At 46.6% G+C, this 550,130-nt stretch overlaps 1 protein-coding gene and 1 long non-coding RNA gene across 5 annotated transcripts; one reads left to right on the forward strand and one right to left on the reverse strand.

Annotated features, from left to right (window-relative positions):
* Positions 1-54,636: 54,636 nt before the first annotated feature.
* On the reverse strand, positions 54,637-94,174 carry LOC144806319 (uncharacterized). Of its 2 annotated transcripts, none has more exons than XR_013605764.1 (4): positions 94,077-94,174; positions 77,382-77,451; positions 55,065-55,221; positions 54,637-54,886 (listed from the first exon to the last, which is right to left on the reverse strand). It is a non-coding gene; the product is annotated as an uncharacterized LOC144806319 (long non-coding RNA). The 2 variants fall into 2 exon arrangements; XR_013605763.1 differs by lacking the exon at positions 94,077-94,174 and adding an exon at positions 91,839-91,984.
* Positions 94,175-95,311: 1,137 nt separating this feature from the next.
* Positions 95,312-464,540, forward strand: LOC144806318 (uncharacterized). 3 transcript variants are annotated; one of them, XM_078672709.1, is made up of 6 exons: positions 394,886-394,994; positions 396,579-396,648; positions 409,144-409,194; positions 424,032-424,086; positions 425,650-425,768; positions 456,893-464,540. In XM_078672709.1, the coding sequence occupies exon 6, from the start codon at positions 458,119-458,121 to the stop codon at positions 459,988-459,990; it is 1,872 nt and encodes a 623-aa protein (XP_078528835.1). In that variant the 5' UTR covers positions 394,886-394,994; positions 396,579-396,648; positions 409,144-409,194; positions 424,032-424,086; positions 425,650-425,768; positions 456,893-458,118; the 3' UTR covers positions 459,991-464,540. The 3 variants fall into 3 exon arrangements, with proteins under 3 accessions (XP_078528834.1, XP_078528835.1, XP_078528833.1); XM_078672708.1 differs by lacking the exons at positions 394,886-394,994; positions 424,032-424,086 and adding an exon at positions 95,312-95,439; XM_078672707.1 differs by lacking the exon at positions 424,032-424,086.
* Positions 464,541-550,130: the final 85,590 nt, after the last annotated feature.

Genomic DNA, 550,130 nt, shown 5'->3' on the forward strand with positions numbered 1-550,130 from the left:
ACGTTTACATCACATGTCTATGTATACGCCCCTGTTACACCCATTTTCACCCTTATCTTTCGCGACTGCTATTGACCACACCCACTGCTCCGCCTATTGTATGCATTGTAATGTAACTGTTTTAGTATATATATGTTGTACATTGTTATTAAATGTTACGCCGATTCTGATCCTGCCCCCGGCAGTGCTGCCATCCTGTTCCCCTGCAGGTTGTCCTGTTCCCGTCCTTTATGCTGTATTAAACCTGCAAACTCCTACTACCTCGAATCTTGACTCTTATTTATTGAGCTATCTGTTATTGCTATGTCCAGTAAAACCTAGATCCGGTATTATTTATTTATATACCACATAATGGCGCCCGAACAGGAACTTGCCCTTTCCCCACGCGCCGGTGAAGCCACGCCGGCCCCCTGACCCTCTGCAGCCGTGACGGAACCATACCGTGCACGTGCAGATATTTCTGCTTCAAGTATCCCTCAGGCCCACGGAGGAGACGGAGGTTGCGGTCCAGCATCCAGACGAGGCGGTGGAGGAACGCGGCGAGTCCCGACCAGAGCCCAAGCCGAGAGTCCAAGGTCCGAGGTATCCGGAGGCCCACCCGTAACAGAAGTCCGAAGTTCGTCCGTCCGGCGTCGTTGCAGTCCAGTCCAGTCCGAGGCCTTCCGTTCTTGCTGCCCGGTGAGTACCGTTGCTGGGGTAGTATCTAGACAGGGTCAATCTAATTGTCTCTGGTCCGTGGGTTTTGGTGGTACACAGACCCAAAACGAAGTGTCCACTTCGGTGGATGCGGGTCCTGACGTGTCTCTTTATGAGACCGGTAAGTTTCGTACTGTTTCAGCAGTGCATCTAGTTTCTGTTCTAGTCAGTTCTGTTCTCGAGAAAATTCATGTATTCTGTTTTCAGTATTCCAGGTAGTATTCTGTTCGAACTGTTATTTTAAATGTTATTCATGTATTTTTAATGTCGTGGTATGAATGTGGAGTAATTATCGTGTTCATTGTGTATTGTATTGTGTCTAGATTACAGTTCAGTCATGCCCTTATTTTCTAAACTACGTCAGTTAAAAACTAGAAAAGGTCTGCTAGAAGCAGCAGTTCCTGTCCCGCCTAGGGACAGTCCAGGTCATTTTATGTATCAGAAGCATGGCATAAGTGCCATATTATATCTAGATTTATGGGTAGAGTATACCAAGGAGTTAGAAGAAAAGTATAGATGGCCCGTATCAGGTACGTGGGATGCCGAGTGCATCATGAGAGTAGAAGAAGCGTTATGGAAAAAGAAAGCCAGACAGTCACAGAAAGATGCCATCGAGTTATGGCGCAAAGAATCTCATAAAAGAACCGAAAAAGAAATCAGAAAGTCAGAACTAAGTAGAGAATCTTTGGAACGAGCCCAGGAAAGGGAACTAATCGAGATAGGTGAACGAGTTAAAACAGAACAATCAGACAGACAGAGGAATGCCCTCATCAAGGGTATGTATCCTCTTCTTGCCGAGGGCTTGCCAAAAGCGACCCCGGAGGCATCTAGTAATTTTCCGCCACCACTAGTACCGATCAAGCTACGTCACAAACCGACCGCAGCTGATATTTTTATTTCATCCTATTTGGACGACACAGTCCCAGAATATGCAAATCCTGTTCCGCCAGTCCCTGTAAATAATGTAAATCCAGCTCCTCCAGACACCGGGGCACCTCTTGCAGTACCTGCTACGGTACCCCCGGTCCAGCCTACATTACAATTTCCCACTCTGCCAGCACGAAGAATGTCAGTCGACGATTCCAGTTTAGGGGCCGCAGGAGGAGGTCCTCCTGGTACCCCGCCACCGCACCAACGTAGAACGTTGGCCGAGTTACATGAATGTGCGTTACAGCGTACGCCCAAATTTAAGTCCGTTGCAGAAATCCGACGAGCTCTTACTGAATGCCGCTATGATCCAGTTGCAGGTGATGATAGTACAGTAATATATTCCATCCGTGTAAGACGGGTGACCGGGTACTTGGACACCCTACCTGACATGAAAGAAGATCTAGACAGAATATATTGTTTCATCCGTACAGGGAATGATCCAGAAAGTATTGGCGAAGCCATGTCTCAAATGAGATCCAGCTCATGATATTAACGTTTCTGATTAATTGTCTAATAAGAGAACAAGATTACCCGACTAAAGATCCGGCCGAAATGAGAATCCTGACAAGGTGGAGTGATAATATAGCCGAGGGTAAGCACAAGACTATCAGTAGTATAGAGAGTATGTACAAGAAAATTCGTAAGGAAATACTAAAGTTACACGAACAACGTAAAGCAGCACAAGTAAGCGAGAAAGAAAATGACTCTACTGAAGAGGTAGAGGACGAGAATCCCGCTAGAATAGCGTATGTAGGAAAATCTAGATTTCCAGATCGCCATTTGCGCCTAGAACACAAGTCAGTTTTACATCATCCAGCACCAGAACAAGGTTCTCTAGAACAAGTATTTCAAGCTACCGATCACATTCTGAAATCACGAATCGGTTACAGTGAATTAAGTACCATGCATGAACAAGAACTAGCCCGATCAGCAGTCCGATGGATTACTGATTCTACCACTTTTCCAGACGAAATAGTGGCACAAATGTTTCTGAAACTGCCCCCAGCCGAGCAACGACTGGTGGGTATGTATATGATCCAACACCTCATTACTCTGTATGAGGGTCAACATTCTGATCCAGGTCCGTTACACGATGTCCTGAACGAGTTACTCCAGTATAGATGGAAAGGTCTAGGTACCGATTTAATTAGTGTCATTCTAGAACAGCACCACAAATATAGTATGTTTTTGAACCCGCATTTTGTTCATGTCTCACCCCCAGAAAGTAAACCCTTTTACATAGACAGACAGAATCCGTTAGGTGAAGTACACCCAGTCAGGACAACAGATGGTGAAATGCAACGAGTGTTTGTTTACACTCCGATTACAAAGATGGAACTCTTAGAGATGAAGAAATTAATTCCCTGTCATGATAAAGATCCAGCAGGGTTCCACCGAGAATTAAAAGACATGCTCCGTATGGGAGAATACACGTATCCAGATATTATTAAAATGTTAAAGGTCCTGTTGCCCGCAGGGGTATACGAGAAACTCAAGGAAAAAGATTGGGAGGTGGGAGAGAAAAAGATCGATTGGGCAGTTCTAGAAGCTGAAGATAAGATACGAGTACCAGGTACCGGTCTTGGAGAGAAATGTAAGGAATTACCAGAACTATTAATACAAGTTTTGCCAAGATTATTAGCCACTAAAAAGGAAGACTGGGATGCAATCTCAGCCTGTAAACAGAAACAAGATGAAGACACTAGTGATTTTTATTCTAGATTTGAGAAATGTTTTAGTATCAACAGTGGCCTCAAGACAAGTAGCGAGTCATACCCTCATCTTTTTGTTACTAAATTAGTCGAGAATTCAAGCCCACAAGTTAAGAACCGAGTTTTGAAAGTCGAAAGTACCTGGCAAGCTAATACCCCGTCCCAGATGTTACAGATGCTTCAATACCACCAGAATAGAATCAGAGAAGAGCAAGATCACGAAAGAAAACGTATGAAAGACACGAAAATGAAAGTACTAGTTGCACAATCTGTTCCTCAAGACAGTCAGAAGAGGGGTACGAATCAAGCCAGTCATCCTGCAGTTCCCGTTAAAGGGACATGCAATTACTGTAAACAGCCAGGTCATTTTATAAACGAGTGTGCAGTTCTGAAACATAACATAGCTACTGGTAAGACTAAAGAAAGACCACGTCCGCGTAGACAAGAACAAGTTTCACAGACTTCTCAGCCACAGAATGCACCACAGACAGTTACAGCACCGCAGCCTATTGCTGCAACACAGCATGTTACACAGCAGATGTACCAGTATGCACAGTCCGAGTATCCAGAATATCAGCCATATTCATGAAACAGCCTAGAGAGGGAGGTAGGCTTGCCTCTCATCGAGATACCTGTAGATCAAGAGGGTCCCTATGTTCATAGTCAAGTATTAGGGAAAGACAGAAAGTTTCTGATTGATACAGGGGCAAGTAGGACCACCATCAGTCACGCCGAGGTTCCAGGGGCTCCGCTCTCAGGCTCTAGAAATGTTTCCCTTGGATTTTCAGGAAAGCCTATTATAAATGAGATATCAAAGCCAGTTACTCTAGAAGTAGGTCCATTGTCCCGCACTACTGATCTGTTACTTACGAAGTCATGCCCAGAAAATCTGTTAGGTATTAAAACACTGAAAGAATTAGGTGCAGTTATTTGCTGCTCCCCAGAGGGAATACGACTGTTCTTACGTGACTTCAAGGGTCACTATGTATTACGAAATTTTGATCCGAGATTGTCTAATGTTCCGCAGCATCTATGGGCACAAGGTCCAACTGATGTTGGTTATATGCAAATCACACCCCATCGTGTGACTCTCAAGCCAGGTGTAGTGTTACCACGAATCAGACAGTACAGATTGCCACCTGAGGCTGTAGCAGCCTTATCCAAAATTATTGACGAGCTCATGGCTCAAGGAGTAGTTGTAGAAACTGACTCCAATGTATGTAATTCTCCGATCATTCCTGTCATGAAACGTACTGATCCAAATGTACCCCCAGTATATCGATTAGTGATTGATCTCCGAGAGCTTAATAAATGTATCATTCCCCAGTACCCAGTTGTCCCAGATATCTCTTCCCTATTGACAGCCATTGATTCTGAAGCCTCATTTTTTTCAGTCATAGACCTTAAGAACGCGTTTTTCAGTGTCCCCATTCATCCAGACAGCCAGTTTCTTTTCGGATTTTGTTTAAATGGAAGGAGCTATATGTTCACACGAGCTCCTCAAGGTTTCACAGAAAGTCCTAGTATTTACAGTCAAGCACTTAAGAGACAACTAGACAACATCCACATGCCAACTGACACTGCCCTACTCCAGTATGTCGATGATCTACTGATCACAGCCCGTTCTGAACGTGCTTGCGAGCAAGCATCCCTTACAGTCTTGTATTTCCTTGCCGAGATGGGGCACAAGGTGTCCCCTTCTAAGCTTCAATTCTGTGTCCAGCAAGTGATCTATTTAGGCCACTTACTGTCCAAGAGGGGTAGGCAGTTGACACCTGACCGTATCCAGTTAATAGCGAGTCTTCCTCAGCCCAAGACCCAGAAGGAGGTACGTGCTTTTATTGGCCTAACTTCTTACTGCAGGCAATGGATTCCTCAGTATGCATTTCTAGCCAAGCCACTGATACAGTTAACGACACAGGAGGCAGCCGTATCGACTGTTCTCCCTTGGACATCTGAACATACACTTAGTTTTAATGAGTTAAAGAAAGCCCTATGCCAAGCTCCAGTTCTAGCTACACCGAACTACAGTAAGCCTTTTACACTTTTCGTCACTGAACGTGAAGGTACAGCATTATCTGTTCTCACACAAGATCAAGCAGGACAATACAAGCCCTGTGCTTATTTTTCGAGCACATTAGATCCTGTAGCCCAGGCTCTGCCTGCGTGCCTCAAGTCAGTTGCAGCCACAGCACTAGCTATCAGACAAAGTGATTCCATAGTATTAGGACATTCCTTGACAGTACAAGTTCCACACTCCGTGGAAGTTCTTTTAAACCGAACACAGACTCAGCACTTGACAATTGCACGTTTAACAGGTTATGAATTGACACTGTTCCAGCCACACATAGAAATCAGACGCTGCAACGTTTTAAATCCTGCTACACTGTTACCATAAGTTAATCCGAATCCCGCCACACATGACTGTGTGGAAGTAGTTAATACTATGACTAAGCCAAGACAAGATCTGACAGATATTCCATTATCAGATCCCGACCTGACACTTTATGTGGATGGTTCATGTATGAGAACAAGTACAGGAGAACTAGTAGCCGCGTATGCTGTGACTACTGACACTGAAGTTATTGAAACACACCGTATTGACACTCTGTCCGCTCAAGCAGCAGAGCTAGTTGCTCTGACACAAGCCTGCATACACGCCAAGAACCTGAAAGTTAATGTTTACACAGATTCACGTTACGCATTTGGAGTCGTACACGACTTTGGAGTGCTCTGGCAGGAGAGAGGTTTTATGACTTCTCATGGAACCAAGATTCAGCATGGTCTCCTTATTCAGGCTCTGTTAGATGCCATACACTTACCGACATCTATTGCTATCATGAAATGCAAAGCACATACGAAAGTTACTGACACTATTTCCCAAGGTAATGATCTAGCAGATCGCACAGCCAAGCTTACAGCACAGACACCAGACATTCCAGTTAATAAGACACGAACACACACTCCAGATCCAACTACCTGTATGACAGTTAAGGACCCTACTCAAGATGTCATAGATATCCAGTTACATGCTACTCCCGATGAAATCAAGAAATGGTCCGAACAAGGAGGGGTCCAGACAGATCAGGGATGGGTAACGAAGGGTAAAGCCACATGGTTTCTCCCCGACTCTATGGTTCAAGTCATTATCAATACCGCACATAGTCCAGCACATTTAGGAGAAAAAGCTATGTTAGATAGTATCCAGAACATTTGGTTCAACAAGCATTTACGAGTTGCAGCCAAGCAGAAAGTCCGTACCTGTATGATATGTTGCCAGTTCAATCCAGGTAAAAGTGTCCCGGTGGAACAAGGTGGATTCCAGCCCCCTGACCACCCTTTTGAAGTCCTCCAAATGGATTACATTCAGATGGAGCGATGCCGAGGTTTCAAGTATGTCCTTGTAGTTGTATGCGCTTTGTCCAGGTGGACAGAGGCATATCCAGTCCCAGATTACACAGCCGCGACCACTGCCAAGCAGTTGGTTCGTGAATTCTTCCCCCGTTATGGACTCCCTAGAGTCGTATATTCTGACAACGGCCAGCCATTCTCATCTGAGCTCATGAAACATATTTCCCTTCTGTTAGGGTACCAGTGGAAGTTTCATTGTGTACGCCATCCTGAAGCAGCCGGTCTCGTAGAGAGACATAATCAGACCCTGAAAATTCGAATTGCAAAAGTATGTAAAGAGAAAGGTGTGGACTGGCTGGTAGCTCTGCCAGTTGCTTTGTTTTATATGCGCATGGTCGCACATTCCAGATCAGGTCTGTCCCCGTACGAGGTCGTATTCGGCCGCCCCCCTAATATGTGGGGTACACCTAGACCCCGAAGTATTACCGATGTTTCAAGTAATATGCTGACAGATTACCTAGCTTCCTTGATGTCTGCCCTACACTCTTGTCGTTCACAGGTTGCCGCCGCATTTCCAGACAATACCGAGGTGGCACCGCATGAAATCGTTCCCGGATGCATGGTTCTTGTCAGGAACTTTGATCGTTCAAGTCCGCTGGAGCCCCGCTGGAAGGAACCCCGACTGGTCCTCCTAACCACCCGTACAGCCGTGAAGTTGGAGGGCAGAAAAGGCTGGGTGCATCTGTCGCATTTAAAAAAGTTTTATGGACTGAAACCAGTTTCAAAGAACATTCCCGAGGATTCTAAAAACTACCAAAGTACTATTCTTAAGGACTGTCCCGCAAAAGACATTGCTACGAACCCTTCCCTGTTAGAGAAAACTCCGCAACAGGAGTATAAGCTTAAACTAAGGTCTAGTAAAATAAGTCAGCCAGTTTGATTGTCTAAGTCCTCCCCTAGGTGAAACGGTTAGACCGGTTTCTGACATGTATATAATAGACCCCCACAGAGAGAGAGTTAGTGAGAACTCTAGAAGTTGCACTATTATTTTATGTTTTCTGCTATATTTTAGCATTATGATTTCCTGCACCAGTTATGCCTTTTATTTGTGTTTTTCAGTTTCTCATGTAAATAAGTCTGCTAATGTTACAGTAGAGCACACGTTTAGTGATCTGCCTCCTCATGAACTCTCTTATCGTCTTGCTATGCGTAATAATTCTTTTATCCGCATGTTACATTATTCACACCAGACCAGCAATGCCACTAATTGTTGGGTGTGTGGTCGACTCCCCCCTTTCCAGACACCGAAGGGAGTTCTGCCACTCTTTCCTTATCCATTTTCACATAATGGTTCGTGTGGAGCATGGTCCACGTTAACGTCATCCCCAACAGATATGTCTTTTCTGAACAGTACATGTTTTCCAGACAAGCAAGGTCTTCCCCACAGAACAGGGTTAGATCTAGAAAATGAAGTTTATAACTTGGGTAATTATTCTTCGAATTTCATGGTCCTGAATGTTCAGTCTGATTCTACTCCAGACTTACCTGCTATGTCAGTATTACCAGTCAAAGGTGAATTATGTGTCCGAAATAATGGTTCCGTTTAGAAAAATTGGGGCCCCTGCAAATTAGGATAAACCCTAGCAAGGTAATCTATGTTTTAGTAATCATTTGCATGTGCACACCGGGTTACGTGTAATTATACTTCAGAGTAACTTTAGACGTTATTATGAGATAAAAACTTTTCCAACCAGTATCTTTGAGTGTTGAATCTTTTTATTTGTATTTTATTATTCTATCTTTTTAACTTTTTTATATATAAATTGTGAATCTGATGTATACACTTTTTTTGGGAGAACACTCTTATTTTCTTTTTTACTTTTTATATACCATTTCCATCATTTTTTGTACATATTCTTTTTACATATAACACAAACAGTTTGCTTAGTTAATAAAATATCTACACAATAAGCAACTTCAGTTCTCAAACACAGAATATATTCCTTTCGACGCGTTTCGGCCGTTCGCCTTCCTCAGGGATTCTGTGATTTCTTTTGCATAGGTATTGCAGTAGCGATCATATTCAGTTGCTGCCTCTGTTTACAATGTGGCCCTGCGATTTGCGGCATTTGTGCTACATCTTGTATTCCTAGTCCCAAGTCCCGTCCTAAGTCCCGTTCCAAGACAATTCGAGACGAGCAAATGATACTGTATGAAATAATAGATGGTATCATGAATATTGATGTTTCCTGATGGAAACGTAGTGACAAGGAGGGAATGTGGAAAAGTAAATTTTGCCATGTTCTGTGTCCCTACGTGTCCTCCATCTTATGTTATGTGTGCATGATTAATATGCATATGTATTCCCCATGTTTGATTAAAGACGCAATTACAGTTGTGTCCATCACTAGTATGCCAGTTTCCAGTTCTCGTGAAAGCTACGAGTATCAGGCCTATGTAAAGTTGCGTTGCCACGTTTCTCAGTGTGCACGTTATTTCATTGTAAAGTCCCCGTTTCTAGGCCTCAAAAGGGCCCGGACACCAGATTCAGCTTCTGTCTCCTGAGCCCTCGCTGAGGAGCGATACAGCCCCCACCTGTATCCCTGACCCTTCACTTACTTCCTGCCTCACAGTGCCCGGCTCAGCCTGGCTCTGCCTACGAGTCTGCCAAGAGTATGTTATGATTCTAGTTATCAGTCCAGCCCTCCTTCTCTGCATTCCTAAACTACTGAATCGCATCAATAGTTTCCGTCACAGTCTAGCTTTTACGTCTCCATGTAAGAGAAATACTGCATTTAATGGTCATTTAATATTCTTCATCACGCACTACATGTAGAATAATGCATGCTCCAGTCTTAGAGTCTGTTAGCCTTTTCCCTCCTGACTCTTAGTTTATATCAACATGTTCTCTAAACATTAGATACTAGATAGGGTTTAGGTACATGTCGCCCTGACTCTCCAGACTTCAGTCTCTACTCCTAGCACAGAGTTCATAGCCCCCAGCTTCTCCTAGTAACACGTCATTGTCAGTTTGCGCGCACCATTAGGTTAGAGGTCCCGGCTACTTAGGTAGCCCCCTCCACGTTTCCGCCCCAGTTATGACATATTCTGTTACGTTTACATCACATGTCTATGTATACGCCCCTGTTACACCCATTTTCACCCTTATCTTTCGCGACTGCTATTGACCACACCCACTGCTCCGCCTATTGTATGCATTGTAATGTAACTGTTTTAGTATATATATGTTGTACATTGTTATTAAATGTTACGCCGATTCTGATCCTGCCCCCGGCAGCGCTGCCATCCTGTTCCCGTGCAGGTTGTCCTGTTCCCGTCCTTTATGCTGTATTAAACCTGCAAACTCCTACTACCTCGAATCTTGACTCTTATTTATTGAGCTATCTGTTATTGCTATGTCCAGTAAAACCTAGATCCGGTATTATTTATTTATATACCACAAATTTCCAGTGGTACCAGTGAGCCATTTTATTGTTTCTTCTTTTTTTATATAGCCCTCTTGCTGCCTCAGTGCACTTATTTTAAGATACCGTATTACAGGTTGCTTAGCAATGCTGCGTAGTTTGACTCTGGGAGCCTCCAGTTCTCAGCCTGTTGTCCGACAAATCAGTGTAACAAGTGTGCCTCTAGCCATGAATAGCATTAATCCCTTTTAGATGTGGCCTAGAAACACTGTGATGTAGCAAGGGTGAAACTCGCCCAATGGAAATTCGAGAGTAGCCTGAAAAATAAAATGATCCCTATTTGAACAATATCCAAAATAATACCTCCACCAACTGATCCCAGCAAACCCGGCACTCATTCTGAGGATTGCCATTTTTCTTTTTTTATTTGCCACATTTCAGTTCTTCTTTCGGCCTTTTTCCCAGCTATCTTTTCATCCATCTATTCAGCCATCCATCCACCCTTTCTTCGATATCCTGTCAACCTTTTTCCATACATCCTTTCTCTTTTTTTTCTTGTCTCATTCCTTTCAACCATCTTCCCCACTCTCTATCCTCTGCTCCCTGGTTGTGATAGTTTTTAATTGCCTATGTTCCCTGGTTGTGATCGTTTTTAATTGCCTCTGTTCCCCGGTTGTGCCCATTTTTAATTGCCTCTGTTCCCTGGTTGTGATCGTTTTTAATTGCCTCTGTTCCCTGGTTGTAATTGTTTTTCTTGCCTCTGTTCCCTGGTTGTGATCTGTTTTTCTTACCTCTGTTCCCTGGTTGTGATTGTTTTTTCTTGCCTCTCTTCCCTGGTTGTGATTGTTTTTTCTTGCCTCTCTTTTCTGGTTGTGATAGTTTTTTCTTGCCTCTCTTCCCTGGTTGTGATCGCGTTTCTTGCCTCTGGTCCCTGGGGTGTTACTGGGCAGAGGTGGGCGTGTGGTGAGGGGCAGTGGGTGCCCAGGGCATGGATGCCAGCGCACCGGCTGACCTGTGTCTCTGTGGCTGTGTGTGTGGCTCTATGTGTGTGTGTGTGACTCTGTGTGTGTGGCTCTGTGTGTGTGGCTCTGTGCGTGTGGCTCTCTGTGTGTGGCTCTCTGTGTGTGGCTCTCTGTGTTTGGCTCTGTATGTGTGTGGCTCTCTGTGTGTGTGGCTCTCTGTGTGTGTGTGGCTCTCTGTGTGTGAGTGGCTCTCTGTGTGTGAGTGGCGCTCTGTGTATGTGTGGCTCTGTGTGTGTGTGTGGCTCTGTGTGTGTGTGGCTCTGTGTGTGTGTGGTTCTCTGTGTGCATGTGTGTGGCTCTGTGTGTGTGTCTCTGTGTGTGTGTGTGTGTGTGTGTGTGTGCCTGTGTGTGTGTGGCTCTGTGTGTGTGTGTGTGGCTCTGTGTGTGTGTGTGTGTGTGTGTAGCTCTGTGTGTGTGTGTGTGTGTGTGTTGGGCCGTGTGTGTGTGTATGTGTGTGTGTTGGGCTCTGTCTCCTTATACTCTCTACTACTCTCGAATGCTCACCTATTGCCATTGTAAATGACAATACCATTTATTTATGTTTTTAAAAAAACAAAAAAATGAAATAAATGGCATTTGCAATGCCAATAGCTCTAACTTTAACAAAGACGAGACCATTGCATTGTAAATGCTTGTCATTTTTTCCAGTGTGGTGTCTACAGCCGGTCCAAAAAGTTGTTGCTGATTGAACAGCTGGTTGAGGATAGTTGTTTGTACCTCCTGTTTGAAGCCAGAAATGCGCAACCAAGCATGTTGTCTGAGTAACACGCTAGTGTTAATGGCTCCAGAGGCGGTGTCTGCTGCATGAAGGGTACACTTGATCGATGCATTGGTTATTAATTTCCCCTCTTGGATTAGATAATTGGTCTTGGTCTTGTATTGATCTGGTAAATGTTGCAATAGGGTTTCTAGTTGGTCATAGTGAGCCCTATCATACCTAGCAAGTAATGCTTGTGTGTTGGCTATCCACCAGTGATTAGCTGCTTGAGCAGCAACTCGTTTGCCAGAAGCATCTAATAATTTAGACTCCTTGTCCGGAGGTGGTGCCTCAACAGAGGTCTGAGAATTACCCCGTTTTCTAGCGTAAGCTACCACCAGGGAATCTAAAGGGAATTGACCTTTGAGGTAGGCAGGATCATTGAGAGGAGGTTTATATTTTTTGGCAATTCTCGGATTGAGAATTCTAGCCCTAACAGGGTCTTTAAATATGTCAGAGGTATGTTTAAGTCTTTAGTGACTGCTCAAAAGTGTCTATTAGAAAGTCCTCCTCTGCAGGGTCTGAATGCATTGAAACACCACGGTATGTAGCTGCCCTATTTACCAACTGACTAAAGCCAATATTGTCATCTAGGGGAGATGGCTCTGTTGGGTATGCCTAGGGATCAGGGCGGTCTGGAGGGTCTACCGGGTCATCATCATGGTCCCCGTCGTCCTGTGGTACCTCTGTTGGGGATCAGGGTCTGTAAAAGGGTAATTGTTGCCTCCCCATCCCCTAGATCATCATCAACCTATGGTGGCAAATGGCGGCAGCTGGGCAGCCGTGCCGTGCCGCTGGCGTGCCTAATGCAAGCCCGTCTGCGCCTGGACCGCGCCCATGGCCTTCCTGACTGAGACCTGGAAGAATGACTCCTCGGCGCCCGACATCGCCATAGCAATCCCGGAAGGCTACAAGATCATCCGCAGGGATCGCGCCAATGGAACAGGAGGAATAGCCATCGTCCACAAGTCCACCCTCAAGGTCGCCAACAACACAGACGACACCCTCCACACCGCCGAACACCTGCCCTTCCGGATCCACACCGACCCCAACACCACCCTCAGAGGAACACTCATCTACAGACCCCCCAGACCCTGGGCTCAGTTCAGCGACTCCATCGCCGACCTCGCCAGCACCCACGCATTCGCCTCCACGGACTACTTCCTCCTCAGGGACCTGAAATTCCACCTCGAGAACAATAACAACGCCAACTCTGCCACCCTGATCGACATCCTCGCCAACTTCGGCCTCAAACAACTCATCACTGCACCCACCCACATGCTGGACCCTGTCTTCCCCACAGGCACCCACGTCGCCTTTAACCACTCCACCGAACTCCACAGGACCGACCACCGCTGCATTAATTTCACCTTCAAGAAACCAACCACGCCCCACCGCACCCAACAGATGCCTCGCTGCTGCTGGAGCAAAGTCACTGAAGACCGGCTGATCACCACCCTCGACCAGAACCCACCCACCGACCCCACCAACCCAGATGCAGCAGCCCGCAACCTCAGACAGTGGATCGCCGACTGCGCCAACACCCTCGCCCCGCTCAAGAAACCCTCCAACAGCCACGCCAGCAAGAGAGCCACCTGGTTCACCGACGAGCTCCAGACCTCCAAACGCGCATGCCGGAAACTGGAGAAAATATGGCTCCACGAATGCACATCAGACAACCTGGGTCTGTAAAAGGGTCATTGTTGCCTCCCCATCCCCTAGATCATCATCAACCTATGGTGGCAAATGGCGGCAGCTGGGTGGCCGCGCCGCGCCGCTGGCATGCCTAAGTCAAGCCCGTCTGCGCCTAGACCGCGCCCAGTGCCAGAACCCCGCAAATGCCACAACACCATACTCCACTACGTCACAAACAGCCTCCACGCACTCAATGCTGGCCAAAACCACACCTGCTTCCAGGCCACCCCAAAACGGACCCGCGGACCTTTCTCCTCCCGCACATGCAGCTTCACCTGCGACCGAACCACCAAACCTCCAAGGACTGGACCCAACCACCTCCGCTGCATACTCAACACCCGATCCACACACAAACATGCCGTTAAGCTCTGGGATCTGCTCGACCGCTCCGCCCCAGACATGGCCTTCCTGACTGAGACCTGGAGGAATGACTCCTCGGCGCCCGACATCGCCATAGCCATCCCTGAAGGCTACAAGATCACCCGCAGGGATCGCGCCAATGGAACAGGAGGAATAGCCATCGTCCACAAGTCCACCCTCAAGGTCGCCAACAACACAGACGACACCCTCCACACCGCCGAACACCTGCCCTTCCGGATCCACACCGACCCCAACACCACCCTCAGAGGAACACTCATCTACAGACCCCCCCGGACCCTGGGCTCAGTTCAGCGACTCCATCGCCAACCTCGCCAGCACCCACGCACTCGCCTCCACGGACTACATCCTCCTCAGGGACCTGAAATTCCACCTCGAGAACAACAACAACGCCAACTCTGCCACCCTGATCGACATCCTCGCCAACTTCGGCCTCAAACAACTCATCACTGAACCCACCCACGCCGCCGGCCACATACTGGACCCTGTCTTCCCCACAGGCACCCACGTCGCCTTTAACCACTCCACCGAACTCCACTGGACCGACCAACGCTGCATTCATTTCACCTTCAAGAAACCAACCACGCCCCACCGCACCCAACAGATGCCTCGCTGCTGCTGGAGGAAAGTCAGTGAAGACCGGCTGATCACCACCCTCGACCAGAACCCACCCACCGACCTCACCAACCCAGATGCAGCAGCCCGCAACCTCAGACAGTGGACCGACGACAGCGCCAACACCCTCGCCCTGCTCAAGAAACCCTCCAACAGCCATGCCAGCAAGAGAGCCACCTGGTTCACGACGAGCTCCAGACCTCCAAACGCGCATGCCGGAAACTGGAGAAAATATGGCTCCACGAATGCACACCAGACAACCTGGGTCTGTAAAAGGGTCATTGTTGCCTCCCCATCCCCTAGATCATCATCGCCCCAAAGTGGAAATGGCGGCAGCTGGGCGGCCGTGCCGCGCCTCTGGCGTGCCTAAGGCTAGCCCGTCTGCGCCTGGACCGCGCCCAGTGCCAGAACCCCGCAAACACCACAGCACCATACTCCACTACGTCGCAAACAGCCTCCACGCACTCAACGCCGGCCAAAACCACACTTGCTTCCAGGCCACCCCAAAACGGACCCGTGACCTTTCTCCTGCCGCACATGCAGCTTCACCTGCGACAGAACCACCAAACGTCCAAGGACTGGACCCAACCACCTCCGCTGCATACTCAACACCCGATCCACACGCAAACATGCCGTCGAGCTCTGGGATCTGCTCCACACCTCCGCCCCAGACATGGCCTTCCTGACTGAGACCTGGAGGAATGACTCCTCGGCGCCCTACATCGCCATAGCCATCCCGGAAGGCTACAAGATCACCCGCAGGGATCGCGCCAATGGAACAGGAGGAATAGCCATCGTCCCTCAAGGTCGCCAACAACACAGACGACACCCTCCACACCGCCGAACACCTGCCCTTCCGTGAGCCTAGTAAGAACATTGTTTAGTTTCCACACTGGAGATGGTGGCAGTCTGGTTGGAATTATTCTTTTAAGGCCTTCCATGAAGGCTTTGATAGCAGGTACCCTAAACAATGACAAATGTTGCCTGTTTTGTAAGTAGGCTGCAAGAGCAGCTAGATGTAATCTGATTGATGAGTATGCAAGATTTCATCTTTGTAGATGTAGTAAATAGCAAATAATGTTCTGAATTGAAGCATCTAATGGGTCAATTTTGTTGTTATTGTAGTAAATGAAAAATCTTTTCCATTTAGCTGCATAGCAAGCTCTAGTAGTGGGGCGTCTGGTTTCTTTAATAATATTCATACAGTCCGTGGGAGGTTCAGGTAACCGAACTCTAAGATTTCAGGAGCCAGATTGCTAGATTCAATTGTGCTGGATCTGGGTGCCTTATCTCTCCATTGTTCTGCGTCAGCAGTTTTGGGGACAGAGTAGTTTTTGGTGTGGAACTATTGAGAGTTCGAGGAGTGTTGTGAACCATGGTTGCCGTGCCCATGTGGGAGCAACCAGGATCATCTTGAGAGACTGCTGTTTGAGCTTGCGTACTACTAGTGGGATGAGTGGGAGTGGCGGAAAAGCGTATGCAAATCTCCCTGACCAGTTCATCCATATTGCATTGCCCTTGGACAATGGGTTTGGGAACCTGGCAGCGAAGGTGTGGCATTTTGCATTTGAGTGTGTGGCGAACAGATCTATGTCTGGTAGGCCCCACATTTGGAAGAAAGGTTGAAGGACTTGTGGATGAAGTTCCCATTTGAGTATTTGTTGAGTCTGACGACTTAACAGATCCGCTATCTGATTGTTTACTCCTGGAAGATGTTCTGCCAGGAGATATATGTTTTGTGTAATGGCCCACCTCCATATACTTTGTGCTAGGTGCGACAGCTGCAAAGAATGTGTTCCTCCTTGCTTTTGTATGTAGTACATTGCTGTCATATTGTCCATCGGGACTAAGGCAGCCTTGTTGAGAAGATGTACTTGGAACTAGAAATATTGCCAATGGTTCTAGGTGATTGATGTGGAGCGCTTTTTGTTGAGTGGTCCACTTGCCCTGAATTGTATGATTTAGGAGATGGGCTCCCCAGCCGGTGAGTGATGCATCTGTTGTTAGCACTATTTGTGAAACTGGCTCTAGGAACGGCCGTCCTTTGGAAAGGTTTACTGTGTTCCACCACTGCAGAGAGCGATGTGTTTGGCTGTCTACCAACATCAGATCTGTAAGTTGTCCCTGAGCCTGATTCCACTGACATGCCAAACATTCTTGTAAAGGGTACATCTGAAGTATTGCGTCAGTGACGTACGATGAAAATGCAAGAGGCCATCACGCCTATTAGCTGCATGAACACTTGTGCTTAGAGAGAGTGTTGAGACTGAAACTTGGTGATGAGGGTTTGCATGCTGGCTATCCTGGCTGGATTGGGGTATGCTAGAGCTTTGCAAGTGTATATTGTAGCTCCTAGATACTGATGTATGTAGGAGGGTTGAAAGTGTGACTTGCTGTAGTTTAGTGTGATCCCTAAGTAGTGTGATCCCCAAGGCTGTATGACTTGGCTTTTATGAGCCAGTTGTCCAGGTATGGAAATACGTGGATTTGCTGCCTTCTTAAGTGCGCTGCTACTACTGCAAGGCACTTTGTGAACACCCTGGGTGCTGTAGTCACCCCAAATGGAAGGACCTTGAACTGATAATGCTGGCCGTCCACTGTGAATCTTAGGTATTTCCTGTGAGCAGGGTGTATGGGAATATAGAAGTAGGAGTCCTTGAGATCAAGGGTGGCAAGGAAGTCGCCTCTTTGAAGTAGTGGAAGGACCTTGTGATCATGTGAAAATGATCTGATTGAACGTAGAAATTGAGAGGTCTGAGGTCCAGTATTGGTCTTAGAGTCCCGTCTTTTTTGGGGATTAGGAAATACAGGGAGTAAACCCCTGTTCCTTGATGCTGTATGGGAATTGGTTCTATTGCGTGCTTTTGAAGCAGTGAAAGAACTTCTTGTTTGAGGAGTGTTAGATGTTCCCCGGACATTGGAGGCTGTTTGGGTGGTAAGTTGAGGGGAGTAGCAGAAAGTTCCAGGCAGTAACCATACTGGATAATATGTCTTACCCACTTGTCCATAGTGATGGAATTCCAGACAGGTAGGAACTGTGATAGTCTCCCTCCGACCGGAGTGGAATGGGCTGGAGGAAAGTCACTGCTTACTAGCCGGGGAGGTGCGAGTGTTGCTGTTACCTCAACCTCTCCCTTTGTTGTTACTTTCCCTGTATCCACCTCTAAAATATCCCCTACTGGAAGATGTTTGTGGTATCCTTCTCTATGTTTACTTCTACACTTACCCTGACTAGAATGTTATTCATAGAATCTGATGAGGTAGTCATGTTATGGTTCTAATCTGAACTAGACTGTGTCAGTTGCTGCCTGCCCATCTCTGCTGTGGATGAGATCCTTTCTTCCTTTAATAAGAATAAAGAAACCTGTTTATCAACCTACTATTGAATTGTACTTCTTCACATTGGCGACGAGGACGGGATGCTGGTGAAGGTTCCCTTCTACAATCAACTTTATCTTCATAAAGGAAATTTTCACTTAAACAGAAAACATCACTGAAAAGGATCTCAACACCAAGCCTCTACTCAAGGTATTTTTGGCACATATTGACTCTAAAGCCTGGCAGCGTTACAAGACTTTGTTTAATTGCACCATTTTGGCTTAATTTAGACATTCGCCTGAGGCTTGATGCTATCTGTCTGCTCTTCATATAATTTTAAAGCAGCAAACTTCTTCAAGTGCTTTCTCTATTCTTGTGCCTGCCTCTTTGCATTTATTACAATTTGCTCGTTTATTTATAAACGGAAGCGGTAATTCACTGACTCTCTAGCTAAAGTGCTAGTACACTAACTCTTTATTAATGCGCTGGGCTGTTCGTAGGAGTGAAGTGCTGGACTGTTCATTGGAGTGAAGCGTGATGCCTGCCGTCTATAACGCTTTATACTCGATGCGTCTAATTTTTTAAATACTGGATTGAGACACTTGCTGCATACAGTGCCTTCCCACCGTCTCTCTGTTTCAACGCAAATACGGTTGGGGCCCTGTGGATGTTCTCTCTTGCTCTCAGCCTATGTACTGTTTGAAAATAAATACCGGCATCTGCGCGCCTTCACGCTCCATCGCTGCACCTGCGCGCCCTCACGCTCCATCGCTCCATTACCGGCTTCCCCTTCGTTCTCTGACACGCAGTGACGCTTCTACATACGCGCGTCTTAGACGTCTCAAGTCACCTTGCTTTTCATTTGCCACGCTTCAGACGTCGCTGCGTCTGACATCACAGTGAGCCTCGTTCCTTAGCAACGTTGATCTTCCGTGACAACAGGATTATCGAGTGTTTCTTCACCGGCGCTTTAGTGACTGCGCTTCTACTCCTGGGCAATCGGATTTCAGCAAATCTTTCACGGGCAGTGTATACTTCAACCAAAGAGGTAATAGCGAAAAGCAAAGAGACAATAGCGTTTTAAATAAAAAAAAAAAAAAAACGCTTACTGCTGCAGACTTAAAGACACCTACAAGTCTCTCTGAAACATTGGTTCTGACACAATCAACTTCCTCTGCGCTGACACACTCAGCTTATTCCATGTGTGTTACCTGCGCTGACACACTCAGCTTCTTCTATGTGTGTTATCTCAGCTGTCTTACTCAGCTTCTTCTGCGCTGACACACTCAGCTTCTTCTAAGTATATTGCCTTCACTGTCATTTAATGCATTTCTTCATGTTCAATTGTTTCTTTTACAGTCTCTGCTACTAATAATTTTCATTTGCAGGGTATGGTTACATTTAATATTTAAGTCTATTTGAATGGACGTCATCTTGTTTGCATAGTAGGTTTACATTTGATATTTGTGACTTATTAATACTTAAATTGACGTCACCTTATTTTGCATAATATACTTGTTCCTCTTTTACCTTTATATTTTATTTAATTGCCAAAGTTATGCAGAACGTCACAGCCGCACCCTTCTTCCTTTCAAAACCAGGGGATCCACCTATTCGCTGGTCTAAATGGAAAAAGGTATTTTTAAATTATGCTAGAGTATGTGGCACTTCTCTTTCTGCGGAGAGAAAATCTGCGCTACTAATGCACTGCTTAGGCTCTGAAGGGCAGGATGTATTTGAGCATTTGCCTGAGTTAACTACTGAAGAGGCTAATAATTTAAATGAATTCGACGTTAACCTTAAAAAGCTAGACAAGCACTATCTACCAAAAGTGAGTACCATTTTAGAAAGGTACCACTTTGGCAGACGCATGCAGAAAGAAGAAGAGTCAATTGAAACTTATGTCACGGCTTTGCGAAAGTTAGCTGCCACTTGCAAATTTGATGGTTCCTTAGAGGAAAGGCTGCGTGACCAATTCATGCTAGGTTGTTGCTTAGAAAAAGTTAAGGACGAACTGTGGCAGAAAGATGATCCTAACTTAGACGAAGTAATTGCTATAGCCAAAAGACTAGAACACTCGGACGCATGTGTAAAAGTTTTTAAAAAACAGAAGGAGATCTCGGAGGAAAAGGTTTTTGTGGTTAATAAAAACAAATATACAGAGAGATCAGACCCGAGATCAACTTCCAAAACCTCTAAGAAGGGGTACAATACACCTTCTTCTTCTCATGATTTTTCAAGAGTCTCTACCAATTCTAAGTTAAAGTGTTTCCGATGCAATGCCTTTGATCATTTAGCTAATGATAGGTCATGTCCTGCCTTGTTTTCTAAATGCAATAATTGTGGTAAAGTAGGACATTTCTCTAAAGCTTGCAGGTCTCAAGTAATTAAAAAAAAAAAAAAAGTTAAGGAGGTATTGGTTGAGGATGACTCTGACTCTGATTCTGATGAATTACTTTGTGAGGAAATTTCTATATTTGATGATGACTGGGATCCTGATTCAGACTGTGCGGAGGTATCCTTATCCGATGGAAAAAAATGTAAGGGTGCCATTGATGTAGTTTACATTAATAAGTGTGAAGTCAAAATGTTATTTGATTCAGGGGCAAAGATTACCTTAATTCCGGAAACTTTCTTTGATGAAAATCTGTTGGGTAAAGTGAAAGTTTTTAAACCCGACATAAGGCCATTGGCCTATGGTAGAAAGCCCATAAAAATCGTGGGTTACTTCATTGGTCATATCGACTACAAAGGACGACTCACTGCAGGTAAAATCTACATCTCATGTAGGGGTGACAGCATTTTAAGTTGGTTTCATCAGGCGGATTTACGTCTTGCCTTATTTCCGGGTGAGGACCCTTGCATTGTGTTAAGGGATATAGTGTCTCACGGTGGGGGGAATTCTTCTTCCTTAAAGGTTATGACTCCATCTACATCTGGTTGTAATAAGGTCTCAATTCAAAAATCTCCTGATGTATGTAAGGATGTTGGGTTGTCAGTTCAAAAATCCTCTGTGGTGTGTAAGGATGTTGGGTCTTTTCCTGATTGGCGTAAGCTGTTTGAGAGAGTTTTTAGTGACAAACTTGGTTGTCTCACTGGGTATGTTCATAACATTGTCTTAAAGACAGATGCTATTCCGGTGGCATGTAAAGTGCGTAATGTTCCTTTGGCCATGCAAGAACCAATGCGGTTAGAATTGGATAAACTGTTAAATGATGGGATCATTGTTAAGACTGAAGCGAGTGAATGGGTTTCGCCAGTCGTCTTAGCTCGTAAACCCTCAGGCGAGATTCGTTTTTGTGTGGACCTCAGGGCTCTCAATAGGGAGGTCGTGGCAGATAGATACCCTCTTCCTAATATTAACACCATGTTGACTCAGTTAGGGGACGCCTGTATGTTCTCCACTCTTGACTTGAGGGCTGCATACCATCAGGTGAGGATTGATGAAACTTCCATGGGTTTCACTACTTTCATCACGCCTTTAGGAACATTTAAATTTACTCGCCTGCCTTTCGGTTTAATATCTGCAGCTTCCGTTTTTCAGCGAGTGATGGAAGATGTATTGAGAGGTATTACGGGAGTCAAAATTTATCAGGATGACGTACTCGTCTTTGGCTCATCACAGGAAGAGCATGATTTAAGAGTTAGGTCTGTCTTGGAACGATTTGAAGGCAGGGGTTTGACTTTGAGAGAAAATAAATGTAGATTTAATTTAACTGAAATTGACTATCTGGGTCATTGCTTGACTCCCGATGGAGTTAAACCTAAGGATAAGTTGGTGAAGACCATACATAGCTTGCCTACGCCAAAGTCTAGGGAGGAGTTAGTCACCTTTTTAGGTATGGCGGAATATTATAATAAATTCATACCACACTTCGCCAATAAAACCTCTAACATGAGGGCGTTGTTAAAAAAGGGTGTGAGATTTTCGTGGTCTCAGGTTTGTCAAAAGGAATATGAACTTGTTAAACAAGATCTAAGTCTGGCTCCCTCATTACGTAGCTTTGATGTTGACAATAGTTCTATTTTGGTCACAGATGCCAGTTCCCGTGGGTTAGGTGCCGTGCTTAAACAAGTGAGAGATGGGAAAGAAGTTACCATCTTGTTCTTGTCAAGGTCTTTAGTTGGTCCAGAATTGTCATACTCAGTGATTGAAAAGGAGGCGCTTTGTATCTATTGGGCCATCAAGAAATTGAAGAAGTTCTTGTGGGGTAATGCTTTCGTAGTCCACACTGATCATAAGCCACTGAAGGAGGTTTTTTATAAGAAGGGTCTAGATGCCATTTCCTCACGTATTTGTAAATGGGTTATTGCTCTCCAGGAATTCGAATTTGAAGTGAAGTACTTACCGGGGGTTAACAATAAGGTTGCTGATTGTCTCTCTAGGTTGGTAGTGGAGCAAAGTAATCAGATTGATGAATCATCTGAGGATTCATGGGAGATTGATGAGTTTAAGGTGTGTGAGGTTGTAGAAGGAGTTGTTCAGGAGTGTGATTGGAGGGATGCAATATGTGCGGATCCCGAGTTACAAGAGGTCTGTAAGTTGGTGAGTGATGGTTGGCCATGTCTCAGGAATCTGAGCGATGGTGCCAAGAGATATTGGAACGTCAAAGATGAGTTATCTTTGAAGGATGGTTTGTTGTGGAGAGGCACTCGACTCATACCACCTTCTTTGATCAGGGAAAAAATTCTTCTCTTGGCTCACCAAGGTCATCAAGGTATTTCCAAAACTAAAGAAAGGATACGTTTGCACTTCTGGTGGCCGGGTATTGACCTTCTTGTGGAGCGTATGATTCGTGATTGCATGGAATGCAACTCCTCTGATAAGGTTTGTAAAACAAGAACACAACCAATGGTTATTAGGGATGTCCCTGTGCGTTGCTGGCAAGATGTCGCTTTGGACATCCTAGGTCCTATTTCTTCAGGGAGCAACTCTCAACGGTATGTCTTGGTCATGGTAGACATGTTCTCTCGTTGGCCAGAGATAAAAATCACTCAAAACATTGAGACTAAAGATGTAGTCAAGTTTTTACGTGAGGTGTTCAGTAGGGAGGGGTTTCCTGAAACCATCCTTACTGATAACGGGGTACAGTTGGTTTCAAAAGAGATGGAGGATTTTTTAGCTAGTAAAGGGGTTAAACACAAGCGTTGTTCACTTTACCATCCAGAAAGTAACGGTATGGTGGAAAGGTTTAACCGGGTCCTTAAAGAATCCATTCAGATTTCTAAAGACCAGGGTTCTGATTGGAAGGATAATCTGATGGAGAGAGTCATGATCTATAGAATTACGCCACATTCCTCCACAGGTGAGGTACCTTTTGTACTTTTTCGTGGTCGCACTCCAAACACATCTTTATTTCAAACTTGGATGAGGAATTTGGGGGTAGAAACTAGGACTTTCAACGAGGATCATGTACTGAAGCAGAAAGTGAAATCTGAGATGCGAAAAGAGAACTTTGATAGCAGACATGCTGTCTCTCCCACCAAGGTTTGTGTTGGTGATCAGGTGAGGGTTCGTCTTCCACTCAGATCCTCGGGTCCTAAGTTTTCTTCTCCTTTTGTTGTTTCAAAGTTGTTTCGTAATGCTGTTAAATTGAATGATGGGAGAATCTGGAATTTGAATCGCATTGCTCCCTCTTTAGGTTTGACACGGAAGCAAGCTACGAACGGCAACTTGGCCAAGAAATGTGTACATCCCAAATCTGATATAGTGTCAAATGTTCCCATCAGGAAAAGTATGCGTGTATGTCGTGTTCCTAATGCCCTAAATGATTATATTTTGAAATAGTTTTGATTGTTTTTTTTTGTATTCAGGGGAAGGTGTGTGGTATCCTTCTCTATGTTTACTTCTACACTTACCCTGACTAGAATGTTATTCATAGAATCTGATGAGGTAGTCATGTTATGGTTCTAATCTGAACTAGACTGTGTCAGTTGCTGCCTGCCCATCTCTGCTGTGGATGAGATCCTTTCTTCCTTTAATAAGAATAAAGAAACCTGTTTATCAACCTACTATTGAATTGTACTTCTTCACAATGTTTGTGTGGTGTTTTTGTATGAAGAGGAAGTAGTGTCTGTACCAATGTTCTTGGATTATCCTCTGTAGAAGGAGCGGCGAAAGGAACCACGTATGGATGGAGAGACTGTAATGCTCCCATGGATTTAGCAGTCTCCGTGTCCTTTTTCAATTTTTTGGTGTCTACAGCCGGTCCAAAAAGTTGTTGCTGATTGAACAGCTGGTTGAGGATAGTTGTTTTTACCTCCAGTTTGAAGCCAGAAATGTGCAACCAAACATGTTGTCTGAGTAACATGCTAGTGTTAAAGGCCCTAGAGGCCGTCTCTGCTGCATCAAGAGCACACTTGTTTTTGTTATTTGTTTATTGGTTTTACTTAATGCACAATTGTCAATGAACATCTTATACCACAATATAAGTATACAGTATAAATCAATGGCCAGTTGAATTACGAGAGAACAACAAACCAAACTTCCGGTACCTCCTCTAACTTCTCTGCATTATATCAATCTCCAGAGGGGGGGGCATAATAGCAATAAAGCAGATCCATTTGAAAATAATCAGTAGTGATCAAGGAACATAACATCAATACTCTTCATATATAATTAATGACTTGGAATAACAGGTCACAGATACATTGCATCGACATAGGCAGTGACATAATTACATCTCATTAAATACATGTCTTCAAATTCCCAGCCCCTAGCACACATAGGAGGTGGACTGCGGACTAACCCCATCGTACTGTAGTTAATCGGACTCACCAACTGAAGTAGGAGCAGCCGCACTAGCCAGAGAATGTGCTCTGCTGTTGGACCATTGTATAAACGGCTCCCATATGTCTTTGGGCCGAGATGTTGGTGGCATAAGTTCCCAGTACCCGGGTGTGGCCGTATGTGACATCCGATAACCATTTATCAAAAGTGGGTATCCTTTTCCTGCCCCACTTAAGTGCAATCTGCCTGCGCGCATATAGCAATAGGAGAGCATGTAACTTGCGCCTACGGGGTAATGTGTGCTGTACCAGCCCTAGTAGACCCAGGTGTGGTGATGCCTCATCTCTACGTTCAACTATCTGATTGATTGCCGAAAAAATGTCTGTCCAGTAATGTATATGTAAGAAGGAAGCAGGTTCATACCCGCATCTCCAACATCGCTCATCCTCGCGCAACTTCATTTTGTGGAGACTAATAGGAGTTCTATAATACCGATGTAAGAATTTAAAATGTATAAGTTGGAGTTTGTAATTGGGGGATAAGTCCGATAATTGTTTGCAACAGTAGTCCCATTGCTCTTCTGTCAAGGGAGGATCCAATTCGGCGTTCCAGAGCTGCAAGGATTTGGGTTGAATAATTGGGGTCTGGTCCTGCATGGTGGTGTATAGCCTAGAGACTAGTATCCGAGGGGAGGCCCTGGCCAAGATGTTATCTAATGCGTTTAGTGTCGGAGGGGCCTCCGAGAAACCCTTTCACATCGCGCGGCATGCAGCTTTCAATTTATGGTAGGTGAACCGCTCAGCAAATGTCAATGCCTGATCTTCTGTGTCTGCAGAGGGGGCCTAAAACTGCCCTCTGGATATAGGTCGGCAAAGGTTAGCAGCTGCGTACCTCCTATCCCTACCACCCCACCTCCTTGCTCCAGACCCAGTATAGTGGGGTTATCGTGCAAGGGCATGGAGGGCGTGTACAATAGTGGGACATTAGCTCGCCGCTGGAGTTCACTCCAGACCCTTCGCAACATGTTAGCAGTGTTGATGTCCTGCCGGGGTCCCTTTTTGTAGAGTGCAACTTTCAAAGGAGTGGGTGCAACAGCGTCCATCTCAACCGCGACATGCGGCTGATAAGGGGTAGAGTATACCCAGAAGTGAAGGAATTGTGCTTGTGCACACAGTCCATAAAGTGGCATGTCAGGAGCTCAGAGGCCACCTTGCTTGAGTGGTAGCGTCAGGAGATCCTAGGATACTCTCGCCTGACTCCCAGCCCACACCAAAGACAGCAGCTGTGTTCTAAGGCTTTTATAAAAATGCTGCATAAGAGGGAGCGGTACGTTAGCAAACAGATAAAGGAATTTCGGCAATATGACAATTTTTATCAATGCCACCCTCCCAGTAATGGACAGTGGCAGTTTAGACCATATAGCTACTTTCGTCTCCAACCAGTCCATGGCCCTCCCAAAGTTTAAATTCCATATGTTCTGCGGATCATGGCTTAGGGACCCTCCCAAGTATTTTACTTCGTCTGCTTCCCAGCGCAGCGGATATTCCGAAACCACCTCAGGAGTACCATCTGTAAGCGGGAATATTACAGATTTCTTCCAGTTGATGGCAATACCAGAGATACCGCCAAAGTTAATGAATTCACGGAGCACAGGATCCAAGTTTTCGGATACATGGAGAACAATAGGCTTCTGGAGCTGAAGCCAATCCCCCGGGCCGTGTGGTGCTGCCAAATTCTGGTCGCAAGTGGTTCCATTGCGATAGCAAACAAAAGGGGGGAAAGGGGACAGCCCTGCCTTGTTCTCCTGCATCAAGGGCACACTTGATTGATGCATTGGTTATTAATTTATTTGGATGAGATCATTGGCATTGGCCTTGGTCTTGTATTGATCTGGTAAATGTTGCAATAGGGTTTGTAGTTGGTCATTGTGAGCCCTATCATACCTAGCAAGTAATGCTTGTGTGTTGGCTATCCGCCAGTGATTAGCTGCTTGAGCAGCAACTCGTTTGCCGGAAGCATCTAATAATTTATACTTCTTGTCCGGAGGTTGTGCCTCACCAGAGGTCTGAGAATTAGCCCGTTTTCTAGCATTAGGTACCACCAGGGAATCTTACGGGAGTTGACTTTTGATGTAGGCGGGATCATTGAGAGGAGGTTTATATTTTTTGTCAATTCTCAGATTAAGAATTCTAGCCCTAACAGGGTCTTTAAATATGTCAGGGGCATGTTTAATGACCCCTTTTAACATTGGCAGGGTTTGTACAGTCTTTAGTGACTGCTCAAAAGTGTCTGAATGCATTGAAACACCATGGTATGTAGCTGCCCTATTTACCAGCTTACTAAAACCAATATTGTCATCTGGGGGAGATGGCTTCGTGGGGTATGCCTGGGGATCAGGGAGGTCTGCAGGGTCGACCGGGTCATCCTAATCGTCCCAGTCGTACTGTGGTACTTCTGTTGTTATCAGGGTCTGTAAAAGGGTCATTGTTGGCTCTCCCATCCCCTAAATCATCATCGACCTGTGGTAATGGTGAGTTTGGTGGAAGTATAGGACAGTGTGGAGGAGAGATAGGATTTGTAGGAAGAACAGGAGAAGAGGGTTGTATAGGTTAAGTAGCACCGTTTCTTTACTTAACAGGCACTACAGGAATGACTGGTGTATCCAGTTTCCTCTTCTTGTGTGGAACAGTAGACACATGTCTGGTTTCGGGTCTATGTGGAGTGTTTTTTTATTTGGATTGATAGGATCCGGTCGAAAAAGTTCTTCCTCTTCGGTAGACGCTTTCGGTGCCGATCTTTTCGGGTCCAAGCGAGGTTTGGATTTCTGCTCCAGAGCCTTGGAAGGTATTTTTGGATCCTTCTGCTTTGATGTGGAGGCGGAAATCTTTTTCGGTTCCAAATGTGTTGATTTCGGATCAGATGCCTTTTCTTTCGGCGTAGGGGTGGTCGACTACAGATGAAAAAACAGATGAAAAAAAATGAAAAAAACGGGCTGAATGGCAAGTTAGATATAAAATAGAGATTTTCATTGCTGTTGTATTCGTGGCTTTTACAGAACGCGAGAACCACACCGGATTTCCGCTCTGAGACTGGCGTCCTGATTGACTACAACAGTGGGGCATGGAGCAAATTCTATATGAAAAGTACATTGTCGCCCCTCGTGTTTAAATGTTCAATCATTCCGTTTGGGGCCAGATAGTGATTCATATTGTTTCTGTATTTGTGGCTTTTTACAGAACGCGAGAATTATTTTCGCACCGCTCGCGACTGACTTTACACCCATGTTAGGAGAAGAGGTTTCCATGCGAGCTTTTCAGTAATTATTGGCACGCTCAGCCCGAACATAAGTAAGATTTCAACTTGCCATTCAGCCTGTTTTTTCATTTTTTTCATCTGTTGTTTCACCTGTAGTCAAGCCCGGAGTTAAAACTCCCTTTTTCCTCCACAGCCACGGTTCCAAACCTCGAGCCCCAATACAACCCTGTCTCGCCGACAGCCCTAAACTACAGCTGGATTAAAACACTTTTCCCACACCCCTCCAATTCGATTGAGGTAATTTCTCGTTTAGGGGGGGTGGCTTGGACTGAGGCTTTTAGAACAGACCGACAAGCACGGACAGAGGGGCAGTTACTAAACCTTGTTTGTATAATCGTTGTCCACAGATGCACACGTCTTCTTTTTTGATCGACTGAAACCATATCTGAAATAAGGTAGGAGGCGTCTAGGCGTGGCCTGATGCTTTTTTCGTTTCTTTGAATTTGTACATAATCTTAAGGATCTCCCTTGTATCCTCCTCCAGGTTTCTTCTGGTCCTGATGAGAACCGGAGAAAGGGTCCGGTTAGAAACGCGTCAACCTTTTTTGTTGTGGCCTGCATTTTAATATAGTTGCATTCTCCCAGAAATTTTCATTGTCAAAATATAATTAAAATTTGTACAGGCAAAGGGATTTTGTTAAATTACTTTCAGGTCTGCCACACATCTTACGCTTAAATCCAAGTTAAGATTGCCCTTATTTATCCCGTAGGCCCTATATATATTTTTTATGTTATTCTCACTTTAAGCTTTGGCACTATTTACCTTGGAGTATGTCTGTGTGTGTTTGTAGGCAAGTGTGAATTGTATCAGGTTTTGAGTCAGGTAACGAATGTGAAGGAGGGTGTTTATATTGGATTTCATTGTTCTGTCATTTGTGTGTCTACGTCGGTTCTTTCTTTTCACAATTAATGTCTTGTCACACATATCTAATATATTATCTTGGATGTTGTTCTTTTTGAAAATCTGAAAATAAAAAATAAATTTGACGGATTTATTCCATCGCAGGACTATAAATTGATGATTCTAGTCTGTTGACCAATTGTTTCAAGTTTATTCCTGGGCATTGTAAGTGCAGAGCTGCCATTAAGAATACATGGTGCTGGGAGCTTGTCATTACGAACTCCACAGCACCATAATGGCTACACTGAAGACTGGGAAGTTTGGTATCAAACTTCTCAGCACATTAAACCACACTGATGCCAATGTGGTATTTAATGTAAAATGCACAACAGAGGGCATCTTAGAGATGCCCCCTGAAACTCGACCAACTCCTAGTGACCTGACTGAGTGGCTACTTAGGCTGCCACCACCAGACATGTCTGTGGACCCCTGCGTCGAGAGCTTGCTGCTCTCGGGGGCCTGAAACAATGCACACCCTGGGAAGAGGTGCCTAGCTTCCTCCCCCAGGATAGGCAGGGTTCACGAAGGGGAAGCTTCAAAGGCATGCCACCTTTATGAGACTCTCCAGACCATTTGCCGCTTTTAGCAATGGGTCCCCAGTGGTTCTACCCCCCACTTTGGGTGGGAGAACCAGCGGGAAAAACAAGTGCGGAAGAGAGGTGTGCCCACCTCTGCCAACTCCACCCCTAAGGTAGGGAGGCGAGGTGAAGCACAACCTCGAGTCCCCACCATCCTGAGGATGGGGGGACCCAGCCAACCTGGGACAGGCTCCTGCCCCCTCCCACTGGAAAGTGACATAATAAGGTGTGTACCCACCCCAGGGAAGGGACCCATTGGTCTCTGCCCTTTACCTACCTGTAAATCCCCTAAATTTAGTGTTTAGTGGCAGCCTGAACCTTCCTTCCTCAGATCCAGCAACAACAAGAAAAGAAGAGAAGGATGAGAAGCCGTGCAGAGCTAACAAGAGGACAAAGCCCACTGACTTGGCCCCAGCCCTACAGGCCTGTCTCCCCTTGAACCTGCTCCTGCGTAACCCTGGCCTTTCCAGCAGCCAGCACCCTCACAAACCCCAGAGGACCTGCCTGCCTTCACTTTCAAGACTGTTTCTCCTGTGAACACCGGACGTGTTTAAACTGCAGCTTCTGGTGCCAGCCAGAAACTGAGAATCCAGCCCACTCCACACCCACCGAACCCGACCCAAGCTCGAGTGGAAAACCACCACAAGGAGGTCCCCCCGGCAATCCTGACCCGAGATCCGGCGACCCATGACTTGCCTCAAGCCTCCAGAAGACATCTGTAGCCTCAATCCAGAGAATTCCCCCTACCGTGACCGGAGCGGGTAAGAAATTCCGATGTCCAAAGGCACCCCTACATCTGACGCCCCACGGCCTTGTGTGCCCAACCCAGCGGTGCCTAACCAACCTTCAAGATCCCAACTTACCAGTCGAAGTGGTGGTAGCTCCTGGAAGATCCTTGTCCACAAGCCTGCAGTGTTTCTTTGTCCCGGAGAATCTCCATTGAAATCAACAGGGCACCCGACCTCAAAACAGCCCCTGCGCCCGGCCGCCCTAGTGCCGCTGAGGGTGCACCTTTGGTCCCCAACTTGCCCTGAGCTATACCCTCGGAGCTTTGCTCCCACAATCCTGTGGCCTGCTTGCCAGCCGCCATCAAACAAAGCCCCCTATCCTCCATAGGATAACATTGGGCCTCAACACTCTGCACCCGGCCGTCCTAGTGCTGCAGAGGGTGCAACAACAGTGCATCACTGACCCTGGTAGACCCCCTGAGTCTAACCCCAGAACCTTAACTCCCACAGTCAATTACTTACCTGAGAACCGTTAACCTGTTTTCCCTCCATAGGATAACATGGACACTTTTTCTCCAAAATGTTTAAAAGTGTGGAGTTTTGAAATCTAAAAATATTTTTTTAAATTGTACAAATAACCAAAACGTGTTTACTTACCTGTTTCAAGGGAATGTCCCAGTGCTGAATCTAGGTATCCAAAGCGATACAAAATGGGATAATGGACGGAGCATTTGAGCAAATCAAACACTCACTCCCAGTCAACAGATCTGGGTTTAATTCATCACCATTCTTTAGTTCACTCCGCCACCCCAGTTCAGACATGGCCAAATGCAAATCAATCTGACCCTGTGCCTCATGGGAACAGTCCAGCCCGAACTGCCAAGCCATGTCTTCCCTGGACCGGAAACAATGATCCTGGCACCGGTTTCAGGTTCATAACCCTCATCAGCCAGGCTATCTTGAATCCAGTGGCAAAGTGAGCAAGGGATTCACGTCTGAGCATACCCTGCCAACTTAGGGTAAACAACGCGATACAAAAGGGGATGATGGCCGAAGCGTTTGAGCAAACCAAACACTCACCCCCAGTCAACTGATATGGCTGTAATCCATCACCATTCTTTAGCTCACTCCGCTACCCCAGTTCAGACATGGCCATATGCAAATCAGTCTGACCCTGTGCCTCATGGGAACAGTCCAGCCCGAACTGCCAAGCCATGTCTTCCCTGGACCGGAAACAAGTATCCTGAGACCGGTTTCGGGTTCATAACCCTCATCAGCAAGGCTATCTTGAATCAAGAGGCAAAGTGAGCAAGGGACTCACGTCTGAGCATACCCTGCCAATTTAGGGCAAACAAAGCGATACAAAAGGGGATGATGGACGGAATTTAGGTATCCAGCACTGAGTTAGAAAAGTAACACGAAAAGTAACTTACCTGCAATTTATTGTAGAAGCCCATTCATTTCAATGTTGTTAGAAGGGGCGATCTCAGGGGGGGGGACAGAGTGTGTACCTGACCACCCTGTGATCCAACTCTCCTAGGAACACTGCCGAGCACTGGCGGGGGAACCTTCAGAGAAAGGATCTCAAATCTAGGGTCGCATGCGCTGAGTTAGCACGACTCGACAAAGGGACACCACACCGTGAGTTCTGAAGAACGTATTCTTTATCTTAGCAATGTATCAGGATCTTTATGATCCGCAAGGTTCATATTTACAAACAGAGCACGGGTTCATAGAGTCTCAGCAAGGATAGGGGTAGCGGGACAGTCTTTAGGTTCAGGGTCACTGCAGGTGCGTATCCGGCGCACGGCTCTCAATCCTCGAGCCGGGGGATACGATATGATCTTGGGTCCAGCCGGACCAGAATAGGCTCTTGAGCCCGAACCAAGTCAGCAGGGCTCGTGCAAGGATGTCAGAGTTCTTACGATCTTCGGGGAGCCGCGATCCAATCAGCAGGGCTCAGGTGTTCTCAAGGTTGCAAGGGAGCCACGACCACGTCAGCAGGGCTCAGATGGTTCAGGCAGAAGTCCTTCTCTGCCAGGTGGGAGCCGCGACGATGTCAGCAGGGCTCAGGTGTTCTCAAGATTGCAAGGGAGCCGCGACCATGTCAGCAGGGCTCAGTTGGTTCAGGCAGAAGTCCTTCTCTGCCAGGTGGGAGCCACGACGATGTCAGCAGGGCTCACCAAAGTTCCGAGGTTCAGGTAGTTTCTTCTCGATGTTCCGTCGAGCTGCGACCATGTCAGCAGGGCTCTCTTATGTCCAGGATTCCATCTGCCTGATAGTCCCAGAGCACCCCTTGTTATAGGTCTGCTCCTCTTTGATGTCCGGAGTCTTCGCAGGCAGGGGTCTTGGCCCCTGGGGGTCGCTTGTCGGGGTTTCCTGCCATGCGGCCCTTCGATCCTTTCAAGTTGGGTCTGGAGGGATCCCAGACACGCAGCAGGCGTGGAGCCAGCCCTCAGGGAGGCCGGAGGGGTGATCGAAACCCATTTATCAAAGGGAGGTCGGAGGTGTGATCGAAATTGCTCCTCCCGCTCTTGCTCACGGGGAGCCTTTTACCCCCCAGCCGGGCATGGCGCGTCTAGGGCCGAGGTCGCGCTGGGGCCGGGGGCGGCCATCTTAGGAGCAGGGGAATGGTCACCAGAGGCCTTTTGGGCCGATGGGGTTTGGGTGCGTCCGGTACCAGGAAGATGGGGGTGAGGACAGGGAAGTCCAGTGTTGTGTGTGGGGTCACGGAGGGAGTGGGCCGGGTAGGCCATGGTACTCAGGGATTGGTGTGGTGTTCGGGTCAGGGTTGGGTCGCTACGGGTCAGGGAGGACCATGCCATGAGGCCGGGTCTAACACGCGTCCCCCCCAGCTGAAGGCCGGAGAGAACTACCCATCCTCTTGGGGGTTCTCTTCGCTGAGGCGGAAGAATCTGGAGAGGCCGGCAGCGTTGGCGTGGTCAGTACTGGGGCGATGCTCTACTGTGAAGTCCATCCCCTGGAGGGAGATTGACCATCGCAGCAGTTTGGGGTTCTCTCCTCTCATCTGCATGAGCCACCGTAAGGGTCGATGATCTATTTGGACTCGGAAGTGGGTTCCAAACAGGTAGGGCCGTAGCTTCTTTAGAGCCCAGACTACGGCGAACGCCTTGCGTTCAATGGTGCTCCATCGTTGTTCTCGGGGCAGTAACCTTCGACTAATGAAGGATACGGGCTGATCTATGCCTTTCTCGTTGAGCTGGGAGAGAACGGCTCCAATGCCATGCTCGGAAGCATCGGTTTGCACCACAAACTCTTTGGAGTAGTCGGGGTCTTGGAGCACGGGGGCAGTACACATGGCGGTTTTCAGGGCGTCAAACGCCTCCTGGCAGGCGGGGGTCCACTGCACCTTTTTAGGCTGTCTTTTGGAAGTGAGTTCTGTGAGGGGACCCACTAGACTGCCGTAACCTCTGATGAACCTCCGGTAGTAACCGGTGAGGCCCAGAAAGGCTCGGACTACTGTTTGTGTGGTGGGGGATTCCCAGGCCAAGATGGCGTCGATCTTAGGTTGGAGAGGGGCGACCTGCCCACTTCCGAACTGGTGCCCCAGGTAGACCACCGAGCCTTGCCCAATCTGGCACTTGCTGGCTTTCACTGTTAGGCTTGCCTGACGTAGGGCCATCAACACCTTCCGGAGGTGCTGGAGGTGCTCACTCCATTGGGAACTGAATACCGCGATATCGTCCAGATATGCGGCGCTGAACTCCTCCAGCCCGGCCAGGACTCGATTAACCAGTCTTTGAAAGGTGGCCGGGGCATTTTTCATCCCGAAGGGCATCACTCAGAAGCGATAGTGCCCATCTGGGGTGGAGAAGGCGGACCGCTCCTTGGCTCCCTCGGTGAGCGCAATTTGCCAGTAACCGCAGGTCAAATCGAAGGTACTGAGGTAGTGAGCAGACCCGAGGCGATCAATGAGCTCATCTGCGCGGGGAATAGGATGAGCGTCAGCTCGGGTGACTGCATTGATCCCCCGGTAGTCCACACAGAACCTGAGTTCGGGGGCGACCCCAGGGGCAGCTGCTTTTGGGACCAATACCACCGGGCTGGCCCAGGGACTGTCTGAAGGTTCGACCAACCCCAGGGTTAACATTTTCGAGACCTCGGCCTGGATGCAGGTCCAGACTCGGTCGGGAACGCGGTAGGCTCGGTGTCGCGCCGGCAGCTGTCTCCGGTGTCTACGTCGTGGACACACCAGTCGGTGACCTTTGGGACGAGGGAGAAAAGGTCTGAGAACTGCCCCAAGAGCTGGCGGCAGTCTTCACGTTGCTGGGAAGTGAGGGAGGGAGAGAGGCTCACTCCCTCTACGGAGCCATCTTTCTCCTTGGCACACAGGAGGTCAGGGAGAGGCTCCGTTTCCTCTTCCGCCCCGTTGTCTGTGGCTAGGAGCAAACTCAACTCCGTCCACACGAAGTGAGGCTTGAGGCGGTTCACGTGAAGGACCCGAAGGGGGTTCCGAGGGGATTGGACGTCCACCAAGTATGTGACTTGACTCTTCCGCTCTACTACTTTGAAGGGCCCTGTCCATCTGTCTTGGAAGGCGCAGGGCTTCACCGGGGCCATCACCCAGACCTGTTGGCCTGGTTGGAACTCGACCAGAGTGGCATTCTGGTCATACCAGCATTTCATTTCCTCCTGGCTCGCCTCGAGTTTGGCCTCGGCCAGCTCTCGGAACTTCCGAGTCTGGTTTCGGAGGGTAAAGATGTATCGAAACACATCCTGGGGTGGGTCTCGGGGTGCCGTCTCCCACCCCTCCTTGACCAGGCTAAGGGGGCCCCGGACAGGATGCCCATAGAGCAATTCAAACGGGCTGAACCCCAAGGACTTTTGGGGGACTTCCCGGTAGGCAAACAGGAGGTAGGGGAGGAGAACGTCCTACTTACGCCGGAGGGGCTCTTCTAGACCCATGATCGTCCCCTTCAGAGTCCGGTTAAACCGCACTACTAGGCCATTTCCCTGGGGATGGTACGGGGTGGTGAATTTGTAGGACACTCCACATTGTTGCCACAGGGACATCATGTATTTGGAGATGAAATTCGTGCCGCGGTCGCTCACGACCTCTCGGGGAAAACCTACGCGGGAAAAGATCCCCATCAACGCCCGACTCACCACGGGGGCCATTGTGGTGCGGAGGGGAATGGCCACGGGGTATCGGTTTACCGATTTTTCTGTGCAGGCCAGTGAATGCAGTGACCACAACCCCATTTGTGTCTCAACTGGCTGGACCCGAACACTCGGACTCACCAAGGTGGTCGGGGGGCTGGTGTCCCCCTTAAAGAGGTGGAAGCGGGAAGGAGCGTAAAGTGGGGGTGGATTGTCCCAGAGCTACTCCACGAGTCACTTTTAACTCGGTGTCGCAGCGAGTTTGCCACCTGTCTCGACGATGAGGGAAGTGCTCCGGACATCATGGGTGCATTTGGATTCATGTCTACTGTCATAAGGAACTTTCTACAGGCCTGTTAGCAACCAGGTCCACGATGGTTTGACTCTGCGAGCTCCCAGGCTTCCAGGAACCTGAGACAGGCCTTAGGTGTTAAGCCCCGAGACCGGGTGACGGTCAACGGACTACGAAGAGCATATAAGGCTGCTCTAGCAACTCGCGATTCTGTCCTGAAGGAGGAGGCCTGGATCAATTTAGTGGAGGCTAGTACACTGCATAATAGCTCAAAGTTCTGGGGCATTATTAACAGCCCATTTCTATCTGGAAATAATGCTAATTTACTAGATGCCCAAATCACAGAGGACGATTGGGTACATAATTTCGAGGGTATCTTCCAGTCGGATAGCCCTCCAATTGAGGGGCAGGAAAGGGTGGAAGGCAGGTCAGAACTTATTTTCACCACGCAAGAGGTGAGTGCCGGTATTCTGGGTCTATCTTAAAACAAGGCCCCCACCACGCCAGATGGGATCCCACCAGATCTCTACATTGCCCACTTAAAAACCTGGGTGCCTGTCCTCACAGCTGTCATCAATACTGCAGTCCAGATTGGCCACACAAATTCTTGGGCTTTATCGATTATAGTCCCAGCATTTAAAAGGAGATAATGGGACAGCGCCTATAGTTATAGGCCCATTTCTCTGCTGGACTCTGTGGTGAAGGTGGTGGGCTACATGGTACTTGACACACTTGTATCATGGGTTGAGGAAAACAACTTTTTATCCGATATCCAAAACGGCTTTCGCCCAGGTCGTTCCACTGTGGAACAGTGTTTAAACCTGTACATGGTTCTGAACAAATACACTGTGGCTTGTTCCAGCCCCATATACCTAGCCTTCATGGACCTGTCCTCAGCATTCAACTGGGTCAATAGGTCCAAGCTGTGTCAGTTGATGTCCTCCATTGGCATTGACAGTAACTTCATTTTATTCACTGTGATTAAACTGCGGTTGTCCGCTATTCAAAGGACCTGAACGTGTCCTGTCAGCTTGACATCAAGAGAGGGGTGTATCAGGGGTGCATTTTAGCACCCTTTCTTTTTAACCTATATATTAATTCTTTAGAGAAGGCCCTTTTGGCCACAAATGCGGATTGGCCCCAGGTAGGCAAGCATAGCCTGCCAGTCCTCCTATACGCTGACGACGCAGTCCTCTTGGCGAGGACAGCTAGGGGCCTACAACTTCTTCTGAATTCTTTTGCCCTTTTAATGGAGGACTTGGACCTGTTGTTTCATCATGCCAAGTCGTTCATTATGCAGGTGGGACCTCGTAAAGCTAAGCAGTTCACTTTTAAACTCTGACTTTCATCAATACCGAAGACCAATGTTTTCTCCTATTTGGGAGTTGTGTTTGACGATTCCCTGAGTTGGTGCCCTTTGCTTACTTAGAAGAAAGGGGATGTAGTGAAAGGTTTTGCAGCTGTTTTTAACTTTGCCAGCAGAGGGGGAGGGAAGCCAATAGGGGCTCTTTTGAAGACATATGAAGACAAATATATCTCAAAGGTTAGTTATGGGAGTGAGATTTTGGGCCACATTGGGGTAGGAGCAGTGCAAAGTACTGAAAACTCTTTCCTGCGAAGGGCCCTTTCTGTCCCCAAAGCTCTTCGTTTATGTCGTGCACAAAGAGTTGGGAATGCCTTTCCTCTCAAATGTACTGGCTTTCCGACCCCTGGCTTTGTGGCTTAATATTTGGACTAAGCAAGAAAATACACTAAGCAAAGATATCCAACGGGAATGCCTTTCACTTGGCAGTGTCTCACGCATCCGATGGCTCCAGTATATAAGAGTTGGCCTCTCCAGGGTAGGTAGGTACTATTCGCTAACCCTGAGCGCAGATGTAAGAGTGACTTTTCTCTGGTCATAGAGTATTTTTTAGGAATGAGCCACTGTGATAGAGGGAAATGAGCTCTGTAAGCCTAGTGTGTGTATGTACATCGTGTTAAAAACATTACCAACCAGCGAACCTTATCTTCTAGGGCTTAAAAGCATCCATAATCATTTTCAATAACCCGGTTTCGGCTCAACCTCTTCCATTACCTCATGGCACACCCTCTCGGCTTCCACAGAGGCCAGTGCCTCATGCCCTGTAGCTGCAACAGTGAGTCTCGTCAGGACATGATGCACTTTATAATGTTTTGTAATTTTTATGCTGTCCCTAGAAAGTTATTTATTATTCCCATTCTCAAAAAAACAGGTTTTAGGAAGGTGAGATCAGCTCTTATCTTTTTACAACTCCTCTCTAAAGACACTGTTTTGCATACACTTTACTTTTTACGGTTCGCTGTTAGACTCAGGTCAAGCTGTGATTAACTACTGTACTGTAATTCATGAATTTTTATCTTGTGTTTTGATTAACTTGTACATATTATATTTATCAATTTGTAACCGGGAAAATCTTTTATCATTTTATGTATGACTTTTATGGTTTTCTTTTATAAAACCGAATAAAGTTTGTTGATAATAATCACTAGGGGATTCATTTACAGGGTAGCATGGTATCCCTCACAATAACTCCAGGAGTCACAGTCCACACAATGTACATGCGTTGTTTCCCCTACTTCCAACTTTACATGTATCCCCAATCACCAGCCCAAACCTCTCCCTCCTGATGCCAATGTGGTACTCCGTCAACCCGCAGACCATATTTTTGGCCCCTTTCAAAGTGCCCATACAATAAAAATGCTGCCGTTGTAAATACATATCAACTACCATTTGTTCTGTTTGAAACATTTTATTGAATAAGAAAACCTAATAAACATAGGCTGATTATTAAAGCAAAACAGAACATCAGTTGCCATACACATAAGAGACGAAAGTTGTACATAAAAATCAACAAACTGTAACACAGCAAAGTTATGTAGAGCACAATTCTAAATTTCGGGCAGTCTTTAAAGTTCAACAATAGAAACATTCATAAAGAACAGGAAAGGAAAGAAAGAAGGTGGGATACAGTAGTTTCATTAATGTAATGCTTCCTACATATAGAAAAACAAATACTAATTATTTTTCTTAAGCAATAAAGTCCTCACATTAAAATGCTAAGAGAAATATATTGAAGAATGAACATTTCATGTGTAATTAGAATTCAATTTGAATATTTTAACCTTCTCAGCATTATTTGACTCATGATTACAACCTGAATGCTTTCTGGAAAGGAACCGCCGTATGGGGTTCAAAATCACATCTTTTCCAACGATAGGATTAAAATGATAAACTTAAATTAAAATTTGATTTATTGATTTAGGCCTTTTTGGAGATCAACAATTTTAAATATATACAAAATCCATACACTTTTGTAAAATTGTCACCTAAACTTGAATTCAATCCACTTTTTGATTAAACACTTCCCATTCCAGCAAGCATCACAAGAGCACTTGTTGTTATCTTCCCAATTAGTGATAATGTTTCAGATGGCAACAACAATAAATATGTTTAGAATTTTACCTCCGAAAGCAAAAACATGCCATTTCTGAATCATGGTACACAATCAAATGTAGGAACAGAAAAGCATCTGTAGGTATAGCATTCATTAAGGTTTGACCAGGCTTGAAACTAGAATTCCTGAACTTTTGGACATTTAAATGTCATATTTTAAAAGAGTTCTAACAGCCCTGGCATGAGCTCCGTGAAAAATTGAAGATGAGTGAATTGTACTTAGACAACATGTGCTGATTAGTAATCTATTGATGTAAAATACAGTGGTCAGGCAATGCTTGTGGATCTAATCTATTTAGATGTTAACTCCATAGTTTGTTCAATAAATTGACTGAGCATAATACTTGAAGGTCCATCTCTCAAATCAGTTCTATTACAGTTTTATTTGCAATAACACTAAAAGAGATCAATGATAAATAGGTTTTAAAAGCCATGGGTGGGATTGATCCTTGGTTTAAATCTAGAGTATTGTCTGCAATAGAAACCAGTACAAACAGATCAAATCTAAAAGCATTGAATATGTTTATTATGTTGGTTTAGAGTAAACACAGATGACACACATTGTTTCTGAAACTCAGAAAATTTATCAAAAGATTATGATTACAACCTATTTTAAGTCCAGAGACCGGTTTAGATGCTTTCCTGTTTAAGTGACAACATTTGCAAATATATTTAACAAAACATTAAAGCTGGATGTCAGAAATTCTGTCTTTAAGCATTGTGTAAGAGTTATGTGTGATGGTTTTTATTTGATCTGAAGCAACACTAACACTAAATAGGTACGTCCACCGGTTATCATTCAACCAACATTATTAGCAAACCTAATTTGGAGGGAATTGAGAAAAATTTACTCATGTACCAAGAGTTTTATTGTTCAAAAATCCACTGGTTCGGTAATGCACAGAGTTTGCAAATGCTAAACCCCTTTTTGAAATGTACTAAGCCCATTTAACAATTCAGAATTTGGAAGTGGAATGTTCATAGAGTCCCTTCTAAATACGTAATACATCCTTAAGGTATGTATGAAGCTTTGAAACCATACGTGGGCTGAAAAACAGTAACAGGAGGTAGTAACCCAAGGGGACATTTGTGAATCTGAAAGTAAAATGGGGTGCATTAAAAATACCTTTATTTAAAAGCCATCACAGACACAGTAGTGTGCTGACTCCACAAGCAACCACTTTTACCAAATGGATTATTAATACATGAACCTCAGTATTTCCTATATATTGCTGAAATGTAGTCTAATATTTTTGTCATGTGGTGTAAATATTTGTTTCTATTATTTTATTTTCCATTTCAATATTGTCATGAAATATACCTATTCTTTTTGTCAAACATATTGAAATATCTTTGTCATAATTTTTGGGGCATTCTAAAAAATGTTTTCACTCTCTAACTTAAAGCTTCCTAAGAAAAATACTGACGCGCAGTCCTGGTTTCTCCTAGATCATTTAGCTTTCTCACTAAACCAAGCACAATATTGATTTGAGAGAGGTGGTTATTGAAGTCATATGCACTGGGGTTAGCTTACAAAAGTCAAATATAGAACTTCCTTTATCTTTAGAAATAATACTTGCAAAAGTTTATGTCCAATAATTTCAGATAATTTACTGATAAAGATATCAGATAAAGATCCCCTAATTTCTTATACCTTGTGCTATCAAAAATCTGCTAGAATTAACAGACTTCTCTTCTAAATAAATCCAGGTATGAGAAGGTATTAAATGCATTTATCACTTTTCTGTTATTTTAACACATTTTCTCAGTGCAAAGAGTATTTTTCCTACATTGATCACAACATTTCAAGCAATGGCCTGTGCTTAAACGTACAATGAAGGGGTAAAAATGTATTTCTACCACAATCAAGAAACCCTTGGGTCTATGAGGATTATTGTTGCAAATGAAGACCTAGCTAAGATTAAATATCCCTTTAAAGGGAAGATTTCCCTCACCCACCATAGTTGGCATGCTTCCTCATTCGGAATCTTCTCCCACCATTATACCTAGTTACAGTACAGGGTACAGCCCCCTCACTGAGAGGGAGGAGTTCAGGCATGTTTTGTTATAGAGAATGGTATACGAAATACCACAAAAATGAGCTCAGGGTAGTGGGGGGCAGCAGAGTGAAAGTTAATAAGAGGTCAACATGTTTCAGCCTATTAACCCTCCAAAGAGGTGTTTGCTGCTTTCTTCAGGACCTAATCAAAAGTGCTGCTGTTCATTGTACTCAAATAATAACAATCATTGGCATAGCCAATAGGTCTCGCCTTTGGGACTTATAAGTGTTTAGCCATGCAGATCCAGTAACAATGTGAAATAATTTCTCTTAAAAAGAAGACTATAAAATAACTAAGCTAGACGTGACTTTATAACTGGTTAATCAAATGTTTCTGGAGGTTTAGTATATATAAAGAACTCCTTTTATCTATGGCGTGTCATATAAAATTGATACTCTAAATTTTGGTAAGAGTACACAATGTCAAAAAATTCAATACTGCTTTTATATCAATTTACTTTTGAAAGCTTGAAGTGAAAGAGAATTCTAAATGTCATTTGCTTATGAGTAGGCGCTAATGACTATTTCCAGATGAGAATGTAGTTAACATTTTTTTGTATAAGATGTGTTAAAAGTATGGGTAGGGAAAATGGCTATTTTGGCCAAAGGCTCTCCTTTCTATATGCTTGCCAGTTTTAATTTGTAAACAGAATCACAATTTTTTATCTGGTAAACTGTAATGTTAGATGAATCTATTTTACTCTTCTGATAAGCAAGGGATGACGATGAACCGTTTTTTCGTCCCTGGCTTTAAATGGATTCAGGTTGGAACAGACAAGGTGTTAGTTGACTGCCTCAGAAAATAGTTATTTCCCGCATGCTGCTTTCATGCGACTTAAATCCCTTCAGTCGAAGAGGCGGCTGCATGCCTGCAGATATGGCCAGATCATTACTTGGCTGGTTCAGTTCACCAGTGGGACTAGAATAGAAGCTGTTAAGGGCAGGGGCTTAGCTTCCTATTGGTGCAGCAGGTGCAGTGGCACCAGGCCCCAGGCGCGTTAAAGGCCCACTGAACCCTGATAACTGCTGTTTGTCACAGTTCAAACAAAGGCCTGAGGGGCCCACAGAACAATGATTATTGATGTTTTCCACAGTCCAAACAGAGGGCAGGGGTCACATTTCCTTTCTTGCCTTACGGCCCAGGGCACACTGGCTAGAACACTGGTTAAGGATGCATTGGGGAAGAGGTGGGGAGACAGGTGGATATTTAAACAGCTCGACAATGACTTCATGCCTGGGTATTAAAATATTCATTGCAATTAAAGACTGAAGCAGGAATAGATCTCATGATATAGGGAGGCCTACTTACAAATGCAGCTCGATAAGCGGCTGCCTTTTAACATCTCACTTATCATCTCTCCTAATTTACAGTTTTATTTTAGATGCAGACTTAAATCGTGACCTTTGAATATGTTTATCTATCTTTAGGTTCCAAATGGCCCATCTTTTCCATATGCGAGTATCAGACAGGTCAGGAACACCCAATGGCGTTGAACTTGATAAAGCCACATTAATCACTGGTCTTGAAATGCAAATGGCAGCATTAAGCACGCAGAGGGTGTTTAGGGCGTAAAGACTTTGACAAAAACATTGCTGCCACCGTAGAAATTCAATCTTCCTTGTCCTACCTTAGTATACAAGTAGTACCACATACTTTGTATACCTGAATTAAATAGGCACACAAAATAGTACCGTATTTAAAGGCCCAGTTCAGAATTACAGGGAAGGTGCACTGTCCCAGACTACACAACGGTCCAGTCTTCAGCGGGTGCTGTCATGTCACACAGGGGGAGTACACCAGATTATGCTAGGCACTAGTAACTTCATCTAGCCACTTCAGCCACCATCTTGGGCAGGGGAAGGCTGGCGGTATAGATCATCGTTCCTCCTGCCCTCCCAGGATATTTAAGGTGTGGCGATCTCCCCCCCCCCGAGGTATTTGTTTGTTTCTCCTCTGAGGCGGAAGCCGGGGGAACTCTGCGCTCTCTTGTGCTCTGCCAAACATGCTGACATCGTGGTTGTTATTGATGTAATAATAACAAACTTTTTTAAAACTTGTAATATATTTTAATTGCTAGCTTTTAACCACTAGCCCCCACCTTGGTGCGAGATTAACATCGCCCGCGGCTGATTTCCACTGCATTACACAGCGCCGCCGTTACTAGGCGCTAGTAACTTCATCTAGACACTTCAGCCGCCATCTTGGGCAGGGGAAGGCTGGCGGTATAGATCATCGTTCCTCCCACCCTCCCCCCACCCTCCCAACCATGGCTATAAACAACAGACCGCCCGTCCGCGCCGGCGGCGCGCCGGCGGCGCGCCAATGGCAAGCCCGTCTGCGCCCGTCCACGCCTGGACGGGGCCGAGGGCCACTACCCCTGGTCTTCACCCTCTGCCCCCACGAGGCTTTTACACAGTGAATCAGCTCCTACAATGGCGCCCCCCCTACCATCAGTCCTGCCTCACACTTGATCCACTGTTCCTTGCTGGAAATTCTGATCAACTTTGTTCATGTTGTAAAATCTCTATACCACTCACTTTGAAACCCTCTCCCTGTAACAAGGATAAATCTTTGAAATCCTATACGATTGCCCTCACTAATGTCCGCTCGCTCGGCAAACACCGACAGGACATATTTGATCTGATAGAGGATAAAAACCTAGATCTGCTATTCATGACTGAAACCTGGATGGACAACTCGTCCGACCCAGATTTAGTGATTGCAGTTCCCAAAGGCTTTTCTACCTACAGATTGGATAGACAGCGTAAAAAAGGTGGTGGAATTGCAATCATCGCACACGATGCATTCACGGTAAGAACCAACATGATCTCGCTACCCTCCTGTGAAGCCCTACAATTCTCTATCAAGCTGACCCCATCTTATAATTTTAAAGGGATTCTCCTTTATCGACCACCGGGGTCTAGGATTGAATTTATCTCCGACTTCAGGTCCATTCTGGAAGTGTCAGCCCTTGACAGCTCTCTCACTGTCCTAGGCGACTTTAACTTTCATTTTGACAAACCCGAAGACTCAGATACTGCCGCTTTCTTAGCTGACATGTCCACCTTTGGTCTCCCACTGCTGGTTAAGTCACCCACTCATGATGGGGGCCATATACTGGATGGCATCTTCACTAATTTAGCGGGCTTACAAGTTACCCAAATCCTTCCCCTCAACTGGTCAGATCACCATGCCATCTTGGCATCACTGGCTATTCACGACTCCGGTGCCTCTATGTCACGCCCTAATACTCGTCAGCCGTACCTGGCGTGGGGTGACATTGATAGCTCCAGCTTGGAAACACTCTTGACCAACTCCACTCCTCTCCTATCAGCCGACCCTAATACTGCCACTACACAATTCTACGAGTGGGTGGGCTCTGCGACCACCGACCTGGTCCAGGTCAAACAACAATCTCGCAACAGATCTGCCCCGTCGGCCACTTGGTATTCGGAGGCATTACGAATTCAGAAACAACAGTGTAGGAACAAAGAGAGGCACTGGCGAAAAGATTACTCCGAAGAGGCCAAAACCAAGTATAAAGAAATGGTGGCTAAATACAAAACTCTAATTAGTGAGGCTAAGAAAAAGTATTACTGTAAGAGAATTTAATCAGCAAAAAACTCTAATAAAGCACTGTATGATACCACCAAGAAGCTAGCAGGATACTCACCCAATCTGACTCCACCCCCCTCCCAATCGCTCTGTGACGCTTTAGCCAATTTCTCCTTTAGTAAAGTCAGTGACATCTACCTGGCCTTCGCCAACAATGCTAATACCTTTACTAAATCACCCGCCTCCCACACCGGCCCCATTTTTTCTCAGTTTGCAGATGTCTCCAGCTCTCAGATTAAGAACATCTTATCTTCCATCAAATCGGGCTCTGCATTAGACCCATGCCCTCTAAAAGTTTTACTCCCGGCTATTGAAGTGGTTCTCCCTGCCATCACAGCAATCTGTAACTCTACGTTTAGTACAGGCATTTATCCAGACGTCCTAAAAAAGACCCTCATCAAACCGCTGCTTAAGAAACCAAATCTCGACATGGAAGAACTAAAAAGTTACCGTCCAATCGCTAGCCTCTCAGCCTTGGCGAAAATAGCCGAAAAAGCACTGAACCTTCAACTATCAGCCTTTATTGAGGAACATCACCTACTTGATGAATCTCAGTTTGGCTTTCGCCAATACCATGGAACGGATACGGTCTTGATTAAAGCCGCGGACAATATTAGATCCATCCGTGACGCTGGAGGAACAGCAGTCTTAATACTGCTTGACTTATCGGCGGCTTTCGACACGGTCGATCACACCATTTTGATCGACCGTGTCGAAAACATGGGTGTCCAACAAAATGCCAAGAAACTCCTGGCATCCTTTCTGGCGGATAGGACCCAGGTGGTCACTATGGGATCTTTTCACTCATCCACCTTGTCACTGCCATGTGGAGTCCTTCAAGGCTCATCCCTTAGTCCGACACTATTTAACATTTATGTGTCGGACCTTGCCAACGTCATTCAAGCTCATGGGATGAGCCTTACCTCCTATGCAGACGACACTCAGCTGGTTCTCGCCATCAGGAACGATGGCCATAAAATAGCAAATGACTTCAATCGGGGCATGCTGGCCATAGGGAATTGGATGGCCTCCAATTGTCTGAAATTAAATTCCGACAAGTCGGAAGGAGTCATATTCGGACACCTGACCCCGGAATGGTCCTCCCTTTGGTGGCCGCTGTCACTGGGTCCCCCCCTGAACCGGTTAGTAAGGTGAGGAATTTGGGAGTTATGTTTGACGACCGCCTTACTTTCCTCCCTCACGCCAATCAGATTACCTCCTCCGCCTTTCATAAACTGCGACTTTCTGTTCTGCCATTCCTTCCTGAGACAGCGGGCAAAACCTTGGTTACCTCCCTGGTATTGTCTACACTAGATTATTGCAACGCACTGTTTCTAAACGCCCAAGAAAGAGTACTAAACAAAATGCTAATTATCCAAAATGCAGCCGCTAGGCTTCTGGGAAGAATCCCTAAACACCAATCTGCGTCAGAAACCATCAGAAATTTACACTGGCTTCCCATTAGAAACAGAATACAATTCGAAACTCTCTGCATAGTTTATAAGGCCCTGCTCAACCTGGGACCAGCGTTTCTCACTCAAAATCTTACTCCTTACTGTCCCCCCAGATCATTACGCTCCTCTAGTCTACCTGATCTTGTGGTACCTCGTACCAAATCTGTTTCATGGGGAGACAGAAGATTTCTTGTGTCAGCGCCCAAACTATGGAACACCCTGCCGCACTCGATTAAAACAAGCCCCTCACTCTGGTCTTTCCGTTAAGAACTCAAGACCTGGCTTTTTAATCAGTAAACTCAGTCTCCCCCTCTTTGGTTAAATACTGCAGATATCTTAGCGCCGAGATGTCCTCGGGCCTTCGTTCTCGCTCTATAAATGCTGTTAATAAATAAATAAATAAATAAATAAATAAAATGCTGGAAAAAGCATATGGTGCCCCAACGTAGGGGCAGTTGTAAACCACCAGTCTGCTTACAAAGTAGCTTCTGGCAGGTATTAAACAAGGTGGCACGTTTTCCCTGCAGGTGGTTGGGGTCTGTCACCATCCTGTCAGGTGGGGGTATACAATCAGTGCGCCTCCTAACTGCTTGTTTGCCCTTTTGCCCGTGTCAATAATACAGTGCAGTCGCAAGACATAAGGTTTTCCCACATTTGAATGTGGCCATGCCCAATACAAAGGAAAGCATGCCCGCTGAGAATCTCTCCTACGTGATCCACACTACATAAAGGGCTATGGAAGTGTCTGCAGCCTCTTCTGTAGAACAAAAACCAAAATGACCATGGGACACAGAAAGAGGGTGCACCCCGATGCTTCATTATGTACGAGGACCTTTGGCGTTCGTCTGTACTAAGCTAGTGACAGAGTTAGTGGAGTGTTTTTTGCCCTCTATGTCACTCTACTTCTAAGCACCTAATCAGACCCCCCAGGATATAGCAGCATGGATTCGCAAATTTAGCGGCACAAATATGGAAATTTAGCGGCACAAATATTGAAATTTAGCGGCATTTTTGCTGCACTTTATTTTACTCATAATCATTCATTTTCAGCCTTAAATCAATGGAAACTGTTTTAGCAGAGTATTCCACTTTGAATCGGCAACCTGGAATATGGAATAGAGGAAGCAGCCCACAGGTGAAGGCTGTTATCCCTTGGAAATGCAATTCTCCATTTGCTTTAGCATAGCCTGGGATTTCTTCAGGCAGCGCAGCCTTTGAGACGGCTGCTGGCCCAAACGCTGCTCAGATAAAAGCCTTCTTGAGACTGGCACTTTTTATTCTCAATCACTGCCTGCACATACAAAGCAATGGGCACGTCTGCAATGAGGGTGAAAATGTTCCTACTAGGGTGACATTACAATCTCTAAAAAACACTGGAGGAAAATGCAAGATGTGCGGAAGGGGGCCGCACATCAGTAGGGGCTGAGGGGGCCCCCTCAAGGATGGGTAAGCCTGGGGCCCCCTCCAAGCACAGCGTGGGCTGCGGGGGGCCTTTGTTATGCCCCTGATCTGCTCTCCCCTCTCACTTTATTAGGCTTTTCGTACCCCTTTCATTCACTCTGTGCTCCCTTTCCCTCATCCTGGGTGAGTTGAGGGGTTTTCAGTGTAAGGCGCCGTCATTCCACCTTTGTTCTGCGCCCTGCGGGTTATCCTGCTTTTCATTCAAAGAGGGGCAGGGCGAAATTCACAGGTAAGGGCTCCCTAATTATCCATGTAATCGCTGCTATCCTCATGCAGATGCAGCGATTAGGCCCAGAGAGACGGACCAGCCGGCAGATATTGATCAAAATCCCCTGGGCCTCCTGGGCCTCCAAACTCTGTAGCTTTTGAAAGCGCGAGGCCCCCTGGCTGCGAGCCGACGCGGGGGCCCTGGCACTGTTGTCATGTGGGCACGTGTCTGGCACACAATCTGTCGCTTGTGTGGCGTCAGTGTAGTTTTGGTTCAGGGGTCTCTCCCATGAGGTTACCAGCTTTCCATCACAGAGTGGTGTCTAGTGCACCTGCACCATTAGTCGTATGAGTGGCTGTGTCCCTGTGTCAGATGAAGCCCATCTTCAATGAGCCATGGGTGCACGCAAGTGTGAGTGCTCGACTCGTATTCATCTGCCGGGCGGCACGGAATCACTAACGAATCTTCTAGAACGGCAGGCATGCCTGTTGCCTGTCTGTTGCGTATGTGTGCAAGACAACCGGTGGCAGCAGGTGCTAGGCATATCTGGGCATGTGGGATGTGTGTCCTTACAGGGCACTTTGTGCATTGAGGTGGACGAGGGGCCTGAACAGGTAAGGAGTGTGTGTAAAACGCCCCTCCCCCCACACACACACACACACACGTCTCAGAATCTCCCACATATGCCAACGGCTCAGCCTGGCCCGGGGCGCTGGGCCTGCCGACTCCAAGGCCAGGCCGTCAGGGAGAGGGGCTCAGAGATGTCACATCCACTTATGGGTGGAGGGAGGCAGAGAAAAAGAAGTTAGCATAGCGCCGGCCCTGACGGGATAAACATCTCTTCTGCGGCTCGCGCACACCTCTCTGCTGCACGGGTCCCGATTTCGCAGGACTTTTAAAAAAAAGCTCGGCACTTTAACAAAAGTGCCGATTTCGCGGCAAACCGCGAAATCGCGATATCCTGGAGGGTCTGCCTAATACAGCTTGTAGAGTGGTTACGGTCATCTGTTCACCTACATTATGCTTAATATAAATAGTGCACAATTTCGGCGTTTGTGTCTGCCTACAACATGGACCTGATACAAATAGCAGTACCTACAAGTTGGATGGTACAATTCAACAAGAGTGTAGGATACTCCAGCACAGATGACTTTGCATCAACATTACGGGGCATCAGTCTTGATGGCAAGCCAACTTTGTATACATTATTATCAGAGACTATACTTGCCTCTTGGATACAACTTTACAACAGAATGTTATGAATTTTCGTACAGTTGAATTTATATAATAAAACAACCTACCCACAATAATTGATCTATCTATTTATCTTTTTGGGTTCTGGAGTAGCATGCTACTCGCTGAAAAGCACTTCAACACTTAATCAGGGTTAGCAAGCGCTATATAAATGTAAAACCTTCCCTCTTCTATCCCCCAACTCTCTTCTTCAACCCAACTAACAGACCAACATGTCCAGCTCTCAAAAACATTTTATATTTCCCTACACTAATTCACCACTAATCATTTTTGGATTCTGGAGTAGCATGCTACTCACCAAAAAAGCGCTTCAAATTGACCCTAACGCACTCCGCTGCTCGCAGAACTCTGCGTTGAGCGGTTGAGTTTTTTTGACACTTTGCGGAGTTCTTCATTGCAGAACACCGCCTAGGCCTAATCTTATCATGAAAATTTAGATTTCAGTCATATGTTAAGAAACAAGTGTGAGTAGAAACCTTTTGGGTGGAGAAAATTAAAGACATTATTATTGTGAATTTTTTGTTAATTAGTTGATGTTTGCAAGTACGAACACTTCTCTGTGTCAAATAAAGACCTTGAGAGTTTTGTAACTTTCAGATACTCAAATTGTGGATTTTGTTGCAATTAAAACATTTTCAAGGCCTGAAATTTCTTTGGAGGTTGCATGCGGGCAGCCTAAGTTATCCTGCAAGAATTTCTTGATTAATCCTATTGCAACTACAATATGTGCTCTCTCATGTAAAGTCAGGTTATTAGAAGCTTTTCTGCAACTCAAGATACACCTTACTTTTCACCTGGTGTGGATGCATTTCTCATGTTAAGTGAGATCTCCTTTCTGAGTATAATGTTTCTGGCTTTCCCCTCCTGTATAAGGCTTTAGTCCAGTGTGAATTCTCTCATGTGAAATGACATTGTATTCGAGACTAAACCTTATCTGACATTCAGGACACACATAAGGTCTTTTTTCCCCCCGTGTGAGTTCGCTCATGTCAAGTGAGAAGTAATTTGTAACCAAACCTTTGCAAGCATTTCGAGCACTCATAATGTTTTTCCCCAGAGTGGGATCTCTCATGAAGCATAACACTGTCTTTCAGATTCAAGTTTTTATGGCATAAGGATTATCTCCAGTGTGGACTTTCTCATGGTGAGATAGCGTTTTTCTCTGCAGCTTTTCTGGCATTCAAAGCACTCATAAGGTTTTCATCAGTATGGAGTCGCTTATGGTTAGTGAGGCTGTGCCTATCAAATAGGAATTTCGGGCATTCACAGCACTGGTAATGTTTTTTCCCTGTGTGTGTCTGCTCATGTAGAGTGATATTGCGTTTAAAGTTGATGCTTTTCTGCCATTCTGAGAACTGAATTATTTTGATGGTGTGTTTTCTTAAAGGTGCTTGTAACCATCTCTACCTCTGAATCTTTTCTAACTGTTGGACTTGGCCCTTCTGGCAGGTTCACCCCTGAAGTTTTTACTTGTTATATGGGACCAGGGGATGGTGATTCCCACTCTGAGTGCGTATGGTGAGATAGGCCTGCCCTCCCATAGGAATGCATGAGGAATGTATGTGTCCCTGGTAGTTCCTGATGCGTGGTGTGTGCAGGGTCGTGTCTGGTATGTGCGGACTCGTGTGATTGAATGCTGCGAGATGATGTATGCGGCATGTATGTGTCTAGTGAGGACGTGCCACTTCTAGAGGTGGGTGTGTGTGTGCAGTAAGTATGCTGGCGCGTGATTGGCTGAAGCTGGCTGGGGAGCCTGGCTCCAGCAGTCTGTGTGGGTCTGCCCCGGTGGGGAATGGAGAGATTAACGTGCTGATGTGAGGGAGGGGCTGCGCCTGGGTCCTGAATAGGGATGGGCTTTTCCCACACAATGCTGGCTCCACCCACTGGGGTGCGTCTGATGACCCTAGCCTGCCTGGTGAATGGAAAGGGTGGCTGGGGAAAACAAGGTACTCCCAAAACCAGCTGCGACTGGTTTCTCCCCCACACTTCACCTTTAGGCAAAGGAATTTCATGTATAAAAGGAGGCTGTGACCTCCTCTAAAATGTTCTTGTTTCTGACTTGAATCCTGCCAGGGGCGTGCTGCTGCTTGGGCCCAGGGGAAGGCTTGCCTCCCTGGGCCCTGCCCAGCCCCTGGACTGCTGAGGTCCTAGACCCCTGAAGGACTTTGTTGCTGTCTGCTTGCCCTAGCGCCTGGGAGCGCTGTCCCTTGAGCCCTAGCGCTTGAGAGCGCTATTCGTGCACACAGCGCTTGGGAGCGCGGTTTATCTCAGCCGGTGCCCACCCGGCATTTGCCCCGGTTTTGCGAGGGTTTCTGGACCCCCAGCGAGTGCCCACCTCGCTTTATTTCCTTATGGTCCTATTTACGGGGGAGCCTACTCCTCGTCGTTCCTCCCCCGAGTTCACCGCCGCTGGCCCGGACCCCTCGTGACGTCTGCCCCGGGCCGTGCTGGGATTGGCTGCCGGCCCGGGATTCCCTCGTGATGTTATTCCCCGGGCACGACGTGATTGGCAGCTGGCCCGAGGAGATTGCCAGGTCCCGCCCAAGGAGCAAGATGAAGCAGGGAGCGGCGGGAGCCTACTCCGCACTCCTGCATTGCCCCAGTGAAGCTGCCGATCCCCCCGGGGCTCCCAAGAGCGAGAGAGATCCCTGGAGAGCGAGAGGAGGCCGCAACACCTGAGAGTCCCGAGGAGCGGGAGCTCTCCTGAGAAGCCGCCGGAAGCACGATCCGGTGAGTGTAGAGAAGGAGAGGAGGGGCGTCGGGGCACATTCCAGTGCCCGCCCCTCCCCTCCAGCGAGTCCCTTGTTGTGCTAAGAGGCCCATGGGGCCTCAAGCGATGCCGAGTCCCCCGAGAGGGACTCCGCCTAGCCCCTACCTTGAGCCGGGAGCCCGAGAGGCTTCACCATGGGCATTTGTTCGTCGGAGCCTGCGAGGCTCAGTCCCAGCATCCCCGTTGTTGAGCCCTGAGAGGCTCCACCATTGGCAATAGTCTTTCGAGCCTGCGAGGCTCAACCCCAGCACCTTTGTTCTCGAGCCAGAGAGGCTCCACCTTTTGCATATTTGTTCCGAGCCTGCGAGGCTCCCACGTTGGCCCCATCATCTACAGCTGCCCAGCACTTCGTGGGCAGCTGCCACGTGTAGGTTTGTTCATGGCTACCTGCAGCCTGTCCTGACATTGCGACATTGGGCGTCCTAGCCCTAGAGTGGCCAGTTGGCCTGTTGAAAGTTGTGAGCTCATGTTAATTTGATTCCTGAGAGTTATTCTGTGTTGCACCTCTGAAGGTGCTTCTGATGCGTTATGTGCTTTATCATTTTTCCCTCCTGAATTTCCTATGCCTCATGTATGTTGCTTCTGGTTATAGTGAGTTCTAATGCTAGTTCTATGAAGCTCCTGGTTGTTATGTGTTCTAATGCCAGTTCCACCAAGTGCATATTCCTGGCAGTGGTCCCCTGGCCCTGTCCTGTACATAGTCCCCTGTAAATTCTGCCCGTGCCTCTGGCACATTGTAAAGTGTGTGTTCCTATCTAATGTGTTTTTCAATACAAAGGCTATTTTCATATATACCTTGTGTGGAGTTCCTTTTGTGGGGGGCCCTGGAGGTTGTTGCTGGTGGGTGCGTGCGCAAATGCTTTACACATCGCCTCCGAGCTAGGCCTGACTGCTCGTGCCAAGCTACCAAGGGGGTGAGCTGGGGTTGTCTTGGCGGGTGACTTCCTTACCCTAACTTAGGAATGGTGGTTTCTGCCTGGCTTTGGCGTAAGCCTTAACCAACCAGAAATCCCATTTCTAACACTGACATTTAGAGCACTGATACATTTTTTTCTCCAGTGTGGATTCTCACATGTTCATTGAGATTAGATTTTTGGCTGAAACATTTTTGGCATTCGGAGCACTGATAAGGTTTTTCCCCAGTGTGGATTCTTATATGCTTAGTGAGATTGCTTTTTTCACTGAAACATTTCTGGCATTCAGAGCACTGATTAGGTTTTTCCCCAGTGTGGGTTCTTATATGACGAGTGAGACTTTTTTTGTAAATGAAAGATTTTTGGCATTCAGAGCACTGATAAGGTTTTTCCCCAGTGTGGGTTCTTATATGCTGAGTGAGACTGTTTTTTTGAATGAAACATATCTGGCATTCAGAGCACTTATAAGGTTTTTCCCCAGTGTGGGTTCTTATATGATGAGTGAGACTGGCTTTTTGACTGAAACATATCTGGCATTCAGAGCACTGATAAGGTTTTTCCCCAGTGTGGGTTCTTCTATGCAGAGTGAGACTGGTTTTTTGACTGAAACATTTCTGGCATTCAGAGCACTGGTAAGGTTTATCCCCAGTGTGGGTTCTTCTATGCAGAGTGAGCGTGTTTATGTGAATGAAACATTTCTGGCATTCATAGCACTGATAAGGTTTTTCCCCAGTGTGGATTTTTATATGCTGAGTGAGACAGCTTTTTTCACTGAAACATTTCTGGCATTCAGAGCACTGATAAGGTTTTTCCCCAGTGTGGGTTTTTATGTGCTGCGTGAGATGGATGTTTTCACTGAAACATTTCTGGCATTCAGAGCACTGATAAGGTTTTTCCCCAGTGTGGGTTTTTATATGCCGAGTGAGACTGGCTTTTAGACTGAAACATTTCTGGCATTCAGAGCACTGGTAAGGATTTTCCCCAGTGTGGATTCTCATATGCACAGTGAGATAAGATTTACGCCTGAAATTCTTTTGGCATACTTTGCACTGAGAGTGGATTCCCCCAGTGTGCATTCTGTGAAATTCTATGAAATAAGATTTATGGCTGTATCTTTTTTGGCACAGGTAACTTTTTTCCCCAACTTTGGTTATTTTGCCTTGATTGAGGCGGGTTTGAACACTGAATTTGTTCTCACAGTCCGTGTTTTTATAAGGTGTATACCTAGAGTTAATATCTCTAAGTTTCGTTTTGCTTATATGCCACAGTAAGAGTGAACCTGATTTTAGAGTTGGGCTTGTTTAGATAATGTTCAGCATTTATCTCTAAAAGAAATTGTGTGTAATCTTCTTAACACTTGAATTGAGCAAAATATGTCTAAAAGCAGCCCTGTAACACCTGTCGAAATGTTTCTAGCAGATAATAGTCTTTAGGTTACAGGCCTCTCCGGCAGCAACTTATTTTGTGACTGAAGTTTTTCTCCAATCTATTTGTATAGGTTCTTAGCAATGCAGTAATAAGGTGTTAGTCTGATATTTAAGGATTAAACTGATAATTACCTTTTTGCACTGATGTAATGGCAGTAACTGAGGGCGTTAGAACGTGCACAGTACTATTGTGGATCATTAGTCGCAGAACATCAGCTCCTTTTACCCTTTCTATGTTTGGTGTAAGGTTAAGGTTTGTAGTTCTGAGGATGAGGATTTATTTACATTACCTATAGCGCAACTGTGCTCCTTTAATCCATTTTGATATTTAACAGTTTTACATATCACTCATGCACAGCAGATAATGTCGAGGCGATTAACATAGAATTACAGGACAGTACACAATAAAAAGGAAACAATCTGAGATGGTCATGAACACAATAAAGTGGTGAATTTTTAAGGTTTTCGCCAGAGTGAGCAGAGTGGGTCGTGGTGTTCTATCCAGAGGCAGATAGTGTCAAACATGCGTAACTGGTTAAAAATTGTTGTTGAACAAAGGTGATTTTCCAATCTTTAGCTTGTTAACGTGTCAGCTTCGGAGTCTTCTTGCAGCGTCGTTTCTTTGATGGTATCCAGAAGAAACCTTTAGTTGTAACTTTCTTTTATGCAGTGTGTGCTTCCTCTCTGGAATTACATAATGCTTTAGATGAACGTTATTCTGTCAGGCTGAGGCAATTTGTCTTTCTGATAATATTTCACATGAGGATGCTGAGGTGGTCTTTCTACATTATTTCTGATGCTGTGTGCACAGACATGGCTTTGCTCTGGGTTAATGAAATGCAAAATTAAAGACTTCACTTACAGGTATAGGACTTTCCTCGCCACACTTAGATTTTTGGAAATTGTTTAAACGTAGAATGCTGGATGTTCTTCAGTTTTTCAAAATAATCCTTCTTGTGGCACTGACATTCAGTTGCTTAGTGCTAAATCTTGCTTTCTTCGTCCGTAATTTCAATCACCTATAGTATTAACATTAAATAGTTAATGCATATACATTTCCAAAAATATAATTTACAAGCCAAATCAATGCAGAATTTTGAAAATGTTGAGCTGTTTTTCAGACAGAGCAGAGTGTAGAATGGTAGCATGAGAGTACTTGGATGTAGGAGTGAGGATTTGTAGAATTTTCAACATTTTATTAAGCTCACAAAGGATACATGTACCCTATGGAGTTGTAACATAGAATCCCAAAGGCAGAAATTAAAGTCATATGCCCTGGCACCAAACAGATATTTAAAAAAGGATATTATTAATGAATTTTTAATGTAGACTTCTGGGACGGGAATTTCCCCTCCATGGACAACAGGCATTTTTCCTCTGCCCTGAGTTACCACCTACTTGTATCTGGTATCCTGACTTTTGAGCTCTGGCCTCTGCCCCACGCAAATCTATTGTGTATTGCGAGGATTATGCCTAGACCTATCCCTCAAATATGGTCCAGAGTATGAATCAAGGGCAATGAAATTAAGGAGTACTTTCATGTGTTCATTTTATTCCACCTGATTACCAGTTGTTGGGTTTTTCTGCACCTGGATGTACCGGGTGCAGAAAAACAGGACACAATTTTTTTCCAGACAGGAAAATTAGACTGAAGAGACCCACAAGACTCTGTGTGCAGCAGAAGCAGCCAAGACTTATGCTGTTTTTTTTACAAACTGTGGGAAACACAATTCTTCCCTTTGTTAGACATTTCTTTACCCTTCCCTCCCCTGCTTCACCCATCGCCCCCCAACCAACCACATGCATTTATCTACCACCTGCTTAAAACTAGTGGTATATAAAAGCAGAAAAACACTATGAAATAATGAATGGCATGTGGTTTAACAGGCAGAAGAATCTGTTCCTTGTGGCAACTCCCCTGTCCATGGTGTCAAACTTGTAACTGCACGTTACTGGGATAAATCTACCACAAAACAATTACATGAGATTTTTCTGTCACTCCAGTACTGTGCAACTTCTAACAAGGGACTATGAGAGGTCTTGGACCGGTCCCGTGACCTGGAGGGTCACACCAAGTGTGTCCTTATTTAAGACAGAGGACTGTCATGGGTTTAACAGCTAGAGCGGTGGTGGCAATGCACCCTGCTGTAAGGATCAATAGCCTGATAAGATCTTTGCATCATGGTCAGTGGAGTGGCTTTCTACTGACACACCCATGTAATGCTCCATTTCTAAACCTGTGCTCAGACTTTGCGCTAACATCAAGTGCGTGTTTAGGGTGTCGGTGTGTGTAGCATAAATGCAATGTGAGAGTGCGACAGAGTAAACTGCATCTCCTGCTTGCCAGTTGTGTAAACAAGTGGGACCATCTATCCCTCTTTTATACCCCAGTTCAAAGTCCTCTGTTACCAAGCAATAATGTGCTCTACAAAGTACTCAGGTGCCTGCTGTGACACCAGAGATGGTGTCAGCCTGACAGTTTATCTAAGTTGAAGGGACATCACCTGCAGGCTGAATTACTTAATGGAGAAGCTGTGTACCTGTCCTGAAGAGCCTAGAAGTCTGCCTAGAAGCCTGCCTGTCTGGTAAGAAAGGGAAGGGAGTTTGACTATCCAGCAGGAGGACAAGGCTGTCCTGGAAGAAGCAAGGTCCGACACATCCTCGTTATTTGTAGGGCGGGCCGGAAAGCCATCCAGCAGGACTAGCTAGTCTGAGGGATGCCAAGACTCTCCCAACAGTTCAAGGCAGAAAATAAAACTCTACGACAACGTGATTGTTGAGGCCCAGTAGGACGATTGTGTGCTACCAACAGGCTGGTTCAAGGTTGCATTTGCCAAATTCCTAACACAACAGGGTCTGAATCTACTGACTTCCTGGAGAGCCTGTGTTGGGCTTTTAGCTGCTGAATTTCTGACTACTCTGTGTCAGAAGCCCATGAGGGACTACAACTACTCCCGGTCCGAACACCCTGTCTGAGCTTACACCTGTGGTCCAGCCGGCCACAGTGTGGGCTCAATTGCTGACAGCCGGGCCTCCAGAGGAGCTGCACTTACTGACAGGCCAGGTGTGACTGCTACCTTAGGACTTCTGATCATCAGGCAAAGGCAAAGAAAAGACAGAGTGGGTGCCCTACTGTATGCATCCCTACATCCAGGACAAAAGCGCTACACAATAGTCTGCTGGTGGGTCACCGCTCTCGAGAGTGTTCGGGCGTGCCATTCAAGTGCCGGGAAACAGGAAAGAGACCCAGACAAGACTGACTCATCCTGTGGAAGGATAAGACGCTTACGACAGAGCATATACGCATTGGGGTGACCGGAGTGACTGAGCTGCACCTATACTATATTCATGATACTCCTAAATGCCCCTAGAAGAGAAGAGGGTATCAGAACCAGATGCACCTGTCTGCAGCACATGGTAGTCTGGCATGCTGCACTATCTTTTCACCCAGACTGGCCATAAAGTTGATTTTAGCATCGCTGCACACATAGCAGGGGGAATCTCAGACCATTCGCTGGTGGAGGTGCAACTCGATGGTCCGGTTGTGGACTTCATCCTACCCCCAAGGGTTGATCCGTGATATTTAAAGGACAAGACGTTCAAAGCTCGTATGAGAGATAGAGCAGACTTCTATTTTAAGGAGAATGGGCGGCCTGTTGAATCAGCTTGCGTGCTATAGGGTGAATTCAAGGCAGTGATTCGAGGCCAGATACAAGCCTTGATTGGGAGAATGTCGAAGGAACGTAAATTGAACTGCGAGGCTCAGGACAAGGAATGTGCTTTCCTGGAGGTTAGCTTGGCAAGTGGGGAATCAGTTTCTCTCCCATTACACCATCAACTGAAGCAGCATACATTAAGAGCACTAATGGAAAATAGCGTGCACTAATGCGCTGGCTACCCAGCATTGTCTCTATGATGTCGGTGATAAAGCCAATGAGTTGCTTACATGGTTAGAGAGACAAGACAAAGGACGGAACTGGATCCTTGAGGACACAGACAACAAGGGGACGGAAATACTGGGAGAGACTTCCTGAAAGACCTGACCCTGCCAATGCTAACGAATGAGGACCGAGACGCACTAGACCAAGACCTGACAGTAAACGAAATAAATTAGACAATAGGAACCTTGCAAACAGTCAATCAATCAATCAAACAATTTGTATAGCGCGCTACTCACCCGGAAGGGTCTCAAGGCGCTGGGGGAGAGGGGTACGTCACTGCTCGAAAAGCCAGGTCTTGAGTTGCTTCCTGAAGGAGAGATGGTCGTGGGTCAGCCGTAGGTGGATGGGCAGGGAGTTCCATGTCTTGGCTGCCAGGTAGGAGAAGGATCTTCCTCCGGCGGTGGCTCTGCGAATGCGTGGTACTGTGGTGAAGGTGAGGCTGGTCGATCGCAGCTGGCGGGTGGGCGTGTAGAAAGTGAGGCGGTTGTTGAGGTACTTGGGTCCCAGGTCGTGGAGAGCCTTGTGTGCGTGGGTGAGGAGTCTGAACGTGATCCTCTTGCTGACGGGGAGCCAGTACAGGTCTCTCAGGTGGACGGAGATGTGGTTGTGGCGGGGGATGTCCAGGATGAGTCTTGCGGAGGCGTTCTGTATGCGCTAGAGTCTTTTCTGTAGTTTGGCAGTGGTTCCCGCGTAGAGGGTGTTCCCGTAGTCCAGACGGATGGTGACGAGTGCCTGGGTGACCGCCTTCCTGGTTTCGGTGGGGATGCATCGGAAGATCTTACGGAGCATGCGCAAGGTGTTGAAGCAGGATGACGAGACGGCGTTGACTTGTCTGGTCATCGAGAGGGAGGAGTCCAGGATGAAGCCCAGGTTTCGTGCGTGGTCCGTTGGCTTGGCGGTGGTGCCCATGGCAGTGGGCCACCAGGAGTCGTCCCAGGCGGAGGGGGATGAGCCCCTACATTTAGAACTCATTTTTGTCTAATTTAACTGCAGATACTGCCAAATCAATTACCCTGTTTACATTAAAGGGCAGCATGAACTCAGAGGTCAACAACAGACTCAATTGAATAAATGACCAGCACACTGCTTATCTTGCCAAGACACAGGTACTTTGTAAAACTCTTTTTATTGAACGAATGCTCAATCGATAGTGCTGACACCGAAAATACGGTGCACATTAGTGGGAGTGATTAGACTAAAAACACAAAGTCTGCAAATATAGAGTGAGTGACATAGCTTGGCTTGTCCTGACACTCCCTGGCCAAATCCCACTACATAAAACTAGATTGCCCTTTATTGAAGGCAGGTAGTCCTCCCAAGGTTCTGGAGGTCGCTGTGCTGCAAGACGACTTGCCTTTTGGTTCAGGATCATCCAAGGATGCAGACAGGCCAGTAGGACTGGGACCAAGAGCCTCACCAGCAGAGAAGGCTGCAGTGCCCGGCTCTTCTTAGGTCGCCAGGAACTGAAATTCAGGGTCTGGGGAAGCCACCTAAAATCTTGATTTAAGGGTGTTACAAGGCAGTGACAGGTAGAGGCTAATGGGCCCCTTTCCAGGGGTGTCTATACCCTTTATCATGCCCACCTCCTGTGGGAAGGGGACACAGTCCTAGCCCTAATTGGATAAGTCGCATCATCTTCAAGATAGTGGGCACTACAAAGTGTACTTCACCTCGCCTCCAGCACCTGAGGGGTGGAGTTGACAGAGGGGACGGGGGGGCGCACCTCCTGTTCTATCTAAGGTTTGCCACCTGTCCTTGCGCCTAAAAGGGGGTGAGGACAGGAAGATCGCTTGCTCCCTCTAACAGGAGAGGTTGGGGTCGCATTACCAAGGCGGCAAGGCCTTTGAAAATCCCTGCCACAGTGGGCTCTGCCTGACCAAGGGAGGAGTGAACACCTCCACCCAGGAAAGGCATTGTTCTCAGCCTCAGAGTGCGCCGGCACTCTCCCCATGAGGACAGGATACTGTCTGGTGGTGGCAGGCTGGCTCAGGCCAGTCGATGATCACACTAAGGATTGGTAGATCTGTGTGCAATTTTTTATAAATCGGACCCTGCAATCAATGCAGGTTTAATATGCTGAGATGTTTGGTATCAAATATCCCATATTTCAGAGAAACCTTCATGAGGCTGGGGAACTCGTAATGACAAGTGTGCAGCCAATGTACTTACTATAGAGCTTCCCTGGTCACTTGCAATATCCAGGAATCGACAAGGATATTGCTGGGGCATATCTGCTCATGCAGTCTGGACATCTTTAACGTTAATAGAACTTCAAACATGGGAGGTGGGAGACCCACCATATTAGGAAGGAGTCCCCTGTCCTCCAAACTCGAAATAAGGCACTTGCTCAGCATTGGAAGTGTCTATTTTAAGGCTAGCTCTGAGTAGCTGATAGTTACCAGTGGTCGGCAAAATGTTATACAAGCTGCAAAGTTACACAGATCTCGGTTGAAACCCTTAGTACAAACAGAGAGTGGAGGTAATAAAGAAACTGCAGGGGGCAGGATTGAAATGAAATGAAATGAAAAAGGCTTGTATATAGCGCCTGGCTACCCAGAGGCAGGACTAAAGGGAGGCCCTTAGGGGAAGAGCCAGGTCTTCAGCTGTTTCCGGAAAGCCAGGTGGTATGATTCTTTACGGAGAGAGAGTGGTAGGGAATTCCAAAGCTTAGCCGAATTGTATGAGAAGAGGCAACCACCTGATCTGGCCCTCATTATTCTAGGAACTTCTGCCAGGTGGAGTTCGTCAGAGCGAAGTCTTCTGGAGGCCTTGTGTGGTCTAACCAGGGCCTTGATGAGGGGTGGACCGTTTCCCTTCAGAGATTTATGGGCGACGCATAGAGCGTTAAAGCGGATTCTCTCCTGTACCGGGATTGGTATGTTACTGACCAAACTCACTGGAGAAAAGAGAGGATTAAAAAATAGGATCTAGGGGAGGAGCTTCGCGCGATTCCAAGATGGACGCGTGAGCTAAGGGCTCCCGAGACCCTTTCCGCCTCCCGCGACTATCCTGCGAATGATCCTGATTATGACGACGGGTACTTTTTATTGATGCCCTGCTGATGTCCACGTCCTTTTCAAAAATCGATTTGGCCGCCGGATACCGGACTTACTGCACTCTGGAGTTTGGGGCCTACATCGTACGCCAGCCGGGGGCTTGAGTCCCCGAGGTACCCAGGTGGCAATTGAACAACAACGGCTGATGAGCCACGCCCTCTGCCCCTGGTGTACTTCCGGTTTCGTTTTTGGTCGCTGTTGTGAACGCCCAGTCGGCGATCGGCGCTTCAGATCTGTTCTCGCTGCCAACCTTCAGGCAGCGCTGTGTCCCTATCCTCTCGCCGTTCCGAGATTGCCACAACGGAGATCGTTTTGACTAGATCCTACAGCTCCCGCTGGAGTTCATTACCCGTCATGGCGGGCAGGGCGGTCATCGAAAGGCGCACCGCTAGAGGCCCGTCCCGAGGGGGGGTCACCCAATCTCAGACCATCGATCGATTTACTCGACCTAGGGGCTCCCCGGGCGGGTCGAGTGGTGCCCTAGAGGAAGCTGGTGATGGTACTCCTGAAAACGAGGAGCCAACTCTGAAGGACATTATGGGCGCTATTGCGAGTGTCCAATCCACCATGGGCCAGCAATATGAAACCTTGGCGGCCAAGATAGATACGGTGGCGATCGATGTCACCCTCATCAGAGCGGACCTGGGGAAAACCAACGAGCGTGTCAAATCCCTTGATATCAAGACTGCTAGTTTGACCACGGATGTCTCGGATCTCCAGACCACAGTCCGCAATCTTCGGACTACTTGTGATCTGTTTGCCAATCGGCTGGAAGATTTCGAGGGCCGGGCCAGACGCAATAACGTCCGCATCGTTGGTGTCCCGTAGAACTCTGCTGATTTGCCTGTTGATATCCTGGTGGACGACCTCGTGCTGAAACATTTGGCACCAAAAGGCCTAAGTAAATTCTTTGCTGTGGAGCGAGCTCATCGTGTCCCGGGTGGTAAGCTCCGCGGCCTATAATTGCCAGGCTTTTCAATTTCCGCGACAGAGACGCTATCCTACAAGCTTTACGAACGAATGGACCCACTAAATTTGAGAACGTATCGATCAGTTTTTACCCGGACTTCACTCGGGCAGTGCAGAAACAACGAATGGGCTTCACGGGAGTGAAAAGGCGCCTCAGAGAACTAGGACTGAAATATGCTATGCTTTTCCCGGCCCGCCTGAGAATTGAGCATGACGATCGTGCGTTCTTCTTCGACCGCCCCGAGGTGGTTAGTGACTGGTTGGACACTTTATCGACGCGCCATGAGGGCCCGGAGAACTCGAGAGGTGCTGAAGGAGGTTTGGAGGACCAGGAGCAGTGAGTCTACATCGGCGAGCCTGATACTATGGCAGTGGCTCAGAGACTATGTTCTGTTATGGTGTTAATGCCCGGGGGTGGGGGGGGGTTTAGGGGATCTTCCTCCTCTGGGGACTTTTCTCTCTTTTTGTAGGTTAGTTTAATGGGGCGACAGGCACACTGCAAGTTGGGGTGGCTCTTAGGTCTACCGCAGGGGTGCAGGGAGGGGGGTTTGAGTTTGATGGGTTCTCTGGGGGTGGTGGGGGGGGGGTTCCTTTCTCTTTGTTTGTTTCGAGGCTGTGCTTTGTTTTACATTTGCTATCATGTGACTGTTTCGAGGTAGGGAGGGCGGTCCGTTTCCTTCTGGGATGGGGGTAGGGGACTTAGGGTGTTGAGCTGGAATGTTAATGGTCTTGGGGACAGGATAAAACGTGGGATTGTACTACAATACTTGAAGAGATGTTCCCCGGATGTGGTCTTGCTCCAGGAGACCCACTTGGTGGGCAATACATGTCATGCACTGAACAGACGAGGTTACCGTTTGGTGGCCCATTCCGGCTTCACCTCTGGATCTAGGGGGGCTGGTATCCTGGTTAGGAACTCCCTCCCCCTGGAGATAGATGGCACGGTGTTGGACGATAGAGGCCGCTACGCAGCTATTATGGGGAGATGGGAAGGGAAGTTGATTTCCATGCTGTATGTTTATGTTCCGCCTGGTCTGCAGTCTACTACCTTCACCGACTTGGGTGAGGTAATTCTGGGTTTGCCCGATGGCTTGCTGGTGGTGGGTGGAGACTTTAATTCTGTGGTGAATGGGGAGAGTGATCGTAGCCCCCCCAGGCTCTTCCCTATATCGCAGCTATGGCTGGGGAAATTTTTGGATGCCTTTGGGTTGGCAGACTGTTGGAGACAACTGCACCCTGGCCGGCTTCAGTATACTTTCCACTCGGGAGCCCATGGAAGTCTCTTGAGACTTGATTATATCCTCGTGACGGTGGTGCAGTTGGTCTCGGTGCGTGAAATCAAGCATTTGGCTAGAGGAATTTCGGATCACTCCCCGCTATGGTTCCATATTGATATACATCTGGGGGCCGGATTGCCCCGATCAATCCATTGCATTTTCATAACCCCAAAATCAGATCTGAGGTAGTCAAGTGTATGAACTTTTACTTTGCTGAAAATGAGGGATCGGTGTCCTCCCCGGTCTCCCTATGGGAGGCTTATAAAACTGTGATCCGTGGTCAGACCCTGTCTTTGGTTGCTGGTGAGAGGAGGCGCAACAATGAGGAGGTGGTGAACTTGGAGTCTGAGATTGCCGTGTTGGAGGAACGGTTAGAAGCTGGGGTTACACCCGAGAAATTGCATGTCTTGGCTCTTAAGCAATCTGATTACAGGGCCTTGGTGACTGGCTCGGCTGAGGCAATGAATCGTGTGCAGCAGGGGCGTCTGTATGATGTGGGTGATAAAGCGGGGAAGTTGATTGCTTGGCTGGATAGGCGAGACAGAATGAATCGTGTTGTGCCTGTAGTTGAGAAAGTTGATGGGACGCGAGTTGTGGACCCGGTTGAGATAGATGAGGTGTTTGCCCAGCACTTTCGGGTTGTCTACGCGCCGGTTTCGGCCATGCCGGAGGAAGACTCGCACTTGCTACTTCGTGATCTTGAGTTGCCTAGTCTCTCGGAGTCGGACGGGGTGTTTATGGAGACTGATTTTTCCATTGATGAGGTTGCGCTCGCTATACGCTCCCTTCGCTCGGGGAAGGCCTCTGGTCCTAACTGTATACCGGTTGAGTTATATAAGCTATGCCCGGATAAAATGGCGCCGTATCTGCTTCGTATGTTTGCTGCATCGCGAGATCTTGGATTCCTTCCCAGGGACCAGAGGCTGGCCTCTATTGTGGTTATCCATAAAGATGGCAAGCCCCGCTAGCGCTGTTCATCGTACCGCCCGATCTCACTTTTGAATGCTGAACCCAAAATATTGGCGAAACTTTTGGCAAACCGACTGGTCACGGTGATTAGCGAGTTGGTTCACCCTGATCAGTCTGGTTTTATCCCCCAACGCAATACTGCGCTCAATCTTCGTCGTCTTCACTGCGTCATCGCGAGGGCGGGGTCTCTCAGCGAGCCGGCCATCTTGGTTTCTCTTGATGCCTCGATGGCCTTTGATACGGTTAAGTGGCCATATTTGTGGGCTACTCTTGCCAAATTCGGTTTTGGTCCGAAGTTTATTGCATGGGTTAAACTCCTGTATGAGCAGCCGTTGGCACAGGTTGTGGTTAACGGTAGAGCCTCGGAACCCTTTGTTCTCGGGCGAGGCACGAGGCAGGGATGTCCTTTGTCACCGCTATTATTTGCACTTGCGCTCGAGCCCCTTGCCGCTTGGCTCCGTTGGGAGCCTTCACTAAAGGGTATTCGGTGGTCCCCTGACTTCGAAGATCGTATATCACTGTACGCTGATGACATTTTGTTGTACCTGACGTCCCCCCGTAAGTCATTAGGAGTCCTCTTTGATGTTTTGAGTTCCTTTGGACGTAACTCCGGGTTGGTTATCAATTGGTCCAAGTCTTGTATCTTCCCGCTGACCGGTGACCCTCTTTCTCTGCCCGAGTATGCCCGATCCCGGTTTCTAGTGATGGCTTTAAGTATTTAGGGATCTATATTTCACTTGACCCTGTGATACGCTACGAGCGTAACTTGTTGCCTCCTCTCGCCCGGCTTCGGTCGGACGTCGCTGCATGGTGTGGTCTGCCCTTGTCCCCCCTGGGATGGGCAGCCCTGTTCAAAATGATGTCTCTTCCCCGTTTTTTGTATGCCGTACAAAACACACTTGATCTAGTGCCGGCTAGCTACTTTCGTGAAATCGAGTGCCTCCAGAAAAAGCTAGTTTGGGCTGGCCGACCTCGTATTGCGTTGGCTAAGCTTACGTTGCCCTGGTACGAAGGGGGCATAGCGTTAACTGATATAAGAAGGAACTACTGGACATCTCAACTAAGCGCTGTGAACCATGCTATGTACGGTCCAGTCCCGAATGCTGCATTCGAGATGGACCGGTGGCTGTTACCCGGGGGAGATTACTACAGGGCACTCTACTCTCGTGGCACTAGAAAGCACTTGACGGGACCCACTGGAGTGGCTGTGCGGGTGTGGGGCAGCGCGACCGCGGCTACTGGATGGGTGGATAAGCCGACCAGGGCGACCCCTCTGTTTGCCGCAGAGAGGCTTGGTGAATTGTGGACGTCAAAGGGTTTCGATAGGTGGGACCGCATCGGAATCAGCAAGGTGGGTGACCTCTGGGATAAGAATAGAGTTAAGACCTTTGCTGAATTGAAACAGGAATACAGTTTGAATGACTCGGAATATTTTCGATACCTCCAGGTTCGTCATGCCATTGTGTCGGTTTTTCCGGCCGGTTCTGATATACCGGAGAGCTCCCCCCTGGAAGACAGGGTGCTGGACGGACATGTTCCAGACAGCACTATCTCCCTTATTTATAAAAAACGTATCAATACTCGATCAGACTTGCTTGTTCAGCTTCGTAGTGCCTGGACTAACGATGGGCTGGAACTGGATGGGAACTGGATGATGAGGATTGGCAGGCTGCGATATCCTCTCCCAAAGAGGTCGCGATTCTGGCGGGTCTGCCACTCGTTCAGCTGAAGATTCTGCACCGAGTCTATGTCACGGGTCCGCGACTGATGCATATGGGTTTTTCTGAGGATGGACTGTGTCGACGTGGCTGTGGTATGATTGCTACCTTCCTCCACATCGTATGAGAATGTCCGGAAGCTGTGTCTTTCTGGACTGGAGTGCATGCGGTAATGAGTGAGGTGACGAATGTTGAATTGCTACCTGAAGCCAGGCGCTATTTATTGAACATATGGGAACCGAACGATTGCACTGTTGCTCAGACTCAGTAGGTTACGCTGGGAAACATGGTTGCGAAAAGGGACATTGCACAGTTGTGGGGATCTCAGAGGGCACCATCAGTTTCCAAGTGGGAAGAAAATATGGACTGGTGCATGTTCAGAGAGAAGATTGTTTATGTCTCCAGTGGCAGGCCCAAAAAATGGGGTAGGATATGGGACCAATGGAACTCATACCGTGGGGAGATATGTGATCCCCCTTTCATTGATCCCCCCGACACTCCTTGTTCCCCTTGACTATACGTTTCGGCTCCCTCCTGTATCACATTATTGAGATGTTTCTGGCTCTGGGTCCCCCTCCCCCCCCCTTATCTCCTGGAGGTTCTCCTGCTTTTCCATATGGTCTTTGACTGCCTCTCCCCGTATCGTATGGAACAGACACAACAATTTAGGATACAGCCTCGTTTTTTCCCTTTTTTTAGATATTTTTGTTTGATTGTTTTAAAAAAATGAAACCTTTCCATATCTTATCGTTATAGATTTGAGCGATATCATGCACCATTGCTGCCGGACCCTTGGTTGTCGGCTGATGAGCTGTGTAATGCTATACTGCTTTTATGATATGTCACTGGCCGGCCCAACGGGTTGTAGGCCTGTAATTGTATCTTCTTTCTTGCTAATAAAGGTTTTAAAAAAAATTTAAAAAAAGGATCTACCATATGGGATGGACCAATCAACAAGTGATTTAGATCTGCATTTGACATAATCAGTAAACAGAACCAGATGAGCTGACAACCTGCACACGCCAGGGTGAAAACAGAATCATGTGTAGGCTACTGCACATGCAGCAAATGAATATGGCCTACGCCAGACCATTATAAAATTCTATATTCATTCTACTGACCTCCCGACAAATTTAACAAGAAAATGTTGTCACTAACATAAATGCACTAAACACACAGTCTCTAGCTGCTGCTAATATCAAGTGCACATACTTTCAAGATATCATCTGATCACTAAGCCCACTCATCATTCACTCCACACTCTCTACCACTAACCTTTCTTCGTACTTTCCTCTAAGATCACGACTTTGGGGAGCACCCCGCTACTTCACTTACTGCCCCTCATCTCTCTTATCTCTTTGCTGAACACTTTCACTTCAATTCTTTTTTTTTCACCTTGAGAACCCATTGCAATTCTCAAATCAGACAATCCATCTTGCACAACATCTGACCTCTTCATGGGTGTGAATGTTAAACACCTTTTTGGATACATTTCTCGGCTGAACCTCACTACTAAATCTCTCCAGCTTAACTAATATCTATTCACTGCTTCAAAACTGCTATTGTTTTATCCCTTCTCAAAATCTTACTTGTGACGGTTTGTCACATGGCTCAATTAGGCCCAGGGAGAAACGCTGCCATTTTAACATGGACACGTTCGACAAAGTTGCCTTTTCTTTCACATGATGACTTTTGACGCATTTGCATCTGTGAAAGTGAAGGATTAGTTTCCATGAAACTACTTTGCTTACGAATTCCACTTCGTAAGAACACTATCACTACACCTTGACCAACTCATAAGGTATGAACATACATTGTGCAGATGAGACGGTTTGTTATTCGTCCATGAGGCGAAGCAGCTATCAATAGATCATGAACAAGAGCGGCCTGACTAAGGTCTCGGCCTGGAAACAAGAATGCTTTTTGCTATCAATAAACAAGCATTTCTGGGTTGGGGCAGAGGAGCACTTGCTGTCATTGCAAGGTCACTCCCTGCTAAAACCTCAACTCAGCTGCTTGCCAATCACTCTGCGAGGAGGGATGTCTAACCTGTGAGCAAAACGGGTGTCAGGAAGGCCCTGCAGTAGACGATGGGTTAGAGGATAAAGAGTGCCATGCCATCCCTTTATATCCCCTCCTATATTCACAGTCCCCTGTTACCAGTTGGCCGTTTTGCTTGCTGCCAGCATGAAGTGGAAAGAGGGGAATCGGCAGGATGTTGTAATTTAGCAGCAATTAAATTGAGCGTTAGGAAAACACATCTTAGTTATGGCCGTTATCTTGACATTTAGCGGCATCCATTTTGGATTCACGGCAGCCATTTTGTCTGCCACACGTTGCCTCGGGTCGACCATGTGCGTTGTCCTACCTTTCTGCTCATGGCCTTTGAATCTGCCCGGCACCAGGCTAATAATAGCATCTCTGTGTTTTACCGCTGACCGTTAGGGTCCGCATCTGTTAATGGTTAGCCTTAGATTGAAATATGTTAGCCGAGACCCCAAGACTGTTAGCTCCTCCCACTGATCAATTGTGCTTCTCGATATTACCTTGTATGGACATAAAATGTGCTCTTATGCTTTGTACCGCCTTCTTCTGAGCCCCTGTGTGGGTATAAATAAACCATGCGTTCAGTAGCCCTTTGTGCTACTTCTCGCAGTGCCGAAGGGTACTGTCTGAATTTTAGCACCACCTCATGAGGTGTAATAAACTTTATGTTTTGCATTTCCAGTTTCCGTGCCAACTTTTTCCTTTTGGGTCTGAGGACTTTGTGCGCAGAAGGGCGAATCCCTTGCACTAGCGGGTCTGGCTGAGGCCTGCACGACAAATTGGCGCCCGGCACGTGGTGCTCATCGACGACTCGGATGCCCGAAGGATTGGTCGTGACGAAGGTTCGGAACTTCGCTTTGGACGCAATCGCTGCCAGAGAAGACCCGAGTCTTGGCACCCGAGGTGGTTCTTCCCTACTTTCCGATCCGACCATCCAGGTGGCGCCGGTCTTCGATTGAGATCTTTTCTGCTGGTCTGCCGTGCAGTGACCGTTTTGTCGAATTTAGAACTTGGCAGTTGGAATCTGGATAGCCTATGATTGGTAAGAGCCGTTTTGCGGCGCCTGTTGTAGGTTTTGGATGCCCTTGTATGGTAAGGTAGTCTTAGGAACACTTACCGTGGCATATTTGTATTTGGGAATAGACTTGTCTACTTTGGATTTTGTTTGACTTTTGATTTGAATATGGGAATATATGTGTTGCAACTCATATAGGCAGGCCATGCGAGGACTTTTCCTCCACTTTGATTTGTATAGCGCAACGTACTAAGAAAGTACCTTAAGCGCTCTTTCCATATAGTAGTGTATATCTTGCACTATTCTTGAGCATGCCTGTTTTTCGCGCCCTTCGAAAGTTGTGCTGCTTGTTTGATGGTACCAGTTTACGACTTGAGGAATCGCAGCCGGCTCCCCCAGAGGGGACACCTAATAGAGATATGTATGTGAAGTTTGGTCTTTCTGCCATAATGTACAGCACGTTGTGGCACAAATACACGAGAAAGGATCCTGAGTTACGTTGGCCACTGCATGGGTTATTTGATGCGCGAAAGGTTGAGTATGTGGAACGATGTCTGTTTGAGCGAAAGTCTAGACGAGATATGTTTGAGAGTTTGCGAATGTGGGAGAAAGAAGTACGACAGCAAGAGAAGCGTGAGCAAGCGTTGATTGAAAAGGAACAGCGAAAGACTGTGTATGAGAAAGCGCTGGAATTGAGAAAGAAAGAAGCGAAAGAATTACAGGAGCGGGAGGAAAAAGAACGTAGGTTACAGATATCTGGCCAATATCCTGTCCGTCAGCCTCTCTATCCTGTCCTTAATAAACCACAAGATGATTTTTTGTTATTAGACCGACCTCCACCCCCGTATGCCGTTCCGTCCGGAGACGACGAGGACTCTGGTTCGGATCAATGAAAATCGCGGGACACTCGATCCACGTTGACTACTGCACACGCGACCGGACTTCGGCAAGCTGCTTGTTTGGCATTACGTAACACTGAATCTGCTCCTGAACTTTTGAATATTATGACAGATTGGTCGGAAAAAGACCAGTTATATTTTCTTACAAAATATGCTGATGAAGTTGTAGAAAAGTTTCGAAAACACTCTACAGTCTTAGAACTTAATGATATCGCAAGTGATCGTAAACAGTTACGTGATGGTTCTTTTGTTTTTTCCCAGGTAAACACCACGGTTAGACGACTGATTAAATTACGAAACGAGGCGTGCCACCTACAGGAGGAGAAAAAGATTGCGGACAACGTTCCCCAGTCCAATCCGCCTGGAGAGTCGCAGTCCTCCCTCTTCGAGACAGATAAGATAAAACCTGCTGACATGAGACCTATGCGGGAAGCCGCACCCTTGTATGTTCCTCCTAAGGGAACGGGTGATAGTGATGACAAACGTTCGGTTGATTCTAAGGGATATTTAATTTATAATTGGGTGTACACTCCTTGGAATAGAGCAGATGTAATGGCGCTTAAAACAGCATTACCTGATCCGCGTAAAAATCCAGCTGCCTTTTATGAGGAAGTCGAAGGCGCTTTAAATTCTTGTACTATGACCTTATGTGATATAGATTTGTTTTTCGGTTTAATTTTGCCCCCTGACATGTGGAGGACTGTTCGTAAAATTGATGACCGTGCTATTTTCAGTGCTGAATGGAAAGATTTAGAACGTTTAGATGCGGACAGAGAGCCCGCCCAAAAACCACATCGGTTAATATTAGATCTTCCTGCAGCCATTTTGACTAAACTTAAAACGATTATCCCCCCTAAAAAGATCGATTGAACTGTTTTTGCATCGTGTAAACAAAAGATAGATGAATCAGTTTCTGATTTCTTTACTCGCTTCGAGGAAGCTTTTCATGATTTTAGTGGCCAGTCTTTAACAGATGATACTGGCAGGCATTTGTTTGTTGATAAATATGTTACGAATCTGTTACCAGGGATAGCCAGCCGTCTAAAAGCTAGCGAAAGTTCTTGGACTACGTCCTCTCCGGCCTCTGTTTTGACGATGGCTCAGTATTATGAGCGCCAGGCGGCGGAGGCGAAGGGGAATGAGGACAAGAAATCAAAAGAGTTAAAAACAAAAGTTATGTTGGCCCAGGTTTATGGTCTGCCTTCTAGAGGTTACGATAGGAGCCCTGATAGAAATTATGATAGAGGTGGACCAGCACCTCCCAATACTCCTTACGGTCGCACGGATTTATCTCTCAATCAATGTGCATATTGTAAGCAGCTAGGCTATTGGATGCGTAATTGCCCGTTGCTATGTCCTCAACAGTGTGGTAAATAAAATATTACCCTGTCATAATTTCTCTACATAAACAAAGCATCATGCATTAAATGAGAGGCAGAGTCCGTGATGTCCGATTCAAAAGGGCTTTATTCCAATAACTCGAGTTAAGGGAGAATCTGTTCCATCACCACTAAGGTTCAGGAAGGGTCTTCTAAACATTATTTACAGAGTACAATATATATACGTTTAATCTCGTACATAGGGAGGAGCGCTCGAGGCAGAGCAAGAAAGAAGAAGAGATAAGAGCATGTGGGCGTGCATGAGGGTGTATACGTGATGAGTCATAGGTGAGTCATAGGTGGGTGGATACATAGAGGAGGAGTTGCATAGCCAGCTGGAACTTTGCTCTACTTGTGTGCGCAACTTGATCATGACGTGCAATTGACGTGTAACTGGGGGGAGCTGACTTTCGATCTAGTACGGAGGCCTTCAGTGTCAAAGCGACCGGCACGTCTGGTATTATCTGATATCTTGAGTCAGGGGATGTATTATCTGAAGCAAAGGTCGCTCATCACTAAGAGCCAGAGAGGGCATATATTTCTTTGTTCATTGCATGGGGGCTGTGGGCTTTCTACGGATGCAAGCTCTGTAATTCACTTAAACGGAGACAGAAAGGCTAGGCCCTATCTCTGCGGACGGGTTCTGTTTACCTTCTTCACCAGACAGGAATGTGATTCTGTAGAGCAAGCAGATAACTGTTGTGCAAAATACTGTCTTGGCACCCCTTGCTGGGCCTCTTTCGGCTGAGCCAGAAGTATGCGAGGTCAGGGATACGTAACTGTAGCTCTCAGAGTGTCTGAGCAATGAAAACCCTAATTCAAAGACTGGTTCAGACTGAGCCACAAAACGGGTTCATCTCGATATTAAAAGTGTACAATGCAAACACAGGGCCTTAACCCCTTCGACGCTCATGACGAGCTGAGCTCGTCATGGAGTTTCCATTGACTTCAATGGAAATTACATGGAAAGCAACAAATAGGCTTAGCATCCAAGTGGTTAATGCTAACTTAACGTTTGGGAGACTTGATGACTGGCATCATAATGCAGGACGTGACTGCAGAGGCCTTGTTATCCAGGCCACTACGGGAAAATGCATGGGTGACATGCACATACATTAAACATAGGGTACACGCAGGGGACATATTGGTCATGCCAGGGAGCGGGGCCAAGGGAGAACTGGTTCAGGTTCCTCGGAGCCTCGGGGATATATGAATGATGGTGCCCGATCCGACACAAATACACGCCCACAGCAGAGCCAGAACACTTTCGATAGGCGGAATCAATATCAAGTGTCCGATTATGTTCAGCCTGATCTGTACAATTCTGCTCATGCATAGGATTGCCTAGGATGGGGTAAGGAATCAGTTGAAGTTCCAGTAGATCAGACGGGTCCCTATGTTACAGCACATGTTTTGGGCTCTACTGATCGGTTTCTGGTTGATACAGGAGCTATACGTAGCGCTTTGTCTAAACAATTGGTTCTGAGGGCTCCCCTGTCTGGCATAACTATTACTTCAATAGGTTTCGATGGAACACCTTCCCTTAGCCCATTGTCACAACCACTCTCATTCTCTGTTGATAAGTTCAGTGCTCCATGTCCGTTTTTGCTTTCCCCTAACACACCATATAACATTCTGGGTCTTGATATGTTGAAGCACTTTCGAGCCACGATACGATGTTTTCCTGAAGGGGTGCGAGTCATTTTAAATGATAATTACACTGAACTTGACAGAATTTATCTTGTTAGAGAAGATATTGCATTAGCCTCACTTCCTGAATCTTTGTGGGCTACCTCAGACACTGATGTGGGTCAGATGGTCATTCCTCCGGTTCAGATTAGTGTCAAGGAGGGAGCTGTGTTGCCTCGTTTGCCACAATATAGAATCTCACAGGAGGGGGAGGATGCACTCATACGAATTGTACATGATTTGATACGAGTTGGGGTTGTTGAGGAAGTTCCATACAATGTTTGCAATAGCCCGATTCTTCCGATTCTGAAAAGAGATACTGACACACGAGTTTACAGATTGATTATTGATTTGAGGGAAGTGAATAAAATCGTAGTACCACAGTATCCCGTGGTTTCTGACATCACAACACTCCTTACTTTGGTTCCTCCGACTGCCACTACATTTACTGTGATAGACTTGAAGAACGCTTTCTTTTCAATCCCTATTCATCCTGATAGCCGATATTTGTTCGGTTTCACTTTGAATAATCGATCGTATCGATTTTGTAGAGTTCCTCAAGGCTATACTGAGAGTCCAAGTATTTACAGTCAAGCATTGAAAAGGGAACTTGATTCTTTTTCATTGCCCGAAGGTGTGGCTCTCATGCAATATGTCGATGACATCTTGCTGGCAGCCGACACTCCGGAACAGTGTGAAAAATGTACTCTATCTTTGCTTTCTTTTCTTGCTTCACATCATCACAAAGTCTCTCGAAAGAAGCAGCAATATTGTAGGCCAAGGGTAACCTACTTAGGTCACCTTTTGTCTAAGGAGGGACGTGCATTGACATCAGATCGCATACAAGCAATTTTAGACACACCAGTTCCTACCACACAGAAAGGAGTACGTGCATCCATGGACAGAAGAATGTGAAAGTGCTTTTCGACAGTTACGACAAGCCCTTTGTTCAGCACCAGTGTTAGGCACACCAGATTACACAAAGCTGTTCACACTTTACGTGCACGAGAAAGATGGATGTGCATTGTCAGTGTTGGTTCAGTTACATGGCGATAAGCAACGTCTGTGTGCATATTTTTCAGCAGTTCTTGATCCCGTTGCTAGAGCATTACCTGGATGCTTTCGCTCAGTTGCAGCAACAGCGGTGTCGATTCGACAGAGTGAGGGAATAGTTTTGTCACACAAATTGTTAGTGCTAGTACCTCATGCTGTTGATGCCCTTTTGAATCAGACCAAGACGCAGCATTTGACTAGTGCTCGTCTTACAGGATATGAACTGACATTGCTAGCCCCCCACATTACATTGAAGAGATGTGCAACTTTGAATCCAGCTACTTTGTTGCCATATCCGGTGACTCAGCATCAGTCACAAGAAACGCACAATTGTATTTTTCTGACTGAAGAACAGACAAAGGGTCGCATTGATTTGTAGGATACGCCCCTTCCAGATCTAGATGGTGAATTGTGGGTTGATGGGTCTTGTTTGAAATTACCAGATGGTACGACTTCAGCCGCATATGCAATTACCACGCTTGAGACAATAGTGGAGACAGCCCGCATACCACAGAAATCGGCTCAAGCAGCTGAATTGATAGCTTTGACACGAGCATGTGAGCTTAGTGCTGGTTTGTGTGTGAACATTTATACAGATAGCCGCTATGCTTTTGGAATAGCGCATGATTTCGGCCTACTCTGGAAGGAAAGAGGCTTTCTTACATCTCACGGAATACAGATAATGCACGGAGACTTAGTGCATAATCTTTTGACTGCATTGACATATCCGAAGAAAATTGCTATAGTGAAGTGCAGTGCACACAAGAAAGTAACAGACAAGATTGGACAAGGAAATGCCTTTGTAGACCGTGTAGCACGTGAAACTGCGATGAAGAGAAATACCACTTCTATGTACGTAGTGAAGTCACAAGCTGAAAGATGGCACGATGCTAGGCAGGAAGTGCGAGAGATACAGAAGACAGCTTCTGACAAAGAACGTGAACAGTGGTCTAAAGAAGGAGAGTTAGATGATGAAGGTTGTTGGAGAAATAAGCAGATGGATCGATGGAAGCTGCTTATAGCTTTCGTACAACCTATGGTTCAGATGGCACATGGGCTAGCACATGTTGGAGCTTCCGCAATAACGAAAATGCTTATGCAGGTTTGGGAGCATCCAGAGATTGCTAGCACAGCTAAGAGTAGTTCAGTCTTGCTTGATTTGTTTGCAATACAAACCTGGAAAAGGGACACGAGTTCCATCTGGAGGTTTTGTTACACCAACTGCACCTTTTGAAGTCCTTCAAATGGATTACATTCAGCTTGAGCGGTGTAATAATTTAAAGTATGTCCTAGTGGTGGTTTGCGCCTTCAGTAAATGGATTGAGGACATTGACCAAACAGACACTAGTCTGCAGCAATATGTTGATTTCAATTTAGGCCTGTTTCCTTTTGTAGGTGCTGCATTAAATAGTAGGAAAATACGACGATTGACTAGAGTTGTAGAAGCTGTCACCAATGAAACTGCTGTAGCTCTTGGTAATATCACCGAAGAACTACAAATTGCCAGAATTGTAACTCTTCAGAACACGATGGTTCTGGACGTTATGTTAGCAGATAGAGGAGGAGCATGTAAAGTCATCAGAAGTAGTTGTTGTGTATTTATCCCTGACAATTCGCCTTCTGTATATGAAGCAATTCTTAAGCTACATAAAATAGCTGCCGATATTCATGAGAAAAATGGCACTTGGACTTTTGCTGGATGGTTTTGGCTTTGGTTTCCACCTGGGGTTGGAAGTTACTGACTGTTCTATTTATTGCAGTTGCATTGATTTTCACTTGTTGTATGTGTATCCACTGTGGCCCAATGCTATGTTCTATGTGGATAAATGCCTGTATACCATCAAAACTAAATGCCGTAAAAGCGCAACAATCGTTGGATAAAGAAGTGACAAATATAATGTGCATAGATATACAAGATGAATGCACAGATTACCCTAAAAGAGCATATGTCTTTAGCTAACGCTAAAAGGGTTGTCTGTTGTAATTTAGCAGCGATTAAATTGAGCGTTAGCAAAAGACATCTTAGTTCTGGCCGTTATCTTGACATTTAGCGGCATCCATTTTGGATTCACGGCAGCCATTTTGTCTGCCACACGTTGCCTCGTGTCGACCATGTGCGTTGTCCTACCTTTCTGCTCATGGCCTTTGAATCTGCCTGGCAACAGGCTAATAATAGCATCTCTGTATTTTGCGGCTGACCGTTAGGGTCCGCATCTGTTAATGGTTAGCCTTAGATTGAAATATGTTAGCCGAGACCCCAAGACTGTTAGCTCCTCCCACTGAACGATTGTGCTTCTCGATATTACCTTGTATGGACATAAAATGTGCTCTTATGCTTTGTACCGCCTTCTTCTGAGCCCCTGTGTGGGTATAAATAAACCATGCGTTCAGTAGCCCTTTGTGCAACTTCTCGCAGTGCCGAAGGGTACTGTCTGAATTTTAGCACCACCTCATGAGGTGTAATAAACATTATGTTTTGCATTTCCAGTTTCCGTGCCAACTTTTTCCTTTTGGGTCTGAGGACTTCGTGCGCAGAAGGGCGAACCCCTTGCACTAGCGGGTCTGGCTGAGGCCTGCACGACAAGGAGGCCCCTTTAAGCCAGAGATGAGGACAGACTTCAGACGATAATACATGATTTAAGAAGGCGGGGCGGAGAGCCGGTCAGGTAGGTCAGTAGTTGGTCCAGCTACACAACGCAAGGGAGCGCGAGGCAGAGAAACCAGCGGGGAAGACTGGAAAGACAGAGAAGACCTAACAACCTTCCAAGAGAGAGAACCGGAGCCCAGGGGAGGTCACAGCTTGTCTGCGAATGGAACACCCGAACTTGGCGGAGGAGGGAAAGCTGAAGCAGAAGGAGACCAGACCTCAATGAAGGACGCGTAGTCACTACGCCACGGCTTGGAGGGACGTGGCTCTTCCAGGTGCGTGGGCGTCTACGGGGCTTTTGGAAAGGGGCTGAGTCAAAGAGGGAGGGGAGGCTGAGGGGTGAAAGGGACCCAGGGAAAAGGAAATAAGTGAGACGGAAAAGAAAGACAAGAGCAAAAATCATTGGCTACTCTTTTTCTTTTTTGTTACTCCAATCTCTCCCCCTTCCTTCACATTTATGCATAGCTATTATTTATCCTTCACATCCTCCCTTGACTAAACCATAAAGCAAAAACACTTACCTGAACCTTTTCCTTCTGTCCGAGGGACGACGGTGGCCGAGGCTCACCTAAGGGACTGAAGTGGAAGATTCTGTGGGAAAGAAGAATACAAAAGAGACAATCAATTACTGTGATTTCCTGTAATACAAAAAAAATTGCATACTAAGAAATTATTCAATGCAATGAGCTCCTTCTTGACCGACTTTTCTACATACTTGGTGTAGAATGTGGGCATAATTCCATTAGTCCAAGATAATGGTAAGCCTAATACAACAACTAATTCGTGGTCAAGAAAAATTGGAATGGGCCATAGAGAGACAGATGACGACGGCCCAAGTGGGCAGGGAAATGTTCAAGGCTTCACTCACCCAGCAGGTTGAATGCATATTTAAGCTTGCTGACGGTCAAACACCCTAAACCACAAGTCAACAGAGCCACCAATGGGTACATGCAGGGCACCCCAATATATATCCCTCCAGAAATATCAACCGGGAGAGGACCCGGATGCCTTCCTTACGAATTTTGAAAGGGCTGCCCAAGCTGTGGATGGCCGGAGGGGAAGTGGCCTTTCTTTTTAGCACTGCTATTGACAGGGGAGGCCCAGGCTGTGTACCAGGTGGCTAACCCCACAGGAAACACTCCTTACAAGGACATTAAGACTGTCATATTGGACCACTTGGGAATGGATCCCGAAGCATATTGGTCAAGATTCAGAAAGGAACGAGGTAACCCTGGAGATAACCCAAAGACAATATTTTTAAAGTTAAAGGCGGCTGCGGATACATGGTTAAGACCCCAAGAGAACAGCAAGGAACAAATATTGGTGGTCATTTATCTGGAGCAGTTTCTTGAGGCCTTACCAACACCCACCCAGAGGTGGCTATGTCAACAGCCACATCTCTCTGTAGATCAAGCTGTGGAGATGGCAACATCCTTGGCTCGGGCCCAACCAAAGACACTAGCTTTTGAACCTGATAGGTCCTCAAGGTATTAATTATATCAATGAGAGGGAACGATGGGCTATGAAGGTCCAACATACAGGCCCACAAACTAGTGTAACAAGATTAGTATGAAATTCCTGAGGGGGAATAGTAGAGAAAGAAAGGGGAGCAGGTGAAAACTAGGTATGTATTGCGAGGATCAGTGAACCCCAATGTCAGTGCAAAACCAAACAGGGAGGAAGGGTTCCTCCTATTCTGAAAAAACCCTCACACACCCAACAAGCGGGTGTCTTGCTTCATCATTGGGCCTGCTCCTACTCGGGTCGGCGGTGCAATACCCGATCAGGCACCCTGAAAGGGGCCTACTTAACGGAGATCCCAGACTGGAAGGAGTGCCAGGGTAGGCTACACGCTGCCTGGACTGGTGTAACCGACACTACTCTATAAGGTCTCCAGGCCCATAGGAATGAATGGGGAGGCATTCCTTATTACTGATTCGGTAAATACCAAATCGGTAATAACGAATATTACCGAATCAGTAAAATTTACTGATTGTTTACCTACATTCTATTTACTGATTCCTAAATACCGAATCGGTAAAATTCGGTACTTAGGAATCGGTAAATAGAAATTACCTACATCTAGCCCTAAATGGGAAATTGGCTACTATTCTGATTTTGCACCTATATGGGACTCCCCGGGGACACCGTCCTGCCTTCAAGATGGTTTAGCTGGCCCCATTAAGAGAGCGGGAATCTCCATATGGTCTGATCTGGGGGATGTAAACGGAATCCATCCGTGGGAATTCTTAAGAGCCAAGATAGGTTCTAGTTTCTCAAAGTTTAATTACCTACTACTTAAATCTTGGTTTGAGGCAGACAATGGGGGCATAAGAGGCATCTGGGATATAGAGATCCTCTTTCAATCTGTCCAGCCATTCAAGAAAGAAATTTCCACCTGGTATAAAAAAGCTTTTGGATGCAAATGATCTAGGAATTCCACCACAGTCATCGTCTTAGAACCAATCCCCCCTCGAATCCATGATGGGTGACCACCTAGAATCATCTTTAAAACTATTGTATAAGTTTATTAAACCAGCTAGTCTTAAGAAAAATCACTTTTTTGTCTCTAACCACATTTATTATACACCCGCCAGAATTGCTAAATTCGCCCACTTCCTGAGCCAAAATGTCCCAGAGGCATGGCACCTAAAGCCAATGATATCCATATGTTCTACGAGTGCCCCGAGTTAGAGCTGTTTTGGAAGGAGGTAGGAGACTATCTGCGTAACATCTTCAAAGTTAACATTGAGGTTAATGGTTCATTGGTGTTTTTCGTTAATGACGGTCTTTCCACAGCAGACTTAACACAGACACACAGAGGGTTGTTGTTATGTCTGATTTTGCTTGCCAGCAGGGAAATATGTATAAAATGGAAAGATCCCCACCCTCCTAAAACAGAAGATTGGCTAAAATCCTCACTTGCAATGGCTTGCCTTGAACCTGCAGCAACCAGTGATAGATCAACGAATATTTGGCAACCTTTTATCACCATGGGCCGAGACTTGAGATTATTATGACATCTAAGGTAAAAATCAACTGGTCCTACGATTTATTACACCAAAACCCCCAAAAAAGGGGCTGGTTGGGTGACCTAAGCAAGTGCAGGAAGCCTAAGGGTGCCCAGTTCGAAATTGGCTTTGAAAGATCTGCAGCAGCTTATTGATGAGATGAGGACAAAACAAAAAAAAGTATCATAAACATGTCACATAAACGCAATTTCTCACACCCCGGGATCATAACATAACAGTGTATAAACCTGTGATTAAGATAGCTGCCGGCCTCCGGGTTGTAGGCTGAGAGCCGTGTATTGTATGGTGACCAAATAAAGGTTTTTGAAAACTAAAAAAAAAAAAAAATAAACATCTGTTAGTGCAGGTGTGTCCAGCACAGGCCCTGGAAGGCTGGATCCAGACATATTTTCAGGATATGTGCATGAGCTACATATACAAATAATTAATTAATATAGCAAATTGGCAACGTTCTGGCTCTACTTGGTCGCCAGGGGCTATTAAGAACTGTTGCGCGGCCTCATGGGAAGTCCAAATCTGCAAACAGTTCTTTTAAATGTCAGCACTTCTCTGGGTGAAGTGTTGCAAGAGATACTTTACATAATCCGCACCATGTGCAACGCCCTCTCCATGTTTTGTTTGCGGTCACCTGTTTGCCGCGCTGGCAGACCCACTGTCTGTATCAACAAACGAATACTGCACAGAGGTATAATAACAAGGATGACGTCACTAAAAAATACAGGCTGGCCCGTTGCTATGCTTTCACACTGCACGCAGATTTTAGCAGCAGTTGCCTGACCAACATAACGCTCGACCATCCTGTTACATGACCTCCCCCAGCACTGCATTTCCATCTCCTATTACACGTACCCACTCATTCCCTGCCCATTACTCGCTAACATGCTGCAGCTAATTCTTGGCATTAGGCGGACTTCACTTACCTACTTCCTTGTGCAGAGGGTCCCACGAGGCACGGCAGAGCACGGCGGCCAGCAAACACGCTGCTGCAATTTCCCACATTGTGTGCGCGGCGCCACTGGCACCTCATTACGGCACACCGGGGTGCCGCGGTGCACAGTTTGGGAACTGCTGGCCTAAGGTAATGCAAGACCAGGCTCGCTTGATTGTATCCCCCAGCTCATTTACATTCCAGGATAGTACCCTCAACGGGAGACCGGATGGTCGGGAGGCCTGTGCCTGGGGATCCCTGTCACTACTCTCCGAATTTGTGTGAATCATAAGCATCCTTGAAGTTTGGCACTCCTTGGGCTCTACGTAATGCAGTTTTCATTATGTCTCTTGGTCTAAATCCTATTATAGCACCTTTTGTCAAACGTCCTCCTGAAACTAAAACTAAAACAATTAACTGTGCCAAACCCAGTGTTGTGGCGTTTTCAATTCTGTGAGCATGATGGAAGATTTAGGACCTTTTGCTGACGGGGCCCCGATATACAGGTAAATGTTGTGGACTATTATAAAATAGTTATCTAAACCATACAGTAAGAGCATTTGGTGGGGAGAAATGGGGAGATAATTTCTGGATATTTTGTACTGTAGGAAGCGAGGTGTAGGAATTAGTTATGCGACCCCCAGCTTGCCGACAGAACGAGAGAACGTTGGTGGCTGCTCTGACCAGTATTAATAGCGTGATTACGCAGGTATGCCTGATTGGTATGTGTTTTACATGTGTTGTAACACACTCGAGGTAGAATCAGACACAGGATGAAGCTTTGTGATGAATGACTCCTGCCCCCCTTTTTCATTATCACTTTAGGATTCGAGTTGTTTTAGGAATCGGCCGATGTGGGTATCTCTGTACCCCTGAAGTATAAATTTGTCTGTGAACTCGAGAGTGAAGACTTCACTCCAGGTACTTCTTTGGCGGCCCTTTGGTTTAAGTACCTTTTCTCTGCCCCCGTGTGTCGTTGGGGTTAACACCGACCCGGTGGTACTTGCACCATACACCCAGGCTTGGGTGGATATTTGAGTGGGTGAGTGTAGAGTTTTGCTTCACGTGTGGCACCGTCTTGATCCCCTCCCCTTTTTTGGCTCTTTTTGATCTCATGTGGTCTCTTGACTTTCTGAGCACTGAATGGGCACTGATGGGATAGGGAGATTTTTTCGGGTAGAATAGAATGTATAGTTATGCTTTTTTCATTATAATTGTAGATATGTTTATACCCTTGTCCTGATGAAGCAGAAAGAAATGATTGGCTGAAACGCGACTGCGTCGACAAACATATGAGGAGTCGCATTAATTTGAATTTCGCCTTAGAGTAAGGGCGCCTATAGAGTAATGAGACAAGAGGTGTTATACCTCAGGCGCGCAGGGGACTTCCTCAGAGTGTATTGCTCAGAGTAAGGAGTGTACATTCATTTTGGTTATAATTAGGTATTGTATATGTTGTATATATTGTGTATATGTATTGTGTTATATACGTAATTGTGATGTATATGTGATTTTCAGTATTTGTTCATGTCCTGTATATATTATGTTTAATGTATGAGCAATTGATGTTTTGTACTCAGCCCGTCATATGACACGTGAATTTGTTAGAATCATGTATATGCAGATTTTCAAAATACTAAAAAACGTCAGGGTAATTGATGGTACCATGAACGAAAATAAATGATTGATTGGTACCTCCGTACTATTTTTCTTTGCTATTCATCTTTGATGTTATATGCCCAGGTATAGGGGGTGATTTGGGCATACCCCCCTTTTATTGTTGTTGTTTTTTTTAAAAAGACAGCTCGCAATTGGCCACAGGTGGGGGCATTGCTCCGCTCATGGCCTATTGGTGTCTGTTACGCGCAGCAGCGGCATCTGGTTTAAATTATAAACATGTGTTTAAAATTAGCGCGCGTTCGCTTTGCTGCCGGCCTCCCTCGCACCCGCTCCTCTGTGCTGCGGGCGCACATTGGTTTCGATTCCGTGCTTGTTAATGTACCTTCGATATCCACTTTTCACCCTTCGGTCCTAGCTGCCTCCTATAGTCCCATATTGAGACATTAAATAAGTAGATGTGATAGGACTTATTTCAGAAAATGAACTGGTGTACTGTCGCTATGTAATGTTGTACATGTTTAGGTCTCGCGACCTATCGATGTGCGCAAGCGCATCGAGCGGAGCGAGAATTCAAGTCGGCAAAATCCTCGTCAAACTAAGGGCTTTCCGCTGGCGTTTTCTTAAAGTTCACGTGAACCACGTGAGCAAACAAGCACGCGCATTCACGCAGCACAGCACATCAAAGGGCTTCTCCTCCCCTAATTATGCCGGCCGTACTTTCAGTTTCCCGGCCGCTCTGCATTTATCAGGTACGTGTTGTTGTTTTTTTCACTTTGTCTCCGTGCGTGCGTTCCCCCACCACTCGTGTTGTTCTCCCTTGCACTTTATCCACTGAGTCACTGTAAATATTGATCACTTGCGCCGTGTTGTTGACTCATTAGACAGCATTTACCTATGAATAAATTGCAGTAAAATTTTTAAATTCCTTCTCTTTCTGAGAAAATCTAATCGGGTGATATAATCCCTTCTTTGTTAGTATTAATGAATGTAATTTTTTTCATGTTTGATTGCGCCACCGTTTGATTCTGCTCTTCATATTATTAATTTTCAACTACAAAGAAATAACTACACCCGACAGAACCATCGTTTATAATGATATATGGAGTTTGGAGGATTGGCACGTGGAAGTAGCCAAGGCCAGGTGTCCAATAGAAGTAGACACCAGAATGAAGTGTGCGGTGAGTAGCCACTCAACACTGAGCTTACCTACCTGATCTGCATAAAACACGAGAAATGCAATTTCACCCAAATACTCCTGCATTGAAACCGGGAGTTGCCTAATCGCACAAAACTATGGGTATCATACTTTGCTAACTAACTCGCGCGATCACATACCCAAGTCAACGCAGTCAGCCTACTAAGGGTGACGGGAGACAAACCAAAGTTGGAACATCGGCGCTGTGCTACTGGTGTTGTGCAATGCCGCCTGTGCACTAAATTCAGCATGTGTGCAAATAAATCCTTTTCTTCTCAAGGTCCTAAATCCTTCCTCTTATGTCAAACTGAGCAATCAGAACAAGCGTGCACCAAGGTTCCTACCCCCACTCGGCTCCGCTGGAACAGTCACTGCTGTAGATTTATAATCGTGATTTGCCCCGTAAAACTATGTTCAAACAAGCAAATCCCTATTTTGAGGTAATGCGTTCTTTGTACCCCGCTGGTCAAATTCATTATTATCGGGAAAGTAACAAGCAGAATCATAATGGAAGAAAAGTGAACATAAATTAATTGACAATAAGAAGGTGAAGTGGCATGTATGTAAACAGGAAGCCACACGGGTCCTACTCGCTAGCACTAAATATTACTGTCTTGAACAACCGACCCCAAGGAGACGACAGAACAAAAACAAGCATTGGCATAGCCAATAGGTCTCGCTTGTGGGACCTTATAAGTATTTAGTTTTGCAGCACAATATCCTTGTTGCACCAAGGATATTGTGCTGCAAAACTAAATACTTATAAGGTCCCACAAGCGAGACCTATTGGCTATGCCAATGCTTGTTTTGTGAATGGACTCAATTGTTTGCAATTATTTTTCTCACATTTTGGTGTCTTTATGTTGATTTAAAAAAAGTCTTTATTGATTTGAATGTCTTGTAGTGTTTTAAACTTGGACATTTTTGAAAATCACAAATGTGTAAAAATATATGATGTAAATAGATGATGATGATGACAAATATAAGTACCTAAGAATTAACTTGTTCAGGTACTAAGTCTGCCAAAATAAAAAGCAGCCACGTAAAATCGAGACCAGGTTCCTTGTTTTTGATTAGATCCTATAGTCCCCGAAGCACCTCATCCCGGTAGAAAGCCTCGAAACAACTACGATGCCAACGCCACTGTAACAGCTCAAGCCACAATAAGTCACATCGGGGCAGGTATAGCTCGAAGGGGCTATCATGCACAGGGCACACAGGCTATCCCCTACAGGGGGTGACATCCCTTCAAAGTTAGGAGCGCGATTATTAACCGCAACCTCCATTACTCATCAGTCCTTCCTCAAAAGCCACCCTACGGCACAATTTTATATCAATGGCACAGCTTGCTCTGCTGCCACTTGAGCAAACCCAAACGAATGTGTTTCGGCTGTTAAGCTAATCTAAGAAACGGGTTCAATCAATCAATCAATCAATCATCACACTTGTATAGCGCGCTACTCACCCGGAAGGGTCTCAAGGCGCTTGGGGGAGGGGGGCCGCTACTGCTCGAACAGCCATGTCTTGAGTTTTCTCTTGAAGGCGAGGTGGTCCTGGGTCAGCCGAAGGTGGATGGGGAGGGAGTTCCATGTCTTGACCACCAGGTAGGAGAAGGATCTGCCTCCGGCGGTGGCTCTTCGGATGCGTAGTACGGTGGCGAGGGCGAGGTTAGCGGACCGTAGCTGGCGGGTGGGCGTGTGGAAGGTCAGGCGGTCGTTGAGGTACTTGGGGCCCAGGTTGTGGAGAGATTTGTGTGCGTGGGTGAGGAGCCTGAACGTGATCCTCTTGTTGATAGGGAGCCAGTGCAGGTTCCTCAGGTGACCGGAGATGTGGCTGCGTCGAGGGATGTCCAGGATGAATCGGGCGGAGGCGTTCTGGATGCGTTGGAGTCTTTTATGTAGCTTGGCTGTGGTTCCAGCGTAGAGGGTGTTTCCGTAGTCCAGCCGGCTGGTGACGAGGGCCTGGGTGACCGTCTTTCTGGTTTCGATCGGGATCCATCGGAAGATCTTGCGGAGCATGCGGAGGGTGTGAAAGCATGAAGAGGAGACGGCGTTGACTTGTCTGGTCATCGAGAGGGAGGACTCCAGGATGAAGCCCAGGTTGCGTGCGTGGTCTGTCGGCTTGGGGGCGGTGCCTAGGGCAGGGGGCCACCAGGAGTCGTCCCAGGCGGAGGGTGATGGTCCAAGGATGAGGACTTCCATCTTGTCTGAGTTCAGTTTCAAGCGGCTGTTCTTCATCCACTCGGCGACGTCTTTCATCCCTTCGTGGAGGCTGGTTCTGGCGGTGTCGGGTCTCTGGTGAGGGAGAGGATCAGCTGGGTGTCGTCGGCGTAGGAGATGATGTTGAGGTTGTGTTGGCGTGCGATGTCTGCGAGAGGTCTCATGTAGACGTTGAAGAGGGTGGGGCTGAGTGATGATCCTTGCGGGACGCCGCAGATGACTTCGGTGGCCTTGGAGCGAAACGGGGGGAGGCGGACTCTGTGTTCTTCCGGCGAGGAACGAGATGATCCACTTCAATGCCTTCTCTTGGATGCCGGTGTTGCTGAGGCGTTGCACTAGGGTGCGGTGGCAGACTGTGTCGAACGCGGCGGAGAGGTCCAGGAGGATGAGTGCCGCTGTTTCCCCGTTGTCGAGAAGGGCTCGGATGTCGTCGGTGGCTGCGATGAGGGCGGTCTCGGTGCTGTGGTTGGCTCTGAATCCGGATTGTGATGGATCGAGGGATCCATTCGTCTCGAGGAAGGTGGCAAGCTGTTTGTTGGCGATCTTCTTGATGACTTTGGCAGGAAAAGGGATTAGCGAGATGGGGCGGACGTTTTTGGTGGTGCAGATGAGCTGGTGGTGCTTGCGGGTCGCGTGTTTGAGGGCGGTCATGTTGTCAGTGGTCCGGTCGAGGAGCCAGGCTTTCTCGAGGGTGGGGCAGGTCTTCTTGGAGTCCTTGAGTTCGTCGGTGAACCAGGGGGCCTTCTTGCTTCTGGGTTTGCTGGGAGCGTTCTTCAGTGGTGCGAGGTCGTCGGCGCAGGCGGTCAATCACTGCGTGAAGTTGCGGGCTGCTTCGTTGGGGTCCGGTGTGCTGGCCGGTGGACTCTAGCTGAGGGAGGTGGTGAGCTGGTCGGCGGTGATCTTGCTCCAGCTTCTGTGAGGAACCTGTTGCGGGTGGTGGTGGGTAGTGGTTCTCCTGAAGCTGAAGTGGACGCAGCTGTGGTCGGTCCAGTGAAGTCCGGTGGAGTGGCTGAAGGCGATGTGCTTGCTGGATGAGAAGACGGGGTCAAGCGTGTGGCCGGCGTAGTGGGTGGGGGTGTTGACCAGTTGCTTGAGTCCGAGGTTGGCGAAGTTGTCCAGCAGGGTGACGGTGTTGCGGTCCTTGTTGTTCTCCAGGTGGAAGTTGAGATCCCCTAGGAGGATGTAGTCGGCGGAGGGGAGGGCGTGTGGGCTGATGAAGTCCGTGATGTCTTCGCTGAATTGTGTGCGTGGTCCCGGGGGTCTGTAGATGAGGGTGCCTCTGAGGGTCGATGTGAATCTGGAAGTGGAGGTGTTCGGCGGCGGTGTAGGTGTCGTCGGCGTCGGTCGTGATGCGGATGGTGTTCTTGTGGACGATGGCGATGCCTCCCCCAGTCTGGTTGACTCGGTCCCTCCTGATGATCTTGTAACCATCCGGGATGGCGATGACGGGGGCTGAGGAGGCGTTCATCCAAGTTTCCGTGAGGAAGGCGACGTCTGGTGATGTTGTGTCGAGCAGGTTCCAGAGTTCGACGGCGTGTCTGTGGACGGAGCGGGTGTTGAACAGGATGCACTTGAGGTCGCTGCTGGGGTTTGGCTTGGCGGGCGCGGTGCATGTTCGGAGGCAGGTGAACTTGCAGGTTGTGCAGGTGAAGGGTCCGTGGAAGCGTTTCGGGGCGGCATGGCAGCAGGCGGGGTTCTGGCCGGAATTGAGTGCGTTGAGGGCGGCGGCGTCGTAGGTCTGTCGAGCCGTTTTACGTGGGGGCCAGGAGTCCTGGCGCTGGGCGCGGTCCAGGCGCGGACGGGCGCAGACAGGCTTATCTGTGGCGTGCCTTCGGCGCACAATCAGCTCACTCGCTGCGCGTGACCGCTGCACGTCCGCGCGGTCGCCATTTATGGCGAAGTGGGAGGGAGGGAGGAGCAGCTGGGAGGCGGGAGCGCACAGAAGGAAAAGGGGGCGTGGCCGATAGCACGGCAGCGGGAGCGGGGCGGGCAGGCACAGGGGTCAGAGAAGCAGAACAACAGCACAGGCTATAACAACAAATCAATAACAGTACATGGGAAATAAAGAAATGTTAACAAGATGCGGGGGAACAAAAAATAAACAGATTACAATCAGCAGTACACGCAATTACGGCGGGGCGGGGTCGGCCAGGCAGGCACAGCGAGTCTGCGGGCAGCAGCGGGGGGAGGTTGCATTTTCCAAGGTGCCATGTCAGATAATGAAGACATCATCTTGGTATTTGCACCACAGACGTAGCTCCAGTGTAAATGAGGTTATTATTCCATTTGTTCTGTTGTTCGAATCGGTGTACATAGAGACAGGCTATGCTAGGCGTGATAGTGCTTCCCATGGAAGTTCCATGTAATTGTGAGTAGATGGTATCTTTAAATTGAAAGAAGTACCTTGTTAGGGCGATGCACGCTAGTTGTATAGTCCACTTGACTGGTGCTTCAAAGGCCACTCCTTCATTTAGGATGTCTTCAATGACTCATAGGCTTTCTTCTCAGTGACTGCTTGTGTATAAGGCTTCCACATCAAGGCACATCATAAGTTTGAAAGATACATCAAACTCTTGATCTGAGATGATATTCAACAGGTTTTTAGTGTCTTTAACGTAGCACCTCATTTCTGAGACAAGTGGCCATGAAAACCAATCCACAAATTTGGAAAGGGGCTTGAGAACAGAACCTATGCCAGAGACGATAGTGCGCCCATGTGGAGGCTCTGTTTATGTCTGTTTTAGAAATATAAAAATAGGGTATCTTAGCTTTCATTGTAATCAAAAATGCAGCTTCCTTTCCAGTGATCCATCTTTCATTCTTGGCCTCTTCCACCAAAACATAAATCTCTTTCTGAAGTGTTTCAGTTGGGTTAGTTTCCAACACTTTGTCATTTCTGGTGTCTCCTAATAGGGTAAGGTATGCCTCTCTGTAGTTATCTGCTGACTGAATCACAATGGCGCCTCCTTTATCCGCGTGTTTCATGACTAGGAGAGGCTTCTTCTCAAGATCTTCCCTGGGCTTTTCTTTCAATCTGTGTAATATTATTGTAATTGGTTTTCCTGATGTCTACATTCTCAATCTGCTTTATCACAGCATCTTCAGGCCCAAACTTTAGGGGGGAACACAACCTGGTTGGGAATTCAAAGATAATCCCAAGTTCAAATCTGTGTACCCTTGGCTAAAGTACAAGCTAAGGTTTATTCTTGAAAAAAAGCCTTTAGTCTTATCTTGCGGAAATTAAAATACTTGCCCGGGATCACATAATTTGAAACCAATTTAGGGGTCAAGAGCATTATAATTAGGTGGAGTAGATTATTTGAGTCACTAGACCTGCAAGGCTTTTTAACATTTTTAGGATTTGTCGAGCCCTGTGTGGGACCTGACTGTACCAAACAGGATGTGAGAGGCCCCAAAGTGGATAATCTCAGCTGCCTGCTCATAAATTATCTTAGCTACTTAAAGTAACTACAGTCTGCTAACTCGGAGTGCTGCCCAGCCTGCCGCAGCACTGGGCAAACCTCAGGAGAGTGAGAAGCTGAGGCACACAGATGTCATTTTTTCAAAAGGCTCCCTAAAATAATTTAAAATCAATTTTACTGTAGGCAATATGCCTGATCAATTTATTAAGAAAAGATATGCAAAAACATATGGTCAGATGTATTTATTATGAAAAGCATATATTAAAGAGGCTAAGGATATAATACAGGGGAATTGCTATTACACTGCATTAAAGCCTGCAGAGAGGTATTTATTACCACAATCTCACATATCAGAAGACGCGTATTTGTCCTAGTGATCAACTTTTGTAATAAAAATGGTTTCAATGAAATAGGCTGTAATTGCTGTGGCTTTACTCAAGACAGTTTTAACTACAGCTGTTATATTACAAGTGACTTACGATTAAAAGTTATATATTTGTCCAAAACAAAAACATGTCACTTAAAATGCTATACATAGATTACGTATGATCAAAATCTAATTTTGATCTTGTATTGTTAGCATTGTATCTATTCAGAAGCACCAAGCAGAGGACAGAATTGTTCCATTTAAAACAAGAGTTAGCGAAAGAGAAGGTGAACATCTCTGTCTTTTGGTGCTTGAGAAGAAGGCTGCAGGGTGTGCAAGTAGACGCTTGTGTGGGGGATAAAACTGTGCAGGCAGCCACGTCGGGCCTGTGCACTGAAGCACGATAAGAGAGTAGGCGTGATCTGTATCCACAAAAAGTGCACTTCCACAAACTGATTGGGAGGTCAGGAACAGCACCAGCCCTCACTGCACAAGCTTCTGCTGATTGTAAATACAAGAGCAAGGCTTTAAAAAAAATATTTGCAGCAAGCCCCAGGTCATGTCCCAGATCAGCCAAATTAAAAGATGCTCATGTGGACACACTTGTGTCAAAAACATCATTTATAGATGCGGTCAGCAGTATGTGGTTGCAGAGGCCCAAAAGAAAGGTAAGAATGTGCAACTTGAGATTCGCCGACTACGGCGGCATTCAGAATCATGCCTGAAGCCTCCAAACACAACCGTGGCGGTTATCAGCTGATTAACGCGCCAATCCCTAATGCGTGGTTTCATTCTTGGCTACTCGACGCCCAACCTTCCGGTCGCCATTTCCCGGGTCAGCATTCCTCGCTGCCGTGGCTCCCTACCTGCCTCCTCTGCCCCTCCAGAGCCCCCAATCAAAGACACTCGCCAAGATCTGTTGTCGCAGGCTCCACTACCCGCTGACGAACAGTAGTTCAACTACCTCGACTCCTCCGGACCCCCATAGAGTACTACCTCAAATACAGCAGCCCCGTAACAAAGATGATCCTGAATCCATAGGATTGAAACGTCATCGACTCACACAGCGCGATTGACGGCATATCTATGCAACCTTTGTGAATCAAACCATGCTGAACCTCACAGTCACTTGTATATATTACTTCACCTGCTCTCAGAACACACCGTTCACTGTTCTCACCTTGTCACTTGTGTTGCCACGTTTATGTATCACAAGCACAATTGTGCACAAAGTCCAAGTTGGGCTGCCATTGCCCTTCATCCTTATTCTGCTGTTACAACTGCACATCCCTTGTTCTAAATATATGATGCCATGTGCACTTTTAAAAAAAAATTACGCGAGTCTCCCGTTTTTTCCTTCCTCGTAATGTTTTCTACATACCAGTATATCTGACTCCCCTAGTGTTACCTTTTGAGATATTGTTGTCTTTTATCGTATGAAGCTTCCAAAAGCCGGAGCCTGAGGAATTGAACAGTTATGAGTAGCGGGCTACTAAAATTAAATTATTAAAAAAGTCTTTAGTCTACAGACCCAGTGAGTCCACGGCCACGGGTGACAAGGAGTCTCCAACAGCCTGGTCGCAGGGCATTGGTTTTATTTAGGCATTTTTCGATAGCGCATACTTTACCCAGAGGTGTCAGAGCGCTTTAAGATAGAGCGAAGTATATAGGATTAGATATTGTGGTAACACATTTACAGAGTATAAATTCGCTAAAAGTTACACCCTGCAAACTAAAGTTAAAGCGATTAGGGTTCCAAATAAACACATTCCACAATTGAAGCGTAAGAACAAACTAGTCTCCAGTGAGGAACACGAAACAGTCAGAGTTATTGGTCGCCGTGTCTTTGGAAGAGTTTTAAGGTCCTTTAGGAAGATGCGGAAAGAGGTAGCGTGCGGAGGTACGGAGAGAGCGAGCTCCAAACTCTGGTTGCATGACCAGATGTCTCTTTGTCATGACTTCTGAGTAATGTTGCATAGTTAACAGCAGCATCATTGCAAAGCATTAAGAGCCTGATTTAGAGTTTGGTGGTTGGGTTATTCCTGGCCGTCGTATTACAAGTGCCATTGAATATAATATACCGCAGCTATTTTACTATCATTCGTCTATCTATTTCTCTCATTTTAGTTATCTTTATTTTCCTTTTTGCTATTTCTTATTGCTTTTTCAGTTTCTCTCTATTCCTTTCTTCTTACCTTTCTTTGATTCCTTAACTTTGGCCGCACAGGCACAGGCGTTGGTGCACGCAGGAAATCGAACTAAGAGACACATTGGCACCCGCTCCCTGTATAATGCAACGCCCCCAGGCTGGGCGGGTGTATTGTTTTGACCCCGCCCCCACATTCACAGACCCCGCCCAAACTCACAGGCCCCGCCCCCACAGCCACAGCCCCTCCACCCCCTCAGGCCTCAGTCACATAGACCCGTCATTCACAGACCCCGCCCAAACTCACAGGCCCCGCCCCCACAGCCACAGGCCCCGCCCCCGCAGGCCTCACTCACATAGACCCCTCATTCACAGACCCGTCCAAACTCACAGGCCCCGCCCCCACAGCCACAGACCCTCCACCCCCCCAGGCCTCACTCACATAGACCCCTCATTCACAGACCCCGCCCAAACTCACAGGCCCCGCCCCCACAGCCACAGACCCTCCACCCCCCCAGGCGTCACTCACATAGACCCCTCATTCAGACCCAGCCCAAGCTCAGAGACCACCCACAGGTCCCGCCCCCACAGCCATAATCTCCCAGCCGGCCCCCAGCGCCTAGAGACCCTTACGGGTGATTGTGCGCTTTACAAATGTGGATTATTATTATTATTATAGCCCCGCCGCAAGGCCTCACTCACACAGACCCCTCATTCACAGACCCTACCTCCACCCACAGGTCCCGCCCCCACAGCCATAGCCCCGCCCCCAGGCCTGTCACACAGACCCCTCATTCACAGACCCGGCCTCCACCCACAGGTCCAGCCCCCACAGCCATAGCCCTGCCTCCAGGCCTCACTCACACAGACCCCTCATTCAAAGACCCCGCCTCCACCCACAGGTCCCGTCCCCAGAGCCATAGCCCCGCCCCCAGGCCTCACTCACACAGACCCCTCATTCACAGACCCAGCCCAAGCTCACAGACCCCGCCTCCACCCACAGGTCCCGCCCACACAGCCATATCCCCGCCCCCAGGCCTCACTCACACAGACCCCTCATTCACAGACCCCGCCCAAACTCACAGGCCCCGCCTCAACCCACAGGCCCCGCCCCCACAGCCACAGATCCTCCATCCACAGGCCTCACTCACAGACCCCTCATTCACAGACCCAGCCCAAACTCACAGACCCCGCCTTCATAGCCATAGCCCTGCCCCCCAGGCCTCACTCACACAGACCCCTCATTCACAGACCCAGCCCAAACTCACAGACCCCACCTCCACCCACAGGCCCCGCCCCCACAGCCATAGCCCCGCCCCCAGGCCTTACTCACACAGACCCCTCATTCACAGACCCTGCCCAAACTCACAGGCCCCGCCCCCACAGCCATAGCCCCGCCCCCAGGCCTCACTCACACAGACCTCTGATTCACAGACCCCCCAAACTCACAGGCACCGCCCCCCACAGCCATAGCCCCGCCCCCAGGCCTGTCACACAGACCCCTCATTCACAGACCCTGTCTCCACCCACAGACCCCGCCCCCACTGCCATAGCCCCGCACCCAGGCCTCACTCACACAGACCCCTCATTCACAGACCCCCCCAAGCTCAGAGACCCCGCCTCCACCCACAGGCCCCGCCCCCACAGCCATAACCCCGCCCCCAGGCCTCACTCACACAGACCCCTCAAGCTCACAGACCTCGGCTCCACCCACAGACCCCGCCCCGGCAGCCATAGCCCCGCCCCCAGGCCTCACTCACAAAGACCCCTCATTCACAGACCCTGTCTCCACCCACAGACCCCGCCCCCACTGCCATAGCCCCGCACCCAGGCCTCACTCACACAGACCCCTCATTCACAGACCCCCCCAGCTCAGAGACCCCGCCTCCACCCACAGGCCCCGCCCCCACAGCCATAACCCCGCCCCCAGGCCTCACTCACACAGACCCCTCAAGCTCACAGACCTCGGCTCCACCCACAGACCCCGCCCCCACAGTCATAGCCCCGCCCCCAGGCCTCACTCACACAGACCCCTCATTCACAGACCCAGCCCAAGCTCACAGACCCCGCCCCCACAGTCATAGCCCCGCCCCCAGGCCTCACTCACACAGACCCCTCAAGCTCACAGACCTCGGCTCCACCCACAGACCCCGCCCCCACAGCCATAGCCCCGCCCCCAGGCCTCACTCACAAAGACCCCTCATTCACAGGCCCCGCCTCCACCCACAGACCCCGCCCCCGCAGCCATAGCCCCGCCCCCGCTGCCTCGAGGCCTTGTCTTCCTCACCTCTCGTGCGTTGCTCTGTGAGGAGCGGCCCTGAGGGGAAGACAGACCCCAGACCGCGCGCGGGACATGAGCCGGTGATAGACCTGCAGCTGCGCATGCGCAGGACACGCATTGTCACGAGTGCGCATGCGCGGGATATCTCCCTACTTATGACCGCGCATGCGCTGAGGATAGGGAAGCACATTAAACTGTAAGAGTTAGTTACTGTGTATTGAGCAACACCGCAGGGAGAGCACGGCCAACAGAGAGGGGACAGCAGAGTCCAACCGAGAGGGGACACAACCAGGAACGTCCACACTGTCTTCCCTCAAACACCGTAAAGCCCCAGGACTGAACTACGAGCGCCGGTTAAAGAGGGCTCGATGGGTTAACAACTGCGCATGCGCCGAGGACAGACCTCTCTCTCGCAGCACAGTGCGGGGTAAAGGGGGGGCTGGTTGATTTAACAACTGCGCATGCGCGGAGGACAGACACTTCCTCCCGCAGCACAGTGCGGGTTAAAGAGGGACTGGTTGATTTAACAACTACGCATGCGCTGAGGACAGACACAGCATCCTGCACGGAGTTCGGGTCAAAGGGGGTCCTGGATGAACAACTGCGCATGTGCTGATGACACCCTCTCCCTCAGCGAGCACGAGGCGCAGTCAGTGGCGGTTTGTCTCCGAGGGCGTCGGCGCTCTGCCCTCTTACACTCAACAAGGGCTCAGCTCATATATAAAAACAAAACCTTTACAGCAGTCTAGTACTACTCCTCTCATTATGTATCATGCTGCTAGAAGCAGAGCTGCCAAGGTTTCAGACTGCCATGTGTGACATTTTCATAATTTTTATGAAATTATGAGTGACATTTCAACAACTGAGTGACACTTTCTCGCGAGCAAAAATCATGCAGTGAAGACTAGGGAAACCACTAAATATCAGAAATTACAGCCATTTGAGCAACAAGAAACACCAAGAAGTTCTTGAAACTGCTGCCGGCACCAGAAATGGAATGGCACTAACACTAGTAGGCCCCCTGACCAGCTTCTGCCTGAAAATCTGGAGCGGATAATGAGAGGATGAGAATGTCTCAAATGTGGGAGTCAGTCAGTGCCGTGCTTGCAGCTAAGGCTGAGCTCTGTGTGACATTAAGAGTAGATACACCCGTCACAGGACACCATGACAAGTTAGCACGGCCGCCGATGTAACTACTGCAGAATACACTACACACACAGACTGCCAGAGTCTCAGACTGGCAGAGAGCACTGTTTGAGCACTGCAGGCTGCCTCAGACAGACAAGCGTTAATATACATACTGTGTTGTCTTCTAAGTTCTTCAACTTCTCTACTCTCTCACAGTGGCGGCTGGTGAAATTTGAAAGTGGTGAGCGTAAAATGATTGTCATACTTTTTTGTAAACATCTATGCGGCCCTCAGCCAATCCCCATAAAATGCATTTTGGCCCATTTACGATGGTTCCCGAGTGCTCATTGTTTTGACTGTGCATTAACATTAATGAATCTCCCTTTCCTGCCCATGGTTATTCTTTAATTAATCAGGAGCGTTGACACTCGTGTACCTCCACCTTCTAATATTTAAATAAAAATGCCCTACATTTCAATACTTTCCCTGACGTAGTGCTGCTTTTTGTCCCAAAAACCTATCTAGTTCCCGGTGTTGACAATTATTGCAACCTCCTTTCCACAAACCGAACAGGTCACACTTACTGAATATGCAAAGCCTAGCACATGTAGAAGAATGTTATTATTTTTTTTTTGCAGTATAACATAACACGAACACGACCCAAAAGTATTGGAGCGCCTCACATGAGCACAAGTTTTATTACACAAGGTCAGATTTATTCACCTTTAATGCACGTGGACTTCAAGTAATTTTCCCGGAAAAGAAAGCATTTGAATCTCTTTTGCTCAATAAGGGCCTTTTAGCCAGGTCCAAAAGAGGAATGGCCTCAAACTCCACACACAGGAATCGAGTGTATATGCTATATGCCAATATAACTGTGTATTTTACATTAAAGATGAAGGGAAACATCTGTAAAACTGAATACTCACATATATAAATCAAAAGTATCTGAACCCTACATTTTGATAGACACTGCTCCTTTTTCTAATAATCAGCCAGATGACAGTTAATTAAAACGGTACCCAGATCGTTTTTCGAAGTTGACTTGCTGTGGTAATGAAGTGACACAGGAGGTTAAACTCACACATAAAAAGACAAATACGAACGCTTTCCTGACAGAGCCCCAGAGCCCCTTTTTCAGCCCCCCGTTTTAACCCCTCTGTTACAGCCCAATAAACGTTTTTATCAGTCTGGTGAGTGGGCAGAGACAAGGGCAGTGTGCGGCGAGTTGCGGACACCTGTGTGAGGGAGGTGTGGTCTCGTGAATGCCCAGACGTAATGGGATAACAAACAAGCATTGGCCGTGGCTTCGGAGTGCCCACACGCAGGTGCATATATTTTATTTGCCAGTGATGCACCAAATAGTCAATGGCTGTTATTGCGAGTGAAGTCAACTCTATGCATATTTTAAAGAAGTGTTAATATTATGCTATTCACAATGATTCTTGTCATGCCAGACTTAAATGTAGCAGTGCTCTCTGCAAACCGAGAGGAACCTACAAATCTGGTATCGCGCAGAGGAACATTGCCGTAGGCTGCATGGCCCCTGGGAAGAGGCCACCCTTGGACCCGCGTTACGCTCATGTGCAGAAAGGGATAGGCTCCTAGGGGTGAACATGCACACAGACATGGCCGGCCGCCTGACAGGGGGGTACGCGCTGGGAGGGGGTGGTTAATGTAATGAATACAAGAACTTACCAGGCTTCTCCTCCGGTCCGTGTCGCATCAGGTCTCCTCTGCAACGCGGTGGAAGTGACTTCTCCCATCTCCCCGCTCTTTTCTTTTGCCAATTAGGAGACTGGATGTGATGGGCGGCCGGGCGGCTGAACCTTCTTTACTCTGTCCTGGCATTTGAAAGGGCATGGGGCGACTTTGCGCAAAACGCATCACCGCCCGAGCAGGAGCCTATCGTCAAACTCCTGCACCACACTGGGCATGCGCAGCATACCTTAATGGTTTGTGAATGTGAGTGAGGGGCAACGCTCCTCTCTCACATGCGCAGACCATCTTCTGAATGCCTGCTCATTTCTGCCTGCAAGCGCTGTGCGTGACGTGCACTTTCACCAGTGTAGCGCACAGTCGGGCCCGGAAATGTAAACAGACTAATTGTAAGTCATCAATTCGTCTCTTTACATTCCTGTTCACCTGTTGCCCGATTCTTTTGTGGGGGGCTGCCCCAACGCCCCTATGGACCAGCCGCCACTGCTCTCTCAGCTTGCCACTGGTGACGTCGCGGTGGGCAGTGAGCCTGCCACAAGGCGCTCGCCGCTGAGCCGCACGGTAGGCGGGCGGGGCAGACCTCTGAGTGCAGCTGTGCAGTGTCCGGGCCTGTCACGCACACACCACAATCTCTTGCGTGCACGTCAGGCACGGAGATTTCCACGGACGGAAAGACACTTATCATTAGCAAAGAAAATTATAAGAAACCATTAAAATTATGTATGAATGAAAAGCGCTCCACTTATCTGCTGACCAAACAATGGCGGGAGATTGGCGCAAATTAAAAAAAATAATAAAACACCTGGGTGCTTACCGGAGGTTCCTGCTTTGCTCCTTGCCCTCTGCCCTTGGGACCGAGTGCTGCCGCTGCCTCTCGCCGCACCCACTCCGCGGGTGCCGCTTCGCGGCTTCAGCGAGGAAGCGCTGCCTGTGAGGCGCTAGCAAGCGGGAGGAGCTGGAAAACATCAACGGCGCCTGCAGCAGGGACTCGGAAGTCCAGGAGTCCCTGCGGTCCACAGGTGCACACGGACGCGCCCACTGACAGACACGCCCCCCGCCTGCAACACCACTACATCACGTTCTATACGACGCTCAGCGGGACGCGAGCGCGACGCCGAGCGAAGCCCGAGCAAAGGGCGGGCAGTCTGTGGCAGTCAGAGGCAGACAGAGGCTGGGCTGGGCCACGTCTCTATCACTCAACCCTGAGCTCAGGTGGGCCCGTGTGGCTCCCTAGGGTTTGCCCTCCACCATGTCAACCCGTTCAGGTAAATTACTCAGGAGTGAGTGCGAAAGGGGAGCTGCTGGTGGGAGCCCAGTTGAAGGACTGGACTTTTAAAAGAACCAGCGGTGCCAGGGAACAACACCTATAACCTTCATGGGATACCTGTTTCGGCGCACAAGTGACAGAGACACGGGACACTTCCTTCGGCGTCAAAGATCAGCGTTTATTTACTGCAGGGAAACAAGAGTCATTAGAAGTACATCGGCATGTAGGTTCTGCGAGTCTGCTTCAAATTGCATATGTAGGTCGCTCTCTTTTATACAAAATGTTGCCTTTGCACAACATGCGAACAAAAGATTACAATCCAGTTCCCACAGTAAACTTCAAAAGGGTCGCTTTCATGTTTTCAGAATCCCGGAACATAATTACAGTAGCAATGCCGGTTCCCAACTGTAAAAGCACATCTTCCCACCATTAGGCACACCCATTAGAGTTGTAAATGACCAAGAAGAAGAGACAAGAGCAGCTGCAAGGAAGTCAGACACGTGTAGAGAAAAGAGTGTGAGGGTAATATCGGAAGCATGATCGTAGGATCAAAGAGTTGAATCCTATCGCCTGTACGGCTGTCACAATAGACCGGCACGACCAGATTACCCTCAAGCTGAGCCATCTGCCTTCGCTGTGTCATTCCTACGGCCATAAAGACGCATGAAAGGAATATGCGTCTTTCGCAAGGCTTGGGAAACAGAAGGTCAGGAGGCGAATAGTTACCTGCTCGCTGACTACGTGAGGGCAAGAAACAAAATGGGTGCCGTATCTAAAATGGAACCCGAGGGTTCAGATGAAGAACACGTAATATTAGGCGAACCCTATCAGGTAGTGTAGCGAAAATGCGTACACTTATCGAACTCACCATTTACGGTTCGTAGATACCAAACTCGTCCATATTCGGTAATGCCCAAATCGTCGTAATAATTTTTACGGAACCTCAGACGCTCCTTTTGCCCTCATGTAGGCAAGCACTAGTCGGAATCATAATCGATTTCGATATTCATCAGATCATTTAGATGCTGCTGATACATTATTCTATCCATCAATGCCTCTTTGGTGACAACTGGCTGTCTTATACACGTGGTAGCACAAAGGCCACATAAGGCAGGACCACATTGCACACAAAGACAACATGTGAATAGAAACGTCACAACAACCCCTATGATCATCAGAATCTTCCAACCCCAAGTCGATATCAGGCCCCAAAACCATCCCAGAAGCGTCCAATTTCCTTCGTCCACGTGTATGGACTCCGAAATTTTGTGCAACTTAGAGATGGCTTGATAAACCGTTGGAGCGTTATCAGGAATGAATATGCAGCAGCTCGAATGGATGACCTTACACACACCACCTCTATCTGCTAGAACAACGTCTAGAACCATACGGTTCTGTAACGTCATCAGTCTATCCGCCTGAAGCTCGGCTGTCAAATTACAAAGGGCACTTGCAGTTATGTTGGCAGTTGATTCTACTACACGAGTTAACTGTCTCAGGTTCCTGCTATTGACCATAGGGCCCCAAAACGGTAGGAAACCCTTAAAGAAGTCTCCTGCTTCTTGACCGGCAGTATCTTCTTTGTTGACAACACCTCTCACAACTCTAGTTCTGTGATAATCTGAGGCCACAGTGAAAGTCGGAGGCAAAAGATTTGCAATGTAGCAGGTACCCGAGAAGTCATGAGGTAACCACGTATAGGCTCGATCATAACATACAAAATAGGTACCCTTGGCAGTTAGGAAGACAGGGGATGAGAGCGTTGGTAAGACATATGTCTCAGTACACGCACTCTCCCCAAACTGAGCTGTCGGATTTCGACCGAGACCTTTCAGGCAGAAGTTACCAAGGTGAGGTACAATCCATATCGGTGATGAGCTTTTAAACTGCCTATCACCCACTGATACACTATACTCAGCCTCACTTAGTTCCTTATATGCTCGCACCTCCTCCTCTGGGATAAGTGATGCGTCAAAAATATCTCTATCTAAATCAGCAATAGCTCTCGCCAGAGTCTTGTGGTACGGGCCAGGACCAAAGTTTGCTGAGCGTGGTTCTCGATGGGGGTAGGAATCTAGTGCGCTACGGAACATAGTTTGCAATGCTCGAGCTGACCCTTGGGAACTATAAGGCAGCACCAAGTACGGAATACCCTTATCCATGGTATGTGGCATTAACCCACACACCCAACAATTGATAGTGTTTACCACTAACTGATGCTGATGCAAGAATTGAATAAAGGAGTTGTTTCTAAATTCTGCACGTCTGGCTTGTTCGTGTTGAGGCAGAAGATGAAAGGAATGTGGAGAGACAGTTGAAACGAAATTTAGATCATGAGATGGAAGAGTAGGTATAGTAGAAGGCAGTAAGAATTGGGACCCAAAATATACTCCCCCTACCAGTAACATAGATATAGTCAGGAACAATATGAAAACCTGTAGCAAAAACCATTTTGTACGAAACATTTTATCTAATGCAGATCTTTGCGCCGACATTTTCTCTCTTTTCGACAGCTCAGACAATGACGATTCCATCCCCTAACGACCGTCTGCGACGTTCTTGACGCACTTCGTTCTGAGTAGCGATGATCAATTCCCAGGAGTTCCCAGAAATCGACAAAAGAAACCGACCTAGTGTCGATAGCTGCTAAACAGAAGGAAGTACCCGCACGGCCCTACGGCCAACCTGGATGATAGGTTCTAGCTAAATTGAACATTCAATTTATTATAATGTTCTTGGCTGTACGAAAAGGAAAAAAATATACAATATACAATGTCCACTATGTTCAGGGCAAGTGTGAAACCTAAAAACAAAAATCTTTTTATTAGTTTCTTGTACGTGGACGAAGAAAGTATCGGCTGCTCCCAGGGCGAGTCTGATCTTCAAATAGTGGATTGGACGGCAAATGAGTGTCCGATTGTTCAGATGACTGTTCAGCACTCGAATTTTCCAGGGTTGACGGAAAGGAAATTGTTTGAGGGGGATCAACAAGGGTGTCAGAGACAAGCTGAGCTTCGCTGAATGGGACAAAACGTTGTGGAACATCGGTTTCAGATGAAGTAAAACCTCTTCTCATCCAGGTGTCCGACGGCAAAGGAAGCGGGACCTTCTTGGTGTGGGTAGCATGTACCCAGTGCTTCCGTCCCTCCAGCCGAACTGCTGTCCTCGTTGCTAGTTGCACCTGGTATGGTCCCACGAATCTCGGCTCAAGGTTCCGTTTTCGGCCGAAATTACGGACAAGGATCCAGTCCCCGGGTTGGAGCCGATGACCAGGACCCTCTGTTTGTGACGGCAGAGCCTCAAAGACCTGTTGATGAATCAAACTCAATTTAGCAGTCAGATCATGAAGATAATCAATCAACATTGGATATTCGATTCTATCAAACTCCTTAGGCCTTGGGACTCCCCATATATTAGCAGGACGACCGAACACAATCTCGTATGGGCTAAGCCCTACTCGTGAGTGTACAGTTGCCCTGGTCGATAGGAGAGCTAGGGGCAAAGCGTCGGGCCATGATAAACCAGTTGTGGCCTGAATTTTAGCCAATTTTAGTTTTAGGGTGCCATTGTATCCTTCCACCAAGCCCGCTGATTGTGGATGATTGGCACTATGAAATTTTTGATTTATACCGAGGCCACGACACACACTCTTCATCACACTTCCCACGAACTCACTTCCGTTGTCTGACCATACAACCCGAGGCATTCCATATCGGGGAAAATACTCCTTGAGCAAAATTTTTGCCGTGGATAAGGCAGTATTATCCTTAAGGGGTAAGCCTCAATCCATCTGGAGAATGCACATACCACAACCAACACGTATTTCAAGTTGTTGCATCTCTCCATGTGGATGAAGTCCAACTGGATAACTTCGAAAGGGTACGTAGGAGGGGCAAAATGGCCAGGTGGAGTGGGAGTGCCCTTACCGGGATTGTGCATCAAACACACCATACAATTCTTAACCACTCTCTCTGCACACTTAGTAATCCCATCATTCTTCCATACATGAGACAACAACTTGCATATGCCTTTTGTGCTTATGTGTGCTGTACCATGGGCCATTGTAACAACAGCGAGCACATACGCATCTGGTAACATCCATCTCTGTTTTTCTGACAAATCAACCCAACATCCGTTCTCATCCAGCCTTCCCGTGCTCTCTTTCCATTTAGTCTTTTCCGTCTCAGTGGCTTCATTCTGTATTCCCTTCACACTCTCAATCGTGTCTTCGCACATACTAGTCTCCGTTGGCCATCTCACTGAACTCGTAACATACATTCGATTCGTCAAATCTTTAGCTGTCTCTTTAGCCGTCTCATCAGCAAACGCATTACCACGACCCACATCATCCGTCACTTTCTGATGCGCACTACATTTGATTACGGCCACCTGTTTAGGCAATGTGAGTGCATCTAGAAGGTCATTCACAAGCTGACCATGCTGAATCTTCGTGCCATGCGACGTAAGGAATCCTCTTTCTCTCCACAATCGCCCAAAACTATGGGCCACACCAAACGCATACTGGCTATCTGTAAACACATTCACCCGTTTATCTTTAGACAACACACACGCTCTTGTCAAGGCGATCAGCTCAGCAGCCTGAGCCGAATTCTGACCCAATCTTGCACTTTCTACAACCGTACTCAATGTTACTACAGCATACGCAGTCGTCACATCACCATTCGGCAACTTAAAACAGGAACCATCCACATACAAAGTACCATCGGGATCTACCAATGGAGTATCTTTTAGGTCAATACGACCCTTTGTTTCCTCTTCAGTTCTTAGATAACAGTCATGTAGTGCTTCACCACTTGACTCCGTGTCGATCGGCAGCAATGTTGCTGGATTCAACACATTACATCGTTTTATCCGTATATGACTGGCCAGTAACGTTAACTCATATCCAGACAATCTTGCGCTCGTCAAATGTTGAGTCTTCGTTCGGTTCAAAAGAGTGTCAACTGCATGCGGGACCATCACCGTAAGCATATTATCCATGACCAGACCTGCGGACTGTCGAATGGACGCCGCAGCTGCCGCTGTTGCTCTTAAACAACTCGGCAAGGCTCTAGCTACTGGGTCTAAAGTCGAAGAAAAATAGGCGCATGGGCGTTGTTTGCCACCAAAAGGTTGTGTCAGAACACTCAATGCACAACCATCCCTCTCGTGAACGTATAGTGTAAACGGCTTACTGTAGTCAGGAGTACCCAACACAGGAGCCGAACACAACGCATCACGCAATTCAGAAAAACCTTTCTGACACTCTTCAGTCCAAGGCAAAGGAGATGAAACATCCTTGCACGTAAGGGCTATCAATGGTTTCGCCAACAATGAAAAATTTGGAATCCATTGTCTGCAGTAGGACGTAATACCTAAAAAGGCACGAACATCTCTCTGGGTTTTTGGCGCAGTCATTCGGGAAATCGCTGCGATTCTCTCTGGGGTCAACCTTCTCCCTTCTTTTGACAATAAGTGACCTAAATAGGTAACTTCTTGACAACAATATTGTAGCTTAGAAGGTGATACCTTGTGATGTAAGTCATGTAGATAATGCAATAATGATACTGTAGTCGTTTTGCAAATAGCTTCTGTATCAGCTGCCACTAGCAGGTCGTCAACGTATTGAATCAAAGCCGCACCCGTCGGTAAAACAAAGGCATCAAGCTGACTTTTAAGTGCTTGACTGTAGATTGACGGACTCTCACAGTAGCCCTGTGGAGCGCGTTTTAGCCTAAAACTGCGACCACCTAATGCGAATCCGAATAGGTCTCTGCTTTCCTCAGCAATCGGGATACTAAAGAAAGCATTCTTTAGATCGATCACCGTGAACCAGGAGGCAGAGGCCGGAATCATTGTTAGTAAGGCCGTGATATCAGGGACCACGGGAAATTGTGGGATCACTATTTTATTTACTTCTCTCAAATCTATTACGAAACGATACACAGGAGGTTTGGATGGGTCAGTTCGTTTCAAAATAGGCAATACAGGGCTATTACACACGTTTCCACGAGTTTCTTCAACAACACCTTTCTTAATTAGATCATGAACGATTGCTAACAGCACTCGCTCCCCATCAAGAGAGATACGATATTGAGGTAAACGTGGTAATCGCACATTTGGTTTCAATTGAATCACATAAGGTGGAATGTCTAACAGACCCACATCATTGGGACATGTGGCCCATAGAGACGCAGGAAGGGAACTCAATTCCGGTGGGAATTTATCGATCGACAAGTACATAGGAGAGATCACTCTCCGACCTAATGTAAGCTCCACTCCTTCAGGAGAGCAATACAAAGTCGCATACAACCGTTTTAACAAATCCAAGCCCAAAAGATTCTCACCACAGCCGATAGATAGAATCAGCGGAGCCTCCAGCTCACGAGGGCCAATCGTAAGGGGCAAAGGACTAGAGACGGGGTTGCTAACAGGGGCGCCAGAGAATCCAACGGAAACGTTCGTTAAGCCAGACAAAGGTGCGCCAGGGAGTTTCGAATGCATGATGGAACTTTTCGTCGCACCAGTGTCTAACAGAAAAGGCTCAACTACGCCCGATGTAGCCACTGCAACGTAAGGTCCACTCTGATCAACCGGAACTGATACTACTCCCTCTCTTTGTCGGTGGCTGTCCTAGTAATGGTCATTTGCAACAGTCTCATGTTCCACGTAATAATCGTCCACATTATATTGTGCAGATCGAACTGACCCCGCATTTCGCTGGTCAAAACAATTATTCGTATCTAATGGATTTTGAAGTCGCTCAATTTGATTTTGGGGGGCACCGCGACCTCTACCTCGTGATGCCTGTTGAGGACCACCACCACGGTTTCCTCGTATTGACACACCATTTAGACGGTCACGTAAAGCAGGACAATCATATTTTATGTGTCCCTCTCTTCTACAATATGCGCACTGATTATACCCAAGTGAAGATCTATAGTCAGAGTTGTCAGAACGCGGCTGCATCCTATCGGGCTGTGCTCGCGGTCGATACTGCTGTTGTGAATCATTTTGGTTTGATCGTGGAGGATACGCTTGCTGCAACAAAACCTTCGTTTTGAGCTCCTTCGTTTTCTTATCTACACGATCACTTTCTTCCTTTTCCCTATTCTCATAGTATTGAGCCGTTGCTAATATCTGTGCAGTGGTTGAAACCGCCCATGCACTTTCTGAATTCTTCAATTTGTTGCCTAGTTCAGGCAACAAATTCGACACGAACTTGTCGACAAATAACCGCTGGCCTCCCTCAGCGCCCATGTCCTGACCGCTGTGGTCGACAAACGCTTCCTCAAACCTTGTGAAGAAATCCGAGACACTCTCGTCTTTCTTTTGCTTACAAGCTGATAACTTATCCCAGTTCACCTTCATCGCTGGCATGAGAGTTTTCATGAGCGTAATGATTTTCTGAGGTAAATCCAAGATCAACTGCTCAGGCTTAGCCCCACCGACTTGCAATGCATCAGCCGCTATCAGTGCAGCCCAATCACCACGTAACTCATTTGCGTGGTTTGCTTGACGAATTTTCGCCCAAACTGGTTGTGGTACAACATTACCAAACAACATGTCGATGTTGGCAAGGTTCATAACAGAAGCTTCCACCAATTGGGATAGCTCCTTATAATAACCAGCCGGATTCTTACGCGGATCAGGCAAGGATTGCTTCACTTGCAAAACTTCCGATCGTTTCCATGGGAGGTGTATCCACACTCTTCGAAAATGCGGTAAAACCGCAGGGTTAGCTTGCGGATCACCAGGCACCCAAAGTGGCGGAACCTCTCTCATAGGATACTGACCAGGAGCCGCTTTCCAATTCTCAGTGGCATCATCAAATGACACTCGAGAATGCACTGTGGATCTGAACGCTAACAAACGTTCCAAGGCACGTCGTACATCACCCCCTACAATCATACCGTTCGAAAAGTGACTCTGGAGTTCAGTTATATCGGGCGGTACGTTATCTAGATCATCGTTATACCATTCTTCCCTCAAAAAGTTACACATTTCTTCGAACACGAATCTCTGCGTAGGCTCATTAAACTGAGAAAACGTGTCGAAGACCACACGTGGAGTGTAGTTAGCAGGGTGTCTTATCCATCTATGTGCCATAGTCACTAATGTCTCTTTTTCCCTTCCACTAGGGATCTGGCTCCGTCTCTGGGGAGTTTTGGAAAGAGCAGACGGGAATAACTGACCAGAAAGCGGTGAATAAAGGGTAGCAACAGTGTTAGGGATACGATTACGAACAGAAGGAGAAGAAAAAAGAAGAGCAGGAGCAACAACATTAGAAGCGAAGGAAGGCATAGTAGAAACAGACAAGGTAGTCGGGGTAACAGAAATAACAGATTGAGGAGGTACAGGTACAGGGGCAGTAGGGACAGGGACAAGTGGTGGGACAAACGTAGGATTAACGACGGGCGGACCCGCAGCCACTGGAACAACGGGAGGAACAACGGGAGGAACTACAGGAGGAGCTACAGGAGCCGTAGCACCCTGTGCATAAGGAGGTGGCGATTTCATCAAATATGCTAACAAGGAATCCTCCTTCGAATCTTCTTCTTTTTTATCTAGACCAGTCGGTAAAACCGGATAACATTTATCTACACTCATATGATGTAGTCTAGTGGAAACTTCCATTTCTTTTTCTTCTTTTTCTCGCTTACATTGTTGTACAACTTGCATTATCGGAACAAACCCTTCTCTTCAATCCTTTTTAAGCTGTTTGATTTCTTTCTGCTTGGCCTCTTTACGCCACAGCCGAAAAGAATCAAACATAGCTGGCCTAGCTTTCTTTTGAAATAATTTAGCTTCAAGATTATCTAAAATCGTAAGTTCAAAACTTCCATGTGGTGGCCAACTAAGGACACCGTCTTTTTTCGTGTAACAGACCCAGTATTCATTATATATAATAGGGCCCACACCATGTCGACTGTAGAGCTCATATATCGGAGTTCCAACTGGAGGTATCGGACACGAGTCCTCCAACCGGGAATCCATTGCGCAACATTTGAAGATACCAAACAAACCACTATGGCTAGGCATCGTGCACACTAACCTAGTATCAAACTTCAAGGGTTACCGAAGTGCTAAATCTTCGTGTAAGACAAAACCCTCGGTTTTTGGCAATTGCAACTGTCAAATAAATACTAAGAACCACAACTAAGAATCACAAATGCAATGGAACCATGCAATACAACAAAGCCTTAAAAAGCTACAACAAAGCTTCAATGAGCTACAACAACAAAGCTTTAATAAGCTACAACAAAGCTTCAAGAAGCTAGAACAACCACTAAGGACTGGGAGCGACCCACAAATACTTAACTCAGAACATCAATGGCGTCACCAGGAAGGCCCGTCTATCGTCTCGCTTGTACGTAAGGTCTGCGCCGGGCGTCGAAGACAGGTCGACAGTCAGGGCATCGGTCTGTCGTAGCCGTCAGGAGGCGGGAATCTTCGCAGGGAAAATCTTCGGGCCACTTATTTCGACAACAGGATCGATGAAGCGGGGTGCACCTTCCCTCGGAGATTTCACACGAAGTTCCTCACGATCGTCAGGCTTTGGACCGGTACCGCTGATGTCGCCCCACGTTGGGCGCCAACTGAAGGACTGGACTTTTAAAAGAACCAGCGGTGCCAGGGAACAACACCTATAACCTTCGTGGGATACCTGTTTCGGCGCACAAGTGACAGAGACACGGGACACTTCCTTCGGCGTCAAAGATCAGCGTTTATTTACTGCAGGGAAACAAGAGTCATTAGAAGTACATCGGCATGTAGGTTCTGCGAGTCTGCTTCAAATTGCATATGTAGGTCGCTCTCTTTTATACAAAATGTTGCCTTTGCACAACATGCGAACAAAAGATTACAATCCAGTTCCCACAGTAAACTTCAAAAGGGTCGCTTTCATGTTTTCAGAATCCCGGAACATAATTACAGTAGCAATGCCGGTTCCCAACTGTAAAAGCACATCTTCCCACCATTAGGCACACCCATTAGAGTTGTAAATGACCAAGAAGAAGAGACAAGAGCAGCTGCAAGGAAGTCAGACACGTGTATAGAAAAGAGTGTGAGGGTAATATCGGAAGCATGATCGTAGGATCAAAGAGTTGAATCCTATCGCCTGTACGGCTGTCACAATAGACCGGCACGACCAGATTACCCTCAAGCTGAGCCATCTGCCTTCGCTGTGTCATTCCTACGGCCATAAAGACGCATGAAAGGAATATGCGTCTTTCGCAAGGCTTGGGAAACAGAAGGTCAGGAGGCGAATAGTTACCTGCTCGCTGACTACGTGAGGGCAAGAAACAAAATGGGTGCCGTATCTAAAATGGAACCCGAGGGTTCAGATGAAGAACACGTAATATTAGGCGAACCCTATCAGGTAGTGTAGCGAAAATGCGTACACTTATCGAACTCACCATTTACGGTTCGTAGATACCAAACTCGTCCATATTCGGTAATGCCCAAATCGACGTAATAATTTTTACGGAACCTCACAGTGATTGGATCGATGGACCGTTTTATAACCAGAGTGGCGGCAGTTATAGAAAAGGAAATCGCTATGTCCGAACGCCGTCTCTCCGAGGTCTATCTCCCTTCCAGACGCTCATCACTGGGGGCCGTAGCACAGGCCTTGACACCGGCTTGTGAGCAGGACCAATCTGCCCCCCATGTTGCTGTCCCGGGTTGCCCTAAAGACCCCCCCCCAGTTGCTAGAAATAGGGCAAAACATAGACAGGTTGGAACATTTGGCCGCGCTGCTTCCTAGTGGCATTGAGGAGGAGGCTGGCTCAATTACACCACCTCTACCTGCATCACCTACGCCCCCAAATAAAGGTACAACTCAGTCACCATTGCCAATACCTCCCGTCCCTACCATAGTAAACTCAGATGGGGCGCCGTCTGTACATGATTCAAGTAGGCAAAAGAAAAGTGCCAAAAGTAAAAAGGCAGCTAACCCCAATAAGGGCAGGCTGGTGAGACAGGCTGCGCTCTATAAACAAACAAAAAAGCCTTTTGGCCAGGGCGGGAAAAACGCAAAGGGGCTGGTCTCAGAGGATAAGGCTGAGGTGGATGGGGATGCTGTGGTCTCACAAATGGGTTTATATAACTGCACGCCCCCTAGTAATAGTACTGATAATGCCCCCACAGTTATCGTCCCCATGACTATTGATACCATTCTGGGGTATACAACCTTTACCACGCAACTTTTACCACGACCTACCATTACCACGCAACTTTTACAACGCAGGACCCTTTACCACGCATACCATTACAACGCTGGTATTTACAACGCAGGTACTTTTACAACGCATACCATTACAACGTAAGTATTGGTAAGTATATAATTTTATTTAAAATATTTTAGGTTTGGGTTTTGGGTAAATGGGTATTTTTAGGGTTCAGGGTCAGTTTTCAGTTTTTGGGTAAAGGGGTATTTTTAGGGTTCAGGGTCAGTTTTCAGTTTTTGGGTAAAGGGGTATTTTTAGGGTTCAGGGTCAGTTTTCAGTTTTTGGGTACAGGGGTATTTTTAGGGTTCAGGGTCAGTTTTCAGTTTTTGGGGTACAGGGGTATTTTTAGGGTTCAGGGTCAGTTTTCAGTTTTTGGGGTACAGGGGTATTTTTAGGGTTCAGGGTCAGTTTTCAGTATATATATTTAAAAATTAATAATTAAATATTAACATAAATAATTAAAATATTAAATATTAAAATAATAATTTATTAATAAAAAAAAATATTATTAATAATTATTTTACCATATTATTTACTTACCTATACTTACGTTGTAATGGTATGCGTTGTAATAGCACCTGCGTTGTAAATACCAGCGTTGTAATGGTATGCGTGGTAAAGGGTCCTGCGTTGTAAAAAATGCGTGGTAATGGTCTGCGTGGTAAAAGTCCGCGTTGTAACGTCATATATCCCCATTCTGGAGAGGGTAAACAGTCTCTTGATGCCCTTGCTGATTCAGGTTAAGGGCCTGGGGGCTAGAATAGACAAATTAGAGCAATCTACCCTCGATGGTTTCTACTCACTTAAAACTACATTCAAACAGCTAAAAAGAGTGAGCAACAACCAGGATATGGGTCTTGAGGGGAGTGTGCCCCCAGTAGCTTTTTTAGCTTCTTTGCCATCACAGGCAGACTCTAATTCTCCAAACAGGACAAATAAGGCTGAATCTAGCAGAGTGCAAGCTCCAGTACCTAAAATTCCTACCCTACCTGTAGTAGGGCCCCAACCTAAGGGAATGACAACGCCCACAGTGGTTGCGAAAATTACACCTAAGCCAACCTAAGCCAATTCCACAAGTGCAGCCCTTGGCAACCAAAGGTAAAGCTAAAGTTAGTCAAACACCTGGTAAACAAGATAAAACTAAGGGAACAGCGACAGGAATGGTCGCCAAAACTGCCCCTCTAACTACAACCCCAGCTGTTACCACAGTGGCCCCCCGTAATTTACCACGGCAGACCCCCTCCATAAACCTCCCACCAGATTGCCAACCTTTTGTCGCCGTATTGGTACATGTTCCCCCACTGAAGGAAGGCCAGTTGGAAAACCATCAGTCTCTTAAGAACAAGTGCATCCACTGGCTAAAGTCAACCAAGCCAATTTCGACTGGTGTGGATGGGCTTATTTTAAGTGTCCGCAGAGTAGGGTGGGTAGGGCAAGGGAAAAAAACACAGGAGGGGGACTGTGTAATAATAAACTTCCAAGATCCCAGAGTAGTGAGCTCCATCTGTGGCCCTATAAAAAGCATGGATTCACAAGGGGTTAAAGTAGTGGACTTAACTTTTTTTTACCCCAGGCAAATCGCTATGTCGCCTCGGGAGGGTCCTAGTACTTTTGGTTTTTGTCAAAACTGGGACCCACGCTGGGCTGGGGGTCTTGGGGCCAACGGGCTGAACCCGTGGGGTCCAGGGAATTGCTGACTGGAGGAGGGCGACACGAGGGAAATTGCAGTTACAGATATGGCAACTGTCAATAGAATAGGCCCTATGGTAGCATCATCACCTCGAACAGCTTCTCCCTCAACTGTAAGCGACAGTGGGTTGGTAGTCTCACTGCCCATTCCTCTTGATCGTAACTTGCATGTTCCTTCTGTGAGGTCTGCGGACAGTAGTGTTCTCGCGACCGGCGACACATCAGCTGTGACGGACCAAGTCTTTAAGGTCCTCAGCTGGAATGTCGCAGGGATCGCAAGAAAGTTGGCCCTTCCAGACTGGAATGCCTTGGTTGATGAGCATTCTGTATGCATCTTCCAAGAGACCTGGAGTTTGGAGTCGGTACATAGGGTGGGATTTTCTCCTGCGCTAACCTCGGAATCAGGGAGAGGACGCCCCTCGGGTGGCCTGCTTGTATGGGTAGCAGCTTCCCTAGACTGCAGAATAGAGGAGCCACAGACAGGCTGCCCGGATATTCAAAATATTATTTTAAGAGACCTCAGGGGACGAATCATATTGAATGTTTATAATGTGTACGCTAGAGGAACTAAGGGCGGGAGGACGTCCACTGTATTATCTCTCTTAGAGTCCCTTTTGAACACAACCCCACACAAGTCGTGTATCCTGGTCGCGGGAGACATGAACTGCACGTTCGAGCCCTTAGGCTCGGATGTTGCCCTAGACCAGGACGAGGAGGATGCTAGGATAGGGATCCCAGTTCTGGAGATTCCACCCATCAGGAGATGGACAGAGGTGGCGTTACAGCTATACTCCCTGAGCCTTGAATTAAATTTAAGAGCAGTGAATGGAAGGACAACTTCAGATATGGTGGGGGCTCATACATATAATAGACCAGGACACACCTCTAGAATAGACTATATCTTACTAGAGGTGTGTCTCTGGAGACAAGTGAGGGATATGGTTGTGGTCCCAACGATTGAAAGTGACCACAACCTACTTTCCTTAACCATGGCCCAGTGGTGGTGTTCTCCTAAAAAGGGTCCCTTTAACCCCACAGTAGCTCCCCCCGATGAGTCTGTAGTCTCTCTCTGTGGAATGCGCCTAAAATGGGCTAAATTGGTCCTCTCAGAGGAAAGAGTTGGAGAAATCTTAACCCTTTTAAATCAAGCAGTGTCAAATCTGGGGTCTCTCCCGGAAGGGGTGGGTATGGCTAGCGGGGTCTTTGTCTCTTTAGTAGAGGCTTTGACCAACGTGTTTACCATTCCTTCTAGTAAGTCAGGAAACAAAAGAGGTAAAAAGCAAGGTTGGTACACACAAATATGTAGGGTACACAAAACAATGCTCGTAGAGGCAGTGAAACATAAATCCCACAGTGATATACTGGAAGCAAGGAAGGTTTACAGTAGATCCCTTAAAATTGCTAGGATGGAGTGGGAAGAGAAATTTTGGGAGGACCTACTCCTTGCTAGCAAAAGTAAAGACTCAAGGGGCTTTTGGAACCTTGTAGGCTCCCGGAATAGGCCCGAGGAAACTATGAGACCCTGTAATATTCCCCCTCCAAGCTGGGTAAAACATTTTGGGGCTTTATACCTCCCGGCGGATGGGGAACTAAATGTCAGGGTGACCTTCCCATTGGTATCCGATCCCCATACCTATAATCTCTTTACACCTTTAGAGATCGAAAAGGTAATAGGGTGGGTAGCCCCCCGCAAGGCAGCAGGTCCAGATGGCCTACAGGGGGATCTTATGCGGGCAAATCCAGTGGCGTGGGGAAGTGTTATGTAAAGTGTTATGTAAACTTGTATGGGGCCGAACTGTGGGGGCATTGTTGTCTGGACTCCTTGGCATCAGCAGAGAGCAAGCTCCTGAAATCCTTAATCGCCATCCCTCCGAGCACTCCAACAGTGCCTGTGCTGCTGGACACAGGATGTAAGAACATTAAAGATCAAGCCCGCCTTCGCCCACTCCTCTTATGGACACGTATCTGGAGGGGCGAAGAGTTAAAATCGTATGCTGAAGGGTTGGCTGAGATAATGAGCCTGGGCGGTTGGGCAAAAATTAAGTGGCTGAGAGACACCAAAAAACTTTTGGAGGAACTTGGACTGGGGGACTGTTGGTTATCTAGATCGGCTCCACCAAAAGAGGTTCTGAAAAGACTATACTGGAATTGGGTTGCCGACCAGCTAGTTACAAACTCTGGACATTGTAAATATACAGCTGCCTTTTTAACAGTAAAAGATACAGTAGTTTACGAGCCTTATCTGGACCTAATTACCCTTCCAGTTGATCGAGCATTGTATTTTAAATTTAGAGTGGGCTCCCTTCCAGTTGGAGCTCTGGTGTCAAAGTGGAAATCAGGTGCTCACATGTCCCCTTTTTGTGCATGTTGTCCCACCAGGATAGAATCCATTACGCATATCCTGTTTGAATGTCCGGACTATGCTAAATCCAGGAGTTTTTGGCTTAAACCCCTTTGTCGCAATATGGGCACGCGTAGATATCTAGTAGCCCTGCGCATCCTAATGACGGACACTTCCCCCCCCCATTGTTTGCGGTGTAGCCAAATTTTTAAAGCAGTTTTGGTTGATCCGATGCAAGAGATTGTCAATAGTGGTTTAATTCATTTTTAGCTAATTTATTCTGACATTATATGTCCTTTTATCTTTTTAAAGGAACATTTAAATATTGCTTTTTAAATAATGCTTTTTCTAGTTTTGTATTGGCTGTATTTTGTGTACGCTTACAAGATATCTTGCATATCGAATAAAAGCTTCAATCAATCAATCAATCATAAAACATAAAAATCTGAAACAGGATAAAGGGGGTGGGTTGGGGGAGCTGTGCCGGAGGCCGAGGGGCGCTCTCTAGAGGGGAGTGGGCTTCCGATGCCTAATTATTCCTTCTCTCTGATACGCATGCCTCTGAAAGGTGGCCGCTAATGACCAGTGAGGCCTGCTTGACTTTGCAGCGCTTTCCATCGCATGGCCTCCTACCGCCGACCCCGGTTCTCCCTGCGTAGGACGTGGCTGCCTGGCTGTCCCGATCGCTCTTGGTGTTTGTGAGCGTGTGTGTGTTTGGGCTGCTGGGATTTGTGTAGCAGGGACTGGGGTGAGAGAGGCGCCGGGGAATCTTACTTGTTACCGTTTCCAAGCCTGGACTTCAGAGGCTTGGAAGGGTGAGTAACTGGACATGTTAGCACAGCTGAAGGAGGCGCTCTCCCCGTGGCCCGATCATGCTGCAGACACAGGTGAGGCCTCATGGCCGCCGCGCTGCCTGGCCCTGGCATTGGTTTGAGACTCTGCGCAGCGACTCTGAGTACCCTGCAGCTCCTTCTTCACGAGCCTCACTGACTTGCTTCCTGTTAACTAACAGGACGTGAGGTTTGGGTGCCAGGCACCGCACACAGCTAGTTAAAACGCAGACTTCACTTGAGAGGGCAGGCCCGGGTCCCGGAAAGTTAATTGGACAGCAGCAGGGTGTCTGAGACGTCATGATTGATGCCTCTCACCAATCAGGATGGATGGCGCGACAGCGCCGCGGCGGGAATCAAGAGCCAGCACTCTGCCTGCACAGTTTTAGTTTTGCAACAGTGTAGCATTTCCATTATTTCAACTTGGGCACGCGGCACGGGCGAGCTCCGATGTCAATTACTCCTGGAGTCTGCGGGAAGGGAGCGAGAGCAGTGCACTCAGCAGAGCAGCTCTGAGCCCCCCCCCCCCCACCAGCGCACACAGATCAGAGGCACCACCACCTGAGCCAGGCAGCGCACCGTGCACTAGCACCCTTGCGTTAAGCCAGTTTCAGCGCGTCACACAGCAGAGTGGGAAAAATGCGTGAAAATGCATTTCAGTGCGGTGATGCGGGAACACCACACTGAAATGCGTTAGCTTCACGCCTGGTGCGGGACACTTGGCAGGACTGTAGAAGGACAGGGGCACAGTCTTGGAGTGACCAGAATTGTAAAGCCAACAAGCATTTATAATGCAATAGGTCTCGCATTAGGAAAGTTTGAGCTATTGGTGTTGTAAATGACACACTTTTTATTTATGTGTTGGTTTTGAAAATAGCGAAATTAATAGCTTTGTCATTTACAATGCCAATAGTTTTAACTTTCGCAAATGTGACACCTATCGCATTTGTAATGCAATATGTGTTGTATTTACGTGACTTAGATGTATTGATATTACAAATAACAATGGCTTTTATTTTTTTTTAATAATTATTATTTAAATAAAAGTTATTGTAATTTATAATGGCAATAGCTTAAACTTTTTTGAATAACTTTTGTGAAGATTATGTTCAGTGTATTTTATTGTAACGAAAATCCAAGAACAGAAGTAAAATATTAACATCTTTTTGTGACATTTGTGATAAAGCTTGAAACATTGAGAGAACATATTTGAACCAGTTGTTGTTGAATTGTTGCACAGAGAGATGCTGTGGTGGCGCTGAGTGATGTGGCGACCAGTGATGCTGTGGCGTTCAGTGATGCTGTGGTAGCGCATAGTGATGTTGTGGTGCCCCTGAGTGATGCTGTGGTGCTGCTGAGTGATGCTGAGTGATGCTATGGTGATGCGATAGATAGATAGAGTGAGGGCAATAGACAGATAGAGGGAGGGCGATAGAGGGAGGGCAATAGAGGGAGGGCGATAGAGGGAGGGCAATAGAGGGAGGGCAATAGAGGGAGGGCGATATATATAGATAGACAGATAGGTAGAGTGAGGGTGATCGATAGAGTGATGGCGATAGAGTGAGTGCGATAGACATATAGAGTGAGGCCGCTAGACAGATAGATAGAGTGAGGGCGATAGAAAGATAGAGTGAGGGTAATAGATAGATAGATAGATAGATAGATAGATAGATAGATAGATAGATAGATAGATAGATAGATAGATAGATAGATACAGGACGATACAGTGAGAGCGATAGATATATAGAGTGAGGGCGATAGATAGAGTGAGTGCAATAGATAGATAGAGTGAGGGCGATAGATAGAGTGAGGGCGATTGATAGATAGTGTGAGGGCGATAGATAGATAGTGTGAGGGCGATAGATAGAGTGAGGTGGCCTCATGGTGGACGTGGTGGAGGACGTGGTGGTGGACATGGTGGTGGTGGACGTAGAGGTGGTGGATGTTAATTAGGTGAAGGTGGACATGGTGGTGGTGGACTTGGTGGTGGAGGTGGTGGTTGTGGACGTGGTGGTGGAGGTGGTGGTGGGTGTGGTGGTGGATGGGGTGGTATTGATGGTGGACGTTGTGGTAGAGGTGGTGGAGGATGCAGTGGTGGTGCATGTGGTGGTTGTGGTGGATGTGGGGGTGGTGGACGCGAAGGACATGAAGGTGGATATGGTGGTGGTGGACTTGGTGGTGTTGGACGTGGTGGTGGTAGATGTGGTGGTGGACGTGGTGGTGGTGGTGGACATGGTGGATGTGAAGGTGGACATGGTGGAGGACATGGTGGTGGTGGACGTGGTGGTGGTGGATATAGTGGTGGACTTGGTGGTGGATGTGGTGGTGGACGTGGTGGTCGTAGTGGTGGTTGTAGTGGTGGAGGTAGATGTGGTGATGGTGGACGTGGTAGTGGCCTCGTGGTGGCCATGGTGGTGGTGGTGGACATGGTGGTGGATTTGGTGGACATGGTGGTGGTGGACATGGTGGTGGTGGTGGTGGAGGTGGGTGTGGTGGTGGATGTGGTGGTGGTGGACATGGTGTTGGTGGACGTAGTGGTGGTGGACATAGTGGTGGTGGATGTGGTGAAGGACGTGGTGGTGGACGTGGTGGTGGTGGATGTGGTGGTGGACATGGTGCTGGTGGTGGTGGGCGTGGTGGTAGTGGTGGTGGGGATGTGGTGGTGGTGGACATGATGGTGGTGGACGTAGTGGTGGTGGACGTGGTGGTGGTGGTGATGGTGGTGGAGGTGGTGGTTGTGGAAATGGTGGTGGTGGACGTGGTGGTGGTGGATGTGTTGGTGGTGGAGGTGGGTGTGGTGGTGGACGTGGTGGTGGTGGACATGGTGTTGGTGGACATAGTGGTGGTGGACATAGTAGTTTTGGATGTGATGGATGTGGTGTAGGACGTGGTGGTGGACATGGTGGTGGTGGATGTGGTGGTGGTGTTGATGGTGGACATGGTGGTGGACATGGTGGTGGTGGACATGATGGTGGTGGACGTAGTGGTGATGGATGTGGTGGTGGTGGAGGTGGTGGTTGTGGACGTGGTGGTTGGTTCCAATTTTGATGCTGAGTAATTAATTGAGGTGCAGGAGCATGAGACGAGTTGCCCAAATGTTATAGTTTGTGAAGTTGCTGTTCTGAGCTTTGAAATGAGAATCTTTCGGCTGCTACTCTACGTCTACGTGTGTGGGGGAAGGGTGGGCAGTACAGGCCGAGGCGTTGCAGATATCATCCTTTGCTGTGCTTTTCGAAATTGGTCCAGTGACTGCATGGCCCCCAGTTCGTTATTTGACTGATGATTGGCCCTCTCTGTGTTCGCTTATCCCAGGGGACTGATAGAAGAATGATGGGCTCTGTGAGGGTAATACCTACACATCCCCGGCTATTCATTCCCACGCCTCCCTGTGTACAAGCCTGATAATAGCCAGCCAGCATTGCAAGAAAGAGATAAGTGAACTAGTGATGGGGCAGAAGAGACAGAGAGAGGGAAGAAATGGGAATGAAAGGGCGAGGAGAGTGGACGTTAGAGAGGGATGGAGAAAGGGGAACCAAGGTAGGAAGGAAGGAAACAAGGCAGGAAGGGTCGGAGGGAGGGAAGGGTGGATGGATGGATTAATGAATTAAGAGAGAGGGTGAGGACTGATAGAGAGAGAGACACCCACAGGGACTGACAGAAGCATGATGTGGAGTGAGAGAGCGGGGTGGAAAGAAGAAAGGCGAGGATTGAGAGAGATGGACGGACACAAAGTAAGGATGAGAGAGAGATGGACACCTTAATCAGGATGGGGTTTATCAGTGAAGGACAGACAAAAGCATGGTGAGGTTAAGTAAACACGGACAATAAACAGAAGGAGGGTGAGGTTAAACCAATGCGGACAATAAACAGAAGGAAGGTGAGGGTAACCCAACATGGACAATGAACAAAAGGAGGGTGAGAATAAGCCAACACGGACAATGAACAGAGGCAGGGTAAGGAGAAAACCAACACGGACAATGAACAGAGGGAGGGTGAGGGTAAGCAAACACAGACAATAAACAGAGTGAGGGTGAAGGTAAGCCAACACGGACAATGAACAGAGGAAAGGTGAGGGTAAGCAAACACGGACAATGAACAGAAGGCAGGTGAGGGTAAGCAAACATGGACAATGAACAGAGAATGGGTGACGGTAAGCAAACACGGATGACAGAGGAATGGAGGATGGTGGCAAGCCAGTCGGACAACTGAAGGAGAGGGTAAGAAGACAGGCAGGCGAGGACTGAGGAGGAAGAGAAGATCACAAGGCAATGTAAAGAAAAACATAGCGCCTAAACAAATGAGCAGTGGAAGAACACAAGTATTGCATCCATGCTTCAGGTGATGGACAAGCACATGAGATGAAGAAGGCCTATGGCAGCTGACAAATAGGAAGCAAGCAAATTAGATTGACACTGAAGCCAACCAATGGAAAGCACTGTGCGACCTCTAAATAAGCGCACTGGTAGAAAACGCAAGGTCTTGAAGAGACTGCGCATGCACAGTCTAGGCAAGACCTACAAATGGAGCTGATCTGACAGCTTTTTCCAGCTCTTCAGAAGCAGGTGGCCAACATGTGTCTGCCCTTCGCTTGCCCTACAGGGATCTGTACCCTTCTTCAGGACCTTGTTGCTCTACATGGGCATGTCATAGGGTTGCATGAAAGACAAACCCAGTGGTGCTGTTCTTCTGTGTGGAACGATGATACATGTCCTGGTTGGCAACGATACCTGGCTCTATCAGTCTGCGTGCCACGTGAAGGGAAGGCCTTTGGCACTGCCTGGATCTTTGCTTAATCATCTGTTGAAAGAGAGTCTGAGCCTGTTTAATCTGCTGGTTTGTTGCCTGAATGTCCAAGCGTGTAGACTCTACTAACTAATACAGAGGAGGGTGCAAACTACTCGCATATCAGCGTACACTCCTCAGTGCATTCTGTTAATTGCAGTACGAGATACTTTCAGTAGTTCACAGGCCAATAAGTATTCACCACAAGAGGGTGTAGTCTGGACACGTGTTTGTGCATGTGTCTACCAAACAAAGACTCGGGCAGTGGTAGAAGTTCACCTTTACCAGCAGAAGAACCATCATGACAGTGTGTCTTTTGTAAAGGACCTTTCACACCAGGCCCAGCCAGGGTACCTCCCTGCGGAGTCCGAACACACACCTGTTTAACTGCGGAATGGGTCCGAGCATTCTTTCACTGGATTAGTTTTAAATCTAGTGACACGGTTGATGCAATGTGTGATCTTGCTGCCATAGATACTGCCTTGGGTGGCTGTACCTTTCCCCAGACGAGGAACAAGAGAGACAGGGTGAGGCTGAACAGACAGAAGTGTGGTTAGAGAAATGGAAGCATAGCAGCAAGTTAGCAGAGCTGGATAGAAAGGAGAATTCTGCATGAGGGACAGAAGTGAGTAGGGTATGGAATGCAGGAGTTGGCGCGAGGCAGTCGGGAAGAGGGCCAGGAAGAGAGAAGACAAGGTTTGGAGATGCGCAGAGAGAACTGCAGGACGAGCACTGAAGAGGATAGAAATAACAAGCTCTCGGCATTGCGTGGTGGGGGCAAGGGAGAGCGGATTCCTTTGAAGTCTGATGCAGGGGGCGGGGGAGCAGATTCCTTTGAAGTCTGATGGTGAGGCTCACAAGCTGACCAAATGGTGTGCTATGTGCACGCATCCGGCTCACATGCACTGTAGGCAATCCGCCTTTGGGTGCACTTTTGAAAGCCCTTACTTTAATCTCGCCAAACAATCCCTAATGGGATGGCTTTCAGCGAGACCTAAAAACCGGGACATTTCACGAAAATAGAAGAAGACCTCACTGCCATGACAGCGACACCTCAGCAGCAGCTCCAAGCAGCAGGTAGAGGTAGCACAGAGTTGTGAGACTCTGAGACACACATGTAAGTCAAACAAAGAATAAACTCTTTATTCAATCTCTTAAATGCACATCATAAAAGTACAATTTAAATCAGTGATCAACAACGAGCCCTAGTTCATAACAAGTTAAAATCCTATAGCAAGTAGAATTATCTAAAAAGTACATAAAGTAATTTTTACAGGACATTTTATCCCATAAAGTGCATTATGTGCCTCATAGACCGAATCCAGTTAGTTTACATCAAATTACTAATTTCTACATATAATTGTTAGTTAAAACCAACCTCGCGCCTTTCTCCTTTTCATACAGGCCCACAAAAAGGTGGCTACCGAAAAACAGACAAAGGGATCAGGCAGAGATTTTAAAAAGTAAAGTGCCACCTGGCATTGTTTAAAATTATGGCGCCTTAAAATCAGAAGGATAAAGTCTTCTCTTCCTGTCTTATAAAACCCACAATACAAGACTAAGTGCAGGTCAGATTGGGAGGAATGGTTGTCCCAGGGACACAGCATCAAATCTGAGTGTTTGAATCTTCTCTCCGTATAACCTAACATTAAGGGGAGGAGAGACAGACAAAATCTCAAAAGTTCCTATCTAGATCTAGATAGGAATATCCTCTCTCTGGCCTAGGGGGAATCAAATGATATGCGAGGACTGTCTTTGTTCTGTAATTCCTTTCCCTCTGAAGATACTGAGCCCTCCGCATAAAATCTCAATTCATTTCTGTTTTGAAATCTTCCTGCATGCCGTTTAATCCATAAATAATTCTCTCAACCAAATTGCCATCAATTTTGATTCCTAATAACTCAGCCATCTGGTCTTATTGTAATGGTCCAATTTGAAACAATCTTTAATTATATTTGTGTTAAATTGACTGTGGTTCTACGTCATATAGAAAACCATAGTAAAATTGCCGCTAGTCTAATGGTATCTGACAAATAAGGTAACCCCAATTCTATATGTAAGATATCATTTGAATTAGTGGATGGTAGGGACACTAGGGACTAAAATAAATTATCTTCAAGTTTTTGGAGACAGTCGGTAGGTGCCATACCCCAGACTGCTGCCCCTTATGTGGCTACTGCCTTTGTCTTGGCCTGATAAATGTTTTTAATTGGGCCAAGAGGGCTAGCGCCTAACTTTTTGGAGAAGACCTTAATAGCTTTCAGACTCCTTTCTATTCCTAGTGCTCTTGCCGATACCAAGTTCTCCCAAGTTTGGTTTTTATCAAATGGAAGTGTTGGCAGCCATCTTGTGACTCGGTTGAACTGAATGGCAAGAAAAAAGGTGAAAAGGGGTTCCTCAGGGGGTTCCAGAGGGACCCCGAAGGTTGAAAAAGCATTAAAAAAAATGTTTTTGGGTGGGAGTCGCATATGGTCCGCAAATGACGCTAAAAAAAAAGAGCGGTGTTGCGTGCTTTGTTTATCAAAGCCCCCAGGTGGGGCAGGTCCTGGGAACAATGTTTATTTATGATGCGGAGGCAACTTCTGTCCCGGGGGCCGCCACCTCCACGGGGCAAATATAATGATATGCGGGGGACTTAAGCGTCCCACACACTGTCCCAGGGACCACTAAAAAGCGGCACACAGTTGCAACTTATATACATTGCCCGATTGTCCATCTAACCAATCCAAGTTTGCAGATGTATGTCTATACTTCTACATGTATTTTCACACGTGTTATGCTTTGGAAGATCGATACTTATAAAACACAGGTATACATGTATTTGTATTTTTCTTTTAAGTACGATGCCACTAGAAAAGGCAGAGACAGATGCATGCATGCTTTCAGTAATATGGTGAGACTTACAACTGTGACATATGAAGGGTTGCAGCTTTATATTTGGCTAGGCCAAACACTTTTAGTAGTCGGTGAGTAGTGAAGTTGCAAGACAAAATTGAGGTTAAAGACATGATGGTAGAGGGATTAGTGATTATGTAAATGTAAATGTACAGGAATTTATATAGCGCAAATCACCAAGCGGTTTCTAAGCGCTTGCTTAGGGAACCCGTCCTGGTATTCCCCTGTGAGATAACCCCGGCAGGGTATCCGCAAGGTGAAAGCCAGGCATCCCGCCGCGAGGGGCCGTTGTGGAGATTAAGCAAGCTATTGCCCAGAGTCGCAGAGTGTGAACCCATGAATCGAGTAGGCACCGGAGCGAGAATTGTCGAGTCCATGGACATTGATCATGGTTGATGACCATGATTATGGTACTTATGAGTCTCTGGAAAGGTATATTTGAAGTATGCCGTATATATTTAGGTGTCTTCGGGAAATGAGGAGTGCAGTCTGTCATGTTAAAAGGACTGCATGGTCTTGTGACTAAGGTACAGGGTTGATTCGGGGTCGTTGATTCGGGATCCAAAGTGGCCCGGGCAATGTAAAAGAAATGGTCTATGTTTTCAGATTGCGTCTTGTCGCAAAATACTGGGTGGGGCTTTAAAAGAGACATGTTTTATTAACTTTAGGAAGATAAAAAATAAATGCAAATGTTGCCTGCACACTTTGTGCACGGATTTGTTCACACTGCTGAACCACAGCCGAATATAAGGGCTTACTTTCTTCTATGTATGATGCAACTAGCAAAAGGCGGAGACACATGTATTTTTTATTTATTTTTATTTTTTTTTAGTCCTCATTTTGCAACTTTTAAGTAAGGAGATATCAGGGTCCCACTTTCCCTTTATTCTCTTGCCTTCCCACCTTCTTGGTGGATCCCGGAATTTTTATTTCTGGGAAATTTGGGGCCCCTTACTTCCAATTACTTATTTTGAAGGTTACTCTCCAGGGTTGATTGAGCTAGCCATTCTGGCTTCTCTATTTGGCCTTCAAACCAGTTGGATTGTTGCTTGCATTAATCATAGGACTTAGGAGAAAGAAAAAAACAAACAAAAAAAAACAAACAGCCATCCTATTTCCATTAAATCTTTAGCCGCCACAATGGTGATTCTCCCATAACTCCCAAAATTTATATTTTTTAGAAAATGGTTTCTTCTTTTTGTCTAAACTGTAAATTTTTAAAATTGACGTGAGCCACTCACCCTTAGTAGGTGGGCTTGGCGTGATCCACTTTAAACAGATCTCTCTCCTAGCCAAGAGAATCAAGATAAACACTAGATTTTCTTCATGTTTTGTTAACTTGACTACTGAAGGAGAGCCAAAAACCCCAAATAATATTAAATCAATACTCACAGTTAGCCGCATTCCCAGTACCTCTTCGATAGTCTTACCCACTTCCTTCCAGAAACCGTCGAGATGGGGGCACTGCCAGAACGTATGCAGGTCATTGGCCTTCATTAAACCACATTTTGGACAGGACTTCACCGTAGCTCCGCTGAATTTGGATAATTTTTCCGGCGTCCAATAAGCTCTGTGGGTGGTATATAAATGGTTTCTTTTTAATGCCGCAGATGTTACTATTGACCAGCATTTGCTCATTGATACTTGCCATAGGTAGTTCGTATCCAGCGTTGGCAGCTTTTTCCCCCAAATTCTCTCCGGTATCCGAAATTCCTCCTCCCCTGCAACTATGAGAGCCCAATACTAGAATGATATTTCCTTCTTGAAGGGTTTTTCCAACATTTTCATTTCCAGTAGGATATTGCCAGTCTTGTTTTCCTTCACGGACTTTGTCCAGCTCAAGAGTTGGTAATACTTAAATTTGGCGAGTGAGGAATTCGTGGTTTGATTCAGAATCTCCCACTCCAAGAGTTTATTCTGATATAGCAGTTGTCCCCATGTCTTTATTCCTGCTGTTTTTAGGGGAGTTGAGAGGGAGTCTTTAAGACACTCCGGTGTAGTAGGTGCATTCCATATTGGGACTTTGTCACTGTAGAGTGGGATATTCACTGTCGATCTAATACAGTACCAAGATTTGGTGGCTGCCCTCAGCGTCTTCAATTTAATTTTTTTGAAAAATTTCGGGTGGCCGAATTTAAAAAGGAAGTGGCTAGTATTCTTGGTTAATTTCTGTAAATATAGTGGGTAGTCTTCATATGGACCTAACATAACTCTTATATTCTTAAATTGAAATGCTCTACAATATTCCAGGATGTCCGGGGTAGCTAACCCTCCCTGGTTTTTCCTTCTCCTTATTTTAGTCCAAGCGATTCTGGGTTTTTTGGATGACCATATAAAACTTGATAACTCTCCCTGGATTTTCTTTATGTGCTCCCTGTTGAATTCTAATGGAATTGCACCAAAAAAAAAAGTAAACTTAGGCAAGATTGACATTTTTAGAATATTCGATTTCCCCAAGATCGTCAGGGGTAGGCCTTTCCATATATTCAATAATCTCTTGACTTCCCCCTGTATCTTCTGGAGATTAACTTGTGCTACCTTATCTAGATCTTTGACCAGGTCGATGCCCAAATATCAGATTTTTTCTTTATTATAAGGGCTTTGATAGTTCTCATTCCAAGTCATGGTTTCTGTCTTATACTTGTTTATTAAATAGCCCGATATTTTCCCAAACTTTGTTAATGTTTCCTCAGTAGCTATGAGAGCCTCCTTTAAATCAGAGGTGAAAATCATGAGGTCGTCGGCATAAAGAGACACTTTTTTAGGCCAGTCTTGGGATGAAAATGGAGCAATATCAGGGTGATTCCTGAGGCATTCTGCTGCGGGCTCAAAGTATAGGTTAAATAGTATTGGGGATAAGGGACACCCTTGGCGTGTCCCCCTCTTAATCAAAATTTGATCGGTCAGCTCCCCGTTTATTAATATTCTGGCCTTAGGTAAATTGTAAATATTTTCTACCATCTTTAAGATATTAATTCCTACATCGAACTTTTTTAACACCTCACTTAGATATATCCAATTAACTCTGTCGAACGCTTTTGCGGCGTCGACAGTAATTATGGACAGAGGTAGTTTCTCGCTCATAGCTATATCCACTGCTCCAATTAGCTCATGAGTTAATTCTTGTAGATTTCTTCCAGCCACAAACCCTTTTTGATTAGAGTTAATCAATGTGCCCACTACTCGTCCAAGTCTCTTTGCCATTATTTGGGTGAAGATTTTGTAGTCACAATTTAATATAGATATAGGGCGATACGATTCACACTTCTTTGGACTTTTGCCTGGTTTTAGGAGGACTGTAATAGTTGCATCATTCCAAGACTCCGGGAGGCTGCAATTTTCCAGAAAGATTTTATTAAAGAGGGAAGTAAGAGGTGTCACTAAGATGTCCATTAGTTTAATATATAGCTCATTTGGAAGGGCATCTGGACCTGCAGCCTTACCTCTTTTTAGCTTTCTTATGATTCCCATTACCTCTTCCGTAGTGATTTCGGTGTTTAACTCATCTTTCATTTCTTGTGATAAATTAGGAAGATTTTGTGTATCTAGGAATTTATTTATCTCTTCCTCTGTTGGTTTACAGTCCTCAGAATACAAGTTCCCGAAGAAATCTGTAAATTCTTGCCTTATTATTTCTTCTTCTGCTCCATTATGCGCTGGATTACTAGGGTCTATGTATGTGATTTTATTTTTGGACCTTTCTGTTCTCGTCTTCCATGCTAGTAGTTTTCCACAGCCTTCCCCGTATTCATAATGAGCCAACTTACTGCAATCCCATCTTTCTTTGATTCTATCTTCCAGGATCTCAGACAGTTTGTCTTTTTGCTTAGTTCTTTCTGATTCTAGTTCCGGCCCCCCAGCGTCTGTTAAAATATGTTGATCTAGTATGATAATCTTATCTTCTATCTTTTGATTTATACGAGGCAAGACTCAGAATCACTCCTCTAGTCACTGCTTTATATGAGTCCCAAACTATATGGGATGGGGCACTCTCGTTATTTATCTCGAAAAAGCTGTTAGTTTCTTGCCTAAGTTTAGTAATATTATCAGGATTTAGGAGAACCGTGCGGTCCAATGTCCATCTTGGGAGTTTCACTACTTCTTTTAATGATAGTGTCAGTTGGACCGCTGAGTGATCTGAAAGGTGTGCTGGTAGATGAACCACTTGTTGAGTCTTTTCGTAAACGCCTGAGACCGCGAGGTGTAGCGCGTGTCCCTACCTGCACGCTGTCTGCCGCCTGGGATCCCGACCTGCCACTGCATCGTTTGCCTGGGGAATCTAAATAACCGGAAAGCAGTTCCTGCCACTTCACCGCCTCTGCTGTCTCCTCCCCTGCCGCAGCCCTCCAACACCGGGACTGCCGCCGAGCGGGGGAGTAGAGACTACAGCCCCCAGAAGCCTCCGCGACTGGCCCGGAAGTCGCGTAGAGGCTGAGCGCCTGGAGGCGCCGTAAAAGGGGCTGGTCTTGCGGCAGAGCGGGTGTGTAAACGCCTGAGACCGCGAGGTGTAGCGCGTGTCCCTACCCGCACGCTGTCTGCCGCCTGGGATCCCGACCTGCCACTGCATCTTTGCCTGGGGAATCTAAATAACCGGAAAGCAGTTCCTGCCACTTCACCGCCTCTGCTGTCTCCTCCCCCCGCAACAGCCCTCCATCACCGGGACTGCCGCCGAGCGGGGGAGTAGAGACTACAGCCCCCAGAAGCCTCCGCGACTGGCCCGGAAGTCGCATAGAGGCTGAGCGCCTAGAGGCGCCGTAAAAGGGGCTGGTCTTGCGGCTGAGCGGGTGTGTAAACGCCTAAGACCGCGAGGTGTAGCGCGTGTCCCTACCTGCACGCTGTCTGCCGCCTGGGATCCCGACCTGCCACTGCATCGTTTGCCTGGGGAATCTAAATATCCGGAAAGCAGTTCCTGCCACTTCACCGCCTCTGCTGTCTCCTCCCCTCGCCGCAGCCCTCCAACACCGGGACTGCCGCCGAGCGGGGGAGTAGAGACTACAGCCCCCAGAAGCCTCCGCGACTGGCCCGGAAGTCGCGTAGAGGCTGAGCGCCTGGAGGCGCCGTAAAAGGGGCTGGTCTTCCCGCATCGCGGGACCGCGCGCGGGGCCGTGCCCGGGGCTAAGCCCGGGCAAAGGGCGGGCCCTCTGTGGCCCTCAGAGGCCTGAGGAGTCTGGGCTGGGCATTACCCCCTGGTCAAATTGCCATCATTCACAAGGTATTTACATTTTCGTCTAACACACTCCACATATATGGCACCTATGGAGCCCAAGTCTAATATCAAGAACCTGGTCAAAAAGACGCCCATTCATACACGCTCTGTCACAAGGAACACTGCTCCAGCAAAAACACCGTTACCAACTCTAACTGCAATCGATCGCATGTTACAACAGACTATTGTGGTGGTAGCGAACGCTATTGAAAATACCGAGAGACGTTTATCTCTACCACCTAGTGCCTGCTTAACTCAGCATATATCACAACCCGTTGATTGCAGCGTAAACAACACTAATAATATAAATGTGACAACACTATCAAATGACTCCATTTTAATGCAATCCTACACGGGTCTTCCCGGGGGTGAGCCCACCCACGTGGAAAATGATCCCATAGTTCCTGCATTATTTCAAGACAGGGAAAGTCGGTTGTCCATAACACCAAATTTACAAATTAATGTTACACCACCTGAGATTTCGGGGCATAGTAATTCGCCCAAGTCCAGCGCAGTTCTGATTCCCTGTGAGAATGAAGATCTTATCCCCATAACTGATTCATCCATCAATAGCTGCGTAGACAGCACGCCCGTTCATGGCTCTGCCCATAGCAGACCCAGACGCACACGAAATAGAAAACTATTGGCCCCAAGTAGGGTGTATGCGAAACAAAGGGGTAGGAAAAAGAAGGCAACTTCGTTACTATCAGAGCAGGCCAACAGAGGAGAGCCTCCACCCCAACAGTTAAGTTTAAACCCCGGGCCAAGAGGCAATATAAATCCTACCACATTTAATGTGGAATCTCTAACGTGTCAAATTGTAGATGCTCTGAAGCTTCTTATTTCCCCCCTAACCGACAAAATTGAACAGATATGTAAAAGGGTGGAAAATTTGGAGAAACTAGGCCTAGCCAAGTTAGATATCCTTGAACACCTGGGCTCGCAAGTTATTTCAACCTCCTTGCACGTATCTCACATAAATAAGGACAACTTGATTACAACTAACACAACCAACACACAGGTTCCCCCTGTAAGAAATGTCGCCCCCACGGCAACTACTGCCAAATCCAGTAACCTGCATACCCTTACCACAAGTAATATGACAAGTGGGCCCTCTGAGGTTAGAGGTAGAGAGGCAATGGTTCATACCCCAGCAAACGGGAATCCATTAGCACATAGCCAATATAATAACATTATCCCTGCAGTGATTAATCTCCCGCCAGAAAGTAGACCATACGTGGCTATCCTTGCCAATGTCCCGAAATTAAATCCCTCCCAATTTGAAAACAACGAAACACTGAAAAATAAAATTTTACACTGGCTTGTCCACAATTGTGGATTCCCCCTAAGAGGGGCAAGCCAGATTCTTTCAACCCAAAGGGTAGGGTGGGGGGGTCCTAGCAAAAAGGAAATAAGTGGGGACTGTGTAATTATAAACTACAAAACTACTGAATGGGCAAGAGATTCCATCTTGAATGCACCGATCCCATCCGATAATGATTACAACACTACCCTGTTCCCATTGGACTACTTTTACAGGAATCAGGTGGGATTTAAAGTTCCAGTGCAGAATTTCAAACATCCCAGAGTAACAAATATGCCACATCCACCTGAACAGCAGGCACCAGTGCAACCAGCTGGGCACCTTATGTTTTCCCACGGCCAAAACATCCAGTATGTACAACAGCAACCACCGAATTTATTTAGAATATCAAACCCCAATTACCTCAATTTTAATGCTCCTGGGTTAGGTACTAGTGTTTATGGCCAATATGCAGTCCCAACATCTAACAGATTCCAGATACTTAACTCATTAGATGAAAATGACTGACTGGGGGATAATGTTGTTGCTGGATCACCTGTAATTGAAGAACCTAGGTCGATGGACACCAATATAGCTGAGGAATCCCTAACAGACACCGCTGTAGTAAACTCTGATGGCTCAACCTTGGCAGACGTAATCATACGTAATGTAGAGAATGAACTGGAGAATTATACAACACCACCAATTATAACAGTTCCCAACCCATCACACGCAGTCACAGATGAGAATTTGAGGGTCATCACATGGAATATAGCTGGGTTAGCTTCTAAGGTCAACACCCCCATCTGGGCTGACTTTATCAAACAGGGTTACGACATTATTTGTCTGCAAGAAACCTGGGACAGGGAAGATGTACACGTTGAGGGATATACATCTTTTAATGTGCAGGCTGTGGCCTCCCAGTCTGGTAGAGCCAAGGGTGGGCTAGTGACTCTGATATCCACTGCACTGACCGAATTCCGTGTTAGTGACCATGTTGTACTAGGAGAGCACGCTTCTGTTCTGCGCATGATCCACAGCGGATGTAGAGATCTAATAGTAGTGAACTTCTACAATAATATTGCGGGGCACAAACGGGGATTGATCATTTCTGATATCGAGCAGGCCATTGATGTGACCTTATCAAGTACACCCAAACCAGCTGCAATCCTATGGGCTGGAGACTTTAACATCAAAACATGCAACTTTGCTCTCAAGGGGGCATGCGGCCACAGGGAGGAGTACATGGGAAGGGAAACTAATGTATATAATCATTTCCCGCACAATAGCTATGGTGGTGTATTAAACAAATTACTTGCCAAATACGACCTGGACCTCTTAGAATGCAACAAGAACGCAAACAACGACAGGTGTCCGACGTTTCATGGGAGAAACAGCCGGTCTTTTATCGATCACATAATGATATCCTGTTCCGTAGTTTACATCAACGTCTGGGTGATCGAACAAACTGTCAGTGATCATAATAGTGTAACTGTTGAATTATTGGGCTGGGGAGCCAAAAGGAACATTTATGGCCAACCAATCCAGGACATCGTGGCAGAACGACCTAATGGGATGAGGGTGAAATGGATAAAAGTGGACCCCAACCAATTTGTAGCTAACGTGATCACAATCTGTAGCAGTGAGGTCGAATATTGTCTGTCTTCTAACCCATTCCCACGAACTTTGTTATCCAACTTCCTAAATATAACAAAAGTGATCAAGAAATCATTGTCACACAAAGTTCGAAAATCAAGGAAAGTCAAGGCGGCGTGGTTTGATGACAATTGTGCACAATCACTTAAAAGGTTGAAAACCTTACTTGATGCTACCCCAAGAGACGCTAGCAAGATCAGGGAAGAGCGTCACAACTATAAAACTGCACTTTCCATCAGGAAGAAGGAATTACAGGACGATGCATGGGCCAAATTAGAATTGGCTGCTGACACCAAAGACCACAAACTTTTTTGGGACACTGTAAACAGTCCTTTTTTGAAGAATGATAACTTTCCTGAGCTAACTTCACACGTCAGTTGCCGGGCCTGGATAGCACATTTTACAGGGATTTTTAACTCTGAAATTACCCCTGGTTCTATTTCCGATTTTAATCTTAACGTTTTAATTGATACATCAACCTGTTTTAAATGGGAGAAGATATTGTTTTCTGTGACATTAAGCGAGGTGACTGAGGCAATTGAGATGAGTAAGGGGGGGAAAGCCCCGGGACCGGATGGGGTCCCTGTGGACTTCTACAAATTCGAGACTACCCTATGGGCACCCATCTTGACCCGCTACTTTAATGCTGCTATCGAAGATAAGTTGCCAACTTCATGGGGACAATCAATTATCGTGCCTCTTTTTAAAAAGGGTACTAGGGCAGAAGCACGTAATTACCGCCCAATTTCACTTCTGGACTCGTCGTTAAAGATTTTGAGTCGTGTACTCTTGGCAAGACTTGAGTCCTGGGTTGAAGACAATAATATTCTCTCACCTATTCAATACGGGTTCCGTAGGGGTCTAGGGACCATGGAGCAGTACGTGAACCTGGAACTTATCATCGGCAAGTACACGAAGGCCAAGGAAGGGAATTTGTTTATGTGCTTTGCCGATCTAAGTTCCGCATTTGACTTGGTGGAACACGCACTGCTCTGGCCCACACTACTTGCTATGGGCGCTCCGCCCGAAATCATTCACCTTTTAGCCAGAATGTACAGTAGCCTCTCAAGTAAGGTTAGATTTGGAACTGATGGTGAATGTACCCCCTTTTTTAAAATTGGTAGAGGGATCCGACAAGGGTGCGTGCTAGCCCCTCTTTTATTTTCCCTTTTTATCAATCAGGTTGACCAATTTTTACAAGAATCTTATGCTGATGCACCTATTATTAATGGAAAGCAAATACCCGTGCTCTTATACGTGGACGACGCGGTCCTGATTCCTAGGACCGCGAATGGGCTGCAAAAGTTAATTGAGAAATTTCATAATTTTATTCTTGGCAGAAAGCTTAAAATCAATAAGGGCAAAACAATGACTATGACCTGTGGAAAGAAAACGAAGAAAAACAAAACATTCTTTTTAGATGGGGACAAACTCGAGGCTGTTCAATACTTCTGTTACCTAGGTATCACTTTTTCAGGCGACGGGAGATGGGTAAACGAACAATCTAGTGTTGATCTGAAAATGACTAGAAATGTAAATTGTATTTTCAGATTTGCCTCAAAACTAGGGGGTCGTAGAATCCGAGAGATGATCTCCATTTATAATTCAAGGTGTATGTCCTCCGCTTTGTATGGAGCAGGGATATGGGGATATAATCCCCAGATTGGCCTGTCCATTCAGCAGGAGGAAAATAAGTATCTAAAACGCCTACTATGCTTCCCTGCTTCGGCCTCAAATGAGATTACCCATAGAGAGTTAGGCATAAATCATGTCACAGATTTAATTGCTTTGCGCCCCCTGTCCCTATGGCGGTCCATATGGGCCAAAGAAGAAACCAAGTTTACCCAGGAAGTAATCATTGACTGTATCAAACTTGATCGTCACTCAAAAATCCCCTGGCTAAAACATATCCAATCTTGGTATAAGACCCTTTTTGGCCTGGATATTTTTAAAGACTCATTAACAGAATCAGTTTTAACAAAGCGTGACCTCAAATCTATTTACCTGGACCACGTAAAAGGGATTAGAATGAAGGAGTATGCAACACAAAGTACATTCAAATTATACATGGAATACAATCTTAGTACAGGTCTCTCCTTCTATCTCACATTTGTTAGTATCAATTCCCATCGTTTTGTTCTAGCCCGTTTAAGGCTGGGAATAGTTCACCACCTTGTGGCTTTCCCCACAGCAAAAAAACCTGGAACATGTCTGTGCCCATGCGATGGGAAATCCAAACAGAGCACCTGCCACTTTTTACTTTTTTGTAATTTTTATACCGGTTTTAGAAAGTTTTATCTGAAGCAATTATTTTTAGATTATAACACGTGCAATCCAAGAGCCGCAATGCAACTGTTGTTTTATCTGGCCTCCCCGGATGTGTGTTATCATGTGGCCACTTATATTCTAAAATGTATGTGGCAAAGAAAATCTATAACAGTATGATCTTTTCCCCCCGAATATCCTCCAGACTGTTACATTTTAAATAGTACTTGCTTTTTGCACTAGCGTTTTTTGCACAAATCTTTATTGTAAACAAACTGCTGCTGTAACGTTTATTGTGTAAAAATAGCCTTTTGCACTTTATATTTATTTGGCATGGCTTGTCAATAAGCACTTTATGTATATAACAGGTTCTCTGCACTTTTGCACTTTACATCTGCATTTTTTTGCACTTACTCTTTGTATAATAATTGCTGCTAGAATATACAGAGTGACTACAATTAACTGTTACATCTTAAGTGGTACCTGCCTTTTGCACTGGCGTTTTTGCACTAGCGCTTTTGCACAGACCTTTAGTGTATATAAAATGCTGCTACAACGTTTATAGGGACAAAATGGCTTTTTGCACTTTATTTTTATTGATATGTTAACAGCATCTATGTATATAACAGGCTTTCTGAATTTTTTTCACATCTGCATCTCTTGCACTTACCTTTTGTATAATAACTGCTGCTAGGATATATAGAGTGACCAAATTTAATTTTGCTCCCAAACGTGATATCCCTGTACTATAATTGAACCAAATTAAGACTGGTATGGATATTGTTGTTACTTTTTTTAACTGTTTCATTATCCAATTCACATAAATATGAATTTGAAACTGTATTTATGTGTTGCTACATGGTTGTACTTGTACAAACCGAATAAAGCATTTGAAACGAAAACGAAACGAGTTTTTTCTAACAAACCTTGGTCTATTAGAAAAAAATCTATTCTAGATTGAATCCCTAATTTTTTATTCTTGAACGTAAAGTTCTCTATTTTATCTCCCTTTTCTTTCCAAATGTCAATAACATTTAGGTCCCTTTTATAGATTTTCAACCATTCTCTCATTTTTGGCAGGTTTGCTTGTTTCCCCCTTGGAAATCGGTCAGTTTTCGGGTCCGGGATGATATTAAAATCCCCTCCTATAATAAGTGAACCTGGTACAGAGATTAAATGATTAAACAAAATCTGTAGAGGAGAAGGGTCATCTAGGTTCGGGCCATAATATCCCACCACCGATAGAGAATGATTGAGCACTCTAATGTTAGCTATCGCCCATCTTCCCTTAGGGTCCATTTCTACGGATTCTAATCTAGCTTTCAAAGAATTTTTAAATAAAATAGCAATTCCCTTTGTGACACAGTCTTGATTAGTGCATACATATGAGTCCACCCACCTCAAGTTTTTCACTATCTCCTCCCACTCTTTCTTCAAAAGGTGTGTCTCCTGTAATATTATTATCTCACTATTGATTTTAAGTATTCTAAGATCTTTCTCCGTCTACTCTTTGTGCGTAGCCCATTTACATTCCAGGAGGTTATCTTTATTTCTTTTACCTTCCGAGTCATTTCTTTTTTCTATATCGCCATTCCCCGGATTTCTCCTTCTTTTTTTTCCAAAGTGTTTACGAGGACATTTTTTATTTTTTATTTTTACCCTATCTTGCTCCCCACCCACGTGTGTTTCCACCTCTTTTTGCCCCTCCCTCTCTTTCTTTTTTTTTTTAGAATGTGAATATTAGGGTGTAAGTAAAAGTGAAAAAGAAGAAACAACAAAAGTGGGGAGACACACCCACCCTCCCTGGGGAAGCCTCCCTTTCCTCCTTTGGGCTCTATTTCTGGCCCCTTTTGAGCTCCTTACCTAAATTCATATTTCTTAAAGTGCGCTACTACTCTTTAAGTTATGGAGGTAACTATAAACTCTGCATTTAGATTTGTGTTACAGATTGAATCTTGATCTGATCACGCATAAGCTCCATGAGTGCTTCTACTTCCTTCGGGTCTTTGAGATTATGCATTTTATTCCTCCACATTATTCTAAGAGAGGCAGGAAATTTCATCTGAACGGTTGCGCCTAGAGATTTTAGTTCTGGCATCAGCTGTCCTAGTTCCCACTGCCTGTCCTGGGTAACTTTTGCGATGTCAGATCGGATTTTAAACGACCAATTATCTTTACTGATATCTCCTCCTTTCAGTGCCTCACTCAGGAGCTTTTCTTTAAGGGTATATGTCTTAAAATTCACTAGAATTTTCCTCGGGTTCTTTCTCTCTTTGGTTTTGCCAAAGGGGTCTCGGTGTACCCGTTGGATATCATCTCCCAGTCCAAGTGGTTTACTCCATGGAAAATGATCTTCCAACAATGCAACCACAATTTTTTTTATATCTGAGCCTTCTTTGCCTTCCGGAACATTAAGAAGTCTGAGGTTGCATCTTCGAGATTGGTTCTCTAAAGCCTCCAACTTCTCCTCAATATTTCTGTCCTTAGCTTTCAGGGACCTAATTTCCTTCTCAGTTGTTTCCATCTTTTTGTTCATTCCCTCCACCACTCTTTCCGTTGTAGTAACTCTCTCCCAGAGCGTTAAGCTTTGCATTCAGCCTCTCGAACTTTTCATGCATTCTGTTTTGGTTACTTTCCGAGATCTCAAATCTTGCTCTCATCTCTTCCATCATTTTTTCTAAAAGAATCTCTGTGTTGTTACTAGGAGTAGCTTGTGCAGGTTCCGAATCAGTAACCTGGTTCCAAGAGGCAGATTTAAGCAGATTTGCACAAGAACTGTTAACAGGACTTTGTGTCGGGCTTTGAAGTGGGCTCGAGGTTGGGCTAGGGACAAAAATAGCTTTGGAATTAGTTCCTTTATTATACTCAGGACTAGAAGGCTCTGGGCTGGGTGAGGATACCTGACTTGAAGCGTGAGCCGGGACTGGTTCCTGGATGAGACAGATGTCCTGATCAGTCGTCACCCCTCCCGAGTTTACTAGGTCTGGTACTAAATCAGTATCAGGGCTATTTTCCATTTCCAAATGCACTCCCACTTCGCCTTCAGAAGCAACTGGTGTGTGTTTGCTTTTTTCGTTGCTATTTTGGACCTTAAAATAAGACCTCAGTGAAGGAGTAATTTTTACCTTAGGAGCTTTACCCTCTATGCCTGCCTCTTTGTTGTCTCTTATTTGTCCCTTTTTATTGTTAGATTTATTTACTTGAGGCTTCAGGGCTTTACGAGAGACTCTCCTGGTAATTTTAGGTATCACCGGTTGTTTAGTGACTGGTGGGAGACTTGCCTTAAGGAACTGTCTGTTTCTAAGGCAGTACGCAGACCTACCTGTACCGTCAGAATTACCTGGATCTGGGGCCAAACTTAAGTCTTTTTTAGTTATGTCTTTTTTACGGGTCTCCTTAGTTTTTTTCTCTACATCCCCCGGGGGAGTCAAACCAGACCTTACCCCCTTCTTCTGGGTTGGAGCCACCCCTACCTGTGCCACAATACAAACACTAGCTGCTGGGACAGGGGAGACCGCCTCATCAAAACTCAAGTTTACCCCCTCCACTTTTGCTAAGGAAACACTCACTTCACTTTTTTTACTCTGATTGGAACATGTATGTAACGAAAACTTGGCAGATAGCAGGTCTTTTTTGTTTTTATCTAGAGTTAGACAATTCAAGCCCTTTACTGTTTCAACATTTAAGCTCCTCTGTAATGCTCCAGGAAGTACTGTTATTTCTCTTAAAACTATTGGTTTCCCTGTTTCCAAGCAAATACCTTCTCTACCTAGAGCCAAACTCGGCACAGGGAAGCCTCCTGCAACTCTCCCAGCCTTTCCTCGCAGGAAGACAGCAACGCGGCTTGCAGCCTTCCGACAGCACCGACGAGCCTCTGAAGCCGCCTCCCACCAATTTACCGCTGAGTGAGGCGAGGACGAGGGGCCGGCTCCGCAGGATCCTTGCTCCGCCGGGTTCGTTCCTGCTCCCTCTCTCCTTCGAAAAAGAACCGCCTCCTCCACCCCCATGTCGAACATCACCCCAAGCGCCACGTCAATAACAGATCTGAGCCAGCCCACGCCAAACTTCAAAACAGCTCCCCGACCCCCGTCTCACCTCCCGGCAAGCTCCGGTAAACACAATTCAGAATCACCAGGAACCATCGGCAGCTGCCGCAGGAGCGGGTCGTGAAGGTGAGGCGGTGTGTTCGGCAGGCTGGTACTTGCAAAAGAACAGTTTAATTAGGCGTAATAAAGTAGACTTTGGCAGTTATGATTCCTTAATTTTGCATTTTGCATTGCATTGCATTGTGGAAATCTCACAGACTCCGGTCCGTTCCGGTCCGTTCGTGGCCACTTCCTCCCATGGTCTCTCTAGGAAAAGGTGCGGAGCTCACGACCGGCGTTAGTGTCCGGCCGCCATCTTCCCCCCTCATGTATGCATGGTTTCAATGGTATTGTGGGACTTACAACTGTAACATATGAAGGGTTGATGCTTTCTTTTTGGCTAGCTCAAACAGTCTGAGTAGTCGTTGAAAAGTGAAGCTACAAGAGAAAACTGAGGTTTGAGACATGCTGGCAGAGGAATTAGGGATTAAGCTACTTTGTATCAGTTTTCCAATCATCCAGGCACTACCAATGCACTCATGCAATGAAGGAGACTCTACTTATACACACATCCAATCAATCAGATATTACCTACGCAAACATGCAATCATCCAGGCAGTAGTCTTGCATTGAACCGTTCACTAAGACACTACGTATGCACTCTATTCTGTCAAGCAATACTGAAGCAGTCATCGAATGACACAGGCACTACAGTTGCACTAAACCATTCCCTCAGGCACTACCCATGCACTCATCCATTCCCTGAAGCACTATTTATGCACCCATTTTATGATGAAATCATTAGCCTTGCACTCATACTTTCACGCAGGTACTGCCCATGCACTCATACAATCACCCAGGCACTACCTTTGCACTCATGCAATCATGCAGGCACTATCCATGTACTCATGCAATCAGTAAGGCACTAGTTTTGCACCCAACTGCTCACTCAGGCACTACCTTTGCAGTTATCTACTCCCTCAGGCACTACTGTAGCACTCGTCCAATGACCCAGCCATTACTGTTACAGTCATCATTTTACTGAGGCACTACCCATGCACTGTTCTAAGCATTCAGGTGATACCCTTGCACTCATGAAGTTAGTCAGGCACAACTTATGTATTTATGCAATCACACAGGTACTACCCCTGCACTCATGCTATCATATAGCCGCCACTACCTATGGACTCATGCAAGCAGTCAGGTACTACTGTTGCACTCAGCCATTCACTCAGGCAGTACCTATGCAGTCATCCAGTCATCATGAACTACCCATGTAGTCATGCAATCAAAGAGGCACTATCTATAAACACATTGAATTAATGAGGCATTAACTATATAGCTATGCAATCACATAGCCACTAATCTTGCATTCAAGCATTCACTCAGGTACTACTCATGCAGTTAGCCATTCACACAGGCAGTACATATGCACTCATCCAATGATGCAGCCATTACCCTTGGATGCATTGTTCCATTTAGGCACCACCCATACACTTATCGTATCATGCAGGCACTACTGCTGCACTCAATCACACAGGCATTACTCATGCACTCATGCAATCAACTATGCACACATTGAACTAATAAGACATTACCTGCAGATTTATACAATGAATCAGGCACTCCTCTTGCACTCATCCATGCACTCATCTATTCTGTGAAGCACTAAACATGCACTCATCCAATGACGCAGGAACTACAGTTGCATTAATCGATTCACTTAGGCACTACCCATTCAGTGTTCTAAGCAGCCAGATATTACTCTTGCACTCATTCATTTACTGAGGCACTAGGCATGTATTTTCATATATGTTATGCATGTGAAGATCGTAGAGATATAAAACAGAGGTATACATGCATTTGTATGCTATTTTTATGTATGATGTCACTAACAAAAGGCACAGACATATGCATGCATGTTTTCAGTAATATGATGACACTTACAACAGTGACTTGCAAAGGGTTAATGTTTTATATTTGGCTAGGCCCAACACTGTTAGTAATTGCTGAATAGTAAAGGTGCTAGACAAAACTGAGGTTTAAGACATGCTGGCAGAGGGATTAGTGATTAGTCTACTTTGTTTAATTGTTAGTGACATCCTACATGAAAGAAGCATACAAATGCATGTATAGAGGTGTTTTATATAGCTACCATCTTTAGATGCATAACATTTGTGAAAATATAGAGATATAACTCAGTCGCAAGACCATACAATGTTTAGAAGATGAATCAGAAATTTCAAGTGGCCAAATAGAAAAAGTGAACAAGTCCAGGACTGAAGAGATTTATGAACATTACACAATACATCCTCTACATTCAAAAGAAGTGATAGGAAACAGCATTGAATTATTTCAAATAAAAAAAGCAAAGGGAACTTCAATGAGCGTATGGTAAAAAAGCGTAGAAGCTCATTGTTTTTCACAACTATTCCCCACTGGAGAAGGTGGACGATTTGATGAGCGACCTGTACGGATTCCAGTTTCAGAATACCGCTCGACAAGATTGTACTCTGAAGATCCAAGATTTCGACAGTGCGCTCAATATATATTTCATTTTGTTTGAAAGTGATTTGTCTGCCCTTTCATATGATTTTTTTTTTAAACGTATCTTAATTGGCATTTGTGATGTACAAAAACAAACATGGTACGTTAGGACACAATCAGATTATTTGCATTCTTTGTGTTGCATATCATTATACATTGCTAGTTCTACTACATATGAACATGCATCCTGCCATTGTTAAGGTCCAATATCAAACAAGTCCAGCAAAGAACTGGGGTGTGGAACTGGGAGGATTATTCATGGAAATATAGGTATTAGTGGTGAGTGGGGTAATGGGGCAAAATGCGTCTCGCTAGATAGTGTATCAGTTTGTCTCTGGAAGTGGGGCAGATTGCTCTTTCATATGCAGTTAACCACATATTAAAAACAGAAATTCATCTTTCACATGTTTCTGCAAAAGAATTCATGGACAAAGTTCAACAAAGATGAAAACTTAGGCACACAGGTAATTTATTTGATGGCATGTCAACGTCGTACCAATGAATATTGGTTTTATTGTCAAAGTGAACTTACATTTATGTTAAGAAACTTAGGTACACCAACATGGTTTGTAACACTTAGCTGTGCTGATTATGCGCGGGAAGATTTACTTGAATTTCTACGAGAAGCAAATGCAAATATAAAAAATATTGAAATGAAGACACCTGGAGAACTCTGTTCTTTGGATCCTGTAAATGTGTGCCGGTATTTTAACCATAGGTTTCAAAGTATAATTTCATTTATCTGTAATAAAAATAATTGTCCTCTTGGAGAAGTTACTGATTATTTTTGGAGAAAAGAGTAAGAAGCCAGAGGTGCTCCTCATATACACATGCTATTATGGATAAAGAATGCTCCAACATTTGGAACTGATACTGATGAAACTGTATTGTTTTCACCGAACAGTATGTTACCTGTGACATTCCAAGAGAAGGAGGAGAAAAGAGCTTGACACAACAAGTTTTAAATTTTCAAAGTCACCGCTGTGGAAAGCTCTGCAATGAAAATACAAGTCTAAAAGGAAATTTCATACAAAGTGTCGTTTTGGATTCCCATGTCCAATAATTTCTAAAGGAAGAGTAAATTCTTTTTTTGTCACCAGTAAGGCATACAATAACTCGGAAATCTCCCAAGAATACATACAACTTAAAAAGAACAGACCAGTCAAAGTATATTAATGACTACAATCCAGTTATTTTGAAAATGTGGAATGCAAACATGGATATTCAATATATTGCAGATAATTCAATTGCCGTTGTGGGCTATGTTACATCATATAAAACCAAATCAGAAAAGACAAAGATGAAAGAATGTGGGAAACAATTTCACAAGAGAAGAGTCTTAGCAAAAAATTGTACAGCTTTAGCTTGAAAATGCTTTCCCACCAAGAGATTGGATAATATGAATGTTCGAATCGCTTGTACTCTTCCAGCTTATATTCACAGTCAAGAGGAATCATTTGGGTACGTTTAGGTCTTGCCTGCACACAAAATAGAGTATTGAAAACATTAGAAGAAATCAAATACTTAGCACGGAAAGAACCAGAAAGTACATAAATTGTTCAAACCAATATGTTAGATACATACTATCCTAAAAGGAGTCCACATCTGCAAACACTATGTCTGTATGAAATACTTCAACATTACAGCTTTAAAAGAAATGTTACAGAAAATATAAAACAAGGAAAATATGCAGTAATTGGATGTGACGGATGTTTAGTAAAACATGCCAAAGGAAATCTTATTAACCACAGAAAACTCCAGATAAGAGAGAATTTTTCTATTTTGCACTTCTGCAACAGTTCAAGCTATGGCGTAATGAAACAGAATTACTTTTAGATTTCGACTGCTACGAAGATTCTTTTAATGCATGTAAAGATAGCATTCAATGCACAATTTTCCCTACATATCTACAAATGTTAAATGATGAGATTGAACAAGAAAATACAATTGGAGCTGAAATAGCTAAAGGCAGTTCTTAAGATAGTCAAAGTTCTGGTCCACTGAGTCAAGATCCACTGGGACAACCAATTATCGAAAATGAAGCAGCAATAGCCATGAATGAGGTAGAAACTGCAATGCAACAAGCACAACAGGATAATATTATGTTGGAAAAGTTAGAACAACTAAATATTGAACTAAAAGAAATATATGTACAAGTGACACAACAGATACAATATGGTTTGTTGCATGAAAAAAGAATGCCAATGTTCATCATTTAAGCCTATTGTTATATATATATATCAGTGGTCAAGCTGGTACAGGTAAATGTTTTTTATTTAAAGTTTTGGCCAGTTATCTACCGAAAACTACAGATTCACATGTATCTTGTGTTGTAACAGCTCCAACTGGATTAGCAGCTAAAGATATTAAAGGGATTACTTTACATAGATTACTTATGCTACTAGATGAACATGATAATAAATTAGAATATCAGAAGCTGTCTGGGGAAGCTTGTTATGAAGTGTCAAGAGTACTGAAAAAAATGAAACTTTTATTCATTGATGAGGTGAGCATGGTCTCAAACGTAATGCTTGCTTTGCCCACTTGAGAATGCAACACATTTTAAAAACAGAATACAATGTTCTGTTTGGAAACATTTAATTGTATTTGGAAATCTACTACAACTAACTCCTGTAAAAGGACAACCAGTTTTTAAAACACTTGTACATAAAGACACTAGAAAAACTTTGGGAAGTATTGGAAATGTGAACATTTGGTTACATTTTGAATATAAAGAACTTAAAAAGAATATGCGACTAGCAAGTGATGAAGATTATGGCAAAAGTCTTAAAGATATAAGAATTGGTGTCTTGACGAAACATGGTAAAGAAGCTTTAGAAAGTTGGCTACTAAGGAGAAGTGTGGCTCACTGGTTAGAGGAGGCAGACCCTGAAGCAGAGGTCAGACCCGGGACCAGGGTTCAATTCCCGAGGCGGCAGGGTCTTGAGCCCAAATATCCACGGACTCGATAATTCTCGTTTCGGTGCCTACTCGAGTCACGGGTTCACACTCTGCAGCTCTGGGCATTAGCTTGCTTAATCTCCACTACGGCCTCCCGCGGCGGGATGCCTGGCTTCACTTTGGGGATGCCCAGTACGGGTATCTCACAGGGAAAAGCCAGGATGGGTTCCCAAGGCAAGCGCCGAGATGCCTACGGGTAATCGAGCGCTATATAAGAACGCTTAATAATAATAATAATAATAAGGAACTTGTTTACAACTGAAAACACAGCGGCTGAACAGAGATGGAATAGAATTGTTGAAAAAAAAAATGTGATCAGAATAAAGAGGTAAGACAGATTGGGCGTTGTGTTGTATGTCTTTTGCTTGTAAAAGACATATGTTCGCAGAAAACACTTTCCTTTGTCTTTTGTATATGCAGTAACTATTCACAAATCTCAAGATTTAAGTATAGACAGTGCTTTGGTTTATATTGGAAGAACAGTGTTCAAAGAGGGAATGGCATATGTTGCATTATCTCGAGTAAGAACATTGCCTGGTTTGTATTTGATTGATTTCGATGAGAAAAGGTTGGTGCTGATGTAAATTTTGTAAGAGATTATAATCGTTTAAGAAGAATTTATACATCGGGTTTAGGTGAATATCCCATATATGAGAAACGTGTATTGTGTCCAAAACAGAAATATGTCAAAGATTGAAAGAGGTTGAAAAAAAATTCAAAATTGAAAAGAAAGTTGAAGATATAAAGAAACAGAACATGGAAACTGTTGATGACATTGTAGGATACCAGTTGGAAAATAGTTCTGGTATCAACTGTTATGCTAATGTGATTCTGAATGTTGTGTTTTATCTACAAGATATTCATCATGAAATCATGGGAAATTATGAAGAAAGATTCTGTTCTTTACTACATTATGTATTTCAACAGTTGGTAACTGACAGAAGTAGAATCCACACTTCTTCTGGTATTCGCAGTCTTTTGGATATATGTACTGGTTCTTTGACCTTTACTCTCAATATACAACAAGATGCACACGAATTTCTAATCATTATGCTTGGAGTATTAGAACATGAAGGAATACAGATTGAAAACGTATTTGAACTAAGTTACAAATGGGATCATAAATGTTAACAGAGTTAATTTACATCCAGCATTGAATTAGACACAGAACGATTCATACACTTATTGATACCAGACTGCAAATCAGTACCTTTCAACAAATTAGTAAAAGGAGCCAATCATGATATGAAATATTCGCATTGTAAATCAGAGATGTTGTCTACATTACATATAGAAAGATATGGAAAATATGTCATTTTAATGCTAAAACTTTCTAGAGCAAATAGAAGAAAACTGGAAAGCAAAATTAAAACTTTTGTTGCAAGTCAAGTATCAATTTCTGGAAAAACGTTTACAACAGTCGCTATTATTTTCCATGCTGGACCTACTACCACATCTGGACACTATACTGTGTATTTAAAGTGTAATAAAGGATGGACACATTGTAATGATGCTCACTTGGAATTTAAACCTAGATTGCTTTACGAATTACCAATTTCATATGTGATATTTTTAGAGCCAAAGTTTTGAATACATCATTCGGCCTATTGGGAAGATGTGAACACGAATTAACGAATTCATATTGCATATTTTGTACGCCAAGTTTTTAATACATCATTCGGCCTACTGGGAAGATGTGAACAGAAAGTAGACAGCGCTGCAAACAATTACTAATTATAATTAGTATTTGGATTATTATTTGTGCTAATTGGTATTGCATTTGGAAAATTGTGTTGAAAAGCAAATAGTTTATAAATTTGTTCTCCATATTGTACCAGGTGTAAATGAAAGTGTATATTTCAGAAATATCCTTGCGATAAATAATAGATGTAATGTACAAAAAGGATGTAATAAAGAAACTGCAGTTAGGAAAACAGATAGCTACACATGTTGAAAATAATGGTCTATGCTGTTTATTTTTTCTACAATCTAGTTGATTGTTTTTTTCCCTGCTGTTCCATGATGATACTACATTGAAATCACTGTGTATGGTGAAGTTAAGTGGAATCTCAGAACAGCAAAAAAGGGTAACTGAAAATGTTTGATTATATAATGGAAGATCTCTAAGGTTTGTCTGCAGACCACATAACTTTCAATATAGATGGTAAATCTAAATTATAGGTGCTCTTTCACTGTTCTCCCTGGAAACATTTCTCTCCAAGTGTGTGTGCCACCTATCTGTGTATCCCATTTGTACCACAGTATGGGTGCATTGTCATGTTCTATACAGGTCCTAGGGCTGACTAGAGCAGGATAACAAGGGACATTGTTTATCGGCTTTGTCCAAAATGTTAAATTTAAATTTCGAACAATGCTAAGAAGAAACACAGCAGACAGTTCTCATGTGAAAAGTACGAACAGGGTATTTTGCAAAAATAAAGCCTTCTGTTATAGTGCACAAAAGCTGGATAATGGCTGCAGGGCTCAGCTAAGTTAGTGAAGTCGATAATGTCCCCAATTGCCAGGTCGCATAATCTCCTTGGCCAGCTCTGTAGCACCCGGGCTAACAGAATACAAGGATAAGCAGAGCTAAACCGAATCTGTAAAGGTAAAATCGCAGAAAAAGTCATTATCTGAAAGTTTGGAAGGAACGAAAAAGGAAATGAGAAAAAGAAAAAAAAACAGTACTCGCTGCAAGAGGCACTGCGCATGAGCGCACATACTCCAACTCTCCCTTATTGCATCATTAAACGCATCCATCAAGCATGTATCTCCGGAGCAGTTGTTGTCATGAGCCAGCAATGGACTCACCAACAGTTCATAATCTAGGTCAGCGCGTAAAGTAGTGGAGAGACAGACATACAGGTCGCACTGAAAGGGGCAGCAAACACAGTAGAACTAAGGTTGCATACAGGTTAAATACATGTACTGGAATTACAGCCTATAGGTAATGCCAAAGGTCGCCAATAGCAAGCACCCGAAAAGTTGAAGCATTTGTCCACGTTACTGCCACAATTGGCCTGGATGTGGATCAACCACAGGACGGGCAGCCAATTCTACTAGGAGTAGGAGACCGCGCACTACGGAAACAAGCAAGAGCACCAGGAGAACTCTGCCAAAGGCGCTGGGAAAATTAGAATGAATAAAAGCCGGCATTACTCCAAAAATAGTCTGAAAAGAGATAACAAGGCCAAAGTCAACTAGTTAAAAGAAATGTGGTAGGCCTTCGGTTTCAGACGCATTAAATATTTGGTGTATTAATTCTGAAAATGTAGTGGGAGATTGGTATTAAGCAGTGACTAAATGTCACTTGGTGGTTTAGCCACCTGCTATTTGAAGGTCTCACAAGCTTATGTGAGTGCTACTACTTGTTAAAAAATACCCCTTTGAGTCAGCGTATGTTATTGAAATCTATTTTCAAAGTGGGAATGGAAGGCCTTAGCAAACTATCTACAATGCCATGTGGGGGAGGACATAAGACATTGGTGCAATATGTAACATGTTGTGAAATACTTGCTAAATACGGGACGCCTGCTCGTAAGCCATAGCAGTTGTGGTTATTTACGATAAGATAAGTGCTGTTGGAAAGCACAATGAGCAAGGGAATAACAGTAGGCACTAGACTTTCTTTAAAAAAAAACAGTACAAATGAGGGGCCAAAACGTTAAATTCTCCATGTACTTTAATTTGTTTACAAACTAAAGAATGTTCTACAGTACAATTACAGTTGGTTCCCTGTTAGGAAAATATATTTATCTTCATGCTGACAGCGAAGTGCAAAGCAACTAATACAATTCATGAATAAATGTACTTCCAAGGGATTTAAATGTACCAACGTGGTGATGTTTCATGCAATCAAGGACGCACATCCAATCAATGAGACATTACCAATGCAATCATGCAATAACCCAAGTACTACTCTTGCACTCAATTATTCACTCAGGCAGTACCAATGTACTTATCGATTCCCTCAGGTACTACCCATGCACTCATACATTGACCCACAAATTACTCTTAAAGTCATGCTTTTACTGATGTAATACCCATGCACTGTTCTAAGCAACTAGATATTAGTCTTGCACTCATACATTCACTTAGGCACTACCCATGCACTCATAGAATGAAGGAGGTACTACTCACACAGACATTCAATCAATCATTCATTACCTATGCAGTCACGCAATTAGCCATGCACTAGTGTTGCACTCAACCATGCACTCATGAATTCCCTGAAGCACAATCTATGCACTTATCCATTGATTGAGGTACCACGCAAACATTTATCCAATGATCCAGGCAATACACAGCAGTCATAGGAAGTTTCAGGTACCACTGTTGCACTCATTCTTTCACTCCAGCAGTATGCATGTATTTATACAATCCCCTTGACAGTTGACATATACTTTTAGAAACAGTAGAAAATCATACGTAAAAACATTAATTTCAGGGACGTAATAGTTGGGAATTTGCATTTAAAAAACCTAAGAAATTCCCAGAAAAATTCATAGGTTTGAGGGACGTTATAGTTAGGAATTAGCATTTAAACAAACCTGAGAAATTTACTGAAAACCCTTAGTTTTGAGGAACGTTATAGTTAAGAATAAGCATTTTAAAAAACCTTAGAAATTCACTAAAATAAAATAAAGGTTTCAGGGACATTATAGTTAGGCTTACATTTCACTCATCTAAAACCATTGAAATTCAATCGTTATAGTTAATTGAGCTAACTATAACTTGCGCCCCCGCAATGCACTGCTGATGATGTCTTTTCTTTTCTTTATAACAGTTTTTAGAAATGTGTGTGTCCTCCCTATTTTGAATTTTTCAACTCTAACAGTTGGGACTCGGGGGCTAAAGGACTGTTTGCATTTGGTGATGATGATGTGCTGCTCATTGACTTGATTGATGTTGTGTTGGTCTTTGTCTCACCTTTCCCCAACTCCCCCTTCCCATCTATTCATGAAACCCCTAACACTCTTCCCCCAGGTTGTGTTATCTATTGAGGTGCAACTTAATAATTGACACCATTAATGGATCACACACTTGGTGGGGCCAATGTGCTTAAAGCAACACTAACTAATCCAGGTTCTTCTTAACTAAACAGTAACCCACGCCAGCCCTACTACCCATCCAGACATAAAAGGAACATTAATCATCGTAGTGCAGAGTCTTTGAACAATGTCTGCCCAAGGAGAGATAGCACTAGAGTGTGCACTATGGCCTGATTCACAAAGGTAAAAGTTACACTTTGTGTTTAAGTTTACTCTTGCAGTTTAACTGCATTACCTCTAACTTTATGAGTAGCGACTGCATAACTAGCACTCTTTTTAAAATAATTGTAGTTACTACGTGCAAAGTTACTACGTTTTTATTTTTTTCAACCAATTTGTATAGATTTTCATCACAACCATTTACGCAAGTTGCAAACAAACTGATCTTTGTTCCATATCCAGGTCTAAGAATCCTAGCATGGTAACTGCGCATGTATGACAGAATAACGGATTTGACAGGAGTAATTGGTCCAAAGCATAAACTGGTGAACAAACAGAACTTTTAGGGCATGAGAGTTACAATTCTGGAAAGAATTACTGAAAAAGAAAAACAATATTTTTGTCTTCCTCTCAGGACTTACTTTCCCAGACATGCACCCTCCTTTCCCATGGGGATGACTGTGCATTCGCCAGGTGTCAGATCCTATTCCTACATTTCTATCATGTATGTAGGGCTCAGTTTTGGGAGGCAGAGACAGTGATGTAGCAGGGTGCATGAAGATTAGTAACAATTATTAGACAAAAAAAGGTCCCCTTCAGTCAAAGAGATCCTCACTAAACTCTTGTAACTCATAAAACGGTGTGTCCCGTTCTGTAGTTATGGGGACCCCGCGCAACCCTTGAGTCTCCTCCCTCTGGAGCGCCACAGAATCAGCTGTACCCCATTTAAGTGCAGCAACACACCAATGTTTCTGTCCCTGTAGTTTGTTAGCTTTCCATTGCATAACAATGTACTGGCGGACTAAGAGTAATGGCAGGTCTATGAATCAGTTGTATTCCCTGCCTTACCTCGTTTGAACAGGCCTAGGACTCCACTCTCCATGGTGCAAAGACCCTTGTGCCCGCGATATTCATTAGTGTGTCTGGGCCCGCTTTCCATAGTGTCGTGGCAACCGGGCACTTCCAGGACATGTGAGCAGTGCCATCCCCAGGCGCCTGGCAATGGGGAAACTTGGAGTCAGATCCACATATCCTATGTAGTTGTGCTGGGGTGAGAGATAGGGCCTTTGCAAGATATTAAGTTGTATATATTGAAACTTGGCATTAAAGGATAGTATGTGTGGATATACCAGTACTCTACTACTTGTCAAGCTACTGATGGAAAAGTTACGCTGCAAAAGTAAAGTAACATCATAAGTATAACTTACTTTACCTTGTGAATCATGCCTTCTGTCCCTTACAAAATCTATGCACCATGGAGTAACCTTACTTGTGTCCTGGCTCAAGGTTTTTGTAAGATTATTTTTAATTTGCCTAATTAAATACCAGTTCCCCCCATTGATTACAAGTTACAACTGCTGGTCATTGTTTTGGTATGATTTTTGTCATGGTGGTCTCAGTCTTGGATTGCCCATTTAAGTCTGTGCTTTCTTTTAGTCTAGTTGGCTGTGTGGGTTAATCCTTCTGAATAATTCTACAGTTGGAGTTCACCTCACAAGCATCATTCAGAATGGGTGTGAGTGGGACTCAGTAGTTTTGTGATGTCTTCCCGGTTAGCAGTAGCCCGCTACTACCAGCAGCATGAAGAAGGTGCTTTGGGAAACCATGCAATAAGGTTTGGGAAGATTGAGAGATGTAGTAGACAGCACTTAATCTATTCAGGTAAGTGAACTATTTAAGAACTTAGTACTGAATGGAAGGAGAGATAAGAATCAGATCTTTGTGTATGTTGTTGACACACCCATTAGTGGACAATAGTTACAGGAGTGTGAAAAGGGCAGTAACTAACTAGTTTACAGTAACACTCACAGATGGCTGGGTGTTGCATAACCTCATCGAGCAATACAGTCAAACATAAAATTAATCCGTTTTCCATTCTCACTCTGGTTGCGGTGTATACTAGACTGTAGGAAGAGGTGAGCATAAGTAACCTACTGAAGAATGCATATTACATTGCAATGGACTACAAATACGATACAATACGTACAGTACGATATAATATGTCACAATTTCAGAGGACGTACAGAGTTTTTGCACGCCATAATGGGTGTGTATTCTCCTTCTAGAATGTGTTATAAGAATAAGTCATACCAGTATTGTCTCTGTGTCGTGTCTGCGCTTTAGGTTGATCTTTTTGACTTCCTGTTTTGATTTATCCTTGTAAAATGGGAATTGCATTTGGATTCAAGGGACATAAAATAGTGGTCTCTAATAAGAGTTTTTCCCACCTAAAAGGGATCATTTTGTGGCTCTTTTATACTGATGTTGATTGTTCAACTTTTCACAATTCTTTTTTAGGAACTGTGTTACTCGACAGAACTCTCTGTTGCTTATGGATTGTATACACAGGTTCTGAGGGACACTGGGCCACCCCACTATATTTAATCGTGCTGTTAACTGAAGCAGGCGGACATTTCACCACATACGGTGCAGCTCCGAATTGAACCCGCTGCAGTTTTAGGTAGCAAATTGCAGTGGGCAGGAAGGAGATGGGCGGGATATCTGTCTCACTTAAAAAATACAGAATGTCACTAAGAAAGCAAGGGGACTTGACGCTAGTCCCTGCCACCATTGGGACTCTTTCTCCTCCCTCGACCAGTTGGACCTCCATTTATGTCCCTGGCTGTTGGCACTTGTGGCTGCACTTGTGATCTGGGCAAAAACATAATGCACTCATTTTAGACACCAAATTAGACACTTTAGTAATTATTTTGCACAATATAAAACAGCAATACCCCACTAAAGGTAGCCTAGCTATTAGTATCTACCTCTATTCAAAGTATCCCTGTGAGAACTCCCCCTTCCGGCCCATCATCTTACTTGTTCAACAGACCTGACATCCGCTTTCTCTACGGCGTCATTCTGAAGAAATTTCAATAAAAAGGAGGGACCCCCTGAGTCTAGATGTAGTTCCTAGGACAGGGCAACAAGTAATATTAATACAGATATTTTTCCTGGGCCACAGAGTACCTGTCAAAAATCTGGTTACAGTTACACAAAGATAAGTAGCTACCTCAAAATATATATAACAGACCATATAATTAAGGTATTGGAAAGAGGAAAATGGCAGCCAAAGGAAAAGTGGTGGGCAGGGGTAATAGAAAACCCAACATTAAGTAAGGACTTTTCTCAACAGGGGGAGAGGGACGGGACTAGCAGAGATGAAAAGGCAACCGACTGGCCAAGAAAAGGAGGCAGTAGGAAGTGACAACCAGCAAGGAGGGGGAAATGACACGGACACTGAAGAGAAAGTGGGAGAACAAGAAAGAGACACCAGCATGGAGGAGAGACAGGAGGAAGCAGCAGCAGCAAATGAGCCTGAGTCAGCGCCATGGAGGAGGAGAAGAATCGGTGGGACTGCACCTAGTCAGAAGAGGTACCCGAGGTGTGGTTTGACACCCAATGGTAGACACCGCCAGAGACGATGCTGCACCCCGGCACAGCTCAGGTGAGTACTAGGAGCAGGATGAAGAGCTTCATTGTGAGTAGGGGGAGCACCTGCCTGAATGGGGGGGGGACTGGAAGCCTACACATGTGTTGTAGAAAGCGTCAGTATACAAGTAGAGGGAGTATAATATGAAATTCTCCCTTAAGTTGGGCGCCAGAACTAAGAGACCAGAAACTCCCATTTTTTTCCTGTAATTCCTTCCCTACCTTTTCCTTTTGCACCTACCTGTGAATAACTTCTTAATAACCTTGAGGAGACTGCCGACCGCAAAATCCCTCAAGAAACCTGAGGAGAGGAAAAGGACACCATTTCGTCGATTGCCAAGATCAAGAGGCTGCAGCCCTTACTCCTTGCCTTTTGGAATTGTGTTTATCTATATTATTGACTTCTATAACCATAAGGATATCCAACCACCAAATAAAATGCAAAATTGATTAAAAAAAACAATCCCCAGAAGCATGCTGGAAAGGTTGGGGATCGACAGCGAAACATATAGAGTTTGGCTACAACAAATTAAAGAAGGGCTCCACGAACCTCCTCAGGCCCTATACTATAGGGCGAGAGGTATGACCACAGATGCTCCGCCTGGAGCTGTCCACAAAATAAAGAAATCATGAAAAATATATACTTAGAGCAGTTCTTCTTATCTTTCCATCCTCCCATACAGAAATGGGTAAGACAACATAGCAGCATTACCCTTTCGACAGCAGCGGTAATCGTTAGTCACAGTTTAAACAGCTCACAGAAGATCACTGCTGTCTAATAGCACTATCTGATGTAGAATATCCCTGTTACTGGGGGAGGGGGTACAACTGCGGGCTCTTGCTACTCTCGGCTGCCTTTGACACGATTGACCATGACACTCTGAAACAAAGACTCTCTGAAGCCGGCATAGAGGGGACTGCTCTAGACTGGATCGTTGTGAAGTATAGGGATAGTTGCGGAAGACATTGTGACGCGAAGGGTTAATTAGTTTGAACAGAGTGGATGAGCGATAATACATGTAGAAAAAACGTGAGCAGTACAGAAGGTTCACGCTGTTGCATCTAAGCTTGTTTTTCAGCATTCCGCAGACGTGACTGTCTGTAGCTGGTATGATAAGAAGGCACGGGAAGCAGGAAGTGTGGGAGAGAGGCAGCCAAAGGTTATGTTGGCCCTGAGAAAGAGCTCAGGAAAAAGCTAGGAGTGTTAAGGCAGCTAAAGGACAAATTCTGATAACAAAGCTAGAAATTGCGAGAAAGGAATAGAATATGACATAAGCCAAGCTTCAGGTTATTTAAAGACAGAGACGCGTGCGAAGGGACTGAAGCTCGCTGATGGGACTGTGCAAGATGCCATCGCCCATAGCTGCCTCCCTGGCTGTGCTGTTCCTTGGCTGTGGTGCTCGAGAGTGAGAGGGCCTCGAGAGGAAGGAAAAGGGCTTCCCAGCACTGTGGATGAGTTAAGCTCCACCTAGGGATGTTGGGCCTTTACTTCACTGCTTTATTCTATTGATAAAGTCATAAGGGTTATATTTGCAAGCAAATGTATTATGCTTTACTTAGATTCTTGTGCTTATAAGAATGTTATGAATATTCTAATGTAATCTAATATTCACTGTACATTTCATAGTCAGTTGATTAATGCTGTTTTACAAGTGAAGAACAAGCGAATGGTATTTCAACTGTTACATGGCTTTCAATTAGGTGTTTGACGCTAAGCAGCTAAGCATACTTAATGCTGGTCTAGTGGACATTATACTTTTGTATATGATTATATTTTGTTTTAGTCAATCTGACCATTTGGATCATTATTATGAGATTGTATCAAATTGCCTTGCTTTGATTCTAACTCATATATTTACTTTACTATTTCATTAAAGTTGATTTGTGCACACTATTGGTCTGTTGCTCCTCATTGAGTGTCCTTATTGACTTATATCCAAATATTTGGATTGACTGGCAGCTGTCAGTCTACTACACTTGGTACCAGGAGTGGGCTATAAGTCAATAATGCCTCTGTGGGGACGCAAAAAGAATAAAGCAGAGAGAGAAGGGCAGAAAGGGGTGGAAGCCAGGTCCATTCCCGGGTGGTTATCGACTAAGCCGTTTTCTGGTGTTGCAGGAATCCTGAATCGGTGGGCACCGCCGGTTCTATGAAAGGCATCAGATGAGAAAGTGACTCCTCTTTTAGTGGAAGATGCAGTTGAAAGTGTGAAAGTAAGAGGGGCGAAGCTGGAGCTGAAGGCAGCAGGACAAGTGGGATGGCTTTTCCTGCCTGCGCTTCGTACACTGTATAAGAAAACATTAACTCAAGATGCAGAGATAAGAAAACTGCAGGATGAGGTTGCAGCCTTGCATGAGAAGCAGTTAATTATGAGAGAGACTGTAGAGAGTGCAGTGATTCGCGGTGATCAGAAGGAGGCAAGGTGCACCACATTGGCAGTGCGAGTAGCAAAACAGAAAAGTAGGCAGAAGCCTAGAGTACCCCCGGTTGTGCAAGTGAGGACACCAGTGCGTAAAGAGACCTGGGATCCCAATACTTGGGATGGGACAGTTTCTGATGAAGATGACTGGGACTGGAAGTACATGTAGCAGAACTAGGGGAAATGATAAGTGAAAAAGAAGGGACTTTGGAAGCTAGCCCTCTTGTGCAAAACAAATCAAAGGAGGTAGGTGGAGGACAGGTACAAAATACCCGTCTGGTGAGAGACTATACACAAAGCGAGTTGTTAGAAATAATACGCATGTTTAGACAGATGCCCGGAGAGCCTTTCTTTAAATGACTAGTGCGACTTTGGGACACTGGAGCAGATGGCACATTTTTATTACCAGCGGAACTTTTGAAAATGGGGTCTGTAACCACCCATGCCCTGCTAGGACAGCATTTACGGGGTGCGCAGGGGCCACAAGCATTTCTCTAATGGTCTGGCTGATAGAGGGAATGAGACAATTATACCCAACAGCTATGGCGTACAATTACAGAGGCGGATGAGCAAATACGAGAAATGGGGGTGCAGAGTGCAGTATATTCCCAACAATTTGCAGGACCTGACGTTGAACCTGTAACTGCAGGAATCAGGGCAGGATTAATTAGGAATGCCCCTCCACATATGAAAGGTGCCTTGTTAGCCCTTCTGGGACCTGCCCAGGGGAGACCAGTGGGGGAAGTAGAGCTATTAATGGCACAGTTGGAAGGGATTGACAGGCAGAAGTCAACCAGAGCTGTAGGACTAGATAATAAATACAAGGCAGGAGAATCCACAATAAAAGTAACCAGACATTAAATGTGGATAGATGTATTAACCCCTTGAATGCTGGTGACGGAACCACTCCGTCACCAGCCACGGACGCGATGTACTGGTGACGGAGTGGTTCCATCACGGCCCGGCCGACGCATCTGCGTGACATTAATTCCACGCCTGCGCTGAGGGTTCCATTGAGCGGGCGGGGCCGTGATGGAGCAACTCCGTCACAAGCACAGCGCGCCCATGGCTGGTGACGGAGTGGTTACGTCACCAGCATGGTGGCGCCGCGCGGCCCCCCTCACCCCCAGTGCCGCGCCGGAATTACCGCTGCGGCCAAGGGGTTAAATGCTGGAGTGAAGAAAGAGGAGATAGATGGGAAGCCAACTACTTATTTGCTTAACAAATGGAAAGCACCTCAGCGTAGGCAAAAAGAAAAGAATGCACAGAGTGAAAAACAGCCCTCTGCTCCACCAATGGGAGAAGCAGAGGAAAAGAGGACAGAGCCAAGTAAAAATAGGAAAGTGCCTATCTCAACTTTATATCCTGACTTGCCCAGCGATGGCTGGGAAGTTCCAGAACCTTTATGAAGGTCAGGCCAAACCCCGGGAAATAGAGCAGTGCAAGAGGTAAGCCCCGGGTATTGGCAGCCATATGTACCTCTTACTATATATTGGCAGAAAGGAACACAACATGTTATGGCACTGCTTGATACCAGAGTGGAAGTGACCTTAATAAACGGGAACCCCAAAAGACTGCCAGGGAAAAGTGTAATCATTAACGGCTATGGGGGCGCTGAGACAGAAGCTAAACCTGTTAGGCTTAAAATGTCAATCAGTAAAGGACCACCTTTTACAGCAGAAATACTAATAGCAGAGGTATCCGAATACATAATTGGCATGGATTTGCTAGTAGGCAAAACAATCGAGACGCAATGGGGGACATTCACCTTTGGTGTAAGATGTATGCACATAAAGAAGTCTATGACAATTTTAGTTGGTCATGCAAAATGGAGTCCATTACATGTGCCCCCGCCGGCAGAGCCAGTATGTATTAAACAATATAGAATACCCGGAGGAACAATTCAAGGCCTACTAGATGCAGGCATGCTTAGACCAGCTGTGATTCCATTTAATTCCCCTATATGGCCTTTAAAGAAACCTGATAATACATATAGAATGACTGTTGATTATCGACAACTGAATAAAGTGGCCCCACCTTTAGCAACTACAGTCCCAGACATTATCACTTTGATTGAAAAGTTGAGCAAAGAAGTAGGGGAGTGGCATGCTATAATTGATCTAGCAAATGCCTTTTTCGCAATTGACATTGTTGAGGCGAGCCAAGACCAATTCTCCGTGAGTTGGCTCGATAGACAGTACACGTTCACAAAACTGCCTCAGGGATATGTACACAGCCCCACATTGTGTCATGGATTGATAGCCAGAGATCTGGCCAACTTCTCGGCAGGAGACAGCCGCCTTGCACATTATATTGATGACATCATGATAACTGGAGACACCAAAGGACATGTCTCAGGAACACTAGAGAGGTTAATTGAATACCTACAACAAAGAGGGTGGGCTATTAACCCTAAAAAGGTCCAAGGTCCTGCACAGGAGGTCGAATTCTTGGGTGCTATTTGGTCAGGACCAGTTAAAAAGAATACCACAACACGTGATTGATACAGTACAGCAGCTAAGGGTTCCTACAACAAAGGCAGAAGCACAACGGTTCATTGGCTTGATGGGGTTTTGCAGGCAGCATATCCCTCATCTAGGATTAATACTGAAGCCATTATATCAAGTGACTAGGAAGAAACATGTCTTTCAATGGGGGCCTGAACAACAAGAGGCCTTTGAAGGGGTGAATTATGCATTACAGAATTATTTTGCACTAGGTCCAATCACAGAAGGAGACCCATTTGAACTAGAGGTGATAATACAGGATGATGTAGTGATGTGGAGCCTATGGTAAAGACAGGGAAGAAAGAAAGTGCCACAAGGATTCTGGTCAAAGAAATTAACACCATCAATGAGCAAGTATACCCCATTAGAGAAAGAATTAGCAGGAGAATACTGGGCGCTGGTGGAAACAGAGCGCATAACTGGTGACCGGCCAGCTACCCTAAGAACGCGAGTCCCTCTGCTAGGCTGGATAAAGGAAGGAGGGGTTGGGGCCGAAGTAGGTCGAGCACAGGAGTCTACCATTGTAAAGTGGAAATGGTATCTGCAGCAGAGAGCAACACCTGGGCCAGCAGGAGGGTCAAAGTTACAAGAAGACATGCTGGGAGCAGTGGACTAACAGACAATAGCCCTCCCATCAGAAGTTATTGAAATGGAATCTTCGCCGTTCAAAACCGCCCCACCCTTTGAACAGCTTACTGAAGAAGAACAACAAAATGCATGGTTTACAGATGGAACCGCTCGATAGCATCAAGGCAAAAGACAATAGCAGGCAGTTGCATTCCAGCCTGCCACAGGAACGCTGTTGTTGCGAGGAGGAGATAATGGATACAGCCAGCTTGCTGAACTGCAGGGGGTAGCAGCAGTAATTGAACAAGCCCCCATTAGAGAGAAAGCATTTGTGTACACTGACAGTTGGGCCACTTATCAAGGACTAATAAGTTGGGCTCCAACTTGGCACAAAGACGGATGGAAGATTAAGGGCACTCCTATCTGGGGTGGTGAGCAGCTTTGGGAAGAGATGTGGAATAAAGGGCAGAAGTGTCAGATATATGTGGGCCACGTGGATGCTCATTGTTCATCAGACACCTCCCTTGCATCTCTATTCAACAATCCTGCAGATCAAATGGCCAAAACACGAACAGTGGTCATCAATGAAGAAGCAGAAGTGGCCTTGGCAAACTGAGTGACTGTAGCGATCACCCACCTGAGAACAATTAAACAGGCTATTCTCCTCAACAGGTATGAGCAAGCTCCCGGGCTTAGATTAAGAAAAGGCCAGAGGGACTACAGTTCCCAGCAGGCAGTGGGGCGAGGTCGAGGGAGGCAGAGGGCAGGCCATTTATAAGTACCGTTAAGAAATTAAAGGAGGGCCCCGCACAGACTAATTGGGGACTGGGGGGAATAGTAAATCTAAAAAGGACAAGGGCGTCCCCACACAAAGAAACACACAAGTTGAGTTTTTTACTCAAATACCAGCATGCCGTAATTTCGGCGGGAAAGGTAAAGTTACAAGATTTGAAATCCAATCTCTTAAAGCGTACTTCAACTAAGGGGGCAGAGTCTGCTTGTTAACATTCCTGTATGTCTACAATTCCCAAGTCTTTAGTGAACGACATATTTAAAGCTATACATTTAATTCAAACATAAGCATAAGACTCTACGAGAATGAATGACACCAAAAAAACAATTTAAAGTAATTAAAATTTTTTTTAAAATAATTTAAAAAAAGGATGTTTCCCACACAATGAGTTTCGTAAACCTCTGTTATACATTTATTGCATTTCAAAACAAGATTGATCATAATACAGTGTACAAACTTTAAAAAAACATGATTATACATTTCATAAAAACAATTTAAAACTAAGAATCACAAGTCGACGCGGCGTTTCGGTATTCTTTATGTCTACCTTCTTCAGGACTGATTCTAGATAGATTTAAAAAAAGATTTAAAAAAACATAGAGTTACTTTTCTTACATTGGTGCAGATATCTATTACAACGAAACTCTTCGTGGTCCCAGTACATAGTCACTCTCGTATACTTTTTTTTAAAACAAAAACATCACTTATTGATAAGGCATCCACCCATCACATAAAGTCTTGTTATTTCCTTTATTTCAAATTCTTTACCCCCATCTCTTTTCAATTAATCCCCACATTCCGGGAAGACATCACTCTTTATAGATGTATATCCCTACGCTTAGACAAAACTAATGATGTTTACCTTTCCCCTGGACTAAGGAAGTCCAATGCTCAGAAGGACCAAATTTGAACCTATGATTTACATTTATAGGGTTTTCATTCATACGCATACCTTGAATCAGGTGGGACAAGTCTCCCCACTGGACACAGTTTGCTTCAGTTTTGAACCTTGTTGCCTTCAAGTTATTGGGCTTATTTCTGGGTTCTATTTCTCAGTTGTACTGTCACTATTTGAGATAAATATATAAGCATGATAATTTCAATGCATCTCACCATTCTGGGTTTATTGACAAAGTCTTATTTTAATTTTAATTTTAAGGCATGCTTAAAGGTAGATTATGTGTCATACCTCAGAGTCAAAACCCACCCATGTTTTTCCCTTATGGATTTATAAATTTCAATACCTGGTTTTCAAGGAAAATTGGCTTGGTCTTGAACTACCAGGAGGAGCCACCGTATTCTCAGCAATGGGTTTCATCAATGACCCTGTGAAATTTTTAATTATTCAATGTTAGCACATCTGGGCCTCACTTTATTGGAAACCACCTCAATAATAGCGAATGGTAATCCTAGGGGGATAACTCACCATTAATAATTGAATGACTGGCGCACTTCCAAGGATATGTTGCTTCCAAGTCACTCCGTTATGGATATGAAGTCCGTCCTATAATGGACAATACAAAGTATGGAAGATTTCCGTCATGTATGTTATGCTATTGGTTTGGTTTCTATTCATGCTTCCACATTATTCTATTCATCTACCCTCTGTTGCCATGTGTCAAAAAAGGAAGAAAAGGAATTAAATTCTAATATGTCAGAATTTACCATGATTATACGATCAATATAATGGGATTTTAAGTAATGATCTGGCTATTTACACTTCAATTATAGGAGGACTATTAAGCCTAATCTTAGACTTTCATTTATCCTAATTGCAAGTTGCTTTTACCTTTAGTATCGGATTCGGCCTCCCTGCTCCTGTCTCCTGGTAGTCTCTCAATACGTCCTTCAGCCGGTGTGGTCCGAGCCGCAAAGAGCAATGAGGGTTTACTGCTTCCGCGGTACTTTATGTTACCCGCGATTTCATTAGGCGTGTCTATTCACTGTCCTGATTGGTTTATTTTCGCCCAATCACCGTGCGGTTGCTGTGGCAACCGAACGCTCTTTCCCTCATTCTAGACCCGCTCCATTACTGGCGCGTCTGTTGTGTTCCCTACCGTTTTAATTGGTTAACTTTGGGCCAATCACCGTACGGTTGCCGTAGTAACCAAACGCTTTTTCTCGCTTTCTCGAACCGCTCTAATGTCGGCCGAGTCTATTATATTTCATTCATCGTTGATTGGGTGTATGTTGCGTGGTAACTTCAAACTTTTACCTGCACTCAACTGGGCGATTTACATTGTTTAGTATTGTGCTGGGAACCACTTTTGTGTAAGACGCCAAGTTCAATACTGATTACTCCAGAGTGCCTGTATAGTAATATCTTACTCATCACTAACTAGTCGGTTTAACATTATTATGATTTCCAAACGGTACTTTTAAGATCATATCTTTAAATTCACTCCTTTTTACTCATCTTATTTTATATACTCAAAAATATGTTAATTAAACACCGATTTCATTTTGGTGTTTAACGAGGTTCTATTTACCCTTTGCCAACATACATAGATACACACAAGAGTATAACCACTTATTTTGTCATTGTCTAACTCCATAATAGCCGCCCTTAACTAAGTTCATTTGATGTTAGATTATTTCAATGTTCGCTCCGCCTATTTCTGTATACCTCCTATGTGACAGAGTTTATATAACAGAAACAATCTCTTATTATTAGTACTATGGTTGATGATCAATACCATGCCCCAAGTTTTGCTCAGATCTTGGGTGTGTTTGCTTTACTGTACTTATGCTACTCTATTATTCGACTCCCGTACACTATAAGAAGACTTCGTATTTTTTATTGGATTATTCTCTCCCAGTCCTCCCTTGAGTTTAGACCGCACCTTACACTATTAAGGGTCGACATGTAAAATTGCTCTCTTCTTTTCCTCTTGTTATTTTGGTTTCCACCTCTGATATTTTCAGATATCCTTTCTAAACCACACCATTTTAAATCTTCAATCTTGTGGTTAGCTTCCCTCCAGTGCTCAGTAAGGGGAGCTCCTATTTTGTTTGTTCTGAGCGCTGATCGATGTTCGTTGAGGCGCAGTCTGAGTTCTCTAGATGTTTCCCCTATGTAGGGCTTATTACAGGGGCATTGGATAAGGTAAATGGCGTTTTTAGTTCTACAATTAATGAAACTTTTTATATATATTGTTTTCCCATTTATAGTGATCTGGCTCCCTTTGAGGATATTGGTACAGTTTCCGCAACCCATACATGGATGGGTTCCCGTTGGTAGAGGATTGTTATCAATCGTGGTTTGGAAAGTTTTGGGATTCTCTTTGTATGTATGTACCAGAGAATTCCTAATTGTTCTGTTTCTCCGATACGAGAACATCGGCTTGGGAATAGGAACCTGAGCTTTATCTGCAATGAGATGCCAGTTTCTGTTTATTATATTCTTCACTTTATAGCTTACTTGTGAGAAATTAGTCACAAACATGATTGGCTGTATTGTTTCTTGGCTCTTGTTCTTAGGAATAAAAAGGTTTTCTCTGTTAAAATATTTAGCCCGTTTGAAAGCATGTCTAATCATTCTCTTCGGATACCCTCTTTCTAGGAATTTTTCTTTTAAATTCTGGGCATGTGTTTCATAATCTGCCATTGAGGTGCAGTTTCTTCTTAAACGAAGAAACTGACCGAAGGGGATATTGTTTTTCTGTGACGCTGGATGGTTACTCTCGTAGTGTAACATACTGTTTCTGTCCGTTTGTTTCGTGTAAAGTTCTACTACTAGTTGTCCTTCTTGATTTTTAATAATGATATCCAAAAATTCTACCTGGCTCCTGCTGATATGTGATGTGAACCTCAAATTCACATCCCCCAGGTTCAACCAGACTAGGAATTCGTTGAGGGCATTCATTTCTCCTGTCCATATAAAGAAAATATCATCAATATAGCGACCCCATTCCGAGATGTTTTCATAGAATGGGGCAGCTATATTGTAGACATGTTTCTCCTCGAATTTAGATACATACAAACATGCTAGGCTTGGGGCACAAGTGGCCCCCATGCTGGTCCCCTTGATTTGCCTAAAGAGGTTATCTTTGTACAAAAAAATATTATTTTTGAGAATAATGGTGATACAGTCAATTATGAAGGTCTGATGGTCCGTTAAATCCTGTTGGTTATCACTCAGGATTTCCTCCATGATTTGAATGGTGTTGTCTTGAGGGATGTTAGTATATAGAGCTTCAATATCCAGAGTCACCAAAACTTGTGACTCTGGATTGAAGCTCAAGTTTTCAATTCTCTTAATCATAGAGGTGGTGTCCTTCACATAAGATTTTTGTTGTTGTACGAGAGGTTGTAAAAATACCTCCACGTATTGGCTCAATGGCTCTGTTAATGATCCTATACACGATACTATAGGTCTCATGGGGGGGTCACAGATATCTTTGTGCACCTTCGGAAGGCCAAACAGTGCCGGAATTAGTGGATCCCTATTCAACATAAATGCGAATTCTTCTTCGCATATGATTTCATCATCCCTAGCTAATCTCAGCATTCTTTCGATTTCTCCTTTCAGAGTTTGCCATTCCTCTCTATTTGATTTTTTATAGTGATTATTGTTGTTTAATAATTTAAGCATTCTATTATCGTAATCACGACTGTTCATGAGTACGATACTGCCACCCTTGTCTGCTGGCTTTACTATTAGGGTACTATCCTGTTCAAAAGATTTTAGTGCCTCCTTCTCTTCCCTAGTCAGATTATATGTTGTCCAGTTTTTTTGTTTTAAAAGATTGTCTATGCTCTTATCGACAGATCTTTCAAACGCCTCTACATACTTGTGTACGGCATTAAGCAGGGGAACCCATGTAGATTTGTTTTTTAATCCAGATTTATTGTGTCTCACAGGTTTTTCTTTCCCTTCAAAGAAAATTTGGAGTCTTACTTTTCTGAAAAAAATTTTTAGGTCTCTTTCTAGGGCATATCTGTCTACAGGTGAACAAATAGCATATCCAAGTCCCTTCTCAAATAATTTTGTTTCTATTGGGGTTAGTTCATGATCTGACAGGTTAATGACCGCTGCTTTTTTATTTTTTACTAATCCCACTGTTTCTGGCTCCTTGTCCGAGGACGTTGAGGGTTCTGGGCTTGAGTATATTGTGCCTGATTGTAACTGTTTTTGCCCCTCCCTCTCCCTCTCTGTTGTCCAAACATTTGGTTGCGCCTGTCTAAAAAAGCTAGACCCTCTTTTGTAGTTGTTTGCTGTTGTCTATTTATCTCTCTTTCTTGTTGATGTTTTTCATTTCCTAATTCACCCTCTGAGTCTGTACTGCTGAATGAGGAATCAAAGAATCTCACGCGTTTTTTAGATTGGTTTCTAGGTTGGTTTTGCCACTGTCTACGGGGTTGGAAATTCTCCCTGGGACGGTCATAGAAATCTTTCTGGAGATATGGATAAACAATTTCTGGGTTATAGTTTTCTATATCTTTTTTTAATTTATTGCTCTTTTTTTTGATCAAATACTCACTATAACTGTCCACATCATTTTGAATCTCTTTTAATTTGGCTTTAGCATCGTCTAATACTGAACTTTCCCTCAGCTGAGTCTCCATCTCTTCTAATTCCTTCTTTTCAATAATTATAAATTCTTCCGCTGTCTCTATAATCAGCAAGATCCAATCTCTACTGCACCTGTTTGCCACAAGTGTCCATTTATCTATGAATTTTTTGTCTGTAATGAAGATCCCTGGTTCATTGGTTACTTGCAGACCTTTGGGAATAATTCCATTTTTACAATATTCCACCAAGAACTCTGCATGTAGTTCCGCTCTTACTACTCTCTTTTTTAGGTTCCACAATTTTTCCCATTGTTCCTCATCACTTTTATCCAATCTTATTGTGGTGGTATTACGTGATCTCTTATTTATTAACCTATCAAATTGATCATCCGAAAAGCTATATGTTTTTATACCATCCATGTTGAGGATTTTTTGGTTTACTTGTTAGGTTAAGTAAGGAGGTATTTTTTATAATTATACCTCTTTGCTAATTTGCAATTGATCGAAAAGACCCCCTCAGCTTACAAGCTGAGTGTATAGTTAAGAAATTAAAGGAGGGCCCCGCACAGACTAATTGGGGACTGGGGGGAATAGTAAATCTAAAAAGGACAAGGGCGTCCCCACACAAAGAAACACACAAGTTGAGTTTTTTACTCAAATACCAGCATGCCGTAATTTCGGCGGGAAAGGTAAAGTTACAAGATTTGAAATCCAATCTCTTAAAGCGTACTTCAACTAAGGGGGCAGAGTCTGCTTGTTAACATTCCTGTATGTCTACAATTCCAAGTCTTTAGTGAACGACATATTTAAAGCTATACATTTAATTCAAACATAAGCATAAGACTCTACGAGAATGAATGACACCAAAAAAACAATTTAAAGTAATTAAATTTTTTTTAAAAAATAATTAAAAAAAAGGATGTTTTCCACACAATGAGTTTCGTAAACCTCTGTTATACATTTATTGCATTTCAAAACAAGATTGATCATAATACAGTGTACAAAGTTTTAAAAAACATGATTATACATTTCATAAAAACAATTTATAACTAAGAATCACAAGTCGACGCGGCGTTTCGGTATTCTTTATGTCTACCTTCTTCAGGACTGATTCTAGATAGATTTAAAAAAAGATTTAAAAAAACATAGAGTTACTTTTCTTACATTGGTGCAGATATCTATTACAACGAAACTCTTCGTGGTCCCAGTACATAGTCACTCTCGTATACTTTTTTTTAAAAACAAAAACATCACTTATTGATAAGGCATCCACCCATCACATAAAGTCTTGTTATTTCCTTTATTTCAAATTCTTTACCCCCATCTCTTTTCAATTAATCCCCACATTCCGGGAAGACATCACTCTTTATAGATGTATATCCCTACGCTTAGACAAAACTAATGATGTTTACCTTTCCCCTGGACTAAGGAAGTCCAATGCTCAGAAGGACCAAATTTGAACCTATGATTTACATTTATAGGGTTTTCATTCATACGCATACCTTGAATAAGGTGGGACAAGTCTCCCCACTGGACACAGTTTGCTTCAGTTTTGAACCTTGTTGCCTTCAAGTTATTGGGCTTATTTCTGGGTTCTATTTCTCAGTTGTACTGTCACTATTTGAGATAAATATATAAGCATGATGTTTTCAATGCATCTCACCATTCTGGGTTTATTGACAAAGTCTTATTTTAATTTTAATTTTAAGGCATGCTTAAAGGTAGATTATGTGTCATACCTCAGAGTCAAAACCCACCCATGTTTTTCCCTTATGGATTTATAAATTTCAATACCTGGTTTTCAAGGAAAATTGGCTTGGTCTTGAACTACCAGGAGGAGCCACCGTATTCTCAGCAATGGGTTTCATCAATGACCCTGTGAAATTTTTAATTATTCAATGTTAGCACATCTGGGCCTCACTTTATTGGAAACCACCTCAATAATAGCGAATGGTAATCCTAGGGGGATAACTCACCATTAATAATTGAATGACTGGCGCAATTCCAAGGATATGTTGCTTCCAAGTCACTCTGTTATTGATATGAAGTCCGTCCTATAATGGCCAATACAAAGTATGGAAGATTTCCGTCATGTATGTTATGCTATTGGTTTGGTTTCTATTCATGCTTCCACATTATTCTATTCATCTACCCTCTGTTGCCATGTGTCAAAAAAGGAAGAAAAGGAATTAAATTCTAATATGTCAGAATTTACCATGATTATACGATCAATATAATGGGATTTTAAGTAATGATCTGGCTATTTACACTTCAATTATAGGAGGACTATTAAGCCTAATCTTAGACTTTCATTTATCCTAATTGCAAGTTGCTTTTACCTTTAGTATCGGATTCGGCCTCCCTGCTCCTGTCTCCTGGTAGTCTCTCAATACGGAGCTAACCACAAGATTGAAGATTTAAAATGGTGTGGTTTAGAAAGGATATCTGAAAATATCAGAGGTGGAAACCAAAATAACAAGAGGAAAAGAAGAGAGCAATTTTACATGTCGACCCTTAATAGTGTAAGGTGCGGTCTAAACTCAAGGGAGGACTGGGAGAGAATAATCCAATAAAAAATACGAAGTCTTCTTATAGTGTACGGGAGTCGAATAATAGAGTAGCATAAGTACAGTAAAGCAAACACACCCAAGATCTGAGCAAAACTTGGGGCATGGTATTGATCATCAACCATAGTACTAATAATAAGAGATTGTTTCTGTTATATAAACTCTGTCACATAGGAGGTATACAGAAATAGGCGGAGCGAACATTGAAATAATCTAACATCAAATGAACTTAGTTAAGGGCGGCTATTATGGAGTTAGACAATGACAAAATAAGTGATTATACTCTTGTGTGTATCTATGTATGTTGGCAAAGGGTAAATAGAACCTCGTTAAACACCAAAATGAAATCGGTGTTTAATTAACATATTTTTGAGTATATAAAATAAGATGAGTAAAAAGGAGTGAATTTAAAGATATGATCTTAAAAGTACCGTTTGGAAATCATAATAATGTTAAACCGACTAGTTAGTGATAAGTAAGATATTACTATACAGGCACTCTGGAGTAATCAGTATTGAACTTGGCGTCTTACACAAAAGTGGTTCCCAGCACAATACTAAACAATGTAATACGCCCAGTTGAGTGCAGGTAAAAGTTTGAAGTTACCACGCAACATACACCCAATCAACGATGAATGAAATATAATAGACTCGGCCGACATTAGAGCGGTTCGAGAAAGCGAGAAAAAGCGTTTGGTTACTACGGCAACCGTACGGTGATTGGCCCAAAGTTAACCAATTAAAACGGTAGGGAACACAACAGACGCGCCAGTAATGGAGCGGGTCTAGAATGAGGGAAAGAGCGTTCGGTTGCCACAGCAACCGCACGGTGATTGGGCGAAAATAAACCAATCAGGACAGTGAATAGACACGCCTAATGAAATCGCGGGTAACATAAAGTACCGCGGAAGCAGTAAACCCTCATTGCTCTTTGCGGCTCGGACCACACCGGCTGAAGGACGTATTGAGAGACTACCAGGAGACAGGAGCAGGGAGGCCGAATCCGATACTAAAGGTAAAAGCAACTTGCAATTAGGATAAATGAAAGTCTAAGATTAGGCTTAATAGTCCTCCTATAATTGAAGTGTAAATAGCCAGATCATTACTTAAAATCCCATTATATTGATCGTATAATCATAGTAAATTCTGACATATTAGAATTTAATTCCTTTTCTTCCTTTTTTGACACATGGCAACAGAGGGTAGATGAATAGAATAATGTGGAAGCATGAATAGAAACCAAACCAATAGCATAACATACATGACGGAAATCTTCCATACTTTGTATTGTCCATTATAGGACGGACTTCATATCCATAACGGAGTGACTTGGAAGCAACATATCCTTGGAATTGCGCCAGTCATTCAATTATTAATGGTGAGTTATCCCCCTAGGATTACCATTCGCTATTATTGAGGTGGTTTCCAATAAAGTGAGGCCCAGATGTGCTAACATTGAATAATAAAAAATTTCACAGGGTCATTGATGAAACCCATTGCTGAGAATACGGTGGCTCCTCCTGGTAGTTCAAGACCAAGCCAATTTTCCTTGAAAACCAGGTATTGAAATTTATAAATCCATAAGGGAAAAACATGGGTGGGTTTTGACTCTGAGGTATGACACATAATCTACCTTTAAGCATGCCTTAAAATTAAAATTAAAATAAGACTTTGTCAATAAACCCAGAATGGTGAGATGCATTGAAAACATCATGCTTATATATTTATCTCAAATAGTGACAGTACAACTGAGAAATAGAACCCAGAAATAAGCCCAATAACTTGAAGGCAACAAGGTTCAAAACTGAAGCAAACGGTGTCCAGTGGGGAGACTTGTCCCACCTGATTCAAGGTATGCGTATGAATGAAAACCCTATAAATGTAAATCATAGGTTCAAATTTGGTCCTTCTGAGCATTGGACTTCCTTAGTCCAGGGGAAAGGTAAACATCATTAGTTTTGTCTAAGCGTAGGGATATACATCTATAAAGAGTGATGTCTTCCCGGAATGTGGGGATTAATTGAAAAGAGATGGGGGTAAAGAATTTGAAATAAAGGAAATAACAAGACTTTATGTGATGGGTGGATGCCTTATCAATAAGTGATGTTTTTGTTTTAAAAAAAAGTATACGAGAGTGACTATGTACTGGGACCACGAAGAGTTTCGTTGTAATAGATATCTGCACCAATGTAAGAAAAGTAACTCTATGTTTTTTTAAATCTTTTTTTAAATCTATCTAGAATCAGTCCTGAAGAAGGTAGACATAAAGAATACCGAAACGCCGCGTCGACTTGTGATTCTTAGTTTTAAATTGTTTTTATGAAATGTATAATCATGTTTTTTAAAAGTTTGTACACTGTATTATGATCAATCTTGTTTTGAAATGCAATAAATGTATAACAGAGGTTTACGAAACTCATTGTGTGGGAAACATCCTTTCTTTAAATTATTTAAAAAAAAATTTTTAATTACTTTAAATTGTTTTTTTGGTGTCATTCATTCTCGTAGAGTCTTATGCTTATGTTTGAATTAAATGTATAGCTTTAAATATGTCGTTCACTAAAGACTTGGGAATTGTAGACATACAGGAATGTTAACAAGCAGACTCTGCCCCCTTAGTTGAAGTACGCTTTAAGAGATTGGATTTCAAATCTTGTAACTTTACCTTTCCCACCGAAATTACGGCATGCTGGTATTTGAGTAAAAAACTCAACTTGTGTGTTTCTTTGTGTGGGGACGCCCTTGTCCTTTTTACATTTATAAGTACCTCCTCCGCCTGAGGCAGGTGCTTCACAATTGTTTTGGATTGTGAGTCAAGATGGCGGAAGGTGATCCCCGCCGGATTCAAGTGAGAAGTCTTTTCAGGTTCATTCCAGAATCAGCTGAGGACCGTTTTTCATCCCATTTGCAGTGCCCGCTCTTCGTATTTCCCCGAAGAGAGTTATTGGCGGTACAGATAACTACGAGAAGAAGCCAGTGCGCTTCCTTCCCGTGTCATTCATTCCTTGTTTTCTGTGTACCAGAGCCGCTTTTCTCGCAAAGGAAACGCCGGAGCATTTTCCTTGCTACCGCGGCTCACGTTTCATTCATTTCTACCTTACCCTGCTCATACAGAGGACACACCGGAGCGTGTTTTTCGCAGCTCTGCAACATTTGGCTGTACTTGCTCGTTTGTGCTTTTGCCTGCCCCTGACTTTCCTAATTATTAAAGAGTACTGTAAGTGGCACTCCTACACGGTCAAGTATGTTGCTTCCGCAAGTTAATGTACACTCTAAGACGATAACGGAAGAAACAACCTCACCATTATCTGTGACAAGTATTTCAAATTGTTTGGCGGTTCTGGTGACTGGGGGAGAGGGCTGATCCTGGGTTGTTAGCAAGATCCGATAGCCCTAGGGTGGGACTAAATCATTATCCACAGCAGGTCCTCCACCTTCCACCAGCGGCCTCTCCACTGGTATTGGTTTTGGCAAACGTACCAATCTTGAGGGAGAACCAGCCTGAATCCACAATTCAATTAATGGATAAATGTCTGCATTGGCTTTCGTGCCACCTAACTGACTTGGGGGTGGGGCGGGGGCGGTCCGTTATCCAATCAAATTATTATGGCAAGGAGAGTGGGATGGTTGGGCACGTCCACTAAGTCTATTTCGGGTGACTGTGTGGTGATAAATGTTAGCAATGCGTATGTGGTTAGAACATTTTTAAGCCAGCTGCATAAAATCCCCCCAAAGGGCACTCAGAGTATCCCCTGCCAATGGAGCATTTCTATAATCATAGTGGACTTCATGGAAATGAACAGAGGGGCCAGGTAAGGAGAGGCCCCTTATGGAAGTATAGAGAGGGAACCAATGGCACTCCAGGGTTGAGCTTGGAGAATAGATATGCCGCCCTGACAGACCTGGAAGCATCTGACTGACTACCCCCAGGCGGCCCTGACCCTGACAAGGGAGTGGATATCCCAGGTCAAAAAGGAAGATCGTCCTGGAGTCATTCTGGCGTCATCTGATGACCTCAGCCGGGATATTCCTGCAATTATCTGGGGAAATCATCCCAAGCCATCCTGAAGTATGCCTACAGGGATACATATTTAAATGAGATGACTCTTTAGAGTCATCACAACAACTACTCCAGGAAGGTGTCCTGATTACTTCAATTGAAAATGCGTGATGATCTTGTTTTACTTCTGGAATACTAATTGACAACTTCAGGATGAGTGTGAAGTATTCCAGGATGATTTCAGGACAACATCAGGATTACTGTGGATAACTCCAGGATGGTGTCCCGATTACATCAATTAAAAATGTGTGATAAATCGTGTACTACTTAACAAATACTAAGTGACAATTTCAGGATGAGTGTGAATTACTCCAGGATGACTTCAAGAAAACGTCACGGTTATTGTGGATGACTCCATTGTGATTTTATGACAACTTCAAAATGAGTGTGTATTAATTTTAGATACCTTGTGGAGTACTGCAGGATGAATGGAATTTACAATTAATATACACAAGGAGAGTGGGGGAAGCACTCTATGATCCATTCTATAATCAATTCATAACAACGAAGAGTACCCAGTGGAATCATTTAGAAGTAACCCCCATTCGTAACCACCAAGAGTATCCACTGAGCGGGCACTCTTGGGTATTACAAATGATGATTACTTCTGAATGATTCTATGAAATGCTCTGCATGCTTGTGGATCATTCCTCAATGTTTAAATAGTGGGGTATGGTTGGGTGATTTCTTGACGACCGTGACGCGAGCACATTCTCCGAATGCCATTTTTCTCAACCAGTATTCCTCAGGTATAATTTAAAAACACAAATGTGAAATTAATATATTGGAGAAACACAGCGTCCCTGTAAAAAATAAAATGGTTTGGATTTAAAACATTTTCCTTCTTTACACAAGGTTGCGACGATATAAAATAAATTTGTGAAGAAAGTAAGTATGTCAGTTTGCATTGAGTAGCAACCTTGCAACTTTTGACATTTTCCCATTGTGTTTTGTCTTCATTTGAGGTAAAGTGCATTACCCTAAATTTTGATAGGTTGACCTGTAGCAATACACAGAACAAAGAATTCGTTGAAATACAATTGATCTGAAATTACTTGCATTTGTAAGCTTTTATTTACCCAAAGCACATCCTTGGCCTCAAAGAGGAATTGGACCCTGTACAAGATAACATTCAAAAGTAAGCAAAAAGAATTTTATAAATTCAACAAAACAAGCAACTCTGTTGTGTTCCCAGATTTCGAGTAGTTTGTCCTCTTTTGCAATTGCAGATAATTGTGGAAAGAGTCCCCCTTATTGTTTGGTTGTTGAGAGGTAGTCAGCTTGCAGGGAGATTCCATAGCATTCTAAAAAGATAACAAAAACATAGATAAGTACCCTTGCTTCAACAAAGTTACGTTAGGTTTTCTTTTAGCCCGGCTGCCTTCATAAATCACTGGATCCCCCTTCAGCATTAAGGGTGCCTTATGAGATGTTTTCAGCTTACCTTATGGAGCTTGTGTCAAAGGTGCACATGTGAAATCAGGCCACTTATTAGATTGAAGGCGAAGAAAGAAAATCTCCCTTTCTGGACTGTAAGAGTGTAGGAGCAAGTTTGATTCAGAAGAGCAATTCAAAGGTTTTAGAATGTTGTTAGAAAAAAACTTGTTTTTCTCAAAAGACGAGGGAATCTAAGGTTTCGATCTCTGACCGCAAACATTGACCCCATAGTTTGACAGCATAGTGTCTTTAAACACTGCCCATCTAACATATAGGATAATTACAGATGTATAAAAGTTTATGGCAGCCAGTGTGTTTTCCCAGTTACCAAAAATAATCACAATATGTCACCCGTGCAAACGTGAATTGGACTATCTTGGGTTCAACATATGCTGGCTTTTATATGGAGGGAGTTCCTTTGAGCTATGCTTGCAGCATGCCTGCCTGGGGGAAAATGTTAAGAGACTGCCCTGGTGACCAGTACATAATGGCCTACAAGCAATGTTAGGAGCAGGGATGCAGATAAAAGTCAGACGTAAAGCTGGAAGCACTGTGCTCTCAGTGATGTCACTAAGTTTTCTTGTTTAAGACCTGGATTGCTTTCTTATTTGGAAAGAAATGACTGAAGGAGTGAAAAAGCTATACAAAACAGCAATAAAGAAACAATTCTTCTATAACATTACTTGCTATGGGACCACTTAAGCCTAAAGGTTTTATCACTCAAAACAAATGTTTAATTTACATTACTGTTTTTACACAAACAATTTGCAGCTTTGACCTGAACGTGCGTTTCCAGAAAGGAAAGTAGGTTATTTGGAGTATCTTACCAAATCAAGCATCAATTTTCAGTCGATCCTTGTCCAAAGCTCTCCTCAGCATACAATCATTTCAAAATTAATAGGGGCCCGTAGAACCTCCACCAGTTGCTGCATATCATTCTGCAGATCAAAATACAAAACATTATTATACATGCCATCATAAATAGATGCTTTAAAAAAATAAACGTTTTAGTTTCTGGATGGATATTCGACATTTATAAGCCTTATGTATAACATTGATCTGAAACGGGTGCATTAGTACCAGCAATACACAGTAGCCAGGTCAAAAATGTACTCCAATACCAGATTTTCCTTTTTCCAGGAATGTTTGTCAAAGGACACAGTTCAGCCTGCAAATGTTAAATCGCCCACTGGTTTCTACACATAGTTCAACTGTCCTACAGTGCAGTAATTATTATTATTTTATTTTTTTAAAGGTACATCATTTGGTGAACAGAAACCTATTTCTGAGCTATGGAGGAGAGGATAAAAAAAGAAAAATGCCAGATAATTAAATACTTTGGGTCAAGTGGTCATGAAATTGTTGCTACTTACTGTGTTTTAAAAGATACGTTTCACTTACCTTTTTAGCAACAATTCTTAGCTTCAAAAGTTCTTTCTTTAACTTGTATTAATACCAGCGCCTCATGTAGACCAGTAGCAGGGTAATCCGACGAATAGCAGTAATTTCCAGAAATAATAGACATGAAGTTATAAATGATTTATTTATGTAAAAAAAGTATTTGGTAAATAGGCAACATACCTTTGGAAATTCAACTTCTTAAGCATTCATTGTGACAGAATGTATAGTTGAGTTTCAAAACTTTTCAAATGAAATGATTCCCCACTGTGTTGCATGCAGGAAATAAGTATAATACAGACACACACACAATGTTAAAGGAAATCATATGTTTCGCCCACCTACACCCACACCATGTAATGGCATAGTGACTGCTGAATATAATATATTTATTACACAGTCGCAACTGTTAGTTATAGTTAGGCCAGAGTTTCCATAGGAAAGGCATTCTTTCCCTTTTTAATACCTTTGGTACTGTTTCACTTTGGCTTTGTCATTGAAAGTTATGCATCGATCCTTCAAGTGGAGGACAAGAAAATCAAACATTGGCAAAGTTAGTGGGGTAAAGGCGAGTGGAGTGGTGTGGAGTTTCATTAAGTGGAGTAGAGTGGAAGGAAGAATATTAATCACCAGAGTCATCTGACATTTTTATTAATGCTTGAAAATTGATGGGACAAGGAAGGTGGCTTCTGGTGTCTTTAAAACAATAAACATGGCACCCCCACCCCAAGCCAGCACCAGGTGCGGTGGCACCGATCGCACTGCCCTAGAGCCAGCCCTGATCCTGGTTACCCTGCAGTTCTAACGCCGGCAGCTTTGGCCGTAACGCCACATCCATCTTTCCGGAATCACAATGAAAATACCGTCCCTGCAGCAGACAAAAAATAAACTTGTGTAATAAATGAAACCAACCTAAAGCAAGAAAACTTTCATTTTAGCATTCGTTTTCATTTTGACAGTGCATTTTACAACACATCAGCTTTTTAACATCAGGGCTCTTTAAAGAACCCGCTTCAAGGACACTGAGCTACAAGCATCAAATGTTCTGGACGAGCAATACTTTATACCAGTACATTTCAGAAAGCCGAGCTAGCCTTTGCTTTAAAACAAACCAATCAACAGCTTTTCTTTATTACGGACTGTAGTGTCCTGCCAGGACACAGTCTAGTTGTCTGTAAGTGTAACCCTACACTGAACACCCACCCACCACAGACGTCACTGGGTCAGGTGACTCTGTTAATAAAAGAACCCGAGCGCACGTGCTCAGGGCCAGAGTTCCACTCCCCAACTGGTGTCCTGTGTCGTCCTTTACTTCACCATGTGGGCCTAGGGCCCCATCACGACATTGGCGACGAGGCGGTAACGCTAGCCACGCGTGCCGTGGCTGAAGAACTCCGAGGGGAAAAGGAAAGGGGAGCTGCCAGCAGTGAAGGCACACCCCCCTACAGAAAGAGCCAGCCGCCGAGAGGCCCACAGGGCGTGCCACGAGCCCCGAGCCTGGGGGAAAAGGAGGAGGTGACCGGGAGCCCACCCCACACCTCTCCAGCCTGCGGAATGCCGCCCTGCCGTGGCGGTGCCCCCAAGAGAATGAGCGGACCGGCCAGAGCCCACCTGTACCGGCCGCAAGGTAGATGGTGACAACGCGGATCGACCGGAGCCCACCCGCGTCGACCGCGATGAAGTGAGAGGAGGCCCGTAGGCCGGAGGTGAGCCCGGGCGATATAAACTGCCTGGGGGGCCGCGCAAGCCTGAAACGACCCCCCCTTGGGACTGTGATCGTAAGCGGAGCCCACCCGCAAAGCACACAACGGTACCAATGGCAGTTGCCAGCTAGCGCCGCCAGCTACACACATAAAGCGGAGCCCACCCGTTGTGGACATTAACTATTGGCCCATAAATTAAACGAAGGCCAGCGGAGGCCGCCTGCAGCACCTCCTACCTTTCCCCCGCAGCGCAGCATGTGTGGAGCGCAGCTGCCACTGCGAGGGTGAGAGCGTGAAAGAGAAGCCAAGCAGAGCCCACCCGCCACATGTACTAACTGTGCCCCCAAACAGTGCGAGTGGTGCCAGACATTGCCCCAGCAACAAAGCAGGACCAACGGAGCCCACCCGCGGCCTGCAGCCACCCCTGCCGCGCAGCGTGTGACTAAGGTTGCTGCGGCGGTGGGGTAAATGAGCTCGGACACTGTGAGAGGCTGGAGGGGCCACGCGAGCCTGCAGTGACCTCACCAGATGACTGTTTGTGAAAGCGGAGCCCACCCGCGCCAAAGGGTGCCATAACTGCGGCAAGCGAAGAATGTGGCCCGCTGCCGCTAGAAGAGGCATTTGACCCCTCCCCCCTGCGCAGCCTGAGAAGCACGGGGGCTAGCTGTGAGGAGCAAGGTGGCGAGAGACTGCACGCGACTAGCGCCACCCCGGGACACGCCGCAGAGCACAGACCGCCGGAAGAAACGCGGGTCCCCGCATAGTCAGAAGAGACTGCATGCGACCTGCGGTGTAGCGGCAACAGCAACCCCTGCCCCCTCCCGACACAGCCCAGCTAGTGAAAAGGCCTCCCACGAGGCGCGGCAAGGGGCGGAGTGCACCGAGGAATGGCGTGCACCCAGCAACGGCCAAAAGGAGAAGACAGCCAAGAAAACTCGCGGCGGCAGGCTGAGCAATCAGGGCTGGTGGTGGAGTCCTGCCAGTGAGCCTCTCACAGAGCAGAGCAAGGAAATCACCACGAGACACGCAGCATACAAGAAGCTGCCAGTCACACGTTTTCCCCATCAACCCCACACTGCCATCCGGTGGTCGTTTCGAGCAACTGCACCCCTACAAGGAACAAACAAGCTTTGCACCGGCCACAATATGCAGTGAGAGGAGCTGGAGCACGGATGACACCCCTCCCCGTGCGTGACTCACCAGCGTTGCGAGGAGCCCTCCAGTAGTGCACCACAAGCATCACGTGTCCCTCTACCTGCAGCCCCAAACGAGCCTGAAGCTCCTGGACACTGGCACAGCAGGGTGGCCGCGGTACCCCCTACACCCACGCAGCATGCAGCTCAGCACCGGCAGCTCCACAAGCCGAAGGACTCCCGGCGAGGAAAGAAACAGCTGCACTGCCACCTAGTGGCAATCCAGCACCATTGCACTCACACACACATGAAAGAAACAAGCAGTGCTCAAACCAAGCACCACAGAAGCAAGTGGATAAGCCATATCCACGTCTGCCAGTGGTGCTGCCGCCACCAACAGAAATCAGAAGGGCTCAACACAAAGGAACAAGCCGTGGGCCAATCAATTACAGAACCTAACCCAAGACAAGCCCACAGCAACGCAAGCCGAGGACGGCAACCACCACGGTCACTGCGACATGACTGACTGCAGCGCAAGGCCACCACAGGAACACACCAGAACACAGAGCAGGAACGCGCAAGGAGTGCAAGAACTACACACCCGCACGACAGGACCGCGCAGCACTGCGCCGGAACGTGCCAGGAGCGCCAGAGTGAAGCTGCACAGCGACACGCCAACGCCACAGGACAGAGCACAAAAGTCCCCAAGAGAGACAGCGACGTCTCGCAGCAACCAGAGCGCCATCGTCAGCACGCATTGCGGCATGCACCAGAGTTGCACCAGGAGCGGTGACGCAACCCTCCTCCGCGCAGACAAAGCGCGCCAATGCCAAAACACCGGGACGGTGAATAGCGACCACAAAGTAAATAGCACAGCATGACAACTCATGCCCAAGATGAAAGCCGACCACCCAGTCTGGTCACCAAGGAAAGAAAAGCAAAGACAGAGAAGATCGCGACAAACGGTCCAGTCAGAGAAGAGAAGAACACCATGCCGAAGAGCTATGCCCAGACCAGAAAGAAACAGGTGGAGTGCACGCCACCTGGAGAAGACTGGTCGGGAAGGCCAACGACAGCAAGAGGACCAGACCATGTCGCAGGAAGGAACATGGAAAGCAAGGGCGCGACGCCATAAAGAAAAGGAAGGAGGAACAGTAGAGCCAAAGGAACCCGACGAGACAGGAGGGCCACGATGGAATTGACCAAAGAAGGGTATCCTGATTGAAGGCAACAGAAGTGATCAAGTAACAGGAAGATACGACGACAGGTCTAGTCAACAAGCCTGGGGAAGACAGTGTCCTACCACATGGACAAGACCAAGGCGACGACATGTAGAGGGCCCGCTACATGGAGAAGCCTGGTTAGCATGAGTAAGCAAGAAAGAAGACCAGACCGCGGCGAGGAAGAGAACGTAGAGGAAGAAAGGAGCATCGCAACAGTCAGTACACAGGAACATCGGTGCTGTCCACAGGAACATCGCAACATCCGTGTGGATCCCAGTAATCCCTACAACCTGCATTCGAGGAGACCAACCACTGAAGAACCGTATGGGTGCCCCGTGAACCTGAAGCCTGCCAAAGCAGAGCATACCCGAGCAGTAGACAATCCACCCTTGTGGACTACACAAGACTCGACTGTGGCCATGTCCGAAGTTCCGCAGCGACCCGCACAGCCCACGCGATCATGTGGCAGTCCAGGGGACAAGGGCTTCGGCCGCATGTCCTGTGAGAGAGGAATCAATATGGGAGAGGTGCAGCAGCGGCAGCTCCACGACAGGCAACAGGAAGTATGAAGGCCCCAGGTAAACACCTGGCACCGAGAAACGGTCTGGTGAAGACACTGAACCCATGTCCTAACGGCAAGACCATCCTGGCGGATGACATCAACACCCCCGAGGACATCATGAGAGACTTGGCGGTGAGTCCGTTGGCAGTTCCTCAGCGACGCCTTTGCGCGGCTCATGCGAAGCCCCGCACGGTCCACCCGGTCCCATCGAGTCCAGCAAGTGGGTCCTCCCAGCGTCTCTAGTGAAAGAAGAGTCCAAGCAGGAGAGGCCAGTCTTCGAGGCTCCAGTGAGAGAGGAGTCCGGCAAGAAAGGCAAGTCGGAAGTTACCTGGCCGGACGGAGGTGTAAAGGCATCAAGATCAGCAAATCCATAGAAAGATCTCTCGTGCCATAGTCGTCTCCAACAACCAACAAGCGTTGTCATCCATTGGACTAGGAACACCCGCGAGACCCCTCAAGGGTCAATCCCATTCTGCTCCAGGTACCCCAAGTGTTGAATAATGTACATAAGTGCAGCAAGACAAGGATGATCGGAAGTACACCGCTGAGGTGAAGCTCATCTGACTGACTTTGTAATCCAGGAACTGTTTTCAACGTTCCCCCAGCCGATCGTCTGAAGAAAACCTGTTGGGGCTGTAAAATGTTATTATTCTGTTTTCTTGCAGGTTGGACATTTTGTTTTCTTTTCCTTGAACTTTGGGAGGAATGTAGTGTCCTGCCAGGACACAGTCTAGTTGTCTGTAAGTGTAACCCTACACTGAACACCCACCCACCACAGACGTCACTGGGTCAGGTGACTCTGTTAATAAAAGAACCCGAGCGCACGTGCTCAGGGCCAGAGTTCCACTCCCCAACTGGTGTCCTGTGTCGTCCTTTACTTCACCATGTGGGCCTAGGGCCCCATCACCACACGGACATTTCACTTACTGATACGAACCTCCAAACTGCGAGAGAAAAATGCCCGATACCTGCTCCCATCAACCCGATGCTGAAGAATTCCATCCCTGCGGCCAGGAAAGTTTTGAAAGTGATAAAACAAACATGCAAAGCTGGGGGAATCGCCATAGTCTGCTTCTTCAAAGGCCACAATGACTTCCATCGGCTCTTGGAAAAGGCACAGTAAAGTGACGTCATTTCCGGCCACACCGGATCTACGTGCAGCTTAAAATCTGTTAAGATTCGATAGTTTACTACAGAGCGAACTCTGCGCGTGATTTAAGTTCCTTTCATAAACCCCTGAATTACAATTGTGCAGAAGTCTGTTAAAGCAGGAGGAAACCCCTGTTTAACCCCTTGCCCAGCACAGGCCCGGCCGCCGCGCCTGCGCTGCAGTGATTTCGCGCCTGCGCGTCGTGTTCTATTGAGCTGACGGGGCCGTGACAAAACCATTCTGTCACAAGCACAGTGCCACCGTGGCTCGTGATGGAGTGGTTCCGTCACGAGCATGGGGGCGCCGCGCGGCGCCTCCACCCCCTAGCGCCGCGGCGGAATTACCGACGCAGCCAAGGGGTTAAAAACGCTTGAGGAAAATGCACTGTGTTATCTTTAACCCCTGCCATGCTCATGACGAGCTGAGCTTGTCATGAGCCACGGCGCTCCGGTGCTCATGACGAGCTGAGCTCGTCATGAGCCGTGGAACGCTCAGGTGTGGGGAGAATTCCCCTGCTGTGCTGAACATTCCACGGGAGCCAATGCACCTGTGACGAGCTTAGCTCGTCATGAGTACAGGAGCGCCGTGCCTCATGACGAGCTGAGCTCGTCATGAGCATGTGAGCGCTGTGCGTGCCCCCTCCCCCCTCAGCACAGCGGGGGAATAACCCCAGCAGCGAAGGGGTTAACCACCCCCTTCCATTCTGTGATGAAGTCCAGAAGGAGGCAGGTGCCGCTGACCCCTGTTTGAAGATCTCCTCGGCGTTCACTCCTCTTTAATCAATACCCGCTGTGCTGCGTGAATAGGTCGAGGCAGTGCAGCGAGGAAACGCCTTAAAGCGATTGACTTCTATTCAGACTGCGCTGTAAAAAGAGAGGGTCTTGTGAACCGGCACAAGATTTAACGCAACCAAAGTTGGAGTGTTGGCGCCAGCTCAATATTCTGTGATTAATAGGAAATCACCTGAAAAGAAATCGGACCTTGTGTAAAGTTGTTCTATCCTAAGTCTGTAAATGGGTTGTGACCATTTTGTGCACAATTCAAATAGTCCCCTTTACGAATCTGTGCATTTATTGCCTTCTGGGCTTCACAGATGAACAGATGGACGTTTAGCAGTTGAGGCTTAATAATTTGCTACCAGCTACTAATGGTTTAGTATTTACCACATGAAAAGTAGGACTCCATGTTCCACAATGCAACCATATCAGACCTATTAGCGTGTGAGATCACCATTAGTACTTCTTGTGGTTTTAAAGTAGGTCTGATCAGAGTTTCTGAAATCCACTATTTCTTATTGCCTTTTAAGTCTGTGCCACAAGTGACAGCTTTGTACCTGCAGGCAATGAGGAATCTTCTTCCATTACCCATTACTGTTTTTAAATTCTATTTGTCGTCTGTGTCACAGAGCCAGGTATTGTGCTCGTTTCCACCCTGCTCATTCTGCTACATTTATACATGGTCTCCAGTTTCACTCTTCCTAAGTGAGTTATGGTTATCCAAGGCAATGGCACTGTTAACGTTTACCTGAGCCTCAAAGGGTCCATCGGTTGATATGTCGCAATATGTCACAAAATCCAAACTGATTTCAAACAATGAAACATTCTAGAATGTCTATTATTCGTGGCTATCGCAGAATACAGAACGGCCTAAAAATAACGTTTTTCTCATTTACTCTCAAACATCCATTTAATGAGTAAGAAGCAAGGAGAGAGATGTAAGAGCCTAAAGGAGACAAAGGCCAAGAAAGAGGGTGTGGGGCAATAAAAGGGGATTCATATGGTTGAAATTGGAGGGGATGTGAAGGGAGGGATGGGAGAGTTTACAGAGGGAAAAAATGAAAACGATAAGTGAGAGAAGCAAGAAGAAGATGTAGAGTAAGTGGGCAGGAGAAGAGCAATAGGAGAAAGCAGAAGGAAGAAGGAGTAAGAGAAAGGATGAGGAGACCGTAGAGATAAAGAACGGAAAATGGCTTGAGAGAAAAGATTAGAGAGCAGAGTAGGCGGACTAGGATAGCAAGGACTAGGAAAGAAGAGATTGACAGAGCAAAGAGAATGGGATGTATGACGTTACAACGCACACTTTTACAACGCCTACCTTTACAATGCATTTTTTACAACGCAACATCCATTACAACGCATTCCATTACAGCGCATGCATTTACAACGAATATTTAAAAACTACCTTTACAACGCTACAAATGGGGGTGGGGTCGCACACTACTCACACACCGGCGGTGTCGCCCCTAAGGACTCTGGTCAATGTAGTAAAGTGTTCGCGATGCATCATCTTTCGATCTTCTGCTATCTTCGCTGTCTTCGCCATCCCTGGACACGTGTTTCGGGGTATTACCCCTCATCAGCAGGGATAGGCCGTGTACTGGGGTTGCCGATGGCTGCCAATATCTGCCAGGTATAGTACCACTCAGGCGCGTAGGTGCGGGATCCCAGGCTCGTCAGCCCACTGCTCACGGGAGCTTTAAAGTTACAAATGGGGTGGGGTCGCACACTACTCACACACCGGCGGTGTCGCCCCTAAGGACTCTGGTCAATGTAGTAAAGCAGTGTTTCCCAAACTGTGGTCCGCGGACCCCCAGGGGTCCGTGACACATTCCCAGGGGGTCCGCAGGTCTTGAGTGATCCTGGTGTTTGATTTAAATTCAGAGCGATTGCTTTGTTTTGTCCCCTGCCCTAATCAGCAGCTCATTTGAATTACCTGATCGTGATCTGAATGCGCGCGCCACGGAATACACAGGGGGCAGGAGGGGTGGGCGCAGTGGGCAGACCTCGGGTGATGACGCCGCAGCCTTAAGTAAAAGTAAATATTTCCCAAGGGTTTAAAACCCTTCCTTCTCCTATTTACTGGGATGACAGCATTCACTGCAATCGCTTGAAAGTTCTGGTCATTGGATTTTTATTTTATTTCTCGTTTATGGCGCCGGGACTCTGATAAACTCTTTGGTCTGACATCCTGCTGTCAGCACACATACATAAATGTCCATAGCTTCCCACACTGCTCTCTGACAGAACCCTGAACGCTGGGTAGTCATAGCCACTTGTCCCTCGTCGAGATTTTAGCACGTCATCCAATATTGCTGTTTCATTAATTTTCCATGGCTGCCATTCCTGCCAACTTTTCGGGATAAAACAAAATCTGTAAGATAGTGATTGGCCATCTAATTCTTCAAGCAATAGACTGAGTGGAGATGCAGGGGCTACAAGAAGGGGTGAAAACACAAAAAGCCTCATTAACAAGTAAATGGTCTTTTAAAGACCTTGTGAAGTACTCGGGTGCGGCTGCAATAAGACAGTCGCCAGCCCAGGAAGCTGTCTCTGCCCAGGCTGACACACACAAGAGTGGGTGGGTGGGGGTGTGTGTCAAGGAGACAAGCTGAAGCCGTTTTGAGGCCCTTATCAGGACCGCTTAATAGACACAGACTTCAAGGAAAAAGGACATTAAACATTTAAAGTGGGCCCCCAGATGTAGTGAAGAGGAAGCTAGAAGAACCAAGCAGTATAGTCAGTAGGCCCAGCACTTTCTGCGAGTCTTGACTTTGTCAATACTTATTTTGTTATCTGTAAAATTTTGTTAGGAGGCTACCGGGAGACAATTCGATATTAAAAAAAATCTTTGGTTGGAAGCTTTTGTGGCAAGAAAATACACATTTATTACAGTCCCTGGAAATAAGTATTATGTGCAAATTACAGTGTGAGATTAGCTAAAGTGGGCTGGCACACTGACTTGTGAATGGCGTAACCGTCCAACAAAGTATTACTAAAACCAAAATCTTTGCAAACGCGAGACCTAGAAGGAATGAAAGACTGCAACAAATGGGGGGGCCGGGAGGGGGGAGAAAAGTGAGCGGTAAGTAGGTATTATGAAAGAAGGTTGACTTTGTCAAGAGACGGAAAGGTGGGCGAGTAGTGTCTGGGGAGAAGGGAAACGAGGGCAGAAAGGGACAGGGGGTGAACAGAAGAAGATAATGACGAACAAGCGCGCCCGAATTTCAGTGTAATTTTGAGTGACATTCAAATACTATGAGTGAGATTTATTTGTGAGCAAAAATCAAACATTAATAGACTGTTATAAGCACTTACTTACTTTAAACTGCAACAGTGTGAGTTCCTGGCGTTGAGTTCCAGCCTCAGGCCATACCTTCTCCAGTGCACACACTCAATTGGACTCTGCTGGGAGAGCTCAAATGCCTTATGAGAGCCTGTGCATTTATGACGTGTCCCTGTGTGCCTTTTGAGCACCAGGCTGCAGCTCAACCCCCTCTCCCCCAGCAGCACAACACAGAGCACTCCGACATAGACATACCAGTGTCCAAAAATCAGACGGAAGGGTTGGTATAAATAAGAAAAGCATAGGAGGAGGCATAGAAGCACCTAAGAAAGGAGGCAAGTTTTGTCTTTGTGTTTAGAGTCTGCCCGAGCCACAGCAAGATTTTAAAGAAAATGTGACACTTCCTTTCTTTACATTTCAATTGAGCAGGACACTTTTAAAGAAATGCACAGTAAGAACAAAGGCCTTTCCTTCTTTTCATTTCTGCGTGCAAACCTGCTTTTCTTTTCTGCTCAATTGAAAGGATTCAAACACATAGCTGTGCTTGCTGTGGATTTTCTACAAGCAAGCGTGAAACTCTTGTTCCTTCCTTCCCCTCTTGGTTACTTTTCAACAAGAGTGGCAGCTGGGTATTGAGTCTTATTCCCGAGGTGGTGCATGTGACGTCATCTGATTAGCATTAGCATGTGTATTTTTTGCGAATAACTTTTACTTTTTTGAAATTTAAATTGTACAAATTGCTTGGGGGTCCCTAGCTTCCAGTGGGGATTCAGTGGGGGTCCTCAGGAGTCAAAAGTTTGGGAACCACTGTAGTAAAGTGTTCGCGATGCATCATCTTTCGATCTTCTGCTATCTTCGCTGTCTTCGCCATCCCTGGACACGTGTTTCGGGGTATTACCCCTCATCAGCAGGGATAGGCCGTGTACTGGGGTTGCCGATGGCTGCCAATATCTGCCAGGTATAGTACCACTCAGGCGCGTAGGTGCGGGATCCCAGGCTCGTCAGCCCACTGCTCACGGGAGCTTTAAAGTTACAAATGGGGGTGGGGTCGCACACTACTCACACAACGGCGCTGACGCCCCTAAGGACTCTGGTCAATGTAGTAAAGTGTTCGCGATGCATCATCTTTCGATCTTCTGCTATCTTCGCTGTCTTCGCCATCCCTGGACACGTGTTTCGGGGTATTACCCCTCATCAGCAGGGATAGGCTGTGTACTGGGGTTGCCGATGGCTGCCAATATCTGCCAGGTATAGTATCACTCAGGCGCGTAGGTGCGGGATCCCAGGCTCGTCAGCCCACTGCTCACGGGAGCTTTAAAGTTACAAATGGGGGTGGGGTCGCACACTACTCAGACACCGGCGGTGTCGCCCCTAAGGACTCTGGTCAATGTAGTAAAGTGTTCGCGATGCATCATCTTTCGATCTTCTGCTATCTTCGCTGTCTTCGCCATCCCTGGACACGTGTTTCGGGGTATTACCCCTCATCAGCAGGGATAGGCCGTGTACTGGGGTTGCCGATGGCTGCCAATATCTGCCAGGTATAGTACCACTCAGGCGCGTAGGTGCGGGATCCCATGCTCGTCAGCCCACTGCTCACGGGAGCTTTAAAGTTACAAATGGGGGTGGGGTCGCACACTACTCACACACCGGCGCTGTCGCCCCTAAGGACTCTGGTCAATGTAGTAAAGTGTTCGCGATGCATCATCTTTCGATCTTCTGCTATCTTCGCTGTCTTCGCCATCCCTGGACACGTGTTTCGGGGTATTACCCCTCATCAGCAGGGATAGGCCGTGTACTGGGGTTGCCGATGGCTGCCAATATCTGCCAGGTATAGTACCACTCAGGCGCGTAGGTGCGGGATCCCAGGCTCGTCAGCCCACTGCTCACGGGAGCTTTAAAGTTACAAATGGGGGTGGGGTCGCACACTACTCACACACCGGCGCTGTCGCCCCTAAGGACTCTGGTCAATGTAGTAAAGTGTTCGCGATGCATCATCTTTCGATCTTCTGCTATCTTCGCTGTCTTCGCCATCCCTGGACACGTGTTTCGGGGTATTACCCCTCATCAGCAGGGATAGGCCGTGTACTGGGGTTGCCGATGGCTGCCAATATCTGCCAGGTATAGTACCACTCAGGCGCGTAGGTGCGGGATTCCACGCTCGTCAGCCCACTGCTCACGGGAGCTTTAAAGTTACAAATGGGGGTGGGGTCGCACACTACTCACACACCGGCGGTGTCGCCCCTAAGGACTCTGGTCAATGTAGTAAAGTATTCGCCATGCATCATCTTTCGATCTTCTGCTATCTTCGCTGTCTTCGCCATCCCTGGACACGTGTTTCGGGGTATTACCCCTCATCAGCAGGGATAGGCCGTGTACTGGGGTTGCCGATGGCTGCCAATATCTGCCAGGTATAGTACCACTCAGGCGCGTAGGTGCGGGATCCCAGGCTCGTCAGCCCACTGCTCACGGGAGCTTTAAAGTTACAAATGGGGGTGGGGTCGCACACTACTCACACACTGGCGGTGTCGCCCCTAAGGACTCTGGTCAATGTAGTAAAGTGTTCGCGATGCATCATCTTTCGATCTTCTGCTATCTTCGCTGTCTTCGCCATCCCTGGACACGTGTTTCGGGGTATTACCCCTCATCAGCAGGGATAATACCCCGAAACACGTGTCCAGGGATGGCGAAGACAGCGGAACTTTACTACATTGACCAGAGTCCTTAGGGGCGACACCGCTGGTGTGTGAGTAGTGTGCGACCCCACCCCCATTTGAAACTTTAAAGCTCCCTTGAGCAGGGGGCTGACGAGCCTGGGATCCCGCACCTACGCGCCTGAGTGGTACTATACTATACCTGGCAGATATTGGCAGCCATCGGCAACCCCAGTACACGGCCTATTCTGTTGCAGGGTTTCTGTACTCACACAGAACTGTGCACAGAGGAGTGGAACCTCGGCAAATTAGGGTGTCCCAAAACTTACCTTAGCAACCAACTCACCCCTTACCGAGCTAGCTACAGTGTCTCATTGGACATATCAAACTCCCAATGTTTAGACAAACCAGAACATGAACTTACAGTACCTCAGGGTACGTGGGACTCATGAACACTCTTTCGTTATATTATCATTACAAACCAGAACATGGAGTAAAGAAGACACATGTGCATTTGAAATGTTTATTTACTAATGCCGTCTTCTCAGGCGCAGTATCTTAGATAATACAAGTATACTTATTATCAGTATCAAAATTATCAGCATAGTTACTAAGACATAAAAAGCGAATGGTGACAGCATGTTAACATGCTGTAATGAATAAGAGTTAACAACACTTATATCTCACCCTCCCTAACACATATATTATATTATTAGCTAAGAAGGTCTCTTTGGGTTGTTTTAGGGCGGGCCCATACCTTAGTGTCCTAGCATGAAGGAATCACATCAGCATACACCAGCTCTCTCTGCATGTGCCCCGCATCAAGTGTGTTAACTATTCTCCTGCAAAGCAATATCAATCCCGCCTCAAGCCCAAGTTGGCAAAGGCTGCACTTGTGTTATGACTATGAAGGCGTGGAGATCAGACCTCATAACAATTCCATATCGTGTTGCTCCTGAAACTTCAGCACTCTCCGTGCAGACATGGTTTATTAAACAAAACTGATATCAGAGCAATAACATATTATTCTCACATACACCACGGCAAACCACTAGGTTGAAAGCTAAGTCAACAATTAAGGGTCGTGTGCAGAAGTTGCAAGAAAGGAAAAATGGCGTTTAAATCTCAAATGTACCTATGCTAACTTAACACGATATAAGGATATATAGGAGCTATACAACACCCCCCCATGATCCGAGAACGGACTAAATAAGATAACAGAAGTGCCATCACATGAGAGCAGAATCCAATTATAAACGAGCATGAATAAAAATTCAATTATAAAAACTAATGCTAAAAAATAGCCCACAAGTATAATGTGGCTCAAGCCAATAGGCAAGCAAAAATAAAATGTCTTGACCAAAAGTCAATAAAATCAAGGAAATGCTATCAATCAGCATGTCCATTTGAGGCAGTGTCTATGATAAGACTGTATATGAAAAGTAAGCTGCAACAGCCTCCAGGAGGAAGTCACTGTCCTCATCCGAAAACAGTTCAGCCATCCAATTTAAAAGATGAAAGGAACATACGTGATCTTCCAGCACCGGATCCTCTATAACCATCAGAGGACAGCTCGGTGGGTTTTCAAGAAAACTTTGTTCCAAGAAATTTTGCGCTGCCGACAACACATCCCAGGGACCCATTAGTCCATGTGCCACCGCCAAGGCCATAATCCTTTTGTCAGAACAAACCAACTCGTGAGCAATGATAGGACTCATCAGTTGATCAAAATCGACGTCAGAAGATATTGGTCCGCAGAGACACAAATCAATGGCCCAAAGGAAATCACAGGTCAGGCAGCGAAATACAGGCTGGACACAGGTGAAATAGGAGAACCGAAAAGATAATCCAAACGCCGTGCTTAGAGTCGCCAACGGCAGTGTGCCATAATAATCAAGCATGCGGTTGCGAAACCGCGTCAGTAGCAGCTGAGCGTGGTCTTGCACAGGAAGGGCATCCATATTTAAAAAGGCAGAAAACCACCAATGCGCCAGCCGCTAATGCAAGTAAAAACGGGAACCCTCCAAATAAGGATGAAAAAATAGAATGGAAGAAGGCAGGGATGACTCCAAAAATCTTCTCAAAGGAAGTCACGAGACCACCGCTAACAACTTTAAAAAAATGCGCTAGGCCCGTTGTGGAGGATGCGTTAAAGATAGAACGGACCTTGGCTCCGAAATGCAAAGGCAAATCAGTGTTTAAAAGAGCCTGAACCTCCGTACGGGTGTTAGCAATGTGAAGCACGAAAGTTTCACGGGCCGAGCTCAAGGCCACCTCTTTCTGGGACAATAGAGCTCTTATTCTAGCCATGCCGCTGAATTCTGCTCCCAAGGTCGGTATCTGTGGCCAAATGGAAGACTCCCTATGTTCACGTGTGGGAGGATAAAGAACATTTCTGCAGCAAATAACTCGCTCACTAACTGTTACTATGAAAGCTATACCTTTAATTAAACCACAACAGTTTTCATTATTGAGCATTAAATAACTACCATTCTCTAACAATTTAAACGTGGGGATGATAGCAGGAACTGGCGTGCCCTGTAAAACGCAAGCCATATTCGGTCGGTCCTTGTTACATGAACCGTGTAACTGTATGTGTCTGCACATTAAAGAATGATCTGGCGTCTCAGTACACTCATCCCCTGTTAGATAAACTTCTTGTTCATCCTTGAAACATCTGTATGTGTATGGGAGTGACCAGACCTCATGAAGAAAACCGCTACCTAAGGGTTCAAAACGACCTATTGGCACATATTTCATACAATTAGAAAACTTATATAAAGCAAAAGGCAGTGTTATTAAACCGTGGATAAGCCACGTAGCAGCAGTGGCTTCTGCCACAGAAAAAGGTAAAGATTCCAACCTTTCAATATGTAGCATAGAAAAGGAAGCATCACGCATTGAAAGCAAGCGTTGTTTGTCTGTCAAATTAAACGGTGCAAATAAAGAGGAAACGTTCATGTATCCCCAGGGAACTTTACCCATTTTCAGAGTCTGAAGTGTCCATGCAAACTGCATGATTGACCGTAATTGATTTTGACCATGGTATAATACTGACACTTCATCATGCACAATATCAACAACAGACGACACAATATTATCTAATGTGTAAATTCTAGAGGAAAGCACGTTAATGCTATTGTCAACAACTGCAAGCACTTTCTCAAGATTCGCCTGATCAATAGCCCTAAGGCGTGAAGCAGCCTCAATCTGTGAGAGTTTCCAAATTTCATTGTAAACCCCATATAACCACCTTTTCGACCTGCCACTAGCTGGGCCTTTAATGAAATCATTCAAATCCACGTCTGCATTCAGTTTGGAAAGGTGATACTTAACTGCAGGTAAAGTTGAATGTTTCAGCCAAGCTTGACACAACTTGCCCACAGAGTAAGAGGTGACAGTATGACTCAAATCAAACCGGGGATCAGATCTAACAGTCTTAAAACCGTCAGTTATATTTAAAAACCTTTTTTGGCAAGAATCAGCACTACGGTGCCAAAGCAGCCAACCCTTGGGATTCATACTGGAAATGTTAAAGGAGGAATTAAGAAGCAGAGCCTGTATATCTTTAATAGACAATTGAGTAAAATTACTCCAATCCTCATATTCCTCCAACTCCGGGAAAGACGGGGCGTTTAACCTTTTAGATGTAGCCAATCCAAAGCATGTGGTCTGGGAAATGGTTTCATTTAAAAACAACATATGATTCGGGATGAGACATGCACGGTGCAAAGCCTCAGTGCCTCGTACCTGCCAGGCCCTTGAACCCCAAACCGATTTAAGGTCTATTGTTTCCTTCCATAACTCATAGCCCCCAGTAACTAATTGATCTAGGAAGGCCTTCGAGTACAACAATTTTGTATCGGTAAGTCTAACCTTGGACAGTGGCTGTTTGTGAAATTTAAAATAAAAGGACTCGGGATTGGACTGGTTAAAGTCAGTGAAATAAGTATACTTTTTAAGAAACGTTTCTGAACTCCCTTGTGTAGGTGCCGGGCAATGTTCCCACTGTGTAAAATTAACAGCATCCCTTCGGGAAGATGTCTTGTGTAAGAAGTGATTGCCATAATGTTGGTAACAGAACAATTCACCATAATTAGCAGATTCTAAATATAAATCCTCAGCATCAAAAGCAGCATAGTACTTCAAATCAGAAAACAAACTTTCCACAGCATTAACATCCCAATCATCAGAACGAATGTTTTGTTTCACCACATCCCCCATATTCACTCTAAGCACATTAGGAACATTAACGACTTCCGTTGGGCCATGAATCTGAAAACGAACTGCATCCCACGCGATTCCATCCAGAACAGGCCATGCTGTGATGTTAACCAAAGTCAAGTCTCTTTTTAATCTGTGTGTAGAATGTGAAGAGGAAAGTGGGGCCAAAGTTCCATTTAAATGAGTAATGCAAGTTCTCTCCTCGACATAGTGTCCATTCATAATCCGAAAAAAATAAAACACAAAACCAATTGACATAAAAAGGTAAACCGAAAAAAGGACCAGCCAAATGTATATCCAAGGAGGTATCAAAAAATGTTTTTTAAACAGGCTAGCATATACTGCAATTTGAGAGGGTTTTTTCGAGGCAAGGGAAGCAGAGTCAAATGAAAATCTGGATTCCGTGGCTAAACGAGCTTGCAGGTCAGGCATGGACAAATCAGTGGGGTATGTATAGTCCAATTCATCAACGTTAGTTCCGGGTAAATTATTTAATAATGGACTGGAAACAGCAGGTAATTCGATGGCCACTTCAGGTTCAATATTCGAAGCAGTGGGCATAATTGAATTTCTCACAATGGAAGGACAGGAAACAGCTGGTGTCATGCTAAGAAGAATCGGCCACTCTGTGTATCTTGACATTGTCAATAGAAATAAACCTGTTTTCCTTACGACCTGGAAGTGGTGGTAAAATGACTGTTCTCGTGCCCTTCACTCCAAGCACTGGGACCGGAGCTCGATAGGAGGGACCAAACTCTTTCTTGTTGTCGATCTTCTCTCGAACCAGTTCTCCAACTTGGGGTAGCCAGCCAACTACCGGGATCTGCAACGCATCATCCGATGTGGAGGGCAAATGTTCCTTTGCAAGACTGTCTCTGGTCTTTTGTAGATTCTGTAAAACATTGCAATGTTCATCTGCGTCAAAGGAAGTGGCGCGAACCACAGAGTTAGACCGTCAAGGTCAGGGACGTACATCTTGATGCCAAAGAGCATTTCGTATGGGGTCCGCCCACCCAGAGACCTTCTAGGGAGATTATTAAGAGCACGCTGCACGCCATAGAGGTGAGCCAGCCAGTTTCTGCCAGTGCCTATAACTCGGGCTGTCAAAGATTGCTTTAAATCACGGTTCATTCGTTCAACTACACTATTACCCTCAGGTCTGTAGGGTGACGAAAACTTGACTTGGACCCCCATCGAAGTCATGGCATCCTTATACGCCTTAGAGGCGAAAGCCGGACCCTGATCCGAATGGAAGGTACCACAGGCAAAAATCCCTATAAAGATACGCAAATCTCTAATGACAGTCCGTGAATCAGCGCTGCGATGTGGCCATACCCACACAAAGCGTGTGCATGAGTCAACTGCTACTAAGATGTACTTATACGCAGTATCAGATGAAAAAGGACCGCAGTGATCTAAATAAACACAGCCTAGTGGTTTATTAGAAATGTACAACTGAGTCTGTGGCGGACGCGTAGCAGTCGAAGGTTTAATCTGCTGGCATATGTCACAAAGAAGGACATAATCACGCGTCTGTTTGTACAGTCCCCGCCACCAGAAACGTTGTTGTAGTTGCGTTACAGCGGCTGAGACGCCCGCATGCGCAGACGCCACACCTTCATGAGCCGCTGTAATCAAGTCTGCTCTGTGATCCGAGTTGGGAATCAGCCGTTCCCCAACATCAGGAATTGTCACAAAAGGAACCTTTTCGGGACTTAAGTGGTATTTATACTTCGAAGGGAATCCCGCAGGATGTTTACTTCCCTTCTCAGAGGCAGCAATCGCTGCCAAGATGTCGCTATCAATCTTGGTTTTAGACCTAGTAACTGCTGCAACTAAGTATGTAGATACTGCAGATTTCGCCGCTTCATCAGCAAGCGAGTTGCCAACAGCGTGAACTCCTACGCGCTGATGACCGAGAGTATGAATCACATAAACGAGTGGCAACATAGCCTTAAGCTCTGCCACTCGAACCCAGATCATTTTATGTTTTATTGTGCTACCCTTGGAATCATGAAAATCATTTTGAATCCAAAAGAACAAGTTTTCATTGTAAGACTGGACACAGTAGTAAGAATCACTTACAATTAGAGTAGTAACACTTGGATCTGCGTACTCCAAAGCTAGTAAGAGAGCACGAAGCTCCGCCAATTGTGCGGTGCAATCGCCCAGGGGCAACGTGTGCACTTCCCTGGAAACGAACTCATCATTCAACATAGCACCGACCACAATGGCGCATGCGGAAACGTAGGCATGTTTAGAGCCATGCGCAACCTGCGCCGACCCATCAGTGTAAATGATGCAATGGAAGTCCTCCAAAGGTCGCATAGCCAGAGGAGCAGGATGAACGAATTCATACTGCAAGTACTCTTGCGACCGTAAGGAGGCGTCAAAAATAAACATGACATCCGTGGATGACAATGACGCAGCCCACTGAATCCACCGAGGGTGCAAAGCCTTCGAATTTGGTACACTGGCTTTCGTGACTGCCTCCAAGTGAGGACAGGGTGTTACCACTAGCATGCGTTTCCCCTGAGACAGTGCTCGTTCTTTTAGAATTGCCATCTGTACAGCAGTTAAAACCTTTTCCACTGTGGGAAACCGCATCTCAGCCGAAGTGTACAAGTGTGACTTGTAAGCAATAGGTACTGTGTCACCTTCATTAAAAGTGAGGTATGTGAAACCCACCGTCCCAGGAATTATTCTTATTACCAGGTTGGTGTGGTTATCACGAGTCAGTAAATATTTAGAAGCGAGCAGATCAGCCTGCAAGGATTGCAAAATGGCTGAATGCTCAGGCAGCCAGCATGATTTTGAGAAAGTTGGTTGTATCAAAGCATACAAAGGCTTGATACGCTGGGCATATTCCGGAATGTAAGTTCTGCCGAAATTCAAAAAGCCCAGTAAAGATTGTAATTTTTTCAGTGTTGTTGGAGCGCGCAATTGTGCGCACTTCTCTAAGAAGTGAGGAGCCAAACCTCTACCTTCATTGTTGAGCTCATAGCCCAAAAACAACACTGTGTGTTCAGCAATGTGCGATTTTGCAAAGTTAAATTTGTAACCCATGTCAGCGAAGTTGCAAATAACAGAATTTACACGACACAGATGCTCCCAAATATCGTCGTCTGTGAGATATATGTCATCCACATACGAAAAAGCATCAGGGTCGAGTGCCTCCAGAATAGAGACAATGCGAGCGGTAAATATACCAGGACTATTCTTATAGCCCATTGGAAGACGCCGGAATTGCTTTTGGACTCCAGCGCTCGTAAAACTGGTCCATTGGGAGCTAAAGCTGTCCAATCTGTGGGCATAAAAACCATTGGATATGTCAAGCGTTGTCTTGAAACGCTTACGCATGAGACTATCCACTAGGGCAGAGCCGTGGGTATTCTGCACAGCACAGTTACGGCAATGCGTGTTTAAATGCCGGTAATCCAAAACCAAACGATATGATCCGTCAGGTTTGTTCACAGTAAAAAGGGGATTATTCATCGGTGACACACACGTTTCAATAACTCCCTGATATTCCAATTGTTCAAGGATTTCCGCGACGGAAGATTTAGCTTCACGCCGAATGGGATATTGAGGTTGAGGCTGCGGCTGAGACCGCAACGGAATTTCGTGGCAAGGCGACAATCTATCCCAACCACATTGGTTACGGTACAGAGCCGGCGCGAGAGCCCGAGCCCACTCTTCTGCAAAATGCTGCGCATGCTCTTTCGAGACAGTGTTCGCGAAACTGGGTAGGATCACCTCCTCCCCTCGCGGCGCCGCGAGCACAAAAGGTGGGGGCCAGTCAGCCTCCGAAAGTAAAATATCATATGTAGAAGACAGATTCTCCCAAAATACACCTTTAACGGTACGCTGTATGTCACCTTCAATTAACAGGACAATTTCATATAGTCTTTCAGGGGGAGCAAGTCTCGTATCCGCTGTTTCTATCACAACGTAGACATCAGTCGCTGTCACCCTCAGTAGTGGACGCAGCGCCTCTCTGACTATGGTTATCTCCGCCGCGCTGTCCAGCAAGGTCAGAGCCCACGTCAGATTCCGAAGCCGCGTTCTCACTATCTGTGGCATATCGATGCGCTGTTAAGGCTGCGACTTTCTTTTTCGCAAACTGCGGACGCCTAGGCGTAGAATCCTCCTGCTTCACTGCGCCGTCCGTCTGGCGGGACTGACCACGTCCTTGCTGGCCACCACGTCCACGTCCACCCCCTCCTCCTCCACCGGTCTTCGGGGCCGATGTGTCCTGAAAGGAACGAGGAGAGCGTTGATCAGAACCCTGAAAACGATCAGGTGATTTAATCATCGCGCGATCGCGCAAATCATAAACTTTTTCAGTCGGCGCAGGTGCTTGTACTGCAGGAAAAGAATCCTGAGTCTGTGTATTCTTCCTCCCCTGTGTCTGTTTCTTAGGCCAATTTTGTTTTTTAGACTTGGGCTGGACATCTGTCACTGCAGATTGTCCTTGAGGTTGTTTTTTCTCCTTTACTGGAAAATATTTCAGACCTCTACTTGTGCGGCCAATTGTCTTATAAGCGGCCACCACAATCTTTGCTAACTGGCGGGGTTTGTCGGCATCGGGCAGAGCAGCCAAAGCATTCGATACCTGAAAGTTAACTGCATCTCCTTTAACATTGGAGAGAATGAGATCACTTACAATCTCAAAAGAACCACACAGGCGCATACCCAATTCAACCGCTGCCTCTGGACCGTGATCATTCTGAACACGTCTAATGATTTCAGGCAGGGCAGTCATAGACGGGGTGCCGAAGCACCTTGTATAAACTGCCGCAAATGTTTTTCCCCAGCTTTCACAGTCAGCAAGTTCAGGAGTAATATCCTTCGGTAGAGTAATCGTTAACATTCTATGTTTATCAGCAGGAGTAGAATTCGGAAAAACCGCCTCCAGTTGATCAAACTTCTCTGCTAGCCAGAATGGGAAGTCATCGTTGTCAACTGGACGCGCACCAAAAACCGAATTAACCATCACAGGATTGAGACGCATTCCGCCTCGTTCCATGGGAGCGGCCGCACCCCCCTGGGGACCACCAGGAAGATGTCGACCGATGTATTGCACTAAAGCACGAATCACGGAAATGGAAACAACATGTAGCCTGCGTATTTCTGCTAGGGTACAAGCCCCGTGATTCGGGTGCGGGGTAAAGCCACCCAACGCAGGCCAATTTGTACCTGGAATTGAGAGTGGACCTAACCTCGCAGCGGACAAAGAGTGGGGGAGGGCGCCATCAAACCAAACTCGATGCTGCCAATGATCAATAGGTATTTCCAATGCCCTGTACGGCGTATATACAGCCGGGACATCCGAGGCAGTGTAGGAGTGGAACAAACCAGAATTAGCATCCACAGCCGGAAACGTAACCCAAGAGTAAAACAACTCGTAAGGAAACGCCGGATCTGCACTTACCACGAAAATCACAGCCATCCCATCTACTGGGACCTGGTACGTCTGAAGATGGTTGCGTACCGCTACGCGACTATGCTGCGCAATAGCCACCGCCGCCATGACAACACTGGAAACAAGAACACACAAAGAATACTCTGTAGCACAACTGGGTAGTAATTCAAAGAAACTGTTTAAGAAAGAATCAAGCTTGAATAAAGACCTATTTCAAAAAATAGGTAGGTTTCACCGACACCCCGTTTTCCGGAAACGGATGTGAAGGGGTTAAGGCATGAACGATAAACTACTCGAGTGTCATGATATAAGACCACCGAAACCGTTGGGCGCCATGTTGCAGGGTTTCTGTACTCACACAGAACTGTGCACAGAGGAGTGGAACCTCGGCAAATTAGGGTGTCCCAAAACTTACCTTAGCAACCAACTCACCCCTTACCGAGCTAGCTACAGTGTCTCATTGGACATATCAAACTCCCAATGTTTAGACAAACCAGAACATGAACTTACAGTACCTCAGGGTACGTGGGACTCATGAACACTCTTTCGTTATATTATCATTACAAACCAGAACATGGAGTAAAGAAGACACATGTGCATTTGAAATGTTTATTTACTAATGCCGTCTTCTCAGGCGCAGTATCTTAGATAATACAAGTATACTTATTATCAGTATCAAAATTATCAGCATAGTTACTAAGACATAAAAAGTGAATGGTGACAGCATGTTAACATGCTGTAATGAATAAGAGTTAACAACACTTATATCTCACCCTCCCTAACACATATATTATATTATTAGCTAAGAAGGTCTCTTTGGGTTGTTTTAGGGCGGGCCCATACCTTAGTGTCCTAGCATGAAGGAATCACATCAGCATACACCAGCTCTCTCTGCATGTGCCCCGCATCAAGTGTGTTAACTATTCTCCTGCAAAGCAATATCAATCCCGCCTCAAGCCCAAGTTGGCAAAGGCTGCACTTGTGTTATGACTATGAAGGCGTGGAGATCAGACCTCATAACAATTCCATATCGTGTTGCTCCTGAAACTTCAGCACTCTCCGTGCAGACATGGTTTATTAAACAAAACTGATATCAGAGCAATAACATATTATTCTCACATACACCACGGCAAACCACTAGGTTGAAAGCTAAGTCAACAATTAAGGGTCGTGTGCAGAAGTTGCAAGAAAGGAAAAATGGCGTTTAAATCTCAAATGTACCTATGCTAACTTAACACGATATAAGGATATATAGGAGCTATACAACAATTCCTGCTGATGAGGGGTAATACCCCGAAACACGTGTCCAGGGATGGCGAAGACAGTGAAGATAGCAGAAAATCGAAAGATGATGCATCGCGAACACTTTACTACATTGACCAGAGTTATTATGGGCGACACCGCCGGTGTGTGAGTAGTGTGCGACCCCACCCCCATTTGAAACTTTAAAGCTCCCTTGAGCAGCGGGCTGACGAGCCTGGGATCCCGCACCTACACGCCTGAGTGGTACAATACCTGGCAGATATTGGCAGCCATCGGCAACCCCAGTACACGGCCTATCCCAGCTGATGAGGGGTAATACCCCGAAACACGTGTCCAGGGATGGCGAAGACAGCGAAGATAGCAGTAGATCGAAAGATGATGCATCGCGAACACTTTACTACATTGACCAGAGTCCTTAGGGGCGACACCGCCGGTGTGTGAGTAGTGTGCGACCCCACCCCCATTTGAAACTTTAAAGCTCCCTTGAGCAGCGGGCTGACGAGCCTGGGATCCCGCACCTATGCGCCCGAGTGGTACTATACCTGGCAGATATTGGCAGCCATCGGCAACCCCAGTACACGGCCTATCCCTGCTGATGAGGGGTAATACCCCGAAACACGTGTCCAGGGATGGCGAAGACAGCGAAGATAGCAGAAGATCGAAAGATGATGCATCACGAACACTTTACTACATTGACCAGAGTCCTTAGGGGCGACACCGCCGGTGTGTGAGTAGTGTGCGACCCCACCCCCATTTGAAACTTTAAAGCTCCCTTGAGCAGCGGGCTGACGAGCCTGGGATCCCGCACCTACGCGCCTGAGTGGTACTATACCTGGCAGATATTGGCAGCCATCGGCAACCCCAGTACACGGCCTATCCCTGCTGATGAGGGGTAATACCCCGAAACACGTGTCCAGGGATGGCGAAGACAGCGAAGATAGCAGAAGATCGAAAGATGATGCATCGCGAACACTTTACTACATTGACCAGAGTCCTTAGGGGCGACAGCGCCGGTGTGTGAGTAGTGTGCGACCCCACCCCCATTTGAAACTTTAAAGCTCCCTTGAGCAGCGGGCTGGCGAGCCTGGGATCCCGCACCTACGCGCCTGAGTGGTACTATACCTGGCAGATATTGGCAGCCATCGGCAACCCCAGTACACGGCCTATCCCTGCTGATGAGGGGTAATACCCCGAAACACGTGTCCAGGGATGGCGAAGACAGCGAAGATAGCAGAAGATCGAAAGATAATGCATCGCAAACACTTTACTACATTGACCAGAGTCCTTAGGGGCGACACCGCCGGTGTGTGAGTAGTGTGCGACCCCACCCCCATTTGAAACTTTAAAGCTCCCTTGAGCAGCGGGCTGACGAGCCTGGGATCCCGCACCTACGCGCCTGAGTGATACTATACCTTTCAGATATTGGCAGCCATCGACAACCTCAGTACACGGCCTATCCCTGCTGATGAGGGGTAATACCCCGAAACACGTGTCCAGGGATGGCGAAGACAGCGAAGATAGCAGAAGATCGAAAGATGATGCATCGCGAACACTTTACTACATTGACCAGAGTCCTTAGGGGCGACACCGCCGGTGTGTGAGTAGTGTGCGACCCCACCCCCATTTGAAACTTTAAAGCTCCCTTGAGCAGCGGGCTGATGAGCCTGGGATCCCGCACCTACGCGCCTGAGTGGTACTATACCTGGCAGATATTGGCAGCCATCGGCAACCCCAGTACACGGCCTATCCCTGCTGATGAGGGGTAATACCCTGAAACACGTGTCCAGGGATGGCGAAGACAGCGAAGATAGCAGAAGATCGAAAGATGATGCATCGCGAACACTTTACTACATTGACCAGAGTCCTTAGGGGCGACACCGCCGGTGTGTGAGTAGTGTGCGACCCCACCCCCATTTGAAACTTTAAAGCTCCCTTGAGCAGCGGGCTGACGAGCCTGGGATCCCGCACCTACGCGCCTGAGTGGTACTATACCTGGCAGATATTGGCAGCCATCGGCAACCCCAGTACACGGCCTATCCCTGCTGATGAGGGGTAATACCCCGAAACACGTGTCCAGGGATGGCGAAGACAGCGAAGATAGCAGAAGATCGAAAGATGATGCATCGCGAACACTTTACTACATTGACCAGAGTCCTTAGGGGCAACACCGCCGGTGTGTGAGTAGTGTGCGACCCCACCCCCATTTGTACCTTTACAACGCATTCCATTACTTCGCATACTACCTTTACAACGCATATCATTACAACGCATAACATTACATTGCATGTAAGGTAAGTATTGGATAGTGTAGGGGTAAAAATTACTATTCTAACTCCAGGGGGTGCAACAGTAGGGAAAGTGTTGGATAGTGTAGGGGTACTATGTGTTGTAAAGCTATGCACTGTAATGGTATGCGTTGTAATGACTGCGTTGTAATGACATGCATTGTAGTGGTGTGCGTTGTAGTGTCATGCGTTGTAATGGTTGCGTTGTATATGCATGCGTTGTCATGGATGTTGCGTTGTAAAAGTTTTGTTGTAATGGTAGTGAGTTGTAAAAATTGCGTTGTAAAGGTTGTTTCCCAATAGAATGGTCAGAATCAGTGCTGCAAATAGTACAAATGTACTCTGGGATACCATTACTTTGGGTCAAGGTGGGGCAGTAGAAAGGGGTGGAGTCATGAAGGGCGGAGTCATGAAAAGCGGAGTCAGACTTTCAAATTATACATTTATGTTACTTTAAACTCTGCTGCAAAGAAATTGGCACCAAGGACAAACATGAGAGTAAATCTGTTTTGCTTACTAATTGGTCACAAACAGGCTGCACTTCAAAGCATCTGACAGGGTTTAGGCACCTGCTGCTGAAATCTTTGTGTGTGGTATCTTCACTTGCTGGAGAGATCCAGGTTTTGTCTAGTCACCATTTTGACTCCTCATAAAGTAGCATTGAGGATCACTGTGTCTGCTGCAAAGCACAACATGCAGCAGACAGATCACACATTTGTATTTTATGTGGATAGTTCAGTTCAATTGGTTACTGCTTTTGTCACCACAGAAATACTTGTGTTGCTTGCAGTTCATAAACTACAATATTTCTAATATAGCACAATGAGCTATACACCAACATCAAGGAGCAGTATGCAAACTGCAAGGCATAGACTTTGAAACGTATAGTTTTTCTTTAATCTTTTGGTTTTCCAAGGTTGCTAATGTTGCTTGAATAGGAAACACCTTGAAAAAACAAGAGGCGTTTGGCAAAAAAGGAACAGTTTGTTTAATTAAACAGTGCAACAGAAAAAACGGTCATAGACGTAGGGTTTGAAGACTGTCTCAACTTAAAATCGATCTGACATGGTTTTTATACTCTTCAATGAATGCCATAAAACAGTTCAGGTGATCCATGTTTGGAAAGGAATGTGAACCTCTGACTTTGGAGCCATAAATTAATGTATTCGATAAGGAATCCAGATGGCCTTTACCTTGCGTGGACATAATGCGGCGAGTGGGTAACACGTTCAAATGACTGGCTTGAATATTGCGTGAATTGTGTGTGCTGTGTCCTGATTGACTATGTGTTCCTAACTTCATGTGGCATTTGGCTTAATGGTGGTTCAGAAAACTGCGAACTTCTCCGGTCATGTGTGTTTTGTTGGGGCCAATCTCCCTGGATCCTTGTGGTGTCGCTGCGCCTATTTTTGTGATTAATGTGGGGTTTCCTGTTCGCGCATTTGTCTGCGGGCTACGTGCCACCCCACCTGTCACCTGTCAATCAGTGACCTCAGGCCTGGGTCTAAGAACCTTCCTAACTACGTATTTCAGAGTCGGGGTTGATGTGGGGTTAATAACAGGCAAATTTATAAATAAAGATGCAATTTAGTTTCTATACAGGAATGTATCGTTATTCACATTGACATCGACTTTCTCCATATTAACACTAAATAGGGGTTCCTTTAGGCAGTAATAAAGTCCTGTTATTAAAACAATCCCAACCACTGTGTTACATTTTAAATTTTGGCTTTTTGATATTTTCCAGACCAAGTACTCTCAACATATGATGCCTACCAGTATGGATGGTGTGTGACTTACACCTTGTACCACCATATAGATGAATGTGCCATTTTTACAATAAATGCATATCTCGTACATAAGAAAGTTGGGATAAATCAAAAACCTGCCTCCAAATTATATGTTTTCATAAGCACTTGTGAATTGCTAATCTGAGTGCCCTTGTTTCCTTCAATTGCATTGGCATCTAGGTTTTAGGCTCCAGATAGCCCGTAACCTAGATGAGATTTCAACAAAAAAGGGCTGATGGCCCCTTAAGTGAGCCCTTTGTGTTGTGCCTACCCTGATGTGCGTAATTAATATTAGATGTTGAACATTTTAAGATTTACATTTTTGTTCTTTCAATTATAATAAACAAGAATGATTTATAAGTAATAAAAAGCATTACAAACACTAATCTGTGACTTAATTAACACATGTTATCTTATGTACGTCAGTTGCTGATCATTGGATATTCCTGAAGTCATTGCGCAATAATCAGCAAATACTCCAGAAAACACCCAACCTGTCACACTTTAAAACAAAACAAACAAAAATGGCAAACATGCTCTTGAAATAAACAGTAAAACCTTTGGACCCCTCTTGAGGCGAAATAGCCGAGAGGTAGTTGTACTGCACGTTCAACTGTGATAATTGCTGAAAACGAGCACTTCTTAGACGGCGTGTTTTAATTACCTACCTTGTTTGCACTAGCATAATTATTGCATTTGACACAACGTGAGCCTGCACATAGTCGGTAACAGACGATTTTCGGGCTGAATACCGATCTATTCGCCTGTAAAGTCTCAGAAAACGGCGGACATCTTGGGTAGGGGCGTGAGCCTAACAGCGCTCTAGCCACCACTACTTAAGGAAACGGAAAATCTCCGCGATAGCGGACGCGAATAGTGGACGCACCTACATCAGCGCCGGAGTCACGCCTGAGTCAGCCCGTCTGCGCCCGTCCGCGCCTAGGACGCGCCCAGTGGCCATGACTCCTACTCCCCAGCTAAATTCACCGGTATGTGTCAGCAACCAGACAACTTGCGACACTACTGCTTCCCCTTATATACAATATAGTGCAGACCAGCTTTTAGCTTTAAGAACATTCAAACAACCAGGCTGTTGTCTTTTAGACTTAAACAGAAATCATAACATCTGTCACGGTTGTTCACTGGAAACGAATGGTGTTAGCATTAAACAGCTTGAGTCCCAAACTAATGCTGCATGCGCTAATTCTAAATCTAAATTATTCACCTTTTTCAGTTTGAACTGTCGTTCTTTGCCCAGACATAAAACTGAAATTTTTTATTTCTTACTGGACGAAGCACCTGACGCATTGTTCATTACTGAAACATGGCTTCATGCAAGCTCTGGTCCGGATATGGCCACGGCTCTCCCAGACTCATATGCGATTATACGCCTTGACGGGATAAACAAAACCGGAGGAGGCATAGCAATTATTTTTTTTAAAATCTATACCTGTGAGTTTATAAACCTTCCATGTCCAGGGTGTGAAGGCGCCACCTTCAAAATTATACTCTCACCCAATTTTACCTTTTCCGGTGCACTTATTTACCGTCCACCGGGTGCTGCATCAAATTGGCTAAATAACATTTCAGAGCTTTTAGGCCCTTTTATTACGAATACTACTAATTTTACAGTCATTGGTGATCTGAATCTTCATCTGGACAATGAGCACTGTACTAAGGCTACTGAACTTATTGATGACTTTATGTCCCTCAATTTAAGTCTCAAAAACTCGGGCCCTACTCATACTGCAGGTCATTTACTGGACCCAATCTTTTCAAATATTCATAATTTAAACACATTTCCAGCTCTACCTATTCCCTGTGTAAAAAAGGAGTTTGGGACAACCAGTAAACAAAGATCCTTAAGTGTTGCCCGGCGGTGTCGCCTCTTTAACCCACGAAATATTAATCAATGAAGAGGCAGGCGCTGGAGACTGGAAGGCAGGAAACAAGGGTTTATTCTCTCCGGAGGAGAACACATCAGTTCGGACAGCAAGTATCGTCACGAGGTGCTCTAACCGCATCTCTGAGGCCTGGCCTCTTATACACAGGCTTATGATCTTTATTGCAGGTAACACATTCTTGCAATGCTTTGAAGTATGAAAGGACATCCTCGGAATCTCCCCTTCAGGCCCGTTCCCACACACATTTACAGTTGAAGTCCCCACCCCGGTCACAACAGGTGATGATTATCGCGCAGCTGGACATTCCGCCGATTCACGGAATGTGTGGGGTTGATCGGATCTCATAGGGTGGGGGCTTTGATCAATTTGAGGGTCCTTTAATGGGGAAGCTTCCTACTGTACGGGGGGGGGCAATAAACAGTATCCGCAGAGCCAGGTGGCGGCCTGGGAACGAGGAAGACAAACGGGCACACAGGAAAAAGGGGGGTTTGTATCAAAGGACCTGGGATCATGAAAGGAATGAAGGGAGGTGTCGCGCTGGGAACAGGATGGGATTCCGAGGCAGAGCTGCGAGGAAGAGGGGTTTACGACCCAAGGCATGTGAGAGCGGGGGTTGTCAGCGTGCGGGGGGATGCCTGCGAGGTTGAGAGAGAGAGAGAGAGAGAGAGACGCGCTGGCTATCAGCGAGGGGCAGGGAGGCCATGGTGCTCAAAATGGCTGCCGCTTACGTGCACGAATGGGTTCAAGAAGAGCAAGATGGCGCCGATAATGTTGACGTTTGCAGCCTAACTTTTAACACCTGGTCAGACCATTTTCCTATCAAATTCTCTTTTCAAATGCCAACTTCCAATAACGCTCTTACGGCTCAACCCTCCATGGTGAGAAAATGGAAAAAACTCGATATTAATATTCTCAATACCCTGCTAGAAGACACAACTCCATGCACCAACTCAGGAGTACAAAATCTATCAGTTTCTATCCAATCATGGCTCTTAACAGCCATTGACTCTTGCCTCCCTAAGACCAAGCTAAAAGGCATAAACCAACGTCCACCCGCTCCGTGGTTCAATGATTCTCTAAAGCATGAAAAAACAAAATGTAAGAACGCTGAACGTCAATGGAGGAAGTCCTACTCCATTGAAGCTAAAAATGATTACAAAAATCAATTAACTCAATACCAAAAGTTGTGCAGCAGAGCAAAAGCTAATTTTGTTTGCACTAAAATCACTGCAGCCTTAAATCAAGCTAAAACGCTTTTTAAAACAGTTAAAGAGCTAGCCGGCTCAAATACCTCACCAATTCCTCCTGATTTAAATAAAACTCAATGCAATCAACTTGCCACATTCTTTGTCGACAAAGTTGATAAAATTTATCAGGACATCCAACTTAATCAGAACAATCATGAAGAAGATCATTATGACGGTAATGATCCTAACAGACTATGCACTGAAGAGACCATTTTTGCTACCCTTTTGGATAAAACTTCCACCCCCACACTGAGTGCTTGGCCAACACTCAATGTTGACACTGTCACCGAACTTCTAAGCACAATAAAATCTGGATCACCAAATGACCCTCTACCTTGCCCAATCTTAAAATTACTTAGTAGGAAAGCTTTATCCACCATTACAGATCTTTTAAATAACTCCTTGCAAGAAGAATGTGTTCCTCAGGAGTGGAAGCATGCGATGATCCATCCCCTTCTAAAAAAAGCTGATGCTGACCCGAAGGTACCCGCAAACTTCCGACCAATATCTCTCCTACCCATTTTTGCCAAAATTCTAGAAAAGCATGTCCACCGTTGTCTTTCAAATTATATAATGACACATGATCTGTTACCTCCCCATCAATCCGGCTTCCGAGCAGGTTTTTCAACAGAAACCACCCTCCTAGGTGTAACAGAAAACATTTGTTCAATGATAGATAAGGGTGAAACAGTGGCACTGGTGCTGTTAGACCTCAGTGCCGCATTTGACACTGTTTCACATGCGGTACTAATAAAAACTCTTCGCTCAATAGGCATCTGTGGCCCTGCTCTAAATTGGATCACATCCTTACTCGAAAACAGAAAATTTCAAATCTTCTCTAATTCTGTGTGCTCTGATATCCATACCTTTAAACATGGAGTCCCACAAGGCTCAATTTTAAGTCCACTACTTTTTAATTTATACATGAGCCCTCTTGCTAAAATAGCTAAGGAAACTGGACTGATAATGTTCTCCTATGCTGATGATGCTCAGCTTCTCTTTTCCCTTCCACCAACAGGCAATAATGATCCTTCTACTTTAAGAGCAGGACTTACGAAAATCGCTGGATGGATGAAAAAAAACTTCTTGAAATTAAACGGTGAAAAAACCGAACTTATAATCCTGGGAAAAAATAAAGAACTTTGGGGACCCCAACACTGGCCACCGGAAATGGGCTCTCCTCCAATTCCAACTAACCAGGCCCGTAACCTAGGCTTTGTTGTTGATGACACACTTAGTATGCACCAGCAGGCCATCAAAACATCAGCCACCTGCTTCGTCATCCTGAAGTGGCTAAAGAAAATCTGATGGATGCTACCGGATCATACTAAAAGAACTGTCATTAACGCCCTAATAACATCAAGATTAGACTACGCCAATGTGTTATACTTAGGATCCAACAAGATCACAGTCCGCAAACTACAAACTGTGCAGAATGCAGCTGCAAGACTGTTAGGTAAAATTCCTATCCATGCACCCACTACCAAACTCATACGTGAATTGCACTGGTTAAAAATTGAGAACAGAATCAAATTCAAATCATTATGCTTCATGCATAAAATCTCAACAAATAAAGCTCCAAAATACCTACGAAGTCTGGTACAATGTTACCTTCCATCTAGGACTCTAAGATCTGCAACAGCGAATAAATTTGTTGTGCCCAAAATAAGACTATCACGCATGGGAGGCAGATCCTTCGCATACCTTGGTCCCTCCCTGTGGAACTCCATGCCACAAGCTCTGCGCTCAGAGGTTAAGTACATCAGATTTAGAAAAGCCATAAAAACCTGGCTGTTCAACGTCTAGGTCAGCTGTCCAATTACCCTTCACTGAATCATAAGCGCCGGGAAACCCTTTGTTGGGTAGCTGTTTGCGCTATACAAAATAAATAAATAAATAAATAAATCCTCAAACATTTAGCAACACTCTTCTTTCTGAATGCAAAGGATCCTTGTGAAGTCATCATCTACCCGTTTTGAAATCAGCCTGAAATCATCAAGAAAAAAGTAATCTTGTGAAGTCATCAGACACTCATATTCAAGTCATCCTCAAATCATCGGGCACAAGTTTCTAAGCTTTGCTGATGACTTTAGGAGTTTGATGATGTCTGATGATGTGAAAATGTCTTCTAATGTAGTTGGGTGATCGTCCAAGTACTCTGGGATAGCTTCTAAGGTCATCCTGTTTGACCTGGGAATTATCAGTCAACCGAGCCTACAAGGAGTTTGAAACCTCCAATGCTCGGAATGAGGCACGCAGATACTCGATTCGTTTAGCGTCCTGGAATGTGGCTGGCGCTGCATTCAAGGTAGGAAAAATAACATTGGCATAAACTCTGGCAGCCACAGGATATTATATGTCTTCAGGAAACCTGGGCCAAGGAGCCTGCTTTTGACTCTGGCTATCGCTACTTTCAGACAGCGGCAGTGCCATCAGTGTCAGGCAGAGCAAAGGGGGGACTCTTAACCTCAATCCCTAATACTCTTTCAATTGTTTTTATTTATTTATTTATTTTTAAATTTATAATGCTAGCTTGGTTTGCTTCTGTTCTGAAGTAGCAGGAGATCATCATACACTTAATGAGAGGACTAGTACTAGACTGCAATGAAGGATTTCTTTTTATATATGAGCTGAGCCCTTATTGTTGAGTGTAAGTGGGGCAGAGCGCCGACGCCCTCGGAGACAAACCGCCACTGATTGCTGTGGCGCGAGGCTCCTCGTGCTCCGCTGCGGGAGGCTGTGTCTGTCCTCAGCGCATGCGCAGTTTAATCACCAAGTCCCTCTTTAACCTGCGCTCCGCTGCGGGATGCAGTGTCTGACCTCGGCGCATGCGCAGTTGTTAACCCATCGAGCCCTCTTTCACCCGCGCTCGTAGTTCAGTCCTGAGGCTTTCCTCTGTGTGAGGGTTCCGGTTGCCTCCCCTCTCCGTTGGACTCTGTACAGGCCGCGCTTCCCTGCGAGGCTGCGCAATGCTCAGTGACACAATCTTACAGTTTCATCTGGTGTGTCATAGGCAGACATCCTGCGCATGCGCACTTGTGACAAACCGAGTGTCCTGCGCATGCGCAGCTACAGATCACCATCGCAGCTCTCGGGTCTCGGCTCGCGCGCGGTGTGTTGTCCCGGCGGCGCCTCCAGAGCGGTTTGTTGTGGTGGGGGGGCCCTCAGGCCGACGCACAAGAGAGTTGAGGTAAGAGACAGCCTCGAGGCCGCGGTCAAAGAGCAGTAAAGTAAGGGAACTGCAAGGGGGCGGGGGCTGGGGGTGGGACCTGAGTGTGGGGGCGGGGCCTGTGAGTGTGGGGGCGGGGCCTATGAGTGTGGGGGTGGGGCCTGTGGGTGAGGGGGCGGGCCTGTGAGTTTTGGCAAGGTCTGTGAATGAGGGGTTTGTGTGGGTGGGGCCTAGGGGTGGGGGTCAGTGAATGTGAGGGCGGGCCTGTGGGTGTGGCTTGTGCTCAGGGAAAGTGGGGGCAGGGTCAGTGAATGTGGGGGCGGAGTCAGTGAATGTGGGAGCGGGGTCAGTGAATGTGAGGGCGGGGTCAAAACAGCAAACCTGCCCAGCCTGGAGGCATCATATAGGGAGCGGCGTCCGTGTGGTTCTCGTGAATGCCGCCTGTGCGACCAGAGTTTGGAGCTCTCCTCCTCCGTACCTCCGCGCCGCCACCTCTTTCCGCATCTTCCGAAAGGACCTTAAAACTCTTCCAAAGACGCGGCGACCAACAACTCTGCCTGTTTCTTGTTCCTCACTGGAGACTAGTTTGTCCTTACACTTCAACTGTGGAATGTGTTTTTTTGGAACCCAAATCGCTCCAACTTTGGTTTGTATTGTGTAATTTTTGGCGAATTTATACTCTGTAAATATGTTATCATAATATCTAATCCTATATACTTCAAACCTGTACTAAATGCAGTTAGGGATGAGCGCCTGACAACTGTATTGAAGATAATAATGACAATGTATGGTGAAATATCTTAAAAGAAGCCGGTTGAAATCCATCCAATGGAAAAGAACTGGGTTGTCATTGTAGAATGGTTTGAGACAAGACACGTCTAATTTTCACTATCAATCCAGGCCACGCTCGTCACTGTGTTTTATTCATCCATTTAGCCTTGAGAAAGTCGTGGTACGGACTTTTGTACCGACGAAACACGTGTTGGCTGTTTCTTTTGATGTTCTGGCTGTTTTACATGATGCTTCTTGAATAAATGAAGTAACAAACACATAAGGACTTTTGCTTCAATATCCTGTCCAAGAAAGAAGATTTATTGATGTTGTGATCTGTACTTTTGTCATTTTTAATGATATGCAACTATTGTGATTAATAAGTCACTTGTTTTACAGTCAAGTCAAGAAGGTTTTATTTCGATAAAAATTATCATAAAAGCTTCATTTAGAATACACAAATTCATGTTTAAAATGGGAAAATAAACAGATACAAAAAATGTTATATACAGTTAATTTAGAAAGTTTCCGGAGTTCATTGGAAAGAAGAGGTAATCCATAAAATGGTTTAAAAACGAATTAAACAATTAATTTAAGCCTCTTGGATCTAATGGACCAAGCCCATGATAAAAAATTTGCAAGAATACAAGCATATAAGGCACGGCAATCAGACCTAAGTATGGGTATTGCCTCCACATGACGCCTGGTACCTAGTTGGCGACATAGATGTTTAAGCCATTTCTTCCGTGGGAGGGTATACTCTCCGCATTCAAACAAGAAATGCGCCACTGACTCTGGGTTACCTATGCACATTGGGCAGAACTCTGTAGTTTGCACAGGTGGTTTCCACCGTGAAGAGAAAGCATACAAGGGAAGAGTACCTGCTCTGAATTTAAAATAGAGGGCCCTATCAAAAGGTTTCTCAATTGTGTCTAAATATAATTCTCGTATTGGCAGGTCCTTAAAATTCAGGAAATCTTCCGTTAGTCTGCCCCAGCAGTCGTGAGTGTTCCTTTTTGACGCTATCCAACTCCAATACAAAGTCTTAAGGGTTTCCTTTGGTGGAGAGGTTCTGTTTAACCATGCTTCTTTTAAGCCCAGATTGGATAACAGGATTTTCATGTCTCTCAACCATTTAATTTTCTGCCATCCTGGAAGTGACATCATTTCTGAAAGGCCTTGCGCATATTTGTCAAGTTCCTGTACTCGCCGCAGGCGGGCCCATAACAGCAATGGCCGAAGTTTTGCTTTCTCGTCAATTGGGCGACAACCTAAATCCAACATTAGTGGGACCATTGGCGTACCTTGCGGGAGAGACATAATTGCTCTGCAAAATTTCCTCTCAGATCTTGGCAGTTCGTTTGTAATAGATGAGCCCCATAACTCGGCCCCATAAAGAGCAGAGCTAACCCCCTTGGCTGTATAGATTTCAAGAACAGTAGATATGGGTCTAATAACACAAGAGCGTTGTTCTTTCAATAGGGCTCCTGTTAGACGTTTATGGGTTAGCAGCATTTTATCCAAATGAGGGGCCCATTGCATTTTGTGGGACAGCCGTATGCCTAAATAGTCAAAGACTTCTACTGTCCCCAAAGGTTCTCCATTCAGAGTAGGAGGGCAAATTGTTTTTTTTGAGGGATTCAGCACAAGGTACTTCGTCTTTCCAGTATTGATGGTCAAGCTCCGTTCAGAGCAAAAGGACTGAAAATTGTTCAGAAGTCTTTGGAGGCCAATAGGGGTTTTCGATATCAAAAGCGTATCGTCCGCGAAGAGAAGGGTAGGTATACGCTCTCCAGCCAGGGATGGTTCATCTGAAGGATGTTTCCGAAGATGCTCGACCACCCCATTGATGTAAAGGGAAAAAAGGGTGGGAGCTAGGACACAACCCTGGCGAACCCCCCTCTCTACCGGGATACTACTCGTTTTTTCACCCTCAGGGCCCCACCTTATCTGGGCAAAACTATTTTCATGGAGCCTAATAAGTAAAGAGAGAATATAGTGCGGCAGCCCCATGTCAGCCAGAACACCCCAAAGGGTCTCCCTCGGCACAAGGTCAAAGGCAGTCTTTAAATCGATAAAAGCGAGATAAAGACTGCCTTTGCCAATAACCACTACCTTCCAATATATCATCATCAACCTAAAGGATTGCTCGATTGTGCCAGTGCCCACTCGGAACCCTGCCTGGTAGTCAGAGAGTATATTATTTTGATCTATCAAATCCAATATTCTGACCAATAGGACCTTGCCAACTACTTTTTGGCTAATGTCCAAGAGACTAATTGGTCTATAATTGGATGGATCATCTCTGGTGCCTTTTTTATAAATGGGGAAGACCTCCGCCCCTTTCCATGATGTGGGAATTGGTGCACCCCTACAGATGGCAACGAGAAGGCAATAGATGAATTTCCCCCACTTCTGTATATCTGATCTCAACAGGTCCCCCGGTATGCCATCCGGTCCAGCAGCTTTTTGGGGCCTGATAGAGCTTATGGCATACTCCACTTCTTTTATTGTAAAGTCGGAGCTTTCCTGTAGGGTCGCCCTATCCAATTCAATCGTAGGTGAGTTACCTGCCCTTACTTCAGCAGCAGTATATAACTTTGAAAAATGGTTGGCCCACGCCTGACTTGGAATATTGCATGTTATCAGATCAGTGTCGGGTCCATTTCTGGCTCTTATTGTGTCCCAGAAGCATTTTGAGTCCTTCTTAGAGCTAGCCTCTTTGAGAGTACGCCAGTACTCCTCTTCCCACTCTCTTTTTGCATGTGCCAGTGTATTCCTATGCTCTTTCCTGGCTATCTGTATCAAGGGTTGGGATTTGCCTTTAACGGCCTCTATTAGTAGTGACTTTGCCAGTCTACATCCTGGGGTGTGCCAGTCGTGCTTCCCCTTGGGTTTACACTGAAATGGATTCCCCCCTACAAAGCCCTTACCCTGGAATACATCCCCTATAGACTTAACAGCTATCTCAAAAATAGATGTCACCTTTTCAGCTGGCTGGGTCAGATTGGTAGCATCTAATTCGATCTGAGAAGTCTGAAGTAATTCTTTAATGGTAGAAAGTTTGACAGCGTCAGTGGCGATTTTATTCCACTTAAGGCGTCGTCCACAGGATGCAACAGTGGTTTTACGAGTGCATTTGGGGAAGGATGCGATTACTTTACTAGGCCAGGGACTGTGTAAAGATAAGGAAAGCGAGTTATGATCGCTCTCCACGGTGGGTTGGACAACCATATCCTGAACCAGTCCCCAAAGTTTTAAATCCAACAGGATATAGTCAATTCTCGAGGTTTGATCAACCCTGTTGAAAGTGGGAGCACCTAGGCGATCAGACAATGTGCGGCCGTTCGTGGCTCTTAAGCCAAATTCCAATGTTAGGGCATGTAGTTGGACTGCAGTTCGTGACCATCTTTTTATCGGGGCAATAGATAATGCTGGAATTTCCCATCTGCTATCATCCTAACTTAGGTCTGAACTGTCCTCCATAGGGAGTGGTTCATATGTACAATTAAAATCGCCCGCTGTTAAGGTATAATCACCTTCTGCGTGATCTCTTAGTTCTGCTTCAAGGGTGGATATTACTTGGGACGTCAACCCATTTTTAGTTCCTCTGGCATAGACATTGTACAAGGCAAGGGATAAACCCCTACTATGATTTCTCAGTACAATTGCTAGTATATCTGGGCTACTAACATGCTTCGATGTAATATGGCAGTTAAGAGAAATGTTTACCCAGATTAGAAGCCCCCCAGAGGGACGACCCTTTCCTTGTGTGACTTTCACAGCAGGCACAAAGTACGTTACAAAACCAACCCGGTGGAGTGGTTCAATACTCCAAGTCTCTTGAAACAGGCAAATTTTGTGCGCCTCGACCAAGTCGTTCCATTCTGGCGAGTCCAGTTTCCTATGGATTCCTGCAAGGTTCCAGCTAAGTATTTTTATTGTACCCTTGCCAGGATTACTATCACTCCTCCTGTTGTAATGCGGTCCCAAACACTCTATTGGCTGGAAGGATGATACTAGTTGGATTTTAGTTGGAACTATCTGAGTTGATAGCTTAGGGCTCTTAGTTTGCCAGCCTATCAGTGTATGCTCCTCCTTCCCTTGTTCCATGTTTAAAGATGGGGTACTAATTGGCTCAGAAATGAGTCAATCTACCTCATCAAGAGCACAAAACCGGTTCCAATGTGTAAACTGGGAAAGAAAAGGGTCAACTGCAGGTGGGCCAGGCCAAGATGTTTCCCACTGATGGAAGGCATGCTGGGGGACTTGAGGATAGGCCCCATTTAAAGTAAAGTTAGTTTTCGGAAATTGTTGTCTATGTACCATCGGGTAGAAGTAGGAGAGGGGAAGTGGGTGAATTTGAGTATTTGCTCCACTAGTGGGTGCACTACATATATGGTTCACTACCGCTGTATTTCTAAAATTAACGGTTATGACATCCCCTGCTATAGTCTTGGTGTTTCTGCCTACCCACTCTCCTCTTCTAACTGCAAGTATTTCCCCAGACATATATGGGGGTAAGGGTCTGTGGAGCTGTAACCATTGGGCACATTTATTTCTTAATTCAACATTTGTTTCCCTTCTACCTTCCTTCAGTGGTGGTACGCCCGTTAATACGACTACAAAAGGTGCAGCTTCCACTGGCAAGTTGATTGTCCTAAAACGAGCTGGTCTTGGTTTTAACTCTTGACTTTTAGAAGGGGAGGGAATTAATTTTGTGTTTTTACTAGAACTTTGGGCATCCTTAGCTACTAGATTGGTGGATTTTCCAGTTCCCAACTCCTGCTGCGTCTGCATGATGGACCCAACAGAACTTGGAAGCGGGACAGAAGGAACATCTTTTTTCCCTCCATTATGGATCTGACAGTGTAGGTCTTTTGCTATGTTTGCCGAGGGCAATTTCGACTTTGTAGCTGTGTCTGGTTTACTAGCGTTTCCCCCCAATGTCACTCCTTTCGATCTCCCTTGGGTTGAAGTGCCCTCGATATTGCCTGGCTTATTGGACCCAGTCCCTTTGATATTCATTAATGATGTCAATCTATCAATTTTTTACATAAGGGGCTTGATATGAGCAATAATCGTGGCTTCTAAGTCCGCTTTAAGATCCGCTACCATATTGGTTACCCAGCAAGGTATACCTGGTAAGTGGCTAGGAATTGGGGTCACCAGATTGTGATTACGTGTATTAGCATTCGACTTTTTCTTTTTTCTATGTGCACTACTGACATTGCTTACATTCCCTTTTCCTGAGCATGTATTACTTGTTGTTTCGCTATCCCTTGTAGAATTTGAATCGGGCATAGAGTTCTTTGGGAGCCCTGGTGACTCAGTAGGAGGCTGGCCGCACGGAAGTTCCGCAAAAGAGGCAGTGACTCCAAGACTTAAGTCCAAATCCTCGGTAATGTCTAAGGATAGAGACAAGCGATTACCTACTGCCTCCTGGGAGTCGTGCAGAATTATGGTTGGTGGTAAAGATAGCCTCCTTTCCGTGTTGGCTATAGCTGAAGATACAGCCCCAATAGTTTGTTGCAGCATAAGGTCAATAGCAGTTAAGGTGGGGACAGGTTGGGGTACAGGTTCCTTACGCTTGGTTTTTGATCGTAGGATAGGCATTTTACCAGTTTTGAGACCCTTCCTCATGCCAGCAAAAGAATGCAACGAAAGAAGGGGTGGCCCAGCCCGGCCTCTTCTGGGCGCTGAGGGCCGTAGAGGGCCCGCCCTTTGCCCGGGCTTAGCCCGGCGTCCCGCTTGCGTCCCGCAAGGCGGTCCCTCACCTGGTAATAAGGTTGAGAGGGCGTTTGTGGGCGGGGCTCGCAGGGGGCACTGACCGGATGTTGCTTGGTCACGCAGGGACTCATGGAAAAGTGAGTCCCTGCCGCGCTACTCCCCCGCAGCCTCTCTGCACCACAGATGTACCACAGGCTCGGTCACACAGGCAGCAGACAGCGTTGGTGGGCAGTCCTCCCACGAAGCGGCTCCCGCGGAGCGGGAGCGGCGAGAAGTTGCGGTATTGCAGGTAGGGGCAAGGCAAACAGAATATCCCCACGGCGTCCAAGATTGCACGGAGGGTCACAAGGGTCTGATGCACCAAGGTCCTTTTCAGCCGTGTGCCGGTTGTGGGCGGGGCTCGTAGGGGGCGCTGACCGGATGTTGCTTGGTCGCACAGGGACTCCTGGAAAAGTGAGTCCCTGCCGCGCTACTCCCCCGCAGCCTCTCTGCACCACAGATGTACCACAGGCTCGGTCACACAGGCAGCAGACAGCGTTGGTGGGCAGTCCTCCCACGAAGCGGCTCCCGCGGAGCGGGAGCGGCGAGAAGTTGCGGTATTGCAGGTAGGGGCAAGGCAAACAGAATATCCCCACGGCGTCCAAGATTGCACGGAGGGTCACAAGGGTTTGATGCAGCAAGGTCCTTTTCAGCCGTTTGCCGGTTGTAGGCGGGGCTCGCAGGGGGCGCTGACCGGATGTTGCTTGGTCGCGCAGGGACTCCTGGAAAAGTGAGTCCCTGCCACGCTACTCCCCCACAGCCTCTCTGCACCACAGATGTACCACAGGCTCGGTCACACAGGCAGCAGACATCGTTGGTGGGCAGTCCTCCCACGAAGCGGCTCCCGCGGAGCGGGAGCGGCGAGAAGTTGCGGTATTGCAGGTAGGGGCAAGGCAAACAGAATATCCCCACGGCGTCCAAGATTGCACGGAGGGTCACAAGGGTTTGATGCACCAAGGTCCTTTTCAGCCGTTTGCCGGTTGTGGGCGGGGCTCGCAGGGGGCGCTGACCGGATGTTGCTTGGTCGCGCAGGGACTCCTGTAAAAGTGAGTCCTTGCCGCGTTACTCCCCCGCAGCCTCTCTGCACCACAGATGTACCACAGGCTCGGTCACACAGGCAGCAGACATCGTTGGTGGGCAGTCCTTCCAGAGCGGGAGCGGCGAGAAGTTGCGGTATTGCAGGTAGGGGCAAGGCAAACAGAATATCCCCACGGCGTCCAAGATTGCACGGGAGGGTATAGGATTGTGCTCACTTGACCCCTTTGTTTGTAACCTCAAATTTATGGCCAGTCGATGTTTATCTAATTGCAAGCCTGGCATGCGTTCAGATTGTTACACCACTAATCACTGTCGTTTGAGTTATGTGCTAAAAGCCTGCCATGTGATGTTTTCATGTACTTGATCTTTAAAGTATGTTTTCAAAATGCCTATGTGCTCAAAAAGAGCCAAAAGTTGGGCTATTTTTGGCTTTGAAAATGATCAGGTTATAAGTCTGCTCTGCTCCATCTTATTTGCCTTGATGGGGTGCGGTCCTTGAACTGACTGGAGAGTATGTTTTGATTTAGAGGCCTACGTCATAGGAACAAGGTGACTGTGCCTCTGTCTTGTCAGGAGAAGTGTGAAAAGTGTGGCTCACTGGTTAGAAGCGGCAGACCCTGATGCAGAGGTCTGGCCCGGGACCAGGGTTCAATTCCCGACGCGGCAGGGTCTTGGGCTCAATGTCCGCGGATTCAATAATTCTCGCCTCGGCGCCTACTCTAATCATGGGTCCCACTCTGCGACTCAGGGCAATAGCTTGCTTAACCTCCACAACTGCCCCAACAGCGCTGGGATGCCTGGCTTCACCTTGCGGGTGCCCTGGAGGGGGCATCTCACATGGAAAGCCAGGATGGGTTCCACAGCGGTATACAGCGCCAGGATGCCCCGAGATGGGGCGGCAGTGCGCTTTACAAGTATACACACATTTACATTTACACATTTGTCCTGTTTTATTTATTCGCAAGGCGTGTGGCCTTTATCTATACTGCCATTAATTTGTTTCTTTAACCAATGTATAAGAGAGAGATCTTGGCAGTCGTGTTTTTGTGTGCGTATTATTCATTTTTCAAATACTTCCCTGACCTTTCCCTCACTTACCACTGAAGGTTATCAAAGCTTCCTTTACCCTCCGTACTAATAGCTTTGCTGCCTTTAGTTTCTCTGCTTGTGGTATTCACTTTTTTGTATCCTCCTGGTGTTCACTGCTTTGAACCTTTACTTGTTCCACATTCCCGTGTCTGTGGCCTTATCCTCCCACCTTGTTTGAGCACTTTGCCTATCTTCTGCTTGACCTTGGAGCTCCATGTTGTATGTATGCTTTAGTGACCATGAGGTCTCTGTTCAGACCCTCCAGGATTTCGCGATTTGCAAAAAAATCGTGAAATCTGCAGTTTTGTAAAAATGCTGCGATTTTTACAAAACTGCCAGCGAAATTTGGAAGGTTGGTCAGCTCATGGAAGGAGGCCCCTTTTAGGTCTGTGTTGACAGTACAGCTCTGCTCTAGTGGCTGAGAAGTACATGCTTCGGTATCGGATATGTCTTTCTAATGTTTCAGGAGCTGGGGGGGGAGGTCTCTTTTAAGCAGAACTCGCCCAACCTTCTGGAATGTTGGCCGCCACGTGTCTATTCCTGCATGTCGCCCTCGTGGGGAACAGGGGGCGGCTTCACTCATAGGTGACTCTGGTAGATGCTGGAAACGCGAGATTTCAGACAGCCTCAGCATCCTGTGGGGGAGCAGGCGAAGGAGGGGTGGCTGGTGTGACAGACAACTGACAATACCCAGGGACCAGCGGCAACTGCGGGCATTTAAATGATGAAAAAACTGCGAGGGACGGAAAGATGTGCAGCATGGAGAGGGGTGTGGGGCTGAAAAGTAAGAGTTGAAGAAGCTGCGAATGAGACGTGAGAACGAAGATGGGAGGGAGAGGGAGAAAGAATGAAGGGACGCAAACGGGGAGGGCAGGAGGATGTAGTGGCGAGTGGAAGAGAGATTGGAGGAGGGGGAAAGGTGAAGAGACAAGAAGGGGAGAAAAGGGTGAGATGTGAAGGAGCTACAAAGGGGGAGGTTGTAAAGAAATGGAAGGCTTGAGTTTGAGAGGGTGGGAAGGAAGATGAAAGAGAGATGGGATCGAAGAATTAGGTGTGCGAAAGGAGGCCAAGGCTAAAGAGGTGAGGGAAGGGAGAGGCCTTGAGGGGGGCAGAACAAGGTTGAGATGGGGGAAAAGAGGAGCAGAAGAGATAGGAGAAGAAGGGAGAAAGAGTACAAGATGTAGAGAGCGGTGGGACAGGAGAATAGAGATGCGAGGAGAATGAGTAAAAGGTTCCCCGGGCGGAAATAGAGAGGGGGGAGGAAGAGCTCGAGAGCTGAAGTGGGGGAGAAGGGCAAATAGGAGGGAAGAGAAGAGCGGTAGAGGTGGGGAGATGGAATATAAACGAGAGACAAAGATAGAAGAGATGGGAAGACAAAGGAGAAGAGCGGGAAGTGAATGCGCGAGAGAGGCGGGAAGGAATAAGGGAAAGATAGGGAGGGAGGGAGCGAAAGATGCAGAGGGAATGTGAGCCAGAAGGTAAAGAGGAGGAGAAGAGGACTTGAGAAAGAGTGAGCGGTGTATAGAAGGATGACAGCGAGAGGAAGAGGAGGGACGCCTGGGAGGAGGAATAAAACGGGTAGAGGGAAAGCTAGACGGCGAGATGTGGGGAGAAGAAGAGCAGTAACCCACGGTTCAATGCTATTATTCATGAGAAACGCAGACTCTGTCAGACTGTTTTTTGAATAGTTTCAAACTTAGAATAAAATGGCTTTAAGAGGCCTGACAGGCTGGCTGAGTCTTTATTTCAGTTATTTATCTACTTGATACTTGTTGGCAATTCTGATTTTGTGGGTAAATAACATGCTAATTATATTCCTTAATGCACCAAAATGCGCCCGTCCTATACATACCATGCCTTTTCCTCTGGCTAAATTCCCGCAGGGTTGCTTTGCTGAAATCGAACAAAAAGGGTAATTACCGAGTGTGATAGGCATCACAACACTTACAATCTCGGTCTCTGGGCAAACAGGTGTTTGAAGGGGATCGAAATTTAATGGGCGTGTTATAATCAGGCTGTGTACTTTTATGTATTCCCTATCCAGGATCCATAGAGAAACCTATGCCTGCAAGCAATGTTACTTAAGTGTAAATATTAAGCAATAGACTCTCCAGCAACATTAAAGAGTTCATTTTCATTGCTTGATTTCGTTGCTTGATTTTGCAACTAAGAAAGTGTCACTCGTATTCATTGAAATGTCACTCATAATTTCACTGAAATTATGAAAATGTCACACATCGCAGTCTTAACCCTTGGCAGCTATGTTTTCTACAACAGAAGTCCATGGGGATTTTCATTCTCCCGGTTTTCTATTTTAAATCTCCCCCTCCCTGTCCTGAAATGTTGCCTGTGTGATTGTTGCTGGATTTTGAAAGTCTTCACAGCCTGGACCCAGAGCACAAGTCCCCATGGGGCTGCTGCAGGAGCCTTGCTGTCACTGGAGGGGGCGTGCCCAGGCACCATCATTTGCATACCCAGAAGCCTCTGCGGCAAACACCCGATTCATCAGTACAGGCGACACAGGCGTTTGTTTAACAGTAGAAGGAGCGCCTGTAGTTGTGCACTCACAGGCATTCATGAGAGCGACTGACACGTCACTGGTGTAAAGTCACTCTAATAATAGTAAGTTATCTTGTTTTTGTCATTGGCGGACAGGAAAATCTTCAATCTAAAGATGATTTTCCAATTGTCCGCGGTTCACGCGCACTTCGAGTGGGCGTGAGAAGCGGAAGTTGTTGTAATTTTTGGAGGGTTTCTCCAGAAGAAGCTCCGTGATTGGTTGGAATGGGAATATCCGGGGGCGGTCGGGAGGCGGGACGCGCCGTCAACAAGGGAGCGAGGATAGAAGAGGTGCTCGGGCGGCTGACAGAGCGGCTGAGGTGGGCAGCGCAGGCACAAGATGGGACAGGCCGGTGGGACGGGGGGAAGGCAGTCAGTCCTCCACTCTTGTAGTGACCACTGCTCGGGTCGTAACTCGCGCGAGAGGACGGAGGCGCCGGCGTCCCTGGTGCAGCGCTGCGAGGCCCTCTCTTAGCGCCCTCACAGAGCGAGGCAGCGGCTCGAACCCGCACACAAGGAGAGGATGAGGCGAGCAGCTGGTGTCCCTCGGGCGCCGTTCGACGCCCAGTCTCCATGCCCTCGGCCCTTAGGGTGGATTGTATGTTAGGTCGCAGGGCAGCGCTTTGTGGCCGAGGATGGCGCTGGGGGGGGGGGGGGAAGAGGCACAGAGGGGGGAGGGGTGCAGGAGCAGGCACGTGATATCGAAGAGTGCAGCAATAGGGATAAGAAGGAAGGGGTCTAATTACAAAGGGGGGGGTGTTGTTAGGCTGATCAACATCTTGTGATCCTGGGCAGATTTATAAATGTCATCGAAGTACCAGAAATGGGTCTGGTCGTGGCGTGCGCTGTGGGTGCCCCGGTAAAGAGCAGTAATGCTGGAGCATGGGTACGAGGTCAGGGGGCCCTCGGTTCGGCAGCCGAAGTAAAGGCCGCAAGGAGTCTAATTACAAAGGAAGGGGGCAGGGGGCTTCTCAGCCGCACGACCCGCTGCCAGCTCTGGGGGCTTTCAACCGGAGGGAAGGGCTCGGTGGGGGCAGTGAGTGCACCCTGTGCCCGGGCCCCAGAGGGCCCCGCCGCGTCGGAGTGATATGCGGAGGGACCTCGAGGCGTGGGCATTGGGGGCACCTGGGGGGGGGGCAGAGACACCTGCGAGCTTAGAGGTGGACGGGGACGCAGCGATGCTCGGGATGGCAGGCGTGGCAAGGAGACCCGGGGGGGGGGCTGTGGGAGGCTGCCGGGTGGGTGGGTTTATGTGGCCACTTATCGGTCTGCGGGTGAAAGCATTTGGGTTCCCGAGGGCGGGGAATGCAGGCGAGGGTTGCGGAATGCGGGCGAGGGTCGCGGACCAGTCCCCCTAAGTAGTGCCTTTTGGGTACACCCGTATGGTGCATAGCTGTAGTTTAAGGCACAAAGTGGGTGGCAATTCTCCCCTGGACTTATCACACGATTGTAGACTGTACTGCTACCTCGGTGGCCCGGAGAGGCGTGCCAGGGTGCAGACGCTGCCGGGTAATTGCGGAGCTGCACAATTGTGCTCCACAACTGGCTTCGCCCGGATGAGGGGGGGGGGCTCGCAGTTGAGTGTGTCAAAGTTCTCAAAGTGTGACAGGATCAGGCGGGCACCCACCTGGGTGGCAGGGGTGGAGGGTGATGCTGGCCAGAAGGATGGAAGTTTACAGTTCAGGCTGGCCATGCTGGGCACGGAGAGAGGATTGCAGGAGGAGTGCGGATGGAAGTTTACAGTTCAGGCTGGCATGCTGGGCACAGAGAGAGGATTGCAGGAGGAGTGCGGATGGAAGTTTACAGTTCAGGCTGGGCTGTGGAAAAGTCAGCCCATAACGCACCTGATGCCCAGGCTGCTGGCGCAAGACGCCTCTTAGTTCCCATCTTGAACAATTACCAAATAAAGAGACGGGCGCTGGAAGTAGGAAATCAAGAACAGAGTTTTATTTCTCATGAGGAGAGCCTGTCATGTCGGACACTCGCATAGTGTCTTCAGGAGGTGCTCTAACAAGTTTCTCTGAGGCTTCGTCTTTTATACACATGTTTATGATGCACAAACATTCCTTATTGCAATAAAGACGCTTTGAAGTAGGAAAAAGCATGCTTGGAATCCCAGCTTCAGGCCTATTCCCATACCAGTCGCTCAGATGTCATCCTCCCCTCCTGAATGTAACAAGAGATTGTGATCTCTCAGCCGGACATTCCTACAGGACACGAGGGCAGGAGGGGATGATCAGATCAAAGGTTGGGCAGGCGATAAGATCGGGCACTTCGGTTGGTGTATCACGGTTTTGTTATGCTGGGCAGAAAAAAGGGGGGGTGTACATCCACGAGGCTTGGTCTTAGGACTTGGGACCGGGTCGAAAGGCCAAGTGCAGCTGGGGGGGGGGGCTCGCCAGCTGAGGGGAATGGTGTTCTTGGGAGGAAATGGGGGGTGTGGGTCAAGCAGGAGTGTTACTTCTAGAGCAGGGTCACGCAGAGGGAGAGGGTTTTATGGCCGATGCATGAGCAGTGCGCGCGGGGAGGGGTGCCGGGGGTTTAACAAACGAGCAGAGAGGCCATGGTGCCTAAAATGGCTGTCGTGTACGTGTGTGCATGGGTCTATGCTGGCGGGATAACACAGTCAGTGTTTCGCGATATCCGTTCTGCTTACAACAAGGGGTACAGTGAACACAAATGAACGCCGCTTATGTGCATATACATTGCCATTTTCAACAGTCGCCGCTTTTTAACATAAGCTAGTTCATTTCGGTGTTTACCCCAACTGACGGAGTGTACATATAGCCATGTGTGGCCAATGAAATAGCGTTTGTCAATACTAGCAGATTGCGTGTAACCATATGCAGTCGATACGATTGGCGGAATGCGGTACATATGAATTTACATTTGTTGGGTTATTCATACAAGTCTAGAGATCGGCATAATACTTAGTCGGGGTCAATCAAGAAAAAGGTTCCGACACATTATAGAATCAGGTTCTGACTTTCTCTCCGGTGACATCAACATACAGTAAAATGTGCTCTGATACCTTCGGGTCTTGTCAGTGCTATATGAGACTTTTGGAAAACTAAATACATGAGTGACCGATGAAACATTTTTGAAAGCAATACAAAAATGGTTGAGGGAGGAATTCAGTTCGATACAAGCAATTAGTCAAGGGGTGGGTAGAAAGTTCAGGAAGGGGGTTCTTCGTCACAATGTCTTTTTAACAGCGAGCCATCACTGGTAGGCTCTGGTAGTCCGTCTTCTTTCATTGGCGCTGTTGAGCACCGGCGGTGGAGCTATAGGTCCAGCTCGGATCCATCCTTATGCGTTGCAGGGTGCGATCAGTCCTCTGCTGTTAGATCACAGTCCTGTTTCCTAACTGATCTTCTTAGGGGTGCCTCATGCTGGGCACCTGCGTGTCTTTCTTCTTCCGTGGCAAAACCTTATTCTATCTAAATGCTGCTCTTCTTTTCTGAGTCAAAAGTTATGCGAAAAGGGTGATGTTGTTGAATAATCGAGGGAAGAGAGGGCGGAGTGGGATCAGATCTTTGAACACACCAAGGGACCAAGGGAGCAAAGGACGACGAGCAGGCAGGCCCATCAGTCGGGCTCAAAAGGGACGGGGACTTCAGGCACGAGTGGGTCAGCAAATCGAGGGCTTCAAGGCAGCCCTTCATTCCTTCATCTGCCGAGTTTGAGAGTGGTGCCTCGTCCCGCGTCTCGTTGCTCTGCGACTCCACCTTTTGTTGAGGTCACACGTGCTTCATGATCTGTGGCCAGGCTGTGCGTCACGTCCAGCTCCTCTCCTCCGGTGATTGTATCTTTGAATGGGTAGGAAACAAGTTTTAGAAAAACTGGCAGGAGAAGACATTTATGCATCTCAATTCCGTCCCCAATCCTAAGTAGGTGGGGGATAGGTTCATCGGTCACAGTCAGAAGTCATCACTTATGGAGTATGTAGGAGGGCATTTCCACTGAATTCGTAAGCCTATTTGGCGTTCATTCGTGACGTACGTGGAGAGAAATCGGACTCCCATCGACAGTGTATTCTATCAAACTCGAAATCGAGTCCTTAGGTAGAGACTCGCCTTTTTTTTTAACCCAAGTACTGACAATCTTACATTTCCCTTCGGGGTCGGCTAACTCTTGCAAGCAGGGGGGTTATCATCATGAGAGGGGGGCAGAGGCTAAACATGCTTTTCTTGGGGAGCGACGGTTAATCAAGGTCATTAATTACGCTTCGGGGATAGCTGATATGGAGCTGGGGTCAATCGGGAGAAGCGAGGACGCTTTGGACAGGGAGCTGGGGTCAATCGGGAGAAGCGAGGACGCTTTGGACATCCGCACTTAAGTGCAGAGGGGTGGGGCAATCTGGGCATTGGGGATTGCATTTCTAACGAACTGAAAAACAGAAGACCATTGACGTTATAGTCCCCCTATAAAAAGGCCAGATTAGGGGACATCAGTCGTCTTACCTGTCCTTTCTTTCATTACCAACTCGGGTTCTATCATTTTGCAGAAAGGAGAGGTAGTAATATGGCAAGTTACAATCGTTTTAGTTCCTGTCAATTTTGCCGAACACCTTTGTGTTCGAAGAGACCCAATTAGGTTTGTGCCGGTGGGGCACAACGTTACCACACAAGGGAGGAGGGAACAGGGGGACCCTCAGAGAGAGAGAGAGTCGTCCGCACTCTAAACGAACCATTCGGTACACGTATGACATGGAGAGAGAGAGAGAGAGAGAGAGAGAGAGAGAAACGTGTACAATAATAGGCCATTTAGTGCGCACACAACACAGAACAGCAGGGGTCAAGTAATACGGAAACACAGGCAGAGGGACGACGTAGATCCATACATTACGTACACACAAACTCAGGCAGGGGAGACAGTACATGTATTATATACAAAAATCCAACACAAAACATAGAACAGTTATTGGTATTATATACAAAAATCCAAGACAAAACATAGAACAGTTATTGGCCAAAATGATCTCTTCCTGTATGCTGTGCATCCGTAGCATCCTAAGCTCTTTTTACCTTTTTCTTCTCTTTTATCGTCGGCTGCCTTCACTGGTGGCTTTGGTTGCACACACTTACACCTTTGCCAATTGGTCAAGAACTAACCTGGTCGGGCTAATGCTCACGGTGGGATTTTCGAATCATTTTTTTTTTAGCAAATGTGTTTCCAGGCTGAGGCAACAGTGGGTGTCAGTTGGGAGAACAATGGGGCAGCTTTGAGTTTCATGTCTATGAGGGTGCGAAGATTTTAAACATTGGCAACATTCCTAGTCCTCTAGGCGGAGGGTACTTGGGTAAACCTCACCTCGGAATATTCCTTAAACTTTCCCTATTTAGTTAAACGTAGGAATTTATTCATTAGTGCACGTCATTCTTGGTTGTATTATTCGGGGTGCCAAGCGAAGTCATATTTTGTAGTTTCCGCTTCAGGCTGTCCTCCCAAGCGCTAAGTTCAGGTAGAGAAATAGTCATTGTTTGCTCGTCGTGTGTAGGCACCATAATCAAACCCCTTTTTCCCATCTCTTCGTCCGCTAGATCACCATTTTTTCGTACTTTAATCGACGTTCCGATGTGACCTGCAGAAAGAGGGAAAAAGAAGGGGGGGCGGGGGCAGCATTTAAAAACACATTAGCGCGCATAAACCCGAAAAGGCTTTTACTTACTACATACTCGGCCTATCTCCACGGGATGCAGTCCCTGCCAACTTGGCGTTTAAGCCCAGGTGGACCGTTTAGTGTGGGAGAGATGATTATCGGAAGCCTGTGGATAGCATAGGTCGCCTAAGTGTGGTATTACGGATCGTGTGCAGGGGGGGGTCAGAACAAAGGGCAGTCGGTGTAAAGTGGGGGGGCGAGCTCGTGCTCTCCTTTGAGGAAGAGGGATAACCTACAGTGGTACGGTGTCGTTGTCATTCGTACTAGGGCGGTCAGGTGGCACTCCTTCGGGGCGACTTAGGGGCATTTTAAAACAACTTTCCTGATACAGGTAGCATATAAAGTATAGGCTAAATACCAGGATCTTTAGCGGTTGCTTTAGGCTGTACAAAAATGAAAAACACATACAACAAAAAACCTGGACCGTTCATATTTGCAATATTTCTGCGTACTATACTTTTTAACCCTTAACTAATCGAGCTGAGCCATTTCACCTGTATTTTAGTTATATCGGAAATAGTGGTCATTTATTCGAAACTTACCAATCTACGCGTGACAACTACGTTTGCTTTTTCCAAAAATCTTTAATAAGAATGTCGGTGTACAAATACGGGCCTACAACTCCGTGGGCCGGCCACGGAGCGGGCTGGAACTGTACATGTGGGGATACTTATTAGTGGAAAACCTAATGGAGTCGGTGGTCGTTGATTTCATAATAAAAAGTGCGACAAGTGCAATAAAATCATATCGAAACTTCAGTGTGAGCGAGTATCATAAGTGTTGAAATTCGAACTTTCAATAATCATGATGCGCCAAAACTTAACAACAATTCATTGTCCGAATGTTCAATCAGTACCCATCTCATGTCAATTCATTGTCCGAACACATAATCAGTACCCATCCCATATCAATTCATTGTCTGAACATATAATCAGTACACATCAGTATAGAGCCGGCAGACCTAGTAGCAGAGGAAGATGATCAAAATCAGCTACTTAATTTTACCATCCCCTCACCGGAAGAGCTAGTTAAAATCTGCAGATCTGTTAAATCTGGCTCTCCCCGAGATCCTGCATCCCCAAAAAGGTTGAGTGACAGCTTGGAGACCCTTGAACCCTACATCAGGCATGTGTTAGATGTCTCCTTCCGATCCAGTTCAACACCTGAGGATTGGAAACAGGCTGTGGTGCTTCCCCTCCGCAAGAAGCCCAGCATTAGCTTTGAAAAACTGGATAACCTATGCCCCATCTCCTTGCTGCCTTACTTCTCTAAGGTAGCGGAGAAGGTGGTAAACAAACAGCTAATGACTTATGTGGAGGAAGGCAACCATCTTCACCCTACCCAATTCGGGTTTCGGCCCCGTCATTCTACGGAATCTGCCCTTCTAAGGGCCACCGAAGCTCTCAGGCAGGGCGCAGACGAGGGACAAACAATGGCGCTAATCTTATTAGACCTTAGCGCCGCGTTCGACACTGTAGCACATTCCATCTTGCTACAGTGTCTGAACAAGGTTGGGGTGAGAGGGGCAGCGTTGAAATGGATTTATTCATTTCTTACTGGCCGGGGTTTCCAAGTGAGGCAGGGTGACCACTACTCTGAGCGAATTCCTTTGGACCAGGGGGTGCCGCAGGGCTCGTCCCTGAGTCCAACACTTTTCAATCTTTATGTCGCTCCGATCGCCACCTTAGTAGAGAGTCATGGCCTTAGTATGGTGTCGTATGCCGACGACACGCAGTTGGTTATCTCCCTGTCGCGTGCACCCGGTCCTTCGGCGGACATCTTCAGAGCATGCATGCAAGATCTCGCTGCCTGGATGTCCGCCAACTGCCTCAAGCTCAACGGAGGCAAGACCGAGGTGCTGGTCGTGGGGGGCTGCCAGTCTGCGTGGACGTCTGCATGGTGGCCATCTTGTCTAGTCCCAACACCCATTCCGTGCCAGAAGGCTAGGAATTTGGGCATCTGGTTTGATACTGCCCTTACCTTTGGCCCTCAGATCAATCAGGTGGTTGGACTATGCTTTGGGACCCTCAAAAGTCTCAGGAAGACTCTGAAGTTCTTGCCCGTGAGAGCCCGACAAACCCTGGTACATGCACTAGTTACATCAAGGATGGACTATGGCAACCTTCTCTATTTAGGTACTCTGGAGAAGAATCTCAGTCGCCTACAGGTCCTACAGAATGCTGCTGCCCGATTAGTGCTTAGACTACCCAGAAGAGCCGCATCTGCAGCGGCCCTCCGGTCTCTGCACTGGCTTCCGGTCAGAAGCAGGGTAGAATTTAAAGCACTTTGCACGTGCCATCGGATCATTAACGGGAGATCTCCTCTCCCTCTGCAAGGACTTTTGACATCTTACGAGCCTCCCCGATCTTTGAGATCCTCCGGCTCTGGACTCCTGGTTGTCCCTAAGGTGTCTAGAGCACGGATGGGTGGAAGATCTTTTAGATACCTTGCAGCCTCTAAATGGAACAAGTTACCCATGGCATTGCGACTAGAGCCATCAGAATCAATTTTTAGAGCCAAGCTCAAAACTGCTCTATTCGCTCAGTAGGTACGCCGCTACTGTAGGTTCCAGTAATAAAAGTTTCTCCTCAGCGCGGGGACACGCCGTTGTTGCGTCACCATGCGCTTTATAAAACCCCCTAAATAGAAATAGAAATAAATAACAATCCATGTGTTTAAAAAAAACTGCATACATATCTCATGACACCAAGGCTGAGCAATCGGGGTACAACAAGGAGTTGAAAGTTTCATTTGTACCGGCGCCATTTTGGGTGCAGCCAGGCAGATCCAGGCATAGTCAAAATCTCCACCAACTCGTGGTTGGCCCAGAGCCTCTTTCGGCAGTCCAAAAGTTCCGTTAAAGGGCAACAGAAAGGATCGGCGGTATGAACCATCAGTCAAAGGGGGAGGGAGGCAACAATTTTTTCTACCGGGTCATACTGGGTTTTCACCGGAACTGATCCGAACTGTAGTCTGCAGGATTTTAGTCATTCAAACTGAGGCTGGCGCCAGCATGGGAGCGCCGACGTCTCGCGGCTACATTTTCATCGTTCCGCAGGCAATCATGGCAGTCATTCCCCATCGGGGGTGTCTGCGGGGGTCGGGGGCCCCCGTGGCTCTTATAGAATCTTCAAAGTCAAGGAGAACACTTCTGATTGTGGGACTCATTTCTTAATTAACAAGCAACCGGGCCATCCCTTCACCCGGGCCCGCTCCTGCAGGGTCGACCGCCATTTTACGAGTTCCAGCAGTCACTGCATCACAAGAGTGGACGAACCCCTGTCGGGTGAGTGGAGCGTTGGGGGTGCCACTGGGGGCCTCCACCTGGGGAGGTGGGAGAGGCTCGTTCGCGCCGCCTCTCCCTCCCAGCGCACCCCATGCCGTTTCTCTCGGCGTTGACATTCATGATGGCCGGACCAGGCGATGAGAGGGGGGGGGGGGTCGGGGGCATAGGCAAGACATCCCCCCCCCGGTGGCCTGCAAGGCGCCGCTTCAGGGCCAAATGGGGAGCTCATACCAAGCCGGGGCTGGACCAGGGGATACGGGGGGGGGGTCGATGGCATGAGCAAGACATCCCCCCCGTGTTGTCGCAGCCATTATTGAAGAAAGAAGAGGAGGGGACGCCCGGATCCCGTCGGCCTCGGCTCCTCTTCTGGCCCACCTTATGCGACGATCTCCCCGGCCGACGGCTGGCAGCAGGACCCGCCCTACACGTGCCGAAGATCTCGTCTTCTGGATGGGCGTAGCCGCGAACCTGTTGCACTTCGGGAGTTTCCAGAATGGGGGTAGGTATCTGCTGACTTGTATATATCTCATGTTACCGTTATTGGGGCGTGGCAGGCGGTGGGACAGACATGTTTGGAGCAGTGAGGGGTGGCGAAGCCTAGTTGCCTCGTGGCCGTCGCGATGTCAAGCTTGGCTTCTCTCACCATTTTCATGTTTCTTATTACGGGCTTATTTCTAACGTTTCTTATTTCTAGCGAAATCATGTATTTTATCGTGAGCTATTTCTAACGTTTTCCTATTTGTAGCGAAATCAAAAACTCATCAGTGGCCTACTGATTTTGCTTTCTTATTTCTTTCTTTATTTTTTTTTATTTTTTCTTTCCTTTCTAGTGTGTTTCATGCTAAAGTTTCTGTTAACAGGATACGGTGATTACTTCGTTATTGTTGCATATGTCCTTTTTATTAGGGGTGCCCTCCGGTCGAGCCGGATGACCTACCTTTAATAAATGGTCCGGGTGGAACTATGTAATATTCTAGGTTTGTTCTATACTATTTATTAATACCTTGTCCCTTTAAATATGACTCCAATGTATTCTTAGAACCTTGCTATGTTCATGAAGTGCATTCCACTAGGGAAGCACTCTACCTTAGACTCTAACTGAACTAGTTGACTGTTTCTGTATGCCATTCAATAAATCTATCTCAATCTACTCAACTGCCTCCCTTGGATCATTACATAAATTTATTGGCGACGAGGGTGGGATGCGAACCCACGCGTGCATAGCACAATGGATTAGCATTCCATCCTCGTCGCCAATAAAGACACACTTTCTTTAAGAGAAAACAAGCTGATTCCGAAGATATTGATACTTATATCTCTATCTTACGCAGATTGGCATCTGAGTGTAAATTCGAAAACTTCAATGAACAACTTATAAGGGATCAGTTTGTGTGTCATTGCAAGGATAAGAACATCAGACAAAAGTTGTTAGCATTGAGCGATCCGTCTCTTGATGACACTATTAAATTAGCCAAAAGTGTAGAAACATCTATGGTTTCTCTCAAAGAACTGGAGGACAAAGTTATTGAACCTATAAATGCCTTAAGTTTAAATTCTTCTTCTAGGTTCAATAAAAAAAAAATCTATACCGAATATCACTAAAGGTAAAGTTTGGAATAAAACTGTTTCCTCTCAAATGTGCATAAGGTGTGGCAACCCCCAACACCTTAAAGGTTCTTCTTGTCCTGCTTCCAACGTTGTGTGCAACTATTGTAAAAAGTTGGGACATTTTGCTAAAGTCTGCTTAAAATTGAAAAACAAGAAAAGTTTTGATAAACCTGTTGTGGGTGTTGTAGATTCTGATTCTTCTTCAGATTCTGAGATAACTATTGGAGTGGTCTCTGATTTTCCTGATGAATCAATAATCGAAGGTGATCCTGATTCCTGTGTTGACCCCATCATTGATGTGACTGTTGGGGACAAAATTTTGAAACTCCTTGTAGATTCTGGTGCTAAAATCACCATGATTGATAAGGATTTATTTGACATTACATGGAATAACTCTCGTCCTCTTCTTCCTCCAGACCGTGCTCCTGTGTCTTATGAAGGGAGGAGGATCAGTCTCCTTGGCTTCTTTGAAGACATCCTATGTTTTCAGGGAAGGAAGATTAGAGGAAAAATTTATGTTGCTATTAAGGGACTCAATATATTGGGTTGGTTCCATCAGGGTCTTTTCAGAATGACACTTAAACCTGGTGCGAGGGAACAAGTTTTTATTGCTACATGTTCTGATTATTTAGAAATGCTCAAATGCAAATTTCCCTCTGTTTTTAGTTCAAAATTGGGCAAAATAAAAGGCTTCAAGCACAAGATCATTGTTAAAGAAGGATCAACACCTGTTAAACACAAACTTAGGGGTGTACCTTTCAGCGTCAGAGATGATTTGAAGAAAGAACTGGAAATGTTATGTGAGTGTGGTGTGATTGAACCTACTGAATCCTCTCTTTGGCTTTCGCCTTTGGTCGTAGCCCATAAGAGGGATGGCAAACTTAGGGTCTGTGTTGACCTTCGCTCGGTCAACAAAGAGATTTGGGTAGATTCTCATCCCCTTCCCCGCATTAACGATCTTTTTGCAGCTACCAAAGGAGCAAAGTTCTTCACCAAACTTGATCTAGCCAGTGCCTACCACCAGGTTGAGTTACATCCTGATTCCCGTCACATTACTGCTTTCATTTCCCCTTTGGGTACGTTTCAGTATAAACGCATGCCTTTTGGTCTAGCGTCTGCCGCTTCGGTCTTTCAGAGAGTTATGGGTAATATTTTGCAAGGTGTTAAGGGTGTAACAGTCTTCCAAGATGATGTGTTGATCTTTGGCAAAGATGTAGGTTCTCATGATTGTGTTTTGGATAATGTTCTTAGTTTATTTCAAAATCATGGTGTTGTTTTGAAACTTGAAAAATGCAAATTCATGTGTACGGAAGTTGAGTATCTCGGTCACATTTTAACACAAGACGGAATTAAGCCTAGACCTGGACTTTTGGACGCTATTTCCAAAGCTCCTACTCCGTCTGATAAAACTGGAGTTAAATCTCTTCTGGGTATTTGTGAATACTACTCCAGGTTTATTCCCCATTATGCGACCATTGTACGTCCTATCAGTAATTTGTTAAAAAAAGGTGTCAAATTTGTTTGGTGTGAAGAGTGTGTCCAAGCTTTTGAAGAAGTGAAAACTTCCCTAACGTCTGATTCTGTACTTAAGCCCTTTGACCCTGCCTTACCTAGTTGCCTTACTGTTGACGCAAGTAGTGTCGGTCTTGGTGCCACTTTAACACAAAACGAAGGTGGTGTAGAAAGAACCATCAGTTTTGCTTCAAGAGTGTTGAGATCGGCTGAGATTCAATACTCTGTGATAGAGAAGGAGCTTTTGGCTTACACCTGGGCCATTGAGAAATTCAGACCGTTCATTTGGGGTAGACGTTTTTTACTTCAAACCGACCACAAACCTCTAGTTAACATCTTGGGTGGTGGCCTTACCAAGTGTTGTACACCCAGGATTTTAAGAATGGTCACCAGGCTCTTACAATACAATTTTGATGTTGTGCATATTGCCGGGGGGAAAAACGTAAGGGCTGATTTCTTGTCCCGCTTTCCTCCCACTGTGTGTGACGACGATGTCGACATTCCATTTTCAAACCTTATTGAAGAGGATTGTGATGATTGCTTAGTTGCTTGTGTGGACATTCCTGAGTTACAAATTTGTTCTGAAGTTGAGTGGAGAAAGGCTTTTGATAAGGATAGTATTCTTCAAGATGTTTGCAACTTTGTTAAGATGGGCTGGCCACGTGAAAAAGTGTTGTCTGCTTCCCTTCAACCCTTTTCTAAAGTTGGGCATGAGATTTCCATTGAGGACGGTATTTTATTACGCAATGATAAAATTATCCCTCCTTTTGCTTTTAGAAAAGACATCATTACCAAAGCTCATGAGGGTCATTTAGGTTGTTCCCTCACCAAACGAAGAATTCGCGAGATGTTCTGGTGGCCTGCCATGGATTCAGACATTGATTGTTTTGTTACAGAATGTTGTATATGTAAATCTTCTGATAAGAGTCTCAAGACTTGGGTTCCCCCTCTTATGCCAGTAGAATGTCCTGATCGTCCCTGGGCTAAGCTGGGTGTGGATATAATGGGTCCCTACTCTATGCTCAGTGGATGTTTCAGGTTCATTTTGGTTTTAGTTGACTATGCTTCCAAATGGCCTGAGTTTAAACTAACTAAAGACGCTGATACCAAAAGTGTAATTGAATTTCTTTGTGATGTATGGAGCAGGGAAGGTTTTCCTGAAGTGTTGGTTTCCGACAATGGGAAGCAATTTGTGAGCCATGAGTTTGTTGAATTTCTCTTCAAGTCTGGGGTCAAGCATGTCAAGAGCTCCCTTTATCATCCTCAAGGGAATGGTCTCGTTGAAAGGATGAACAGAGTGGTAGGCGACTGTGTAAAGTGGGCTAGAAGTAGCAATGTTGAGGTCAGTAAAGCTTTAAAGAGCATGATTTGGTTTTACAGAACCACCCCTCACTCCTCCACTAAGATCTCTCCTTTTGAGTTGATGAGAGGTCGAAAGCCTAACACTTCATTTTGTCCTAGGTGGATGTCCAAATGGATTAAATCAAGTTCAGATGTTTCAAGTCTCATGTCCATTGTTAAAAGTAATGTCTTACTTGCCCAGTCCAAACAAAAGGAATATTTTGATGTAAGGAAAGGAACGAAAGAGAGTGTTTTGGAAGTTGGTGATTATGTGCGGATCAGGAAGTCTGGACATGTCAACAAAGGGGAAAGCAAGTTTGGACCTCCTGTAAAAGTTGTTAAAGTCACGGGTAATGCCATACAAGTTGAAGGAGGTTTCTGGTGGAATCTCAATAGAATTGCTAAAATTGTCCGTGACTCTGGGGTTCTCTCTAAAGCTAATTCCTCCTCACATGTTTCTGAAAATCCCTCCAATACTTCTGTACTCAACAATACTTCCTCCGCTGACACTAGTACCAGGAAGAGCTCTCGCATTGTAAATAGACCTTTAAGATTTAGAGAATAAGTTTACAAATGTATTTTGTAATTAGACTGTTATTTATCTCTACTCTTCTTTTGTTTTCCCTTGTGTTTTTCTTTTCTCAAGACCATTCATTCCTTTAAGAAAAAGAGATGATGTAATATTCTAGGTTTGTTCTATACTATTTATTAATACCTTGTCCCTTTAAATATGACTCCAATGTATTCTTAGAACCTTGCTATGTTCATGAAGTGCATTCCACTAGGGAAGCACTCTACCTTAGACTCTAACTGAACTAGTTGACTGTTTCTGTATGCCATTCAATAAATCTATCTCAATCTACTCAACTGCCTCCCTTGGATCATTACAAACTAGTTTACCAATCAGTGGGGAGTAGATAGGCACGAGAGATTACAACGGGGGACAAAGGTCCACATTACCTACCCTTCACTACTTGCAAAGATTAGACAGAATATTTCTTTTCTACGTTATTTGCAAACAGGGAATGCCTCGAACGAACTATTCCTTGAACAATAAAATGTCCAAGTAATCAATCAATCAGTGGGGAGAAAAATGGGCATGACGGATTACAATAGGGGACAAAAATCTGCTTTACCTATCCTTCACTATCTGCAAAGGGGGGCAGAATAGTTCTATTCTTCCCTGGTTGTAGACAGGGAATATCTCAAAGAGCAATAATCGATAAAAATCGATAACAAACAATCAGTGGGGAGAAAGATAGGCATGACGGATTACAATGGGGGACAAAAGTCTGCATTACCTATCCTTCACTATTTGCAAAGAGAGAGGAACGTTCCTATTCATCGCTGTTTGCAAATAGAAAATGTCTCAAAGAGAACCAATACTTCAAGTACAATCAATCAATCAATCAAATGGATAAAGCCATCCTACCAATCGGACGTAAAGACGTCCTACTTAACCTTACCCGGACCGGACCGTGTGAGCAATTCTTCGCCTTCCCTTTTCCAGCGCCCGATCGTTCTCTTTCTCCATGTTTTTACCGCAGCATTCCTGTGGGATTCCAGTCAGGACAGTAGGTCACTTGAGAGAGAGGTCCGTTCGGAATCGGTGAAGTTCATTCAATCGGCAGCCGGACGAGGGCCCTCTCAAGGCAGGTATACTCCAATCGTTTAGATGTTCACCCCATCGTCTGGACCTCTCTTACCGGACCTTATGTCGCTGATGGGCCCCGCGTTGGGATGCCAATTGTGGAAAAGTCAGCCCATAACGCACCTGATGCCCAGGCTGCTGGCGCAAGACGCCTCTTAGTTCCCATCTTGAACAATTACCAAATAAAGAGACGGGCGCTGGAAGTAGGAAAACAAGAACAGAGTTTTATTTCTCATGAGAAGAGCCTGTCATGTCGGACACTCGCATAGTGTCTTCAGGAGGTGCTCTAACAAGTTTCTCTGAGGCTTCGTCTTTTATACACATGTTTATGATGCACAAACATTCCTTATTGCAATAAAGACGCTTTGAAGTAGGAAAAAGCATGCTTGGAATCCCAGCTTCAGGCCTATTCCCATACCAGTCGCTCAGATGTCATCCTCCCCTCCTGAATGTAACAAGAGATTGTGATCTCTCAGCCGGATATTCCTACAGGACACGAGGGCAGGAGGGGATGATCAGATCAAAGGTTGGGCAGGCGATAAGATCGGGCACTTCGGTTGGTGTATCACGGTTTTGTTATGCTGGGCAGAAAAAAGGGGGGGGTGTACATCCACGAGGCTTGGTCTTAGGACTTGGGACCGGGTCGAAAGGCCAAGTGCAGCTGGGGGGGGGGGCTCGTCAGCAGAGGGGAAGGGTGTTCTTGGGAGGAAATGGGGGGTGTGGGTCAAGCAGGAGTGTTACTTCTAGAGCAGAGTCACGCAGAGGGAGAGGGTTTTATGGCCGATGCATGAGCAGTGCGCGCGGGGAGGGGTGCCGGGGGTTTAACAAACGGGCAGAGAGTGCCTAAAATGGCTGTCGTGTACGTGTGTGCATGGGTCTATGCTGGCGGGATAACACAGTCAGTGTTTCGCGATATCCGTTCTGCTTACAACAAGGGGTACAGTGAACACAAATGAACGCCGCTTATGTGCATATACATTGCCATTTTCAACAGGGCATGCTGGGCACGGAGAGAGGATTGCAGAAGGAGTGTGGATGGGTGCACATCCGGCTGAGGGTGTCCCGGACTGCGGGGGTCAAGGATAGGGAAGGAATGTGGGGGGGTCGGGATCACGTAGCGGTGGAAGAAAGTCACGGTGGGGTGGGGGTCCACTCCTAGACGAACAGTGCTCTTTAAAGGGATCGGGGTGGATGTACGGGAGCGGCAGGCATACCATTGGGATTGGTCTCGGTTATACGGGTTGGTACCGTCATTCGAGGAAGAGGGCGATTTCACCTCTTAACTATTATCACGGATTAAGTGCCGTTAAGATAGGCGAAGGTGCACGAATTCCTGATCGAGAAGACACGGCACTGGGTTTTGGTAATTTGTTTCAGGCTTCATTTATAATGTCGAGGGATAAAGGGGGGTAACTTGCTCGGTTAATACTGCTGAGTGGGTATGGGATGCGCGGTAAAGATAGCAAAAAAAAAAAAAAAAAGAAGCGCGCCAGGGAGTAATCATCGGGTCTGATTGCTGGGTAAAGACAGGAGGGACCGGGTTGGGGGGAGGGGGCGTCCAGGAGCAGGAATGTATAGAGATAAGGATATGGGAGCGGGCGAGGAATGACCAGTTTGGTGCCAGGCGGATATAGCCAGATGCCTGGAAGGCTGTGGGAGGGGGCGGGAGAACAGGCGGCGTGGAGCCGGGGGAAGGGGCTGGGACAACAGGCGGCATGGAGCTGGGGGAAGGGGCTGGGACAACAGGCGGAGTGGAGCCGGGGGAAGGGGCTGGGCCGTTAGGGTTGACGGGTGCACAGAGATGTGGTGCGGAGTGTTGGAGGGTAAAGAAAGGTACACAACACCGGTTAGGCAATGCCCTTTCCCCCGTTCTCCTTTCTTTGTGTATATGTTTTCCCTTTCTCTTCTCGGAGTACACGACTACTATCCCCCCTAACACCCATGTTCAAACATCGCCCCCAGGGGTAGCCTTATCTGTCCGGCACTGACTGGGTGGAAGACACTGCTGCTCTCACTGGGTAATGGCTGCCTGCCACTGCTGAGATCTGCTAGTGCAGGTCAGATCGGTGACTGCGCCGGCCAGCTGAAGTATTCATTGCCTCACGTATCTAGCAGTTAGTGTCAACTCTGTTTCATCACTGAACTTCTTTACTAATGTCTCAATGCTTCACCAGCACATCCACCCCCCCCCCCTGATAGTTCTGCATCCACTTGTTACCTCTCTACCCCATGGCCCATAAAGACTTAAAGGAGGGGTCCTCTTCAGAAAGAACGGGTTTCACCAGAACATGTAGGGTCTCAAAGAGGGTGAAATATGCTCTACTCCTTTGTGGCGGCGCATTTGGATTTGCTCCCTACAGGAGTACTCGTGTAGACCGCAGGAGGCATTATATAAATAAAGACGAGTAGTACTACTTCCATTTCAGTGGGGAGGAGGGCCAGGCAGCCCGTGAGCACGAGCCCCTGCTAAGGGTCGCAGGTGACAGAAAGTCACACATGCTTCCAGAAAAGTGACAGAAAGAGCATTCTAGGAGTCCCACTCTATACCACCCAACGGCGGCCTAGTTGTCCCAGGGGATCGCCACCCACGCATAACCCAGCACCCATCTCCCCCGGTGGATATATACAAAGCCTGTCCAACAATATTCGTTCGAGACTCATTAACATTGTCAGTTATATTTATTCAAAATAGAACGTGATGTTGGCCATTTGGGGGATAGCAATAAAGTCAAAGGGGTAACACAGGGTCCCTCGCAACATGGGTATTAACAATAAAAACTTTCTGTTGGGGAGAAATAAAATTGCTGAGCATGTGAAAACTGGATTAAAAGGATAACGCTAGCTGCGTTGTTATTATAATAGAGGGTGTGGCGGAAATTACGTGCAAAAACAAAAGGGGTGCTTAGCTTAGTGTGGTGCATGACTTGTATTTTGTGTCTGTCATTGCACCTATATATATGTCACAAGAAGTAGCAGCATACTGACAAGAAGTCGGGTCTATGGGCATTGTCAATGGTGGTTAGTTGCATAAGATCAATAAGCAGCAACTAAGGCTCGAGCTAAAGTATGTGGCAGGGTTGGAAATTATGCGGCCCATGAAAATATATATATATATATATATATATATATAAATTAATTAATTAATTAATTAATTATGCAGTATAATGCAGCACATTTGGGTGCATGTGGAGACTACAGAGGTGCAAGCTGCCGAAAGATAGTGGGAACACAAGTCACACAACTACAGGTGAAATGTAAAGGGACAAGGGGATGAAGGCACGGGGAGATGATATTGCTCACTGGCAAGGGCAATAAAATAACGTACATGGGTAATAAAGTATGATGCTAGGCAAAGAAATAAATAAGTAAATAAAAATTAAAAATAATTAAAATAAATAGCTGCTAACCCGAACGGACGGTGTATAAAAAAAAAGTTATTCAACAGGACAATATCTTTTACTAAGGATGGAACTACCAAGGCTACAATAGCGTTAAGGCATGTAGGTCAAGAAATAAGGCAGCCATGCATGAATGGGGGAAGTCACAATGCATGCGCAGACTCCCTGTTACAGCACGGTATGTTAACAGAGGTGTTAAGGTATCTCTGCTGTCTAGCCAAATTTTTTTTTTTTAAATAAAGAGCTTGGGTAACTTTACACGGACAGGGTTGTCCCCCCCTTAAAGGTCACCACAAGGAGTTGTAAAGTAGATATTTCCCTTCGGAATATTGGCACATGGGGAGGCATATGGCACCAAGAACTTACAAAATAACTCCGTAGCCGGTCACATGAAACGCTGTCAGGCCAGACATTAGCAGATGCCAGGCAGCAGGAGCGGGCTGAAGAGTGGCGGCTAGTGACATTTGTAAGTGGTATGGCACAAAAATTCGGAATGAGTTCCCTGTGGCGAGTGTACGGGATCGACGGCCATCATAAGGGGGACTCGGCGACAGGTTGGACAAATGGTACATTTTCAAGCGCTGAGAGGGCCGTATCGCTGCTGTCTGGCTGAGGGAGGATCAGGGGTCAGGATAGGGGATAATGATCAGGGCGCCAATTGGGAAGGCAGGAACATACTCCGAGTTCGAATGAGCTGGTGTTGTAGGCCCTTAAGTAATGCTCGCACTGTAATGATCAGCATTTTCTTATTTGAAAGGCCGGGAGCGAAGAGCAATAACATGACGTCATACACCTCTTCAACAAATACCACTGTTAATACAAAGGCTTACCACACTAAGGGCAGGTTTACTCTGTTTTCCAGCCCTTCATTACAGAAGTAAGGGCAGTGGCAGTCCGTTTCTCCCACAGAAAGTGTCCTTCGCGTTGAAGTCGCACTACCTATGTGCACATAGGACTGTGGTCCCTGCATCGTTAGCGAGTCGGCAGGAAGTGACAGAGCTACATATTAGGAGGGGTGTGTTGTGGTGAGGGAGGACATGGGTCCAAAATGCTGAGGTAGCAGGGTGTGTAAAAGAATGAGTTTGGTAAATGGTCCAACAAATGAATGAATTTAAGTATTCCATTGATCGCTTTGTGTACTTAGTAATAGAAATGGTAGTATTAAAAATAACAATACGAAAAGAGTCTCTGATTTAAGAACTAGGAATTCACTAAGTTTTACTATCCCTGCTAAAATATGTTTTTGTGGTTGTTTTCTTAGCCTCAAGGGGAGTTATTTTCAAATTAGGTGCATGGGTTGCATGACAGGTGGTGGTGCGGGATTACTAGCTGTGGCGAAATGGGAATGCGACTCCACCCCCGGCCTTGGGGAGAGGGGCAAGGCTCTTGCCGGGGGTTTGGGGTGGGGGGTGTTGGGAGAATGACGAGCTCCTAACACCCCCTGCCCCCTTCCCCAGCACGCCTCCATCAATGCCGGGTGGTGGGGGGGGGATTGCAAGGGTGGCATGAACTTGGTAAAGGGTCAGTGAAGAGGATAGAGCGTTCTTGGTAGGTCACACGCTGAGAAGTAGTCCACATGTGAGGGGCAGAGTGAGACCCAGAGTGAGACCCAGAGCGAGGGGCAGAGTGAGACCCAGAGTGAGACCCAGAGTGAGACCCAGAGTGAGACCCAGAGTGAGGGGCAGAGTGAGGGGCAGAGTGAGGGGCAGAGTGAGACCCAGAGTGAGGGGCAGAGTGAGGGGCAGAGTGAGGGGCAGAGTGAGGGGCAGAGTGAGACCCAGAGTGAGGGGCAGAGTGAGACCCAGAGTGAGACCCAGAGCGAGGGGCAGAGTGAGACCCAGAGTGAGACCCAGAGTGAGACCCAGAGTGAGACCCAGAGTGAGGGGCAGAGTGAGGGGCAGAGTGAGGGGCAGAGTGAGACCCAGAGTGAGGGGCAGAGTGAGGGGCAGAGTGAGGGGCAGAGTGAGACCCAGAGTGAGGGGCAGAGTGAGACCCAGAGTGAGGGGCAGAGTGAGACCCAGAGTGATGGGCAGAGTGAGGGGCAGAGTGAGGGGCAGAGTGAGACCCAGAGTGAGACCCAGAGTGAGACCCAGAGTGAGACCCAGAGTGAGGGGCAGAGTGAGGGGCAGAGTGAGGGGCAGAGTGAGGGGCAGAGTGAGGGGCAGAGTGAGACCCAGAGTGAGGGGCAGAGTGAGGGGCAGAGTGAGGGGCAGAGTGAGGGGCAGAGTTAGACCCAGAGTGAGGGGCAGAGTGAGGGGCACAGTGAGACCCAGAGTGAGGGGCAGAGTGAGGGGCAGAGTGAGGGGCAGAGTGAGGGGCAGAGTGAGACCCAGAGTGAGGGGCAGAGTGAGACCCAGAGTGAGGGGCAGAGTGAGACCCAGAGTGATGGGCAGAGTGAGGGGCAGAGTGAGACCCAGAGTGAGACCCAGAGTGAGACCCAGAGTGAGACCCAGAGTGAAGGGCAGAGTGAGACCCAGAGTGAGGGGCAGAGTGAGGGGCAGAGTGAGGGGCAGAGTGAGACCCAGAGTGAGGGGCAGAGTGAGACCCAGAGTGAGGGGCAGAGTGAGACCCAGAGTGAGGGGCAGAGTGAGGGATCACATAGAGAGAGGCAGAGTGAGACCCAGAGTGATGGGCAGAGTGAGGGGCAGAGTGAGGGGCAGAGTGAGACCCAGAGTGAGGGGCAGAGTGAGACCCAGAGTGAGGGGCAGAGTGAGACCCAGAGTGAGACCCAGAGAGAGAGGCCTCCCAGGCCACGATGGCATCGATCTTGGGCTGGAGGGGGGCTACGAGGCCGCTTCCGACCTGGTGCCCGAGGTAGACTACGGACCCTTGTCCGATCTGGCACTTGCTCGCCTTAATGGTGAGACCAGCCCTTCTCAGGGCCGTCAGCACCGCCCAGAGCTGCTGGAGGTGCTCGGGCCAGTGGGAACTGTACACTGCGATATCGTCCAGATACGCAGCGCTGAACTCTTCCAACCCAGCCAGTACCTCGTTCACCAGCCTCTGGAAGGTGGCGGGGGCGTTCTTCATCCCGAAGGGCATCACCCGGAAATGGTAGTGACCATCCGGAGTGGAAAAAGTGGATCTTTCCTTAGCTCCCTCGGTGAGGGCGATCTGCCAGTATCCACTGGTCAGGTCGAACGTGCTTAGGAAGCGAGCAGCCCCGAGGCGATCAATAAGCTCGTCGGCTCGGGGGATGGGGTGCGCATCGGTTCTGGTGACTGCGTTGAGCCCGCGGTAGTCAACGCAGAACCTCAGCTCGGGAACAGCGCCTGGGGCGGCTGCCTTCGGAACCAGGACCACGGGGCTAGCCCAAGGGCTGTCAGAGTCTTCGACCACCCCGAGAGCTAACATCTTGGATACCTCGGCCTTGATGCAGGCCCGGACTCTGTCAGGGACGCGGTAGGCTCTGTGCCGTACCGGGGGGCTGTCCCCGGTGTCCACGTCGTGGACGCACCAGTTGGTGACGCCGGGGGTGAGGGAGAAGAGGTCCAAGAACTGTCCCAACAACTGGCGACAGTCCTCGCGCTGCTCGGGAGAGAGGGAGGAGGAGAGACTCACCCCCTCTACGGAGCCATCTTTTTCTTTCACGCACAGGAGGTCGGGGAGAGGCTCCGTTTCTTCTTCTTCTCCATCGTCCGTGGCGAGGAGCAAGCTCAACTCGGACCGGGCGAAGTGGGGCTTGAGGCGGTTCACGTGAAGGACCCGCAAGGGGTTCCTGGGGGACTCTACATCAATGAGGTAGGTCACCTGACTCTTACGTTCCACCACCTTGAAGGGCAATGTCCACTTGTCTTGCAGGGCACAGGGCTCCACGGGGGCCATCACCCAGACCTGTTGTCCGGGCTGAAACTCGACCAGAGTGTCATTCTGGTCATACCACCGTTTCATTTCTTCTTGACTGGCCTCGAGGTTTGCCTCGGCCAGTTCTCTGAACTTCCTCGTCTGGTTCCGGAGGGCCAGAATGTATCGAAACACATCGGGAGGGGGCTCTGGAGCCGCCGTCTCCCACCCTTCCTTGACCAGGCTGAGGGGCCCCCTGACGGGGTGCCCGTAAAGGAGTTCGAAGGGGCTGAACCCCAGGAACTTCTGGGGTACTTCGCGGTATGCGAAGATGAGACAGGGAAGGAGGACGTCCCACTTACACCTCAGGGGCTCTTCGAGACCCATGATCATTCCCTTGAGGGTCCGGTTGAATCGCTCCACCAGACCGTTACCCTGGGGGTGATATGGGGTGGTAAATTTGTACGTCACCCCACATTGTTTTTTTTTTTTTTAAAAACCTTTATTGTACAGAAAGTGCTCACAAATACGGGCCTACAACCCAGCGGGCTGGCCACCACATATCAGAAGCATAATTAGCAGTACAAAAGTACCCACAGGATATGACAACACGAACACAGGAGACATAGGCCGAAAGCCATAGAGCAACCATCATGGACAGGATACGTGAAGGTTGATTTTCTATTATGGGAACGGGAAGTACAGGATCATGACGGGCCGTGAGTCAAACAAAAAGGGGGGGGCCGTGGTGAGCCGCGAACAGGCGATCATAGAAGGTACAGGATAAATCCGTCAAGGACTAAACATATAGGTAACAACAATTCCAACGGAAGCACCACTAGGAGAGGCAATTGCGCTCGCCGTCCAGCGCCCACCCACCACAGCTACAACCCGACTTAACAAACAGACGAAAAAGGAGCCCATCGTATATATCAATACGTTACACACCCCAATAAAAGGAAAGAAATCCCCCACGAAAGAGGGAGGGGAAGGAAAAGGAAAAAGGAAGGGACTCCTCCCCAAACACGTGCCCCCTGGCGAACGAAGCAGGAAAACATCAACCGGCACACAGCAACCATTAAAAATCAGTGACAGAAACACGTAGTGAGCCGTAATCACAATAAAACCGGAAGGCCAGCGCATCCGAAACACCCCTGGGGAACACATGACCAGACGGAGTCCCGAAAAAGAGAATACTTAAGAGCCATAGAACAAAAAAGGGGAAAAAAAGGGGGAAAAAGACCCCCCAAAGTGACAGACCCCCCCACCCACCCCGCAAGCCCACCCTGCACCCCTGCAGAAGGCTATGGCCTACCCCCCAGCAGCGTGCCTGTCGCCCTAATTAGAACCCGAAATATAGAAGAGCAAAGGCAGGACGGAAACATAAGACAAACAAGCATTGGAAATGCAATAGGTCTCGGATTTATTTGAGTTTGAGCTAATGGCATTGTAAATGGCAATTTCTTTTCGCCATGTGTTATGGAGTGTATGCATATGGTGTGTAGTGGAATTATGTGGGTTGGATTGAAATTGTAGCAATGGTGGCATGCTGCGCTTTAGATGAATATGTTTAAAAGTAAAGTGCGCCATACTGCGATCGCTACAATAGTTAATTGTGGATGCGTTAACAATTGATGTGTGTACTGATGGCTGGTGGTGTGTTTGCCTGTGGAAATTGTGCACTGATGGCTGGTGGTGTGTGTGCCTGATGGAAGCGTGCACTGCCGGCTGGAGATGTGTGTGCCTGGTGGAAGCGTGCACTGACAACTGGTGGTGTGTGTGCCTGGTGAAAACGTGCACAGATGGCTGGTGGTGTGTGTGCCTGGTGAAAGCATGCACTGGTGAAAGAGTGCAATGATGGCTGGTGTTGTGTGTGCCTGTTGAAAGTATGCACCTTCGGCTGGTGGTGTGTGTGTGTGCCTGGTGAAAGTGTGGTGATGAGTGTGTGGTGGTGAGTGTGTGGTGGTGAGTGTGTGGTGAGTTTGTGGTGGTGAGTGTGTGTGGTGGTGTGGGTGTGTGTGGTTTTGTGTGTGTGGTAGTGTTGTGTGGTGTTGTGTGTGTGGTGTGTGGTATTGTGTGTGTGTGGTGTTGTGTGTGTGTGTGGTGTGTGTGGTATTGTGTGTGTGGTGTGTGTCTGTGTGGTTTTGTGTGATCCTCTGTGAGACACCGGGGTCAGTCATCTGGAATGTAAATGTAAATGTCATGGTACTTATAGAGCGCACTGTTACCAGACGGTCACCTTGCGGTGTCGCCTATGCGGCTTCCTGGCGCTGATACTCATACCGCTGTGGAACCCCTCCTGGCTTTCCCTGTGAAGTGTCCACTCCTGGGCACCCCCAGGGTGAAGCCAGGCATCCTTAGCATTGTTGGGGCCGGTGTGGAGGCTAAGCAAGCTATTGCCCAGAGTTGCAGCGTGGGGCCCGTGATTAGAATAGGTACCGAGGCGAAAATTAACAGGTCTGAGGAAATTGAGCCCGAGACCCAGCCGAGGCGGGAATCGAACCCTGGTCCCTGGCCAGAACTCTGCATCAGGGTCTGCCGCTCTAACCATTGAGCCACACTCCTCCATGGAAGCTTTGGTCAGAAGGGGGAGCATGGAAATGTTGCGCTCCTGTGACAGAGCTGGCAGGTGATTGGGGTCCCCCTTAGGAGCCAAATACTCTGAAAGTAGTGCCCCTGTCTTTAACACCACAACACCAGTGTGCCTCAAGTAACATGTGCCTGGACTTCTAGGTGCCTAGAACAACGTCCCAGTGAAAGCACTGGATTTCATTGGCACCAAAGCATGTCATTTGTGCTCAGCCTGCACACTCACACACTGCTCACCCTACACACTCACACACTGCTGGCCCTGGACACACACACTGCTCAACCTGCACACACAGACCCTGCACACTCACACACTGCTCACCCTGCATACTCTTGTAAGGGGGCTAAGGCTGAAATTATTTATATGCACTGACCTGCATTTGCTTTTTGGAAGAGGAAATGGGGTAGAATGTTATCTGTGTCTTCAGTAAGTACTTTTTTTACCCATTAGAGTACCCCTTATACTTTTTTCTTCAAGACATATGCTGTAGTCCAATGCCCAAAGATTCTAATAAACTGAAATTTCAACGGCCAATTGTGTGAAAATAGACCCTGGATGAAAAGTAAAGGTTGCTTATGTTGAAGTTCAGTGACAGAGGAAAGGGAATAGAAAAGGACAAAACCGAAGACTTCAGGTGTGAGTGGAAGCAAACACTGCAAGGGGTAGAGAATTAAGAAGAGGTGAGCTGAGATATAAGGGATTAGATTAGTAAGAAGAGATTAATCATAATAATACACATACTGGACACTATTGGGACTGCAATAAACAAGCCACCCACATGTCACAAAATCTGGGCCAGCGATTATCATAATGACGTATGAAAAACATTTTACATTCATTCTTTAGAGTAATAAATAACTGTACATTGTCAAAGGCTGGGCAAGACTGTGACATAGGGGCAGGTAGGGGTTGTTCTTCAATAGTGTTTTGCTCTTGGACATTGCGGACAAAACTTCAAGTAACCAAGACACACTGTAGCAAAAGAGGTCACCGCTACCCAACTCAACATCACTCACATTACCCTCCCCAGCTGAGTGTGAGGCACAGACAGTTTTGCTAAAAGTAAAACTTGTGATCTAAAGAGGTATCTTAGCAACAAGCCGCTATACATTGTACACCAGAACCAGCTGAGAAAGACATTTCTGGAGCTGTAGAGATCATTGTAAAAAGTTATTGCCTCATGCAAGGGTGTACTAGTATGTGTTACATTTGTTCTTAGTCACTACATATTTCACAAAAGGGAGTTCATAGGGGATTCTGAATTAAACTGTATGCAGGTAGTATCCTACACTTTCAATACATTTCTCTTGCAAGGATAACTGTACTACCAAATGAAGAAGTATTCATAACATTTTTTTCAGTATACATCCTTGTTGTATGGGCACTTCATGCAGGCATAGTTACACATAAGCTGGGCGAAGGAAACCAATGTTTGCTCCTAAACCACTCTCTCAGAAACCACACAACCTTTCAGCCCTCTGTTTACTGTGGCAAGCCCCGGGTGCCAGGCTTTCATCTGGACCGGTTCAAGTTCCCTTCAAGAAAGACGCAACAAAAAGATGAAACCACAACAATACCTTTCCCATTTGAGCCCTGCACCTGTAATTCAACAATCAACGCAATTTTCAAACGCAGGGAAACTGCACTTAAACTCAAGCAGGGCAAAGCGAGCCTTCTGTTTATGACGTTTCAAAATCACACACAAACCCAAAGCAGTGTGAGCAGAACACCCGCAGGTTTCAGTTCAAGGGCGTACACTCCACCAGGTTAGATCTATTGCAACACGAAGACCCGGGTCATAATCCCGACCCAACACTCGAGCACACAGTGTGACCCTGAGCAAGCACTGCATGTACCAAAATCTTAGCTGCCAAAACTGGAGGCGTTCAGAAAAGTCAGGCGCAGGTGTGGGGAAGGTTCACAGACAGGTTATGTACGCAGGTGCACCCCTTACTTCCGTTGGTGCACCTTGTACCGCTCTAGGCACATATGTGCCTCTTGGACCCCCCTTACTTCCGTTGGTGCACCTTGTACTGCTCTAGGCACATATGTGCCTCTTGGACACAACTTTGAGATAAACGACGACATGACAGAAATGGAAGCGCATGCCAGCCCGCAGCTAGGGGTCTCTTACCCGCTCCTGCACGGGGGGCTCCGGCTCCATCTCGGGGGGCGCCGCATCCTTGTACTGCTGAGGAGACAAGATGACCAGCTCCTTCTTCACGCTCCTGCTCAGGGTCCGCGCCTGCATTCCGGCCGGAGAGGGGGGGCCCTCAGGCAGCGGGAGGGGGGCCAGCTTCCAGCAGCGACGGCGGTGATTGCGCGCTCCTCCCCGTGCGCCCGGCACTGTGAGGCGAGGCGGCGGCAGGCACCCTTCCCAGGCTCACTGCCGTGAAATGGATCCAAAACAAAAATATCCAGAAAAAAAAGTGCTTCCGGGACCTAACAAGGAAGCTGCGCGCTGAGCGCTGCAGAATTGTGAACTAGCCCGGCCATCTGCATTCACTAACGGAGGCACCCTGACAGCTCCTAATTACAATTTATGTACTTCTTTGCGCGAGCACGCACGAAATATGCCCAAAATGGCGGAACAAAACTACATTTACCCTATCACTTCAAGCCTATTAAAACGAAAACACAAGGAAGACGAATCACTGACCAGATGACAGAAAACGCTAAGGAATGTCTGGAATTTCTCTCTCCAAGGCCCTAGGAGATACTTCTTCTTTTTTTTCTCCTTTAACATTAGTTCTCGAAACTCCTCCCAGTTTCACTGGGAAGGAGTCCGAGCCCTAAAAAGGGGGGGGAAAGGGAAAAAGGGGGAAAGAAAACGCACGGGAGAGGGCCATAGAACAGGATTAGCAGCGCCCACCCACCCGCCTGAAAAAAGGCAGAGCCCTCGGGAAGTCAAAGAAGTATAAGGATACACTCCAGGAGCACCACAAAGTCACACATAGTCATACCGTTACATGCCGATCATCCAACCATTACAAGACTACCGTATACAGAGGCAAGTTCGTCTCAGCCCTGTCCTTGTTTGTCCAAAGTTGTAGTCGTCCGATTCACTAAGAACCAGACCTCGAGGAACAGAAGGCAAAGAACAGGGAGATAAAACGGCAGTCCAGATAAGATACGTGGAGTAGAACCCGGATGATCCGGAAAAGTCAGAGAACATCGCAAGCAATGCAGGCACAGTGTCAGGGACAGTTCGAAGAAAGCCGACCCAACGGGGCCGGCACAGGAGCCAGGGTCGGCCATTCGAGGCGAAGAGAGGCAGAAAGAATCATCGAGTCCAGTCCGTACGGGACCCGGCCCCCGGATCAGTGGCGCAGGAGATAGAACAGGACGATGAAGGGCAGCGGAACTCCGCACACCCACTGAAGCGGCAGTCGCCGGGCCCATGCTTCCCAGGATAGTTCCAGCCGCACCCAGCAACGGCGAAGCCGCACCCAGTTTAGGGGGCCCGAACGGCCCGAAGAGCGGATCCACCTCCAGGGTAACAGCGGGTGCGGCCACAGAAGCTCGCCAGGAGTGTAGGGCGGCAAGGATGTCCGCAAGTGTAGGAAAACCTTTACAGTATCCGGCACCCGGGCCATGCGGCGGGCCTCCAGCGCTCGTCCAGGCCCGGCTGAGACATTTAGGGGCGGCCGCCATCTTGGAAGCCCGGCGGGGCCGCGGCGTCCGTCAACCCCCGTCCGGGCAGCAGCGAGGCAAATGAAGACCAGCCGACCGGCAGCAGGGCACCTCCAGAGCAGGAAGGGGGGCCACCAGAAGAAAGGGGATCGCCGGCTCCCCAGTGCCGCCGGCCCCGTTCTCCGAGTCCGGGCGGAGGAGATCAAAATGGCCGGACCGGAGAACAAAGGGGGAGCAAGCCAAATGTACGGTCAGCCCCGTCAACGGAAGGCAGCGCCTCCACCCAAGGCCACCGGCCCGCCGGAGTCGGCCAGCAAGTCACAGCCGGCCTATACGCACAACGGCCTCTACGACCGCGTCCACTGCGCCATCAAGGGCCGATCATCGCGCTCCGCCCCGTCCGGGCGCCGCCGAGAAGATCCAGGCCAGCCCGCTCCGGAGGCCCCGAAGCGAGCGGGAGCGCCGTTCAGGATCCACGGCACCCAAGGACAACCAGAGCCAAAGGTGAGTGCCTGCAAGGTATCTGAACGCTACAGCATAGCAAAGACGACTTCCCGGGGCAGGATAACAGCAGGATATACGATAAAAACAGGCAGGCGAACGGAGCCGAGCTAAAACGCGGCCATCTCGGACGCGAGCTTGGCTCCTCCCCCCACCCCACATTGTTGCCACAGGGACTTCATGTATTTCGAGATGAAGTTGGTCCCTCGGTCGCTGACGACTTCTCGGGGGAATCCCACCCGGGAGAAGATGGCCATGAGGGCCCGCCCCACTACGGGGGCGGTCACCGTTCGGAGGGGAATGGCTTCGGGGTAGCGGGTGGCATGGTCTACCAAGACAATGATAAAAAACGGTGCCCCAGGGAGGTCCGGGGGTCGAGGGGGCCCACGATGTAGATTCCCAACCTTTCAAAGGGGGTACTGACCACGGGGAAGGGTTGGAGGGGAGCCTTGCGCTTCCCCCCGCTCTTCCCGCTGGACTGACACGTGGGGCAGGACTTACAGTGGGCCTCCACATCGGAGCGCATGCCCGGCCAGTAAAAGTGGGTGACTAGGCGGTGATATGTTTTGTCTTGACCCAAGTGTCCCACCAGGGGCACATCGTGGGCCAGGTTCAGGAGAAAGCCGCGGAAGCGTAGGGGTACCACCAGCACTCGGGCTGACCCTAGCTCGGCCGACTTTTGCTCGCTGTACAAGAGGCCGTTTTCCCAATAGACAAAGTGGGAGCCGGACTGGTCACCGGTGGCCTGGGCGGCGGCCTGCTGCCGCGGCCCAACCAAAGACGGACAGGAGATCTGTTCTAGGCAGAATTCTTCTCGGGACGGTCCTCCTTCCTGGCGCCACTGGGCCAGCTCGGGAAGGTCGTCCAGGCTCGGGGTCGGTTCGACGCCAGGGCCGAGGGGACCTGCGTCGGGGGGGAAGCTCTCTCCGGGGAACAGCTCAGGGGTCTCAGACAGTTCAGGGACCTCGGGGTCCTCGGGGGTCACCGGTGCCGCCTCTAAGGTCGCCCCTTCGGGGGTGGCCCTTCGGGTGGTCATCGACCGGGTACTCACACAGACCCACTCGGGCAGGCCCACCATCTCCAAGTGGGTCCTTTTCTCAACCCGCTGCCATGGGAAGCTGTCTAGATCGTTGCCGAGCAGGCAGTCCACGGGCATGTCTGAGCGGACCGCCACTCGTAACTCTCCGGAGACGCCCCCCCATTCGTACGGGACTTGAGCTATCCGGCAGGTGCGGACGGAGTTATCGGCTGCGATCACCCTGCAGGAGATGTGGGGAACAATCTGGGCTTCGGTGACGAGGTGCCGTTTGACGGCGGTGATACTGGCCCCAGTGTCTCGGAGCGCCCCTATGTGATGGCCATTGACAGTCACCTGCTGTCGGTATTTCTCTGTGTTGTCGGGTAGGGGGGCTCCTGGGACCATCTCCCTATCACCCAGGGAGACTAACATCATGGCTGCGGGGTCAGCTCCCCCGAACTCCTCTTCCTCCTCCTCTTCTAGGGCTACTGAGGTGATGTGGCGCACTGGGGGCCCTGCAGCGGCAGGCTTCTTGAACAAAGGGCAGCGGGGGTCATTGGCATAGTGCCCGGGTTGCTGGCAATGGAAGCAGGCTTGGCTGACTCGGGGCCCTGGCTTAGCTGGGGGGAACCCTGCGCGCGCTGTGGGAGGCGATGTGCCAGGCTGGTTTCTGGGGGGGCTGCGCGGGGACCCTCCCTGGGATCCCCTCTGTCTATTCTGATTCCCCCCTCCCCTTGGGCGGGAAGGTCCCTGTTCATTTCGGCCAGAGTCTCCCCCGGGCCCCCGGGGTACTCTGGTGCTCACCCAGCGATCGGCCTCGACGGCCAGTTTCCGTGGGTCAGCCAACTTGCTGTCCAGGAGGTGCTGTCGGAGTTCCACAAAGCAATTCAGGGACAAATGTTCATACGCAATGAGGTCGATGAGTCCCTCGAAGGTGGATACTTTGCTGCCCTTGATCCACCCTTCCAGGGCCCGGCTGTAGAAATTGACATATTCTACCCTTGTGGTGCCGCGGATCTTCTTGCATTCTCAGAAGCGTTGGTGGTACATTTCTGGGGTGAGCCCGTACCTTGTGAGGAGGGCCTCTTTCATGTGGCTGTAGGAGGTCTGCTCGGCAGACGGTAGGTCAAGTAGGGTGTCTCTCCCCTCACTCAGGAATCGCCCCCATAGCCCGGCTCCCCAATCCTTCTGCGGAACTCGGTGGGAGGTCATGGCGACCTCGTAGGCCTTGAACCATTGCTGGATGTCATCGTTTTTGTAATATTCCTTGACCACATCCTTGGGGATGTGGACCTTGGGTTCCACCGGGGGAACGGACTCTCGGGTCGCTGCTGTTCGGTTGTCTTCGTTCCGGGCCTTTAGTTCCATTTCCAATATGCTGCGCTCGTGCTCCAGCTGGAGCTTCTTTCCGTCATGTTCTCGCTGGAGTTTCTTCTCCTCCAGTTCTCTCTGGAGCTTTTTCTCCTCCAGTTCTCCTTGCAGCCGTAGCTGCTCGATGGCTAGCTTTTTCTCGGCCAGCTTGAGTTCTACCTCCATCTTCAAACGGGCTAGTTCTAGCTCGTGGCTTCGGTTGCGATCTAGGTCGGTCATCTCTTCTCGAGATAGACCTCTCTCTGTGCTGTGAGTCCGCGTCGGGGACTCTGCTCTTTCTTGCTCTGGGGCGTGGTTTTCGATCCGGGGTGCTCCCCCTCCATCGGCTTCTGTCGGTGCTGGAGGTTGGGCTCCGGTCTCCATCCAGGCTGTTAGAGCTTGTTGAAAGTCCTCTTTGGTGTTTAGTCCCGTTGTCGGGATTTGGCGATTTATGCAAAACTGCTTCAGCTGCCGGTGTGTATAATCTCCCAGAAGTTCCATCTGGAAGGTGGTTTCGTCGTTTGTGATGCTCATGGTTGCTCTTCGTTCGGGTAGTGTGTCAGTGCTGTACGATCCCTAGACGTAGGTTCTTATCGCGACGCTGCCACCAATGTTGGAAGGGGCGCACTCAGAGGGCCAGGTTATGCTCACCCAGTCCTCCCGAGACCCAACTCTTCCACAGAACTTGCCGATTCTTGATTGTGAGGTCCTCACCGGGGAGGACTTCGAGTCTAGGATCGTACACACTGAGCTCACACCACACTATGAACAGACACCACACCGTTGGATTCTAGTAACAAGTTCTTTATATAAGCAATAAACGAAGGAAGCACTCTTATATACACAGTGGTCGAGGGACCACAAAGTCTTGGAGGATTCGGGAAGGGGGAAGTGGGACAGTCTTTTAGTCTCTGGGTCAGTACGAGGCATACCCTACGCACAGCTCTCAATCCTCGAGCCTGGGGATACGCGAGGATGGTCGTACTGGCTGCTTCGCCTCCGTCGAGTCGGTGCGGTCGTGATGGTGGTCTCGATGGTCCAGCCGGACCACAATACTCCTCAAGCCGCGACGAGGTCAGCAGGGCTCGATCTGGAGAAGTTCGTGAGGAGCCACGACAGCGTCAGCAGGGCTCGGATGGTCTTGGGAAGGTTGAGCCGCGACAGCGTCAGCAGGGCTCTGATGGTTACAGTTCAGCTTGAGCCGCGACAGCGTCAGCAGGGCTCCGATGGTTACAGTTCAGCTTGAGCCGCGACAGCGTCAGCAGGGCTCCGATGGTTCAGTTCAGCTTGAGCCGCGACAGCGTCAGCAGGGCTCCGATGGTTACAGTTCAGCTTGAGCCGCGACAGCGTCAGCAGGGCTCCGATAGTTCAGTTCAGCTTGAGCCGCGACAGCGTCAGCAGGGCTCCGATGGTTCAGTTCAGCTTGAGCTGCGACAGCATCAGCAGGGCTCCGAGGTTCCAGATGAGTTCGTCTTAGGGTCAGCCGCGATCAGATCAGCAGGCTTCAGGTCCAAGATACAACTGCCCGCTAGTTGTTGGGCGGGCCCAGTTATAGTCCTTTTGCTCTTTGATCTCCGGACCTTCGCAGGCGGAGGTCTCCTGCCCGGGGGGCTGGTCGTTGGCGGGGTCCGGCGGTTGGCTCTTTGATCCCTTTGAAAGATGGGCCCGGGAATTCCCAGACGCCCAGCGGGTCTGGAGCCAGCCCTTGGGGAGGCCAGAGGGGTGATCGAAACTGGCCCATAGGGGAGGGCCAAAGGTGTGACAGATACCGGCCCCTCAGGGGAGGCTGGAGGTGCCATCGAAACTCCCTGGCTTATCTCACTCGGGGAGCCCTTTACCCCCCATCCGGGACTGGCGCGCCTTTGGAGTCTGGGTTTCGCTGGGGCCGGGGTCACGCTAGGCCCAGGGAGACAGGGATCTCGGGAAGGGAAAATGGCGTCCGGGCCTTGTGGGGCATGCATGGTTAGGCGCTCGGAGCCGGGCGTGGAGCGGGAAAGGCAGGCCTGGTCAAGGTTCTCGGGGGATCTAGGTTTACTTGGAGTAGGACGACCAGGCTCGGGGTGCAGGCTACACTAATGGGGGGGGGGCTGCGCAGGGGACTCGGGGTACAGGCCTACACTCACAGGGTGTGGAGGGACAGAGGCGAACCACGCCACGAGGCCGGGTCCAACACAGAGGGAGGGGCAGAGTGAGTGATCAGGGAGAGAGGCAGAGTGAGAACCAGAGGGAGGGGCAGAGTGAGTGATCAGGGAGAGAGGCAGAGTGAGAACCAGAGGGAGGGGCAGAGTGAGTGATCAGGGAGAGAGGCAGAGTGAGAACCAGAGCGAGGGGCAGAGTGAGTGATCAGGGAGAGAGGCAGAGTGAGAACCAGAGGGAGGGGCACAGTGAGTGATCAGGGAGAGAGGCAGAGTGAGAACCAGAGGGAGGGGCAGAGTGAGTGATCAGGGAGAGAGGCAGAGTGAGAACCAGAGGGAGGGGCAGAGTGAGTGATCACGGAGAGAGGCAGAGTGAGAACCAGAGGGAGGGGCACAGTGATTGATCAGGGAGAGAGGCAGAGTGAGAACCAGAGGGAGGGGCAGAGTGAGTGATCAGGGAGAGAGGCAGAGTGAGAACCAGAGCGAGGGGCAGAGTGAGTGATCAGGGAGAGAGGCAGAGTGAGAACCAGAGAGAGGGGCAGAGTGAGTGATCAGGGAGAGAGGCAGAGTGAGAACCAGAGGGAGGGGCAGAGTGAGTGATCAGGGAGAGAGGCAGAGTGAGAACCAGAGGGAGGGGCAGAGTGAGTGATCAGGGAGAGAGGCAGAGTGAGAACCAGAGCGAGGGGCACAGTGAGTGATCAGGGAGAGAGGCAGAGTGAGAACCAGAGGGAGGGGCAGAGTGAGTGATCAGGGAGAGAGGCAGAGTGAGAACCAGAGGGAGGGGCAGAGTGAGTGATCAGGGAGAGAGGCAGAGTGAGAACCAGAGGGAGGGGCACAGTGAGTGATCAGGGAGAGAGGCAGAGTGAGAACCAGAGGGAGGGGCAGAGTGAGTGATCAGGGAGAGAGGCAGAGTGAGAACCAGAGGGAGGGGCAGAGTGAGTGATCACGGAGAGAGGCAGAGTGAGAACAAGAGGGAGTGGCACAGTGAGTGATCAGGGAGAGAGGCAGAGTGAGAACCAGAGGGAGGGGCACAGTGAGTGATCAGGGAGAGAGGCAGAGTGAGGGGCACAATGAGTGATCAGGGAGAGAGGCAGAGTGAGAACCAGAGGGAGGGGCAGAGTGAGTGATCAGGGAGAGAGGCAGAGTGAGAACCAGAGCGAGGGGCAGAGTGTGGGATCAGGGAGAGAGGCAGAGTGAGAACCAGAGGGAGGGGCACAATGAGTGATCAGGGAGAGAGGCAGAGTGAGAACCAGAGGGAGGGGCACAATGAGTGATCAGGGAGAGAGGCAGAGTGAGAACCAGAGAGAGGGGCACAGTGAGGGATCACAGAGAGAGGCAGAGTGAGAACCAGAGAGAGGGGCACAATGAGTGATCAGGGAGAGAGGCAGAGTGATAACCAGAGGGAGGGGCAGAGTGAGTGATCAGGGAGAGAGGCAGATTGAGAACCAGAGGGAGGGGCAGAGTGAGTGATCAGGGAGAGAGGCAGAGTGAGAACCAGAGGGAGGGGCAGAGTGAGTGATCAGGGAGAGAGGCAGAGTGAGAACCAGAGCGAGGGGCAGAGTGAGTGATCAGGGAGAGAGGCAGAGTGAGAACCAGAGGGAGGGGCAGAGTGAGTGATCAGGGAGAGAGGCAGAGTGAGAACCAGAGGGAGGGGCAGAGTGAGTGATCAGGGAGAGAGGCAGAGTGAGAACCAGAGGGAGGGGCAGAGTGAGTGATCAGGGAGAGAGGCAGAGTGAGAACCAGAGGGAGGGGCAGAGTGAGTGATCAGGGAGAGAGGCAGAGTGAGAACCAGAGGGAGGGGCAGAGTGAGTGATCAGGGAGAGAGGCAGAGTGAGAACCAGAGGGAGGGGCACAATGAGTGATCAGGGAGATAGGCATAATATAATGCTAGCTGGGTATAATGTTTGATGAGGGGACAAGCCTGTGAAAGAACATTGAGAGGCAGACTGAGGTCAGTCATGAGGGCAAGGCCAGAGGTATAATGAAGGGTTAGAAGAGAGAGATGCAGTGAAGGGCACAGTGGTAGTTACAAAGAGAGTACAAAGAGGGACACTAAAGAGGCAGGACAGAGAGGTTAGGTGCTTCAAGTGTATGGTGAGCGACAGCAGAGGATTACAGATGCATCGTCGGGGCCGCTCAAGGCCAAGGTGAATGAAACCATCTCTTACCAGTGAGACAAGGAATGTTTGGCGCCTTCTCGTGGTCCTTGGCAGACATTGTAAGCGCCTCTTCCTCTGCTTTAACACCAACTGATGTTATTGCTGCAGTCGTTTCATTTCCTGAAATAATAGAAATGTGAAAGTTTGATGATACCGCCTCATTGACTGTGAAATCCGCTGACTTTGCAGCAATGCTGCATATTTTGAATCAACAAGACAAAAGAAACCTCATTCGGACTCTTTGCAACCACAAGGGTCCTTGCTGCTACTAAGCAACTAAGTCTGGTGGGGACGCTGCTTCTACACAGGGCCTTCACTGAGTCAGTCAAAGCTACAACCAACAGAGAATCATCCACATCCCCCTCATTGAACAACAGTGACCACTACCTGTTGCCACTTTCCAATAACAATGCCAATAATATGAGTCACAAGCACTTCTGACACCAACATGTCTGTCAGTGGAACTATTGTTTTAAGACTGCGAGAAATACATTTGTAAGAATAATTATGTTTCCCCATTTAAAGAAATTGTGACATGCACATTGTATATAAACCAAATTGCTAGTATTGTATAGATATCTGTACTGCCCTCCCCTGCTTTTCCACTTTCCTGGCTTTTGCTGATACCATTGAACCAAAGTGAGACACATACTCTCCTTTGGGGACTTCGGACGTACCTTGAGAAGACTCTGCAGTAGCACAGAGAGGACATTGGCCAGGGACATGGCCTTGTTATTGGCAAAACCTGGTAATAGGGGGAGACAAATTGTAAAAAAAAACCATGCCATGTGAGAAAACTCCCAGGGCTCGAAGGTAATTTTTTATATTTAAACAAAGAGAGTCTCAGTTTAGGTTTTTCTTTTTGAAACTAAAAAGAACATTGAAAGTTTGCTGCAGTTGTGTGTCAAACTTTAAATGCATTTACAAGAACTGTGACAACAGCGGTTCCTGTAACTGCAAGAGATGTCCTCTGGGCCGGCAGACTTCTCAAAATGTGGTTGGTGGTACTCTCTCAGGGAGGCTACTTTACTCCGTCGTCCTAACAGAGTAAATACCAGTCCGCCAAATTCTAAATAAGGCCTTTAGGGGCATATTACCAAGCAATAGCGATAATTATTGCTATTGCTTGGTTAGAGACAAAAAATTACCGCTGAGCTGCAGCGATTTTTATCGCAGATAAACCTTGGTATTACCAAGGTTTATCGCAAATGCGATAAAAAACGGCCGCAATGCATGAATATCGCTGAAAAGTCCGCGATATTCATGCATTACCGAGCTAATGCTCTTAGCCATGTTATCCACCTCCCATTGGATAACATGGCTAAGAACTGCTCAGGGCAGGTGTTAGCTTTTGGAGATATTCGCTCTTAGCGCGAATATCTCCAAAAGTTGGTAATAGGAGATAGCGATGTTAGCGACTGTTTCCAGTCGCTAACATCTTGGCACGCCCACTTTGCATGTCATTAGTGATAAATATCACTGACATGCAAAGTGGGGCCCAAGATGGTCGCTATCTCCTACTAGCTGTCGCTAACTGGTGTTAGCGACAGCTAGGTAATAGGGAGATCATTTTATCTCCGCTTTCTTGGCTTTTAAAGCCAAAAAAGCGGAGATAAACCCCCTTGATAATAGGCCCCTAGGTTAGGTGCTTTAGGGCTCTTCTCAGGTTGCACGGCAGGGTCAGTCCTCTTCTGATCTTCCTCACGTTCGGGAGTGTTCGAAAGTGGGTACCTGGAGGTGCCACATTTGTGCCAGACAAGAGCTAGTGGGTGGGAAAGACTCCTGGGTGCGCCCTAACCTGGGGACTAACTAGCAGGGTGGTGGCAGCTCTCTGTCTGGTCTGTTGTGCTACTACAGATTGCGAGGGGATCCTCCTCTGTATGTGATCGGCCATTGTAAAAACGCTTGAATGCATTAGCTTTTTAAAAAACGTTCTGTCGCCCATGCAATTGATTTAATAATTGTACTAGCTTTTTTAAAAAACGTTCTGTCACCCATGCAATTGATTTAATAATTGTATTCTTTTAAAACCACTCGCTTAAACTCACCTTGTGTTGTATTATTGTGCCCACCCTTAGCCCCGTTCCATCGCGGCTCTGTGCCGTTTGCGTGGAGGGCAGGGTCAGCTCCATCGCGCCTCAGCGCTGGCTCTCCAATCACAAGGGAGCTAGTGTCTCAGCTGGGGGCGGGGCTCAGGATTTAAGTCGAAGCAACATCGAGCCGCTCGACTAACTAGCAGGGTGGTGGCAGCTCTCTGTCTGGTCTGTTGTGCTACTACAGATTGCGAGGGGATCCTCCTCTGTATGTGATCGGCCATTGTAAAAACGCTTGAATGCATTAGCTTTTTAAAAAACGTTCTGTCACCCATGCAATTGATTTAATAATTGTACTAGCTTTTTTAAAAAACGTTCTGTCACCCATGCAATTGATTTAATAATTGTATTCTTTTAAAACCACTCGCTTAAACTCACCTTACGTTGTATTATTGTGCCCACCCTTAGCCCCGTTCCATCGCGGCTCTGTGCCGTTTGCGTGGAGGGCAGGGTCAGCTCCATCGCGCCTCAGCGCTGGCTCTCCAATCACAAGGGAGGTAGTGTCTCAGCTGGGGGCGGGGCTCAGGATTTAAAATGCGGTAGAGCGCAGTGGGAGCGCCGTCTCCGCGCCAAAGCCGCGCCAAAGGGGTGCCAGTCTGCGCCAGTCCGCGCTGGGTCTGTGCTGTGTGCCCCCCCTCTGCCCAACATACATCTAAGGTATTCAATTACTCCAGGTCTCAGCTCCTGACCATAGGAAACAGAACGCAGAACAGGGACTGCTCCCACTTTGATTTTTGTTCATTGTACAACTTTTCACATTCCGTCTGCCCAAACTGCGATTTCACAATCACATCATCCATTTCCCAGCACCCCTCGGTTGCACCCTTAGGAGATGATAGCGCTACCTATATAAATTGCATTCTGATAAATGCACGATCTCTTATAAAACATAGGAACGACGTTGCAGATTTGATAACTAGTCAAAATACTGACATCATGTTTATTACTGAGACCTGGGCAGACCCTGCATCTGGCCCAGACTTTAACATCGCCACTCCAGCTGGCTATCAAGTAATAAGACTAGACAGATCCTCAGGGAAAAGAGGGGGGGGGGCTAGCTATCATACATCGAACTAAGCTCTCCATAAAAACCGAACCACTTGTTTACAACTGTGCAGAAGTCCTCGCCTTTACTATTTTTCTCTCTCCCATACAAACTTTCAAGGGAGTTCTCCTTTACCGACCACCCACTTCACGCACGCTCTTCCTAAAATCACTTAACCCGCTACTAGAACCAGTAGCTGCCAATCAAGATTACACTATTTTGGGAGATTTTAACTTCCACTTGGAGAATGATAAAGACAAGGACTCGCACACGCTGATTTCTGACTTTTTGGCCGCTGGCTTGGAACAGCAGGTCAGCTCAGCCACCCACCAAGCAGGGCACACTTTAGATGCCTTATTTACTAACAATACCCACATTACTATTCCCACAGTGCTTCCTCTTACCTGGACAGATCACTTAGCTGTCAAATTCACGATCTTAGTTAAACCTCACAAAAACATCTCCACTAGCATCTGCCCGCCGATCTTATGTCGCGACTGGAAAAATATTGATGTTACTACCCTACATAACATCTTGGAATCCTCGATACCCGAAGATAGGTCCGACCCTCACGAAGCTTCTCTGAACTATCAATGCTGGCTACTTAAGGCACTAGATCGCCTAGCCCCCCCAAAAAAATGAAGCCTAACCGCATCAAACCTTCGGCGGCTTGGTTCTCGGAGTCATTACGGCTCGAGAGGCAACGCTGCAGAAACTTGGAGCGGCGCTGGCGTAGGAATTATGCAGACCTCGATAAAGAGACATATAAGAACGCGTTGACTAGTTATAGAAAGATGATCACTGCGGAGAAATGCCTCTTCTACAGCACACAAATAGCAAACGCTCTTAATTCAAACAAACAGCTGTATCAGGTGGTAAAAGACCTAGCCAATCCTCCTGCCCCACCCTCTGTCGAACCATCTCAATCATTCTGCAACAAGGTGGCAGATTTTTTTCAGGCCAAGGTCATCGACACTTTCAATAAATTTACCACAATACCGACTACAAATATAGTCCCTCTGGAGACTCCCCTTTGCTCATCAAAACCAATCCTAGAGGCTTTCATACCACCGGTATCCATGATGGAGCTCATAAATACTGTTAAGTCAGGATCCCCTCTGGACCCCTGCCCCCCACGCATCATTAAATCAGTCCCCGACTTAATAGCCCCAGTACTCACCAATATTTGTAAAACCATATTTCAGACAGGTGTATTTCCCGTAATTTGGAAAAAGTCAACTGTAACACCCCTCTTGAAAAAACCCGCACTAAATCCCTTAGAGCCCAAAAACTACCGTCCAATTGCCTCTCTCCCCTACCCTTCAAAAATTATTGAAAAGGTGATGAACCAACAGCTGTCGACCTTTATTGACCAGAATGACCTGCTGGACAACACGCAGTTCGGGTTCCGGAAGGGCCATGGGACGGAGACGGCCCTGATTAAAGCGGCTGAGGAGGTCAGGATTATCATGGACAGGGGTGGCACTGCTATCTTAATACTACTGGATCTATCCGCCGCCTTCGACACGGTCGATCATTCTATTCTGATCGACCGTGTCGCTGCCCTTGGCATCCAGGGCAGGGCCAGAGCAACGCTTGCATCCTTCCTGGCCAACAGGATACAGTCCGTGAAGATGGGAAACTTCAGTTCCCCCGACTTCTCTCTTCCTTGCGGTGTCCCCCAAGGCTCTTCGCTAAGTCCGACACTTTTCAACATCTATGTGTCGGACTTGGCGAGGGTAATAAAGTCATTCGGCATAGGGCTTACATCATATGCCGATGACACACAGCTGATCCTGGAGATACATAAAAACGGAGAAGCTGTGGCAGCCAATTTTCAGGCAGGCATGAAGGCTATCAGTACATGGATGAACCGGAACTGCTTAAAGCTAAATTCCGACAAGACGGAGGTATTGGTTTTTGGCGAACTAACTCCGTCTTGGTCTCCGGTCTGGTGGCCTTCGGAACTGGGTATGCCTCCACTGCCAGTTGCCAAGGTGAAAAACTTGGGCGTACTTTTTGACAGTAAGCTTACGTTCCTTGGTCACGCTAACGCCGTGGTCTCGGCCTCCTTTTTGACCTTGAGAATGGTGAAGAAACTGCTCCCGTTTCTTCCTCCCACTGCTGGTAAAACTTTAATGTCCTCCTTGGTATTATCCAAGGTGGACTACTGCAATGGCCTTCTGCTTAATGCACAGGAACAAGTGGTGAATAAGCTACAGCTTGTTCAAAACGCTGCTGCAAGGGTCCTCTTGGGGATACCAAAATACGCCTCTATTTCTCCTATAATTAGAGAGCTTCATTGGCTACCCATAAGAAGCAGGATAAAGTTCAAGGCCATGTGTATTACTTACAAAGCCTTGAATAATAATGGTCCTGACTTCTTTAAAAGTGCCTTTAAAATTTACAAACCCAGTCGAACCCTGCGTTCATCCACGGCCCAACAGCTCCAAATTCCCCCAACAAAAAAGGCAACTTGGGGAGACAGACGGTTTGTAGTGGCTGCATCCAAACTGTGGAATCAGATTCCTTCCCAGATCAAGGAACATACCTCGCTGTTTTCCTTTCGAAAACATCTTAAGACATGGCTTTTTAACCAGTAACATCTTCTCACAACCCCTGCAATCTGTACACATCAGCGCCGAGACACCGGAAGGTATTTGCGCGCTCTAGAAATTTTAAAAATAAATTAAATAAATAAATAACCAATGGGGTAAAAGTTCCCAGGGCTAACTCAACCCACTTTAGGCATTTACAAGATGACAAAAGTCTCCAGCCATATTAAACGAGTTTTCTGAGTACTGGGGATGTGTGCATTGGGAGAGTACTATAGTAATCCTAGTGTCCTTCCATATCTAACTCTATAATCCAGTTTGGGGGAGTTACTGTACCCACAATAAAACCCAGAGGCAGATGCCTGGTAGAAAAGAGGTTGGGGTTTTAAGCAACCAGACAGTGGATACACAAGAATTGTTTTGGCATCCTGTTTCCCTTCCTTTCAAGTGCGCCCCCAGTGTTACATGTAAATATAACAGACCTGTCATGCAGGAATTGACAATATAATGTCGAAAAAGGAAACTCACTGCCTCATCCAACCTTTTCTTTCATCTCTGCCAAATCAAGTCCACCTATTGTTTGCTACTAGGAGGAGTAGTGCACCTTTTTCACACCCATTCAAATGCTAATTACTGGCTGGAAGAAGTGGGAGAGCAAATGCACATTTAGCCTCCAGGAATGTCCGACATAAAAAAGTTCACTTTCTAAAAATTACTCTTCCTTAATATTTAGTAAATATCAGCCTCAACCATTGAATTGTATTTGTAATAACTATTAAAATAGTTGCTTAATTTTGTTTGTAGCTGTTCCCATTTCCAAGATGCAGTATTAAGATTTTTAATCCCTACTCTGGGTTTCTATATAGGACAGCCAGACTTAGCACAGTGGAAAAAAGCTTTTTGGTGCTAATCACTGCATGGGTGTGATAAGATTAAAGGCCTGATTTAAGGTTCGGCAGACAGGCAACTCTGTCACATACGTGGGTGATCTCCCGCCCACCATTGTTCAAGTGCCATTGCATATAAGGCACTTGGAATACGGCGCATGAGACATCCATAATGTTTGTGACAGAATAAACTGTCGCCGAACTCTAAATAAGGTCCTCCATTTCTACATGTCCTACTTTTAAATACCACATAACCTGCTTTGTGGGCGACAAAGCCCACATGGGGGTGATTTATTAATATTTAGAAAGGAGGTTTTGACCTGTCAAAGGGGTTTATTTTGACAGGTTGAATTACAGTGCTTTAAATACCACAAACAGGCTACAATTGTAGGCCTGAAGGCAGGTTTTACACTGCTTTTGTAGTGGATGGCACAATAGACAAAAAATAGAAACAGGTGAATGAGTATATATTGCGCTAGGAAGATACACAAGTCAGAATCCAATATTTGTTCAAGCTCAAAGGATAAGGTCTCTGTCACCCTGCATAGACCAAACAATGTGATAAGAGAAGCCGATCACAATCGTAATAGATACACAATTATATATCCTGAGCTGGCTTAGTCAAAGTTATAGTCCGTTAGTTCAATTCAATGAATCAAGTAGCTTTTCATGTCATCTTCATTTATTTTCAAATTGACATGACAACAACTCCAGTCTTCACCAAGCAAGCAAAACAATAGCCGTTGCCAACACGTGTTTCGTCTTGGTATGGTGACCAAATGACTTCTTCAGGGCTGAAATTGGTACAATAAAGGTAATCACTTATCCAGACCAATTAACAATCACATTTGAATACAAAAAACCACACCTGAAGTGACATATACCAAACAAAGTGGCTTAAGCTATAGGTAGAAATTATAAATTAAATCATACCACAGTCTTCAACATTTCAATGATGATAGTTCAACAAGAGTAGTTCATTGTATCAGATAAGTGTAGCATGAACCATCATTATTCATTGAGTATTTACAAACCACCCACAATCATATTTTATTAATTATACCAGAGCATATATCATATTCCTGTAGCGTATCCCAGAGGTTGACAAAATACAATAAGTGAAAAAAAGGGAGAAAAAGTGTGATAAGAGTGAAAAAAACCACACCCGAAACGTGAAAATATGAGTCATAGACTGATCCAATTTTTATTAAATCTGTTGTTCTAAAAGGGAAATAGTAATTAACCTCATCAGTAAATGCCCCAAGCTGCAAGACCAACTCTAGTCCAGTGTGCAGAACACAATAACAAACAAAAAATCCAAAAGTGTAGGTGTTCAAATTATGCAATATAGATCGCTCACCTATGGCTAGAGTTCAACCATTTCAATAACGGCAAGCTGTGGCTAGAGTAATCCACGGCATACATCAATATATTCTAAAATAGAAGGGAAATAATAATAAATCATCCCATTCCAGTTCATCCTATTCAATCAAAAAGGATTATACGCTCCAGTCATTATTTAATACGATGTCCATATATAAAATATAATATCAAGGAACACTCACTAAAAAAGGTAATATTTCCACGTTGTCGATGCGCCGTGAAATGTAGTCCAATGTATGGAGACCCCGCAATCTCCACAAACAAGCGTGTATTGTAGGCTACAACAAATATTTTCTGATACTGGCAAGTAGTATCCTGCAGGTAAAAGTTATTGTATATAAGTATCTGCAGGTATCCCACGCGTAACTCAGTAGTAATGGGATTTAATGACTAACATCAAAAATTGTTAGCAAACTTGGCGAGTAATCCTATTTCTAAAACCACAAGTAAAAGAAGTGGCAAGGAAAATAACTTGACATACGAGTACAAATGAATATATCCTATTACTAAATATCAGGTAAGGGCACGCGGGGAACTAAATTATCCATTCCCCTAAAGAATTTAAAACGATAAAAGTTACGATGAGATTTAGTAGTTAGCTAAGACAAAACGTATAACGTCTGTTTCTTACCTCCGAGTACAGAGAAAAAAAGCCGATATTCTCTCCGTGTGTTTGGCGTTCAACAGAGGCGCCATGTTTCTAGCCTCATATACGTATCCGTAAGTGATGAGACACAAAAAGGGGACTAAACAGCACTCCTCTGATAAAAAATAACGGCATCCATCTTGTAACAGGCAAAATTCTTTGTTGCGACTTATAGAGTCCATACAAGTACACGATAATGGACCAGTATAACCTGATATCATGCCCTAATACTCAACAAAGTTATGAAAAATAATTAACCAGAGTTCAAGGTGACCAATATTTTTAAAATATAAGTGTTCGTAAACATCTCATCTTTTGTCAAGTTGTATAAATATTATTCCCCCACCCGACGGGTATCTCAATAATCATTTCGGTGAGAAAAGGGGCACCTATTGTATGGCACAATAGGTGCTGAGGTCCACTAGTGACATTTAGCTTTCCAGTCCCTGGGTGCATTTTGTATCATATTCCAGGGACTTATATGCAAGTTACATATACCAATTAGGAATTTGCCCATTCAACCATGTTAAAAGGGGGAGCACAGGAACTTTACCACTGCTTAGCAAGGTTAAAGTGTGCAGAGTTCTAAGGGCTCAGCAGAAGGCGAAAAATATGGAGTGACCACGCAGAAAAGGCGGATGTCCTACAGAATTCCTAGCCTCTCTGATGCGTCCACCATGGTGATCTTGACAGCTTGCAAACCTATGACGCAGATGTCAACGGGCGTACATGTTAACCATGATCCATGCACTTTGGTTCACTCAGTAGGTGATCATGATTTAAAGAACCTGCAAGCAAAGTGAGTGCTTATTACGCAAGTCACAAGAGCTGGAAGCCAGTATGCTGATCACAGTCTTATAGCCAGCTACAAAAACATATACTTGTCAGGCTAAAAACAAGCACTTTAACTGAACATCAGTAACACTTAAAATGCTATTAAGTATTTCTTCTAAATAATTACAGCTGTTACCAGTCTTCCTGCTTGTCACACTTCTGTCATCCCCCTCACAAATGGTATGTTCCAATCCCTCATGCTTCTTCCATGAATAAAATTACTAATTCATATCAGTTTTCTTCCTCTCCGGAGGTTTCCTATGTGATGGCAGAACAAGATACTTCTGGTCCACAACCAATCTTACACTTTTCAATCCCTTGTCCACCCTACTGTCATGGTGACACTCACTTCCACCAAGTAGGGTTTCCCTTTGGCTCCCTTTATCTTGGGCAGATCCCAGTCAACTAGAAAACGGCTCTGGTGGTCCAGCTTCTAACGAAACTGTGTGCCAACCCTATCATAGGCCAAGATCACCCTTCCAAAGTCTTCCAGAGTATTGTCAACCACCAGCTATCTTAATTTATCTAAAGCAACTCTGATCTGGACAAATTGCAGGCCAGGTTCAGACAGGGCCATGCTGCCAGAGCCATCCTGGTCCCTTCTGTGGATGACAAACGATCTTCCCTCGATGAGGAAGCAGGCAGTGCCCTCATCCTAATAGAGGCAACTTTTGAAACAGTCACTCACTCAAACATAGCCAGTGGGAGATCATAATAAGAGGTAAAGTATGGATCTGGCAGAAGTATAAGCCACCTCTTAGGACCTGGGAGAGGCTCCCCAGGGGGCCCCCCAGAGGGGCTAGTGCACCGTTGAGCCCCAGGTGCAGGACAATTTTGATCCAAGCTATTATATTATCTTTTTAGACTACTGTGAATCATTGCTCCGGGGTTAATCCAAACATCTTCTACCCAGATTCCAAATAATTTGGAATGTGCCTAACAGCGTGACAATAGGGGCCCGATTCACAGAATGAACTTAAGACTCAATCCTAAACTTACTACTATTTTGGTATTCACAGTATGCACTTACTACTTTTGGCATTCACAGAATGAACTTACTACTTTTGGTATTCACAGAAGTTCGGATTTTGTCTTAAGTCTGTCTTAAGTCTGTCTTAAGTTTGCTCTTGAGTACAGCATTTCAATGGTTTGTATAAAAATGTGGGGGAACCCCATCTTCTTTAGTACTTGTAGTAGGAAAGTGTGTGCCACTTTGTCAAAGGCTTTATTGAAGTCTATTGCAGGGATGCCGACTGTCTCCTTCCTGTCTTTGGCTGACCAGATGGTATCCCTCAGTGTTATGAGGTTGTCCCAGACAGCGCATGTTTGGTCCTCATGTATAACAGTTTGCAGTACTCTTTTCATCCTGTTTGCTAGGACCTTTGTGAATAGTTTATACTCCACGTTCAACAGGGAGATTGGGCGCCAGTTTCCAATGTCCTTTTCTGGCCCTTTTTTGTGTATCAAAGATATTATCCGATGACAAAAGCCGTCTGGGATGGTGTTCTGTTTTATACATTCATTAAACATTTCTAGTACATCAGTGGCTATGATGGGCCAGAAAACTTTGTAGAAATCCCATGGGAGCCCATCCACCCCTGGACTTGATAGTTTGTTACATTTTTGTAGAGCTTGTAGAAACTCTTCCCCTGTGAGTTCTTTCTTCAAAAAATCACTTTCATTAGATGATAAACAGTTTTCAATGAGGTCTACATGTTGGGATATGAAATCCTGGTTTTCATCCCTTGTTGGTACAGTTTTTCATAGAACCTTCTTGCCACTTTTGTACAGTTTTCAGGCCCTTCCTGACTTTGCCCTTCCTCATCTATCAGTTCTTGGATTTCTTTGTGTGTGTGTGTCTTTTTCCTAAAGAAAAATGAGGTGCATTTTTCTCCCTCTTCATAGTGTTTGACTCTGGAATTAAAAATGGTCTCCTTCCCTTTTTCTTCTAGCCAGGTGTTTCCTGAAGGCGAGGTGGTCCTGGGTCAGGTGGAGGTGGGTCGGGAGGGAGTTCCAAGTCTTGGCGGCCAGGTAGGAGAAGGACCTTCCTCCTGTGGTGGCTCTTCGGATGCGGGAGACGGCGGCGAGGGCGTGGCTGGTCGATCGAAGCTGGCGTTTGGGAGCGTAGAAGTTGAGGCGGCTGTTGAGGTATCCTGGGCCTTGGTTGTGTAGGGCTTTGTGTGCGTGGGTGAGGAGCCGGAAGGTGATTCTCTTGTTGACCGGGAGCCAGTGCAGGTCTCTCAGGTGTCCGGAGATGTGGCTGCGGCGGGGGATGTCCAGGATGAGTCGTGCTTAGGTGTTCTGGATCCGCTGGAGTCTCTTCTGGAGTTTGGCGGTGGTTCCGGCGTAGAGGGAGTTGCTGTAGTCCAGACGGCTGGTGACGAGGGCCTGGGTGACTGTCTTCCTGGTCTCGGTGGGGATCCTTCGGAAGATCTTACGTAGCATGCGCAGGATGTTGAAGCACGACGAGGAGACGGCGTTGACTTGTCTGGTCATGGAGAGGGAGGAGTCCAGGATGAAGCCCAGGTTGCGTGCGTGGTCTGTGGGTTTGGGTGCGCTGCCCAGGGCGGGGGGCCACCAGGAGTCGTCCCAGGCGGAGGGTGAAGATCCCAGGATGAGGACTTCCGTCTTGTCCGAGTTCAGTTTCAGGCGACTGTTCATCATCCACTTGGCAACGTCTGTCATCCCTTCGTGTAGGTTGGCTCTGGCGGTGGCGGGGTGGTTGGTGAGGGAGAGGATCAGCTGGGTGTCGTCGGCGTAGGAGATGATGTTGAGGTTGTGCTGGCGTGCTATGGCTGCGAGGGGGCTCATGTAGACGTTGAAGAGTGTTGGGCTGAGCGAGGAGCCTTGAGGAACGCCGCAGATGACTTCGGTGGCCTCCGATCTGAACGGGGGGAGGCGGACTCTCTGTGTCCTTCCGGCGAGGAAGGAGATGATCCACTTCAGTGCCTTCTCCTGGATTCCGACGTTGCTGAGGCGCTGTACTAGGGTACGGTGGCAGACAGTGTCGAAGGCCGCGGAGAGGTCCAGGAGGATGAGGGCCGCCGTTTCTCCGTTGTCGAGCAGGGCTCGGATGTCATCGGTAGCTGCGATCAGGGCGGTCTCGGTGCTGTGGTTTGCCCGGAAGCCAGACTGCGAGAGGTCGAGGGAGCCGTTCGTCTCGAGGAAGGCGGCCAGTTGCTTGTTGACGGTCTTCTCGATGACTTTAGCCGGGAACGGGAGCAGCGAGATGGGGCGATAGTTCTTGAGGTCGGTGGGGTCGGCTGATGGCTTCTTAAGTAGGGCGCTGAGTTCGGCGTGCTTCCAGCTCTCCGGGAAGGTAGCGGTGTCGAAGGAGGTGTTGATGATGTCCCGCAGGTGGGGTGCGATGACAGCGTCGGCCTTGTTGAAGACGTGGTGAGGGCAGGGGTCTGTCGGAGATCCGGAGTGGATGGAGTTCATCGTGTTGATGGTGTCTTCGGTGCTGATCGGGGTCCAGGCACGGAGGGTGGTTGTGGGGGGCGGTGGTTCGGTCGTGGCGTGCGTCGGTTGAGTGCTGAAGCTGTTGTGTATGTCCGCGATCTTGTTGTGGAAGTAGGAGGCGAGGGAGTTGCAGAGGTCTTGCGAAGGGGTGATGTCGTTGTTTCCGGTGTTTAGAGCGGCGAGTGTGATCGCCATAAAAAAGATTATTTGTTGAACCCATCATAAAATCATTTTTTATATTGGTGACCATGGTGATTCCATATTTTCTGACATCCCACCATTCATTATGGGGGTTAGTGGGCCATATTCCTAAGTTATCCCTAAGAAAGGGGAGAAAGTGGTGTTGTTTACCTCTTGTGATTTGGCTGGTAACTGAGGGGCATATTATCAAGGAGGTTTATCTCCGCTTTTTAGGCTTTAAAAGCCAAGAAAGCAGAGATAAAATTATCTCCCTATTACCTAGCTGTCGCTAACACCAGTTAGCGACAGCTAGTAGGAGATAGCGCCCATCTTGGGCCCCACTTTGCATGTCATTGAAATTTATCACTATTGACATGTAAAGTGGGCGTGCCAAGATGTTAGCGACTGGAAACAGTCGCTAACATCGCTATGTCCTATTACCAACTTTTGGAGATATTCGCGCTAAGCGCAAATATCTCCAAAAGCTAACATCTGCCCTGAGCAGTTCTTAGCCATGTTATCCAATGGGAGGTGGATAACATGGCTAAGAGCATTAGCTCGGTAATGCATGAATATCGCTGACTTTTCAGCGATATTCATGCATTTCGGCCGATTTTTATCGCTTAGGAGATAAACCTTGATAATAGCAAGGTTACTAAGCGATAAAAATCGCCGCAGCTCGGCGATACAAATATTGCCGCTAAGCCAACATAGCGATAATTATCGCTAGTTGTTGGTAATATGCCCCTCAGTTTCCTCCTGTACCTCCTCATCATCTGAGAGGTTTTGTAGCACGCTGAATTTCCCCTTTACCTCAATCTTTTTTGCTTTGGGGGGTTGTTTTTTCTTTGGCGTGGTTTGGAGTTTTTCCTTTGTGTTTTCTGTGGCCTTTCTCTTCTGGCTTTTTGTGAGTTGCCACCCTTCATCATCCATGCCATTTTGTGTGTCCAGTTCTGTTTTATTTTCATTTTCTTGTGCTATTTTTTCTATGGCTGACTCCATCTGTTGGACTGCTAGCACGATTTGGGAGTCAGAGGGTAGGTTGTTTCCCTGTGGTTCTTGGGGCTTGTTGCCAGTTGTGTTTTCTTGTCTTTGTGGGGTATTTTCTTTTTGTAGTTCTGTTTCATTGCTTCCCTTGTTCGTGGGTTCTGCTTGTTGGTTTTGTTTGGTATCTTTCATCATTTCCTCTCTCAGTTTTTCCTGTGCTTCCAGATGGTCAGATTCTATATCCATTTCTTGGTCTTGTTTGGCCCCTTGTGCTTGGCCTATTAGGTTGAAAGGGTCGTTGTCTTTGCTTGTTGATGCTGAGTGCCCTCACCGTTCTCTTTTGTTACCTGGTCATAGGAATTTTTCCTTATTGGGCATGAGTTGAAAAGGTGGTTGTCGCTCCCACACATATTGCATCTCTTTGGTTTGGGGCATTCAAAGGTTTTGTGTCCAGTTTCATTGCAGTCTGTGCACCTCTTTCTTGCAATTTTCTTTGGTGTGTCCAAAAGTTTGGCAGGATCTACAGAAAGTAGGCTGGTTGGGATAGTTGAGAAACCCTTTGTTTGCTCCTATGGAGAAAGTTGCTGGTGGGTGTCTGAGGTTTCCCATGCCTGTTTCATCCTGCTTAAGTGTGCAAAGGTACCTCCTTTTCCCATTCCACGCTCCCAAAGTATTTTTTAGGTGCCACCCCCCACGTATGTTATCACAGTATTTGTGTAGGAACAGCTCAACATCCTGGTCAGGGACATAGGGGTTATACATATGAATAGTTATAGGTATTTCTTTTATCACAGTTGCATGTGTCATGGTTATTCCCTTCATGGCCTCTTCATTTTTCTTAAAAATTGTACCATACATTATATTGCTCACTGTTGCCTCGTTTGTAAAGTTAAACTCGTACACTCCCCTACTGGGATACTCCTGAATACACCTTAGTTTGTCTATTCCTACTTTAAACAGTTTTTCCAGAATTTCAATCACAATATATTGTACACCTTTAACATTTCTTTCCTCCTCATTAACTTCGATTTTGATTGTGTTGTGCCCCTGCTTTGGCACATTCTTGTTATACTGAGAGCTTTTGCCCAAGTATCAAATTTCCTGTATCTGTGCTTAGTCTTAGTCACTGTCACTGCACATAGGCATCGTTGTTAATAGGTGGGAGAGGGGTACTGGCTATGAAGGTGGGAGGAAAAAAAAAACACCCTGTCCCCGGTGTGCTCAACCACTTCGACGCTATTGACGGAACCGTTCCGTAACGCCCTCGGGTGGGCTGTGCTCATGACGGAACGGTTTCGTCATGGCCCGGCCACCGCGGCGCTGATTTCGCGCCTTTTGCGGCGCGTTTCATTAAGCGGGCGGGGCAGTGACGGAACCGTTCCGTCACAAGCACAGCTCGCCCGCGAGCCGTGACGGAACGGTTCTGTCACCCGCGCAGGTGAGCCGCGCGCCCCCCCACGACCGTTAGCGCTGCGGCGGAATAGCCGCCGCAGCGAAGGTGTTAATAACAATTGAGGGGAGGAAAGTGCCCAGTGACAGCGTCGTGCCTGCCTGATTGCCACTACTGCCCGAGTGCTCCGGTCATGAGGGAGGCCCAGGGGAGGGGTGTGAGGGAAAGGGGCGTCCGCGCTCTGCAGGAGGCAGTCCTGTCAAGTATCACGCATCAGTCGTGATGCTAACGCATTTCAGTGTGGTGATCCGCATCACCGCACTGAAATGTATTGACACGCATTTTGATACTATCTCAGCATCCCTGGCATTGCCTAAATATCATGGGTCAGTGAAAGTGTGGCAGCGCACTGTTCCTGGCGAGCGCGCGCTGTTCTCCCTGCAGGCGTGAGTCTTGCAGCAGTGTTGAGGCTGCTGTAAGCCTCACGGCACAATGCAAAAATGTTTCTTAGTGATTTCCGTGGCGCCGCCCGGCTTTCACGCAACCTGACGTCATGGTAGTGTGACCAGTATTAGTCTGGCGCCACGGGCGGGGTTGGGAGATGTTAAGTGAAAGTCCTGCTTGCGAGGCGGGGAGTTTGTTTTAGGAGAAAGTGGTTTTGGCTGGCTAAAGGTGTGCAAGCGCCACCGCAGTTTTGGCGCTCGCAGCACTGTCTGCTGATTGCACTGCCCAGGTCGCCATGACGTGCTGACTGTACCACGGTGAATTAGATTTTTCATCACCGGAGATCAGCTGTGGGCGGCACTATGAATTGCACGAAGAGGCAGAAAATAAATAAAAAAAAGTTGTAGTAGCATTGGCCAGGACTTTCACTGCAGCACCCCAGTCCAGGCCAGAATACTTTCTGAGGAGGTGCCGTGGTGGCTTGAGCTCCAGTTACTGCAACTTGGTAAGTGCGGCCGCCGACTGTGTGTGTGAATAATTAATTCCTGCAGACAGAGCGGGATCGGCAGCGGTGCCGGTAGTGTACAAAACTCACTGTAACTCAGACGTTTTGTAGTGTCCTGGCATGGCTGCATCTTCCATTATTGCTATTTATTTCGCATATATTTACCATGTTTGAAACGGTCTGCCTAATTGGGATGAGTGGTGAATTGGGCCTCTTTCAATTACAAACGTAGGAGTGAAAAATGAAAGGTGTTGATGTTATGGCATTGAAACCCGATTTTGGAAAAGGGGGGTGGTGATAGACAGAGTTTCTGAATGATGCAGAATACTCTTACCAAGTCAAGAGATCATGGTTTTAATCCATCACCGTTTTTTAGCTCACTGCACCATCCCAGCTCAGAAACCGGCTATATGCAAATTAGTCTGTTCCTGTCCCAGTGCATGATGGGAACAGGGCAAACCAAACTACCAAGCCAATTCTTATACTGGGAAGGAAACAAGCTCCCGGGGACCGGTTTCTGGCATTGAAACCCTTCACTATGTAAATAACCTTAATTTTATGCTGCTCCTTGACTAAAAATGTCCCACTGTGTATTCACACCCAGAGGTGCAATATCAGGGGAGGGGGGGCTAAGAAAATATTTCGTGGGGGGCTGATTCTTCCAGAAATAGGCAGAGTGGAGCTGCAGCGGATGGAAGAAGGGGTGAAAAACAACAAAGCCTCGTTAACCCGCAAACGGTCTTTTAAAGTCCTGTGAAGGGCTCGGGTGCAGTTGTCTCAGCAGCCCGGGCTGACACACACCAGGGCCCTTTCCCTAGGGGCATTTTTATTTTATTTTAATGCAAGCAGCATGCTTTTCAGAAGAATTGGCATTCTGTGGTCTGGTAACCTTGGATTTGTCTCTGAGAAGCTAGAAAAGAGCTCAGTGCCAGGGCAATTTCCACCGGCTCGAAGGAGAAGAGTCTGGGGTAATTTAAAACAGGTTTCTGACAGCAATAAGCTGTCATCTCTGTTGTATGGGAGGAGGTTATTGCACCGGCCTCAGCCTGTGAAGATTATGCAGCATGGTGCTAGGCCGCCTGTCTATGCACGTGTCGGATGAGACAGTGGGACAATTAGATAACTGAGATGGCTCAGTGGGTAACTCGCTCATGTTGGTGCCTCACACATCCTTCCTGCTGGGCCAGGTCCATGTGGACAGAGACCATTTCCGGTGCTTTGCAGCACTTTTAAGATGTTCTTGGAGTTTCTAGTTCTTCAAATGGGTGTATAGAGGTGTGGCGCCGCGGCCAGGGCGACTGACTCCGGAATCTGTGCATCACGGTTCGATCACCGGCTCCGGCGGCAGATTAGCCCAGCACCATGTGACTCTGGGCAATAGCTTGCTTAATCTTCCCGACGGCCCCCAGCGCCTAGAAACCCTTACGGGTGATTGTGCGCTTTACAAATGTGGACTTTGGACTTTAATATCTGATATGTATATGTTTATCTTCATTACTTGATTTTGCTTGTGAGAAAGTGTCACTCCTAGTTGTTGAATGTCACTCATAATGACACTGACATTTTGAAAATGTAACGCGTAGCCGTCTGAAACCGTGGCAGCTGTGAGTGGGGGGGGCGCAGACTCGCCTCGGTTGGAAACGCTGCTTCTTTCCCTCGTGTCTTTGAATGGGAGATCGTTCCTGGGTGTAGTACCGGTGGCGGCCGCCGGGTGGCGTCAGTGAGCAGAGTGCTCGATGCAGAGGATCTGGGAGCCGGCGGGCTCCTGGCCCTCGATCCGTCCCTACAGCTATGAGCAGTGACCTGTGCAGGTGATGCAAGTTTTTCATTTTACCAATGCTTATTAAAGCATCACACAAGAAGCAAATTTCCCGGAAACTTCCCTTGGAAAAGTAGTGTGCCTCACTACGGTTTTTGCCGTCCTACTAGCGGGCTGATACTCTGCCCCTTTCGAACTTAAATATCAGCTCTTTATCATATTCAATGCCACAAAGAGCCCTGCATGTATATGAAAGTAAAGCAGCATTATGAGGCGCGCACAGGATTGTGGGTATGCAGATTGCTGGTGACGCGCTGACCTCTAGCGACAGGAGGGAGCGTAGCACCTCCCGCCTCGTACTGTGTGTGTCCCTGTGACACCTCCTCTCCTCAGCAGCCGAGGGGGCCCGACCGCCCCCATTGAACTCACATTTCAACCAGTCACGGAGTTTCTTGGACAGAAACCCTCCAAAAATTATACAGACTTCCGCTTTCACGGCCCCTCGAAGTGCGCGTGACCCGCGGAGTGTATTGCTAAAATATGTAGATCGCGGTGATCTGTTCGCGCAATCACAATAAAAAATATCACTTACCACTAGTAGGGTGACTTTACAGTGTAGTGTAGCTCCTATTTTCCCAATAGGCTCTGCGCATTGGAATAATACCTACAGCAGTAAAGGCCTAGACAAGACGTTAACTAGGTCTACTACTGTCGATACTAGACTTAATTTTTGGGTTTGCCAGCGTAGCTCAGAGTTCGCTAGAAACTTTCTCGAATGTTCAAGGAGGAATTAACTTCCCTGATTAGACAAGAAGGGATTTAGTTTCTGACAACCATAGAACATGACAACTTTGCTCTCCCCTAATCAAGAGTCAATCTCGAGAGTCGTGTGAGCACAAGGCAATTATTTTACTCAGTCAGTACGTGCATTCTTAGTCTCATCAGAATGTAGAGAAAAGGAAGAGACGGGCGTGTTCAATAAAAGGTGTTATTTATTGATCAGTCTCTTTTCTCATACATGAGAAATGGATCGATATTATTGCAATACTTATAGTTAAGTAAAGTGCATACATTAAAAGCAATAGTATAAAATAATACTGTAAAAACATTGATATGGTTTCTGAGCCATATGATGTTTAAAATGATTTAAATATATTTACATACACATATACATTTGACTAAACGTACTCAACTGGTGTTTCTAAATACGCCTACCCCGTGTACCTGACCTAAGTCTAATGCGTGGGCGGGAATAGAAAGTTACAGTTTAAGTTAAGTTTGTTTTTGCCAAGTGAATAACTAAAGAATTCTCTGTGAGGGGTTATTCAGTTCTGTACCTGGAAGTTAGGATGAATGAGGAATGGCATCTCGTTCTCTGGTCTCGATATTCCAGGCTGCCTGCGAGGGCTACCCGGAAGCGCCGGTGCTGGGTCTCTCGGCTTGAGATAGCAGCGCGTCTCTCAGCGCGTCAGGAAGGCGGGGCTGCTGCCAGCGGGGTCTGCTTCTGCTCTCGGCTTCGGCAAGTATGGCTGCTCCGTCTTGTCACCACGCGTGTGTTTGCATAGGGCAAGATCGGTAATATTTATACCTTAAAGGTGCCGAGATTGAAGTAAGGATGGACATAGATACGTCAATAAAGATGTCATACGACTTGCTCGTTAGCACATTCTTTACTAAAGTTCTCGGTGAAATCAAAACAATGGCCGCAGGGTTTTTCCCAGGTTGTCATAGGTTTGATTTGTTATGAGAACGTCGTATGCCTTATCAGGGGCTGGAGGAATGTCGCTTGTCTAATTAGATCTCAAGCGTTATGACCTAATCAGATAACACGTTCCTGTGCCGTAGTGTGACTGCGTCAGATAACGGTATCTGCATCATGGGGGCTTGTCTTGCCTCATGGGCTGACTGTTAGTTAACTTGATAGTTAGTTTAACCAGAATAGGGTCAGGAATAGGGGGATCGATTCAGAACCTATAGGAATACACGACACCCACTCCACGCTAACTATGGTCATATTTACTAATCTATGCATAGTATAACATAGTACAACATACTATAGAGAATAGTGTATACCTTACCACCCCAAAATACATAAATGCATTTTGAAATTTTCAAATATACTGAAAAATTGCAGTCATATATTTTGTATGCACTTAAGCTATGAATTAAATGCAAAAGTAAACACGCATTTGTATGCATTATTGCTAATTTGGTATTTGAGAAATACACATGAAATGGCTCTTAATATGGCTATACAGAAAGAAAGTTCGAGACCATTTCATCACATAATAAAATGTTTGTGAACATACCAGCGGGCAGCTAAAGTCTAAAAAGTATCTAAAAATAGAAATCTTAGTTCTCTAGGAATAGTTTCTTACTTTAAGCAGAAGATCAGTGTCCCGGAAAAAATATGGGAAAATATTTTAGGGGGTTGCTGAAAAAAATTGCTGTCCGTGAACTGGATTGTAATTGTTCATGTGACTTTATTTTTAAAGTTGAAGGCCGAATTCAGGGAACGCCGTGTGCGAGTTTACTCAAAAGTCTCTATTTCTGTTCTGGAGAGAACATCATATCATTCAGGCTTTCGAAAAAACTGTCAACAGCTTCATGGGAAAGTTCCACTAAGTCGGAAATAGGTGTAACCATGCATTCATGCGCATGATTGTCTCCATTGACATTCTGATTTGCATCACTGACAGAAGGTCGTACCTGTTCGATGCTGCTTTCATCTTGAACTTCACTACTCTTCAATCGTAGTGGTGAAGATTCCAGGAATGCCGTCATCAGGATTATTTACAACAAGGGGTGGTGATGGACAGAGTCTCTGAATTAAGCAGAGTACTCTCACCCAGTCAAGAGATCAGGGCTAGATCCAACACCGTTTTTTAGCTCATTGCACCATCCCAGTTTCAGAACCTGGCTGTATGCAAATTAGTCTGTCCCTGGCCCAGTGCATCATGGGAACAGGGCAGACCAGACTACAAAAGCCAATTCTTACACTGGGAAGGAAACAAGCTTCCGGGGACCGGTTTCTGCCATTTCAGGCGTCTTCGGCCCGGCTTGCTTGAATCCTGATGGTGCAATGAGCAAGGGACTCACATCTGAGTATACCCTTCCACGCTTAGGGTGGACAAAATTATTTACAACAAGGGGTGGTGATGGACAGAGTCTCTGAATTAAGCAGAGTACTCTCACCCAGTCAAGAGATCAGGGCTAGATCCAACACCGTTTTTTAGCTCATTGCACCATCCCAGTTTCAGAACCTGGCTGTATGCAAATCAGTCTGTCCCTGGCCCAGTGCATCATGGGAACAGGGCAGACCAGACTACAAAAGCCAATTCTTACACTGGGAAGGAAACAAGCTTCCGGGGACCGGTTTCTGCCATTTCAGGCGTCTTCGGCCCGGCTTGCTTGAATCCTGATGGTGCAATGAGCAAGGGACTCACATCTGAGTATACCCTTCCACGCTTAGGGTGGACAAAATTATTTACAACAAGGGGTGGTGATGGACAGAGTCTCTGAATTAAGCAGAGTACTCTCACCCAGTCAAGAGATCAGGGCTAGATCCAACACCGTTTTTTAGCTCATTGCACCATCCCCGGTAGCTTGTCTCCTTTCTGGTGAAGAATTTGCTTGGTAGTTTGGTCTGCCCTGTTCCCATGATGCACTGGGCCAGGGACAGACTAATTTGCATATAGCCAGGTTCTGAGCTGGGATGGGGCAGTGAGATAAATAACGGTGATGGATCAAGCCCTGATCTTTGGACTGGGTAAGAGTGGTCTGCTTAATTCAGACACTCTGTTCATCACCACCCCCTTTTCTGTATCGTTTTTGGCCACTATAAGTGTGGCAGGGTATACTCAGGCATGAGTCCCTTTCTCACTGCTCCATCAGGATTCAAGCAAGCCGGGCCGAAGAGGCTGAAATGCCAGAAACCGGTCCCCGGTAGCTTGTCTCCTTTCTGGTGAAGAATTGGCTTGGTAGTTTGGTCTGCCCTGTTCCCATGATGCACTGGGCCAGGGACAGACTAATTTGCATATAGCCAGGTTCTGAGCTGGGATGGGGCAGTGAGATAAATAACGGTGATGGATCAAGCCCTGATCTTTGGACTGGGTAAGAGTGGTCTGCTTAATTCAGACACTCTGTTCATCACCACCCCCTTTTCTGTATCGTTTTTGGCCACTATAAGTGTGGCAGGGTATACTCAGACATGAGTCCCTTTCTCACTGCTCCATCAGGATTCAAGCAAGCCGGGCCGAAGAGGCTGAAATGCCAGAAACCGGTCCCCGGTAGCTTGTCTCCTTTCTGGTGAAGAATTGGCTTGGTAGTTTGGTCTGCCCTGTTCCCATGATGCACTGGGCCAGGGACAGACTAATTTGCATATAGCCAGGTTCTGAGCTGGGATGGGGCAGTGAGATAAATAACGGTGATGGATCAAGCCCTGATCTTTGGACTGGGTAAGAGTGGTCTGCTTAATTCAGACACTCTGTTCATCACCACCCCCTTTTCTGTATCGTTTTTGGCCACTATAAATGTGGCAGGGTATACTCAGACATGAGTCCCTTTCTCACTGCTCCATCAGGATTCAAGCAAGCCGGGCCGAAGAGGCTGAAATGCCAGAAACCGGTCCCCGGTAGCTTGTCTCCTTTCTGGTGAAGAATTGGCTTGGTAGTTTGGTCTGCCCTGTTCCCATGATGCACTGGGCCAGGGACAGACTAATTTGCATATAGCCAGGTTCTGAGCTGGGATGGGGCAGTGAGATAAATAACGGTGATGGATCAAGCCCTGATCTTTGGACTGGGTAAGAGTGGTCTGCTTAATTCAGACACTCTGTTCATCACCACCCCCTTTTCTGTATCGTTTTTGGCCACTTTAAGTGTGGCAGGGTATACTCAGACATGAGTCCCTTTCTCACTGCTCCATCAGGATTCAAGCAAGCCGGGCCGAAGAGGCTGAAATGCCAGAAACCGGTCCCCGGTAGCTTGTCTCCTTTCTGGTGAAGAATTGGCTTGGTAGTTTGGTCTGCCCTGTTCCCATGATGCACTGGGCCAGGGACAGACTAATTTGCATATAGCCAGGTTCTGAGCTGGGATGGGGCAGTGAGATAAATAACGGTGATGGATCAAGCCCTGATCTTTGGACTGGGTAAGAGTGGTCTGCTTAATTCAGACACTCTGTTCATCACCACCCCCTTTTCTGTATCGTTTTTGGCCACTATAAGTGTGGCAGGGTATACTCAGACATGAGTCCCTTTCTCACTGCTCCATCAGGATTCAAGCAAGCCGGGCCGAAGAGGCTGAAATGCCAGAAACCGGTCCCCGGTAGCTTGTCTCCTTTCTGGTGAAGAATTGGCTTGGTAGTTTGGTCTGCCCTGTTCCCATGATGCACTGGGCCAGGGACAGACTAATTTGCATATAGCCAGGTTCTGAGCTGGGATGGGGCAGTGAGATAAATAACGGTGATGGATCAAGCCCTGATCTTTGGACTGGGTAAGAGTGGTCTGCTTAATTCAGACACTCTGTTCATCACCACCCCCTTTTCTGTATCGTTTTTGGCCACTATAAGTGTGGCAGGGTATACTCAGACATGAGTCCCTTTCTCACTGCTCCATCAGGATTCAAGCAAGCCGGGCCGAAGAGGCTGAAATGCCAGAAACCGGTCCCCGGTAGCTTGTCTCCTTTCTGGTGAAGAATTGGCTTGGTAGTTTGGTCTGCCCTGTTCCCATGATGCACTGGGCCAGGGACAGACTAATTTGCATATAGCCAGGTTCTGAGCTGGGATGGGGCAGTGAGATAAATAACGGTGATGGATCAAGCCCTGATCTTTGGACTGGGTAAGAGTGGTCTGCTTAATTCAGACACTCTGTTCATCACCACCCCCTTTTCTGTATCGTTTTTGGCCACTATAAGTGTGGCAGGGTATACTCAGACATGAGTCCCTTTCTCACTGCTCCATCAGGATTCAAGCAAGCCGGGCCGAAGAGGCTGAAATGCCAGAAACCGGTCCCCGGTAGCTTGTCTCCTTTCTGGTGAAGAATTGGCTTGGTAGTTTGGTCTGCCCTGTTCCCATGATGCACTGGGCCAGGGACAGACTAATTTGCATATAGCCAGGTTCTGAGCTGGGATGGGGCAGTGAGATAAATAATGGTGATGGATCAAGCCCTGATCTTTGGACTGGGTAAGAGTGGTCTGCTTAATTCAGACGCTCTGTTCATCACCACCCCCTTTTCTGTATCGTTTTTGGCCACTATAAGTGTGGCAGGGTATACTCAGACATGAGTCCCTTTCTCACTGCTCCATCAGGATTCAAGCAAGCCGGGCCGAAGAGGCTGAAATGCCAGAAACCGGTCCCCGGTAGCTTGTCTCCTTTCTGGTGAAGAATTGGCTTGGTAGTTTGGTCTGCCCTGTTCCCATGATGCACTGGGCCAGGGACAGACTAATTTGCATATAGCCAGGTTCTGAGCTGGGATGGGGCAGTGAGATAAATAACGGTGATGGATCAAGCCCTGATCTTTGGACTGGGTAAGAGTGGTCTGCTTAATTCAGACACTCTGTTCATCACCACCCCCTTTTCTGTATCGTTTTTGGCCACTATAAGTGTGGCAGGGTATACTCAGACATGAGTCCCTTTCTCACTGCTCCATCAGGATTCAAGCAAGCCGGGCCGAAGAGGCTGAAATGCCAGAAACCGGTCCCCGGTAGCTTGTCTCCTTTCTGGTGAAGAATTGGCTTGGTAGTTTGGTCTGCCCTGTTCCCATGATGCACTGGGCCAGGGACAGACTAATTTGCATATAGCCAGGTTCTGAGCTGGGATGGGGCAGTGAGATAAATAACGGTGATGGATCAAGCCCTGATCTTTGGACTGGGTAAGAGTGGTCTGCTTAATTCAGACACTCTGTTCATCACCACCCCCTTTTCTGTATCGTTTTTGGCCACTATAAGTGTGGCAGGGTATACTCAGACATGAGTCCCTTTCTCACTGCTCCATCAGGATTCAAGCAAGCCGGGCCGAAGAGGCTGAAATGCCAGAAACCGGTCCCCGGTAGCTTGTCTCCTTTCTGGTGAAGAATTGGCTTGGTAGTTTGGTCTGCCCTGTTCCCATGATGCACTGGGCCAGGGACAGACTAATTTGCATATAGCCAGGTTCTGAGCTGGGATGGGGCAGTGAGATAAATAACGGTGATGGATCAAGCCCTGATCTTTGGACTGGGTAAGAGTGGTCTGCTTAATTCAGACACTCTGTTCATCACCACCCCCTTTTCTGTATCGTTTTTGGCCACTATAAGTGTGGCAGGGTATACTCAGACATGAGTCCCTTTCTCACTGCTCCATCAGGATTCAAGCAAGCCGGGCCGAAGAGGCTGAAATGCCAGAAACCGGTCCCCGGTAGCTTGTCTCCTTTCTGGTGAAGAATTGGCTTGGTAGTTTGGTCTGCCCTGTTCCCATGATGCACTGGGCCAGGGACAGACTAATTTGCATATAGCCAGGTTCTGAGCTGGGATGGGGCAGTGAGATAAATAACGGTGATGGATCAAGCCCTGATCTTTGGACTGGGTAAGAGTGGTCTGCTTAATTCAGACACTCTGTTCATCACCACCCCCTTTTCTGTATCGTTTTTGGCCACTATAAGTGTGGCAGGGTATACTCAGACATGAGTCCCTTTCTCACTGCTCCATCAGGATTCAAGCAAGCCGGGCCGAAGAGGCTGAAATGCCAGAAACCGGTCCCCGGTAGCTTGTCTCCTTTCTGGTGAAGAATTGGCTTGGTAGTTTGGTCTGCCCTGTTCCCATGATGCACTGGGCCAGGGACAGACTAATTTGCATATAGCCAGGTTCTGAGCTGGGATGGGGCAGTGAGATAAATAATGGTGATGGATCAAGCCCTGATCTTTGGACTGGGTAAGAGTGGTCTGCTTAATTCAGACACTCTGTTCATCACCACCCCCTTTTCTGTATCGTTTTTGGCCACTATAAGTGTGGCAGGGTATACTCAGACATGAGTCCCTTTCTCACTGCTCCATCAGGATTCAAGCAAGCCGGGCCGAAGAGGCTGAAATGCCAGAAACCGGTCCCCGGTAGCTTGTCTCCTTTCTGGTGAAGAATTGGCTTGGTAGTTTGGTCTGCCCTGTTCCCATGATGCACTGGGCCAGGGACAGACTAATTTGCATATAGCCAGGTTCTGAGCTGGGATGGGGCAGTGAGATAAATAACGGTGATGGATCAAGCCCTGATCTTTGGACTGGGTAAGAGTGGTCTGCTTAATTCAGACACTCTGTTCATCACCACCCCCTTTTCTGTATCGTTTTTGGCCACTATAAGTGTGGCAGGGTATACTCAGACATGAGTCCCTTTCTCACTGCTCCATCAGGATTCAAGCAAGCCGGGCCGAAGAGGCTGAAATGCCAGAAACCGGTCCCCGGTAGCTTGTCTCCTTTCTGGTGAAGAATTGGCTTGGTAGTTTGGTCTGCCCTGTTCCCATGATGCACTGGGCCAGGGACAGACTAATTTGCATATAGCCAGGTTCTGAGCTGGGATGGGGCAGTGAGATAAATAACGGTGATGGATCAAGCCCTGATCTTTGGACTGGTGGTCTGCTTAATTCAGACACTCTGTTCATCACCACCCCCTTTTCTGTATCGTCATCAGGATTGGCAGCCTTTGAGGGCAGCACAAAGCGTGAACCTTGGTAGGAACCAACAGTGTATCTGCATCCACTGGCGCATCCGATTGTAGCGTCAGACAGGTGTCTAACACGCATTCTTCTCCGCATAGCAGACACCTTAGTACAGGTAAAACACACCTTTGCCACATTGGTCGAAATGATAGAAACCAAGTCATGTTCAGGTCTCTAAGCCGGGAGAGTCCCAGGATTTTTGATATCCGGTCCCGGTATCCAATGGCTAGGATCGTATCTTCCATTGTCGCGAGAGTTTGATCTGTGACATGGGTTGCCATAACGAAAAATAAGGACTAGGAATAGGATTCCTGCAATTAGTCCCAGGATCAAGGGAAGTCCGCCAAAAATCGAATGGACGAAATCTGGAAAAATACCCAGTATGGCTTTGAATGGTGTTAATGCCATCGAAAATACTGTCTTAAATACCCCTGAGATCCCATTGGTATCAGAAATATTTAAGATTTCGCTCAGGATTTCCGCGAAATGTACGGGGGAATTAGTTGATAATAATGTATGTATCTCCACAGTCGTCCTTGCAACTTGTAGATCATACTTTTCTTTAGATGACGTGAGCCTTGTAGGCGTCTGTAGAAGCACTGTTTTCATTCTGCTTAAAGTATCTATTCGAATAGAAGTAATTTTCAAATTGGGCCATGCCCTTGCCTCCCTGTCTGGAAAGGAGCTGGGGAACAAAGAACGTCCACAGCACTTGACCTTCGTAGTCGTAGTGACTAGATAAGGAGTCCCGGGCATAAGACTACAACATCTGCGGTCTACAATAAGAATGTAACTCCCATTATAGAGTCTTTGAAAGAATGGTTCTATTTCAGTTGCAGGTGCGCCTTGCTGGTGACATGAAAGGTTGTATGAATTCCCTTCACAGGCTCCATGCAGACTAATTCCGTTACACAGAAGCGTGCCGCTTAGTGACATAGCACAATTGTTGCCACTAAGAAACACTTTCTGTCCTTTATTACTGACACATGCATGTGAATAGGGCAGGTTCCAAGTTGTTTTAAGGTACCCCTTTCCCAATTTCTCGTACATGCCAGCCTGTATATATTTTTGGCAGTATTGAAACCTGAAGGTTGAGATTGGAATATTTATGATTCCGTGTATTATCCATTCACTGACAGGTCGTTCTGACATTGTCATTGGTAATCTTTCTAGTTTTTCAATGCTCAAGATTGTATAATCAGCACCCTTTTGCGCCATACCGATTTGTCTATCAGTAAGGTTAAAGATTTGGAATAGTGACGTTGTGTTGATTAAACGCCAAGGCACATAGCCTGAACGCAGATTTTGTAACGTCCAGCCAAGCTGTACAATAGAACGCAATTGTGACTGACCATGTTGTAATAACAGTAAGTCTTGCGATAATATATCGATTGCTGAAGACACAATGCTGTCCAATGAAAAAATTCTGGAGGACAGAGTCATTAACCCATTGTCCACTACAGAAAGTGATTTTTCCAAATTGATACGGTCAATTTCCCGTATTCTTTCTGCTGTTTCAATTTGAGTAACCTTCCAGGCCTCATTGTATGCTGCATATACGGAGGCTGCTATGAAACGCTTTTGACGCTGTTTGCGTGGTCCCAGAATGAAATCACGCAAGTCAGCACCATCAGTAAGTAAAGTTAGGTGTTGCTTAATTTCAGGCAGTGTGGAAGTTTGAAGCCATTGAAGGCATAATTTGCCCACACTGTAGGTTGTTATTATCCCTGGGTGATGTCTTTGGGGATATCTTGGGTCTGGCCTGGTCATTTTGAACCCCTGTGTTTTATTCAGGAATCTGTCTTGACAGTTATTTGTATCTGTGGGCCAGATCAACCATTGTTTCCAATCAGGATGTGTTCTGTTTTGGTTTAATATATGGTTTACGTCTATCTCTTCATCTGTATCAGAGCTATTGCTAAACATTGTTGGCTTTGGAATAGACGGTTTATTTAAATCTTTGATTTTGGCTAAGCCAAGACAGGTGGTTTGTTGAACAGTGTCATTTAAAAATATCATTTGTTCTGGGATCATGCAGGCTCTAAACAAAGCTTCTATACCCTGTACTTGCCATTCTTTTGTACCCCAAACACTTTTCAAATCAACATTTTTGTCCCAATAATCAAATCCAAAAGTATTCATTTGTTCGAAGAATGAGTCTGAATAAATCAATTTTGTGTTGGTTATCATGGTTTTCATCCCTGTCTTGTTTGACAATTTAAAATAAAATGTTTCAGCATTACTTGTGTTAAAACCTGAAAAATATGAATATTTGTCATACACGGTTCTAGAGCTCCCTTTTGGAGGTGTAGCACAATGTTCCCATTGATTATAATTTAAAACATTTCTAGGTTGTGCAGATTTATGTAAAAAATGGTTACCATAATGGTTATAGCAGTACATACTATCATAATTTGTAGAACCTTGCAAATAATCATGTTTTGTAAATTTAGCAGACATTACTAAGTCAGACATCATGTTGTTAATGCTTTCGAAGTCCCAATCATCAGCAAATGAGTTAGGTTTTGCAAAATCACTCAAGGAGATCTTGATTTGGTGTGGATATTTCAGGATCTCGACCGGACCATAAATTTCATAGTCAGTGTTGTCCCAGGCTACCCCACCAGGTATCAGATTGGCTGTGAAGTTGGCTGAAGAAAGTTCTGAAGAAAGTTCTCTTTTCTCGACGTGTGAAGATGTGTGTGGTTTGAGGATCAAGTTGATGTTCTGACTTGCTGTGTCCATTTTAGCATATTTTCCCTCAATGAAGCGTCCCAAAGTAAATACCATGATGAGCCAAAGTATGAGGATAAATGCACCAAAACCCACCCAAAATTCAATCCATGGAGAAATCAGATATGTTTCTTTCAGTTGTTTCAAAAGTTCCTTCGCTTTGTCTTTAAAGGATTTTGATGATGGCTGTGTCTTTGATTCACTGAAGCCGTCAGAGGAATCATCGAAGTTGATGAAGTAACCGGATGCAGTTCTGTCAATTGTTCCAATTGGTTCAGGATTTTTGTTTTTTGCATTTTCACTTGGTACTTCAGTATAGATTGGTGTGTCTCTGCTAAATGTCTTTATTTGGGTTTTCAGAGGTCTGAGTTCTATTGCATTGTTGCATAGTCCTTCTTGTTCTTCTGCAGGCGTTTCGAATGTGATGAGCCTTTTTGATAGGACCTCTGTACTGGTAGCAAACCTTGGTGTTCTGCTACTTATTGGGAGTCCACTTGGCCTACCGTTTGTTATCGGCCACATGTTGTGGTTTTACCAGGTCGATGGATACAACTCGGTTCTCCTTTTTTCCAGCAAGTGGCGGTAGTACAACTGATCTTGTCCCGTTGACAGACAAGACAGGAACTGCTTTTCTGTAGGAAGGCCCAAATTCCTTCTTTACCGCGATCTTCTCCCTGACTAGATCCCCGACTTTTGGAATCCAGACAGGTCTTGCTGGGACAGGTGGTGATTCTTCAGTGGTTGTTGGCTGTTGTTTCAACTGTATGTTGCTCAGGTCTTTTCTTTTTTTCTTTAAGTCCTGCAAAATAGCCAAACGGTCTTTGACATCAAAGGTTTTTTCTTTCACCACTGAAGTCTGACTATCAAGGTCAGAGATCATCATCCTAGTTCCAAATAATAATTCGTACGGACTGAATCCCTTCAGAGAATTTCTTGGCAAGTTATTTAGACTACGTTGGACACTTATTAGATGTTTGACCCACCCAGCTCCCAAACCTAATATCCTTTCCATTATAGATTGCTTTCTGCCTTGGTTTTTTCTTTACACCATCCCGTACCCTCAGGAAGGAAGTGAGAAGATTCCCGCTGGACTGTGCTCATTTGGCCATGTTTCCCCCCAGGCTGGTATGCCTGAGTGAAAACAATGGTCAAACGTAACATGCTCTTAGCGTATATGCCATTTAGACTCGCAAATCTTGTATAATAGTCCGGACGTCAGCCGAGTGCTGGTGATCTACATTATAAGTGGAAACTAGCCTGTATATGTTAATCGCAAGCCATTCTTTGTGCTGGTAATATTATCTGCCTTGATACGACGAGGTATTAAACTGCTTCTCTCCCCACTGCGATCTCTGTTGCAGTTTGGGCAGTTTTTTACAAACATGGTGTAGTGCAGGCTCATGCCTGGCCACCAGTACCGTGATTGTAATTCTTCCAGAGAATCTTTTAATTTAAGGTGTCTGAGACCCTCGCCCACGTGTGCGTCTGCGATTAACAAGTTTCTCCTGTCCATGTTTGGAATCACTCTATCCCCCACTCCAGGGATTCGAGCAAAAGGGACGGAGTTTGCATCGATTATGTATGTATAATTGAGTGGATAGTTGATCGGTAACGCTGAGCAGTCGCCTTTTGATGACGTTTTCACCGCCAGCAATGTTTCACCGTCAATGTATTTTAATGTACGCTTTTTTCGAACTACGGGAGCCGAGTTAGTGGCTGCCGCTGCGGCTGTTTCAGCCAATCAATTCCCTACAACGTGAACGCCATCACGCTGGTGACTCAGTGAGTGTGTCACGTGAGTCTTTGGTAGTTCTTTTTGTAAAAGAGCTATTTGTTCCCAGAGCAGTTTCTGCTTTATCGGTGCATCTGTGTCATCTTTGTAACCGTTTTGAATCCATGTCTGCAAATCCTTGTTGTATGATTTGACGCAGTAATATGAATCTGACACTATAAGTGTCGGGAATTCGCGATCCGCATTATCTAGCGCCATTTTCAATGCTATTATTTCAGTTTGTTTTTCTGAATTAGTTTCTACTGAGTGTGATTTTGTTAATAGAGGTCTTAGTTTACCTCCTCGCCACACTTCTTTTGTAATCTCACATGTGGGGTTGTATGTTTGTTCTCCCCAAACGGACGGTTGAGCATGTCCGTCTGTATAGATTACACAGGCGTAATGTCGTAGAGGCAGAATGTCGATTGGCAGAGGATATGTTTTTTTATATTCTAGATTTTTTAATTCTTCTAGTTCTGGATCAAAGAAGTAGTATACTTTGTCCATTGTGATTGAATTCACCCATTGTATCCATTCCGCATTCAATGTTGTTGTTGGTAAATTACACGGTGTTGTTAATGCCTCAAAGGCTGATTCAGCTGTTCTGACTGTGATATGTCTACCGTCAGCTTGATCTTTTTCTCTAGCTATTGCGGTTTGAACTGCATGAACAAGTTTTTCTTTGTTGCTGGATTTCTGTTCAGCTTTTGTATACAAGTGTGATTTGAATGAAATTGGTACCTTTTCTCCCTCATTAGAGGTCAGGTATGTGAATCCGCATCTCCCTGGGATGACTCGAATCACAAGATTGCGTGTGTTATCACGTGTTTCTAATTTTGTTTTAATTAGCATGTCTGTTTGTAAGGATCTCAAAATTTCTGTGTGTGTTTGAGTCCAACTGGATCTTTTAAAGTCTGGTTTAATTAGATCATAAAGGGGTTTGACCCTTTCTGCGTAATTTGCAATGTATGTTCTTCCGAAATTTAGGAAACCTAGAATCGACTGTAAGTTTTTTAGTGTTCTAGGTGCTTGGATTACGGCACATTTCTCTAGGAAATTGTCTGCCAGGCTTTTGCCTTCACTTGATAACTCATATCCTAAGAATAGGACCGTCAGATGGGCAATTCTGGATTTTTTGAAGTTGAATTTGTAACCCTCTGCAGCGAACCCAAGTATTATGGTGTTCACTCTTTTCAAGTGAGTCTCCAAGTCATCATCTGTTAAGTAAATGTCATCGACATAGGATAATGCTTCATCATCATATAGTTGTAGTAATTCTGTTACTCTCGCTGAGAATACCCCCGGGCTGTTCTTGTACCCCTGGGCTAACCGACAGAATTGTTTTTGAGTGCCATTTACTGAGAATGCAGTTAAATATCTGCTCTCTGGTGCTATGTTTTGACAAAAGAATCCATTGGAGATGTCCAAGGTTGTTTTGTATTTTTTGCGCACTATGTTATTCATTAGTGCTGCACTGTGTGAGTTTTGCACTGCAAAAGTTTTGCAACATGTGTTAAGGTGTCGGTAATCCAAAACTAGACGATATGAATTGTCTGGTTTGGAGACCGGAAACAAAGGATTGTTCATTTGTGAGGTGCAAGTTTCAATCACCCCCTGGTATTCTAGCTGATCTAGTATTTCATTTACCTGTTTTTAGCTTCTTGCTTAATTGGGTATTGCCTTTGTGCAGTTGGTTGTGATTTTAACTGGATTTTGTGAGGAGGAGAATCCTCATCCCATCCTACATGATTTTTATATAAAGCAGGTGCTAAGGCCACTGCCCACTTTCTAGCAAGTGTATATTTTTTATGAATCGGTATTTGATTCGAGAAGGCAGGCATAATTACTTCTTCGCCATGAGGGCACTCCCTGACAAACTCTGGTGGCCAGTCTTTTTCAGCTAGAAGGATGTCATAACCCTTGGAGAGGTTATCCCAAAATAGTCCCCTTATTTTCCTAGTCTTATCTCCCTCTATACGTAATGTTATCTCGTATATCTTGTGGGGTTTGCTAACTCTGGTGTCTGCAGTTTCCACTTGAAGATATTCATTCGTGTCCACTGTCTCCAGATGATTCATAAGGACTTTGCGAGCTATGCTCACCTCTGCTGCGCTGTCTAGCATTGTCTGAGCCCACTCTCCGTTTTTCAGTTGTGTCCTCAGTATTCTCGGCATTGTTAACTACCTTGATACTGGCTACCTTCTTTTTTGGAAATTGTAATTTCTTTTTTAGCTGAGCAGGTTCCTTGTCTTTGGACTTGGCGTGCTCTTCTGATCGTCCTCTTCTTTCCGATTTCTGCGAGGAAGTCTGGAAAGATTGAGAGGGACGTGTATCAATGTCTTGATATCTATCAGGTTTTTTAATATTATCCCTATTTCTAAGGTTATATCTATTCCCAGAGGGGTCACTCTGCGGTGACCTCTGTCTTTGGTTTGGAGATTTCTCTCTTCGCCTGGGAGACCTCCCTCGGGACTGGAATTTCTTTTCTTTAGGATTGGATTGTTTGTTTCCATCCCAGTTCTTTTTTGGTGAATTATTATTAAAAAATATTTTTTCTGGACTTGTAGTCAGTTGCGGTTTTACTGGTATTCCACCTAGACTATCTCTGCCTAGTTCTTCATAGGATTTTTCTATGATTCTGGCAATTTCAGCTGGTTGGTCTGCTATATCTGTCTCTTTTAACCTCTGGCGGATCGCCACGTTTGCTGCTTCACCTTTTATGTTGGCTAATAATATAGCCGAGACCTGCTTGAAGTCTTTTAGTAATTTCATACCAAGAGTTCAAGCAGGTTCTGGACCGTATTCCTCTTGAATTTGTTTTAGCACATCTGGTATTACCGAAATGGATGGAACACCGTGCGTTTTTGTGTAGATGGAAGCAAAGACTGTACCCCAAGTGTCACAGTCCTCAATGTGTGGTGCGATTCCCATTGGGAGACATATAGTCAGAATCCTGTGTTTTTCTAATGGGGTGGTGTCAGGAAACACCGCCTCTATTTGGGTAATTTTCTGTGCCAACCAGAATGGTATTTGTTCCCGTTTAGCTGGAACTTTACCTAGGCAGGATTGGATGTTCTGTGGTGTAATTTTATTTGTGTTCCCCTGGTGAGGGGTCAGCTGTGGAAGTTTAATCGCTGGCTGAATTGTTGAAGTCCGCATTACATACTGAACTAATTGTCTATGAATTTTTAGTAGTTGTTTTAGCTGTATTAACAGCTCTGCTGCAGGCATTCTTTCGATGTCTGGATGTGGTGTGTATCCGGCTAAGACCGGCCACGTTGCTCCTGGTCTTCCTAAAGGACCGAGCCTTGTAATGTGATTGTTATGTATTAGGGCGCCATCAAATAAGAGCAAATGCTCTTGGAATTTGAGTGGTACTTCCACCTCCTCGAAAGGAGTGTAAATGTCGGGTGGAACCTCTATTTTGTAATAGTGGAAGTACTTTGTTACAGCATTTGCTGCTGGAAAATGTATCCATGTATAGTATACCTCTGTCTGCCGATATTCGTGTGCCTCAATTACAAATATGACTGTGCCACCTCTAGGTGTCAGTCCATTTTCTATAAGTTTTAAGGTTATAGATCTCCTTTTAATGACCGGAATGAGTGTTATATTCGGGTCTGCTGCTTGCATGGTAGCATCAGCATCTGCGAGTTCAGTTGCTAATCTAACTGCCTCTCTTTCATCATCACTTTCAGTCATTTTACTGACCGGATGGTATTATAGCTGTTTGCAGATCAGGTTTCTTTATGGAAACAGAGATTAGATGCACAATATTTTGGAACAGTGTATCCTTCAACGTTGACTATACCAAGAACCATACATAGGAGTTCCCTCCTGCGAGGTTTTGGAGGATATAACCTTTCACCCACTCCAGACGTCTTTGGAGTATAATGGGAAAAGGGGTCTGAGTGAGAAAGCACGACTGAGTTACTCTAAATGTCTTACGTTAGTTTTATCGCCCTTTCCAAACGCGTTGGGCGCCATGTAGTGTAGCTCCTATTTTCCCAATAGGCTCTGCGCATTGGAATAATACCTACAGCAGTAAAGGCCTAGACCAGACGTTAACTAGGTCTACTACTGTCGATACTAGACTTAATTTTTGGGTTTGCCAGCGTAGCTCAGAGTTCGCTAGAAACTTTCTCGAATGTTCAAGGAGGAATTAACTTCCCTGATTAGACAAGAAGGGATTTAGTTTCTGACAACCATAGAACATGACAACTTTGCTCTCCCCTAATCAAGAGTCAATCTCGAGAGTCGTGTGAGCACAAGGCAATTATTTTACTCAGTCAGTACGTGCATTCTTAGTCTCATCAGAATGTAGAGAAAAGGAAGAGACGGGCGTGTTCAATAAAAGGTGTTATTTATTGATCAGTCTCTTTTCTCATACATGAGAAATGGATCGATATTATTGCAATACTTATAGTTAAGTAAAGTGCATACATTAAAAGCAATAGTATAAAATAATACTGTAAAAACATTGATATGGTTTCTGAGCCATATGATGTTTAAAATGATTAAAATATATTTACATACACATATACATTTGACTAAACGTACTCAACTGGTGTTTCTAAATACGCCTACCCCGTGTACCTGACCTAAGTCTAATGCGTGGGCGAGAATAGAAAGTTACAGTTTAAGTTAAGTTTGTTTTTGCCAAGTGAATAACTAAAGAATTCTCTGTGAGGGGTTATTCAGTTCTGTACCTGGAAGTTAGGATGAATGAGGAATGGCATCTCGTTCTCTGGTCTCGATATTCCAGGCTGCCTGCGAGGGCTACCCGGAAGCGCCGGTGCTGGGTCTCTCGGCTTGAGATAGCAGCGCGTCTCTCAGCGCGTCAGGAAGGCGGGGCTGCTGCCAGCGGGGTCTGCTTCTGCTCTCGGCTTCGGCAAGTATGGCTGCTCCGTCTTGTCACCACGCGTGTGTTTGCATAGGGCAAGATCGGTAATATTTATACCTTAAAGGTGCCGAGATTGACGTAAGGATGGACATAGATACGTCAATAAAGATGTCATACGACTTGCTCGTTAGCACATTCTTTACTAAAGTTCTCGGTGAAATCAAAACAATGGCCGCAGGGTTTTTCCCAGGTTGTCATAGGTTTGATTTGTTATGAGAACGTCGTATGCCTTATCAGGGGCTGGAGGAATGTCGCTTGTCTAATTAGATCTCAAGCGTTATGACCTAATCAGATAACACGTTCCTGTGCCGTAGTGTGACTGCGTCAGATAACGGTATCTGCATCATGGGGGCTTGTCTTGCCTCATGGGCTGACTGTTAGTTAACTTGATAGTTAGTTTAACCAGAATAGGGTCAGGAATAGGGGGATCGATTCAGAACCTATAGGAATACACGACAACAGCGGTGACGTGCCGATCACTTTCATGAATGCCTTTGCGTGCACAGCTACAAATACTCCTTAACCTATTAAACCAACGCCTGCGTCGCCTGTACTGATGAATCGGGTGTTTGCCGCAGAGGCTTCTGGGTATGCAAATGTTTGTGGCTGGGCACGCCCCCTCCAGTGACAGCCAGGCTCCTGCAGCAGCCCCATGGTTTCTTGTGCTCAGGATCCAGGCTGAGAAGAGTCTCAAAATCGAGCAATAAAGGGAATGTGTGAAGCTAATTTAATAGTGACAAAAAGTGACACTAGAAGTCCCACCAGAAGTAAACAAAACAAGCATTGGCATAGCCAATAGGTCTTGCCTTTGGGAACTAATAAGTGTTGAGGCAGAGATATTGCGTTTGTGTTTGTTTTTTAGCTGTGTTGTGCAGAAGTCTGCAGTATGCTGAAATGTTATAATAAAGATGTGTGAGAAGCATTTTTGTTGGTTTAGTTTTGATACAAAATGACGATGATAAAAAACTATTAATTAGAAGTAATGATTTGAGGTTTTTTATGTTTGAATGCTGGCAACTTGTATCTGCCTGTTCTAATCGTTGCTTTTTATGGTGTTTATTGTTAAAGGGGTGGGTATAAATAACAGGAGAGTGAAGGTTACTTAGTTAGTGAGAGGGATAGAATTAGTGAGTTAATTAGTGAGAGATAGTTAGTGAGAGATTGAGGGAGTTAGTAAGAGTGATACAATTAGTGAGAGAGTTAGTGAGAGTGAGAGAGTTAGCGAGTGAGTTAGTTAGTGAGAGAGAGTTATTGAGTTAGTGAGAGTGAGTGAGATTTAGTTAGTGAGAGTGAGAGAGTTAGCGAGTGAGCTATTGAGAGTGAGTTAGTTATGATCACCAATTAAAAGTGAAATGGAAATATCAGAATTTCATTGCTCCAGTTTACTCCACCCAGGAGTAAAGAAAAAAAACAACTCCACTAACCCATGTCATACACTAACTACAGACAGCCAGTAAAGCTGCACACACATGAGTCACCTCGAGTCTTTCTAGAGCCTTTTTGTGACTATTGATACTGAATGGTTGCGATCTCTCTACAAACTACAAATTAACAGCCAATAGGGAGAAGCAGCCCTTAAGGATTAGAACCCTCACTCACCCAAGGGTGATATGCTTCATCATATGGGTCTTCCTTACCAGTGGTGAAAACCTAGTCAGCACTGGGAGCTACGACTTCTCGCTGTTTAAGGAAGGAGCTCAGAGATGTTTTGTTGGAAGGATGGGAACTAACTCCCATATGTGAGAATGGTGGGTGTCGTGAGGTAGCAGCGCTGTATAGAAAGGTAAAGATAAAGTGATATTAAAACTGCCTAGAGTAGATACACTAACATTCTATTTATTAAGGTGTTCTACCTGACAGGGTTAAAACATAGAGCAACACAGTGGTATGGATATACAACCACCGTCACATTTAGGTCAACATGTTTCAGCCATTTTGATCAGATCCCTGTATCATAGGCTTTCTTCAGGACCAGTTTGAATATTAATATTGCTGCTGCTACAGTTGTGCAAAATAATAAGAAATTCATAGATATACAAAACCAGTATTCCTGCGTTTTCTTTGTCAGGTAATACACAGGATATCTGTATTTATAGAAAAGGGAGAGAGAAAAACAACCAAACAGTTTCTTTCAACATTCCTTCACCAATATCATGCTCATTATTGATTTGTATACTATGACAGTATCAATAATCTGCGCTATAGTTTTAGTCACAATTTCATAGGACTTACCCTCAGAAGTAGGATAGCCCTGCCTCACCTCAACCTGGCAGGCTGCTCAGGAAGGAGGCCCCGCACTACGGGTAACAGCCAAGTAAACAAGGTTATACTTATAATTCACACACAATCCTCAGCGAAATCCACAAGTATAATCGCAAAAGGTTGACAATGTCATCATGCGGAGGTCACTGCTCAGGACCACAGTACATCAGCTGGCAAGCAGACTGAACATGGCAATTTAAAATTGGCAGTTTCAAATTGGTCTATACTAGTATGTCATATACCCTCCTGTTAGTACATCAATACCATCATGGTCTAGAGTGATGTTATTAGCCATCATGTCTATTATATGTAAGGCACCCTACTGCAAAAATTCCCTTACTGGAGAGCCAACAATAAAGTCTAGTCCCCGGAATCAGTAACAAGGGGGCAGGGGCCGCTTACCTGCCCATCGGTACCTCTATTCACGTAGAGCACGCCTCAGGAGGTACCGGCTGGGAACAGGAATACTTCTTTTATACATAGAAGACGCGCCAGTAAAGCTGTACCGGGGCCACACCGGCGTGACGGTGAAGCACCCTCTACAGGGACAGGCTGCAGACGGTAAATTCTCTACTTTGTCCACCCAACGGCAAGGACAGGATACAGCATCCATGGCAGTGTCTACTCAGGACAGAGGTGAGGGAGCCGAAGGCATGCACTAAATACAGCAATTTGATAACATGCTTTGTAAGGTACACCGCGGAGCAGCTCCCCTAACAGGGATGGATTGCAGAGCCTGCTCTGGGAGGAGTAAAGTTTAATAGATGACTGACTGAGAAGAGGGGTGCAGAGAAGGATCTTGTTTATTCCAAGCCCCATCCAGTGAAGATGTAGTGGCAAGAAGAGGAATTTGCCTTTCTGCCCTGCAACTGACACCAGAGCGCGACACCCTGGCAGTGGAGGGCAGGTAGGGGCAGTGCAAGGATTTAAGTGGTGCAGGCGCGTGGTGCAAACAGTATGCATGGGAGGGGGTGGGCCAGGTAGATAGAAGGGACACCAGCAGGTAGCTACAAGGCCTTCAGCACCCACTCCACTCAAAAGCAGCCGGTGTGGAAGGAAAAAGCAGGATGCACCGCACAGCACACAGGGACTACAACTCCCACTCCACTCAAAAGCAGCCGGTGTGGAAGGAAAAAGCAGGATGCACCGCACAGCACACAGGGACTACAACTCCCACTCCACTCAAAAGCAGCCAGAGTGGAAGGAAAAAGCAGGATACATCGCAACGCACAACACACGGCCTACAACTCCCACTCCACTCAAAAACAGCCAGTGTGGAAGGCAAAAGCAGGATGCACTGCACAGCACACAGGAACTACGACTCCCACTCCACTCAAAAGCAGCCAGTGTGGAAGGAAAAAGCAGGATGCATCGCACCGCACAACACACGGCCTGCAACTCCCACTCCACTCAAAAACAGCCAGTGTGGAAGGAAAAAGCAGGATGCACCGCACAGCACACACGGACTACAATCCCACTCCCTTCAAAAGCAGCCAGTGTGGAAGGAAAAAGCAGGATGCACCGCATAGCACACACGGCCTACAACTCCCACTCCACTCAAAAACAGCCGGTGTGGAAGGAAAAAGCAGGATGCACCGCACAGCACACACAGACTATAACTCCCACTCCACTCAAAAGCAGCCGGTGTGGAAGGAAAAAGCAGGATGCACCGCACAGCACACACGGACTACAACTCCCACTCCACTCAAAAGCAGCCGGTGTGGAAGGAAAAAGCAGGATGCACCGCACAGCACACACGAACTACAACTCCCACTCCACTCATAAACAGCCGGTGTGGAAGGAAAAAGCAGGATGCACCGCACAGCACACATGGCCTACAACTCCCACTCCATTCAAAAGCAGCCGGTGTGGAAGGAAAAAGCAGGATGCACCGCACAGCACACACGGACTACAACTCCCACTCCACTCAAAAGCAGGCGGTGTGGAAGGAAAAAGCAGGATTTCCCTGCACAGCACACACGGCCTCCAACTCCCACTCCACTCAATAGAAGCCGGTGTGGAAGCAAAATGCAGGATGCACCGTACAGCACACACGGCCTACAACACCCACTCCACTCAAAAGCAGCCGGTATGGAAGGAAAAAGCAGGATGCACCGCACAGCACACACGGACGACAACTCCCACTCCACTCAAAAGCAGCCGGTGTGGAAGGAAAAAGCAGGATGCATTGCACAGCACACACAGACTACAACTCCCACTCCACTCAAAAGCAGCCGGTGTGGAAGGAAAAAGCAGGATGCACCGCACAGCACACACGGCCTACAACTCCCACTCCACTCAAAAATAGCCGGTGTGGAAGGAAAAAGCAGGATGTACCGCACAGCACACATGGCCTACAACACCCACTCCACTCAAAAGCAGCCGGTGTGGAAGGAAAAAGCAGGATGCAACGCACAGCACACACGGCCTACAACACCCACTCCACTAAAAAGCAGCCGGTGTGGAAGGAAAAAGCAGGATGCACCGCACAGCACACACAGCCTACAACTCCCACTCCACTCAAAAACAGCAGGTGGGGAAGGAAAAAGCAGGATGCACCGCACAGCACACACAGCCTACAACTCCCACTACACTCAAAAACAGCTGGTGTGGAAGGACAAAGCAGGATGCACCGCACAGCTCACACGGCCTACAACACCCACTCCACTCAAAAGCAGCCGGTGTGGAAGGAAAAAGCAGGATGCACTGCACAGCACACACGACCTACACTCCCACTCCACTCAAAAGCAGCCGGTGTGGAAGGAAAAAGCAGGATGCACCGCACAGCACACACAGACTACAACTCCCACTCCACACAAAAGCAGCCGGTGTGGAAGGAAAAAGCAGGGTGCACTGCACAGCACACACGACCTACAACTCCCACTCCACTCAAAAGCAGCCAGTTTGGATGGAAAAAGCAAGATGCACCGCACAACACACACAGACTAGAACTCCAACTCCACACAAAAGCAGCTGGTGTGGAAAGAAAAAGCAGGATGCACCGCACAGCACACACGGACTACAACTCCCACTCCACTCAAAAGGAGCCGGTGTGGAAGGAAAAAGCAGTATGCACTACACAGCACACACGGCCTACAACTCCCACTCCACTCAAAAGCAGTCGGTGTGGAAGGAAAAAGCAGGATGCACCGCACAGCACACACGGCCTACAACTCCCACTCCACTCAAAAGCAGCCGGTGTGGAAGGAAAAACAGGAATCACCGCACAGCACACACGGCCTACAACTCCCACTCCACTCCAAAACAGCCAGTGTGGAAGGAAAAAGCAGGATGCACCGCACAGCACACACGGACTACAACACCCACTCCACTCAAAAGCAGCCGGTGTGGAAGGAAAAAGCAGGATGCCCTGCACAGCACACACGGCCTACAACTCCCACTCCACTCAAAAGCAGCCGGTGTGGAAGGAAAAAGCAGGATGCACCGCACAGCACACACAGCCTACAACTCCCACTCCACTCAAAAGCAGCCGGTGTGGAAGGAAAAATCAGGATGCACTGCACAGCAAACACGGCCTACAACTCCCACTCCACTCAAAAGCAGCCGGTGTGGAAGGAAAAAGCAGGATGCACCGCACAGCGCACACGGACTACAACTCCCACTCCACTCAAAAACAGCCGGTGTGGAAGGAAAAAGCAGGATGCACCGCACAGCACACACGGCATACAACTGCCCCTCCACTCAAAAACAGCCGGTGTGAAAGGAAAAAGCAGGATGCACTACACAGCACACACGACCTACAACTCCCACTCCACTCAAAAGCAGCCGGTTTGGATGGAAAAAGCAGGATGCACCGCACAGCACACACAGACTACAACTACCACTCCACTCAAAAGCAGCCGGTGTGGAAAGAAAAAGCAGGATGCACCGCACAGCACACACGGACTACAACTCCCACTCCACTCAAAAGGAGCCGGTGTGGAAGGAAAAAGCAGGATGCACCGCACAGCACACATGGCCTACAACTCCCACTCCACTCAAAAGCAGTCGGTGTGGAAGGAAAAAGCAGGATGCACCGCACAGCACACACGGCCTACAATTCCCACTCCACTCAAAAGCAGCCGGTGTGGAAGGAAAAAGCAGGAATCACCGCACAGCACACACGGCCTACAACTCCCACTGTACACGTCGAAGTGGCTGGTCACCTGTGGACTGCGGCAGCGCAAGCAAGCAGCATCTCGCCAACTTCTGAACACACAGCAGAAGCCTTTCATGATCGGGGGCCTCCACCTAGCATGCACCTCACTCGATGAACAGCGCCTAATCGCAGGCGCAGCGCTTCATAAAGGTTATTATAGCAGACGAGACAGCTCTCGTGGTCTCACTTCACCAGATGGTGAATAGTGAGACTAGTGCAATATAAGGCGAGGGAGACACTTCTAGGCGTGGCTGGTCCAAACAGATACTCTTGATGTTGAGGTTCAGTCTGCTGCCGGTGCTCGCCAGGTAGAGAGGCAGAGGTGCAGGACGAGACATTCGTGTCACAGGTTCATGCAATCGTGGTCAAGTGGAGAAGCCAAGGTTTGATCACACCCTTCAGACACCATCTCATCAACATCGCCTTTTACTGATCACCTTGAATGATGTACATTTAGGGGTCACCTGGGGTGGGGATTACCATCCACAGCGCCCCCTGAGAGCGCCGCCGTGCAGGCCGAAGCAACAAACTCTGAGTTCCAGAAACAAAGTGGGTACTGTAGGAAAAGCACCCCCTCGAGTCAGCATGAACATGCCACAAGCTGGCCTGCACAGACTTCATTGCACATCTACAAATAACAACTCCCTCGATTCATGCAGCCGTTCGAGACTCTAACTTGCTGCATGAGTTCTTACCAACAGGAGCTAATAACAAGATCAAGCAAGCATTTGCAAATCCAATGGTGCTAGCCTTGCAAGAAGTAACAGAAAGAGCATCCTACGAGTCCCACTCTCTACCACCCAACCGCGGCCTAGTTGTCCCAGGGGATCGCCACCCACGCATAACCCAGCACCCATCTCCCCTGGTGGATATATACAAAGCCTGTCCAACAATATTCTTTCGAGACTCATTTGCAGAGTGGAACATTGTCAGTTATAATTATTCAAAATAGAACATGCTGTTGGCCATTTGGGGGATAGCAATAAAGTCAAAGGGGTACCACAGGGTCCCTCGCAACATGGGTATTAACAATAAAAACTTTCTGTCGGGGAGAAATAAAATTGCTTAGCATGTGAAAACTGGATTAAAAGGATAACGCCAGCTGCATTGTTATTATAATAGAGGGCGTGGTGGAAATTATGTTAAAAAAAAAAGGTGCTTAGCTTAGTGTGGTGAATGACTTGTATTTTGTGTCTGTCATTGCACCTATATATATGTCACAAGAAGTAGCAGCATTCTGACAAGAAGTCGGGTCTATGGGCTTTGTCAATGGTGGTTAGTTGCATAAGATAAATAAGCAGCAACTAAGACTCAAGCTAAAGTATGTGGCAGGGTTGAAAAATTATGCGGCCCAAAAAAAAAGAAAAAAAATTACATTAAATACGCAGTATAATGCAACAAAGTATGATGCTAGGCAAAAAATAAAGAAACGAAATAAAAATTCGAAATAATTAAAATAAATAGCTGCTACACCCGAATGGACAGTGTACAAAAAAGAGCGGGGGAAAAAAAACTTGGGTAACTTTCCATGGACAGGGTTGTCCCCCCTTAAGGGTCACTACAAGGAGATGTAAAGTAGAATCCAAACGTGTATTCGGGATGATGTGTACCTGAAAGCAGAGGGTGGGTCACTGGGAGTGTCCAGGGGCTCGGTAGACGAATGCCCACCAATGTCGGGCGCTTCAGCTGCGTTGACAGTGTTTTTGACTCTGCAGCCACAGGGACCCATAGATGTTGAAGAAAACCAGGGGCTGGATACAAGCTGTCCCATAAAGGATGTCAATTGCTTGGGGTTGGTGTCCTGCATGGGCACCAACAAGCCTTGGCAATGGCAACCCACGCAGAAGTTCAAGAAGAGTAACAGTTTGGACCAGCAAAGTCCAGGAGATTCACCATAGGAAGGGGAGTCAGGGCAAGCCTGGAGCAACTAGGGAAGCCAATGGAAAACAAAGTTGACCCTCAAGTGGACTCACAGGCCAGAGGCACACGAGTCACGAGAGGACCTCAGGTGGATTCACAAGAGGACAGTCCATGGAGCACTCAGTGTGAGGAGGACAAAGATCATGGTAAGAAATGTGCCCAGAGATTGGGGATATCAGTAGCCCAATGCACTTGTCTGGCAACAGCCAACAAGCATATGCACTTGCAAAAGTATGCAGTGCACAGGGGTTTCGCAGCCCCCACAAGGGATTCTGACCTGAAAGGTGGTGAGAGGGCACCTTGGGCCTTAGGAGATGCAGGGACCTACCTCCTGTTTTGCTGGGATCTTTGGAGTCCATAGGAGCTCAGGAACAGCAGACTGGTGCTTTGGGATGTGGTGCCTGTTGATGCAGGGGGGTGACTCCTCTGCTCCAAGGGAGATGTCTTCAGTTGTGCTTGATGGTCCACAGGTCCTGCACAGATCCTGTACGGTGCACGGGCACAGACAATGCGGCAGACTGAGTGGGAGATGAAGTCGGGCCCAAACAAAGTCCAGCAAAGTCCAAGTGTCCAGACGGTCGAAGTTCAGTGGTTTCTGGTTCAGAATCTTGTCCATGTCAAATCCAGGGTCCTACAGCCAGGTACGCCCCTTTGTACCCAATGAGATGGTTGGACAGATTCAGGGGATCCTCCCAGGAGAGGGTCTGTACAGTGGGGAGGATACTCCTCTGTCTTGTGTCCAGGTTCGCGCCACAGTGGGAGCCATCGGCTCCCAGAAATGGTTTGAGCTGGACTATGCACAGGGACAGCAAGTGTGCCCCTCGTGCAGACTTTCAGACACTTTGGAAGTGCACCCACCAAGCCCCAATACCAAATCCTGTCTGTATGGTGACCACATCTTCCTGTGACAGGATGCCTATTGTTCTGCCTTCCCCTGCTCGAGATTGGCTCAGAAGCAGGAGGGCAGAAATGTGTCTCTGGTTGGCAGCAACCCTTTTGTGCTGTCTGGGTCAAGAAGGGTGGTACCGGGAAGACCAGGGACCCACAAAGCTCGCATCAAAATGGTGGAATCATACCTCGCACACCAGTTACTGGGGTGGAGGAATGATTCCAAGGTGTTTGATACCAAACACAACATGGTTTGTTGCAGCCGTTTTTGAGATAGCATTTGACGCGAGCATACCATGCACCTCTACGTATATGTCTGGTTGCGTCACCAACAGCCCGGGAGAAGGGTCTCCGTATGCTGCATGGATGCTCTGCTCATGCAGGGGCACCCTCTCACGTAAAACCCAGCACCCTGCCTTCAGGATTGTCAAGGTCTGCTATACGGGTGACTGATAGGTTTTAAGTGTAGTGACCAATAGATATAGTAAACCTACATCTTTCGTAAAATGTTACACAGACTGTGATGGCAGACATGTAGTTCCATTTTGCATGGCCTCTCATGGGTGGCATAATACATGCTTCAGCCCATGATAGGCCTCTGGGGTACCTATGCCCTGGTGTACTGTATACTAGGGACTGACAAGGGTACCCCAGTATCCAACCTGGAGTGTACCTAGTACATATCAATCAATCAATCAGAGTACTTGTAAAGCGCACTACTTACCCTTGAGGGTCAAAGAGGCAGGTCTTGTGGAGTCTTCTGAGGGCGAGTAGGTCTTGGGTCTGCCGTATGTGGGTAGGGAGGGTGTTCCAGGTCTTGGCGGCGAGGTAGGAGAAGGATCTGCCGCCAGAGGTTGTTGGATGCGGGGGACAGCGGTGAGGGCGAGGCTGGCGGAACGGAGCTGGCGCGTGAGGGTGTAGAAGCTGAGTCTGCTGTTAAGGTAGGCTGGTCTGGCGTTGTGGAGTGCTTTGTGTGCGTGGGTGAGGAGCTTGAAGTTGATCCTCTTGTCGACGGGGAGCCAGTGTAGGTCTCTCAGGTGGGGGTGATGTGGATGCTGCGGGGGACGTTGACGATTAGTCGGGTGGAGGCGTTTTGGATGCGTTGTAGTCGTTGTAGGTGTTTGGCTGGGATTCCTGCATAGACTGCGTTGCCGTAGTCCAGTCTGCTGCTGACGAGGGCCTGTGTCACCGTTCTTCTTGTTTCGGTCAAGATCCACTTGTAGATCCTGCGGAGCATGCGGAGGGTGTTGTAGCAGGAGGAGGAGACGGCATTGACCTGCGTAGACATGGAGAGGGAGGAGTCGAGGATAAATCCTAGGTTGCGTGCATGGTCGCTGGGTGTTGTTGCTGTCCCCAGTGTGGTTGGCCACCAGGAGTCGTCCCAGGCTGAGGGGGTGGGTCTAAGGATGAGTACCTCCGTCTTGTCCGAGTTCAGTTTCGGACGGTTGCTCCTCATCCAGTCGGCGACGGCCTTCATTCCCTCGTGGAGGTTGGTTTTGGTGGTGTGTGGGTCCTTGGTGAGGTAGAGGATGAGCTGGGTGTCGTCGGCGTAGGAGATGATGTTGAGGTCGTGCTGGTGGGCCACTTGTGCAAGGGGGGCCATGTAGATGTTTAACAGCATCGGGCTGAGGGATGAACCTTGGGGGACGCCGCAGATGATGTCGGTGGCTTCTCATCGGAAGGGTGGGAGGCGTACGCTCTGGGTTCTGCCGGAGAGGAAGGACGTGGTCCAGTCAAGGGCCTTCTCTTGGATACCGGCTTCTAGGAGGCGTGTCTTTAGAGTGCGATGGCAGACCGTGTCGAAGGCGGCTGACAGGTCCAGGGGGATGAGTGCTGATGTTTCTCCGTTGTCTAGTTGAATGAATGAATGAATGAAAGTGGATTTTTAAAGCGCGAATTGCTGCCCTGAGGCGTCCAAGCGCTAGAGGAACCTGTTGGTAAGGTGAGTGAGGTTACAGAACCGAAAGAGGGAAGGAGGGCTGGGTTTTATTGAAGAGAATTGAACAGGTGGGTTTTTAGTTGTTTGCGGAAAGAGGCTAGGTCGGGGTTGGATCTCAAGTGAGAAGGAAGGGAGTTCCAGATCTTAGCGGCATTGAAGGCAAACATCCTTCCCCCCGATCTTGTCCTTTTGATTCTAGGGACTGTTGCCATAAAAGCCTGGCTAGATCGCAGGTTTCTGCCTGGACGATACTGGCTTACTAGGCTTCGAGTAATTTGATGTCCCGAGTCCCAAAAGGCCTGGTGAGCAATACACATTGCCTTAAAGGTGACTCTCTTACGCACTGGGAGCCAGTGTAGGCTGGTCAGTGCCGTTCTAACTGGCATTCTGCGTGGGATCTGCAATAGAGTGCGGTCAGCGCAGTTTTGTACCAGCTGTAGCCTCTTTAGTGTGTACTCTGGAGCACCCAGATAGAGGGCGTTGTTAGAGTCCAGTCGTGACTGTATCATGCCCTGTATGGCTATCTGCTTTGCCTCCATTGGGAGCAAAGGAAGAACTTTCTTCAGTGTCCTGAGTAGTCCAAAGCAGGTGGCTGAGAGCTTTGTAGCCTGGGTGTTAAGTGAAAGCCTCCTGTCTAACCACACCCCTAGGCTTTTGATGTTTTCTTTCGGAGCCGGGGGGGGGGGGCCTAGACAGGTGGGCCATAGTGAGTTGAAAAGGGTAGGGTCAGCAGGGCCCAGGAGCATAAGCTCCGTTTTGTCACCATTGAGCTTTAGTGATGACAGAGTCATCCAGGCCTTCATTTCCTCCAAGCATTTTGTTAGTCCACCTGAAAGTGGCTGCTGAGCCTCCTGCGCTAATGAGACCACCAGCTGGGTGTCGTCCGCATATGAAATTATCTTGACTCCATGCGGACGAACTACCTCAGCCAATGGCCTCATGTAGATATTAAAAAGCGCGGGGCTTAAAGAGGAGCCCTGGGGGACTCCACACTTCAGGGGTATGCTGGAGGACACTGTCTGACCGTCAAACACTTGGAACGACCTGTTACTTAGAAAAGATTTTAACCAGAGCCAGGCCTTGTCCACAATGCCGGCATTCGAGAGACGGTTCAGTAAGGTGTTGTGACTGACCGTGTCGAATGCCGCGCTAAGGTCAAGGAGGATCACTGCCACTGATCCTCCCTGATCAAGAATTTTCCTGGACTCCTCGATGACCATTAGGAGGGCGGACTCTGTTCCATGCTTAGGTCTAAACCCTGTCTGGGTGGTATCTAACAGCTGGTTATCTTCAAGAAAGCTAACCAGCTGGAGGTTGACATACTTCTCCACAATTTTACTCACCCAGGGTAAAAGGGAAATAGGACGATAGTTGGCAAAGTCCAATGGGTCCAGGTTTGGCTTCTTTATCAGTGCTCGGACCATCGCCTGTTTCCAGGCGGGAGGGACGATGCCAGAAGCGATGGAAGCGTTCAGGAGGTTTTTGATGATAGTTAGGACAATCTGAGATGCCAGCAACATGGCTTCAGGGGGTGCCGGGTCAGTTGGAGATCCGGATTTTACTTTCCGAGCCATGGACTCTAACACTTCGAGATCCATGCAGGGGAAGTGGTCAAGCGTGGGTGAGGAGGTTAGAACGGGGTCTATCCCTCTGGTTTTGTCCTGAACTATCAGAGGAATAGTAGTGCATGGGAAGGAAGTATATATTTTGTTTACTTTGGCCGCGAAGAATTCCGCTAAATCGTTGCATTGGGAAACAGATTTTTCCTCATATACACTGGGGGGGGATGGTTTAGTAAGTTTTTGTAGAGTTTGAAAGATTTCCCTGGGTTTAGATTTAGCGGCTAAAATCTTGTCAGAAAAGTATGCCGCTTGAGCAGCTTTTACTTCTTTCTTATAGGCTTTTATTTCCTCTCGATATCGAGTTTTATCCTCCATAGAGTAGTCTAAACGCCATTTTCTTTCGATTTTTCGACATTGGCGCTTTTTGTTCCTGAGGGTCTCCGAATACCAAGGTGCTGTTTTATGGGGCGTTTTACTATTGATTTCTTAAGGGGGAGGATGGTTTCAAGGGAGTGCAGGATCCAGTTCTCATAGGCCTGGTACGCCAGACACGGATCTTCATTATTAAGGGGAAGTTCTTTCATAAGTTTATTTTTCCATTCATCTACTGGTATCCGTGCCCAGGATCTGGCATGTTTTATCATTGGTGTTACCGGGATGGGTTTCTGGGTCGACCAGGTGAAGGGCACCAAAGAGTGGTCAGTCCATGGGAGAGGAAGTGGAAGCCCAACCACAAAATCCGCACAGTTACTGAACACTGGATCTAAAAGGTGTCCTTTCACATGAGTTGGTGTTTTTACTCGTTGGATAAGTTGTAGCGCAGCCAGGTCATCGGCTAATGTAGTAGCCGTGGAATCCAGCGGTGAGTCAAAATGAAAATTGAGATCACCTAACACGGTATAGTTGGCGGCAGCGCTAATGCGTGGCGCCACTATTGCTGGTAGGAAATTATGAAATTGTTTAGAGGGGCCCGGCGGGCGATATATCAATGTGCCCGAAAAGCAGTGGTTGGGAGAGAGCTCCAGTGAGAAAGCTAAGCTTTCACAATCTGGGATGTTTTCCGAGATGAGTTGGCGCTTGATGTCATCTGTGGCGGCGATGAGGGCTGTCTCGGTGCTGTGGTTTAATCTGAAGACGGGTCCAAGATGTTGTTGTCTTCCAGGTGGCGGGCCAATTGCCTGTTGATGGTTTTCTCGATGACCTTTGCCGGGAATGGGAGCAGGGAGATGGGCTGGAAGTTCTTGAGGTCTTTGGGGTCCGCCTTGGGCTTCTTGAGGAGGGCGTTGATTTAGGCGTGCTTCCAGCTTTCCGGGAATGTCGCTGTTTCAAAGGAGATTTTGATGACCTTCCGTAGTTGGGGTGCGATGGCTGTGTATGCTTTGTTGAATACGTGGTGTTGGCACGGGTCTGATGGAGATCCTGAGTGGATGGAGTTCATGACCTTGCGTGTTTGGTAGTCATTGACGGTGGACCAGGAGGTCAGGTGGATGGCGCTGGTGGTGTTCGCAGGGGAGGTGGAGTCTGGCGTAGTCGGAGCAGTTGTGGTGTTGAAGCTGTTGTGGATGTCCGCGATCTTGCGGTGGAAGAATATGGCCAGCGAGTCGCACAGTTCTTGTGAGGGCGGGATGTCGTTGGCGTTGGCGTAACAGTTTTAAGGAGAAAACAGATAGACTGGGGTCCTGATTACCAGGATCCCTGTCAGAATAGTAAAAAAAACAACACAGCACTAGGAAAAAAGGGAGACTCGAAATATCGGCGGGGACATAGACCCGCAATGACAAACACTGGCCACATAGTGATACAGCACAGCAAACGCCCACGGTGGGCGATGAACCGAGAGCACTCAATAAGCGACGATCCCCTGAGGGGCTTGGTGAGGTGTGCCCAACATATGGCTGAGGTAGGGGCAATGGGCTGCGCGGACATCCCGCTTGGGACCCCTTCTCTCTATTTCTATTTCTATTTAGGGAGTTTTGTAAAGCGCATGGTGACGCAACAACGGCGTGTCCCCGCGCTAAGGAGCTACTTTCATTACTGGACCCTACAGAAACGGCGCATCAACTAAGCAAATAGAGCAGTTTTGAGCTTAGCTCTAAAGATTGATTCAGATGGCTCAAGTCGAAGCGCCGTAGGCAGCTTGTTCCATCTAGCGGCTGCAAGGCATCTGAAAGATCTTCCCCCCATCCGCGCTCTGGACACCTTAGGAACCGCCAGGAGTCCAGAGCCGGAAGATCTCAGGGAGCGGGGAGGCTCATAAGGTGTCAAAAGTTCTTGTAAAGGGAGAGGGGATCTCCCATTAATGATCCGATGGCATGTGCAAAGTGCTTTAAATTCTACCCTGCTTCTGACTAGAAGCCAGTGCAGAGAACGGAGAGCCGCTGCAGAAGCAGCTCTTCTGGGTAGTCTAAGCACCAGTCGGGCAGCGGCGTTCTGTAGGACCTGTAAGCGGTTAAGATTCTTCTCCAGGGTGCCCAAATAGAGAAGGTTGCCATAGTCCATCCTTGATGTGACTAGTGCATGTACCAAGGTCTGTCGGGCTTGCACAGGCAAGAACTTCAGCGTCTTCCTAAGGCTTTTAAGAATCCCAAAGCATAGTCCGACCACCTGGTTGATCTGAGGGCCAAAGGTGAGGGCTGCATCAAACCAGATGCCCAGATTCCTCGCTTTTTGGCACGGAATGGGTGTTGGGCCCAGGGAGGATGGCCACCATGCCGACGTCCACGCAGACTGGCAGCCCCCCACGACCAGCACCTCGGTCTTGCCCCCGTTGAGCTTGAGGCAATTGGCGGACATCCAGGCAGCAAGGTCTTGCATGCATGCTCTGAAGGTGTCCGCCGAAAGACCGGGTGCACGCGATAGGGAGATAACCAGCTGCGTGTCGTCGGCATACGACACCAAGCTGAGGCCGTGACTCTCTACTAAGGTGGCAATCGGAGCGACATAAAGATTGAAAAGTGTTGGACTCAGGGAGGAGCCCTGCGGCACCCCCTGGTCCAAAGAAATTCGCTCCGAGTAGTAGTCACCCTGCCTCACTTGGAAACCTCGGCCAGTGAGAAATGAATAAATCCACTTCAACGCCGCCCCTTTCACCCCGATCTTGTCCAGACACTGTAGCAAGATGGAGTGTGCTACAGTGTCGAACGCAGCGCTAAGGTCTAATAAAATTAGCGCCATTGTTTGTCCCTCGTCAGCACCCTGCCTGAGGGCTTCGGTGGCCCTCAGAAGGGCGGACTCGGTCGAATGACGGGGCCGAAACCCAAATTGGGTAGGATGAAGATGGTTGCCTTCCTCCATGTATGCCATTAGCTGTTTATTTGCCACCTTCTCCGCTACTTTGGAGAGATAGGGCAGCAAGGAGATGGGGCGTAGATTGTCCAAGTTCTCGAAACTAATATTGGGCTTCTTACGGAGGGGGAGCACCACCGCCTGTTTCCAATCGTCAGGTATTGAACTGGACCGGAAGGAAACATCCAGCACATGCCTGATGTAGGGTTCCAGGGTCTCCAGACTGTCACTCAATCTTTTAGGGGGTGCGGGATCTCGAGGGGAGCCTGATTTAACAGACTTACAGATTTTAATTAGCTCTTCCGGTAAAGGAGTGATAAAGTTAAGTAACCGATTACGATCATCTTCCTCTACTGCTAAGTCTATTGGCTCTTCCGCTGCACAGGGTATTTCGGGGAAGGCGGCGTAGATTTTCGACACTTTGTCTCCGAAATAAGTAGCGATGCGGTTGCATGCTGCTACTGAGTGATCTTTATCTAGACTTGCAGTTTTGGGGGTGGCTAGAGACTTATATATGCTAAACAGTTCCTTAGCGGAATTCTCTGCCCTCTGGATTCTGTCTGCATAGTATGTGGCCTTTTCAATACGGATTCTGTTATGATAGAAGCGTCTCTTGATAAGGTAGACTTCTTTCATCGAACCCTCATATGCCACTCTCCTCTAATGCACCTGGGACAGTTCTGAGCAGAAACGAACCATGCTAAGGGCTGTGCCCAAATGCACTGTGCCTAGGACTAAAATTCAGGGGTATATTCACAAGAACGTGTGATAAACATCACCAAAAATTGCTAACGTAACTTTACACATCGCAGCCCATCGCAGGAAAATAACCCTGTGTTAACATGGAATTCACAACACGACAGGAGCATGCTATAGTCCGCCGAAAACGTGGCCAATGTCAGAGTACAACCACCCCGACGGAGGTAAAAACACAAACCACAACACCAGAAAACGTGCGGTGAGCCCATTCGCGATGAGGAAAGCAGGGATAAGCACCACCAGGACCACAAAACACACGGCAGGCTGGAATAAGCACAACAAAAGCCTGAAAAAGTTAAACAGACCAAACAGAAAACAACAGCCAAATACAATGGAGGCAACCTGAGACAGCAGATAACCCCACCAAACCCATTTGCAACAAAACATTAGACATGGCAGGCCATCTTGCACAAGATGAATGCAGCCTGAGAGCGGAGGAGGACAATTGCAGAAAACCAGAACTCCAGAAATTATGTGAAAGGCCCAAACAAGCAGAAACATGACAATAACAAGAAGGCAGCAATGCACACTGGAGGTGGAGTCCAGCGCCACACCAGGAGCTGGATGACATGGAGGAAATGATGTCCACCACATCAGTCTGGAGACGGTGGCAGGACACGGGGAGCGGAAACTGCACCAAACAATAGACACAACAGCAACAGGTAGAGGAACCAGCAGGGACTGAGTGAAGGGGGAGATGGGCTCAATTGCACACATGCACACCGAAGCACAGCACAACTGCAGACAAACCATGCCCAAGAGTAACAACACCAATCAGGAACACAAGTCACACAACACGGTAATGTCACACCACTGAACAAGCACAGAAGTGAAGACAACATTGCCTGATAGGGAGAAGGGTGAGCCAAATCAGAGCGGAAGGAACATCTCACACACAATCCAGCACACACACATAGGAAGCAGAGCACCCCGACATCGAACTCAATGTGGTACAAACTCCAACTTGTGCACAAACAAACACAGGACACAAGTGCACCCACCTGTGGCCAGTAAACGGCCATACGCAACTGGCAAAGCACGAAACAGGGACATGATAATGCCTAAGTACAAACACACAGTCCTGATGGTGTAGCAATGCACGTATGGCAGGGAGCCAGAGAGTCTGTGACACACACATTGGCATACAAATCAAGAAACGACACCGTTGCAGACAAGTGAAAGTGCGGAACCTTTATCAACAAGTGCGAGTCAGTATGGCCAAGAGAAGTGCCACGATATGTTAACAAAAAGCAGCAGCATGTCTGAATGAGGAAGGAGAACCTCCCCAATACAAGTCAGTGCCAACCCGTGTTGGTTGTCCGCGCCTGGAACATGAGTCCTGGCCAATTCAGCCATGTCCACTGTCATCTTGGGACAGGTGACCATACCCACAACATGCAACCAGGTGTCGGGATACATGCAATGGCTCACATCCAGTTGTGGCTGCAGGTACCTTCTCAATCGCCCATGAACGCGACTGCAGCTGCGTACTCCAACATCTCCAATGAGCGATCGTCATCCACCACATCTGACATGTTGCCGATATAATCCATTAGCTGACCCGGACAGATGTGCTGACTCCAACCACTGAATCCAATGTGCACCAAAGCCCAATCGGGTAGTGGCTCAATGTGCTCCCTGCACACTACAACTCGTGCAATCTCCCAGGTCCAGTTTTCAGCCTGCATGCCAAACATCCATGCATGCCATAAGCGGTCATCCTGGTGACACTCCTGGTCGCGGGCCAACAGGGGGTGCATACACACCTAGTAATCCAGGTCAGCTACCGTTACTTTGGAGAGGCAGACATCCATGGGCCACTCGAATATGCACGAGTGACAATGCAACAGAGGCTGCATGCAGGTGACGTGTGCAAAGCGGAAGTTCAGCCGGTAACTGATCAGCAGCCCTGCCAACGGTGGTGCCCCCAGTACATGCAGCAGATGTGCATGGTACAGCTCTACGTCACTGGAGTCGAGCATGTGTCTGAGATGGTCTGCCATTGTGTCAGTGGCACTGCATGAAGCGGCACTGGCTTGCCCTGAGGCAGTCCGGTGGATGAAATGGCACAGCTTGGTGCAATTAGCAGTGTCTGTGTGCAATGGGTGCAGGCCTTGGTTGGGGTGGGAGTACATGTGAATGCCATTTCACGCACGCCAACTACGACCAAGGACTACTGTGTGTATGTACACGTTGGTCTCACGTCGGGCAGTGCCTAGTGTTTGAGTCGCAAACAAATGCTATTGTATCTGTCAGGGGGTGCTGGGCACATGCAAGTTCCTCTGTCAGGGGGTGCTGGGCACATGCAAGTTCCTGCTCAGAGCTGCAGATGTGCTACCGCTTGATAGTACAGAGAAAGGACCTTTCGACCCTACAGTAACTTCAACAGCTGCATGCATACAGGAGATGTACAGAGGCCGGTCGTGGATGTGGTGGGGCGTCTGCGACCCTGGGATTCATAGATGACATGTCCAGTACAATGCACATGAGCAGACTCACTGTGTGTCACATTGCCACACAGCTGCTCCTCCCTGCCACGGGCATCCACACTTGTGTGCGCTGCACGGTTGCATCACATGCACTCCTATGGGACACCATTCTATTGTCTGTCCACGCATGTCCAGCACCATGCCAACAATAACACTGGCCTTCGAAGGTGTGCGCCCACTTGGGTGTAGGCCAATGGTCCGGACAGGGCGGACACAGGTGTTCAGCCCATGGCTGACTGGGATCGTGCTGCGAATGAGGCCAGGCAACAGACTAATGCATCCGCAAGACTGAAACACATGACACCTGGCATGCAGGTGCCAAGAAACCAAGTGTCCTCGTGCTCCTACATGTCCCCATCCCTGCGGGCCCGTCCTCCTGGTACATGCCACATTGCAACATCATGTACTGTGGCACTGGTGGTGACAATACCCCAAAACAAAGACACACTTACCATACTTCATGCACTGTCACATGTCCAGACCACACCCTGCTCCCCCTGCCGAACCAGCACACGCAGCCTGTGCATGCAGGCGGCAGGTGTGGGGCTACATGTCAAGGGTCCCTGCCAACGCTGAGGTGACATGGTAACGTCCGCAAAAGACAGCACACTGTGATGTTGCAGGGCCTGTGCCCATCATGCTGACACAATGAACACACGAGCACACTTGCTCAGATGGAGAAAATGTATTATTAGGCACACTTCCAGAGTGACACCTGTGTTGGATGTGTGTGGGGTGTGTGCACACCAGCCAGCAAGGGCTTCCTGGTACAGTCAGAAACCGACAACAGTGTACATCATAAAGGACACAACCATTCAACCATAAAGGCCCCATGATTTGTGCTGCACAGAGTTAGCAGCCACGAATGCACTGCGTCCCGCATGGGCCTGCCGCCACGGGCCGCTAACTTTCAGTGCACTGGGGCAAGGTCACAGGTGCAGAGCAGGTTCATGTGATGATTAGGGGCCTTGTCACAGAGTGTATCGATGGACAGTGGAAGGTGTACCCCCAGGGCAGGATGCAGAGGGCAGGCCCACACTGATACAGTCACCATTGTGGAGATAAATGGAACAGACACATGTCGGACACCAAGTCCAGTCCAGCCAGAAGAAGATGCAGAAAACCACCAGGCCATGGGCTCTGACGCTACCAAGGTCCAACCAGATGGTGCCCATGACTCATTGCACACAGAGTTAGTGGCACCCATGCTGTTAAGGGATGCCTCCTGCGATGCAGCGTGTCCAATGGTGTGGAGTCCTCCACATCTTACCCAAGACACAGTTCTACATGTGTGACCTAATGGACTGCATTGTAGGCCTGTGGCAGCGGTCAGCACGTGCCATTCACAGAGTGTCGCTGGCATAGGTTGGATGGCCCCACGGCCTGCGTAGAACAGGTTCTGTGGCACCACGGGATGTGGACTTGTGATGAACAGGGTTGATGACACCAAGTCAGTTGTTGCTAGTGTTTGGTCACCTCATGACTGTGACCCGGCTTTTGTCTGGACTGAGCCCCATTGTCCTATTACTCCTCTCCGTTCGACCACTGGTGTGGACTCTGCCATTTGCGATTCACAACTAGGTGCTGGATGTGGGAACTACTGGCCTGCAGGGTAGTCCTGGTACCTCATCCATGTGTCGCCGGGTTGCGTTGAACAGGGTGAGTGGCACCACGTGTTGCCAGCTAGCGTTGAACAGGGTTACTGGCACCACATGTCACAAGATGCCCATATGGAACTATGCCTCACTGATCGGGGGGTCTGGTGCTGTGGCCGCTGACCCGGCTTTGGGGTCAGTGCCGTTCAGGCCTCAGGACACAGTTTCACATATGGTACCTACTGGGCCAAAGATGATGCCGGTGTAGTATGTGAATGAGGATTAAGTAATGTGGGCCAATGTCGGAGGGCCAGCGATGGTCTGAGAGGCTTCCAGGGTTGTGGACCTTGGGCTTGGAGCTTGTGCCTGCACGTGGTGGGCCCTGCGTGACATACGCTGGTATCGGGAGGTAATCAGTGTGGCCTGGCTGTGCAGAGGCGGGCCTTATGGGTTCGGGGTCAAGCGGGCCAGGGTACAGCAGGTGCATAGGATCACAGGCAACTCCGCTCACGTGGAGGGCCTTGTGGAGTGGTGAGCGGTGCCACCCTGGCAGAGACGTTGGGCTTTCTGGAAGAGGACCACACCCAGGGCCACATGCTTTTTATTCACACGCCTACGCTGGCCTGGCGTACGCTGGGCCATCCCACTCTGCGCACGCTTTCTGGGAGGACATAACAGGCAACATTTCCGCGTACTCCCCCATTGGCCGGGGAGACATGGTTGTGTCCACTACACTTCATACACCAGAGGTGTATGTCGCCATGGATGTGGGTATGTTCTGCATACTGCGGTCTGTGCAGCACATCTGCGCCACACTTGGCATTGTGTACTCTCCCAATCATGGTTCTCCTGTCTCCATCACACATGCCTGGTTGACACCTCTCCCCACATTCAGCTAGTTTGAGGCTGAGGTGCCATGCTGTTGATGGCTCATGTGCAGGGCTTGCCCAGGTTATCATTGTGAGTACTTCTGTCTTGTCTGGTGGGTGGACATGTTGTTTTGCCTGTTGGTTGTGAATTTGTGACGTGTGTATTGCCAGGGTTGTGAGTTGCATGGTTGTGGAGTTGAGGTGAGTGGAATGTTCATTTGGAAAATACCAAAGGATTGTGCATTTCCCTTGGTGCCATCCTGGGATCGCTGGTTGCTGATGGACTGTCGGAGGATGGAGAAATCATGCCCACTGGCTGGGTATTTGGAGGCGACATTGGTGGAGGTTCCAAAGTGTTATGTTGTTGCCTGCACATTGATGTGAGATGTGTGCTTTCTGTTGTGGTGATTGTGTGCTGTGTCAGCAGGGGGCACATGTATGACATGGGTGCTGTGGATTGCACCCAAGACGTGCGTGCATCCAGCTATGGCGTATGGTCCCTGCTTGGTGGCCATCAAATCCTGCGTATTCTGTTGGACATATAGGGACTGGGGTACCAGGCTGTGGTGATGTCCAGGACAGGTGTGATTGACTTGGATGTGGTTGGATATATGACTCCTCTGACTCTGGCGAGTGTTTGGTTGGGGGGTACCAGGGTCCAACAGGTGCAGCACAGCCAGCAGCTTTGTGTGGGGTGTGATGTTGGTTGTCTGCTGTGTTGGTTCAGTCGGCCTGTTTGGCCTTGTTGGTCAAGATGCCTAGGATGGTTGTCCTTTTGGGCCTGTAGTGGGCAATGACATTGTCAGATGTTGGTTCTGTGAGGCTGTGCGGATCCTGGGGGTCCGCTGTCTTTGTCTGCGCTGCCTCTGTGGTGTTCCGGGGAGCGGGGGTGTTCTGGGTGGGGGGTTGGGGTCCTGGGGTGGTGGCGGTAGATGTTGTGGCCCTCTTGGGTGTCTAGGCCGCATGACCAGTGGCTCCATGGCATCTGTTGCCCTTCCGATGTGGCTGTGGGCTGTGCTCCCTTTTGTGGTGCAGGCTGTGGTCCGAATTTGCACCAGGTCAGAGAAGGTGTTATTTTCCTGGTGCTAATGTGCCTTATCACCTGTTTTTTGTTCCTATTGCAGTTCTGTCTGGTCGTTGTAAATGTTGTGGAGTGGTGTTGTCGCAGCTTTTGGCACGGGAACGCCTACTCTGCATTTCAGCAATAGTTGCGGGAGTCATCTGTGGCAATGTTTTTGCAGGCTGCTATCTTGGTTGAACTGGTGCTGGGGGATGTTAACACCTGCTTGTGAATGGGGAGATACATTTATCACTACTCTGGCTGCGATAAAGTGCCATTAACTCCACAATAGCTCCTTTAGAATATGCCCCTCAGTGTTGCAGATAGATGCTGCGGCTGCCCACCCCATTCTATTGAAAACCCACTAAATACTCCCCGACACTGATGCCAGGAAGACGACCTGCTATGGTAACATACAAGCTGGCCCACCACAAAAAGTGCACAAGAGTGGGCTTTGAAGCTGAGGATGAGCAACAGGCCTGACGAGGTTGGGTCTCGCAAAGACCAGAGACCGGCGGAAGCCGAGGCGGGACGGGCAAGGTCCCTTATAATTCCTTCTACAACACGACATCTGTTGGAGGGGACAGCGGTCCGGCAGCTCACCCTGATGGGGCTGCACTTGAAGAAAAGCTGACCCACCATTGCACCCAGAACCCGGGGCAGAGTGTATACGCTTTCCTGTGGCCCCCTCTCCCTGGGAGCGCAGGCCCCGTGGGACTCTGGGACAGCCCCGGATGAGACAGAGGTCACTCAGAACAATGGCGCTAGCACCCAAAACTCAACCTGCGAAACTTGCACTGTGAGTGTCCGTGGGAGCCCCCTGCTGATCTTTATACAGAAGAGGCGATACCTGCTGCGGCTGGAAAGTGAAAGCAATAACTAGAATCTTCAACAACATGGGCAAACCTGACACTAGACAGACCAAACTCCCTTTCAAAAGGGAAAAAAAGACAGGTCAAGTGGACCCACCACAACCCGCGACCAGCCTAGACAACCCCTAGGAGGAAGACGCCCAAAATGTCGACATCAAAGAAATCTTGGTGGAAGTTAAGTCCAGTCTCTGTAACATAGATGCCAAACTAGAGCTCATGGCCAGTCACCTCAACAGAATGAAGGAACAGGTGGATAAATACAATAATAGACTAGAGCACCTTGAAACTATAGTCTCTGACATAGAGAATGACCAAACAAAGTGGAATGAACAACTACTCAAGATGGAGAAAATACTTGAAATAATAAGAGCCAAAAACGAAGACCTAGAGGCACAATCTAGATGAAATAACCTGAGAATTATTGGAGTCCAGGAGTCCACGGCCATTGACAATATGGAAAAATACGTAACAAACATGATCAAGGAACTGTTCGAAGAAGTGCTCTCTCCTGATTCATAATAGAGGGGGCTCACCCAACGCTGGGCCCCGGACCGCCCCCAGGCTCACCACCCCGCCCCATTATAGCGTGAATCCTAAACGTCAAGGATTGAGACACAGTGCTGCGATTTTCAAGTGAACGCGGCAACCTACAATACCAAGGAAATACCATCTCCTTTTACCCGGACTTCACGATTATAGTTCAGACTGACCGTATGGAATTTTTACCAACTAAAAAATGACTCCAAAAAGCTGTGATAAAATCTGCTCCTCTCTACCCAGACAAACAACTCATAGCACATGGCGGTAGAGCTCATCAGTTTACTGATCCAAAGCAGCGCTCAAATTTGCTGATTTGCTGAATGCAAAGTTGTCCAGACACTCTCCAAGGGATCAAGATCATGGGAATCTGGACGAAAATGACTGAATTTTAAACTCAAACCTCTCTGATCCACTTAAAACAATCACCACAGTACAAAGAAGCACTGTAACTGGCGGGGAAGACCTGTGCAGAGCCCACTTCAGGGTTCCTTAACACAGTTTATGTGATCTACCGCCAATGGAGCCATCCACAAGGCATGAGCCACTGTTTCACCCACGAAGCTGGAGGAAGGCTGGGTGTACGCGAGTCTCCTCTTCGCCCCCAGGAATGAGTCCCCCGCTCTTCTATTCAGACCGGGGAGGGGGTGGGGATGGATTATTCAACCAAGTTCAGGGATTGGAGGGGGAAGTTGAGGGGGAGGGGGAGGTAGGGGGTTTCATTATTCTACTGTTTTGAGAGTGTTAGATTTTGTCTACGTTTTAGAGGAGGCCCCTGTCAAATACACATAGGTAAGACACTGAAGCAGACGGTCTATAGGACATATCCCATACTACTGCCCTACTGTAACACGGTAGGCACCAGACTGAGCTCACAATTACCCCTACATACCAGCACCCAGATACCCATAACATACCAATGGCACCCAGAGGACTTAGGCTCCTAACGTGGAATGTTACATACCTCAACAGACACCACACAGATATCTGCTTCCTTCAGGAAATACACCTGACCCCACCGACCTCCACTCACCTAGAGGTGCGCTGGTATGCAGAGGTACACCACTCCCTGAATCCCAGCTATTCCAGGGGCACTGCAATACTTATAAGGAAATTGCGGGGTTACCCAATGCACTCATTAACAGTAAAACATATGTTATATAACATGCGAAAGTTTTGTACAGAAAACAAAGCAACAGAAAATTCTCAGAAACTCCAGAGGGAGAGTAGTCCGTTGGAGTCCTTTATATGTCAAACAGCCCTGCCGACACGTGTTTCATCGCAATTGCGAATCCTCAGGGCTATATTGGCTGTATCATAATCAGAAGGTCGCGCAGCTGGTGATAATTCCGACCCACCCGGGCCTGTGACCGTCAACGTAGAGAACGCAGGGAACTGATCTCCAAACCAGTGTGAGGATGCTGTAGAAAAAAGCATTGTATGTCAGATGAAACGTCGTTAGATCGAGTGGTCTTCTGATTGAGTAGTGATGAACACTTATTGCATATAGTGGCGTTCTAAAAGGGGCATTATTGTCACAACACACGGCCCGAGGAGAGTAAACGCTTGTATGGCGCTCTTGGAGACACTAAGATTCTGGCGTCCTCTCGATAGCAACTGAAGTCGTACCCGACTGCAGGCTGGTGTGTTTTCTGTACAAATCTTTCGCATGTTAATGAGTGCATTGGGTAACCCCGCAATTTCTACAGTTGGTAGCTTAGTCTACTTAATTTTGAGTGGTTCCAAGGGCTTTCCACTCGCCCATTTGCACCACCTGATAATAATCAACCATTATCCAGTGCGCTTACATTAGGCCGTGCACCCAGTTGCTTTCCTGACAACAAGCCTTTCGGGATCCTTACTTATAAGGAAAGGTATCCCATGGATGCTCAGTCAGATTAAAAAAGATACTGAGGGGCGGTATGTTATAGTGGCAGGACAACTCCAACAGCAATCCCTCATACTGGTTTGGATATATGGCCCTAACGTAGACGACCCAGACTTTTACACTGAGCTGTGGCACCAAATAGTGAAAATTGGCTACGGAGCTATAACCTGGGGGTGGGGAGATTTTAATGTAATCCTAGATCGGAACTAGACAGATCGGGAGCTGCTCGACGGCCCCACCCTAAAGCAGTAGCACAACTCCATGCTTTAATGCAAGATTTCAACATAAATTATGTATTTAGATATAAGAATGGGACCCATGGGGAGGGAACATGCGTGACATTGGCACACGATGCTTGGCCATGCATAGACTACTGGCTGACCACCAGAAACGTGAATACATGGTCAACAGCAGCAGCCATGACACGCCACCATCAGACACTGTCTGACCATTTTCTAGTGCTTCTAGAGCGTACCCTTCTCTCGACCACAAACTGAGCCTTCACATGGCGCCACACGCAGCGGCGCACTGCTTGATCAGGTATTCTAGGCTGAAATACACTAGGCCATTACAGAATCTTTTGTAGTCTATGAGGACTCAGTCAGATCCCCCCCAGATACTATGGGAGGCCTTCAAGGCTATGGTAAGAGGGGCTTGTATCACAAAGCAGACTGGGGTGCTAAAAGCAATCCATTCCTGACTTGCTGGAAAAAGATCTGGGGGAACTTGAAACGCTACTCTGTGACATGAGATCCCCTGCTACACTAGCGTCCATACAAGAGAAAATCACCGAATACGAGGAAGAAGCAAACTGCTAACTTCGCTATTTAACCCACAAATCCCAGGCGAGATAGTACAGGGAGGGCAAACGCGCTAGCAAACCCCTGGGAGATATGCTACACAGGCCTAGAGCTAAACACTATATTACGGAACTCCAGGATGTTCCATATAAACAATAGTTCTGTCGGGTAAAAACGAGTGATTCAAGCGTACAGAATTAAATTCATACAATGATTTCAAGTTGCGATGCTATACATATAGACCCAATGCAAATCCAAGACAAAAACAAAAACGAAGGCTGGGGTATAAACAAATTATTTTATGAATTTAACTTGCATTCATAAGTATTTTTTCCAAAACAGCGCATCAGAACAAGGTGATTGTGATATTGAGTGCAGTGATCTATCGTGCAGTTGTGATAAGTGACTTATATACAAGTGAGAGAACGAAGGGAGGGGGGTAGAAGAATGTTGGCCAAAGTAATTTTCAATTGGAGTTATTCCTCTGTGCCACAATATTTGGCGGGTTCTATGGTATATTCTCTGTTGGTCCAGGGGTTTGTCGATGTTCCGACCCTAGAACAGCCCGATTCTCGGGTCAGAGTGGGTCTTCATCAGGTCGGGGTGGTGCGGGAAGGGTGATGTCGCCAGTTGAGTTATTTAAAAAGGCATCAGGTATGGATTTGCATTTTATCTAGGTCAAAAGGGATTATTAGTTTGGTGATTCAGAACTCACCTCTGGGGACCCAGAGGGGTCACACCCAGACTTGACTTGTGCTGAATCTGGTAGGCAAATTGCTTTCAGTTCCAACGGGGACAGGATTCCTAAAAGAATGTATATAAATACATAAGGGCATATTAATTCATTTACCCATTTAAACGAGTAGTGTAGCCCAGAGCCTGACTTAGGCTCCACTTACCCTAGTCCAAGGATAGATAGCTCGTTCAATTCCTTCAAGAGTGTCTCCTCTGCATGGTAAAAGAAAGAAATGGAGGATCAATTAACACAGTCCACCCATTCTGGAATTAGCCTAACGCGTTCTAACATTCTATGTAGTTTGTGGCACCATAATCGATCACAATAGCTCACCTAACAATCAATATGTGTTATGCGCCCATGTAGTGCTTGTTTAGCTAGAGTAATTGCCCTCATAACTCTTACTGCGGCATCAGATAATTGTCTCATGGAATAAATAAAATCTCGTTGGTAATTACTCTAAGGGTGCCAAAGTTTGCACCCGAAAACCATAGCTAGTACCATGCCAAATGCATTTCAATTATTAATATGCCCATGGTGAAGTTTCTATGTGGCTAAATGCATTCTTGGTAAATGTTTAGTAAAGTGTCTATAATCGCGCCAACGCGCGTGAAGGTTTAGAGTTCCCCTTAAAAACTGAATATTCCAAGTTCATAGAAGCTAAATGCAATACTCTTCTATGCTAAGCAAGGCAATTTAACCTGGGCTTGCTTCAGAGAAATGAAGCAGTAGAACGCTCACCTTTCGTTACGAAGTTATTTCAAAATCGCGCTGTCACGGATGGACTCTTCTCGTTGACAGACTGCATACAAACTGACTGGTTTCTGTAAACCGCTGCTGGCGAAACCAGTATATTCTGGTCCGCCAGCCGCGAGGACATCGTCCATGCGTGGCGTGGTGTGTTGCCTAGCAACCAAATTCCAACACGCTCGATCGGTGCTGACAGAATGCGCAACGGGGTTTGTTAAGTGCGGCATGCGTCAGCAATCATATATGTTTGAGAGGTCTGGACCAAGGCCACTTCTATTGTGTAAAGGGCCAAAGCTTGAAAGTAGTGTTGGCGGTCACGGGCGGTGCAATTGAAAAATGGTGACTTTACATTTGTGTAACATAGAGACAATATTTTAAATGCATCAATTATTGCAACATTTCTCAAACAGTTTCCCAGTGACCTGGGGTGCTCATACAACTCGTGATATTGCATTCTTGCACGCAGCAATAAAAACTGTAAAATAGTCGAGCATTCTCTGGTAAATCATGGGATGTTCCTTTAAAAAGGTTATTATCACATTAAACGGTTTGTATTCGTGCATAATGGTGACTGCCAAAAACAGTAATGAATCAACATCTTGTAGTGCTAGTATTCTGTTGCCCCTAGAGTATTTTTAACGTTCGTACTGGTATTCTCATATATATCAACTTTACATTTGTTGCAATAATAGAACAATATTTAAAAAAAAACATCAAGCATTGGAACAATTCCAAATAGTTTCCTGGTGACATAGGGTGCTCATGTAACTGGTGACATTGCAATCCTGCACGCAATATTGACATTTAAAAACCGTCGAACATTTTTCAAGCAAACCATGGCATGCACCGCTGGCACGGTCATTATGACATTAAACGGTTTGTATTCGTGCATAATGGTAACTGCCAGAAGCATTAATAATTCATAACTTTGTAGGGGTAGTATTCTGGTGCCCCTAGGGTAGTTTAAACAATCATGCTAGTATTCTCACGTACGTAAGGCCCAAACCAAACATATATTCATACATATGCAATTCTACGTTTGTATATGGTGTGGGCAGACATCAAAGTTTACAATATTACCATAGTTTACTCCATGACCCTATGCCGTTTTCTGATGGTAATGTAAATGCGGGGCTTTTTTGGTTACAGTCATACATTAACAAGATTGGAGTACTTCATTTGTGGCATTGTGTCTGTCGGGCGTTCATGGGCAATGCATGGAAGGATGTCATGCGTAATACTCGTGAGTCTCTAGTCTCCTAGTAAATCACAGTTACGGCCATGTGTATGTTAGAGTTCACCCATCTGTTTTGCTGTCTCCTCTTTCTCATTGAGGCATTCTTGTACAGAATTAAGACAATATATCCATTTATACTCCTTGAAGTTAAGGGGCCTCGTGACTGATTCCCCCCCCTAGTGCTAGGGATTATCTTCTCAATGACCCTCCATTTCATGTCCTCAGGTTTGTGATTGTGTGTGACTTAGTGTTCTACTAAAACTTCTGCACTTAATGCGGCTCATATGTTGCAGAATACGTGTTTTAACCTTTTGGGTTGTTTGACCAATGTAAACCTTTGCACATGGGCATGTGATTGCGTAAATCACATGTGAGCTATTACAGTTAGTGAAGTTCCTGAGTTTGTAAGTTCTAGAGTAATATGAGAACCTTGTTCCCTCTTGGCAGTAGTCACAGGCCTTGCAACTGCCACACCTATGATGTCCTGATAGTGGCGGCAGGCCAAAGCAGCTCCTGATGTCTGCTGGTCGTTGAGGTTCCGAAAATGCTTCCACCACTGCATCCTTCACATTTCTTCCCCTCCCGTCTGTAGTTCCCTTGCCACGAGGTTCCAGTATTTCCATATGATCCTCTTCACTTCATTGCTCTTTGTATTGAATGTGGTGACACATACCATATTACCTGTTTCCTTTGGTTTTTCTTTCACTTCCAGCAGTTGGTCTCTTGGTTGGTACCATGCCCGTTTCTTTGCTCGCTTCAGTAGTCCTGAAGGGTAACCACGGGGTTTCAATCGTGTCATCAGATTGTCAGATTCTTTAAAAAAGTCTTTCCTCTGGGAGCAGTTCCTTCTTATCCTCAGGTATTGTCCGTATGGTAAGTTGTCTCTTAAGTTCCTAGGGTGATGAGACCCATACATCAATAGCGTGTTGCCTTCCATGGGTTTGCGATAGAGATCGCAATAAAGCAGGCTATCGTCAGTCTTGAAAGTGAGGTTTAGAAAATCAATTGCCTCCCTGCTGTGGTTCATAGTGAATTGAATGTCTTCACTCCTGCTATTAATCCAAGTTAAAAACTCCATAAGGTCGTTTTCTCCACCTGACCATATCATTATCACATCGTCGATGTATCTTTTCCAGAGATTGATCTTGTCTAGGTAGGGGTGTGCTGTGTCATACTAGTGCTCTTCTTCATATTTATCTATAAACATGTTTGCTAGACTTGGGGCATAAGTGGCCCCCATAGCCACTCCCTTGCATTGTAGATAGAACTGTCTCTTGAAAACAAAATAATTTTTATTCATTGCTATCTCTGACAAGGCGATCACAAAACTGGTTGGGATCCAGTGTGGCCTGGGTCTTTTGTCCAACGTGGTTCTAATCACTTCCACTGCATTATCCTGTGGGATGGATGTATATAAGGAAGATACATCAAGTGTGACTAAAATTTGGCTTTCGTAGTCAAAGGGTTGTCCCTCGAGCAGTTGGATTATATCCATGCTGTCCCTGACAGGATTTTGTCGTGGGGACCCACGGCTGAAGGAAGTGGTCAATAAATGTGTTCAATGGCTCCAAGATTGATCCACATCCTGAGACTATTGGTCTCCCGGGAGGTTTCTTCAGTTTTTGATGCACCTTGGGTAAAGTATATATGTTGGGATTCTTGGTTCCTGTTGGTTTAGAAAATCCCGTTCATGCCGGCTCAGGAAGCCACATTCCATTCCCTCCTGTGTTGTTACTTCTATCAATCCTGCAGTAGCTTTCCTCTACCTGTAGCTGTTGTTCAATTTCGGTAACGTAGTCCTCAGTGTTCTGGACCACTATTGTTCCACCCTTATCAGCCGAGTTGATCACAATTGCATCCTTCTTCGCAAGTTGTTCAGAGCTGTTTTTTCCTCTTTGCTGGTGTTATATCTAATGTATCTTTTCTCCTCCATCAGCTGCATTATCTCCTCTAGGACAATCTTTTTAAATGCCAGAATCCTGTCGCTCATCATGAATGTGGCTGGTGTAAATCTGGATGGCGGTCTAAACTCGGTTGCAGCCTTCTTAGGTGTAAATGTATTTTTCGTAAAGAAATATTTCAACCTAATTTTACGAAAGAACTGTTGCAGTTCTAGTTTCCATCAGAAAACGGCATATGGTCATGCAGTAAACTATGGTAATATTGTAAACTTTGATGTCTGCCCACACCATATACAAACGTAGAATTGCATATATATGAATATATGTTTGGTTTGGGTCATATGTACGTGAGAATACTAGCATTCTTGTTTAAACTACCCTAGGGGCACCAGAATACTACCCCTACAAAGTTATGAATTATTAATGCTTCTGGCAGTTACCATTATGCACGAATACAAACCGTTTAATGTGATAATGACCGTGTCCTCGGTGCATGCCATGGTTTGCTTGAAAAATGTTCTACAGTTTTTAAATTTCATTATTGCGTGCAGGATTGCAATGCCACCAGTTACATGAGCACCCTATGTCACCAGGAAACTATTTGAAATTGTTCCAATGCTTGATGTTTTTTTTAAATATTGTTCTATTATTGCCACAAATGTAAAGTTGATATATATGAGAATACCAGTACGAACGTTAAAAATACCCTAGGGGAGGAGCTACGCTAGCAACCAAGATGGCCGCGTAAGCTCCCGGCTCCGCCGACCTCCGCCAGCAGCTCGTATATCCTGCTATCAATCCTGAATTCGCACCAGACTCCCAGGTTCATGAAGTGTTTCTGCTTCTAAAGGTGTGATCCCGAGCTTTTTATCTTGTCGGATGCCGAAGATACTCCGTGTTCCCATTCTCGGCCTAACATCGTGTGGAAGCCGGGGCCTCGATTTCTAGCCTATCCGGGTTGGAGTTGATCAACAACGGCCGCCGGACTGAGCCCGGTCCCCCGAAGTGCACCGTAAACGGTTTGTTTGATGCCGACACTGTGAACGGTCTACACCGTGGAGACAACAGCGTACCGCACCGGTTGCCGTGTTCGGGGGTCCGACGCCCGGAGACCCTACTACCTTCCCGGGGTTGACGGGCCGGGGCCCTCGCTGCCGGCGACGGTGTCGATCTTGCGCGACGGAGAGCGCCCATTGTTGTCATCGGATTCGCGTGGCCTGTTACCCCGGAGATGCCGGCCTCCGGGGTTCGAAGCCTGCTCTGCCTCTTCGTGAGAGGAGATGGGGCGGACGGAAGGCACGCCATCGCTACAGGCCGTCATGGCCGCCATTGAGGCACTCCATTCACAATCCACCGCTGTATTCCGGACACTGATCGTGCAAGTGGACGGTATCTTGGGACCGGTGCACAACTCTCCGTTAAGTCCTAATATATCTGTGGTACCAGCGGCGCAATGTACGCCTGAGATCGAGGTCCCCGAGCAGAACCCGGATTTAATGTGCTTTGTCGGCCCCCAATTTACAGCCAGCGAGCCCGTGATTGTCGCTAGTGTTCCCTGCTCGATCCTCCTCCCGCCTCGTACAGATATGGACAGTCTTCTGGGCTGTAACAAGTTCCTTAGTGACTGTTGGAGAGATTCGTTATTTCTGGACACTTTCCCTTGCTCGTTTTATGGATATCGTGAACTTCTATCTGGTTGTCGATCCTGCAACACTGACGTGGACTTTAACGAACGTTCTGCCTTTTCCTTTGAGATGGTGGTTCGAGTGAAAAAGACTCTCACGAAATACCGTACCGGCCAGGGTTGAACATGAGGGCTTGGGGTTGATAAAATGGCTTGATTCAATGCCGGGATTGTCACATATAATGTGATGGGAGTTGGGTGGTGCTTTGCTACACTCCTCCGATTGGTTTGTATATTTCGCTATATGTTGGTTTGATTATATCTCGGGGAGTCGCTGCTGGCGGGGGGTACAGGAGACTGGGGGTGTATTTGCTTTTACGACATTCCCTCCTCCATCTTTTCCCTTCCATGGGGTTAGTTTAGTGGGCGACAGGCACGCTGCTAGTGGGTTAGGTCGTAGCCATCCGCAGGGGTGCAGGGTTGAGTTTTTTTTAATTTTTCCTTTATTTTGTTCTATGACCTTTCTTTTTCCCTTTTCCCTTCTTCGCAAGAGATGTGGCATATTCTCCTGATCTTTTATTCTTCATATCTGGGTGTCGAGTGTCCGATCTTCATATCCTGTATTTTGGGTGGGCGGGTTCCGCTGATGTTCGCTTAAGGTTATCTGTACCGTATTGTTCTACCTCAGCCCTAAGCTGGTATTGATGTCTTTCAGATGCCGATAATTGTTGTGTATTTTCTTAATTGATTTGCCCGTTCACCATTACGATATGTTCCACTGAATGATGCCCGATGTGTATATTTCTACTCTTGTGTTATAATTAATAAAAATATATATAAAAAAATACCCTTGGGGCACCAGAATACTAGCCCTACAAGATGTTGATTCATTACTGTTTTTGGCAGTCAGCATTATGCACGAATACAAACCGTTTAATGTGATAATAACCTTTTTAAAGGAACATGCCATGATTTACCAGAGAATGCTCGACGATTTTACAGTTTTTATTGCTGCGTGCAAGAATGCAATATCACGAGTTTTATGAGCACCCCAGGTCACTGGGAAACTGTTTGAGAAATGTTGCAATAATTGATGCATTTAAAATATTGTCTCTATGTTACACAAATGTAAAGTCACCATTTTTCAATTGCACCGCCTGTGTCCGCCAACACTACTTTCAAGCTTTGGCCCTTTACACAATAGAAGTGGCCTTGATCCAGACCTGCCAAACATATATGATTGCTGACGCATGTCGGACTTAACAAACCCTGTCTTTCAGGCGAGGGTGGTCACGATTCTGCTGGCCACCCCGTCCTCTGCTGCCGCCTCTACCACCAGACAATGAGGCCGATGTGTCCTGTAAAGAACGAGGAGAACGTTGATTAGCAACCTGAAATCGATCAGGTGACTTAATCATAGCGCGGTCGCGCAAGTCATAAGCGTGCTCAGTAGACGTAGGCACTGGAGAAGCGGGATGTGACTCCTGTTTCTGTTGCTGTTTACCCTGTTTTTTGTTCTTACTCCAATTTTGCTTTTGAGATTTGGGCTGAACATCGCTATCAGATTTCTGACCCTGAGGATGTTTTTTCTCTTTAGTAGAAAAGGGCTTCACACCTAAACTATTATGGCCTATGGTCTTATAAGCCGCCGTAATAATTCTCGGTAAGTGACGGGGTTTATCGACATCAGGAACCTCGCGCAAGGCATTAGACACCTGAAAGTTTACCACATCTCCCTTACTATTAGAAAGGACGAGAAAGGAAACCACATCAAATGAGCCCACGAGTCTCATTCCCAATTCAACCGCTGCCTCTGGTCTGTGTTTGTTCTGAACACGTTTAATGACCGTGGGAAGGACAGCCATTGACGGAGTGCCGAAGCACCTCGTGTACACTGCCGCAAAAACCCGACCCCAAGATTCACAGTCTCCGGCTTCCGGTAACAAGTCATTGGGCAAACTAATTGTAAGAATCCTGAGCTTTTCCACAGGACTCGAATTAGGAAATACTGCCTCTAGTTGGTCACACTTCTCGGCAAGCCAGAAAGGCATATCATCCTTATCTTGGGGACGCTTGCCCATGACTGCATTAACCATCACCGGACGAATCTTCATCCCGCTCGGTCCACCTGGAAGCGCCGCAACGCCAGGGGCCCCACCCGGGAAATTGCGGGTGTTGTAGAGAACCAACACCCTTATAACCCCAATTGCGAAGTTATATAGGATCCTTCGTTCTGCAACGGGGATAGTCCCCGCACGAGGATGCGGGGTAAATCCAGCCAACACAGGCCAAGAAGCGCCTGGAATGGACAAAGGACCTAATCTGACCGCATTAGGCTGTGGGGGAGGGCGCCATTAAGCCAAACACGGTGCTGCCAAGCAGAAATCAGAACTTCCTTTGTTCTATAAGGAAAATAGTCCCCGGGAACGCCTGTGTGAGTATAAGTGTCAAACATCCGAGAATTCGCATTCACTGCCGGAAATGTCACCCATGAGTAGAAAATCTCAAACGGGTATGCTACCCCAGCACTCACAACCAAAATAACCGCCATGCCCTCCAAGGAGACATTATACGCCTGCAAATGATTGCGGACCGCAATGCGACTATGCTGCGGAAAATCAATGTCTCCCATTTCAACACGGAAAGAAAAGGTAATATGCAATACAATGTAGCACAACTGGGTAGTAATTCAAAAGGAAACTGTTTTGAAAGGATCAAGTTTGAAAAGACCTATGTAACTATAGGTAGGTTTATCCGTCACCACTGTTAACCGGAAACAATAGTGAGGGGGTTAAGGACTGATATAAGCACTACACAAGTGTCTTGTAAATACGACCAACCATGTTAGGCACCATGTTGCAGGGATTCCGCTCCTACACAGAACTGTGCACAAAAGACGTAGGAACTTAGTGAATTAGGGTATGCCTAAACTCACCTTAGGGCCCAACATTCCCTACCTGACTAGAATCAGTGTCTCATTGGCTCTTCGTCCTATAGCAAAAATACCAATGATTAGACAACCCAGAACATGCGACTTTGGGTACTTTAGGAGTTGTGGAAAACAAGAACACTCTTTCGTTACACTCTCGCACTACTCCAAAACAGGGAGTAAAAAGAGACACATGCAAGTTTGAAATATTTATTTCTAACGCCGTGATCTCAAGTGCAGCATCTTAGCAAGTACAAGCAAACATACTATTAGCAACAAGGTTGTCAGAATAGTTACTATTCCATAAAATACAAAGGGAGAAAGCATGTTATAATGCTAAATGGAAACAGGTTTAAAACATACCTATATTTCACGTTCCCTTGCTAGTAAGGTATTTTATATCTACAGAAGGTCTCATAGGATTACATGGGCGGCCCCACACCTCTGGTATTAGCAGAAGTGGATCACATCGAGTTCTGCACAAGCTCTCAGCATGTGAATGTTCTTCAAGTGTGTGTGATCATGCCTGCACAGTGCATTATTAAACGCGCCAGTATCAGAGCTGGCCACAGCTGCATGTGTATTATGTCTAGAACGTGCAGTGACCATTCCTAACAACAGACACGGTGTTCAAGACGACCTTGACTGACGCAGCACTAACTGTACAGACTAAACTCACAAAACAGTTTAGAAGGGCATAAAAACAAGTTATTCTCGTGTGAAGTAAAATACTTAGCCTTCTCTAACCAATAGCGCCAGTGCGTGCCGTGTGCAAAGCAAAGCAGGAAAGTAAAAATGGCGTTTAAACTTCTAATAAGCCATGCTAATTTAACACTGTGTGAAATGCAAAGCTCAGCTCCACTACAGAGGCAAGCACAAGATCAAGCCCTTGGAGAATATTCTGTAAGATGATGAAAGTCCTTAAAAAGTTCCTTCTCCTTTCCTTGGCAATAAAGAATCCACTGCAGGCCAACCCAGCAAACAGCACACTGGCAGAGGGGCAGTCTAAACTCCTGCAGATTCCTTGGTTCTTCTCCTTGGCAAAAGGTTTGTCTTGTTCCCAGAGGATCTAAAGTTCTTGGGTCTGGGTCCCAATATTTATACCCCTAAATCCTTTGTCCTCTGAAGGCAGAGAGGCCTCTGCCTAGTCCAAACCAGTTCTTGAGCACTTTGTTTACAGGACTCTTTCTTTCCTTTCACAGTGCAGGGCAGAAACATCAGACGCCCCAAAGGAGGTAGAGCCAGCACTGTGGAGGGAAGGCCCAGCCCTATTCAGGTCCCAGATGCAACTCCCCCCTCCCTTCTAGATGCAGATCTCTCTATTCACCACTGGGCTGTCCCAGCCTGTCTCCTCGAATCCCCCTGCCCTGTCACTCAAACTCCAGACAAGGAATACACAACCTAGCAGAGGCAGGCCTGGACAGTTAGGCAAAAAATACCTTTTTTCTAAAAGTGGTATTTTCAAACACAGAATGTGAAAACCAACTTTACTAAAATATGTATTTTAGCATTCTAAGTTCAGGCATACTAATTTCGAATTTCTACCATGTTCCCTGAGTCAGTTAGGATTATAAGATGTAATAATTAAACTGCCCATTCTGGCCTATGGAGAACGGGTAGCCTTGCAATAGAGAAAAATTAAAATGGCTGTAATTCACTTTTAGGACATGCTACACACACCAGGGCATGTCCTACCTTATACTTACAATGCACCCTGTCCTTGGGCCTACCATAGGTGTGTCTGATATGAAGAAAAGGGAAGGTTTAGGGACTGGCAAGTGGGTGAACTTGACAAGTCAACGTGGCAGTCACAGACTGCACACAGGCCTTGAAATGGCAGGCCTGAGACACACTTTACAAACTGCTTCTGTGGGTGGCACGAGTACTGCGAGCCCACCAGCAGCATTTGATTTACAAGCCCTGGGCACACATGGTGCACTGTACTAGGGTCTGATAAGTAAATCAAATAACTCAATCATGGAGTCACTAATCAGTACATCAATTTACAATAGGGAGCACGTGCACTGTGGCACTGAATAACAGTGGCACAGTGCCCAAAGCATATAACCAGCAAAACATATCAAAAACAGAGGAGGCAATCAGTAAAAATGGAAGGGAGACTCACGCCAATGATACCAAGTCTAACAAATACATTATGTTATGTTATGTGATTTGTAAAGCGCTCAGCTGCCCCAGCAAAGGGACGTACCGGTGCTAATTCTGAGTAAAACAAAGCTGAGAGCAGAAAGGAAACAAAGATTATTTCAAGGAAATAGGTGAGTTTTGATGGCTTTCCTGAATTGATACAGCTCCTTCATTTCCCGAATATGGACTGGTAGAGTATTCCATAGTTTTGCTGCTAAGAAACGGAAAGAACATCCACCAGCTCTGCATCGCTTGAACCGGGGGACCTCAACCAGATTCTGGCCAGCTGAACGTAGAGCCCGCGTAGGCACATACATATTCAGCAAAGGCCCCAGCATTTTAGGGGTCGACTGTTTTAAGATTTTAAATGAGATACATAAGGTCGTAAACCTTATCCGCTGAGCTACAGGAAGCCAGTGGAGTTTCCGAATAGTACTGGAGGTAGAACTGAAACGAGGCAGACCTACTAGGGCTCTAGCAGCCGCATTTTGAATGCGTTGCAGACGGGCAATTTCCACTTTATTAGCACCCAGGAGCAGTGAAGAGGCATAGTCCAATCTGGACAACACCGTAGATTGAACAATTAGTTGCCTAGTAGCAGGGTAAAAACATTTCAAGACTGCTTTCAAACTGCGTAGTATGCCAAAACAGGTAGCGGCAACTTTTTTTGTTTGGGTGCCGAAGCTTAATGCTGAATATAACCAGACTCCCAAGTTCTTTACTTCTGACTTAGGTGTAGGAGCTTTCCCCAGAGTAGAAGGCCACCAATGGTCTCCCCATAACTCCGTATTTCCACCCAGCAATAGCACCTCTGTCTTAGCGGCGTTAAGTTGTAAGCAGTTAGCTGTCATCCACTCTGCTACCGCAGCCAGACCTGCGCAATATTAACAATGTGGTCTCCTCGTCAAGTTTAAGATTGCTGCAATTTAAAATAACATGCATGATCTACCATACCTCAGAAAGAATATCTAAATGGGCTTCGAACAGTATTTATAGTGAACAAACTAAATGCCCTAAGTGTGCGTTAGCTGCAGCAGATTTGGTGCATATGTTATATACTTGTCCCAAGATATCAGAATTCTGGACATCTTTCGAGAACATTATGACATTGAAGCTAGGGGTCTAATTTTCTTTAGATACTGCGCTAGTTCTGTTAGATATTAATGATAGGAGCACTTTACAAAGATCCCTAATCACTATTATGGTGTCGTGCGCCAAACTTATAATCGCGCGCGCCTGGATCTCTCCTAACTATCCACATATTATGGAATGGTGGTCACTGATTAACGAAATTCATAGTATGCAACTAGTGTTGGCTAGGCTTAGGGGTACTAAATCTCTAGCTAAATTTGATAAGATCTGGGGATCTTACCTACTCTTTTTTTTATTGAGACATGGTGTAATCCAAACAGTAAATCAATACAAATACAGTTCATTAAAAGCATAATCTAGTAAATACAATATTATAAATAGACATAAGTTAGTTGGCATAAAACAGTCCGGGAATATACATTTTATAAGAGTTTGGATGCTAGGAAGATCCAATAAAGAGATAGATAGGTGGGACCTGATAAACACAAATAAATATGCATCAAAAAATTACTTATTTCGGGTCTCTCCAGTCTTTTAGTGGTGCCCAGATGGTTCTGCCCATTTCTTTAGATTTTTTGCCCTTAAATTCGTATAGACATGACTCTACATTGTGCATGCCCAGGAATCTGGCGAGCCACATCTGGAATGTGGGGGCAGTGGAATCCTTCCAACCTGCAGAAATTAGGATTCGCAAAATAGCGACTGCAATAAAGACAAGGGCTTTAGCATCCCTCCCCGCCTTTAGCTTGTCGTCTGTCCCTGTTAAACCCAGGGTAGGGGATAGATCGATGTTATGACCTAGCAGCCCCTCCAGAAACCGAGTCATCTCCCTACGAATTAAAATAAGACTGGGGCAGTGAAAAAACATGTGTAATAGATCTGCGGGCCGCTATTACATTTAGGGCATCTATCATCTTCTCTTACTCCCCATCCATACAGTTTTGCGGGGGTATAATAGAGATTGAACAGGGTCTTATAGTGTTGGGCCTTTAGGTTTGAGGACCGGAATAGTTTCTTATTTAAAAGCAAGGCAAGGTCTAGATCGACATCGGAGTCCCCCAACTTCTGTGCCAGAGAGGTTTCAGTTTTCTCCAAGTCGTCCTGCAGACTAAGAAGAAGATGATTATATACTATTCTTATCTTTTTACCCCCTCCGGTTAGATAGTCGACCAATGAGTTGCCAGGAGGTAGGTGAGCCTTGGTCTTATTGCCGACAGTGATTGAACAATTTGCCCGTATAAAAACCAATGGCTTTGAGGGACACCATATTTCTGCTGTATCACCTCAAAACTAAGAGTTTCGCCACCTGACATGATATCTCCCAGACACCTTATCCCACACTTCCTCCAGACCATGGAGTTATTGCTCTGTCCTAGGTGGGGGAAAAGGCTGTATTTCCACAAATTCGTATTGACGTTAATTTTAGGGATATTCAGAATTTTTCTGACTGCCTTCCAGGTCCCCCACACCCCTTCCAAAATCTTATATCTGGCTTTCCTGTAATATCTGCGCTCAATTTCCCAATTCAACACCCCGGGGGCCTTCCTCCCGAGCAGCAGCTCGGAAATAGATTGGAGGCTCTGATTCCCGGCAAGATCTTCCTGAGGAGCGGTATTGAAGCCTCTACCGGCCAGGTTAGCCCACAGAAAGTCCCAGACCATGCGGTCAAAAGCTTTCTTCGCATCGAGGAGGATCATGGCCATCTCGCTCCCCACAGCACCAAGGGCGTCAAATAAAGCTATTGCTCGACTAGTATGGTCCGTCGTACCTCTACCCGGCACGAACCCATTCTGCCACGGGAGACGAGCTGACCTATGATCCTCCCCAACCTGTTAGCCCAGACTTTGGAGTATAACTTTGTGTCCGCGTTAATGAGCTAAATTGGGCGATAGGACCCCGGCAGCTCTTTGGGCTCCCCTTTTTTATGAAAGATGACGATGTTGGTCTCCTTCCAAGAGTCCGGTATTATGCCTGTACACAAGATACCATTGAATAGATCCAACAAAATAGGGGCAATCTCTTTTTCCAAACATTTATAAGTTTCGAGGGGGATCCCGTCTGGGCCTGCAGCCTTACCGGCAGCAAGCTCCTGCAAGGCTGTAGTTATTTCGCTCAGAGCCAGGTCTCTATCAAGGTCTTCTATGGCCAGCTCATCTAGCCCTGGGCCCACGTTTTCATAAACCGGGTTTTGATCACACATCTCTCCATCATCATCATACAGCGCTTGATAAAAGTTATTGAAAACCCTAAGAATGTCTGTTGGCTCACTATACTCATTTCCATTTTCCTGAATGCTAGAGATGATGTTCTTAGTCCTCTTTTGTCTTATTCGTAAGGCCAATGCCCTCCCTGCCTGCTCCCCTGTCTCATAGCGCCTTGCCCTAGAAGCATGGTATTCGCTGACTTCCTTCTGTGTTATTATTCTCTGGAGATCAGCTTTAGTATTAATAATTTTTTTTAAGTTTACCTGACCATCTACCCCTTGACTAATCCTTCATAAGGTTCTCGATCTCTCTCTTATCCTCTCTCCTTAACCTTGCTGAGCAGCTAATCGTTTCGCCCCTGAGAGAGGCTTTGAATGCTTCCCAAAGACCGTTACGTGACGTGCTGTATCGGTTTGCATCGTAGAATTCTCTCGCCCATTTTCTAATATGCTCCACAAACCTGGTATCTGAGAGTAGTTTCCTCTCAAATGTCCAGCTGTTGTGCTTCCTCTCTACCTTAGTCAATTCACAGACCAGGATCAGAGGATTATGATCCGAAATTGACTTCGGTAATTTCTTAATATGCACCTTGTTTATCTCTGAAGAGGAGATCAGGAAATAATCGAGCTTTGAATATCGTTGGGATGGGCCAGAAAAATATGTGTATCCAGGGTCCAGAGGCTCCTTGGACTCCCAGATGTCTATAAGCCCATGAGATTTTATAAGAGCATTCAGTGCACGATATACTCAGGGTTTATGCCCTGAATAAACAGCCGCCATATTCCAGTCCGCTGAGATGTTTAAATCCCCACAGACTATAATAGGGGTAGGCCAGTCGGCTAATTCTCCTTCCAGATAATCATATATTTCTGGGTCATCCTGGTCTCGTGCTGAAGAATGACGTGGTCAACCGAATCAAAACAGTGGTGGTGACGCGCTGGGATTGGCTGTGCTTGTGCTTTGCTTTGTCGTCTGCCGTAGTCCGAGGCAGAGTGTGGCGCCACGCACAGAGCTACCCAGACGCCACCGCACTTCCAGACCAACCAGTTACATTATCTTCTTCTTCCAACTTAAGACGGCTAAGTTAAAAGCCAGACTGCTGCAAGCTGATCTGTTCAGCCATGGCGGAAGGCGGATTCGATCCTTGCGAGTGCATTTGCTCTCACGAAAATGCAATGAGACGTCTCATTAATCTGATACCCCCGAAGAAGGGCAATGTTGCCCGAAATGCATTGGGTTCTTGATGAAATAAAACGAGACATGTGGAAACATGATGTGTTCTTGTGCCTGTTTGAAGAATGAGGAGATATAAAGAAACGAGTAAAATGAATTGAACAAAAAAAGAAGAATACAAGTGATAAAAATGAAAGGATAAAATGGAGGATTAAGCAATACATGGATTTAATTCATTGGATTTGTTTCAAAATAGGTTGTGCAGCTAGTTGGGAACCGAAATGTGGTTCCCGTGTGTTCATATCTCATCCTGGTTGGAACCATAGACTACACATAAGGTATAGCCCAAATTGAGCTCCACTACTACCCACCTTCCTGAACTATCTGCCTTAGAGCACTTACTCCCACCCAATGAGGGCCTTGCCAAAATAGCGACCCCCTTATTATCGATGTTTGGGATGAGCAAGTCAGCAGCTCATTCCCCGTAATATTCATTTGATTTCTTTTTGACCAGGGAAGGTGGGTCTCTTGTAGACAGAGAATATCGATGTTATTGTGCTTAGTAAAATATCCCAGCCTCTGTCGATTCCTCCAGTCGTTCAACCCACCCATGTTAACTGTAAAGATTCTAATGCTTGTCATGTCTAAGAATTAAGCTTTCCAAGCGATCATTGACTGCTACTGATGCTACAGCTTTTAATGATACTAACAAACCAATATTGGTTTACTATACTAAAAAACCAGGTCATCTCAATTTTTGCTATTTTACCCTTGCCCCTCAGTTCCCCCCAACCACACCCCTGTGGCCTCTCCGGCCACCCTCCCCCCCCCCTTAGTCCCCACTCCGCCTGATCCCCACCCCCCCTCCCTTTCCCTGCACCCTAACTCGTGAGGTGCTCCGACCTAGTCTGTGCACGTGATGGTCACATTTGAAGCAGTGGAGAAAAATACAGTAGATTCACATATCGTCCGATGCCATGCTACTTACAGCTCTTAAACTAACAGTGTTTCAAAATCCTCCAACCCACAGAACCTTTTATGTGATGCTCAATTACCTATGCAGGAGATACCAATGTTCTTACATTACTTCCCCTGGGATTCTAGGTACTCTTTGGCTTTGATTTCTGATGCGAAGAATAAAGTCCTTCCTTCGTTAATTATTTTCAATTTAGCCGGGTTGATCAGATAAGTCTGCATTTTTTTGTCCTGGAACGGCTTAATTAGCTGTCTTGGTCTCCAGCGTCTTTCGACTGTCACATGACAGAGGTCCGGACGGACGAAAAAAGCCATCCCTTCGACTACCCTCTTGGCATCTGGTCTAGCTTTTTCCGCGATTGCTTGTCTCAGCACAAAGTTAACCAAGAAAATTAAAATTGCCCTAGGTTTATCTCCTTCTTTTGAGTTTCTATTCAGTTTAAACGGAGTGCGATGTGCCCGCTGAATTTCTTCGGACCACTTCCAGCTTGAGAGCTCCGGGAAGGCCTGCTCAAATAGCTTGATTATGTAGGCTCTTACATCAGTTCCTTCGACTCCCTCGGGCACCCCGAGGATGCGGAGATTATTCCGCCTAAGGCGATTTTCAATGTCCTCCAGTTTCCACTGGATGTCCGTAACTTGGGAGCTTTGAGCTTCAACCTTGCTGGTAGCAGCGGCAGCCTCCGTCTCCGTTGAGACTACTCTCTCCTCAAGGTTCGAGATCCGATCTCCTAGGTTGGTGCAGACCTTGCTGAGTTTCCTAACGACACCCTGCATTTTCCTGACTGCTGCTTGGGACTTACGACTGTCCTGCCGGGTTTCTTCTCTAAGGGCAAGGATCTCCTGATGGATAACTTCCAAGAGCGACATCTGGGCATCTACCCCACCAGGACTCCCTTGCAGAGGCATTACAGAGGAGTGATCCCAGCTAAGCTCTCTTTGAGAGGGCTTCTGTCCTTTTAAGCCAATTTGAGTTTTCACTGCCGTTGCCGGAGACTTATGCTCAGGATCACTCTCCAGATCTGGCTCACTATCCTCCAGGAAGGATCTGTGATATTCTTCATCGGTTTTTACCACTCCTCTCTAATGGCACTGTTTTGCATACGCTTTACTTTTTACGGGTCGCTGTTAGACTCCGGTCAAGCTGCGATTAACTTCTGTACTGTAATTCATGAATTTGTATCTTGTGTTTTGATTAACTTGGACAAATTATATTTGTCAATCTGTAACTTGGAATACGTTTTATCATTTTATGTATGACTTTTATGGTTTTCTTTTATAAAACCGAATAAAGTTTGTTGATAATAATCACTAGGGGGTTCATTTACAGGATAGCATAGTATACCTCACAATCTCTCCATGAGTCACAGTCCACACAATGTACATGGTTGGTCCCCCTACTTCCAACCTTACACATACCCCCAATCACCTGCCCAAACCTCTCCCTGCTGATGCCAATGTGGTTTCCATCATCCCACAGACCATATTTTTGGCCACTTTGAAACTGCCCACCCAATAAAAATGCTGCACTAGTAAATACATATCAACTACCATTTCTTGTGTTTGAAACATTTTATTGAATAATAAAAGCTAATAAACATAAGCTGATTATTAAAGCAAAACAAAACATCAGTTGCCATACACATAAGAGACAAAAGTTGTACATAAAAATCAACATACTGTAACACAGCAAAGTTATGTAGAGCACAATTCTTAATTTCGGGCAATCTTTAAAGTTCAACAATAGAAACGTCCACAAAGAACAGAAAAGGAAAGAAAGAAGGTGAGATACAGTGATTTCATTAATGTAATACTTCCTACATATAGAAAAAGAACTCTAATTATTTTCCTTAAGCAATACAGTCTGCACACTAAATTACTAAGAGAAATGTATTGAACAATTAACATTTCATGTGTAATTAGAATTCAATTTGAATATTTTAACCTCCTCAGCATTATTTGACTCATGATTACAGCCTGAATGCTTTCTGGAAAGAACCGCCTCATGGGGTTCAAAATCATATATTTTCCAACAATAGGATTAAATTGATAATCTTGAATTTCACTTCAATTTATTGATTCAGGCCTTTTTGGAGATAAGCAGTTTTAAATATATACAAAATCCATACACTTTTGTAAAATTGTCACCTAAATTTGAATTCAATCCACCTTTTGATTAAACCCTTCCTATTCCAGCAAGCATCACAGGACCACTTGTTTTTATCTTCCTAATTAGTGATAATGTTTCAGACGGCAACACCAATTAATATGTTTAGAATTTTACCTCTGAAAGCAAAAACATGCCATTTCTGAATCATGGTGCACAATAAAATGTAGGAACATAAAGGCATCTTGAGGTATAGCATTCATTAAGGTTTGACCAGGCTTGAAACTAGAATTCCTGAACTTTTGGACATTTAAAAGTCATATTTTAAAAGAGTTCAAACAGACCCAGCATGAGCTCCGTGAAAAATTGAAGATGAGTGAATTGTGCTTAGTGAAAACGTGCTGATTAGTAATCTATTGCTGTAAAATACAGTGGTCAGGCAATGCTTATGGATCTAATCTATTCAGATTTTAACTCCATAGTTTGTTCAATAAATTGACTGAGCATAATACTTGAAGGTCCATCTCTCAGATCAGTTCTATTACAGTTTTATTTGCGATAACACTAATTGATCCTTGGTCTAATTCTAGATTATTGTCTGCAATAGAAACCAGTACAAACAGATCAAATCTTAAAGGATTGAATATGTTTATTATAGTGGTTTAGAGTAAACCCAGAAGACACACATTGTTCCTAAAACTCAGAAAATGTATCTAAAGATTATGATTACATCCTATGTTATGCCTAGAGACCGCTTTAGATGCTTTCCTATTTAAGTGACAACATTTGCAAATATATTTAACAAAACATTATTAAAGCTGGATGTCAGAAATGTTGTTTAAGTATTGTGTAAGAGTTATGTGTGATGGTTTTTATTTGATCTGAAGCAACACTAACACTAAATAGGTATGTGCACAGGTTATCATTCAACTAACATTACTAGAAAACTTGATTTGGAGGGATTTGAGAAAAATTGCCTCTTGTACCAAGAGTTTTATTGTTTAAAAATCCACTGGTTCGGTAATTTACAGAGTTTGCAAATGATAAACCCCTTTTTAAAATGCACTAAGCCCATTTAACAATTCAGAATTTGGAAGGGGAATGTTAATAGTGTCCCTTCTGAATATTTAATACATCCTTAAGGTACGTATTATGCTTTGAAACCATATGTGCGCTGAAAAACAGTAACAGGAGGTAGTACCCCAAGGGGTGCATTAAAAATGCCTTTATTTAAAAGCAATCACAGACACAGTAGTGTGCTGACTCCACAAGCAACCACTTTTCCCAAATGGATTATTCATTCATGAACCTCAGTATTTCCTATATTGCTGAAATGTAGTCTTTAATATTTTTGTCATGTGGTGTAAATATTTGTTACTGTTATTTTATTTCCCATTTCAATATTGTCATGAACTGTACCTATTCTTTTTGTCAAACATATTGAAATATCTTTATCACAATTTTTGGGGCATTCTAAAGTGTTTTCACTCTCTAACTTAAAGCTTCCTAAGAAAAATACTGACGCGAAGTCCTGGTTTCTCCTAGATCATTTAGCTTTCTCACTAAACCAAGCACAATATTGATTTGGGAGAGGTGGTTATTGTAGTCATACGCACTGGGGTTAGTTTAGAAAAGACAAATATAACAAAAGTGCTGCTGCTCATTGTACTCCATCAATAACAAGCATTGGCATAGCCAATAGGTCTCGCCTTTGGGACCTTATAAGTGTTTAGCCATGCAGATCCAGTAACAATGTGAAATAATTTCTATTAAAAAAAAAAGACTATAAACTAACTAAGCTAGACGTGACTGGTTATTCAAACATTTCTGGAGGTTTAGTATATATAAACAACTCATTTTTTCTATGGTGTGCCATTTAAAATTGATGCTCTAAATTTTGGTAACAGTACACAATGGAAAGACTGCAATGCTGCTTTTATATCAATTTACTTTTGAACGCTTGAAGTGAAAGACAATTCTAAATGGCATTTGCTTTAGAGTAGGCGCTAATGACTATTTCCGGTTGACAATGTAGTTAGCATTTTTTGTATAAGATGTGTTAGAAGTATGGGTAGGGAAAATGGCTATTTTGGCCAAAGGCTTCCCTTTCTATATGCATGCTAGTTTTAATTTGTACACAGAATCACAATTTTTTTATGTGGTGCACTGTAATGTTAGATGAATCTGTTTTACCCCTTTGATAAGCAAGGGATGACGATAACCTTTTTTTGTCCCTGGTTTTAAATAGATTCAGATTGGAACAAACAAGGTGTTTGTTGACTTTGCCTCAGAAAATCGTTGTTTCCTGCATGCTGCTTTCATGCGACTTAACTCCCTACAGTGGAAGAGACGGCTGCGTGCCTGCAGAAATGGGAAGATCAGTACTTGGATGTTTCGGTTCGCCAGTAGGGCCAGAATAGAAGCTGTTAAAGGCAGGGGTTTAGCTTCCCAAAGGTGCAGCAGGTGCAATGGCACCAGGTCCCAGACGCCTTAAAGGCCCACTGAACCCTGGTAAAAGCTGTTTGTCATATTCAAACAGAGGCCTGAGGGTCCCACAGAACAATGATTATTGCTGTTTTCCACAGTCCAAACAGAGGGCATGGGTCAAATTTCCTTTCTTGCCCTAGGGCCCAGGGCACACTGGCTAGGCCACTGGGCAAGGATGCAGTGGGGAAGAGGTGGGGAGACAGGTGGATTATATAAACAGCTCGACGATTACTTCATGCCTGGGTATTAAAGTATTCATTGCAATTAAAGACTGAAGAAGGAATAGATCTCGTAATATAGGGAGGCCTATGTACAAATGCAGCTCGATTAGCGGCTGCCTTTTAACATCTCACTTATCACCTCTCCTAATTTACATTTTTATATTAGATGCAGACATAAATCGTGACCTATGAATATGTTTATCTATCTTTAGGTTCCAAATGACCCATCTTTTGCATATGCAAGTATCAGACAGGTCGGGAACGCCTAATGGCTTTGAACTTGATAAAGCCACATTAATCACTGGTCTTGAAATACAAATGGCAGCATTAGGCACGCAGAGGTGTATTCTACGTAATCTCATTATGTTCAGGGTACGGGAGAGAATTTAGGGCATAAAGCACTTTGACAAAAACATTTCTGCCACCATAGAAATTCAATCTTCCTTGTCCTACCCTAGTATACAAGTAGTACCACATTCTTTGTATACCTGAATTAAATAGGCACACAAAATAGTACCGTATTTAAAGGCCCAGTTCAGAATTACATGGAAGGTGCACTGTCCCAGACTACACAACTGTGCAGTTTTCAGCGGGTGCTATCATCCCACACAGGGGCGAGCACACCAGATTATGCTGGAAAAAACATGTGGTGCCCCAACGTAGGCGCAGTTGTAAACCACCAGTCTGCTTACATAGTAAAGCGTCTGGCAGCTATTAAGTGAGGTGGCACGTTTCCCCTGCAGGTGGTTGGGGTCTGTCACCATCCTGTCAGGTGGGGGGTATACAATCAATGCACCTCTTGACTGCTTGTTTGCCTTTTCGCTGTGTCAATAATACAGTGCAGTCCTTGGAGGAGGAGTCAATTTGTATTCATGAAAGACACTTGTGTTTCTCGGATGTGTAATCTCCAGATGATGCCTGAACTGTTCCCCAATGGGCTATTTGTACATCGTATTGAATTGTATGTTCTTATGAGGACTGTTAATAATAATAAAAAATATTTAGTGAGTGTTTATTGCCCTCTATGTCACTCTACTTCTAAGCACCTAATACAGCTGGTACAGTGCTTACTGTCATCTGCTCACTTACATTATGCTTATTATGCTTAATATAAATAGTGCACAATTTTGGCGTTTGTGTCTGCCTACAACGTGGACCTGATACAAATAGCAGTACCTACAAGGTGGATGGTACAATTCAACAAGAGTCTAAGATACTCCAGCACAGATGACTTTGCATCAACATTACGGGGCATCAGTCTTGATGGCAAGCCAACTTAAAACTTATCAGTATTGTATACATTATTATCAGAGACTATACTTGCCTCTTGGATACAACTTTACAACGGAATTTTATTAATTTTTGTACAGTTGTGTGTATACAATAAAACAACCTCCCCACCATAATTGATCTGGCTATTCATCTTGTTGGGATCTGGAGTAGCATGCTACTCGCCTAAAAGCACTTCAACACTTCATCAGGGGTAGCAAGCCCTATATAAATGCAAAACCTTCCCTCTTCTATCCCCCCACAATCTTTTTTAACCCAACTAACAGACCAACATGTCCAGCTCTCATATACATTTTATATTTCACTATACTAATTCACCACTAATCATTTTTGGATCCTAGAGTAGTGTGCTACTCGTCGAAAAAGCGCTTCAAAGTTCGTATGGGGTAGTAAGTGTTATGTAAATCTAAATACATTACAATTACAGTTTACATCGGGCTGCACTAACACGAGGATAGAAGTAGAGTGGGGATTAGAGTTTATCTGCCCAGCACAAAGCAAACTACAGAAAGTGTGGGAACAGTCTATATGTTGTGCACCTGGCAGAGAAAAACACAGCAGAGGTGGGAAGAAGGTAGGTCATCTGATGGTCAGACCTATGTGGAAAGAGGCAATCACTTTGGGCAGAAAAGAGGGCTTACACGGAGGACTACTTTGTTCGGATGCACAGCAAGAAAGGCAGGTCTGGAAGATAAGCCTGAAGCTCACTCATCCTGCAAGCAGAGGTGATGGCAAGCAAAAAACTAGTCTTCTAAGGAGGCGAAGAGGATAATTATGTAGGCGCTCAAAGGAGCACACATAAGATAAGTGAGGTCAACTCCCACTAGGGCATTACGAAAGGAGAAGGAGGAAAGAGATGAGTAATGCACTTCAGAAATCTGTTAACAATAGGATCGAAGGCCATGCTCAAGAGCTCGGGGTACCAGACTTGGAACTGATCGCGTTTGATCTTCTTCAGCAATCTTGGCAGAAGTGGTACAGGAGGCCGCAACTCCACTCACAACGAAAAGGGTCGCCGAGCGAGAGCCGCTTTGGAAACTCTAACACGCAGAACTGCTGACATTGAGCGTTCTCTTCCGTGGCGAATAGATCGAATCAAGGCTCTCCCCACTACTGAAAGAGACCTAGCACGAACTTCGAGTGAAGATGCCATTTGTGATCCATCATGCACCAGCGGCGGAGTTTGACCGCCCTGGCGTTCAGGGAACCTGCCAGGTGTTGAACCACCAGAGATATGCCCTGATGTTCCAGCCATGTCCAAAGGCGAAGAGCCTCTTGAAATACGGTCCACAACCCCACCCTGCCCTGTTTGTTGCAGTACCACATGGCGGTGGTGTTGTCCGTGAACACCTGCACCACTCTTCCTTTGACAGAAAGAAGGAATGCCTTCAGTGCAAGACGAATCGCCCGGAGCTCCAGAGGGTTGATGTGGTGCCTGGACTCCGCCAGAGACCAGAGGTCTTTGATCTCCGCCATTCCCATATGGCTGCCCCAACCCAGGAGTGACGGATCCGTCACTACTGTGAACTCAGGTTGGAGAAGGTAGAGGGATCTGATGTTGACCCAATCCTGGTTCGTGAGCCATCACTGCAACTGACTTGCAGTCACCTCCGAAATCTGAACGTCATCGGAAAGATTCCTCTGGTGCTGCGCCCACTGGAACTTCAGGTCCCACTGCAGAGCATGTATATGCCATCTGGCATGATGCACCAGCAGGATGCAGGAGGCCATGAGGCCCAGCAGCCTCAGGGTCATTCTCACCGAACACCGGGATGGAGGCTGGAACATCGGTATCATAGCCCCAATATACTGGACTTGCTGCTAGGGAGGATAGACCCAAAACTGTGCTGTGTCCAGAACCGCTCTGATGAAAAGGAGCTTATCGGTTGGAATCAGGTGCGACTTCATCACGTTAACTGAGAACCCCAGCAAATACAGGAAGTCCGTCGTAGTCTGGAGGTGGGAGCCTTCGACAGCCAGTCGTCGAGATAGGGGAAGACTGGAACCCCTGATCTGCGCAGATGAGCTGCTACCACCGCCATCACTTTCGTGAACACCCAGGGGAGGGGCTGGTAAGGTCAAAGGGGAGCGTGGTAAACTGAAAATGTGTGTGGCCCACCGTGAACCGTAGGTATTGCCGGTGGGCAGGCAAGACGGGGATGTGAAAGTAAGTGTCCTGCAAGTCCAACGCTACCATCAAATCTCCAGGGTCGAAGGCAGATAAGACCTGAGCCAAGGTTAACAACTTGAACTTCTCCTTTCGGAGAAAGCGGTTGATGTCCCTGAGGACTAAGCTAGGATGCAGGCCTTTGTCCTTCTTGGGTACCAAGAAGTAGTGGGAGTAGCAACACCGACCTACTTCTGGCACAGGGACGCGTTTGACAAAGAGATCCATAACTTCCTGGAAGAGAAGGGCCAAATGATCCTCCGACATGGGATGAAATCACCACACACTGCATGACCCTTACGCACTCCGCTGCTTGCGGAACTCCGCGTAGACCGCCAGAGTTTTTTTGTCACTTTGCGGAGTTCCTCACTGAGGAACTCCGCATAAGCTTAATCTTATCATGAAAAAATAGATATAAGGCATATGTTAAGAAACAAGGGTGAGCAGAAACCTTTGGGCAATTAGTTGATTTTTGCAAGCACTAACACTTCTCTGTGTCAAGTAAAGACCTTGAGAGTTTTGTAACTTTCAGATACTCAAATTGTGGATTCTGTTGCAATGAAAAAATTTTCCAGGCCTGAAATTTCTTTGGAGGTTGCATGCAGGCAGCCTAAGATATCCTGCAAGAGTTTCTTGATGAATTCTATTGCAACTACAATATGTGCTCTCTCATGTAAAGTCAGATTGTTAGAAGCTTTTCTGCAACTCAAGATACGCCTTACTTTTCACCTGGTGTGGATGCATTTCTCATGTTTAGTGATATCTCCTTTCTGAGTATAACGTTTCTGGCTTTCCTCTCCTGTATATGGATTTAGTCCAGTGTGAATTCTCTCATGTGAATTGACATTGTATTCAAGACTAAACCTTATCTGACGTTCAGAACACACATAAGGCTTTTTTCTCCCATGTGAGTTTACTCATGTCAAGTGAGAAGTAATTTGTACCCAAAACATTGCTTGCATTTCAAGCACTCATGAGGTTTTTCCCCAGAGTGGGATCTCTCATGAAGCATAACACTGTCTTTCAGATTCAACCTTTTATGGCATAAGGATTTTCTCTAGTGTGGAGTTTCTCATCGTGAAATAGCATTTTTCTCTGCAGCTTTTCTGGCATACAGAGCACTCATAAGGTTTTTCATCAGTATGGAGTCGCTTAGTGAGGCTGTGCCTATCAAATAGGAATTTCTGGCATTCCCAGAAATTGGTAATGTTTTTCCCCCGTGTGCGTCTGCTCATGTAGAGTGAGATTGAGTTTAAAATGTATGCTTTTCTGGCATTCGGAGAACTGATTATTTTGATGGTGTGTTTTCTTATGGCGCTAGTAACCATCTCTACCTCTGAATCTTTCCTGACATTTAGAGCACTGATACATTTTTTTCTCTTGTGTGGATTTTCACATGACCAGTGAAATGAGATTTTTGGCTGAAACATTTTTGGCATTCAGAGCACTGATAAGGCTTTTCTCCAGTGTGGATTCTTATATGCATAGTGAGACTGCTTTTTACACTGAAACATTTCTTGCATTCAGAGCACTGAAAAGGTTTTTCCCCAGTGTGGATTCTTGTATGTTGAGTGAGTCTTATTTTGTCACTGAAACATTTCTGGCATTCGGAGCACTGATAAGGTTTTTCCCCAGTGTGGATTCTTATATGCTTAGTGAGACTGCATTTGTTTATGAAACATTTCTGACATTCAGAGCACTGATACGGTTTTTCCCCTGTGTGGATTCTTATATGCACCGTGAGAGAGCGTTTTTCACTGAAACATTTCTGGCATTCAGAGCACTGATAACGGTTTTCCCCAGTGTGGATTCGTATGTGCCGTGTGAGACTACTTTTTGTACTGAAACATTGCTGGCATTCAGAGCACTGATAAGGTTTTTCCACAGAGTGGGTAAATGCATGTTGATATAGAGTCGCTTTGAAACTAAACCTTTTCTGGCATTCAGTGCATTGATAAGGTTTTTCCCCAGTGTGGAATCTCAAATGTGCAGTTAGAATAGATTTACGGTTGAAATGTTTTGGACATTCAGAGCACTGATAAGGTTTTTCCCCAGTGTGGAATCTCAAATGTGCAGTTAGAAGTGATTTAAGTTTGAAATGTTTTGGGCATTCAGAACACTGATAAGGGTTTTCCCCAGTGTGGATTCTTGTATGTTCAGTGAGTGTGCTTTTGTAACTGAAACATTTCTGGCATTCAGAGCACTTAAAAGGTTTATACCCAGTGTGGGTTCTTATATGCCGAGTGAGACTGCTTTGGACACTGAAACATTTCTGGCATTCAGAGCACTGAAAAGATTTTTCCCCAATGTGGGTTCTTATATGCAGAGTGAGACTCCTTTGGTCACTGAAAGATTTCTGGCATTCAGAGCACTGATAAGGTTTTTCCACAGAGTGGGTTAATGCATGTCGAAATAGGCTTGGTTTGTTACAAAAACTTTCCTGGCATTCAGAGCACTGATAAGGGTTTTCCTCAGAGTGGATTCTCATATGTTCAGTGAGTTTAGATTTACGGCAGAAACTTTTTTGGCATTCATCGCACTGGTAAGGTTTTTCCGCAGAGTGGGTTAAAGCATGTTCATATAGAGTCGCTTTGACACTAAACCTTTTCTGGCATTCAGAGCACTGATAAGGTTTTTCCCCAGTGTGGATTCTCATATGCTCAGTGAGATAAGATTTACGCCTGAAACTTTTTTGGCATACTTTGCACGGAGAGTGGTTTTCCCCAGTGTGGATTCTCATATGCTCAGTGAGATAAGATTTACGCTTGAAACTTTTTTGGCATACTTTGCACTGAGAGTGGATTCCCCCAGTGTGCATTATGTCAAATTCTGTGAGATAAGATTTATGGCTGTGTCTATTTTGGCACATGTAACTTTTCCCCCCAAATTAGGTTATTTTGCTTTGATTGAGGCGGTTTTGAACACTGAATTTGTTCTCACAGCCAGTGTTTTTATAAGGTGTATTCCTAGAGTTAATATCTCTGCATTTAGTTTTCTCTTGCCTATATGCCACGGTAAGAGGGAACCCGATTTTAGAGTCAGGCTTGTTTAGATAATGTTCAGCATTTATCTCTAAAAGAAATTGTGTGTATTCTTCTTAACACTTCAATTGAGCAAACTATGTCTGGAAGCAGCCCTGTAACACCTGTCGAAATGTTTCTAGCAGATAATAGTCTTTAGGTTATGGCCTCTCTGGCAGCAACTTATTTTGTGACTGAAGACTTTCTCAAATTTATTTGTATAGGTTCTTAATAATGCAGTGATAAGGTGTTAGTCTGATATTTAATAATTAAGCTGATAAGTACCTTTTTGCACTGACGTAATGGCAGTAACTGAGGGCGTTAGAACGTGCACAGTACTATTGTGGATCACGAGTCTCAGAACATCAGTTCCTTTTACCCTTTCTATGTTTGGTGTAAGGTTAAGGTTTGTAGTTCTGAAGACGAAGATTTATTTACATTACCTATAGTGCAACGGTGATCCTTTAATCCATTTTTATCTTTAACAGTTTTACATATCACTCATTCATAGCAGATAATGTTGAGGCGATTTACATAGAATTACAGAACAGTACACAATAAAAAGGAAACAATCTTAGATGGTTATGAACACAATAAAGTGGTGAATTTTTAAGGTTTTCGCAAGAGTGAGCAGAGTGGGTCGTGGTTTTCTACCCAGAGGCAGATAGTCTCAAACTTGCGTAACTGGTTAAAAACGGTGTTGAACAAAGGTGATTTTCCAATATTTCGGTTGTTCACGTGTCAGCTTCGGAGTCTTCTTTCAGCGTCTTTTCTTTGATGGTCTTCAGAAGAAACCTTTTGTTATAACTTTCTTTTATGCAGTGTGTGCTTCCTCTCTGGAATTACATGATGTTTTAGATGAACGTTATTCTGTGCACAGATATGGCTTTGTTCTGGGTTAATGAAATACTAAATTAGAGATATCACTTACAGTATAGTACTTTACTCAGCTCCCACTTCCTCGCCACACCTAGATTTTGGAAATTGTTTAAACGTAGAAGGCAGGATGACCTTCAGTTTTTCAAAATAATCCTTCCTATGGCACTGACTTCAGTTGCCTGGTGCTAAATCTTGCTTTCTTCGTCAGTAATTTCAATCATCTATAGTATTAAAATTAAATAGTTAATACATGAAAATTTCCAAAAATATAATTCACAAGCCATATCAATGCAGAGTTGCAGAATTTTGAAAATGTTGAGCTGTTTTTCAGACAGAGCAGAGTGTAGAATGGTAGCCTGAGAGTACTTGGATGTAGGAGTGAGGATTTATAGAATTTTCAACATTTTATTAAGCTCACAAAGGATACATGTACCCTATGGAGTTGCAACATAGAATCCCAAAGGCAGATATGAAAGTCATATGGACTGGCACCAAACAGATATTAAAAACATATACACTAATAATTAATTTGTAATGCATATTTCTGGGAAGGGAATGACTCCTCCACGGACAACAGGCATTTTCCCCTGCCCTGAGTTACCACCTACTTGTATCTGGTATCCTGACTTTTGAGTTTGGCCTCTGCCGCACGCAAATCTATTGTGTATTGCGAGGACTATGCCTAGACATATCCCTCAACTATAGTCCAGAGTATGAATCAAGGGCAATGAAATTAAGGCGTACTTTCATGTGTTCATTTTATTCCATCTGATTATCCTTTGTTAGGTTTTTCGGCACCTGGATGTACCGGGTTCAGAAAAACAGGACACCATTTTTTTCCAGACAGGAAAATTAGACTGAATTTTTCTGCCACCCCAGTATTGTGCAACTTCTAACAAGGGACTATGAGAGGTCTTGGACCGGTCCTGTGACCTGGAGGGTCACACCAAGTGTGCCCTTATTTAAGGCAGAGGACTGTCATGGGTTTACCAGCTAGAGCGGTGGTGGCAATGCACCCTGTTGTAAGGATCAATAGCCTGATGAGATCTTTGCATCATGGTCAGTGTAGTGGCTTCCTACTGACACACCCATGTAATGCTCCATTTCTATGCCTGCGCCCAGACTTTGCGATAACATCAAGTGCATGTTTAGGGTGTTGGTGTGCGTAGTATAAATGCAATGTGAGAGTGCGACAGAGTAAACCGCATCTCCTGCCTGCCAGTTATGTATACAAGTGGGACCAGCTATCCCTTTTTATACCCTAGTTCAAAGTCCTCTGTTACCAAGGAATAAAATGCTCTACAAAGTATTCAGGTGCCTGCTGTGACACCAGGGATGGTGTCAGCCTGACAGTTTATCTAAGTTGCAGGGACATCACCTGCAGGCTGAATTACTTAATGGAGAAGCTGTGTACCTGTCCTGAAGAGCCTAGAAGTCAGTCTGCCTAGAAGCCTGGCTGTCTGGTAAGAAAGGGAAGGGAGGACAAGGCTGTCCTGGAAGAAGCAAGGTCCGACACATCCTCGTTATTTGTAGGGCGGGCCGGAAAGCCATCCAGCAGGACCAGCTAGTCTGAGGGACCCCCTCCTCCCCCGCCAAGACTCTCCCAACAGTTCAAGCCAAAAAATAAAACTCTACGACAAAGTGATTGTTGAGTCCCAGTTGGAAGATTGTGTGCTGCCAACAGGCCCATTCAAGGTTGCATTTGCCAAATTCCTAACACATCAGGGTCTGAATCTACTGGCTTCCTGGAGAGCATGTGTTGGGCTTTTAGCTGATAAATTTCTGACTACTCTGTGTCAGAGGCCCATGAGGGACTACAACTACTCCAGTGTCAAACACCCGGTCTGAGCTTACGCCTGTGGTCCAGCTGGCCACAGTGTGGGCTCAATTGCTGACGGTCGGGCCTCCAGAGGGCTTGCACTTACCGACAGGCCAGGTGTGACTGCTACCTTGGGACTGCTGATCTCCAGGCAACTGCAAAGAAAAGACAGAGTGGGTGCCCTACTGAATGCAGCCCTATATCCAGGACAAAAGCGCTCCACAAAAGCCTGCTGGTGCGTCACTGCTCTCTCGAGTGTTCTGGCGTGCCATTCAAGTGCCGGGAAACAGGAAAGAGACCCAGACAAGACTGACTCATCCTGTGGAAGGATAAGGCACTTACGACAGAGCATATACGCATTGGGGTGACTGGACTGACAGAACTGCACCTATACTATCTTTATGATACTCCTAAATGCCCCTAGAGGGGAAGAGGGTATCAGAACCGGACACACCTGTCTACAGCACATGGTAGTCTGGCATGCCTGCACCATCCTTTCACCCACACTGTCCATAAAGTTGATTTTAGAGATGCTACGCACATAGCAGGGGGAATCTCAGACCATTCGCTGGTGGAGGTGCAACTCGATGGTCCGGTCGTGGACTTCATCCTACCCCCAAGGGTTGATCCGTGATATTTAAAAGACAAGACGTTCAAAGCTCGAATGAGAGATAGAGCAGAATTCTATTTTAAGGAGAACGGGCGGCCTGTTGAATCAGCTTGCATGCTATAGGGTGAAATTAAGGCAGTGATTCGAGGCCAGACACAAGCCTTGATTGGGAAAATGTCGAAGGAACGTAAATTGAAGTGCGAGGCTCAGGACAAGGAATGCGCTTTCCTGGAGGTTCGGTTGGCAAGCGGGGAATCAGTTTCTCTCCCATTACACCATCAACTGAAGCTGCACACATTAAGAGCACTAATGGAAAATAGCGTGCACTCATGCACTGGCTACCCAGCATTGTCTCTATGATGTCGGTGATAAAGCCAATGAGTTGCTTACATGGTTAGAGAGACAAGACAAAGGAAGGAACTGGATCCTTGAGGACACAGACAACAAGGGGATGGAAATACTGGGAGAGACTTCCTGAAAGACCTGACCCTGCCAATGTTTACAAATGAGGACCGAGACGCACTAGACCAAGACCTGACAGTAGACTAAATCAATAAGACAATAGGAACCTTGCAAGCAGGGCAAGCGACGGGGCCTGATGAGCTCCCGTTAGAATTATATAAAAGCATGATGGATAATATCAGGGAGTACCTCCAGAGTAGGTTTCAGACTGCCTGAAAATAAGGGTGTCTCCCGGAGCACCAAAGAACGTCTGAGGTGGCGGTCATCCCAACAAGCATTAGAAATGCAATAGGTCTCGGATTTATTTGAGTTAGAGCTAATGGCATTGTAAATGGCAAAGTCTTTTAGCCATGTGTTATGGAGTGTATGCATGTGGTGTGTAGTGGAATTATGTGGGTTGGATTGGAATTGTAGCAATGGTGGCATGCTGCGCTTTAGATGAATATGTTTAAAAGTAAAGTGCACCATACTGCGATTGCTACAATAGTTAATTGTGGATGCGTTAACAATTGATGTGTGCACTGATGCCTGGTGGTGTGTGTGCCTGTAGAAATTGTGCACTGATGGCTGGTGGTGTGTGTGCTTGGTGGAAGCGTGCACTGCCGGCTGGAGGTGTGTGTGCTTGGTGGAAGCGTGCACTGATCTCTGGTGTTGTGTGCCTGGTGGAAGCCTGCACTGACAGCTGATGGTGTTTGTGCCCGGTGAAAGTGTGCAGTGACGGCTGGTGGTGTGTGTGTGTGGTTGCGTGTGTGGTGGTGAGTGTGTGGTGGTGAGTGTGTGGTGGTGTGTGTGGTCTTATGTGTGTGGTCTTATGTGTGTGGTTTTATGTGGGGGGTCTTATGTGTGTGGTCTTATGTGAGTGGTCTTATGTGTGTGGTCTTATGTGTGTGGTCTTTTCCTGCGCACTCACTCTTACTCTGCAGTCATTCTGCACTCACTCTCATTCTGCACTCACTCTGCACTCACTCTCACTCTGCACTCACTCTGCACTCATTCTGCACTCACTCTACTCTCTGCACTCACTCTCACTCTGCACTCACTCTCACTCTGCACTCACTCTCACTCTGCACTCACTCTCACTCTGCACTCACTCTGCACTCTCACTCTGCACTCACTCTGCACTCACTCTCACTCTGCACTCACTCTCACTCTGCACTCACTCTCACTCTGCACTCACTCACACTCTGCCGCACTCACACTCTGCCGCACTCACACTCTGCCGCACTCACACTCTGCCGCACTCACTCACACTCTGCCGCACACTCTCATTCTGCACTCACTCTGCAGTTATTCTGCACTCACTCTGCACTCACTCTCACTCTGCACTCACTCTCACTCTGCACTCACTATCACTCTGCACTCACTCTGCACTCTCACTCTGCACTCACTCTGCACTCACTCTCACTCTGCACTCACTCTCACTCTGCACTCACTCTCACTCTGCACTCACTCACACTCTGCACTCACTCACACTCTGCCGCACTCACACTCTGCCGCACTCACACTCTGCCGCACTCACTCACACTCTGCCGCACACTCTCATTCTGCACTCACTCTGCAGTTATTCTGCACTCACTCTGCACTCACTCTCACTCTGCACTCATTCTGCACTCACTCTACTCTCTGCACTCACTCTCACTCTGCACTCACTCTCACTCTGCACTCACTCTCACTCTGCACTCACTCTCACTCTGCACTCTCACTCTGCACTCACTCTGCACTCACTCTCACTCTGCACTCACTCTCACTCTGCACTCACTCTCACTCTGCACTCACTCACACTCTGCCGCACTCACACTCTGCCGCACTCACACTCTGCCGCACTCACTCACACTCTGCTGCACTCACTCACACTCTGCCACACTCACTCACATGCTGCCCTCAACACGCTGCCCTCAACACGCTGCCCTCAACACACTGCCCTCAACACACTGCCCTCAACACACTGCCCTCAACACACTGCCCTCAACACTCTGCACGCCTTCAACACGCTGCCCTCAACACGCTGCCCTCAACATGCTGCCCTCAACACAGGGAGAGGAGTTGGCCTAACGGCTAGGGCGCTCGACCTCGGACCTGGGGATCTGGGTTCGAGTCTCGGTAACGACGCCAAAACCTCCTGTGATTCTGGGCAAATCACTTAATCTCCCCGTGCCTAAAATGAATGTGTGTCCGTCCTCATGTAACGTAACTTGTGGTATGTAAAGCGCTCTGATACCTGATTCGGTTCAGGTCTAGTTTGCGCTATATAAAACTCTGCAAAAACAACAAAAAACTCTGCCGCACTCACTCACACTCTGCCACACTCACTCACACGCTGCCCTCAACACGCTGCCCTCAACACGCTGCCCTCAACACACTGCCCTCAACACACTGCCCTCAACACACTGCCCTCAACACACTGCCCTCAACACTCTGCACGCCTTCAACACGCTGCCCTCAACACGCTGCCCTCAACACGCTCCCCTCAACACACTGCCCTCAACACTCTGCACGCCTTCAACACGCTGCCCTCGCCACGCTGCCCACAACACGCTGCCCTCTGCACGCCCTCAACACTCTGCCCTCTGCACGCCCTCAACACTCTGCACTCACACACACTCTGCACGCCCTCAACACGCTGCCCTCAACACTCTGCCCTCAACACATGCTGCCCTCAACACACGCTGCCCTCAACACATGCTGCCCTCAACACGCTGCCCTCAACACGCTGCCCTCAACACGCTGCCCTCAACACTCTGCCCTCAACACTCTGCCCTCAACACTCTGCACGCCTTCAACACGCTGCCCTCAACACCCTGCCCTCAACACGCTGCCCTCAACACTCTGTCCTCAACACTCTGCCCTCAACACTCTGCCCTCAACACTCTGCCCTCAACACTTGGCCTCAACACTCTGCCCTCACACACGCTCTGCACGCCCTCAACACGCTGCCCTCAACACGCTGCCCTCAACACGCTGCACGCCCTCAACACACTGCCCTCAACACGCTGCCCTCAACACGCTGCCCTCAACACGCTGCTCTCAACACTCTGCCCTCTGTACGCCCTCAACACTCTGCCCTCAACGCTCTGCCCTCAATGCTCTGCCCTCAACGCTCTGCCCTCAACGCTCTGCCCTCAACACTCTGCCCTCAACGCTCTGCCCTCAAGTCTCTCTGCCCCTGCCCCAGCCCAGCGCCCCTCTGTGTCTGCAAGAACCATGCCCTAGAAGTTGACTGACCCTGCCCCAGCCCAGCGCCCCTCTGTGTCGCAAGAACCATGCCCTGGGATCAGACTGACCCTGCCCAAGCCCAGTGTAGACACAGAGAAGAGGCTGACAGGGAGAGCTCCTTGCTCTAAATACATATTTGGAATTTTTGCAGTTTGCCAACTCCAGCTGGAAAGCAAGCGCCGGCTCCAAGTGCTCTTGTTATTCAGTTCATAGACAGCTAAGCGGCCACATTTGCTGACATAAATCATGGGAATGAAATGTATCCAGTCTCTCAATTAAAAGTTTTAAATATAATTTAAATATAATATACGAGTCTATCTCTCAGCACCCCTGCCTACTCGATCTCATAACAGATATGAGTATGCCCGATACGAGAGCAACTCGCAACAAAAACAGAAGCCGCAAAAAAAAAAAAAAAAGAACCATAATCGTAAACCGCCGGCGAGAGGTGCACACGCGCGCGCCACTGCCACCATATGTCTTGAATTATCTCCGCTGTGACGGCTGAGATAATTGAAGATATATGACCTTCTGGTGCGCGTAACAGACACCAATAGGCCATAGGCGGAGCTACTCGACCGCCTATGGCCTATTGCGTGTTCTGTTTCTAAAGCACACGCACACGAAGGCCAATAGCAATGCACGTAGCAAAAAAAAGCACGAAAAACCACAAGCAGCCTGGAATTCGTTAGGTACGTTTTCGGAAGCCCTGAGAAAAGGACTCTTAGGCCACGCCCACTGCTGACGCAGTGGGACGGTAGGCCAGAGCCCTAAAAAGGACGAACCAGCAACTGAGTGTGGGTCTTATAGGCCTATCTCCCCGCTTAATATTGAGACTAAGGTCCTTGCGAACGCCCTGGCGATCTGCCTGCGGACAGTAATTGCAACAGTGGTTCATCCTGATCAATCGGGCTTTATGCCACACCAGGGAGCGCGCTTAAATCTCCGACACCCTAATGGAGTACCAAATGCAATAGGGGATTCCTTTGCTGAACCAGTGGCGCTGCAGTTAAGCTCTTGTATGTGGCCCCTCTAGCGAGCATGCGCCTCAATAATACAGTCTACCGAGTCTTTGCCATCCGACAGGGATGTTCCTTGTCTCCTATGCTCTTCACACATGTTTGGGTTCACCAGGACCTCTCATATGGGGTAATCCAGTTGATCAGGAGTGGGATGTGAGAATCTCCGTCTACTCAGACGTTTTGTTATATGACACGTAGCCAGCCTTCTCGAGTGAACGAATCCTACACATTTTTCACATACTTGGAGATTATTCAGGAGATAATATCAACTGGAAGAAGTCCTTAATATTCCTGCTGGTGGCAGGGACCCTGCGGCTGCACTCTAGGTGCACAGTTAGGGTGGCACTACATAGCTTTAAATATTTGGTTGTGTTCATTACAAGAGAGCACAGGCAGGAACATACTCCCGAAATTAGACAGTATTCGCTGGGATGCCCCACACTTGCGGGCGCTCCCGCTCTCCTTACTGGGCCGGGTGGCCCTATTTAAAGTGAGGACCCTCCAGGGTCTCCTGTACATTGTGCAAAAAATGTCCTTTAAGATCCCACCAGACATTTTTTTTCAAAAGGTAGTCTGAGAACTTCGCCTCCTGTTGTGGGATGGTGGCACGTCACGCTGAGTAAGTTGTAGAGGGGAGTTTATTAAGGTGGACTGGCGGTCCGGAGCATTCTCAAGTATTACTGGGCCACGCAGTTGGTGGCAGTCTACAACTGGGTTTTTGTGGACCGTGAGGATCCTGCTTACCGGGTAGATAGATTGTCCATGAGCAAGAGAGGTTACCCCACCCGGGTGCTGCTGTATCGAAGAAAGTATGAGTGCACCCTGCCTACTCATACCCAAACATTGGTAAAGGTGTGGAGAGAGGCTACCAGGTATTTAGGCTGGGAAGGTAAGCTGACTGAAATGACTCCACTGTATGATGGTGATCTCTTAAGTGCAGTGGGAGGATTGCAGGGCTTCACAAAATGGGGATTGATTAGCTTAGAGCGGCCGGGCGATGTGTGGGGGGACAGGCGCTTGTGTCCTTCACGATCCTACAACAAAAGTATAAATTAGGTGACTAAAAACAGTTCTGGCATTTGCAGGTGGTCACGCTCTGCAAAGTCACATCCGGGAAGGGGGGCAGTTGCCTGATGTATCCCCTCTGGAGGACCAGCTACTAATTGATCTCCTGACTGAAAAAGCAATCTCAACCATCTATAGGAAGTTGATCTACAATTCCCTGGATCCCTTGGGGACGCGGAGGGATGTGTGGGAGAGGGATCTAGGCACGCTTGGTGATGGCGATTGGGTTGAGGCCATTCAGGGTGCCAGGGAGGTGGCAATTAGAACTTGTTTTGCTCTAATTTAACTACAGATCCTACATAGGACCTACTACTCCAGAGCTTTGTTGCGCCGAATAGGGTGGGCGGCCACCTCTCTGTGTAAGGGAATGTGAGGGGGGGGCTTTTTTTAATGTGGTGTGGAGTTGTCTGGTAATTCAATGCTACTGGGTAGAGATCATGAGAATAATGTCCCCGGTCATGGGACTAGCGATCCCCGTGGGGGCAAATGGCGCCTCCTGAATATCACGAGTGAGGTGACATGGCATAGTATTCGCAGAATATGACTGGCCCTGGCTTCGGCGGTTGGCAAGCGTAATATTGCAGCTGTTGGGGAGCCAGCTCTCCCCCCCCAGGGTGGAGGATTGGGAAGCAGATCTTGATTGGTGTCAACGGGTGGACACAGGGTGCATCTCAGCAGGGGCTGCCCTTTTAAATGGGAAAGATATGGGAGGGATGGTAGAGCTACCGGGCCATGTGACGCGCCATGAAGTAGTGAAAGTTGAATATGTACCATCCTTGCGACCTAGTTTTATGTAGTGGGATTTGGCCAGGGAGTATCAGGACAAGCAAAGCTATGTTACTCACTTCTTATTTGCAGACTTTGCCTTTTTGGTCTAACCACTCTCGCTAATGTGCACCGTATTTTCGTTGTCAACACCATCGATTGAGCACTAGTTCAATAAAGAGAGTTTTTAAAAATACCTGTGTCTTGGCAAGATAAGCAGTGTGCTGGACACTTATTAAATCAAGCCTGTTGATCTATTGTTGAGCTCGGAGTTCAAGCTGGTCGACATTACAAAGCTGAGAATATTGTGACTGCTCGCCCTCGCTAACTTGAGAGTCAAGTACAAAAAAGGGTTTACTTGGTCAGTTTGCGCAGCCTTACTAGGACAGGTCACATGACATCAAAGGAAAGTGACCTCAAACCAGTAGCCGCTGCCTATCCCGTGGCCTCAGAACTGGACTGAACATAGAGGTGGTGATGAAGCAAGATTTTGCATATTACGCGACTTGCTGGAATTCAAGAACCTCGAATAACATATAATCATGTAATTCAACCTGTTCGTCTTACTAATTTCCCTTTAATTTACATTTTGGGTGTCCTAGTGACGCTTGCCTATGTATCTACTAATTCAATAACCCTTGTGACTAAAAATGGCCGCTGCTTGGCGGGTTTCTTTCTGCGCATGCGTTAGTCACACTCACGTGACGTGACGTACTTGCAGTTTTGGTGGGAATCTGCGCCTGCGCACTTGCTTTTAAAATGGCTGTCTGTGTACTCACATGGTGAAGCTTGCGCTGATATTTTCGTGTTATTGTCTGTTGCACTAAACCGTAATGCCATAGTATATTTTTCAAGTAAGGGGTATAGAGTAGCTATTCATGGTATACAGAGAATTCATTTATTTCTATGTTTTAATTTGTTTTCGCTTTCCTTTCATGTACCGCGATATTGGGGGTCTGAGGGATATGCGAGCCATCTTGAAAGTCTCTACTGCGCATGTCACCCTGGCAGAGAAAAGGCAACCTTGAGCAGTGGAACTCAGCCAGCTGGCAGCCACAGTCAAGATGCTCCTGAGAACGTGACCTGCGACCCAGCAGGATGGAGCTGAACTGTACCGCAATTGTTACATTTGTAATTTTTCCATTGTATTCTGTAGAATATCTCATGAGAAACCCAAAATCACTAGGCGGTCCTAGAGTATGCAAATTTAGGCTTGTAGAATTCGAATATGATTGGTGTGTTGACCTATCCTACTTTGGGACCAATCGAAATTGGGGATTCTGACACTTGCAACATTTGGGGGGTGGTACACTGACCCAAAAACAGTATAACTAGCCTAGGTTTAGCTAGAGAAATTGTCCGACTTGTCTGAATAGCTGACCTGTCACTGACCCAACGCACTCAATAGGTGACTGATACAGAGGGTTGCGGAGCACTCTGTCTGAAATATAGTTCAAGTTCAAGTTCATGAATTTATAAAGCGCACTACTCACCCAGAGGGTCTCAAGGCGCTGGAGGGAGGGGTTTACTGTTTATCGAATAGCCATGTTTTCAGTTCTTTTCTGAAGGAGATGTGATTCTGAGTAAGGTGGAGGTGGGTGGGGAGTGAGTTCCAGGTCTTGGCAGCTAGGAAGGAGAAGGATCTGCCACCCATGGTGGTTTTTCGGATGCGCGGGACTGCGGCGAGGGCTTGATTGGATGATCTTAGTTGGCGGGTGGGATTGTAGAAGGACAGTCGGGTGTTGAGGCATTCGGGTCCTAGCTTATAGAGGGCCTTGTGTGCGTGGGTAAGAAGGCGGAAGGTAATTCTTTTGTTGACGGGAAGCCAGTGGAGGTTTTTTAAGTGACCGGTGACGTGCTCTCGGCGCGGGATGTCTAATATGAGTCTCGCTGATGCGTTTTGGATGCGCTGGAGCTTTTTCTGCAATTTTGTTGTAATTCCGGCGTAGAGTGTGTTGCCATAGTCCAGTCGACTCGTGACCAGTGCATGGGTGACAGTCTTTCTTGTTTCGAGGGGGATCCAGCGGAAGATCTTTTTGAGAATGCGGAGGACGTTGAAGCAGGAGGACGATACGGCGTTGACTTGTCTGGACATTGAGAGGGAGGAGTCTAGAATGAAGCCAAGGTTACGTGCATGGTCTGTGGGTGTGGGCGCAGATCCCAAAGCGGAAGGCCACCAGGAGTCGTCCCAAGCTGAGGGGGGGATCCTAGGATGAGTACCTCCGTTTTGTCAGAGTTGAGTTTTAAGCGGCTCTGTTTCATCCATTCTGCTACTTCTTTCATACCTTCGTGAAGGTTGTTTTTGGCGGTGTTGGGGTCTTTGGTGAGGGAAAGGATTAGCTGGGTGTCGTCGGCGTAGGAGATGATGTTGAGATTGTGTTGACGTGCGATGGAGGCGAGGGGACTCATGTAGACGTTGAAGAGGGTGGGACTGAGTGAGGAGCCTTGAGGGACGCCGCAGATGACTTCGGTGGGCTCTGAGTAGAAAGGGGGGAGTCGGACTCTCTGGGTTCTCCCGGCTAGGAACGAGATGATCCAGTCCAAGGCTTTTCCTTGTATGCCGATGTTGTTGAGGCGTTGTATGAGGGTGTTGTGACAGACCGTGTCGAAGGCGGCGGAGAGGTCGAGTAGAATGAGGGCCACTGTTTCACCGTTGTCCAGGAGTGCTCGGATGTCGTCAGTCGCCGCAATGAGGGCGGTTTCGGTGCTGTGTTTGGCTCGAAAGCCGTTCTGTGAGGGATCCAGGGAGTTGTTGGATTCAAGGAAGGCTGCGAGTTGGCTATTGACGGCTTTCTCGATGACTTTGGCCGGGAAAGGGAGGAGGGAAATGGGTCGGTAGTTTTTCAGTTCTGAGGGGTCTGCTGTTGGTTTTTTCAGAAGGGCGCTGAGTTCGGCGTGTTTCCATATTTCTGGAAAGGTGGCGGAGTTGAAGGAGCAGTTGATGACATCGCGGAGTTGGGGAGCGATGATGGAGTTAGCTTTGTTGAAGATGTAGTGGGGACAGGGGTCAGAAGGTGAGCCAGAGTGGATTGAGTTCATGAGGCGAATGGTATCTTCAATGGTGATTGGGTTCCAGGAGTTGAGGTAATTAGTTGGAGGGGTGGGATCTGAAGGGGGTGGGGTGAGTTGGTCATTGGGGGTATTCTTGAAGCTGTTGTGGATGTCGGCAATTTTGTTGTAGAAGAAGGAGGATAGCGCATCGCAGAGGTCTTGGGAGTTAGTGATGTCGTTGGAAGCTGCGGGGGGGTTGGTGAATTCTTTGACGATATTGAAGAGTTCCTTGCTGTTATGAGAATTGTTGTCGAGACGGTCCTTTAATGCTGATTTCTTGGCGGATCGAATCAGTTGGTGGTGTTTGCGGGTTGCTGTCTTGAGGGAGGTCATGTTGTCTGAGGTTGGTTCTTTTCTCCAATTCTTCTCCAGGGTGCGGCATGTCTTCTTGGATTTTTTAAGATCATCATTGAACCAGGGAGCTTTTTTGCTGGATGATTTCGACTGGTGTTTTTTCAGGGGTGCTAGTTCGTCCGCACTGTGGGTAATCCAATGCCTGAGGTTGGTGGCCGCTAGGTCTGGGTCCGTTGCTAGGGTGGGAGTGTTTTGGCTGAGTGATGTGAGGAGTTGGTCGGTGGTGATTTTGTTCCATTTTCTTCGGGGAATGGGTTGTGGACGGTTGTGTGTCAGGGTTGTTTTGTAGCTGAAGTGAACACAGCTGTGATCCGTCCAGTGGAGAGCTGTAGTGTGATCGAAGGAGATGTGCTTGCTGGAGGTGAAGATAGGGTCGAGGGTGTGTCCGGCTATGTGAGTGGGGGTGTCAACAAGTTGTTTGAGTCCGAGATTGGACAGGTTGTCCAGAAGGGTGGTGGTGTTGTTGTCGAGAATGTTGTCAAGGTGGTAGTTGAGGTCTCCTAGAAGAATGTAGTTCTCGGAGGCGAGGGCGTGCGGGCTGACGAAGTCAGTGATGTCGTCACTGAATTGAGATCGGGTACCTGGGGGCCTGTAAATGAGGGTTCCTCTAAGTGTGGTCCTGGGGTCGGTGTGGATCTGAAAGTGGAGGTGTTCGGCGGTTGCAAGATTGTCGTCAGAGCTGGATGTAATTTTGATGGTGTTTCTATGGACGATGGCGATGCCTCCTCCAGTTTGATCGGTGCGGTCTTTTCAAATGATCTTGTAAGTGTCCGGTATGGCTATGGCGATGTCGGGGGCAGAAGAAGCATTCATCCATGTTTCAATAAGGTAGGCTATGTCAGGTGATGCAGTGTCGATTAGGTCCCAGAGTTCGGTTGCATGTCTGTGGACCGAGCGGGTGTTCAGTAGGATGCATTTCAAGTCGTTGGGTTCGGAGCTGTGCGTGGAGGAAGTGTGTTTGGTGATGGTCCTGAAGCAGTTGAACTTTCAAGAGAGGCAGGCGAATGGGCCGTGGGTACGTCCTGGGGTAGCTTTGCAGCAGAGTGGGGTGCGTCCGGGGTTGAGGGCGAGGAGAGTAGCGGCATCATAAGTTACTCTGGGGGGTTGGGAGCGGCATGGAGCAGGGGGACGGGCGCTGGGCGCGGTCCAGGCGCGGACGGGCGCAGACGGGCTTACCTTTGGCGCACCTTCGGCGTGGCCGTAGCGCGTGGACGCTGCACGTTGGAACATCTGCTTTAAATGGATAGTGGAGGGGGCGGAGCGTGGGAGGGTCAGCTGGGAGGCGGGAGCGGGGAGGCGGGCCAGGGGATAGCACAACAACAAAATGGAGGGCTGAAATGAAACTGAAAACAGCGGGGGCACAGCACAATGCTCGCCAGCAAGCAATCAAAGGCTCCTAAATCCAACAAATTAATTACACCTAAAGCGCTATTCAAATAAACAGCCAACCTTCAAAGCGTTACACAACAATGGTGTCAAAGCGATTATGCCAGGAGAAGCTTCGATAAATACCGTCAATTGCCCAATGAATGAAACACAGAGCGCGATGCAAGTGAGCAGAGTTAGGTTTCCAAAGCGCTACACGATAATGAGCTTCAAAGCGCTATTATGGTAGGAGAAGCTACGGTACACGCTGTTAATTGCACAGTGAATGAAACACAGAGCGCGGTGCAAATGAGCAGAATTAAGTTTCCAAAGCGCTGCACGAAAATGAGCTTCAAAGGGCGATATTTCTGTGTGAAGCTACAATACCAGACGCTGACAAGAGGTCGCGGGTGTAAGGGGCTTCAGCTCCGGGCTGTAGGTGCTGCAAATAATTCGAGCAAGGGAGCGTGGGGGAGCGACCGTTCGGGAGGGAATCCTGGCGGTCACAGTTAAGCTTGGGATGAGGAGAGCTTACTATTCGTGTGTGGGAGGGTCAGCTGGGAGGCGGGAGCGGGGAGGCGGGCCAGGGGATAGCACAACAACAAAATGGAGGGCTGAAATGAAACTGAAAACAGCGAGGGCACAGCACAATGCTCGCCAGCAAGCAATCAAAGGCTCCTAAATCCAACAAATTTATTACACCTAAAGCGCTATTCAAATAAACAGCCAACCTTCAAAGCGTTACACAACAATGATGTCAAAGCGATTATGCCAGGAGAAGCTTCGATAAATACCGTCAATTGCCCAATGAATGAAACACAGAGCGCGATGCAAGTGAGCAGAGTTAGGTTTCCAAAGCGCTACACGATAATGAGCTTCAAAGCGCTATTATGGTAGGAGAAGCTACGGTACACGCTGTTAATTGCACAGTGAATGAAACACAGAGCGCGATGCAAATGAGCAGAATTAAGTTTCCAAAGCGCCGCACGAAAATGAGCTTCAAAGCGCGATATTTCTGTGTGAAGCTACAATACCAGACGCTGACAAGAGGTCGCGGGTGCAAGGGGCTTCAGCTGCGGGCTGTAGGTGCTGCAAATAATTCGAGCAAGGGAGCGTGGGGGAGCGACCGTTCGGGAGGGAATCCTGGCGGTCACCAGGATTCCCTTATACCATAGACTCAAGAGGTTTTACTAAACCTTAAGTGCTGGCGGAGCACTTTGCTGGGGAATTCGCTAACCCAATCGGGGTTCTGACTGATAGCTACAGAGAGGGTGGAGCGCAGGCGTTGCTTCCGAACTGCGGGTGCTGGTCGTTCCTTGGTGGTCCTGTCCTGATCCTAATCTGGTTTTCCTGTCCTGTCCTGGGGTGTCCATTCTGCACCTGCTGTCCCATTGATGACTGTCCTTCCTTGGGGTATTTCCTGTCCTTGACTGATCCGTGGCAGGGTTGGTCTTCACACCATTCTAGGTAAATATATAGTGCTGAAACTCTATACTGCACCTTCTATTTTTCTGTCTTTGCTTCAATAAAGACATACTTTCGCAATCTACTATATGAAAAGACATACATTTATTTTTCATAGCATGTTCCTATGTTTCCCCACCTTTAGAGCATATTCTCTCCATACTGTTTATAAATTATAGATCTGGTTTCTAATTTTCTCCTGTAAGCTGATTGAAGTAAATTTGCTAGAACTATAGCGTGTTCCTATTTTACCCTCCCTATAGATGTATAGGATTTCCAATTTCTCACCAAATCTTTTAAGTATTTCTCGGTAGTGAAATTCTAGTACGTGCATACAATTGCCCATTTATAGTTATACTTTCTTAAAGTTCCATTTCCTGAAATTTGTCTAGCATTTCTCATGTCCTCATCTTTCTATAGATTCATAAATGGTTGCCCTGATTTACTTTCTCTACGGCTATGTGCTGTTCATTATCTTGATTATTGATTGCCTTTTGGTTGTAAACTGTATGCTTTCCGAATCTGAATTCTAGATAAACCTTTAAACCTTCCAGTAGTCTGTGGTCATTTAATACAGAAAAATATAAAAGTTGGTATTTGGTTGCCTGCTTTTCTTTTCCAGCTAGCTCCCTGATCCATTGTGGTCATAGGTACCCGTAACGGTGGATTGGTAAGTCGGGTACAGCAAGAATAAATAGGAAGGAATCAGGGTTACTGATAGTAGAGTGTAAGGTCACCCGATTAGTGTATATGATAAATTGAAACAAAATATGGGCCTGGTACGTGTATGGTGAAATTATTTGGCCGGGTGACCTGCGCGCTCTATCAGTAATTTTCTGGTAGCAGAGCTATGGTTAGGGACTAGTTAAAGTTAGGTAGGACTAGTTAAGATAGCTAGATAGGTCGGATGCTGCTAACATTTTATTGCTGCTAAACGGTGAACATTTTTTGTGAATTGATCAATCACGTGAAATGTTTTGCTTTGAAAAATTATGAAATGTTTTAAATTGTTTTTCTTATTGTTATACTGATATACGTATTAACCCACTCGTTAGTAATTGTTAAATGTTTGTTTGGAATCCCCAGGGAATTGATTAGCGAGTGGTGAAGAGAATCCACTTCGTTTTGCGGTCACTTACTCTATGAAAATTGGTGCAGGTTAAGCAGAACTGGAAGCACTAATTAGGGTTTCTGAATATATGTTTGAATAAATGATAGCAACGAGTTCGCTGGCAAAACTTCTATTGTGATATAACCTAGTAAGGGTCACACCGGAAGGAGTAGCAGGTTCGTCGGAGCTTGGGTGACAGCAAAGGGGTTCGCTGGTGAAACTTTAGACTTAGTATATATCCCGGAAAGAAGTGGATGAGTCAAAGAAGTAGCAGGTTCCCTAATGCTTGGGTGAAGGGTAGGCAGAAGAGATCTATCCATAGTGTGCGAAAAGTAGACAAAAGAGGTTTACTTGCAGTAAAACATAATCTTTCCTTTCTAGACACTCGAGTACAGTGGCGAATGTGTTCACGTTGTTAAAATAACTAAAGTACTTGAACATTAAAAGAGAAATCAAGTTGCCGTTACCTTGTAAAGGAGGGAGTCAGTTGCGGAGCTGCTCTGACGTCACTCTGTGCCGCGCTGGTATTGGTCGAAACAGCGGGTGTGTAGCGGAGCTGGAATTGTAAAGGAGGGGTGAGTGCCGAAGCGTGAGAACCTGTCTCACGAAAAGGCCGCGCACCCATTGGTCGAGATTATTTGAAATCGTGCATTTCATTGGTCGCACGAAAATAAGAGACGCACTTGGATTGGAAGTGATTTTGTAAACAAAAGTCGCGTGTAGAAAATTATATGTGGCATACGTATAGACCACACACTAGACCGGATCCGAGACATTTGGGGTTTGAGAACGATCAGTGGAAAGGTCATAACACTAGCATCATGTATGGAAATAAAAGAAAATTGTCACTTGTAAATAAGGTGAAAAAATATTTCAAAAAGGACAAGCCGATTAAAACCAGAGAAGGTGTTGTCATACCGCCACCGAATACTCCCGCATCTTTCATGATGTTTGATAAAGGGTACCACTCGTGTGTATGGTTGGAAAACTGGGCGGAATACACAAAGGACGACGGAATTTTGGCTTTTCCGTTAGAGGGTACATTTAATGGCAGGATTTTATTTAATCTAAGAACCCGAATGAATGATTTACATCCCAAACCTAGATTGACCCAGTACGAAGCATTAGAGGAATGGGAAATAGAGGCTTTTGAGAGCGACAAACCCCGCATGGATAAAAGTTTGACCAAATGGTATCCGAAACAGAAACAAGAAACCCGAGATAAAAAGATGAAACAATGGAGACAGAATATGATAGTCGAGGGATTATATCCAATGATGTCAATGGGTGGTCCTGTGGGAGAGAAAAAGGCAGAAAAGACCAAACACTGGGTAACCAGTGGGGAGTCGGATGATGATTATTTGGAGGACTTGTTCATGAACAATCCACCTCCTTATAACGAGGGACCCAGATCTTCTAGTGAAGGGGAGGCTTTCCGAAGACCTCCTCCTCAGGAAGGGACTGGACCTGTAAACATAGGAGATGGCTGTCAAATACCTCCTTATAACAAGGGTTTGGGACCCATAGGTGCGAGAGATATCTGTCCAAGTACACCATTTAGTGGGGAGTCAAGATACTCAGGAGAAAGAGACTTCTGCCCCAGACCTCCCTACGAGGGTGAGGCAAGACCCTCTAATTCAGGGATTCCGTTCTCGAGACCTCCGTATGAGGAAGAACCCAGATCCTTAAGCACTGGAAGCTTGTTCCCAAAACCTAATTATGGTGAAGGACCGAGTATGACACATCCTACTGCCCCGAGTTGTGCCCCGACTTTGACTCCACAGGTATTGCATGAGAAATCCCTAGACAGGTTATTAGAAGAAAAGGAGCGAGAGGCTCTAGCGAAACAACGAGCTGAGATAATTCAGAAAATCTCCCAGTTAAATACAAGTCCTGAGGCCTTGACAATACCGGTAACTATTGGACCAGTGGTTCCGTTGTATGGGGACAGACAAGGAAGTCCAAAAACTCCAGTTATTACCCCAGTTATAGCACAGCCGAGACCAGAGCCCTTAATCGTGGATGATCAGACAAGTGAATGTGAGTCTGAGGTTTCATTAATGGATTTGCCAATTAGGGATGCAGGAAAAAGATTACAGAAAAGACATAATCCTTTCAATACGAGGGAGATTCAAATGGAATCAACTTCGGGTACCAAGAGTGTCACGTTGGTGACTCCTGAAGAGATTGAAAGATGGAGTCGAGAGTTAGAAAGACAAACTCCCCAGTCGAAACCTTTAGATATATACAAGCTGAGAGTAGAAATGGAAGAACTGATGTCAGGAAACGTAGGATTAGATAGATTAAACACCTATTCTGAGGAAGAGCTGCTGTTTATCTGCAAGAGTCTTACCCGGAATACTAGAGTGCTCCATGAGAAATTAACCGACACTGCAGCTAGTATGGGAATAGATATTTCCAAATCAAAGCCACTACAAAAACCCTACAGAGCAGAATTCTCAGACAAAGATCTGGAAAACATGAATGTGTCAGGGAAAAAGGCGCAGATCAAAGAATTATTGACTGTGTTGCAAAAATGGGGAGACGTAGAAAAATGGAAAGCCAGGTGGGCAAAGAAGAAGGATGAGGCTAGATCTAGACAGACATCTTCTGAGTTCGTTTTAAAGGAAGCTGACAAGCCAGAGCAGTTATACCCTATGCGTGAAGTGCCAGGTGGAAAGTATTTGCACGTTCCATGGTCCAGGCAGGATATTGTGTCCTTTACCAATGATTTTCCAAAATTACGAGAAAAGCCTGTGGACTGGTACAGGCAGGTGGAAAGGTTTGTAAAGGTGCAAAAATGCCTATGGAAAGACCTGGATGGGTTTTTCGACATAGTGGTTCCAGTGGATTTATGGACCGAATGCAAGGTTGCCGTGGGTTGGCCTAGTGAGGAATACCCGAGGGACTCTAAAACAGGAGCTCCCTCCGATGAGGTGATGAGAAAATATGACCAGGTAATATTGCACCTAAAAGGAAAAGTGCCTGCAAAGGAAACTGATTGGACTAAGATAGATAGAACCACACAGGAAAGGGACGAGACTGTGCACTCCTTTTATGAGAGACTGTTACAGGTGTTTAAAACCTACAGTGGTATAGATAACATCGAGATGAAGGATATGACCCACTTCATTTACAGGTTTGTAAACGGTGGAAGACCTGAAATTTGCCAGTGGATCAAAGACAATAAAATTTGTTGGCAGTCTAAGAAAATGGATGAGGTCTTGCGATACTCAAAGTATTGCGAAGACGAAATGGCTGATAAGCGAAAGGCTCTGAAAGAGAAAGTTATGTGGGCACAGGTAAAATTGGCAGAACAACAGAAAAAGCAACTGAGTAAAATGAATAAGAATTCCCAAAATCAAGGCTCTGGGGGTGGAGGGAAGCCCAAAGTAAAAATGAGCAGGGAAGAAGCTAAAAAGAAATTTCCCTGTCACCAGTGCGGAGAAATCGGGCACTGGAGAGACGAATGTCCATACTTACAGAATGGTAACCCCCAAACCACTGATTTGACTCCACAGACGCAGAATGAGAAACCAAGAAAGACCCAGCAACAGGTAAAGGCGAGTCAGTTGCCTCGTGCACCTAAATCGAATTATAAGGGGAAAACACCACAGGGTGATGATATAGAAATCTGGGGAGGTAACGAGGATAGAAATGCAGCAACTTCGCAATTTCTGTTGAATGATACTTTTCTGTGTGACGATCAATACTGACGGGGCCTGAGAGGGGAGGACGAGGAGTGTGTACTTGGCGCCTCCTTGCCGGTAGACCAGTCAGGGCCATACATTGAAGGAAGGGTTGATGGAAATGATGTCACCTTTCTGTTGGACACTGGTGCTACCCGTTCTACTGTGAGAACAGCGGATGTTCCAAACCTACCCCTCTCGGGAGAAACAATCCAAGTAGTGGGTGTATCTAATCAATTGATTAGTACCCCAGTTACTGAGCCCATGGAGATCACTATAGGAAACTTCAAGGAAATGCATAGATTTGTAGTTTGTGATACCAGTCCAGTAAACTTACTGGGACGTGATTTGTTGTGTAAAATGAACTGTACCATCTTTTGCACACCAAAGGGCGTCGAAATTCAAACCCCAGACGAAGATGGCATATACAAATTAATGTTAATCAAACCTGACTCAGAAATTAAACAAATGACTATAAAAGACTTACCCGAAGAACTCCAAAAGACAGTGAAACCAGAAGTATGGGACTTTACTGGAAAGGATGTAGGTTTAATGGCAAATGTAGGCCCAATAAAAATAGCTATGAAAGAAAATGCAGTTTACCCCAATACCAAGCCATACAAAATGAGTGCAGAAGTGAGAGCAGGAGTTGCCATTGAAATAAAAAGATTGCTAGAAGCAAACATCATACAAGAAGTGATGATTAGTCCATGTAACTCACCCATAATTGGAATCAAGAAACCTAGTGGCAAATATAGGGTAGTGCAGGACCTGAGAAAGGTAAACAAAATTGTCGTTCCTTGCTGTCCTATTTTTCCAAACCCAGCAGAGATCGTGTATCAGATTCCCTTTGATGCTGAGTGGTTCACTGTGATTGATTTATGTCACGCATTCTTTTCGATCCCATTGCATCCAGATAGCAAATTTCTTTTCTCATTTGCCTTCGACAGTCACGTGTTCGTTTGGAATCGCGTCCCTCAGGGGTACACAGAAAGCCCCTCGATCTTATTATTATTATTATTATTATTAACCAGATTCTGAAAAAGTGCCTTGAATCTTTAGTCTTACCCGGAAAATCTGTTTTGGTGCAATATATAGACGACCTCTTGGTGGCGTCTAAGAGTCAGAGAGACTGTGTTGTTGACACCATTGCCTTACTGAATCACCTAGGTGAAAGAGGACATAAAGTATCACCTGACAAATTGCAGTTCTGTACAAAGTTAGTAAAATATCTGGGGCACCAGAAAGAAAAAGGCATCAGAAAAGTTACTTCAGAGAGAGTCAGAATAATTCGGAACATGCCGTTACCCCGTACTCAGAAAGAAGTCAGAATGTTCCTTGGAGTTGTAGGTTACTGCAGGCAATGGATTGTGGGATTTGCAGTCCTAGCAAAGCCCTTGATACAGATGACCAAGAAAGGAGCAAAGGACCCAGTGGAATGGAATGAGGAAAGCTTGACAGCATTTACAAAGTTACGAGAATGTCTGTGTACAGCCCCTGCTTTGGGAATGCCTGATTATTCTAAAGAATTGTCATTGTTTTGTGATACACGAGACAATTGTGCATTGTCAGTCCTAACCCAAGCCCATGGTTTGACCAGACGTCCAGTGGCATATTTTTCTGCCACTTTGGATCCGGTGGCTGCTGGATTACCCGGATGTCTAAAAGCAGTAGCTGCGACTTGCACGAGTCTAGAACAGAGTGAATCCATTGTCATGGGACATCCTGTAACTGTGTATGTTCCACATGCAGTTGTAATCCTACTGACCAGAACTAAGACTAAGTATCTCACACCTAATCGGCTGACTAAATACTAGAGGATTCTCGTGGGTGCTGCAAATGTAGTCATTACTCGGTGTAACATCCTAAATCCAGCTACTTTATTATCAGACTCAATAATTGCAGAAGCCAAGGGAGAGGTCGAGCATGACTGCATTGACCTGACAGAATTCAGTACTAAACCACGCCCAGATATCAAAGAAACGCCCTTGCCTGTGGAAGATAACGAGCTGTTTGTGGATGGCTCATGTATGAGACACGAACTTGTAGGCCTGAGTGCTGCTTATGCTGTAGTCACAGTAAAACGCATTGAAGAAGCATCCTGTTTATTTGGAGTAAAGTCTGCACAAGTAGCCGAATTGATTGCATTGACAAGAGCTTGCAAAATTGGGAAAAACAAAAGAATAACAGTATACACTGACAGTCAATACTGTTATGGGGTTGTGCATGACTTCAGCCAATTGTGGCTACAGAGGGAGTTTCTGACTTCTTCAGGTACTCCCATCAGAAATGGAAAAGTTGTACAAGAATTACTGGAGGCAATCCAGTTACCAAAAGAATTGGCAGTGGTCAAATGTGCTGCTCATAAATCTGGCACTGATCATGTGACAGTAGGAAATCGATTTGCTGATGAAGTGGCCCAACATTTGGCCAAACATCAAATGTCTGTTAACATCAAATTGGGGGGATGTGGAAACAGCTGCCAACTTATGGTGTTTGAGGATGTGCCTACCTGGGAAGAATTGAAAGATTGGCAGCATGCTGTGCCACCAAAGGAAAAGGAAAAGGAAAAATGGAGGAAACTTGGTTGTCGACAGAGAAGTGAGGATGGTGTCATTGTGGGCCCAAATGGTATGCCTGTGTTACCTAGACATCTGCTTGCTTCAATGGCCCGGCTGATACATGGAGATTCACACGTTGGTAGGGATGCCATGGTTCTGGTTTTCCAACAGACATGGTACAACCCGAAGTTCAGGAAGGTAGCAGAGTCACTCTGCCAGAGGTGCTTGATATGTCAGCTGTTCAACGCTGGGAAGAGAACAGTGGTCGAATTGGGAAAAATTGGGAAGTCAGGAGGTCCCTTTGTAAGATTACAGATAGACTTCATTCAGTTGCCCCTTTGTCAGGGAATGAGATACGTCCTTGTCATTGTCTGCCTGTTTTCAAAATGGGTGGAAGCTTACCCAGCCAAAAAGAATGACACACTGACTGTAGCCAAGCTATTACTATGAGAGTTGATACCTATGTACGGGGTTCCAGTCACAATTGAATCAGATAGAGGTGGGCATTTCCAGAATGAAGTAATTGATCAGCTTTGTAAAGCATTCAAGATTACACAAAAGCTGCACTGTGCATATCGTCCAGAGGCTTCTGGAGTGGTGGAACAGATAAATGGCACTATAAAATCAAGACTAGGAAAGATGTGTGAATCTACTGGCATGAACTGGATAGATGCTTTGCCTCTTGTTCTGATGGGAATCAGAAGTATTCCAGAATGAAAAACGGGCCTGAGCCCCCATGAAATCCTGATGGGAAGAGTGATGAGACAAGCATGGGTACCAGGACATAAACTGATAAGCATTTCTGATGATTTGGTACTTGAGTACTGCAAGCAACTGGGTGACCAAGTGCGTTCTATCTCTCGCCAGATTGGGGAAGACGCCGTCGCCAGTCCAACAACTCCAATCCATAAATTGGTTCCAGGCGATTGGGTTGTACTAAAGAAGCATACTCGTACAGATTGCCTTTCACCAAGGTGGGGACAACAACGCCAAGTGATACTGGTGACCACGACAGCGGTGAAGTGTGCCGGCGTTCCAAAGTGGATCCATGCCAGCCATACCAAGAAGGTGGTCAGAGACGAGAAAACTGACGCTGAAGGTTGTCCAGCTGAGGGGTCTCCAGATGATGGTCCTGAAGTAGCTGATGACGAACAACCGAGCACCAGTCAAGATGAGTGGATACCCATAATCGACCTGACTGATGACCCAATCAGAACAAGAAGTCAAACTTACGCAGATAGAGAGTGGAATAGAGAGGAAGAGACAGGAACAGGAGAAGACAATCAGATTATCGAAATCCATGTCAAATCTGAAGGTGAAGAAGATCAGACAGGGACAGAGCAAGTGATCGACACACCTCCACAAACTCCTGAGATTGAAAAGGGACAGGTAGACATTAGGGCAAAGGTTCAAGCGGAAGAAAATCAAAGGGTCGAAGTGCTTGAACAGGACCAGATAGAATTAGAAGAACGTGTTCAGGATACAGAAATTAGAACGCCCAAAAGCCAAATCCAATATACACCTGAACAAGGCCAGCTTAGTAACCAGGCAGAAGAAATAGATACAAGACCTGGGACTAGTCAGATAGGAAGGGAAGAAGCAGAAGTAGAAGTGCCACAAACAAACGAAAATAAAAGAGCATTAGAAGAAAACCAAACCACAGTGCCAACTAAAAGACTTAAGAAAAAGAAAAATATCGAACCAAGATATATTAAGAGACTGAGACTGAGACTAAAAACAGTAGAAGAAAAACTTGCAGAAAGAAGGAAAAGTTCTCGTATAGCAGAGCAAGTTGGAGAAAGCTCCAAAAGAAGAAGTGATCGAAATAAAAAAACTGATGAAAAATACCAGGATCCTGAATGGACTTATTTGATATTGGAGGAATTTGAGGATCTTGATATAACTGATGAAAGTGACGAAGAACAGATTGCTGGTCAGTCTGCTGAAGAAGACGAACCAACCTGAAGTTGCTCAGTGTAAGCTACCTGTGCATAGTTACAAAGAGGGGTTGAGAACTTCTTCTAAGCGAAAATGTCTGATTCAAATGTGAATGGAAGGCCTAGACGCAATTGTTGCAAAACATGCTGCAAAGTATGTATATGTAGTATAGCTATAGTGTTAATCATTTGGATAGGACTAACAGTTTTTATTCCTTTTATGATGAGCAAAAATACTAATATTGACCCTACACAGACGGTGACAAAAGACACTGAAGAACTGACAACACGTAGTGTAGAAAGATGTGAGAAAGCACTTAGCATCAGACAAACAAAATCAGACTTAGAAGCACCAGATGAGGAAGGACTACATTATCACAGAATAAAGAACAGGACTCATTTAAATGTTTTTGCAAATCTCTTAGTGCATTACGTAGAGACCATGGAGATAGAAGATTGTTATGTGTGCATGAAGCTACCTACTTCTGTAGCCGAGGGAGTGACTTACCATCACCTACCCCTGACATATGGAATTTCCTGTAGCGTTTTAGCTAGCTTGTTTTACAAAAGAGGACCATTACAGTACTATTACTCTAACTCAGACGTGATATTTTCTGAACTTCCTATACGTGGAAATCTGAACCCTGTACATACTAAAAGTGACGTTACACATTATATGGGAGAATACTTTCTGACTATAGGTACCATGGATTTAGGTGAAGCACATAGAGATAACTTGACCTGTTCATTACATGAACAAGAAAACATGTTTTTAGACATGGCAGAGAAAAGAAGAGAAAGTTTCCAAAGAAAGGCAAATGATAAAAAGCAGAGAACTCATAAATAGGCTGAAAACATGGAAAGCACCTCGAATGGTGGGGCTGGTCCTGCTTTGTTGCTGGATTTCGAAAGAAAGGGGAAACTGTGTCTTCACCGCGAAAGGACAAGTTATTATAATAACATTTTCATTACTTCCAGTCAATGTGAACACAATTACAAAGTAATTGGAGATTGGGGTTTCAAAAATGGGTCAGAACCTGTGTTTCCCGGAATTTATTATATGTGGAAACAAGGCTTATTTCAAATTGCCGGATCACTGGTATGGAAGCAGCTACTTTGGCATAGTCTTCCCGAAAATATACCATGTGAATGAAATTGCTGGAAGCAGTGAAAACACTAATGGCTTAGTGCGTAGTAAAAGAGAAAGTGTAGGTGAAATAATGGGTAGTATTTTTAGTGCACTGATACCTGGAGTGGGAGTGGTTCTGAACACACACAGAATTTGCAAATTGTCCACAATAGTGGATGTGTTGTCTACTGACACGGCTCATGGATTTCTGTTGGTCAATACCGAAATGGTTGCGATCAGATCTATGGTTTTACAGAACAGACTTGCTCTTGACACCTTATTAGCAAAAGAGGGCGGAGTCTGCCGGATGTTGAAGGCGCAACATTGTTGCACTTACATACCGGACAAAAGCGTGCAAATCAAGCAATATGTGAAAAAAATTACCAATTTGGAAAAAGAACTCAAACCACTGGAGGTTGATAGTGCCTGGAAGAGACTTACTGATGGTCTCTCCGCTGTAGGTCATTGGTTTTCTAATTTAGGTAAAGGATTTTTGTTAAAGGTACTGATGCCAATTGGAGTAATAGGTTTCATCATATTCCTCATATTTGTCTGTTGCAAATGTCGCCAGCACACAAAGAAGTACACTGTGAATAGGAGAGGTATGAAACGGAGTGTGGATGAGCTTGAATTGGAGGAACTGAATAATCAGATTTACAAAAGGGTGAAAAATTCTCACCCTAACAAAGATGTGAAGGAGAAATTGAATCGAATGTTGGAAGAGATTGAAATGCACAAAGTATGAAAAAGTTGGCATCTGATTCCATTATGTTTGTGAAGATAGTAAATATCATCAAAGAGGGGATTGATGAAGCAAGATTTCGCATATTACGTGGCTTGCTGGAATTCAAGAACCTCGAATAACATATAATCAAGTAATTCAACCTGTTCGTCTTACTAATTTCCCTTTAATTTACATTTTGGGTGTCCTTGTGACGCTTGCCTATGTGTCTACTAATTCAATAACCCTTGTGACTAAAAATGGCCGCTGCGTGGCGGGTTTCTTTCTGCGCATGCGTTAGTCACACTCACGTGACGTGACATACTTGCAGTTTTGGAGGGAATCTTTGCGCCTGCGCACTTGCTTTTAAAATGGCCGTCTGTGTACTCACATGGTGAAGCTTGCGCTGATGTTTTCGTGTTATTGTCTGTTGCACTAAACCGTAATACCATAGTATATTTTTCAAGTAAGGGGTATAGAGTAGCTATTCATGGTATACAGTGAATTCATTTATTTCTATGTTTTAATTTATTTTCGCTTTCCTTTCATGTAACGCGATATTGGGGGTCTGAGGGATATGCGAGCCATCTTGAAAGTCTCTACTGCGCATGTCACCCTGGCAGAGAAAAGGCAACCTTGAGCAGTGGAACTCAGCCAGCTGGCAGCCACAGTCAAGATGCTCCTGAGAACGTGACCTGCGACCCAGCAGGATGGAGCTGAACTGTACCGCAATTGTTACATTTGTAATTTTTCCATTGTATTCTGTAGAATATCTCATGAGAACCCCAAAATCACTAGGCGGTCCTAGAGTATGCAAATTTAGGCTTGTAGAATTCGAATATGATTGGTGTGTTGACCTATCCTACTTGGGGACCAATCGAAATTGGGGATTCTGACACTTGCAACATTTGGGGGGTGGTACACTGACCCGAAAACAGTATAACTAGCCTAGGTTTAGCTAGAGAAATTGTCCGACTTGTCTGAATAGCTGACCTGTCACTGACCCAACGCACTCAATAGGTGACTGATACAGAGGGTTGCGGAGCACTCTGTCTGAAATATACCATAGACTCAAGAGGTTTTACTAAACCTTAAGTGCTGGCGGAGCACTTTGCTGGGGAATTCGCTAACCCAATCGGGGTTCTGACTGATAGCTGCAGAGAGGGTGGAGCGCAGGCGTTGCTTCCAAACTGCGGGTGCTGGTCGTTCCTTGGTGGTCCTGTCCTGATCCTAATCTGGTTTTCCTGTCCTGTCCTGGGGTGTCCATTCTGCACCTACTGTCCCATTGATGACTGTCCTTCCTTGGGGTATTTCCTGTCCTTGACTGATCCGTGGCCAGGGTTGGTCTTCACACCATTCTAGGTAAATATATAGTGCTGAAACTCTATACTGCACCTTCTATTTTTCTGTCTTTGCTTCAATAAAGACATACTTTTGCATACGTTAATTTTCCATGCTTTTCGCAATCTACTATATGAAAAGACATACATTTATTTTTCATAGCATGTTCCTATGTTTCCCCACCTTTAGAGCATATTCTCTCCATACTGTTTATAAATTATAGATCTGGTTTCTAATTTTCTCCTGTAAGCTGATTGAAGTAAATTTGTTAGAACTATAGCGTGTTCCTATTTTACCCTCCCTATAGATGTATAGGATTTCCAATTTCTCACCAAATCTTTTAAGTATTTCTCGGTAGTGAAATTCTAGTACGTGCATAAAATTGCCCATTTATAGTTATACTTTCTTAAAGTTCCATTTCCTGAAATTTGTCTAGTATTTCTCATGTCCTCATCTTTCTATAGATTCATAAATGGTTGCCCTGATTTACTTTCTCTATGGCTATGTGCTGTTCGTTATCTTGATTATTGATTGCCTATTGGTTGTAAACTGTATGCTTTCCGAATCTGAATTCTAGATAAACCTTTAAACCTTCCAGTAGTCTGTGGTCATTTAATACAGAAAAATATAAAAGTTGGTATTTGGTTGCCTGCTTTTCTTTTCCAGCTAGCTCCCTGATCCATTGTCGGGTACAGCAAGAACAAATAGGAAGGAATCAGGGTTACTGATAGTAGAGTGTAAGGTTACCCGATTAGTGTATATGATAAATTGAAACAATATATGGGCCTGGTACGTGTATGGTGAAATTATTTGGCCGGGTGACCTGGGCTCTCTATCAGCGGGACTGAAACTGCCTTGCTTTGTCAAGCTGAAGCGTTTGGTCCTTGTATGTTTTCTAGACCGCAATCCAGTATGACATAATTTAACATAACCAGTAACTTGTTCATCTGAACTTGCAGAGATAAACCAATGCGACATATATAGCAGGTTTTTAAAAAAAGGCTGCGTTAAGGTACGGAACACAGCAGCGTCTTGTCATTTACTTATTCACATACAAGAAATCACATATCGGCAGCATTCTAATTAACTCTCTCTTTTCTCCACTCCTCTATTTGTCAATTATCAAGACTTTGGGTTTGATTAAAAGTCCAAAGGGTCACCCGACTTGTTAGAGATCCCTGCTGGCCCTGTGGCGCTCTATGTCCCTTCAGCAGCCATGGTGGCTCCTCTGAAGGCACCGCAGGGGTGGTGAGCGGCTGCCATGTTTCAGGCACCCATTCACCAACTTGTGTGTTTTTCAAATACAAGCTTCCAAAGCTGCAGTTTGATTTTGAAAACCAATAACTAATCACCCTCACACCCTTGGAACTTTCTCCCTGAATAACTTTAACCCAGGAAGTGGGGTTCATTTAAAAAAAGATTCTCATCACGACTGCCAGGTATTCCCTTGTGGTCCAGAATAAGAGAAAAATACATCAGACTGCGTGATCTAAAAAGGAAGGGCCGTCCGATGTATTTACACCGATGGCACCCAAGAAAGGCTGGACACATGACAATCCACCTGACGTGCACTAGATCAGGCAGACCATTAGTTTGTTGGACATCGCTAACCATAAGGATGTGGGGTGAGTGTTATTAGGGCCGAAGCCTTGCTGATTATATGTAGAATAACAGGTCTGGGAGGTCACTACTGACTAGGGCAGTTTAGCAGCTGCACAGGCCTTGGGCATTGATCCTATTGAGGATAATATGTTGCGGGCCACTGGTGACTGGAGCTGGCTAGCAACAACGCTAGCCTCTGGTATTCATTACAGGCAGGGTAACACTACATGTCAATATTGACTGGAACTGGTTGGCAGTAGAGTTGACCTCTAGTTTTGAATATTAGCAGGATTTACGGTACAGGGGTCACCACTGACTGGAGTTACTTAGCAGGATAATAGGTCTCAGGGGGCCAATACTGACTGAAGCTGGTTAGTATGATCACTAGTCCCAATGTGCTACTAATGACTCACGTTGGCTAGAATGATAACGGGTCCCAGGGGCCAGTACTGACTGGAGCCGGCTAAAAGAATAACAGGCCCTTAGATGGTGGGGTGCGAGTGGCACCAGTGACCGGAGTTGGCTAGAAGCATTGACAACCTTTGGTATTGATTAAATGCAGGATTCCAGGTCACAGGAGGCACTGCTGAATACGGATGGCTAGCAGCAGTGGTGGCCTCTAGGAAGAAGGAATTGAGAAAGCATAACTGGATATACTGGTTTCTTTAATACCGATAATTGGTTACACATGAATGCCACAACCTGCATTGATATATTACATTACCAAATTACAATATTCTTATATTAATTTGATGTGTCTGTTCGCCTTAATATGCCTGCAAAGTTACATGATTCTATTAGGGCCCAGAACCATTTTCTTTAGTGATGTCCATCTGCACACTTTCCTGCATCTTGTAGTAAATTGAACATTGACAAACAGAAGTGTTATTTCCAGAAACAGTGAATTCTGCAGCTTTTCTGTGTATCTTTGATCTGCACCTCACGGACTCCTCACATTCCTCTCGAGAGAAGATCCTGCCTCCTACTCATTAGTGTTGTTACAGTAACTGCTTCTATCACGTGTTCATGTTTCATTGACTTGTATTAGGAGAAAAGTGTATAAAAATACATTGTGTAGCATTAGCATTATATACTCCAACTTGCTTTAGGGTGGATGCACTCGTCCATTGCAAAGACAATTGTCACTTGTTAGTTTGCTTGGCCTTTTGCTATTTTTTAATTAAATGTATGATAGATGTGTTGGCCTCCCGGTGTGAGATGACAAGGAAAATGGCAGTCCAGTATACACTTTCTTCTTATAAATCAACTAACAGTATACTGTTCTGGAGATTCAGTCCCACAGACATTATCTCTACCTGAACGCAGACACCCTAGGAAGCATGTGCTTTTCAAACCAGTTGCCCTCTGATGCGGCGTCCTCGCTATTGGATAAGTCAATATGCCCTGAATTTTAGGAGGGTTACCGTATCTAGTGTACCCTGTTAGGCAGTGCTCACCTGTGGTAGTAAGATGTTAATAGGCACCTTATAACCTATGCACGGTGCAGGGCTTTGAGTTACAGAGCTCCTCACGCTGTGGAGAAGATTAGGTCACATTTACCCATTTTCCCATATTTGGTCCTGATGAAATGCCAACAGATTGCTCCATGACTACACAAGGCATGAAAAACGTTGACCTGAAGTATAGACCCCAGCTTACCAGCAGGTCCACAGGTGATCGACACTTTCACACAGTGATAGGGGCCATTAGTTCCTCAATTTCTCTGCCACTGTTTTTAATCTCAACATGGACCAGGAAGATAACATTAACTATATTGTGGCAACTGGTCGATGGTTGATCTTATATTAAGACTTCACCAATCTCACATCTTATGACACAACATCCTCTGTCCTACTATGCTCACCCGGCGTACTTATTAAAAGATCTCCGACAAAGTGGCCTCTTGTGGTGCCCGCCAGGCATTGTAGCGCCGGCCTGGTGAGGAGTATAGCCCAATGATGAAGCATGTCACCTTCAGGTGAGTGAACGCAACTTGTCTTAAAAGCACATGCTTCCTAGGGTGTCTGCGTTCAGTTACAGATAATGTCTCTGGGACTGAACCTGCGGAACAGTATACTGTGATTTGACTGTTTTATTTTAACAAATGTACATAGCAGATATTGGCGCTTGCGTGTTTCACAAAAATGATCAGATATCTGCCTCGGAGCGCACTTCCTACAGACGAGTACAGGGTTATCATGTTGCTGCTACAAGCTCCTTACCTGTGTGAGTTATCGGGAACGATGCAGGAGGCAGACCCAAACCATCCACATGTGGAGATCAATGACAAATACTGAAGAATTAACAGAGCTTCCAAGCTGGTGACCATTACTTAATTGACCTTCAAAATAAAAGACACGTTTTTAGTATTCTGGTGACTCATGACCATAAAAAACAAATGTTATAAATTCAATATTGTGTCAAATACTTATAAAATGAAACTGGATATGCTGAATCGGATGTTGCTCCAGGTCATGCGTGACACCCTCCACCACTATTGCTTATGGGACTTGTCGTTTTGTTTTTCTCATTAAAAGGATGGGCTCTAAAGTCCCAGTGTTCTAAGCGATGTTGGTCAAAATCAGAGGCCTGACGGAGGATGAAGCATGACACTGCTCTGCTTAGCAGTGAGATGACGGACAGTTCCCCAGCCCTTCCATTCTTTGACAGACAGAGGCTCGTCTGCCGTTCATATTTTTTTGCAACGACAAAGAAACTTTTATTGCAGCTTCTGTCAACTGAAGAGATAAAACGCCTAGGCATGTTTCATTAACTACATGAACAATCAAGAACATGAGTTTCTGGAAAACTATCAAGCACCCAATCATAATCGGAATCAGCCGACCTTCACACCCAGGAAATCCTACTCTATGGCAGGGTGCTGCCTGCCACTATATATTGCAGGTTACTTCCAACATAATCTGATTTATACATACATAGTCCAGGGTACTGCCAGCTATCGGGTCTGCACACAGCAGTCTGGAGCCACTCAGGAAGGAGGTAAGCTCTTCATTTCATCTTAAGCCCTTAGGTTACATTCACAGACTGATGGGTCCGGAGAACTTTATCCGCGCTTTAACTGCGCCGAGCAGATAGACGTAGCACATCATAGTCTGTGTTGTGTGCTGGGTGATGCCTGGCATCTTATTATCGTTGGCGGATGGATGAATCTCTGATAAGAGCTACTACAAGAAGAGCAGAGAAACAGGACCACAGATCACCACAGAGCGACAACTGCCCAGAAGCTGAAGAAAGAACTCTGGAACAGCAAACCTCCTCCACCCTGGAGATTCTCCTGGGTAAGCAAATGATGGTAATGAAATGCAAACTGCAGCATTAAGGTCACACACTACAACATCCTTCCCTTTAAAACGAAGATAATAGCCTACAATAAAAAAACTAACCAAAAAGCAACACAATTAGAAAATGCATTTCCAAATGCTGTAAAAGAGAAAAAGTTAATACAAATTAATAATATTAAACTTTGTTGGTACCTTAGTAATGTGCTTACTTCTTGGCTTCGCTCCATCTGCAGCAATAACGGTCTGAAAGGAGAAATTACTGCTGTGAGTCTCAGAGTCTTCAGCATTACTGGTCTCAGTCACGAAGACTGCGGTGTCGGAAGATAACTTTCTCTTATTTGGCTTTATAGTTCCACCAGTCACGCCATCGCTTTTAGCAGACACGCTACTGTCAGCAGCATCATAACTTCAGGCAGATCAGCAAAGCGGATATCACAACTCACATTGGGTGAACAGACTCGTCTCTGCAACATACATCAACTCTGTTCTCAAATTTGCTTGGGGCTGTCAAAATGCTGCCATATATTCGCCACACTTTCCTGACTACCTTGTTTTAAAAAGTTATGACATTCAAGCGTAATTCTTGGTTCGTCTGAAAACTGAAGTTTTTTAGAGGTTCTATTGCCACACAATACTTGTCCCATATTTCAATCTGTCCACATGGTGCTTCAACCCTGGTAGGTTATCAACTGCCTGTTTTGCAGATAATGTTAGATAGTTTCTGTAAGAAACCTAATTATTATTTGCGGTAGATGTGGAACAATCACAACCGTTGTCAGAGTGAACTTTCAAAGCCATTCAATTAACCTAGGATCAACCCCTGGTACCTAATCACCGAACAGGCAGGCTTAACTTAAGGTAATATGAAAAATATGTATGCAGAAACCAAAAAAGTAAAAGTCAAAATGCAAAACAAAAAAAAACAAAAAAAGAAATAGAAAAATAAAGTAAAGTGTATTGAACAACATGACACTAAAATGACAAAATCCAATAAGGGGAATGAGATATAAACTGTAACTCTGTAAGAATCACAAGGTGCCAATGGGTGAGAGGCCTGGGCATGGATTAGTCTCTCTGGAGCTGACTGCCAAGTCAGAGGAAACCGGAGGCCACGGCCTGCAAGCACATAATGCAGGAATTAGCCGCAGTGGTACTAGAAGACATCTAGTGCTCCAGGCTCCGATAGGGCTGCTGGCCTACAGGGGGATTCACAGCAGGTTTGGGCGCAAATTGCTTAGAGTATTGAGAACAAGCAGCAGATGCCCAGCAGGGCAATAGCAGACGGTCGAAGACAGCATGGCCCGGACGAGACTGAAAGGGAGTGACACCTAGGGCCCTCACCATCAAGCAACAGCGTAGTGGAGCTCAGCGGGAGGACAACCCGGTGACTGCCACCCACTGGGGCTGGGACCCCCACGACAAGGCATGCCGGTCTGGTGATGTGGTAAGAGATATAGCAGCCATGTCCTCAGCGAGAAGCAAGAAGGATCAGAATCTAAAAAAGATGCTGACCAAGCTCCCGATGACAGCAGCGGAGAAGGGATGCTCTCCCCAACGACACAAATCAACCAAGATGTGGACACCTCTGAAGCCCCAGTTACCCACGCCTTTTTAGAGTCTCTATTCGGTGCATTACAAGGCGACTTGCAGACGCTGAAAAGGGAAATAGCGGGGAGATGAAGGAGATAACCGATGGAGGCCACACGTTCCCAAACGGCATCAACGTCCCGCCTTTTGATAAGGCGGGACTTCGATACCGTTGGGGATCGTATGGCCTCCATCGAGGATCAGGAGCAAGCCCAGGAAAAGGAGGTGGAGCATCTACAGAAAGAGATAGTCTGGCTCAAGGCTCAACAGATCGATCTCCAGACACACAGAGAAGACCTGGAGAATCGGTCTCGGCAAAACAACATCCGTGTTAAGGGAGTTCCACCTAAAGAAGAAGGGCCAGACATCACACAATACCTGCAGGGTCTCTTCAGGAGCATACTGGGCGCCCCACCGGATATTTTGGCTTACATTTCAGACTTTCAACTAAATGAGTGTATGCTACGTGCTGCCAGGGACAAGCAACCACTAAGATATCAGGACCACTCCATAGCTTTGCACCATGACCTGGCTCTTATACTCCTTCAAAAGTGTAGAGAGTTCCGAGTGGCAACTCTGCGTCTTCGAAATCAAGGAATACCGTATTATTTGGGTCACCCTTTCCGGCTGATTTTCATATGGCAGGGCAAACTCCTCCAGCTCAGATCCATGCAGGACACTTGCCAGGTGCTGGGCATTGAGAATCCAATCCAGGAGGAGACAGAGGGCCCACAGACCAAAACTCCTCGAGAAAGATGGCATAAGGTAGCACAGAGCGAGCAACGAGACCGAACCCCAAGACCATGGCACGAGAAATTCTGGCAGTGTTGGAGACATTGGCGAAAGAGACATTCCCCTATGATGACACCGTGAACGACTGAGGGACAGATAAGTGACATTTGCAAGGCTGGGTGGGCGGCGAACAAATCTGCTGGGAGCGTAGAGACACGGGGAGTGTAGAGACATGGGGAACAGGAAACACACGTTCCCAACTATTCCGACTTCCAAGGACGCGCACGCACGAAAGGCGGGCCCTGGACAATTTGAGGTTAATGGGTTTCTAAGTTGGAGTTAGGGAGGGGAGGGTGGAGAACTGGTATGCAGGTTAAAGACGTTGAAGAGAGGATGAAAGGGCAATGAAGGCCGGGCAGACGTTGGGGGCTCAGGGGGAAAAGGGATCACAGGGACCCAAATACAGGCCAAAGCTGGTGCACTCACTATGACACGCTTTTCCCAGCGCACACTGAAAATTCTCACTCTCAACGCGAGAGGTCTCAACAATCCCAATAAAAGGAGGTCCATCCTTTCCTACCGGGATAACATGGAGGCAGATGTGTGCCTCCTCCAGGAGACACAGCTCCTCTCCATAGATTGGCATAGAATGAGGTCACGACTCTTTCCCCAGCAGTTCTTTTCATCTACCCTGGATAAGAAGGCGGGTGGCTATTTTAGTAGCCAAGCGTTTTAAGGGGACAGTGGGGGAAAAGGTGGCCGAAATCAAAGAGGTTGATGGGAGCAGGGCCATCGATAGCGTAGGTGTTGGTATGAGTATTTTAGATGCCGAAATTGTGTCGCAAACTGGCAGATACTGCTCCTGCAATCACCCTTCACCCGATATACGATCAATCTAGGGGCTGCGTCAATTGCCTATAGATAGAAACGGGTCCTCCCCCCAAACCCCTATACCAATAACCATTTCAAATACCAACCCCACCAGGGATGGTGCTAATAGGTTAAACAGGCCCAGGGGCTCGAATCAGAACAGGTTGCCTAGTACCTCGTGCATTAATGTTCCTGCCGCCCCAAGTATGAATGGATAATCAGGATGTCCTGAGTCTGCCGCCCGCTGCTTGCCCTATGTGTTGGTACTGGCAGGGGTACCCACTTTAAAGAGGGATCAGCATGAGTCATGGAGCCAGCTACGCATGAAATGTGCGGACTGGCTATCAAGGCATCGAAGCTTCCATGTATCCGAATTAAAGGATATTATTATGGCACGCAGAGTTGGGTGAGTCAGTGCATCTACAAAAAAATATCGAAGGGGACAGTATTCTAATTAACTTTCGCAGACCTTCTTTGGTGAGACACCTACTAAGGGGTTGCGAATTCATAACACCTAATAGCACTAACATATGCGCACTACCCCTTGGTTATTTCCTCAAACCAAGTCATGCTCTTTTCACCAACAATTTCTCTTGAATTACTACCTCTAATAGGTTCCAGACCTTGTCTGGATTAGAGACACAGGACTGACTATGAACTTTTGGGGAAAATACTGATCCTGCTATTAGGTTACCTCATGCCCTGCCAGTAACTGAGTGTACTATTCCCACAACCCACTTATCCCCCCTATGCAAACGAAGGCCTCAGCAAGTTCAGACATCCGTATCTTAAGCTGGACTGTTGCAAGGTTGTACTCTAAACTTCACCAGCCAGATTGGGTACAACTTATTAAAGACCAAGATATCCTGTTGTGTTAGGAAACATGGGCCACACAAGAATCGCATATTGAGGGGTTTTAATGCCATAATATCCTAGCAACAACCCCCAAGCAGGGGGGGGACTTTATCAATCTGGGTCAATATTAAGACAGGGAGATGCATAAAAACTGTACATACAGATAACAATAATTTTCTAGGCATATTATTTAATAGGGTAATTTCCTTTTGGATAATTTATTTTTATAACAATTATTTTCATTCTGTTCCAAATATGCATTTTATAAATGTGATTAATTTTAATGCATCTATTGAAAAATCCAAAGACTCTTTTAAGTCAGTAGGAATCTGTCTGGGGGGCGATTTTAATGCTAAGCTAACTTACTCATGGTCAAGCGAATATTCACATAGCAGCAGACAAACATGCATTAGGGGTAGAGAGCTAATGAACCATTTGAACACCCTTAACTTAATTAATGTTATGGAAATTGATGCAACTACAAAAGATAATGCTCCCCCTGAACCGACATTCAGAGGGAGGGGCTGCTCATCTACAATTGATAATGTTTTTTATCCCCCCCCGCTTTAGAAGCAAGCTTGCTTAAAGCCGGAATTATGGCCACAATCTTTGGGGACCATAACCCAATATAAATAATGTTACGGATGTCTCCAGTTCCAACGCCTCAGACAGAATGTGGTGCTGGAGATCTATCACCATCCACAGATAACCGCAGGCTGGTATGGCGAGGCATTAATAACGCAGACCGATTCAGTTCTATGGTTAGGGGAAACATGAATCTTAGTAACATCTGTTTAGAGGCCCTGTTCCACACCCAGTGGCTATCAGCGCCTTTACCGAATTCAGTGCAGCCATTAAATCCTTGCTGTCTAACCCCATTTGTACAGTACTGCGCGAACCTAGATGGTTCAATCAGGAGTGCTCAATTGTCAACAGGAAGCTCCGCAAGGCCCTATCTCAAAGCCCTAGGTGTAATGATTTGGTCAAGTCCTTAAGGTTGACATATAGGCAAGGCTATTGCTAATAGGAAGGAACAATTATTAGGTGAGCACTGGGATGCGCTCATTAATGCTGCCAGCTTAAATAATGGGAATATATTTTGGACTACCATTAAAGAGTTAGGATCAATGGGACAACCGTTAACTCCCATCAGCTGCAACATAATGAGCGCTACCTGGGAAAGTCACTTTTCCACTATTTACCAAGAGCCTGCTTTTGAATCCGACCCTTTTATGAAAAGGGTGCCACCTGGTGTCTCATTATCAATAAACGAGGTTGAGGAAGCTATACGTCAGAGTGCGGGCAATACAACTCCAGGCCCTGATGGGTTGCCCATCGATCTTATTAAATATAAACCAGATTTGTTGGCCCCACTGTTGTTAAATATTTTTAATATTCTAACCAATGCCCCACTGCCTAAGACATGGTGTACTAGCACGATCGTTCCTATTTTTTTTAAAAAGGGCGATTGCACACAACCTTGTTGCTGTAGACCGAGCTCCCTCATAGATAACACCCTTAAAATTTTAGCAGAGTTTTATATACAAACATTTTAACCTGGACAGAGGACAATCAGATTTTAGAACAATGCCAACTAGGCTTCAGGGGTAAAGTTGGCACAAACGAGCAAAGTCCTAATCTTAATTTGATCATAGGGAAGTACACTATTGCACAGCACTCGCCACTTTACTTAGCTTTTATGGACCTGTCCTCAGCTTTTGATTTTGTCAATAGGTCCCGTCTATGGTCCATCCTTTTAGAATATGGACTGGATGAGGCCCTTGTTCATTTTTTGGCCTATCTCCATACGGACCTGAAAGGGCGGGTCAGGATTGTTGGTGGGGGATAAGTTTCCATTTACATCAGTGTAGACAGAGTGGTCACACAGGGGTGTGTTCTGGCCCCTTTTCTATTTAGCATATATATAAACAATTTACATAAATCACTGATAACACTAACTAATGATATTCCCAGAATTCAAGGCAAACCTCTCCCAGTGCTTTTATACACAGATGATGCGGTTTTAATTGGTCGCACACCTTTAGTTTGAGGTTTCACAGATTTTATGTCCGGCTTAGATTTATGCACAAATTTTAAGACATCTTTTATAATGCCTTGTGGGCCAAGGAAATGTCCTTTAAATTTTATCTCTGTGGGTGACCAAAAATGAACTTGCACTGCTACTTTACCTTATCTGGGAATGGTCTTCGCTGCGAACGGCACCTGGTGTGAACACTTGGCATATTGTAAAAGTAAGTTCTCGAGGGATTTTAAGTCAATCCTCAGTCTCCTCCGCCCTAAAAGATCGGGAACAATTCCAGCCTTTTTAAAGATTTTTAAGATCCAGAGTGTACCAATAGCTACCTATGGGGCAGAGGTATGGAGTGTTGCCAAATGCTCTTGCGTCCAATAAGAGGAAAATAAATTTTGTAGAAAACTCTTGGCGCTCCAATCTCCACCTCTCTGTACATATGTCAAGGCGAAGGCGAACTGAAATTAGAATATATTGAAGACATCATAAGGGCCCGCCCCACACTATTTTGGCTATCCATAATGAAGAATCCCGAGTCTTCTCTCACAAGGGACATAATAGATGATAGTCTTCCCTGTGAGAAAGGGATGGATATTCCATGGCTTCCTGGGGTAGTCAAGAGTCTGGAAAGTGTTAACCTTGGTAGACTGTTTGCCAATTCGAACACAGCTGTAACAATGGACAAAAAAGTTTTAAAGACAGCATTGTACGCACTTTATAGCGCAGAAAGACTAGAAAGGGAATTGAATAAACAAACTGTTGCAAAATGTATATCCATTGCGTACCCCGAGCATTGTCTACCAAGTTATATTGCACTACACATGTCCCAATGGGAGAGAGGCCTCCTATTCCGTCTAAGAGCTGGGACAGTAAGATATTTGATTTGTTTTCCCTACAGCTATAAAGCAAAACGTGACTCCCTGCCATGTCCATGTGATGGTCACAGCGGTAAAACACTTTTACATTTCATTTCATCAACTTTTATTCGATTATCAGTTTGAAAAATCATGAAAAGTACATATTAAAAATTTGAACACATGAGTAAGATAAAATGAGTAAAAATAGAAGAGACATTTAAGTAGAAAAATAGGTTTTACGGTTCTATATGATACTGGTTTGATTAGAGACCTTACGACGTATTGTTAAGACTGCTTTAAGGAATGTCGCTATAAGTTTAGCTTCATGTAGTGTTTTTAGAGATTGCAAGTAAAGAAATGCTGGAAAGGATTGTCTATATCCACTGGTTCGGAGAATTGGGATAATCCACGTTTTCCTTGGTAGTTTATAATATTTGCAAAAAAGGACAACGTGGATCGTAGATTGTGGGGAGATTCCGTCGCAGGGACATTTCATCAAGTTGCACGACCAGTTGTGCATTTCCGGAAATGAAACTAAGCGAAAGAAAATATTAAAGCGTAGTCTTGTTAATAAAAACTTTTCATGATTGGATAAAAAATACGTCAGATAGGGCTGTATGCATTTTTCAGACTGTTGGGTACAGATTTTTTCGTTTAGTGGTTTAGTGATCTCTGCCTGGTTCCGTAGATCCCTCAAATGGCCCATACACATTGTCTTTAACTGTTTCCTAGAAATGTCTTCCACTGAGGGAGGTTCTTCAAAGTAGGACTCGCAGTCCAGGTCTTTAAAAAAGTTACATATATAGGTTAGCCACAGGATTTTTCGCCAGTTTGTAAGCGCTAGACAGTCAGTGATGAGGGAGCGAGTTAGGTGGCATTCGGGGTTGCTCCATATTCGATGCCACAGTAAGATAGGCTGGCATCGGACGGTGTCAATAATATATTCCATGCCAAGCTCTCGGTGTGAGGCTAGTTTTGGGGAACTTTGGGGGAGGGCTAAGATGTATTTTATAAAAGCATTTTCTGTGACCTGTAACTGGTCAATATGTCCATGGCCCCAGATTCCAGCTCCATAGGTGGCCACACTATGGCATTTTGCATAGTATATGGTCAGGAGTTCGGGTGGAGCTGGTTTCCCCAATTTCCTCGAGAAAGAGGTTAGTGCCGATGTTGCACGACGGAAGTGGAGATTCCTGGCTTCAATTGCCTTTCGCCAATTCATTGCGTCGTCCACTAGGATTCCCAGGTATGGGTAAACTGGAGTTTTTTCCAGTTTGTTGTTATCAACCATTATTTGTTTGGGGTTTTTGATCCTGGGACCGATATGCATTGTGAAAGTTTTCTTGATGTTTATTTTGAGACCAAGTGAGATCATGAATGCTGCGTATTTATTGGTTTGTGTCTGAAGTTGGTTTAAAGTCCGTGCTAAAATGACTGAATCGTCAGCATACAACAATGTGGGTATCGGGCGATGATTTATCTGGGGGAGGTCCTGGCTCCCTTCCAACATAGCCTGTTCAAGCCCATTTGTATAAAGGTTGAACAGGAAGGGAGCCAGTACACATCCCTGTCTTACTCCCTTCATTATTTGGAATGGACGGGACAGTTCGCCGCTGGTACCGAATCTTACTCGGCCTTCAGCATTTGAGTAGAGTTCTCGTAGAAAAGTTATTATCGGGGGATCCACGCCGAGGTCGCTTAGTATTTGCCAGAGTTTCACGTGCTGGACGCAGTCAAATGCCGCACTTAGGTCGACATTGACGAGGAAAATGTTTCCTCCTTTGGCGTGAACGTATTTACCAGCCAGGAGAACAAGATTGAAGGCCTGCTCCACGGTCCCGAGCCCCCTCTGGAAACCATATTGCAGGTCGGTTATGATGTTATTCTCCCGGGCCCAAGATTGTAATCGGTCCAGGAGTACTCGACCTGCAATCTTACCCATGGAGTCCAGAAGGGAGATTGGTCTGTAGCAAGCGGGATCGTTGCGGTCGCCTTTTTTAAAAATGGGTAGGAGGATTGAGGTTGACCATGAGTGGAAAAGACCGATCGACGCTACTGCTGACATAACCCGGGTGATTATCTGCGACCAAAAGTCTACATCGTGGAGAAACAAGTCCATTGGAACGCCGTCATGGCCGGGGGCCTTGCCTGTTTTGGAAGCCCTGATTGCTTTTGTAATTTCATTAAGATGAAAGTATATTTTAATCGGATAGATGGCATTTCTCATTTGCTGGCCCTCGTATGTTGGATTATCTTCTGCGGAATCTGAGGGTGTTCCAAAAATTTTTGCGAAGTGAGAAACCCAGTCTTCCTCGGTTATCGCCACATCAAGATGTTCGGTGTCTGTGCTGTTGGCCAAGAAAGGAGATCTTATGATTTGCCAGAATGCGGTACTGTCTTTTCTTCGGGCACTATCATGTAATCGTAGCCAAAGATCCTTTTTGATTTGTTTTTTGCGGTCTTGCCTTGCAGAGTTGTATATTTTCCTCAGGTAAGAGATTTCATGGGGATCTCTCGTAGGTTTACGCAGGGCTTCTTTAAGAGATGAAAGTGCCTTTCGACAGGCAGTGTCGAACCATCTCGTGGTAGGGGACTTAATCTTATTTTTCAAATTGACAAATAGCTCATCCCTTATTGTTTCCTGAATTCTTTGTAAACAACTGACGATTATTTGCGGTTGTGCCTCCAGAGACATACATTTGGATAGCCATTGATCAGTTTTTCCAAGGACCCTCTGTGTCACCTCTTCCGGGTCGATCTTGGCCCATTTAACTGTGTACCCATTCAGTTTGTTCATGGACAGTGTTTGCTGGTTAAGGGAGCTCAGCTTTACAGGGTGAGCTCTTGCCCGTTTGATGTTAATTTTTATACTGAGCGGGTAGTGGTCCCTTATTGGGTTTGACCCGTTTTCAAAGTTCGCTAATTGCCCTTTGAGTGAGTTGGAGGCTATTATGTAATCTATGGTTGTGGAGTGACCTCGCCCATGAAAGGTAGGTAAGAAATCCTGCTGCGGGTCAACCAGTTCGTTCACGTGATCCATATCTAAGGAGAATAGGATATCGTTACGTTTATTTCCACATTTTGAGTGGGCGAAGTGAGGTATAGGGTTACCAAGTTCATTTTGGAGACCACAGATTCCCTTTTTATGGTTCGGGCACAAAGGGGAGTTGAAATCGCCACCCCAGATGATATGTGTTATAGATGTATTATTATCGTTTTGGGACGAAGATAGAAATGTGGCGATCTCTTCTAGGTTTGACCAGCAATCCGCGGTACCAGAGTTATTATAGTAATTTATGAATATATAGTTGTTGTCTTTGGGTGCTGTTATCTGCATAATTTGCATGATTAGGAATGTTGGAGACTCCTTTAGTAATTTCACTCTGAGGGGGAGGGTATTAGCAACATAGGTCGTTAGCCCCCCCTTTGGTCTACCCATATTTCCCTGCACCGCTGAGGTAAACAGGGTTTTATATCCAGCAAGGTGTAATGGGGTTGTGCACCAAGTTTCTTGTAGGCACAGTATCTGATGTTCCCTGGCCGTATCTAGCCATAGCCCCAGTGTTATTTTTGTGGACAAGCCTGCAATGTTCCAGTATGCAGTGGAAAAACTCAGGTTTGTGGAGTCAACAGAGACGTGGGGTGTAACTAACATAGTATTCACGGTCTGGATTTCTGACGGTTGAAGTATTTGGACCTGTGAAGGGTTAGAAGAAGCTTTAGGAGTTGTGATTTGCTGGTGGTACAAGCCAGTAGTGATTCTGTCTCGTTCTATGGAAGTTGTGCGGGTAGCATTGTTAAAAGTGTTAAAGGAAACAATTAACGTTTCCGGGAGTAGGTTTTTATGATTGCAGGGAATGGGGTCCGAGGGTGCTCGGAGCTGAATTGGGTTTGTTAGTTGTGGGGTGATAATGGTGTTTATGTTCCTGGGTTCAACCCTGAGTGGTCAATCGACCATCTCAAGGCAGTCGAAGCGGTTTTGCGTTGGAAAGCCCTGCCAGCCTTCGTTGGATTGAAGGGGCCTATCTTGCCAGTATTGCCTTGGCCAATCTCTCGGGGCATTTCTGCTACCGTGGTCGTAGGTATACTCCAACTGGTTCCATGGTTCTTTAGGAGTCTGGTGCCAGTTCCAGGATGGAGTATAGCGATGTTGTCTCGCTGGAGGATAAAAGAAAGAAAGATGCCGGGCATCAATTCCCCCCTTTTTTTCCAGCGAGGGCCACGCGCAGATGTGATCCACTACGGAGGGGTCTCTGCAAGATACTATAATGCAGTCCCCGCGGGTCGTTTTTGTTGTTTTACCTACCCATACTACCCTGCGGGTTGAGGAGATCCCTCCCGAGTGATGGGGTTCTAAAGGCCTGTTAATGCTTAGCCATTGCATGACCTTGTTCTTGAGTGACCATGCAGTTTCAGGTGTATCATGGGTTAGTTCTCATACACCGGTAAGTATTATTGTATACGGAGTGGCTTCTGGAGGCAAGTGAGCTGGACGTCTGATTGCTGGTGTTTTTTTGGGGAAATTTTTGGGAGAAGGCTGGGGGACCGCTGGTTTTGGTGGAAGAGGTGCTGGCTTTTTTATAGAGTGCAGATTGCTGAGATTATTTGTCACAAGTCCTGGAGTGTCTAGGGTAGCCGGGCCTATGTTAGATGTTTGTTGGTTCGGCACCACGGTGGTTTTACTCTGCTGCAATCGGGGCGTTGTGATTTGTGGATTTTGGTTCGTAGTATTTTGATTTTGATTTTTTGGGGGTAAGGCAGTCGGGTTTGAAAGTTTTGTTGCTTTAGGTGGTTGTGGTTGAGGATGGGTTTTTGAGGACTGCGGGGCATTTCGCTGGCCCTTTATTTCTATGCGTGTATTGGTATCAAGAATTGTTGCAGAAAGTATGTTCAGCTGAGCTTCCAGGTTTCTGATGCTGAGTTGGATAGGTTTCAGATACTGAAACATGAGATCTTTTATTGTGGTCAAAACTTGTGAGGTAACTTTGCATGTTCTGCAGAGGTTGTCGGTAGCCTCATTGGGGGTTGTAAAATGAGGAGGATTGGCTATGGGAGGGAGTAGTGTGTTTTGTTGCAGGGATTGTGTTGTGAGGTTTAGATAGTCTATAGCATGACCTGAACAAGGAGCCGTGGCTGCTGCATCGTCAATGGGTTTTGTGCTGCCTTGTTTTGGGATGGCTCCTTCCCTTTCTCCTTGGAGGTGCAAATTTGAGTTGGTCTGGGATTCTTCCTGAGTTTGACAGACCGCCAAATCAGGGGTTGCCTCTAGGTCGTCTAAAGTTAATGATAGGTCAGACTCAGACTGAGTTACGGAAAGGTCTACTATGGATGGGACTGTATTAATGTCGGGAACAGACACGGACACGGGAAGGGAACTATTATGGGAGTTAAGGTGAATGGGAGAAGTGGCGGTTGCTATGGAACCTAGAGATGATCGTTTCGCATTCATGAGGTCCAATGACACTCTTTTTTCAAGAAGCGAGATACTCTGGTTGATTACCTCGTGAGTTCGTGAGATGAATAAGTCAATGGGCCCGGTTATTCGTGCTACCTCCTGGGCGTTCTTAGATTTTGTCTTTGTAGTACTCCTGGTTTTCGGCGGCATAATTTTGGTCTACTGACTGAGGTGTCTGGAATTACAGAAATTAAGGGGGGTGGCCCGGACCGGTCTCTACCGGGCACTAACGGGCAACAACGGGCCCGCCCTTGGCCCGGGCTTCGCCCCGTGCGCCGTCCCACGCGCGTCCCGCGTCGCGGAGTGATTGATGGTATATATAAACGTAACGCCGGTGGGCGTGTCCGTGGGCGTGGCGCCTGGGGGAAGAGGAACCAGCTGGTCAGCGTAGGGGTTGCTGGTCCTCGCAGTCCCCCGGGTTGCTGATGGAATTTCGCCCACGCCTCTTACCCTGAGGACTCCAGCTGGGAGCACTGTGCTGGGCCTGCCGACTGCAGGTCTCGCTCACTCCAGCGAGTCCTCGGGGAGGCAACAGTCAGGGATCACGGAGGAGGAGTTGCTCTGTCCTTATCACAACAGCAGACAACTGGAAACAGCTAAGGCAGGTGAGTGGCGCCCGCGAAGCGGGTGTCACGAAGTTTTTGTGCAAATCGCCGGTGGGCGTGTCCGTGGGCGTGGCACCTGGGGGAAGAGGAACCAGCTGGTCAGCGTAGGGGTTGCTGGTCCTCGCAGTCCCCCGGGTTGCTGATGGAATTTCGCCCACGCCTCTTACCCTGAGGACTCCAGCTGGGAGCACTGTGCTGGGCCTGCCGACTGCAGGTCTCGCTCACACCAGCGAGTCCTCGGGGAGGCGACAGCCAGGGATCACGGAGGAGGAGTCGCTCTGTCCTTATCACAACAGCAGACAACTGGAAACAGCTAAGGCAGGTGAGTGGCGCCCGCGAAGCGGGTGTCACGAAGTTTTTGTGCAAATCGCCGGTGGGCGTGTCCGTGGGCGTGGCGCCTGGGGGAAGAGGAACCAGCTGGTCAGCGTAGGGGTTGCTGGTCCTCGCAGTCCCCTGGGTTGCTGATGGAATTTCGCCCACGCCTCTTACCCTGAGGACTCCAGCTGGGTCGAGTTTCACGACAAGAGAAAGGGATGGATATTCCATGGCTTCCTGGGGTAGTCAAGAGTCTGGAAAGTGTTAACCTTGGTAGACTGTTTGCCAATTCGAACACAGCTGTAACAATGGACAAAAAAGTTTTAAAGACAGCATTGTACGCACTTTATAGCGCAGAAAGACTAGAAAGGGAATTGAATAAACAAACTGTTGCAAAATGTATATCCATTGCGTACCCCGAGCATTGTCTACCAAGTTATATTGCACTACACATGTCCCAATGGGAGAGAGGCCTCCTATTCCGTCTAAGAGCTGGGACAGTAAGATATATGCTTTGTTTTCCCTACAGCTATAAAGCAAAACGTGACTCCCTGCCATGTCCATGTGATGGTCACAGCGGTAAAACACTTTTACACTTTTTATTCTTCGGTAGATACTATATGAAATATGCACTATGGTTTCTAATTCCGTATTTTAAAAAATTGTCACCTATTAATTTAACAGACGCTCTTGACTGCAAATTTAAATTGGACAATGTTGAATTGATCTTGAGCGTTGGCACCTTTTTGAGAGTAGCTACGGGTGCACGGAAATCTATGTGCGATCCATGAAGTCATTTGTATTGTACTATTCACAATATGCACTTTACCTAGGTTTACTGTATTTTGCTACATTATGGATTGGATATTGCTATCTATTTCATTCAAAACATCTTTATTCGATTCGTTGAATCATAAAAGGAAAAATCATGCAATATATATAGATACATCATTTCCCTCCAATGCCATAATCCTTGAGAAAGTAAATTGCAGATTTTTGGGTATCATTACATTTGTGCAAATACGCAATTCCAAGATAAGGTGCAGTTAGTAGAATCAGTGCAAATAACATGGCCATTAGGTTCTCGGTGCAATAGACAATTAAAATAGTAAAGTACAGTGCATATGTATCATAGTTGTATTCCCAAAGGTACTTGTGCCCCTTATATGTTTATCACAGTAACAATTAAAAAAGGAAATAAGAACTACTACAAACAAAATACATTATAAAATATTAAATACTATATACAATAAAACGTTTCGGCGATTCAGTCCTGCAATACTCAACTAATGTTCTTTTATCCTCTATTGCAGAATCCTCGTTAAAATGTCAAACCCTTCTTCATTCTTATATAGTTGATAGCCAATAAAAATCTAGAAACTCCAAATACAGTAAGCTGGGTGTTATCTGTTTTTAAAATGCGTAACATATCATTATATTTTCCGACACCCATGTTCCTGCCCAACGGCACAATCCATTTTTGTCTAGCTCTCAGGTAAGTGGGGCAGAAGAACAAAACATGTGCTATATTTTCCTGCATACCCAGCTGGCACATTTTACACTCACTATCTTTCCCCCCATTTCGGCAATTTTCCCATTTGGTTGTAAAGGACTTAACACGGAGGGTCCCGTACCTGAATTTCAAGTACAATATTTTCGCCAATTGGGGTTCGATTTGGTCTAAAAATGCCTCAAAGCGGGGTGTTGGTTTAACCATCAGAATATTGTTTGTGAGTGAGCCAACTCCACAATTTTGTAAAACTTTGTGCACAGTGAAGTTCCAATAGACCCTTCTGAGTTCCCTTTTTGATTCTGCGGTCAACCTTTCTGGGTGGTGCCGGGACTCAGTAAGCCCCAAGGTCAAAAGCCATCTACGTATATTAGCCAGCCATGGGAAAGTAACATGGGTATCTAGTGCGATAAGTTCACTTAGTGCCTGCCTGTAGATATGGAGTTCATCAGTGGCCCATAACCTAAACCAATATGACAAAGTCATCCACACAGCCCTATGCTCGATGCGTTTTAACCCCAGATCGTACATGTAGGGGATCACCGGTGTATTTTGGGGGAGGGGGACCATCGCTCTTAAAACCCTGTTTTCTCCCACGGTTAAGGTGGAGATTTGCTCTCCGCTCCACAGCTCTGAGCCATAGAGAGAAGCGGTTTGGGCCCTAGATTCATATACCTCCAATGCTGGGGTGATGGACTTGGTACTAGTTGCATGGAGCTTTTTCAAGATGGGCACTGAATTTTGCATTAAAATGGTCCCAGATTTTCTGACATGCGGGCACCGTGAGAGCTTAGAATCTAGGGTCACCCCTAAGTAAACAAAAGTGTGAACCCATTCTATCGCTACGCCATTCAGCAACATCTTTTTCTTAAAACTTTTGTGTGACCTGATGGACATGTATTTTGTTTTTGATGGGTTTATTTCCAATCCTTTTTGTTTACAGTACACCACCAACTTATTCAGAAGATTTTGCGGTCCCATTGGGGTCTGTGAGAGGAGGATGTTATCATCCGCAAATGTCAGAGCACATACATGAGAGCCACCTAACTTTGGGGAATCGTGGTTTGTGTCCAATAGGAAATCCACCATATCATTAACATAGAGGAGAAACAGGGTAGGCGCCAGGACACAGCCCTGGCGGACCCTCTCCTCACCGGTATCTCCTCTGTCAACTCCCCGCCCATACCCCAGCGCACTTTTGCAAAATTATCTTCATGTAATTTTATGAGTTGCACCAGTACGTTTTTTGGGACCCCTTGATTTAGCAGATTTATCCCCAGCAGATCTCTTGGAATTGAATCGAAAGCGGCCTTTAGGTCAATAAAGGCCATATACAAATTGCTGGATCTTAGTTTATTATACTTCCAGGAAATGGTTAGCAGCCTAAACACCTGATCTATGGTGCTGATTCTTTTTCTGAACCCTGCCTGGCATGGGGATAATATGTTGTTGTCAACTAGCCAGTTGTTTAACCTGTCCAGTATCTGCTTTGAATAGACCTTTTGGGTAATGTCTATCAAGCTGATAGGTCTATAATTAGCGGGATCGTCCCTACTGCCCTTTTTGTATATAGGGACAATCTCCGCGCGCTTCCATGATATAGGGATAGGCTGCCCTCTGCTAATTGCATTGCACAGTAAGTTGATATACGGTGCCCATACCTCTGGGTCATGCCTAAAGAGGTCTCCCGAGATAATATCTGGGGCTGGCGCTTTGGGCGGCTTAATGGCGGCTATAGCCTACTTAGTATCTAAGATACTAAAATACGGTGGTTCAAACTCCTTGGACATTGTCAGCTCTTTAATTATGCATACGTTCTCGCTTGAAGGGGAACCCGGGCATGCATATAAATGTGCAAAGTGTTTGAACCATGTTTTAGGATCTAGATGGTAGTCCTGGGCTGGCTTGCTCGACTTATTGCCGTTTGCAACATTTGATCTCCTGCCCTTGCTGCGGCTAGCAAGTCTTCCCAACCAGAGTCCTCCCAATGTCTACGTTCTTGTACAGTCTGTGCTTGCTGTGCTTGAGATTGTGTTCCTTTTGCCTGCGTTGTTTTGATTCTATGGCTGCTATTTTTATTTGTTCCATCCTGTAACAGTTGTCTCATGTAACGTCACTGGTTCTATTGGTTCTATTGTACGGTGCTGTGACACCTTCGGGTAAGGTCCCCGCTTTATAAGAATGCATTAAATAAATGACCTCACCTGGGGTTTCATGTGGGTGCTGTGCTCTCTGTTGTGGGTCGGGTTCAAAGGCCTGCGGATGAACAACTGCGCATGCGCCAAGGACAGACATGCCTTCCAACAGTGCGGGCTAAAGAGGCTTTGGATTAGGTGCGCATGCGCGGGGGACAGATACTGCCTCCAGCTGCGGTGCGAGGGTTAAAGAGGGCCTTGGATGAACAACTGCGCATGCGCGGAGGACAGACACAGATGTTACTACAATCCAACTCCAGAAGTCGGTGCAAGAAAGATTTCATTTAGTTCACAGCACGGAGCGCAGTAAAGGGCGACAGCTGAGAGCCAGGACAGGTGGAACTCAAAGAAGCACAAGAATTCCATGGTCCGCGCGGGGATACAATGAATGAGATATAACTGCCTCCCGCCGCAGAGCACGAGACGCCTCGCGCCACAGCACGGGGTGAGAGGTATGTAAATGCAAAGCTCCTCGGTCCGCTCCTCTGGGGGAAATGTCTTTCCTCTGCGCATGCGCAGTGCGGCTGAGCGTTCTCTGTGCAGGGCACTTCACAGTCCGTACCCCGTGCACGGTCCTAACTCGGCGATATGACGTAGTGTCTTCGCTCCGCACATGCGCAGCTGTGACGCGCGGTCCTGCGCGTGCGCAGCAGTGAGACCCCATGTTTTGTTTTGTTTTGTTGAGCGCGCGCGTCACTCGGAGGGGGAATAACACACCGGGACACACTCCTCACAGGCAGCCGGGCCCCCAGTGCCCCCTCTCCCCTAGACCCTGCAGCCCCCACTGAGCGGGGCTCCAGCAGAGGTGAGGGCGGCCTCTGACCCCGGGGTGACGCACGAGCGCGGGGGCATCTTCAGGACACTGAGAGGCAACACTCAGGGCAGGGGCTGCAGAGCTCTCCAGACTCTGAACTGCGTCATTCATGTGTGACTTAAGAAAAGAGAGTGCATTCAAATCAATAGTTCCATCTTTCTAAAACAATGTACATATGCGAGCACAGAACAACTGTATGTAGCGTTTTCCTACTTTGCTTTCCCGTGTGTGTGTCTGTTGGTCTCTGTGTCTGTGTCTCTGTGTCTCTGTGTCTCTGTGTGTCTCTGTGTCTGTGTGTCTGTGTGTCTGTGTGTGTGTCTCTGTGTGTCTGTTGGTCTCTGTGTGTCTGTGTGTGTGTGTCTGTCTGTGTGTGTGTCTGTGTGTGTCTGTCTGTCTGTGTGTGTCTCTGTGTGTGTATCTGTCTGTGTCTGTTGGTCTCTGTGTGTGTGTGTGTCTGTGTCTGTGTGTCTGTCTGTGTCTGTCTGTGTCTCTTGGTCTCTGTGTGTCTGTGTCTGTCTGTGTCTGTTGGTCTCTGTGTGTCTGTCTGTGTGTGTCTGTGTGTGTGCGAGTCTCCGTGTGTCTGTGTGTGTCTGTGTGTGTGTCTGTCTGTGTGTGTCTGTGTGTGTCTGTGTGTGTCTGTCTGTGTGTGTCTGTGTGTGTCTGTCTGTGTGTGTCTGTGTGTGTGTGTCTGTGTCTGTGTGTCTGTCTGCGTGTCTGTCTGTGTCTGTGTGTGTGTGTGTCTGTGTGTGTCTGTTGATCTCTGTGTGTCTGTGTGTGTCTGTCTGTGTCTGTCTGTCTGTTGGTCTCTGTGTGTCTGTGTGTGTCTGTCTGTGTCTGTTGGTCTCTGTGTGTGTGTGTGTCTGTGCGTCTGTCTGTGTCTGTCTGTGTCTGTTGGTCTCTGTGTGTGTGTGTGTCTGTGTGTGTCTGTCTGTGTCTCTTGGTCTCTGTGTGTCTGTGTCTGTCTGTGTCTGTTGGTCTCTGTGTGTCTGTGTGTGTCTGTGTGTGTCTGTGTGTGTGCGAGTCTCCGTGTGTCTGTGTGTGTCTGTGTGTGTGTGTCTGTGTGTGTCTGTCTGTGTGTGTCTGTGTGTGTCTGTCTGTGTGTGTCTGTCTGTGTGTGTCTGTGTGTGTCTGTCTGTGTGTGTCTGTCTGTGTGTGTCTGTGTGTGTGCGTGTCTCCGTGTGTCTGTGTGTGTGTGTCTGTGTGTGTCTGTCTGTGTGTGTCTGTGTGTGTGTGTCTGTTGGTCTCTGTGTGTCTGTGTGTGCGTGTCTGTGTGTGTCTGTGTGTGTGTGTCTGTGTGTGTCTGTTGGTCTCTGTGTGTGTCTGTGTGTGTCTGTCTGTCTGTGTCTGTTGGTCTCTGTGTGTGTGTGTCTGTCTGTGTGTCTGTCTGTGTGTGTCTGTTGGTCTCTGTGTGTCTATCTCCCATTCCCTGGAGGGAGAGTATGTAGCTCCCCGTTCTAGAAGAGTCGGTCAAGAAGGAGCACACTGCGTTGAATAATTTCTTGGTATGCACTTTTTATTAGTATTACAGGAAATCACAGTGATTGATTGTCTCTTTTGTATTCTTCTTTCCCACAGGGTCTTCCTCTTCAGTCCCTTAGGTGAGCCTCGACCGCCGTCGTCTCTCGGACAGAAAAAAAAGACTCAGGTAAGTGTTTTTTGCTTTATGACTTAATCAAAGGAGGATGTGAGGGATAAATAATAGCTATGCATAAATGTGAAGGGAGGGTGTTGGAGCAACCAAAACAAGAAGAGTAGCCAATGATTTCTGCTCTTGTCTTCCTATTCCATCTCACTTATTTCCTTTTCCCTGGGTCCCTTTCACCCCTCAGCCTCCCCTCCGGTCCCTCTCTGACTCAGCCCCTTTCCAAAAGCCCCATAGACGCCCACTCACCTGTAAGAGCCACGTCACTCCGGGGCCATGGCGTGGTAACTCCACGTCCTTCAGTGAGGTCTGGTCTCCTTCTGTTTCGACTTTCCCTCCTCGCCAACAAGCTGTGACCTCCCCAAGGCTCCAGTTCTCTCTCTCGGAAGGCTGTTCGGTGTTCTCCGTTTTTCCGGTCTTCCCTGCTGGTTTCTCCGCCTTAGGTTATGGCTCACTTGAGCTCGTGGAATGCCTTTCTGGCGGCTTGGGGAGGATTTACCAAGTCTTAGTTCCTTTTCTCTTTCTTCAGTAGGTCGGTTAGTGGTGCTGCTATTTCAGAATAATTGGGTTTAAACCGGCGGTAGTAGCCTTGTAAGCCCAAAAAGGATCTAATGCCTTTTTTGGTGGGAGGGAAGGGGGTGTCTAAGATGCTCTCAATTTCTCTTGTTGCAGAGCGATAGCCCCATCTCCCAATAAATAGCCCAAATATTTGACTTTGGTGAAGTTTATCCTGGTCTTTTTGGAGTTCACGTGGAGCCCTGCAGTTCTAAGTGCTTGGAATATCTTCCCACAATGGACGAGATGTAGTTCCAAGTTAGGGCTAAATATTATGATATCGTCTATGAAGGCTAAGGAGTACTCTTGATGTTGGGAGCAAACTTTGTTCATAAGTCTTTGGAACGTCGCTGGTGCTCTGTGTAACCCAAAAGGCAGTGCAGTAAACTCGTATAGCCCATTAGAGGTGCTAAAGGCGATTTTTCTTGGTCTTCCTGTTACAGTGGTGCCTGCTAATAGTCTTTTGTAAGATCGAATGTGGTTATATATTGGGCTAAGCCTAATTTCTCGATTCATCAACGGATATGAGTGAAATTTCGAGATGGTATTGACTGCTCGGACGTTTATTCAAAAACGGATGGAACCATCAGGTTTCAGAACTATGACAATGGGGGAGACCAGTTACTGCTGGAAGGTTTTATGACTCCTAGTTGTAACATGCTCTCTATTTCGTCAGGAACTGCGTCCCGCCTAACGCCTGGTATTCTGTAGGGGTTTTGTTTTATTACTTTATTTGGTGGGGTAACAATGGCATGCTCGAGTATTGTTGATTTTCCCAGGAGGTCGTAAAAGATGGAGGAGAAGGACTCTAAGAGGGTCTGAAGAGACACTTTTTGTTCCTCTGTTAGATGTTCGTTTATGGGCAATTTATTCAATGTTGAAGGAATGGGTTTTGAGTCAGGCAAAACGTAATGGGTGTCTTTGGGGAGGGGTCCCAACCATTTCTTTAGTAGATTTATGTGGTATATCTGGGTTTTGGTTGAGGAAAGGCGTAACCGGTAAGTAGTGAGGCCTACCCTTTCAGCATCGTCATATGGTCCCTTCCATTCTTCCCGTTTTTGGCGTATAGAGGAAGGTAGGAATAGGAGCACCCAGTCATGGACCTGTAACTGTTGTCACCTCTTTCCTTTATTGTAAGAAATCTGCTGGCTTCTTTGAGCTTTTTCTAGGTTTTTGTGAGCAAAATCTCGCAATTTCTGTATGCGGTTTCTTAGGCTTTGGGTGTATTCTAGATGGTGTTGTGTCTCTTCTTGTTTCGCTTGTTCCCACGCTTCTCTTGTCATTTCTAGCAAGGTTTATGGCTGTCTCCCGTAAAGAAGTTCAAAGGGAGAACAACCGAGCTTCTCTGAACCTGGCTTCAAATAACAAAGAGGGCGAGTAGCAACAACATGTCCCATTCTTTCCCTTCGGTGGTTAGCATTTTCTTCATGGTTAGTGTTGGACTTGGCCCTTCTAGCAGGTTCACCCCTAAACTTTTTGCTTTTAATGGTGACCTAGTGATGGTGATTTTTGTGTTCTGCGCACTTTCACTGTGTCCCAGTGGAAAGTGCGTGCGCACTCTGAGTGCGTGGAGTAAGGTTGGCCTGCCCTCCCATAGGAATGCATGGGGAATGTATGTGTCCCTGGTAGTTCCTGATGTGTGGGGTGTACAGGCTCGAGTCTGGTATGTGCGGACTCGTGTGATTGAATGCTGGAAATGATGTATGCGGCGTGTATGTGTCTAGTGTGGAAGTGCCACTTCTAGACATGGCTGTGTGTGTGCTGTTAAGGTGCTGGCGTGTGATTGGCTGGAGCTGACTGGGATGCCAGGCTCCATGAGTCATGATGGGTCTGCCCGGTGGTGAGTGTGGAGATTAGCGTGCTGATGGCTGGGGAGGAGTGCACCTGGGTCCTGAATAGGGCTGGGCTTTCCCCACACAATGCTGGCTCCGCCCCCTGTGGTGCGTCTAACGGCCCTAGCCTGCCTAGTGAATAGAGTGAGGGGCTGAGCACATCAAGGGTGCTCCCAGACCAGCTGCGACTGGTTCTTCCCCCACCCTGCACACAGACAAAGGATTTATTAGTATAAAAAGGGTCTGTGTCCCCTTGCAAGTTGTTCTTTCCTGATCTTACTGAGGGGGGCTGCTGCGGCTGCTGGCGCCAGGAGGAACCGCCACTTGGGACTGCCTTCCTGCCTGGAGGGCCCAGTGAGCTGGGCCCTGGCCCAGCCTTGCCCCCCTATCTTGCTGCATTCCAAGGACTTTCTCTGGACTTGTGCTGTCCTCTAGCGCTGGGAGCGCTGGAATTGCCTCCTAGCGCTTGGAAGCGCGGTATTTGCGCCTGGACGCACTTTATTTTCTGGTTATAGCGCTGGGAGCGCTTTATTTTACCTCTAGCGCTGGGAGCGCTTTGTTGCTGGAGGCCGGTGCCCACCCACAACCATTCCCCCCAATCTGACCTGCACCTAGTCTTGTTCTGTGTGTTTTATAATACAGGAAGAGAAGAATTTATCCTTTCGATTTTAAAGCGCCACAATTTTAAACAATGCCAGGTGGCACGTTACTTCTTTAAATCTCTGCCTGATCCCTTTGTCTGTGGTAGCCACCTTTTTGTGGGCCTGTATGAAAAGTAGAAAGGCGCGAGGTTGGTTTTAACTAATAATTATATGCAGAAATTAGTAATTTGATGTAAACTAACTGGATTCGGTCTATGAGGCACATGATGCACTTTATGGGATAAAATGTCCTGTAAAAATTATCTGATGTTCTTTTTAGATAATTCTACTTGCTATAGGATTTTAACTTGTTATGAACTGGGGCTGGTTGTTGATCACTGATTTAAATTGTGCTTTTATGATCTGTATTTAAGAGATCGAATACAGATTTTATTGATTGATTGTTTGCATGTGTGTCTCAGAGTCTCACCCCTCTGTGCTCCCTCTACCTGCTGCTTGGAGCTGCTGCTGCAGTGTCCCTGGCATGGCAGTGAGGAGCTCATGGTAATCCAAGGCCCTCTTGAAGGTGTCTGTCCTCTGCGCATGCGCAGCTGTTAATACAAGGCCCTCTTGAAGGTGTCTGTTCTCAGCGCATGCGCAGTTGTTAATCCAAGGCCCTTCTTAGCTCGTGCTCCGCTGCGGGACGCATTGTCTGTCACCAGCGCATGCGCAGTTGTTAACCCATCAAGACCTCTTTAACCCGCGCTCTAACCCGCGCTCTTAGTTAAGTCCTGGGGTTTTCAGTTTTTCTGAATGGTAGACAGTGTGGACGTTCCCAGTTGCTTCCCCTCTCGGTTGGAATCTCCAGGCCGTGCTTCCCTGCGGGCTGCTCAATTACACACTCTTTATGTTTCATGGGCTCCGCTATTCTCAGCGCATGCGCGGCCACAACAAGCAGACATCCTGCGCATGCGCACTTGTGACAAACTGAGTGTCCTGCGCATGCGCAGCTACAGATCAGGGCGGCCCTTGTCCAGCGCGCGCTTTGTTGTCACGTGGGGCCCTCGGTGTGTCCCCTCCACCAGGCCGACACTGCCCCCTCGAAACCACAAGAGAGGTAAGGGGAGACAAGGACTCGAGGCAGTGGTGGAAGAGCATTAACGTATGATTCCTGAGAGGGGGCGGGGCCTGTGGGTGTCAAGGCGGGGCCTGTGGGGGCGGGGCCTGTGGGTGTGGATGCTCCTCCTCTGCCGGGGGCGGGGTCAGTGAATGTGGGGGCGGGGCCTGTGGTTGTGAATGCTCCTACTCGGGCGGGGGCAGTGAATGTGGGGGCGGGGCTTGTGTGTGCGGTGTGTGTGGGGGCGGGGCCTGTGGCAGTGGGGGCGGGGGTCTGTGCATTGGGGGCGGGGCACGTGGGCGTGGTCAGTGGCTGGGGGGCGGGGTCAAAACAATACACCTACACAGCCTGGAGGCATTGACTGTTTCGTGTTCCTCACTGGAGACTAGTTTGTCCTTACGCTTCAACTCTGGAATGTGTTTTTTTGGGACCCTAATCGCTCCAACTTTAGTTTGTATTGTGTAATTTTTGGTGGATTTATACTCTGTAAATATGTTACCATAATATCTAATCCTATATACTTCGCTCTATTGTAAAGCGCTCTGACTCTGGGTAAAGTATGCGCTATAAAAAATGCCTAAATAAATCCAATGCCCTGCGACCAGGCTGTTGGAGGCTCGTCGTGGCCTTGGGGCTCCCAGTCACATGTCCTCAGGTCTGTAGACTAAAGACTGTTGCAGCTTGCAACTCAGAACTGGCAATTCCTCAGGCTCCGGCGCGCTGCTTTTGGAGGCTTCAGGCATGATTCTGAATGCCGCCGTAGTCCGCGAATCTCAAGTTGCACATTCTTACCTTTCTCCTGAGCCACCGCAACCACAGACTTTACCCACTTGCTGACCGCATCTATAAAATAAGTTTTTGACACAAGTGTGTCCACATGAGCATCTTTTGGTTCAGTGGGCTCCTAAATCAAGCTTTTGAACTCTTCATGAGTGGAAATGAGCCCATTCGCACCGGAATCCCACTGCTCGCACGGAACTTCAGCACAAGCCCCTGCCGCCTATCCCCTTGCACGGAAAGCATCAATCGATCTGGAAGACCAACAACGTAAAGCTCCAGCCCGACCTTCTGCGACACCTGGCCTGCTCTTTGTGCCATGTCCACCACCGCCATCAACTCTCTCCTTACTCCCTGCAACCCTCTCCAATGCGAACGGGGCTCTTGGCTCAAAACTTGAGAGGGTAAAACCTTCAGCTGAACTAATCTGGGGCTCTATCTAATTCGCGCTCCATCATGATTAGCTTGAACTTTTTACTTTAACCTGGTCCAGCATGACCAGATTGCCTCGGTTGACGCTTTATGTTTTTAGGTGCTGTATAGAAGTTTATACTTTAAAAATTCATATCTCCGGTTATACTGATTGGATTTTTGTCTTTGGGTTTCGATTTGTTGATTAAATTGAGCTCTATTTTTCTAACCTGGTGTTGATTTTGTGTGCTGTTTACGCTGTTTTACTGTTTGAAGTGTTGCACAAATATTTACACATTGCCTCTAAATTAAGCCTGACTGCTCTGTGCCAAGCTACCAGGGGGTTGACCACAGTTTAAATATGGGGGTTGCTTGTGCCTTATACTGACTAGGATTGTCAAATTCTGAAAAGGAGCATACAGTTATTACTAGATTCCTAAATCAATTATGCTCAAGCATGTAATTAAACCTCATTTCCTTTGCAAACTATACAAAATATTATAAGTTCCACCAAATCAGAAAATACAGCGCAGAGTCTTGAGATTTCTTTTTTTCAATGTATTCTTTATTTGTACTCCAATGCATCAGCCCAGCCAACGTGTTTCGTCCAACATGGACTTCATCAGGGTTGGAATAGTCTTTTATAGAAGCTCACCAAGGTGCTATTTCTGTAATCAGATGTAGTATAGATGTAGTATAGATATATAGGCAATCACCGTATCATTCATGATTGATTTAATTCCTTCGGTCCATATTGAAATAGTTTTATTGAAGAACACCAAGTCGCTTATTCTTATTAAGAGATGCAATATCAATAAGCTGGTAATCACCATCGCATCCAGTCAGATAAAATCATGAAAGGATTATTGCCTTTGATAAGTCCTAGCATGTAGTCTCGTCGGGTATGCAAAGCCATCTATCCGATCTGATAGACAGACGGTCTTGCATGCAGCGGTGATTGGCTATATATCTATCCTACATCTGATTACAGAAATTGCGCCTTGGTGAGCTTCCTTGCACCTGCTTCACTAATGATTGCTGCTCCTGTGTGGGCGTAGGGTAGGCTTCAGTGAGCTCTTACCCCTTATTTTTTTTAAAACTTTATTTTGCGTTTAGGTGTGAGTAAAGAAGTACACTAGGACAAGTAAAATCCTTTGGCAAGTACAGGTAGACATAATACACACTGTCAAGGGTTCAATCAATGCCGCAGAGTGATCACATGTTACATAAAGCAAGTCCCTCGGCTGCTAACATATTTTCTGTTACAATCGTTCTTGACTCTAATTCACATAAACGGTGTTTACAAACCTGACATAGGGATACATCAACTGTACCGACATCAAAAAAGGAGTTTAGCATCCGGTGTAGTTGATTATTGACATGTATCTCGGGACAGTCTAACCCACCCCTGTTGGGACTATGCCCTGTTCTTTCTGGGTAGGGGGTCTTGTCGCTGCGCCTCTAGGTATGTTCTGAAAGGTCCCCAGATATCTTTGGGCCTGGAGGTGGGGGGGACCGTTATTGCGTATAGGTCGCTGTTTGTGGAACAGGACGCCATGCTCTTCAGACATCCCTTCATCGATGGTGCTGTTCTGCCACCCCAATGAATGGATACCTCCCTTTTGGCCAGTAGTAAGCTTATGGCAACAAACCTGCGAATTGCCGGTGGGAACTGCTTTACATATCCCAACAGAGCAATCTCGGGCAAGGGGGTCATCGGTACCTTAACCAAGCCACTCACTATCTTATGTATTCCTACCCAGTATGAGTGTTTGCGTGGACAGGTCCAGGCAAGGTGGGCGAAGTCTGCATTTGGAGCGTTGCATCTTGCACAATGGTGCAGTCTGGCAGGGTCTATCCTGTGGAGTCTGGAGGGGGTAATGTATATCCTACGAAGAAACTTAAAGTGTATTAGTTTGTGTCGGCTATTAAGGGAGACATTTTTCGTAACTGCACAGCAGGCAGCCCACTGTTCGTCTGTGATCGGAATACCCAAGTCGGTCTCCCAGGGGATCCAAATTAGTCTGGGGGTTGCATACATATAAAATCGTGTCATCTGCATAAAATGATACTAACAATGGGCCGGTGGTGAAGTGTAAACACCTATGAAGGTGTTTCTCTTGGAAGTGCCGTATTAGTGGGTCCGTGGCTAAAATGAACAACAGAGGCGACAACGGGCCGCCCTGTCTCATTCCGCGTGAAAGTGAGAAGGGAGCCGTCAATGTACCATTTAGATGAGAAATAGCATGAGAGAATGAAATAGGGTAAGAACCCGAGCAAAAGAGAAACAAATTAACATGAAAGTGACTGCAAAATCAAGGGAATTATAGAATAGAGTGAAAAAGTCAAAGGTTAGCATTTAGAATTTGTGAGATGATGGATATCAGCCAGAGATTGTCAGATATGATGTCCCCCTTATTCAGAGTGCTTAAAGGTGCACACTCTGCAAGTAGGGTGGAGATAGAGAAAGATGAGAATGGAGAGCAAGAGGAAACCCAAAGGTATCAGAGAACAGAGTGAAAAAGAGGAAAGAAATAGGGTGATGCAGATAATGGTTGAGAAGAAGAGCAAATAAGGCAAAAATAAAGAGAGAGATAAAAGGAGACAAAGATGAGGATGAGAGAAGAACAGAGGGATAAAAAGAGCAGCAGAGCTAGAAGAGAACAAGATCAAGAGAGCGAAAATACAACAGACAGTGAGACATAAAAAGTAAAAGCAAGAAAAAAAGTGAGAAAAAAACAAGATTGAAAGAAAAAAAGGGTGTTGAAAAAGAGGAAGAGAGTTAAAAGAAAACAGTGAGATAATACGGGAAAAAGAAAGTGAGAAGCTAGAAAGAGAAAGTAAGAGATAAAGTAAGACCATGAAGGTCCACTTGAGTGAGGGAATGAGAGGCTGAAAAGGATAGAAGAGGGACCACATTCGTGAGAGACATGTTTGGAGAGAAAGTAAAGTGGACTGAGAAGAAAGGCTGCATTGAAGGAATTTGTGATGTTAAAGGTTTTTTTCTCATAAATTGGGCGTACTTTTCATAAATACTATTATCAGGCGCAGGTAGCAATGTCTAGCAAGGGACCCACGTCTGGGCATACCCTGCCAACTTAGGGCGAACAAAGCAAAACCAAAGGGGATGATGGACGGAGCGTTGAACATTGCAAGCACTCACCCATACTTATGCTCTTATTTTCCCCTTTTTGAGTAGACGCAGTCAATGATGGACTAAACATTTCCTTAAGACGCTCCACTAAATGGAGATTGGTGCCTTTACCAGGCCGCAATGGCACAGAAACCCCTCCACAATGTGGCCATGTGTAGACCATGGAGTATGGGCCACCGGGTTGGACATTGCCAACATCCGCTTATAGTTATGGTTCGTCGAGAGTACGTGACAGAGCATTTCAGTCTCTCCAACCTTGACAGGGCCCCGATGATGATCGGCAAGCTACAATTTCCTAGTTAGGTTGTTTCACACAGGCACCATTTACAGACCACTGGGTGTCCAGGTGGGTCTGGGACCAGGTGTGTAAGTTTCTAGTTACTCAGGGTGCCCCTAGGCGGGTGTTTTAAGAGTGGATACTGTTAAACGGAATTTCAAAGCACCTGGCTTCTTGTTCCAGGTACAGTTGAGTGCATTCTGTCTTCTCATTTTTTCTGCTAAATGTAACACAATGTTTACAATAGGAACTGATTCTAGTGTTATTTCTTACAGAAAGTCGTTTTATAAAATAGCTCGATGTTTCCACAAAGCAAATGGTGCAAGCACATTAGTTGTGACAGTGTTCACAGCTCTGGGGCCTATTTCCTTTAAGTGCTTAACTCTACAAGATGCTTACACTCATCAACATTATTTAGATTCTAATGGGAGAACTGTGAAAAATAATACATTCTACCTGGTCTTTCCTCACTGATGCATTGCCCCAACCCCGAGGAAGATGTGTGCTCACGCCCTTGTAAGCGCTGGACATGTGTATTGACCTGCCATTTGCATATTTGAGTCCTAACGCTTGCGTTCACGCGAGCGTGCACGCGCGCAGCCACCATCTGCCTCCTTTCCAGCGCTTCCCAGCTGACCGAGCACAGCCGTGTATGGTTCCCAAGACTGACTCACTAAAAGACTGACTCTCGCATAAAGATTGACTCTTGCTTAAAGACAGACTCACTCTCACTGACTGACTATTTTACTGACACACTCTCTTTCACTCACTGACTGACTCACTCTCTTTCACTCACTGACTGACTCACTCTCATTCACTCTCACTGACTGATTCACTCTTTCACTCACTCTCACTGACTCACTCTCATTCACTCTCACTGACTGATTCACTCTTACTGACTCTGACTGACTCTCTTACTGACTCTCACCCTCTCACTGACTGAATAACTCTCTCACTCTCACTGACTGACTCACTCTCTCACTCACTCGCACTGACTGACTGACTGACCTTCACCCTCCTGTTATTTATGCCCCCATAACAAATAAAAACACAGCAAGTAACCATTGGGACAGGCAGATACAAGTTGCCAGCATTGAAAGGACGACACAAACTCAAGACATTATTTTTAATACTTTTATAATATGGTTGTTTAGCTGTACATAATGCTTTTTTGGTCATATCTAAGGTAACAAAAATGCTTCTGATGCTTCTTTATTATAACTTTTCAGCATGCTGCAAACTTCTGTACAAACCACAGTTGATGGACAGAATGTAGAAAAATGTCTTACATTCACCCCAGTACAAAGATCTGGGCCTAAATCCATCGTTTTTTATACACTCCACACCACCCCAGGTCAGGCATGGCCATATACAAATCAGCCTTGACCCTGTACCTCATGGGAACAGTCCAGCCCGAACTACCAAGCCATGTCTTTCCTAGACCGGAATCAAGCATCCAAGGACCGGTTTCTGGCTATCAGCTTTCTTCAGCCTGGATAGCTTGACTCCAGTTTAAAGACATAGGTAAAGTCAATATCTCTGGCTAAACACTTATAAGTTCCCAAAGGCGAGACCTATTGGCTATGCCAATGCTTGTTTAGTGGTGCTCCACAGATAAAATTGCAGCGCAGTTTCGCCATTTATTATAGATTTGCATACTTTAATAGTAGGCGTGGTTTGGGGCGGGATGCTACACTGCAGGTGGCGCTTACAACTCTGAGCCTCTGCTAATGAGTCTGCCAAGCGCATTCACTTGCTCTGAGCTACACAAGTGTCTGAAATTAGGTTGTACCAAAAAAAAAAAACGCTTTGTTTAAAATTAACTCCCAATCTCTGCGAGGCTGATCGAATATCTCATGGGAGAATAGGGTGTAAGAAGACATTCAGTGTACTCTGCTGAGGAGCGCTGTGATTCTGTGCGCTCACTTGTTCAAACTCTCTATTCTTCTTTCAGTGTCCTCCAATCCAGCCACACTCCGACCGCCACTATAGCAACGCGTTGTTCATGTCACATTGGATCATTCTCCAGTGTGACGGCATTACTCAACATTTCTACCTCTTTGAAAATATAATATACCCTTATGTTTGTCCCGAGTTGATAGTCTTTTCTCTTCTTTTAAATGAAGGGTTTTATTTTGGTAAATGCAAAGTACAATAAGAGAGTAAGAATACAAGGAACGGAAGAGCGGCAAAGCAAAACATAAATCAGGGCTAAGATGACAAAAAGATGGCAAGCAATGCAGCAAGACTGCCAGCAATTACAAATTATAACACAGCAGGTACACAGCTCAAGAGGACAGAGTTGCAAGGGGACACTAGGTTCAGAGGATTATGTGCCTCTGTGGCCAGCAGGGGTAGGTCAGCTCTAGGGGGCGCCCTGGCTAGGAGGCGGGAGACCAGCTGTCTAAAGGTGGTGTCATACTCAGGCGAGACCCCTCATGTGAATGAGGGCCAGGGTATTTTGAATGCCAGTTGAGTCCACGTGAGAGGTAACATAAGAGATGAAGGGGCAAGATATCCACCGTGCAGGAACCCTGGCAGGGCCGGCGCTAGGCGTGGGCAGCTGCCCAGGGCTTCGCAGCCTTCTAACTACGACTGGCCCCCCCAGGAGGCCATCATCCTTTTGAAAATGTGCCATTGTACCACTTACAGGTGGGAAACGCACTCCCTCGGGGTGTGCAACCATGGTGCAGCTCAAGTCAGAGGCGTGGCCATGGGCTGAAGAGGAAATATGACCCCCGTATCCCTTTGAGTTGTGGCAGACTGAGCAGGGCAGGGTTTGTGGCCGTGATCAGCTTTCCTTTGCTGGCAACTCTTTCCCTTATCCTAATCACCGCATCTGCACGATAATTGCAGATGCTTGAACTGGTGTGAGGTGTGAAGTGAGCCCTGCATGAATGAAACGCGGAGCATACAGCAGGGCTCACAACATACAAGCATTTGCAATGCAAGGGGTCTCGCATTTACACGAGGTTGAGCTATTGGCATTGTAAATGACAATTGCTTTTATTTATGTTTTTGTTTTTAAAACGTAAATAATAGGCCTTGTCATTTACAGTGCCAATAGCTCTAAATCTCGCAATCGCGAGACCTATTGCTTTGCAAATAAATGCTTGTTATTGGCCAGAAGAGGTCTGGGGGCATTCATCTTTTAAAGTTCACAGAACACAGCCCTTTGCTTTGAAACCTTAATGCTAATGGTGTCAGAAAGGCCTCTGTAATGTTGCTAAGAGTGTTTTTAAAATTACAACTTTGGCATCAAATTAGTACACAGAGGCAGGAACTACAGGGCTGGCTGCTTATCTAGAAAGACATTTTTGGGTAGTTTGGGTGACGAGGATTTGGAGGTTCATGAATGTTTGTGGTAGCGGTGTTAGACCCTGTCAATGATGCTTCTTGTGCTGACCCAGGAGTGGTGCCAGTTAACAAGGACTTCACAGATGGTCTCCCCTGGGACTGGTGCTTAAGTGCTGAGGTGTTTGGGTGTGCTCAAGTGGCGGCAGAGCTAGCTGTGCCTCTGGGTATGGTTATGAGACCCGATTATTTTGTTCTACTTGGTAAGCCGAGACCGTACTTGTTGAATATTCACCCAATATGAGTGGTGATATCCGAATTGCTGATCTGGCTGAAGTTGTGATGCTGCTGACAGTAGCGTGTCTGCTAAAAGCGATGGCGTGACTGGTGGAACTATAAAGCCAAATAAGAGAAAGTTATCATCCGACACCACAGTCTTCGTGACTGAGACCAGTAACATTGAAGACTCTGAGACTCACAGCAGTAATTTCTCCTTTCAGAGCGGTATTGCTGCAGATGGAGTGAAGCCCAGAAGTAAGCACATTACTAAGGTACCAACAAAGTTTAATATTATTCATTTGTATTAACAGTTTCTTTTTTACAGCATTTGGAAATGCATTTTCTAGTTTTGTTGCTTTTTGTTTAGTTTTTTCATGTAGGCTGTTATATTCTGTTTAAAGGGAAAGATTTTGTAGTGTGTGACCTTAATGCTGCAGTTTGCATTTCATTACAATCATTTGCTTATCCTGGAAAATCTCCAGGGTGGGGGAGGTTTGCTGTTCCAGAGTTCTTTCTTCAGCTTCTGGGCAGTTGTTGCTCTGTGGCGATCTGTGGTCCTGTTTCTCTTCTCTTGTAGCAGCTTCTATGAGAGCTTCATCCTCCCGCCAACGATAATAAGATGCCAGGCATCACCCAGCACACAACACAGCCTGTGATGGGCTACGTCTATGTGCTCGGCGCAGTTAGAGCGAGGATAAAGTTCTCCGGGTCTATCAGGCTGTGAATGTAACCTAAGGGCTTAAGATGAAATGTAGAGCCTACCTCCTTCCTGAGTGGCTCCAGTCTGCTGTGTGCAGACCCGATAGCTGGCAGCACCCTGGAGTATGTATGTATAAATCAGATTATGTTGGAAGTAACCTGCAATATACTGGCAGGCAGCACTCTCCATAGAGTAGGATTTCTCATAGTATTTTATTTCCTGACACATTAATGGAGATTGTCGTTTAACAGGCAGAAGAACAACACGGACCACACATTTTCCTGGCACTGTCTTTAAAATGACGTAACCATTAGGAATGGCATTTCTTTCTGCTGGAATAGTAACACAAGTTATCTTGCACTCTGCTATGATGTTGCATAGATTGTAGGCTGCAATGCCTTCCATGTTTCATTCAAACGTGCTTTCTACAGAGCGCATACATGATTTGCTGCTGTAGAGAAATAATGCTCCTGTGTACTGTGGCAGACTCAGAAATATTGAAAAACTTAATTATTTCTCTTTCAGCACTTCATGTAAAGGCCTTAATTTTTTGACTCAATCATTTGGCAGAAACATAACTTAGTACCATTAAACAGTTGTGATGGGGAACATTCATGTGGGGTTAGGACTGGCTCGACCAGAGTGCTTGCTGACTTGGAGGAGTATGGAGTTGACCACCTTGCCTGGTCCGGTGTGGAAGCAAGCCAGCGATGCTTTGCTGCAGGCTCGTTTGCCCTGATAGCTGGTCAACAGTTTGAGGAGGAGGAGTATGTGTATTAATGTATATATGTATGTATTTGAGCTTGTAACGCGCACTGCTACCCGTCCGTAGGTTTCCTGGCGCTGTATAACTCTGGGGAACCCGTCCTGGCTTTCCCTGTGGGATGGTCCCTGCTGGGAGTCCCCAAGGTGGAGCCAGGCATCCCCAGAATTGATGGGGCCGTTGTGGAAATTAGGCAAGCTAATGCCCAGAGTTGCCGAGTGGAACCCCTGATTAGAGTAAGCACCGAAGCGAGAATTATCGAGTCCGCTGACCCAAGTCCACGACCCTGCCGCGTCGGGAATTGAACCCTGGTCCCGGGCCGATATCTGCTCCCGGGTCTGCCGCCTCTAACCAGTGAGCCACACTACTCCACATGGAGGCGAAAAGATGGCTAAGTGTGCCATGAGGCTGGGGGCGTGGCTTGGCAGGCCACGATGGCGGCTGTGTCCTGCTGAGGCTCCGCGATCGGGCTAGCATCCTGCCCATTTCCTAAGATCGCCGGGAGCCTCAGCCCGCACATTTTGCTCCACTGAGACTTACCTGCTGTGGGCGACCTCTGAAGACACTACGGGGGCTGCGGACGAGCGCTGATCACCGTCCCGTCCCACATCGGACCCGGAGCCGGGCGCCGAGTCTCTAAGATGGCGGGCGCGGCTCCCTCTACCAGCGGGGGGAACCACTGAGGGACTATCCTCGAGGCGACAGCATTTGGCAGTGAGGACGACTGACGACCCCAGGACTTCACCGCAGGGCACAGAGACCGACTCACGAGCCCTTGCACCACGCCAACTGAACTCTGGTGGTGACAGCCGGGTACGCAAGATGGCGGCCGGCGTCCCGACGATCCACTAACCCGGCGCTCCTGCACGACTGGGAGCCCACCCCAGCACTGATCGGCCCGCTACCTCTGACTGACGGACGCCGGTGGGGGTACCACCTGTATGCCGCTGGGTCCTTCAGGCGACCTCGACCCCATTGGAAGGCGGTGAGTGACGACCCCCCTACCCCCCCCTCTTTCTCCTCCTGTGACCCTCGGTGCCGGAGACCCGGCGGCATCCTACCCCATCTTGGGCCCGCCGGGGGGTCGCGGACGGCGCCGGCCCTTGGTCAGGGGGGGGGGGGAAAAGCTCAGAACGCTTCTGCCGCATTGCGTGACCCAGTGGACCCGAGTGCCTGACTTTAAGATGGCGCCCGCAGAGGCCGAGACGCCGTGATCGACGCGGACTTCACCCTGCAAGTGCGGTGCTCCACTGACCCCAGGACGTTCACACGCCATACCGGGGTCGCTCATCGACCCCCTCCTCCCTCCCGGGCCCTGGTCACCTGCTCGTCGACCCCCGGGGTCGCCTGGGGGGGTGGGATCGGACCTCGCTGCCAAGCACCCTGTCCCCGGAGAAGCCTGGACAGTGGGAGCAGTCACCATTTGCTGTGCATCTCCTGACACCTGGGCTGTCACCCCCTCGCTACCGCGCATTACCCTAGCAGAGGTTCCCTGGAAAGGGGGAACGCAGTGTCCGCCCCGAGACCGGGAGAGGCTAGGGGCCCGACTTACCCTGAGCTACTGCCCACCCAGATACACTGAGGAGAGGTGGTTTACGGATTACGGAACGCGCGGAGGGCAAGCCCCCCCCCCATCTCTAACTGCACTCATGGGGAAGCCGAGACCCACGCAGACAACGACTGTCCCCGAGACGGCCCCCGAGAGGATGCCCCAAACGAGAACATGGACGCAAGCCAACGCGTCGCAAACCGACCCCACACTCTCGGCAAAATTGGACCAAGTATTGGCGGCAATCGAATTATCCCGCCTATCAATGGAGGAGAGACTGGGTGTCCTGACGACGGACATCAATCTAATCCGCGACGACCACCGCAAATTGGCGGACAGAGTGAAAGACGGAGAACGGATTGTGACCGAGCTGCAACCTGCGATGAAAACACAGGAGGCGGAACTGAAGGAAGTCCTGCACCGCGTGGCGGCCCTCGAGGAACGCACGGTGGACCTGGAAGGGCGCTCGAGACGCTGTAACATCCGCGTCCTGGGCTTGCCGGAAGGCATTGAGAACTCGGACCCTCTTACGTACATGGAGCTCTGGACCAAATCTTTCACACCGGAGGCGGAAAGGTCGGCCTTTTTTTCCATTGAAAGAGCACATAGGGTCCCAGCCCGGGCGCCCAAGCCGGGCCTCCCTCCACGCCCCATGTTGGCTAAATTCTTACATTTCCGGGACCGCGATGCGGTGCTTCGTGCGGCCCGGACGGCGGGCCCCCTACAAGTGGAAGACCAACACGTTATGGTGTTCCCGGACTATGCCCGAGAGATCCAACACCAGCGTTCCACCTACCTTGACGTCAAGAGGCGCCTCCGCGCAAATGACCTTCAATACTCTCTGCTGTTCCCGGCCCGCCTAAAAGTACTACACAAGGGGAAAGCCCTCTTTTTCAACACGGCGGAGGAAGCACAGGAATGGACTGAGTTCCACTGCCCAACAATCCCTAATCCTGGACCCCAGAGAGCACGCAACAACGCCTTCAGACGCTCCAGGAGACGAGGTGCGAGCCGCACTCGAGCAGGCCGCCCCAAAAGCCAAGCATCATCCCCTACGGGCTCACCCGATCTTACGCAAATCATGCAAGAACGACGAGAGGCCTTGAGAGCGGTGACTGGACTACACACGTCACCCATGGTGTCGGATTTGGAGGGTCATCCACACCTGTTCACCCCAGAGAAAGACCGGGACAGCGACGGAACAATGTCGGGAATTGGACGGATCTCCTCCCCCCTTGTTATGATACAAACCTCGGACGCTACCCTGGCCACTCAACCTGGCACCTCTTCATGATGAAAGAACTTTCCACTGTTATATCCTTCTCATGGTGACCTATTGTGTGGCGCGAAGTCTAGGAGCCTAGACTGCTTTGTTTAATAATTGTGAGCGCTTGCGAGCGATAGACGCTTATCCTACCAGAGCCCGATCCGCGCACAGGCCCAGCAGCGACACACGCTGCCACCCCCGCAGATACCCGTTGTATTTTTCCCCTAGTGGGACATTTGTTTGGATATGCCACCTCCGGTGAACTATCCTCAGTATTGGGACTGTTTCCCACCCAAAGTTCTGTTTACGGTTAATTCCCTGAGTCCCTCCCCCATGATTGTGGAAGCATGGCGCATTAGAAATACTCGAGACGCATACACACTGGCGGCTGACGGGGGATTCAAGGGGGTCCCTCTCCCACTTTTGTCACCGTATGAATGGCAGACTCACGGTCAGACATTAATATCCTCACACTGAATGTGCGAGGCCTGCACACGCCCAGCAAACGCTACACTGTCTACTCATACATTAAGCGTATGTCAGCCAATATTGCGTTCCTGCAAGAGACGCATATGAACGCCACTGAACTCTCTCGCCTGCAGCTCAAATGGCGAGGGACCCTTTGTGCCACACACTATTCAGCGTTTGCACGCGGCGCGTTAATTTGGGTTAGGCCAGGTACTCCCTTCCGAGAGCTCCGACGGGTGATAGATAGAGAGGGCAGGTATGCGCTCCTAGAGGGAATACTTGATGGACAGGGTATACTCCTTGGCAGCATTTACGCCCCCAATATAGATCAGGATAAATTCTGGGATCACCTCACGGGCGTTCTGGCCCAGTTCACTGCAGTCCCGTGGGTATTGGGAGGTGACTATAACTGCACGCTGGACCCCACCCTGGACCGCTCACATTCTCCCCCCGCACACTCCCCGGCTCCCCGACAGGCAGAACTCTTCAGGGCATGGACCACGCACTGGGCACTCACTGATGCATGGCGACACCTACACCCACTGGCTCGCATTTATTCCTTTCACTCGATCCCACATAACCTTAGGGTCCGCCTGGACCGTTTCCTCTGCTCTGCACCTATCCTCCCTAAGATCACTTCCATGGATTACCTAGGTCGGATCCTCTCGGATCATGACGCTCATATCATCCGTCTAACCTGGCGCCCCCCGCACCCACCTGTCCCCACCTGGCGTCTCCCTAGGGACTGCCTTTCAGATCCAGTATTCAGAGACGCACACGAATCCAGTATCCGCGATTATTTTGCGCACAACACTAACACGGCATCGTCGGTACTGGTTGAATGGGATGCGTTTAAGGTGGTGGCGCGAGGGGAATGCATCAAACAGGTGGTGGGAGTGCGTCGCACCTTGGAACGGGCGCTCCAAACCTCGGAACAATCTCTGGCCGCGCTTACTAAACGGCTTGACGACTCGGAGGAACACGCTGTACTCATGGCCAAGACGAAGACGGAGTATCAGACTGCCTGCGCTGACCTCCGCAGATACAATTTTAGGGCTTACGCCTCTAGGGTTCATAAGGACAGGGACATGACTGGAACGCTACTAGCCTGGATGGCGAAACAGGACACCGAAATCAAGCCGATCACGGATATTATCAACCCGGATGGTGTATTGGTACGCTCGCAGGCCGAGATCCTCCTAGCGTTCCAGCGCCACTACACGCAAGTGTACGGGACCCCGTCCCAATCCTCCCCATTCTCTGTGGACCGCTTTTTGGACCCACTGACGCTGCCCAAAATCTCGGACATAGACAAGCGCGCCCTCGACGCCAGGATAAAACCCTCTGACATTACCCAGGCAATTCGTGCCATGTCCCGGAATAAAGCGCCGGGACTGGACGGTTTCCCGCTGGAATACTACTCGACTTTCTCGCCTCTAATAGTCCCCCATTTATCACAGGTGGTCGAGACGTCTCTTCATCTAGGGAGATTACCCCAGTCACTGCGGGAATCCGTGATTGTCACCTTTCCCAAGCCCTACAGAGACCCACTCCACATGGGGTCGTATCGCCCCATCACGCTCCTGTCGGCCGACTGTAAAATCATGGGGAAAATTCTGGCTGACCGTTATGCGCAGATCATACGCCCGCTGGTCCACCCAGATCAATGCGGCTTTGTTCCGGGAAGGAACACCTCCCAGAACCTCCGCCGAATCTTCCACGTTCAAGACCAGATACGTGACAGATTTCCCCGCGCCGCCTGCCTCATTATGGACCTGGAGAAGGCGTTTGACACCCTCACCTGGCCCTATCTCTTCTCGATCTTGCAACGCCTGAATATCGGCCCAACACTCATGGCGTACACACGCCTCTTGTACACCGACTTGACCGCGCGGGTACGTATCGGGAAACGCATATCACCGGCGTTCGCAGTTCGGCGAGGTACGCGACAAGGGTGCCCCCTGTCGCCTCTCTTATTTGCGCTAGCAGTCGAACCGCTGGCGGTTCGGCTCCGCCGGGAAGGGATGGAATGGGGCATTCCACTTGCAGACAGTACGCATTGCGTATCCATGTACGCGGATGATCTTCTCATTTACGTCCGAGACATCGAAACGGACATGACCCCTATAGGAACGGCACTAGCGGACTTCGCAGAGGCCTCGGGACTACAGGTAAACTGGGACAAGTCCACAGTTTACCCCTTACACCCGAACCTACCCCCCCGGGAGGTCGGGCTCGGAGCGCGCACCCTCTCATGGTCCGCGGAAGCCCCCCGTTACCTTGGTGTCCGCTTGTATCATTCCCCAGCTGACCTTTTCGAGGGGAATCACCGTAAGGCACTTGCCAGTCTACGCCCGGCGGTCGCTTTTTGGAATAAGCTCCCACTGGCCCCGATAGGAAGAATAGCTCTAGCCAAAATGATTATGCTTCCCCGACTCCTTTACCACTTCACGAATTTGCCGGTAATACCGCCCAGATCCTTCTTCCGCGATGTAGACTCCCTCCTAGGGACCCTTATCTGGGGCGAGGGCCGCCATAGGGTCGCCCTGAAAACCCTTCAACTTCCTACGACACTGGGAGGGCTCGGAGCTCCGTCCTTCGAGTCATATTTCCTCGCGGCACAACTCCAATGGCTGTCATACTGGACGGCGGATCGTTACCCTCAGGAGACTGTCACATCGACGGGCAGAATCGCAACCCCGGAACTCACCCGTCTTCTTCTCCCGGGAACCAAGCCACGACGTACGTACCCCCTCCAGGTGGCGATAGCGCGCCGGTGCATGATGCGGATCCACCGATTGTCCCCTCATAGGCCTCCGTATTCCCCGCTGTTACCATTGATAGGCAGCCCCAGGCAAGACTCCTACTTTACGGCGCCATTCTTCACCGAATGGTCGCACTGCGGCATCACGGATCTGGAATCGTTATTTGAGGAAGGCCACTTAAAATCACTTGACCGCTTGACCGCTGAATACGGTCTCCCCCCGGGCCAATTCCTCAGGTATCGACAGCTGATTGCCGGATACCGACCTCATTTTAACCTCTACACTGGCGAGCCAGACACGCATCCAGTAATACACGCTGTCCTGCGTATGGGGGTGGGACGCCACTTAGTTACCTGGCTGTATAAATCCATTCGGGAACTTTCACAAGCACCTCTGACAACCTTGCGGGCTACATGGGAGGAGGACATAGGTCGCGCACTGCATGACTCGGAATGGACTAAAGCGCTTGAGGCCCCTAAACGCGTCTCTAGGAATGCCCGCTTCAAGAACATTCAATACTATATCCTCCACAGGGCGTACCTCACCCCAGCGCGCTTACAGAAGTTCTATCCCTCCACACCATTCTTATGCCCCAGATGCTGCTCCCCTGCCGCAGACTTTCGCCACATGTTCTGGAGCTGTCCAGACCTTCACTCCTTTTGGCAAGCGGTACACAACACGCTGTCTGACCTGACAGGCCTTACTACACTATCCACCTGGGAATCCAGTGCATTAGGTATCCTCCATGTCCCTAAGCAAGCCCCAGTGCATAGGCGCTTCGTGTCCTTAGCGCTCCTGCTGGCGAATAGATGCATAGCCATGCGCTGGCGATCCCCGGAAGGTCCCCCTATAGCAGCTTGGACGGGGGCGGTCAGTAAATGGGCGGCGGCGGAGGAAGATGCTCTTAGAGAGGAAGAAGCCAGGGGCGCGCGAAAATTTCCCATTTCCATGGAATGGGCCATGCTTCTCTACAGTTTTCGACAATCCACACGAATGGGTGACCCCCCTACTCCTTCTCCCCCCCCGACCCGTGAAGACCGTTTACGCCTGGCTGTTGTTCCCCTCCCTGCGGCAGGTTCTGGATGCCCCCTGCATCCTGATTGACTTCCCACCCTCCTGGAATGCGAGCTGAATAGCCCCTTGGGCTCGTTTCCCCCCGCCCCCCCCCCGACGCCCACCGCCGATATTTCCACCACACTAGCGCCTACACGCTTCCCCCCCACGGTTTTGTCCCCCCCCGTTTTCTGGTACCACCATTACATGGACTGTACAGGCCCCGCTCCACCGCCCTTTGAGACGGGACATTATACTCCTGTTAACATGCACTGTCCTCCTTGCTCTACAAGTTCATGGTCTTCTGACCCACACACATGGTTGCATGGCATGTACTGATTTTTGGAGGAAATGGATATTTGTACCAGTTGTTTAAACGAAAAACACGTTGCACGCATGGCTGAATGTTGAGGCCACGTCAGCGGCGTATTCACGATGTACCGTATACTTTGATGCAACAATAAAACAAATTTCAAAAAAAAAAAAAAAAAAAAGTGTGCCATGAGGCTGGCATTTCAGTACGAATAAACAAAATAGAATCCACAAGGTGGTTTTCAGTGGTCCCTAGAAGGATGGGGAGCACACCGTGTTTTTTAAATGCCCCTCACACACCAACAGGCCCCTTGGTATCATGCTTCATCATTGGGGCCTTCGCACCCCTCTACGGGATGCGGCGTGCTACGACAGAACGACTACGTAGGAGCACTTGACAGTGAGCTATGTGAGGGTGTGTATTGAGTGATGTGAGTGAGGTGAGGTGAAAAAAAGTGGATAAAAAATACCTGGCACTAAGGATAAAAAGAAAATATTTTTATTCCGTCCTTGGCTGGTATTAGTAAAAAAGTGCAAAGACTGGTTGAAAAAATACGTACTAGGGTATATCAACCAACAACAGTGTCAACATGTTTCGGAGCACAGGGCTCCTTCTTCAGGACGAGGATATGCACTATGATCCTCACCTTACTCACATGGAATGTGAAAGTGTTCAAAAAATATATAAAAAATACAATGTGTAATATACCTATCAATGTTTTAAGTGAAGGTATGCTCGTTGCGCCCAATTGGCGTTTGAAAAATCTGTAAAAGAAAGACATAGTAAGTAAACTAGTCGGATGTCCAGGAACATAATAAACATGCTAGTCGGATGTCCAGGAACATGAGGAAAAGAGAATTTCTTTTGTAACAAAGGTAAGTATACAGAACTCCACTGTGGATCTGGTACCTTGTGAGAGAAAGACACTTACAGGGGGACACACAGTCCTAAACACATTCGCACATACATACATGCAATCTCCCTGATGTAAATGGGAATAAAAAGATTGGTTTACAGCGATGGTACAGGCTTACTTAAGTTCAAAATTCGGAAGGCCTCATGAGCCTAAGCGTAGTATTGGGGGTATCACTCCTCGTTGTCCAGTCAACAACCTAAAAGATAGTAAATAGCTGTATTCAGGGAGGTGAAGTAGGGATTAAAAAAGCCAGGTTACTGGTGAGTGAAATGCATCCTCCGTCTCAACTAGCCCTACTCACGGTGACTGCATGGAACGATCGCCTGCCTTCCCCTCAACGCTGCTCCGCTGGAAGTGAGCCGTTAAGGCAGAAGTTCGCTTTTTATACTCTATGGTGTGGTTAATTGGTTGGGGTAAATTGGATAATTACTAACGGAAAAGGCCCATATAAGGTAGAGTGCCTCGTTTCATTTCCGGAAGGAGCATGTGAGTCACGGAGCTGTGCTGGGCATGGACGCGCTAGCTCAGCGGTAGTGAATCACAGGACGCGCATGCGCATGGCCGCGCTGGCTCAGCGGTAGTGATTCGCTGGACGCGCATGCGCAGACCCAGTTTTGTAACTAGAGAACTGCGCATGCGACGCGCCCGAACGGTCTGCGCATGCGCAAACTCGTAATTATTCAATGTTAAGTACTGCTGATCGTGGCAATACATTAGGTGGTGTAGGTATTATCTGCCTTCCTCACTCGTTGTTCATAAGATGGAACCCTCCATATGGAAGGGCAGAGTAGAGGTGGAATAGATCCAAAAGGGGATGTATAGCATTTATGTAAGTTCAATCGAGGTAGTGAAGTTACCCCTAAATTTTGCCATCAATGGAGGAAGGTATAACGCAAGGGTTAAATAGGCATCAAAGGGTCATAGATGTACACAAAGGTACATGGGCGCTCATTATGTCATTTACAACCATGAAGACACTGGTTGACAGAAATTGGTTGCAGTATTGTGTCACTCATCATACCATTCATGCAGTATTCAGAAGCTAACGTAATTGGCTCCAGGGAATTGAGTCATTAAGCCCTGTGATGTCGGTGCCCAGCCGGAACACCCAACGTTGCTCCTTTTCCAACAGACCTACGTCTGAGGGAAGTTGTTCGATCACCGTCCATTGTAATTCATTGACACAGTGTTGAAGTTCCAGGAAATGAGCTGACATTTTTGTGGTCACCTTTTTACATCTAGCGTTGCTCTTATGCTCATTAATCCTGACTTTGACTTGCCTCGTGGTCATTCCCACGTACTCCTTGCCGCAGGGGCACGTGATCAAATAGACCACATTTTTACTATTACAATTTGTGAACATCCGTTGTTCCCAGCTCGTCCCATTGGTGAAGGAGAGGGTCTGGGTCTTTTTCGTGAGATGACAACAGTTGCAGTTGCCACATGGATGGTGGCCCTTTATCCCTTGTAGTCTTGTTTGCTCAGCTTTTTGTGGCTGTGGTCTTGTATGGACTCCCCTTTACACTGAACCCCTCCTTTCATCCCTCGTTTCTGAACTCTCCTCACTCAGAAACGCTATCTCTCTCCTTACTAATACCATCGCCTCTACCCATACCTATTCTCCCACCCCCTCCCAATACACACTATCTCCGCTCATTAACACCAATTCCAACCCACCATCACACTGCCCCACAATTGAGACTACCAACATCAACTCTTCTCCGCCCGCATATAGCTCCTCAACCTGTCCCTCACCCGCTCAACCTTCCTCAATCGTTTCACTCCACAATTCCATCACGCCCCCCCACCCACAACCTGATACTTGCCTAAGAACCTCTGAAACTAAACCTTACACAAACTTACCTTCCGCCCCCTGTTTACCCTCATCCGCTACACCACTCATTCACCAATCTTCTGACACTAAGCGCTCTACTCATCAATCTACTATCCCAGTTCTCCTAGGTATAAGCAGACTCCCCCTTCTTCCTACCTCCCCTAGACCTCCACAACAATTGAGACCTATCCCCCCTTGTCCCCCCTGTCCCTCAACTCAACAACCTGACCCCTCTCCCCTACATTGCATGTTGATCAACTGCCGATCCGCCTCCTGCCACGCCACTGAGATTGCTGAAACCATTCTCAGCGAAAACATCGACATAGCATTCCTAACCGAAACCTGGCTAACCGCCCACTCCACTCCGATTCTCGACTTTCTTATTCCCCCAGGTTACTCTATCATCAAGAAAGATAGAATAGAGCAAACGGGAGGCGGCCTTGCACTAATTTTTAAAGCTGAACATAACATCTCGCTTGTCGAATAACAAAACCCTTCATCCTTTGAATACCTTTGCGCAGATCTCCTTATGCACGACTCTCCCACCACTCGGCTGCATAACATCTACCACCACCCTGGAAATTGTATCTCTTTTTCTGAAGAGATGTCTGACCTTATTATCCAAGCTTCTCTCTCACACTCTAAGAATCTCTTCCTTGGTGACTACAACATCCACTGGAACAAAAGTGATGACCCTGCTGTCATCACATTGAAGAATACCATGGACATCACCAACATGTCCCAACTCTGCCATTCCCCCACTCACAACAAAGGTTCCACCCTAGATGCTATCATACCCAGCAACAACCTGGCCTCCCTCTCTTGTATACTTCCTGTCGATTGGTCTGATCATTACCTCATCCTCTTCAACGTGAACAGACCCTCTAATCGTCCCGCCCCCATAAACACCCTACCTAAGAAACCTACACGCAACCTTCACCTTATTCCTCCTGGTGAACTGGAATCCACAATTAAAACCCGCTTACTTCTCCCCCCTCCCTCTGACAGCACCAATGACCTAACTAACCATTATAATAACTCTATTCTCGAAGCCCTTGATGTAATTGCTCCAATTAAACTCAAACAACAAAAAAACAACCCTCCCAAATCCTGGTTCAATTCTGAACTCAATAATGAAAGACGGTCCCTTAGACAATCTGAACGTATTTGGAGAAATCGTCCCACCGCTGACAATCTGGTCCTCCTCAGAACTGCTAGAGCCCAATACAAAAAACACATCTATAACGAAAAAGCCTCCTTCCTCCGTTCACAACTTGACCAGGCTAGAAACAGACCTAGAGAACTCTTTAGCATTGTTAAAAAACAAACCTCTACTGGCCCCCCTAAAATATCAGCCTCTATTGACAAATGCGAAGAAATCGCCAGCTTCTTTATTAACAAAGTCAATAAGATCGAACTTTCCTTCTCCTCTCTCCCCCCATCACTCCAACCCTACTACACACAACACACCCTCCCGAACACTCCTAAGTCACTCTCGTCCAGTCTTCCCACTCTTCGCGACCCTTCTATAACCCTTCCTACCCCCGCTCATCCACACCCCCCTCCTAATAAACCCACAGCCAAAAACAATGCTTCATGGAGTGAATTTTGTCCAGTTTCAGAGTCATCAATCATTAACATCATCACCAAACTCAAACCTTCCTCCCACTCGAAGGATCCTCTTCCCGCTCATTTGGTCCAAGACCTCAAATCTACCATTGCCCCTATATGGACCAATATCATCAATTCCTCCCTTGCCACTGGTTGCGTCCCGGCCTCCCTTCAGCTTGGCCAAATCTCTCCCATCCTGAAAAACACCTCTGCCGACCCAAATGACCTTAACAACTTACGCCCTATCTCTAACCTTCCTTTCCTCTCTAAAGCCCTGGAAAAATGTGTCCTATCTCAACTAGAGAACCATATCCTCGCCTTCAATCTCCTTGATGTTTTTCAATCTGGATTTAGAAAAGGCTGTAGTACAGAAACTGCAATGTTAAACATCACAGACGACATTCATCGCTCCCTTGACAAAGGTGAATCCTCACTGCTAATACTCCTTGACCTATCGGCGGCATTTGATACTGTTCATCATCCCACCCTTCTCAACACTCTCAAAGCTCGATTTGGCTTGGAAGGCACGGTACATAAATGGTTCTGCTCATTCCTTCAAAACAGATCTCAGCAAATCAAGCTTAGCCACTTCCTTTCTAAACCCCAACCTGTCTCCCTCGGTGTCCCTCAAGGCTCTATCCTATCCCCAACCCTTTTCAACCTTTTCATGGAACCACTCACCCTCATTCTCAAACAAGCTAAAATAAGTTACCACCTCTACGCTGACGATACCCAACTATACTACAAGATCAAATCCCACAATGACATCCTTCACCTCAATGACACCCTGAATAGAGTACAAGCCTGGTTCCACCTCAACCATCTCAAATTGAACCCTAAAAAAACTGAAATCATTCTTTTCACCCCCAAAAACAATACCCTTCCCATCCAAATCTGGATCAACGATATCAAAGCTCTAAATTGCTCCCTCTCCACCTCTAATTCTGTTAAATCCCTAGGCATCAGCATCGACCAGAATCTCAATCTCATCCCCCACATTAAAAACACAGCCAAAAGTGCTCTTTTCACCCTTCACCACCTCAAGAAGATCAAACCTTTCATTCCAGCCGATGATTTCAAAATCGTTGTCCAATCGCTTGTCCTCTCCAGGATTGACTATGGTAACGCCACGCTTACCGGCTCTCCTAAAACCCATCTTGCTCCGATTAAATCTGTCCTCAATCTAGCTGCACGACTTATCTCTGACTGCAAAAGATTTGACCACATATCCCCCGTCCTCAAAAATCTTAACTGGCTCCCAATTGAAGGAAGATCCGCTTACAAAACCGCTTGTATCACCCACAAAGCTCTTCACCAAAACACCCCCTCCTACCTTGCAACCAAACTAAAAAAAGCAGGTTGCTCCAGGTCCCTGAGAAGCACTAACTCCCTCCTCTTGATCCCACCTAGACTTAAATGTCAAAAAACCCAATCACGCGCATTCTCTGGTAATGCTCCTACCATTTGGAACTCTCTCCCCAAGGACCTTCGCTGCATCCCCTCTTACTCCCTTTTCAAAAGTGAACTCAAAGCACTTCTCAGCAACAAATATTGGGGTATATAACAATATTGTCACTGAGCTTGTCCACTCTTCTCTCCTCTCTAATCCCCCCTTCCATTCTGAATGCAACTTTTTATCACTTTTTGCTGTTTTCGCCCTTTTGTAAGTTTACCTTCCTTTTTCTCCCCCCTTTTAAATGACGTATTGCAATACTGTATCACGTTGCTAATTTTGCACCTATTGTTATCCTATATTTTGTTGTTCTACCTTGTTGTAAAGCGCTCTGATACTCCAGGGTCCAGCAGCGCTATATAAAACCCTCGAAATAAATAAATAAAATAAATAAAATAAATATAAAATGTCTTTCAGATTCCTGCCACGTCTGTGGGCGAACATTGGTTTCTCCAGGGATAGTGTGCCACATGTGAGTGTGCGCCAATGCCTATTCACCAGTTTTGTCAATTGATTGGTAAACGGGCTGTAGGTGGTTACACAGACCGTTCTGTTCATCTGGTTATCATGTGTGGGTTTATCTTCAAGGAGGGCCTCACGATTGTTATTTCTAGCTCTTTTCATAGCCTTCTGAATAACAGGGTTGGGATACTTCCTTTCTCTTAGCTTAGTGCAGAGGTCTTTCGCTTGACCTTTATATTTCGCCAGGTCGCTGCAATTCCGACGCAGGCGGAGGAACTGCCCATAAGGAAGGTTCTCCCTCAGGTGACGCGGATGGAAACTGTCGAACCTGAGGAGGCAATTTCTGGCCGTCGGCTTGAAATGGGTTTCTGTCTTAAGAAACCCCGCCTCATGGTAGATATTGAGGTCCAAGAAAACCATAGACCTGTTTGACATCTGGTGAGTGAACTTGAGGAAAATGTTCTGATTGTTCAGCCATTGCATAAACTCTGTGATGGAATTCTCGTCCCCCTCCCAAATTACTAGGACGTCGTCTATATAGCGTCGCCACGTGTGTATCCTGGTTCTGTAGGGATTGTTGGGATGGAGGATTTTGGAGGACTCCAAGTGATGGACATAGAGTCCTGCCAGGCTCGGAGCAAAGGTGCCAGGTATTTTTTATCCACTTTTTTTCACCTCACCTCACTCACATCACTCAATACACACCCTCACATAGCTCACTGTCAAGTGCTCCTACGTAGTCGTTCTGTCGTAGCACGCCGCATCCCGTAGAGGGGTGCGAAGGCCCCAATGATGAAGCATGACACCAAGGGGCCTGTTGGTGTGTGAGGGGCATTTAAAAAACACGGTGTGCTCCCCATCCTTTTAAGGACCACTGAAAACCACCTTGTGGATTCTATTTTGTTTATTCATGATGCCCAGGGAGACTGGATCCACTTCTCTCTCTCTCCCCCCTGTTGTTATTTTGGCATTTCAGTACATCACTGAGAAGTGAGCTTTGAGTCGGCGTAGTGTTCCTCTTATACCACGTGCAATTCACCCTCTCCAAAGCCTCAAGAATTCCTGGGTGTGAAGGGCGACTGATTCTGATTGGGGGCTTGATAGTTTTCCAGAAACTCATGTTCTTGATTGTTCATGTTTGTCAGTAGTTAATTAAACACGTCCAGGGGTTTTATCTCTTCAGTGACACAAGCTGCAATAAAAGTTTCTTTGTAGCTGCAAAAAAATATGAACGGCTGACGAGCCTCTGTAGATCAAAGAATGGAAGGCCTGGGGAACTGTCAGTCATATCACTGCTAAGCAGAGCAGTGTCATGCTTCACCCTCACTCAGGCCTCTGATTTTGACCAACATCGCTTAGAACACTGGGACGTTAGAGCCCATCCTTTTAATGAGAAAACTACAAGTCCCATAAGCAATAGTGGCGGAAGGTGTCATGCATGACCTGGGGCAACATCTGATTCAGCACATCCAGTTCCATTTTTTAAGTATTTGACTCAATATTGAATTTATAACCTTTGTTTTTGATGGTCATGAGTCACCAGAATACTAAAAACGTGTCTTTTATTTTCAAGGTCAATTAAGTAATGGTCACCAGCTTGGAAGCTCTGTTAATTCTTCAGTATTTGTCATTGATCTCCACGTGTGGCTGGTTTGGGTCTGCCCCCTGCATCGTTCCCGATAACTCACACAGGTAAGGGCCTTGTAGCAGCAACATGATAACCCGATACTCGCCTGTAAGAAGTGCGCTCTGAGGCAGGTATCCAATCATTTTTGTGAAACAAGCAAGCGCCAATATCTGCTATGTACATTTGTTAAAATAAAATACAATCAAATCACAGTATACTGTTCCGGGGGTTCAGTCCCAGAGACATTATCTGTAACTGAATGCAATCACCCTAGGAAGCAGGTGCTTTTAAGACAAGTTGCGTTCACTCACCTGAAGGTGACATGCTTCATCATTGGGCTATACTCCTCACCAGGCCGGCGCTACAATGCCTGGCGGGCACCACCAGAGGGCACTTTGTCGCAGATCTTTTATTAAGTACGCCGGATGAGCATAGTAGGACAGAGGATGTTGTGTCATAAGAAGTGAGATGGTGAAAGTCTGAATATAAGATCAATTATCGACCAGTTGCCGCAATATAGTTCAAGTGATCTTTCTGGTCCATGTTGAGATTAAAAACAGTGGCAGAGAAATTGAGCAACTAATTGCCCCTATCACTGTGTGAAAGTATCGATCACCTATGGACCTGCTGGTAAGCTGGAGTCTATACTTCAGGTCAACTTTTTTCATGCCTTGTGTAGTCATGGAGCAATCTGTTGGCATTTCATCAGTACCAAATATGGGAAAATGGGAATATGTGACCTAATCTTCTCCACCGCGTGAGGAGCTCTGTAACTCAAAGCCCTGCACCGTGCATAGGTGATATTGTGCCTATTACCATCTTACTACCACAGGTGAGCGCTGCCTAACAGAGTGCACTAGATACGGTAACCCTCCTAAAATTCAGGGCATATTGACTTATCCAATAGCGAGGACGCCGCATCAGAGGGCAACTGGTTTGAAAAGCACATGCTTCCTAGGGCGTTCAGTTAGAGATAATGTCTGTGGGACTGAACCTCCAGAACAGTATACTGTGAGTTGATTTATATGAAGAATGTGTATACTGGACTGTCATTTTCCTCAGCCTCTCTTGAGCTATGTAAAATAAAACACAACACACCTTGAGGCCAACAAATCTATCATACATTTAATGCAAAAATAGCAAAAGGCCAAGCAAACTAACAAGTGACAATTGTCTTTGCAATGGACGAGAGCATCCACCCTAAAGCAAGTTGGGGTATATAATGCTAATGCTACACAATGTATTTTTATACACTTTTCTCCTAATACAAGTCAATGAAACATGAACACGTGATAGAAACAGTTACTGAAACAAAACTAATGAGGAGGAGGCAGGATCTTCTCTCGAGAGGAATGTGAGGAGTCCGTGAGGTGCAGATCAAAGATACACAGACAAGCTGCAGAATTCACTGTTTCTGGAAATAACACTTCTGTTTGTCAATATTCAATTTACTACAAGATACAGGAAAGGGTGCAGATGGACATCACTAAATAAAAATGTTCTGGCCCCTAATAGAATCATGTAACTTTGCAGGCATATTAAGGCGAACAGTCACATCAAATTAATATAAGAATATTGTAATTTGGTAATGTAATATATCAATGCACGTTGTGACAGTGATGTGATGTGTAACCAATTATCGGCATTAAAGAAACCAGTATATCCAGTTATGCTTTCTCAATTCCTTCTTCTTGGAAGCCACCACTGCTGCTATCCAGCTGTATTCAGCAGCGCCTCCTGTGACCTGGAATCCTGCATTTAATCAATACCAAAGGTTGTCAATGCTTCTAGCCAACCCCGGACACTGGTGCCACTCGCACCCCCACCACCCTTGGGCCTGTTATTCTTTTAGCCGGCTCCAGTCAGTAGTGGCCCCTTGGGCCTGTATGTAAGCCTACTAGCCAGCTCCAGTCAGTAGTGGCCCCTTGGACCTGTATGTAAGCCTACTAGCCAGCTCCAGTCAGTAGTGGCCCCTTGGACCTGTATGTAAGCCTACTAGCCAGCTCCAGTCAGTAGTGGCCCCTTGGACCTGTATGTAAGCCTACTAGTTAGCTCCTGTTAGTACTGGCCCCTGGGACCTGTTATCATTCTAGCCAACTTCAGTCATTAGTAGCACCTTGGGACTAGTGATCATACTAACCAGCTTCAGTCAGTATTGGCTCCCTGAGAGCTATTATCCTGCTAGGTAACTCCAGTCAGTAGTGACCCCTGTTCCTTAGATCCTGCAAATATTCAAAACCAGAGGTCATCTCCTTTGCCAACCAGATACAGCTGTGAGGGTTATATTCAGTACAGATGGAAGGCGCTCTGCCTACAGTAAACGTTACAGTGTGGTAAGAAAATAATGTATGTAGCGTGGTGCGTGAAGAGCGAACGGGATAACCCAAACCGTTCAGCGAAAATCAAAGACTTTCAATAATGAGAAAACAGCAAGGCTCTCGCAACCACAAGGCAGTAAATTAGCATGATACACAGTATTGACAATAAAGTGAAGAACAACAGCAGATCTTGTATTTTCAAAATTCCCAAAGACGTTTTATTTGGATCCACATTCAGCCGACACGTGTTTCGTCGTGTTCTAAAGTGGAGTCAACACGACTCTTCAGGGCTGACAAAAGATAAAACAACATATGTACAAGACATTTAGTTTATGGTATGTATAATACATACTTTCGTATCCCAGGTGCGCACAGTGGTGATCGTGATTATGAGAATCCACACACGGGTGTTGCGTAACTAGCTTCTATATTCGTGCCTATGCAAACAAGAACACTGTGCACATCTGCATGCCTATATCGTGATAACAGTGCAGGCCAAGCCTGAGATACAGTATACTGTATACTATTTGTTATGGATTCAGAGAATCTCATCACCTGTATGGTCATGCTCAAAACGATCCGCTAATGAAAGAGGGATCAGGGTGCAAAAAAGCAATAATAGTGCTTAATAGAGAAGGTGTCTCGTGCTCCGTACTAAGTGGCAAGATCTATCTTGTGAAGGTGTTCTCATGCACATTTGAGTGTCTCACGTAAGTTGCTAGACGCCTACCTGGTAAAGACCCAGGCATCTATCGGTAAATACAAAATGTTGATGTAGTGGAGCGGTGAATCTAAATATAATGGTGAGAGAATGTGGTTAAAAAAGCCACATCAAATACGAGAGGCAATAATCAAAGAGGCACGTGATTATGATCACAGGGTACCCAGATTCGTTAAAATTCATTCTTACTCGCTTACCCTGTGTATGAATCGAAAAAAGATCACAGTGTAAGTAATCCCGATTGACTCAGATCCGGGTTGGGAATACGATTAGGTTAGGACGTGGGCGCTCACTGAAGCGCAATGGTGAAAGCATAAAGAGACTGTAGGGAAATTAAGGAAAAATGCAAAAGTCCATAAGTGTATGCTTAGTTCATACTGACAAATTACCAATTCGGTGCAGAAAAATGAAACAATGAGGCACCAGTACGTAATGAAAATAAACGGAAAGAAAAGTTGTTTATTCACATACCTAGACACGTGTAAGTGTCAGATTCTACCGGGAGGGGATCCAAAAGGCAGGGACTAGAGTAGTCTAATTGCTTTTTAAAACATAAGCGGTACGCTGTAGAAGACAAAAGCCATGAAAAAAGGAAGTCAAAAAATGCACAAGTAGCGAGCTATAAGCCTAAAACCGGCACGTACAAGAGTAGCCAGTATCTTACCTTCAATTTGGCATCCCTCCTCTGTGTGTTCCCGGTCGCCGTGTTCCATGGACGGACACGTGACCGGAAAACGGAACCACACTAATACCTGACGAGCAAAACACTACTAGAGTGCATGCATGGAGATCAAGAGGCCATATTGGGTCACCATTTTGGGTGAGAAAAAGTACACCACTAATGTCATGATGCCGAGGTATAAAGCGGGTAAGAGCGAAAGCTTCCCTCTATAAATATAATGCATCAACCAAAAAACGAAGGAATGGGTATAAACGCATCTGAAGAATTCTAAAGCCAAATTAGACACAACCACCCGATTTATTTTAGGGGTGAAGGCTAATTAATTTCCACAAAACGGAGGAATGAGTGTAAAGGCATCTGAAAAAAATTTTTCAAAGCCAAAATAGAAACCTCCACCCGATTTGTATTAAGGGTGAAGGCTAATTAATTTCCGTTTCAAAATTAAATAAAGGGCTATGTTTATTTTGAGTTGCGTGATGTGTCCACTAATTAATGTACCCATATTGTATATGGGTAACGACTGATCGAATAACGCATCACAATTAGAGGGCTATATCTAGTATAGGTTCCGTGAGGTATCCACTAAAGCATCTCCAATTATCACGAAGCGGTGGTAAAAATATAGACCTATATAGTAGATAGGTCACATTCAAGTATTGGCTGAATGGCGACATTTAAGTAAAAAGGGGAGAAATAAAGTTCAAAGGATATGATTTGATGCAGGAATAGCTGGGCATATCAATAATAGCCTGCTAAACACGTGAACTGAACCCGAAAGGTGCACCCATGAGTGTAATTAAAAAAACCACGCAGTGAATGGTGACTTAAAAACATGTATCAATACATTACGAACTGGCACATAATCATATCTAGCTGGTGCGTTTTCATTACTTCGTACATAGCATAAAGAATATAGTTTTACCTATATCCATGTTTATGATACAAAACATTACACCTAGTGTGACTCCTTGATACTCAATAGGTAATAACATGTACTGACAAAGGGGTATATTGAGCTTCTAAAATCTGATTCATATTCCTTTACAAAAGTCAACACTAAGTGCAACGAAAATATTTACACGGTTCATCTTTTCAATCACAAAATTCATGCAGGCCAACACATTCAGTATGCTCAGTTGACCTTAATTGGTGTGGATACAGACTTAGTTACAATTTGATATTCAGTTCCCCAAGAAAAATTGAAGCTCCGGGTCAAAGTTTAGCCCGTGTTCCACGCATTGCAAACGCATGATCCACGTGGCCTCCCTACGTCTCAATGTAAGTTCTCTGTTGCCCCCCCTAATGTTTGGGGGGATCAGGTCGATACCAAAGAAACGTACCTTCACTTCATCCTCAAGCGGTTGGCAAGTTGCAACGTGCAGGGCAACTGGGTATTTAGGATCTCTCCTCTGAATGGCTCTCATGTGTTCCGCAAGTCTCTCTTTAAGGGGTCTGATGGTGCTACCCACATATAGCTTGCCACACTGGCATTCAATAATATAGATCACATATCTAGTAAGGCAGGTGATATTTTGTCTGATTTTGTAAGTGACACCATCATGTCCTGTGAAAGTCCTCGTTCCATGTTTAGCCCAAACACATAGAGAGCAAAAACCGCATTTGTAGAAGCCTAGGCTCCGTGTAGTGAGCCAGTCTGAGGCTGAAGTATTGTGTGGAACTGTGGGACTGAGTTTATTCTTCAGGGTACAACCCTTTTTGTATGTGATGGCCGGTCGCACTGGCAGCCATTCTTTAAGGGTTGTATCACCAGTTAGTATTTTCCAATGCTTATTAAAGCTTCTGGAAATCGTCTGGTGCAGTGCATTGAACTCAGTAATGAGTCTGATTTTCTGAGTAGAGGATTCTGTTTCAGTACGTTTCTTTAAACAATCAGGCCTTGAGGCGCGACGAACCCTTTTCTCTGCAGATTTCAGAACTTTGAGGGGGTAGCCTCTATTAAGAAATCTATTTTCCATATTGGCCAAACAATTGTCAAATTCTCTAGATTCACTACAGTTGCGTCTGGCTCTGAGATATTCACCATAAGGTATGGCTTTTATTTGGTGTGTGGGATGAGCACTGCAAGCATGGAGAATGGAGTTACAAGAGGTGGGTTTTCTGTAAAGTCTACTATGAAGTTCATTGTCTTTTACGTAAAATTCTAAATCAAGGAATTCCATCTTCTCTTTGCTATGTTGCATGGTAAATTGTATGCCCCATGTGTTCTCATTAAGATATCCGAAAAAAGTAGATAGCGACTCTAAGGTTCCAGACCAAAGTAAAAGACAATCGTCGATATACCGACCCCAAAATAAAATTGAGTCGACATACGATGAACCTTTGGGGCCCCAGATGAGGTCAGACTCCAGTGCCCCCATGAACAGGTTGGCAAACGAGGGGGAAAATTTAGAACCCATTGCCACCCCTTTTGTCTGTCGAAACCATTTACGGTCAAAGATAAAAAAGTTGTTATTCAGAATTATTTCCATCATGTGTAGTAACATCTTCGTGTGAGCCCACAACGAAGCAGGTTGATTAGAGAGCATTTTCTCCATGGCTTGCATTCCCAAAATTGGATCGATGCTGGTGTACAACGACACCACATCCAATGTAACTATAAAAGTGTCTGTTTGCCAATCAATATCCGACATGGTTCCTAGGATATGTTTGGAATCCTGGATATACGAGGGTAGGTTTTTCACCAAGGGGCCTATGAATAGGTCGACGTACTCCGCTAGTCTCTCCGTCGGGCCCCCTATTCCCGAGACGATTGGTCTGCCGGGCGGAAAAGGTAAATTCTTGTGAACTTTAGGGAGTGTGTACAGCCATGGAAAAGTAGGTCTAAAAACCTTTAGATAAAGGTATTCATCGTCGTTCAAAAGGCCTGATTGTTTCCATTCAAGAAGCAGTTTATTGATTAGAATTGTTAGAGGACCCATAGGGTTGTGGGAAATTAGTTCGTAACAGGAATTATCACTAAGTTGTGTGAGATTCTCGTTGTTGTAATCCACGAGATTCATCACAACCACATTACCTCCCTTATCTGCCTCCCTAATGATGATATCGGGATTATCACTAAGGATCGAGAGTGCAAGACGTTCGCCTTTAGTCAAATTGTCCTTGTATTTAAATTTTTCATTCAAGTTCTTGATGTTCACTCTATTTATGTCTTCAAGAACATGCCTATGGAAATTATCTATGGCATTCCCCCCAGATAGAGTAGGGGTCCACCTAGATTTACTCTTTAGCCCACTGGCCATGCCATAATCTGTTTCAATGTCAAGTTCTTCTAAAAGCCTCTCCATGTCATAGGGGCTATCCTCTCTATCAGTTAAGGAAAGAAGCAGATGAGTTGCTTGAACATCTTTAATGGTTAAATTTTCTTTGTCAAAAACAATACGAGAAGGTCCACAAACACTGGATACATTGGATAGAGTAGACTTGCATGCAAAATGTTTTTTTAACTTCAGATTTCGTACAAATTTAAAAATATCAATTTTGCTCTGACAGATGTCACCAGTATTGTATGGGTTAAAGTTCAAACCTTTACTAAGTAGAGAAACCATATCAATAGTAAGGGGAAAGGAAGAAAGGTTGATTACTTGGACAGTGTTGCCTGAATTGATCAGTTCCTCTGTGTACCTGACCTGAGTTTCTTCCGGTATTCGTTTGGGACTACGTTTCCCCCTGTGGGTTTTGGGTCTGTACCGCCTCTGTTTGGAACTGTCCTGTTGCCCTTCCTGATACGTTCCATTTCTAAAAAAAAGGGCATATTACCCATATCAGTACTGTCCACTCTTTCATTCTCTGATCCACTGAGTCCAATAGAATTCAGTGAGGACGTGCTGGAAGCGACAGAGCTCGCTGTAGTTGATCTACCCGACTGGGAGCCTTGTTTAGACTTGGGAATGAAGGAGTCATATTTTTGTTCGTACGTGTAGACCCTCCCATTTCTATAATCAGCCTCATCCCTTCTGATTTGGCGGGCTTTCCTAGCTTTTATTTCCGCCTGATGTTTCAGGAGAATTTCGTCCATGATAGTGTAGTTCTTTACAGTAGACTCAGGTTTGTTTAGATCTTTAATTTCCTGTTCTAAGGTGGAAATTTCTAATAGAAGCTTGGCAGACTTGCGTTCAGCACTCTCTATTAGTATATCCATTAGAGTCATTGAGTTCTGGTTGAGAGACTCTTCCCACTTGACCATTAGGTCAATATCAAGATTGTCATACGTGGGAAAGGTCTGAGAACGTAGACCTCTAGGAATCTGTTTGATTTTTCTGTAGTAGTTAAGGGTGGTTCCATCCCACCAACGAGAATTTTCCTGTTTCTTAAGCTTCTCTAGCTTGAAAAACTTTTCCCTGAGACCCTCCACAGGTGCGGGACCTGTAGCGGCCGATGCCTGATGTGTGGGCATTCCCTTGGCTAAGTTTTCAAAAAGATCTGATGCTGCCTTGTCCCTGTCCATAGTGAGGACTGAACGAAATACAACAAGTAAAGTAACGTGGAGGCGTCTACCCTGATAACAAGCTCAAGATACAGCTGTGAGGGTTATATTCAGTACAGATGGAAGGCGCTCTGCCTACAGTAAACGTTACAGTGTGGTAAGAAAATAATGTATGTAGCGTGGTGCGTGGAGAGCGAACGGGATAACCCAAACCGTTCAGCGAAAATCAAAGACTTTCAATAATGAGAAAACAGCAAGGCTCTCGCAACCACAAGGCAGTAAATTAGCATGATACACAGTATTGACAATAAAGTGAAGAACAACAGCAGATCTTGTATTTTCAAAATTCCCAAAGACGTTTTATTTGGATCCACATTCAGCCGACACGTGTTTCGTCGTGTTCTAAAGTGGAGTCAACACGACTCTTCAGGGCTGACAAAAGATAAAACAACATATGTACAAGACATTTAGTTTATGGTATGTATAATACATACTTTCGTATCCCAGGTGCGCACAGTGGTGATCGTGATTATGAGAATCCACACACGGGTGTTGCGTGACTAGCTTCTATACTCGTGCCTATGCAAACAAGAACACTGTGCACATCTGCATGCCTATATCGTGATAACAGTGCAGGCCAAGCCTGAGATACAGTATACTGTATACTATTTGTTATGGATTCAGAGAATCTCATCACCTGTATGGTCATGCTCAAAACGATCCGCTAATGAAAGAGGGATCAGGGTGCAAAAAAGCAATAATAGTGCTTAATAGAGAAGGTGTCTCGTGCTCCGTACTAAGTGGCAAGATCTATCTTGTGAAGGTGTTCTCATGCACATTTGAGTGTCTCACGTAAGTTGCTAGACGCCTACCTGGTAAAGACCCAGCCCTGAAGAGTCGTGTTGACTCCACTTTAGAACACGACGAAACACGTGTCGGCTGAATGTGGATCCAAATAAAACGTCTTTGGGAATTTTGAAAATACAAGATCTGCTGTTGTTCTTCACTTTATTGTCAATACTGTGTATCATGCTCCTTTGCCAACCAGGTCCAGTCAATATTGACATGCATTGTTACCCTGCCTGTAATGAATACCAGAGGCTAGCGTTGTTGCTAGCCAGCTCCAGCCACCAGTGGCCAGTCACATATTATCCTCAATAGGATCAATGCCCAAGGTCTGTGCAGCTGCTAACCTGCTGTAGTCACCGTTCTTTAGCCCACTCTGCCACTGAAGTTCAGACCTGGCCATATACAAATCAGTCTGACCATGTGCCTCATGGGAACAGTCCAGCTCGAACTGCCAAGCCATGCCTTCCCTGGACCGGAATCAAGCTTCCTGGGACTAGTTTCTGGCATTCCAGCCGTCTTCAGCGAGGCTTGCTTGTATCCAGTGGCAAATTGAGCAAGGGACTCAACGTCTGAGCATACCCTGCCAACTTAGGGCGACAAAGCGGTACAAAAGGGGGTGGTGTGAGTATTTGATTGGTTTCTTTAACGTAGGAACTCTTCTTTGGATCTATTGCCGATTCAACCATCTCCAAATCTTTCTGTGGAGCTTTTTGACTACGGGGCTAATGAGGAGGTTTCGGAAGAGGATGACCGGTTCCGTGCTCCTTGTACTCCTTCTGGGCATCTCATCAGAAAAAGAAATAAGAGAGAAAAAAAAGTAAAATAATGATAATAACCAATCAAACACTCACACCTAGTCAACAGATCTGGGTTTAATCCATCACCGTTCTTTAGCCCACTCTGCCACCCCAGTTCAGACATGGCCATATGCAAATCAGTCTGACCCTGTGCCTCATGGGAACAGTCCAGCCCGACCTGCCAAGCCATGTCTTCCCTGGACCGGAAACAAGCTTCAGAGGACCGGTTTCTGGCATTTCAGCCGTCTTCAGCCCGGCTTGCTTGAATCCAGTGGCAAAGTGAGCAAGGGGCTCACGTCTGAGCATACCCTGCCAACTTATGGCGAACAAAAAGGTACAAAAGGGGGTGGTGATGGACGGAGCATCTGAACCAATCAAACACTCACACCCGGTCAACAGATCTAGGTTTAATCCATCACCGTTCTTTAGCCCACTCTGCCACCCCAGTTCAGACATGGCCATATGCAAATCAGTCTGACCCTGTGCCTCATGGGAACAGTCCAGCCCGAACTGCCAAGCCATGCCTTCCCTGGACCGGAAACCAGCTTCTGAGGACCGGTTTCTGGCATTACAGCCGTCTTCAGCCCCGCCTTGCTTGAATCCAGTGGCAAAGTGAGCAAAGGACTCACGTCTGAGCATACCCTGCCAACTTATGGCAAACAAAATGGTACAAAACGGGGTGGTGATGGACGGAGCATCTGAACCAATCAAATACTCACACCCGGTCAACAGATCTGGGTTTAATCCATCACCGTTCTTTAGCCCACTCTGCCACCCCAGTTCAGACATGGCCATATGCAAATCAGTCTGACCCTGTGCTCAGTACCTCTACCTTTTCCCTTCAGAAAATCTTCAGAATATCTTCACTGCTTTGTCTACTACAAAAAGGTCACTCATCAGACACTGTGAGCCTTGTGGGAAATTCTGGCTTCATTCCGAAGACCCCCACAAAAAGTGTATCTACTGCCTCCACCCTGAACATCAGGTGAGAGATTGTAAAATCTGCAGGACTTTTCCTCAAAAGACTTTAAGAGACAGAGAGGGAGGTCAACTTCTGTGGTTACAGAAACTCAAGACTTAGGATATTGGATGTTGAGAGTGATTCCTCTCTCAGGACTGTCATCTCTAAGAAGAGGGCTTGTGAGGCGGAGATCATATCTGCTAAGGCTAAGGTGCTCAAGAAAGACCACACCTCTACTCATGAAGGCCAGACTTCTTCCTCAAAAGGGCTCCTGTTCCTTCTAAGTGACTACTTATGCCCTCTACGCCTCCGAAATCTAAGTCTCAGACATCTAAGTCTCTTCCTGAGACAAATTTGCCTAAAAAATGGGTTCCTCGTCGACAATGATTTCCGTCGCCACTGCTACAACGAAGACTTCCACCTTCTCTTCTCCTCAACCTACAATGATTATGTTGTCAGCGTCCTCTCCGTCGACGTTTGTCATGGTGTCGGTGAAGCCTCGCTCGTCTGCCCCCTCCCTCACTTCGTCATCGACAAAAAAGAGGTCTGTCTCTGGTCAGTCATCGACGGATGCCTTCTCGCCGACGAGACGGTAGATGGCTTTCAAGGCTCCACCTGCTTCGTCGACGGTTGCCTCGTCGACGGTTGCCTCGTCGACAGCACAGAAGCTTTTCCTTACGGAACTTCAACCCCTCTCTTCGTCGTCGACCGCTGAGTCGGTGGCGGCATCCTTGGTTCCACCTTCAGCTTTGATGTCTCTAGTCCCCTTGAAATCTTCAGCAACACTTTTGCTGCCTTCAGGAACGTCGGATGTTTCCTTTCTTCAACGTAGGAACTCTTCTTTGGATCTATTGCCGATTCAACCATCTCCAAATCTTTCTGTGGAGCTTTTTGACTACGGGGCTAATGAGGAGGTTTCGGAAGAGGATGACCGGTTCCGTGCTCCTTGTACTCCTTCTGGGCTTCTCATCAAATGACAAGATATTGATGATGACCAAGGATATGATTATTACCCTGAGCCTAATACTCAACCACCACTTGTGATCCAACTGTGCAGATGCCCATGTCTCTCATCTCTAATTTGCAACATGTGCTTGATGACTACTACCGCCGATTTCCTCCCTCGGAGTCGGCCTCATCTGTCCCACAGATGCCTCTTCTTCTGCCTTCATCGATCATCAGGCCGCCACCTCCGGTGGCATCGATGTCTCATCTCCCTGAGGACGCACACACAACTGACGATGAGAGCGAAGAAGGGGAGTGGGTGATAGATCCCTCCTTACTGAGTGGGACAATTATTAAATTCAGACTGCGTCATCTACTGACAAAACTGAAGAGCCGACCTGGCACACATCCCTGTGTGCCATTCCCATGAACACTGCTCTAGGGATGTCTTACACATATCTTGGGCAGTGAGTTAAAATTCGCAGATTTATATATTGCGGCTCATCACCTGTGATGGTTTCTAGATGCTGTCTATGGTCACGGGGTGATAAAGTGATTTGCCCAGAATCACAGAATGTTGCACTGAAGCAGAGACTCAAACCCGTATCCCCAGTTGCCAAGTCAGGGGAGAGTGCCTGCGCACTCTGTGGCTGAGAACAATGCCTTTCCTGGGTGGAGGTGTTCACTTCTCCCCTGGACAGGAAGAGCCCTCCGTGGTGGGGAGCTTCAAAGGTCTTGCCCCCTTTGTAATGCGACCCCAGCCTCTCCTGTTCGAAGGAGCTGGCCTCCGTCGCGTCCTCACCCCCTTTTTGGCGGCAGGACAGGTGGGAAACCTTTGATAGAATAGGAGATGTGCCCCCCCCCCCCTCTGTCAACTCCAGCCCTCGGGTGCTGGAGGCTAGGTCAAGTACACTTTTCAGTGCCCACCATCTTGAAAATGGTGGGACTTGTTCAGTTAAGGCTAAGTCTGTGTCTTCCTCTCACAGAAGGTGGGCATGTTAGAGGGCCTAGACACCCAGGCAAAGGACCCAATTGACACTACCTGTCACTTACTTGTATCGCCCTTAAATCAAGTTTTTAGGTGGCATCCCCAGTCTCTGAACTTCAGTTCCTGACCACCTAGTTCCCCCAAGCCACTGTTACCTACCTGTAAGCAGCCTCTGCCCGATTGCCCCAGTCCCCCTTAATTACTATTGGGTTTCCAACCTTGAACTTGTACTTGCACCTGGGCGCCCACGTGCCGCTGGTGGTGCACTGTTTGTTCTGAAGTGAACCTTGTCCAATACTGACCTTAACTTCCGAAGAATGGTCTTGTAAGTAGATGTTGGCTATACGTTTTTTGAATGTTTTCTTCACCCCATAGGTTAACATTGCAAAGTCTGAAAATTGCACTAATTGTCCACTTTTTATATTGACCAGAATTTCTATTGCAATTTTTTTTTACTCAAGATGAAAATCTGTGTTTCCGCAAAATAAATCTAACCAAGTGTCATTTTATAAATTGGTCTCAGATTTATTCATTGATTGTGTGTCATTTATTGCCACTGCGTGTACAACAAATGCTTAAAACTACCCTCGTATACGTCTAACTGCTCCCCCACACTACCACAAAAGAGCATTAGTATTATCTACTTTAGCCTCTGTAAAATCTCTGGGGATCCACTGGACTCTCTGCACACTATACCTCTTTTTGGTATAGTATAGTGAGAGCCGACTCCCCACGCTCAAGTACTCACACACACTCAGACATAGACAGACACACACACACACACACACACACACTCTCTCTCTCTCTGACACATTCTGACACATACCCCCCTACCTCACATCAGAAACATATATTTAACTTCTAAATGACAGCTCCAACTAGGACCATTAGTAAATGGGTTCATGCAGAATTCAAAAGATCCCACTTGTAAGGATATCTGCGCAGTCATTCCTGTGACAGGAAAGAAGAAATGCAAATGAAGGAATAAAATGCTTTAGGAAGCTAAGCCTTCTTAAATTAAGAAATTAATGAAAGATAAGCCTGGAATAGAGAGAAACAGAAAAAGAAATAAGAGAGAAAAAAAAGTAAAATAATGACAATAAAAACAAGGGACATAGAAAGTACGAAAGAAAGAAATGAGGCTCCCACATATTATATTCAGTGGTGCTTGTAATGCGGCGGCCAGGATATCCGTCACGTTTGTGTCTGAGTAACCGGGCCAGTAACCCGGCCAGCGAACTCTAAATCAGGCTCTTGACACTTTGCAATGTTGTTGTTGTTAAATGTGCACCATTACTTCCTCAGAAGTCACAGGCAAGAGACACCTGGTCGCCTGTAACATAATTTTTAAGATTAAACCGCAGGGTTCAAATAAACCTACACACACACACACACACAGACCGTAAGAATAAACCTGTACTAAACACACAAGTGTTAGACCTGGCACCTTGGCGTGAGTCTCCCTTTCACTTTTTGCTGATGTGCCTCAGATGTTTTGCTGGTGTTCGCTGCTCAGGGCACTGCGCCACCACCAATCCATGCCGCAGTGCAAGTGCTCCCAATGTAAAGTGTACCTGTAATTGATTTCCATGATTGGCTCATTGGATTTACTGTCAGTCCCCAGTAAAGTGCACCAGGAGTACCAGGGCTTGTAAATACCAATACTGCTAGTGGGCATGCAGCGCTGGTTGCGCCACCCACAGAAGCAGCCTCAAAATGTGTCTAGGGTCTGCCATTGCAGAACCTGTGTGCAGTCTGGTACTGTCATGCTGGCTGGGCAAGTGCACACACTTGCCAGCCTCTAAACCTTCCCTTTGCTTCATATTAGTCACCCCTATGGTAGGCCTGAGGGCAGGGTGCATTGTAAGTGTAAGGTAGGACAAGCCCTGATGTATGTGGCATGTCCTAATAGTGAATTACAGCCAATTTCGTTTTTCACTATTGTAAGGCTACCTGTTCGCTTAGGCCAAGATGGGCTGCTGGAATTATTACACCCTATAATCCCACCAGGCTCAGGGAACATGGTAGAAGGTCAACTTTAGTATGCCTGAACTCAGAATAATAAAATACTTCTTTTAGTAAAGTTTATTTTAATATTCTGTGTTTGCAAATGCTACTTTTAGAAAGCTAGCATTTGCTTGCCTAACCTTTTCAGCCCGCCTCTGCTAGGATGTGTATCTGCTGTCTGGGTTGTGTGAGTGACAGGGCTGGGGGATGACAGGTTTTGAATGCAAGGATTGCACCTAGGTGGGGGGTGGGGAGTGCCCCTGGACTCTGAATAGGGCTGTGCTCTGCCACCACAATGCTGGCTCCACCTCCTGGGGAGCCACTGATGACTCAGCCCGACACCTGGCCCAGGAAGAGGGAAGCCTGTCAACAGAGTACTCCTGGCTGCCCCTGTCCCCACAATGCCGGCTACACCTCCTGTGGAGCGTCTGATGTGCCTTCCCTGCTCCCTGAAAAGAGAGACCCAAGTTTACCCAACACAGTGCTCAGAGACTGAAAAGGAGCTATGCAAAGGCCCCCTGGCCTGCCAGGACAAAAGAATTGCTGTATAAAAGAAGGAGCCCTGCTCCCAAGAAACTAGATCCTGTTTCCCACAACGAACCTTTGCCCAACTAGAAGGAAGAAGAAGAAGATGAAGGACTGATCTGCTGTCTGCCTTGCTGAGGAAGGAGAGGAAAAGACCTAGGAAGGAATTTGCTGAATTGTGCTTGAAACTCTCTCCAAGGGCTTGACTGAGCTTGCCCCCTGAACTATACCCCAGGTGCCTTGGCTCATCTGCAAACAGAGCCGTGTGTTTCCTCCCGCTGGAGGCAAGACTGCGTCCCCCTCGCCCCCTCCTAGAGCCGTGACACTCGGGAGCGGCCCGCCCTTCTGCCCGTTGAGAGCCTCGCTCAGCCCAGAGCCGCTCTCTGCCCCTCGGGTCAGGCTGCCTGCTCCTCTGCCACTGCGCTCGTCATTGGAGTGCTTGGAGTGCTTTCTTCCCCCCTCCTGCCGGAATCTGGGTCTCCTGAGTGCACTGTAAAGCCTGGACGGCCGCCCGTGCGTTGCTTCGCACCAGGCTGCCCCGCTGTGCCCTCTGACTTGTGGAGAGGCCGCGCCGCACATCAAGGGAATCCGCCCCCAGTACGGACTGTACCGGAGGCCCCCGTGCCGCGCCCCGCCTTTTGGAACCCGCCCGCTGTGTTTACAGACCCCAAGGTACGTCCCGTGCTTCGAAGCGCACCAACGCGTCTGCTTGCTTGGTAGGCTGAGGAAGAGTGAACGTCGCGCCCAAGCACGAACCAGCCCACAACGGGCTTGGGCCCGCAACGTTTTATTTCCCCGTATCTACAACTGTGTGCTTCTGATGAATCTCGGTGACACGAAGCTCTGAGGATTTTAGTAAAAGCTGTGCGCTCCGTGTCATCCTTTGAACTCGTGTGCATCGTATCTCCAAGACTGTGCGGCCCGTATGGCTTTCAAGAGCCGTACGCTTCCTTTCATTGAAGCTGTGCGCCGCGTACGCCGGCTCACGCGAGTAGTGTGAATATCGGAAGGGGTTTTGTGTTGGCAACCGTTCGAAGCACCCTGAAGTGCTATAACACGCACAACTTGTTCGAAGTACACCAAAGTTGTAGAAAGAGTACCTGTAGAGCCTAAGACCATTGCCAAGTGAGCGATACCTGTTTTGAACAATCTCCAAAGAACTCTTGCATATTTAAAGTATTGTGGCCCACCTGCTCAACATTATTGGGTCTGGTAAATAAGTCTGCTGAAACGTTATGTAAGGTCTTGTGATATCTGCCTGCATATATATATATATATATATATATATGTATATATATATATATATATATATATATATATATTTTTTTTTTTACATAAAGAACGTATTTTCATAGAAATACCGCCTGGTGTCCATTTGTGGGGGGAATCAGTGTGTTTTACTGTGAAAGGTCATAAATGCTTAACTGTAGCGCCCCGAAGTTTAGCCTTGTCTGCTTGCGCCAGACTACCTAAAAGGGTGAGCAGGGGTCATTCTGAGGAGTAGTTCCCTTGACCTGACTAGAGTGGTGATTTCTGCCTGGCTTTGGTGCTAACCTCAGCCAGCCAGGAATTCCATTGCTAACAACAAGCCTCAATAACAGGTAGATAATACAAAGACTGATGGACATAATGAAGCAGACCTAGAGATACATGCATAGCACAGACAAGATAAAAGTCTTGATTTAGAGTTTGGTGAGCAGGGTACTCCTTCACAAGCGTGGTGGAGTATCCTGTCCAACAAACGATGGTCTGCCAGTAAATACATCGGACGGCCCTTCCTCTCTAGATCAGGCTGTCTGATGTTTTTTTCTCTTATTCAGGACCACCAGGGAATACCTGGCAGTCGTGATGAGAATTTGTTTTTAAATGAATCCCACTTCCTGGGAGTAAATTAATCAGGGAGAAAGTTCCAGGGATGTGAGGGTCATTAGTTATTGCTTTTTAAAAACAAACTCCAGCTTTGGAAGCTTGTTCTTGAAAATAACAAAAGTTGGTGAATGGCCGCCTGAAACATCCCCAAGGGATCCAGAGAATTGTAGATCAACTTCCTATAGATGGTTGAGATTGTTTTTTCGGTCAGGGGATTAGTTAGCAGCTGGTCCTCCAGTGGGGATGCATCAGGCAACTTCCCCCCTTCCCAGATGTGACCTTGCAGAGCGTGACCACCTGCAAATGTCAGAACCGTTTTTAGTCACCTAATTCATACTTTTGTTGTAGGATCGTGAAGGACACAAGCACCTGTCCCCTCCACACCGCCCGGCCGCTCAAAGCTAATCAATCCCCATTTTGTGAAGCCCTGCAATACTCCTGCTGCACTTAGGAGATCACCACCATACAGTGGAATAATTTCAGTCAGCTTACCTTCTCAGCCTAAACACTTGGTAGCCTCTTTCCACACCCTTACCACTGTTTAGGTATGAGTAGGTATGGCGCACTTATACTTTCTTTGATACAGCACCAGGGTGGGGTAACCTCTCTTGCCCATGGTCAATCTATCTACCCGGTAAGCAGGATCCACCTGGTCCACAAAAACCCAGTTGTTGACAGCCATCAGTTGCGTGGCCCCGTAATACTTGAGAATGCTCCGGACCGCCAGTCCACCTTAATAAACTCCCCTCTGCACCTTACTCAGCGCGAAGTGCCACCATCCCACAACAGGAGCCAAAGTTCTCGGTCTACCCTTTGAAAGAAAATGTTTGGTGGGATCTTAAAGGACGTTTTTTTCGTGATGTACAGGAGACCTTGGAGGGTCATCACTTTAAATAGGACCACCCGGCCCAGTAAGGAAAGCGGAAGCGCCCGCAAGTGTGGGGCATCCCAGCAAAGCTGGTCTAATTTCAGAAGTATGTTCCTGCCTGTGGCTCTCTTGTAATAAACACGCCCAAATATTTAAAGCCATGTAGTGCCTCCCGAACTGTGCATCTAAAGTGCAGCCGCAGGGTCCCTGCCTGCAGCAGGAATATTAACCACTTGGATGCTAAGCATCAGCTGGCACTTCAATGTAATTTCCATTGAAGTCAATGGAAACTCCATGACGAGTTACCCTTGTCATTAGCACTGAAGGGGTTAAGGACTTCTTCCAGTTGATCTTATATCCTGAATAATCTCTAAATATGTGAAAAATGTGTAGGATTCGTTCACTCGAGAAGGCTGATTACGTGTCCTAGAGCAAAACGTCAGCATAGAGGGAGATTCTCTCATCCCACTCCTGATCAACTGGAATACCCCATACGAGAGGTCCTGACGAACCTATGCACGTGAGAAGAACATAGGAGATAAGGAACATCCCTGTCGACGGCAAAGACTCGGGAGACTGTTTTATTGACGCGCATGCGCGCTAGAGGGGCCACATACAAGAGCTTGACAGCAGCTCCACTGGTTCAGCAAAGGATTCCCATGTTGCATGTGGTACGCCATTAAGGTGTCGGAGGTATAAGCGCGTTCCCTGGTGTGGCATGAATCCAGAATGATCAGGATGAACCACTGTTGCAATTACTGTCCGCAGGCAGATCGCCAGAGCCTACGCAAGGACCTTAGTCTCAAAATTAAGCAGGGAGAAAGGTCTATAAGACCCACACTCAGTTGCTGCTTCGTCCTTTTTTGGGATGACCACCACCTCAGACATTCTTTGGTCCTCTGGAAGACGCACTTATTTTCAGGCAGTCTGAAACCTCCTCTGGAGGCACTCCCTGATTTTATCCATCATGCTTTTATATAATTCTATGGGGAGCTCATTAGGCCCCGTCGCTGGCCTTGTTTGCAAGGCTCCTATTGTCTTATTTATTTAGTCTACTGTCAGGTCTTGGTCTAGTGCGTCTCAGTCCTCATTCGTTAGCATTGGCAGGGTCAGGTCTTTCAGGAAGTCTCTCCAGTATTTCCGTCCCCTTGTTGTCAGTGTCCTCAAGGATCACTGGCTTGAATTCATCCTATTGTTTGAGAAAAACAGTCCTAGGCAATCTGAGATATAGACCTCCCAATAGACAATAAAATAGAACAGTACAGTATGTAAACTAAAGACAGTGGAGAGGCAAAAAGTGCAAAATGTACATTGAAATTTTAATAGTTTTCTTTAAAAAATCTCCAAAAAATGGAGACAACATAATATATTACAATTCATACATATAAATCCACATAATTAGTATACAATCAATGAAAAATAAAAAACATATAATAAAAAGTGGCACTAAGGTCGTAATTTTGTTTCGACACGTGTTTCGGCGTGTAAAACGCCTTCTTCAGGAGTAACCACAAAGTTTGCTTTCTTCTGTAGAAAGAACCTTCCGAAAATGTCTGAAGAAGGAATAGATTGTATATACCTGTGTGAATAGAAACAATAGTCCAAAGTGGAGTCTAATCAGAAGGTTGTTCGAAATTCATTCGTAGTAAAAAAGCGTTGTTTTCCTAGTCGCATTTGATTGTAGTTAGAAGCTCTAGTAGCAAGGGACTTATTTCTATTTTTAAAATACCCTGATAAAGTCAGTCGTTGCTGACGAGAATCAATCTCGGAAACGATTTCTAGGACGATGTGTGGGACCTCAAAATCTGGTAAACTTTCTTTAAGATATATCACGTAGGCCCGGCAGGAAATGGCCGGCGGTCGTCACTGCATGCGGTAAATAATGCCCCGAAGTGTTCAGAGCGGGGTGATTATAATACACGCAACAGGATAAAGTGCAATGTATAGTGGACCTCACGCTCTGATAAACTTCTTTCGAATTTTCAGCAAGCGCCCGGCAAGAAGATGGCCGTCAGCGTCTCTAGATAAATTAGGCCTATAGCACGCAAGCTGATTCAACAGGCCGCCCCTTCTCCTTAACCACTTCCATGCTAATGACAAGGTCAGCTCGTGCCCATTCATTTCAATGGAAATTAGAGTAAATTACTACAATTGCCTTAGCACGAAGGGGTTAAAATAGAAGTCTGCTCCATCTCTGATACAAGCTTTGAACGTCTTGTCTTTTAAATATCACGGATCAACCCTTGGGGGTAGCATGAAGTCCACAACTGGACCATCGAGTTGCAACTCCACCAGTGAATGGTCTGAGATTCCCCCTTCTATGTGTGCAGCGGCTCTAAAATCATCTTTATGGACAGTCTGGGTGAAAGGATGGTGCAGGCATGCCAGACTACCGTGTGCTGCAGACTGGTGCCTCCGGTTCTGATACCCTCTTCCCCTCTAGGGGCATTTAGGAGTATCATGAATATAGTATAGTGTCAGTTCTGTCACTCCAGTCACCCCAATGCGTGTATGCTCTGTTGTAAGTGTCTTACCCTTTCACAGGATGAGTCAGCCTTGTCTGGGTCTCTTTCCTGTTTCCCGGCACTTGAATGGCACGCCCGAAGACTCGAGAGAGCAGTGACCCACCAGCAGGCTTTTGTGGAGCGCTTTTGTCCTGGATATAGTGCTGCATTCAGTAGGGCACCCACTCTGTCTTTTCTTTGCAGTTGCCAGAAGATTAGCAGTCCCAAGGTAGCAGTCACACCTGGCCTGTCTGTAAGTGCAGCCCCCTCTGGAGGCCCGACCATCAGCAATTGAGCCCACACTGTGGCCGGCTGGACCACAGGCGTAAGCTCAGACAGGGTGTTCGACACTGGAGTAGTTGTAGTCCCTCATGGGCCTCTGACACACAGTAGTCAGAAATTCAGCAGCTAAAAGCCCAACACAGGCTCTCCAGGAAGTCAGTAGATTCAGACTCTGTTGTGTTAGGAATTTGGCAAATGCAACCTTGAATGGGCCTATTGGCAGCAGACAATCGTCCTACTGGACCTCAACAATCATGTTGTCGTTAAGTTTTATTTTCTGCCTTGAACTGTTGGGAGAGTCTTGGCATCCCTCAGACTAGCTGGTCCTGCTGGATGGCTTTCCGGCCCGCCCTACAGAGAACAAGGATGTGTCGGACCTTGCTTTTTCCAGGACAGCCTTGTCCTCCTGCTGGATAGTCAAACTCCCTTCCCTTTCTTACCAGACAGGCAGGCTTCTAGGCAGACTTCTAGGCTCTTCAGGACAGGTACACAGCTTCTCCATTAAGTAATTCAGCCTGCAGGTGATGTCCCTTCAACTTAGATAGACTGTCAGGCTGACACCATCCCTGGTGTCACAGCAGGCACCTGAGTACTTTGTAGAGCACTTTATTCCTTGGTAACAGAGGACTTTGAACTGGAGTATAAAAGAGGGATAGATGGTCCCACTTGTATACACAACTGGCAGGCAGGAGATGCAGTTTACTCTGTCGCACTCTAACATTGCATTTATGCTATGCACACCAACACCCTAAACATGCACTTGATGTTAGCACAAAGTCTGGGCACAGGAATAGAAATGGAGCATAACATGGGTGTGTCAGTAGGAAGCCCCTCCACTGACCATGATGCAAAGATCTCATCAGGCTATTGATCCTTACAACAGGGTGCATTGCCACCACGGCCATCTAAGCGGGTTTCGGCCCCCTGGTTTACCACTGCACTGTGGGCTAAGCGGCAGCAGTGTAAGGTAGCCGAAAGGGTCTGGCGGGCACACTATGATAGCGTGGACAGGTTGACCTACAAGGCGGTGGTTAAGGCGTACCACCGGGACATTCGCCTTGGAAAAAAAGCCTATCTTGCAGGGAGGATTGAAGCGGCCTCCAACTCCTGCAAGGAGATTTTCACCATAGTAAGAGAATGTATCTCTCCTCGGACCATTACATCGGAAGAGGTGCCCTCAGAATCCTGGGCGGCGGACCTTGCTTGTTTTTTTACAAGCAAGATAAAACTCATACAGGACTCCTTTCCATCCGGTGCATCTGCTAGGCCGTTTAAATCTGAGGTTGACATGTTCCCTCGGGCCTCGCATGGCACCACGTTGGCTGAGTTTCCATCCCTGTCAGCCCCTGCCTCCTTAGTGCTTATGGGCAATTTGAAATCGGGGTCGCCACTGGACCCTTGCCCAGCCAAGCTGTTGGGTAAGATCGCGGAAGTGATCAATCCACTGGCGAACCCTCTTCTGAATCTCTCGTTGAGTCAGGGAGTGGTTCCGCCAGCCTGGAAGCAGGCAATGGTCATCCCGCTGCTTAAAAAACCGGGTCTTGACCCGAAGGTCCCAGCCAACTACAGGCCGATTTCTTTGCTGCCGGCTCTCGTAAAAATTTTGGAGAAGCACGTTCAGTCGGTGCTCTCCAACTTTTTGGAGACCCACGAGATCCTGCATGACACCCAGTCTGGCTTCCGTTCGAATCTTAGCACCGAGACCGCGCTCCTTGAGGTTTCTGAAACCATCAAAGGGGTGTTGGATACCGGGGGCAAAGTCATGCTGGTGTTGTTGGACTTGTCGGCGGCTTTTGACACCGTCCCCCATGATGGCCTTCTCGCAAGACTCTATGAGATTGGCCTTCGGGGGACGGTGCTCAGCTGGTTTTCTTCCTTTCTAGCTGGCCGCCGGCAAACGGTCTGGACATCTCCTGACACCGCCGTGATGCCGCCTTTGGGAGTGGGGGTCCCTCAGGGCTCTATATTGAGCCCGACCCTCTTTAACATCTTCATGACCCCCTTGGCGGCGGTGGCGGAGTCGTTTGGTGCCCGGATCGTATCTTACGCCGACGACACCCAGCTCCTCTTTTCTTGTAAGAGAGGGGCAGACTTTGACGGGGAGAGTATCCGGGATTGCCTTGGGGCTGTTTTTAAATGGTTCCAACTGAACAGCCTCAAGTGCAATTCCGATAAGTCCGAGGTACTCTTCTTTGGGTGCGACACGGAGCCCAGCTGGCAGGCCTGGTGGCCCATCGATATGTTCCCTCCGTCTTGTTCTTCCCCAATGGCTAAAAACTTGGGGGTCAAGATGGACAAGGGGCTGACGATGAAAGCCCAGATCCTTGGGGTGACTGGTACCTGTTTCGGTTTATTAAAGATGCTGCGGAGGTTCTTACCTCTGTTGTCGGAGGAACACAGGAAGCTGACCGTGCAGGCTCTGATAGACTCCAGGTTAGATTACGCCAACATTCTTTACCTGGGCTTACCAGAGTACCTGCTGCAGCGGCTCCAAGTCGCGCAGAATGCGGCGGCCAGGGCCATCTTTGGTCTAAATAGACGGGCCAGCGCTTCGGGTCTATTGCTGACGCTGCACTGGCTACCCATCCGTAAACGGATCGCCTTTAAGGCTTTGACTCTGGCCTATAAGGCTCTCCATTCGGTGGGAGCAAAGTACCTCCAAAAGAGACTTGCCTTTTACCATCCGGCTTGCTCTTTGAGGTCAGAATCTTTATTCCTGGCGGTTGTTCCCCGTGTGAAGAGAGCGCGCCTGGGTGGCCGTTCCTTCGGCTTGTTGGCTCCACAGATATGGAACTCGCTTCCGCTCCCACTCCGGGGGGCCACTAGTCTTCTTGATTTTAGGAGAGGTCTTAAAACCTGGCTGTTCACCCAGTAGGCCTCTCTGTAGCCCCTTTTTACTGTGTTTGTTTTTGTATTCCCTTCTTTTACTGTGTTATGTTATGGTGAAGTAGTTCTCCTTACCTAAAGCGCCGGGACACTCTTTTTGAGTAACCGTTGCGCTATACAAAAGAATAAATAACATAACATAACATAACATAACGGCTCTAGCTGGTAAACCCATGACAGTCCTCTGCCTTAAATAAGGGCACACTTGGTGTGACCCTCCAGGTCACAGGACCGGTCCAAGACCTCTCATAGTCCCTTGTTAGAAGTTGCACAGTACTGGGGTGGCAGAAAAATCTCACGTAATTGTTTTATGGTAGATTTACCCCAGTAACGTGCAGTCACAAGTTTGGCGCCATGGACTGGGGAGTTGCCACGAGGAACAGATTCTTCTGCCTGTCAAACCACATGCCATTCACTATTTCATAGTGTTTTTCTTCTTTTATTTACCACTTGTTTTAAGCAGGTGGAATATATATATATAAATATATATGCATGTGGTTGGTTGGGGGGATATGGGTGAAGAAGCAGGGAAGGGAAGAGGAAAGCATTTTCTAACAGAGGGAAGAATTGTGGGTTTCCCCCAGTTAGTAAAAAAACAGGATAAGTCTTGGCTGCTTCTGCTGCACCCAGAGTCTTGTGCGTCTTTTCAGTCTAATTTTTCTGTCTGGAAAAAAATTGTGTCCTGTTTTTCTGCACCCGATTACATCCAGGTGCAGAAAAACCTAACAACTGATTTTTTCTTTTTTGTAAAACCTTTTTATTGATTTTTGGAAATAATGTTCACAGTAAATAATAATGCGACGAAGGTGATACAATAGTACAGACATGCCCGTTAGATGTATACAATATTCCACAGGCGCGTGGAGTAGGGGCATGGACCGCTTAGAACTGATGTAGCTTGAGCGCAAGGAGAATTTGGTGGAAAGAAACAGGGGGACTACGTGTGGGGTGAGGGAACTTGGTAAAGAGAGCAGTGTCCCTGCGAAGGGAGGGAGAGAGAAAAGAGAAAAGAGAAAGCCCCGGAGGGGAATGAACTAACTGGGGAGGAGGGGGGGGGAGAGGGATGTGGACTGAGCCAAGGGAGCTGGGCAGGCGAATTGCACTGAGCGCATCTACGGAGTAAAACAATTGTGGGGGGGAAGAGTGGAGTAGAACAGAGCGGAGGCCGGAGGGGTGGATTCGGAAATGGGTGGGGCGGGGGCGGGGGGCATGTCGATTATTCCCTATGAGGGCATCGATGCCGTCCGGGGCGCGGGGCGTGTTGGGAGGGGCTTGGGGTATCACACTGGTGATCTGACAGAGATTCGTGGGATAGGGTGGCCCATTCTAGGGAGATAGGACGCTTGCGCTGACCTGTAGCTTCCTCCTCCCGAAGGGCATCCTCTTCCGCTGCAGTCCGCTTTCTCACTGCGCCCGCCCACGTCTCTAGTGAGGGTCCAGCTGGCGCGCGCCATTGCATGGCTATGTTCCTTTTGGCTAGAAGCAAGGATAGCGAAGCATATCTGAACTGCACCTTGTGTGTTTTTGGCCTGTGGAATGTCCCCAGGGGGACTGCCTCCCAGGAATGCAGGTCGGTGAGGCCTGTGAGGGTGCTAATGAAGTCAAGTATGGCTGACCAGTAAGGCTGAAGGGTTGGGCAGTCCTAGAACATGTCGTGGAAGTGTGCGTACGGGGAGTGACATCTGGGGCATAAGAACTGAGTGTCAGGATAGAAACGCTGGAAGCGTGCCGGGGTCTGGTAAGCCCTATGTAAAATGTAGTATTGTATGTTTTCGAACTGCGTGTTTCTCTACACCTTCTTTGGGAATTCCAGCGCTCTGTCCCACTCCCGGTCATGTAATTGTCTCCCAATCTCGTCCTCCCACACCGTCCTAAGAGTGAGTAGCGGCTTGTGTGTAAGTTCCCGGATGGACTTGTACAACCAAGTGACTAGGTGTCTTCCGCTCCCCATGTAGAGGATAGTGTGTATTACGGGGTGTGTCGCAGGGCTCACTGACCGTTAGATCACCATGTGGGCGATAGCCGTCGATGAGTTGGGGATGTGTCAGGAACTGCCCTGGGGGGAGGCCAAGGTCCTCCATAAGTTGTGCGAACGGGCGAAACTGGCCCTCCTCAAATAGTGCCTCCGCCTCCGTGACCTCAGAGTCCGTCCATGCTCCTACCATGGCGCTCGTAAAGTAGGAGACGCCGCGTGGCCACCCCGCTAGTGGCAGCCGTGGGGAGTTAGCAAGTGGTCCTCGTTGCCATGCGTTGAATTTCCAACATACATTGGCGGGCCACGGACACCTGCAAGGGGTAGGTCCGGCAGGGTTTGGTGCCAGGGAGCAGCAGCCGACAGAGTTCCGGGATGGGGCCGTGCGTTATATGAGTCTCCCCGGAATGTCTTCCCGCCGTCCAATACGAGAGCCACTGAAGTTGCGCTGCTAGGAAGTACGATTCGAAGTCGGGGGCACCCAGGCCCCCTGTGTGGTGGATAGTCTAAGTTTGGCGAGGGCTATTCTATGCCGACCATTTCCCCATATAAGGGTGCGGAGCAGCGAGTCCAGTTCGTGGAAAAAACTTCTGGGAGGCACCACCGGGAGGTTGGTGAAATAATACAGTAAGCGAGGGACAATGATCATTTTTGCCAGGGCTACTCGCCCGATGGGAGCGAGGCGCGGTTGCCAGCGAGAACCTTGCCATGATTCATCAGGTGGAATAAAATGAACACATGAAAGTACGCCTTAATTTCATTGCCCTTGATTCATACTCTGGACCATAGTTGAGGGATAGGTCTAGGCATAGTCCTTGCAAAACACAATAGATTTGTGTGCGGCAGAGGCCAGAACTCAAAAGTCAGGATACCAGATACAAGTAGGTGGTAACTCAGGGCAGGGGAAAACACCTGTTGTCCATGGAGGGGAAATTCCCATCTCAAAAATCTACATTAAAAATTAATTAATAGTATTCTTTTTAGGTTTTGCCTGCAAGTGCATGCGCTAAAAAACCTATTGAGTTGTATGTGATCGATGACCCGCCTCTGTCTCTCATTGGCTAGCTCCATAAATGGAGGCTAGTCATTGGGAGACAGAGGCTGTCAATCGCGCTTTCTCGGGGAAAACGGATTCGGGGGCGTTTCTCGGGCTTTTTTTAAGCCCCGCCCCTTGTTGCCGTGTGTCCCGGGCCGCGCTGTGATTGGCTGCAGGCCCAGGACACCCCCGTGACGTCATTTCCCGGGCCGCGCTGTGATTGGCTGCTGGCCCGGGACACCCCCGTGAGGTCAGCCAATCACAGCACGGCCCGGGCCTGACTTGTTTATGTGGGTTTAGATGTGCGGGCACGCTGCTCTGTACCTGGGCCTGTTTTATTGCCAGGTCGGAGTATAAGGATGAGTGACACCCCACGAGGGCCACCACGTCAATGGGATTACACGAGGCACCGGCGGAATCCTCCCAGTTCTACAGTTAGAAGCAGTGGCATCTACAGACCTCCAGACTTGCTTCTGACAGGGTGGAAAAATAAACTGAACTGGGTTAACTCTCGCCACGAGCTATGTAGATACCATATCTGAATACATAACACCTTCCAACAAAGCTCCAATGCCAGCGAACAACTGACAGGAGGTACATCAGCCAATCCTACGCCAAGACTTCTGCCAACCAATGCCAGGGCATCTTACTCCGTCCGACACTCCAGGAATGTCTCCCCCTCCCTGAAAGGTTGAAGTCTCCTGTGTGTGTTACATATTGTCCCTGCGCCCCGTAAAGCTCGTAATTGCGGGCATAATGCGCCCGTAGAAGAAGAAATTGTAGACAGTAAGATAGCGGTCAAGGCCGGGGTATTTTGGACAGGAGTCACCCTTCTCTGCAATGGGGAGATAGGGGCGGGAGAGCGGACTTCGCTTCCCGGCCACCATGCACGACTAAGGGGAGCGGTGGGACCTGCCACACTCTCCCCACCATGGAGCTGGGGGTCTCCTCGGAGATGCTGCAGGTGGCGGAGGAGGCGGCACGTGCCGGGGACTACGGGCTGGCAGCCGAGATCTACGCCTCGGAGCTGTCCGAGCTCCCGAGGCCTGAGCGGAGCCTGTGGCTGCGGCGGGGGGAGGCGCTGGCCCGAACTGGGCGCGTGTCCGAGGCTCTGGACTCTTACAGCGCCGCGGCGGCGCTGGGGAGGCTGCGGCCGGAGGAGCTGGGGCCTTTGGTGGCGAGCGTGGCGAGCAGCCTGCGGGGGAAGGACTTACCGGCTACACCAGTGGAGTGTGACTCTGGACCGGCAGGCCTCCCCCCAATGCTGTGCTGTCCGTGCTGCAGACGCCTGCTGCTGGAACCGGTCACCATGGCCTGCGGCCACAGCTTGTGCCGGGGCTGCCTGCGGCCTGTGTCCGGAGACGAGGCTCCCCTCCAGCACTGTCCGCTGTGCGGTCCCCAGAGCTTGCCCCTGCCCGCTGGCTGCCCTCGAGTGAACGTGATACTGGGCAGCCTGCTGCAGAGGATTTTACCTGGAGAGAGCCTGGCGCGTACCTTGTGCGAGGAGGCGCAGAGCCTACAGCAGAAACAGCAGCTGAAGCCGGCCCTGGACAAGTACATTCAGGCTGTAGATCTGGGTGAGTAGAGATGGTCGAACCAACAAATTAACCGGGAGAGCCGAGCCAAGGCCTGCCCTGAACAGTAATAATACATTTATTGTATGAATAATTAAAACCTTAACAATATAGAACATTGAGCAGGCATTAAACAGTAAAATTAGTTCGGATTTTTTTAGTAGTTGTTTGAGTACTTGTTGTAGAGCGACTTTGATGTTATGGGTCTTATGGCATGGTTTTGTCATTTTGCGAATTTGCTGTGCGCTGATCAAGATAGATTGGGTATTGTTGGAGGTTCTTTCCAGAGGGCACCCATGTCCTAGAGGATTGGCTAATGATTTCTGAATGCCCCTGATTATTGGTTCCCAGTGGCGTAGTAGATGTTTGCCGCATTGGGCCTGAAGAGACTTGCCTATAGTAGATTTCCATAGTTTTATTTTGTGCACGCAGATTGGGCCTCACTTTATTGATCGAATTAGCAATGTAGCTTCATCGTTGAGAGAGTGGCCTGGGTTGTGTGTTGGCTTTTTTTGATAGCTTCATCAATTATTTTATCGCTATACCCACTAGCTTTTAACCTTTCCAGCATCTTATTCTGGCACCTGTTGAAATCGACCTCATTGCTGCAGATACGCTTGAGCCTAAGGATTTCTCCGTAAGGTATACACGCAAATAGTTGTCTGGGATGTGAACTGTTGGCATGCAACGTGAGGTTACCAAACGTAGGTTTTCTGTAGAGAGCACTTTCGAGTCTACCTTCATCGCTATACCCACGAGCTTTTAACCTTTCCAGCATCTCATTCTGGCACCTGTTGAAATCGACCTCATTGCTGCAGATACGCTTGAGCCTAAGGATTTCTCCGTAAGGTATACACGCAAATAGTTGTCTGGGATGTGAACTGTTGGCATGCAACGTGATGTTACCAAACGTAGGTTTTCTGTAGAGAGCTCGACCAGCAAGAAAGGAGCTGTTGACCTGGTGGTGTTAACAGGACGAGGAAGGTCATGTCCTTGACATTCTGAATCTGTGAGACGGCTGCAGGAAGCGGCTTCATTGTAATGTTGCACGCAGTGGCAAGGGCAGCCTGGGCCGTAGTGTAAACAAGGAAAACGGACATTCATATGCGGGTTTCATAGAAACAAATCGCTGCATTTGTAGTGCAGTGGGTTTCTCGAGCCTTTGAGCCCTGGTGAGTTCCGATTAAACCCTGTGGAGGCCCCTAGGCAGTCGAAATTTCGTCCCCTCTCCTCCTATTATCTCCTAATACATTTTTAATTTTATCAGTCAACAATTTTAAAAAACAGTCTTATTACACAAAACGAAACATTAACAATTATTAATGTTATTAAACAAAAAAAAGAAATGTTAACATTTTTAATAAACCAACAAAGCTTTAAATATTCAATGGGTACATTACATTAACGCTTCATTTTATCTATCGAGTCTTTAATGTAAAGTTGTCGTTTCTTTGAGTTGATTATTTTTTTTCTATATTTGGGAAACAATTCAGGACACCTTGATTGTAATTTTCTTTCAAGATCAAACCAATATTACTTTGATTAATCGTCGCGTGCCCCTCAAAGGGGTGGGGCCCATAGGCCAGTGCCCACTTTGCCTATTTGGTAATCTGGAACTTGCCCTGGAGCCACTGCACCTGCTGCACCCCTGGACTCAAGGTTACAGTTGGAGTAGTTGCGGTACTTGGAATTCTGGCAGAGCAGGGCAGGATTCCTAGGTGCTATGGTATGTTATGTTTGTGCAATTTGCAAAGCGCATGCCTACCATTTGTAGGGCACAGTAACGCTGTTTGGGGTCTGCACATCCATTGCATTCAGTCCCACGGTTTTCACTGACTGACCAGGTGTGTTTGGTTGTGTTTGCTCACTAAAGACTGCTTTGTCCAGAGTCTTACATAATGATGGCTCAATTTGGTACAAATGTGCCCGTTAGGGATGTTCATTGAGTGCTAAGTGAATACATGTGTGTCCTGAAGGATTTTGTCATTTATTTAGTTCTACTCGGGAAAACAGATATCTATTAACTGTCTTGAACAGCTGTTCTGTATGTTTGCTCCCCTGCCCCCTCGCTGTGGTTGCTTCCCTGCCCCCTCGCTGTGGTTGCTTCCCTGCCCCCTCGCTGTGCTTGCTTCCCTGCCCCCTGGCTGTGCTTGCTTCCCTGCCCCCTGTCTGTGCTTGCTTCCCTGCCCCCTGTCTGTGCTTGCTTCCCTGCCCCCTGGCTGTGCTTGCTTCCCTGCCCCTTCGCTGTGCTTGCTTCCCTGCCCCCTCGCTGTGCTTGCTTCCCTGCCCCCTGGCTGTGCTTGCTTCCCTGCCTGTGCTTGCTTCCCTGCCCCCTGGCTGTGCTTGCTTCCCTGCCCCCTGTCTGTGCTTGCTTCCCTGCCCCCTGTCTGTGCTTGCTTCCCTGCCCCCTGGCTGTGCTTGCTTCCCTGCCCCTTCGCTGTGCTTGCTTCCCTGCCCCCTCGCTGTGCTTGCTTCCCTGCCCCCTGGCTGTGCTTGCTTCCCTGCCTGTGCTTGCTTCCCTGCCCCCTGGCTGTGCTTGCTACGCTGCCCCCTGGCTGTGCTTGCTTTGTCTGCCCCCCTGGCTGTGCTTGCTATTGGCAATGTAAATGAAAATGCCATTTATTTATCTGTTTTCAAAACCAAGACATAAACAAAAAAATTGTCATTGACAATGCCAATAGCTCTAACTTTTGAAAAGGGGAAACCGTTGCATTGTAAATGCTTGTTTAAATATCTGTTTGGTGCCAGTCCATATGACTTTAATTTCTGCTTTGGGATTCTATGTTACAAGTCCATAGGGTACATGTATCCTTTGTGAGCTTAATAAAATGTTGGAAATTCTACAAATCCTCACTCCTACATCCAAGTACTCTCAGGCTACCATTCTACACTCTGCTTGTAAATTATTTATGGGGAAATTTACATGTATTATGTATTAACTATTTAATTTTAATACTATAGGTGATTGAAATTACGGACGAAGAAAGCAAGATTTAGCACCAGGCAACTGAATGTTAGTGCCATAAGAAGGATTATTTTGAAAAACTGAAGGACATCCAGCATTCTATGTTTAAACAATTTCCAAAAATTTAAGTGTGGTGAGGAAAGTACTATACCTGTAAGTGAAGTCTCTAATTTTGCATTTCATTAACCCAGAGCAAAGTCATATCTGTGCACACAGCATCAGAAATAATGTAGAAAGACCGCTTCAGCATCCTCATCTGAAATATTATCAGAAAGACAAATTGCCTCAGCATGACAGAATAACGTTCATCTAAAGCATCACTGCACACACTGCATAAAAGAAAGTTACAACTAAAGGTTTCTTCTGGATACCATCAAAGAAAAGACGCTGAAAGAAGACTCCGAAGCTGACACGTTAACAACCAAAAGATTGGAAAATCACCTTTGTTCAACAACCGTTTTTAACCAGTTTCGCAAGTTTGAGACTATCTGCCTCGGGATATAACACCTTGACCCACTCTGCTCACTCTTGCGAAAACCTTAAAAATTCACCACTTTATTGTGTTCATGACCATCTCAGATTGTTTCCTTTTTATTGTGTACTGTTCTGTAATTCTATGTAAATCGCCTCAACATTATCTGTTGTGCAGGAGTGATATGTAAAACTGTTAAATATAAAAATGGATTAAAGGAGCACTGTTGCGCTATATCTAATGTAAATAAATCCTCATCCTCAGAACTACAAACCTTAACCTTACACCAAACATAGAAAGGGTAGAAGGAACTGATGTTCTGCGACTAATGAGCCACAATAGTACTCTGCACGTTCAAACGCCCTCAGTTACTGCCATTACATCAGTGCAAAAAGGTACTTAATCATTAAATATCAGACTTACACCTTATTACTGCATTGCTAAGAACCTATACAAATAGATTTGAGAAAAATTTCAGTCACAAATTAAGTTGCTGCCGGAGAGGCTATAACCTAAAGACTATTATCTGCTAGGAAAATTTCAACAGGTGTTACAGGACTCCTTCCCGACATTTTTTGCTCAATTCAAGTGTTGAGAAGATTACACACAATTTCTTTTAGCGATAAGTGCTGAACATTATCTAAACAAGCACGACTCTAAAATCGAGGCAAAATAACCGAAGTTGGGGAAAAAAGTTACCTGTGTCCAAAAAGATACAGCCATAAATCTTATCTCACAGAATTTGACAGAATGCACACAGGGGGAAACCACTTTCAGTGCAAAGTATGCCAAAAAAGTTTCGGGCGTAAATCTTATCTCACTGAGCATATGAGAATCCACTCTGGGGAAAAACCTTACCAGTGCTCTGAATGCCCAAAAGATTTCAAACTTAAATCACTTCTAACTGCACATGTGAGATTCCACACTGGGGAAAAACCTTATCAGTGCTCTGAATGCCAGAGATGTTTCAGTGACAAAATGAGACTCACTAAACATACAAGGACCCACTCTTGGGTAAAACGTTATCGGTGCACTGAATGTGACAAATGTTTCAGTGAAAAAAGCAGTCTCGCTCAGCATATAAGAACCCACACTGGGGAAAAACCTTATCAGTGCTCTGAATGCCAGAAATGTTTCAGCCAAAAATGCAATCTCACTGAGCATATAAGAATCCACACTGGGGAAAAACCTTATCAGTGCTCCGAATGCCAAAAATGTTTCATCCAAAAATCTCATCTCACTGAACATATGAAAATCCACTCTGGGGAAAACCCTTATCAGTGCTCTGAATGCCAGAAAAGTTTTTGTAAAAAACGGAGTCTATCTCGACATGCAATAACCCACTCTGTGGACAAACCTTATCAGTGCCCGGATTGTCAGAAATGTTTCAAAGACAAAAGCAGTCTCACTCAGCATACAAGCTACCACTCTAAGACTAAGGAAAAACTTTATCAGTGCTCTGAATGCCAGAAATGTTTCGGTAATCAAAGCACTCTGACTCAGCATACAAGAACCCACACTGGGGAAAAACCTCATCAGTGTACAGAATGCCAGAAATGTTTCATTGACAAAAACAGTCTCACTCGGCATATAATAACCCACACTGGAGAGAAACCATATCAGTGCTCTGAATGCCAGAAATGTTTCAATGAAAAACGCTATCTCACAGTGCATATAAGATCCCACACTGGGGAAAAACCTTATCAGTGCTCTGAATGCCAGAAAAGGTTTTGTAACAAACAAGGTCTTTCTCATCATGCAATGACCCATTCTGTGGAGCAACCTTATCAGTGCATTGAATGCCACAAATGTTTCAGTGTAAAAAGCAGTCTCACTCTGCATATAAGAACCCACACTGGGGAAAAACCTTATCAGTGCTCTGAATGCCAGAAATGTTTCAGTTTAAAAAGTAGTCTCACAAAGCACATAAGTACCCACACTGGGGAAAAACCTTATCAGTGCTCTGAATGCCCCAAACATTTCAACCGTAAATCACTTCTAACTGTACATGTGAGAACCCACACTGGGGAAAAACCTTATCAGTGCTCTGAATGCCGGAGATGTTTCAGTGACAAAATGAGACTCACTAAACATACAAGGACCCACACATGTGTAAAACGTTATCGGTGCACTGAATGCGACAAATGTTTCAGTGAAAAAAACAATCTCACTCGGCACATAAGAACCCACACTGGGGAAAAACCTTATCAGTGCTCTGAATGCCAGAAATGTTTCAGTGAAAAAAGACCTCTCACGCTGCATATAAAAACCCACACTGGGGAAAAACCTTATCAGTGCTCCGAATGCCAGAAATGTTTCAATGAAAAAAGACATCTCACGTTGCATATAAAAACCCACACTGGGGAAAAACCTTATCAGTGCTCTGAATGCCAGAAATGTTTCAGTATAAAAAGTAGTCTCACACGGCACATAAGAACCCACACTGGGGAAAAACCTTATCAGTGCTCTGAATGCCACAAATGTTTCAGTGAAAAATCCAAGCTCACTCACCATATAAGAACCCACACTGGGGAAAAACCTTATCAGTGCTCCGAATGCCAAAAATGTTTCAGCCAAAAATCTCATCTCACTGAACATGTGAGAATCCACACTGGTGAATAAAATTATCAGTGCTCTAAATGTCAGAAAAGATTCAGAGGTAGAGATGGTTACAAGCGCCATAAGAAATTACACTGTAGGAAGGTGGATATCTGACTATGGTTACTCCCAACTTTTTGCCTAGTGTTTAGCTGGTTTTCGACTTAGTTGGCCTGGGATCCTGCTATTCAGGGCCCCAGGCTATTGGCTCTCTCCTTAAAATCGACTCCATGTACCTTAGGTACATACACAATTGGATATTGGTTCACCTTATGAGTCCCTGTATAGTGTACCCTAGGTACTCAGGGCATAGGTACAACCAAGGCCTACCAGGGGCTGCAGCATGTATTATGCCACCCCTGGCTGGCCACCGAAATAGACACAACTGGCTGATCACTCAGCTGGGGCAAGGTCGTGTAATTACCCTTGCTTAGGTGTAGTATTCCTATACCTACATACATATAGATACATAGTAACCTATAAGTCACTCCTATGGCAGGCCTTAACAATCCTGAAGGCAGAGTGCTTGGTTATATGTGAGATGGTGCTCTAGCATGAGCTGAGCCTGTCTGCAGCATTCGGAACTACTTCCTTATAGCTGTTCTATGATATTGCCATACCATATACTCTTAAGTGCATTATAATCCTCGCGGTTAATGCTAACTTTGGTTTGGCTTTATCGAAACATGTCGTGTAAGGTGTCATACACTTTAGAATACTACCCCCTCGCCAATTCTGGCGACGGGGGTAGCATTCCACCCTTCTAGACGGGGAAGACATGTTAGTTCTGACGATCACGGTTAAAGTTAACCAGAGCCCCAGCGTTACAAAATGGACGCTGCTGCCCCAGACACAAGTCTGACCTTCTGCTGCTGGGAGTCCTTCCAGCTAGGGAGGCCTGGACAATAGGTTTCCTGCCTGGAGAGGTGCGAGCACCGCCCCAGACAGGAGTTTGTGTATTAGGACAGGGAGGGTTGAAAAGAAACAGACACTGCCTGGAGCACTCTAGGTGCTCCATGCATACCCCAGTTCAAACCGGTTGCTGGGGCACCCCTGCCCCAGCTCTGGCGCGAAACTGGAGAAAGGAAAGGGGGTGTAACCAACCTCCTTTCTGGTCCCACCCATAGGAGGGACCTAGTAGGTAAACCAGCCCACTTTAGTTGTATAAAGATAGGAGCTGACCCAGGAGACTTTAGATTAATCCTGGAATCGAACTTAAGACGAAACTCTGGACCCTTCGACATTCACCTGAGCTGAAGACTGAAGAATCTCCCTTGTGGCCAAGGAGTGACCACCCTGGGCAACCAGGCACCATCCAGCAACTTGAAGGCTTGCTTTTCCCCCGTTCCCGCCGGAACCCGAGCACAGTGCCTCACAAGATCCTGACTCCCTGAGCCCTCTGACCCCACTGCACGACTCCAGCACAGCTGAGCACCGTGGACGGCGTTGGACCTCGTGGACCGGACATTTTGAAAAGTCCTTCTTCTTCCTACCAGCGCAGCTCCTGAGGCATCCTCGTAGCTGTGCACTGGGGACTGAGACAGCCCGACACGGAGCACCACCTGCACCGAATATCAGCCCTCCACATTCCACGTGTTCTGCGTGGGGCCCTTCTGCTTGTGTTCTACTTGACGCATTGTCCCGGTTGCTGGCCAGTTGGCTAGTAGCCCTGTGACGACTATCCTTTAAGAAATCCATTGCTGGTCTGGTTGCTCCAGACTGGCACTTGCTTCCCTGAAAAGGTGAAGTACCTCAGACCCTCCTGGTCTGCACCAGAAGCCTTTTGTGTATCCTGGGTGGGTTGCCTTTGCTTAGGCTTGTTGGCTCCGATCTTGAAGTCGACCCCTCCTTCTGCGAGAACCTTCGTGGGACAGCTCCTCGCTAGCGCCTGGTCGTCCCCCCTCCTGGTCCGCGTGGCTGCAGAGACCAGCTTCACGACAGCACCTGATTGCTCCTCGACGACGTCTGGTTTCTTCCTGGTTCCACCCGGTCACTGGCTAGTGACCTAGACTCTGTCCCCTCTGCTTTTAGGTCCTTCTTCAACTTCGATCCACCCTTGGATCCACCGGACATCTTCCTCCTGGTCGCCTGCAGCATCTTTCTTCACGGCTCCATTGGAATCAACGGCGAAACCCGACACACTTTGACACCTATGCACCCGCAGCCCGTGGGTGAGGTAAAGCGAGTACTTCAGTGCTCCTGTATGGATTGACTATCCTAGTGTCCAGATTTGCTTGTAGTTTCCTCCTATCTAAACCGGAAGTGTCCTAAAACTATAATTACTTACCTTTTAAGTTCCCATAGACTTTCTATTGACTCCCGCGTGAGTGTTCCGACTCTGCACGCGCCGCCTGTGGGCCTCCTACTCCTAACCTAAGGGTCAGATAGTGTAGCCCCAGCGATGCCCTAGGCCTTCTCCTTTCACAAGTCGTGGTTCTTATACCAATTAGTATATGGTTTTACACACCCCTAGGGCCTAACTGTAAATTGTGCTATTTAAAATATTTCTAAGTGTAACTTGTTATGTGCTTTTGCCTCTGTCCTCATAAAGAGTAAGCATGGGCGTAAAATCCGTTCCGCTTGTGGATTTTCGGTAAATTCGCAATCCGCGAACTCTCGCGAACTTGCCGAAAATTCGTAAAATCCGTGCAAAGCGGATTTTTTGCTTGGTCGCACTTGCCAACTAGAATACTATACAATTTCGCGGGAGTAAATACTTGCGAACTCGTAGATGCGGCGGGCAGCGACAGTCTCGCAATTGCGAGATTGCAAAATTTGCAATTTCGCACAAGAAATCCACCAGCAGGCAGCATAAACCTTGAAAATTATGATTTTTATCAGAATAACTCCTCAGGTTGACATTTACCTGCACTTTTTCTTTGCAAGGAGTCCATTTTGGGGGGTGGGGGTGGGAGGAAGGAAGTGCCCCACAGTCTCCAACTTCCTGTTCCTGTCCAGCAGGCTCCTCCCAGTGCTTTCTTCATGTGCTGGTCACTTTGATTTGGATCTTGACCTGGAAGGATTACTTTTGTGGATGCTGCTGGATATTTGGATTTTTGCAAAACTGAAAGCACTCAGCAGGTGCAAAGGTTCAATCTTATCATTAGTAACCATTCCCTGTAGTGCTTCCTGAGGGGCCCCTTCAGAGTTCATTTGCCTACTTGCAACTATTCTATGACCCTGCTCTGACCCTCACAGCAGGCTCAGAGAATAGCTACAAGTATACAATAAAGGTCCTGTTAAAAACATTACACTGCAACAGAAAGCAATTGCAGACAAAACTGAAAGCACTCAGCAGGTGCAAAAGTTCAATCTTATCATTAGTAACCATTCCCTGTAGTGCTTCCTGAGGGGCCCCTTCAGAGTTCAGCAAATTACAGATAAGGAAGCAGGTGCCAGCCAGACTGGAAGTTTAAATTCAGTGACACATTAATTAACCCCAAATTAATTCATGTCAGTTGAAGCAGGGCAGGTGTGCTTGCTTTTTTTCACCCCCATAATCTACAGTGATAAACCAACCAGAGGGTGGCAGTGATGTACCAGAGGGTGGCATGGGTGTACCAGAGGGTGGCAGTGGTGAAACAGAGGGTGCTGTGAACCTGTGATGATGAACCAGATGTAGAAACAACATAGTCGTGGCCGTTGCGAGCCGAAAAGTAAGTTCGCAATTGCGAACTGGTACAGAACCCTCGCGAACTGGCAGAAATCCTTGCGAACACAAATCCGCCCATGCTCAATAAAGAATTCAGAGGAGTGAGTTAGTGAATAAGTACATATATTATTTTATATATATCCTGTGTGGTGTCCTTTCATTTGGTATTCAAGGGATTACATATGGTAAAACAGCTGGCTTTACACGCCCTCTACAGTTATAGCCTAAGACTGCTCTGTCCATGCTACCCCTAGGATAGCTGGTCTATAAAGTGTCACGTGTTTGTAATTATACCTTCACACTGTGTTAAGTTAGCATGAGCGTTTTACAAGTTTAAACGCCATTTTCCTTTTCTGCTGCCTCTGCACACGGCACATTATGTTATTACAGCTTTTCGCCTAGTTGCATATTTTGTTTGACACGAGAATAACAAGGTTTGCTTGATAATCTATGTCTGTACAGTGAGTGCCGAGGCCTTCAAGGTTTTTCAACACAGTGCTTTTTGTTTGAGTTGATCAGCGCACGGTCTAGACATAACACATATGCAGCTGTGGCCAACTTTGGGTTTGAGCGGGTTTAATAATGCACTGCACAGAGAAGTAAAACACACTTGATGGAGATTCGTATGCTGAGTGTTGGTGCAGGAGATGATGTGATTCGTTTCTGCTAAGCACAAGAGGTATGGGTCTGCCCTTCTAAACCCAAAAGAGACCTTCTTTAGATATAATATAATATACTGGCTAGGGAGGGTAAACTTACGTTTAATGTAACCTTTTACTATTAGCATTTTGACATGCTTTCTCCTTTTGTATTTTATGGAATAGTAGCAATGCTGATAACCTTGTTCTTGATAATGTTTCCTTGTATTATCTAAGACACTGCGCTTAAGAACACGGCATTAGAAATAAACATTTCAAAATTGCACGTGTCTTCATTTACTCCTCGTTCTGGACTGATATGTTGGTATGACGAAAGAGTGTTCATTTATTCCACTTTACCTGAGGTGTTCTGAGTTCATGTTCTGGGTTGTCTAATCATTGGGGATGAGAAAGAACCAATGAGATACTGATTGCTAGTCTGGTAGGGGATTTTGGATACTGAGGTGAGTTTTTGGCACACCCTCATTCACTGAGGTTCTGGGTCTCTATGCACAGTTCTGTATAGGTACAGAATCCCTGCTACAAAGGTTGACTTTACAACCATCACCATAAGGGTTGTTTGGACTTGCGCACGGTGCTCACTAGATGAGTGAACATCATTTATGTGTGTTCTGAATGTCAGATAAGGTTTAGTCTTGAATACAATGTCATTTCACATGAGAATTCACACTGGACTAAAGCATTATACAGGAGGGGAAAGCCAGAAACGTTTTACTCAGAAAGGAGATCTCACTAAACATGAGAAATGCATCCACACCAGGTGAAAAGTAAGGCGTATCTTGAGTTGCAGAAAAGCTTCTAACAACCTGACTTTACATGAGAGAGCACATATTGTAGTTGCAATAGAATTCATCAAGAAACTCTTGCATGATAACTTAGGCTGTCCGCTTGCAACCTCCAAAGAAATTTCAGACCTGGAAATATTTTTTATTGCAACAGAATCCAAAATTTGAGTATCTGAAAGTTACAAAACTCTCAAGGTCTTTACTTTAGACAGAGAAGTTTTAGTGCTTGCAAAAATCAACTATTTGCCCCAAAAATCACAATAATAATGTCTTAAATTTCACTCCACCCAAAATGTTTCTACTCACCCTTGTTTCTTAACATATGACTGATATCTATTTTTTCATGATAAGATCAAGCCTATGTGACAAAAAAACTCTGGCGGTCTACGTGGAGTTCCGCAAGCAGCGGAGTGCGAAAGGGTCATGCCGTTTGTGGTAATTTCATCCCATGTCGGAGGATCATTTGGCCCTTCTCTTCCAGGAAGTTATGGATCTCTTTGGCAAGGGAGCTATCAAACGCGTCCCTGTGCCAGAAGTAGGTCGGGTTGCTTCTCCCACTACTTCTTGGTACCCAAGAAGGACAAAGGCCTGCATCCTATCTTAGTCCTCAGGGACATCAACCGCTTCCTCCTAAAGGAGAAATTCAAGATGTTAACCTTGGCTCAGGTCTTGTCTGCCTTCGAGCCTGGAGATTTGATGGTAGCATTGGACTTGCAGGACACTTACTTTCACATCCCCGTCTTGCCTGCCCACCGTCATTACCTCGGTTCACGGTAGGCCACATGCATTTTCAGTTTACCACGCTCCCCTTTGACCGTACCAGCCCCCACCTCCCCCGGGTGTTCACGAAAGTGATGGCGGTGGTCGCAGCTCATCTGCGCAGATCAGGGGTTCCAGTCTTCCCCTATCTCGATGACTGGCTGTTGAAGGCTCCCACCTCCAGACTACGACGGACTTCCTGCATTTGCTGGGGTTCTCAGTTAACGTGCTGAAGTCGCACCTGATTCCATCAGATAAGCTCCTTTTCATCGTAGAGCGGTTCTAGGCACTGCACAGTTTTGGGTCTATCCTCCCTAGCAGCAAGTCCAGTATATTCGGGCAATGATACCGATGTTTCAGCCTCCATCCCGGTGTTCGGTGAGAATGACCCTGAGGCTACTGGGCCTCATGGCCTCCTGCATCCTGCTGGTGCATCATGCCAGATGGCATATACGTGCTCTGCAGTGGGACCTGAAGTTCCAGTGGGCGCAGCACCAGGGGAATCTTTCCGATGATGTTCAGATTTCGGAGGGGAGGTGGTGGTTCACGATCCAGGATTGGGTCAACAGCAGATCCCTCTACCTTCCCCAACCTGAGTTCACAGTAGTGACGGATGCGTCACTCCTGGGTTGGGGCAGCCATATGGGAATGGTGGAGATCAAAGACCTCTGGTCTCTGGCGGAGTCCAGGCACCACATCAACCCTCTGGAGCTCCGGGCGATTCGTCTTGCACTGAAGGCATTCCTTCTTTCTGTCAAAGGAAGAGTGGTGCAGGTGTTCACGGACAACACCACCGCCATGTGGTACTGCAACAAACAGGGCAGGGTGGGGTCGTGGACCCTATGTCAAGAGGCTCTTCGCCTTTGGACATGGCTGGAACATCAGGCCATATCTCTGGTGGTTCAACACTTAACAGGTTCACTGAACGCAAGGACGGACAAACTCAGCCGCCAGTGCATGATGGATCACAAATGGTATCTTCACTCGAAGGTCGTGCTAGGTCTCTTTCAGTAGTGGGGAGAGCCTTCGTGCTGCATAAATGGAAAAAACTGGACTTTAAGAAACCATACTAACTGTCTAACAAAAAATGTCATATACTGCATCAAATGTCCTTGCTCGCTATATCACATAGGCAAAACCACACAAGAAGTAAGGAAAAGAATTACACAACATCAGTCTAGAATTAGATGCAAGATAGAAACAGCCCTTTTAGTGGAACACTATCTATAAAAACAACATTCACCTTGTGATATGCAATGGTTTCTTCTGGAGACTATAAAACAGTCAAAAAGGAGATGTGACATTGACCGTCTACTCACACAGAAAGAAAACAGGTGGATTTGGTCAGCCAACACTGTGTCCAAGGGATTGAATTCCTATGTTGAATGGCAGGTTTTGGCAACTTTGCGCTGATATCATTTATGTAAATTCTCGAGTTCCATGTCTTTACAATGATGTATCTTTCAACTTGTGAGTTAGACTTCTCTCTATGCAACCCTCGCTATAACTGAAACTGATACTAATCTTCTGAATGATTTATGACTAGTGGGTTGCATTTGTTTTGCTATACTTTCGCACTATCAAGGATCGATTTAATGTATGATTGATGGCTTGCCTGACCCCTAGTAGTGGTTATAGGCAGAGTCAGGCGTGATATTTATCCCATAATGGCCGCCATGAGTTGTCACGCTACATCATGTGACCGCGAGCTCTCCCGTGAAATGCCAGGACCGTTTCTTTGATGGCTTGCCTGACCCCTAATATTGTCTTTAGGTAGAGTCAGGCAGAATTATTATCCCAAAATGGCCGCCATGACGTGTCACGCTTCACCATGTGACCGCGAGCTTTCCCTTGATACTCTGGGTAAACGCCAGGATCGGCTCGTGTATTTACCGACCATGACTGTTTTGGAAGCTGTTTTACTCGCTGTCCAGTAAGTATATTCTGATTTATTATGATGGATTCTCTTTCATTTTTAATAAAACGAAACCGTGCACAATACCATTTAGCTGACTGTTGCGCTTGGTTTCATCACAGATAAAGCAGAGCAGAGCTAGGTGCCCCCACAAGTTAGTGATTAATAAGACACTACTAAAGGTAGGGCCTTTCTGTTTATCTCCTGGTGATAATGTATGATATGGTCTTGTTCATTTTTATTCATTTTGGCCAGTTTGGACATTGTTCGCTATCTGTTATGTTTCCAATAGGATTAGAATCCTCTCCATTGGTTTTTCAGTGAATACTTATTTATTTATTAATTCACTGTCTCTCACAGTGGTATTATGGTGTGGGTGCATGTCGTTTTGGGGCATGACCACTTTGTACATATATATACTTGTAAAAAGGATATTTTAATCTTTGGACACAGGTGTTGACACTTTCTTATTTAGTATTCTTCCACCACTTGGTTCGGTGTGGGTAGACCTATGAATCTGTTGTTTTTTCAAGATTATGTACAGACTTAGCTGTGATTGATATTTATATTGTTTCACTATAGGTCCATTGCGCAACCTATGTCCTGATGATGGTCTCGTTATCTTGTTTTGTATGAGACCGAAACGTCGATGCAACGGCACTTCTTTGTAAATAGCATCAACATTGAGTGATTTATAATTTTGTATATAACCTTTACAAAATATATGTATATGTGGAAGATATGCCAATACTGTCCATATTTTTTACAAAAGTGTCTTTTGGTACTGTATATATTTTGTTACAAACTGAAAAAACAGTATACCTCTTTGTGTTGCCGAAAGTGGATTGAGATATAGTGTGTTCATATATTCTCCGGATTAAATAAATGCAAATGATTTAAGATTTGTACTCTCTTGAAAAACTCAATTTATGCTCACTGTAGTGACAATTGCATAACTGTGAAATTAAGGTGAAATTATTTGCCTAAGGAACATTTATTTTGTTGTTATTGGTGTTCACGGACAACACCACCGCCATGTGGTACTGCAACAAACAGGGCAGGGTGGGGTCGTGGACCGTATGTCAAGAGGCTCTTCGCCTTTGGACATGGCTGGAACATCAGGTCATATCTCTCGTAGTTCAACACTTAACTGGTTCACTGAACGCAAGGACGGACAAACTTAGCCGCCAGTGCATGATGGATCACAAATGGCATCTTCACTCGAAGGTCGTGCTAGGTCTCTTTCAGTAGTGGGGAGAGCCTTGGTTAGATCTATTCGCCACCGAAGAGAACGCTCAATGTCAGCAGTTCTGCGTGTTAGAGTTTCCAAAGCGGCTCTCGCTCGGCGACCCTTTTCGTTGCGAGTGGAGTTGCGGCCTCCTGTACCACTTCTGCCAAGATTGCTGAAGAAGATCAAATGCGATCAGTCCCAAGTCTGGTACCCCGAGCTCTTGAGCATGGCCTTCGATCCTATTAACAGATTTCTGAAGTGCATTACTCATCTCTTTCCTCCTTCTCCTTTCGTAATACCCTAGTGGGAGTTGACCTCACTTATCTTATGTGTGCTCCCTTTGAGCGCCTACATAATTGTCCTCTTCGCCTCCTTAGAAGACTAGTTTTTTGCTTGCCATCACCTCTGCTTGCAGGATGAGTGAGCTTCAGGCTTATCTTCCAGACCTCCCTTTCTTGCTGTCCATCCAAACAAAGTGTAAGCCCTCTTTTCTGCCCAAAGTGATAGCCTCTTTCCACATAGGTCTGACCATCAGATTACCTACCTTCTTCCCACCTCTGCTGTGTTTTTCTCTGCCAGGTGCACAACATATAGACTGTTCACACACTTTCTGTAGTATGCTTTGTTCTGGGCAGATAAACTCTAATCCGCACTCTACTTCTATCCTCGTGTTAGTGCAGCCCGATGTAAACAGTAATTGTAATGTATTTAGATTTACATAACACTTACAACCCCATACGAACTTTGAAGAGCTTTTTCGACGAGTAGCACACTACTCTAGGATCCAAAAATGATTAGTGGTGAATTAGTATAGGGAAATATAAAATGTATATGAGAGCTGGACATGTTGGTCTGTTAGCTGGGTTAAAAAAGATTGTGGGGGGATAGAAGGTTTTGCATTTATATAGCGCTTGCTACCCCTGATGAAGGGTTGAAGTGCTTTTCGGCGAGTAGCATGCTACTCCAGATCCCAACAAGATGAATAGACAGATCAATTATGGTGGGGAGGCTGTTTTATTGTATACACACAACTGTACACAAATTAATAAAATTGCGTTGTAAAGTTGTATCCAAGAGGCAAGTATAGTCTCTGATAATAATGTATACAATACTGATAAGTTTTAAGTTGGCTTGCCATCAAGACTGATGCCCCGTAATGTTGATGCAAAGTCATCTGTGCTGGAGTATCTTAGACTCTTTTTGAATTGTACCAGCCACCTTGTAGGTACTGCTATTTGTATCATGTCCACGTTGTAGGCAGACATAAACGCCTAAATTGTGCACTATTTATATTAAGCATAATAAGTATAATGTAAGTGAGCAGATGACAGTAAGCACTGTACAAGCTGTATTAGGTGCTTAGAAGTAGAGTGACATAGAGGGCAATAAACACTCACTAAATCTTTTTTATTATTATTAACAGTCCTCATAAGAACATACAATTCAATACGATATACAAATAGCCCATTGGGGAACAGTTCAGGCATCATCTGGGGATTACACATCCGAGAAACACAAGTGTCTTTCATGAATACAATTGACTACTCCTCCAAGGACTCCACTGTATTATTGACACAGGCAAAAAGGCAAACAAGCAGTCAGGAGGCGCACTGATTGTATACCCCCACCTGACAGGATGGTGACAGACCCCAACCACCTGCAGGGGAAACGTGCCACCTCATTTAATAGCTGCCAAACGCTTTACTATGTAAGCAGACTGGTGGTTTACAACTGCGCCTACGTTGGGGCACCACATGTTTTTTCCAGCATAATCTGGTGTACTCCCCTGTGTGGGATGATAGCACCCACTGAAAACCCGACCGTTGTGTAGTCTGGGACAGTGCACCTTCCATGTTATTCTGAACTGGGCCTTAAATTTCTGTACTATTTTGTGTGCCTATTTAATTCGGGGATACAAAGAATGTGGTAACAGCCTATATGCAGGCACTAACAAAGCTGTTACTCACAAACTCCAGATGGTGCAACACGCAGCGGATAGGCTGGTGTTGAAATGGCAGAGAAAATCATCAGCGTCAGTTGCATTAAAAACCTTGCACTGGCGACCGATCATCAAACAAGTCCTTTTTAAAATCCTGATTATCACTTTCAGAGCCATCCACTCCCAAGGGCCAACATATCTACAGGGAAAGTTCGCTAGGTACCAGCCGATGCGTACCTTGCGGTCCTCAAATGCCAACCTGTTGTCGGTCCCGGCCTTTAGACTTAGCACGAGACGGGGCAAATCACTGCCAGTCCTGGGATCCAAAGCCTGGAACACTCTTCCCCCTCACCTTCGGGCTTTAGAGAGGGAAACCGACTTCCGGAAGGCACTGAAAACCTGGATTTTCAACTTACAGGACTCCCGGGCTAGAACACTAGTATGACAGTGGGAAAAACTAGTATAAGCAGCCTGGCCATGTGATAGATCTTCTGGTCATCAGTGGCGCCTAGATGCTCCTTGGAGTGACAGCTGCGCGATATAAATGCATAATTACATCACATTACATTACATTACATTACATATTAGGGTAGGACAAGGAAGATTGAATTTCTGTGGTGGCAGAAATGTTTTTGTCAACATGCTTTATGTCCTAAACACTCTCCCGTACCCTGAACATAATGAAATTACGTAGAATACACCTCTGCGTGCCTAATGCTGCCATTTGCCTTTCAAGACCAGTGATTAATGTGGCTTTATCAAGTTCAAAGCCATTAGGCGTTCCCGACCGGTCTGATACTTGCATATGGAAAAGATGGGTCATTTGAACCTAAAGATAGATAAACATATTCATAGGTCACGATTTATCTCTGCATCTAATATAAAACTGTAAATTAGGAGAGGTGATAAGTGAGAAGTTAAAGGCAGCCGCTAATCGAGCTGCATTTGTACATAGGCCTTCCTATATTATGATATCTATTCCTGCTTCAGTCTTTAATTGTAATGAATACTTTAATACCCAGGCATGAAGTCATCGTTGAGCTGTTCGATAATCCACCTGTCTCGCCACCTCTTCCCACTGCATCCTTAACCAGTGGCCTAGCCAGTGTGCTCTGGGCCCCAAGGCAAGAAAGGAAATGTGACCTCTGCCGTTTATTTGGGCTGTGGAAAACAGCAATAATCATTGTTCTGTGGGCCCCTCAGGCCTCTGTTTGAACTGTGACAAACAGCAGTTATCAGGGGTCAGTGGGCCTTTAAGGCATCTGGGACCTGGTGCCACTGTACTTGGTACACCAATGGGAAGCTAAGCCCCTGCCCTTAACAGCTTCTATTCTAGCCCCGCTGGAGAACCGAAACAGCCAAGTACTGATCTGGCCAGATATGCAGGCATGCAGCCGCCTCTTCCTCTGAAGGGATTTAAGGCGCATGAAAGCAGCATGCGGGAAACAACCATTTTCTGAGGCAAAGTCAACCAACACCTCGTCTGTTCCAACCTGAATCCATTTAAAACCAGGGACGAAAAAACGGTTCATCGTCATCGCTTGCTTATCAGAAGGGTAAAACAGATTCATCTAACATTACAGTGTACCACATAACAAATTGTGATTCTGTTTACAAATTAAAACTAGCATGCATATAGAAAGGGGAGCCTTTGGCCAAAATAGCCATCTTCCCTACCCATACTTTTAACACATCTTATCCAAAAAATGCTAACTACATTGTCATCCGGCAATAGTCATTATCACCTACTCATAAGCAAATGTCACTTAGAATTGTCTTTCACTTCAAGCTTTCAAAAATAAATTGATCTAAAAGCAGTATTGAATTTTTTGACATTATGTACTCTTACCCAAATTTTGAGCATCAATTTTATGGCACACCATAGAAAAAAAGAGTTGTTTATATATACTAAACCTCCAGAAACGTTTAATTAACCAGTTATAAAGTCACGTCTAGCTTAGTTAGTTTAAAGTCTTCTTTTTTTTAACCGCTTCAGTGCGGCGCAAATTCCTGCGCTGTGCTGAACGTTCCATTGGGCTTATGGACTCATGATGGAACGATTCCGTCATGAGCACAGGCCAACCGACACTCATGACGGAACCGTTCCGTCATGAGCATGGAAGGGGTTAATAGAAATTATTTCACATCTAGATTTAGACCAAGGATAAATTCCACCCATGGCTTTTAAAATCTATTTATCAATGATCTCCTTTAGTGTTATCGAAACTAAAACTGTAATAGAACTGTTCTTAGAGATGGACCTTCAAGTATTATGCTCAGTCAATTTATTGAACAAACCATGGAGTTAAAATCTGAATAGATTAGATCCACAAGCATTGCCTGACCATTGTATTTTACATCAATAGATTACTTATCAGCACCTTTTCTCTAAGTGCAATTCACTCATCTTCTATTTTTCGTGGAGCTCGTGCTGGGTCTGTTTGAACTCTTTTAAAATATGACATTTAAATGTCCAAAAGTTCAGGAATTCTAGTTTCTAGCCTGGTCAAACCCTAATGAATGCTACACCAAAAGATGCCCTTCTGTTCCTACATTGTATTGTGCACCATGATTCTGAAATGGCATATTTTTGCTTTTGGAGGTAAAATTCTAAACATATTTATTGTTGTTGCCAGCCGAAACATTATCACTAATTGCGAAGATAACAACAAGTTGTCTTGTGATGCTTGCTGTAATAGGAAGTGGATTGAATTCAAGTTTAGGTAACAATTTTACAAAAGTGTCTGGATTTTGTATATATTTAAAATTGTTGATCTCCAAAATGGCCTGAGTCAATCAATTGAATTGAAATTCATGTTTATCATTTGAATCCTATTGTTGGAAAAGATGTGATTTTGAACCCCGTGAGGTGGTTCCTTTCCAGAAAGCATTCAGGTTGTAATCATGAGTCAAATAATGCAGAGGAGGTTACAATATTCAAATTGAATTCTAATTACATATGAAATGTTAATTGTTCAATATATGTCTCTTAGTATCTTAATGTGAGGACTTTATTGCTTAAGGAAAATAATTAGTATTTATTTTTCTATATGACGAAGTATTCCATTAATGAAATCACTGTATCCCACCTGCTTTGTTTCCTTTCATGTTCTTTATGAACGTTTCTATTGTTGAACTTTAAAGATTGCCCGAAATTAGGAATTGTGCTCTACATAACTTTGCTGTGTTACAGTATGTTGATTTTTATGTACTACGTTTGTCTCTTATGTGTATGGCAACTCATGTTTTGTTTTGCTTTAATAATCAGCTTATGTTTTTTAGGTTTTATTATTCAATAAAATGTTTCAAACACAACAAATGGTAGTTGATATGTATTTACAACTGCAGCATTTTTATTGTATGGGCAGTTTCAAAGCAGCCAAAAATATGGTCTGTGGAATGACGGAGGACCACATTGGCATCAGCAAGGAGAGGTTTGGGCAGGTGATTAGGGGTACATGTAAGGTTGGAAGTAGGGGGAACAAAGCATGTACATTGTGTGGACTGTGACTTGTGCGTTCAAATACCTACTTTCTGGTGCAATGCTTTGACAGAAGAAACCGTTAGAAATATCTAATGTGGTTTTATATTTTTTACGCACAATGTTATTCATTAATGCTGCACTGTGTTCTTTTTGTACTGCAAAAGTTTTACAACAAGAATTTAGATGTCTGTAATCCAAAACTAGACGATATGTATTGTCTGGTTTGGAGGCAGGAAACAAAGGATTGTTCATTGACGAAGTGCATGTTTCAATCACCCCCTGATATTCAAGTTGATCTAAGATGTCCCTGACCTGTTTTGTAGCTTCTTTTGAAATTCAAAGGATTCAAACACGTTGCTGCACTTGCTGTGGATTTGCTACAAGCAAGCGTGAAACTCTTGTTGCATCCTTCCCCTCTTGGTTACTTTTCAACAAGAGTGGCAGCTGGGCATTGAGTCTGATTCCCAAGGTGGGTGCTCGTGACATCATCTGATTAGCACAGCCTCGCATTAGAATAGAGCCAGTAGCTGTCATATTTACAGGCTGCTTTTCATTAGGCGCCAGGCCATTAGATTAAGCACACAGAGTCACTGCGCTCTTATGTTCTCCAGCTTTCACTCAGTATCGTCCATCGAGCCTTCTGGCCGGCTTCATCAGGCAGCAAGCTGGACGTGTGGAAGGGGTACTAATGTGTGTCTATGCATTTTAGTGCGGTGATTACTGTTTTAATTTTTTGAAATTTGAATTGTACAAATTGCTTGGGGGTCCCCAGCTTCCAGTAGTGATTCCGTGGGGGTCCTCAGGAGTCAAAAGTTTGGGATCCACTGCTCTCGACAGTGCTGAAGCTGTGTCTTCAGTCACACAGGTAATTCCTCATTCTTAGTCCTCTAGGCCGTGCTGCAGCTGTCTCTCTGGCGACAGTGGTAATTCCTCATTCTTAGCCTCTAGACAGTGGTGTTAGCTGCTTGATTGGTCCGGTCTGTAATTCCTCATTCTAAGTCCTCTAGGCCGTGATGCAGCTCTGTCTCTCTTAATACACCCACTACACTCCAAACCAAAAAGCATTGGTAAAAGACTTGCAGGTACATGCATCATTGTTGCCGTTTGCGATTCCTGAATTGCGAAAATTAAGGAACTGCAATTAAGGAATCGCAAACGGCTATGCATCAAAAACTCACAATTTATTTTGCGAATCCTTATTATTCCTTAATTGCGATTCACAATTTGCGAATCGCAATTAAGGAATCCCTTCCCATTGATTCCTATGGGCCAAAAGGCCCATAGGAATGAATGGGAAGACAATCTCAATTTGCGATTCGCAATTAGCTAATCGCAAATTGAGATTGCGATTTCAAGGTTGCAGGGGTGTCCAAAGGACACCCTGTTGCACCCCTGAAATCAATCTATGCAAATATGTTGTGCACACACATGGCCTAAGGGCATGTGTGTGCACAACATGACAGTGTGAAAAAAGCACAAAAATGCATTTTTCTGATTTTTCGCAAATTACCATGAGGTCCAACCTCATGGTTATTTTTCCCTCCTAATTGCGAATTCGCAATTGTTAAAGGTGTCATGCATTGCATTTAAGGAATCGCAAATTGCGATTCCTTAAATGCAATCGCATTTTTAGAAATCGCAAAAAATAGCGATTTCTTGTATTTTTGTTTGATGCATCCCAAATAGTGATTTAGGAATCGCAAACGGCCGATTTTTGCGATTCGCACCATTTGCGATTCCTAAATCGCTTGATGCATGTGGCTGATTGTCATTTTCAACGCCAATAACTCTACCTCTCAAAAAATGCGAGACCTATTGCATTGCAAATGCTTGTTATACTTTTATGCACATTTCTTGTGATCTCTGATCCAGAATTCACATTGGACAGGCAAGCTTCCTGTGACTCCAGATGAGTCGTGATTCATTGACCACAATATTTAATTACGATCATGTCAAACACAGGACTTAAAATATGTATCTTTTGTATTGCACAGGCTGCACTTGTTTTAAAACTGAAGAAGACCCAATCTGATGTTTTAAGAAAACACTACAAGCAAGTGTCAAAACTTCAACTATATACATATGTTGTGCCCCGTATTTACTCTAAACACAACACAAAATATGCACTCTAAAACTAGCCGTTGTTTTTCATAGACGTACGGAACAAAATAGGCACTATATCGAATGAATTGTTTTAATATATTTTTTGGTTGTGTTCAAAGTCAATTGATCATACTGCATGATGACTTCCCTTTAATGTCACTTTCAAAGACAGCCTTGATTAATTATTTTCCTGTAAACCTCTGCATATGAATAACAATATACGTAGGAAACCAGACTCCTGTGTGTTTGAAATCATTTAGTGTTAGGTCAAAGTTGTGAAGCAGAATATAAATAGCTGGATGCAACATTTCCTTACTTCTTACAACCGTTGTAGCTACATATTATGAGCTTAAAGCAAGCAAGACATAAGAAACTGCTGCCAGAGTGTTTGATAGTTGTGGAAGATGGTGGGCGTGAGGAGGAAGATGGTGTGTTGAACCGCACCGATGGGGGTGTGTTCTCTGCCGTGCACCTGACCGCCGCTGTTCTTACTAGCCCTCGGCTCAGCCTAGTCATCCTGCTGTGAGACTTGAGCGTGTGAATTTGTGTGGTTTGCCGGCCCCTTCTCTGTATCGACTCCATTGTGGATGGATGCATGATCCCGCGAGGTTGTGCACTTCGCTGCGCTCCAGCCCGCTTCAGATAGAACCTTCGTCTACCTGCTGCTTTGCAGGCCCAGCTCGCGTGGTTGGAGACTGACTGACTGGCTGTTCACGAGGATCTGCTGCCTGCTATCTTCAGCTCCAGAGTTACTCTAGTTTATCTAACGTTATAGCACAAAAAAGTGAACTGTGCTGTGTAGGAGGCGATGAGCCCGCGGAGCTACTAAGGGGGGAAATAAGGATGCCCCAGAGCAGAAGAGGAATAAGGAGGTGCTATGAACAGAAGTATGCACGGAGACTTGGGACCTCAGTGAATTAGGGTGTACCAACACTCACCTTAGTATCCAGATCGCCTACCAGACTAGCATCAGTGACTCATTGGATCTTCGTCCTATAGCAAAAACAACAATGATTAGTCAACTCAGAACATGCGACTTAGGATACCGCAGAGGTTGTGGAAACAAGATCACTCTTTCATTACACTCTCATACCAGTACAAAACAGGGAGTAAATGAGACACGAGCAAGTTTGAAAGGTTTATTTCCAACGCCGTGTTCTCAAGCGCAGCATCTTAGCTAATACAAGCAAACATATTATAAGAAACAATATTGTCAGCATAGTTACTATTCCATAAAATACAAAGGGAGAAAGCATGTTAAAATGCTAAATGGAAACAGGTTTAAAATATACCTATATTTCACCCTCCCTTGCTAGTAAGTTAATTTATAACTATAGAAGGTCTCATGGGATTACATGGGCGGACCCATACCTCTGGTGTTTAGCAGAAGTGGATCACATCGAGTTCTGCACAAGCGCTCAGCATGCAAATGTTCTCCAAGTGTGTGTTATCGTGCCTGAACGGTGCATTATTAAACGCACCAGTATCAGAGGTGGCCCCAGCTGCATGTGTGTTATGTCTAGAACGTGCGCTGATCATTCCGAATGACAGACACAGTGTCCAAGATAACCTTGACTAGCACGGCACTCACTGTGCAGACTAAACTCATGAAACTGTGTAAATGTGTAGAAAACAAGTTATTCCCATGTGAAGCAAAATACAGTGCGTGCCATGTGCAAAGCAGAGCAGGAAAGTAAAATGGCGTTTAAACTTCTAATAAGCTTATACTAACTTAACACTGTGTGAATACAAAGCTCATCCCCACTACACCCTCCCTTGATCAGAGCACGTAGGAGAACGTGGGCAATTTAAGAATGCAGAGTTCAAGTCCGAGAGGCAGAATCAAGTTCAATATGCCACAATGGAAATAAATTTCGAGAGAACTCCGAATTATGAACTAATACAACAAGTCATTATTCACCTCCGATGTGGACAATCACGGCAGGTGAGGGGCAACATTTTTTATAAAGTAAGAACATCGCTGTTCAACACACAACCTCAGCGGTGAAGATGGAGAGAAAAAAGCAAAACTGTATCACTCCAACAGCGTGTAAGCGCAATAAGTTTCAACAGCTTCCAACAGAAATTCATTGTTCTCATCCGAAAACATTTCAGCCATCCAATTCAATAATGGGAATGAACATACATGTTCTTCAATGACCGGAGCCTCTTGCACTATCAGGGGACAACTCTGGTCTTCCTCAATGTAACTGCGTGCCAAGAAGTTGTGCGCTGCTGCAAAAACATTCCATGTATCGCTGTATAGGCCATAATCCTGCCGCCAGAACAAAACATTTCATGAGCAACTTAGGGGCTCATCAGTTGATCATAATCCACATTGGGAGACACCATGCTGCAGAGACACAAATCCAGGGTCCAGTAGAAATCGCAGCTCTGGCAGTGAAAGACAGGCTGCACGTGTGTTAAAAAGGAGAATCAAAACGATAATCCATAATCCGCACTCAATGCAGCCAGAGGCAGTGCTCCATAATAGTTAAGCATCCGGTTGCGGAGAAGCAACAGCCAGGACATGTTGTCTCGTGGTATAGATTGTGCATCCATTTTTAAATAAACATATCAACAGAAGCACACCGCCGACTAAAGCGAGCATTAAGGGAAAGCCTCCAGAAAGGCTGGAAAAAATCAAAGGAAAAAATGCCGGGAACACACCAAATATAGTTTGAAAGGAAGTTACAAGGCCACTACTAACAACTTTAAAGAAGTGAGCCAGGCCTGTAGTCGAGGATGCATTAAAGATAGTGTGAATTAACTCCCCAAAATGTAGTGGGAGGACTGTATTTAATAATGCATGCACCTCTGTGTGGGTGTTTGCCACGTGAAGGACAAATGTTTCACGAGCAGATGTAAAAGGGACTTCTTTCTGAGACAAAAGAGCCCGTATTCGACTCATCTTGTTGAACTCTGCTTTCAAGGTCGGAATCGACGGCCAGATGGAAACATCCAGCTACCCAAGTAGAGGAGGAAACAGGAGATTTTACAACAAATTACTCTCTGGGAAACTGTAACTAAAGAAGGAATTCCACGGAGCATCCCACAACACTCTTGATTATTTAACATTAAATAACTTCCGTTTGCCAGTAATGTAAATGTCGGTGTAATAGCAGGTGTAGGTGTGCCTTTCAAAACACAGGCCAAATTCAGTTCATTTTGATTACATGAGCCATGTAATTCGATGTGCCTACACACTAATGACTGATCAGGTGTTGTAGTGCAATCTTCACCATCCAAATAAACCTCTTTACTCTCCCACAGGCACCTATAGGTAAACTGCAGCGACCAAGCTTCATGGAGATAAGCACTGCCTATTGGTTCATACCTGTCTATAGCATAATATTTCATGCAAGCTTCGAACTTGAACAGAGGGAAAGGGAGCGTTATTGACCCATGGATGAGCCACACAACAGAATTGAATTCAGCCACAGAAAATGGTAAAGGTTCTAACTTTTCAATATGTAACATAGAAAACGTTGCATCATTCATTAACATAAACTGTTGCTTTTCAGTGAAATTAAATGGTTCAAATAAGGACGAAGTATTCATGTAGTCCCAAGGCACTCTACCAGCCTTTAACGTTTGCAAAGTCCAAGCAAACTGCATGATGGAACGCAGTTGATTTTGACCGTGAAACAAAACAGAGACATCTTCTTGCTCATCTGCGCCTTCTCAGAGATACTCTGCCGAAGTGTGAACCTATAAATGATTTGTAGAAATGTTAAAAAGTGTACTCCGAATATGCTCATCATTCAATTTGACAAAGACCATGTACAGGTTTGCAGATGATACATGTAGTTTGATTGCTACGAAGAAAATGACGTATTTCGTGAAAGACTCTGTACTTTATAACTAGCCACTTGTAAGCGCTATCCGAAGGCCTATGGAAAATGTATTATCCTGCTTGATAAACAGATTGTCACAAAGGGGAACTAAATATACAATGCTACGTATTGAAAAACTGGAAAGGCTACCATTTACTGTGGCAGGATCACCATCTACAGAGTTGCTAATCCAGAGTCATATCACTCTACCAGTCACTACTTTTTAGTTTCTGTATTGCCTTGAGCAAAGGCAGGTAGGCAATTATGAAAAAATGGGTAAAGAATACATTAAGGAATCCTGGGAATTACCATACAGATTTCGATGGGGATAGAGAAGTGTTTCTTAGTGGTACAATCTGCAAGAACGCTTTAAGCGGTTCTCTCATGGGCCAGGACATTTCATTGCACGGAGCTTGTAACGGTTCAGTAGCAAATCTGTCTTGCCACATGAAAGGGACTCCAGCGGCCGTGATCACTTCTGTTTTCGATCTGCTCTCGAATGGGAGTTACTTGATGCTGAATGATCAAGGTTGCTGTGGCATGCTTGCGGGCATTGCCTATCTGGTCACCGTGAACTCCAGGGTTACTTGCGGTATACAAGTATTGTTTCCCCCAACAAGTGCATTCAGAGGGGCACCATTATGGCCTTCGCTGAATGTTTCTTTTATACAATTTGATACTTTGAGCAGACTGAAAGCCATGCTTTTACAGCAAACTGTACCCTTAACCTCCACTCGCGAGACCTGTGATCTTCAAATCGCAAGTACCTCGACCGATATACAGGCACTCATACATACTAACTTTCCCATTCATTTCGTAGAAATGGTGGGTCGTATCTTTAACATGTCTAATACAAGTGGTATTATACACCTTTTTAAGATCATAGGGTCCGGATTTCTAAGCACCTTCCAAACCTCCTGTGATTCTGGGCAAATCACTTAATCTCCCCGTGCCTAAAATGAATGTGTGTCCTCATGTAACGTAATTGGTGATATGTAAAGAGCTCTGATACCTGTTTCGGTTCGGGTCTAGTTCGCGCTATATAAAACTCTGCAAAAAAAAAATAGCTGGAATCCTGATCATCGTTTACTTGATACGCTTTCGACGCCCAACTCACCAACGAAATGGCGAAAGGACTTCTGGAGCGTAAATACCGTGAACACATGGTACAACTTCTGGGCGTATCACGCCTGCGAGAACTGAGTGCTTCCTGTTTTTTATTGTTTAGACCAATATGGATGGATTGCATCATACCTGTCCTTCGATGCCTGTTTTGCAGGGAAAAAGACATGTTGGACATCTGTCTGACACTCGCCAGTGGACTTAAACTCCAGGCTGGAACCATTGTGGTCCCATGCTCGGCTATGTCCTCAGCGTATTCCCATCCTGACAACAGCATTCCTTGAAGATCCGCAGGGGACTTTCAGTACAGATGAGCTCTTGTTGCCTGTAATTTTGGTGGTCCTCAGCGCCGGGACACTCTGTGTGAGCAGCTGTGCGCTCTATAAATAACTATTTTCCTTTCATTTCAGATGAGATCAGCACCGCCTCCAACACTTGCGCTGACACCACTACCAGTGCTACAACAAGCCCTGTGGAAACTCAGGTATCTGCTGCATCGCTAGCTGCGATATAATAACTATGGGCAGTACTGAACACCATCTGTGCTTCATTGACATACTGTGTGGAATATTACAATTTCCATCACCTACAGCGAGTGACTTTGGGGACTCGGGGGACTTTGAATTTGATGTTGAGTCTCCCGGCCAGGACATTTAATCTACAATAGGCTTGTGTGCTGGGATAACATCCAGCCTTTCCGTCTATTTTCAGACTTGGATTACAATTGGAACATTCCCTACTAAATTGACACTATCACTAGAGAAACCATGGCCTTCTAAATGCTTGTAAGAGTTTTAGATTCTATAAACAAACTCAGTCAGAGCTTTACACCTACCGTAGCTCCCTATACTCCACAGTAACGGGCTCTGAGGGCTGAGACTTATCAAGTCTGCGGCGTGGGTGCAGAAATAGGTTTTTTCCCAAACAATAGGCCTCTCATAGCATCTTCGAGGTACTCGTCTACTTAGAAACCAGGCAGGGGCTATACACCCCCCTTCAATACTTAGAATCCCGGCAGGGGGTACACACCACTTTTTTTTTAAAAACTTTATTTATCATTTTCCAAAAACAAGAAAAGAAAAAAAAGGTGAGAATGTATCATGAAATACATATTACAGCATAAACATACCATCGAAGGAAGAACGGAGGCACATAAATCACATAATAAAATGCAGCATTGTGTCCAAACAGTACAAAACATAGAACATTCGGCAGAGTCTACAATGATGAACAATAACATTGCACAAATGTAAACTAAAAATTGACAAAGGGTTATAATGCAACAAAATATGAAAGGGAAAGCCTCTACATTGAAACAGGCACATACGTACAAATGTCATGACCAAGCCCACAAGTTGAGTCAAGGGGCTGAACACCAATCCAGTCATGATAAATAAATATACAAATGTAAATATAAACAAATACAGCGTCTCAACCCACTCCCATCGGGACTATGTGACTATCCAACTGTGACTGTTGATCAGCCGTGATCTTAGCAATGTAAGAGCGGTAGGGTCCCAGGATATCAACAGGGAGGGAAGGAGCAGGAACCAAGGTTGAGTACTCCACACAATTGACGTTACAGAAAGCCATGCTCTGAAGTCAGGACTTCAAACTTGGGGGTCTCTTAGCACACCAAAGCAATGCAACCTCTCTTTTTGCTAGCAGGAATCCCAATGCTGCAAGCTTGCGAACTGAACGTGGGAAGTTGGCGAAATATCCCCACAAAGCTATATCCGGGGTGGGGATCAGGTCAAGTCCTAGCATATCACCACATGCGTGGTGCACCTGAGACCAATATTCGTGTAAGAGAGGACAGGTCCAGGACAGGTGGGCAAAGTCAGCCTGGGGGGCCCTGCATTTGGGACACTGATGGGGGCGACTAGGGTCAATTTTGTGAGATAATGCTGGGATGTGATATAATCTTCGGAGAAATTTGAAGTGGATGAGTTTATGCCTGCTGTTAATAGACACCTCTCTAGTAGCCTTGCGGCTTTGTGTCCATTGGTCGTCCGATATGGGGTTACCCAAGTCCTCCTCCCAAGCAGAGTGAACCTTGGTGTCTAAAGTGTGAAGTGATGCGCTACACATTTTGTATAATTTAGAGACAAGGTGTGTGCCTAGCGGATGTTGGATGATAAGTGTGAGAGGGGGGGAGTCTTCAGGCGCGAATGGGAATGTGGGAAACACGACTCTCATCATGGATCGCAGTCTGGTCAAAACAAAAGAGTCCATGAAGGAGTGATCAGAAAATCGTGGATCTTCAGATGTGGAGAAAGAGTGACCCTCTGGCAAGAGATCGCCAATTGTGCAAATATTAAATTTGGCCAGGGTGTGTTTGACCACAGTCAGCCCGGTGATAGGTAGCCAATGTGCATTGGGAAGAGGAAGAGCAGGAGAATACAGTTGGTCTAGGCCCAGCAGTCTTCGCACCCTATCCCACGCCCAACAGGTAGATGAAACAGTTTGTATATCTTGCGGGTCACGAGGGAACCCCCTAGGAAGCAAGGAGGAAAGAGAGCTAGGTAGGACCAAATCTGCCTCAGGTTTTATATATAATATGCTGGCATCTGGGTGGAACCAAGAATAGGCAAACAAACATTGTGCAACTAAAAAATATAAATAAAAATCAGGGACGCCAAAGCCGCCCCTTTCGTAGGGGAGGGTAAGCACTCGCCAGGACTCCCGAGGGTTTCTGTCACCCCATACTAACCGCAGGAGCATTGAGCGTAACTGGGAAAAAAAAATCTTGGTGAGCGGGATCGGTATGTTGTTGAAAAGGTATAAAAACGAGGAAGCAAAATCATTTTAATTATAGCAATCCTCCCCGCCATGGACAGCGGGAGGCGGATCCATCGTTCAATCTGGCCCTCCAAAAAATCCATCGCACTGCCATCATTTAATCTGATGATGGTCACAGCGTCCAAATGGACATGTACTCCCAGATATTTGACAAGAGTCTTGGCACCATTTCAGGGGGAACGGGCAATTCCACTCCTTGGTACACGGGGTGAGTGGAAAAATGAGTGACTTGTGCCAATTGATGCGGAGACCAGAAAATTTGCCGAAGCGGGTTATTTTCAAAAGAAGAGGTTCTAAATTGACATCGGCCATTCTAACATACAGAATCGTGTCGTCAGCATATAATGAAATCAAAAGAGGACCAGTACGGAATTGGAGCCCACAGTGCAGGTGCTTTTCCTGGAAGTGACGAACCAAGGGGTCCATTGCCAATATGAAAAGCAGTGGAGATAACGGGCATCCCTGACGCGTGCCACGTGACAAGGAGAACTGTTCAGTGATGGTACCATTGAGTCGAGGCCTGGCAGTGGGCGCGGTGTACAATAATGCAACTGTGGAAACAAAGCAGTCCGGCATACCCATGCGCCTCATAATGGAATAAAGAAAGGCCATTCCAATTAATCAAACGCCTTCTCCGCGTCCAGAAGGATTGCGGCAGCTGGAGTGGATGGGTCTATACGATGCAGGACTGAGAACAAGGTCCTCAAATTCAAAGAAGTGGAGCGCTGTGGGACAAAGCCAGACTGTGGACTCCATTAGCAAAGATAGTCGAATGGCGATGACCTTAGCCAAAATTTTATAATCCAGATTTGAGAGAGAGAGAGAGGTCTATATGAACTACACAAAGTGGCGTCTCTACCTGGCTTGGGAAGGAGAATTATGACTGTTTCTCTGAACGTGGGCAGCAGGCAGCCCATCTCGGTGCCTCTGAATACACTTCCACCAATCGGGAAACCAACTCTGCTTTGTAGGCCTTGTAGAAGTCGGCCGAAAAGCAGTCCATTCCAGGGGCCGAAGAGCCCCTTAGTGTCTCAAAGCCTTCAATTATGCTATCCTGAGTGATGGGTAAGGCCAAAAACTCCTGCATGTGCTTCTCAAGGTACACCATAGCAATCTCGTTTAGGTACGCACCCTGGTCCTCCCGATCCCTAGACAGAGTGGATGTGTAAAGACGCTTGTAATAAGATAAAAAGGTATTGCATATGTCCGGTGTGGAGTGGAGCGTCTCTCCTTGCTGGTCAATGATTTCTGTGATGTAAGACGACTGGTGAGGGGGGCGGAGGAGTTGTGCCAGTAACCTGCCAGGCCTATCACCCTCCCCATACTGTCTTGCTGTGTACTGGTTGTTTAGAAACCGCAGCTCTCTATCAGCCTCCTCTCGAAACTCCATCAACAACGACAAGCGCTTGGCCTCAACTGCCCTTGATGGGTTGCATAATAAATCGTCATCTAGGGCCGAGATGTCCTTTTCAATGCGGGACAAAGTGGATCTAATATCCCTCAAGGCCCCCACATGTTTGGCAATGCAGACTCCACGTATAGTCACCTTGAACCCCTCCCACAGAACTGCCCAAGACTCCACAGACCCCGTGTTTAAATCGAAGTATTCCTCTATTGCCTGTCTAATCTCCTCTGTGAAAACCGGGTCAGTCAATGCCTTCCCTGGGAAACGCCACTGTCTCTCATACCCACCCAACCGAGGAATCTTCAGCTTCAGGATAATCGGGGAATGGTCCGATAGCGTGCGCGGGAGGATAATAAATCCCCAACCCATCCTGCGACAACCGGGGAGATAAGCCAATAATCAATTCTGGTCCAGGTGTTGTGAAATCCAGAGTGGTGTGTGTAATCAGGAAGCTGTGGGTGTAGGCGTGACTCTATGTCAATGAGGGAAAAATGGGAGCATAAATCGAGCAAAATGGAACGTGACTTAGATTTTGAATCAGGGGAGGAAGAAGTACTATCCTTAGTCGGGTTCAGCAATAAGTTAAAATACCCCCCAATTATCAATAAGCCAGGGTCAAGCGTAAGGAGCGTCACTTGGAGGTCTTGAAAGAAGGAAGGGGGGTCGAAATTGGGGCCATAGATCCCCACCAGAGTGACCTTATACCCCAAGAGAGAGCCCGTGACAATCAAATAACGGCCCTCTGTCCGCTATACTAGAGGACAAAGCAAATGGCACACGCTTATGTATGAGAATGGCTACTCCTCTTGAGTATCTACTGTAGTGCGAGAAGAACCGATGGGTGCCTCAACTTCTGGCTAGTGACGATGAATCAGCGGGAGCTGAATGCGTTTCTTGCAAAAAAACAATATTAAAACCATGTCTAGCGATGTAGTTGAGGACCTGCCTGCGTTTCCTGGTGTCATTCAGCCCCCTAACATTCCAGGACATCAAAGATAGTCCAGAAGGGCCGCTCTGAAGACCTAACTTGGCCATCTGGGAAACCATAAATCAAATGTACTAAGGTGCGTGCCATTCCACTTCCACTCCGACGTACAATGCGAGCTGCAACCATTGTCAATGATGAAAAAAAAAAACCCTCCCCTCACCCACCACCCAGCCTCGATGCAACCCTACAGAGGCACTCCCATTTCAATCTAACAATCATACAAAATATAGAACTCGTCGTTGACCTAAAAGGAAAAGAAAACACAAAACCCAAAAAAAAAACAAGAACCAAAGATACAAAGGCATCCGCCATGGGGGGCAGCAACGCTGCGCCGGTTGGGCATAATCGTGCACCAAAATATGCAAATACCAAACATATTATCCAATCAGGCAATGACTAGAAAGAGGCAAAAAGGATATATAGTACTGCATCGTCAGCCAGTCCCTGGTTCCGTGAAAAGTTCCACTCTGTGCTGCGAGTCGCCATGAACTGGAGATAGCGAACCAGCAGCGGAAGCTGCGCTAGACCCCTGTTTCTTGTAGTGTTGCCAGTATTCCTGAGCTTCCGCGCGTGTCTCAAAAATCTGGAATCGACCGGCCACGTCCACCTTTAATCATGCTGGGTATAACATACCATACTTGAGGCCCAAGTTTCGAAGTGCCGCCTTGACCCCATTGTCCTTCCGGCGCGCCTCCTGGACCAGAAAAGTAAAGTCCGGAAAAAAGGACAAGGTGTTACCCTGCCACTGGATCTCACCCTTTTCGAGTGCAGCCTTGAGGGTAGAGTCGCGGTCACGAAAATTCATGACCCTGGAGGAGGCTGTCCAGGTCGAGGCCTAGGGCCTAAGGATCAGTGGGCCCTCTCCACCACGAATCCCTGCGTGAATACTTCCCTGCCAAACAGTTCGATTAATAGATGTTCTACGAAAAGGTCCATCCGCCCAGTTGATGTCGTCTCCGCCAAGCCAAGGATGCAAATGTTGTTTTGGCGACTACGCGCTTCAAGGTCCTTGTTCTTTACAGCCACCTCCTTGAGGATGTTTTCGACACGCTCGCTCCAAGCGTTTCAATGATTTCGCTGAGCCATCTTCAATGTCCGATACCCTAGACTCCACCACGTCCAGCCGACGGTCATGGGCCTGGACCTTGGAGCTCGTGTCTGCCAATTTTTGTTCAAGGCTATCAAACCGGCCACCTAATGACTTGAGTCCTTCTCTCACTAAGTTAATGGGGTTCGACTAAAGCCTAGGGGGATTCTTGGCTCTTACACTTACTTACATGCTAGGTACACTTAGGTACATCTAGACAGGCATCGTAGGAGTACGCGCTTTCTTTTTACATTTGTGTATGTGTTCATTACTATTGCAAAATGGTTGAACTGTACTATCCTTTTATATTCTCTGTACTGCTGATCTCTGTTACTGTTGAACAGTTATCGCAGCACATAAATGGTACACAAGGAGAACAACTGTTCAATAAATTCTTATTGAAACGCCCAGACTGTTTCTTCTTTGTATCTCTCTGAGACCGAGTGCACAAGCACGAGTGACTGAGTGAAAACTAGCATATTATTTCCACGAGTCTGAGGAATTAGGGTTGTCATGTTCTAAGGTTACCAGAAACTAATCTCTCCCCAATAAGAGAAGATTCTAGCGGCACTGTGAGCTAGCTAATATGAATCAGGTTAACATACACAGTGGGGGTGCTCGGAGCCAGCCTGCCACCAAGCCCACAGCTTATGTTATCCAAACGTGCAGATCCTGTATAGGACCTATAGGAACTACACGATAGAGGAGTACCCTCAGGAGGGTGGGGGCCACGCAGAAATGACCCCCGTCGCACTGGGGACAGTGAGATGGTCTCTGACAACCCGGTGCCCCCTAACACAAAGGAATATAGCAACTGGGTGACCGTCAAAGGGAAAAGGGTAGAGGATCTCAGAGATACTGGAGCCGGTGTGACCTCAGTCCGGTGTCACCTGGTCTCTGAGAAGCAGGTAGTCCCAGGGGCATTCCACCAAGTAATTGCGTTGGACAATTCAGAACGCCAGTGTTTGGTGGCGCAGGTTCCCTTCGAGTCGGGGGTCTCAGATCCCTTGAGGGTGGTTGTGAGCCCTACTACAACAATACAGGGAGAGGAAGGGTCATAGGGAAATTTTAGAGACCAGCTCAGGCTCACATCCCCAAATAAGCCATATAATCAACAAAACGAACCGAGGGCCTAAAGGCCAATATTGTGGCAGGCTACCCTTAACTTCACAATGGTAAGTTAGTACCCAAGTTACCAAGAAAGCCCAAGAAAAAAGTAAAGTCCACATTTGTAAAGCGCACAATCACCCGTAAGGGTCTCTAGGCGCTGGGGGCCGTCGGGAAGATTAAGCGAGCTATTGCCCAGAGTCACATGGTGCTGGGCTAACCTGCCGCCGGAGCCGGGGATCGAACCGTGGTCCCCAGATTCCAGCGTCAGTCGCCCTGGCCGCGGCGCCACACCTCTTCCACACGAAGAACTCAGTTGTTCATTTGTCGTCTCAAAGTGACTGTGGGCATGTTCCAGCCTACGATTGTTGGAATGGTAGTACGTCTCGATGATCATACCATCTCTCTAGCTGGATGACCAAATGATAATACTGATCACGAGGTTAAGTTGATGGCAATCCAGATTGTGAGCTTGGATCTTACCCCTTATCACTTTAGCGTTCTCTTCCTTCTATGAGTTATTTTTTCTTGGGCTTTCTTGGTAACTTGGGTACTAACTTACCATTGTGAAGTTAAGGGTAGCCCGCCATAATATTGGCCTTTAGACCCCCGGTTAGTTTTGTAGATTGTCTGCTAGGTAATGACCTGGAGCAGTCCTTATGGAAGAATGTTGAGCTCAGGTCTCACTTGTAGATGCTTGGGTTGCCAGAGTGGGCATGTGTGTCTACTCAGTCGATGGCGGCCAGAAAGGGTGATCAAGAGGACTTGGAGCCTGACAATGTTGCCCAAGTCCCTGCCAAGAGAAAGGGCAAGGGGCTTGGGAAACCAGCCCCTGACGAGCCCACAGACCGGGAGGAGGCGGACCTTGAGAGGAATGCCCCGGTGCCTACAGGGGAGCAGGTAGCCGAACTGGGATACATCTGTGAGCTGACCGATTGGCAGCAAGAAGGGAGTCCCACCAGGGAGGAATTCTGCAAGGAGCAAAAATAGTGCCCTTCTCTAGAGAGTCTGCAGTGGCAGGCTGCAGACCCGGTAGCTGGTGATCAGTCCGGATCATATTATGATCTACTGGGAGAATAATCTCCTGTACAGTGAGCCTAAGGTCACTGACCCTGGGTCAGCCTGTGTGCTGGTGGTGCCCTAGCACTTCAGGACCTTCGTACTGGGGCTGGCTCATGACGTGCCTTTGGCAGGACATTTGGGGCAGGACAAGACCTTTGACAGGCTTTTCACCCACTTTTTCTGGCCCCAAATGTGAAGGCAGTCAGTTGGACATTGCAGGTCTTGTCAAACTTGACAGGCAAGTGGTAAGAGTGGGAGGAAGGTCAAAGCTCCTCTCCAACCTTTTCCAGTGGTTCGAACACCCTTTGAAAGGGTAGGGATGGACATTGTGGGGCCACTAGACACCAAGACAGACATGGGCAATAGGTACATCCTGGTCTTGGTGGACCACGCTACCCGGTACCCGGAAGCAATCCCTCCCAGGACAACGAAGGTGCCAGCAGTGGGCCGGGCGTTAATGGTGATCTTTTCCCGAGTGGGGTTACTCAGAGAGGTGGTTTCTGACAGGGGGACCAATTTCATATCCAAGTATATGACATCCCTGCGGAAGGAGTGTGGTGTAACCTATAAGTTCACCACCCTCAAGTTAACAGTCTGGTGGAGAGATTCAACCAGACCTTGAAGGGCATGATTAAGGGTCTAACAGAACCCATGAGGCGTTAGTGGGACATCCGCTTGCCGTGTCTTCTCGTGGCATACAGGGAGGTACCACAGAAGTCTCTTGGGTTCAGTCCCTTTGAGCTTCTGGATGGTCACCATGTGAGAGGACCTCTGAGTTTGGTGAAGGAAGGCTGGGAGGCAGCTCCCAGGAAAACTCCCCAGGAAGTGTTAAGTTATATGCTGGTCTTCAGAAACCAAACTGTAGGCTTCAGGAAACTCACTCAGGCGAACCTAGAAGAAGGCCAGGAAGAAATGAGGAAGTGGTATGACCATAATGCCACTCTGGTCGAATTTCAACCTGGGCAAAAAGTGTGAGTCATGGCCCTAGTGGATCCTTGTGGCTTGCAGGACAAGTGGACTGGGCCATTTGAGGTGGTGGAGCGCAAAAGTGATGTCACCTACCTGGTGGATTTGCGGGCTCCAAGGAACACTTTGAGGGTCCTCCACATGAACCGCCTCAAGCACCACTTCGAGAGGTGAACCTCTTCCTGCCATTGTCCTGGTGGGGTTTTCGTGCTCCCCGATTGACTGCGGTGAGTGTGCTCCTCGAAACGATGCAGAAGCAAGATTGCCTCACTTCTGACGTACATGAGGTCTGCGGTCTAGTTTATGATACCAGAAGTCACTGCCACAGCATTCAGCGCACCCGGGGGAAACTGCATAACTGCTGCAGTTCCCACCAGTTCGGATTAACGCCTTTGCCGACATCTGTGAGAAGTTGGCCTGGTAGGGGATGTTTCCAATTCTGGAACCACCTACTACCTGACCAAACAATCCCTTATGGTGTCTGGTTGTAAGTCAACCTTATTAGACAAGCTATCCTAGGGGTAGCATGGACTAAGCAGCCTAAAGGCTTAACTTAAGAGGTCGTGTTAAGCGAGCTGTTTTACCACATACAATCCTGTAATACCAAATGAAAGGACACCACACAAGTATATATTATAAAAATATATGTGTTTATTACTAAAAACAATCCCCAGTATTCTTTATGAATAAAGGGGCACAAGCGTTAAATCAAAAGCACTGTTTAAACATACAAGTTGCACAATTATGGATGAGGGCGGGTGGCCACTCAAACCATATACTAAACAAGTGGTATAAGAGAGGCCACTCGAACAGTGGTTAGGCCTAGGGCCTAGGGAATCGCTGGGAGCAGTCAGGACAAGCAATGCTGAAGTCGGGAATGGCCCTCGGGATTCGGGAGATGTGCGGAAAGCGCACGCATGCACCAATGTTAACCAATGGTGCGTAAAAGTCATAGAGTTAAAGTTTAAGGACACTTCCGCTGAACCTAGAGGAACAAAACTTAACACACAGACCCTAGAGGTGTGCACCAGTGTGGGAACACCGGCGGAGCAAAGTTACCTCACCCACAGGAAGTGGGTGCACAGGGTCGAAGTGGCGTCGGGTTTTGACACGCAGGCTCTTGGTGCTTGAAGCTGAAAGGGCTGCAGGCGGGTTAAAGATGAAGTGTCCGGTGGAGTCCAAGGGTGGACTCAAGTTGTAGAGTACCTGAAAGCAGAGGGGACAGAGTCTGGGTCACTCAGCAGTGACCAGGGTGGAACCAGGACGGAACCAGGCAATGTCGGGCGCAATCAGGTGGTCGTCGAGGAGCTTCTCTCCGCTGTCACGTGGGCTCTGGGGCATCTGCGACGTCCAGGAGCAGGTCACGATCTGTCCCACGCAGGCTCTCACCGTCGGTGCAGTCGGCTTCAAGTTTGGAGCAAACAAGCCTTGGTAAGAGCAATCCACGCGGGATCGGCAGATTGCTTCTCACTCGGACCAGGAAGGTCAGAGTCGGGGCTCCTCTTCAGGGGAGCTGGTGTGGATCTGGAGCAACCAGATTCACGAGTCTTCTTTGTAGTTTCGTCGGCACAGGGACCACTAGCCAGCTGGCAAGTGACCGGGCCAACGCGTTGAGCCAAATAGAGCCAAAGGGCCCCACGCAGCACTCGTCGAGTGTGGAGGGCTGAACTTCGGCTCAGGAGCAGCTCAGGGTGGGGACTTCTCAAACCCCGGTGCACAGCTTCGAGGGTCACTCGTGGGCTGCACGGTCAGCGTCTCGTGGTCAATTCAAGATGGCATGCCCCACGCTTCCGGTCGCCTCCACGGGTCTCAGCTCTGCAGGGACTGTGGATCGGGCTGTTGGAAGGCAGGCAAGCTTGATCTCGTCGATCTCAGTCGCTCGAGTTCCGGCGGGAACTGCAACTAAGTAGACGTCGAGGGCTGGATGGTGCCTGCTGCTGCAGGGTGGTCACTCCTTGACCACAAGGGAGATTCTTCGGGCTTCCACGTTGAGATGGAGGTCCAAGGGTCCAGAGTTTCGTTTCTAATGTTTCTTCCAGGAAATCTGATGTGCATTGGCACTGCTCCCACTCTTATTCCAATCTGGGGGGCGTGATTACCTGCTAGGTCCCCTCCTATGGGTGGGACCCAGGAAGTGGGTGGATACACCCCCTTCCTTTGATCCAGGCCGCCCTGGCACGAGGGCTGGAGTGCCCCAGAACCGGTTTGGCCGGATTATGCAAGGGGCAGCCTTGTGCGCCCCAGGCAGTGTCTGGTTTCTTTCAAACCTCCCTGCTACAATACACTATCTCCTGTCTGGAGGGCGGTGACACCCTCCTGTGACAGGAAACCCTTTGTCCAGGACCCATTTGGTCGAGTTTCGGTCAACTGCAGGGGTCCAGACATTTGTCTGTGGCAGAGGCATCCATTTTGTGGATCTTAAGGTCTTTGGAGAAATTGACCGCATTTAGTAAAGGAACATGTCTTACCCCTCTAGAGGGGTGGAATGCCATCCCCGTCGCCAGAACTGGCGAGGGGATGGTATTCCAAATCGTATGACACCTTACACGACATGTTTTGATAAAGCCAAACCAAAGTTGCTATTTAACCGCGAGGATTATAAGGCACTTAAGAGTATATGGTATGGCATTATCCTGAAACAGCTTAGGGAGTTGTTCCCGACAGCTGCAGACAGGCTCAGCTCATGCTAGAGCTCCATCTCACATAAAACCACGCACCCTGCCTCCAGGATTGATGAGGCCTTCCATAGGAGTGGCTCACAGGTTTACATGTGTCCAGATATAGGTTTAGATATAGGTATACTATACCTAAGCAAGGGGTGATTACACCACCTTACCCCAGCTGAGTGATCAGCCAGTTGTGTCAATTTAAGAACCAGCCAGGGGTGGCAAAAGATATGCTGCAGCCCCTGGTAGGCCTTGGTGGCCCCTATGCCCTGGGCACCTATAGTGCATTATACAGGGGCTGACAAGGAGTCCATTTCCAATTGGTATGTGCCTATAGCACATGTGTCATTAATTTAGTGAGAGAACAGCAGGCTGGGGGTCTGATCAGCAGGCCCACAGCCTCAGTAGTCGAAAACCAGTGAAGCAAAAAGCAAAAATTTGGGGTGACCATAGGATAGCAGACCCTACTCTCCTACACAACCCCCCCCCAAACGCAGGGACATTAAACTAACCTTGACCAGATAAGTCTTCATGTTCTAAGTGGAAGTACCTGGAGAGACCATCTGCATTACCATGGTCAGTCCCTGGGCGGTGCTCCACTGTAAAGTCCATCCCCTGTAGGGAAATGGACCACCTGAGCAGTTTGGGATTTTCACCCTTCATCTGATTAAGCCATAAGAGGGGCTTATGGTCTGTCTGCACCAGGAAGTGAGTTCCAAACAAGTAGGACCTCAACTTCTTTAATGCCCAAACCACAGCAAAGGCCTCCCTCTCAATGGCTGACCAACGTTTCTCTCTGGGAGTCAGCCTCCTGCTAATGAAAGCAATAGGCTGGTCTTGACCATCTTGATTAAGTTGTGAGAGCACAGCTCCCACCCCCAACTCAGAAGCATCTGTCTGAACAATGAACTGTTTGGAGTAGTCAGGACTCTTTAGGATAGGTGCAGAGCACATGGCCTTCTTCAGGTCATCAAATGCCTTCTGACAGCTAACTGTCCACTGAACCTTTTTTGGCATCTTCTTGGATGTCAAGTCCTTTAATGGTGTCACTATAGACCCATAGTTTTTCACAAACTTTCTGTAATACCCAGTCAGGCCCAAGAAGGCTCTGACTTGTGTCTGGGTAACTGGAGGAGCCCAGTCCTGTATGGCCTGGATTTTGCTTTCCAGTGGCTGAACCTGGCCTCCACCTACTAGGTGGCCCAGGTATACAACCTTACTCTGCCCTATCTGGCACTTTGTGGCCTTGATAGTTAGGCCTGCCTTTTGCAGGGCCTCCAAAACTTTCTTCAGGTGGATCAGGTGATCCTCCCAGGTGGAGCTAAAGACAGCAATATCATCTAGATAAGCTGCACAAAAGTCATCCAACCCAGTAAGGACTTGGTTCACCAACCTTTGGAAAGTGGCAGGTGCATTCTTCAAACCAAAGGGCATTACCACAAACTGATAATGTCCACTAGGGGTAGAGAATGCTGTTTTGGCTTTTGACTCCTCAGCTAGTCTGATTTGCCAGTAGCCAGCTGTCAGATCAAATGTGCTCAGAAACTTGGCAGAAGCCAATCTGTCAATGAGCTCATCTGCTCTTGGAATGGGGTGAGCATCTGTCCTAGTGACAGCATTGAGACCCCTGTAATCCACGCAAAACCTCATTTCTCTCTTTCCATCTTGGGTATGAGGTTTTGGCACCAGGACTACTGGGCTGGCCCATGGGCTCTCTGATGGCTCAATCACTCCAAGCTCCAACATCTTTTGCACCTCAGCCTTGATGCAATCCCTGACATGATCAGGTTGCCTGTAGATCTTATTCTTGACAGGCAGGCTGTCACCAGTGTCCACAACATGGGTACACCAGTCAGTCTGGCTGGGTGTGAGTGAAAACATTTGCCTGTGAGCCTGCAAAACTTGTCTGCAGTCCATCTGTTGCTGGTCAGTGAGGCTGCCTGCCAAGGCTACTCCATCAACTGAACCATCATCAGGGTTCTGAGAAAGCAGGTCTGGGAGAGGGTCACTCTCTTCCTCCTGTTCCCCATCGGTGGCCATGAGCAAGCTCATGTCCTCCCTGTCCACAAATGCTTTCAAGCGATTCACATGGATTACCCTGTGAGGGCTCCTGGGTGTTCCAAAGTCTACCAAGTAGGTGACTTCCCTCTTCTTCTCAATAATAGGATAGGGTCCACTCCATTTGTCTTGGAGTGCTGCTGGAGCCACTGGCTCCAGTACCCATACCTTCTGTCCTGGTTGGAACTCTACCAGCACAGCCTTTTGGTCATGCCAAGCTTTCTGTAATTCTTGGCTGGCCTCCAGGTTTTTGGATGCTCTTTCCATGTACTCAGCCATCCTGGAGCGGAGACCAAGTACATAGTCCACTATGTCTAGTTTGGGCTTTTTGAGAGGTAACTCCCATCCTTCCTTCACCAAACACAATGGACCTCTCACAGGGTGGCCAAACAAAAGTTCAAAAGGGCTGTAGCCAACCCCCTTCTGTGGGACCTCTCTGTAAGCAAAGAGCAGGCAGGGTAAAAGAATGTCCCATTTCCGCCTGAGCTTCTCTGGTAATCCTTTTATCATGCCTTTAAGGGTTTTGTTAAATCTCTCCACAAGCCCATTGCATTGTGGATGATATGGGGTGGTAAACTTATAGTTTACTCCACATTCCTTCCACATTGCTTTCAGATAGCTGGACATAAAATTCGTCCCTCTATCTGATAGTACCTCCTTAGGAAAGCCCACTCTTGAGAAAACTGCAATGAGGGCTTTTGCCACCACAGGTGCTGTGGTGGTCCTTAGGGGAATAGCCTCTGGATACCTGGTGGCATGATCCACTACCACCAGTATGAATCTGTTCCCAGATGCTGTTTGGGGGTCCATTGGACCCACAATATCAATTCCAACTCTCTCAAAGGGGACCCCCACCACAGGTAGTGGTATAAGGGGGGCCTTTGTTGTGCCACCTGACTTACCACTGGCTTGGCAAGTGACACAGGAGCGACAAAACTCCTTGACATCCTCTGACATGTGAGGCCAGTGAAAGTGTGGAACAAGCCTGTCCCACGTCTTGTTCTGGCCTAAGTGTCCTGCAAGGGGAATATCATGGGCCAAGGTAAGAAGGAATCCCCTAAACTGCAGAGGTATGACCAACCTCCTGGTCATGCCAGGCTTGGGGTCTCTAGCCTCTGAGTAAAGGAGTCCCTCATCCCAATACACAGTATGGGTACCTTTGGCATCCCCAGCAGCCTCAGCAGCAGCCTGCTGTCTTAGGGGTTCAAGGGAAGGGCAATCTAATTGAGCCTGCCTCAGGTCTGCCCTTGAGGGTCCCCCTGTCCCCAGAAACTCAACCTGGTCAGGTTCAAGCTCCTCTGAGACAGTCTCCTCTTGGACTGCAGAATCAGTTTCCTCTGAAACTTGATCCTCAACCTGGGGCAAGGTGGAAGGCTGGGCCTTTCCTCTCTTGCTCCTTCTCTTGGGTTGTGGCTGGTCTATTGTCTCAAGATCCACCACTGGTTCAGGAAGGCACTTCTTAGCCTGAGCCCTTGTCATGGCAAGGACATGCTCTGAAATCCCTAGCATTTCTGCATGAGTCCTGTACTCCACTTCTGACCATGCTGAGCTTTCAAGGTCATTGCCTAACAGACAGTCTACTGGTAGGTCTGCACTCACCACAACTTTCTTTAGGCCATCAACCCCTCCCCAGGAGAAGTTCACAACTGCCACACTATGGGAGGTAGTGGAGTTGCTGGCGTTGGTTACTAGGTAGCTCTCTCCTAGTACAATCTGTCCAGGGTCCACAAAGTCAGGTGTCACCATGGTGACACTGGCACATGTGTCCCTGTATGCTTGAGCCAGTTTCTCATTAATTAAGGGAGTCTGCCTGTATTTGCCCAGGTTAGTGGGGCTTACTGCAGTGGGCAACTCAATGTCCACATCATACAGGAGAACTGCCTGTGTAGGGACTCTGACTAGGCCAGATCCTACTTCAATACCCAGGGTCAACCCAGCTACACCCTTGGACTGTGTTCCACCACTGCTTACTGTACTTGGGGTTGCAGTTGCTTTAGGAGCTGTAGTGGTGGGAACTGGATTTGCCTTGGTGCACTCACTGCCCCAGTGTGAAACTGATTTGCAGGTATTACACCAAGGTGTCTTTGGACCTTTGTTCTTCTTCTTCTTGTTACCATTTTGGGAACCACCCTCCTTACTATTAGTTTGGGGGCCTGAAGACTTCTGGTCTTTTTCTTTATCTTTCTGATTCTGGTTACCACCCTTCTGGTCTGTTTTCTTCTGGTCACCACCTTGGTTCTGGGGTTTCTGCTTAATCCTTGTTCTGACCCATTTGTCTGCCTTCTTTCCCAATTCTTGGGGAGAGGTCAGATCAGAGTCAATAAGGTATTGATGCAACAGCTGGTTTGTGCAGTTATTAAGGATCTGTTCTCTCATCATAAGATTGTACAATCCTGTATAGTCTGAAACTTTACTTCCCTGCAACCAACCCTCCAAAGCCTTAGTGGCACACTCCACAAAATCAGTCCAGTCTTGAGTCTGTGCTTTTTGGGTGTCTCTGAACAACAACCTGTATTGCTCAGTGGTTAGGCCATACCCTTCAATAAGAGCACTCTTCAAAACAGAGTAGTTTTTGGCATCCTCAGGTCTAACTGTGAGGAGCCTGTCTCTCCCTTTCTCAGAAAAGGAGTACCACAAAATTGCAGCCCACTGATTCTCAGGAACCTGCTGTACCATGCAGGCTCTCTCAAGAGCAGTCATCCATTTGTGGATGTCATCCCCTTCTTTAAAGGGGGGCACAATTTTGGTCAGGTTTCTATTATCATAGGCCCTGTCTTTTTCTCTTGGAAAATTGCTGCCACCAGTGACATCTAAGCCACTTAATTTCTGCTCTCTTGCCAAGGCAAGTCTAGCTTGAGCCAAGGCTACCTCCTCCCTCTCTATCTGGAGTTTGACAGCCCTCATTCTGGCCCTATGTTCTAGCTTTTGAGAAGCATTCATGCCTCTCTGTGATTCTCTGGAGGCACTAGAAACATGAGAGTCCCCTGAGGGAGATCTCACTCTTCTGTTGCCTGGGAGAATAACATGTTGGGTTCTGGGGAGGTGCTGGCCCTCTCCATTCCCCAGTAGGTCCAAGTTGGCCTGGCTAAGCCTGGCAACTGGAACCTGGCTACCCTGATCCTGTACTTCTAAGTCCTCAACATCTGAGTCCTCATCCAAGTCATCATCATCCTCCTCTTCAGGGGGATCAACTACAGGGGGGTTCCCTCCATTTCCTGTGTCTAGGGAAGCTGCTTTTGCCTTCTCTAAGTCATCCTGTTCTAGGATTTCTACCAGGATTAGGCAGGTGGGGCTTCTGCCCCTTTTTAACCCTCTTGCTTTGCACAAGGCAATCAAGTCTCTGCGGGTTAGTTTGTCATATCCAAAAGTTGCCTGGGTAGGGTCAACTGTCACAGGAGCAGACCCTGAGGCTTTTCCTGTGTCAGACATGGTTACTAGTGAGGTGTAAGTGGTGCACTTACCTACACTAAGTGTTTTCCTACTGTACCTTGCTAGTTAGTTGTAGTCAGGGTGTGCTAATCCCTTCAACCTACAACTACTAAGTTCAGTAGAACTTAATATGCTAAGCTTTTGATTTTATATGTACCTAGAGGTACTTGATGTGATCTTTCAATTTGATATAAAGATTGCAATGGTAAAACAACAGCAAGCTCAAATCCGCACCGCTGCTCACCAATGTGAGAAGTTGGCCTGGTAGGGGATGTTTCCAATTCTGGAACCACCTACTACCTGACCAAACAATCCCTTATGGTGTCTGGTTGTAAGTCAACCTTATTAGACAAGCTATCCTAGGGGTAGCATGGACTAAGCAGCCTAAAGGCTTAACTTAAGAGGTCGTGTTAAGCGAGCTGTTTTACCACATACAATCCTGTAATACCAAATGAAAGGACACCACACAAGTATATATTATAAAAATATATGTGTTTATTACTAAAAACAATCCCCAGTATTCTTTATGAATAAAGGGGCACAAGCGTTAAATCAAAAGCACTGTTTAAACATACAAGTTGCACAATTATGGATGAGGGCGGGTGGCCACTCAAACCATATACTAAACAAGTGGTATAAGAGAGGCCACTCGAACAGTGGTTAGGCCTAGGGCCTAGGGAATCGCTGGGAGCAGTCAGGACAAGCAATGCTGAAGTCGGGAATGGCCCTCGGGATTCGGGAGATGTGCGGAAAGCGCACGCATGCACCAATGTTAACCAATGGTGCGTAAAAGTCATAGAGTTAAAGTTTAAGGACACTTCCGCTGAACCTAGAGGAACAAAACTTAACACACAGACCCTAGAGGTGTGCACCAGTGTGGGAACACCGGCGGAGCAAAGTTACCTCACCCACAGGAAGTGGGTGCACAGGGTCGAAGTGGCGTCGGGTTTTGACACGCAGGCTCTTGGTGCTTGAAGCTGAAAGGGCTGCAGGCGGGTTAAAGATGAAGTGTCCGGTGGAGTCCAAGGGTGGACTCAAGTTGTAGAGTACCTGAAAGCAGAGGGGACAGAGTCTGGGTCACTCAGCAGTGACCAGGGTGGAACCAGGACGGAACCAGGCAATGTCGGGCGCAATCAGGTGGTCGTCGAGGAGCTTCTCTCCGCTGTCACGTGGGCTCTGGGGCATCTGCGACATCCAGGAGCAGGACACGATCTGTCCCACGCAGGCTCTCACCGTCGGTGCAGTCGGCTTCAAGTTTGGAGCAAACAAGCCTTGGTAAGAGCAATCCACGCGGGATCGGAAGATTGCTTCTCACTCGGACCAGGAAGGTCAGAGTCGGGGCTCCTCTTCAGGGGAGCTGGTGTGGATCTGGAGCAACCAGATTCACGAGTCTTCTTTGTAGTTTCGTCGGCACAGGGACCACTAGCCAGCTGGCAAGTGACCGGGCCAACGCGTTGAGCCAAATAGAGCCAAAGGGCCCCACGCAGCACTCGTCGAGTGTGGAGGGCTGAACTTCGGCTCAGGAGCAGCTCAGGGTGGGGGCTTCTCAAACCCCGGTGCACAGCTTCGAGGGTCACTCGTGGGCTGCACGGTCAGCGTCTCGTGGTCAATTCAAGATGGCGTGCCCCACGCTTCCGGTCGCCTCCACGGGTCTCAGCTCTGCAGGGACTGTGGATCGGGCTGTTGGAAGGCAGGCAAGCTTGATCTCGTCGATCTCAGTCGCTCGAGTTCCGGCGGGAACTGCAACTAAGTAGACGTCGAGGGCTGGATGGTGCCTGCTGCTGCAGGGTGGTCACTCCTTGACCACAAGGGAGATTCTTCGGGCTTCCACGTTGAGATGGAGGTCCAAGGTGTCGTGTATTTCTATAGGTCCTGATTCGATCCCCCTATTCCTGACCCTATTCTGGTTAAACTTACTAGCTAGTTAACTAACAGTCAGCCCATGAGGCAAGAAATCCCCCATGATGCAGATACCGTTATCTGACGCAGTCACACTACGGCACAGGAACGTGTTATCTGATTAGGTCATAACGCTTGAGATCTAATTAGACAAGCGACATTCCTCCAGCCCCTGATAAGGCATACGACGTTCTCATAACAAATCAAACCTATGACAACCTGGATAATCCGTGCGGCCATTGTTTTGATTTCACAGAGAACTTTAGTAAAGAATGTGCTAACGAGCAAGTCGTATGACATCTTTATTGACGTACCTATGTCCATCCTTACGTCAATCCCGGCACCTTTAAGGTATAAATATTGCCGACCTTGCCCTATGCAAACACACGCGTGGTGACAAGACGGAGCAGCCATACTTGCCGAAGCCGAGAGCAGAAGCAGACCCCGCAGGCAGCAGCCCCGCCTTCCTGACGCGCTGAGAGACGCGCTGCTATCTCAAGCCGAGAGACCCAGCACCGGCGCTTCCGGGTAGCCCTCGCAGGCAGCCTGGAATATCGAGAGCAGAGAAAGAGATACCATTCCTCATCCATCCTAAATTCCAGGTACAGAACTGAATAACCCCTCCTAGAGAATTCTTTAGTTATTCACTTGGCAAAAACAAACTTAACTTAAACTGTAACTTTCTATTCCCGCCCACGCATTAGACTTAGGTCAGGTACACGGGGTAGGCGTATTTAGAAACACCAGTTGAGTACGTTTAGTCAAATGTATATGTGTATGTAAATATATTTTAATCATTTTAAACATCATATGGCTCAGAAACCATATCAATGTTTTTACAGTATTATTTTATACTATTGCTTCTAATGTATGCACTTTACTTAACTATAAGTATTGCAATAATATCGATCCATTTCTCTTGTACGAGAAAAGAGACTGATCAATAAATAACATCTTTTATTGAACACGCCCGTCTCTTCCTTTTCTCTACATACTGATGAGACTAAGAATGCACGTACTGACTGAGTAAAATAATTGCCTTGTGCTCACACGACTCTCGAGATTGACTCTTGATTAGGGGAGAGCAAAGTTGTCATGTTCTATGGTTGTCAGAAACTAAATCCCTTCTTGTCTAATCAGGGGAGTTCATCCTTCCTTGAACATTCGAGAAAGTTTCTAGCGAACTCTGAGCTTAGCTGGCAAACCCAAAAATTAAGTCTAGTATCGACAGTAGTAGACCTAGTTAACGTCTGGCCTAGGCCTTTACTGCTGTAGGTACTATTCCAATGCGCAGAGCCTATTGGGAAAATAGGAGCTACACTACATGGCGCCCAACGCGTTTGGAAAGGGCGATAAAACTAACGTAAGACATTTAGAGTAACTCAGTCGTGCTTTCTCACTCAGACCCCTTTTTCCAAATACTCCAAAGACGTCTGGAGTGGGTGAAAGGTTATAATATCCTCCAAAACCTCGCAGGAGGGAACTCCTATGTATGGTTCTTGGTCTAGTCAACGTTGAAGGATAAAACAGTTCCAAAATATTGTGCACCTAATCTTTGTTCCATAAAGAAACCTGATCTGCAAACAAAAGACAAAAGCTTCCTGTCGGTAAAATGACAGAGAGTGATGAAGAAAGAGAGGCAATTAGATTAGCTACTGAAATAGCAGCAGCTGATACTACAGCACTCGATGCAGACCCGGATATAATACTCATCCAGGTCGCCAAAAGGAGAGCTATAACTCTAAAACTTATAGAAAATGGACTGACACCTAGAGGTGGCACAGTCATATTCGTAATCGAGGCACACGAATATCGGCAGACAGAGGTATACTATACATGGATAAATTTTCCAGCAGCAAATGCTGTAACAAAGTACTTCCACTATTACAAAGTAGAGGAACCTCCTAATGAGTACACTCCTTTCGAGGAGGTGGAAGTACCACTCAAATTCCAAGAGCATTTGCTCTTATTTGATGGCGCCCTAATACATAACAATCACATTACAAGGCTCGGTCCTTTAGGAAGACCAGGAGCAACGTGGCCGGTCCTAGCCGGATACACACCACATCCAGACATCGAAAGAATGCCTGCAGCAGAGCTGTTAATACAGCTAAAACAACTACTAAAAATTCACAGACAATTAGTTCAGTATGTAATGCGGACTTCAACAATTCAGCCAGCGATTAAACTTCCACAGCTGACCCCTCACCAGGGGAACACAAATAAAATTACACCACAGAACATCCAATCCTGCCTAGGTAAAGTTCCAGCTAAACGGGAACAAATACCATTCTGGTTGGCACAGAAAATTACCCAAATAGAGGCGGTGTTTCCTGACACCACCCCGCTGGAAAAACACAGGATTCTGACTATATGTCTCCCAATGGGAATCGCACCACACATTGAGGACTGTGACACTTGGGGTACAGTCTTTGCTTCCATCTATACAAAAACACACGGTGTTCCATCCATTTCGGTGATACCAGATGTGCTAAAACAAATTCAAGATGAATACGGTCCAGAACCTGCTTTAACTCTTGGTATGAAATTACTGAAAGACTTCAAGCAAGTCTCGGCTATATTACTAGCCAACATAAAAGGTGAAGCAGCAAACGTGGCGATCCGCCAGAGGTTAAAAGAGACAGATATAGCAGACCAACCAGCTGAAATTGCCAGAATCATAGAAAAATCCTATGAAGAACTAGGCAGAGATAGTCTAGGTGGAATACCAGTAAAACCGCAACTGACTACAAGTCCAGAAAAAATATTTTTTAATAATAATTCACCAAAAAAGAACTGGGATGGAAATAAACAATCCAATCCTAAAGAAAAGAAATTCCAGTCCAGAGGAAGGTCTCCTAGGCGAAGAGAGAAATCTCCAAACCCGAGACAAAGGTCACCTCAGAGTGAACCCTCTGGGAATAGATATAACCTTAGAAATAGGGATAATATTAAAAAACCTGATAGATATCAAGACATTGATACACGTCCCTCTCAATCTTTTCAGAATTCCTCGCAGAAATCGGAAAGAAGAGGACGATCAGAAGAGCACGCCAAGTCCAAAGACAAGGAACCTGCTCAACTGAAAAAGAAATCACAATTTCCAAAAAAGAAGGTAGCCAGTATCAAGGTAGTTAACAATGCCGAGAATACTGAGGACACAACTGAAAAACGGAGAATGGGCTCAAACAATGCTAGACAGCGCAGCAGAGGTGAGCATAGCTCGCAAAGTCCTTATGAATCATCTGGAGACAGTGGACACGAATGAATACCTTCAAGTGGAAACTGCAGATACCAGAGTTAGCAAGCCCCACAAAATATACGAGATAACATTACGTATAGAGGGAGATAAGACTAGGAAAATAAGGGGACTATTTTGGGATAACCTATCCAAAGGCTATGACATCCTTCTAGCTGAAAAAGACTGGCCACCAGAGTTTGTCAGGGAGTGCCCTCATGGCGAAGAAGTAATTATGCCTGCCTTCTCGAATCAAATACCGATTCATAAAAAATATACACTTGCTAGAAAGTGGGCAGTGGCCTTAGCACCTGCTTTATATAAAAATCACGTAGGATGGGATGAGGATTCTCCTCCTCACAAAGTCCAGCTAAAATCACAACCAACTGCACAAAGGCAGTACCCAATTAAGCAAGAAGCTAAAAAACAAGTAAATGAAATACTAGATCAGCTAGAATACCAAGGGGTGATTGAAACTTGCACCTCACAAATGAACAATCCTTTATTTCCGGTCTCCAAACCAGACAATTCGTACCGTCTAGTTTTGGATTACCGACACCTTAACACATGTTGCAAAACTTTTGCAGTGCAAAACTCACACAGTGCTGCACTAATGAATAACATAGTGCGCAAAAAATACAAAACAACCTTGGACATCTCCAACGGATTCTTTTGTCAAAACATAGCACCAGAGAGCAGATATTTAACTGCATTTTCAGTAAATGGCACTCAAAAACAATTCTGTCGGTTAGCCCAGGGGTACAAGAACAGCCCGGGGGTATTCTCAGCGAGAGTAACAGAATTACTACAACAATATGATGATGAAGCATTATCTTATGTCGACGACATTTACTTAACAGATGATGACTTGGAAACTCACTTGAAAAGAGTGAACACCATAATACTTGGTTTCGCTGCAGAGGGTTACAAATTCAACTTCAAAAAGTCCAGAATTGCCCATCTGACGGTCCTATTCTTAGGATATGAGTTATCAAGTGAAGGCAAAAGCCTGGCAGACAATTTCCTAGAGAAATGTGCCGTAATCCAAGCTCCTAAAACACTAAAAAACCTACAGTCAATTCTAGGCTTCCTAAATTTCGGAAGAACTTACATTGCAAATTATGCAGAAAGGGTCAAACCCCTTTATGATCTAATTAAACCAGACTTTAAAAGATCCAGTTGGACTCAAGCACACACAGAAATTTTGAGATCCTTACAAACAGACATGCTAATTAAAACAAAATTAGAAACCCGTGATAATACACGCAACCTTGTGATCCGAGTCATCCCAGGGAGATGCGGATTCACATACCTGACTTCTAATGAGGGAGATAAGGTACCAATTGCATTCAAATCACATTTGTACACAAAAGCTGAACAGAGATTCAACAACAAAGGAAAAATTGTTCAAGCAGTTCAAACCGCAATAGCTAGAGAAAAAGACATAGCTGACGGTAGACATATCACAGTCAGAACAGCAGAATCAGCCCTTGAGGCATTAACAACACCGTGTAATTTACCAACAACAACATTGGATCCAGAATGGTTACAATGGGTAAATTCAATCACAACGGACAAAGTATATTACTTCTTTGATCCAGAACTAGAAGAATTAAAAAATCTAAAATATGAAAAAACGTATCCTCTGCCAATCGACATTCTGCCTCTACGACATTACGCCTGTGTAATCTATACAGACGGACATGCTCAACCCTCCGTTTGGGGAGAACATGCATACAATCCCACATGTGAGATTACAAAAGAAGTATGGCACGGAGGTAAACTAAGACCTCTATTAACAAAATCACACTCAGTAGAAACTAATTCAGAACTACAAACTGAAATATTAGCTTTGAAAATGGCGCTAGATAATGCGGATCGCGAATTCCCGACACTTATAGTGTCAGATTCGTATTTCTGCGTCAAAACATATAACAAGGATTTGCAGACCTGGATTCAGAACGATTACAAAGATGACACGGATGCACCAATAAAGCAGAGACTGCTCTGGGAACAGGTAGCTCTTTTGAAAAAAGAACTACCAAAGACTCACGTGACACACTCACTGAGTCACCAGCGTGATGGCGTTCACGTTGTAGGGAATTCATTGGCTGAAACAGCCGCAGCGGCAGCCAGTAAACCGGCTCCCGTAGATCGAAAAAAGCGTACATTAAAATATATTAGGAAGATATATGGAAGAATTACAATCACGGTACTGGTGGCCAGGCATGAGCCTGCACTACACCATGTTTGTAAAAAACTGCCCAAACTGCAACAGAGATCGCAGTGGGGAGAGAAGCAGTTTAATACCTCGTCGTATCAAGGCAGATAACATCACCACTAAAAAGAATGGCTTGCGATTAACATATACAGGCTAGTTCCCACTTATAATGTAGATCCACAGCACTCGGCTGACGTCCGGACTGTTATACAAGATTTGCGAGTCGAAATGGCATATACGCTAAGAGCATGCTACGTTCGACCATTTTTTTTTTCTTTTTCTCAGGCAATCCAGCCTGGGGGGGGAAAGAATGGCCAAATGAGCACAGCCCAGCGGGAATCTTCTCACTTCCTTCCTGAGGGTATGGGATGGTGTAAAGAAAAAACCAAGACAGAAAGCAATCTATAATAGAAAGGATATTAGGTTCGGGAGCTGGGTGGGTCAAACATCTAATAAGTGTCCAACGTAGTCTAAATAACTTGCCAAAAAATTCTCTGAAGGGATTCAGTCCGTACGAATTATTATTCGGAACTAGGATGTTGATCTCTGACCTTGATAGTCAGACTTCAGTGGTAACAGAAAAAAGCTTTGATGTCAAAGACCGTTTGGCTATTTTGCAGGACTTAAACAAAACAAGAAAAGACCTGAGCAACATACAGTTGAAAGAACAGCCAACGACCACTGAAGAATCACCACCTGTCCCAGCAAGACCTGTCTGGATTCCAAAAGTCGGGGATCTAGTCAGGGAGAAGATCGCGGTAAAGAAGGAATTTGGGCCTTCTTACAGAAAAGCAGTTCCTGTCTTGTCTGTCAACGGGACAAGATCAGTTGTACTACCGCCACTTGCTGGAAAAAAGGAGAACCGAGTTGTATCAATCGACCTGGTAAAACCACAACATGTGGCCGATAACCAACAGTAGGCCAAGTGGACTCCCAATAAGTAGCAGAACACCAAGGTTTGCTACCAGTACAGAGGTCCTATCAAAGAGGCTCATCCCATTCGAAACGCCTACAGAAGAACAACAAGGACTATGCAACAATGCAATAGAACTTAGACCTCTGAAAACCCAAATAAAGACATTTAGCAGAGACACACCAATCTATACAGAAGTACCAAGTGAAAATGCAAGAAACAAAAATCCTGAACCAATTGGAACAATTGACAGAACTGCATCCGGTTACTTCATCAACTTCGATGATTCCTCTGAAGGCTTCAGCGAACAAAAGACACAGCCATCATCAAAATCCTTTAAAGACAAAGCGAAGGAACTTCTGAAACAACTGAAAGAAACATATCTAGTTTCTCCATGGATTGAATTCTGGGTGGGTTTTGGTGCATTTATCCTCATACTTTGGCTCATCATGGTATTTACTTTGGGACGCTTCATTGAGGGAAAATATGCTAAAATGGACACAGCAAGTCAGAACATCAACTTGGTCCTCAAACCACACACATCTTCACACGTCGAGAAACGAGAACTTTCTTCAGAACTTTCTTCAGCCAATTTCACAGCAATTCCAATACCTGGTGGGGTAGCCTGGGACAACACTGACTATGAAATTTATGGTCCGGTCGAGATCCTGAAATATCCACACCAAATCAAGATCTCCTTGAGTGACTTTGCAAAACCGAACTCATTTGCTGATGATTGGGACTTTGAAAGTATAAACAATATGATGTCTGACTTAGTAATGTCTGCTAAATTTACAAAACATGATTATTTGCAAGGTTCTACAAATTATGACAGCATGTACTGCTATAACCATTATGGTAACCATTTCTTGCATAAATCTGCACAACCTAGAAATGTTTTAAATTTTAATCAATGGGAACATTGTGCTACACCTCCAAAAGGGAGCTCTAGAACCGTGTATGGCAAATATTCATATTTTTCAGGTTTTAACATAACTAATGCTGAAACATTTTATTACAAATTGTCAAACAAGACAGGGATGAAAACCATGATAACCAACACAAAATTGATATATTCAGATTCTTTCTTTGAAAAAATGAATACTTTTGGATTTGATTATTGGGACAAACATGTTGATTTGAAAAGTGTTTGGGGCACAAAAGAATGGCAAGTAAAGGGTTTAGAAGCTTTGTTTAGAGCCTGCATGATCCCAGAACAAATGATATTTTTAAATGACACCGTTCAACAAACCACCTGTCTTGGCTTAGCCAAAATCAAAGATTTAAATAACCTGTCTATTCCAAAGCCAACAATGTTTAGCAATAACTCTGAAACAGATGAAGAAATAGACATAAACCATATACTTAACCAAAACAGAACACATCCTGATTGGAAACAATGGTTGATCTGGCCCACAGATACAAATAACTGTCAAGATAGATTCCTGAATAAAACACAGGGTTTCAAAATGAACAGGCCAGACCCTAGATATCCCCAAAGACATCACCCAGGGATAATAACAACCTACAGTGTGGGCAAATTATGCCTTCAATGGCTACAAACTTCCACACTGCCTGAAATTAAGCAACACCTAACTTTACTTACTGATGGTGCTGACTTGCGTGATTTCATACTGGGACCACGCAAACAGCGTCATAAGCGTTTCATAGCAGCCTCTGTATATGCAGCATACAATGAGGCCTGGAAGGTTACTCAAATTGAGACAGCAGAAATAATACGGGAAATTGACCGTATTAATTTGGAAAAATCACTTTCTGTAGTGGACAATGGGTTAATGACTCTGTCCTCCAGAATTTTTTCATTGGACAGCATTGTGTCTTCAGCAATCGATATATTATCGCAAGACTTACTGTTATTACAACATGGTCAGTCACAATTGCGTTCCATTGTACAGCTTGGCTGGACGTTACAAAATCTGCGTTCAGGCTACGTGCCTTGGCGTTTAATCAACACAACGTCACTATTCCAAATCTTTAACCTTACTGATAGACAGATCGGTATGGCGCAGAAGGGTGCTGATTATACAATCTTGAGCATTGAAAAACTAGAAAGATTACCGTTGACAATGTCAGAACGACCTGTCAGTGAATGGATAATCCACGGAATCATAAATATTCCAATCTCAACCTTCAGGTTTCAATACTGCCAAAAATATATACAGGCTGGCATGTACGAGAAATTGGGAAAGGGGTACCTTAAAAAAACATGGAACCTGCCCTATTCACATGCATGTGTCAGTAACAAAGGACAGAAAGTGTTTCTTAGTGGCAACAATTGTGCTATGTCACTAAGCGGCACGCTTCTGTGTAACGGTATTAGTTTGCACGGAGCCTGTGAAGGGAATTCATACAACCTTTCATGTCACCAGCAAGGCGCACCTGCAACTGAAATAGAACCATTCTTTCAAAGACTCTATAATGGGAGTTACATTCTTATTGTAGACCGCAGATGCTGTAGTCTTATGCCCGGGACTCCTTATCTCGTCACTACGACGGCGAAGGTCAAGTGTTGTGGACGTTCTTTGTTCCCCAGCTCCTTTCCAGACAGGGAGGCAAGGGCATGGCCCGGTCTGAAAATTACTTCTATTCGAATAGACGCTTTAAGCAGAATGAAAACAGTGCTTCTTCAGACGCCTACAAGGCTCACGTCATCAAAAGAAACGTATGATCTACAAGTCGCAAGGACGACTGCAGAGATACATACATTATTATCAACCAATTCCCCCGTACATTTCGCGGAAATCCTGAGCGAAATCTTAAATATTTCTGATACCACAGGGGTCTCAAAGGTATTTAAGACAGTATTTTCGATGGCATTAACACCATTCAAAGCCATACTGGGTATTTTTCCAGACTTCGTCCATTCGATTTTTGGCGGACTTCCCCTGATCCTAGGACTAATTGCAGGAATACTATTCCTAGTCCTTATTTTTCGTTATGGCAACCCATGTCACAGATCAAACTCTCGCGACAATGGAAGATACGATCCTAGCCATTGGATACCGGGACCGGATATCAAAAATCCTGGGACTATCCCGGCTTAGAGACCTAAACATGACTTGGTTTCTATCATTTCGACCAATGTGGCAAAGGTGTGTTTTACCTGTACTAAGGTGTCTGCTATGCGGAGAAGAATGCGTGTTAGACACCTGTCTGACGCTACAATCGGATGCGCCGGTGGATGCAGATACACTGTTGGTTCCTACCAAGGTTCACGCACTGTGCTGCCCTCAAAGGCTGCCAATTCTGATGACGGCATTCCTGGAATCTTCACCACTGCGATTGAAGAGTAGTGAAGTTCAAGATGAAAGCAGCATCGAACAGGTACGACCTTCTGTCAGCAATGCAAATCAGAATGTCAATGGAGACAATCATGCGCATGAATGCATGGTTACCCCTATTTCCGACTTAGAGGAACTTTCCCATGAAGCTGTTGACAGTTTTTTCGAAAGCCTGAATGATATGATGTTCTCTCCGGAACAGAAATAGAGACTTTTGAGTAAACTCGCACACGGCGTTCCCTGAATTCGGCCTTCAACTTTAAAAATAAAGTCACATGAACAACTACAATCCAGTTCACGGACAGCAACTTTTTTCAGCAAGCCCCTAAAATATTTTTCTATATATTTTTTCCCGGGACACTGATTTTCTGCTTAAAGTAAGAGACTATTCCTAGAGAACTAAGATTTCTATTTTAGATACTTTATAGACTTTATAGACTTTAGCTGCCCGCTGGTATGTTCGCAATAGATTTTATGTGATGAAATGGTTTCGACTTTTTTTCTGTATAGCCATATTAAGAGCCAGTTCATGTGTATTTCTCATATACCAACAATCAATAATGCATAACAATGCGTGTTCACTTTTGCATCTAATTCGTAGCTTAAGTGCATACAATATATATGACTGCAATTTTTCAGTATATTTGAAAATTTCGAAATGCATTTATGTATTTTGGGGTGGTAAGGTATACACTATACTCTATATTATGTTGTACTATGTTATACTATGCATAGATTAGTAGATATGACCATAGTTAGCGTGGAGTGGGTGTCGTGTATTTCTATAGGTTCTGATTCGATCCCCCTATTCCTGACCCTATTCTGGTTAAACTTACTAGCTAGTTAACTAACAGTCAGCCCATGAGGCAAGAAATCCCCCATGATGCAGATACCGTTATCTGACGCAGTCACACTACGGCACAGGAACGTGTTATCTGATTAGGTCATAACGCTTGAGATCTAATTAGACAAGCGACATTCCTCCAGCCCCTGATAAGGCATACGACGTTCTCATAACAAATCAAACCTATGACAACCTGGATAATCCGTGCGGCCATTGTTTTGATTTCACAGAGAACTTTAGTAAAGAATGTGCTAACGAGCAAGTCGTATGACATCTTTATTGACGTACCTATGTCCATCCTTACGTCAATCCCGGCACCTTTAAGGTATAAATATTGCCGACCTTGCCCTATGCAAACACACGCGTGGTGACAAGACGGAGCAGCCATACTTGCCGAAGCCGAGAGCAGAAGCAGACCCCGCAGGCAGCAGCCCCGCCTTCCTGACGCGCTGAGAGACGCGCTGCTATCTCAAGCCGAGAGACCCAGCACCGGCGCTTCCGGGTAGCCCTCGCAGGCAGCCTGGAATATCGAGAGCAGAGAAAGAGATACCATTCCTCATCCATCCTAAATTCCAGGTACAGAACTGAATAACCCCTCCTAGAGAATTCTTTAGTTATTCACTTGGCAAAAACAAACTTAACTTAAACTGTAACTTTCTATTCCCGCCCACGCATTAGACTTAGGTCAGGTACACGGGGTAGGCGTATTTAGAAACACCAGTTGAGTACGTTTAGTCAAATGTATATGTGTATGTAAATATATTTTAATCATTTTAAACATCATATGGCTCAGAAACCATATCAATGTTTTTACAGTATTATTTTATACTATTGCTTCTAATGTATGCACTTTACTTAACTATAAGTATTGCAATAATATCGATCCATTTCTCTTGTACGAGAAAAGAGACTGATCAATAAATAACATCTTTTATTGAACACGCCCGTCTCTTCCTTTTCTCTACATACTGATGAGACTAAGAATGCACGTACTGACTGAGTAAAATAATTGCCTTGTGCTCACACGACTCTCGAGATTGACTCTTGATTAGGGGAGAGCAAAGTTGTCATGTTCTATGGTTGTCAGAAACTAAATCCCTTCTTGTCTAATCAGGGGAGTTCATCCTTCCTTGAATATTCGAGAAAGTTTCTAGCGAACTCTGAGCTTAGCTGGCAAACCCAAAAATTAAGTCTAGTATCGACAGTAGTAGACCTAGTTAACGTCTGGCCTAGGCCTTTACTGCTGTAGGTACTATTCCAATGCGCAGAGCCTATTGGGAAAATAGGAGCTACACTACAAAGGGTCCAGAGTTTCGTTTCTAATGTTTCTTCCAGGAAATCTGATGTGCATTGGCACTGCTCCCACTCTTATTCCAATCTGGGGGGCGTGATTACCTGCTAGGTCCCCTCCTATGGGTGGGACCCAGGAAGTGGGTGGATACACCCCCTTCCTTTGATCCAGGCCGCCCTGGCACGAGGGCTGGAGTGCCCCAGAACCGGTTTGGCCGGATTATGCAAGGGGCAGCCTTGTGCGCCCCAGGCAGTGTCTGGTTTCTTTCAAACCTCCCTGCTACAATACACTATCTCCTGTCTGGAGGGCGGTGACACCCTCCTGTGACAGGAAACCCTTTGTCCAGGACCCATTTGGTCGAGTTTCGGTCAACTGCAGGGGTCCAGACATTTGTCTGTGGCAGAGGCATCCATTTTGTGGATCTTAAGGTCTTTGGAGAAATTAACCGCATTTAGTAAAGGAACATGTCTTACCCCTCTAGAGGGGTGGAATGCCATCCCCGTCGCCAGAACTGGCGAGGGGATGGTATTCCAAATCGTATGACACCTTACACGACATGTTTTGATAAAGCCAAACCAAAGTTGCTATTTAACCGCGAGGATTATAAGGCACTTAAGAGTATATGGTATGGCATTATCCTGAAACAGCTTAGGGAGTTGTTCCCGACAGCTGCAGACAGGCTCAGCTCATGCTAGAGCTCCATCTCACATAAAACCACGCACCCTGCCTCCAGGATTGATGAGGCCTTCCATAGGAGTGGCTCACAGGTTTACATGTGTCCAGATATAGGTTTAGATATAGGTATACTATACCTAAGCAAGGGGTGATTACACCACCTTACCCCAGCTGAGTGATCAGCCAGTTGTGTCAATTTAAGAACCAGCCAGGGGTGGCAAAAGATATGCTGCAGCCCCTGGTAGGCCTTGGTGGCCCCTATGCCCTGGGCACCTATAGTGCATTATACAGGGGCTGACAAGGAGTCCATTTCCAATTGGTATGTGCCTATAGCACATGTGTCATTAATTTAGTGAGAGAACAGCAGGCTGGGGGTCTGATCAGCAGGCCCACAGCCTCAGTAGTCGAAAACCAGTGAAGCAAAAAGCAAAAATTTGGGGTGACCATAGGATAGCAGACCCTACTCTCCTACAACATCGGATGCCCAAACCAGGTTGGTTTTCCCGAGTACGCGCAGGAGCGCTGCCTCTGTTTCTAGACCGACCCTGCTCCTGTTCCCCTGTGGTAGCGCAACCTGTCTTTTCTAGCCTTGCTTACAATCTAGTGCGGGTGTACTGGGTTGTTCCAAACTGTGTTACAACAACAGGAACTAGTGATCCATTTTACAGAGACTTTGTTTTGTTCATTACCACGCTGGAGCACTTGTTTTGTTTGTTCATTACCACGCTGGAGCGCTTTGTTTTGTTTGCGCATCATCGGGCTGGGACGCTAGCATCTTCCTTTCGTGCACAGGAACTCTTGTCCATAGAGATTCAGTACATTTGCTTTTCCTACTCAAGGGTTAGAAATCCTGTTCTTGGTTCCTCTATGTATGCGCAGGAGCGCTACATCATTTCTGTTTCTGTTGATGACTTCCTTACTTAATGGTGCTTCCATTACAAGGTGATTACCTATTCCGCATGTGTATATGTGTATTAAGAGTGGGGGATTTGTATGTGTCCATAATAAACAGGGTTTCCCCTTCTCTTCCCTAAACCAGACGGTGTTTCACCGGACATTCCCTGGACAGCGGGAGGTCCTTTAACTGGTCTTCTGGACACCTTCTTCGTTATCTCTACCTTCCTTCCCCGATCCCATCGCCATCCAAGTTAGTGTACACGCCTCTGCTGGGGTAAGGTGGGAATGGTGGTGGTAGCTCATGTCGTCTCTGCGAGATTACTTCACAAGCAGAATGTAAGACTTGTGGGTTACTTGACACTACCTGACCTCCTGTCTACCAAGGAGCGCGATGGGAAGTTGTGATCCTCTCCCCTACACTGACTCCAGAGCAGCAGATTGACTGTCATCAGTTGTTGGGCCAGTTTTCCCCACTGTTCTCCCTGACCGCAGGTGTTACTCACTGGTGTACCCATGACTTGGACACCGGTGACAGCCCTCCTGTGAAGCACAAGATTTACAGGTTGACTGACCGGGTCAAGGCCAGCATTAAAGAGGAGGTCTCAAAGATGTTGCCGTTAGGGGGATTGAGCCTTGCAAAAGTCCTTAGGTCAGCCCAGTGGTCTGGGTCCCAAAGGCTGCTGCACCCGGTGCCACTCCAGAACTGTGCTTTTGTGTGTTCTACCGGGGGCTCAATGCCATCACCCGGACTGACACACCCCCATCCCCAGAGCTGATGAGCACATTGAACGGTTGGGAGCTGCCCAGTTCTTCAGCACGTTCGATTTAATGTCTGGGTACTAGCAGATTGCCTTAACCGATGGGGCCAAGGAGAGGTCAGCATTTTCAACCCCAGAAGGACATTACCAGTTCCGGGTGATGCCCTTAACTTTAAAGAATGCCCCTGCCACCTTTCAGAGGTTGGCCAACCAGGTGTTGGCTATGCTGGAGGATTTCAGTGCCGCCTACCTGGATGACATCGTAGTGTTCTGTTCCAGCTAGGAAGAACACTTGCTGCACCTCGGTGAAGTGTTAAAGGTGCTGCAGAGGGCAGGCCTCACGATCACGGCCAGTAAGTGCCAGATCAGGCAGGGTTCGGTAGTTTACTTGGAACTCCAGGTAGGACGCGGCAAGGTGGCGCCCCTAAAATCCAAGATTGACACCATTCTGGCTTGGGAGCCCCCCAAGACCCAGACAGAGGTGAGGGCCTTCTTAGGACTCACCGGGTACTACAGGAGGTTTGTTAAGGGGTAGGGCACCATTGTTCCCCCTTAACAGAGCTGACTTCCAGGAAGCAGCCCGAGAACATGAACTGGACTAAGTCCTGCCAGAGGCTTTTCATGCCCTGAAGGCCGCCATGTGCACGGCACCCGTGCTCAAAGCACCCGACTTCTCCAAGGAATTTGTTGTGCAGACTGACGTTTCAGAGCATGAAGTGGGAGCGGTGCTCTCACAACTGAACAAAGAGGGCCGAGACCAGCCTGTAGTCTTCCTTAGCCGGAGGCTACTCCCCAGGGAAGAGAGGTGGAGTGCCATAGAAAGGGAAGCTTTCACTGTGGTCTGGGCACTGAACAAGCTGAGACCATACCTGTTTGGGACTCACTTCCAAGTTCAGACAGACCACAGGTCCCTCAGATGGTTGATGCAAATGAGGGGTGAGAATCCAAGACTGCTGAGGTGGTCCATCTCCCTACAGTTAATGGACATTTACAGTGGAACAACGTCCTGGCACAGAACACGCCAATGCAAATGGTCTGTCCAGATTCTTCCGCCTTAGTGAAGAAAACTCCCAGGAGGGTGGGTAGTTCTCTCTACCTTCAGCTGGAGGGGATATATGTTAGACTTCTGTTAGGCACCTTTTGGCATGTTTGACTCTGGTTTTGCTGGCATAGTGTTTCTGTGCACTTTTTTCACTGCTGATCAGTGGTAAAGTGCAAGTGCTCCTGTGGTAAATTGTGTTATGGATTGGTGTTTCCATGATTGGATATTTGATTTACTTGTTAGTCCCTAGTAAAGTGCACTGAGTGTGACCAGGCCTGTGAATCAAATGCCACCAGTGGGTCTGCAGCACTTATTGTGCCACCCATGTGAGTAGCCCTGAAAAGGAAATTCAGACCCGCTATTGCAGAGTCTACGCGCAGTTTGTACCTGCCATGTCAACTTGACCAGTGCACACCCTTGCCAGTCCTTCACTTCCCTTTTCTTACATGTCAGGCCCCCTTAAGGTAGGCCCAAGGTACCCCTGTGGGCAGGGTGCAGTGTATGTGAAAGGTTGAACATGCCCCCCGTGTGTGGCATGGCCTAATAGTGAATTACTGTCATTTTCGTGTTTCACTATTGCAAGGCTACCTGTTCCCCATAGGACAGAAGGGAAGGTTGTTTATAACATCTTATAAACATAACTGGAGCTAGGAAGGAAAATTAAGTTTAGTATGACTGAACTTCGAATCTAAAGATGCATCTTTTAGTAAAGGTGATTTTTACATTCTTTGTTTGAAAATACCACTTTTAGACAGTAGGTATTTTCTTGCTCAGTCACCCCGTCTACCTCTGCTGGAATGTGGATTGCCTGTCTGGGTTTTGGTTGACAGAAGGCTGGGGAGCAGGAGTGGTTCCAGATAGTCTAGGTAGGTCAGGAAAAGGCTGAATAGACCTAGGCTGCAATTGGGGAAGGGGAGGAGATTTTCCTTGCACCTCAAAGGCCCTGGTCTGCCTCTGACCATGCCGTGTCCACCTCCTGCCAGAAAGTCACACCACAGAAGGCAGAACTGGTTCTGGCTGGGCACAGACACTCTCTTCTTAAGAGATCAAATGATTTTGGAATATAAATATTGGGGCCCAGACCCCTGAACTTTATAACTCTTTTGGACCAAGAAGAACCAAGAAGAATGAAGAAGAGCTGGAAAAGCTGTGAGGAGGAACTACCACATTTCTGTGTTGCCCTGCAGTGGCTGCTTCTGACTTGGGAAGTGAAAGGACTGGACTGAACTTTATGCAATCTACTTTTGCGAGTTTCTCCAAGGGCTTGAGGTAGAGCTTGCCCCCCTGTTCAAGAAGTCTCAGGAACAGCAAAGACTTCAAGTTCTTCTGCCCTCAGCACTGGGGTCTGGCTATTTTGTGCTGCAACAGAAGAAAAAGCAACCTGATGCAGTCTACGACGTCGCTGCTGACTCCGTGTCCAGAAGGCACCACAGAGGGCAACGCCGCACCGTGATGCTGGTCTCACCGATGACACCTGCTGACGCTGCCACTGAGCCGCTGCTCGCACCGCAATCTGTGGGCACCGCACTCCGCACTGCCTTACTTCACGACTACGCCTGGGTATCCCTGCCGCCGCCACTTCATGCCAAAATCTATGCCGCTTCTTGCATCGTGGTTCACGGGCACCGCTTGTAAAGTTACATGATGTACCACCCTCAACCCACACCGCAGCATTGGTCTACCGACGCCGGCGCCAGAGACTCCAGTTCGTCAACCAACGACAGCGCTTCAGCAACGATGCCGCCGCTGCTTGCACCGCAACCTGCCTGCACCGCATTCACTTCACATCACGACCCTGGTCTTACTGATGACGTAATCTGATGCCGCCACTGAGCTGCTGCTCGCACCGTGGCCTGAGGGAACCGCACGCCGCACCACTGCATTTCGCTCCACAGCACCCAATGCCTGCCGACGCCAGCGCTCCTGCCTCCAACAGAGAGGAGTTCGATCTGCAACGCGTGTGACTTCGAGGGACCCGACGACTCCTGCACGACCTCCGGAACCGACGCCTGAGGACGCCCTGATTTTCAGAAGCTCAACGAGAGGTCGCCGACACTCTGCATTTCTAAAAGGTACTGTTTGTGGGTCATCCCGACACTGTTGCTGGCCTGCAACGCCGCGGTCAATCAGAACTGTTTGGATTTGTTTGCTCACGACGCCGTGATAGACCCGGGTGGAGCTATCGACATCAAGGAACTATTTTTCAAGCCTATTTTGATAATTGAAGATTTTTAAGCACTGTATTGTGGATTATTATCGTTCTTGGTCTTGTCTTAAATATATAAAAATATTGGATATTTTTGTAAACTGGTGTGGGGTCTTTTTGTAGTGCTTACACTGTATTACTGTTGGTTATGTGCAAATGGTTTACACACTGCCTCTAAGATAAGCCTGACTGCTCGTGCCAAGCTACCAAGGGGGTGAGCAGGGGTTATTTTGGGAGTGTAACTCCCTTATCCTGACTAGAGTGGTGGTTTATGACTGGCTTTGGCACATGCCCTAGCGTACCAAAAATCCAATTTCTAAAACCCATATTCCGATCACACAACCACAACAGACTCCACTCACCCACTCATACAACCTTACGGACTCCACCCACACAACCATGAACCCCCCCAGAACACACTCAGGAAAGAACCCCGTGGTCCTGGTTTCCCCCGTGTAAAATCTGCCCCATCCCGTGCAACAGCACTACCATTTGTCAGAATTAGGTATAGTGTTGTGATTATGCTTGATTACACATGTTAGTTATGTGACATGCAAAACTGTTGATGTTTGTTTTACGTATGCTAGATACCAGGGCTTGTTATCACATCAGGCTCAGCAAATGGTGCACATTAACATGTTATGCTGCTCACATCAGATTTGGGCTCAGCAATGGTGCACATGAACAGTGGCATTCCGCTCTCCAGCCTGCCATGTTGTGGCCTTCCTGTATATTTGATAGCATCTGATGCATGTAAAGGCCGCAGAGATCTTGCGGCATGTCAACGACGTCCGAAGGCAATGTTGGACATGGCTTTGGTATTCGATGCCATGCCAGACTTTAAGAAGGCGCTTTCCCTTCAGGATTCCTCACGCTTGTCAGTGTTCTCTTATGCTCCTCTGGGCAGTCTTGCCTGAGTGCTGGGAAACCTCTGAGAGCCCAAGATCCCCCAGGGTCTTCATCCCTTCTTTCTCTGGTGTTCTGATTCTGGTGCTCAGATTGCTGTAAACAAGGAGAAAAACAGTACAGTGAGTACAGCGCTCATACAGCTACAGGTACCCAACGCAAGTATGGTTAATTGGACATTTGTTTTTTAGAGTGATTCATATAACCAAATTGAGTGATTCCAGAATAGTTTTTTGTAGGAATAGTAATTGTGAACTCATGGGAATATTAAACCTTGTGAAGCGTAATGGGTGAGAACGCTTTACAGAAACTACAATTGTTACTTACCTGTATGGTTACTTCCTACCAACACCCTGGTATCACCTACCTGAATTGACAGGCTCCACTACCTACCTTGGCTGAGTGAGAGGGTGTATTGTATGTTATACATACCTGTGTAACATAATTGGGGTCCCTACCCAGTAGGAGTAGTGTAATGTGATTGTCCTTACCTTTCAGAATAGGACTCGATCACGGCTGACCAAGCCTCCTGCTTCCATAGGGAGAACCACAGACGACACACTGCACCACATTCAACCACGTCTGGCATTAAGGCAGTTGATCACAGGTTGGAGTATCAGGGAGTTTGACCATCAGGCTATACCGTGGGTGGGGGCCGAACAAAGAGAGAACCCATAGAATTTAGGGTACCTTCCCTTTCCCTTACAGGTCGAAAATTACGTGATGGCATCAACATCGTCCTCCATCAGGCCCACTTCCCTGAGCCCCACTGAACCTCCCTCGTGCTACATTTCACACAGGCAGTAAGGTAGGGTACGAGGTAGTTGGTCGATAACTTCCCCACAAATCCAGCATTGTGGGCTTCCAGATAAGCAGGCATTGTTGTGATTGTTGACACATACCACGGAGATATGGAACCTACTGCACAACTTCGATCCAGATCTGCTCTTCCTCACGGAAACATAGCAGAAACCCAACCTTTGCACCAATATCACTACAGCCATTCCCGAGGGTTACAAACTCACCATGCACGGCCATCAGATCAAGCATGGAAGTGGAGTCACCATCATATTTAAAAATACCATCGGGGTGTGGTCTGGCTGAGCATGCAGTGAGATGCACGCCGAGGGAGCTCCGGCCACTCACTACTATTTTTAAGCGTTTACAGCAGAGCTGGGGGGTTGTTGGCACCGCTCCTGAGGGCGTATACCTGGCGGAGGCCGAGAGGAGCCAGCTGGCGAGCGGAGAGCTGTTCGGGGGCGGTGAGGGCGGTGAGGGCGGTGAGGGCGGTGGTGGCAGAGCCGCTCCACTCCGACCCCTGGGCCCTGATCGCGAACCCGCCATTGTGAGACACCCGGACTTGGGCGACAGCGGCAGCCATAGGAAAGCTACTGGCCCCGCCTGACTTCAAGCGGCCCAAGCGCGGATACGTAGCGGATGAGGAGCCCCCGCAAAGACGGACGGTGCCTAGGATTGGCCTGATGGGAGTGAGTGGATCTCTGGCCCTCCCAAACCGGGCCAGTGGCGCCATTTTGAGGACTATCGCCTGCATACCTGCTGGTGTTGTGGATGGCTATGAGCAGATACTGGCCCTCTCTGGATGCTTTGCTGCAGCAGCGGAGCGACTGCGGTGCCTGGTTCTGACTGGGTGGCAAGGACTACAGCACCAGTGCAGTGAGTGGAATCCTTCCTCTTGGGGGCTCACGCAGCAGCAGCCGCCATTTTGCCCACGGCGGGGCCAGAACGCCCAGTGCCATAGCAGTGTGTGGCTGATGAGGATTGCTGTTTGCAAGCCCTGAGTGCTGTTGAGGACCTTGTGGATGCCAGATCTTGACGCTGAGGCCTTCATGGGCTGCTGGGATTGCTGCATTGGGCCTCAGAGGTGAACACCTGCAGTGGCAGCCCCCCATAGACATTGACCGCCGGAGCGGCGGGCCACATCTACTCTGGGAGTATCGGAGGGGCCCCGGTGATGGCGATTCCTTGGCCTGGTGGACCTGAGTTTGGCTGCAAGCCTCTGTTCTGCTCTGCTCTGCCTGCTCTTTCCTTTGGTGGACTTGAGGCACGGTGCAGGTGAGACGCCTTTCCACGGCCCCCCCTGCACTCCCCGCACCTACCGGCCTCACGCAGCCCTGGCACCTTGCACTTGTCTGGGGCCTGCTGCTCCACAATTGATAGAGGGCTGGGTCGATTTGACGGCGGGAAGACCCTGGGGCCTGATCTACATGCCACTGGTGAACTGGCCTACATGCTGCTAGGGACCCTCCTGTGGTTGCTGATGAGACTGGTACCTGTGGCTCCCCCTGAGACTCCTGCGTGGCTCGTGGCCCCCCACTCACTTTCCTGTTGCTGGCTACAGGCGGACGCACCTAGGTCCACACGCCCTGAGTTCAGCGCCATTATCTGAGGGTGGGGTAGAGGTCTGCAAACTAGGGGGCCTTTCCACTACTTGGGCAATGAGGTCTAAACGTAGCCGCCCCCTGCGACACTTTGGCGACACACGCCATACAGACTCATCACCAACTCACCAGCCACTGATGCACTTGAAACTGCGGTGGGGACCTGCTGGCTGCTGACGCGCTCATCACGTAGACCGGGATATTCCTGACACTACCTGGGCCCCTGTGGACCAGAGGGGCTGAGGCGCTGCAATAGCCTCCTTGGATTACCCTAATCTCTACAGTCCTGGATCCCTGTGTTTTCCACCGGCAGCACCTGGATTAAGCAAGAAACCGGCCCAGGAATAGGAGGTACAGTGCTAGACGATATACTGCTTTGGCCGCACGGAAGCTTCACTGCGGACTGTGTTTGCCCCTAGGCTGGTGCATAGGGGTGGACTCTCCCTGTACCCCCCGGGGTGGCCGTGGGAGGCAGTGACCTGGCCCTCGACACTTGCCCTGTATTCAGACTCACTGGCTACCTCATCTGGCCTACACCCCCTACTAACGGCAGAGCCCAGTGTGATATACTTTGAGCCCCACTGACTGAGACAGGACAAGTGCTTGGGCGCCCAAGCCTACTCTTGAGTAATTTCCTCAACACCCATAAGCTCACCCACCAGGCATCGTTGGGGGCGGGGACCCAGAGATGAAGCACAACAAAGTGGGAACGACTCAGCAGTAGCCCCACCAAAAGACAATCCTGTTGCTGCACTTTGGGGCAAGGCAGGAGCGCCGGCCACTGGAGAGACAGGCCAGCAACATGGAGGGGACTCACCACCTGTCACTCAAGCTTTTATGGCTACCTTCATGGCTCCAGGAGTCTGGATGGGTCTGCCCCGGTGGTGAATGGCGAGATTAGCATGCTGATGTGAGGGAGGGGTGCACCTGGGTCCTGAATAGGGCTGGGCTTTCCCCACGCAATGCTGGGTCCGCCCCCTGTGGTGCGTCTAATGTCCCTAGCCCTGCCAGTGAATAGAAAGGGTGGTTGAGCACATCAAGAGTGCTCACAAACCAGCTGCGACTGGTTTTTCCCCTCACCCTGAAGCCAGACAAAGTAATACTGTGTATAAAAAGGGGCTGTGTCCCCTTACAATCTGTTCTCTTCTTGGATCCTGTTGTTGAGGGGGGCTGCTGCTGGGCGCCAGGAGGACCGCCACTGGGGATTGCCTCCCTGCCTAGGAGGGCCCTGTGAGCTGGCTCTGGACCCAGCCTTGCCCCCCCACCTACTGAAGGACTTTGTGCAGGACTTTAGGGGCCCTAGCACATGAGAAGCGCTTTACTTGTACTTTGCTGAGCTCCTACAGCGCCTGGGAGTGCTGGATTTGCCCCCTAGCGCCCGGTGCTGTGATCCTGCCTTCCTCGAGGGTTTCCCCGGCGTGGGGATCCCCCCTTTTTGCAAAGCTGCCGCGCAGGAGCCCACACTGCTTATTTTTCCGATTTTTAATACCCCAAGCGAGTGCCCACTTCGCTTTTATTATTGTTTTAATCGAGGGAGCCCACCCCTCCTTTGCCTGGTTGAAATCACCGCCGCAGGCCCAGAGATCTATTAGGTAGCGCTGTGCCCGTCTCCCTACCGAGGGCCGCGCTGCCATTGGCGGCCCTTAGCACAGGAAGTCAGGCAGGCCGGGGGCGGGACCGATAGACAACAGGAAGTCTCGGTAGCTTCCCCCGGGGCTCCCGGGTGCGAGGGAGAGCCCCGGAGTGCGCCGCCAGAGGAGAGGCTGCCAGCAGGGCCCCGGAGGAGAGGAGCCCCGCCCGCGGCACCAGAGCAGCTGCCGTGAGACCCGGTGAGTGACTGCGGAAGGAGAAGGGGGCGTCGGGGCACATTGCCGGTGCCGGCCCACCTCCTCCAGTGCGAGGGCCTGTGCGTGGAGAGCTCCGGGCATATCTGTATTACGAGTCTAGAGGGGCTCCGGGGGCATCTGTGTTGAAGAGCCCAGAGATGCTCAAGGCGGCATATTTGGTTGTCGAGCCCTGAGAGGCTCTAGGGTGCCGCATTGTTCTCGAGTCCCCCGAGAGGGACTCCAACGTGTGGGGCATATTTGTTTTAGATCCTACAAGGCTCAGGGGACATTCAGTGATTATGAGTCCCCAGAGGGGAGACTACAACCCTGGGGACCTTGTTATCAGAGTCCATGAGGGACTCCCACGAAGCAGCCTTTCTTCAGGGCCCACGTGGCTCACACCTCGTTTTGGGGGCACAGTTGTTTATTTCAGAGCCCCCTTGTTTCCACAGCTGCCCAGCACTCAGTGGGCAGCTGCTCCGTTCAGGCCCCTGACATTTGCGACAGTCACTGGTGGTGGCCTAATGTGATTTCTGCGCAATTGTGTTCTGTGCTGCACCTCTGAATGTGTTTTGATGCGTCATGTGCCTTATTCTTACAACTCTGAATGTATGTTTTTGCATCATGTGTTTTCCTTCCCTACACCTCTGAATGTTGTGATGCATCATGTGTAACGTGTTCTTGCCTATACCCCTAAATGTATGGTGATACTTAGGTGGCTGTTCTTTCTAGTACAGGTCTGCTAGTGAAGCCCAGGTTCCCTGCGTAATATTCTCCTAAGGTGGTTAGGGTTGCGTAGGTGGTACTTACCTGGTACCAGTGATTACTGGTTGTGTGCTAAAGTGATTATTATTCTATGATCTATAAAGTGCTATTTCTAACAGTATTTCTAGTTCTAAAAGTGCTTATTCCTGACAGTGGTCCAGGTGGCCCTGTCTTGTACATATCCCCTGTAAATTCTGCCCGTGCCTGTTGGCACCTTGTAAAGTGTGTGTTTTTATCTAATGTGTTTGCTACAATACAAAGGCTATTTTATATATAACCTTGTGTGAAGTTTCCTTGGTGGTGGGCCTTGGGTGTTGTTGCTGGGTGGGCGCGCAAACGCCTAACTCACATTGCCTCCGAGTTTAGCCTTACTGCTCGTGTCACGTTACCAAGGGGGTGAGCCGGGGTTATCTTGGTGTGTAACTCCCTTGCCCTGACGTGGAAGTGGTGGTCTCTGACTGACTTTGGCGCAAGCCCTGGCCAGCCAGGGATCCCATTTCTAACAAAACTGGACAAAGGTAAAAGGAGTGTAACTATCACTCTCCCCAGACCCTCCCATAGGTGGGTCCCCAGAGTATGTCCAACCCCCTATCATAGTATAAGTATGGGAACCCAGTCCTTAGGACTTCAGATAGCACCTGGACGAAACTCTGCAACATAAATCCTGGAACTTCGACATTCTACACGACTAGAAGACGGAAGCATCTCCCTTGGGGTCAAGGAGTGACTCCCCTGTTCAAACAGGCACCAAAGAAGCATCTTGCTGGTCTGCATTTCCAAAGCTCCCGTCGGACGCCGAAGTATTTGCGACTCAGGACATGGACTTCCAGACTACTTAGAGGCCAAAATGAGATCCCAGCAAAGCTGAGATGAGCAGGCCCAGATGAGTGATGTGGAACCGAAACTTCTGGACACCATGCACATTTGCCAGTGCATCGACTTCCCGAACTTTCCAGAAGTTTTGCATTGGGCTACTTGTAGTCCAAGCCCTGAGCACCATCTGCATCAAATATTGTGGGCCTACACTCCACGAGTGTTCGGTGAGCCCGCTTCTAGCATTTTTGCTTGAGGCCCCTTTGCGATCCCTGGTTTATCGACATGGTGGGTCCCCATGAAGGTAACTCTTCTGTTTCTTGAGCTTCCCTGGTTGCTCTAGACGTGCCCTGACTCTCCACCGCGTGGTGAGTCCCTCAGACCCTGCTGGTCTGCACCGAAGCCAATCTCTGCTTTCTGCATGGGTTGCTGCTGCCAAAGCTTGTTGGGTCCAATCCGGAAACCAACACCGCAGCACTCAACATTCTTCATAGAACAGCTCGAATCCAGAACTTGGTCGTCATTGACGCCTCCTGTTCTTCGTGGCTGAAGAGTGAATATTCACCTTCTTTATCTGAAATCACCCGACATCGGTGGGCATCCGCTCATCGCCTTCCTGGTCACTGGCTAGTGACCCAGACTCTGTCCCCTCTGCTTTTAGGTTCTTCAGATCTCCGATCCACCCTTGGATCCACCAGGACGCTTTCCCCTTGGTCGCCAGCTGCACTTTGCAGCAGCTCGCCATTAAAAACGACGTTGAAACCCGACATCAAAAGACACCTATGCACCCGGCTTCCCTGGGTGAGGTAACTCGAGTACTGCGGTGCTACCATGGGTGTTAGCTCTAGAACCCCCTAGTTCTAAAGGGGTTTGCTCCAAGTCCTCTTCCAAGTGTCCTTAATCTATAATTTTCCAACCGCGACTTTCCCCATAGAAGCTAATGGTGATTTGCGGCTGTGTTTAGACACTGCACGCGTCCCCCGTGGGTCGCCTGTGTCACTGCCTTGGGTGGTTCCTGGTGGCCCCAGCGGTTCTAAAGGCTCTAGGCCTTGTATCTATGCAAGTCATGGTTCTTATACCACTTTCCTAATATATGGTTTGGTACGCCCCTGGGCTCAACGTATATTGTGCTAATTTACTGTGTGTTAAGTGTAACGTATGTGCATTGACCTCTAGCCTCATAAAGAGACTAGTAGGGTGTGTTTAGAATAAATACATATATTTTATATATATTCCTGGTATGGTTCTCTCATTGGGTCTTTCACAAGATAATAGACTGGTAAAACACGCTGCTTTACATTCCTCCAAGACTTAGCCTGAAGTCTGCTCTCCACAGTTTCCACTAGGATAGCTTTCTATAAAGGATGTCTTTAAACCTACCATCAATAAGGGTTGTTTGGACTGGTGCAATGTGCCCACTAGAATAGTGGACATCATATACCAGGCTAACTTTTCACAGCACTGTCATAAGTACGACCTATGGCCTCACGTGCACACACTGTCATAAGTACGACCTCTGAACCGCATGTGCACGCACTGTCATAAGTACGACCTCTGGTCCACACGTGCACACACTGTCATAAGTACGACCACTGGACCGCATGTACACGCACTGTCATAAGTACGACCTCTGGTCCGCACGCGCACCCACTGTAATAAGTACGACCTCTGGCCTCACGTGCACACACTGTCAAAAGTACGACCTCTGGACAGCATGTGCACGCACTGTCATAAGTACGACCTCTGGTCCACACGTGCACACACTGTCATAAGTACGACCTCTGGACCGCATGTGCACGCACTGTCATAAGTACGACCTCTGGACCGCATGTGCACGCACTGTCATAAGTATGACCTCTGGGCCGCATGTGCACGCACTGTCATAAGTACGACCTCTGGTCCACACGTGCACACACTGTCATAAGTACGACCTCTGGACCGCATGTGCACGCACTGTCATAAGTACGACCTCTGGTCTGCACGCGCACCCACTGTCATAAGTACGACCTCTGGCCTCACGTGCACACACTGTCATAAGTACGACCTCTGGACCGCATGTGCACGCACTGTCATAAATACGACCTCTGGTCCACACGTGCACACACTGTCATAAGTACGACCTCTGGACCGCATGTGCACGCACTGTCATAAGTACGACCTCTGGTTCACATGTGCACACACTGTCATAAGTACGACCTCTGGACCGCATGTGCACGCACTGTCATAAGTACGACCTCTGGTCCACACGTGCACACACTGTCATAAGTACGACCTCTGGGTCGCATGTGCACGCACTGTCATAAGTACGACCTCTGGTCCACACGTGCACACACTGTCATAAGTACGACCTCTGGACCGCATGTGCACGCACTGTCATAAGTACGACCTCTGGTCCGCACGTGCACACACTGTCATAAGTACAACCTCTGGTCCGCACGCGCACACACTGTCATAAGTACGACCTCTGGCCTCACGTGCACACACTGTCATAAGTACGACCTCTGGACCGCATGTGCACGCACTGTCATACGTACGACCTCTGGTCCACACGTGCACACACTGTCATAAGTACGACCTCTGGTCCACACGTGCACACACTGTCATAAGTACGACTGCTGGTTTGCACGTGCACACACTGTCATAAGTACGACCTCTGGACTGCATGTGCACACACTGTCATAAGTACAACCTCTGGTCCACACGTGCACACACTGTCATAAGTACGACCTCTGATCCACACGTGCACGCACTGTCATAAGTACCACCTCTGGTTTGCACGTGCACACATTGTCATATGTATGACCTCTGGTCCGCACGTGCGCACACTGTCATAAGTACAACCTCTGGTCCACACGTGCACACACTGTCATAAGTACGACCTCTGGTCCACACGTGCACACACTGTCATAAGTACGACCTATGGCCTCACGTGCACACACTGTCATAAGTACGACCTCTGGACCGCATGTGCACGCACTGTCGTCGTCGTTTCATAACTTTATTTCGATTTCACAAAGAAATCATAAAAGTATACATCCATATAAAACATCAACTACATTAAAACCATGATACTTATTTACATAATTCTGGTTTTCATAAACATTCAATAACGGTTTCTAATCACAAGAGCTGATCTAATAAAACTCAGTACAGCATTACAAATTTTTGCAGTTGACAAAGATAATAAATATTCATATCCTTCTTTATAATAGCGCGATCCAAAGGATAGTAATAATGGTCTAATAAAAGTATTTCTTGGGTCCTTATACAAAGTGCAAAAAAGAATAAGATGCAGGGTATTTTGCGAAACCTTATTATTACAAGGGCAACAAGGTAACTTCTCACTCCACCCCCCCTGCTTTGGGAAGGCAAAAAGGAAGTGTAAAGTACTAAGGCAAAACCTTGTCAAATAGAAACGCTATTGCGTATTCATAATATATGATAGATAGAAAGGTCGCACTAGTTTGCCCCGAACACGTAATACATATTCGCTATTTCTTAAGGAGCCCAAACTGGAACTATAGGCGTTTTTGATGGTTAACTTAGCATCCTTATTGATCATGCCAGGATTTGTAAACATGTTTCCTAACCCAATTTTATAAAGGGTATCTCTGACATATCGAATCCATGGAATTTCCCTATAGTACTCAAGTTTAAGGCAATCTTGTAGGATATCTTTTGTCAACTTCAGTTCCTCAGACTGCCAAACTTTAGACCATAATAGTAATGGCGCTACTTTTATGATGTCACTTGCAAACTCAATACCAACCTCTCCATGACAGAAGATATTTGATGTGCTTGCTGGGACAGATAGGAGACGTTTTATAAATTTATTCTCCATAATCTGGAGCTTTTCACAATTTTGTGACCCCCAGACACCTGCACCATAGGTCATAGCAGAGAGACATTTAGCTTTATACAAAGTTATTATTTCAGCTATACGTCGTTGTCCTAATTTACTAGCAAAGCGAAAAAGAGCTTCAATTGATTGTGTAACCTTCTGAACCCGGGCTACTATCAGAGGTTCCCAGTTCAATTTTTATTAAAAAGGTTTCCCAAGTAATTGAAGTTCTCAACTTTCTCCATATTTGAGTCTCTCACCATGTACTTGCGGTTTTTAACACTTTTCGGACAGCAAGTCATGGCAAAAGATTTAGCAAAATTGACTCCAAGATCTAGGTTTCCCATAAACCTATCAAAAGCATTCAGACAAGTCTGCATGCTGTTGGGAGTAAGGGTCATTAAGACAGTGTCATCTGCATATGACAACATTGGAATTCTTTTGCCATTTATCTGGGGGAAATCAGCACCAGTTTCTAACAAAAAGCTTTCTAATCCGTTCGTGTAAACCAGAAATAAAAAGGGGGCTAAAATACATCCCTGGCGGACACCTTCAGTAGATAATATAGGTCTAGTCTTCTCTCCCCCAGGGCCAGATCTAATTCTCACCGTTGTGGCGGCGTGAAGCCTGCGAAGTAGAGTAACCAAAGGCTCCTCAAACCCCATAGACTCCATCATCCGCCACAATTTACCCCTACATACCGTGTCGAAAGCACTGGACAAGTCCATGAATGCCAAATGGATAGAACTATTCTTGGCACCCATGTACTTGCCCATAATCAGTGCTAAATTTAGGCACTGCTCAGTGGTTCCTTTCCCTCTTCTAAAACCATATTGGGATTCTACAATAACCCCCGCTGACTCTGCCCATGTTTCAAGGCGAGCCAATATCACCCTACCCATTAACTTACATGATGCGTCTATTAATGATATTGGCCTATAGCAGCGTGGATCAGACTTATCACCCTTCTTAAAAATGGGTACCACAACTGCCTCCTTCCAAGAGGTCGGAATGGGCCCCAAGATTATTGCCTTAAAAACATTCAAAAGCAATGGCGCCCAGACCTCCAAATTATGTTTGAAAAGGTCCAGGGGTACTGCATCAGGGCCAGGGACCTTTAAGGCAGCCCCCTTGGTCAAAGCCGCCTTTACCTCTGAAAGCATTAACGATTCACTAAGTGATTTTGCTGTTTCTATATTAAGATTATAATCATCCTCACCCGTAGTAGCAATCAACAATGTCTCCTTTGGGTTAAAAATTTTACTGTAATGAACTGCCCAGGAGTCTTCAGGTATATGCACTCACATAGTATTATCTTCCCCTGATTTAAAAAAAGGCCTATTTATTATCTCCCAAAGGAGCCTATTATCCCTTCGGTCAACCGCTTTGTCCAAGTCTTCCCATGCTTTGGTACGTAGATCATTTTTTCTCTTACTCAGTACCACCCTTACATCTTTTCCTAGCTGATCTAACCAATTCTATATCACGTGGGTCTTGGGACAATGCCTTTGTTAAATGTGTTTGAGCAGAAGAACATTCTGCATCAAACCATTTAGGCCCACGATCTTGTTTTATCCCCCCTGTCTTTACAAGGTGTGAGGCAACATTTCCCAATAACAGTTCAACATTCTTGATTATGTGGTCTGGATCCGATATAGGTGTCAGACAAATTTTTATCTTATCCTGATTTTCCCTAAAGACATCAGCTTCAAGTTGCCTGACATGAACTTTGTCCCACCTTAGAGTAACACCCTGGTTTTGGCTATATACTATAGGTTGTTCCACAAACTGGTTCTTCTCGGGAACCAGGTTAAAACTCAAGATTAGGGGTTATGGTCACTAGCTGGGTTCGCCTCAATTCTAAAATCTTTCAGAAAATGAGAATAGCCCCTAGACACCATGGCAAAATCAATTACACTCATTCTGCCCCCTGTACCTTGAAAAGTGGGTATATTCAATGCACCAGAGAAGGGAGACGTATCCAAGATGCATAAATCATTATTCATGACAATACTGTTTAGAGCCTCCCCTTGTTTTGAATGAGTAAAATGAGCCATGGGTTGGTCAGTTAAATCCATCAGGCCGCACACTCTAGACCCACTAAACTTACATAATTCACAGTTAAAATCACCTAACCATATAATTAGAAGAGGAAAGACCCTGTTTGTCACCTTAACAATCTCTTCCTGTAGGTTATCAATAACTACGGTTAGATGGGAATCAAATATATTATAGTACCAATTTACAAGAAGAAGGGTTACCGGGAATAAGTCCTTGATCATAAGTAATTGGTACCAAGGAGATTCCACCACTCGGGTCACATGTCTTAAGTTGTTTTTTACAGAGATAGCTGTCATAAGCCCACCCTTGGCTCTCCCTGCTTGCGATGGTATTGCACAGACATTAAACATTTGAAACCCATCCAAGCTCTGTTCCACAGTACTCCATGTCTCCTGGAAGCAGGCAATGTCAAAAGATTCAATATAGTTTAACCAAACAGGATCCACTAATCTTCGCCCAAGGCCGGCTATATTCCAGGAAATTAAGCGGAAACATCTAGCCTCCACCCGATTGCCTTCATTTCCCTGTGGTGATTCCTCTATAGAATTAGCTAAGTCACACCCATCTACCCTATTTTCTCTGCAATTTGTTACCACACCACCAACAGAAGTGTTTATATCTCTAAATATACAAAGGTTGTCTCCACACCACTGATCTAATTCATGATTTGGATTTAGTTTATACAGGGATCCCATATTCCCTTGAGTAACATTATCTCCATCTCTGCCATAGACAACAGAATCATTGTGTTGTTCACAGTAGTTTAGGAGTATATCACTAGCACAAAGGTCCTCTACATCATTTATGTTATTGTTAGTTATTGTCGTATTCACCTGGTCCCAGAGGGTAGAATCGTAGTGGGACACTGGCGCAGGCATAACACCCTCAGCCAGAGAAAAAGGTGTAAGCATTTTGTCCCAAACTAGGATTTTTGGTTGGGAGGTTAGTTTCAGTCAATCATTTAAATCCATAGGGGTTAATGGATCAAACATATTTGATAGAGGAATATTCCAATAATCCTTAGTGTTTGTAGAGAAGTGGTTATTTGAGCCAGAGTACATATTACAGTGATTTTGTGGGTGGGGAGAATTTGCATTTCTGCTAGAATGTATGGGAATAAACTGGTTCACAAATTGTTTCCGATGATAGGGAAAGTTCACAGCATGTCTCATCCGAGATTTAGTTGAAGAGAACATCATGTTTTCCGGGTAAAAGTATGTCAGATTACGAGTTGATACTCCTCCACTACTATTACCCAGGAACCAGTCACTAATATAAGTGACCACCCTATGATCCCGGAAGTTGACAATAATCAAATCACCCTCTATATCTTTAGGGCGTATGCCTACCCAAAAACACCTTCTAACTGAGACAATGTCTCCATTCAAATGTAAGGGTAGTGGTCTATTCAAACGTAGCCAATGAATGACTTTGTTTTTTAAGCTAATGTTTGATTCCACATTTCCCTCTGGGACAACAGGGACACCTGTTAAAACAACAACAAAATTAGATGAGTCCGGGGGCAGATCTACAGTGTTTTTATAATTAGATGTACCTCTATTAGAGGGGTTTGTTTGGGTAGAAGGTGATCTATTGGTGTGGGGTGGCTTCAAAACTACTGGGCGAGACTTTTCTTTACTTATAGCTTTCATAACTGTTGAAGCTGATGTGCCTGCGAGCATGATAGAGTTCTTACTCGCAGGCCCATTATTCGGTTTCACAGTAGAAGTGTGTTGCCTACATTGATTACTTTCAGATTGTTTATTTATAGTTTTATTTTCAGTAGGAATAGCTGGGGTAATTGGATTTGGGTTCTCTGGTAGGGTAAGCTCTGGTAAAAGGCGATCCAATTTTGTATCCAACCTTTTGAGCCTTTCAACTAGAGGGAGAATAAGAGCCTTTAAAAGACTTTCAACAGCCTCAAGAAGCCCATCATTAGGAGTAGATTTGTGGTCCATAGCAAGTTTCTCTGTTATTACTTCTTTCCCCATTATTAACTCTTTTCCAACTACATCTAATGGAGTTTATTTGGGGACAGCTACCTGTGGCGGCTTCCACGGGTTGCCCGACCCACTTTTATTTTTCCCTCCCTTCCTCCTTCTCTTCCTAACTGGAGAGCGCACTGCTCCTCTACTCTCTTGTCTTAAGTAATTTTCACGCGGTCTACTTAGTTTAGTAGTAGATTGAGGATCAAGCAGCGTGACTATCTCAGTTTGGATCTTCAGGGGTGGGGGTAGAATATTACTAATAGAATGGGGAACAACATCCAGAGATGAAGGGGTATTAAGATCTATGAGGTTATTTGATGCGGCCGTGGACAAGTTACTTTTACCCTCCACAGCTGGATCCAAGTCTTCCAATAGAGGTTGATTTTCTTGGAAAATTAAAGGAATGTTATCAGTGTTAAACAATTCCGCATCAGCCTCAACATATGTGCTATCAAGTACCGAAGTGCTTGGAACAACAACCTTCTCGTGGTTAGGAGGGGCCTGTCTCTTAAGAAGCTCAATTGAGAGACGGCGCTCGGCCCTCCTTTCAGCTAGAGCTAACTCTCTATCAATGTCTTTGGTAGCTCTAGTAAAAAATGTATCAAGGGGGCCGAGGATGGATACACTCACACAATTAGGTAGGGAATTGGAAATCGGGCTAGACATTCTTGAGTAATACAGTAATAAAAAATGTTTAAAAAGAAAAGAAAAGGGTTGCTAAACAGGAAGAGGGCAAATTAAGTCAGCCTAAAAAACGGTTAAAATAGAGTTAAAGATAAAAACACACTATTTCATAAGTTACTATCAGAGGGGCTCAGATGTAGACAGGAGTACAAGCCTAATAATAGAAAATACACTAAAACAAACAAAGCTTATCAGAGAGGGGGCCCAGCCCAGCCTCTTTCAGCCCCTGACGGCCACAGACGGTCCGGCCCTTGTCCCGGGCTTCTCCCGGGACGCTCCCGCGCGCTCCCGCGCCGCGGGGTGTACACTTAACTTAAATACAGAGCTAAAGCTAAAGAGTGGAGGCGGGACTAAGCTAGCAGGGAGAGCGGCCAGGTGACGGGAGGCGGGGGGAACCAGGACTTCTGGGAAATGAAGTCCGTACCCCAAGCGCTCGCAGCCCAGCTAGCAGTCACTTCGCCCACAGGCACAGTCCAGGTGTCCCTTGTAGAGGAGGAGCGCAGCGGGACCCGCGGAGCGGGTACCGCAAGTTGTGAAGAAAAAGGAACAGCTTACAAGGAGCCAGGAACAGCAACCAAGTACAACGGTGAGGTGTCCCAAACAAAGCAGCTTCCAAACACCTTTTCAACTGTGGAGGCGGGACTAAGCTAGCAGGGAGAGCGACCAGGTGACAGGAGGCGGGGGGAACCAGGACTTCTGGGAAATGAAGTCCGGACCCCAAGCGCTCGCAGCCCAGCTAGCAGTCACTTCGCCCACAGGCACAGTCCAGGTGTCCCTTGTAGAGGAGGAGCGCAGCGGGACCCGCGGAGCGGGTACCGCAAGTTGTGAAGAAAAAGGAACAGCTTACAAGGAGCCAGCAGCAGCAACCAAGTACAACGGTGAGGTGTCCCAAACAAAGCAGCTTCCAAACACCTTTTCAACTGTGGAGGCGGGACTAAGCTAGCAGGGAGAGCGGCCAGGTGACGGGAGGCGGGGGGAACCAGGACTTCTGGGAAATGAAGTCCGGACCCCAAGCGCTCGCAGCCCAGCTAGCAGTCACTTCGCCCACAGGCACAGTCCAGGTGTCCCTTGTAGAGGAGGAGCGCAGCGGGACCCGCGGAGCGGGTACCGCAAGTTGTGAAGAAAAAGGAACAGCTTACAAGGAGCCAGCAGCAGCAACCAAGTACAACGGTGAGGTGTCCCAAACAAAGCAGCTTCCAAACACCTTTTCAACTGTGGAGGCGGGACTAAGCTAGCAGGGAGAGCGGCCAGGTGACGGGAGGCGGGGGGAACCAGGACTTCTGGGAAATGAAGTCCGGACCCCAAGCGCTCCAGCCCAGCTAGCAGTCACTTCGCCCACAGGGACAGTCCAGGTGTCCATTGTAGAGGAGGAGCGCAGCGGGACCCGCGGAGCGGGTACGGCAAGTTGTGAAGAAAAAGGAACAGCTTACAAGGAGCCAGGAGCAGCAACCAAGTACAACGGTGAGGTGTCCCAAACAAAGCAGCTTCCAAACACCTTTTCAACTGTGGAGGCGGGACTAAGCTAGCAGGGAGAGCGGCCAGGTGACGGGAGGCGGGGGGAACCAGGACTTCTGGGAAATGAAGTCCGGACCCCAAGCGCTCGCAGCCCAGCTAGCAGTCACTTCGCCCACAGGCACAGTCCAGGTGTCCCTTGTAGAGGAGGAGCGCAGCGGGACCCGCGGAGCGGGTACCGCAAGTTGTGAAGAAAAAGGAGCAGCTTACAAGGAGCCAGCAGCAGCAACCAAGTACAACGGCACGCACTGTCATAAGTACGACCTCTGGTCCACATGTGCACACACTGTCAAATCAAATTTCAAATGCTTTATTCGGTATATAGGTATAACCATATAGCATACATGAAATAAAATACATTTTAATACATCATAAATTGATAAAAGCAGTCCGGTAACATATTACATATACGGAATATCCACAGAAATTCAATAGTTACATTAATTTGTAGAGCCTACATAATTTCCTATGGACAAAGTGACAAAGTGCATAGTTCTAAAACTTATCAGGTGGAGTTGGAATGATACATATACGTTCAAGTATGATTACAAAATTTGGGAGCATGTTAAAATTCATAATGTATAACGGGTCCAACCAGTTAAAATAAATTGTTAGTTCAAAAGGATAGAGCTAATACACCAAAGGTGACAAATAATTACTGGAATCATATCAAGGTAATAAATCATATAATAATGGATTTCCTACTAAGAACACATTTTAAAATAAATGAAGCTACATGGAAGCATACATCTGCGCTACTCAAACCAAACATTAACTGCAAAGCATCTTTGGTACTTCTTATGTTACATTTTAAAAATAGAGGCTTTAAATACAATTTTCTACAAGGAATATAGAATTTACAAAAAAGCATAAAATGACAATAGCTCTGTTTAGATGTCCCGTCGCAAGGGCAGGGCAGAGTGCTACTCCTTCAAGTTTGTGGAAAAGACACCAGATGATGCACAGTGCCCAATCTCAACCGCGTCAGGACAAAGCGATGAGAGCTTCTGGTAACAGTTGACAGATACTGTTGATATCCCTCAGTGACAATGTGTTCATTGTAAAAGGCATATGTCTGTTGGGAAGCATATCTGGTGGACCTGGCCTTCTTGGCATTTTCTAGAAACAGATCTTTCAATTCCTTTTTGGAAACCGGGACGCCCAATTCCGGATTCAAGAAGGGGTCAAGACCTAAAACCGTCTGAAACCAGAACCGAATGTGCCTGAACCAGGGAATACGCATATGATTGTCTAATTGTAGGCAGTCCTGGATGACGGTTTGCGTAAACTCCGTTTCTGCTTTGGACCAAATGGATCTCCATAGGGATAAGGGACGTAATGCTGCCAGATCTCCTATGTAGGCTAAACCTACTTCCCTATGTAGAATCTCTATGGAAGCGGATGCCGGGGTACATAATAAACGGTTAAGGAAAAGATTTGCCTGATGTTGAAGCAGCTTACAGCTACTTGTATTATGTCCCCAGACACCGGCCCCATATAACGCAGATGACAGACACCTCATGATATAAATGTGAATCATTTCTTTAATTCTCCGGTTCCCCAACTTAGTTGCGAATCTGAAAATGCTATTAATATTCCTTGTCAGCTTTAAATGTACGGACTCCTGCTCACTAGACCAGCCCCCGTCCCCAGAAAAAGTCATCCCTAGATAACAAAATTTCTTGACAGGTTCTAGCCTGACGTTATCTAAAATAAAGGTCCTATTGTGTTTGGTCTTTTTGCCACATGCCATGGTGAAGGTTTTGCCCTTGTTAATTACCAGTTTCCTTGAGGCCATAAAAGTAGAAAAACTATCAGTAAGGTGCTGCAGACCGTTTTGAGTTCGCGATAAAAGTACCGCGTCATCTGCATAAAGCAGAATTGGGATGGGTTTTCCATCTATATAAGGTGCATCTGCCGCGATAGATCTAAGTATCTTATCTACACCATTAATAAATAATGAAAACAAAAGTGGTGCTAAAACGTATCCTTGCCTTATACCTCTATTGACTTTAAAAAAAGGGGTGCATTCACCAGACATTCCATAGCGTACTTTGCATGTCAGAGTTTCATATAATCTAGCCAGAAAATATATAATGTCTTTCGGTGCTCCCATGTCAATTATAACAGGCCATAAAAGCGAATGTTCTACCAGATCAAAGGCAGAGCTAAGATCGGCGAAACATAAAAAAAAATTCCTTCCTTGACTAAAGTGTATTTGTTAATTATAAGATTGAGATTAACACATTGCTCCATCGTACCTATCCCCCTCCTAAACCCATACTGTATAGGTGATAAAATGGATTCCTCTTCTGCCCAGGTTTCTAATCTGGCCAGAAGGACCCTACTGAGTATTTTAATGGAGGAGTCTAGGAGGGAGATAGGCCTGTAGTTGCAGGCCTCGGCCCTGGAACCCATTTTGAATAGTGGAATTATAATTGATTGGCCCCATGTCTGTGGGAGTTCAAATTCAATGGCTGCATTAAAAAAACGAGTAAGGATGGGTGCCCATAATGATTTCTCATGTTTATATAAATCAGTTGGCAAACCATCCGGGCCGGGGGCCTTGCCGCCACTGCTTTTTTCCAGACCTGCCAAGACCTCATTCAAGGTAATGGATAAGGTGACAATCGGCCAATTGCCTAGACTTTGTAAAATCGGAACATCCGAGTTAAAAACCTTTGAAAAGTGCTCTATCCAGTCTGCACAACTAACATTTGAAGTCACTACGGGGATTGTGTCATTTTTTAGGAAAGGGCAATTAATTGTCTACCATAAAAGTTTACTATTTTTTAGGGTTGCTGCCATGTCTAATTTTTCCCATGCCTCATCTTGTAGTTAATTTTTCCTGATTACAAGTTTGGATTTGTACACATGCCGTTTTTCCCTGATTAGTTCCATGTCTCTTGGTTTGGTTGACAGTGCTTGTTTTAGTGAGGATAGTGCCTCGGTGCAATCTTTATCGAACCAGCCAGAAGGGCTGGGTCTGTGTTTGCACTTCTTGACAGTTAGTAATTCCTCTATGGTGACATGGATCTTATTTAACCGGGACAACATATCTGTCGGATGGTACTCGTCTTTAAGGCAATAGGTTAAGTCCTCACCACATATATCCATTATCTCCACTAACAGTTGATGCGGGTTAATTTTCGCCCACTTAATTCTGGGGCCATTTGGTCTAAAGGCCGTAATATCTTGGGTCGGCATACTAAATATGCGAGTTTTAGGACCCCAACCGAGTAAGGTTAATAAAATGCTGTTATGATCACTTACAGCTTCTTCCTCAATCCAAAGATCACGATAAGCAGTACCGCTTGATAGTAAGATGTGATCGATGTTGGTGTTATAATTCCTGCCCTTTAAAGTTGGGCAACTAATTTCACCTCTCTTTTTGGAACAGTCCAAGAGCTCTAGATCTAATTTAGCTGCCAAACTATTCAGAGCCAACTCATATTTGTCATGTGGGAAGTGGTTTAGGGTTTCGATACTTCTATCCTCCATGTCACGAATAGTTCCACAGATCCCCTTTTGGGCATCAACACAGGCTTCTAGATTAAAATCCCCAGCCCATAAAATGATAAAACAATCTCTACAGTTAGTAAGAAGGTTATCTATTGCTATATCTACTTCTTGTACCACTAAATCTCTATTTGAATTAAAAATATTGTTATAAAAATTAACTATCACCAAGTCATTAGTTTGGTTGTGTTCGAGATAAGTTATTAAGGCATGGGTACCGACTTCTATATATTTACTTAATTTAAATTCGGTAAGCCCAGTAGAAATCAGTGTTACTAGGCCGCCCTTTGCCCTACCAGCAATGGATTCCTCAGCGTGAATACAAAGTGGCGTATAACCTTCCACAATGATTGGATCTCTATACCATGTCTCTTGGAGACATATTATGTCATGCCCTTGTAAAATAAAATCATTCCAAAACGGGGTGTCTAATTTACTCTTTATACCCGCTACATTCCAAGTTAAAAAATTCAAACCTGCTCCTGTTACATACGGGGGTTGATGCAGTACAGATGACTCCTGACTGCCTTTGGGTAATTTGGTAGGCGTGTTATTGATGTTTGTTGGGGCATGTGTCTCTGTGCATGGAGTTTTTACATGATTACTTATGTGTTGGTCTGTCTTTAGATTTGCACGGGGAACCACAGCCAAGGTTAGAAGATTTGTGGTATCAGCCATTAATTCCCCAGAGGGGTACTGGTAGCAGATATTCACAGCCTGCCCTACCTCATTACCCTCCTCCTGCGCATTTACTATAGATTCTACAATCTCTCCTTTTTTAAAAACCCGCTGGGGCATTTCATCGGGATTAGAGTTGGTAATTACAGACAATTCCACCTTGCCCGATGGTCAATCTACTTCCTCTAAATTTGTGAATGGCTCGAAACGGTTTGATAAGGGTAGATGGAACCCAGCCCTGTTAAGTGTATTTCCTGCATATCGATCTCTTCTGTATGCATATTGGTCTCTACCGTGTACATGTTGATGGTATAGGGGTGGTCCGTGTCTCATGTCAGGGTAAAAGTAGTGTAAATCCAATGTTTGAATATCCCCCTCTCTGCCAAACCTTGGTTCTCTGTGGATGAAATCAACCACCCATGGATCTTTAAAACTCACAATGACACAATCACCGTCCAAATCCTTAGTTGTCTTCCCTACCCAGTTTACCCTCCTAACATTAAGGATCTCTGTGTTGGAAAAGGGGGGAAGTGATCGATTAGTGTTTAGCCAGTAGATGACTTTGCGTTTCCGGTCACTGTGCATTTCCCACTTGTCACTTCCAATTCCGCGTACCCCTACCATAATGATTGTGTAGGGGAATGCTTCCGGAGGGAGATTTACACAGGGGCTCGATGATGTATATGTTTGTTGTTCGTGTCGCCCGATGTCTTTGGCAAATTGGTTGCTGAGCGAACACGTGGATCGGGTTGAATCTTCGGCATAGTGCCTGGTCTAATGGCTAAAGTGCTCATAGGCCCCTTTTGGTTGAGTTCTGGAGTGCTTTTGTGAACCGCAGTTATCACTGGGCGGGTAACCGGGGCCGTACTGGTATTGGGGTTCTTTTTTATATTTTTAGGGTTATGTGCTGTAGGTTGTTTTACAGTATTGGAGTATGAGGTCTTTGAATGTTCTAAGACAGCGATAGTGGCATCTGGTCTGGTCGTGTTGCCAGTGACTAATTTTTCTATATGATCTAATTTAGAAATGAGCTGTTTTGTCCTTTCGATTAGGGGTAACATTAAAGACCTGACAAGCTTTTCCATGTTCTCCAATAGAATCGTCTCATTGTACCCTTGATGAAATAAATGGGGGTTATCAGTAGCTACTGAAGATGAAGTGGCACGAGATAAAGGCTCACGAAGGGCCTTTTGTACTTTTTTCCGCCTTTTTGCTGACGCCTTCTTAGGTGGAGTGACGCTTCTTTTTCTTTTGCCAGTTTGATCGGTGTTACAGATGTTACCGATAACAGTAATCTCCGGGGGACCTGTATTTACATGCACAGGAGTGATAGGTGGAGGAGACAGTGTTACAGGTGGATTAACAATGCTGATACTATTATTGGTGGTATTGGATGTATCAGTATTAACATGTACAGCGGTAGTGGAGCGAGAGGGCCGCGAAGATAAAATAGATAAGGCAGGTGAGATAGATAATGCAGGGGAGGAAACATGGGACACATGAGTGGTCAAAGTAATAGGGGTGGAGTTCGTTGTAGAAAACAGCTCAGTATCATCGTTTACCTCTGATAGAGGGCAAGACACTGGACTCGTTGTAACTAGTGGAATAAGACTGGGGACAAATTCTGGAGTTACAGAAGATGCTATTTTACCAAGCGACGAACGCTTCCCAGTTAAAAGGTCCAATGACAAACGCTTCTCCACTAGTGCTATTTCTTTCTCAATGACCACCTTGGCCCGTGTCAAAAATTGGTCGATGGTACCTGTTGCAACCCCCCCAGTGGATGCGATGGTAACTTTGCGGTCTTTTCGCAGTGTCTGTCCCATGGTCCAGCAGATTTCAACAAGGTTCAACAGCAAAGGCTGTGAGAAGACACGGGGCGGTTATTTGGGCTTTAACAATAAAAGGAATGTCACGTACCGGTGGATGTAGTCCAAGGGTCAGCTTATCAGGGAGGTGGCCCGGCCTCCTCTGGCCTGTGAGGGCCTAGGAGGGCCCGCCCTTTGCCCGGGCTTCGCCCGGCGTCCCGCGAGACGGGTGACGCGTGCTTTAGTAGCACGTCCGGGGGCGGGGGCGGGCGGTGGCGGCTCCTGCCGCGATGTCACTAGGGAAACGTAGTCCTCCGCTCGGCGGCCGCAGATTGCAGGTGCGGCAGCGGGAGGACTACGGAGCAGCTCGTTGTTCTATGCCCTCGCTGGTGACAGCCCGATGAACTTGCAGGGTTGTACTTTCGCCCAGAGCAGTTTGTAGGGAAAACAGGAAAAAGGCAGACACCCGCTTGACCACTGGCGCGCGCTTTAGTAGCGCGTCCGGGGACGGGGTCGGGCGGTGCCGGCTCCTACCGCGATGTCACTAGGGAAACGTAGTGCTCCGCTCGGCGGCCGCAGAGTGCAGGTGCAGCGGCGGGAGTACTACGGAGCAGCTCGTTGTTCTATGCCCTCGCTGGTGACAGCCCGATGAACTTGCAGGGTTGTACTTTTGCCCAGAGCAGTTTGTAGGGAAAACAGGAAAAAGGCAGACACCCACTCGACCACTGGCGCGCGCTTTAGTAGCGCGTCCGGGGGCGGGGGCGGGCGGTGGCGGCTCCTGCAGCGATGTCACTAGGGAAACGTAGTCCTCCGCTCGGCGGCCGCAGATTGCAGGTGCGGCGGCGGGACGACTATGGAGCAGCTCGTTGTTCTATGCCCTCGCTGGTGACAGCCCGATGAACTTGCAGGGTTGTACTTTCGCCCAGAGCAGTTTGTAGGGAAAACAGGAAAAAGGCAGACACCCGCTCGACCACTGGCGCGCGCTTTAGTAGCGCGCCCGGGGGCGGGGTCGGGCGGTGGCGGCTCCTGCCGCGATGTCACTAGGGAAACGTAGTCCTCCGCTCGGCGGCCGCAGAGTGCAGGTGCGGCGGCGGGAGGACTATGGAGCAGCTCGTTGTTCTATGCCCTCGCTGGTGACAGCCCGATGAACTTGCAGGGTTGTACTTTCGCCCAGAGCAGTTTGTAGGGAAAACAGGAAAAAGGCAGACACCCGCTCGACCACTGGCGCGCGCTTTAGTAGCGCGTCCGGGGGCGGGGTCGGGCGGTGGCGGCTCCTGCCGCGATGTCACTAGGGAAACGTAGTCCTCCGCTCGGCGGCCGCAGATTGCAGGTGCGGCGGCGGGAGGACTACGGAGCAGCTCGTTGTTCTATGCTCTCGCTGGTGACAGCCCGATGAACTTGCAGGGTTGTACTTTCGCCCAGAGCAGTTTGTAGGGAAAACACACTGTCATAAGTACGACCTCTGGTCCGCACGTGCACACACTGTCATAAGTACGAACTCTGGTTCACATGTGCACACACTGTCATAAGTACGACCTCTGGTACACACGTGCACACACTGTCATAAGTACGACCGCTGGCTCGCACGTGCACACACTGTCATAAGTACGACCTCTGGTCCGCAGGTGCACACACTGTCATAAGTACAACCTCTGGTCCACACGTGCACACACTGTCATAAGTACGACCTCTGGTCTGCACGTGCACACACTGTCATAAGTACGAACTCTGGTTCACATGTGCACACACTGTCATAAGTACGACCTCTGGTCCACACGTGCACACACTGTCATAAGTACAACCTCTGGTCCACACGTTCACACACTGTCATAAGTATGACCTCTGGTCCACACGTGCACAGACTGTCATAAGTACGACCTCTGGTCTGCACGTGCACACACTGTCATAAGTACGACCTCTGGCCTCACGTGCACACACTGTCATAAGTATGACCTCTGGTCTGCTCGTGCACACACTGTCATAAGTATGACCTCTGGTACACGCACACACACTGTCATAAGTATGACCTCTGGTCCGCACGTGCACACACTGTCATAAGTACGACCTCTGGTCCGCACGTGCACACACTGTCATAAGTACAACCTCTGGTCCACACGTGCACACACTGTCATAAGTACGACCTCTGGACCGCACGTGCACGCACTGCCATAAGTACGAGCTCTAGTCCATACGTGCACACACTGTCATAAGTACGACCTCTGGTACACACGTGCGCACACTGTCATAAGTACAACCTCTGGTCCGCACGTGCACACACTGTCATAAGTACGACCTCTGGTCCGCATGTGCACTCACTGTCATAAGTACTACCTCTGGTTCACACATGCACATACTGTCATAAGCATGACCTCTGGTTCACGTGCACACCCTGTCATAAGTACGACCTCTGGTCCGCACGTGCACACACTGTCATAAGTACGACCTCTGGTCCGCACGTTCACTCACTGTCATAAGTACTACCTCTGGTTCACACGTGCACATACTGTCATAAGCATGACCTCTGGTTCACGTGCACACCCTGTCATAAGTACGACCTCTGGTCCGCACGTGCACACACTGTCATAAGTACGACCTCTGGTCCACACGTGCACTCTGTGACATATAAGACCCTCTGTGTCCATCTATAATGTTTGTGCTGAAGTGCACATGCGTGTCTGCAGACGCACACGCCCCTTGACACAGGAATGGACAGAGTTTGACGCTACAGTTTAGGGACAGTGACGAGAAGATGCCAGATATACGACCAAAGAGATAAGTATTTTTAAATCTTGCTGTCAGGGCCGCAACAAACCTGCGCTTTCTGCTCCTCCAGCCTGCACTAAAGCGCCTAGTGCGGGCTCTTTGGCGCCAGGAGCTGGGAGCTATAATGACTCTTCTTTCTCAGCGGTACACACGGGTCCTTCATAGGAGACACGTGCCCGGGGTGAGGCCTTGGTGCAGGGGGGACTCATCCTGCTGGAGGTAGCGCCTGGTTGTGTTTCCTCTGCTTTGCTGTGTGAAGCGCTGCTTCGCTTTTACACACTGAAAATAAAACTAGAAGAAATGAGCATAGAAACAAGCATTGGCATAGCCAATAGGTCTCTCCTTTGGGACCTTATAAGTGTTTACCCATGCAACAGCTGTTGTTGTATCAAGGATATTGTGCTGGATAACCAAACACTTATAAGATCCCAAAGGCGAGACTTATTGGCTATGCCAATGCTTGTTGAGTTTGCTGCTCTCCCACACAACACTCTGCCTCTCAGTCCTGGGAGCAGTTGTTGCTTCCGGTTTGCCCTTTGCACTTTGGTCAGGCTTGCAGTTGTTTGCTCCACACCCCTCCCTCTTCGAGGCCTCTCTGCTGTTCGGAGGTGAGTGAGGCCTGGCGCTGCTGGAAGGGGGGTCTTTTCAGTGCTTGTTGTTCTCAGCACCGGGAGGTTCCACAGACCGACGGACATCGGAGCTGCTCGTAAGTAGAGCGCCGCCCCCCGCCCCGTGTGCGGTGGCACAGGGCGGGTGTGAACTGTTCAGAGCTGGTGCGCGCTGTGGACCTTGGGGACGGGTTGAAGTGAGTGCTCGATACACGTTTTATTGTCATTATTACCTGCCGAGGTTCCCTCCCGAGACTCAATGTCTCTTCGGGTTCCATTATTATTTCTGGATAAAGCAATATATCGATTGGCGCAATCTCTGCCTCCATTTCTGGGTGAGTGGACGGGAACAGAGCAAACCCCATGAAACACACATGACAAAGCCTCTGATGTGAGCACCCATGTGTCCGCGCGAGGCCAGGCCACATCTGATTCTGCAAAAAAATATGGAGCAGAATTGGGAGCTATTTTTTCGGATCTGTTCCTTCCCATCCATCCCTGCCGCAGGCTCCTCTCCGAGGGCGGCGCAGTGCCATCATCGGTGGCATGAACCCCACTTCCATGCCCCTCGGCGGGCACCCCCCCCCACCCTCACCCCCCTCGACTGTTCTTCTGCTCGTGGCAGACTCGAGACTTCTCTGGTGAAGAAGTTACAAAAGACACCGTTCACCTCACCCTCCATTCCCTTCATGTCACCCCCGCACTCCTGCTTCACTCCCATGGATGCTTCATACAGTCTCATGTTCTTTATGGTATTCTATATGGTTTCCTCATATCTCTGCTAGATCATATCATGCGCTTCTTTCTATGTCTTTCGCTTCATTGCATTCTTTCGTTTTTAGCTGATAGAGCGCTGCGGTTCACTTCCGGAGCTACAATCCCTTCTCACTTTACATTTCCATGGCTTCTTTCCTGCATGAGCTGTGGCCGCCGGTGCTGTCGCTGGGTGTCCCTGTCATCTCTTACTGTGGCTTCTTTCCTGCCTGAGCTGTGGCCGCCGGTGCTGTCGCTGGGTGTCCCTGTCATCTCTTACTGTGGCTTCTTTCCTGCCTGAGCTGTGGCCGCCGGGGCTGTCGCTGAATGTCCCTGTCATCTCTTACTGTGGCTTCTTTCCTGCATGAGCTGTGGCCGCCGGTGCTGTCGCTGGGTGTCCCTGTCATCTCTTACTGTGGCTTCTTTCCTGCCTGAGCTGTGGCCGCCGGGGCTGTCGCTGAATGTCCCTGTCATCTCTTACTGTGGCTTCTTTCCTGCATGAGCTGTGGCCGCCGGGGCTGTCGCTGGGTGTCCCTGTCATCTCTTACTGTGGCTTCTTTCCTGCCTGAGCTGTGGCCGCCGGGGCTGTCGCTGAATGTCCCTGTCATCTCTTACTGTGGCTTCTTTCCTGCATGAGCTGTGGCCGCCGGGGCTGTCGCTGAATGTCCCTGTCATCTCTTACTGTGGCTTCTTTCCTGCATGAGCTGTGGCCGCCGGGGCTGTCGCTGAATGTCCCTGTCATCTCTTACTGTGGCTTCTTTCCTGCATGAGCTGTGGCCGCCGGGGCTGTCGCTGAATGTCCCTGTCATCTCTTACTGTGGCTTCTTTCCTGCATGAGCTGTGGCCGCCGGGGCTGTCGCTGAATGTCCCTGTCATCTCTTACTGTGGCTTCTTTCCTGCCTGAGCTGTGGCCGCCGGGGCTGTCGCTGAATGTCCCTGTCATCTCTTACTGTGGCTTCTTTCCTGCACGAGCTGTGGCCGCCGGGGCTGTCGCTGAATGTCCCTGTCATCTCTTACTGTGGCTTCTTTCCTGCCTGAGCTGTGGCCGCCGGGGCTGTCGCTGAATGTCCCTGTCATCTCTTACTGTGGCTTCTTTCCTGCCTGAGCTGTGGCCGCCGGGGCTGTCGCTGAATGTCCCTGTCATCTCTTACTGTGGCTTCTTTCCTGCATGAGCTGTGGCCGCCGGGGCTGTCGCTGAATGTCCCTGTCATCTCTTACTGTGGCTTCTTTCCTGCATGAGCTGTGGCCCCGGGGCTGTCGCTGGGTGTCCCTGTCATCTCTTACTGTGGCTTCTTTCCTGCATGAGCTGTGGCCGCCGGGGCTGTCGCTGAATGTCCCTGTCATCTCTTACTGTGGCTTCTTTCCTGCATGAGCTGTGGCCGCCGGGGCTGTCGCTGAATGTCCCTGTCATCTCTTACTGTGGCTTCTTTCCTGCATGAGCTGTGGCCGCCGGGGCTGTCGCTGAATGTCCCTGTCATCTCTTACTGTGGCTTCTTTCCTGCATGAGCTGTGGCCGCCGGGGCTGTCGCTGAATGTCCCTGTCATCTCTTACTGTGGCTTCTTTCCTGCATGAGCTGTGGCCGCCGGGGCTGTCGCTGAATGTCCCTGTCATCTCTTACTGTGGCTTCTTTCCTGCATGAGCTGTGGCCGCCGGGGCTGTCGCTGAATGTCCCTGTCATCTCTTACTGTGGCTTCTTTCCTGCCTGAGCTGTGGCCGCCGGGGCTGTCGCTGAATGTCCCTGTCATCTCTTACTGTGGCTTCTTTCCTGCATGAGCTGTGGCCGCCGGGGCTGTCGCTGAATGTCCCTGTCATCTCTTACTGTGGCTTCTTTCCTGCATGAGCTGTGGCCGCCGGTGCTGTCGCTGGGTGTCCCTGTCATCTCTTACTGTGGCTTCTTTCCTGCCTGAGCTGTGGCCCCGGTGCTGTCGCTGGGTGTCCCTGTCATCTCTTACTGTGGCTTCTTTCCTGCATGAGCTGTGGCCGCCGGGGCTGTCGCTGAATGTCCCTGTCATCTCTTACTGTGGCTTCTTTCCTGCATGAGCTGTGGCCGCCGGGGCTGTCGCTGAATGTCCCTGTCATCTCTTACTGTGGCTTCTTTCCTGCATGAGCTGTGGCCGCCGGGGCTGTCGCTGAATGTCCCTGTCATCTCTTACTGTGGCTTCTTTCCTGCATGAGCTGTGGCCGCCGGTGCTGTCGCTGGGTGTCCCTGTCATCTCTTACTGTGGCTTCTTTCCTGCATGAGCTGTGGCCGCCGGGGCTGTCGCTGAATGTCCCTGTCATCTCTTACTGTGGCTTCTTTCCTGCATGAGCTGTGGCCGCCGGGGCTGTCGCTGAATGTCCCTGTCATCTCTTACTGTGGCTTCTTTCCTGCATGAGCTGTGGCCGCCGGGGCTGTCGCTGAATGTCCCTGTCATCTCTTACTGTGGCTTCTTTCCTGCCTGAGCTGTGGCCGCCGGGGCTGTCGCTGAATGTCCCTGTCATCTCTTACTGTGGCTTCTTTCCTGCCTGAGCTGTGGCCGCCTGGGCTGTCGCTGAATGTCCCTGTCATCTCTTACTGTGGCTTCTTTCCTGCATGAGCTGTGGCCGCCTGGGCTGTCGCTGAATGTCCCTGTCATCTCTTACTGTGGCTTCTTTCCTGCATGAGCTGTGGCCGCTGGGCTGTCGCTGAATGTCCCTGTCATCTCTTACTGTGGCTTCTTTCCTGCATGAGCTGTGGCCGCCGGGCTGTCGCTGAATGTCCCTGTCATCTTTTACTGTGGCTTCTTTCCTGCACGAGCTGTGGCCGCCGGGGCTGTCGCTGAATGTCCCTGTCATCTCTTACTGTGGCTTCTTTCCTGCACGAGCTGTGGCCGCCGGGGCTGTCGCTGAATGTCCCTGTCATCTCTTACTGTGGCTTCTTTCCTGCATGAGCTGTGGCCGCCGGGGCTGTCGCTGAATGTCCCTGTCATCTCTTACTGTGGCTTCTTTCCTGCATGAGCTGTGGCCGCCGGGGCTGTCGCTGAATGTCCCTGTCATCTCTTACTGTGGCTTCTTTCCTGCATGAGCTGTGGCCGCCGGGGCTGTCGCTGAATGTCCCTGTCATCTCTTACTGTGGCTTCTTTCCTGCATGAGCTGTGGCCGCCGGGGCTGTCGCTGAATGTCCCTGTCATCTCTTACTGTGGCTTCTTTCCTGCATGAGCTGTGGCCGCCGGGGCTGTCGCTGAATGTCCCTGTCATCTCTTACTGTGGCTTCTTTCCTGCCTGAGCTGTGGCCGCCGGGGCTGTCGCTGAATGTCCCTGTCATCTCTTACTGTGGCTTCTTTCCTGCCTGAGCTGTGGCCGCCGGGGCTGTCGCTGAATGTCCCTGTCATCTGTTACTGTGGCTTCTTTCCTGCCTGAGCTGTGGCCGCCGGGGCTGTCGCTGAATGTCCCTGTCATCTGTTACTGTGGCTTCTTTCCTGCCTGAGCTGTGGCCGCCGGGGCTGTCGCTGAATGTCCCTGTCATCTGTTACTGTGGCTTCTTTCCTGCATGAGCTGTGGCCGCCGGGGCTGTCGCTGAATGTCCCTGTCATCTCTTACTGTGGCTTCTTTCCTGCATGAGCTGTGGCCGCCGGGGCTGTCGCTGAATGTCCCTGTCATCTCTTACTGTGGCTTCTTTCCTGCATGAGCTGTGGCCGCCGGGGCTGTCGCTGAATGTCCCTGTCATCTCTTACTGTGGCTTCTTTCCTGCATGAGCTGTGGCCGCCGGGGCTGTCGCTGAATGTCCCTGTCATCTCTTACTGTGGCTTCTTTCCTGCATGAGCTGTGGCCGCCGGGGCTGTCGCTGAATGTCCCTGTCATCTCTTACTGTGGCTTCTTTCCTGCATGAGCTGTGGCCGCCTGGGCTGTCGCTGAATGTCCCTGTCATCTCTTACTGTGGCTTCTTTCCTGCCTGAGCTGTGGCCGCCGGTGCTGTCGCTGAATGTCCCTGTCATCTCTTACTGTGGCTTCTTTCCTGCATGAGCTGTGGCCGCCGGGGCTGTCGCTGAATGTCCCTGTCATCTCTTACTGTGGCTTCTCTTCTATTCTGGTCTCATCTTCAATAATCAGCATCTTTCAGACTAAAGGATGAGGCGTTCGGAGCTGGGGGGGCCTCTGGGGACCTGGGGGGGGGTGGGAGGGTGGCGCCTGCGTCCATCAGTCCTGAGCATGGACGGCCCTGAGGATGGGGTGAAAGATACGACTGCGCCGCATCCGTTCTGAAGATGGAGGGGGGAGGGGGGACTTCAGGGGCTCGCTCCTGCCCCCCCTGCTTCAAATGTTGGTGAGCTGACACTTTACCTGCAGTGAAGGATCGCACGTTTACATTAAACAAGCCCTCACCCAAAGGAAAACAAGCATTTGCAATCTAATAGGTTTCCCATTAATTAAGTTTGAGCCATTGGCATTGCTAAATATTGCAACACCAGTTACAACAAAAGTCTATAAATTGTAGGCCAAAAAAAAGTGTATTTATTTTTGTAGCAACGGTGGCATGCTGCGCTTTAGATGAATATGTTTAACCCTTGCATGCTTGTGACGGAACCGTTCCATCACATGCCTCGGGTGTGCTATGCTTGTGACGGAACGGTTCCGTCACAGCCCGCTTGCCACGCCTGCGCGGCGCGAATTCCGCTCCTGCGCTGAGCATTCTTTTGGGTGGGCGGGGCCGTGACGGAACCATTCCGTCACAAGCACAGCACCATCGCAGCTCGTGACGGAGCAATTCCATCACGAGCACCGGAGCGCCGCTCCCCACCCTCCCCCTTAGCACTGCGGCGGAATAATTCTGCCGCAGTGAAGGGGTTAAAAGTAAAGTGCACCATACTGCGATTGCTACAATAGTTAATTGTGGATGCGTTAACGATTGATGTGTGCACTGACAGCTGGTGGTGTGTGTG

The sequence above is a fragment of the Lissotriton helveticus genome (genome assembly GCF_964261635.1).
Source record: "Lissotriton helveticus chromosome 1_1 unlocalized genomic scaffold, aLisHel1.1 SUPER_1_unloc_62, whole genome shotgun sequence".
NCBI lineage: Eukaryota > Metazoa > Chordata > Amphibia > Caudata > Salamandridae > Lissotriton > Lissotriton helveticus.

What these genes read in the sequence shown, in the direction of transcription:
- LOC144806318 (XM_078672708.1), top strand. Translation starts at nt 458,119, where the DNA reads ATGCACACAGGGGGAAACCACTTTCAGTGCAAAGTATGCCAAAAAAGT.